Source organism: Giraffa tippelskirchi, chromosome 4, assembly GCF_054371585.1.
Source record: "Giraffa tippelskirchi isolate mGirTip1 chromosome 4, T2T-mGirTip1v1.2.pri, whole genome shotgun sequence".
NCBI lineage: Eukaryota > Metazoa > Chordata > Mammalia > Artiodactyla > Giraffidae > Giraffa > Giraffa tippelskirchi.
In genome coordinates, this window is record NC_137278.1 from 31987763 (window position 1) to 32503744 (window position 515982).

General features: G+C 45.0%; 10 protein-coding genes, 4 long non-coding RNA genes and 2 other non-coding genes across 33 annotated transcripts; 11 read left to right on the top strand and 5 right to left on the bottom strand.

The window, feature by feature from the left end:
* The first annotated feature begins 14246 nt into the window (after nucleotides 1–14246).
* On the top strand, nucleotides 14247–78536 carry RAB10 (RAB10, member RAS oncogene family). Its single transcript, XM_081592792.1, has 7 exons — nucleotides 14247–14356; nucleotides 14650–14877; nucleotides 58464–58524; nucleotides 69471–69609; nucleotides 73832–73921; nucleotides 74237–74338; nucleotides 75993–78536. Exons 2-7 carry the CDS (start codon nucleotides 14751–14753, stop codon nucleotides 76074–76076), a joined length of 603 nt encoding a protein of 200 aa, XP_081448918.1. The 5' UTR covers nucleotides 14247–14356; nucleotides 14650–14750; the 3' UTR covers nucleotides 76077–78536.
* On the top strand, nucleotides 29318–29390 carry TRNAR-CCU (transfer RNA arginine (anticodon CCU)). The gene has a single exon. It is a non-coding gene; the product is annotated as a tRNA-Arg (tRNA).
* On the bottom strand, nucleotides 65363–65434 carry TRNAW-CCA (transfer RNA tryptophan (anticodon CCA)). The gene has a single exon. It is a non-coding gene; the product is annotated as a tRNA-Trp (tRNA).
* A 2538-nt stretch (nucleotides 78537–81074) lies between the features above and the next one.
* LOC145546300 (uncharacterized) lies at nucleotides 81075–88907 on the top strand. The gene is made up of 3 exons (XR_014082733.1): nucleotides 81075–81437; nucleotides 83765–83863; nucleotides 84796–88907. It is a non-coding gene; the product is annotated as an uncharacterized LOC145546300 (long non-coding RNA).
* A 12699-nt stretch (nucleotides 88908–101606) lies between these two features.
* Nucleotides 101607–118507, top strand: GAREM2 (GRB2 associated regulator of MAPK1 subtype 2). The gene is made up of 6 exons (XM_081592793.1): nucleotides 101607–101718; nucleotides 104697–104837; nucleotides 112366–112496; nucleotides 113394–114449; nucleotides 115420–115583; nucleotides 116103–118507. Exons 1-6 carry the CDS (start codon nucleotides 101607–101609, stop codon nucleotides 117124–117126), a joined length of 2628 nt encoding a protein of 875 aa, XP_081448919.1. The 3' UTR covers nucleotides 117127–118507.
* Nucleotides 118508–120418: 1911 nt separating this feature from the next.
* HADHA (hydroxyacyl-CoA dehydrogenase trifunctional multienzyme complex subunit alpha) lies at nucleotides 120419–161058 on the bottom strand. Of its 2 annotated transcripts, none has more exons than XR_014082734.1 (20): nucleotides 160951–161058; nucleotides 155293–155334; nucleotides 155129–155199; nucleotides 153685–153818; nucleotides 149495–149633; nucleotides 148400–148519; nucleotides 146951–147053; nucleotides 143792–143914; nucleotides 143172–143290; nucleotides 141148–141204; nucleotides 136975–137084; nucleotides 132743–132877; nucleotides 130524–130695; nucleotides 127264–127350; nucleotides 124387–124527; nucleotides 123674–123742; nucleotides 122666–122897; nucleotides 121900–122078; nucleotides 121039–121184; nucleotides 120419–120951 (listed from the first exon to the last, which is right to left on the bottom strand). XR_014082734.1 is itself a non-coding variant. In XM_081592795.1 (20 exons), exons 1-20 carry the CDS (start codon nucleotides 161015–161017, stop codon nucleotides 120806–120808), a joined length of 2292 nt encoding a protein of 763 aa, XP_081448921.1. In that variant the 5' UTR covers nucleotides 161018–161058; the 3' UTR covers nucleotides 120419–120805. The 2 variants fall into 2 exon arrangements, 1 of the variants encoding a protein (XP_081448921.1); XM_081592795.1 differs by having other exon boundaries at nucleotides 121900–122014; nucleotides 122702–122897.
* On the top strand, nucleotides 157899–190877 carry HADHB (hydroxyacyl-CoA dehydrogenase trifunctional multienzyme complex subunit beta). Of its 6 annotated transcripts, XM_081592798.1 has the most exons (17): nucleotides 161395–161429; nucleotides 161762–161996; nucleotides 166000–166074; nucleotides 166183–166227; nucleotides 168516–168615; nucleotides 173430–173474; nucleotides 175359–175458; nucleotides 178444–178531; nucleotides 179683–179870; nucleotides 180202–180382; nucleotides 180923–181044; nucleotides 183584–183663; nucleotides 183741–183788; nucleotides 184477–184564; nucleotides 186676–186750; nucleotides 187336–187500; nucleotides 190102–190877. In XM_081592798.1, the coding sequence occupies exons 2-17, from the start codon at nucleotides 161987–161989 to the stop codon at nucleotides 190135–190137; spliced, it is 1446 nt and encodes a 481-aa protein (XP_081448924.1). In that variant the 5' UTR covers nucleotides 161395–161429; nucleotides 161762–161986; the 3' UTR covers nucleotides 190138–190877. The 6 variants fall into 6 exon arrangements, with proteins under 6 accessions (XP_081448929.1, XP_081448926.1, XP_081448924.1 ...); XM_081592803.1 differs by lacking the exons at nucleotides 161395–161429; nucleotides 161762–161996 and adding an exon at nucleotides 157899–158090; XM_081592802.1 differs by lacking the exon at nucleotides 161762–161996.
* A 6268-nt stretch (nucleotides 190878–197145) lies between these two features.
* Nucleotides 197146–226284, bottom strand: ADGRF3 (adhesion G protein-coupled receptor F3). The gene is made up of 15 exons (XM_081592794.1): nucleotides 225405–226284; nucleotides 209586–209735; nucleotides 207142–207602; nucleotides 205488–205548; nucleotides 204953–205093; nucleotides 204341–204514; nucleotides 203656–203874; nucleotides 202906–203115; nucleotides 202266–202409; nucleotides 201893–202089; nucleotides 201342–201521; nucleotides 199097–200479; nucleotides 198594–198635; nucleotides 198458–198520; nucleotides 197146–197808 (listed from the first exon to the last, which is right to left on the bottom strand). The coding sequence occupies exons 3-15, from the start codon at nucleotides 207223–207225 to the stop codon at nucleotides 197749–197751; spliced, it is 2958 nt and encodes a 985-aa protein (XP_081448920.1). The 5' UTR covers nucleotides 207226–207602; nucleotides 209586–209735; nucleotides 225405–226284; the 3' UTR covers nucleotides 197146–197748.
* Nucleotides 201130–207007, top strand: LOC145546308 (uncharacterized). Its single transcript, XR_014082739.1, has 2 exons — nucleotides 201130–201232; nucleotides 205164–207007. It is a non-coding gene; the product is annotated as an uncharacterized LOC145546308 (long non-coding RNA).
* SELENOI (selenoprotein I) lies at nucleotides 225560–271641 on the top strand. Of its 5 annotated transcripts, none has more exons than XR_014082738.1 (12): nucleotides 225560–225801; nucleotides 246511–246579; nucleotides 247029–247137; nucleotides 249398–249472; nucleotides 253927–254189; nucleotides 255098–255147; nucleotides 261001–261049; nucleotides 263053–263233; nucleotides 264640–264822; nucleotides 266840–267018; nucleotides 268229–268389; nucleotides 269086–271641. XR_014082738.1 is itself a non-coding variant. In XM_081592804.1 (11 exons), exons 1-10 carry the CDS (start codon nucleotides 225745–225747, stop codon nucleotides 266936–266938), a joined length of 1194 nt encoding a protein of 397 aa, XP_081448930.1. In that variant the 5' UTR covers nucleotides 225560–225744; the 3' UTR covers nucleotides 266939–266971; nucleotides 268229–268959. The 5 variants fall into 5 exon arrangements, 1 of the variants encoding a protein (XP_081448930.1); XR_014082736.1 differs by having other exon boundaries at nucleotides 225569–225801; nucleotides 255098–255206; nucleotides 266840–266971; nucleotides 269086–269224; XR_014082737.1 differs by having other exon boundaries at nucleotides 225581–225801; nucleotides 253927–254064; nucleotides 255120–255206.
* Nucleotides 271642–278067: 6426 nt separating this feature from the next.
* Nucleotides 278068–312369, top strand: DRC1 (dynein regulatory complex subunit 1). Of its 6 annotated transcripts, none has more exons than XM_081592809.1 (17): nucleotides 278068–278293; nucleotides 280901–280988; nucleotides 285252–285364; nucleotides 288486–288669; nucleotides 289683–289820; nucleotides 291128–291214; nucleotides 291809–291931; nucleotides 298383–298522; nucleotides 301954–302088; nucleotides 302428–302660; nucleotides 303366–303481; nucleotides 305378–305467; nucleotides 305972–306058; nucleotides 308175–308323; nucleotides 309394–309537; nucleotides 309895–309997; nucleotides 311131–312369. In XM_081592809.1, exons 1-17 carry the CDS (start codon nucleotides 278139–278141, stop codon nucleotides 311185–311187), a joined length of 2142 nt encoding a protein of 713 aa, XP_081448935.1. In that variant the 5' UTR covers nucleotides 278068–278138; the 3' UTR covers nucleotides 311188–312369. The 6 variants fall into 6 exon arrangements, with proteins under 6 accessions (XP_081448935.1, XP_081448936.1, XP_081448937.1 ...); XM_081592810.1 differs by having other exon boundaries at nucleotides 303369–303481; XM_081592811.1 differs by lacking the exon at nucleotides 291128–291214.
* OTOF (otoferlin) lies at nucleotides 311830–402272 on the bottom strand. Of its 3 annotated transcripts, XM_081592806.1 has the most exons (47): nucleotides 402194–402272; nucleotides 386081–386139; nucleotides 373886–373974; nucleotides 367339–367438; nucleotides 364424–364605; nucleotides 358914–358958; nucleotides 351875–351948; nucleotides 350266–350392; nucleotides 349744–349798; nucleotides 343518–343649; nucleotides 340239–340301; nucleotides 339728–339812; nucleotides 338451–338610; nucleotides 337483–337669; nucleotides 336889–337075; nucleotides 333988–334211; nucleotides 333454–333562; nucleotides 332746–332926; nucleotides 332501–332621; nucleotides 331574–331674; nucleotides 331390–331480; nucleotides 331112–331228; nucleotides 330709–330861; nucleotides 330196–330385; nucleotides 329963–330087; nucleotides 329443–329577; nucleotides 328607–328768; nucleotides 328273–328392; nucleotides 327654–327815; nucleotides 327379–327541; nucleotides 326752–326822; nucleotides 325287–325316; nucleotides 324732–324863; nucleotides 322779–322842; nucleotides 321946–322082; nucleotides 321704–321838; nucleotides 321172–321309; nucleotides 320736–320863; nucleotides 320448–320618; nucleotides 319644–319804; nucleotides 318823–318965; nucleotides 318351–318439; nucleotides 316610–316708; nucleotides 316211–316452; nucleotides 315753–315931; nucleotides 315567–315667; nucleotides 311830–312822 (listed from the first exon to the last, which is right to left on the bottom strand). In XM_081592806.1, exons 1-47 carry the CDS (start codon nucleotides 402270–402272, stop codon nucleotides 312642–312644), a joined length of 5979 nt encoding a protein of 1992 aa, XP_081448932.1. In that variant the 3' UTR covers nucleotides 311830–312641. The 3 variants fall into 3 exon arrangements, with proteins under 3 accessions (XP_081448932.1, XP_081448933.1, XP_081448931.1); XM_081592807.1 differs by lacking the exon at nucleotides 358914–358958; XM_081592805.1 differs by lacking the exon at nucleotides 358914–358958 and having other exon boundaries at nucleotides 326752–326882.
* A 4498-nt stretch (nucleotides 402273–406770) lies between these two features.
* On the top strand, nucleotides 406771–424105 carry CIMIP2C (ciliary microtubule inner protein 2C). The gene is made up of 4 exons (XM_081592815.1): nucleotides 406771–406881; nucleotides 419824–420097; nucleotides 421669–421781; nucleotides 423899–424105. Exons 1-4 carry the CDS (start codon nucleotides 406808–406810, stop codon nucleotides 424041–424043), a joined length of 606 nt encoding a protein of 201 aa, XP_081448941.1. The 5' UTR covers nucleotides 406771–406807; the 3' UTR covers nucleotides 424044–424105.
* Nucleotides 424106–425791: 1686 nt separating this feature from the next.
* On the bottom strand, nucleotides 425792–477737 carry CIB4 (calcium and integrin binding family member 4). The gene is made up of 7 exons (XM_081592816.1): nucleotides 477618–477737; nucleotides 477157–477191; nucleotides 468000–468096; nucleotides 435218–435359; nucleotides 428549–428658; nucleotides 427623–427711; nucleotides 425792–425986 (listed from the first exon to the last, which is right to left on the bottom strand). The coding sequence occupies exons 1-7, from the start codon at nucleotides 477669–477671 to the stop codon at nucleotides 425956–425958; spliced, it is 558 nt and encodes a 185-aa protein (XP_081448942.1). The 5' UTR covers nucleotides 477672–477737; the 3' UTR covers nucleotides 425792–425955.
* On the top strand, nucleotides 466451–472441 carry LOC145546313 (uncharacterized). Its single transcript, XR_014082740.1, has 2 exons — nucleotides 466451–466542; nucleotides 466986–472441. It is a non-coding gene; the product is annotated as an uncharacterized LOC145546313 (long non-coding RNA).
* A 52-nt stretch (nucleotides 477738–477789) lies between the features above and the next one.
* On the top strand, nucleotides 477790–481372 carry LOC145546315 (uncharacterized). The gene is made up of 2 exons (XR_014082741.1): nucleotides 477790–478043; nucleotides 479236–481372. It is a non-coding gene; the product is annotated as an uncharacterized LOC145546315 (long non-coding RNA).
* The last annotated feature ends 34610 nt before the right edge of the window (nucleotides 481373–515982 follow it).

The window sequence follows — 515982 nt, forward strand, 5'->3', positions numbered from 1 at the left end:
GAGGAGATCCCAGACAACATGTCATTCCATCCCTTCTTATTTCTTTAAACTCTTGTCTGCTCATTTGACAATATTATCGTTCCAGTCTCAAAGTATTAATGTGAGGTCATGCATATAAAGGGCCAGCATATGGGAACTCAGTAAAGGACAATTTGTATTATTTAGATTAAAAGATAAAAATAGGAAAAGTATCTGCTACCCCTCCCATCTCTCTGCCTCTCCCCTTCTTTCTTCCTTTTATCTGAGGCCTCTCTCCCTGGTTAGTACTAGGTCCATTGCTGACACACGAAAGGTTTAGGATGACTGCCCAGCTGTCCTGGCCTCAGGACAAGGTGCATGAACCCTAGGGAGGGAGTTGGAAGGAGGCAGTGGAGACACAGGAAAGAGGGATCAAAAGTACAGCAGCCTGGAAACTCCCTGGTGGTCCAGTAGTTAGGACTCCACACTCTCACTGCCAAGGGTGCAGGTTCAATCCCTGCTCAGGGAACTAAGATCTCATAAATAAATACAGCAGCCTTGGGAGAGAGACTGACAGACAGAGGTCAAGTTTGAGGAGGTCTAACTGGCAAGGGCAGCAGAATACAGGAAAAAGTAGATATGATGGGAATGTCGAGCAAAGTTAGAGTTACCCCAGGGACTACCAGAAAAAAAGTGTGTTCATCAGAAATCTTGGTTGCAAACAGATTAACTTTGGCAAATAGAAGCAGAAAATTAATTTACTGAAGGGCTACTGGGGAGCTCTCAGAATTACTGGGGAGGCCGGAGACCCAGGCTAAGGAACTGAGGTACAGAAACAGGCCACACATGCAGTCTATTGAGACCAGACAATGAGGCCATCATTGCCCTCTCTAGGCACTAAAGGGGCTTTCTAGGTGGTGCAATGAAGAATCCACCTGCCAACACAGGAGACGCAAGAGACGCAGTTTCGATCCCTGGGTCCAGAAGATCCCCTGGTGCAGGAAATGGCAACATACTCCAGTATTCTTGCTGTAAAACTCAATGGACAGAGGAGCCTGGTGGACCAAAGTCCACAGGATCAAAAAGAGTTGGACACAACTGAGCAACTGAGCACAGGCACTGAAGAAATTCTGCAGCCAGCAGCCAGCATTGGACAAAACCACCTGGTTTTAGGGCCCACAGGTGCCCTGGAAGCCAGGTGCCACTGCTGTACCCTACTGCCTTCTCAGTACACACTTCACTGTGCCTGCTTCTTTGTGTCCTTAGCCCCTTTGTCAAGGTTTTGAGCTGGCGTTTCAGACTAGTAGAGGCCTGCTCATGTCTGCCAGCGTAGGTGTGTGTTTGGGGGTGCCATGGGGGTGGGTGCTGCAGCCAGGAACATAGTGGGAGGAGGGCTCTACATACAGAAAATTCATGGTGGGGAGTTTCTTAGTCAAAGCAAGGGGGTTCAAGGCTGGGCAGCCAAAGACCTGACAAATGTCCTTTACACAGAGAAGTGAGTGTGACTACCCGTGAGGGGTGGGGAGCGACGCTGGTAAGAACAAGGCAAAGAAATAGGATCTCTATATGATTGTCAGGGACACCAGACCCCTGAGGCAGGGCAAAATGTAGCAGAATGCTGGATGTTCAAGCTACATAGGAGAGAGCCTGGCTTCCTCTTGGGGGTATTTTGGACAAAAGAGATGGCTGAGTTCAGATTATATTGGCAGTGTCTCTTAAGAAACCTGTATGCAGGTCAGGAAGCAACAGTTAGAACTGGACATGGAACAACAGACTGGTTCCAAATAGGAAAAGGAGTACGTCAAGGCTGTATATTGTCACCCTGCTTATTTAACTTATATGCAGAGTACATCATGAGAAACGCTGGGCTGGAAGAAACACAAGCTGGAATCAAGATTGCCGGGAGAAATATCAATAACCTCAGATGTGCAGATGACACCACCCTTATGGCAGAAAGTGAAGAAGAACTAAAGAGCCTCTTGATGAAAGTGAAAGAGGAGAGTGAAAAAGTTGGCTTAAAGCTCAACGTTCAGAAAACTGAGATCGTGGCATCTGGTCCCATCACTTCATGGGAAATAGATGGGGAAACAGTGGAAACAGTGTCAGACTTTATTTTTTGGGGCTCCAAAATCACTGCTGATGGTGATTGCAGCCATGAAATTAAAAGACACTTACTCCTTGGAAGGAAGGTTATGGCCAACCTAGATAGCATATTTAAAAGCAGAGACATTACTTTGCCAACAAAGGTCCATCTAGTCAAGGCTATGGTTTTTCCAGTGGTCATGTATGGATGTGAGAGTTGGACAGTGAAGAAAGCTGAGTGCCGAAGAATTGATGCTTTTGAACTGTGGTATTGGAGAAGACTCTTGCGAGTCCCTTGGACTGCAAGGAAATCCAACCAGTCCATCCCAAAGGAGATCAGTCCTGGGTGTTCATTGGAAGGACTGATGTTGAAGCTGAAACTCCAATACTTTGGCCACCTCATGCGAAGAGCTGACTCATTGGAAAAGACCCTAATGCTGGGAAGGATTGGGGGCAGGAGGAGAAGGGGACAACAGAGGATGAGATGGTTGGATGGCATCACTGACTCGATGGACATGGGTTTGGGTAAACTCTGGGAGTTGGTGATGGACAGGGAGGCCTGGCATGCTGCGATTCATGGGGTCGCAAAGAGTCGGACACGACTGAGCGACTGAACTGAACTAAACTGAACTCAATTGGTATGTAGCATGAGGACTTTTGATACCCTGTGCTTCTTCCCTCTCTCTGGCTCCAGGAAAGAGGTTGGGCAGCCTGCAAATAACTGGGTGCTTAGTCCGAAAAGCTGGAACCAGTCAGGGCTGGGCAAGGGCTGACAGGTGATAGCTGAGTTCAAGCTTTAGGAACAGGCAATTCCCTGAGGTCTGAGCTTCCATGATCAAATTAATGTGAAGAAATCAATCTGCCACAAATTTTAAAATTCGCATAGCTATTGTTATGCTATGAGTCAATTAGACTTAAAAGCAAACAACTAGAGTCTGTATTCTTTTTATCAAACCAAACCAAGTATTTAGAGTTCTTCCTTCACTTGCTATTACTCTTTTTTTATTTTTAAAGGAGGAACATGTTCCCTTTTTTAAAAAAAATATTTTATTTAGCTTCATCAGGTCTTAGCCAAGGCACACAGCATCTTTGTTGTGTCACATGGGACTTTTCATTGAGGAACTTGCACTCTCTAGGCTTAGTAGCTCTGAGGCACGTGGGATCTTAGTTCCCAGACTGGGGATGGAACCCTCGTCCCCTGCATTGGAAGGCTGATTTCTAACCACTGGATGGACCACCAGGGAAGTCCCTACTTTGCTAGTATTCTGATATCTATAAGGAGTACCAATGTTTCCTCTATCTCCATATACAATGTTAATCCCTTCTTTCACTTTTTAAAAAAGTCCTCATTTTATTTCAGTTCAGTTCAGTTCGGTTGCTCAGTCGTGTCTGACTCTTTGCGACCCCATGAACCACAGCACGCCAGGCCTCCCTGTCCATCACCAACTCCCGGAGTCCACCCAAACCCATGTCCATTGAGTCGGTGATGCCATCCAACCATCTTATCCTCTGTTGTCCCCTTTTCCTCCCGTCCTCAATCTTTCCCAGCATCAGGGTCTTTTCAAATGAGTCAGCTCTTCGCATGAGGTGGCCGAAGTATTGGAGTTTCAGCTTCAACATCCGTCCTTCCAATGAACACCCAGGACTGATCTCCTTTAGAATGGACTGGTTGGATCTCCTTGCAGTCCAAGGGACTCTCAAGAGTCTTCTCCAACACCACAGTTCAAAAGCATCAATTCTTTGGTGCTCAGCTTTCTTCACCGTCAAACTCTCACATCCACATGACCACTGGAAAAACCATAGCCTTGACTAGACGGACCTTTGTTGACAAAGTAATGGCTCTGCTTTTTACTATGCTGTCTAGGTTGGTCATAACTTTCCTTCCAAGGAGTAAGGGTCTTTTAATTTCATGGCTGCAATCACCATCAGCAGTGATTTTGTAGTCCTCCAAAATAAAGTCAGCCACTGTTTCCACTGTTTCCCCATCTATTTGCCATGAAGTGATGGGACTGGATGCCATGATCTTAGTTTTCTGAATGTTGAATGTTCGTTTTATTTACTCACTATTTATTTAACTTTTGGCCATGCTGTGTGGCTTGCAGGATCTCCATTCCTCAACCACGGATTGAACCTGGGCCATTGCAGTGAAAGCTCTGAATCCTAACCACTAGACCGCCAGGGAATTTCCCCCTCTCATTTTATTTCATTCAATATTTTTCCTTCCTCCCTTCTCAATGCCCTCTCACTCTACCGGTTTGCTCTCTAATGTTGGATAGATGTTATTAAATATGTATGAAACCTCATAAAATATTTTTTTGTATGTCTTTAATTTACTTGAATGGCATTGTACTATAAATCAGTTTCTGTTTCCGTTGTTTCAGTTTTCTATGTTGCTGAATGTGTAGCTAGTCAGTAGTTTAATATTGCAATAAGGTATTCAATAGCATGTGGAGTAGGCCATGCACAGGCCTGCAATAGGCCCAATACAACAGGAATTTTCTTACATGGTAGATGGTAGACCCTTGAATGCTGACCTAGCCTCTTCCAAAGCCTAATCTAACAAACATGCTAACTGAACGAACTCATTCGCCCAGTTTTCTCCCTCTGAATGGCTGACACTGATCACCAGAATTTGTGCACGTTTCTGTGAGGAACTAAGAAGATGTTGTTCTTGGTATGTTTGCTGATTTATTAGTAAACTGAAATGGTAACAATCCTAACTGAGGTCTGAGTTGTCATATTATCCAATTTTTAAACCCAAGCCAAGTCTTTACAATCTGGACTAACTCAACTTGCATTCACCACATTTTATTTACTCATTCTCCTAGCAGTGGACACTTAGATTGATTCCAACATCTCGCTACCACAAAGAAAGTCGATGATGAATCTATGTGAGAATTTCTTTTAGACACACCCAACACTGGTATTGTTGGGTCACAGGCATGCACATCATTTATTAAATACTGCCTGATTGCTTTCCAAAATGGCTGGACCAATTGCATTCACATCAGCTGTACATGAGAGTTCTTATATGTCTGCATCCTCACCAACACTTGGTATTATTCATCTTTTTAATTTTCACCATTTTCATGGGCAGAAAATTTTACCTTATTATTGTTCTACTTTGAATTTCTCTGATAACAAGCAAATTTGAACATTTTTTTCACATATTCTTCTCTTATGACTGTGAATTGCCTGTTCTCTCCTTTGTCTATTTTAGATTTGTATACAAAAAATGTAATTTATATGCTGATTTATTGAATGACTTTAGTAACTTAATGGTTACAACACAAAATTGATCTGAAAGGCTGTTTCTTTTCAAACAGTTACCAAACTATCTCAGTTTTAAAGAGAATCCCACCAAGACCTTATCATTAATATTATCAATATAATCTGCTGGTGGTAGCTTGATTTGGGCATTTTCACGGGTGTTATGTTCTCAACTCAGCACTGTGTTCAATGATGGATACCACGTTCAAAAAGGGAGATAGGCAGATCAGAAGGGTGGCACTATCAGTTATCTAAGGGTCATCTTATTTGAAGAGGGTTAGCTCAGAGCAGCTTAGAGGAAAATGTCAAAGCTATCTTTAAATAGTTGAAGAGTTGTCATGTGAATGTAGGGAAAGGTTTATTCTGTGTTGCTCCAGAGGACAGAATTAAAACAAATGGATGATATTACATGGGAGCACATTTAGACATTTCTCTCAGCCCTGAAATCAGTCCTCTTGGCATCAGCAAGCTCAATGGCTCAGCAAGCTCAGAGGCCGAACATAGGTTGCTTATGGCATTTCTTCATGGAACAGAAATTAGTTTAGATGACATTCAAGCTTTCTTCTAATGCAGATGCAATTCAACCTAATTAATATTTATTGAGTCCCTATTACATGCAAGATACTGGGCTAGAGATAAGAGATGCAACAATAGTTCCTTAGCTGGTTTACATCTTACAAAGGGAAGAGAATCAATATTTAATGAATCACTTGTCCATCTGCCAGGTTCTTTGCATAGATTATTTTAATCTTTACAATAAATTGAATTTGGTAGCTACTGATAACCTCAATTTCCAGATGAGGAAACTGAAGTTTGAAATGCTAAACAGTGGTCAAGATGAGTCAGCTAAAATGAGACGGAACAAATATTCAAGATCAGATCCCCATGACGCCATTATACCATGCCATGAGTCTATGAATTGTCTTAAGTGTAGCTTCACATTACTTGACTTGGCAGAGAGTTAAAGCATTCTCTTCTAGTCACCGTATTTTTAAGTATGATGAATCTTTCTCTAGGTCTTGATTCTCGAGATAAAGTTTTCTGGAGTTTCCATTCCATTTGGGTTTCAAATTTCTACTTAAGCAGACCTCTTTCCTCACTTTGACAATGCTCCCCTGGGTTCTGCCTTTGGTGGTGGTCGTTTAGTCACTGAGTTGTGTTTGACTCTTTTGCAAGCCCATGGACTATAGCCTGCCAGGCTCCTTTGTCCGTGGGATTTCCCAAGCAAGAATATTGGAGTGGGTTGCCATTTCCTTCTTCAGGAGATCTTTTCAATCCAGGAATCGAACCTGCGTCTCCGGATTCACTGTGCCACCTGGGAAGCCCTGGATTCTGCCTTTACAAAGTGCCTTTTCTCTCCAACTTTATTCCGTCCCAACTTTTAGTGGCTACTAGAATTTTTTCCAGTTGTCTCATGCAGGTCAAGTTGCCATAATTTGTGCTCTCTGACCATTTCTCTCAGTTTACTGAAAGCCTCTTTAGCTTTGCTTTTCAGAGCTCTGACCCCTCCTGCCATAAACATCCCAATTTTCCTCTGATAGCACAAGTGTGCCTGATAGCCTTGTTTTATACTGCTCCATCCAGGGGTCTACTATGCACCTTTCCATGTTTAAAGAGAACCACTGTGTTTGTTTATTTCTTGGTGTGCTCCATTTTCTAAGTAAAACAATGAATGAGTAGTTATTACTTTAATATATAGTTGAATAGCCAATTATTAGAAAATAATCATCCTTTGCCTTGGATGATTCTTTTGTTTTCCTCTAGATATTAAAAAAAGAGGATAACTTACATATTTACTCTTTAATATGCAAATGTAAATATTTAGTCCCTAGCCTGGGTAGGGTTCCTGCTTAATTGATAATCACTTTTACAGTAGGCATAAAGTTGCAAAAGATGGATTTAGAGGAATCTTTTCCCTTCCCTTTTGAGATCCCCATGGATTAACAAAACATGTTTCATGCCGCAAAAATATGTGATTTTTTAAAGTCTATGTTCGTCTAGATTTGTTTTTTTCAATATGTCAATGACCTGCAAATGGAAAGTTTTCTCTGTTCTTGTGGTTGTAATAACATTTCTGAACATTAACTGAAGGCCAAACACTGTGTCTTATTTAATCCTCATTCAACCCTATGGTAGTTTTTATCTAGTTCCCACTTCACAGATGAGGAAACAGGTTGAAAGAGGTTAGGTAACTTACCCAAGATCTCTAACAATGTGACAGATATAGAATCTTAGGTCTAGCCAACTCAAGTGAAGTGTGAAAGTGAAAGTCGTTCAGTCAAGTCCGACTCTTTCCAACCCCATGGACTATAAAGTCCATGGAATTCTCCAGGCCAGAATACTGGAGTGGGTAGCCTTTCCCTTCTCCAGGGGATCTTCCCAAGCTAGGGATTGAACCCAGTCTCCCGCATTGCAGGTGGATTCTTTACCAGTTGAACCACAAGGGAAGCCCAAGAATATTGGAGTGGGTAGCCTATCCCTTCTCCAGAGGATCTTCCCGACCCAGGAATCAAACCGAGGTCTCCTGCATTGCAGGCAGATTCTTTACTGCCTGCTATCAGGGAAGCCAACTTAAGACCCATGTTTGTAACCATAGGGCTGGATCAATTGTTCCAATGAAGGTGAGTAGAGATATGGCTGGATTTGATGGTAGGAAGTTTTTTATATTGGGGGGAGTTGTCTGCTACTTTCAGCCATTGAATTTCTTTCTTTTTGTCTCCTTTTGATGATTCCATGAAATCTTCACAACTCGTCAGTTCCAATTCTTGCTTCTCTCAGTTTTAATCTTTCATTTCTTGTTCTGACCTATTCTTGTTCTTGTCTAACTTCCTATGGCATCATTTTTCTCCCAGCATGGCTTGTTGCTTTGATAATTTATAAGTATTCTAACTTTACTCGTAATTTTCTGCTTTCTTTTTCCTTATGGTGCAAAGCTCTTACCTCTTAGTAATAATAGTAATCATTTATATTTGCATAGTGTTTTATGCTATATAAAGTACATTTACTTGCACTATCTTATTTAATTTCTAAAACAGTCTCATGAAGTATTATATCCTTTTGACATATGAGGAAAATAGGTTTAGTGAGGTTAAATGAATCATACAGCCAGCAGGAGCAGAGTTGTTTCTTGAGTCTGTGTTATTTGACTCCACTAGTGTTCATTTCACTATATCATAGTTGTACCATTTGTCCTAATGGTATTTCATGTTCATAGAAATAAACTCTGTAATGGAATTAAGTGAGTTCTTCATGTATTTTCTAAAATTAATAAAATATTACTCAAAATGTATTATCTTTCCATTCCCTTCTTTTGAATTTTCAATTTTTTCCCCAAACATTCTGAAAATTTCTCCAAATTATTAATAGCATTGTTTTGCTTACCTGTCGGGTTTTTTTTTTAATTATTTAGTTATTTTTGGCTGCACAGGGTCTTAGCTGTGGTACACGGGCTTCTCTTGAGGGGCACAGGCTCAGCAGTTGTGGCGCATGGACTTAGCTGCCCTGCTAAGTTGTCTGTCTGCTAGCAGACAACTGCATGTGGGATCTTAGTTGCCCCACAAGAAACTGAACCCACGTAACCAGCATTGGAAGGCAGATTCTCAACCACTGGACCACTAGGGAAGTCCCCTATCTGTGGGTTTTATGTTTCTAAAAGTAAATACGTGTTATTTGTGGAAATGAAAAGGAGGAAACTTACTTGAATTTTTAAAGTGCTGTGGAAGTTCAAGGGAGAAACAAGTTCCTTCACAGGAGAATGTTCTGGGGAAGACAGGCTATGGTGAGAACATTTAAGCCGAAGGGATGTAGGTGGGGTGAGGAGAAAGTGTGTTTTTAATGTTTTTGGTTGCGCTGAAAGGCATATGGGATCTTAGTCCCTGACGAGGGATTGAACCCACACCTCCTGCATTGGAAGCTCAGAGTCTTAACCACTGAACCACCAGGAAAGTCCTGAGGGTATATTTTGCATGGAGAAAACCACAGAAAACTAAGCATGAAATCAAGAGGATACATAATAACTGTGAGAAACATGACTAGTTCAGCCTGTCTAGAGTCTAGTATGCAGAAGATAGGGTAGGAAATAGTTTACTGGAGTTCTTTAAGTGCCAGGTGAGGAGGCCAGCATTTCAGAACTGAGATATCCCTGGAGGAGACTAGAACAAACACATCCAGTGCGCTGGGCAAAGCTCATGGGGCAATTGTTCTCTAACAGGAGGTTGGACTAAATCAAGATATGCAGGCAGAACAGAATATTGACAGGCTATGGTGAAAAGAACACTGGTCACCTCTGCGCAATCAGTACCTAGCATCAGGAAGGTCAAAGACCTTCCTCTAAGATGGCCCTAGGCAGAATGGGAGTGGGAACAAAGGAACCAGGTAGTAGAAGTCAGGGGAAGTCCCAAAGACTGGAAGGGTAGGTGTTGCAGCAAGGTGATGACTTAGCAGTGTCACCGCCATTGGAGGGAAGATGTGATTTTTTTTTTTAACTGTTAAAAGAAAATTTATTTGTTTGGCTGCTTTGGGCCTTAGTGGCTGCATGTGGGATCTTTGATGCGTGGGAGCTTTTGTTGCTGAGCTTGGGCTCTCTAGACTCTAGTTGCAATACTCAGGCATAGTTGCTCTGCAGCATATGGGATCTTAGTTTCCCATAGCCAGGGTTTGAACCTGCGTTCCCTGCAGTGAAAGGTGGATTCTTAACCACCAGACCATGAGGAAAGGCGCAAGACTTCATTCTTCAGAGCAAGCAAGGGGCAGAAGGACTAAAGAGGAAGAAATCAAGGCGAGAGACTGGAAAACATAAGTGGGAAGAATGATAAAGATGAGTCAATATCTTTTCAGGCAGGGATTTCTTACATGCTATAGAGGCAGGTCCTGAAAGTTGAAGCTGAAGAGTAGAACCATGTGCTAGCTAGCTGTGCACTTTCTAGAAAAATATAGAAATACTATCTAATAATTACTGGTTTGTTGTTTAGTCGCTAAGTTCGGAGAAGGCAATGGCACCCCACTCCAGTACTCTTGCCTGGAAAATCCCATGGACCGAGGAGCCTGGTAGGCTGCAGCCCATTGGGTCGCTAAGAGTCGGACACGACTAAAGCGACTTAGCAGCAGCAGCAGCAGCAGCAGTCGCTAAGTTGTGTCCAACTCTTTTGCAACCCCATGGACTGCAGCCTGCCAGGCTTCTATGTCCATGGGAGTTTCTAGGCAAGAATACTGGAGTGGGTTGCCATCTCTTTCTTCAGTGTATCTTCCCAACCCAGGGATCGAACCCACATCTCCTACATTGGGAGGAGGATTCTTTACCACCGAGACACCAGGGAAGTCCAATAATTACTGATATGAATATATAAATAAACCTATTTTATTTCTTGGTTTTTCAAATTATTTGGACTAGATTCCATACAGATCAATTTTTTTTTTAAAGGTATAAAACCCAAGCTAGTACTAAATTGGTAATTTCTTTCACTGTTTCAACTATTATCAAACATTACTTCACAGCTCTACGTTTACCTTTTAGGCCTACATAGACTCTCATTTTATTCTTTTTTTTCCCCCCTAGAGTCAGAGCTCATGCCTGATCATTCTAGTGGTCTTCAGTGGTAAGTAGGGTTTGAAGCTTAGGCTTCACGTCAGCAAAACTTTTAATTTTAGAGAAGCCAAACATTACTGGCTGAGCCTCCCAATTCTTGCCTTCACGCAATATGATGTCCTGTAGAGGTTTTCTTTCTTTTTCCCTTGAGCATACAGTGCTGGCTCTGCCACTGCCAGCATGACCTCTTGTAACTCCCTAACCTGAGCCTTAGACTCACCTGAAAATTATGTGCAGGAGTTGAATTATGACTTAAAAGATATGAGAGCTCTAAACTTCTAGGATCTTGATCCAATAGTAAATAAAATTTGTTGGGACTTCCCTGGTGGTCCAGTGATTAAGACTGCGCTCTCAATTCAGGGGGCCCAGATTGGATGCCTGGTTAGGGAACTAGATCCTGCATGCTGCAACTAAGACTTGGCACAATGAAATAACTACATAAATAAAATTGTGAAGAGTATAATTAATTCCTAAAGCTCCAGAATATTTGGTCCATGGAGAAAAGGCTCTGATAAAACTGTTGGAAATGACTGGGATAAAGAACTAATTTTTGTAAAAACTTTTCACATTTTTTACATTATTTTTCATTTTTCTGTTCAGTTCAGTTCAGTCGCTCAATCGTGTCTATTTGTGACTCCATGGACTGCAGTACACCAGGATTCCCTGTCCAGCACCAACTCCCAGAGCTTGCTCAAACTCATGTCCATCAAGTCAGTGATGCCATCCAATCATCTCATCCTCTGTCGTCCCCTTCTCCTCCCGCCTTCAATCTTTTCCAGCATCAGGGTCTTTTGCAATGAGTCAGTTCTTCGCATCAGGTGGCCAAAGTATTGGAGTTTCAGCTTCAACATCAGTCCTTCCAATGAATGTTCAGGACTGATTTCCTTCAGGATGGACTGGTTGGGTCTCCTTGCAGTGCAAGGGACTCTCAAGAGTCTTCTCCAACACCACAGTTCAAAAGCATCAATTCTTCGTCGCTCAGCTTTCTTTATAGTCCAACTCTCACATCCATACATGACTATTGGAAAAACCATGGCTTTGACTAGACGGACCTTTGTTGGCAAAGTAATGTCTCGGCTTTTCAATATGCTATCTAGGTTGGTCATAACCTTCCTTCCAAGAAGTAAGCGTCTTTTAATTTCATGGCTGCAGTCACCATCTGCAGTGATTTTGGAGCCCAAAAAAATAAAGTCTGTCACTGTTTCCATTGTTTCCCCATCTATTTGCCATGAAGTGATGGGACCAGATGCCGTGATCTTAGTTTTCTGAATATTGAATTTTAAGCCATCTTTTTCACTCTCCTCTTTCACTTTCATCAAGAGGCCCTTTAGTTCTTCTTCACTTTCTGCCATAAGGGTGGTGTCATCTGCATATCTGAGGTTATTGATATTTCTTCCGGCAATCTTGATTCCAGCTTGTGTTTCATCCAGTCCAGCATTTCTCATGATGTACTCTGCATATAAGTTAAATAAGCAGGGTGACAACATACAGCCTTGATGTACTCCTTTCCCTATTTGGAACCAGTCTGTTGTTCCATGTCCAGTTCTAACTATTGCTTCTTGACCTGCATATAGATTTCTCAGGAGGCAGGTCAGGTGGTCTGCTATTCTTATCTCTTTAAGAAGTTTCATTTTTAGCTGCCCACTATCCCTAACACTTGTGTAGTGGAAATAATCTTTCTACATTTAAAAATCATAACGTTTCTAAAGTGCTTCACAACACTGGGGTTTTAGTTAATTGAACTAACTTTGAAAGGAAGAATCTGGCCAACACTGGAGATTTTCCTGAATGTTATAACTCAGAATTGGTGACAAAACTGTGAAGTACTCATCCTAATCTCATTTTGTGATTTGCATGCCTAGACTATTTTAGAATTGTTGCTATTATCTGAATAAGGCATTCCCAATGGGAGAAAGAATGAGTCATAGAGGATAAGGTTTAAGAGACAAGAGCAATCACAGAAACAAACTAGACAGTGAGATTAGAGAAGATAAGCATTTTCAGAAATGAAGCCTTAGGGGTAGTTGTACAGGAAGAATGTAAGACAACTCTTCAAAGAATGAGAAACTGAAATACGGTTACCCTAACTGCTTGAAAGACTAATTTTAATTACATATTGAATACGTAAACGTGGACTGAACTGAACTGATTCAAATGCATAAACACTTTAGTGGTGGTAGTGGGGTGTAACAGTTTCTACCTCTGGCAAACCCTGCTTCTTGTTTTCCGGATGTCTCGGGGTTTACTCCTGTGTCAGGTTGAACCAGCCCTCCAGGTTCAACTACTCCGCCATCACACCCTAGGTGTGCTTTGGAGCCATGAAGCACACTGAGAATGGTAGGGCAGGAGTATAAACATTTAAACTACAGCAAGGAAGAAGAAAGGGAAGGTATAACTGACTGATGGGAAGTATGGAAAGAAAGGGCAAGTACGAAGCAGCGGAGTTGGGGTTTGCTTCACTCTCCCCCAATTTGGGACACTAAGGGTTCGATTTTGGCGGCAGGGGGGCGGGCCCTGCTTCCTCTGTATAGCGCTCCTGGATTCTCCCAGTGCCGAAAAGGCGGATCAGTTCTGGAGCGGGTTCTCCGTGTTGAGAACATACAGGCGCTGCCACTTGGCGGGGAGGTTTTCCCAGCGCCCAGGTGTTCCTCGGTCCTCATTCTCCCCTCCCTGGAACTCAGATTACATCATCCCAACCTGAGCAGCGTGGCCAGATTTTTCCCATTTCAAACTCCCGCTCTCTTGAATGCCAATTCTTGTTCCTTAAGCAAACCAGGTTGGAGCTGTTGTTTCCCCCAACGAGGGGGAGGACACTCCAGAATGAACCTCATTTTAGCGAAGAGGCACTACTTTTCCTCACATTTACGAGCTACAGCTGCACAGGAAACACACGGCCACCCAAGGCCGTGGCTGCGCCAAGACCCTCAGCTCGATATGCTAGTCAAACGCGACCCGCAACATCCTCAGCGAAGTCGGAGAGCAACCGGAAGAGGAAAATCGGGGGTGTCAAGGCGGGGAGGGGGGCGGGGTAACGCCGGCATGCCGCGCCTGCGCAGTCACTAAGCAGCGCCTCCCCGCGGGGAGTGCTCGTCAGGCCGCCGCACCCTATCAGGCGGCCGCAGGGAGCGCGCCCGCGGCCTCGCCCTCTCTCGCCCCACCCCTCTCTCATCTCCGCCCGGCCTTAGACTGAGGCTGGGAGACCCAGAGCGAGCTCCACTCTCCGCTCCCCGCGGGCCCGCGCTCCCCCTCGCGCGCGTGCGCAGGGGCGGACCGCAGGGCGAGGGCGCGAGGGGAGGGCGAGCGTACGTCCTTGCGTGCGTCTCAGGCAGCGCGCACGCCGGCGTGAGAGGGCACGGGGAAAAGGTGGCTCTGGCCGGGGCGGCTCGGTTTCCTGTGGCTATGTAGCTGAGCTCGTCAGCTCCGGGTCCTCCTTCGCTGACTTCGCCGCGTCCTAGCGCTGAGGTGCTGCTCGGGAGAGAGAGACTGTCCTCGCTCCCACCGCGCTCCCTAGACGGCCGAGCCTGCTCGCTCGCCCGTCGGAGCGTCCCGGCCGAGCAACCCTGAGGGGGGAGGGGAGGCCATTTTGTCCCGACCGACTCCCCGGAACCGGGCGGAGCGGCTGGGAGAGGCTGCGGAGCAGCGGTCGCCGCCCTCGGAGGCACCGGACGCCGCCACCGTCGGGGCTTCCTCGACGAGGCAGTTCCTAGGTCACTCGCGCCCTCTCGAGCCTTCCTTTTTCCCACGCTTTCCTCCAGTCCTCCGGCCTGAGAACGCTCGAGCGAGGAGGAGTTGGCCGTAGTGAGAGGGACCGATCCCTTGGGGCCGCCGGCGGCGAGAGCCTGAGCCGCTCCTCCCAATGGCGAAGAAGACGTACGACCTGCTTTTCAAGCTGCTCCTGATCGGGGACTCGGGAGTGGGAAAGACCTGCGTCCTTTTTCGTTTTTCGGATGATGCCTTCAACACCACCTTTATTTCCACCATAGGTAAGACCTGCGGGAGGATGGTGTGTGATCTCTGCAGCTGCAAACCGTTCCTTTTACTCCAGACATCTTGCTTCCCGTAATATACGCCTTTGTTTCAGTGATCCCGATTCCAAGCGACAGACCCAAGTTACTGTTTGAATCGGCATTGAGCTTTCTGGGGCGGGGTCTTCCCGTGCTTTCCATCCGGTCTTTTGCTCTCAAGTCTCCCACTCTGCTCAGTGCCTGCTGTTACAAAATATGCAGCATTAACAGCGTTCCAGAATCCTATTACTTTAAGCGTCAAGGTTGGCTTTTCCCATGTTTGTGTGGCGTTACTAGATGTACGATACTTGTAAGGGATTATTTTGATGGTTGGGGATGAAGCAGTAGGAGTCATTTGGTAAAGGCCTGAATTTATACTTCAGGGCAAAGAGATTCCATATGGTCGTAACTTAGAGTAAACTTGACGGTTTGTGTGAGGAATAATTAAAACAAATTAGAAGGGAAAAGTGAGTTGCCCCGCGTTGACTAATCCATTGATGTGTCAAACAATTGGAGGCTCTTAGTGCTTGGGGTGGGACTCTCTGGCATGTTTGCACACAGTGCTTTTCGAGACATCAGCAGAAGCAGTAATCTAATGGAGATGGTCAGTTTCTGCCCTCGAACCTGAAAGAATGAAGTTCTCCCTCCTATTTTACACTAGCATCTTATAGGGAAGTGTCATGCAAGTCATAGCCTTGGGACTTCTAATGTACTTTTCACCTCAAGTTTCAGAATTATTTAGTATGAAAGTAAGAGCTAAAGATTGACCTTTTAAATCGATTTCTTGTTTAGGAAAAGAAAAGGGAAGGCTCTAGGAAAGTCCCTTTCAACTCTGCTGAGAAAATTAAGTGGCATTTACACGAATTGTGTTAAATTGGGTTGGATGTGAGATCCTTTTTTTCCCCTCACACGATAAATATCTTAACACAAGGTTGTCTGTGTCACTTGGGGACCAGTACACAGCATTGGGGCAAGTGCAATAAACCCATTTTAAGTGTAATTAATTTTATATTGAAATGATTATAAAAAGCAATCGTAGTTTTCTTTGAACTCTGGGAAGTGTCAAAATTAAGCTGATCTCAATTTATAGCATTTGGAATCATTGATTTGGATTTCTTGTGATAAGTGTCAGCTACTTAATTCATTCTCATAAAACAGATTATACTGGAATTTGGCATACGATCGTTTTAAGTAGATTCTGATTTTACTCGTTTTGGGGGGAGGGCGTCTTTGTAATTCTTGTTTCCTGAATGTCATACTGCTCTCTAGACCTGTTGTAAATTTCATGAGACTTAGAACTTGTTCTCTGCCTGTGGGTTAGCACTTCCTACCACTAACTTTACTTTTAATATTCTACTTTTAGCTGTAGCTGGGTATATCAGGTGGTTAGATCCTTCAGCAAATATTTATTGAGCGCCTAACGCAAGGCACTGTTTTAGGGATAGATAAGTGGTGAACACGGTAGATGTCTTAAGGAGCAGTTTAGAGAGGAAGCACAATGGAGTGTGGACAGTGCTACAGTGGGGGTAAGCATAGGGAGGAGGGGTGATTAGTCTAAATTAGGCTTGCATGGAGATGATGTCTGAAATGAAGTCTGAAGGACACGTAGAAATTGAACTAGAGGGGTGGGATGGGGCCTTACTGGAAAAGGGAGCATAGAATAAACCTGTAGTAAGATCAGAGATTTAATCCACGTTGGTCAGCTTTAACCTGTGGTTGAGAAGAGTAGAGTGGAAAGTAGGATGCAAAACATTAACTCCCATCTACTCTTGGCCTTTTATAATGGGTGCAGTGTTGTTTATTGTACTCACAACTAAAACCCACTCCTGTAAGATAATGACACAATCTTCTTGCGTAGTCTTGTGGGACCTTAGTTCCCCGACCAGGGTTTGAACCCTTGCCCTCAGCAGTGAAAGCATGGAGCTCCAGGGTATTCCCTTGTGTAGTCTTTTTACTAGTGAAAATGTGTGGTGATTTTGGATCTCACCTGCTGGGTTGGAATCCTAGTTCCACAGGTTACTGGTTATGGGACTTTGACAAGTTAATTAACCTTTTCTCCTACTTCAATTTCTTCTTTAAATACTGTTAATAATAGTACCCATCACAGAAGGTAGTTGTGAGAATTTCATGAGAGCAAAGTGACTGGGTGCCAGGCACACTGTAGGAGCACAGTGCATGCATATCAGTTATATATGGACCACATGCCTCATATGCTATAGTGGGGCAGAACAAGTTACTTTATGGATTGAATGCCCTGTATGCAGTGGTCATGCAAATACTGGTTAGTGCTCTGCTAAACAATTCACTATACACTCTGGAATGTTCATATTTTGATACAAAAATAGTTGATGTGTATGATATTTTGATATCTAAGACATGTTGAACAGAATATATGGATGTAAAATTCTGAGTGCAGCTCCAACATGTGGCATGTATTAGCTCTATATGCATGTTTAGAAGTCTCCTGGTGTCTTACATCAGTGCTATCCAAAGAAACATGTGAGTCACATAATATTTTTTAGTAGCCACATTTAAAAAGGAAAAGAAGTATTTAATACTGTTTTTTAGTTCACTTTATCCTGTTTTCTCATTTTATTATATAATCAAAATTTAAAAATAGTTGAGACATTTTATATTTTTCTCCAGTGTGTATGTTATCTTTACAGTTCATCTCAGATTAGGCACATTTGGACAGTGCATGTCTAAACAGTATAAACTGGCCAGTTGGTGAATATGCAGATAATTAGAGATCCTTGAAATATGTACTACTTTTAGGGCATTTTAGATTTCATCAGTTGGCTAAGATTTTTGTTTGTTTTGCTTTGCTTTTAAAAAAATACAGAGCATTCTCTATGAATGATACTGAAATTTGAGTTGGCATTTGATTGTTAAAACGTCTTGAGGTTTGAAAGGAAGTGGTTAACCTTGCAAGGGTTCAGGAGGGCCAAACTTCGAGTATAATGTAGTCTCTCATTATTTTCAGTTCAGTTGCTCAGTTGTGTCCGACTCTTTGCGACGCCATGAACGCCATGAATTGCAGCACGCCAGGCCTCCCTGTCCATCACCAACTCCCAGAGTCTACCTAAACCCATGTCCATTGAGTCGGTGATGCCATCCAGCCATCTCATCCTCTGTTGTCCCCTCCTCCTCCTGCCCCCAATCTTTCCCAGCATTAGGGTCTTTTCCAGTAAGTCAGCTCTTCGCATGAGGTGGCCAAAGTATTGGAGTTTCAGCTTCAACATCACCCAGGACTGATCTCCTTGCAGTCTAAGGAACTCGCAAGAGTCTTCTCCAACACTACAGTTCAAAAGCATCAATTCTTCGGTGCTCAGCTTTCTTCACAGTCCAACTCTCACATCCATACATGACTACGGGAAAAACCAGAGCCTTAACTTAGACGGACCTTTGTTGGCAAAGTAATGTCTCTGCTTTTTAATATGCTATCTAGGTTGGTCATAACTTTCCTTTCAAGGAGTAAGCATAATCATTTTAGGTACTTATTGGTTATTGATTCTTGGAAGAAATAATTTTTATAGGCTTATGGTGCTCATTACAAAGCTCACAAAAGGCTATGTAAATTTTTCTATGTACTTTTCCACACATCTATATCAGAAGTTGTGTGTGATATTTATGGTCAGATTTATTGCAGACAGAGTTTTAAAAACAAATTATGATGGTATGTTCCACACTCACCAATCTCAAAGTGAATTCAAGGCACTAGAATATAAGCTGCACAAGGGCAGAAGGCTTTGTCTTTTTTTTGTTTTTTGCTGATAGATGCTAAGCACCTAGAAGAGTCCCTGCATTTAATGGGTGCTTGATAAATAATGAAGACAGGCAGATAGGTGGTAAGTACAGTGTAACCAGGATCCTCTAGAATTAGCTAGTTTCATTTTAACATTTCTTCTTTACCTACTTTCTAAGCATTAAATATATGAGGTAGATTGAAGTCAGGTTTTACTTAAGAGTTAGCTTGTTGGCTAATAGAGTAATTTTAGGGTAAAACTGGTCTTGGAAATTCAGATTGTTTGAGAAGTATTTGCTAAAGAGAGTTGCCATTTTTGGATGAGCATATTTCATTGGTTGATTTGGCTCTAACCCTCTTGGCAGTATGAGGTCACGAAAGCATTACCTCTGGGTTCTAGGTAAAAAACTAAATTGGTAAAGGCTCTTGCCTCTGGGAGAGGCAATGGATGCGTCCTTTTTGTTGTCTTTCTGCATATTTTTACCAAGTGTTGGAAGAGTAGGTTCCACTAACATGAATTTAAAAATTGTTTATTGAACTGAGCCCATTTTATATGGAGAGGTTGCTTTTTAGAAAATTGAGCAAAACCTTTTTCATTTAAATGTGTCTGGACTTTGCTGTAACACCCAGACAGTGGCTCATGCTGCAGAAATGCCAGGGTACATAAGAAATGTCTTTCATTTCAAGATGTATTTTTAGGATTGATTAAAACTATCCAGACATTTTCCCAAGGAAAGTACACAAATGTCCCGTGAATACATGAAAAGATGTTCAACATCTTTTAATAATTAGGGAAACGCAAATCAGAACCATTACTCAATGTTACTTCACACCCATTAGGATGACTGACATAAGAAATGAACTTGTGTCATGCAGTTATCTGTTCCTGCTTTCAGTTCATTTGGGTATATACCTAGAAGTGAATCCTATGGTAATAAATTTTTTGAGAAACCACCATACTGTTTTCAACGGTGGCTGCACTGTTTTTACATTCCCACTAGCATGGCACCAGGATTCCATTTCTCCACATCCTCCAACACTTGTTATTGTCTTTTTAGCAGCATTATTCACAATAGCCAAAGGATAGAAACAACTCAAATGTCCATAGACAAATGAACTGATAACACAAAATGTAGCATAACATACAATGGGGTAGTATTCAGCCGTAAAAAGGAATGAAATTCTGATAGATTTTACAACATGGATAAACTTTGAAAACACTGTGCTAAGTGAAACAAGCCAGAACAAAAGGGCAAGTATTACAGGTACCTGAAATAGGTCAATTCATAGAGAAAGTAGAATAGTGGTTGCCAGGGACTGGGTAATGGGAAGTTATTTCCTAATGGGTACAAAATTTCAGTTAATGGGGAATTACTGCTTAAAGGGTACAGAGTTTCAGTTTAGAAGGATGAAAAAGTTGTGGAGCTGAATAGTGGTGATGTTTGTACAGCAATGTGAATATATTTAATGCCACTGAATTGTATATTTAGAAATGGTTAATATGTACAGCAAGACAAATATTGCATGATTCCAGGTACATGAGATATTTAAAGGTGTCAAATTCCTAGAAACAACATAGAATTGTAGAAGGTAGGTTGATAGTCTCCTAGGGTCTGGGAGGAGAGGGAAATCGGGAGTTGTTTAATGGATATAGTTTTAGTTTTGTGAGATGAGATAGCTTTGGAATTCTGTTGCACGTCATTAAGGATACACTTAACACTACTGCACTATACACTTAAAACTAGTTAGGTTGGTACATATTTTATGTGTTTTTTTTTTCTTTTAAATTATGATTTGAAAAGCAGTTAAATGTCAATTTTATGTTCAGTATATTTTACTACCAAAAAAAAAATAAACCCCAAAACACCCTTCAACAGTTGATGCAGCTCTCTAAGAGCATTTAATCTCAGACAGGCCCTTCACTGTTTCGTGTGATAGCTACTGTTAACTGGGGGTCATTGAGTCAAGAGGATCCTTTAAGGTACTTTCCCATGCTTAGTATTACTGGCTGTAATTTCAGATGCTAAAGGCAGGTTTGTCTTTTTGTTTTGTGTCTCCCCATAGAACTCCTTAGAATGTTAATATAGGAAAGAACTCGGCAGTGAATTTTAAGAGTCAGAAAACTGAGACTGATGAGGTGAGAAAGTGAAAATGTCAGTCACCCAGTTGTATCTGACTCTTTGCGACCCCATGGACTGTAGCCCACTGGGCTCCTCTGTCCATGGAATTCTCCAGAAAAGGATACTGGAGTGGGTAGCCATTCCGTTCTCTAGGGGATCTTCCCAACTCAGAGATCGAACCCCAGTCTCCCACATTGCAGGCAGATTCTTTACCATCTGAGCCACCAGAGAAGCCAAAAGATTATATGACTAATTAGTGGGAAAGAGTTTTGACTAAAATCCAGATACAATCCTGTTCATCACTGTGTTTCTCATCCTGAGAATTTCATTGTTTTGTTTGAAAAGATTAAGGATAAAGGTCATCCTCCTACTCATCAATTTGTATTTGAAAAGTGGAGTTGCAGTAGTTTTGACAGAAGTGGGAAAGTAACAAGTCTCAGCACCAAATATCAAGGGATCTGTTCAGGGTACTTGTCCTTTGCAAACAAAGCATAACATGGCAGACCTGAGCTAATAATGTTGTTGTTGTTGTTCAGTTACTAAGTTGTGTCCAACTCTTTACGACCCCATGGACTGCAGCCTGCTAGGCTAACGTGTCCTTTACTGTCTCCCAGAGTTTGCTCACACTCTTGTCCTTTGAGTTGGTGATACCATCCAACCATCTCATCCTCTGTCACCACCTCCTCCTCTTGCCCTCAGTCTTTCCAAAAGATCTTAGGATCTTTTCCAGTGAGTTGGTTCTTTGCATTATGGTGTATAAATAGTAGACATGAATTGGCAAAGGAAATACTGATTGATGTTCCTGTTTGGTTTGTAAAAAGGAAAGAATGATAGAAATACTGGCAGTCTGTTTCAACTTCTAGCAGTAGAGAATTGCCCGGTTAGTTCTGTGGTAGCAGTTTAACAGAGAAATAGGGGCTTTTTGAGTGTTGATTTACAAATAAGAGACCGTTATTTAGCAAAAAATATAAGTTTGTGTGTATCTAAGAGAATCTTCATGGGAACACTGCTTATGGAGATGGTCCAGTCATAAAGGAAGAGTGTAAAAGCTATAGAGAGTGTTGAGAACATTGTGTGAACCCTAAGACTGTAAAAGTCTTATAAAGGTTTTGCTGCCTTCAAAGAGGTGAATATTGGAGGTTAATGGGATGAATTCTTCAATTTGGATTATAAGAAAAGGAATTTAAAATGATGACTAGAATAAAATTTTGGTGAAGAAAACTCATCTGAAGGGAAATTTCAAATGAGAAGTAAATTTTTCTTTGAAGATAGTACCATATACTTTAGCAAAAGTGATTGCTTGATATTTATCCTTCTTTCCAGAGATGAAAAATCATATTTTTGAGGAAAACAGCAACTGGTGATGGAACACTAAGTTTCCAGCATGACCCAGAAACAGAGCATCCAAGGTTGTAAAACATTGGAAAATGGAAAAAAAACATTATTCTGGAGACCCAGAAAGTACAACGTATCAAAATCAGAACAGAGAGCAGTGTTGATTTGTTTCTTTCATATCAATGGCAATGTTTATGCAGTCTTTTTTAAATTGATGTTTTTATTAAGGCAATTGTAGATTCACATGCAGTTTTGAAAAATAATACAGAAGGACCCCTTGTGCACTTTGCCCAGTTTCTCCTAATGGTAACATTTTGTGAAACTATAGTATCACAACCAGGATATTGTCCTCTGGCACAGCACACCAGTCTTATTCAGATTTCTCTAGTTGTATTGTACTCATTTGTGTGTGTATATTAAATTCTCTGCAATTTTGTGACTTTTGTAGGTTCATGTTACCACCACCACAGTCAAGATACTGAACAGTTGCAAGGGACAAGGATCCTTTATGTTCTTTTTTAACTATACCCTGTCCCCCACCCCAGATTTGTTCTCCATTTATAAAATTTTGTCATTCACAAATATAATGGTATCAGTAGATTGTAACTTTTTGGGATTTGCTTTTATTCAGTTGGCTTAATTCCTTGGCGATTCATCCAAGTTGTGTGCACCAGTAGTTCCTTTTACTATTGAGTAGTATTTCATGGTATGCATTCCCTACAGTTTGTTTAACCATTCACCCATATGAGAAACACCTGAGTTGATTCTGGTTTTTGCCTGTTGTAAATAAAACTGATACTAATATTTGTGTAGATGTTTTTGTATGATTATGAATGTTCATTTCTCGGGGATAAATGCCCAAGTGTGCAGTTATTGGGTCAGTGTGGTAATTGCATGTTTAGTTTCATAAGAATACCAAACTTTCTAGAGTGACTGTACTATTTTATATTCTCACAGTAGTTTGTGAGTGATCTAGTTTCTGTGTATCTTCACCAGTATTTGGTGGTGGTGCTCTTCTGTATTTTAGCTATTCTGGTAAGTGTGTAGTAGTAATCTCATTGTGGTTTTAATTTGCATTTCCCTGATGGCCAGAGGTGTTGAAAACTGTTTCTGTGTTCTCATCTGCCGTCTGTATATTCTGCTGAAATATCTGTTCATGTCAGTTGCCCATTCTCTTGATTGGATTGGTTCCTTTTTTTTGTTTGTTTTTTCCTGTTTTGAAAGTTCTTTAAAAAAGTGAGATTAAAAAAAAAAAAGTTTCTTTATTCATTTTAAGTACTAGTCCATTGTTGAACATGTGGTTTGCAAATATTTTCTTCCAGTCTCTATAGTTTCTTTTTTTCCTTATTCATATGGCCTTTTTTTGGGGGGGTGGGGGTGGATTACATTTATTCACTTATTTTGCTGCATCAGGTCTTAGTTGTGGCATATGGGCTTCTCCCTACTTCTCAACTACTAATACATGGTTAGTAGTTGTGGCACATAGGGTTAAATGCCCTGTGACATGTGGGGTCTTAGTTCCCTGACCATGGATCAAACCCATGTCCCCTGTATTGGAAGGCAGATTCTTAACCACTGGACCACCAGGGAAGTCCCCACATGGGCTTTCACACACAAAAATTTTAAATGAAGTTTTAAATGATATTTTAGATGAAGTTGAATTTATTAATTTTTCTTTTCATAGGTCATGTTTTGGTGTTTTAAGAACTCTGTCTAGTTCTAGACACTGAAGATCTTTTCCCATTTTGTTTGGTAAAAGTTTTTATGTTTTACATGTGAGCCTATGATATATTTTGAGTTACTTTTTGTATTATGGTATGAAGTTTAGGTTGAGGTTCTTTTATCTTGCTTATGATGGTATCTAGTTGCTCCAGTACCATTATTGAATGTGCAGGCTTTTTTTTTTTTAAGTCTCATGTAGTCAGTCAGTTGATGCAGATGTTCTGAAGGCTTCAGAGATAACCTGTATGATGCTATGGGATTGAAAGTTGATTTAGTGATTGACTCTTATTTGCAATAATTTATTCTTTGCTTTCTGAAAGATTTTTAAAATTTTTATTAGTGATATGTACACATATTTGAAGTTAAATAAACTGCTAAAAGATTTATTGTAACAAAATTAAGCAGTCTCCTGTCTCATCCCCTCTCTGCTGCTGCTGCTAAGTCGCTTCAGTCGTGTCTGACTTTGTGTGACCCCATAGACAGCAGCCCACCAGGCTCCGCCATCCCTGGGATTCTCTAGGCAAGAATACTGGAGTGGATTGCCATTTCCATCTCCAGTGCATGAAAGTGAAAGTGAAGTCGCTCAGTTGTGTCTGACTCTTAGCAACCCCATGGACTGTAGCCTACCAGGCTCCTCCGTCCATGGGATTTTCCAGGCAAGAGTATTGGAGTGGGGTGCCATTGCCTTCTCCACATCCCCTCTCTAGTCCTGTTCTTTAGAAGCATCGTCTAGCTCTTCTGTTAAATATTGCTATTTTTCAAAAGATATGCTATATCAACATCTTTTGAGTTACTAATTTAATATTAAATGAAACATTTAACCTTTTATAATCTTATCCCACTCTTTATCTCAATTTTTTTGTTAAATTAATATGCCCATGGCAATATTTCCTTTAAAACCAAATAGTCTGTTACAACTCTGTTTCCTTTTCCCTGACATTAAAACTTCTCTTTATTTGATTAATTTCCTTTACCCATTATCAAGTCTTCCTACATCTTCCAACAACCTCTCAAAATGAATTTCTGCATAGACCATTAGAGATTATTGATACATGTTTTTTTCTTGGATACCTCTTTCTTCTAGGTCTTTTTCCTTCCTACTTCAGTTCCCTTAGCATCTCTCATGTGAGAGACTGCTGTTTTATTCCTTTGGGTCATAGTAGCTTCTTACAAAAAGGGTGTATGGCAAAGGAAATTTTTTGAGACTTCCCATGTTTGTTTGTATTTACTTCACTGTGTTGGGTCTTAACAACAATATGAGAGATCTTTGTTTTGTCATGTAGGATCTTTCTTTGTGGTGCATGGACACTCCAGTTGTGGCTTGGAGGCTCAGAAGTTGTGGTGCGCAGGCCTAGTTGCTCCACAGTATATGGGATCTTACTTCCCTGACCAGGGATTGAACCTGTGTCCCTTGCATTGCAATGCAGATTCTTAACCAATGGACCACAAGGGAAGTCTTGAGAATTCCCATATTTGTTGTTTAGTCGCTAGTGAGTGGGTAAAGTCGCTCAGTCATGTCTGACTCTTTGCTACCTATGGACTGTAGCCTAGCAGGCTCCTCTGTCCGTGGGATTTTCCAGGCAAGAATACTGGAGCGGGTTGCCGTTTCCTCCTCTAGGAGATCTTCCCGACCCAGGGATTGAACCTGGGTCTCCTGCATTGTAGGCAGACACTTTACCGTCTGAGCCACCAGGGAAGTCCCTGTTTAGTTGCTAAGTCGTGTCTGATTCTTTGCAAGCCCATGGACTGCAGCATGCCAGGAGTTTGCTCAAACTCACATCCATTGAATCAGTGATCCTGTCCAACCATCTCATTCTGTGCTGCCCTCTTTGCCTCCTGCCCTCAATCTTTCCCAGCATCAGGGTCTTTTCCTATGAGTTGGCTCTTCGCATCAGGTGGCCAAAGGATTGGAGCTTCAGCATAAGTTCTTCCAGTGAATGTTCAGGGTTGATTTCCTTTAGAATTGACTGGCTTGATGTTCTTGCAGTCCAAGGGACTGTGAAGAGTCTTCTCCAGCACCACAATTCAAAAGCATCAGTTCTTCGGCTGCTGCTGCTGCTGCTAAGTCGCTTCAGTCGTGTCCGACTCTGTGCGACCCCATAGACGGCAGCCCACCAGGCTCCGCCATCCCTGGGATTCTCCAGGCAAGAATACTGGAGTGGGTTGCCATTTCCTTCTCCAGTGCATGAAAGGGAAAAGTGAAAGTGAAGTCGCTCAGTCGTGTCCGACTCTTAGCGACCCCACGGACTGTGGCCTACCAGGCTCCTCCATCCATGGGATTTTCCAGGCAAGAGTACTGGAGTGGGGTGCCATTGCCTTCTCCGAGTTCTTCGGCACTCAGCCTTATTCATGGTCCAACTCTCATATCTGTACATGACTACTGGAAAAACTAGAGCTTTGACTATACAGACCTTTGTTAGCAAAGTGATGTCTCTGCCTTTTTAATAGGATGTCTAGGTTTGTCATAGCTTTCCTTCCAAGGAGCAAGGGTCTTTTGATAATCATGGTTACAGTCACTGTCTACAGTGATTTTGGAGCCCAAGAAAATAAAATCTGTCACTGTTCTCCACTTTTTCCCTTTCTGCTTGCCTGCCATAAGTGATGAGACCGGATGCCATGATCTTAGTTTTTTGAACGTTGAGTTTTAAAGCCAGCTTTTTCACTCTCCTCTTTCACGTTCATCAAGAGGCTGTTTAGTTTCTCTTCACTTTCTGCCGTTAGAGTGGTATCATCTACATATCTGAGGTTGTTGATATTTTTCCCAGCAATATTGATTCCAGCTTGTGATTCATTCAGCCTGGCATTTGGCATGATGTACTCTGCACGTAAGTTAAATAAGCAGGGTGGCAGTATATAGCCTTGACATACTCCTTTCCTGATTTTGAACCAGTCTGTTCCATGTCTGGTTCTAACTGTTGCTTCTTGACCTGTATACGGGTTTCTCAGGAGACAGGTAAGGTGGTCTGGTATTCCTGTCTCTTGAAGAATTTTCCACTGTATGTTATGATCTACACAATCAACGGCTTTAACGAAGTCAATGAAGCAGAAATAGATATTTTTCTGGAATTCCCTTGCTTTCTCTATGATCCAACGAATGTTGACAATTTGATCTCGGATACTTCTGCCTTTTCTAATCCCAGCTTGTACATCTGGAAGTTCTCAGAGGTTCATGTACTGCTAAAGTCTAGCTTGAAGGATTTTGAGCATTACCTTGCTAGCGTGTGAAATGACTGCAGTCGTATGGTAGTTTGAACATTCTTTGGCACTGTCCTTCTTTGGGATTGAAATGAAAACTGGCCTTTTTCAATCCAGTGGCCACTGCTGGATTTTACAAATTTTTGGACATATTGAGTGCAGCACTTTCACAGCATCATCTTTTAGAATTTGGAATAGCTCAGCTGGAATTCCATCACTTTCACTAGCTTTGTTGGTAGTAATGCTTCCTAAGGCCTACTTGAGTTCACACTCCAGGATGTCTAGTTTTTCTGTGTATTCTTCCCACCTTTTCTTAATCTCTTATGCCTCTGTTAGGTCCTTACTGTTTCTGTTCTTGATCATGCCCATCCTTGCATGAAATGTTCCTTTGGTATTTCTAATTTTCTTGAAGAGATCGCTAGTCTTTTGCATTCTGTTGTTTTTCTCTTTGCATTGTTCTCTTAAGATGGCTTTCTTATCTCTCCTTGCAGTTGTCTGGAACTCTGCATTCAACCCGATATATCTTTATCTTTCTCCCTTGCCTTTCGCGTCTCTTCTCTTCTCTTAGCTGTTTGTAAAGCCTCCTAAGACAACCACCCATGTTTGGCAATGTCTAAATTCTTTGACACGTTTGACAGTGTCTAAATTCTTTGACTCAATTAAAAGTTTGACAGGGCCTAGGATTCTGGTTTGAAAATAATTTTCCCTTAGGATATTGAAAATCTGTCTTTTAGTTCCTTTCTGATGTTGCTGGCAAGTCCAATACCATTCTGATTTTTTACCCATTATTTCCGGCCTGGTTTATCTCTGCAAATTTTTAGGTTTTTCAATGTTTTGAATTCTTGGTAACAGATTATGTACCTCAGTGGTTGGGTCTTTTGTTTTTTCAGATAAATCCATCCTTCTCAATATTTGGTGGGTCTTTCCAGGTCCTTAACTTCAGGTTTTCTTGCTTTTTTCCCCTCCTATGACTTTTTTCTTTTTATTTTCTGTTTTTAGTTGGATGTTGGACTTCCTAATTGATCATATAATTTTCTGTTTTCTAGCTTTGCTAATTCATTCTTCCTGGGAGATTTCTTTGGCTTTATCTTTTAACTTCTCTACTGAAGACTTTATTTCAGCTGTAATATATTTAAATTTGTAGTGCTGCTTCTTGTTGTTTATTCGTTAAAATTTGTTTTTTAAGTATTCTGTTTTTGTTTTATAAATACAGTAACTTTTTCGGAAGATAGCTTATTCGACATTTTATTTCTTGACTCTTCTCCTTCAAGTTTTCCATGCCTACCCTATGCCCCCTACCCCCATGTTTGTTTTATTCTATGTTTTATTTTATAGGCCTTTTGCTAATGATTGGTGGTTTAAGGGTATACATTCATAATTGAGAATGGGTCATTGAATCGGCTATACTTCAATACAGTTTCTTTTCTTAATGCAAAAAAAAAGGAGTGGTTGAAAGATCTTTGTGAGCATGGGTGGAGCTTTTTAATCTCCCTGGTTTTAGTTTCATCTCCACACTCCAGTGGGCTTCTTGTTTTTAAATTCGGAGTATGTCACTTTCAGATTTTCTGAGAATAAACCTTTAGACTCGTGCTATAAGTGGAGTGGTAATATCTGGTTATGTGAAATGGAGGCTGTCTTTATAAACCTTTAATCAGGCCCTCACTTTTGTTGGGCTTCCCTTGTGGCTCAGCTGGTAAAGAATCTGCCTGCAATGCGGGATACCTGGGTTCGATCCCTGGGTTGGAAAAATCCCCTGGAGAAGGGAACAGCTACCCACTCTAGTATTCTGGCCTGGAGAATTCGGTGGATTGTATAGTCCATGGGGTCACAAAGAGTCAGACACAACTGAGTGACTTTCACTTTCATTTTCTGTCTGGTACTTGATGCCTCCTATATTGAGACATGAATTGGCTTGCTCCTCATTGGTATCTTCTTCAGTGGGTTCTAAAGTCATAAACTTCTTCATCTGTTGTGGTTAGTTACAGTGTCTATTATTGAAATCAAGGTAAGCTATTTATATTTTTTTTCTCTTAATGTTTTGGTGTGACTTTGGAGAGAAGGGATGAGAAAGATCTTTCTCCTCTAGTTTAACTGGAATTTGAAGTAATTTTTGACTCCAGATGATTTTCAACTCCACTTTTTAATGGATAACATCCAGTAGAATTAGGTATCAATGATAACTTTGCTACTGTTTTTATAAATATCCAGTCTGTTGTCAAAATACAGGTATTTTTGTTATTTAAAATAGTTAGATAAATGTAGGGAATCAGCATTCATAACAGCTGAAAGAGCTTTTGGGACTTCTCTGGTGGTCCAGTGGATGAGACTCTGCACTCCTACTGCAGGAGGCCCAGGTTCAATTCCTGGTCAGAGAACTAGATCCTGTGTGCCAGCACTGAGAGTTCACATGCCTCAGCTGAGACCTAGTGCAGCTGAATAAATTGAAAAGGAAAGAACTTTAATTTAGATGTATAATATATTCTTTTTTTTAGATATATAATATAATCTTGGTTGATTTACTTGAGGGGAAAGAGTAGTTTTTGCTTTTTGAACAGAATATGACTGTAGTCTTAAATTTCAGTCTTTTGCTCTTGATGTATATACTATTTTATAAAATACTAACAAATGATTGAGCAAACTCATAATCTGCCAGAGGATTACAGTATGTCCTATATACTGTAGCTGTATACTGTAGCCCTTGGCTTTGAATGATAAGGTATCTCCCTCTTGATTTTTAGCTGGTTTGACACCTCCGGTAGGTTTCAAATGTGAAACACTTGTCCTTTCACAGTGTGAGTATTATTTTACCTCTTTACATATTCTTAGTCTTACTAAAATGCTTTTGCCTTCCTTAAATTAGACATTAATGGATACGTGTGAATTTTTAAAAATCCAGTAATGTGTCTCTGCATATTTTTGTGTGTGGGGATATATACTCAGGATAATAAATGGGCTAGAGTGCTGTGGAAGAAGTGAAGTCATTCAGTCATGTCGTACTCTGTGACCCCATGGACAGTAACCTTCCAGGCTCCTGTGTCCATGGGATTTTCCAGGCAAGAATACTGGAGTGGGTTGCCATTTCCTTCTCCAAGAGTGCTATGAAAGGTAAATGTAAATCAAAATGATTGTTCAAATGTCAGCTCTTTGCTTAAGTACAAGTTCCAAAAACTTTATTCTTTTGGAAGATGTCAGACCTACAGAAAAGGTATTTACTATAATGAATCCCCTTATATCCTTCCTTTAGATTCACCAATTGCCAGTATTTTACAGCATTTGCTTTTATGTCTCTTTAGAGAGTTTATTTTGTATATGATGTGGTGTCTGATTCAAAGTAGATTGAAGATCTGTATGTCAAGGGGAACATAGTCGCTTTTCAAAAATAAAGTAGGAAGTTAAATTACAAGCCTTTGCAATTGCTGTTGAGGTTTTACAGTGTGTCAGTCACCAGGGATTCAGTGGTGAGTAGCACAGACTTGGTGCCTGTCCTTGTGGAGTTTCAGCTCTAGTGGAGAATTTTGAAAAGTGCACCAATATAACACTACTTTCTCAGCTCCTGAAGTTAGAATATGATTCGCAGTATCTTTGCTGCTCTTCTAAGACATTTTATATTTGTGGGAAATACAAGCTTTATGCCCTTTAAGACACCTTATTTTTCTGTTTTGTTGTCTTATCTTACAAAGTTATGTTTGCTATACCTCAAAGAATTTTTTCTTAAGATGTAGAATTTTAAACAGTGAGCTAGTAACACTTACATGTATCTAGAGACTAAACTTTCATCAACTCTGAATATAATCCAGACCCAAAACATAGAGTATACTCAGAAATCCCTTAAATTAAAGCCACACACAGTACTTGGTGTTTTCTTAGTGCCTTACTGACTTTGATTTTTAACTCCGTTTTAGACTCAGAAGAAGCAGACTTTTGCTGTTAGGTAGGTGACATGTCCAGCCAGCAGTAATGAGACCAGATAGACATTTTAGGCAGGAAACCTGAAAACTCTAACAAAGATTGAAGATTGTATTACTGTACCGTACAGTTACAGATTTTTAAAATTTTATGTATTTTTTTATTTGGCTGTTCCAGGTCTTAGTTGCAGCACCTGGGATCTTTAGCTGTGGTGTGTGAACTCTTAGTTGTAGCATTTGGGATCAGGTTCCCTGACCAAGGATTGAACACAGGCGCCCTGCCTTGGAATTGAGGAGTCTTAGCCGTTGGACAACCAGGGAAGTCCCAACAGTTTCAGATTTGTGAATTGATGATTGTGGCCAATGAGAAGACGTTCCTTTTTTATTTTTCGGGCAACCCACATGGCTTACTGGATCTTCTGGATCTTAGTTCCCTCACCAGGGATTGAACCTGGGCCTCAGCAGTGAAAGCTCCAAGTCATACCCACCATTGAACTGCTAGGGAATTCCTGAGAAGTTCTTTTATTTTCAGTAGTCTTTGTCAAGGTAGAAACTTTGATATATTTTGGAGACATTAAAAAAAATGAGCTTTTGTGCCTTATATATGCATAATCAGAGTTTAACTTTTGTGGAATAATTTTTGTACAAGATAATAGATAAATGATTTATCATGAAATTATTTCTTGTATTAAAATTTTTGTTTTTAAGTGGGATGCACTGATAGAACAGTGAGGCCTGAGGGTGAATATAATCCAAACAAAATTATGAGCCTGGATGAGGTAAATTTGAGATTTATTCACTAACTCTCAAGTATTAGGATTGTTGAAGGGTTATCTTTTAAAATGTGAGTGAACTAGTTCAGGGGATAAATACAAGGATTTTTTTTTCATATTGAATGAAACATTTACAGAAATAATTTCTCTGTTTTACATGGACTCAAGAAGGGTCTACACAGATGTGTGAATGTCAGGACCGTAAAGGGCATCTTAATGAAACTAGCTTATATCTAACATCTATGATGGACTTTCAGGAAGTCAGCCATGCTCTTGATATGACTCCCTTGATAATAGTGGGCTTTTTGGATAAGTCAGACAGGGTTTAGCAGTTTGTATTTGTCTGTACAGTAAGATATTATAATTAAAGTATTATATAACAGGTAACTAAGCAACATGTGGACTGTTTCCTTGTATATGTGACTAATGGTTAATGTGTGCTTAAGGGAATAAAAATAATTTCGGTGTTAACCTGATAAGTTCAATATAACTATAAATTTGTATTTATAATTTATAAACTATAAATTCAGTATAACAATTTCTATACTATAATAACATGACTTCCACCTCTAATTTTTCTTCAGTTTCTTTTCTGAAAAATTTTCTTTATTAAGATGTCTATATGTAGGTGCCACACATTATAGGACCTTTTTTTTTTTAAACACAAGTAATTTGAAATTTCTTTAGATCCCAACACATATTTTCTTGAGCTTTCACTTTTTTCTAGATTATGCTTTTTAGCAGGCACTGTTTAAGTCATTGGTGAGGAATGCTCTCACTCTTTGCTGTAAGTTGTGGTCTTCCTATTAAATGATGATTTCCAACTCCAGCAGTGATTTAGTTAAGCACAGGTTACCCTTTCATAACTTTCCTCAGTCTTAGGTAATATTCTCATCTTTGGCATTCAGTCTCCCTTGGAAACTTCAGCTCCATAAAACTATTTCTGCTGAATGGACTGTTTCTTCGAACATTTTGCCTTTTTCCTGATCTTCTATTGAATTTTAGCAAATTTACTGAGGTCAAAATTGTTTCAGTCGAGCAAGAATTTTTTAGGGAACTGTGTTTTCAAATACAGTTTATCATGTGCTATAAGGTGAAATTCGTTGGTCGATGGAAATGAGTGGCTAGAAAGAAGTGGAGATCTTGAAACATTAATTTTAAGGAAAACATTACAGCTGACTTAATTTCAAGAGTAAATGATTTAAAAATTTTGTTAGTTTTTTCTTTCAGGAAGATGTGTAAAACACATCTTCCTGAAAGCAATGGTGTCAATATGTCTGCCTGGTATCGCATGATATATGCAATACAGTTGTGCATATGTTGTTTTGTAAATTTTGAAATGCACCATGGAGTACTGTTACAGCTTGGCTTATCCTCCTTGCTATTTGTCAGTTAAGTTTTCTCACATAATTGCCTCTTTGCTATTTGTCAGTTTTCTCACATAATTGCCATGATCTATTTTCAGTGGATGATGTTTGTTTTTAAAGGCCACACATGCACACAGCATGTTGGAAAAATGCCAGTAGACTTGCTTGATGCAGGGTTGCCACAAACCCTTCAATTTGTAAAAATGTACAGTGTCTTTGAAGCACAGTAAAGTGAAATGCAATAAAACGAGGTATGCCTGTATGTTAATTCATTCTCACAATAATCCTCTGAGGAAATTTGTATATCCCGATTTTGCTAATCAGAAAATTGAGGGTTAGGAACATTAGGTAATTGAGCCAAGAAGGTCATACAGCTAGCTAGTAAGTGGTGAAACCAGAATTATTAATCCAGGACCCTCAGACTCAAGCCCATATTCTTTCCAGTACATTATATCAGAGAAGCTGGAAATACAGACTTTTAAAAGAGTAAAATCATTAAAAATTTTTCAAGGGTAGTTTCTCTGAATACATAATTTTTTGGTGGTTGTAAACAGACTGGGCTTCCTTAATGGCTCAGATGGTAAAGAATCTACCCACAATGCAGGAGACCAGGATTCTCTGGGTCTGGAAAGTCTCCTGTAGAAGGGAATGGCTGCCTACTTCAGTATACTTGCTGGAGAATTACAGTCCTGTGGAGTTAAAGAGAGTCCAACATGACTGAGCAACTTAACACTTTCACTTTCAGAGCTTTCATTCACTTACAAACGACATGTAATTTTATAGACAAAGAATTTAATTTGCTCATTCAGCTGCAATTTTTTCCCGCATGTATCCCTTCTGTTGATAATTAATCCATTGATCTTCCCAACATCAAACATCATACCACTTTATTTGTAAAATTTTTAAAAAAATTTTGACTGTGAAAGGCCTTTGTTGTGGACTTTCTCTAGTCTCTGTGTGTGAGGGTCTTCTCTTGTTGTGGAGCGTGTGGGCTCACTAGTGGCAGGGTTCGGGCTTAGTTGCCTTGTGGCATGTGGAGTCGTAGTTCCCAAACCAGGGGTCGAACCCGAGTCCCTGGGTCTGGAACATTGCCTGCAGTAGGAAATGGCCACCTGCTGATGTTCTTGCCTGGAAGATTCCGTGGACAGAGGAGCCTGGCAGGCCATAGTCCATAGAGTTGCAAAGAGTCAGACGCGACTGAGCCACTAAGCGCTTAAGAATGTATAACATAGAGAGGATAAGTACTGTGATGTTCCTCTTCTTTGGAGTCCATTCTTTGCTCCTCATCCTCAATGTAATTTTGATGGCAATACTGTTTTTCGATGCATTTATGTATTAGGAAGTGACAGCTTCTTGCTTTCCCCTGCCACCACCCCCCAAGCCCAGCTGACTTTAAACAACAGCAAAATGTTTGAGGATGTGTCACTTCTAGGGTTAGTTTATTAAATGCTCAGCAACCAGAACCTCTTGATGAGGGTGAAAGAGGAGAGGGAAACAGCTGCTTTAAAACTCAGCATTCAAAAAACTAAGATCATAGCATCCGGTCCCATCACTTCATGGCAAATAGATGGGGAAAAAGTGGAAGCAGTGACAGGTTTTATTTTCTTGGGCTCCGAGATCACTGCGGACTGTGACTGCAGCCATGATACTAAAAGACCCTTGCTCCTTGGAAGGAAAGCTAGGACAAACCTAGACAATGTATTAAAAAAGCAGAGACATCACTTTGCTGACAAAGGTCTGTGTAGTCAAAGCTGTGGTTTTTCCAGTAGTTCTGTACAGATGTGAGAGTTGGACCCTGAAGAAGGCTGAGTGCTGAAGAATTTGATGCTTTCGAACTGTGGTGTTGGAGAAGCCTTTCAAGAGTCCCTTTGACTGCAAGGAGATCAAACCAGTCAATCCTAAAGGAAATCAACCCTGAATATTCGTTGGAAGGACTGATGCTGAAGCTGAAGCTCCAATCCTTTGGGCACCTGATGTGAAGAGCTGACTCTGATGCTGGGAAAGATTGAGGGCAGGAGGAGAAGGGGCAGCGGAGAATGAGATGGTTAGCTCGCATCACCAATTCAATGGACATGAATTTGAGCAGACTCCAGGGGATAGTGAAGGACAGGGAAGGACTGCATGCTGCAGTCCATGAGGTTGCAAAGTCAGACAAGACTTAGTGACTGAACAACAGCACAACAAAACCTCACCAAGAACCCAGGTTTTCTTTCCATCCTGCCACTCAGTTTGTGCTCCAGCTGGCTCTCTTCGCGTGGAGGTAACTGCAGCAGTTTAGGCTCCAGACATACTGAGTCATAATACCACCCAGAGGAAAAGGGACAGTTTCTTCCTTATGTCTTTTTCCCTTCCAGCTTTTTACTTTGAAAATTTTCAGATGCGTTGAAAATTTGAAAAAGTAATGTAACTATTCACATATACATCCTTCATGTAGATTTTCTCTTTATTAACATTTTGCTGCATTTGTGCACTCATACCATTTGTATTTTTTTTTTGCTAGACCATTTGAGAATTTGAAAGTAAACTGCAGATATTGTGTCACTTCATCCCTAAATACTCCAGTATGTATCCCCTCAAAACAAGAACGTTCTCTTATATAACTACAATATCATAATTACACTCAAGAAATTTAATATTTGTTGTTGTTTAGTCGCCAGCTGGGTCCGACTCTTTGCTCTTATTCATATTTCCTCAAGGTTTTTGCCTCTTTGGGTGGGGGGTGGTTGGTGGTGGAGGTGTCCAGAGTCCCAATTCAGGATTATGAATTTAGTTGTCCTGTCTCTTTGCTTTTTTTAATCTAAAACAAATCAGATCCTGACATTGACCTTTTTGTATGAATCTAAATATTTTATTAAGAAAATGTCTCACATTTTGGGTTTGCTTCCCTGGTGGCTCAGATGGTAAAGAGTCCACTTGCAATGCAGGAGACCCTTGGGCTGGGAAGATCCGCTGGAGAAGGAAATGGCAACCCACTCCAGTAATTCTTACCTGGAGAATTCCATGGACAGGAGCCTGGCGGGCTATAGTCCATGGGGTCATAAAGAGTCAGACATGACTGAGTGAAAATATTTTTATTTTTTCTCGTGATTAGATTAAAATTAAACAGTTTGGCAAAAATGCTGCCTAGGTGATGTGTCTTTCTCATTGCATCACATCTCAGTGCATAATGTTATTTTGACCTGTTATTGGAGATGCTAAGTGTGAGCCCTTGGGTAAGATGGAACCTGCTGGGTTTCTCCACTAAAGGTATTTTCCCCCTTTGTAATTAACACATCATAGGTAGGGACTGTGCTGAGACTGTGGGCCTATTTATTTTTTAATAGCATTTTACTTGTTGGTTTGATCCATGAATGAATCAGTTGTTAACATTTTGGGTTGCCCAAAATGTTCATCTTTTTCTCAGTCCTTTTTATATTATTATGACAACTCTGCCATGTGGCTTGTGGGATCTTAGTTCCCTGACCAGGGACCGAACCTGTATTCCCTGCATTGGAAGGTGGATTCTTAATCACTGGACCATCACGGAAGTTCCCCAAAGCTTTATTCTTAATATTTACCCACAAAACTTTATAGGGGGAGATGTACCTGGTAAATGGAAGTATGGTACAACTAGTAGTCCCTCAAATTCTGATTCTCGTGTTTTCATGTTGAGTCCAGTTGTGAAACAAAACCTCCTTAGAAAGTCCCCAGTCTTTTATCATGTGCCTTAAAGTGTTTTCTGTTCCTGTTTATTTCCCACAGAAAGGCTTACTTGGTGTTTTTAGATAGCACTTGTAATGACCCTGGGACTTTGAAAATATTTTTAAAATTTATAGAAGTATAAATAACCATTTTGCCATGATGTTACTGTAACTGTCCTCTTACATGTAATTTTCAAATTACAGTATTATTTTAAGTGCTGAAAACTTAATTTTGATTCCATAAATTGGATGAAAGAAAACATGCCATTAGTGGGGTGATGATTTTCCTATTTGAAACATGACTATCTTTTTGTCAAGTTATTCTGCTAATGAAGCCAACAGACTAGTAATTATTGATTCATTAAAAGTTTTTGAGTGAGAAGAAACTGAAAAAAATGAAAATTTAGAGGAACTCTCATTTGACCTAAACTGTGCTTCACAAAATGTTTTGTGATGGCATCTTTTGTAGCTTCATGTGTTCTTGTCATCTTTGGACACAGTCTTAAGTAACTGCTGCCTTTTGAATTAAATGTTGATGATGCTTCAGACTTGTTACTTTTTGTCAGTATTAACACTTTAAACATGAACTTTTTCTGAGTTGCTGCCTAAAGGACTTACTGCAGAATATAGTTTGGTTGTAGATATAAACTGTATAATAAATGATGAAATTATCATAATGAAAGCATTTTTATTCTGAATACTTTTTAAAATAGTTTCACATACATATATATTAGGTTGGCCAAAAAGTTTGTTCAGTTTTTTCCGTAAGATGGCTCTAGTAGCACTTAGTTGTCTTTAACTTTATTTGAAACAATTTTGATAGGTTCTGTTGTGATAGCTGTCACATCATTGTGCATTAAAAAGACAAAAAAGTTACAAAATTGGTGAATTTTTGTGTAACCAGTACTGAGGATGGAAGAAAAAGCAGCATTTTCAGTGTATTATACTTTAATATTTCAAGAAAGGTAAAAATGGAACTGAAAGGCAAAAAAGATTTGTGCAGTGTGTGAAGAAGGTGCTGTGACAACCTGTCAAAGGTGGTTTGCAAAGTATTGTGCTGGAGATTTGTTGCTAGACAATGCTCCACGGTTGGGTAGACCCATTGAAGTTGATAGCGAGCAAATCGAGACATTAATTGAGAACAGTTCACATTAAGCTATACGGGGAGGTAGACCAACATACTCAAAATAGCCAAATCAAGTGTTGAAGATCATTTGCACCAGCTTGGTTACGTTAGTCATTTTGATGTTTGGGTTCCATGTAAGTTATGTGGAAAAAACCTTTTTTTGACTATATTTCTGCATGTGATTCTCTACTTAAATGTAATGAAACTGTTGCAGTTTTAAAACATACTGTGATGGTCCATGACAAGTGGATTCTATGTAATAATGTGGAACAGAAGAGACCAGTGGGGCAAGTGACATAAATGATCACCCTTCACACCAAGGCTGGACTTCATCCAAAGAAGGGATGTTGTGTATTTGGTATGATAGGAAGGGAGACTTCTATTATGTCTCCTTCTGGAAGACCATCAGATTTGTTCCCACAGGTACTCCTCCCATCCATACCACCTGAAAGCAGCACTCAGCAGAAAACACATGCTCTTCTGTCAGATAATGCAGGACTGCATGCTTCTCTGATGACCCGGCAAAGACTGTTACAGCTTGGCTGGGAAGTTGATTCATCTGCCATATTCACCAGACATTGCACTTTTGGATTTCCATTTACTTTACAGAGTTCTCTTAATGGAAAAAATTTCAATTCCCTGGAAGATTGTAAAACGTACCTGAAAGAGTTCTTTGCTCAAAAAGATAAAGTTGTGGGAAGATGAAATTATGAAGTTGCCTGGAAAATGGCAGGTGCTGGAACAAAATGGTGCATGTGTTGTTCAATAAAGTTCTTGGTGAATATGAAAAATGTCTTTTATTTTTACTTAAAAGCCAAAGGAACTTTTTGACCAACCCAGTAATTTTCCATATTTCCCATTTATTCCACTGACTGGTGACCTGATAACTTATTGCATTTCGAGGCAGCAGCTTCAAACATTCTCTTTCCAGCATTTGTTAAAACCAGAGGGAATTGGGGACTTCCCCGGCGACCCATTGGTAACTACAGTGGCCCAGGGTTCAGTCCTTGGTCTGGGAACTAAGATCTCACAAGCTGCATAGGAAGTCAAAAAAACCAAAAAATCAGAGGGAACTGGCTGCCTTTTATTATGCTTGATATCAGCTTGCTGTGCTAGAAAGGGAAATGTCAGTTACTTTATATTTGTAAAGGGTTGGAAAAGAGCAAGATTATCTCTGGTCATCTTTTTAGATGTAAGTAACCATGTGTTAAAAAGTGGTAACTTTGCACTGAACATTTGCCTCACTTAACTACTTGGTAGGACCTTGGCACAAATTAGTTACCAATCTGCCAAACTCTCCACTTACTTTAATGCAGCTTTGTTTAAAATGTGGAGTCTGAGACAGTAAATTTGAACATAACATTTTGGGAAACATCACAAATGAAGACTCTTCTGGTCAAACAGATTTAGTGATCACCATACTTGTAGTAGTTTGGTGATACATATGCATCAAACAGAAACACCAACTGGAATATTTCTCTAATTAGATAGTTACTATGAGTAGAAAATATATTGTGAAGTCAAAATAAATCAGGGAATGTGGAGGTGGCTCATGGAATTCTGTCCTGAGGAACTGGAATTTGTGATGATATCTGAGATATTATTTGAAGTTAGGAAAAAAGAATGAGGAGAGAAGAACATTTTCAACAGAGGAAATAGGGAAAGGTCCTTGGTGAGTAAAACAACTTATCTAGTTCAAAGAATTGAAAGGTGTGTGCTGCAGGGGTGAGTCAGGTAAGGCGAGCAGAAGCAGTAGCTGTTGAAGCGGAGGTGCTGACCTGATCATCCAGAGTCGGGTAGTCCATACTAACAATTTGAATTCCATTGAAAGTCTAAGCAGGTATTTGACATGGTTAGATTAAAATTTTTAAATGGTGGTTGGTCCAGACTATGCAGAATGGATTGGAGTTGGACTTTTCTAGTGAAGACTTATCAAAGGTGTATTTAAATTCTTACTTGTATATTGAGTAATTGAATCTTCGAGGATCATAAGAGTGTATATATGGAAGTGCCTGTTGGTGACTGTGACACTGAGCCTTCAGTTTTTGAGAAGTGATCTTTTAGTGCCCAAATACATGTGACAGATACTGAGCCAGGGGACAGAATTCTGATCATGGTTAATTTGCTTTGTGAGCTTAAGCAAGTAATTTAACCTTTGAGACTCTTTATCTGTAAATTGGGCATGTTAGAGAAATGTGTGTTTAACTTAATTGTGTTAATCACTTAACTCTTGTTAACATATGGGCTGAGTCTTGCTGAGTCATTTTCTCAGACTCTGTGGGCAAGGCTTAATTAAAGCCAGTTAAACTTAAAGATATCTCGTACCTCTTCAGTAGAAGTCAGAGAAAAGAAAGAGTTGTTGTATGTATGTTTTATTTATTGTCTTTTACTAAAAAGGTTTTTTGCAGAGCAGTTAGTGTATCATTCCACACAGATGATTCATTGTTGAGAGAGAGTACAGTACACTGTAGCTAGGGGACAGGACTACTGAGGCACTTCTTTGTATTTTAAATTTAAGAATTTCTGATTTGCCTTATGCCTGTTACATCTATAATCTCATATATATTTTTAAAAATTAGAGCTGTTAATGCATTCTTAGTGTCTAATGACAGCCTCTCTTTCCTCTCTAGACATCAAGATGCTTTGAAATTTTTATGGCTCCCAAGTTGGCTTTAATAGAAGTAGTTTAAATTTTCCGCAGCAGAACTGTGATTGAAGCTAATGGTCCTTTCACCAGTAGCAAGCACCTGTCTAGTTGATGTCAGTAAACTGCATCTTGGCCTTTGTAATTAAAAATAATCCTACCTGTCTTTGGAACTGTTGGATTACAGTGTTCCAGCATTTCAGATTTATGTTTTCCTATAATTTAAACTTTTGAGGCATATCTTGAAGATATTAATGTCTTAGATAGCAAGATGTTTAAAAATCGGTAACAGTCTTAGTTTTGGAGCATTGTATTTCCATGTGTGTTAGTCTGCGATTTCTCTTTATTTTTGATTGCCTGTTTTACTGAGCCATAAAGGATGGGCAGCTATAAATATTCTGGGAGAGCTTCTTGATTTTAATGACTGGGCTCCTTGGATTTGAAACTTTTTATGCCTAGCTTTACCATGGAAGTTTGTGTTTCTCAGCTTTAAGTTTCTTTTTTTCTGTTTGACTTCTGGCCTTTTCACAAAATGCTTTTGGCTCTTCTGGAAAGTTCAGAAATTTGAGCTTGCTTGTAGGCTAAAGTGCAGTAGGCATGGTGGGGAATAGATTAAATCATGAATTTGTGATCTGAGCAAACACTGTTCAGTCTGGTTTTATCTGCGTGTGTGTGTGTGTGTGTTTTAAACCGTTTTAAAAATCATTCAGTTCAGTTCAGTCGCTCAGTCGTGTCCGACTCTTTGCGACCCCATGAACCGCAGCACGCCAGGCCTCCCTGTCCATCACCAACTCCCGGAGTCCACCCAAACCCATGTCCATCGTGTCGGTGATGCCATCCAACCATCTCATCCTCTGTCGTCCCGTTCTCCCCCTGCCCTCAAACTTTCCCAGCATCAGGGTCTTTTCAAATGAGTCAGCTCTCCACATCAGGTGGCCAAAGTATTGGAGTTTCACCTTCAACATCAGTCCCTCCAATAAACACCCAGGACTGATCTTCTTTAGGATGGACTGGTTGGATCTCCTTGCAGTGCAAGGGACTCTCAAGAGTCTTCTCCAACACAACAGTTCAAAAGCATCAATTCTTCGGCACTCAGCTTTCTTTACATCCATACATGGCTACTGGAAAAATCATTACATTTTCACAATCACTTAATTGAGTGACTGTGCCTCTTTTTGAACTTCCAGAATTTTTTTTCCTTTTTGGAATTGGTTTTTATTTCATAATACGTAATATAGTTCAGCAAAATTTTTAGAGTACTCCTACTTTCGTTCTTATGAGCCTTGCGCAATGCTCTGAAGAGGGCAAGGTAGGTTACTATTATATTTCACATGTGTGAAACAAAGTTTAATGACCTTGATAATATGTCAACTATATCAGAGCCAGGTCTTAAACATGGGAATAGAAAGCTTTGCAATTAGAAACATTTGGATTTGTTTTTTTGACTCCACCTAAATTTCCTCATCTGTTAAGAAAAAAAATCTTTCAAGAGTGTTGGAAGGAGCAAATAAAATACATAATGAAAGCTATCTAACATCTTATGGCATGTAGACTATGGACATATGTTAGTGTACCTCTGTGGTTCTCAAAATTTGGATCTTCACAGACCCCACCTGGGGATCTTTTTAGACCAGAAAGTCAAAACTATTTTCATATTAATTCCAAGATGTTACTTGCCATTTTTCATTGTGGTAAATTGTAAAGTTTATCATTTTATATAAAATCACTGGTCTTTGTGTGAATCAGGACAGTGGCACCAAGCTGGACTTGTTAGTATTGTATTCTTCACCACCATGGACTCACTAAGAATGTCCTTGATGAAGCAGAAAGAAATTTTAGGTATCTTGACCCATGAGCACAAAATGGGAAGTAAATATAAAATACTTCTGCCCCATTCTGTAACCGTGATGGTTGTTTCAAAGAAAAGCACTTGCAAAATTGTTTAAATTGGCCACTTTTTTTTTTTTTTTTTTTGAGAAACTCTGTTTATCCTTGAAAGAATAATTGGCATCCTGTGGTTATTCAGACTTGAGTATTTGGCAGACACTTTCTCAAATGAATGAAATGACAGTATTTGTTGCCAATGAAAAATTTATACTTTTAAATGAAAATTAGAATTTTGGAAAACTTGGGTCTGCTTCCATGAACTTGACAGCTTTCCAGTTCTTTGAGATTCTCTTGATGAGGTCCATGGTAATATTAGCAAATAATTTTTTTCATATTGTGTAATGAGATGTGTCAGCATTTGGAAGGACTGAGTAGCTTAGTGAACTAATGTTTTCCAAATGATGTTATAAAATCATTCAAGGATAAAAAGATCCACTCAGAGTGTAAAGTAACTGATGGATTTAATGTAATAGAATATGAAAAATTCATTATGATTTTAGGTTCCACATTGCAACTAATCTTTAAAAAGTACAGCTTGGTGAGTTTTCTTATGTCAAAGAAGAATATTTAAGATGATCTGAATAGGCTCTTAAAATAGTCCTCCTTTTTCCAGCTACATATCTTCATGCATTTAGGCTTTCTTCTATACTTCATATTCCTCATATGTTTTGGTCAAAGTAGTGAATTGCAGCAGACTGAATGCCGAAGGAGATATGAAAATTGTGGTCTATTAAGCTGGACATTAAAGTTACACAACTGTAAAATCATGCCATTCTTCTCGCCGTTTATTTTTATTTTGGAGAATATAATTATTTTCCATAAATATATTATTTATGGGTTTATATATTTTAAAATACGTTGAAAGTGAAAGACGCTCAGTTGTGGCTGACTCTTTGCAACCTCATGGACTATACAGTCCATGGAATTCTCCAGGCCAGAATACTGAAGTGGGTAGTCGTTCCCTTCTCCAGGGGATCTTCCCAACCCAGGGATTAAACCCAGGTCACCCACATTGCAGGTGGATTCTTTACCAGCTGAGCCACCAGGGAGGCCCAAGAATACTGGAGTGGGTAGCCTATCCCTTCTCCAGTGGGTCTTCTCGACCCAGGAATCAAACTGGGGTCTCCTGCGTTGCAGGTGGATTCTTTACCAACTGAGCTATCAGGGAAGCCCAATTTCTTGCATTAATATTTAAAAATTTTCTTAATTTTAATTTCTGATATGGTAACTATAAATTGATATAATCCACATAAAAGCTCATTGAGCTCTTGAGTAATTTAGAAGTTAAAAGGGGTCCTCAGAACAAAAAGTTTGAGAACTAGTGGTGTGTACCTCTTCATTGCCTCTGTGGTCCATCCTAGCTCAGTTTATAATCTAGTAGGACAGACTGACACAAAATGAAAAATCAAATGGTAGGATAATGTATGAAATAATGATACTGAGGAAAGTCACTTAAAGGGAATCCATTTAAAACAGTAAAAGAAATTTCCTAGCAAATGATGGAAAACCCAAAAATGTTGGGAAATTGTTTAGAAATGGAATTAAAACTTAATGAAACATAGTTTGTTTTGTCTTGTATTTGACAAAATTTAGATAATTTAAATTCTTGGTTACTTTTTGGCATTGAGAGAAAGAATCTAATGTTGGAAAGGTTGGCATACTTCTTCTGATAAAATTATGTAAATAAAATCCTCAAATCTTCTGACTTTTGTAGTATGAACATTCAGTTCAGTTGCTTAGTCGTGTCCGACTCTTTGCGACCCCATGAATTGCAGTACGCCAGGCCTCCCTGTCCATCACCAAACTCCCGGAGTTTACCCAAACTCATGTCCATCGAGTCGGTGATGCCATCCAGCCATTTCATCCCCTGTCGTCCCCTTCTCCTGCCCCCAATCCTTCCCAGCATCACGGTCTTTTCCAGTGACCAATGAGTCAACTCTTTGCATGAGGTGGCCAAAGTATTGGAGTTTCAGCTTCAACATCTGTCCTTCCAATGAACACCCAGGACTAATCTCCTTTAGGATGGACTGGTTGGATCTCCTTGCAGTCCAAGGGACTCTCAAGAGTCTTCTCCAACACCACAGTTCAAAAGCGTCAATTCTTCTGCATTCAGCTTTCTTTATAGTCCAACTCTTACATCCATACATGTTGCTGCTGCTGCTAAGTTGCTTCGGTCGTGTTCGACTCTGTGCGACCCCTTAGACGGCAGCTCACCAGGCTCCGCCGTCCCTAGGATTCTCCAGGCAAGAATACTGGAGTGGGTTGCCATTTCCTTCTCCAGTGCATGAAAGGGAAAAGTGAAAGTGAAGTCACTCAGTCGTGTCCGACTCTTAGCGACCCCATGGACTGTAGCCTACCAGGCTCCTCCGTCCATGGGATTTTCCAGGCAAGAGTACTGGATTGGGGTGCCATTGCCTTCTCTGCACATCCATACATGACTACTGGAAAAACTGTAGCCTTGACTAGATGGACCTTTGTTGACAAAGTAATATCTCTGCTTTTTAATAGTACGAACATTGAAAGTCATTAAAAACATGTTTAATAGTCTTACTTGTCTCTTGAAGAAACTCTCTTAAAGAAACTCTCTTAACCCTTTGTTCATATAATTTTAATTTTAGGCCCACTTCTGCTTATCTATTTATCAGTTAAGTATCCATTCCTTTGTCAGTGACTTAGCAGTTCTTCCTATCATTTTATAAAAATTTTATTTGTTTATTTAATTTATTTTTGTTTGTACTGGGTCTTCATTGCAAAGTGTAGGCTTCTCATTATGGCTTCTCTTGTTGTGTAGCTCGGGCTCTAGGTGCATGGGCTCAGTAGTTGCTGTGTGCAGCTCTAGGGCACATGGAGTTCAGTTGTTGCAGCACCACAGACTCAGTTGCAGCTCATGGGCCCCAGAGTGCGTGGGCTCATTAGCTGTGGTGCGCGGGCTTAGTTGCTCCATGGCATGTGGAATCTTCCCGGTCCAGAGATTGAATCCTCGTCCTCTGTATTGGCAGACAGCTTCCTATCTACTGTGCCACCAGGGAACTCCTTCCCTGTCATCACAGTGCGTCTTCTACTGGATTTCCAGTCTCTTCTCTATAACTAAATTTACACTGTATTGTTGGAACATCTAGTAAGAGACATAACAAGGGTGTGTATGTGATGGCTGAGAGGTAGGTGATAGTAAGCTGTCTATTTATTAAGTGTTTTCATGTTGTATCTAGCTTTTTACAACCTTGTGACTTGAAATCTACATAAGGAAGACTTCTGCGGGCATGCATGGAATCACTGAACAGAAGCATTTATCACAGTTCGGCATGTGGGATGTTTTAGCAAATGTAAAGAGCAAATAAGAGGGTGCTCCTTTCAGGCAATTTGGAATTAATGCTTTCTATATTGTTATTATAATTGTTACTCTCTATCTGATTTAGAAATAGTTAATTTTAACAGTTTAGAAGTAGAATGCTTTGTTTTTAGCAGTCTTGGAGCACTCTAAATAGAAAAACAATTTATTTGTTCTGTGTTTGCAGTGAAAGATAACCAAGTAACCAGTTAATGGAAGGTTGATATAAACCAGTATGAGTTAGAAGTGGGCTTGAAATTCTTAGATTTCTGCCTGTCATCATCATTTTGTAGCACAAAGAGAAGAAGAAAGAGCAATTGATAAAAGTTATGGAATGGAGAGATTGAATTGAGTGACTGAATGAATCCTTGGATTTTTAAACTAATTCCAGAGACTATAAACTGAAATACTTTTTTTGTTCTGCTCTGTAGTAATCTTTTGGTAGTATAGTGGTGCTGTGCTGTGCTTAGTTGCTCAGTCGTGTCTGACTCTTTTCGACCCCATGGACTATAGCCCGTCAGGCTCCTCTATCCATGGGGATTCTCCAGAGAAGAATACTGGAGTGGGTTGCCATGCCCTCCTCCAGGGGATCTTCCCAATCCAGGGATCAAACCCAGGTCTCCTGCATTGCAGGCGGATTCTTTAGCAGTTAAACCACAAGGGAAGCCCAAGAATACTGGAGTGGGTAGCCTATCCCTTCTCCAGCGGATCTTCCTGACCCAGGAATCAAACCGGGGTCTCATGCATTGCAGATGGATTCTTTACCAACTGAGCTATCAGGGAACCTCAACTTCTTGCACAGGCATTCTGTAAATTACAGATTTTATTTATCAAAGTAAAAAAATGGAAGTGATGGCATTCATAGTTAAGAGTGTGGATGTTGAGATATAAATGTTAGATAAAATCAGTAGCAAAAGGCAAGGACCCCTGGGAGGAATAATAAGTTGGGGCAAAAGGTAGAGGTTCTTCTCCCACATTTGTTGGGAGTGGAAACTGAGACTAACTTGGAGGTCTTGAAGAGAGAGGCCTGGTTCTAAATTTTGAAGCAGCTACATGCAGCAGTGTGAGAGTACAGGCTTCCTGGAGAGTAGAAGAAAAAAAAAAAGCCAAGATGAGATAGTTGAAAGTAGAATATTGCTAAGGAATTAGAGAACATTATGATTAATTTTACTAGTACATCTCCCCCCCCCATCTCCCCCAACATCAAACATTCTTAACAAGCTGTGTCTCCTAAATTGTTAAGTGCCAAAAGTAGAAGTGTCCTTTATTTTCTGGTAGGGAAAAGAGTCCTCATCTCCTCCATTAAGTCATTTGTTGCCTGATCCCATTTGAAGATCCTTCCTACCCACCTCCTCCTGCTTCTCTGTTGGAATGAAATGGTTTTGTGCTTTGGCTGGCGGTGTCCTGAGTGGATCAGCGCCTATTTAATTTGTTTAAGCAGATGTTTTGTGTCTCTGATAAAAACGCCAGAGGTTGCTTGAAAGGTTTTTTTGGTTTGAATTTTAAGACCGAAAAAGAGAAAACATTAAAAAAAAAAACCTCACCTGAAAGCTAGAGGGGAGGAGAACATAAAGATTTGGGGAAGTCAAGTAAACAAGCAAGAGTTTAAAGTGGCTGTGTTTTTTTTAATACAGAATAAACAAGTGCCATTGCAAAGCATTTTTCTGACCAAATAACAAGTTGTCATGGTATTGTGTAGAGAGTAATAAGCATCATGCATTAATAAGTTTGAAACAATTAATCAACAAGTCCTAGATTCTAAAGATTTGATGGCCTTTAAAGATAGTATATGAGCTCATTTTAATGATATAGAAACACTTTAAAAAAATTTATATATTTGTTTGGCTCCATTGGGTCTTTGTTGTGGCTTTCAGGATCTTGAAGTTGTACCATATGGGATCTAGTTCCCTGACCAAGGATTGAACCCTGGGCTCCCTGCATTGAGAGCTCAGAATCTTAGTCACTGGACCATCAGGGAAGCTCTGTAAACACTTTTAATGCATAAATAGTTGTAAATATCCATAAAAGGGGAGGGAAAGTAGAATGCAGCAAAGGAGTAGAAGATAAGTGAGCAAACTCTGGAAAAGTTGAGAACAAAATTGCTGACTTCAGTTGCTGCTGCCTGTACAGTTTGGTCTGGATCAAGGAGAATAAGATAAGGGCAGACCAAAAAGGATAGTTTGACTGACTAGTGGCGGAGAAGGCTGAAACTGGGTAGCTGTGCTGTGCTTAGTTGCTCAGTCCTGTCCGACTTTGCGAGTAATGTTTAAAACCAATAGAAAAGCTTAATTGAAGGCTTTTTATGTGCCATCCTAGACTTTTTACACATTTAACCCTTGTGTAATCCTCATAACATATTGGCGATGGAAGTTTTAATAACTGTTGTGGATGGGGGAAACAGGTCTAGAGAGGTTAAAGTTTCAGCCAATGCAACACAGCTAATACGTGGCAGTCAGATATCACATTTGTCTGAATCTTTCATCACCTTGGTCTATACTGCATTTCTTTATTCCTAAGGCAAATTCACTGTCAACCTTACACTTTTATATTTGCTTCCTGATGTGTAGTGTATAACCTAATGGATCATCAGAATATGATTGTAGTAGTTTTGTAGGGATCATGATAGTTATTTGAGGAAGAGCTTTTGATGCTGTGGTGAAATAAGAATTTATGAAGATAAATTTGGAGACGACCGCGTTCTGGAAAGTGCCTCCAAAATTTTGAGTAGTGTCTCTACACTTTCAGTTTCCTTCCATTACTTAAATCAGCAAGTGTTTAATGTGAGTACACAAGACTAAGGTGACTTTTGAAGTGTTTTGTTCACATACATGTAACCTGACAGCTTCTTGTACTCTAAGGACTCATATCCTAGAAGAATGCCAGCTTTTAATAACAGAGAAGAATGTTGAATAAATATGCATGTGAAATATGTATATGTTTATAATTCTGCATCAGTATTGCTGTTGGCTAGATCTAGGATAGTAAAGAACAATTTGCTTTTTAATAATTATATAATGAAAGAAAGTAATTAGGAAATCAGGTGCAAAATCCAGATTACTTTAGCTTTGTTTCTTCAGTCTGTAGTATCAGAATGCCAATATATTCATAACGAAGATATGTGAGAAATATTATCTGTCATGGGTAGAGAAGGAATAACACCTGGATTGTTTCTGAAGTTTGTAATAAACTCCTTTTTTGTGTGTGTCTTCTTTGATTTTAAAATAATAAACTTCATTAGCTCAAATACTTTAATTTCACCCTTCGCAAGTTTTCAGTAAATAAAAATCAGCCCTAAAACCTGGAAAGAATGACAGCATAGTACACCAGTAGTATAAATTACAACCTCTGAAATAGTCGAAGTGGGGTGAGGGGAGCGGGTACTGGGGCAGAGGCTTTGAATTCCCTGAGATTCTACTTCACATTTTGTATGTGTGCACATTGGTGTGGGGTCACGGGCAAAGGAGCCATAATGGTGTGGGGTCACGGGCAAAGGAACCATGATTTTCATTAGGTTCTCAAATGGTTTGAAACATACCCCAAAAAAGATTAAGGATTGCTTAATCTTTAGAAGACAATACAGCTGTTGAGAACTTTTACTTTGGGACATTACAGAGTAATTTATGGGTACCAGATTAGCCCTCTGGCCATAAATAAATAGGAACCTGAACAAAATACATAAAACGACTGTTTTTTGGATATTTTGTAACAGTCTAGGCAGGACTGCGTTCCCTGAGAGAAGGAAAATAACATTCACTCCTGCAATCTCCCAGGCTTGCTTTCTGAAACTAAGAAGGGTGAGACAGTTTTGTTGGGAGGAGGAGATAGAAGTCAGAGAATACAGAGACTGGGGAGGTTGGAATTTGCAGGGGTGATTACCATATAAGCTTGAGTTACACCGACAGTGCGATACAGAGATAATGCAGAGGAGTTCCTTTGACTCTTTGGCTGGAACTCTGTAGGCTGGGCAAAAGAACAACTATTAGAGGAAGGGCAACTATTAGAGGAAGGACTTGGTAGAATATTGGGACTTCACATTTTGGTTGGGAGACATTTCTAGTCTTGACCAGCCAGAATGGAGAGACTTTGTTGAATATCAGAACCATTTGAGAGAGTCCCCAGAAATGGCACTGTTTAAGGATAGAGTCAAAGTAAGTTGAGAAGAGGCTACTCAAGCTCCTTTAAAACTGTGCTGAAAAATAGGCCTCAGAAGGATTCAGCTAATTCTCAACTAATTTAGCTGTTAGCTTGAACAAATCTCAGCATTTAAGGAATCCAGGTATTAATAAAAATACAAAACGTTCAGCATCTCATCCAGAATTACTAGACCTATGAAGAAATAGGAGAATGTAACCCTTAACTAGGAGAAAAATCGGTTGATGGAAACAGACCCAGAAGTGACAGAGATGATGAATTTATAAGATGGAGGTAAGTTAAGGAATTGAAAGGAAGCATGAACATGAGAGAAATGTCAGAAGTAAAAAACTCCTAGAACAGAAAAACATAGTATTGGAAGAGAAAAATTCAGCTGATGGGCTTAACAGCAGATTAAAAGAAGAAAAGACACTGCAGAAGAAAAAAATCAGTATAAGGTAATAGGAACTGTCCAAAATCAAGCACGGGGGAAACGTCTTGGGGTAAAGAGAGAGCCTCAGTGACGTGTGGGACATTATCATCAGGTGGTCTTATATATGTGCATTTGAAGTCCAGGATGGGAGGTAGGGATGCTGTGGTTGCAGAAAAAGTATTTGAAGAAATAATGGCTAGAAATTTTCCAAATACCGATGAAAACTTTAATCCTAAAGATCTTATAAAACTAGGTAGGATAAGTATAAAGGCACACTGAGACACATCAGTGGCTAAAAACCAGTTACAAAGAAAAACCTCAAGAGAAGCCAGAGGTGGGGAAAAGACCATATTATACATGCAAAGGAACAAAGATTAGAGCAACTGTTGATTTGTCATTAAACAATGTAAGCCAACAAATGAGCAGCATAACCACACAGAAGGAAGAAAAAGATAATCAAAGTACCTATTCTGATTTGATATTGTAAGACTAAAGATAAAAAAGACTGTACGTGTGTATTTTAGTACATCTGATTTCTAATAAGGGTATGGGTTAGCAAGTCAGAAACTATATACTAAGATTGAACATATCAGTAAATATATTTTAGATAATGAGAGCCAGGTTTCTAATTGTTGAAGAGGTTACAGGTCAGGAAGGAAGAAGACTAGAAGGAACTCTGATGTTGAATTGGAATTAGAAATATAAGTATAAACTGATGGTTTTAATGTAGATGCATTATGATGGTTGTGGAAATGTAGATGTATGTGTATGCATGGATTAGCATACATGGATATGTTTTCTCTGTCCTGTGGAAATGCCTAGAAGAAGCAATGATGTGCCAATAGCAGTGAACATACCTAGTGCCCAGATCTTGGCCTCTTCATTCAGTTTTTCAACAAAAGGAACCAGGGCTCATAAAAGAACTGACTGATTCCAGAACTGGATTATAGGAAATCCAAGATGATCCTAGAGCTGCCAGAAAACAAAGATGTGCTCAAAAAAGAATGGGATACGTCAAAAGGATGTAAGAATCAACCTGAAAGAGCTTCTGATATCCAAAGTTGGAGTGAAATAATTTTAGTATTGCATTATAATCAATAGAATAAAACATCCATTAGTCCATATTGGTATGTATACAAACAAATGGTAGGTAGGTAGAAGGGACAAATTGTAAGTGAAGAATCCCAATTAGTATAAAACAATGACTGAAACAAAATCACCAGTAGGTGAATACTACAGTAATAATTGTCAGAGGCAATCCAGTGATAGAAGGTAAAATCAATGGGTGAAGGTATGATGAGAAACATTTGCATAGTCTCAAAGATACTATTGATTACAATTTCTCTAAGAAATTGATTACAAAGGGAAAAACAGTAAATTGAAAGTGAGAGAGACTTTGTGGATACCACTCTGACCAAGTTATTAAGGTTAATGTCACAGAAAGAAGGTATCCATAATATATACCTCTTGATATAATGAACCACGAAAGGCAGAACATTACATCTGTGGTGTTTTTGTGGTATTCTTATCAAAAACAATGTAAAACCTTGCTCAATTATGAGGAGACAGCAGACATCCAAATTGAGGGAGACTGCTAGTAAAATCTGACCAGTATTCTTCAAAAGTGTCAAGGTCATGAAAGACAAGAAAAGATTGAGTAACTGTCACAGATTGGAGGAGGCTAGGGACACATGACAGCTAAATTTAGAGTGGGAACCTGGATTGGATCCTGGAATACAATGACATCAGTTAAAAAAGACTGGTGGATTAGAACTGTAGTTATGTTAATTGCTTTGTACCAGTGTTACTTTCTTATTTTTGATGCATATACTAGGGTTATGTAAGTGTCAAAATTAGAAGAAGCTGCATGAAACGTATAGGTAAACTCTGAGCTATTCTTGTAACTTTTTTGTAAAATAATTTCAAAATAAAATGTTCCTTAAATCTACAGTTTTCCCAAAATTGGGGGCAAGAGTTGTAGAAGCAGTGTAAGCCAGAAGACAATAGAATTACATATTTAAAATCCTGACAGGAAGAAACTATCAAGTTAGAATTCAGTCCTAACAAAAATAATCTTTAAAAAATGAAGCCAAAATAAAGACACTTTCCAGACAAAAGCTGAGAGAATTTCTTCTTAGCAATCTTGAACTATTAAAAATGTTAAAGGAAGTTTTTCAGGCTGAAGAAAATCATTCATCTATACAAAGGAATGAGATTAAGAAATGATAAATATGTGGGAAATATACAATGTTGCTGCTAAGTTGCTTCAGTCATGTCCGACTCTGTGCGATCCCGTAGATGGCAGCCCACCAGGCTCCTCCGTCCCTGGGATTCTGCAGGCAAGAATACTGGAGTGGGTTGCCATTTCCTTCTCCAGGGGAAATATACAGTATCTTTTTCTTAAATTTTAATTTCTTTCAAAGACAGTTGGCTATTTAAAGCAAAAAATTTTTATGTTTTGTAGGATTCATATCTAGGGAAATGTGGAAGTGTAACACATAGAAGAGAAACATTTTTTAAATAGCCCAGTCATAGGAGAAAGGGGCTTCTCTGGTGGCTCAGTGGTAAAGAATCTGCCTGCAATGCAGGAGATGTGTGTTCAATCCCTGGGTGAGGAAGATATGGAGAAAAATGGCAACCCACTCCAATATTATTGCCTGGGAAATCCTATGGACAGGGGAGCCTGGTGGGCTATAGTTCATGGGGTTGCAAAAGAGTCGGACACGACTTAGCAACTAAACAACAATAGGGGAAAGGGGAAGTGTACTTCTGTATTAATACTAGAAGTGGTATAATACTGTTTGAAGGTAGACTTTCCTAAGTTAAAAATGTGTATTATAAATTGCTAGCGTAACCATTTTAAAAAATTGTTGTTCATTCACCAAGTTGTGTCCAACTCTGCAACCCCATGAACTACATGCAGCACACCAGGCTTCCCTGTCCTTCACTATTTCCCTGAGTTTGCTCAAATTCATGTCCCTTGAGTCAGTGATGCCATGCAACCATCTCTTTCTCTGTTGCCCCCTTCTCCTGCCTCAATCTTTCCTAGCATCAGAGTCTTTTCTAGTGAGTTGGCTCTAAACATGAGGTGACCAAAGGATTGGATCTTCAGCTTCAGCATCAGTCCTTCCAATGAATATTCAGGGTTGATTTTCTTTAGGATTGACTGGTTTTGATCTCCTTGCTGTCCAAGGAACTCTGAAGGGTCTTCTCCAGCACACAGTTCAAAAACATCAATTTTTTGGTGCTCAGCCTTTATGATTCAACTCTCACATCCATACATGATTACTTTAAAACCATAGCTTTGACTGTATGGATGTTTCTCAGCAAAGTGATGTCTCTGCTTTTTAAAATGCTGTCTAGGTTTGTCATAACTTTTCTTCCAAGGAGCAAGCGTCTTTTAATTTCATGGCTGTAGTCACAATCTGCAGTGATTTTGGAGCCCAAGAAAATAAAATTGCCACTGATTCCATTTTTCTACCATCTGTTTGCCATGAAGTGATAAGACCAGATGCCATTAGTTTTTTGAATGTTGAGTTTTGGGATGTAGAAAAATTGAATGCTCATACATTGCTGGTGGAAATGTAAAATGGTTCAGCTGCCGTGGAAAACAGTGGTTCCTCAGAAAGTTAAACCTAAAATTACCACATGACCTAGGAATTCCACTCCTTGTGTATAACCCAAAGAATTCAAAACAGGTACTCGTATATACACATGTACATGCATATTCATGGGTATTCTTTACCAAGGCCAAAAAGGAGGATGTGGTCAAATGTCCATCACCAGATGAGTGGATAAGCAATTTATGATCTATATGCATGTGGTGGAATATTATTCAGTCATAAAAAGTAATGGAGTACTGATATGTGTGACAAGTGGATGGACCTTTGAAATATGCTAACTGAAAGAAGCCAGACACAAAAGATCACATGTTACATGCTTTCTTTTATATGAAATACCCAAAATAGATAAATCTATAGAGACAGAATGCAGGCTGGTGGTTTCCAGGGGGGGTGGAGTAATGGAAAGCCACTGCTTAATGGGTATGGAGTTTCTTTCTGAGATGATGAAAGTGTTTTAGAACTGGATAGAGGTTCTGGTCGCACAATATTGTGAATATACTGGATCATTCACTTTAAAATGGTAAATTTTATGTTACGTGAATTTTACCTCGATAGAAAAATGGTTAAGAGTGTGTATGGCCTGGAGTCAAACAGACGTGGAATTGAGTCCTGGTTTTTACCATCTGTTAATTCTGTGACCTTTAGTAAGTTTTCTTCTCTGTAAAATAGGCATGTTAGGGACATTCCTTGGTAGTCTAGTGGTTAGGACTCAGCGCGCTTACTGCCAGGGTCCAGGTGCAATCTCTGGTTGGGGAACTTAAGATCCTGAAAGCTGTGTCACATGGCCAAAATGAAATTTTTTAAAAATAGGCGTGTTAGTACTTGATCAGGATTTTTGTTAATATTAAATGAAATATTACATGTGAAATGCTTAGAATACTTAATAATTATCCAGTAAATATTAGTGTTAATTGGTTTTTCTTTTGCTGCTGCTGTTGGTTTTGATTTTATTCTCCATTGGTAGGATGGAAATAATAGTATGGACTAGAATTGTTCTGATGATTTAATGAGATATCCATGCAAAGGGCTTAAAACAGTACCTAGTGTGTTGTAAATTTTCAAAGTGTTTACTAAGCTATTACTATTAAATGAAGGATCTTAGAGGGAACTTTTCTGTGTTCTGTATTTTGATATTTGCATCCTGATAAAGAAGCTAATGTGCATATTGGAAAATAGCCTTTTCAAAATTTGTGCTGTTATGACTAGACTTCGTCTTATAAATTTATCAGACTAAGCTACATTCAAAGGATTACAGGTGTGCAGTTCTTATTTCCTCTCCTAGTATAGTGAAAACTCTTGATTTTCAGTTGTAAAAACCACAGATACTGATTATTTAGCTATAAGTTGTTAAAACTTTTGTTGTCTGGAGTTTATTATATAGGTTATTTCTACTTGCATTAATTACCATTGATGTGTCATCAGAAGCCAAGCTTTGGAGAACTACTCTTTATAGTCACTAGAAGTTGCAGTTACTTTTCTTGCCATTGGATGGTGCTTCTGTAGCATCATTAAAGCAAATGTTTTGGCTGATATTGTTTTTCACTTTCCTGAGCAACTGAAAATTGATAAAGTGAGCTAGACTGTGGTAAATTGAAATACCCGTTTGAACTGGATCCCAGGAATCTGTAAAAAGTGAGGATTTCCTCTAGTATGTTTTTACGTAAGCAAAGCCTGGAGACAAATATGGTTGAATCAAACCCTATGATTCTGTTCTAGTCTGTGGTAATTTAAGAAATGATAGTGTTTCAGGAGAATCTGATTCCTCCTGGCAAAATCTTAAAGGATGGTAGGTTTTCCTAGCTTCCCTTGGCAGCTGAGCTATCAGTTCTGCTCTGATCAAATTGTATCAAAAAATTTTCTGCTTTGTCTTCAAGTGTAGATTTTTCCAACCTGTGTTTGGGGGTGTGGAAAGTGCGTGACAGAGGTATTAGAAAAGTACACAGTTGTAAAAGTTGTGTTTGAGAGTGACTATTAGAAGACTGGAGGGAATGAGACAGTAGGGGTGGCTTGGGGCCATGCTAGAAATTCGGTGATCAAGTTGGAGTGCTTGCACAGTAGAAAGAACATTTGTAAACCTACTTCCTCCTCTGTTAACCTAATTTTTATTTCTATTAATGTAATAAATACTTGCAGAGTTTTAGAAGTTACATAGTACTTCAAGACCGGTGACGACAGCAGCAGCAATAAATCCTTGCCCCATGCTCACTTGTGTGTTAACCTTTCCCAAACATTTTTTGATCTTGTCTTTTGATATTCAACCCCATATTCCACTTTTTTTAAAAAAAAAAAAGCTAACGTGAGAAATTTTTTCTTGTTGTTATGGAATGTGAGAAATCAATTCTCTAATAATATGAGACGTTGTTGGCACCTCTCCCTTTATCTTCTCAAATAGTTCTAACACATGTTAACTGCTAAGCCAAGTAGTGTACTATAATTGCATTTCCTTTCTTGGACAGCTTTCTGTTTTCACTGTAGCTTACAGTCCCTTCATTGTTACATTTGCTTAGATTTCAAGGAACTATTCATACTTTATCCCAAACTCTGCAACAGAATTACCAGATGCCCTGAATTCTTCTTTTCTTTTAAATTTCAGTCATACCATTTCATTCCCTCCCATCTTAGGAGGCATATCTCTTGGACCCTTTCTCTGCATTTTGTCTTGTTGTTTTCTGTTGTCATTCTCTTCTGAACTAGTGGCTTCTCTTGGCCAGTTTGAACTGCCCTTTACATCAGTCTTTTTTTCCCTCTGGCCATGCTATGCAGCTTTCAGGAACTTAGTTCCTAGACCAGGGATTGAGCCTGGGCCACGGTAGTGAAAGCACTGAGTCCTAACCATCGGACTGCCAGGGAATTCCCTACATCACTCTTTGCTGGATTTCTTTTCTTCCTATTCTTGGTAAAGCAATCTCTCCTCGTAACTGTTTTAGAAAAGACACGGGAGCTAAATATTTTGAGATCTTTCATGTCTGGAGATACCTTTATTTTACTCTCTCATTTGATTTTGGCTGGCTGTAGATTGAAAATACTTTTTATTTACCTTTTTGTGTTCTGTATTCTAGTGTTGTTGAGTTGTTCAGAGTTGTTTTTAATTATTTAATATGGCCTAGTTTGTTTCTCTACAAGCCTTTGTAATATATTACTACTGAAATTTATCTTTAGCCCTGAAATTTCATGATGGTATAACTTGGTATAGATATTATTTTATTCATTATGCTAGGCGCTTGGTGAGTTTTTCAGTCTCAGATTCCTTTGATTCTGTCATTGCATAGGGTCTTTGTTGCTGTGTGGCTTTTCTCTAGTTATGGTGAGTGAGGGCTACTCTCTAGTTGTGGTGAGCAGGCTTCTCGATGTGGTGGCTTCTCGTTTCAGAGCATGGGCTCTAGGGGGCTTGGGCTTCAGTAGTTGTGGCTCTTGAGCTCTAGAGCACAGACTCAGTAGTTATACTGCACCGGCTTAGTTGCTCCGAGGCATGTGGAATCTTCCAGGATCAGGGATCGAACCCGTGTCTCCTGTGTCGGCAGGCAGATTCTTTACCGTTGAGCCACCAGGGAAGCCCTTTCTTGAACTTCCTGAGTTAGATGTCAGCCTCCTGGTTTGATCTTCCGCTTTGTCATGCCTCACATATATTCCATTCTTTGTCGTTTTGTTGTATTTTCTGGGAGATCTCATTTTTCCCTTACAGCCTTTCTGTTGAATATATTATTTCTGCCTTTTTAATTTCCAAGAGTTGTCTAGTTCAGATTTCTGTTCCTTCCTCCCTACTTCCTTCCCTTCTGTCTTGTTCTGAGAAGATAAAAGGAACTATATCTTTTCCTCTGCATTGCCCCTGTCTTCTCCAGGTTTCCTTTTTTGTTTGCTTGTTTATATTTCATTGGGTTTAGTTGGATTGTTCAATCCTGTTCAGAGTTGGTCTTGACAACCAGGTCATTTTAGGATGATTTTTTCAGTAATTTCCAGAGAAACAAAAATACAGACTGTAGACATAGTTTGAGGTTTATAAATGTCAGACAAATGGCCCTCTTTTCCTTTTGATTGGGTGTAGGAAACAAATTGAAAGGACCAAGCTGAAGATTTAGTTGGTAAAGGAGTGAGACAGGTCCTTGGGGATCTATAATACTTTTGCATCATGTACTTTGAAACTCTTGTGTTACTAGGTGCATAAACATAAAATATTTTTGTGCCTTCTAATTCATTGACATGTTAATCATTATGAAATGACCCTGTTTATCCCTGGTAGTACTCTTTTCTGCAAGTTAGTGAAGGCAATGGTTTTTTGCTAATAAGGAAAAATCTTTTTATTCTTTTGCATTAAAATGTTAGATATTAAAATTTTCTTTCAATTTCCTAAATGTAAAAAGGCTATATAATTCTTTCTTTTCTATCTTGGATCTTACATAGGTTTTAAATGGGGCACTTTGCTCAAAATTGCATACATAGTAAATTTCCAGAACCAAACATTTTGAAAGCGTGTTTTTATGCCAGTTAAATTTAGTATAACCACGTTCAGAGCCATAGATACAATTTACCTTTTTTTTTTTTCCTGTGTTGTAGGAATAGACTTTAAGATCAAAACAGTTGAATTACAAGGAAAGAAGATCAAGCTGCAGATATGGTAAGTGATTCTAATTTACTTTATGCAGTAGAATGCCAAGTTTCCTTAAGGTTAGGCAGTGAAATCCTTCCTTGTCAACTGTTTAATTCTAGAAGACTTCCCTTTCCAAGCCAGTAGTAGGTGATTTTTCAGTGATGTTTAAAAAAAAAAAATTGTCATGGACTTTGGAGTCCATGAGAGCTGACTTGAGTGTTTTACCTTTTCCACTTAACAGTATGAACTTGGGTAAGTTACATACCACTGTGAGGCCCTTAATCTTCACATGTAAAGTGGAGATAATATCACTTATCTTAAGAGATTGTTGCAAGGATTACATGAAGTAATCTATGTAATGCCTTTAGCACAGTACTTGGCTCAGAAACACCATATAAAAGTTAATATAATCTTATTTTTTTAGGTTTTAAGCTAAAATATTTGTTTTCTTTATTGTGTATAAATTTTTATAGGCTTTACCATTATTTTCATTAGTATGTATAGGGTTTGACCCATTGAAGTACAAAAAAATTCTTTTAAATTTGCATTCAAGTATGTATCATAGACTTTAAAATTATAATATCTGTATTTTTCAGTGAATATTAGGTGTTCACAATGACTTGTGAGATGTATATTATCCCCCCCCCAAACAGCCTTATTGAGGTATAACTAGTAGACAGTAAACCACCCATATTTAAAGTATACAGTTTGGTAAGCTTTGACATATGGATAAATCTGAAACCATCACCACAATCGAGATAACCAACATATCCATCACCTCACAAGTTTCCTCAAACTTCTTGGTAATCTCTCCCTCCTGCCTATCCCTGGCCCCCAGGCAACCATTCTGTGCTTTCTGTCACTATAGACCAGTTTCCATTTTCTAGTACTGTATACGGAGAAGGTGATAGCACCCCACTCCAGTACTCTTGCCTGGAAAATCCCATGGACGGAGGAGCCTGGTAGGCTGCAGTCCATGGGGTTGCGAAGAGTCGGACATGACTGAGCGACTTCACTTTCACGCATTGGAGAAGGAAATGGCAACCCACTCCAGTGTTCTTGCCTGGAGAATCCCAGGGACGGGGGAGCCTGGTGGGCTGCCATCTGTGGGGTTGCACAGAGTCGGACACGACTGAAGTGACTTAGCAGCAGCAGCAGTACTATACACAAATGCAGTCATATAATGTGTTACTTTTCTTTGTCTTTTTTGAGAAGGAGGAGTCTGGCTTCTTTACTCAGCATAATTATTTTGAAAGCTATCAATGATTTTATGTGTAGCAGTAAGTTCGTTGCTTTTATTTCTAAGTCATATTCCATTGTTAAGATATATCACAACAACTTTATTCACCATAAAGCTGCTACAAATGCTTCCTTTTCTCTTGAATTACTCCTATTTTATAGATAAGGAGACAGAGGCATTTTGAAATAGTTTCAGAAAATAGTTGTGTTTTTTTTTTTTTGATGAAAAACTATTTCAAAATAGTTTAAACAAAGGTCTTACAGCATGTTAATAGCAGAGCTGAGAGGCGTTACATGCTCTGAACGTAGGGTTGGGAGTGACATTCTTAATTGCAGTACTGCCTCTTCTAAATAGTAGTTTGTCAATTGATGTTGTCAGTCTTTCTAGTAACTGTCATTTTTCTTTCTTCATTGCCAATCAACAGTTGTGTTAAATTTGAACTCATGTTATCTTTGGTAGTTGGGATTCCCTGGTGGCTTGGAGGGTAAAGCATCTGCCCGCAGTGTGGGAGACCCAGGTTCGATCCCTGGGTCGGGAAGATCCCCTAGAGAAGGAAATGGCAACCCATTCCAGTACTCTTGCCTAGAAAATTCCATGGATGGAGGAGCCTGGTGGGCTATAGTCCATGGGGTCGCAAAGAGTCGGACACGACTGAGCAACTTTGCTTATTCACTGTCTTTGGTAGTTACTGTAATTGGATCTATCATGGAATGGTTATGAGGATTAGTGATCCATGTAAAGCGCTTGGCGCAATCTCCAGTGCATAATTCAAGAAATCAGATATTATTATTTGGGGATCTCCCATGATGAGTTTAGAACCCTAAAAATAGTAACATATTTGAGTAGAGGAACAAGCTAACAAAGGAAATTGCGAAGTCACAGTTGGAGAGTTAGAAGGAGAATTAGGAGAGGACATTGTCTCAGAATCCAAAAAATAGTTTCAAAAGTTAGGTATAATTAGAAGTGGTATATGTCTAACCAGCATGTCTTCATTACCTGACCATGTAATTAGAAATCCAATCTTTGTAACATCTTTCAAATTTAATACAAATGTTTTTAAAGATTAGAAAGCATTTCCTAAATTTAATAGTTCTCTGAAGCCCACTCCACTTGATCATTGTTTTTTTTTTCTTTTCTTTAGCTAGGAAATAACTCACCAAATGAAATGTCTCATATATAATTTCATTATGATTAAAATGATCTCAAGGGAAAAGATATCAGTTACTTAGTATTCTGAATTTCAACCATTCTCCTTTATTCTTAGCCTCAGGTCTTATTCAGACCACGTCCCTACAAAACATTTGTCTTTCAAGCCCTCTCTGAAGCTCTGCCACACTGATTGGTTCTCTTAACTGTATCCCCTCTATACAGGGGATACAATTCGTGTTTAAGCTAATAATTTTCAAACTTTTTAACAATAGTTAAGATACATACTACATTGTGATTCTGTGACTCAGTATACAGGTACGTATATGTGAGTGTGTACCTAACAAAAGCACACACCTGTATATATTTTTCTTCATGCAGTATTTAAAACCTTTGCCCTGCTAAATGTGTTCTGTTTCTTCTCTACACTGTGTCCTCCACAAACTTTCCCTTCTGTTTCTTGACTCATGACTTTAAACATTTTCCCCTCCCCTTATCATTTTAGTCTCTAGCTTTTAGAAGTGTAACGTATAACTAATACTTGGTTTTAAAAAGAGCCTTCCTCAGAAGATGCTTTTTTGAAATAGTAAGTCTTCCAATATAGCTTTCAAGATTAGAAAAGATTTCTACTGTTTCTATAAGACTCAAGTATAGCACAGAAATGATAACGTTTATACTTTAGAGTTGTTTAATGTTTTACAAAATTTTAATAGAACCTCTGTTTCCTTCCAAACACTTTGGAAGGAAAATTTGCTGTAGTTTAGATTTTCATGTATACAGCTGTCTGCTTTTAACTTGAAATACCAGTTGCTTATAAAGACCAGAAATGAGTTGACTGATTAAAATTTGTGCTTAATATAAGAGGTTAGCATTATGCCAGCTGATTTTGTTCCTTTGCTTGAGTTGACGTGCTTATTAATATTCCAGGGAGAAAAAAAAGTCTTGCAGCTCTAGGTTAAAAGATCTGGGATATGCACAGTGTTTCAAGAAGGCTTTTAGTGTGAAAAACCCCATTACTCATAATTTATAATGGTTCTAAAACTTCAAAAGGCTATTCTCAACTTAAATGCTTTGCTTCAAAATGCTGTGCTACAAAAAAAGCACAGTGGTTTTTATCTCTTTAGTTTCAATGACTATATTCAGGTTCTTGTTTCAGCATGAAAAATTGTTCTATGATTGAGTATTTGTTTTGGAAACTGTCTTTAGACTGTGCTACTAAAGCTGTGTCTTATTTTTCTTACTTGAGTGATCTTCACTTCTTGCTTTCTTTCCAGGAATCTTTTCAGTTTAACTGTTCCATAAAGGTCTCACCTGTCCTGCGCAAGTGTGTGGGCCTAAAATTAGCTTGTTTGGCTGATAGAGAAGCAGCTGTGGCTTTTTAAATCCTGGATCTCTAGAAAGTCTCTACTGAAGTATCTTTGGTTAACTGCATTTTCCAGAGTAGTGAGGAAAACAGTTACAGTGAGTTACTTCAAGTCTGCCTTTTCTCTTTTTTTTTTTTTCCTTTTTGTTAGTTGTTGAGGGAGGGGAGGTGTCAGAAATGTTTGCCACTGTCAACATCTAAATCTTGTACCAGCAACACATTTTAGCATCAACACAGTTACCAGAAACCAGTAATATCATATTGTAGAGGAATTAACCATTTACCTACATGAAGTGTCAGATACATGGAAGTCATCTTTGAGTCTTCCCATTCCCTTAACCCCAGGTTTCAAGTTAGCAAGTCTTACTGATCCTATCTCTAAAATATGTCTGGAATCCAAATACAGTTTGCTGTCTCCATCTATCTCTGGTCCTCTGTTACCTCTTTGTCTCCATCTATCCCTGGTCCTCTGTTACCTCTTTGGACCATTGCAGTAGGCTTTTAATATTCTAACAAGTCCTTACTTCGCCTTTGCCTTCTTCCAGTACGTTTCCCAAGTAATAGCCTTAGTAACCTTTTTCAAATATAAATATGATCATGGTTGTCATTCCTTCCTCTATTTATAGCCGTTTTGACTTTCCATTGTATTTCAAATGAAAACCGAAGTTCCAAATCCAAGTTCCTTTCCACAGTTTACAGAGTAGGCCCCTGCCTGTTGTTCTGACCTCATTTTTTGCTCCCTGTGTATATAGTCTGTACCCTCAGGTGATCTCCTTTCAGTTCCATGAACACAGCAAGCTTTTTTCTGGTGTTTGTACATACCTTGTAGATCCCCGTTTAACCCACCCAACTGTAGCTAGACTAAGCATTCTGAAGTACCACTCCATTCCAGAGGCTTCTCATTTCAACAGAAATAAATTTTAAAATTCCAGGTTCTGGCTACAGCCCCTTCTGACTTCATCTCTTACCAGTTCTGCTCCAGCCACTGTGGCCATTTTTTCCCATCTGCAGGAAACATGTTCCCATCTTCAGGCCCTTGTAATTCACCTGTTCCTTCTACTTGGAATGCTTTTCATCAGATCTTTGTGATGCTGCCATCTCTAATTGAATCTCAATTCATTGTTAGCCTCTGAGAGAGGCCCTGCTTGATAACTAGCTAAAGCCACCCCAGTCCTTTAGGCTAGGGGTCCCCAACCCCCGTGACATGGGTCTATGGCCTGTTAGGAACTGGGCCACACGGCAAGAAGGCATCAGTGGGTGGTTGAGCAAGGGAAACTTCATCTATATTTACAGCTGCTCCTCATTGCTTGCATCCTGAGCTCTGCCTCCTGTCAGATCAGTGACGGTATTAGGTTCTCATAGGAGCACAAACCCTACTGTAAAATGAGGGATCTAGGTTCCCTGCTGGAGAAGGCAATGGCAGCCCACTCCAGTACTCTTGCCTGGAAAATCCCATGGACGGAGGAGCCTAGGAGGCTGCAGTCCATGGGGTCCCGAAGAGTTGGACACGACTGAGCGACTTCACTTTCACTTTTTACTGTCATGCATTGGAGAAGGAAATGGCAACCCACTCCAGTGTTCTTGCCTGAAGAATCCCAGGAACGGCGGAGCCTGGTGGGCTGCTGTCTATGGGGTCGCACAGAGTCGGACACGACTGAAGCGACTTAGCAGCAGCAGCAGCAGCAGCAGGTTCCCTGCTCCTTATGAGGATCATCACCAAACCAATCCCATACCACCTCACCCTCAGTCCATGGAAAAATTGTCTTCCATGAAACCAGTCCCTGATTCCGAAAAAGGTTGGTGACTGCTGCTTTAGGCATGATCACGCTTTATCTTAGTTTATCTTTGTCATAGTATTTTTTAGTATCTAAATTTACCACATTTATAAAAAGTGTTCATTCTTATTCCCCCCACTAGAATATCAGCTTTTTGAAGGTAGGGATCCCATCTGTCTGATTTGTGGCTGTATACCACTCCCTACAACAGAGCCTGGCAGATACAGATGCTGAATACATATTTGTTGACGGAATGACTGATTGATTTCTGTTCATACTTCACTTTTCACTCAACCTTCAGCATCACCTCTAGAGAGAGGACTGCCCTGATTATACTATTTAGATTTCTTCCTCCCTCCCCTTTAGGTCGTTCTTGATCATTCCACCATGTTTACCTTGTTAGCATTTGTAACAATTTGGGATCATGTATATTACTTGTTCCTTTCCCCCATTGGAATGTAATCTCTGCAAGGGCAGTTACCAGGCTTTGTTTGACTGTTGACCCTTTTGGAAGATGAAGATGAGCATAATTTCAACTCATGGTATTTTGGGTGTAGAGAAGTTGCATATCAGTGGGGAAATCCAAGTCTTGTTAAAATAAAACTCAGTGTGAACTTTCCTGGTGGACCAATGGTTAAGAATCTGCCTGCCAGTGTGGGGAACATGGGTTCGATCCATGGTCTGGGAAGATCGCACATGCCTCAGGCAACTAGCCTATGTACCACAACTGTTGAACCTGTGGTCTAGAGCCTGGGAACCCCAACAAGAGAAACCACTGCAATGAGAAGCCTGTGACCACAATTAGAGAGTAGTCCCTGCTCGCCACAACTAGAGAAAGCTGGTGCACAGCAATGAAGACCCAGCACAGTTGTAAATAGGTAAAAATTGTTTTTAAAAAAACCTCAATGTGAGAAATTTAGCATCTTAAAGTAAGGAATAGCTTCATTATGTTACCAAAAGCATAAAGTCATGAAATTTGAAGTCTCTGCTTTGCCAAGCAGGTTGATGTTGTCTCTGGGCTGTTCCAGTGCTGTTAGTGCCCATACTAAAAATAACTGTCATAACAGCATCCAGAGTAAACAGCTTCCTTGACCCTGTGTGTGGAACTAAACTATTAAGGAAATATGCTATTTTCGTTCTAGGAATGTATAAAATAGGGTTTTATAACAGTCTCTTAGCTGTGCACCTATTATTTTATGTAGAAGTGAAGTGAAGTGAAGTCGCTCAGTCGTGTCTGACTCTTTGCGACCCCATGGACTGTAGCCTACCAGGCTCCTCCGTCCATGGGATTCTCCAGGCAAGAATACTGGAGTGGGTTGCCATTTCCTTCTCCAGGGGATCTTCCCAACCCAGGGATCGAACCTGGGTCTCCGGCATTGGAGGCAGATGCTTTAACCTCTGAGCCACCAGGGAAGTCCTATTATTTTATGTAAGGGAAATTCTATTGCCATTGATTAATAAGTTCAGAAACCTAATTATACTACATAGGCAGAGAAGAAAAAAAAGTTTTTTAATAGAGGAAAACTGAGTGGTTTTTGAAAACAGGCTTAAAAAAACCTGTAATATGGGACATAAAAAGATAATGTGAACATACACAATGTATAATTGCTCTTCAGATAAGAAACACCTGCTTTTGGTGATTGGAGTCAACCAGTCTTTAGACCTGCGTATATGTGTGTATGTAAACCTAAAAATAATTTGACTGTGAATTAGCAGCTGTGATTTGTTCCCCTAGGCAAAGGGTCACACTTAGCCTAAAGGTAGTGAGACAGGGACTGTCTAGTTTGAAATAAGTTGTTGATTGCCTTAATAGTTGTTAGGACTGTTATTAGGATCCAGGAAAAGGATAATTTAAAAAGTCTTGGCAAGGAGAGCATATAAAAAAGAAGGAAGATAGGGTGGAAGAAGTTTTGGAAAATAGAAGGGACAAAAATCAGAGAACAGATGGAGTAGTATGCCATTAATCAAAACAAAAACTCTGAACCTGAATAATGATTATCTTTCTGGAGGGGCTATTAATATTTCAGTATCTTTTATATTAGTATTTTATAACTAAGCAGGATTATAACATAAAATTTCCTCTCTAGGTGCCACTGATTTAGATTTAGCTAAGTAGTTTTGACATAATACTGAGGTAATGGAGATAAAAAGTTGTGGTATAAGAATGTGTATAAATCTATAAATACAAATTCTTACGTATGTAGTCTCTTAGTAGTCTAACCTAATTTTAGGATACAACATAGAAGAACTGATTTCATGTCTGTTTGATGGTTTTCTTAAATGATATTTAATTTATTTGTTTTGGTTAAATTACATTTTGGGGGCAGCTTTTTTGATAAATACTGTGTATTCTACAGTGAACAAGACAAATCTCTGATGAGACCTACCTTTTAGAGGTCATGGGAGGCAGTAAATAAATCTATAATAAGTGCTTTGCAAAGAAGTAAAGTAAGGAGATGGAATGGAGAGATACTGGAAGACTATTTAAATTGGAGGACAGAGAAGACTTCTGATAAGGTGATGGTTAAAATGCAAAGATGAGGTGCCAACCGTGTATGTGTGCCCTTGTGAGCATAGCCAGTACAGAAACTGTCAGGTGAGACCGAGCTTGTGAATTTGGGGACATGAAAAAACGTGGCTCAAGCTATTAGGGAAAAAGAGTGCCTCAAAATTTGAGGGGCTGGTGAAAAATGCAAATTCTGTAACACTTTGTAAACTTCAGGGCAAGGGTTTTGGAATTGGTTGTGGTTATAATGAATTGTCATTGGTATGTTTAGTTCGTATTTTAAACTGTCATGTTTTCCACTTGTTTTGTAATGACTTTGGAGCATAATTCACATACCTTACAATTCACCCATTTAAAATGTAAAGTTAGTTTTTTAGTAATTTTCCAAGGTATATTCACCATCATCGCAATTTTAGAATGTTTTTATACTTCTAGAAAGAAACCTACACCTTTTAGCAGCCTCTTCCCATCCTATCCAAACCATCTTCAGTTGGGACAACCACTAATTTCTGTAGACTTTCCTATTCTGCATGTTCCATTTAAGTGAGATTATATATAATATATACCAAAATTAATTGAAATTATATCATCCTTTTAAATGCAAAACTATGAGACTCTGAGAAGAAAACATAGGAGAAAATCTTTGGGAACTAAGATTAGGTGAAGAGTAGATACAACACTATAAACCGCAATCCATAAAGATTTGAAAATTAATAGATTGGCCTTCAACAAAATTAAAAAATTTTGGTCTACCAAAGACCTGTCAAAAGAATGAAAAAACTAGTTATAGACCTGGAGAAAATAATTCTAAATCACATACCTGACAAAGGACTTGTATATAAGAAGAACTCTCAACACTCAGTAGTTTAAAAAGAAGAAAGAAATAGGCAAACCATCCGATCAGAAGATACACAAAAGACACAAACAGACATTTTACTGGAGAGGATATATGGATGACAAACAATTACATGAAAAAATGTATAACATCAGTTAGTCATCAATTCAGTCCAGTTGCTCAGTCGTGTCCGACTCTTTGCAGCCCCATGGACTGCAGCACGCTAGGCTTCCCTGTCCATCACCAACTCCCAGAGCTTGCTCAATCTCATGTCCATCGAGTCGGTGATGCCATCCAACCATCTCATCCTCTGTTGTCCCCTTCTGCTCCTGCCTTCAATCATTCCCAGCATCAGGGTCTTTTCCAATGAGTCAGTTTTTTGCATCAGGTGGCCAAAGTATTGGAGTTTCAGCTTCAGCATCAGTCCTTCCAGTGAATATTCAGGACTCATTTCCTTTATGATTGACTGGTTGGATAGAGAAATACAAATTAAATTGATGATATCACTGCATGCCCTATTAGAACAACTAAAATAAAATATAGTGAGATCACCAAATGCTGATGAAGATGCAAAGAAACTAGGTCTCCTATAGGAATGTAAAGTAGCACAGCCACTTTAGAAAAGTTTGGCAGTTTCTTGTGAAGTTAAACCTATACTTACCATCTGACTCAGCAGTAATATTCCTGGATGTTCATCCCAGAGAAATGAAAACTTATGAACATACAGAAACTTACAAATGAATATTCATAGCAACTTGATTTGTAATAGCCCAAAACTAGAACAACCCAAATGTCCTTCCATGGGCAAGTGATTAAACAAATTGTGATACTTCCATACAATGGAATACTACCCAGTAATAAAATGAAACAGACTAGTATTACATGCAGCAACTTGGATAAATCTCAAGGGCATTATGCTGGAAAAAGTAAATAACCATTTGAAAAAGTTGCATTCAAACCAACACAACATTGTAATTTTCTTCCGATTGAAAAAAAAAACAACAAAAGATTGTTTTATCTGGCATTCTAGAAATGGCAAAATTAGAGAAAATAGAAAACAAATCATTGGCCAGGATATAGGGGCTGTAGGAAGTGGAGGAGTGAGTGAGACAACAATTTTGTGCTTTCTTTGTGGTAGTAACTACACAAATCTATATGCTGTGAAATTGCACAGAACAATACATGTATGTGCATACACAAGTGCATGTAAAAAAGTAAACTCTAAGGTCTATAGATTGTGCCAATGTCAGTTGTACTATGATGTAAGATGTTACCATTTGGGAAAGCAGGATGAAGGCTATACAGGACCTCTTTGTACTATTTTCTGAAATATCCTGTGAGGCTGTTAGTTACTTTAAAACAAAAGTTTAAAAGAAAAGTTTGCGGGGAAGGGAAACAGAAATGCAGTGTTAGTTGGAGGGGTGTGGAATTGGAAGTGAGGGTTTTTTTTGTTTGTTTGAAGTTTGCTTTTTTAAGAAAAGAAAGGGGAGACCTAAACATGTATATATGTTAATTATAATCCATAAAAAGAAGAAATTTGTGATGCAAATGAGGGAAAAATTACAGGAACAGAATTTCTTAAATCTTTGGCTTGAAGGCATTGAAAAATACTACGATTTACATATTTTTGTCTTGTTATTTATAAATGAGGTTATCTATACAACTTTTGTAAATGATTCTAAAGATAAATATGGCTCTAATATGGTGTATTCCTTTAATGTTCTAAAAATTCTACATGCTTTTGTATTACATTATAGAACTAGATCACTAAATAAATGGAATTCCTACAGTTTTTACACTTGGCTGGTATTCATTTTTAAGTAACTAAGAATTTTATGTGTTAGTTTACACTGTTTTCCCTTTCAGATTTTCATCCAGTATTGGTAGGTTTTTAATTTCCTTAGACTAGTCAGTATTTATACGTATATATGTTTATGAATAACCTTGTTTACTATTTAAGAGTTAAATAAGTGGTGGTTTGCTTGTGTTTTGTGTCACATAGTGGATTTTAATCTCTATTTTTACTAAACTAGTCTACTGTTTTGCCCTTCATCTAGAACATAGTAATATTAAAATGCTCAGTACAAATTATTGGCTGTTTATTTCAGGGATACGGCAGGCCAGGAGCGATTTCACACCATCACAACCTCCTACTACAGAGGAGCAATGGGTATCATGCTAGTATATGACATCACCAATGGTAAAAGCTTTGAAAACATCAGCAAGTGGCTTAGAAACATAGATGAGGTAAGACCTAGAAATTGTATAAACTCTACATAAACACACATTTGTGTCCTTAATTAAGAAGAATAAATATTCCTGTTGATCTTTAGGGTATAGTGTTTGCTATCATTATTGTTGAGTATTTTTACTTGTAACATGGTAATGTTATTTTTTGCCTACCCTTTTCTTAAAATTTTGGGCAGATCTGTTTTGAACCCTGTCAAGGGCAATTAACAAATTACCCAAAAACTCTGTACAACCATCTTATAAGATGGCCCCAGATGGAAGCTACCAATAGTTTTACAGATTTCTCTAAAGGAATTCTTTATTGGTGAATTTTTTTTTTAATGAATGAATTACATTTTCAGTAGTAATTTTTAAAACATATTTTTGGAAATTGCCTGGTGGTCCAGGGGTTAGGACTTGGACTTTCACTGTCACAGTCCAGGTTTAATCCCTTGTCAGGGAATGAAGATCCCATGAATGTGCGGTGTAGCCAAAAATAAGTCAGTAAGTATTTAAGTTATGGAAGTACCATATCCCTTTTAAACATTTTTAAAGATACAGACTACTAATAAGATAAAAACCTAACCAAGAAAATAGTGCTGTATCATTTCATGTGAAGGTGTCAGGGTTTTTTTTTTTTTATGTTAATCCATATTTATTTTTGTAATATAAATGATATATTGTGTGTCTGCACACACACACTCACACACATACACATATGGAGGGGTAATAAAAATTTTAACCATGCAGTTGTCATCCCAGGAGATTGTTATGAGACTATTCCATATAGGACACAAATCTCTTCCCTGGTAACAACAGTGGTGGTGGTGGTTTAGTCGCTAAGTTGTGTCCAACTTGCAATCCATAGACAGTAACCCTCCGGGCTCCTCTGTCCATGAGATTTTACAGGCAAGAATACTGGAGTGGGTTGCCATTTCCTTCTCCAGGGAAGATGTCAGTTTTTACACAGGAAAGTTGTGTGTTGAAGCATGTTTGTTTTCTCTGCTGCAGCATGGGGAGCTTCTTGTTGAAATTATTTTCATGTCTTGTTGCTGTCTTCTATGCTTTCAATTCTATCAAGACTAACTCTTGGGAAAGCCCTGGCAGTCCAGTGGTTAGGACTTTTCATTTCCACTGCAAGGGTCTCAGGTTCCATCCCTGGTTGGGGAGCTAAGATCCCATATACCATGCATCATGGCAAAAGGAAAAAAAAAAGAAGACTAACTCTGTAAAGCAAGTTTTGGCTGGAAACATAAAGACCAAGTCTTTAATCCGATATTAGACCCAAGGTGATAATACTTCAGTGGTTCAGTTCGTTGCTCAGTCATGTCCTACTCTTTGCAACCCCCATGGACTGAAGCACGCCAGGCTTCCCTGTCCATCACCAACTCCCGGAGCTTACTCAGACTCATGTCCATAGAGTCGGTGATGCCCTCCAACCATCTCATCTTCTGTCATTCCCTTTCTCCTCCCGCCTTCAATCTTTCCCACCATCAGGGTCTTTTTCAGTGAGTCAGTTCTTCGCATCAGGTGGCTAAAGTATTGGAGTTTCAGCTTCAGCATCAGTCCTTCCAATGAAGATTCAGGACTGATTTCCTTTAGGATGGACTGGCTGGATCTTCTTGCAGTCCAAGGGACTCTCAAGAGTCTTCTCCAACACCACAGTTCAAAAGCATCAGTTCTTCAGCACTCAGCTTTCTTTATAGTCCAACTCTCACATCCATACATGACTATTGGAAAAACCATAGCTTTGACTAGACGGACCTTTGTTGGCAAAGTAACATCTCTGCTTTTTAATATGCTGTCTAGGTTGGTCATAACTTTTCTTCCAAGGAGCAAGTGTCTTTTAATTTCATGGCTGCTGTCACCATCTGCAGTGACTTTGGAGCTCCCAAAAATAAAGTCAGCCACTGTTTCCATTCTTTCCCCATCTATTTGCCATGAAGTGATGGGACCGGATGTCATGATCTTAGTTTTCTGAGTGTTGAATTTTAAGCCATCTTTTTCACTCTCCTCTTGCACTTTCATCAAGAGGCTCTTTAGTTCTTCTATGCTTTCTGCCATAAGAGTGGTGTCATCTGCATATCTTAGGTTATTGATATTTCTCCCGGCAATCTTGATTACAGCTTGTGCTTCATCCAGTCCAGCATTTCTCTTGATGTACTCTGCATATAAGTTAAATAAGCAGGGTGACAATATACAGCCTTGATGTACTCCTTTCCTGATTTCAGTTTCCCAGTTTCAGTCACCTTTTCCATTGCTACAAGAAGTCTGTTGGTATTTAGTAATCCATTAATGACATAGATTTTGAAACAAAAAAAAGCCTTCATTTTTTAAGTTTCTTTTGTGGACGGTGACTGCAGCCATGAAATCAGAAGACAGTTGCTTCTTGGCAAAAAAGCGATGAGCAACCTAGACAGTGTTAAAAAGCAGAGACATTACTCTGCCGACAAAGGTCCATATAGTTAAGGCTATGGTCTTCCCAGTGGTCACTACGGTTGTGAGAGCTGGACCTTAAAGAAGGCAGAATGCCAAAGAGTTGATGCCTTCGAACTGTGGTGCTGGAGAAAACTCCTGAAAGTCCCTTGGAGAGCAAGGAGGTCAAACCATTCAGTCTTAAGGGAGATCAACTCTGAATATTCACTGGAAGGACTGATGCTGAAGCTGAAGCTCTAGTATTTTGGTCATCTGATGCGAACAGACAACTCATTGGAAAAGTCCCTCATGCTGGGAAAGATCGAGGGCAGGAGAAGAGGGCATCAGAGGATGAGATGGCTGGACCGGCATCACTAATGCAATGAGCATGAACTTGGGCAAACTCTGGAAGATGGTGAGGGACAGGGAGGCCTGGCATGCTGCAGTCCATGGGTTGCAGAGAGTCGGACAACTGGGAGACTGCTCAACAACAACAAAAGCCTTTATTTCATAGTTGAGCCAAGTAGTATGTGTAGTAAGAGCAATTTATATAGAGAGATTATGCATTGTTGTTCCAACAACAACTGATTTTCCAATTCTGTGACATCAGGTAGATATCCTACAATTAAATCCTATTTTGACACTTAACTACCCAGTCTCAGTGTCACTATCAGCCGAATGACAAGGCAACCCATGGGATGTGAAAAATACCTCACATCATCCATCTCTGGCCTAATGTACCTAAGAGTTCAATGGTTTTACATCTTGGATCCATTTTTTAGTTCATTTTTGGGTATAAGTTAAAGATCCAGCTTCATTCTTTTACATGTTGATATGTGGTGTTTCTAACACTATTTCTTGAAAAGACTGTCTTTTCCCCCATTGGATGATCTTGGCACTCTTGTCAAAAATCATTTGATGGTGTACACAAGAATTCCATTTTGGGTCTCTGTGCTCTGTTCCTTTGCCCAGGTCTGTTATACCAGGAGCATACTGTTGTGATTACTGCAGCTTTGTAGTAAGTTTTGAAATAAGGAAATATTATGAATCTTGCAACTTTATACTACTTTTCAGGATTGTTTTGGCTGTTCGGGATCCCTTGAAATTCCACTTGAATTTTAGGATGGAATTTTTTATTTGTGCAAAAGGTGTCGTTAGGATTTCAGTGGAGCAACATTTGCTTTTATCTGATTTCTGTGCATGGACTCCCCTAGCATTGTGACTTTTTGAGACTTTAAGAGCTCTATAGAATTTTTAATTAAGGCTTCTTGTAGGGTCATATACACATTATCTAAAGTCATGATCCAGCTTGGATTTACATTATGTATAAGAAGTTCCATATGTCCTCTTTTGCATATTTTATACATGTCTTCTGTTGAGAATGTTTCTAGAAAGTAGACAGCTCCTATAGGGGAAAATAATAATTTGACCAGGAATATGTCTTAGAAATTATATTTATCTTTCTAGGTAATTTAAGAATTTATGTTGTCTTTTAGCATGTGGTTTTGAGATCACTGGGCTTTCCTGATGGTTCAGATGGTAAAGAATCTGCCTGAAATATGGGAGACCTGGGTTCAGTCCCTGGGTCAGGAAGATTTCCTGGAGAAGGGAATGGCTACCCACTCCAGTATTCTTGCCTGGAGAATTCCATGGACAGAGAAGCCCTGCAAGCTACAGTCCATGGGGTCGCAAAGAGTAACATGACTGAGTGACACAATCACTGCTTTAAAACTTTCAGACTATAGAAATGACACCATAAAGTGAGAAAAATAAAGTTATTTTGTTTCATGATAGTGTGTGAACTAAACTTTTTATTTCATTTTAGCATGCCAATGAAGATGTGGAAAGGATGTTACTAGGAAACAAGTGTGATATGGACGATAAAAGAGTTGTACCTAAAGGAAAAGGAGAACAGGTAAAAAGCTCTGAGTGAGACATCTTTTTGTGAAGATGATGTTCCATTTGTTTTTACAGTAGAGGTAATGGAATGCTATTCATATCCTTTAAAAAATGCTGTTGAAAATGTTAGCTTACCATTTGAGTGGATTTTTTATTTGTTTTTTAAGGAGCTTGACCATTTGAGTCCTGAACCCATTAAAATCTGTTCATTTTAGATAACCTAGTTGAGACTGCTACCTTTAGAATAATATTACTGTTTCCTTTAGGATGCTGAAGTCATCAATTGGTAACGTATACTTGATAATTTTATGATATTTTGGTTCTTTTTTAGATTGCAAGAGAGCATGGTATTAGATTTTTTGAGACTAGTGCAAAAGCAAATATAAACATCGAAAAGGCGTTTCTCACATTAGCTGAAGATATCCTTCGAAAGGTAAGTTTCTTCCCTTTCTGTTTTTTTACTGCTAAGGTGTGGGGTGTCAACAGTTGAACATTTTCCTGTTTTCTGAAGTACTAGATTTACATACAAAAATTGGATTTGGGTGGTACATTTACCCATCACCAGTATCTAATCCTCCAGGGAGAAGAAAGGAGCTGAAAGGAGCAGAGAGCTGTGTAGAAATCTCAGTCTCTAGTTCCCAATTTCGTACTCCTTTTTCCAGCTTTTTGTTTGGTCCATGGTATTGAGGCTCTTTTTGATTAATTTCTCTTATATAACATTTGCCTTCCCATAAATTTTAAAACTTCAAGAGGTGAATCTATTCTGTACTCAATTGCTACAGAATCCCTATTCTTTTATATAGTCATTTCTCAGATGTGCCAGTGAAGGGGATGTATATACTATATACTGAATAGAGTAAGCCTATACCCAAATTGAAAGCAGGAGGAGAAGGGGACAACAGAGGATGAGATGGTTGGATGGCATCACTGACTTGATGGACATGAGTTTGAGCAAGCTCTGGGAGTTGGTGCTGAACAGGGAAGCCTGGCGTGTTGCAGTCCATGGGGTTGCAAAGAGTCAGACACGACTGAGTAACTGAACTGAACTGATACCAAATTTCATTTACCCAATCATTTCAACCTGTGAGTTTAAAAAGAAAATGCTGAAAATTGATCTCAGGGAATTCATTTTACCTCACGGTTAGCTTCTGGGTTTAATTTGTGAATTGCGAAAGTTGCCAGTACAAATAACTTCTAGCAAAATTGGAAAATCAGATATTCATATTTTCCCTGAAATGACTAGATAAAATACACAGATTTGATATGAGTCCTGAATTCTCTACTGGTCTTCTGGTATATTTAAATGCACATAAAATAGAGAAAATCTGATACAATCCTGAAGGAGAAGCAAACATTATATAGGAGAAAAGGAGAAAATTTAATTGCTTCTGGTAACCTTTCTGTTTTTATACTTGAAATATCAATATCTGCCCCCACCCCAAATAAAATCATTCATGAACCCACCTAAGGGTTGCTACTGTTAAAATTTTGGTGTCTCTTAATTTTGATCTTTTCCTGAATCCGCCTTTAACATGAATTATTCAACTTTGCATTCTGCCCCACCCTGTTTCCTTCATTTAATGTTAGTCTATCATGGTAAAATTGCCTTTTTAAAACAATGCTATGGTAATACAAGCTCCAGTCTCAAAAGGCAAGTAAAACGAAAGGAAAAGGCCTATTTCACTTCCCTGAAGTTAGACACGGTACAGCATTAGTTTCAGCATATGCATGAAATATGCATATGCATGGTTTTTTTGGGTTTTTTTTTAAGTACTAAGTACTCAGGGCTCAGATCTAAGAGATAACATACCACTCATCACAAGAGTTAGGCGGAGGAGATTTCAGAAGTTCTACAAAGGGAAGCCAGGAGGCCTTTGGACATTTCACAATTGGAAGAAGATGGCAAAATGAAGGTCAAAAACAAAGCTTCCATTTCTTTACTTTGCCTGGAGGAGAAAACGTATCTCATGTGACTGTAATTGCATTTTGTTACATAAATTAACATTTATGGGAATATTTCTGTTGAATCTTGGTGTATCCATGGCAGTGTTTTTTCACGGGTTGCTCTCCTTGTGTGTTTGTTGCAGACCCCTGTAAAAGAGCCCAACAGTGAAAACGTAGATATCAGCAGTGGAGGAGGTGTGACAGGCTGGAAGAGCAAATGTTGCTGAGCGCTCTGCTGTTCCATCAGTTGCCATCCACCACCCTGTTTTCTCTTCTTGCTGCAAAATAAACCACTCTGTCCCATTTTTAACTCTTAAACAGATATTTTCGTTCCTCATCTTAACTCTCTAATCCACCTGTTTTATTTGTTGTTTCATCTGTGACTGCTTGCTGACTTTATAATTTTCCTTAAACAAAAAATGTATAGAAGAATCATGTCTGTGAGTTCATTTTTAAATGTACTTGCTCAGCTCACCACTGCATTTCAGTTGTATTATAGTCCAATTCTTATCAACATTAAAACCTATAGCAATCATTTCAACTCTATTCTGCAAATTGTATAAGAATAAAAGTTAGAATTAACAATTTTATTTTGTACAACAGTGGAATTTTCTGTCATGGATAATGTGCTTGAGTCCCTATAATCTATAGACATGTGATAGCAAAAGAAAAAAGCCAGGAAAACACTCATTTTCGCCTTGAATATGTAAATGGGGTTAATTTTGTCCTGTGCCTTACGTGGAAAGGAACTTCTTTGGTTTTTCCTTCTTTTTGTTTTGTTTTGTTTTGGTGGAAGCATGTGCAGGAGACATATCATCGAAACATAAAGCATTAAAATGTTTGTGGTTTGCTTGGCTGTAATTTTCAAAGTAGTTAATTGAGGACAAAGGATAATACAGAAATGATAGCTTTGGTTTGCTGAGTCTCATTTTAAGTGGCCTTGATATTTAAAACTATTCCTGCCACCAGTTCTTTTCCTTGGCCACTTTTTCCTTGTGTCTCTTCCTGCATGCTGCTTTATTTGCTTCTTCCCCACCACCCTGTGGTATGAGTTATTTAAGAATGAAAGGGGTAAACTAGTGGGTTTGTGGAGTTTAACATAAAGCACTGATTTAACTTGCTAAGTAAGCTGAAAGATAAATCCTAACTGCCTACTATCGAATGTCAGTTAACCGTGTCCTCACCTCATTTTCTCACTCCCCTAAAGCTTCTGTCCTGGATTCCTTCATTTGCTGTTGACTTCACGTTGCCCTTCTCTTTCCCGCTTTGTTCCCTTCCTGTCTCTCTCCGTCTCTCTCCATTGAGTTTATGAAATGGAAGAGTTAATTGCATGCACTAGTGTTTGGAGGGTGTTGTGGTTTGTCTTTCTAACTAAGTGTATAGCCTATTCACTTTCCTAGAATAAATATCTTAACCTAAATTTGAATAGTCTCCATTTTGGCAACTCCTCTAGCAGTTTGGTAGCCCAGTCAAAGTTGTTTTAAAAAGGTGGGAAGGAGGAGTGAAATTTATTAACATGTTTGCCAAATATACTGAGATTTGGCCTATGAAGAACACTTTTTCAGTGTTAAGTTGTCTTTACCTTAAGATTTAGAAGTACTTTAGGCTGTTACTGATTTTAAGTCCTATCTTCACATCCCTTTGGAAAACTTGTATTACCCTGGATTTGAAAAAAAGAACAACAAAAGCTTTTCATGTAAAGATAAGAAACTCTAGGCTTTCTCTCGCTCTGCCATTTTTTCCCCTTCATTTTTCTAGTTTTGCTTCACTGCTTATCATTAGGGTAGGGTAAGTTAAGTTTGCTATGCTGCTAGCATCCTAAGATGATACCTTTGTTGAAATAATTGTGAATAGCATGATTCATTTCTAGCAGAGGCTGAGTTTAGGACAGCAGCTTCCATTGAAAAGTCTTTCTGTGTCATGGATAGCATTTTAATGACCTCTTGGCTCATGTAAACATAGGGACATATCTGCTACGAACATCCATGAATTTTCAGATAGTGCCCTAAAAGTGACTTTATATGCCTCACTGGTGGTTGTTGTTAGGTTTTCCCCTCACTTGACTTTATCATTGTTTACTACTAGTAAAAACAGCATTGCCAAATAATCCCTAATTTTCCACTAAAAATAATAATGAAACGAAGTTAAGCTTCTCAAAAGTTTTAGGTTAAACCTATTGTTGTTAGATTAATTTTAATGTGTTGTTGTTTTCCTTTATCTGGAATGTGGCAGTAGCTTTTTTACTTTTAACCCTCTTTAATCCTTACTCAATTCAGTGACTTAAGGTTTGAGAGCTAAACACTGGGATTTTTGGGTAACAGACTGACAGTTTTGTTGTTTGCAATAAATTATAATCGGCATTGTACATAGAAAGGATATGGCTACCTTTTGTTAAATCTGCACTTTCTAAATATCAAAAAAAAAAGGGAAATGGAGTGTAAATCAATTTTTGTATAACCTGTTTGAAACCTGAGTTTTATTTGCTTAATAATAGGGCTTTGCCCTTTTTTCTGTAAGTCTCTTGGGATCCTGTGTAGAAGCTGTTCTCATTAAACACCAAACAGTTAAGTCCATTCTCTGGTACTAGCTACAAATTCGGTTTCATATTCTAGTTAACAATTTAAATAAACTGAAATATTTCTAGATGGTCTACTTCTGTTCATATAAAAACAAAACTTGATTTCCAACTGCGTGACTTGGTTTTCATTTATTTATGGAGTCTAAGATGGAAGATTCCTTCTGAAAATAGTGCAAAATAGCAAACTGGATATTAGAGGAACAGAAATAGAGGGGGATAACTTTTCAACTTGGGAAAGCTGGGAAGGCAATTTCAAGAGCTATTGTTGGAAGAAACTGCATTTTAAAAGCAGAATCGTGCTGGCATCAAGAGAGAGAACACACGACCGTGTAGTCACTTGCCAGCCAACACTACTAGAATGTGTCAACTACAACTGAAGTCAGCTGATTACTCAGGGGTACCAAGGTAAGGCTACCATGCTGAGGAGAAATTCTTGTTTTAGCAGTGACTATCCTCTTACCTGAAACATGTAAAGTGTTTCCCACTTTTTTTGCGAACCATAAGAAACAACTTTGGATTTTTTTATATGTAGTATTGGTGAAAGAAATGTTTGATCCTGTATCGAGGCCTTACTAGTCAATAAATAAAGGTACACATTTGTTGACAAGATAATCTCTGCTGGAAGGACATAGCAGAGGTTTTCTTATAACTGCAGTTTTTGGAAGCATCACCTAGAGTGATTTTAAATGCTTCCCTGTTTACCTCTCATCAACACAGAATTTGACTTCTTAAGGTGGGGCCTATGATTGTGCCTTTGAGATTGGTATAGGAAAAGGACACAATAGCCTCTGCGGTTAGGTTTACCTTGTAGTTTAGAAAGCAGAAGGAATTAGTAATCAGGCAAACGTATACAAGAGCCAAATAGTTGTGGTTTTAAGTGCTGTGTTAATAGAGCAGATTCAGTTGGTGAGAATAGTTGGGATGGTTTTTGAAGGAGGAGGCACTTGAGTTGGTTCTTAAATATGTGGATAGAATGAATGGGCTAAGGGGAGGGTAAGAAGGGACCACAAGCAAATTAGAAACACTTTGCTTGTGTGAGAAACCAGAAATCCATCTGGACAATGTGTTAGGTGATGGGGAGTCCCTGTGGGCCTTGCAGTGTGTTTGAGGAAAACAAGTCTAGATGGGCTGGAAGCAGAGGAACAAGGATTCTAGAGGTCAGATTCAAGGTTGCTATTTTAATTCGAATTTGAGTTAAGACCCGACTGAAATGATGGCAGAGGGCAGGTTTAATGTACAGGGGATTATGTGAAGGAGTATTTCTTGCCTACTGGAAAGTGGACTAGGTATTTGTGGCACTGTTCTAGGTTCTTTGGGTTGTCATCGACAGCCTGGTGAAGTAGTACCCGCTTTACAAAATAAGCTTTCAGATTAAGTGATTTGCTCAAGGTTGCACAGCCACTTGGTGCGGGAATCGAATTCTGAAACCCAGCTGCGGCCCAGTCTCCTTTCATCTTCACCACGTCATAGTTTCTCAGGATAAGGTCCTAAGCTTTGGTTGTTACACTAATTATAATGGGGGTAATAAATATGTGCTAGAGCCAGCAGAAAGAATGCCAGAGTGTAGCCTTAATCTTATCGAGTTAGTGTAGCCATTTAGCCCGACCTTGGTACCTCTCACAAAGAACAATGCCCTTGAAAAGTGCTTAGCTCAGTTTACTGCTTTTCTTTAAAACCTTTATCACCCCTTATTACCAGCTTGTCCGTTTTGTTTCCTCCTACTTCACACAACCTCTTGGCTGGAAGTAAAGGATAATGCAGTTAGTTGCTTTTCGCAGTTATCTTAATTGGCTTTCTGGGGCGATGTACTTTGAAGGGGACTTCTGTTACTTATTAATGGCTGCAGCAGTGAATAGTAGTAATGAAGTAAGTCAAAATAGAGGGGAGGAAGGAAAAGGCAGCTGGGTATAGTTTATGCCAGTCTCCTAGGTTGATATGAGATCAATATGACTCCCTAAGATTAAGAGCCACATAGGGTATATGAGTTCTCCAACTGAAAGTGTTTTGCTGGGACACTGAATTTCAGTCCTAAATTTCCAGCACCAAGACAAAAAGGTGGTGTGTTCCTGCTGCACTTAGTTAAAAGAGAATAACAGTTACGAAGGAAAGAAAATCTGTAGCACAGAACTCAGGAACTTCTAACATTAAATGTCATTGAACTACAAAGTGAAAAAGGCTCTAATGCAAGTTAAGAGAAACCCAGACATTTATGTATCTTCTGGCCAAGAACACAATACTTTCTATGTTGAGGCCATGCCCTGCACTGCGTCAAATCTCAATCTGATCAAACTTACCTAGATTCAACTACCAATTTTATAGGAACTCTGTCAGGAATATATTAAATTACATCATCAAACAATAAAATCCAGACTAATAAATTTTACAGGACAACTGATCCAGTCTCTTCAATTAGGTTTCACTGGGGGAGAGAGAGATGGCAAATTAACGAAAGACGGAAAGGAAGAACAAGCAGAACTAAACCATAATGTGTTTAGGGAACTACAGACATACTATAAGGGATATTAAGGAAATGACTACTCTAAAAGGCTGGGGTATTCTTAGGGTTGGTTGGTTTAGTCGCTAAGTCATGGAGTTAAAAATTGTGGGGGCACACAACAGGGTTTGGGGGACAATGAAATAGTATCTTGGTCATGAATGTTGTTTACAAGGGTGTTCGCCTTATAACAGTACATATCTACATGTTTGTCAATGTGGATTTTAAAATTTGTATTTACCTATAAAGGGTGCTGTGTGTGAAATGGTACACAGTCTGCAGGAACAAGAACCAGTTTGAGAGGCTGTGCAGCCAAGACCAACACTCAAATCAGGCTTAGCAGAATTGGTCTACCAAGGTGCTACAATGCCTGCTGCTGAGTATCATACCTCAAGAATTCTCACTGAAACTACAGCTGCCACCAATGCAAAATCTTTGCTCATTTCAGCCTCTGTTTCTTTGTTTCCGCAGCTTTTGCTGCAAAGCCTGGGTTGGTTGATGGAACCCGAATTCCAGGCAAGTGGGGGAAAGGGAGTGTGTCTCATCTTCAGCTTCCAGGGTGGGTGTGGCTTAGTCGCTCAGTCGTGTCCAACTCTTGCAACCCCGTGGACTGTAGCCTGCCAGGCTCCTCTGTCCATGGGATTCTTGAGGCAAGAATACTGGAGTGGGTTGCTGTTTCCTTCTCCAGCGGATTTTTCCCACTCAGGAATCAAACTTGGACAAGTCTCCCAAATGCAGGCAGATTCTTTGCCGACTGACCTACAAGGGTCATACTTTCTATGTTGAGGCCATGCCCTGCACTGCGTCAAATCTCAATCTGATCAAACTTACCTAGATTCAACTACCAATTTTATAGGAACTCTGTCAGGAATATATTAAATTACATCATCAAACAATAAAATCCAGACTAATAAATTTTACAGGACAACTGATCCAGTCTCTTCAATTAGGTTTCACTGGGGGAGAGAGAGAGATGGCAAATTAATGAAAGACGGAAAGGAAGAACAAGCAGAACTAAACCATAATGTGTTTAGGGAACTACAACTCTAACTCTAACTCAGCTCTAACTCTGAGGTGGGGGATTTGGGTGCTGGATGGACGAAAAGAATGATAAATGCCCCATTTCATTGCCATTCAAACTTAACTACACATTAGAATATGTGGGGAGTGCTTTTAAAAACACCAATGCCAAGGTTTTACCCCAGGCCAATTAACACAAGATCTCTCCAGTGAGGTTGACTGATGCGGTTTTTTTTTGTTTGACTCCCTGTGTGATTGCATGTGCGGCCAAGTTCATGAGCCAACCGGTGCTTACACCCTTACAAAGTGTGGTCTTCAGGTCAACCACCTTGGAATCACTTGGGAGCTTGTTAGAAATGCAGAATCTCATTTCCAGGCGTGCACAAACCCACATCTCACACACTGGGTCTCCTGAATTAGAATCTGCTTTGAAATAGCCCTGGGTGATGACTCATGCACATACCAGTTTGAGAAGGGCTGTTCTTCCAAGGCCAGCTCAAGTCACGCCAGTAAGGCTATTCCCTAGTGTGCAGCAGGGATGTGACCGCCCACTTCTTTCTGTAGCACTTTTGAGTTACATTTCCCCTAGACATGTACTGCAGACTTCCTGGGTTGTGGTTAACTGTCTCTTGTTGCTCTTGTTCCCAGACTTGGAGCTCTGGTAGGCAGGGACCCTTCTCTCCTTCGTGTCTTCACAGTACTTAGCACACGGCTGCCCATGAGGCAGGAGCCCAGGACGTGTGGTCAGTGAAGCAGTAATTTCCTTCTGTATCTTTCTCCTGCTGCACTGGCCTCCTTATTCCCACCCCCATTTTCAGGCATTCACATCTGTATTCCAATTTAAAGGCAACTTCCAAATAAAGGCAACTTTAAAAGAACTTTAAAATTCAAGCTGTCTATTCCTGCAACTACCTCCAGGTACAGGATAAGTTGGTTGACTCCCATGGATCTGTTATCTGTAAAAGGAAGTGAGCTAGGAAGCCCTCACAGATGCAGTCCAGTTTAAATATCCTTTGATTCTTTGGTTCCCTTCTGCCTAATTATGGCTATGAAGAAACTGTAAATTAAATATAGAGTCGCTGGAGCCACCTTGTGACCCTTCCTGGGAACTGCATTTCTTCATTGTGACACCAGAAACTCCCAGAGCCCATCAGTCGGACATCCATTCTCAAGAATTTATGGGAAACGCAACCACACAAAATTAAATTCCCTCTCTCAGCCCCTAGGAAGATAGGAGTAAAGGAGTTTACAAAGTACAATTCTACAAAGACCAGGAAAAAAAAAAGGCAAGAGATCTGTGAGAAAAAATTTATTTATGCAAAAATTGACCTGTGTTTTAGGTGGGAGATAGAAAACAGCTAACTATTCTAGGGAAGAAATTACAATCTAAGTGTTTTCAAACATGGATAAAGTGAGCAGATTTTTTCTGAATCCCACAAGTTGCAGAATTTAGAGGTACTGAGGACCGCAGAGAAGGTAAACGTGGCAATGGGTTAAAAATGGGGATGAATAGAAAGTCTATATGAAATAATGGGATCCTGAGGTGTCCATGCTCACCCCTCACAGCCAGGAGTTGCTACTACTCTTCCTAGAGGCTTCTTATGGACAGAAACAGTGACAGAGCCTCCAAACTTGAGGACACAGGGTGTGGGGAAAAGTGGGGATGAGTCATAGGGTCAAATACCAGGACTTTTGTGAACATCTGCATCTTTTTTTTAAATTTATTTATTTTAATTGGAGGCTAGTTACTTTACAGAACATCTGCGTCTTGAACGATGATCTCCTCTCAGATTCTTTCTTTCCTTATCCCTTCCCTCTCCCAGAATTTTGGCAGCCAGGCCGAAAATTAGAAATGTCCTCTCTGGAAACCTGGCCCAAGAGAAAAGACAAATGCTGTCCATTGGAGGTTTGCCAACTAAAAGGTAGGCTCATTGCAGATACTCTATGTTGAAGGTCTCTAGTCACCAAGATAGATGGACGTAGGTAAAGTTTCTAGTCTACCTAGTATATATGAGATCATTCAGACACAGAAATGTATAGACAAATCAATAAAAATCCGCATACCTGACACTCAGACCTAACAGATATTTGCATTCAATCAGAATATTCAGTCTTCACGTTAACATAAATGAGAGAATAAAACAACAAAACCAAAAAAGGAAATAAAGGGAAAGCAAAGCAGAATAGCAAAGAAAAAGCTAAACTCACTTTAATTAATATTCTTGGATAGGAGATGACATTGAATCCAAAAACCACAAGATTAGGATTCATAAAAAAGAAAGAATGAGATAGGATTGTCTAAAATAAAAACTGTCAACTGAAATAAAAGATTCAGGAGAAGAATTAGATAAGTCAAGGAAATCTCCCCAAATTAAAATACACAAAAAAGAGTGAGATATGGAAAACAGGAGGAAATGATAAAGAAATTTAGAGGGCCAATCTAAAGACCAAAATCTGATTAGCTGGAAGTCTAGAAATAGGAAAACGGAAGGAAAGTGATTGTCAGAGAAAGGATATAAGAGAACTTACCAGAATTGAGGAATTTTAGTCTCCAGATTGGCCTAGCACAAAAAACCAAAAATTATCTGCACTCATCGTGACATTTTGAAACTCCAAGGATAAAATAAAAGATTTTTTAAAATCCAGAGGAAAAAAATAGGTCACATATAAAAGAATCAAGAACCTGAATGGATATAAATGTTCCTCAAGTAATATGGAGACCTAGAAAACAACTCTGAGTGAAAGGATATTCTACGTAGAATTCTATACTCATTCGAATTACCTGTCAAATGTAAAGTGATGTACCCAAGTAGGCAAACAGCTAAATGTTTCCTTCCCTTGTTTGACTTCTCAGGAATCCATGGGAGGACATACTCTAGCAAAAGGAACAAGTGCACCGGAAAAGAGGGAGACCTGAGATCCTGTGGGGCTGTGCCACTGGCCTAGGAAACAACCAATCTTGAGTGGACCCCAAGGATGTGGTTTCCAGAAACACAATGGGAGAAATAACATTGACAGGTGATGGACACTACAGAGCTGATGGTCCGTGTGAAGAGTAAGGAAAGCCCTTCTACCAGTTAGGGAGCAGGCTCTGAGAGCAGGGATAAAATCTGCCTGGTTTACCACTAGATCTCCAGTGCCTGACTCTTTCTGGACCATAGTAGCTGCCCAATAAATCATGCTAAAGGACTGAATGAATGAACGCATAAATGAGAATTGATCAAGCTTCACATATGTGCTTTGAACCAGGCAATACAGCAGACACCTAGAAATACAGGATAATATTAAATGCATAGCCTGGAACTTCCCTGCTGATCCAGTGGCTAAGATTCCAAGCACCCAATGCAGGAGGCCTGGGTTCGATTGCTAGTCAGGGAACTAGATCCCACATGCTGCAACTGGGAGTTCGAGTGCCTCAACTAAGACCTGGTGCAGCCAAATCAATATTAAAAATAAATAAATGCGCAGTCAAATTCTCAAAAAAGCAAGGACAACTAAGGGACAAATAGGTCACTTAAAAATCATATTGCTGGGCTTTAATTTACACATACCGAGAGAGGCAACACGACAGCTCATGATCACACAACTGATAATAACTGAGTGGGCTTGCAGGGAGCCTGGGTAGCCCTCCTCCCAATTCGGGGTGTTTCCACTTTATCCTGGTGCCCCTCCACTTCCTTGAGAACTAGCAGAACCAAGTACAGGGCTGTGACAGTATTAAAACCTCCACTGCTAGGCTGTGATAAATCCAGTGAGATGCACAAGGCAGGGGTGAAACAGTCCCTTGAGTTTCCCCTTTTAAACTGGTGAGAGTAAAGAGAATAAAACTGACTGGAGACTTCTGAAAGAAAATGCTTTCTAGAAAAGTGGAAAACTAGAAGAGGGGAAATCTCTTTTAATGTTTCACACCAGAGTAGGGCAAACAACAACTTGAAACTGCTGGAAGGTCTCTAATAATTACCCAAAAGTAAAGCACCCTCCCTTGATTCTAGTCTCCACATCCCTCTCCCGCTCCCATCCATTTCTCTATTCCCTTTCATAGCAAAACTCCCTGAAGGGCTGTCTCTACTCTTCTCTGCTCCTTCTCCTTGAATCAATTAAGTCAACACTGCATCCCCATCCCCTGTCAGGATAGCTCTTGCTGGGGTCACAGCAGTGCCGAACCTGAGATGTTGATTCATTCATCTCACTCCTTCCTGAAACATCTTCACTTGGCTCCCAGGACTCCACTTTCTCCCTCCCTCCTTGTCCTCCTCAGACTCGCTGTGTCCTCTTCATGTTCTTGGACCACTTCTCTTCCTTTTACCTACACTGATGCCCCAGTGAACTTCATCCAAGTTCATGGCTTTAGACACCCTGATGTCTTGATGACTCCAATAGCTCCACAACTCCAAACTCATCCACTGCCTGTTCAAACACCCGCGGGTGTAACTGTCCTAAAGGAAACTCTGGATTCCCCTGCCCAACCCTTCCACGGCCTTCCCCATTTCAGAAAACGACCAAGTCATACCTCCAGTTGCTCCAACCATCCTCGAATTCTCCTTCTCTCACACCTCGAACCCAATCCATTATCAAATCCCACTGGTTGAACCTTCAAAATATACCTAGAACCACCCCCCCGCCCCCCGCCTCTCCCATCACCACAGTTCTACCGAGGCCAGCATCCATCAGCTCCAGCAGAAAGAGCCCTGCTAGGTCTGCTTCTCCCCTGCCCATGGGCTCTTTTCAACACTGTGGATGGTGACCTCTGAAAACATTTAGGTTACATCATGCTTCTTTGCAAAATACTTCAAAGGCTTCGTATCTCACCAGAATAAAAACGCAAATCCTTAAAATCTCCCCCAATCTCCCCCATCGCCCCTCTTCCCATTCTGACCATGCTCTGCCTCAGGACCTTTGCCTTTGCTGTTTCTTCTGTTTGAGAAACTCATCTTCCATAAGTCAAAACAGCTCACACCATCATTTCTTTCTGGTCCCTGCCTGAATGTCCCCTTATCACTCATGCCTTCCCTGGCCACTCTGCATAGAACAGGAACAACGGCCCCAGCCCTGGATTCCCTACCCTTTTCTCCTTGCTTTCTGTTTTCTTCCATAGTTCTTCCCAGCACCTGACATGTTAAAATTTACTTGTTCAGTAGTTTATAGCCTGTCTCCCCACTGGGCTAGAAGCTCCATATAGGCAGGGACTCATCTTACTCCCTGCTGTGTCTGCAGTATAGTAAGTCTCCCACACACGAATGAGTTCTGTTCCAAGTGCGTGTTTATAAGTCCAATTTGTTCGTAAGTCCAACAAGGTTAATAAGGGTACCCAACTAATACAATCAGTTATATCGTACTGTACTGTTATGGGTTTATAATACTGTTATAGGTTTTCACACAAATAATATGTAAAAAACAAAGACTAAAAAATGAAGAAAGTATTTTTAATCTTACAGTACAGTGCCTTGAAAAGTACAATAGTACCAGCTACCTCACCCCTGCCTTTACGCTTGCTTCTGGACATCCTGGGTTTGAAATAAAGATACCGCACTACTGTGTTCTATACAGTACTGTGCAGTACACAGAAGTTCAACCACCTGTAGAGGATGCACGCATGTGACAATGTATGCCAGACACATGAACTAACTTACAATATTGGGCATGCGGATGCATGTCCACATCTTTGAAAGTTCACAACTTGAAGGTTCATATGTAGGGAACTTACTGTACCTTGTGGACTTCGCACGTGGAAGACACTCAGTAAGTATTTGCTGAATGAATGAACCTGACCTCTCGTGCCCCTACTTCCTGCTGGGAAGTTCTCAGTGAGAAAAGGGGACCCTGGGAAGTTCTCAGTGAGAAAATGGGACTGCAAAGCAGACATTCTTGTGGCACTTTCTCAGGATCATGGAGGAATTCCTAGGGTCCCCGAAGATGCTAGTTTGAGCCCTCAAAGGGAAAGGGCTGGACACAGTGCACCATAATTCCCTGCTATGCCACCCACTTTTTATAATCTGATTTCAGTTAATTCTGACTTTGGATACAGACTCCATGATGTATGTGTTATTGTCCCCATTTAGCAAGTGAATAAATATCGAATTGGCCAAAAAGTTCATTCAGGTTTTTCCATACCATCACATCTTATGCCTAAGTGAAAGTGCTAGTCACTCGGGTGTGCCTGGCTCTTTGTGACCCCATGGACTGTAGCCCACCACACTCCTCTGTCCATGGAATTCTCCAGGCAAGAATACTGGAGTGAGTTGCTATTTCCTTCTCCAGGGGATCTTCCCAACCCAGGGATTGAACTGGGGTCTCCTACATTGCAGGCAGACTCTTTACCGACTGAGCCAACAGGGAAGACCCAGTGAAAGTGTTAATCACTCAGTCGTGTCCAACTCTTTGTGACTCCACGGACTGTAGCCCACCAGGCTCCTCTGTCCATGGAATTCTCCAGGGAAGAATACTGGAGTGGGTTGCCACTTCCTTCTTCAGGGGATCTTCCCAACCTAGGGATTAACTCAATACAAACTTTTGACCAACCCAATACAAACTCAGCAAATTATGCAACTTGTCAGAATCATACTAGCAGAGAGAAAAACTCAGGCCCTATCCCAGGTGGGTCTGATTCCCATGTCTGGGTGCTTACCTTCCCTGGAAGTCCATGTCCTAATGGATAGCACTTTTGCTCCTTGATATCTGTTGTAAAAATAGAGCAGTACTTTAGAAAATAATATGAGATGTGTATATACTATAATATTACCACTGAATATGGGACTCGACCTTGTACTACATAGAGGTATATTATATACAACTGATTAGAGTTTACAATTCCTTTTTTTAGAACTGATTAAATGTCTTTATTAAAATTTGAATTCTCATAATATTGTAATGAAAAGTGCTCACATAAGTAGCAAATAGAATAGACTCTGGTCATTTATAAAATAGCATTATATGAAACAAGTCTCAATAAATTTTGAAAGATTGAAATATTAAAAGCATCTTCTCTGACCACAATGGAATGAAACTAGAAATCAGTAGTAGAAGGGAAACTGGAAATTTTACAAATATATGGAAATTAAACAATGTATTGTTTTTTAATTTAAAGTATAGCTGATATATAACATAATATTCAAGTGCACAACATAAGGATTCGATGTATGTATATATTGCAAAACTATTACTACAATAAATCTAGTTAACATCCTGTACCAGACATAGCTGCAAGATTTTTTTTCCTTGTGATGAGAGTTTTTAAGATCTACTCTCTTAGCAACTGTTAAATATACAATACAGTGTTATTAACCACTGTCATGATGCTGTACATTACACTCCTGGACTTACTTTATAACTAGAAGTTTGTACCTTTTGACCACCTTCCCTCATTTCACTCTACCTCCCAACCCTCTGTTTCTGGTAACCACCAATCTGTTCTCTGTATCTATGAGCTCCTTTTTCATTTGTCTTAGATTCCACATATAAGTGAGATCATACAGTATTTGTCACTCAGCATAATGCCTTTCAGGTTGTTGAAAATTGCAGGATTTTCTTCTTTTTATGGTTGAATAATATTCCATTATATTGTATGTGTGTATATGTCTATCATTCTCTTTGTCCATTGACAGACATTGGGGTTATTTCCATGTCTTGGCTATTGTAAATAATATTGTAAGGAACATTGGGGTGTTAGTGTTATTGTTTCTTTCAGATAAATACTCATGGTGGAATTGCCAGATCATTTGATAATTCTATTTAAAATATTTTGAGGAAACTTCATACTGTTTTCCACAGTGGCTACACCAATTCATATTTGCACCAACAGTGCTTGGGGCTTCTCTTTTCTCCATACCCTGAGAACATTTGTTATTTTTTCTTTTTGATAACAGTAATTCTAATTAGTGTGAGGTGATATCTCACTGTGATTTTTATTTGTATTTCTCTAGTGGTTAGTGATGTTGAACACTTTTTCATGTACCCATTGGCTACTGATATGGGTTCTTTAGAAAAAGATATATTCAGATTCTCTGCCAATTTTTAAATTGGGTTATTTGGGGTTTTTTGCTATTGAGTTACATGAGTTCTTTGTATATTTTGGATGGTAACCCTTTATCAGATATGTGATTTGCCAGTGTTTTTTCCCATTTGGTAGGTTGAATCTTCATTTTTGTTGATGTACAGCATGGTGACTATAGTTAATAATAATACTGTATTATATATTTGAAAGTTGCTAAGAGACTAGAGCTAGACATCCTGGAATGTGAAGTCAAGTGGACCTTAGGAAGCGTCACTACAAACAAAGGTAGTGGAGGTGATGGAATTCCAGTTGAACTATTTCAAATCTTGAAAGATGATGCTGTGAAAGTGCTACACTCAATATGCCAGCAAATTTGGAAAACTCAGCAGGGGCCACATGACTGGAAAATGTCAGTTTTCATTCCAATCCCAAAGAAAGGCAATGCCAAAGAATGCTCAAACTACTGCACAATTGCACTCATCTCACTCACTAGCAAAGTAATGCTCAAAATTCTCCAAGCCAGGCTTCAGCAATACGTGAACTGTGAACTTCCAGATGTTCAAGCTGGCTTTAGAAATGGCAGAGGAACCAGAGATCAAGTTGCCAACATCCGCTGGATCATCAAAAAAGCAAGAGAGTTCCAGAAAAACATCTATTTCTGCTTTATTGACTATGCCAAAGCCTTTGACTGTGTGGATCACAATAAACTGGAAAATTCTGAAAGAGTTGGGAATACCAGACCACCTGACCTGTCTCTTGAGAAACCTGTGTGCAGGTCAGGAAGCAACAGTTAGAACTGGACATGGAACAACAGACTGGTTCCAAATAGGAAAAGGAGTACGTCAAGGCTGTATATTGTCACCCTGCTTATTTAACTTATATGCAGAGTACATCATGAGAAACGCGTGGCTGGAGGAAGCACAAACTGGAATCAAGATTGCCGGGAGAAATATCAATAACTTCAGATATGCAGATGACACCACCCTTATGGCAGAAAGTGAAGAGCAACTAAAAATCCTCTTGATTAAAGTGAAAGAGGAGAGTGGAAAAGTTGGCTTAAAGCTCAACATTCAGATAACTAAGATCATGGCATCTGATCCCATCACTTCATGGGAAATGGATGGCGAAACAGTGGAAACAGTGTCAGACTTTATTTTTTTGGGCTCCAGAATCATGGCAGATGGTGATTGCAGCCATGAAATTAGAAGATGCTTACTCCTTGGAAGGAAAGTTATGACCAACCTACATAGCATATTAAAAAGCAGAGACATTCCCTTGTCAACAAAAGTCAAGGCTATAGTTTTTCCAGTAGTCATGTATGGATGTGAGAGTTGGACTGTGAAGAAAGCTGAGCGCCGAAGAATTGATGCTTTTGAACTGTGGTGTTGGAGAAGACTCTTGCGAGTCCCTTGGACTGCAAGGAGATCCAACCAGTCCATCCTAAAGGAGATCAGTCCTGGGTGTTCATTGGAAGGACTGATGTTGAAGCTGAAACTCCAATACTTTGGCCACCTGATGCAAAGAGCTGACTCATTGGAAAAGACCCTGATGCTGGGAAAGATTGAGGGCAGGAGGAGAAGGGGACGACAGAGGATGAGATGGCTGGATGGCATCACTGACTCAATGGACATGAGTTTGGGTAAACTTCGGGAATTGGTGATGGACAGGGAGGCCTGGCCTGCTGCCGTTTATGGGTCGCAAAGAGTCAGACACGACTGAGTGACTGAACTGAACTGAAGAGACTAGAACTTTAAAGTCTTCATCACAAGAAAAAAATATCCATAACTATGTATGGTGATGAATGTTAACTAGACTTATTGTGGTGATCACATCATAATGTATACAAATATTGAATCATCATGTTATATACCTGAAACTAATAGTGTTATGTGTCAATTATACCTCAATAAAAAACAAAAACAAAACCATAAAACAATATGGTCTTAGCATAAAGATAGACATAAAGACTAATGGAACAGAGTAGAGAGTCCAGAAATAAACTCTCACATATGTGACCAAGAATTCAACTTTTCAGCCTCATAGATTGTACTCTTTGTGACCCCATGGACTGTAGCCCCCCAGGCTCCTCTGTCCATGGGGATTCTCCAGGCAAGGATACTGGAGTGGGTTGCCATGCACTCCTCCAGGGGATCTTCCCAACCCAGGGATCAAATCCAGGTCTCCCGCATTGCAGGCAGATTCTTTACCAACAGAGCTACCAGCGAAGCCTTACGTGCCAATTATACCTCAATAGAAAACAAAAACAAAACCATAAAACAATATAGTCTTAGCATAAAGACAGACGTATAGACTAATGGAACAGAGTAGAGAGCCCAGAAATAAACTCTCACATACATGATCAAGAATTCAACTTACCGAGAAGGCATTGCTACCAGCTATTCATTCACCATGTGAGTAACTGGGTGGGAGCTCTCTCACAAGTTCTGGAAACTTCTTGGCTTTTGGCTCTCAGTTGCTGTCTTCCATCCCTGCTGCCCAGCTGGTGGTGAGAAGACTGGCGAAAAGCAGTCTTCAGCCAGCAAAGCAGGTGGTAAGGGTAAATTTGTGGTCTATGATAGGATAATTTGCCTGATTATAAAATATCAACCATGTTGTGTTGCCTTCTTCAAAATGTCAGATCTTAAGTCTGGGAAAGGAAGGTTCTTTCAGAACCATCAATGTTTCCAGGCTCTACTGCTCTGCCAAGCTCTACTGGCTCTCCTCCTCTACAAGTTCTATAGTTGTGTATTTTACATTTACATCTATGAGGCTGTTTTGAATTAGTTTTTGTGAAGGGTGTAAGGTCTGGGTCTGGGTTCTCTCCTTCTCTTGCATGTGGATGTCCTGTTGTTCTTTGTTGAAAAGACTTCTTTCTTTTGCCACGTAATTGCCTTTGCTCATTTGTCAAATATCAGCTGACCATATTTGCCTGTGTCTATTTCTGGGCTTTCTATTCTCTTTCACTGATCTATGTGTCTTATTGCTGGGACTTCAATTTCAGTGGAATTATTGGACAATCCTTCTCAGCAGACAAAGGCAAAGCTGTCAGAGCCTCAGCTAATTCATTGACTAGATTCACACAAAAGAGGTTGGACAGTTTCTACAGTTTTGCTTCATTATTTGCTGTCGCTTGGGCCCAGATGATACCAAGGCCATCTGAAATGTTTATTCAGGCTAGTGTGATTCTGAATGGTATGAAAGACAAGTAGCACAAAATCTCTCTATTGAATAAAGTAATTTTTAAAGGATTCTGAAGCTTTTCATGTTGTGAACATAAACATCACCATTTAAAAGCAAGAAATGAAAAGGCTAATGAAACTTCAGTTTAAAAACATCTTCATGACTGTGAAGCTTAATTAGAAGAAATTAACAAAATTTAAAATATGGAATAATGATGGGACTTCCCTGGAGGTCCAGTGGTTAAGACTTGAGCTTCCAATACAGGGGATGTGGGTTCGATCCTTGGGCAAGAAACGAATATCTCACAAGCCTCTCAGCCAAGAAATCAAAAAACAGAAGCAATGTTGCAGCAAATTCAATAAAGACTTTAAACATGGTCCACATTAAAAAAGTCTTTTAAAAATATGGAATATTGAAAATAATGAAACATGTTATTTGTTACTTTTTTCTTAAGCTTAAAATACCATTTATAGGGCTTTCTTGGTGACTCAGTGGTAAAGAATCTGCCTGCCAATGCAGGAGACACCGGTTTGATCCCTGATCCGGGAAGATGGCACATGTGCGGAGCAGTTAAGCCCGTGCATCACAACTACTGAGCCCGAGTGCTGCCACCACTGAAGCAGTAGTGTTCAACTATCCACTCAGTACCCCTCACAGCAGAGTGAGCAACTAAGCCCGTGCGCTCCAGAGCCCACACACAGGAACAAGAGAAACCACTGCAGTGAGAAGCCCGAACATTGCAACGAAGAGCAGCTCCCTCTCACTGCAACTCGAGAAAGCCTGCACAGCAACAAAGACCCAGCACAGCCAAAAATAAAATAAATAAATTAAATTATTTTAAAAAATACTATTTGCAGTCAAAATGTTCTGTTTTGGATAAACATGCATCATTATTCACTTGAAAACTAAGTGTATCCACTAAAAAAATTAAAAGTCCAAATTATAAGAGGTGTAGCTTGATTTACTATGTTTACTATTGACCAAAATTTAAAATTCTAGCTTCCTGAAATAAATATTTCATGAGTTATTTATTCTTAGGAAGGAGCACTTCAGGAACAACCTATAGATAAAGACTGGGTTTCAATTTCTCTTTATCCCTATAATGTTCTCTTCTTTTATGATAAAATATAAATATGCAATAAAAATCCCCTTGAATAAGTTCCTTTCTAGGTTTCCTTGCCTAATGAACTACAGTAGGTAAATTACAAAAGCCAACCAAATTGTGGTTCTTTCCTACTTCACAGGTTTCTAAGGCATTTTATAATTCACATCACAGAAATAGAAAAGAAAATCTTCAATGAATTCTTCTTGATTAAAGAGAATTTAAGAAAAGAAAATAAACACAATGTTATACCTTGACTAAGTGCTGAAAGTCAACAAATTGAGCTCATTAAAAAAATGTCCTTAGGAATGTCCCAGCCCTTTATAAGAACACATGATGACAATATCCATATGATGTTCCAAATATCAGCAGGAAGACTTCCAGTCTGTTCTTTGGTCTATATAGCCTGCTAACAGATGAATTTAAAAACAGAATAGAGTATGCAGTTGATTCTTATATATTGACCTTCAACCTTATTAAATTCATCTATTTCAATTCAAGATGGGTTTATTCAGGAATTGGCAAGAATTACAATTTGAGGGACTTCCCTGGTGGTCCAGTGGTTAAGAATCTGCCTGCCAGTGCAGGGGACATGGATTTGATCCCTGGTCTGCAAAGATTCCACATGCCACAGGGCGACTAAGCCCATACACCACAACTACTGAGCCTGTGCCCTAGAGCCCGTGCTCTACAACAAGCGAAGCCACTGCAACGAGAAGCCCATGTGCAGCAATGAAGACCCAGTGCGGCCAAAACAATAAATAAATTAATTTTTTAAAAAAGAAGAATTAACAATTTGGGCTAGGCAGTCTGTAGAACCACAGGCAAGTCTGGAGAAAAAAGGAGAGAAAACTCTTTTATAGAGGAGAAAGGGGAGTTGGGAGGAGCTATTTTAAACAGAATCCATTGGAGGACACTGGGAATTCAAAGTATAATGACTTTTCATTGGCTGAGTTGTGACAATCTCTCATTGACTAGGCTATTGCCTGGCAGGGAGAAATTCCTCCTTCCTTTTGCCAGGTAGTGAGGTAGTAACCTTCTTCCTATATTAGAGATGCAAAGGTACAGTGTTTTTCTGTTGGGTCTGCAGTTGACAGTGGAATGGTTGGATGTGACAGTTTACCCCTCTGGCCTCCCAACTCCATTTTAAATGAGGGTTCTGTTTATTAACTTTCACAGCATGATTTCTAATGGATGTGTAGTTCTCCATGGTACATTTGCCTTAGAAATGCCTAATGAAAGCACACCTGCCCTCAGCTTTACAGTTCAGAGATGAGATACAAGTAACAAAATTTATGACTACCACTTATTAAAATGTGTATCTGAAACCATGCCAAGTGCTTTATGCACATCCTACATGAAGTGGTACTATTTTTATCCCCATTTAACAATGAGAGACAATGGTGTACTGGTAAATGTTTTATAACCACTCTCTAAGAAAAAAGTCCTGATTCATAGCATTTTCCAACTTCCATGGTATAAATATTTCCACTATGGCAGATTTTGAGCTATCAGCAAGGCATCACTGAGCACAGAGTTGGGAAGAGATGAACAGTGGCACAGCATTATGTAGTTTTTCCACTGTACAGAGACAATAGACAAAAATAACTTTAACAGAATAGAAAATAGCAAAATGTAATAAAATAATTAAGCAACGAGTTTAAGTATTTATTATGGTTGTCTAGCTCTTCCCTGGTGGCTCAGATGGTAAAGCAATCTGCCTGCAATGCAGGAGACCAGGGTTCTATCTCTGGGTTGGGAATATCCCCTGGAGAAGTGAATGACTACCCACTCTAGTATTCTTGCCTAGAGAATTCAATGGACAGAGGAGCCTGGTGGGCTACAGTTCACGTGGTTGCAATTGAGTCAGACTCGACTAACACTTTCACTTTTTACTATGGTTGTCTAATGTAAGTTGTTTATTTGTAACTTTTTATAATTTAATTTTTGATAATAGCTGTGTTTAATAACCGACTTGTAAAATTTCTGTAATTTTGACAACTGGCTCTCACCACTGGAACGAGATTAAGTTACCTGCACAGCCACTGGACGTCAAATGTCATCCTCTCAGTTCAAGGACCATTTTGCCTTAACTGTTGATGCCCGTTGTAAGTCACATAATTATTAGTCCATGTGGAGAATCACATAGGAATAGATAAAATGGGGGAGGTGTGTTTAATAATACAACACAATACATTCTATGGCAGTGGTGTGGTGTGCACACTGAGAAAAGATGAGTCAGTTCTAGCTTGGGAAATTAGGTGTTTTAAAGGGAAGGTAACACTTAAGCAAGGATCAGCAATGGCTGCTGACATGAAACATAGACAACTTGACATTGTGTGTTTCCTGATGGAAGGACCACTATCTCTTACAGTTATGCCAAAAAAGCAAAACTCAAATAATCTGTATTTGATTTACTACCGACAATCTACTACCAATTTAGAGAAAATTAGAAGATAAAGCAACATATAAAACTATCCTATGGGACTGAATCAGCAAAATCTAGACTATAAGAAAACCACAGGACAAATAGTCCTATTTCTCCTACAAATAAATTGCAATAAAAATATGCGTGGATCTTATTGGGAACTTGATTTAAATAAATTGTAAATAAATTCTCCAACCAAATAGTTGGGAAAATATGAACACCAACTATATATTTTATGATACTAGGAAAATATTGTTAGTTTACTAGTTGCAGTTAAATTTTGTTTGTTTATTAGTAAACATTGTAGGTTTATTAGCTGCAGTTAAATTTTGTTAAAAAAGTTCCTATCTTTAGAGATACATATTGAAATATTTACATAGATGAAGTGATAAGATATCCAAGATCTTTTCAAACTTCTATGAGGATATTTATGTTCAACTGATCTTTGATAAGGGTGCTAAGACAATTAAATGGGAGAAAGAATAGCCTTTTCAACAAACAGTGTGGGGACAACTGGATATCCACATGCAAAAGAATGAAGCTGGACTCTTACCTCATACCATACACAAGAACTTACCCAAAATAGATCACAAACCTAAGACCTAAATGTAAGAGTTAAAACTATAAAATTCATAGAAGAAAACATAGGAGTAAATCTCTGTAGCCTTAAGTTAGACAATGTTTTCTTAGATATGATGCCAAAAGCACAAGCAACAGAAGAACAAAATGGATAAACTGGACTCCATCAAAAGTAAATCTTCTGTGCTGCAAAAACTATCAGGTGAAAAGACAACCCACCAAATGGGAGAAAAGATTTGCAAATCATATCTCTGATAAAGGACTTATATCTAGAACATATAAAGAATGTTTGCAACTCAACAATAAAAAGACATTTAAATATAGGCAAAGAATTTGAATCTTCATTTCTCCAAAGAAAGTATACAAATATCCAATAAGCACATGGAAAAATACCCAGCACTATTAGTCATTAAGGAAAATATATTAATAAATCAAAACCACAATGAAATACCACTTCAAATCCACTGGAATGGCTATTAAAAAAACAATACACATCGACAAGAATGCAGAGAAATTGAAACTGTCATATATTGCTGGTGAGAATGTTAAACAGTACAGTCACTTTGCAAAACAGCTTGGCAGTTCCTCAGAGTGTTAAACACAGAGTGGACTTCCCTGGCAATCCAGTGGTCAAGACTCCGTGTTCCCATGCAGGAGGCACAAGTTTGATTCCTGCTCAGGGAACTAAGATCCCATGTTTCACTCGACATGGCCAAAAAAATAAAAAATAAACGTAGAGTTGCCATACAACTCAGCAATTCCACCACAAGGTAGAGAAGTGAACACATATGTCCACACAGAAATGTGTACACAAATGTTCATAGCGGTGTTATTCATGATGCCAAAAAAGTGGAAACAACCCAAATATCCATCAACTTATCAATGAATAAATAAAATGTGGTTATCCATATACTGGAATATTATTCAGCAATAAAAGTAACGAAGTACTGAAACATGCTGCAACGTGGGGGAACCTTGAATCTTAACGCTAAGTGAAAGAAGCCAGTCATATTAGACCACACATTTTATTATTCCATTTGTATGAAAATGTAGAGAAACAACAAATTTATAGAGCCAGACAGTAGACTGGCAGTTGTTTACAGATGGGGGAGGGCTGAGGAAAGGGACAGACTGCTAATAGTTAGCAATGTCTTTTAGGGAAGGATGATTTGTTTGAAAATTAGATCGTGGTGATGGTGGCACAGTATGGTGACTATACTAAAAACTCTGAAATTGTACACTTTAAATGGATGAATTGTATAGTATGTGAATTATGTCTCAATAAAGCTATTTTTAAAAATTCTATAAGGAGGAGAAATAAATAAGATCAGCCATGGACTGGTAAACGTTGAAGCCGGGAGAGGAGTACAGGGGGATTCATAATACTATTATCTCTAGTTTACAGTTAAAATTTTCTGGGGACTTCCCTGGTGGTTAAGACGTCACCTTCCAATGCAGGGGTTGCAATTTTGATCCCTGGCGGGGGGGGAACTAAGATGTTACATGCTGTGCACCAAAAAACCAAAACCTAAAACAGAAGCACTATTGTAACAAATTCAATAAAGGATTTAAAAATGGTGCCCATCAAAAAAAATCTTAAAAAAAAAATAAAATTTTCTGAAAGAAAAATTGGATACACCATTTCCTAGACTTCTCAGAGGTGCTTAGCCAGATGTTCTCTGCCCTTTTGTAGTTCATGGGCTCAGATAAGTTCATCAGTCCTTTTAGTTGGGGTGGAGTGAAGTTGTTTTACACATAACCCAAGCTGTTGCTGCCCACTTTCACCATCTTTCTACTCCACTGACCACTCTGCCCACTCACGGGCAGCTTGGCCAACCTCTGCCACAGCCTGGCCTCTGGGCCAACAGTGGGCCTCTGCCAGGGCCAGCCCCCTCTCCTGGCCTCCTCCTCCAAATCCCTGACCTCTGGTATGTCCTCCTTTCTACTTGTCACCACCCTCCCTGTCGGAGGGGGAACCCATAGCAGAGAAGCTGGGACCCCAGTGAGCCAGCTCTTGCCTCCTCCCCTCAGACCTCTCTGTCCCCCACACAGACTCTCCCAGAGGGTGAAACTCAGGCACAGCCTCACACATCATCCAGGCCCCTGGCTCTCACTTCCAGACCCCACTGCCCCCTCTAGCCTCTCTGTGACTGTCCTCCTCCCTCCAGGTACTTCCCAGCTCTCCGTGCTGCCAGCTGCCTTCCAGCATTCTCAGCCCAGGGACAGATCTGCAAGAAGCTGAGTTCCTTCTTACATGACTCTTGAGTCCTAAACTAATGAAGGGATGTATACGTTTGGGCACATTGAGGTCCCTGGAGATCTGCCAATGGTTAAAAAGCAGTAGAAAGGTTCTGGAACATTCTACAATTAGAGGGTAGGCAACCAGCTAGCAACAAGTTAGGTAGCTCTGCTTGATGTCTCACACCTGTGTGGTCTCTGACTCAGCCCAAATCCAGATTGACTTCGGTATGAAATATAAAGGGTGGCCTGGAGGAAAGAAGATCGGAGGAGGAACTGAAGACAGGCTACAACCACAGAGTTGGAAAGGAGGAAGGGCCATACGACGAATGGCAGAAGCAGAATTGCCAGGACTTGGTGACCAGTTGGATATAAGGATTAAGAAGAGTTCCAGGTGGGGGAAGCCAGGTGAAAGGTGATGGCCTTAGTAAGGATAGAAAATAAAAGAGGACCAAATTCAAGTGTGATTGTTGAAATGGAATGCCTGTGAATGACTCCGGTGGGTAGTGGGGCTTAGCTGGAGACTGAGGTCTAGAGCTGAAGTGAACCAGCAATGTTGTGATGTGGCATCTACATCAGGGCTCAGAGGCCTTTCTCAGGGATAGGGTGGCCCTATGGTCCGACCCTGCTTTACACTTGCAATTCTGGTTTATGCCTATTGTCTGTTAGCACTTCCTTCACTCTCAAAAGTGTCCCAGTTTGGATAACAAACTATCTTCCAGTCAGAGCTCTGTTTCTTTCCTGCTCTGTGACCTTAGAACCAAAGCATTTCTGCTCTTGGCGTCTCCATTTCTTTCCTCTGCAAAAGATGGAGATTGAACAGTAATGTGAAATGTCCCTTCCGGTGGAGAAGTGGTGTCCATCTTATCTGATGTCATCTCTCTTGGGGTTCAGGTCACCATATGTGGGATGTCAGTCATCTCCGAAGAGAAGTTTTGTGTGTATGTGTTGGGGGGCGGGTACCCAGGCTGAGGACTAGCGTCCGTGGAGCCCTTTCAGCAGCAGCCTGTGTCTATGCTGGAGCCATCTGGCTCACAGGACTGGGTGACAATTGGTGAGAAAGAGCTGGGAACTTGGAAAGTGCTCTTTGGTGAGGGCAGAGGTGTGGTATTAGGCTTCAGTGACTACCTGGGAAGTCAGTGGGACTTGTAGTCAAGTGAAAGTAAAAGTCGCTCAGTCGCTGTCCAACTCTTTGCCACCCCATAGACTATACAGTCCGTGGAATTCTCCAGGCCAGAATACTGGAGTGGGTAGCCTTTCCCTTCTCCAGGGGCTCTTCCCAACCCAGGGGTCGAACTCAGGTCTCCCACATTGCAGGTGGATTCTTTACCAGCTGAGTCACAAGGGGAGCCCAAGAATACTGGAGTGGGGAGCCTATCTCTTCTCCAGTGGCTCTTCCCTACCCAAGAATCGAACCGGGGTCTCCTGCATTGCAGGCGGATTCTTTACCAACTGAGTTATTAGGTAAGCCACTTGCAGTCAAACCTGGCTTCAAATCGAGCTGCCACTTGACCTCTCTGAGTCTCAGTTTGCTCATCAGTAAAATGGGGTTAATAAGGCGGCCTTGCCAGGATGTGTGAATCTGGAGGTGATACGAGTGTTGGAGGCAGCAACCACCTTGGAAGTGATACGAGTCTGGGATCGCAGCAGCTGAACTATGGGCAGAAGCTTTAGGAAGCGAAGCCAGGACCCGGAGAGGGACGGGAGGCGATTCCCGGAGGCGGCGGGGGGGGCGGGGCACCAGCGGGCGCGGACTGGCTCTGCTCGTGGCGGGGAAGGGGGGATCCCAACACGCTGGCCAGGGAAGGGGAGGCCGACCCCACAGATGCCGCTTCGCGTCCTCGATTACCCTCCGGGCGCCCGCCTGGGGTCGCCGGTCCCCGGCTGTCACCTGGACGCTCGGGGAAGGGGCGAGGGAACCGGGCGGGCGGCAGGCGGGACTTGGCGGCCTAGGGGTGGGGCGAGGGGCGGGAGGCGGGGGCCGGCGCCCCGCGGGGAGGCCGGCCACGTGACGCCCGCAGCCCCAGGCCGGGAGGCCAGGCGGGGAGCGCCGCGGCGGCCCCAGGAGGTGGCGAGGGGCACGGGAGCCCGGGCCGCGCGGGACGGGTCGTCGGGGCCCCGGGACGGCGGCCCCGGGGCTCCCATGCCATGGAGAAGCTGGCGGCCGGGCTGGCCGGCCTGCGCTGGAGCATGGGCGCCTTCCCGCTTGACCTCATCGTCAGCCGCTGCCGCTTGCCCACGCTCGCCTGCCTCGGGCCAGGTACCGGGGGTGCTGGGGAGAGGGGCCGCGGGGGCTCTCCCGGCAGGTGCCAGCGGGGCCGTGAGGATGCGGCCCCTGCCCTCCTGCTCCTCTGCGCGGACCTCGCTCTGTTCCCGGCGCGCCTCCCCGGAGACCCGGGGTCCAGAAACCGAGGGGATGCCTCCTCCCGGGCCCCGCGGACGGGCACAGGGACAGAAACCTGGGACAGGGGCTGGAGCCGGGCCCCGGAGAGAGCTCTCCGGCCCAGCTGGACCCCGGAGCCTGGCGGAGCCACCCAGCCCGTCCCGTCGGTGCAACCCCTTCTCTCGCCGCCCTCGTACCCCCGTCCGGACCGCGCCCCCCTCCATCTCTTTGTCTCTGGCCTCTCACCTCGATCCTCCCGCATCCCTGGGCCTCTGCCTCTTGTCTTCACACTGCCGCCGCCCCCCACCCCCACCCCAGCCCTCTTGGGACTCTTCTCGCACCCTCCTTTCGCGGCCCGGGGGTGGTGGGCAGCCTCCGCTCCCCGCGGACCGGCAGGCCACCTCTGGGCCTGAAGGAGCGAGTCCTCCCTCCGGGCGCGCCCCCAAGTCCCCCACCCCCCCACCCTGGCCCTTCCCACATCTTGCTCCACTTCGCCTTGGGGCCCCGGGGGCCCAGGTTGCTCTGCTGATGCTTGGGGGCCCGAGAGGGGTGCCCGGAGGCTTCCCAGAGCAAGGGGACCGTTTCAGGAAAAGGGGGCCGCTTGGCTGGGGGAGGGGCGGGAGCCGGGGCTGGCAGCCAGGCCGGGGGTTTTGTGTGTGAGAAGAATAGGGGTTTGGCCCGCGTTGGCACACTCGCTTCCCTGAATGCTAATGCGGCCCGCGGCTTCAGGCTCGTCTCCTCTCCGCTGGGGCCGGCAGCCCCTCCTCTGACCCGCGGCGGCCCGGAGTGGGTACAGCGAGTGTCAGCGTGTCCAGGAGCGGGTTCCGTGAAGCATCTATGCCTGAGCCGTCGGGCAGGGGCGCCTGGCGGTCCAGTGTCTTGTTCTCGCCCATCATCAGCGTGTGATGCCGATGTCAACAGCAAAACTGTGTGTGTGTCTGCGTGTGAATGGAATATGCTGGTCCTAGGTCGTGCCTGGCCACTTTCCCACACATCCTCTTTGGCATCTCCCCACTCCCCCAACCCCGGGGGTCTTTTTTTGAGGACAGGCAGGCCTCCTTTGGGCTCCCTTGACCTCTGGCCCCCTTGTCTTGTCTCCTGCTGTGCACCCGTTATAATGGTCAGTTTATTGTCCTCCTACTGGGCTGCGGGCTCCTTGAGGTAGGGCATCCTGCCTAACAAAGATTATGGAAGGATTGAATGAATGAATGAAGGCATGAGCAACTGGCCCAGCCATCTGTCTGTGACAGTGGTGGCTGTGGCTGTGGTCACCTTTTGTTATCAAAATTGGGAGTTGTGAATATGTGATCAAAAGTATGTCTTGGCCCGTGCATCAGTGGGATCGTGAGACAGAGTTGCATCATCGGGGTGACAAGCCCCTATCGCAGTGATCCAGGTGGCTGTGCTGACTCCACTGTTGGTGACCTTGATCCATGGTTGGTGTGTGTCCTGTGTGGCTGTGGCCTGCATCCCTTGGAAGGGCAGGCTGGGGCTTAAGAGAGCTCTAAGAGGAGATTACGGAGTAGGAGAGCTTTCTCTGCCCCAGGTGAGGAGTTGAGGAGAAAACCCCACACCCCAAACCACATATCTGCATACACATGATGAAAGCCAGGCCCTCCCTGCAGGTCCTGAACACATCTTCCCCCCACTCCCCTCCCCCCATCAGATGCACACACTTCAGGGAGTCCCCAGCCATCAGAGTAAACCATTTCCCATTTGGTTGGGTGGCAGAAATTTATTAAGTTGTGTTGGAGGGAGCGTCCCCCACCCCCACCCTACCCACTAGCTGCATCCAGGAGACGGCTCCAAGGCCTCCTGGAAGCTGGGCCAGCCTCCTGCTCTCCTGGAAACTGTTGCTGGGGTTGGAGCCTCTGGGGCCCAGGCCCCTCCCAACACCTTTGCCCCAGTGCAGCTTCCCCCAGGACTATCCCACTCCCCTTCTAAATCCCCCCTCCCCCCCTCCCCATCCTCTGGCCTTCATCACTGTGTCCCACAAACTGGGAGGTGAAGGGCTCAGGGAGGGAATGCCAAGAAGCAGCTTCTCTGAGGTGGGGCCAGGAGGTATCTGAGACCCCAAAGATTCCCTCTCCTTTGGGGTCCCTTGGATGAAGGAGCCTATCTGTGGCAGTGGGCGAGAAGGAAGGGGCTGCCCAAGGGAGCCATGAATCAGCTCCTCTAAGCCCCACCATTCTTCTGACCTGAGTGACCCACAGCTCTGGGCTCCACAATGGACGACCCCTACTCAGGCCTCTCTGGGCCCCCAACAAGGCCCTCCTTTCCTGGCCTAGGAGCTGACTCGGGGCTGAGAATTCTGCTGGTGTGAGTTGTGGTTCTGAGGCCCAGCCCAAGTGTCTGCTGCTCAGCACTGTCTCCCATCCTCCCTGCTGCCCCTCTCCCCCCTCAACTAGTTTGCTGCCCCTTCTGTGAGAGCTCTGACTGCCTCCATTCAGTGCCTCAAACTGGGCCCGTATCCTCTGTTCACATCTCTCCCCACCTCCCTCCCCCTGGGCCTGAGGACTCCTGGAGGGCAGGGGCTGGCTCGTCTGCTGGGAGCCCCTGGCTCCAGCACATGGCCTGGGACAGCAGGCAGTCCAGTCGAATGACAGATGCAGGATGGAGGCTGGGTTGGTTGCTGGGGCCCCATCGGAAGCCTGAGCCCTGAGAGACGGGGCCTGATTCAGCCCTGAGGTCACAGCTGGCAGCCCCTTGTCCCTGGAGCGTTGCTGGCCTGGACAGGAATCATGGGGAGCCGTCCTTGGGTGGTGTCTCGGTGAGGGGGTCACCCTGTCTGTTCTCTGCCCCTCCTAATGTTCTCTTTTGTGTCCTCCCTCCTCTATCCTCCTGCCCCCTCCCAGGGGAGTATGCCGAGGGCGTCAGTGAGCGAGACATCCTGCTCATTCATTCCTGCCGCCAGTGGACCACGGTGACAGCCCACACCCTGGAGGAGGGCCACTACGTCATCGGGCCCAAGATTGACATCCCCCTGCAGTACCCAGGTGTGCCCAGCCAGGGACAGATGGCACAGAGTCGGGGGGGATGTAGGCAGGGGGATGGGGTGCAGGAAGTCTTGGACACTGGATGTTGGTGACTGGCTTTTCTTTAGAGCTGCAGGGATGAGCGAGGTCTTGGCTGATGAGCGGGGGGTGGGGGGTTGGGGTGGTGATTAAGGTTAGAGTTAGGGTCCAGTTGTTTTCATACTGTTCTGTGAAGCCCCGGGTTTCTGGTTGCAAACCTTTGATTCCCATTTTAAAGTAGATTTGAAACTAATGATTAAAAAAATTCCACACCCTCATACCACTACAAGTCAAACCTTAAACCCTGACTAGAGACATTTGGTGTGTACCACAATCTGCCTCATTAACCCTTTTTGTACATACCCTCAAAGAAAATATCTCCTGCTAAGATTCTCTCAGTAATGTGCAACCCAAAGACATAGAAACAAAGGGATGCCTAGGCTGATTATATGGCTGCATCTGCTAGCGTTCATCCTGTTTTTCTGATGTTTATGTTAAATTTATTGTTTTCATTGATTGACTTTTTTTTTTTTAAGTCTTTATTGAATTTGTTACAATACTGCTTCTGTTTCATGTTTTGATTTTTTGGCACCAAGGCACGTGAGATCTAAGTTCCCCACCAGGGATCGAACCCACACCCCCGGAATTGGAAGGCGAAGTCTTAACTACTGTGCCACCAGGGAAGTCTCCATTGATTGACTCTTAAGTGAATGTTAAAATTTAAAAACTTTTAATAAAACTATGCTAGAGACCAGGGCTTCCCTGGTGGCTCAGTGGTAAAGAACCCGACTGCCAGTGCAAGACCTAGGAGACTTGCGTTCGGTCCCTGGGTCAGGAAGATCCCCTGGAGAAGGAAAAGGCAACCCACTCCAGTATTCTTGCCTGGGAAATCCCATGGACAGAGGAGCTTGGTGGGCTATAGTCCAGGGGGGTGCAAAGAGTTGGACACGACTTAGTGACTAAACAAGAACAATGAATATTTACTTTTATCTATTTTATATGTGATGCTGATGTCCTAAAGATTTTGTTTGAAGAAAGGATTCTGCTTCTAAAAAAAGAAGCCCTTTCATTTTACACAGAATGGAACAGAAGGCCTAGGAAGGGAAGCGATTTGCCCAGGGTCACACAGCTAGTAAGCAGAAGAGCAAGGGCTAGCACCCACCCAGCATCTCGATTCCTGGGCTGGTGCTTGCTGCCACATCAGGGATGCAGGGTTGTTGTCCCCTGAATGAGAAGGGTGCAAGACTGGTGGCCGTCAGCCCAGAGATGCCCCTATACAAGCCCAGGAGCCCACAGCTCCTGTGTATCAACATGTGCTGCTTTCCAGACACTGGGCAGAGCTTTGTCACCATCACAGCCTCACAGCAACCCTGTGAGGAAGTCTTACAGAGCTCCAGGAGTCAGGAGTTAGATCAGTTCTGTGTTTAACTGCTACCCATCCCCAAACAGGGCTTCCCTGGTGGCTCAGATAGTGAAGAATCCGCCTGCAATGTGGGATACCTGGTTTCGATCCCTGGGTTGGGAAGATCCCCTGGAGAAGGGAATGGCAACCTACTCCAGTATTGTTGCCTGGAGAATTCCATGGATAGAAGAGCCTGGTGGGCTATAGTCCATGGGGTCGCAAAGAGTCAAACATGACTGAGCAATTTTTACTTTCACCCTGCAAGAAAGGTTGGAATCCTTGGAGCTGGGAAGGCTCCCAGCCCCTTCCTCACAGGTCTGCTGTTTCCCCTCTGGCTCTGCCTGGTTTTCCCCTGAGTCAGTGGGACAGGACCAAACCCTTTACAGGGCTTCTGCTCCTTACAACACCCTGTGAACTTGTATTCCTGTAGTCCCCACACCCCATTTTGAAGATGAGGAAACTCAAGTATCTTTCTGACCTGAGGTTCTGTCCTGGGGCCCTTGGGAAGGCCTGCCCAAGCTAGAAACTTCCCAGCCCGGGAATTTGGCATTGGTCCAGGGAAAAGCCCCAGGTCATCTCACTGGGACAAAAAGGCAAAGACTGGGGGACTTCCCTGGTGCTCCAGTGGTTAAGACTCTGCCCTTCCACTGCAGGGGGCGTGGGTTCCATCCCTGGTCGGGGAATAAGATCCTGCTGCCAAAAAAAATCAAAACAAATCAGGGAAACCGAGATCCAGAGCCTCCTAGGGAACTGTGGGTCCACGGGGCTCCTGGCTCTTTTCCCCCATCGCTTTTGGTGGCCCCTTGACTGTCTGTGTATGGCGGTGATCATGGGGTGACAGCTGGCTAGCCGAGGTTTCGCATCCCTGACCCATATTTCCGGTGGGCTGCTCGCGCCCCGCCTGGTGGGGGCAGGTAGGGAGGCCGAAGCCCCCTAGGAGGGGGAGGGGCCGCCGGCAGGTTAACGAGGAAGCTCTGAGTGCACAGCGCGACGCTGGTTCCTCCTACTGAATTAGTAATAGCGCGGGCTGACGGGCGGGCGGGCGGGGGCGGAGGCTGAGGACCTCGGAGAGAGCCGCTGCGGTGGGCGGGGTGGCGTGGGGGAAGAAGCGGGGAGGAGCGCTCAGGGCGGTGCCCAGCCCCGAGTCGGGTAGTGGGTCGCTGCTGGAGACCCGAATCTCCAGGCCAAGGTTCACCGCCGGAGGGAGGCAGGGAGACCGGCCTTCTCGGGGACCACTCCCCCAACTCCCCCAGCAACTCCCCGCCTTGCTCCCTGCTCTGGCGGCGGACCCTGGGGAGCACCGCGTGAGCCAAGTTGTATGCTTCCATTTTACCGATGGGAAAACCGAAGCCTATCAGTTCAGTTCAGTCGCTCAGTCGTGTTCAACTCTTTGCGACCCCATGAACCGCAGCACGTCAGGCCTCCCTGTCCATCACCAAGTCCCGAAGTTTACCCAAACTCATGCCCATCGAGTGGGTGATGCCAACCAGCCATCTCATCCTCTGTCGTCCCCTTCTCCTCCTGCCCCCAATCCTTCCCAGCATCAGGGTCTTTTCCAATGAGTCAACTCTTCACATGAGGTGGTCAAAATATTGGAGTTTCAGCTTCAACATCAGTCCTTCCAATGAACACCCAGGACTGATCTCCTTTAGGATGGACTGGTTGGATCTCCTTACAGTCCAAGGGACTCTCTTCTCCAACACTACAGTTCAAAAGCATCAATTCTTTGGCGCTCAGCTTTCTTCACAGTCTAACTCTCACATCCATACATGACTACTGGAAAAACCATAGCCTTGACTAGACAGACCTTTGTTGGCAAAGTAATGTCTCTGCATTTTACTATGCTGTCTAGGTTGGTCATAACTTTCCTTCCAAGGAGTAAGCATCTTTTAATTTCATGGCTGCAATCACCATCTGCAGTGATTTTGGAGCCCAAAAAAATAAAGTCAGCCGCTGTTTTCACTGTTTCCCCATCTGTTTGCCATGAAGTGATGGGACCAGATGCCATGATCTTAGTTTTCTGAATGTTGAGCTTTAAGCCAACTTTTGCACTCTCCTCTTTCACTTTCATCAAGAGGGTTTTTAGTTGCTCTTCACTTTCTGCCATAAGGGTGGTGTCATCTGCATATCTGGGTTATTGCTATTTCTCCTGGCAGTCTTGATTCCAGCTTGTGCTTCTTCCAGCCCCTGTTTCTCATGATGTACTCTGCATGTAAGTTAAATAAGCAGGGTGACAATATACAGCCTTGACATACTCCTTTTCCTATTTGGAACCAGTCTGTTGTTCCATGTCCAGTTCTAACTGTTGCTTCCTGACCTGCATACAGGTTTCTCAAGAGACAGATCAGGTGGTCTGGTATTCCCATCTCTTGAACTGAAGCCTATAGGGATTAAATAATTTGCTCAAGACCATACAGGTGGCAGGTGGCACCAGGTCTGTCCAACTCTCAAGTCTGTGCATTTACCCACCATTCTTTATGGAGCGTCTGCTCTGGGTCAGGTGCTGGCAGGGAGGGGTGACAAACAAGACTTAGCTTCAGGCTGGAAGGGACTGTCAGGACTGCGATGATGTGCTTTGGGAGTCTGGGCAGGGAGGAAGGGCAAGCCAGGGTGAAGCAGGTCCCTAGAGTGGCGGGGGTCGAGGGGGAAGACCTCGTGTCTCTTGTAGGGGGAAGGCAGGAGAGGAAGCTGCTCCCAGTGGGGCTGCAGAGGGAGGAGAAGGCTTCCAGGGGCCAAAGCATCACTCCCCAGAGGTCTTCTTTCCTTCCTCCCGGCAGCGATGACCGGTGCTGGGCTCAGGCTGCGGAGGAGGGGGTGGTGCTGGCTACCATGGTTACATCGATCTTCCCTGCCACATCCTCCCCCGGCTCTAGCCCTGACTTGGCTCCAGCTCTCCCCACAGGGGGAGTGGGCATTTCTCTGTGCCTGGCTGCTTGGAATTGGTGGGGGGTGGGGGGTGGAGTGGGGATGGGGGTTGTGTGTGGGTATGGGGGCGGCGACTGGATGAGGGAAGGGGGCTACTCTTGGATGGTGGCAGACCTGTGATTCCTGACGCGCTCAGTCCCCTCCCCAAGGTATCCCTGCTGCCCTCTAGGGCCGTGGCTCATCTGAGGCCTCTTCCCACCAGAGTCTCAGAGTGGTTGGAGCAGGGTGCTGGGTAGGGATGGGGTGCGTTCCCTCTGGCTTTCTCTGGGCATTTCCCCCTCTCTTGGTTCTCCCTTTTCCTGCTCTTAGATGTTGACGCTGCAGGTGCTGCCCCGGGCTCTCTGCTCTGCACACCCTGCATTAGGACGTGAGTGTCTCCATCTGGGTTCTGGTTGGGCTTTGAACCCACCACAACCCCCATGCTATATATGCAATGCTGTGTGTGTTCCTGCTAGGAGTACACTGTGGGATTTCTCTGGGAAGAGGGTCCTCGATGGGTCGGGATCCTCTTCCCTGAGCTATCTGGCCTGCCCCACAGCTGACACTGCCTCCTGTGGGCCGGTGATCTTCTATTACTTCTGACTACATGTCCCCAAGCCCTGCACCCACCCACACGCTCACCTGCCTGTCCTAGGATCACCCCCTGCAGGGCCTCATTTGGCCTCCCCAGTTTGGCCCATGCTCCTGATAGCTTACAGTGAACCATGTCAGATTCGCGATCTCCGAAGAAGATTTAGCTTTGGGACTAGGGACCAGGCTTGATCACTCAAGAGCTTTTGTGGAGCAGAGTTTTATTAAAGTAAGAAAAGGGACAGAGAAAGCTTCTGACACAGACATCGGAGGGGGTCGGGGAGTGCCCCCCTCGCTAGTGTTAGCAAGGGAGTTATGTACTTTTTAAAATTAGTTATTATAATAAATCAAAAGCATGTCTCAAGGTTGTAAAGATCTTACTAGACCCACTCCCATAATTTACATTTTAAGATAACAGGATTGGCCAGGAGGTTTTCAGGAAGGAGAAAGTATCTTCAAGCAGGATACATTGTTGTCACATAATCCTTAGTACAGAGTTTAAACTGAGGTGTTTGTTGTGTAATCATCAATTCCGGGCTTAAAGGAAAAAACAGTTGTATGTGATTAAGACTAAGGAATGTAGAGAAAAAAAAAGTTTATCCTTTTCTCCTTCTTGAGATCCCCAGGCCCCTCTCTCCTTGGGGACCCCCGGATTTCTCATCAACCGGCGTAGGAATTGACGCTCTCACTCCCCAACTGGTTCCTTCCAGGGTCCCAGTTTTGGTTAACAGCTCTGCTGTCTCCATTTTTGACCAGGCTGGTAGCTGGAACCCCTTCCTCCCCCACCACTTGGCAGTTACCGCAGTCTGATGAGGCTCCCTACTGGAACCTGTACTCCTTGTTCTGTTTGTGTTTTGCTCTCCCCTCAGCTGATGCCCCTGCTCTTTTCCAGAACTCGTTACTGGGTTATTTACCTAAGTGTCCCTGTTATCTTTATAGAGTTCACCTTTGATCTTGGTCTTTCTTTGCTCAGAACACTCCAGTGGGTTTCATTCTTATGGAATAAAGTCCTACCATATGGCATTCAGAGCTTTTCATAGCCCAGTTGCTGTCTGCTTCACCCCGTCATCACCCCCCTCAAATCCTACTCTCCAGGCACTCACCACGTTGGGCAGGCAGTTTGCTTCTGTGACCATGTGTCTGTGTGGAATGTTCATTCTGTAAAATTCTTTTCATTCTTATGATCCCCCCAACATTGCCAGGCAGATTTCCCCCAACTTGGTGGTCTCCTCGTCTTTTGTTGAGTCTGTTGTAGCCATCCTGCCATCCCATCACACCCTGCTATCACATACTGTATCTGGATTTGACATCTTGAGGGCAGATCATATCTTACACAGATCTGCCCCCCTCATTGGGCCTAGGCTAGTGTCTGGCACACAGTAGGTGCTCTATAAATGCTTGTGGAATGAATAAATGAATGTAATAGGCAGCAACCATCAGAAACACTGCAGAAGTTAGAGTCACTTTGTCTTTTCTCAGCCTATACAAGACTCTCTTCCTCCTGTAAAAGGCCTAAAAAGAGGCCAGATGCCAGCCTGGTTCACAGCCTGTCTTTATGCTCATGTAAGTGGGCACATGGGGCTTCCCAGGTGGCTCAGTGGTAAAAAATCTGCTTGCTAATGCAGGAGACATGGATTCTATTCCTGGGTCAGGCAGATCCCCTGGAGGAGGGCGTGGCCACCCACTCCAGTATTCTTGCCTGGGAAATCCCATGGACAGAGGTACCTGGCGGGCACATGGGGTTGCAAAAGAGGTGGGGATGACTTAGCAACTAAACAACAACAAGGTGGGCACATAAAAGGTATGAGGCCAGTGAGGTCAGACAGTTAACACAGTGGGGTGTCAGAGTTACAGATTATCATCATTCTTTAAAGCCTGTGTCTTCTGGGGGCATCTGCTGAGCCAGTGGAAACATGGCCTTGGACTGCAGGTCGGGAAGACATCATCTGAGGGAGGCAGCTTGCTTGGCTCAGATCTGAGGCCTCTGGGACAGTGGGGCTGGATGTTGGACCACAGCAGGGTTTGGGAACAGATCAGGAGTCAGAGTGGCTCTCCTTGGGTCTCCAAAGCCTGGGGCTGGGCCCTGGTTTGCCCATTTCATCAGTGTGGGTTAGCAATCTAAAGCTAACACAGGAAGCCAGATTCAGACAGGGCCCGCAAACATCTGCCCCAGCTTCTTCAGATGAGGATTCAAAACCCCTGAGAGGGGAAGGGATTTGTCTGGGTCATAGCAAATCAGAGTTGGGCTGGGACCAAGCTAGGCATCAGCATCCCCATTACCACACTAATGTTGGTGTTCACGTGTTTGGGTACCAGTTTGCCCTTGGGTTTCTCTAGGCAGACAGCTGCTGGCCTTGTCACACACTCACAAACTCTCCACTGGGTAAGGGCCGTGCTCTATTTGCTAGGAATCTGTGCTCACCTCCCTGCTGAGTCTTGAACCAGATGACCAGCTTCCACTAGTGCAAACCTGCCCTTCTGCCCACCTGAGTTCCAGAGGGACTGGCTGAGATGAGGGGTGAAAGATGTGGGGATCATGAGGCCTCTCAGGATGCAGGCTAGGCTTCCCAGCAAGCAGGCCCACCCTAGCAGCCCGTGTTCCCTCCTGTGCAGGGAAGTTCAAGCTCCTGGAGCAGGCCCAGGATGTTCGGGAGCCAGTGAGGTACTTCAGCAGCGTGGAGGAGGTGGCCAGCGTCTTTCCTGATCGCATCTTTGTGATGGAAGCCATCACCTTCAGTGTCAAGGTCAGTCCTTTCTGCACTGGGCATGGTGCCCCCAGGTTCCATTATCCTCAGGGGCAAGCCTGACCCTAGTTGGAGGGTTCCCGTTAGGTTCTGAGAGGCAGAAGTGTCACAGTGTGGCTTCTGGCAGCCCCCTGAAAGCCTTTGGCTAGGTGTATGAACTTCCTGCAAAAGGTGGGGAAGCAGGAAGTGTGTGTGGAGGTGTGTGTGTGGAGGTTCATGACTTGACTTGGAGATCTTTCAGGGCAGCCATCCTAGCATCACTGGTGGGGGTGGTGGCTGTGGAGACATAGAGTGCAAACAGTCCCCCACTTAATGTACAGATAGCTCTTTACTATTTACAAATCCTTTTCTTATCCATCAATTCATTCCTCTTCAGAGTAGTCTTGTTGAATAGGTGGAGGATTATTATTGCCCAATTGTAAAAAATGATACAAGCATTGCTGTATATTGAATATTTTCAAAGTATTTCAGTATACATAGAGTCTATTTAGGGCTTTCCTGGTGGCTTAGATGGTAATGAATCTGCCTGCAATGTGGGAGACCCAGTTCGATCCCTGGAGAAGGAAATGGCAACCCACTCCAGTATTCTTGCCTGGGAAATCCCATGGACAGAGGAGCCTGGCAGGCTACAGTTCATGGAGTCACAAAGAGTCAGACATGGCTGAGCGATTAACACTTACTTTATAGTCTATTTAATCCTTATTCTTACAGCAAATAAAATAATTGCGTTTCCAAGAGGTAGCTCTGAGGCTGTACCACGTGACCTCTACAGAATGCATGCCCTCAGTCCAGTGCTCTTGATCTTGGGAAAGCCCCAAGAGGAGGGTTGCCCTCCTGGGTCCCGAGACTGGCTTTCCCCCGCTGGGGCTAAGGCCTCCCTGTTTCTGGGATCCCCAGGTGGTGTCAGGGGAGTTCAGCGAGGACAGCGAGGTGTACAACTTCACGCTGCACGCGGGCGACGAGCTCACTCTCATGGGCCAGGCGGAGATCCTGTGCGCCAAGACCACCAAGGAGCGCTCGCGCTTCACAACCCTGCTGCGCAAGTTGGGCCGGGCCGGGGCGCTGGCCGGGGTGGGCGGCGGCGGCGGTGGCGGCGGCCCGGGGGGCGCGGGGGCCGCGGGTGGCAGCGGGGGAGCCCGGCCCATCAAAGGCAAGATGCCCTGCCTCATCTGCATGAACCACCGCACCAACGAGAGCCTGAGCCTGCCCTTCCAGTGCCAGGGCCGCTTCAGCACGCGTAGCCCGCTGGAGCTGCAGATGCAGGAGGGCGAGCACACGGTGCGCGCCATTATCGAGCGCGTGCGGCTCCCGGTGAACGTGCTGGTGCCCAGCCGGCCACCCCGCAACCCCTACGACCTGCACCCAGTGCGGGAGGGCCACTGCTACAAGCTGGTCAGCATCATCTCCAAGACAGTGGTGCTGGGGCTGGCGCTGCGCCGCGAGGGCCCGGCGCCGCTGCACTTCCTGCTGCTCACCAACACGCCGCGCTTCGCGTTGCCGCAGGGCCTCCTGGCCGGGGACCCGCGCGTCGAGCGCCTGGTACGCGACAGCGCCTCCTACTGCCGCGAGCGCTTCGACCCCGACGAGTACTCTACTGCCGTGCGCGAAGCGCCCGCCGAGCTGGCCGACGACTGCACCAGCCCGCGCCGCGCGCGCCTCTGCCTGCCCGCGCCCCCGCGCGCCCTCGTGCCCTCCCGCGCCCCCGGCCCCGGCCCACCCGGCGACGGCGACCAGGAATACGTGATCCCCGACTGGGCCGGCGGGCCCGAGCCCGCCGCGCCGCCCGCCGAGATCCCCTACGAGGAGCTGTGGACGCACCAGGCGGCCGAGGGCCTCGCCGAGGGCAGGACCCGGCCGCTCCCGGGGCCCGACCTCATCTCCTTCGGAGCCGCCAGGCCGCCCCGCCTGGAGCCCGAAGCGGCGCCGCCTCCCGTGCCTCCCAAATCCGAGGCGGTGAGTGGACGCAGTGGAGGTGAGGAGGGTGGGCGGCCGGGCGCTGAGCTCTGTGGGCCCGGCTTTCCGGGGAGGTGGCCAGCCATGGGGCAGGGTTTGGGTTTGGAAAGCTCGTTCTCCTGGGCCCCTGCCTTGGCATCTCGGTCTCCAGCCCCCGAGGTGTGCGATAGAGGGTGGCCAGAGGTGGGGAGGGGGGAGAAAAAAAAGAGGAAAGAGACGCAGGCGCTTTTGTAGGAAGGGGTACCAGGGACGGTGGCCTTGGGAGTTGTGGGACAAAGATACCAGCAGGTCCCTAGCCTCATAGAGTATGGGATGAGCCTAGAACAGCGTTACCCAGAATGTTCCACAGAACAAAGGCTCCTGTAAGTTGTCTGGTGAAAAGAAAGGTCTAGGGTGAAGAAAGGTTAGAAAATATAGTCTGTGATTCCCAGCTCTCCCCATCCTCACTTTGGAGCCACAGAGTATCCATTATAATAAAGGCTCTGAGAAGTCCTGCAGGTCAGAAACCCATTTATCTGGGTTTAACACAGAAGTTTCCAACAGAGCTTGTCCACAGACTATGGACAGCACCTATTAATGTCCCATTGAGTCCACTTTGAGTGTTTGACCCATAAGAGAGGGATCCAGATGGCAGATACTTTTCCTTCCCTTCTTCTCATTATATCTTTTTCTTCTTCTTTCTCTCCTTTTCCTTGAGGAAGGAATATGTCAACCTAACTTTTTGTTGTTGTTTGTTTTGTCTACTTCTCTGTTTTTTCTTACATTCATGATGGATTTCGAAGGCCACAGGAGACAGTTGTGTGTGTTGTGGACTCTCGATGAGTCTGACAGGCTGGAGATGACGACGAGAAGGGGTGGGGTGGGTGGCTGAGTAGCAAGGCCGACTTTTGGCAAAGTGGGTCAGTCACAGGCACCCCCTTTGCCCAGCTGCCTGGGGGCAGGGGGTGGCATCATGGCCCTGTGCTTGCAGGTGAAGGAGGAGTGTCGCCTGCTCAACGCCCCTCCTGTGCCCCCGCGGGGTGGCAGTGGCCGGCTCTCGGGTAGCCCCCCAGTACCCCCACGCTTCCCTAAGCTGCAGCCCGTCCACTCCCCCAGCTCCAGCCTCTCCTACTACTCCTCTGGCCTCCAGGATGGGTGAGCCCCTCCCTTCCTTCTCTGGGTCCTGGGCTGCCTCAGGTGAATGGAAGCAGGGGAGGGGGACAGGGCAGGGAGGGGAGCCAGTGTAAGGAGGAGGAAGACTGCAGACCCCAGGGTTTGGAGGGTGCATATTGCTGAGCTGAACCTGAGGGAGGGGCCCTTGGGGTCTGGGGCTTCCTGCCTCAGTTGGCTGCCTACCTAAATGATGATGACTGCATGGGAGTGTGGCTCTCTTTCCTTCCAGGCTGAGATATCCCGCAGGATGAAGTATTCCTTGCCATTGAAAATTTCTGTCTAGTTTAGTTTAGTTTTTCTTGGAGTGCGGGTTGCCGGAAGGAAGAATAGAGTAATCTCAGAGGGTCTCAGGCCTTGGGGGCTGGGGAATGGATGGGCCAGCATGGCTGAGATCTCTGTGACCTGGCGGAACGGTGGTTCGTGGTGGCACATGTGTGTCCCTGTCACGTTTCCCTCTTGCTCTGCTTACCTGTCTGTCTGTGTCTGTCTTTCTGTCCGCAGGGTGGGGTCCCGAAGTGGCAGTGGCTCTCCATCACCCGACGCCTACTCCCTCTATTGCTACCCCTGCACCTGGGGAGACTGCAAGGTGGGCGAGTCCTCCAGCCGTCCACCCCCAGGTCCCCTGCCCTCGACCACACAGCCCAGCCAGGCCTCCCGGGCCCTTGTGGAGCCCCTGAGTGGTCGAGCTGCCTCCCTCCTGGGGGCCGACACCCCCACCAAGACCTACCATGGCTGCCCACCTCCATTCAAGCCCTCCCACTCCCAGAAACGCTTTGCTCCATTTGGAGCTCTTAACCCCTTTTCCGGGCCTGCCTACCCCACGGGCCCTTCAGCGGCCTCCTCTTCTGGGCCTGCAGCTGCCTCAGGTCCCCTGGCTACCTCCAGCCCTGCTTACTCCCCAGGCCTGGGCTCTCCAGGCCAGGCCTACTCGGCAGCTTCTGCCTCCTCCTGTCCCACCTCCTCCTCCTCCTCCTCTGAGTGGCAGGAACCCTCCCTGGAGCCCTTCGACCCCTTCGAGCTGGGCCGGGGCAGTTCTCCAGAGCCTGAGCTGCTGCGCTGTCAGGAGCCCAGAGCCGTGGGGGCACCTGGGCCCGGCCTCTCGCCACTTGGACACCCCAAGGCCTTTGAGCCCGAAGGCTTGGTGTTGCGGCAGGGCCCCGCCCCACTGTCACCAGTGACCCCGCAGGGCCCCGAGGTCGGTGGAGCGCGACTCCTTCTCACCCAGGGGTGCCTTGAAGGGCCTCCTGCCAGTCCCCGGGATGGAGCCACAGCCTGGGGAGGCCGAGAAGCCGCCTCCTGGCAGCCCCCTGCTGACCTGTCTGCACTCTCCCTGGAGGAGGTCTCCCGAAGTCTGCGTTTCATCGGGCTCTCAGAGGACGTGGTGAGCTTCTTTGCCCGAGAGCGCATTGACGGCAGCATCTTTGTGCAGCTCAGTGAGGACATCCTGGCAGATGACTTCCGCCTGACCAAGCTGCAGGTCAAGAAGATCATGCAGTTCATCAAAGGCTGGCGGCCCAAGATCTGACCTTCCGGCTTGGGGCCGCCTGACTGGAATTTTGGCCCGGAAGCCTCCCGGGGGGCCAGCCCTGAGTCTGAAGGGGGACAGCCCTCCCCAAGGTGGGGCCTGCCGCAGGGAGAATCTCTGCCAGGACTGCGACTGCTCAGCAGTCACTGAGAGTGAATCCAGAGGAGGCGTGCTGGGAAACGGTCCTCTGGGCCAGATCCCTGCATGCCTCTTGCCTCTGAGTGTGCAGAGTACGTGGGGGAGGGGCTGAAGGCACCAGTGAACAGGGTGCCCAGGTCTGTGATTCCCACGAGGCAGCCAGAAGCTGGCTTTTGTGGTGACCTAACAGCTCCCTCCGTCCTGCTGCAGAGCTCCCCTGACAGCTTGCACTCAGTCCACAGCTTGTAGGTGCAAGCCGGAGACGAGGGCAGACGACGGCCCACCACTGAAGCACAGATTCCCCAAGTGCCCGCTGTCCTCTGTGGACTGTGCTCCAAGCTGCCTCAGAGTCGGGGGGCCAATTTCTGTATCTCTGGGATGCCCTCCTTCCCCCCCTCCCCGGCTCCACCTTGTGCTGGGTCCCTGGCCCCGAACACAGGTGTATCATGTACAAGCCTGAGCCGCCGCGCCTCAGAGCTCCAGCTGTGGGCTCTGGTTCTCGGGTGATGCCTTTGGAAGGCCATAGCCCTGCCTTTGATCCACTTACCCGGTGAGAGAGGCAGTTGCTCCCCCAAATTTCCAGCGCTCTGGCCTCTGCCCTGATCTCGCTGCATCTAGCCCTCCGTCCTGCCTGTTGGGTCCAGTCTATGAAGACTGTTTCCATGGAAGGGCAGGTGATTCTAAGGGCAGCTGCACCCTGATTCTCTAGGTGGGTGGCCTTCAATCACTCCCACTGGTCTCCTGCCCCATCCCTTGACTCCTGCAAACACCTGGTGTCCTTCCCTGGTTTTCTGTCGCTGGCGTAGGTGGCTTGGGAAAACCTACTTTTATCCTCCTGGAGCTCAGCCCTCCTGCGCTTGTTCACCTGCATCCGAGCAGGTCTTTGTGCCCTGAATCCTGAGCATGGCCATCTGCCAGCACCCAGAGCAGGTTGGCTGTCATGTCCAACCACCCATCCCCCCGAGCTCTTCTCTGTTTCACTTACCAGAAGCACACTAATTCTCCTAGTGTCAGGCCCAGGGTTATCAGCCTTCTCATCTGCCTTATCTAGATATTTATTTCCTCTGTTTTTCTATCTTAAGAGTAGAGAAGCCTTGGAAATGCTCATGCCCTGAGCAGGCTGTCTCAGCATCGAGGGGAGTCAAAGTAGAGCACAGAGACTGGGATGCTGAGATGTTGGGTTTCCTTGCCGACCACTTAGTGAGTCCTCGAGGGCTAGTGAAATAAATGCTAGACCACTGAAGAGTAGTGCGAGTGGAACTGTGTTCTTTCAGAGGGCTGTGGGGACTGACTGGCATGATGTATGTGCCTTTGGGCAGGAGAGGACTTTGGAAATGGTTATGCATACGGCCCACTTGTGCCTCAGAGGCAGCTGGTAGAGTGGCCCTCATTCCTTTCTGAAAACCCCTCACCTGTCCCAAAACTATAAGAACCTTCAATTCCCATGAATGTTTCAGCATAATTCAACACATCTCCCTAGGGCGGCTGGGGCTTCCCTGGTAGCTCAGCTGATAAAATATCCACCCGCAATGCAGCAGACCCTGGTTCAATTCCTGGGTCTGGAAGATCCCCTGGAGAAGGGACAGGCTACCCATACTCCGGTATTGGGCTTCCCTGGTGGCTCAGACGGTAAAGAATCCACCTACAATGCGGGAGACCTGGGTTTGAAAGATCCCCTGGAGAAGGAAATGGATCCACTCCAGTATTCTTGCCTGGGAAACCCCATCGACAGAGGAGCCTGGCAGGCTACAGTTCATGGGGTCGCAGAGTCGGACACAACTGAGCGACTAAGCACAGCAGTTACGGCTGCTGGGTGGAAAGATCATACTTCAGAGCCCCATGCTTCTACCCAGGTTTAACTTCCTGTCTTGTCCAAACGCCTGCCTTGAGGCTGCTCAGACCCCTGCCCCAACCCCGCCGCCCCCACCCCCGGAAGCCTGTTATTGGCCTTGGTGTAGAGGATAAGTTCTCTACCTTCTGTGGGTCACCTGAAAACTCCAACTCAGAGATGCCTTGGTGTTAGAGTCTGGCTTCCTAGCAGCCAACTGTTGAGTGTAAGTAGAGCTGGGGCTGAGTTCCCCGCTTGCTGGTCCCCACAGCAGAACTGGGACCGGGGGGATACTGAAGTGCTCACAGCTGGAGCAGAGTTAGGTGGGATCGGTGACATCTCCAAGTCAGGATGGTGCAGCGTGATGGGACCTGAAGTACGATTCTATACATTTGGTGGATCCTGCCAGACCCAGAGATGAGCCGCAGAGCTGTTTACCTGGACTGGGCACTGCTTCTGCCAGAACACAAGTGCAGGAAATTACCCCACCGTAGGGCAGGGGGCGGGGAAGAGTGGATGTGCCATTAAAGTGCAGGTGGTGGGTCATGCAACTGCCTGTGATCACTGTTTGGGCATTGTCCACCTTCTGTACTCTGGGGTAGCTGAGATGTGCAGGATGCACTGACCAGGAAAGCGTTACCTCCTCTGCCTAATGCACAGGATGAGAGGGTTGGATACCATCACCGATTCAAAGGACACGAACTTGGGCAAACTCCGGGAGACAGGGACAGGGAGGCCTGGCATGCTGCAGTCCGTGGGGTCACAAAGAGTCGAACACGACTTAGCAACTGAACAACTGCCTAATACCAACGTTCCATAAACATTCTGAGCACACACATGAATGAGTTACACCAAGAAAAGAACTGGGTAAAACCGTCCACCAAGGATATGCAGTTTGGGAAAAGGAGTCTCTCTTACATGCTGGCCCTCTATACTTCCTACTGCTTGATTTAGCCAGGGCTCTTCCCCACTGTAAGCAGAAGCCCAGCCAAAGCCTTTACATGTGCATGCATGCATGCTAAGTCACTTCAGTCGTGTCCAACTCTTTGCAACCCTATGGATTGTAGCCCACCAGGCTCCTCTGTCCATGAGGATTCTCCAGGCAAGAATACTGGAGTGGGTTGCTATGCCTTCCCTCCAGGAGATCTTCCTGACCCAGGGATCGAAGGCCATTCACCATCATCGCAATTTCTCTCTTAAGGTGCTGCTTCAAGCTCCCAACACATTCCTACCCCAGAGCACAGGGCTTTATTCGAGCTCACTCTGAAGGAAAGGGGGTTACACCAGAAGGGCAATGACAGAAAAGAAGGCAATGGGCAGTCAGACTGATGAAGAGTTTGATTTTTATTGTTAAGTATCTGGCAATACTTGCCCTCACCACCACTGGCCACCAGAGGCCACCACTGGCCTCCCATGAGGAGCAGGCAACAAGGATGGCTCCAGAAACACTGCCACCCTAGGCCTCGGGGCTTATAAATCGGTGCACACAGAGGGCTCCACCTTCCAGCAGGAAGTACAAACTATATATATCACAGCCAGACCTTGCTGGGAGGGAGAGATGTCCTAGCTAAAGGCACTTTAATCAAGGCACATACCCAGTGCCAGAGTTTGTCTTCCTTCTGGTCACTCTGATAAATCTAGATGCCACTCTGTTGAGAACCAGTGCTGCCATGGTTGGCGTTAGTGGGTGAGTGGGCAGGGGACAGGGCCTGCTCACTGGTAGAACTTCTTGTTAGGGCTGCTGGCATGGTCCACAAGCAGCTGACACGGAGTGAACTGTTTTCCATAGGCAGCCTCGTACTTCCGGAGCCGGTCCACTATTTTCTGTGCCCCGTACAGATCCACAAAGCGGAAGGGCCCTGAATGCAGAAAGAGGATTTTGTTGAAGGAGAAGCGAAACAAGCTCTGGGGTGAAGTAAGCTACCTTTTTGACTTGCAAGACTGACCTCCAAGACACGGGGGGAAGCCAAGCCCAAAGACCGCACCGATGTCTCCCTCTGTGGGCGTAGCCAAGACCCCTTCCTGCAGGCACAGGACGGCTTCGTTCACAAACCTGGTCACTAGGCGGTACTGGATGTCTTCGTCTGAGGAGCTGCCAACAGGGAGAGACATTCAGGGAGAGGAAGAGTCAAAGGGGAGGATGTAGGGGCCCCGGCACGGAATGGGAGTGAGGGCTGGTGCTGCTGGAGCTCGGGTGTTGGTTGCTCAGTCATGTCTAACTCTTTGCGACCCCATGGACTGCCAGGCTCCCCTGTCCATGGGATTCGCCAGGCAAGAATAGTGGAGTGGGTTGCCATTTCCTTCTCCGCGGGCGCTTGGGGCCAGCCCTAATGAACTTCTGCCTCTAGAGAAGGAGCCGCCTTTGGAAAAGGACAGTAAAGAGCTGCCTGCCCTGATTAACTGGAAATGACCACTGAGCACAGGCCCTGCAGGGTAGACAGTATCTCCTGATATCAGCAAGTACTGACTACAGATGACAGTGAACAGTGTGCAGGTTGAGCGAGCCCAGGAGAACTTTCTAGTTGCTCTCTGGCACCCTCAGAGGGACTTTCTAGTTGCTCTCTGGCACCCTCAGAGGGACGGCTTATCCGGAAGTCTTCCCAAGGCTTGGCTGCAGTCCTTACCCTGATGTCTGGTAGAGAATGAGGTGGAATATGGAAAGGCAGAAAGCGTTAAGAATCAGGAATGTTTTCTCTGATCACATATGGTGATCATAAAAAAAAAAAAAAAGGACCGCAGAGGGTCCAAGAAGCTTTGGGCTGGTGAGAAACACACTTCCACACTGATAGCCCCTCAACTGAACTTACACGTCAGGCTGAGAAGGCATCTTCAGACTTGCCAAAATACTGTCCATGTCAGAATTCAAACTCTTATTCTTCACACCCTCCTGGTAGATGTAAAAGCCCTTCCCAGACTTGCGACCTAAAAGAAGCAAGAGAACGGAGAGTTATGATTTCTCAGAGCCCAGCACTGAGAATTCTCTCCTCTGCTAGTCTGCTAGAAAGCCCTAGCCTCTCTTCCATACTCCTGAATTTGTAGATCTAGCGTACTCCAGAAATTAGTATTTGTCAGAAGAGTTGGCAGAGAAGGAAAAAAGAGCTTGTGTTTCCTGGAGCTTGGAAATCTGGGTACCTGGATGGGAAAGGCCGTGTGGGCGAGTGTTGATGTCCACACCTGCAGTACCAGGCCCTCGGACGTCCAGTTCCTAGTGTTGATTTTGTTGCTACTTTACCAAGAGAGAAAGCCACCTCTCCGGTGGGCCTCAATTACATACTCAGAGGTTTACTTTCTGAGTAAACACAGAAAGTCACAGGTGGTCAGAGAACATGGAAAGCCTGGGTGCAGGGCTCCTGCAGTACCATGGGTGTAGTAGAGGCCGTGGGTGGGATGAAATGCCTGTCAATCTTGCATTGTGTGGGCAGAGCCTCAGGAGGCCAGAATTCCGCCTTTTGTCCATAATCTACAGGCCCAGCCTAAGAAGAGGTTGTCATGAAATCATTATTAAATTCCCTATGACAGTGGGCTCTGTTGAGAAAATGCACTCTGCAGCTCTTGGGTCACAGGGACTGTCACTGATGGTGCTAGTTCCATTTCTCTGAGGCTACTCACCCAGGAAGCCCTTGGATATCATCTGCTGCAGCATTTCCAGGCTTCCACCTGCAAACCGCTCCCCAAACGCTTTGCCGAGATTTTCTGCCACATGTTTTGCGACATCCACACCGACTTCATCCACCAGTGTAGCGGCACCCACAGGGAAGCCAAAGCTCGTGGTCAAGGAGTCCAGCTTCTTAGGGCCGACTCCTTCCTGGATGGGCAGCAAACCCAGGACCTCAGGGGAAGGATGTCCCAGACTCCCCTAAGGGCGCCCCATGCTGCCCTCAGAATCAGCCTGGTGTAGCGCCCTCTTCTCTTCTGGGCGCTGCCAGGTCAGACCCAGGACTGGGACTGATACACACAGGGAAGCACAAAGAGGCTGGAGGGCCCCAGGGAAAGTGTGAGCTTTTCGTAACCTACGGCATTCAAAGGAAGTCTAGACATGAACAAGTTATTCATTTCTTTCTTGCTTGCAATCCTGAATTTCAAGAATACCGAGATTCCATGCCAGATGGGTAAGCTTCCCTACCCTGAGAGAAGAGACATCACCGAGGAGCAGGGCTGCAGAGGCCTGTGATTCCTGAGTCTGATGGGAGCCCGGCGAGAGTGGCCACGCCCTTTCTGCCACTGACCAATCTGGACGGCTACCAGAGGGGTCTGTGTGTGGCAGAAGCGGGTACAGTACCAATCAGACCAAACAGGCCCTGTTCTGGATGGGGATGCAGAAACAGCTCATAGAGCATGTCAGGAGACCTCGGGGTGACTGGAGCAGGGAGGACACTAGGGAAGTAGAGCTAAAATTCTGCCCATTTTCGCCCATGACGTCCCAACAGTGGGTGGAATGGAAAGGCAGCAAAAGGCCTTCCTGGAGAAGAGCCAGGAGTTAGTGTATTAGAAGGAAGTCTGCTCTTCATCTTGACATTACCAATCTGGAAAACTAGTTTCAGGAGTGGAAGATGCCTCTAACATTCTGAGAGCAATACCAACCTGGAGAATTCTGATGACTTCAGACATCATGGGTGCAAGGCACCTGGTGGTATAGAAGCCAGGTCCATCCTGCAAAGGGAGAGAACATGAGCTCATGAGCCCCTCGGTTGAGGGTACTGCCTGAGTCTGAAAGTGGTCTCCCTTCCCCAGGAGCCATTTCAAAATTCAAGGTGATTTATAATCTCAGTCAGAAACCTTAATATTGAACTGCAGGAGAAGCCAGAGCCAGGGGCAGCCTAGTTTGATCCGAGAGGACAGGAAATAGTCTCACATCACCTGCAAGGTCTGGAATGGTTGGGAGAACCCGCCGTGTTCCAGACCCCAACTCAGCAGTAGTCACACCACTGTCCATACTGTAGATGACCAAGGGGAAATCATATCAAAGAAAGAAAGAAAGTGAAGTCGCTCAGTCATGTCTGACTCTTTGTGACCCCACAGACTGTAGCCTACCAGGCTCCTCCGTCCATGGAATTTTCCAGGCAAGAGTACTGGAGTGGGTTGCCATTTCCTTTTCCAGGGGATCTTCCCAGCCCGGGGATCAGAACCTGGGTCTTCCACATTGCAGGCAGATGCTTTACCATCTGGGCCACCAGGGAAACCCAATCATATCAAAGGCTGATCTATTGACCCGAAGAGTCACCAAGAAGACTGGACATATAAGGAGTTTTCATGGCACTTGTCTGAATCTGCTGCTCTGATCCACAGCTCCTCACCTTAACCACAATGATGACCTTCCCTTGTCTGAGGCCGACATCTACAGCAGAGGCAGTTGTGTCTTTTGAAGTCTTCTCAGTTGTGATAATCTCCAGCAGCTGCATCTTGTCCACTGGAGAGAAGTAGTGCATGCCGATCACCTGGCAAGAGGGACAAAACACTGACAGACTTAAGAACTCTTGAGAGGGGAAACTTAATAGGGTTCTGTTTTTTTGCTAGGAAAGCACTGCAGAGAGAGCCTGTTGTAGTACAGGAATACTGGCTTGATGTGGTCAAATGGTTTGGTTTCATGGTTTTTTGATTAAGAGTCCAGTATGTTCAGGGGAGAGCTACATGAAATTCTCTTCCATTTGCTTCTAGGGCTTTTCACTAAGGGTGATGGACCTTACCCACAATTAATGCCAAACCCACAGCTAAAGGCCAAATTAGATTTATTGGGGAAGAATGAGTGAGGGTTCCAATTATATTAATGATGACGATGGTTTGGGTGAGAGGGTCCACTTTTTAATGGGTGGGGGGAGACAGGCAGAAGAAGTACTTAGTATGCTAGACTGTCAGAGATGCATCTAGATATTACACAGATGGGTCTCACGACCAGGATACTGTCTGCCTTTCCCATTCACAGATTTTGCACACACAGGTTCAGCCAAAATAGGATCCAACTGATTGAATCTGATTCAACCAATTGGTGTGAATCCTTGGATGTGAAACCTGAGGATACAGAGGGCCAACTGAATTCCCTGTGCTACACTATTTCTATAAGGGGCTTGGGGTTCTGGAACTAATCCCCCAACGACAGAGAGGGATGACTGCACTGGGTTTAAATAACATTTCTCAACACTCAAATTCCCTCAAGTGTCATTAAACCAACGATTCTCAAAGTCAAGTACCCGGACCAGCAGCACTAGCATCGCCTGGCAATGTTAGAACTGCGAATTCTCAGGCCCTCCCCAGACCTACTGAATGAGGTATTCTAGGGGCAGGGCCCAGATCTGTGTTTAAGAATCCCTCCAGGTGATTCTGGTACATGCTAAAATTTGAGAACAGCCTCAATAAGCTAACAATTAGGCAGTCTTCACAACTAAATTGTGACAGAAGTCTATCCATTAATTCATAGTTTTGTCCCTGCCCCCTACTTTACCTATTAACTAATATCTACCATTGACTGACTGCTTACTATCCACTGTTCATTAACACATTTATCATTTATTCTTTACATGTAATCCATTACAACTCTGTGAACTAGTCAGTCTAATTATCTAGATGAGGAAGAAAGCTTAATCAGGAGGTTAGTATTAGTAGCTCAGGGTCAGTTAGTAAAAGGCAAGGTGGGACTCCATCAAGGTGGCTGTCTCCACAGCCTGCCCACATCCCGTTGTGTGACACACAGGTCACTGAAATGTTACACCAACTTATCAATCCCAAAGTTGCTTTTAACCTCTAAATTATTCTTCTACTTATGTCTAAAATACTTAAAAAGATAGGACCTGATTCAGACTATACTCCTGAGCAAAAGGAAGTTGCTTTTACTATGTGTAATTTATATCCAATAAAATGCACAGACCTTAAAAGTGGTCAGTGTAAGTTCTGACAACTGTGTATCTACCCACGCAATCACTACCCCAGGCAAAACCTATTTACATTGCTCAAAAAAGTTGTGCCAAAAGGTGACCACCTCTGTCCTAGATTTCTGGGACCTGCCCAGGTGGAATATTTCCCAGGTAGAGTACTGGAGGGCCTGTGTCCTGGGCACGTCGAGATAGATGGTTGTCCTGCTTGGGTCGCCGTGGCCTTACTCTCACATGAACAACATAGGCAAGCAGATGACAAAAGCTCAAGGTCTCTGGGGGGCGGGGAACGCAGTGTACTGCTTGTTTCGCTCCATCGGGGAGAAAGAGAGGTTAGCGTCACAGACACAACATCAGGGTTCCTCTGCTGCCTCAGTGCTGAGGAGCTGCTGCGAGTGATTATGATGTGGCCAGATCTGCCTTGACCCTGGGTCTGTGTCTTCCCGCAGGGGCACACTCACAGCTGCTACTTCTCCCTGCGACCTCCTCCTGCCATCACTGAGCCTGTCTCTATCAAGCCCGCATCACCTCTAATCTGCTGCATGCTTGGAAACAAAATGACCCTGTGTCAGCAAGCTATTAGAACAGCAATCAATAGACTTTTAGGTTTTGAGCACATGGACTTTGTATTAGCAGTTATGGCTGTTTAAAGGCCTTTTATATTTCCTGCTGACTTCTGGCTGGTTCTGGTTAGCTGAGGCTAACTGCTATCCTCCAGAGATGTGAACTGTTTTATTTCTCCTTGAATGATTGCACTTGATTTCTCTGGTAGAAAGCAGAAGCTCAAAGATAAATTTCCAGGTACTGTTCCAAACATTCACAATGAAGTGCTTCTACACCTACCCCTCTCCTGTCCTGGGGAGAAACTCTAAGCAAACCCATGTGTGGACACATCCCACCGCACCCCAAAATCTTCCATTTCTGGGTCCGCAGTGGGAACCAAACCCATTCCAGACAGTCACCAGAGAATACTCTGTAGCTGAAGTGTTATTTTTGGAGCATCTCTTATTTTAGAGCCTGGCTTTCGATACCCAGCTATAAAAAAAAGGTAGCTTTTATAGTCTGAGCCTGAATAATAATTCCCATTAAGGATGAAAATCATCTATAAGGTATATTTTAGTTGTACTTCACTTGTTTCTGCATCTCACGCTGGTCGTGTTACTAGCTTTTCTGTGGCCAGCTTCTGGGACTACATCATCACCCTCACCCACTTGATAATCCATACCACTCCCGTCTCATGTTCTAAGCCTTCATCAGTGAGCCTGAAGCAGCAAAACATTTCAGGATTTTCCTCTGCTCAGAATTTACCTTCTCAGGTCTTTTACTGACAGTAGCAATCTCACCGATTGGAAGAGCAGACGTGTTGCTGGCAAAGACACAGTGATCTGGAATCACCTGCAGGAGAAAAGCATTTAAGAATGTGTCAGGTAGGCCCAGGAGGTGACGACAGCCCAAAGCAAAATCAATGAGCAACACCTGGGTCTCTGCCATCCTCATCTTTGTAAGAATAAACCATAATGTGCATGCCTATTTCATGTTACACATGTGATACTCAGAAATGGCACACCACTATAATTATATCTACAGTACAAGAATACTATTAACTATTAGCTTTACTGAACTGGAGAATAGTCTCTAATGTAGACTGTCTTAGCATTCTGCCCACAATCTTGACTTGTTCGCACTTTTATTCAGATGCCTGGATGAAAAACATGGAAGGCACACCTGTCAAACTTGTGCAAATCTGGGCAGGCAGAATCCTAACATCAGAGCTGAGAATCAAGGTTCAAGATACATTTGCTACACTGAAACAATGGATATAAAGCAAGACCAATTATAATGAGGATAAAGATAAAGGACTGTATTAGGATTTTATGAAAAAGAAAGAGGAAAAAAATTAGGCATCTAATGGGCAAAACCTGGCTTGGCAATAAACTTGTATATAGAGCCCATGATCTTACTTATTTTTTATTATTTTTATTTGGTTGCACTGGGTCTTAGTTGTGGAATGTGGGATCTAGTTCCCTGACCAGGGACTGAACCTGGGCCACCTGCATTACAAGTGTGGAGTCTTAGCCACTGGACCACCAGGGAAGTTCCCCATGATCTAATTTAATCAAAAGTATAATGTAAGTCAAAAGTAGAGCCTGATGGGCAGAAAGCTAACATAGTTTCAAGCTGCATCATTACTAGTGTAGTGTCTAATGCTGATGGTAAAATTCTCTATGAAGAGCAAACCAATGTCTCCAAAGATGGCTGGCAACAATATGTCCCTCCTGGTACATGTGTGTCTCCGTGAATCCAGAGGGGGAGTCTCCTTCCCCTCCCCTTAAACCTGGCCTGGCCTGTGATGTGCTTTTACCAACAGAAAGCAGCAGAAGTGACTGCCAGTTGCAGGCCTCACCTAGTGAAGCCTGATGGCTTCTGTTCTGCTCTCTTAGACACCGGCAGCCATGCTGCAGAGAAGTTCTGGTTCAACCACTAAGTGAGGACAGGCCATGGGGAGAGGGAGGTGTCCCAATAAGCTTTCTGCTGAATGCAGTCTCATGAGTGCCCCCACTGGGAAGCCACATGGAGTTAAGGGCCAGTCGCCTCTTGGAGCCCTGCCCTAACTGCAGAACTGTGAAAAGGTTATGGTGATTTGTGGTGGTCTGCAGTGGTTTCTCACACGCCAAGACAACATTGGGACATGCTGAAGACAACAGAAGAAATGACCGAGACAGTGAGGGGTGTGGAGATACGGATTATGAAGATATCAAAGGGGTGAGTTTCTTAGGCTCTGTGGAGAGGAAAGAAGTGAAATTTTGAATCCCTGAGGAACACTCGGCAGACTTAGCTTTACCATTTGCCTCTAAAGAAAGCAGAGCCCAGGTGAGAGGATGGATCTGAGGCCCTCCTAAAGGTCTTGCACCTGAAATTCTTTGATGTTGTAAAGACAGCTCTATTCTGGACCTCGCTCTTTTCTACTCTTTCTGAAGAACTTCTTTGAGTATCTCCTACCTTAGATGATTTCATTAGCTTCACTAAAGAGGTAAAGGCCAGTGATTTATTAAATAACTATCCACAACATACATGACATCTTGGACTTTACCTTTGGCAATCATCTTCCTACTCTTTTCTTACTATCGGCTAAAAGTTCACGACTCCCCGAACACCCTCCCTTTCTTATCTCTGTCTGCTGCCTTTTCCCCGGTGCCGTCCCTCTGTGGCCTGCATGGACACAGGAAACCCCTTCAGTTTTCTTTCTCTTTCCTTTCTCTTCTCCCTTAAGCTTTACACTTTGGCCTGAAGTACTGTATTGATTTGTTTACAGCCTGTACGTCTCCTGATCTGATCCCTCTTTCTTCTTTTCCGTGATCACTGGCTTCCCAACTGCCAACCCTAACAAACTTCTCTACACACGGATCCTCCCAAGCCCTGATTTTCTGGAAGCAAACACCATCATCCCGTCAGGTGGCAAATGCTCTTTAAGTGGTGAATGGCTGCATCTACTTTTGCCACCCCTCAGCCTTCCCTCCAGTGCCTGCTGGAGTGCCCCCTGAAGCCCCAGAAACACTGGGTATACATCTCTGCTGCAGGGTCACCTCAGGACAGAGGGGACACGCACCTACCCTGCTCTTCTGAATATTTTCCTGCAGCTGAATCTCCATTGCACTCTGTCTGAAGAGAAGACTGTGGAATGTGTTTCACAAGTGGAATCTGTCCCAACCGGAGCTGCTGCTCTTTAGTTTCTAAACCCTCAGTCTTGAGTAGAGCAGAGATTGTCCTCAAGTGGCAGGAGTCTTAGGAGCACAGCCCACTACTTGAGACACCTGGAATGCTGCCAAGTCAGTGCCACTTTATGTACACCGTTTACGGACCTCCGCTCTGTTTACTTCACTGGGGGCTAGTCCAGGCCCTGGTTCCACCTCTCGCCTGGAGTATTGCCACATCTTCTTTCCTCCTCCTTCATACCACCTGGTTTAAGTACTTGTTTTGTTCATGTCATCTCATCTCAAGAGTTGACTGCACACAGCATGTGGACTCAAGGCCAAAGCAGCATTTTCCACAAAATGAGCATCTGAATCCTGCCTGGAGAGTGTTTCTTCCCTATTTCCTCTGCTGCCTAGACCTGAATTAGTTGAGCTGTAGCTTGCAGCCAACCCGAAATGCCAAGATGTCAGGCTACAGTCCGTGAGGTTATCTGTGTATGTCTGGGTGACTGAACTCCCACGTCAGGCTAATGAACTCTGTGCTTCAGTTAAGAAGATACTTGTGTCCTGAGGACTTTGATTTGATCTTTACACACAGTGTGCACAGGTTCACATAAAAACTTATGTCTGGAGGGACACAGTTTTGAGGGACACCTCAAAACTGCTGTGGAGCCTGCTGTATTCCCCTTTGCCTGGCAAAGAAAATAAAGCTACTTTACCTTCTCCCATCCACCCCCTGCAAATAAACAAACAAAACCCCTTATGTTTGGGCCCTAAAAACAGAACCACGAGTTTCCTGTAGTTCTTTTAAAGAACCCTGTCTCCATGTTCTCCACTCACTGCACTAGGATTCAGTACTGCAGGCCCCTTACTTACCGCTTCTACTTCCTTGAGCACTCTGTGCTTAAGGTTGAGGTCCTCAAAAACGGCTTCAATCACCATGTCGGCCTTTTCAAAACCCCGGTAATCAAGCTGCCCAATCAAGTTGCTGAAAATGGCATCCCTTTCAAATGATGTTAGTGTTTTCTTCTTCACTTTATCATTCAGTCTGGAAACAAAACAAAACACATCTCTAGTCAGAGTGGGAAACAGGAAACTAATATTTACTGAGTGTCCACGGGCCAGAAAGTGTACTGTGTGTTTTCTAATAATTCAGCGAGGTTAGCTATGTCCCTCCCATTGTGAGGGAGCTGAGCTGCTCAAAGAAGCTCAGAGGGACTTGTTAAAGGGAGGGTACTAGGATTCAAACAGGTTGAGCCTCACATCCACAGTCTTCCTACTACAAGATGCCTCTAAGCCCCAACCTGCATAAAACAGCTAAATCTGCCAACAGGAGTAAACATGAACACCAGAATGGTAAACAAAAGAGCAGCTTGAGTCATTCTCTATCTACGACAGGGGAGACAGCCAACACGGGTCCGAGACCACATGAATTTATACTTGCTTTCATACCATTTTGTTATTCTGTAACTGTGATCTACTGGAGGACAGAGACCCTGCATTATGTCTTATATTCTTAATCCATTTCCTGGTCAGTACCTAGTAGCACACTGTATTGATTACATAAAACATTAACTCAACATTTCTTATTCCCCAGAGAGCTAAACAAGATTCCTGCTACTCAGACACTGAACTGATTGTTTTTATTGCCAAGGAAAACAGGCTCTCTTAGGTTTCACTCTGACCACACTTTCAGAATAAATGACCTAGAGTTTTCCTCTGAATTAAGAATGAAGCTGCAATCCATTCATTAGTTTCCTTAACCAAAAGAAAAAGCCACGCGGTAAGTTCAAAGTAGTAGTCAAAGGCTTAAAGTATGGATTCAAATATCCTGGTTTCTGGCAGCTATGTTGGCAGTCAGCAAACAAGATGCCTGTGAATGTTCAAAGCATTATTAGTTGCTCTAATTCTGATGCCTAATGGAACTATTCCTAAGGGAGGACTGGAGATGTGTATGTCCCATGTCAGCAGTGCGGTGAGGGGCACTCACCAGAGCCTGATGTTTCTAAGGCAAAAAGGGAAACCCAGGACAGCTGGATCCAAAAGAGATCGAGGAGAAAAGGTTACTCTAGAGCAGCAATTTCTCATTTGGGTGACAGAATGAAATGCCGTTTGGGAACACTTGCATGCTGGCCTCAGGGCAATGGTTACCAAGCACGTGCCATTTTGGGGCTCTGAATCTCTTTTACTACAGCACCTTGCTATCTTGACATTAAGATAGTGGCTATCTGCCAACATGATTAAACCTGCCAGGTGGTGCATGGTATTATGGCAGCAATATATGAGCCTCTCTGCAGAAAAGGGGTAAAAACATGTGTAAGCTACATAATTCATTTAAGAAACAAAAAGCTCACTCAGCTAAAAGTCACATGCAAGACAGAGTGCAGCCAGCCTCAGACAGTCCATTACACTGGAGCAGAGAAACGAGCTGAAACCAATTCCCAGTTTTGCCAAGTCTACTGTTCCACTTTTCCCCTCTGCATTATGGGGGTGGAGGTGGGGTATGAGAAGGGGGATGGGCAAGAAGGAGAATATTTCCTTTTTATTAATTCAGAGGGAAGACGGGAGACACAGTCCATAAGATCCAGACACTATGGAGCCAAATCAGTTAACTGTTTCTCCATGATCATGCCAGTCAACAAATACGAGGCTCGTGAGTGTAGATCCCAGCCCTATCTTCAGGATGCAATTACACATTTCCTCATATCCCAAATCTCAGTTCTCTTCATAGACACACACAGTCTTGCTGTTTCAATACTCTAAAACAATACAGCAATTAAAATTCACAAATATGACAATTTCTAGCCTGATACCAAAGCATAACGTACATGATATTTAAAAACATCTAATACATGAGGTTTTCTCTTCTGCGCTCAAAGACTATAGACTCCAATGTTGTTTATGATTTATAATAACATTGTCTGCAACAACAGCAAAAAAAAAAGTGAAAGAAGGAATTAGTGTTTCTCAAAATCAAAGAAATAAGACTTAACTACAGAGTATACAGTACAGATCATGTTCAGGAAAAAGGAAACTGTGATGGTGAAAATCAAAACACATTCTACTCTCCCAGCAAAGGCAGAGAACAGGCTCACCCTTTGAACACCTGCTGCTGTCCTCGACCCAGCGCGGGCAGTGTAGTGTCCTTAAGTATGGTCTGTAGGCCCTTATCCACGGAGACTTGAGCAATGCCGGCTCCCATCAGCCCTGCACCAAGAACAGCAAGCTGCCTGAACGGAAAGGATGAAATGACTTTTGATAAAAGCTCTTAATTCAGTAAAAAGTGGGATTGCCCAGGTTATCATCCAATAAACCAACTAAAGCAGGGACAACAATAAAGTATTTAAAATCATTTTTATCTACAAAGACACCTTTCATAAATGACAGATTTTTAAAGTTAAATGCAAAAATCCATTAGTTCTAAAAGAATTGGTTTACCTAAAAAGAATTATACTGATTTTCAATCATTCCCAAGATGACTGAAAACAAAACAAAACAACCCAGATTACGCTTAAATTCACAAGTCCTTTTTTTCAAACAAAGGCCAACTTGCAGTGATGGGCCAAAAGACTAATTCTCTTTTCAACTACTTACTTGTTAGTGATTTTGCCATTTTCCAGTCATCTTTCATTTCTCCTGAAATCTATGCCTTTACCACGCTTTACTTGGATTGGTTCAAAAGCCACTTGGATGGCTTCTTTGCTTCCAGACCTTACTCTTCCCTCAAACACCTCCATACGTGCGTCTGACTGCCTTTTCCAGCCCTGAATTCCTCTTGAACTTATCAGAACCATTTGGCTTATACCGCAGTATTCTGGAATGGCTTTCATGTACATTATTTTTGTCTCCTCAACTAAATTCTAAGCTTTTTGAGGGACAGAGTTCATGTCTGATGACTCTTTAGTTTTCCATAGTTCTGGAACAATATGCCATTTTCCCATTAGTAACTAAAAAAAATTTTCAGAACAACTTCCTTCATAAAAGAAGCCCAAGTTTACAGCACTGCAGATCTAAATTAGAGCTGCTTCATTCCTAACAATTCTGATATTCAAAAATCTTATTCAAGACCTGAAAAGAAAACCTAATTTCAACTCCAGGGAGCATCTTTCAAATGCAGTTTTGTGATAATACACATATTTTACATGGTGAGTGTTAAGTAACTGGAGAACATGAGAAAAATAGGGTAGAAAAATATAAAGAATAGGAGCGGAAAAAATGTTCATATATTTACTGCATTGAAATTAAAAAATTTGCTTGAGAAATGACCCCACAAAGATTAAGACAACCAACAGAAGAGGAAGAAATCTGCAACATACATAGCAGACAAAAGATTGCTACTAGGGAACTATAAAGAACACACATATCTATAACAACAACCCAATAAAATGGGCCGGGGTTTATACAAAGCAGTTCACAAAAGGAGACAGATTGCCAATAAAATGCCCCATTTCACTAATAATCTGGGAAATGCAAATTAAAACAAGACACTCTCCCTATCAGGTTGGCAAAAGTTTAAAAAGTAAATATGAAGGTGAGGATGTAAAAAAACTGGTTCTTTCATGCATGGCTGATAGAAGTATGGTGGTGGTGGTGGTGGTTTAGTCGCTAAGTATACTTTGCCCTATAGAGGAGGTCAAATGTATTAAAACCAAAAATTATATCCTCTATGACCCAGTAATTTTACTATCTACTCCAGGGAAATGGACTTATGCATAAGATGATATGCTAAGATGAACAGTCATGTAATGTTTACAATAATGAAAAAATTGGCAACAACCACCAGTCCATCAGTAGGCGATGAAAAGGAACAAATTAACTGGTATGTAACCATCATACACCGTCTCTCTCCCAAGTTGTACCACCGACTAAAAAGAGCAAGTTACAGGATCCATACTGATAGATCCCTTTTATATTATTAATAAAACATTCAAATCATAAACACAAAACAGATTCATCTAGTATTTTAAAAAGTTTTTTTAAAAAGGATAATAAGAATGCATTCTTCGTATAAAAAATTATTTTATGAAAAGAGAAAATAGGTAAGGAATTCAAATTACCCTCTGAGGCAAAGGGGAAGAGGCCTAGAGAAACAGAAATGGAACTGTTACTGACAACTAGGGAAGCAGGAAGGGGGACGCCCTTTCTTCAATTTATTAAATTTTCGGTTCAACCTAGTCTGCCTTGCGTATCTTATAATGTATTCTTCATTTCTAACATGATGTTATCTTTTCCTTCAATTTATTTCCGCAAGTTAGGTCAACTCTTACATCATCCTGTTTTTCTGTCTGTTTAGTTCTGAGTTTTTGAATTTTTGATTCAAAGTAAATACTTCTTATCTACAAATATTTACTTAAGGTCACAGAATTCAAACAAGTCTGGGAGCATTCTGCTACAGTTTTCTTTTGCACTGTGGTGGTTTTGGGGGCAGAGTTTTCATAAGCTTAAGTATTTTGATTCTCATTTGTTTCTTCTTCCATGGGTTTCATATGCATGCTGCCTGTCTTTTCTGTGTATTGTACACAGTAACAGCTTCTCCAGGTGGTATTATATACTCCCTTCATATAATAGTAAGAGTTACATGCAGACCAGAATAGGAGTTTGGAGTGGCTAACTAGGTTTCTTTTCATTTTATCTTTTTTTTTTTTTAAAAAGTAAATATTTATAATTTAAAATTTAATGGTAAATTTTTATAGGATGTGTGAAGAAGTACAGATTAAAGTGGCTATCATTCCACTGCACCATGTAAGTAACTGCTCTCAGCCACTGAATGTGAGACACTTGGCAACATTGGTGGTTCACAGGCAGATTGATACCGATTGATACAGATTGATAACAGATTGATACAGATCACCATGTGTGCTGGACAAGCAGTGAAGACTGTATTTCATATTCTAATTTGGAAATCAGTCCTCTCGGCAAGAATCTTGTCTGTCTCACCTGGACTTTTTTTTTTTTTTAAACTTTATTGAATTTGTTACGATATTGTTTCTGTTTTATGTTTTTGGCTTTTTGGCCACAAGGCATGTGGGATCCCAGCTCCTCGACCAGGGATTGAACCAGGCACTCCCCGCATTGGAAGGCAAAGTCCTAACCACTGGACCACCAGGGAAGTCCCTCACCTGGACTTCTTACTGATTTCCTCCTCTGCTTTAGATTTGAACCTCATTAAAGGTGAGAGAAGGTTGTAAAGGAGAAGGAAGTTACATTAGCTGCTATCACAAGCCCCTTTGTGTAATTCAGCTAGACAGTGTTTCTCAACCTTGGCTCTACCGGCATTTTGGACTGGTTACTTTGCTATGCAGCTCTTCTATGTATTGCAGGATGTTGAGCAACATTCCTGGCCACTGGCCACCAGACACCAGTCCCATCCCTCCCTTCCCAGTTGTGACACCTAAAAATGTCTCCTGACATTGTCAAATGTCCCCTGGTGGCAACAGTGCCAAGGTTAAGAACCACTGAGCAAGACATTATTAAACTTCAGATGCTGAAGAGCTATTTAGGCAGCATAACACTGAAAGCCTCACTAAAGAGAACAGACAGGAAACAGGTAAGGGGACTCAAATACTTAAGCTGCAAGCGAAACAAAGGACAAGCCTTTGGCGGCTAGAATAAGACTTCATGGTTTTGTTTTGTTTTTTGTTGTGCTGAGGCCTGTGGGATCTTAGTTCCCCAACCAAGGACTGAACCCAGGCACCTGGCAGTGGAAACTTGGAGTCCTAACCACTGGACCACCAGGGAATTTCTAAGGCTTTATGTTTTTTAATGAGGGAAAAGTATGAATTCTCAGAGATGGTATCTCAAGTCACAGGGATAGACAAGGTCATCAATCAGCACACAGTGTGTGTATTTGGTTTAGGAAGGGGGAACCTAAACCAGATTTCTAGGGGACATCAATGGTGACACAAGAATGCCTCTATAGGAGCCATTAGAGAAGTCTGGAGAGCTTCCCAGGTGGCTCAGTGGTAAAGAATCCACCTGCTAATGCAGAAGACATGGGTTTGACCCCTGGGTTGGGGAGATCCCCTGGAGAAGGCAGTGGCAACCCACTCCAGTATTCTTGCCCAGGGAATCCCATGGACAGAAGAGCCTGGCGGGCTACAGTTCATGGGATCACAAAAGGGTCAGACATGACTGAGGGACTAAACAGCAACAACAGAGAGGTCTGGAGAAAACTCAGCACAAGCACAACTCTGAAAGCCATGAAGTCCCTGGCAGGACAAGGGTCTATACCGATCAGAGCAAAAGCGGTTTAGGGCAAGACTGAGGCATCAGTGAGCTTAGCATGTGCTGAAATCCACAGGGACTTCCTAGGCAGAGTTGAACTTACTTAACCTCCTTCTGCGGAGCTCCAAATTTATTCTTCTTGCATTGGGTTTGACCACGGTAAAGTCCCATCAAGGCTTTTGATTCTTTGGTCATTGCGAGCTCTCCAAATCTCTGGAAATTAAAGGGGAAGAAGAAAAGGTAGAGCTTCCGAGTCTTGGAGACGTGGATTCCTTTGGGTCAGTTTCTCTGCAGAGCAGGGGCAACATGTGCAAAGCCTCAGGTCCTGAGCTGGAGAAGTCGGTCACCTCCTGCCAAGGGTCTTCCTCTCACTCTCCTCATCTGTATTTCTGATGATTGCTTTGCAAGGTTTTGGATATAACTGAGCTCCAAAAAAGATGTCCTTTTCATTATAGGGGACTGGAATGCAAAAGTAGGAAGTCAGGAAACACCTGGCGGAACAGGCAAATTTGGCCTTGGAGTACAGAATGAAGCAGGGGAAAGGCTAATAGAGTTTTGCCAAGAGAACACACGGTCTTAGCAAACACCCTCTTCCAACAACACAAGAGAATACTCTACACATGGACATCACCAGGTGGTCAACACCGAAATCAGATTGATTATATTCTTTGCAGCCAAAGATGGAGAAGCTCTATACAGTCAGCAAAAACAAGACTGGGAGCAGACTGTGGCTCAGATTATGAACTGCTTATTGCCAAATTCAGACTTAAATTGAAGAAAGTAGGGAAAACCACTAGACCATTCAGGTAGGACCTAAATCAAATCCCTTACGATTATACAGTGGAAGTGAGAAATAGATTTAAGGGACTAGATATGATAGACAGAGTGCCTGATGAACTATGGACAGAGGTTCATGACATTGTACAGGAGACAGGGATCAAGACCATTCCCATGGAAAAGAAATGCAAAAAAGCAAAATGGCTGTCTGAGGAGGCCTTACAAATAGCTGGGAAAAGAAGAGAAGTGAAAAGCAAAGGAGAAAAGGAAAGATATTCCTATCTGAATTCAGAGTTCCAAAGAATAGCAAGGAGAGATAAGAAAGCCTTCCTCAGCGATCAGTGCAAAGAAAGAGAGGAAAACAATAGAATGGGAAAGACTAGAGATCTCATCAAGAAAATTAGAGATGCCAAGGGAACATTTCATGCAAAGATGGGCTCGATAAAGGACAGAAATGGTAGGGACCTAACAGAAGCAGAAGATATTAAGAAGAGGTGGCAAGAATACACAAAGAACTGTACAAAAAAGATCTTCACGACCCAGATAATCACGATGGTGTGATCACTCACCTAGAGCCAGACATCCTGGAACGTGAAGTCAAGTGGGCCTTAGAAAGCATCACTATGAACAAAGCTAGTGGAGGTGATGGAATTCCAGTTGAGTTATTTCAAATCTTCAAAAGATGATGCTGTGAAAGTGCTGCACTCAATATGCCATCAAATTTGGAAAACTCAGCAGTGGCCATAGGACTGGAAAAAGTCAGTGTTTGTTCCAAGCCCAAAGAAAGGCAATGCCAAAGAATGTTCAAACTACCACACAGCTGCACTCATCTCACACGCTAGTAAAGTAATCCTCAAAATTTTCCAAGCCAGGCTTCAGCAATACGTGAACCGTGAACTTCCAGATGTTCAAGCTGGTTTTAGAAAAGGCAGAGGAACCAGAGATCAAATGGCCAATATCCGCTGGATCATCGAAAAAGCAAGAGAGTTCCAGAAAAACATCTATTTCTGCTTTATTGACTATGCCAAAGCCTTTGACTATGTGGATCACAATAAACTGTGGAAAATTCTGAAAGAGATGGGAATACCAGACCATCTGACCTGTCTCTTGAGAAACCTGTATGCAGGTCAGGAAGCAAGTTAGAATTGGGAATGGAACAATAGACTGGTTCCAAATAGGAAAAGGAGTACGTCAAGGCTGTATATTTCACCCTGCTTATTTAGCTTATATGCAGAGTACATCATGAGAAACGCTGGGCTGGAGGAAGCACAAGCTGGAATCAAGATTGCCAGGAGAAATATCAATAGCCTCAGATATGCAGATGACACCACCCTTACGGCAGAAAGTGAAAAAGAACTAAAGAGCCTCTTGATGAAAGTGAAAGAGGAGAGTGAAAAAGTTGGCTTAAAGCTCAACGTTCAGAAAACTAAGATCATGGCATCCGGTCTCATCACTTCATGGCAAACAGATGAGAAACAGTGAAAACAGTGCCTGATTTTATTTTTTTGGGCTCCAAAATCACTGCAGATGGTGACTGCAGCCATGAAATTAAAAGACGCTTACTCCTTGGAAGGAAAGTTATGACCAACCTAGACAGCATATTAAAAAGCAGAGACATTACTTTGTCAACAAAGGTCCATCTAGTCAAGGCTATGGTTTTTCCAGTGGTCATGTATGGATGTGAGAGTTGTACTATAAAGAAAGCTGAGCGCTGAAGAATTGATGCTTTTGAACTGTGGTGTTGGAGAAGACTCTTGAGAGTCTCTTGGACTGCAAGGAGATCCAACCAGTCCATCCTAAAGGAGACTGGTCTTTGGTGTTCATTGGAAGGACTGATGTTGAAGCTGAAACTCCAATACTTTGGCCACCTGATGCCAAGAGCTGACTCATCTGAAAAGAGCCTGATGCTGGGAAAGATTGAGGGCAGGAGGAGAAGGGGACAACAGAGGATAAGATGGTTGGATGGCATCACTGACTCAATGGACATGGGTTTGGGTAGACTCTGGTAGTTGGTTATGGACAGGGAGGCCTGGCATGCTGTGGTTCATGGGGTTGCAAAGAGTTGGACATGACTGAGCGACTGAACTGAACTGAATCATCCTTCAGTGATTGCTTAAAACTTCAAAAGAATCGAATACACTAAAATCTGTAATCCACCAACTTGTTAGGAAGTGGAAGGGGTGAGGTTGGTTCCTGTTTTCTTGTTTTAGTGGGTGCAAAAAATTTCCCTTCTAGTTTACCAAAGGGAGGCTGGGATTCTGTTTTATCTCTAGGCCTAGCAAGTAAGAATCATATTTCCCTACCAGTGTATTCATTATGTCACAACGAAACCAGCCCAACTACTGAACAAAAAGTCCAAACGATTCCTTTTGAAAGGATTGTAACTCTGTCTCTGCTTTTCCTAGTTATACCCTTGCTACTGAGCAAAAATGAAAAGTGAAAGTTGCTCAGTCATGTTCAACTCTTGGTGACCCCATGGACTGTATAGTCCATGGAATTCTCCAGGCCAGAGTACTGGAGTGGGTAGCCTTTCCCTTATCCAGGGGATGTTCCCAACCCAGAGATTGAACTCAAGTCTCCCACACTGCAGGCAGATTCTTTACCAGCTGAGCCACAAGGGAAGTAAGGGAAGCTGTTACTGAGAGCAAGTTCAAATATTGGATTGGCCAAAAAGTTTGTTGGGGTTTTCCCATCGTTTTTAAATGGCTTTAATTTCTTTATATATATACATATACATATATATATATATATATATACACACACATATATATATATATATAAAATTTATTTTGGGCTGTGCTAGGGCTTTGTTGCAGCGCATGGGCTCTCTCTAGTTGTGGTGAGTGGGGGTACTCTCCTGTTGCAGTGCTTGGGCTCCTCACTGTGGGCCTTCTCTTGTTGTGGAACACAGGCTCTAGAGTGTGTGGGTTTCAGCAGTTGCGGCTCATGGGTTCTACAGCGCATGGGCTCAGCTGCCCCATGGCCTGTGGAATCCTTCGAGACCAGGGACTGAACTTGTGTCCTCTGCATTGGCAGGTAGACTCCTAACCACTGGACCACAAGGGAAGTCCTTCCATAACATCTTAATGGAAAAACTGAAAAGAATTTTTTGTCCAACCCAACATCTGGGGACTACTATGGTTTTCTCAGCATCTACTGGCTCAGTGAGATTAATCAGAAGAAATGACAACCATCAGAAGAAAACATTTTTTTTTACTAGACTTTGAATAGTTTTTCTTTTTTCAGTTTTACACAGCATTTTAGATCTTGGTTTTCCTGTCTCCATAATAAAACATAGAAAGGAAATTTTTTTTTTTTTTTAATAAATTTATTTAGTTTAGTTGGGGGCTAATTACTTTACAATATTGTAATAGTTTTTGCCATACATTGACATGAATCAGCCACGGGTTTACATGTGTTCCCCTTCCTGGAACCCCCACCCACCTCCCTCCCCATCCCATCCCTCTGGGTCATCCCATTGCCCCGGAAATAATTTTACCTGAGATTCAGAGAGATAGCCAGCATTACTCCCTTGCTCAATTCCAGTCTTCACTACCTAAAAAACATAGAGAGCACTTGTTTCTTGTTGGAATGGACTGTTGAGATGTACAGTAATGCTGAAAAAAGATTGCTAGTGTTGTTAGTCTTCAAAAAGTAAGTGAGAAGGAGAAGAGGACTGAGTGCCTTATTGCTTACGACAGTTAAGTCTCCATCTCTGAGGCTACTGCTCAACCTAGCATAAAATGGAAGGAAATAAAATAGAAGGAAAGAGAATTAGAGCCAGAACATGAAAAGCAGACAGAGGTTTCATAGCTCAAATTCTACCTCCTTATCCTTTGAATCCTGTTATTTTGTCAGAGAAAGAGTTGTTGTCACCCCTTTCTGAGTTCAATAATAGGTTTACCGTTTCCTCTTCACTCCCTTCCCTCCTCCTCAAATTATTCGTCCAGCTCCTCTCCTGTTTTTCAAATACGAGCAGGTCTCCTAAGTTCCGCTTTCAGCCCTTTCTCCCTCTCTATTCATCTGTCCTCAGTAACATCATTTAGTTTACCACATTAATCATGATCTCTGTGAAATCCAATTTAACATTTGGGGTTAAGTACTATCCTAAGTACAAGGGCAAGTATAAAAGAATTAACTGTGTACTCAATCACCATAATTTATTGATGATTAAAAAAATAATAAATAAATCTATATCCTTAACTGACTTCTCTTTCTAAACTACTGTTGCTTGAACTTCCTGAAATATCTAATCTTAACATTTCTAAAACTGAACTCCTCTCTTTGGCAAGTCTCTTACTACCCCCATATTTTTGCTTTTACTATTCTATCTCAGGGTCTTACTCAAGCTTCAAGTCTGAATTACCAGCATAGTTTCCTAGTTCATTGATCTACTTTGTCTATTTCTAATTCATTTTTACTCACCACCATGAAGGTGGTTCTCTATGACCTATATAGGACAAAGGTCAGATTTCTTACTTAATCATTATCTTTTAAAATACAGCTTCAGTCTGTCTGCCTGAAGACATTTCATAATCCTTTCACAAAAATTGATCTCACTTAATGTTTCTTGAAGAGCCTCATGCTTTCCAACTTCTGTAACTTTATTCAAAATGTCCATCCCTACCTGGCACTCTTTTCTTTTCATCTACTCTCTGCCTGTTTTTCAGTGCTCAAGTCAAATTCCATGAGGCTCTACCTAATTTCTCTGGCTCATAGGGATTGTTCCTTTCTCACTGAATTTAGCAATTTTCCTCTATCCTGATTATCTGGCATTAACCCCCTGCAGCTGCATACCACCCTTCATTCTGACATCTGTCTTACCACATATATGTGTTCAATCTCCCCAATCCAGACTGTGAGGTGAACGAGGGTAGGGGACCATGTTTCATAACTAATGTACTTTGGTGTCTTTGGCTCAAAATATATTTGCTGACCAATTCAGTCTCCAATTCTGAAGTCTTTGATCATATGCTCTTCAAAGCTTGGACTTTTCAGATTGAAGATTTTATAAGTTTTAAAGCCTACCTTTAGACAGAAGTTTCTTCAACTCTGTGATGATTTTAAGTATCCTCCCTTATGTTTTCCAGAGCTTCTCTATATCATTACATCTTTTTCATAACTGTGGCATTGGAGAGTCAATGAGATATTTTAGGTAATGACCATAGTTTTGACTAAGGACAAAATACAGCCATTAGTTTTGTTTCGACTACCTCTTAATTAATGCCCGATATTTTACTGGCCTTATTATACTGATAAGACATAGGTTCCTTTCCTGGTTTATAACCAGTAGTTTTAAGCTCATCAACTAAAAAGTATGCCTGGCACTGATTTCCCCCAAATATCCATTTATGTAAATACTCATAGCTTGCTATGCTCATGTGTTATTTTTAGTTAAGTAGTTTGACAGCAGCATGAAGAACTTTAGTGCTGGCATGCATGGTGCAGAATGGCAATAAAGAGTACTGCTCTAGACAGAGGGAAGAAACAAGAGAGATGCTGGAGGATGGGGTAAAGACTCACATCAATTATCTTCAGGGGTGCAGGATAAAGGCCTTTGGTCTGCTTTCGTACTTTTTCTTCAACCTTTTTGTAAATCTGTTGCCTGACAAATGGAACACTCAAGGCGTATGACGTCAGTTCTGTAAGGTAAAATGTTATTAGCTTCTTACTGGTAAGAGCCCAGCCTCCCTTATTAGTTTGTTCTGTAAACTCCACAAAAATGCAGTGATCCTAGCTCTCTGAAAGAACTGCTCTTTACTCTGATAGACACAATCTAAATTGCAACCTAAGCACTTCTTTTTGTTTTTTCTCTTCTTTTTTCTGACCTAAGCACTTCTTTAAACGTACGTTGATAAGTATTAAAGCTGAGTGTTGGGTACAGAGTATTTATTACACAATTATATTATTCCATTTTGGTATTGCTTTAAATTTTCCAAAATAAAAAGTTTTCTTTGAAAATGTCTTTAACCAATGTAAGGTCCAGGACTAGAGCTTAGAGCAGAGTTATTGCACCCTCTAAGGCTGAGTTTACACTTAAGAGTAAACAGTGCATTTATCTTTTCCTTATTCAAATTTATAGCAAGTCAAATTAAATTCCCTGGAAAGAAGCTGTGTCTTTGTTCTTTAAAAATGACACTCACTTTCTACCAGTCCCTTGTCTCTCTTTGGAGTGATCTTTTTATCAGCTAGTCCTTTGGCAAAAGTAATTGCAACTTCTTCTAGGTATTCAATTGTCCGTTCCTCTGGAGGTTTTACTCCTGGTCCTGTAAAGATGAACACAACAGACTGGAATGTCAGTCAGGCTTGGCTCAATCCCAGGTGGGCAAACACCCAGGAAAACCAAAGCCGAAGACTCGTACCCATTTTCAGTGCAGCTTTCTAAGTCAAACTAGAAACTTGTGGGTGGCAGTCTCATGAACTATGGACTCAAAAAGAGAAGTCACACTGAGCAAAGGTGCAACAACCTAGTTCAGAAACAAGTAGAAAACAAGTCTTAAGCCCCATAAATCTGGCTTCCACTTCTGAGTAGGATGTATTATGTCTCATGAGACCTGTATTCTCCCTGCAAAACTGGAAAAAAAGTCAACTGCAAAATCACATTTGTAAAGATACTGGAGAGTTCTGGAAGCAACAAAGGTTATATAAATAGAATTCCAGGGAGGGAAGAGCCTGTCTGAGGTGACAGAGTACATTTTCTTTTCAGCAGGCACGTGATGCTTTTGGGCATGGGCTGAGGACTGGATGTGGCTTAGGCAGAAGGATGCTACTGAGGGAAAGTGAAATGATCAGAGCTTTTGGTGGTCACATACAATAGGTCAGAACTAGAAAAAATCAAACACAAAGGTAGTTTTACCCCATGGAACATCTGTGATGTTCTAAGGTGGTGCAAGAGGCTGGAAGCTAAAGTGTAATCTTTCATAGTGTCATAATGTTTAGCACGAGCAGCACTTCTACAGAGAAAGGAACTTGCCAAAAACATCAACTGATATTTCACTTGAGGCCTTTGCCTGACACCAAATTTACTGATTGAAGGACATAAAGAGCTAGACTCAAAAACCCCAAAGGCTGTTTTTACAGCCTTTGAAAACACACACCCACCAGGCTCTCAATCAAAAGCTTGTGAGAGCCACACTGGAGGGAGAGGAGGCTGGGGTTGAGAAGGCAATCTGGTGCAATCTTATGGTATATAGGAAACAAAATACCAACAGAGGGAGAAACCTGCAACAAATATACAACCAATCTCTCCATTAAGACACCTGCCTTATTTTCAGCCTCTGTGGAGAAGACAAAAAATGAACTAAGTCACTAACTTCCAAATAACAAAAGTGCACAGGGTCCATGGAAGTCATAATGCTGGAATTATGGAAGACTATAGGAGATCAGTTGTTACAGAAAAGAAGTGCTTCAGAGACCTACAGAGGGGCCCCTTGAAACTCTGGCCAAGTTATCATTCTGCACATGCACGAGAGGAAACTATCTGAGGTCAGGGAGAGAAACATCACAAAGGCATGAAAAGAAAGCAAGAAAAAAATGACCTATAGCTAGGAGACAAACTGACTGATAGAAACAGATGCAGAAATGGAAAGACAGGATAAGCAGATACAAAAGTTAGAAAGGTTACTGTAAATTCATGCCGTATGTTCAAGAAGATAGAGGAAAACAGAAACATAATAAGGAAAAATTGAAGATTTAACAGTGAATCAAATGTTATTTCTAAATATGAGAAAAAAACAATGCTGAAACAAAAAATACAGGTGATTGGATTAACAGCAAATTATACAGTGAAGAAAAAATCAGGAAACTTGAATATATGGCAAAGAACTATAACCAGGCTGAAAAAGAAGCTTCTAACATATGTGAGGTTGAGGTCTCAGAAAAAAGGTAGGGAACTGAGGAGACAAAAGATCTATACTCTAAAAACTGTAAGATGCTAATGAAAGAAACTGAAGATGACACAAACTGATGGGAAGATAAACCATTTTTTTGGACTGGATGAATCAATACCGTCAAAATGACTATACTACCCAAGGCAATTTTCAGATTCAATGAAATTCCTATCAAATTACCAATGGCTTTTTTCAGAGAACTAGAAGAAAGAAATCTTAAAATTTGCATGGAGACACAAAAGACCCCAATAGTCAAAGCAATCTTGAGAAAGAAAAACAGCTGGAGGAGTCAGGCCCCTGACTTCAGACTATACTACAAACTACAGTCATCAAAACAGGATGGTACCGGCACAAAAACAGAAATATAGAACAATGGAACAGGACAGAGAGCCCAGAGATAAATCTGCACACTTACAGTCAAGAAATCTATGACAAAGATGGCAGAACTATACAATGGAGGAAAGAGAGCCTCTTCAATAAGTGATGCTGGAAAAACTGGAGAGCTACATGTAAAAAAGTGAAATTAGAACACTTTCTAATACCATACACAAAAATAAAATCAAAATGGATTAAAGACCTAAATGTAAGGCCAGGAACTATAAAACTCTTAGAGAAAAACAGAACTCTTGGACATAAATGGCAGCAAGATCCTCTTTGACCTACCTCCTTGAGTAATGGAAATAAAAAACAAAGTAAATGAATGGGATCTAATAAAACTTAAAAGCTTCTGCACAGTGAAGTAAACTATTAATATAAACAAGATGAAACGACAACCCTCAGAATGGGAGAAAATAAATGAAAACAAAGCAACTGACAATTAATCTCCAAAATGTACAAGCAGCTCATGTAGGGGCTTCCCTGATAGCTCAGTTGGTAAAGAATCTGCCTGCAAAATAGGAGACCCTGGTTTGATTCCTATGTCAGGAAGATCCATTGGAGAAGGGATAGGCTACCCACTCCAGTATTCCTGGGCTTCCCTGGTGGCTCAACTGGTAAAGAATCCGCTCGCAATGTGGGAGACCTGGGATCAATCCCTGGGTTGGGAGGATCCTCTGGAGAAGGGAACAGCTACCCACTCCAGTATTCTGGCCTGGAGAATTCCATGGGGTTGCAAAGAGTCGGACACGACTGAGCGACTTTCACTTTCACCTTCATGCAACTCAATATCAGAAAAGCAAACAACCCAATCAAAAAGTGGGTGGACGATCTAAACAAGCATATCTCCAAAGAAGACATACAGCAGGCGGCCAATAAACACAGGAAAAGATGCTCAATATTGTTCACCAGTAGAGAAATGCAAATGACTCATTTCTTAAGTATATGAATTTCACTCTAACCAATAATCAAGATATTAACACTTTAAGAAAATACATAACTTCATAAGGCTCAATTCTGAGTCATGTTAACACTTACCCAGTGGTTCCACCAATTGGTCAACCAGTCCCATTTTCTTTGCTCTGTCTGCACGAATGCCTCTACCAGTCAGCATCATGTCAAAAGCAGCAGGTATACCCACCTAACAGGCAAGCAAGGATTAGAGTAGAAGGGGAAAAATAACAGAGTGACAATTACAATTTACAAATCATACAACTGAGCAAAATAATTATTAAAATAAGAAAAGTCAAACCAGATTTTTATGCTATATATCAAATAATGAAATTTTATACACTGACACACATTCAGATAACTTTTAGTTTTAGAAACCTCCAGTTGAAGTGAAAATGTCTTTATATATCTTGTTTTAATTCAGTATGTAGTATTTCTGTCTTATGGATTGATAAAGTGGAGAAAAAAAAATTCATGTTTCCTAAAATTGTACAATTATGTCATTTTGAGTTTCTTCTCTATCATTTGTATAATATTTAAAATTCCTATACTGGAATTAGTAGAGACTTTGAGAAACTTCATCGTTTTGAAAACGTCTTTAGAAAGAATCTCAGACTTGGGATTTCCCTGGTAGCCCAGTGGTTAAGACTCTGCACTCTCAATCCATGCAGGGGGCCCATGTTCGATCCCTGGTAGAGGACAGAAATGCCCCTCGCTTCCAACTATAGCAAAAGAAACTCAGCTATATTTTTTACACACATATAAGCATATTCATTCTTTCAATAAATCCTCTTGACAATTTCTATGAAGAAATACACACTATTTATTATCAGAATGAATATCATAAGCTTTCCCATTTTTCTATGTCCAACTCACGTCAACTTCTCTCCAAAGAGCATTTCTGTGGAGTGCTGTTTTCCTGAAGAATCTATAGTGTCAGGGGCTATGAGGTTCAGGTGGTCCTCATATTTGATGTTAAGACTGCTCTGCAGCCTCCAGGTCTCACTGTCCTTCCCCTTCTTAATAATTCAAAAGCTGGATGGGCCCCTTTTGGTTTTATAGAATACAACAATGAGATTGTCCAGGGACTTCCCTGGTGGTCCATTGTTAAGACTCTGCACTTGCACTGTCGAGGGTTTGATCCCTGGTCAGGGAACTAAGATTCCACATGCTGTGCAGGCAAAAAAAAAACCCATCTGTCTCTTACAGTTATCATGAGATAAGATCCAAGGATCTGAAAAGCTGACAAGATCGTACTGCGCAGAGAAGGAACAAATTAAACTATAAGTTTCAGAAAGCAAGACATGTATGTTATTTATCTCTTCCCTTCTTTAGGGACTAACAAAGGCCCGTGATCAATCATCTTGATTAAGGAATTAAAAAAATAAACAGACATTGATCTCATATATTCATATTTTATTTGGTTTCTAAATTTTACCATGAGTACACATATAATACCTTCTGTACAAGAGGAAATAGATCAAATGGATATATAGGACTGAGACTCTCAAGTTCACATGGAAATCTTAAACTCACCATCTTGGGCAGCCTTTGTGTGGCTCCTGCTCCTGGTAAGATTCCCAGCAAGACCTCAGGGGAACCCAATACTGTTTTCTTATCTTTTGTTGCTAGTCTGTATTGGCATGAAATGGCAAGCTTCAAACAAATGAAGGAAAATTAGAATGTTAAAAAATGTAGTTTTATAGCATTTTAGGATATGTGAGGGTCTAAAAATTACTTATAAAGCAGGAATGTGCCACAGAATAAACTGAAATTCCTTAGGCTGGCATTTGATGCTTTCTACAATTTACCTTTCTGGCTTTCCTTCCTTTCTCTTCCCTAAGTTATTAAACTCTTTCAGGGCTGCAGACCCCCTTGAAAATCTGCTGAAAAGTATGGAAATTCTCAACAGAAAAATGCACATACAATTATATAGGTATCCCAGGTTTAGAAGCCCTATACCCTATAAAGACTCTTCAGTCAAGCAGGCCTACTTATGGTATCCTAATTTGGCTTGTTATCCTTGTCTTTGCTCACATCATGCCACATGCAGAATGTTTTGCCACAGTTTTCTGGTTAATCAAATTCTGCTTATCTTTTAGAACCAGATACAGCTTTCCTTAATTAATGCGTGAAAGTGTCTAGTATAGAACCCAGCACATGATAAATGTCCAAAAAACGTTCTTTTTTTTTTTCCCCTCCTTTTTTTCTAGATACTCGAGTCTGGTAAGTATCTCTTCTCTCAGACCTTATGTTATTTATCATCTTTACTACACACAAGAACACATGACATACACTATACGTTAACTGTCTCAACTAAAGTAGCTCAAGAGCGTGAACTTCTGAATTTTTGCCTTGCAAACTTGAACAAGGTTTTTTAGAATTGAAAGGGAACTTAGGGATCTAGTTCAACTCTTCTCAATTTATAAATGAAAACGTGCCACTCTGATTTGCTTGCTCAGTGCCATGAGACTAAGAACAAAAACCTATCCAGAAGTTTAATGACTCAGAAAAAGCTGACTTGCTCTCAAGAGCTTTTCTTAAGGCAAAATAGTGGCCAAAAGGTTTGCAGCTGGTGGATCCCAACAATGAGTTGGCCCGCGTCTCGATGACTCTGGAAGAAATCTGTACCTCAAGTCCTCCTCCTAAGCAGGATCCGTTGATGGCAGCCACGACAGGCTTTGTGGACTTCTCAAGTTTCTCAAACATTTTCTGTGCTTCTTGTGATATTTGCATTACCTCTTGAGAGGTAGTGCAAGCATTTAACATGCTGCAGTAAACATGAAAGCAGAGAACAGAAAAAAAGAAAACAAAGATAAAACTACAACACATTTTGTTCAGTACTTCATCCACCATATCCTTGCTGCTAAGTCGCTTCAGTCATGTCCAACTCTGTGCGACCCCACAGACGGCAGCCCACCAGGCTCCGCCATCCCTGGGATTCTCCAGGCAAGAATACTGGAGTGGGTTGCCATTTCCTTCTCCAGTGCATGAACAGGAAAAGTGAAAGTGAAGTCGCTCAGTCATGTCTGACTCTTAGCGACCCCATGGACTACAGCCTACCAGGCTCCTCCGTCCATGGGATTTTCCAGGCAAGAGTACTGGAGTGGGGTGCCATTGCCTTCTCCGACCATATCCTTATTGTACCATATATCAATATTTGGCAGCGAGTCTTCGAATACTCAGAAGTTTAAGGAGAATGATTTTGTCTCAGATAGCACTAATATCAGTGACATCATCTCTCTACAAAATTCAGGAAACATGAACAAAACATGGTGAATAATTTATATCTGCTTTGATGGCAAATCATTAGATTACAAAGCTCTGTGAGAAAAATCTTCTTCTTGTAAATATTTTCATGATCAGCTTAAACATTTTAATTATCAGGTAGCTTTCAGATTGAACATCAGTGGAAATGATAGAGAAAAAAGCTTCTCTTACAACAATGTTTCCTCAACATCCTTTAATTTCAGTTTGCTTCATTTGCTACTTAACTGTTTCCGAACACATTTAAGCTGTGGGTTTTTCATTTTTGATCAAAGATAACTGATTTCCTGTCATTTTGTGTGCTGGGAGTGGCTCAGCTAGCATCACAGAAGCTGCAAGTATTTTCCTAAGGATTTAGGGGGCTACTATTAGGAACATCAACGTCTTGCTAGGCTAAAAAACCAAGCCAAAAGAAAAAGTCTTTGATGTACATAACTCTGCTTTTTTCAAAATATAAACTTAAACAGAATATTTATAAATTTCTAATTACTGTACATAAACAAAGAAGAGTACACAATACTCAGTTCAGTTCAGTTGCTCAGTCGTGTCTGACTCTTTGCGACTCCATGAACCGCAGCACTCCAGGCCTCCCTGTCCATCACCAACTGCCGGAGTCTACCCAAACCCATGTCCATAGAGTCGGTGATGTCATCCAACCATCTCATCCCCTGCGTCCCCTTCTCCTCCTGCCCCCAGTCCTTCCAAGCATCAGGGTCTTTTCCAATGAGTCAACTTTTCGCATGAGGTGGCCAAAGTATTGGAGTTTCAGCTTCAACATCACTCTTTCCAATGAACACTCAGGACTGATCTCCTTTAGGATGGACTGGTTGGATCTCCTTGCAGTCCAAGGGACTCGCAAGAGTCTTCTCCAACACCACAGTTCAAAAGCATCAATTCTTTGGTGCTCAGCTTTCTTCACCGTCCAACTCTCACATCCATACATGACCACTGGAAAAACCATAGCCTTGACTAGACGGACCTTTGTTGGCAAAGTAATGTCTCTGCTTTTAAATATGCTGTCTAGGTTGGCCATAACCTTCCTTCCAAGGAGTAAGTGTCTTTTAATTTCATGGCTGCAATCACCATCAGCAGATTTTGGAGCCCCAAAAAATAAAGTCTGACTCTGTTTCCACTGTTTCCCCATCTATTTCCCATGAAGTAATGGGACCAGATGCCATGATCTTAGTTTTCTGAATGTTGAGCTTTAAGCCAACTTTTTCACTCTCCTCTTTCACTTTCATCAAGAGGCTCTTTAGTTCTTCACTTTCTGCCATAAGGGTGGTGTCATCTGCATATCTGAGGTTATTGATATTTCTCCCGGCAATCTTGATTCCAGCTTGTGTTTCCAGCTCAGCGTTTCTCATGAAATACTCTGCATATAAGTTAAATAAGCAGGGTGACAATATACAGCCTTGACATACTCCTTTTCCTATTTGGAACCAGTCTATTGTTCCATGTCCAGTTCTAACTGTTGCTTCCTGACCTGCATACAGGTTTCTCAAGAGACAGGTCAGACTGGTCTGGTATTCCCATCTCTTTCAGAATTTTCCACAGTTTATTGTGATCCACACAGTCAAAGGCTTTGGCATAGTCAATAAAGCAGAAATGGATGTTTTTCTGGAGCTCTCTTGCTTTTTCAATGATCCAGCAGATGTTGGCAATTGGATCTCTGGTTCCTCTGCCTTTTCTAAAACCAGCTTGAACATCTGGAAGTTCACGGTTCACATATTGCTGAAGCCTGGCTTGGAGAATTTTGAGAATTACTTTACTAGCGTGTGAGATGAGTGCAATTGTACAGTAGTTTGAGCATTCTTTGGCATTGCCTTTCTTTGGGATTGGAATGAAAACTGACCTTTTCCAGTCCTGTGGCCACTGCTGAGTTTTCCAGATTTGCTGGCATATTGAGTGCAGCACTTTCACAGCATCATCTTTTAGGATTTGAAATAGCTCAACTGGAATTCCATCACCTCCACTAGCTTTGTTCATAGTGATGCTTTCTAAGGACCACTTGACTTCACATTCCAGGATGTCTGGCTCTAGGTGAGTGATCATACCATTGTGATTATCTGGGTTGTGAAGATCTTTTTTGTATAGTTCTTCTGTGTATTCTTGCCACCTCTTAATATCTTCTGCTTCTGTTAGGTCCCTACCATTTCTGTCCTTTATCGAGCCCATCTTTGCATGAAATATTCCCTTGGTATCTCTAATTAAATACAAATTACTAAGCCAATAATGCTGGGTATCATCACCTAAACTACAAAGAATCATAAAACAAATATCTATTTTTTACAGAATTAACAACTGTCAACATTTTAACCCATTAAACAAACACTAAGATATCATCTCTCCTTATTTTTGCTTTAAAGTGTAAAAAAGTTATATATACATAGATTATATCATGAAAAAAAAAGAAAGAAAATATTAGCTGTATTTGTAAAGTACTCTCTGACCTCCTCAAGTTCTATCAGCTACTTCATTTACCCTGAAACATCCATTTTCACATACTTGCAGGACAGTCTTCAGACCAACTATGTATTTGTATCCATATATCCATAAATAATACAAAGAAGTATTTTATATGTTGTTTTAAAATGTTTATGTAAACTATATACTGTACCAAACATTCTGCAAGTTGCTTTGTTTTTTTAACTTAACATTATATTTTTGAGTTCTAACATTATGCTGTATATCTAGTTAGAGCCTTTGAATTGTTTTTGTAGCATTTTATCTTAAGACTATTTCACATTTACTTATCTATTTCCCTCATGACTGACATTTAGTTTGTTTCAAATTCTTCACTATCGTAAATTACACAGGACTGAACATCCTTATGCACGTATGGGTTCTTAAAAACAAAGGATAGGATTTCTCCAGCGTACATACCTAGAAGAGGTATCTCTTAATTATATGATACGTGTATTTTCAGTTTTACTAAATTTTATCAAATTGTTCTCCAAGGTGGCTATACCAATTTTCAGTCCTATTAGTAACAGTCAGAGTCAGACACGATGGAGTGACTTCACTTTCACTTTTCACTTTCATGCATTGGAGGAGGAAATGGCAACCCACTCCAGTGTTCTTGCCTGGAGAATCCCAGGGACGGGGGAGCCTGGTGGGCTGCTGTCTATGGGGTCGCACAGAGTCAGACACAACCGAAGCGACTTAGCAGTAGCAGTAGCAGCAGTAACACTCAACTTTCTCATTTTCCCAAGTCTTTGCTAACATAATATTTTCAAGCTTTTAAATGTTTGCTGGTCTGATAGAAAAAAAGGACATCTCATTGTTAGTTTAGTTTTATAGTAATGTTTTTATTCTATTCAAATACTACTCCTTGAACTACTTTCAACTTCTTTAAAGAAAGGCTGGATTCAGTCTTATAAGGTTTAAACAACAAGCCTCTCTTTATCAACTTTATTTATACTCATAAAAATAACACAAAAAGTAACTTTAAGAGAAAATTTACTTCTACTTTCTTTTCAAATGAGAAATGATAAGGCCTAAAAAGCATACCATTAGCCAAGGTAAAAGGTGATTTCAAATTTTCTGAAACTTACTTGAGATCGGCACCTGCAATGAAGCAGCCTGGCTTTGTTGAGATAAGGACGGCACTTCTGATCTGACTGCTAGACCAGACTTCATTCATTACTTCCATGAACTCTGAATGCAGTTCTTGACTTAGAGTATTCACCTGCCGAAGGGAAATACACATAAATCTAAGGGTTTAAATTTGAAGTAGTAGATGTACAAATCACCACCCAATGCTATTTTGATTACAGGAAATATATTTACCCAGGAGAAATATACTGTTAAAAGAAACAGGGAAATAAACAAACCAAGAAGCCAGCAGCTGTTTATCCAGGTGCTTTGGCCAATGCCTCCCTCTAAAAATAGTTCTCCTTAAAGGAGGAACTCATATTCCTAAGAGTTTGAATCATATGCAGGCTATAAAGTAAGTCTAGGAACATTTATCAGCATGGAAAAAAATGTGTATAATGTTAAGGGAAAAAAAGAATCAAAATTAGACAAATAGTATGATCTTAATTTTTAGAATACTGTTTGTTGAAACTGGATTAAATGTTAAAAGTGGTTATTTTGGGGTTTGGAGTATTAATTATTGTTATTTTCCTCTTAGTTGCTTTCAAATGTCCGACCATAGTCATTTATTATTTTTGTGTTCAGGAAAAATGCTTAACTTAGAAAATACTGAAAAAATACCGTAAGTCTGAATCACTGCTCAGTAAATGCCAACTTCACTCTAGGGAGGGGGACTGGCTCTTACTTTCCTTAATTTGTGTTAGTTGTTTATTGCTTGCATCTAGGTCCTCCTACTTCATTCAGGTCTCTGGTAACAAGATTTCTAAAACAGGAAATCTTTACAGCAACTTTAGGTGGGGGGAAAGCATGAGCTCCTCAAATAAAGCTTTTCTTGGCAAAAGATTAGATTAATGCTGCATGCTTTGTTGAAGTTGCCAAAAACAAATGAAGCTCCACTTTGAGTGGAGTTTGATTTCTGATAACATGAATTGCACCAAGTCATTCAAGGCACTCAGGAACCTTAATGACATTTAACTCAGTCAACTTACTATGAGTAATGACTCATGTCAGGCAGGTTAAGAAAGCTGATATAAGAACCTCATAGTTAAAGACAAGTAGGTCAATTTTAATTCTTATAAACAAAGCTTGCACTTGGCTTCTTATCTAATAAACCATCTTATAATTCTACAGTGTAACAGAAGGCATTTATTTTTTTTTACAGAGGCATTTATTAATCCTTGATGTTAATCTGACACCTTCAGTGAACTACAAAGAATTCTTAAACAAGGATGTCTGCTGCAGAAAACTGCATCCTGTGGGCAAGTTCTCAAACTCTAACTATCAAACCTGTAAGCTCATGTGACAAGATTAGCGCCAAATTGGTGGATATATTTCTCTGCCATTCAGGAATGTGTTAATGAATGCAGTGAGTAGAAGTAAACTGCAGTAAATTAAATTAGGTACCTTTGAATTGGGTGAGTTAATTCGGATAACTGCCACGTCCCCTTTGACTCCATAGTTAATATGAGTTCTTGCTAAAAAGAGAAGGAAAATTTATTTGTAAACATGTTCATGGCTAAATAAGTATAAAAAGCAATGAAAGCATGTCAGTGAGAAATCAAACTTACTCAGCAAAGCAGAGGACCTTGTAAAACTGCGGCAAATATAACCTGTAAGAAAAACGTATTTCACAATTAATTATTTTCAAAACAGAATTTCTATTTGTTGTTTGCTGTTCAGGTGCTAAGTCATGTCCAACTCTTTGCAACCTCCATGGACTGTAGCATGCCAGGCTCCTCTGTCCTCCACTATCCCCTGGAGTTTGTTCAAATTCATGAAATTCATGAATTTCTATAATACCTGCTACATATAACAAAGTTGGAGTTTACAACAACAAGAAAACCAAAATTAGAACAAAGTGTTCCAGATCATTATTGTGACTATTACTGTATCTTTTTTGTTTCAATTATCAGGTCATATAATTATCTGGATACTAAATGTGGTATTTGGAATAACAGCCTCTCAAGGATGTACATGTCCCCAGAAACTGAGTATGTTAGGTTATATAGCAAACGGAGATAAAGGATGCAAATGTAATGAAGGTGGCTAATTAGCTGACCTTAATACAGGGAGATTAGCCTGGATTATTCAGTTATACAGTGTAATTATAAAGGAGAAGAAAAAGGCAAAAGAACCAGAAGATGGCAGCATGAGAACCCACTCTGCTGGCTATGAAGAAGTCAAAAAATGCAGGCAGCTTCTGGAAGCTAGAAAAAGCAAGGAAACAGATTCTCCCTTAAGAGTGTCCACAATGAACTCAGCCCTGCCAATACCTCTGATTTCAGCCCAGTAAGACTCATTTCTGATGTCCATAACTGTAAGATCATAAATTTGTATCATTTCAGATGCTGTTTGTGGAAATCTAGGGCCACAATAGGAAACAAATACACTAAGGCAATAAGTAATCTATTGATACAGAGTAATCTATAATGTCAGTTCCAAATGCATTCCAAATATATCTCAAGTACATTCTCCAGCCAGGTCCTCTTGCCTTTTTATGGAGAGATGGGCTTTTCAGTGTCATGAAAAGTAAAATCAAGGCGCATCAGAGACTCCACGTGTCTCTCCATCCTGCAGTTCTTTAAAGGAGGGGAAGAGAAGGCACAGAAAAAAGCAGCTTTGTACTGCCTTAAAGGCCAAACGACACGCTGTTAAAAAAAGAAAACTGTAGATGGCACCAGAACCACAGTGGGGTGATCACCGGTTCTGTCTGCATTTTCTTCTTTAAGCAATCCAAATCAGTACTCCTAGGGCAAAGACAAAGGACCTGAGAGTCCCAAGACTTGCGTTCAACCATCAAGTTTATCATTCACTAGCTGTATGGCCATGTATAAGTCTCTTAGAGGATTTCAGTATTCTTACAAAGATAGAAGTGATGTAATGATTATAACACTACCTGTAAATCAAAGTGCTACACTAAAGTAAATTAAGACAGGAGAAGCCAGCCATCTCCTCAATCTCCAGTGCCTCTATTTCACTAATGATAAACTTCCTTTTGCTTTTCCATTATTTGCAATCTGTATCATCTGTATTTATCACTCTTCCTTCTTTATATCTGTATCATGGCTCCACAAAGCCTTATTTTGAGATTCTGTCTACAACAATCTTTCCCTTCCCTGCCCCAATTTTTATCTTTATTACTCACTGTTTGGTTCTCTAATCACTGCATCTGTAGCAGCTGTTTCCACCAAGAGCCTCTTGATGAAAGTGAAAGAGGAGAGTGAAAAAGTTGGCTTAAAGCTCAACGTTCAGAAAACTAAGATCATGGCATCTGGTCCCATCACTTCATGGGAAATAGATGGGGAAACAGTGGAAACAGTGTCAGACTTTATTTTTTTGGGTTCCAAAATCACTGCTGATGGTGATTGCAGCCATGAAATTAAAAGACTCTTACTCCTTGGAAGGAAAGTTATGACCAACCTAGACAGCATATTAAAAAGCAGAGGCATTACTTTGCCAACAAAGGTCCGTCTAGTCAAGGCTATGGTTTTTCCAGTGGTCATGTATGGATGTGAGAGTTGGATGGCGAAGAAAGCTGAGTGCCGAAGAATTGATGCTTTTGAACTGTGGTGTTGGAGAAGACTCTTGCGAGTCCCTTGGACTGCAAGGAGATCCAACCAGTCCATCCTAAAGGAGATCAGTCCTGGGTGTTCATTGGAAGGACTGATGTTGAAGCTGAAACTCCAATACTTTGGCCACCTGATGCAAAGAGCTGACTCATTGGAAAAGACCCTGATGCTGGGAAGGATTGGGGGCAGGAGGAGAAGGGGACGACAGAGGATGAGATGGCTGGATGGCATCACTGACTCAATAGACATGAGTTTGGGTAAACTCTGGGAGTTGGTGATGGACAGGGAAGCCTGGTGTGCTGCGATCCACGGGGTCGCAAAGAGTCGGACACAACTGAGTGACTGAACTGAACTGAAACTGCAGTCTCCTCCAACATCATCTCGGAGTCATTCATTGCACAATTCAAGTCTAGTGCAGTCTATCAGAACTGCTACAGGCACCCAGGGTGAGCAGCAAGTAAAAATCCCTGTCTCTGTGGAGAAGGTGAAAATAGGTTTGGCCTGAAAAGAGAGTTTGCCAATAAAGTAAACGTTGTATGGGAGGGGAGCCAGGTAACTGTAACCAGAACAACTGTAAATAGAATGTGAACAACTGTAACTAGAACAGGGTAAACTGAATTAGTAATTGTGAACTGATTAGGAATGCAGCGTGGGAGAGATGAGGTGGAAAGATAGACAAAAAACAAGAAACATAAATATGTTAGAAGATATGCACCTAACAAAAAAAAGGAAATAGAGCAGGTGGAAGGGCTTGGACATGGGTTATAATTCTGAAGACTAAATATTGGAGACAGCAGGTTTGTGCTCACTAACTTATAAATCATAAACTCTCACCCACTAACCTGCCTTTGCACCACCCCCTGTCACCCATAGAGACATACACAAAACCTCCTCTAAATCAAGAGACAAAAAAAGAGAAAAATCAGCAAATATACAACCATATCTGAATTGGAAAACAATTCCAAATCACAATAAACTAAATGAAGTCGAAATACAGGGTAGCTTTGCTTTTAAAATACAGCCTTACTCACTAACCTAACTAGGACAGCTTACTTCAGAGCAGCTGGGTGAACTTTCACCCATATTTCCCACGCCAGCAAAACAGAGAGAACCCTTTACTCTACTTTTTAATCATTTTAACTCCAGAAGATACCTACAAGACTAAGACTATAGCAGTGGAGATAGCTGGATTATGCTGACACATATTTCAAATATGAACGTGTTACTATGGTTGTAACAATCAACTGTTTTTCTCAATATCTAGTCCTGGTGAAGGGACAGGATTATGTAAGTAAGAGTCAAATTTAAATATACACCATCTGCTAAGATATCTGCCTTCAATTCATTTCCTGAGAAATTATTCTACCACTTATGTAATTAGGAATTTGGATTTAGAATAGGAGTGCGGGGCAGAGAATAAGAGTGGGAATTAAGATATTTTGGTCAAGATGTGATCTTCATTTGACAGTCATACTCAGAATTACAGCACTCATGCAGGAATGGGTTAAAACTTCAAGAAGTACAAATCTTGTGTGAAGATTTTTTTTTACAAATCAGTGTGAAGAATTTTAATCATCCATCATTAAATATCATAATCTCATTAAATGTCTGGCACTACCTAGGCACAGACTTTTAGTTAGTGTTAGTCTTTTCAGTCTAAATGGCAATCCAGGTGTGCAGGTAATTTTAAATTCACTTTCTAGGCCTTTTTTTTTTCAAAATTTATACATTGCTACTAAAAGGGGCAATAACTAATAAGTCATATTTTCTTTAAGAAATTTTAAATTAATTTTTATTAGAGTATAGTTGATTTATCAACACAATATTGTCTTAGTTTCTGATGTACAACAAAGTAAATCAGTTATACACATACATGTATCCACTCTTTTTTAGATTCTATTCCCATATAGGTCACTACAGAGTACTGAGTTCCCTGAGCTTTACAGCTGGTTCTTATTAGTTATTTGTTTTACATATAGTAGCGCGTGTATGTCAGTACCAATTCCCCAGTTAACCCCTCCCCCAGCCATATTTTCTTATAGGTTAAAACAGAATGCAAAATATAGATACAGATATGTGTATCTATATTTCTATACAAAAAATATAGAAAAACTAAGCTTGTAACTTTTTATCACACATGTAAGATGTAAAAATTTCTTTAAAAAAGTCTCATATAAAATCATAGTTCTTCAGGGTAGGGAATAGTTAATAATAGCTAATGTTTATTAATAATAATAGCACTTACTCCATGAAAAACTGCTTTACATCTAAAATACGCCCTTTAAACCTCACAAGGTGGTATTATTCCCCATTTCACAAATGAGAAAACAGACATAGAAATGACTTGCCCAAGGTCACCAAAGGGTAAGGTCACCAGTGGGTAAAAGGCAGAGCCAGATTGAAACTGAGAAGTCACACTCCAAATCTAATGTTTTTAATTGCATTACCTTAAAATCAATGAAAGGGAAGCTCAAATATATACATCTGATAATTTTAAAGTGTTAAGCCAAAAATGTGGAAAACCATCAAACTGTCAGGTAACATGACCAAATACTAACAGTAGGTATGTGGGTAGTAAGAGAAAGGGTGATTCTTTTTTTCTTAATCCTTTCCCCCAATCTTTGCAACATCTCAGTTTTCTGTAGTGTTATGACAGGTATGCACACACATACAGAGCAGTTCCGTGGAGACTAAAAACATTGATCGAAATAACAAAGCAGAAAAGGTTCAAACATTCAAAATTAGTCCCTTAGAGTAAAGGCACTCCTCTAAAAACAGCATACAGTGATTCAGAAGGAGGGAGGCATTTTATAAATCATGTTTCTAATTAAGTAACCGATATTAAGTACAACATGCAATAAAAAGTCACATTTCACTTTACAGATTTGAGACGGAAGGAAAATGCTTAATTTTCCACAAGCACCCACTTTAACTCTTTCACTGCCAATCTGAAGAGAAAAAGACAATACAGCAAATGCAAGCTAACTGGGTATAGTCAGAAACAAGGGTAGAAATAGTTGGTAAAATTATCTAACATCTTGTTCCTTAAGAAACAAGGTATCTGCATTTTTTTTTAAAGTGCTTCTTCTGGAAAGTTGCAGAATCTGCCTCTTGAAATTCTACATATTATACTTTCACACTGGAATTACTGGAGCTGCAAGAGTTGAGGTTCCTGTTGAAGTGTGGTAATAGGTAACATGGTTGTGAGGGAAAGGCGCAGGTAATGGCAATCATTCGCAAGGCTGGTTAATTTCATACAAGAAGGAAATAAGATGCTCCCCGTTACAGGCAAGGTGCAGTGCAGCACAAAGATGGGACAGATTGCACTGTCCTTGTCCTCTTAGTCCTCCCACTCCGGTAGGGACAGGTTCAAGGCCATCATTAAAGAAAGTAAGAGGAGACCTGTGGAAAATGCCAAACCGGGTGGACAGGACTCAGAGACGTTAGGGGTTACGAAGCCTGAAACCGCTGCAAGACTTAAAACGAGAGAGAAAATGTCAGTCGCTGCGCCAGGGAATGAGACCGCGTCTCAGAGCAGCATCACTCCCCCTCATCCAGGGCCGCGGCAGGGAGGCGGCAGCCATGGGGAGACGCGGCTCCTGGGTCTGCGCAGGAGTTCTGGCCCGTGACGGTGGGGTGCCCTCAACCAGGCCTCACCTGAGCAGCGGAGCGTCCTGGAGGCAGTAAAGCGGCTGAGGCTGCCAATTGCGCGAGAGGCCACCATCTTGAGCGGGAGTGGACGAAAGTGGAAAGCCCTTCAAGTGCGGGCAGCCGAATAGAGGACTTTTCTTCCTACAGCCTGCCCTTGGCCCGGCGTCCGACGTACTGCCTGACTGACACTCCGTGACTGAAACCCCGAGTTACCGCCGGCTCCTTAACCTTGCCCTTCGCTTCCAGCTAACGCCCTGTTAGCCGAAAAAAAGGACACTTTCTCCGAGGGGAAGGAAGAAAGCGCAGAGAGGAGGAGGACAGCCTTCCGGATTTTCCAGCCAGGCAGCCGGCGGGCAGCCCGGAAGGCCTGTGAGACCCGCGAAGGGTGTCTGGAAAGGGAGGCCCCGCCTCTTGGTCCCCGTCGGTTCCTGTCATTCGGGCCGGAGCCTTGCCTGCAGTTGGAGTCTGAGCCGACGAGACCTAAGGTGAGAAGGGGCGTGCGCTCGGCTACCGCCTGGCCTTTCTCCGGCGGGGTCCGCAGTTTCCCGCCTGCTACGCCTGTGCCCGCGGCCGCCTGGCCTCCACTCCCTGGGGGAGTAGAGCTCTAGGGAGCGGAAGGAAGTTTCTCAATCGGGGGTCTTCGGTACCAGTGCAGTTTGGGCAGTAATTTGGCCTAGCGTTCCGTCTGTAGCTTCGAGCAACGATGTCGCCGATGCCTTTTAATTTATCACCGCAAGTGAACGAACTTGTGTGTGTATGTCGGTTTAAAGCGCTGGCCTGTGTTGCAGTGGTGTTGTATCCCGTATTTTGCCTATAGGCAGGTCGGCGGCTATTGAGAATCGGAACAGGGCCAGGAGTTTATCCCTTTTATGCTTCCGAGGGTGGATCTCGGTCGTGTGGCTTTTCTGGGACTCGATTGTCGGAGGAACGGAGGCATTCCTGTGTCCGGCTCCGACAGCCAAGGCTCAAGATAATTTTCTAATCCAGAAGGGAACCGAAGATCATCTGGTCTTTCATCTCCTTCACTGCATCGGTGAAGCCCATGAATCAGAGTGAGTCAGTTAGCCCATGGCCACAGGTGGTAGCCTGTGTCTACTAACTGCTAGTCAAGAGCATTGCACTGCATGATAGTTGTTTTTGTGTTGAAGCGAGAGGCTTGAGCCCTGGAATAAATTAATTGATTCCAAAAAGTGATGTTGAGGACCCTCTAGGTCGTTGCACTGCCATCTCATTTAATCCTCAGGATCCCCAAATTGTTATTTACATTTTGTAGGTAAAGTTTGGGGGGCTTGGAGATTTATATAAATTATTTGCTAGATGGCAGAGCCAGATTCGGGCATAAATTTGTGCCACTGTTCACCAGATTGCCTGTTCCTCAGGAGAGGGAGAAAAAAGAGGCAGGGGGAAATGGCAGGGAAGTTGAGACTGAATTGAGGAGAATGGGAAGAAGAGAGGTTTCTGTTTAAAGCTGAAGTCAAACAGTGAGTCTTCCATCATTGTGAGCACATTAAGCAGAAACTGGATGAGCAGTGACCTCTTAATTTGCAAGAAAGGATTCTTGATGATCACCAAAGGCCCTCCATCTTATAAGGTTTTTACAATTTCGAATTCAGTGTAGTACTTATTGTTTAGATCAGGAATGGCAAACTTTTTCTGTAAAGGGCCAGGTAGTAAATAGTTTAGGCTTTATAACCCACATTGATCTCTGTCATATATTCTTTGTTTTATTTTGCTTTATAACTCTTTAAAAATGTGAAATCTATTATTAGCTAAAAGCCCATAGGTTGTAGTTTGCCATCCCCTGATTTAGGTCACCGTTTGACTCTGACTTTTTTGTTTCTTGTACTCTGAGTAAAATCATAAGCTCCATCAGGGACAGAAATGTTATTTTTCTCACTGTGGCTTTCATAAAGGGGAACTAAAGACCTTTATACCATCACCTACTGATACTAATAGCAAGCACAAGTATAACTCTTTATGGAGTATGAGTTTTAACCCTTTGTTTTCCATGTTACAAATGTTTTCTCTGAATCTATTGTTAGCCTTTTAACTTTATTTTAGTATCTTTTACTATATAGATATTTTAAATGCTTATTTAATCAGATTTTTTAGTTATTTCCCATTATGGCCTCTGGGTTTTATCCCATATGTTAGAAACCTTTCCCCATCTAAGATTGTAAAAATATTCTCTGATATTTTCTTGTAGCAGGTTAAAAAGTATATATTTAGATTAATCCATCTGTAATTTGTACTTATAGTGTGAGCTATGGAAATAATTTTTTTCCAAGTGGTTAGACATTTCCCCAACAAATCTATTAAGTCATCTTTCTCCCACTTATTTGAAATGTCTTCTTTATTATATACTAAGTTCTCATACACATGAGTATGCTTCTGAACTTAATACATCCTGTTCTGTTGATTCAGTTCAGTTCAGTCTCTCAGTTGTGTCTGACCCTTTGCGACCCCATGGACTGCAGCACACTTCCCTGTCCATCACCAACTCCTGGAGCTTGCTCAAACTCATGTCCATTGAATTGGTGATGCCATCCAACTATCTCATCCTCTGTTGTCCCCTTCTTCTCCTGCCTTCAATCTTTCTCAGCATCAGGGTCTTTTCCAGTGAGTCAGTACTTCACATCATGTGGCCAAAGTATTGGAGTTTCAGCTTCAGGATCAGTCCTTCCAATGAATATTCAGGACTGATTTCCTTTAGGATCAGCACTGTTTAATTCCTGGTGCTTTATAGAAAGTTTTGGTATCTATTAGAGCAAGGTCTCCCTGTTTTTTTCAATCAACATTTTCTTGACTGTTTTTCATGAATTTTATTTCAAAATAAGCTTTACTTATGGAGACTTGTATTCCAGACTCAAGTGGCATCAAATGTTGCTTCTGGATAAAGTGATCCCCATCTCATGGGCCAGTTTGTGTCTTCTTGGCCAGAGTCGTTGAATATACATAAGCTGGTGAGCCTAGGGGTTGGACTTCTCTTTTCAATCCATATATTTGGTAAATGTGATTTTTTTTCTTTTTGGAAGCCACAGGACATCCCTTTTTAGTCTGTGAAGACCTAAGAGAAATTAAACAATGCTTTTATGTTAGCTATTGCTGTGTAGAGTTGGACCACAAAGAAGGCTGAGCGCCAGAGAATTGATGCTTTCGAATTGCGGTGCTGGAGAAGACTCCTGAGAGTTCCTTGGACTGCAGGGAGATCAAACCAGTCAATCCTAAAGGAAATCAACCCTGAATATTCATTGGAAGGAATTTTCATTGGATACTGAAGCTCTAATACTTTGGCCATCTAATGGGAAGAGCCCATTCATTGGAAAAGAGCCTGATGCTGGGAAAGATTGAAGGCAAAAGAAGAAGGGGGCAGCAGAGGATGAGATGAGATTAGATAAATCCTCGACTCTATGGACATGAATTTGAGCAAACTCTGAGACGTAGTGAAGGACGGGGAAGAATGGCATGCTGCAGTCCATGGGATTTCAAAATGTTGGACACGACTTAGTGACTGAATAACAAACAACAATTGTTGTGTAACCAATTACTCCAAAATTTAGTAACTTAAAACAATAAAACTTTATTATCTCATACAGTTTGAGGGCCAGGGATCTGGGGTGACTTGGCTGGGTTGTTCTGGCTTAGAGTTTCTCATGAGGTTGCAGTCAGAATGTTGGGCAGGCCTGTAGTCATCTGAAAACTTGTCTGTGCTAAAGGATCCACTTCCAAGCTCACTCACATGACTGTTGACAGGAGGCGTCATCCTCCTACCTCATCGTGAGAGCCTCTTCGTGGGGCTGTTCCTGATGTGCCAGCTGCCTTCTCCTGGACCGAGTGATCTGAGAGACAGACCAAGACAGGAACTGCAGGATCTCTTACAGCTGAATCTAAAAAGTGACGTCTCATCACTTCTGATGTATTCTTTGTTTACACAGACCAACCATGTAAATAAAAATTCAGAGAAGTGGAATTACTGGTCAGAAGTTAGGTGTAGTTGTAATTTTTTGACAGTTAATTGCCAAATTGCCCTCCATAGGAATGTACCCGTGGAGGTACAGCAGTTTATACTCTCAGCAGCAGTATATGAGAGAGCCTGTTTGTACAGCCTCTACCACACGGTGAATATCAGACCTCTAAGTCAAACAGTATACCTCTGTGTGGCTTTAATTTGTATTTCTTTTATGAGTGAGATTGAACATGTATCTAAGAGCCATTTGTATTTCCATTTCCATGAACACTTTGTTCATATCCTTTGCCCATTTTTTTCTTGCTGTTTCATACGAACTCATTATGGGGAATTTAGGAAAGTGTTTTAATATATTTTAAATATGTTTTAATATGTAGGAGTTTTGTATTTTTATTATTTTGAAATATCAAGCTTATAAAAAAGTAGCAAGTGTAGTATATGAACTTTTTTTCTTATATCAGGTAAGAAGTGATACTGTACTATCTTTGAATACTTTAGTGTGTATTCCCTTCAAACACAAATATTCCACAAGGCATTCTACATCATCACAATACAACCATCAAAATCAGGACAGACACACTGGTCGCTTCCTGATCCTGTCCAATAGTCTCTACCCCTTTGACCCTAGAGAAGAACATGAACTCTGGAGCTAGCACGCGTGCGTGCTCGATCACTTCAGTCATGTCCGACTCTGTGATCCTATGTATTGTAGCCCGCCAGGCTCCCCTGTCATGGGATTCTCCAGGCATGAATACTGCTGGAGCTAGACTATCTGGCTTCAAATCATAGCTCTGCCTCTTACTAGTTACTCAATTCCTGTATGCTTCAGTTTCTCATCTCTTTCAAAAAGTACAATAATCATGCTTCACAGGTCCTTGTGAGAATTAGATTAATGCTTAAATTAGTGGTTTGCATACTATGAAAGCTATGTCAACATAGCTGTAATATTAGGGGAAAGGTAGTTGGTAATAGAGTAAATTTTTAAGTATTTTATAGTGACCATGGGTGAGATATCAGAGATCATAGCCTACAATGTAAACTACAGGTTGTTCAAATAACCCAGAAAGTCTTTTTTTTTTCTTTTTTAGATTTCAGAATGACTTCCCTCTTGACTTACACATATAAAAATCTTCCCAATACATCAAAATGGGCGCTCAGATTTTGTAAGTTTCATTTGTTCTTTCTTTTTAAGATTAGATTTGAATGTGTAAGCATCTTGTGCAAACATGAAATTTTATTGCTTTTTGTAAACACTTGATTTTGTCTTCCAGTTGTGAGACCTCTGAGCAGTTCCTCCCAGCTACATGCTGCTGCAGGTACAGTAATTTGTAAAAAATAAAATATTTCTGATTTAAAAGTTAGATATGGGATCTAGATTTGTGAATTTTGAATAAAAACCAAAACTAATTTGCTAACTCTCCCCTTTTTATGATCAATAAGAACATCACTGTTGCTTTCAAATTAAAACAGTACAGGACCAATCAGTAATGATAGTACATGGTGTAAGGTGGGCTTGAGGATGTTGGCTGGAGGCTTCTTTCTGGGATGTGGAGCCTATGGAGTCACTGAGGTTCTGTGAACTTTCTGGTTAGTTTACCCAGCTACTGGCTGTCAGTCCTAAAGACGTGTGTGTGCTGAGTCACGTCCAACTCTTTGCAACCCCACAGGTTGTAGCCCACCAGGCTCTTCTGTTCGTGGGATTATCCCAGGCAAGAATACTGGAGTGGGTTGCCATTTCCTCCTCCAGGTGATCTTCCTGACCCGGGGATCTAACCTGTGTCTCCTGCATTGGCAGGTGGATTCTTTCCCGCTAAGCCACCAGGGAAGCCCCAGTCCTAAAGATGGTTAGTCTCCAGATACTCTGGAGACTGTTGTGGAGCCAGAAGTTAACTTTTTGCACTTTCAGTGACAGGCTTCTGTTACTGAGTATCTTCTTAGTCTATGTGTAAGAGGATGCATACCTGAAATAGGTGTGACTGTGGGACTAGTTAATAAAAGAAGGTTGTTTAGTCAATCTGAAATGAAAAAGGAAGGAAATTTGTTGATACTATATGGTCTTTTAGACCCTTGGTAAACCCAGTGGATTAGACTTCTTCACTGCTGAATACATGGTTTTGCAGAACCTGCTGTAGTTTTGTATATTCACTTGTCTGGGTCATGTATTGATCTATGACTTCTGATTTTGGTCTTATTATGGTATTTCTACTTGGATAATAACTTAATAGAAAAAATACCTTACCAAGATTTAGAAGACCTCTGCTTTGATCCAGTTCTACTTCTTTCTGGGCAGTTTGACCTTGAACTGATCATGTCATTTCCCTGCTTTATAGTTTTTTTATCTAACAAAGAATAATAATTTTAGCCATGTTAACCTCAAGTAGTTATTAAGATATCTCAAACACTTTGAAATCTGTAAATTCAGTGAAAGTACAAGATGATGTTTTTATATTGTTTTACATATAGTATATTCCCAGAGGTCTGTTACTTAATCCCACCTAGAAAAGTTTCATGTTGTCATGTAAAAAATATATTTTCTTTGGCCTCTAAACTCTAACTAGAATATAGATATATATTAACCTCACAAAGAATAATTATAATTCCTTTCCATCTCATTTCACCTTTCACCTAATTCTAATGTTCACTCAGAAATTCCTATTGCAGTCACACAGATAGATCTGGTTCTTGCCAGCTGGGAGAAAGTCACGTTGAATATCATGTTAAATACCATTTTTCTGGCATTTGGAATATTCTTCTTTATATTGCTCTTAAACAGTTTTTGTGTTTCTCTCTCCCCAACTGTGTTGTAAACCTTTGTGAGACTTAAGCCTTGTCATGTTACTGGTGTTTAACGCTGTCCTACAAGTGGTTTGTTTCAACATTGATGTTGATAGTGGTGCAAGAGGGCACATGATAAGACAAAAGAATGCGATCAGCTGATTGGATGGGAGGAAGAGGGAATGTATTCATGCTGAACAGGCTTTAGTTTGCAATAGGTCAGCAGAGGGCATAAAGAGGGAACTTGGATTTTACTTTCCATATTTTAGTATTATTTATTTTTCTCTTTTTTAACCACCACTCATGTTTTATTTTTTTAATTAAAACATTAGAGAAAGATTGCTCTTTTGATGTTATAAAACAGCTACCCAAATTGAGTCAGATAGAATCAGGAAGCATGCTAGATTTTTGTCAAATGGCAGTAGTTACCAACCAAATGGCTTTATTTCTACATAGAAAAGCACGAGTATTAATCTATGTGAAGAATAAAACAGTATCAGTTATTCTAACTTCTAGTATTAAGGGCAGACTTAATTGGTTGCTTTCAGTGAAATGGATTGTCAGGCACTTGATAAAAACAATTTGTTAATGGCATAAGCAGTATTATCATAAGGTTATAATCTGTATTTGCCTTAAATTTTATTTGGAAACTTGTAAACGCTCGTTAACTTCTTAACCTTTTTTTTTTAGTTGTAGTGGTTTGGTAAATGACCAATGCAATTTGGTATTGAGTGATGAAATTCTTCTTAGAATGTCTATCTTTAAAAATGTAAAAACTTACCTGACTTATTGTATTTTAATTAATTTTTCTCTGAACTTTATCTTAAAGCTTCCCAAACTAAATCGAAAAAAACCCTAGCCAAATCCAACATAAGGAATATTGTGGTGGTGGATGGAGTTCGCACTCCATTTTTGCTGTCAGGCACTTCGTAAGTATGAAACGATTGTGTTACTTGTTATTACTTTTTTTTTTCTCTTTTCTCTCCAGCTGTATTGAGGTATGATTAACAAATAAAAACTGCATATATTTAGATTATACAATGTGATTTTTTTTTTTAAGGTATACAATATGATGATTCAATGTTTATTGTTGTTCAGTCACTAAGTTGTGTCTGACTCTTTGTGACCCCATGGACTGTAGCACTCTGGGCTTCCCTGTCCTTTACTATCTCCTGGAGTTTGCTCATGCTCATATCCTTTGAGTCAGTAATACCATCCAACTGTCTTATTCTCTGTTGCCCCCTTCTACTCCTGCCCTCAGTCTTTCTCAGCATCAGGGTCTTTTCCAGTGAGTTGGCTCTTCGCATCAGGTGGCCAAAGTATTGGAGCTTCAGCTTCAGCTCAGTTATTCTAATGAATAGTCAAGGTTGATTTCATTTAGGATTGACTGGTTTGATCTCCTAGCTGTCCAAGGAACTGTCAGGAGTCTTCTCCAGCACCACAGTTTGAAAACATCAGTTCTTTGGTGCTCAGCCTTCTTTATGATTCAACTCTGACACCCATACATGGCTACTTGAAAAACCATACCTTTGACTATATGGACCTTTGTCGGCAAAGTGATGCCTCTACTTTTTAATACACTGTCGAGGTTTGTCATAGCTTTTCTTTCAAAGAGAAAGCGTCTTTTAATTTCATGGCTGCAGTCACCATCTGAGTGGTTTTGGAGCTCAAGAAAATAAAGTCTGTCACTGTTTCCATTTTTTTCCCCATCTATTTGCATGAAGTGATGGGACTGGATGCCACGATCTTAACTTTTTGAATGCTGAAGTTTAAGCCAGCTTTTTCACTCTTGCACCTTTATCAAGAGGCTGTTTAGTTCCTCTTTGCTTTCTGCCATTAGGATGGTGTCCTCTGCTTCTCTGAGGTTGTTAATATTTCTTGAGGCAATCTTAATGCCAGCCTGTGATTCATCCAGCCCAGCATTTCACATATGTACTCTGCTTATATGTTAAATAAGCAGAGTGACAATATACAGCCTTGATGTACTCCTTTCCCAATTTTGAACTAATCTGTTGCTCCACCTCTGGTTCTGTTACTTCTTGACCTACATTTAATGTGTATATACATTGTGAAATGATTACCACAATCAAGTTAATGAACACATCCATCACCCCATATAGTTTATTTATTCCTTCTTGTAAGGTGTTTTCAAAAGGGACCTTTGTGAATGTAACATAGTAGGTAATACTGTTGCTGAAACTGTTAGTCACTTAGTCATGTCCAACTCTTTCCGACCATGTGGCCTATAGCCCACCAGGCTCCTCTGTCCATGGAATTCTCCAGGCAAGAATACTGGAGTGGGTTGCCATTCCCTTCTCCTGGGATTTTCCCAACCCAGGCATTGAACCCAGGTCTCCTAGATTGCAGGCAGATACTTTACCATCTGAACCACCAAGGAAGCCCCTAATAATATTGCTAGTCAACTAATATATAAATAATATTTTCATGAAATTAATATAGAATAAGTCAAGTCAGTAGTGAAATAGCGTGGCAGAATCTCTTTTTCATCTTTTCTCATGAGCAAGTCTAGTGTAGTGTTAGACTGAACTAGCTGTATTTTGAAAACCTAGTGTGAGACAAGGTAGCTTGCTTCCAACAGATACCCTTTCCTCGTCTGGAGAGAAGTGCATTGTTTCTATGTCTCTTCAGAAGTTTAAATACTGAGGCTGTGGGCATGTGGGCGTCTTGAAGGGACTTTAATCTGCTGCTTTGGCTTTCTGGAAGTTATCAGAATTGGAGTTGATAGACTGGTCCAAACCCTGGTACAGCACAACCCCAAATATATGGAATGACAGTGGTCCTAGACCAGCCCTCAAGTCCCCTAGAACCTAACTACTGTTCTCCCTAGACTTCCTTTCTCCTTTTCTGTCCCCAGCTGAGGCCCAGTCTGTCCAAAAGTTGATGATGGACTTTGGGAACTAAGTGAAAATTAAATGAAACATTAGGTGTATTCTGTTAAGATTGTTTTGATATTCGTGTTTTGAACTATCAGTCACTAACTTAAAAACAAACTAAGAAAAGTCGAGTATCTGCTAAAAATAATGAGACCTTTCTATACTAATATGGAGAAATCTTGAAGATATATTAGGTGTAAAAAGCAAAGTTCAGAGCCTTGTGTATAATGCCACCATTTATGGAAGATACGGACGTGTGTGTGCATGTGTGTTTATGTATATGTATGTGCACGCATGCATGCATGTACATACAGAAACAAGAAACGTTCATTTTTAAACAGTGGTTTAGGACCTAGAGAGTATCTTCTTATGTAAGTAAATGGTGAAGATTCTTCACCTTCTTTTTTCAATATGATAACTTTCTTGTATGGACACAGCAGTAGTAAAAGTAAGAACCTGAAGCTTTAGCAGCAGAAAAGTAATGCGAGGGGATCCTTGTTGTACTTAGCAGCAGCAGGGTAGGAAAAGAAAGTTCCATCAAGAGAAGAAAATTCTTGACTAGAAAGGCCATTTTTTTTGTAATGGCTGTTTGTATACTGTGTAGAAGTTTGATTCCAACTGTTTTACTAGCTGTTAAAAAAATGTGAACATGCTCAAAGATATCATTTACACATTTCCTTTGATAGTTGGTATCAAACTATCAAAGGTGAAATTTGATTTGAGATATTCAGCACATTGGTATAGGCTTTATTCCTTTTTTTATTTTTTATTATTATATTTTAGTTTAATTTAGAATCCTAGTTGAGGAAGAAGATAATGTTCATGAGTAATTTAGTAGCACAGAGAAGAATGTTGAGTAATGGTAGGAAAATGTAGTTAATAGAGAAGAAGGAATAAAAATTCTAAGGTACTATTCATGTGCAAAACAAAAATGAATAAAAATAATCCAGAGAGAAGAATTTATAAATAAGACAAATAGTTAAATCATATTATTAATCTTATAATTGAGGTAACAAATGAGTCTTCTAAAGTAGAAAATAGTTTTCTAGATGGAAAAAGATCTTTTTCTGTTTAATTTGAAGAAGCTTTGCTTTCATCTTGTATGACACTTGAAAGACCTATAGGTATTTTGGAAGTATTTTGGAAGCACTGTTAGGAATATACTCCAGCAGTGGCGTGTGGGAATCTTTCAGCATCCTGGCTGAGAGGGAGTTATAGGAGCATGAGAAGAAAAATTGTAAAATGATAGGCATTTTAAAATTGATACACTTTTGCCCAAGTTACTCTGCTCTAAATTTTAGGGAATTGGTTTTCCCTATAAAAGATTTTTAAAATCACTGATGGTTCTTCTAGTGAGTCACAGTAAAAATAAAAACATTTCTGAGTTTTCAGGTTTTAATTTTTAGGGATTTAAAGAATAAATATTCTTATTTAATCCAGATGTATCTGGAACATTTCATAGTTCCAGAAAGTAAAGAAATGCTTAAAAAAAATGGGCATGTCAAAAAAACACAGGGCCAACCTAAAATAGCTTCCAATGACAAAAATTAGGGCAATTTGATTAATAAAATAAATTATAATAGTATAATATTATACTATAACTCAAAACATTAGATATCTATGAATCCAATCTGATATAAATAAATGATTGAATAAAGAAATAAAAGAGAAACGACAAGTCTTTCTTGAAGAGTTTCAATTAATAAATACAGAAGGAATGAGGAAAATAGATAAAACATCACAAGAATAGCTGCTGCAACCAGGATCTAGGCATGAATGCTAAAATTAGTGGGTGAGAAAGGTTAAGAAGAAACAAGATATCGGCATACCCTCAATTCTCTCCCCCCAAATATTTATTAACTACTGTGAGGATTTTAACATGTGTACACAAATTCTTTGTTACTTTTTCCACTAGGAAGTGGAGCTTAATTCTTCTTCCCGTGAGGAAGGGCCAGAAGTGACTCACTTCTAATAAATAGAGTTTAAATTGAGTTCAGAAAGGGAAAAATAATGAAGAAAACTGGCAGACACTGCTTCAACTAAGTGATCAAGTTAATATCACCAGTAAGAAGACATGTTGCTATCACGTTCACTCTGATAAGGCGCAAAGGGTACTTTACCTCTGTGATACTCTTCCCTTGTGTCCATAACCCCAGTCTTCCAGTGTCAAGGTCAAGGAGGATAAGGAAAGACTGAGAAACTGTCACAAATTGAAGATTAAGGAAGCTTGACAAGTAAATGCATGGATTGGAACCTGGAACAGACCAGTAATAGGGAACTAGTGGAAAAACTGATGAGGTCAGATCAAGTTTAGCGAGTAGTACTGTACTGGTGTTAATTTCTTAGTTTTGACAAGTGCATCAGGGTTACACAAGATTATCATTAGAGGAAGCAGGGTGAAGGGTATGGAGGAACTCTGTTCTATCTTTCCAATTTGTAAAACCTCAAATAACTTCAAAACAAAGTTTTCTTTAAAAGTCCTAATATATCCCTCATGTCCCTTTAGACATCACAAAATAACTAATGAATTTTTTAAAAATAAAAGGGAACTTAAAACGGTGGGGTTTAGTTTTAAAGAATATTTGCCATATGTCATGTTGAACAGTAAGATAGTGGGCAGGATTTTTGTTCAGTTCTTAGTTAGCTTAAAAGGAGTCAAGACTTGCCAGAGTTTTAAGGATGACAAATAGCAAAGTCACACTGTTTCTTTGTTTGGAATGATGTTAAGTGCTTTTCTATTAATTGCAGCTTATGATTAGCGTATTTCTTTAGATATTTCAAATAGAATGAAAAACGTTTTTTGTGAAAGCTCTAGGCTTTTGGTTAAACTATTTATTTTCTTCCTCCAGATATAAAGACCTGATGCCACATGATTTGGCTAGAGCAGCACTTTTGTAAGTAAATGCAGTTGCATTTTAGATCTTATTTCAATAAAAACCCTTTTCTCCAGTTTTACACTTGAAATAGCATGTCTAATAGAATTCCTATAGCTAAGATATGTTAACTTTATGTGGTTAGAAAAAACACTTAGTAGATTTTACAAGATTCATCTAGTCTTCATTTTAGCCATGTGTGCTACACAAATTCAAGCAGGTGGTGAATGTCAGTGATCTTTATTTTGCAGGCTTGCCAATCTCTTGGCATGATAGTATTCCTTAATGTACTGTAGCTAGCTGCAGGTTATAAATAGTATAGGATTAGATTGATCAGGCTAAAAACCAATACATGTATTTGATGGTTACCTCAGAAACTTCATTACTGTATGAAGATAGCTGAATAGATTATGCAAATACAGATGCAGAACCTGTGTAAACAGAAGACCAACTGTACTATGCCATTTTTACCTAATGGACGTGAGCTTCCTCAGAATTTCGTATCCCTGGTGGGGTAGGGGTGGAGGTGTGTATTTATCTAGAAAGAAGCCTGGAATGAGACGTGAACATTCCTCATTTAGCTTTAATAATTGTTATCATTTTGCCATGTGTGCTGTGCTTAGTCGCTCAGTCATGTCCAACTCTTTGAAACCCCATGGACTGTAGCCCATCAGGACCCTCTGTCCATGGGGGTTCTCCAGGCAAGAATACTGGAGTGGGTTGCCATGCCCTCCTCCAGGGGGATCTTCTCTGCCCAGGAATTGAACCCAGGTCTCCTGCCCCAATTTTTTTTTTTTTTTGCCTTATTTAATAGTTTTTATTTTTCCCCAGACCAGGATCTGGTCAAAATTCATATTATTATACAAATGAATGTATCTCTTTAGTCTCTTTTAATTTAGGACATCCCCCCAATACACCCCCCATGATAGTGACTTTTTGAAAGGTCCAGGCCAGCTGTTTTATAGAATGTCCCACATTCTGGATGTATCTTTGTAGTAATATTTAACTTTCCTCTGTGAATTTCCTGTAAACTGAAAGTTAATCTCTAAGCTTGATTAGATTCAGGTTAAACATTTTTTGGAGAGAACACTTCATAGGTAAAGCACATGGCTATTGCATCATGTCAAGAGGCACGTGATGTGTAATGTTAAATCGAACCATTCAGAGTGGTCAAACCACCAGATCTTTTGGTGATAAACGTGCATTTTTTTCTTTTGCAATTAGTAAGTCATCTGTAAGGTGATATCTTAACACCATATTCCCCAGCAACCTTTGACCAAGTGGCTTTAGTGTTCATCGATAATTTTTGCCTAGATTAGTTATTACATTAGAGATTATAAAATTTCGACTTTGCTTATTCTTTTATTACTCCTATATTTATTGGTTGGTGTTTTTATGTAAAGAGCAGCTTTCCTTTTCAAAAAATGATGTGTTTATATTGATAATTTAAATATAACATATTTGGGATTTTACTTCATCTCTTTAATTTTCTATTTGTTTCTCTTTTCTTTTTGACTGAAAACTTGGGTTTATGTATCTGTTTTATCCTATTCAAAATTATTTTTTTCTTTCATTTTTTATTGGGGTGTTGATTTACAGTATTAGTTTCAGGGGTACAACAGAGTGATTCAAAATTTTTATAGATTATATTCCAGATTATTGATGATCCTTCCTATTTAACTTCTTATTGCCAATTGAGCATCAAAAGTTGACTTTTTAAATCAGTATTTAATTTATTTGATAGTGTGCCACATGCTTATCAAATTAAGAAAAAGATACAGTCTCTACTCTATTAAATTCAAACTTAACCTTTTAACCAGAGTTAACCGTAATGTTTTATGTGATGATCTGTGGCACTGTCTTGAATGTATGAAATGTTTCTTTGCTTTTAATTTCTGCTTGCAGGGGTTTGTTGCATCGGACCAGTGTCCCAAAGGATGTTGTCGATTATATCATCTTTGGCACAGTTATACAGGAAGTGAAAACAAGCAATGTGGCTAGAGAGGTGAGTCAAACTTTATGTTGTTTGAAGAGATTGATGGGAGAATCAATTTGAATTTTAGTTAATAGAATTTACTCTTTAAAAGCTATTAAAATTCACTAAAGTTATATTTAATTTAAAATGTGATTTTACTATTTGAATTATTTTATATTTAAAAAAATTATAAATCAAATGATATACACTATACTAGTATATGTTTATGCTATATTATAAATAAAATCAATTATTTGAGCTGGTTTTGGATATGTTTGTGTTTCTCTTAGGAAAACAGATTTTGGCAAAGCATGGCTGATGTGACTTTTTGTAATGTGAGATATAGTGACCTCTAATCAACTTAAAATTTCCATTTTACAGAGAACTTATTTCATACCATGGTTTTTGTTGAAGGGAGTTGTGCTTATTCATTTGTTCCCTTTGACTAGTGGACACATAGGGCATTTGTTGTTTTTTTTTAACTATTTCATAGAAGTTTACCTTTACCCCAGTTGGCAAAGCTCCATGTACTGTTTATTGAGCAACTGAGATAATGACAGGCCTTGGCACTTCTGCGGCGTGTCCCACAGTCATTTCATAATGAAGACTCCAAGAACATTTTCTGAACTTTGTTTCCATTCGCAAGTGGCTATTTGGATAAAGTTGGCTCCAAAGCACATTTCAATGTGCTGAGCATTTTCTGTATTTCTAATTTGTGCTTGCCATACTATTGCATTCAGTATAGTTGAAAGAGCAGTAACTTTCACCACTGTCAGCCAAGAGGAAAGAAAAGGAGTAGGACTGGAAGTATGTGTTTTGTCCCACCTTTTTACTCATCAGTAAATGTTCAAACTGCTGAAGGCCTGGTGTTACTCAGGTCCACAATAATCAACTATTGTATATTGTAAGGGAGACAGGAAAGGACTAAGAACAGGAAGAGGTTTTTTCTCCACCTCCTAATTTTTTGGAGTTTCCTTGATCTTCACACTTCTAAATGTATCAAACATGGCAATTTCATGAATATATCAAATTATTCATAATACATTTTCAACTCTTATATTCTAGAAAAAAAAACCAAAGTGACTCTTACAAGAGCACTTAAAAGTAAATGTTGAATCTGTTTCAGTGTTCTCTATATATCTATTCTATCTCAACATTAAAGCCTTGTTTTTTTCTAAATTTTTTTTCTGGAAATTTTATATCCATGTGCAAATCTCAGCTATTGATTGACATGCAGTAGGTCCCTCTCCTGGCCCAGTACTAATAATACTAAAGGCTGAATTCAGGGAATATGTTATAAGAATGTCTCTTTAAAATCGTTTTGCAACCTGAAGGCTACTGTGATTTCCAGCAAGAAAACTTTCAGAACCTCTTGTCTGTGGTAACAGTGTAATAATAAAATCCTGAAGGGCTTCTGATGCTGAGTTCCCATGAACCTGACTTTAATGAAAGCCTCAGCTTATTTCCCTGCTCTCCAACTTACCTAAGAGACATCTTCCTCCTTTCCCTTTATTGCACCATTTAGAGCCTAAGCTTGCCTTGAGAGCTATTCAAACTTTAAATAGAATCACGGAGACAAGGTTCACCAGCAGCCACTTCTATTTAAAGTTCCTTCAGTCCTGAGAGTCACTTGGGACCAAGTATGTGACACTTGCCAGAAAGGATTGCGTGAGGATCAGGCCATTATGACCTGAGTGCCCTTTACCCTTGCCTCACTGGGGAGCTCTTCTCTCCTTCCTGGTGGAGACTTGCCTTTCTCTTCCTTTTGGGTTGGTTTACATCAAGAGGCTGGTGTGCAGTTGCCAGTAAGTACTTTTCAGCAAAGTGAAGTATAAAGCTGAAAATCAATTAAGAAACAGAACCCTCTAATCTTGGCTTTGGAAGCATGTTAATCTTACCAAATGATAGAAAATCTTACATTCTGAGGATTGTTAAATAGTTTCAGAAAAAATTAATTCCCTTAATAGGAACCAGAATTTCATAGTAAGTGGTGGTGGTCAGGGACATAAGGTGTTGAGAGCTTTGTTTTTAAAGTGAAACTTTAATATTATAAAAATAAGTATTGAATATTTTATTTTTGTACCTATGCATCAGTTCTTGACATGAACAAAAATAGAATCAGGCATTCATTGTTTTTTTGGCAGTGTAATTAACTCAATAAATAGTATGATAAAATAATAGACATCCTTATTTCCATTTTTGCAAGATTAATGGACAGCCTCAGTTTTTCTCAAGGTCCTTCAAATTAATTCTCTTTTGAAACACCTCTTATGTCATCTTCCTGACCAGTTTCCTTATTTCCAGTTGTTAACTGGTGTAATCCTTATTTGTCAGAGACTCACTTGTGGCTCAGACAGTTTTCCCAAATTTTTTTCATTCAGTTGAACTCTTGGCTACTTGGCATGTTTTCCAACTCAGCTTTGCTTTGGATTGACAGTGCGCTGTCTGAAGTATCAGGCAGTCGGTGAAAGTAGAGACGAATGTAGAGCAGGCCAGGGACCCGTGTGGGAATCTGTTCATGAATGGTCAACTCTTTAGAAATTATTTTCATGTCTGATGACTTTGCTTTACTTCTAAGCCTTTATAACTGCAGGAACACAGGTCATGAGAATCTCACCCCATGATATATTTCATCATTCCACCAACCATATGTAGCAGGTTTACCTTAGGTCTATTTGAAAATTTAAACGAGTTAAAATAAAATTATATGTTAATGTTCTTAAAAGTGCTGGGAAAAGCATTGCTAAGAGAGGAGGTGAACTGCCAGAGGACTGTAGGCTTGTATACCACACTAGAAAATGGCTGCAAGGAATTTGGCAAAGTGCTTGTTGATTAACGGCTAAATGAAAAATTCGTAAACCATTTCCATGATGGGCTTAGTTGTATTTTAAATATTCCTCTGTGAGATATTAGCTCCTTTCCTGATTTACCATACAGTGAAGTACTGCTCACAGCACCACTCACATGTTGCACTTCCTTTATAAGTGATCATTGCATTCACTGTATTTCCTGAAGGCTGCCCTCGGAGCTGGCTTCTCTGACAAGACTCCTGCTCACACTGTCACCATGGCTTGCATCTCTTCCAACCAAGCCATGACCACGGGTATGTTTGTTTTTTTTTTTGACAGCAGAAGGTACATGTTGGTTCTCCTTTGTCTTTTCTAAGATCATTAAAAATTATTCTTAACAGAAATAAATGATCTCTGAATTTGTGTGTTTCAGAAAATAAGGTAGCATTTACATTTTTTGATTTTTGACAGCAGTTCTCCACCTCTTTCTTGCCCTCCATACCTGAGGACCGCAACCATTTGTGTAATGTCTCCATCAGTAGTGTGGCTGGCTATCACAGGGATTATTAACTGGAGGGGGTGCTTCTGGATTTGAGGCCAGAGGAGTTTATCACCTGCTAGGTTTTAAGATTAGGTGATTCTAGCATGATACTCCCCCACGAAGATGGTGGCCCTCCTCCCTCCGCCATCATCATAGAAATAAATCACTGACTTGGACGGTACAGCTCTTTGCTCTACTTTTCACCCACATCTTGGCCTTTTTATAATTATTTACAAATTCTCACAACAAACTTAGCAAATCTGTGGAACATTTTGTAACACCAGCCCTTACTGTGAAAAGACAGGAAACCTGAAAGATGCAGTGATCATGTGCTGTCTTAGTGACATCAAGGCCAAGTAACCAGCCCACCGTAAAGGTGGCAGGGAATGAAGCTGGAGGCAGAAATGGGGGCATTTCCCACTCCGCAGAGCATGTGACTGCTTCCAGTTAGAGCAATATAGTACTTGCCAGTGGCCATAAAGAGGGCAGAGGGCTACCTTACATCTAAAAGCCATACTTTCTCTAGCTTGTAGTAGAAGCTGAAATTCTCTTTATAGGAAAAAAAGTTGTTACCGAAACTGAAGCTGGGAGCATATGAAATACGCCACATGTTCTGCTTTAGAATATGATTTGTTTGAGAATTGGTCCAGTGGATACTTCTGAAAGTTGATATCCCTGTAGCCTGAATGAAACTTGTTTTTCTCTGGTGCATTGAATGTATTTTGAGTCATTCAAAAAAATTATCCTAATCCCTCTGAAAAGATAAAAACCTGAATTACATATGTTGTACAATGCTAATAACTATCGTACAATTTTTAAATCAAGCCTAAAGTTAAGGAAAAAAAAGAAGCTTAGATTACCAATGGTCTATTAATTTATGCAAAAGATACTCATGTGTGTATGACCTGTGCCTGTGCCCTGTAGCTGTCAGCCTGATTGCTTCCGGCCAATATGACGTGGTCGTGGCAGGTGGTGTAGAGTTAATGTCTGACATCCCTATTCGCCATTCAAGGAAAATGAGGAAAATGATGCTGGATCTCAATAAGGCCAAGACTCTGGCTCAGCGACTCTCTGTAATCTCTAAATTCAGATTGAATTTCCTATCGCCTGAGGTAAGACTCATGAATGCTAACATAAAGACTTGTGTTGCCAAAGCAGCCCACTGCAGAGATTTAGTGTTAGATGAGATAGTGGGTTCAGTTATGTTCTAATAGATGTGGATTCTGTTAGTTACAAGGAAAGGTTAATTATTAGGTCAAGACAGAGAAAAAAATAGCAGTCAGAAAATTGAATTTGTAAGCCCTTTTTAGAGATGCCTTGCTCACAAAGAACTTCCCTTGTCCTGATCTTGATTGATCATAGACTTTAACTTTCCCAGATAACCCTAGGTGTGGTATAACACCTGTTCACAGTGTACTTGGTCCTGAATATCTCCTTTCCTAGCTTCCTGCAGTGAGTGAGTTCTCCACCAGTGAGACCATGGGCCACTCTGCAGACCGACTGGCTGCTGCCTTTGCTATTTCTCGGGAGGAGCAGGATGAATATGCACTGCGCTCTCACAGCCTGGCCAAAAGGGCACAGGATGAAGGACTCCTTTCTGATGTTGTGCCCTTCAAAGTACCAGGTAAAACAGTTTGTTCAGCTTTGTAAAGGGGAATGCTTCTTGGTATTGTTAGGGAGTTCTGAATTTCTTCTAAAACTCCAAAAACCCTAAGTGACTTTCCGATGAATGTTTCCAAAATAGTCAGCTTTTATTCTTAAACATTGACTCAGGTTTCAATTTTTGTTGCAACAGATGTAAGCATTTTAAAGAGATGTTTTATAAGTCTCCTTTAGGTCTGGCAGATATATTTTAGTTCTTATGTGCATACCTGTTTTTAAAGTTCTGTATTTATAAGTTTTCTGTAAAGAAGAGCCAAATGTAAATAAATATCTTAAGAAAATAAGTTATCCTTTTTAATGTTAAATCATCTAGATTATTTCCCAAATATCTTATGAGTTTGCTTTCATATTTGGTAATGTCTTGATAACTATAAAGAGCTTTCTTTTTAGTGAATAGTTATGGTTTACATTTTATTTGTTCTTGTAATTTTAAAGCATATTTTTCTGGAGAAGATATATAATGCTCATTGCGCTTAGAGTTAAAAACTTCATATTTTTATAGGAAGAGATACAGTTACACAAGATAACGGCATTCGTCCTTCCTCTCTGGATCAGATGGCCAAACTAAAACCTGCATTCATCAAGCCCTATGGCACAGTGACAGCTGCAAATTCTTCTTTCCTGGTAACTATGTGTGCTATATGTGTTTACTAGTGATCTTTTATATTTGTGTGTTCTCAATAGGAAAGCCTAAAATAGATGTACTTGCGTGTATTACGAATAGAGACTTAAAAACATACTTACTCAGACTTCCCTGGTGGTGATGTGGAAAAGAATCCACCTGCCAATGCAGGGGACATAGGTTCAATCCGTGGTCTGGGAAGATTCCACAGGCTGAGGAGCAACTAAACTTATGCACCACAACTGTTGAGCCAGAGCTCTAGAGCCCACCAGCCACAACTACTGAGCCCACCTGCCACAGCTACTGTGGGCCACAGCCCACATACCTAGAGCCTGTGCTCCACAACAAAGAGAGACACCACAGTGAGAAGCCTGCCCACCACAACTGGGGAGTAGCCCCCACTTGCCACAACTAGAGAAAGTCCTCATGCAGCAACACAGACCCAACACAGCCAAAAATAAATAAATAAAATATGCTTACCTATTACAAAGACTATTAAAATAGAATCAGTTTTTAAAGCCATAGAAGTCAACCTGATCCAGTCACCATTCTAATACAAAAAAACTGTTCTCCAAAAAAAAAAAAGCTGTTCTCTTCAGTCACTTCAGAAAAAATTTTGCCTGCCTGTGCTGGGCACTGGAGATAAAAAGAATAATTAATTGTAATGTAGTGAGAATGTTCTGTGATGACGGTGAGCATTGGCTCTTGGAGAAGATACATAGTTGGGTGAGTCAGAGAGTCTTCTCAGAGCAGGTAACACTTGATCTGTGAATCTTGAAAGAAGAGTACAAGCCAATTCAAGAAGTGTATAAAAGGCCTTCTAGGCAAACGGAATGGCAAATGCAACTTTGGGAGTTAGGAGAGCAAAGGGCTTCTTTGGACAAAAGCCTGGTTGGAACACAGGATATGAATCTAGGGAGTCGACTACGACTTGGAGGACAGGGAAACCTGGCATGCTACAGTCCATGGGGTCACAGAGTCAGACACAACTTAGCAACTGAGCAACATAAGACTTGGAAAGTAGGCAGAGAGAATGACAAAATACTTTTCCTGGGTCTGATTGTTAGAAAATTATGTTTTATGCTGACCCCCAAATTACTTTCCTATAAGCATCATGGAGTAAATCTACTCTCATTTTTGGTTGTTATTTTACTTATATGCAGGTAGCTTCATGTCCTTGCTTGGGTTTTTTTTCCTTCCTCCTCTTGATTCTGCGTCTGCTTGTGAGATGTGATTTCCCTCCTACTACTACCTTGAGTGCAGTCTTCAGGATGTAGTTCATCTGGTCAATGTTTCTTTTTACAGTATCATTCTCCTACCCAGACATACAGTCTAGAAAGAAACATAGGCAAATGTTTGACATATTTGACATTGATAAATGACAATTTAATGCCTGCTCTTGAGCTTAGGAAAGGATACCTGAGGTGATTTTAACAGGATGATGTACCACCTGGTAAAGCCTGAGCAGTGAAAGACTGGTTAGGTGGTTATTTCTAAAACAAAATTGGATGATAGGTTCATATGACAACGGTTACACTCTTGGCTGATCTGAACCCCCTTGAATAGTTGTGAGGTGTGCAAAAGGTTCAGGTTTAATCATCAAAAGTCAGAAACACAAGTCATTAGAGGTAATATATCACAGATACATGGGTTTTCAGAGATGCTGTTAATGCACCGTATTCATTGCAGTTTTTCACAATGGCACATTGAATATAGTAATGTGATGCTATTATGTATAGTCACCTGTGTTTCCAGACTTTATGGCCACCTTATTGGTAGTGGCTGCATAGCCTCTTCAGAGTTACTGAGTTACAAAAATATGGTCTGAAATTACGGTAGAGATTGTTTTAATTTTGTCAATTCTAGAGAGTAGTTTCTTTTCCTTTGGAATTTTTGTGGGTTTTTTTTTTTTTTTTTTTGAGCTTTTTCTTTCGAAACAGTAGTAAAGGGCTTTTGTGAGTAGTACTAATTTGTCCCCCACTTCTCAGTTGTCAGTTGGAAAAAAGCATATATGGTGTTTCCAGAGAGGGAAGACCATAGTCCTTATATTCTCAGCTGTCTACCTATTTCTTCTTCTTCTTGGTTTGCTTGTTATAGAGTCTTTAAGTTGAAGAAAATCATGTACAAGCCACAGGCAGGAAACAGCTGAGAAGCAGTCCAGAAAATAATAAGAATAAATCAGTAAAGAAGAGATTTTGGGGAGGATTAATTCACAAAATTCCTCATATTCTGTGCCAAAGCAAAAAACTTCTAGTTTATTATGAATACATATTGAGTTACCAATTCTCATCATTCATTTTGATAATTATGATAACTTTTTGAATAGACTTTTCTACCCTCATCTGCCAAAAATGTGTCAGTGTGTGTGTGTGTCTAAATTGTGACTTAATGATGGATAAAATGAAAAGACTTTGTTACAGAGAGACACTCTGTAAGTGTGATGTGTTGGTAAATTTAGAAACAGAGCATAGAAGATGGCTGAAGAAATAGCACCAGATAGGCTGCAGTTATTTAACATTTTTGTTCCGATTAACATTTCAGACCGATGGTGCGTCTGCAGTGCTGATTATGGCAGATGAAAAGGCTCTGGCCATGGGTTATAAGCCAAAGGCATATCTGAGGTAAAGTAAGTATTCAAGTAAGTTTCCTCTGGTTTCTTTACTTTAGTACAGAGCTCACCCTTCTGTTTTTTACCCAGGGATTTCACGTACGTGTCCCAGGATCCAAAAGATCAGCTTCTACTTGGGTAGGTAGCAATGTATATTCTTGGATTATTCTAGAAAATATTGGTTACCCATGTTTATTACATAGATTTTAAAGTATATAAAGCACTGAGTTCATAATTGTTTTGTGAGTTGGGTTTTTAAAATAATAATCCTTTATGTTGTGTTATCGTTTTATCACTTTTCTACTTTTTCCTATAGTTTTCTACTTACAATTATCATGTATATACAACTTTATATCCTTTTTTACATTAAGATGTCATAAGCATTTTTTTATACTGCTACTTACTCTGCAACACAATCAGAATAGCTTTTTATAGAACCCTCCTAATGTTTAGATAGACTCCTCTCCCTTCCTCACGAGGCTGTACCCTCACTAGCCTCCATCATGTCATTTAACTAGCCATGCCCCTTCTTATGCTCTGCCGTTTGAGCTCTGTGTTCTTCACATTATTAATTTGCCCTTCTCTTTTATTGTCTACTTGCTTATTATCTCTTTCTCTGAGTCTAAAATATCAACTGCAAAAGGCAGAGGCCATGTCTGTTCAGTTTACTGTTGTATCACCAGCACTTTGTATTTGTACAGTAGAATCAGTGAATGAATAGAAGACCTTCTAATAACTATGTAAAATTCAGTTTGGGGAATATGAAAGAGTTCTTTAGTTAAAAATAAAGATTTTAATATCATATCACTGAATTTTTTCTTTTCAGACCAACATATGCTACTCCAAAAGTTCTGGAAAAGGCAGGATTAACAATGAATGATATTGATGCTTTTGAATTTCATGAAGCTTTCTCAGTAAGTCCCTTTAAAGACTCATATCAAAGGACTATAATCGTTTAATATGCATGAAACAAGTAGAGCTTTATGTTTGAAGTACTGACTTAACACTACTGGGAGGACATCCAGGGCTACACCCACAGTGTTGAAAAACATATCTTTCGAAGCTATCTCTTTGAGGCCCTTCAGAAGTATCAGGTTGTTTCTTTAGAAAATATTCACTGAAAACGGATTTAAAGATTTGCTTAGCTCTAAAGTTAGACAGAACTGTTCAACTTCAGCTTCTTCGGCGTTACTGGTTGGGGCATAGACTTGAATTATCATGATATTGAATGGTTTGCCTTGGAAACAAACAGAGATCATTCTGTCATTTTTGAGATGCATCCAAGTACTGCATTTCAGACTCTTTTGTTGACTATGATGGCTACTCCATTTCTTCTAAGGGATTCCTGCCCACAGTAGTAGATACAATGGTCATCTGAGTTAAATTCACCCATTCCAGTCCATCTTAGTTCACTGATTCCTAGAATGTCAATGTTCACTCTTGTCATCTCCTGTTTGACCACTTCCAATTTGCCCTGATTCATGGACCTAACATTCCAGGTTCCTATGCAATATTGCTCTTTATAGCATCGCATCTTGCTTCTATCACCAGTCCCATTCACAACTGGGTGTTGTTTTTGCTTTCGCTCCATCCCTTCATTCTTTCTGGAGTTATTTCTCCACTGATCTCCAGTAGCATATTGGGCACCTACTGACCTGGGGAGTTCATCTTTCAGTGTCCTATCTTTTTGCCTTTTCATACTGTTCATGGGGTTCTCAAGGAAAGAATACTGAAGTGGGTTGCCATTCCCTTCTCCAGTGGACCACATTCTGTCAGACCTCTCCACCATGACCTGTCCATCTTGGATGGCCCCACACGGCATGGCTTAGTTTCACTGAGTTAGACAAGGCTGTGGTCCATGTGATCAGATTGTCTAGTTGTCTGTGACTGTAGTTTCAGCTTGTCTGCCCCCTGACCCCCTCTCTCAGTGCCTACTGTCTTACCTGGGTTTCTCTTACCTTGGACGTGGGGTCTCTCTTCACGGAAGCAACAGTTAGAACTGGACATGGAACAACAGACTGGTTCCAAATAGGAAAATGAGTACGTCAAGGCTGTATATTGTCACCCTGGGTATTTAACTTATATGCAGAGTACATCATGAGAAACGCTGGGCTGGAAGAAACACAAGCTGGAATCAAGATTGCTGGGAGAAATATCAATAACCTCAGATATGCAGATGACACCACCCTTATGGCAGAAAGTGAAAAAGAACTAAAGAGCCTCTTGATGAAAGTGAAAGAGGAGAGTGCAAAAGTTGGCTTAAAGCTCAACATTCAGAAAACTAAGATCGTGGCATCTGGTCCCATCACTTCATGGCACATAGATGGGGAAACAGTGGAAACAGTGGCTTACTTTATTTTCTGGGCTCCAAAATCACTGCAGATGGTGATTGCAGCATTGAAATTAAACGACGCTTACTCCTTGGAAGGAAAGTTATGACCAACCTAGACAGCATAGTAAAAAGCAGAGACATTACTTTGTCAACAAAGGTCCGTCTGGTCAAGGCTATGGTTTTTCCATGTATGGAGGTGAGAGTTGGACTATAAAGAAAGCTGAGCGCCGAAGAATTGATGCTTTTGAACTGTGGTGTTGGAGAAGACTCTTGAGAGTCTCTTGGATTGCAAGGAGATCCAACCAGTCCATCCTAAAGGAGATCAGTCCTGGTTGTTCATTGGAAGGACTGATGTTGAAGCTGAAACTCCAATACTTTGGCCACCTGATGCGAAGAGCTAACTCATTGGAAAAGAGCCTGATGCTGGGAAAGATTGAGGGCAGGAGGAGAAGGGGACGACAGAGGATGAGATGGCTGGATGGCATCACCAACTCGATGGACATGGGTTTGGGTGGACTCAGGGAGTTGGTGATGGACAGGGAGGCCTGGTGTGCTGGGGTTCATGGGGTCACAAAGAATCGGACATGACTGAGCAACTGAACTGAACTGAAAGTTAGATAAACTCATGCGTAAAAGAAAGCCTTGAGGGATTTTACTACAAGAAGGTCCTTATTGAGTTATTTTCCTTTCTAGGGTCAGATTTTGGCTAATTTGAAGGCCATGGATTCTGATTGGTTTGCACAAAACTACATGGGTAGAAAAGCCAAGGTAAGTTTCTGGTTAAAAATATGCTTGAGGAAAAAAAAGATATGCTTGAGAAAAAAGATATGCTTGAGGGATTTTCCTGGCAGTCCAGTGGTTAAGGCTCCATGCTTCCACTGCATGGGGTGTGGGTTCTATCCCTGGTGGGGGAGTTAAGATCCTGCATGCCACACAGTGTGGTCCCCCCCCCCAACAAAAACCTTTGAATTTCCAAAGCACTATAATATCTGGAGCTCTAATACTTGCTAATAAAAATATGAAGAGGAAGGCTGCTGCTTCTTAGGAAAATTTTCCTGTGTTATTTCATGTATTTATTTCTTAGTTGAAAAATAGCTCCTGGAAATTCTTTGGAAAAAATAAAAGCCAAAATTCAAATTGTCTTTTGTTCATCCACTCTGGCGTCAGATGAAAAATAAACAGGGCCCTTGGCTTTCAGAATTGATTTGGAATTTCTTTTGCAGTAAAATAGCATATGTTGGGTCTTTAAGAAAGTTATTTCCCTCTATTGCTATTACTTCCTATTACTCAGAGCCTGGCCTGATTCTTAAGTAAACTCACCTTTTTATTTGTGTTTATTTTTGTGGGAGCCAGGTTGGATTGCCTCCTTTGGAGAAGTTTAACAACTGGGGTGGATCACTGTCCCTGGGGCACCCATTTGGAGCCACTGGCTGTCGGTTGGTCATGGCAGCTGCCAACAGGTTACGGAAGGAAGGAGGCCAGTATGGTCTAGTTGCCGCCTGTGCAGCTGGAGGGCAGGTAGGTCACAGAAGCTTAATAGGAGCTTCCAGAAAGTCATTTTCTTAGAAACAAACTCATCTAAGAATGTTTGATTTAGCTTAATTCGAAACAGTCTTAGAGTGATTTTTCTGATGACACACAACTGGAAAGAAAAAGCCCATTTTTGAAGGCCGGGGAGTACAACTCAATCCTGAGAGTACTTTGAATGAAAGAAGGTATTTAAATACAAATTTTTTTTTCCCCCTAAAATAATGTTTACAGGTTTTATTTATAAAAGTTACATGTGCTCATTATGGAAATTATGGAAAGTACAAAAAGTATATAGAAAATAAGACTAGAATCACCTATAATCCCCTCATCAGACACTATCATTATTCATACTTTGATATATTTTCTTCTTTAATAATAAAATTTTATTCATTTATTTAGTCACCTTGAGACCTTATCTATAAAATCTCTCCAAGAGGAAAACTGTCTTTCTTGAGAACTGAACTATACAATGGAGAATTAATTTACCTCTGGATAGCTTATTGCTGTTCAGCTGGGGAAAATTATGTTTTCTACAGATTTTTTCTATCTGTTTTACTTGTGTTACCGACAAAACTTCCTACCTGTAGCATTTCACTGTGGGACCACAATCCAAAGGAAGGCTGGCTGTAATCCATCTTTTTTTTTTTAACCCTGCTGCAAACAGATTTGATTTTTCACCAGATAACAGAATCTATCTGTTGCTGACCAAGATGAATAAGATATGTAGAAGCATAAACATCTTGCATTTAAAAGTGTTTATTTATGGCTTTTCCTCAGAGACTTTGGAAAAGCAAGGGGTCAGTTATTTTTAGGTTAGAATATTTTAGACTTCATGATCAGAAGTATTTTCTAATCTGGGTAACTTTGTTTATGGAAAACCATGGTTGGTCAGGACTGGAGCCCTCCTTCTTATCTTTCTATGCCAAGATTCAATGGAGGAGATAACTGGTGCACAATGTTGTACATAGTGCATAGTCCACACTGGTCAGTGTCCTTTGGTTTTGAGTGTTTGTTCCCTAATTTTTTAATCTAGCACATAGAGGATTAGTAACCTAATACTAGATGCTTTTGTAAATGAACAAAGAAGAATATCCAGTGTTATTACTTTCCTCTAGAAGTTTAAGTGTAGTGAGGAAGGAGATGATGCATTCTAGACACTAGATTCAACCTGGCATTGTTGCATCAAGAGCCAAGTGAGTGCTGTATAGACATGATTAGATTAGAGGACGAATCCATCATTGGATCTAGAGCAGGATTTCTCAGCTTTGGCACTAGTAACACTTTGGGCTAGGTAATTCTTTATTTGGCTGGCAGGACTGTGCTGTGTGTTGTAGGGTGTTTAGCATGGTCTCTGTCCACTAGATAACAGTAGCAGACAACCCCCCTCACTACCCCCTCTCCCTGTCTCACCATATACACACAGTTGGGACAACCAAAAATATCTCCAGACATTGCTAAATGTCCTCTGGAGAGGGTGGGGAGCAAAATCACTGCAGTTGGGAATCACTGATGTAGAATAGTATAAAAGATTTGGAACATGAAAATAACACAGCTTAATAAAACAGGAGAAGGAATATTCTAACTTATTATGTGTTCTTCTAGGACAACTCTAAATCAGTCAGACCTTCCCACCCCTGTTCTTTTGTTTCTTGTGCCTATATCAAGGGTATTTAACAGTTTGTTTGGAACTACAGTGAACACTAGATTGAGGATAGAGACTGTGAAGCAAAACCTTGTACCCACACAGTGTTTAACTCGGTGCTTTATAAGTAATAGTTGCTTAATAAATATTGTGGGGATTGAATTGAATCTAGAAGTTAGGGAGACTAGTTAAACTATTAACTGGATTGATAACAGTCCAGAAGAAAGAATGATTATGATTATCAGATAGGATTTAGACTCGTGACATCATACATTTCTATACTAGGTTTAAACTAGGGAGATAACTATACTGTGCCTAGTGCTTGGGAAGGGGTTTTCTACTTTTTGACTTCTGTGGGACTGCAGCTCATCATCTCCACATGCATAGAGTAGTAAAGAAGAGTCCAGGCTTTGGAATCATCTGGTTTCAAGTCCTGACCCTGTTATTTGATAGCTTTCTGGATTTGGGTGAGTAATGTAACCTTTTTAAAAATTTTTACATAAAAAGCCCCCATTTTTCTCATCTTTCTCACAAGAAAGAAAATTGTTGTCAAATTCACTGTATAATATTTATTTTTATACAGCTGAAAAAATCCACTGTGAGTTATTTTAATAGCAACCACTTATGGAGCATCTACTAGGAATCAGACTCACATGTGTATGCATGTATGTGTGTGTGTGTGGTGTAGGTACACACACACATTGTATGCTATTGCTTAATTTAATGCTCACAAAAATACTTTGATGTGCGCACCACGAGCCCCATTTTATAGAGGAAGTTGAGATTCAGAGTGGCTAATAACTTTCCCAAGATCACACAGTGTTTAAATGGCAGAGTCAAGATTGAGTTCCAAAGCCTGTACTTTTCCCATGGTTCTCTGCTGCCTCCATACTGGCTGGATTCATTGCCTTTCATTGCTCTAATTGGACTTCTTTTTCCTTTTATAGGGCCATGCTATGATAGTGGAAGCTTATCCAAAATAATAGATCCAGAAGAGGTGACTTGGAGTTTCTGTGCAGCACTCGGCCTAGGCAATGCCATTTCAATGCACTGTTCAATGACATCTCTAGTTCTCAGCTCCTCTTAGGAAAGCAAAATTTGTGGCCTTTTGTTCAATACTTTGCAGTTAAGCCTTTCCAGTGTTCTGAGCTTTCCAAGAATGAAGCTTACTACTCTTTCAGGGATTCCTTAGTTACCAGACTCTCTCACAGTGATAGGTTCAAGCAGTTGTATTTGGTCTCTATTTTCACTAAGGACTGAATGAGTGGCTGCAGTTTTGGTAAGAGATTAGGTGAGATTTGGGATCACCTTTGTAACATTTGCCAATTATAACTCATTGCTATTTGTGACCTAACGATATACATTTTCTGTAAAATACAAAACCAGTGTGCCTAAATTAATTATGGGAAAATAATTCAGAATCTAAGCATCACTGAAAATTTACAGTAAATGTTTAGATGTATAAATACCTTGTTAAAAGTGTTAGTTGCTCAGTCGTCTCCAACTCTGTGACTCCATAGACTGTAGCCTGCCAGGCTCCTCTGTCCATGGAATTCTCCAGGCAAGAGTACTGGAGTGGGTTGCCATTTCCTTTTCCAGGGGATCTTCCTGATGCAGGGATCTAACCCACATCTCCTACATTGCACGCAGATTCTTTACCATCTGAGCCAACAGGGAAGCCCATGTTGGTTAACCTTAATAAAGTAGAAAAGTTTGAGAACCATTTGCCTTGTTTTACTAGAGGTAAGCGGAGAAGGCAATGGCACCCCACTCCGGTACTCTTGGCCTGGAGAATCCCATGGACTGAGGAGCCTGGTGGGCTGCAGTCCATGGGGTCGCTACGAGTCGGACACGACTGAGCGATTTCACTTTCACTTTCCACTTTCATGCATTGGAGAAGAAAATGGCAACCCACTCCAGTGTTCTTGCCTGGAAAATCCCAGGGACGGGGGAGCCCTGGTGGGCTGCTGTCTATGAGGTTGCATAGTCGGACACGACTGAAGCGACTTAGCAGCAGCATTAGAGGTAAGAGGTGGTTCTCTTGTTTTAGGGACAGATTTTGCCTTGGACTGCTCATTTGTAACTTCTAACCATTTTGGTCCACCATGAAGCCACTAGGAATATAAAGTCCTGCTTTAGAATAACACCATTTTTTCCCCATTGTCCAATTGAAATCAATTTATTTTATTACTGTTTGGAGATGTTTCTGTTTGCCAGGTGTAAAGAAATTTTAAAAATTTGGTCCACATACTAAAAATCCTCTCAGCGTTTTGACAACCAAACTGCATTTAATAACGTGTGCTCATGCTTTGAAGAAGCAAAATCTCAGCAGCAACCATTTATGTGAATGTTGTTTAGATATATGAAAGTTACTGGCAATCAGAATCATTCTCTAGTTCAGGGATAGTTTGGGCAAGGGAGCAAGTGCTAACCTCTTAAAAGGTTTTTTGAGGATCCCAGCATCATTTCCCCATGATTTCATTGGTAAATTCTACATAACGTGAATTTTTAATGCTGTAAACCAGTGTATTTACAAATCACAAGTATTAACTCTAGATAAGTTAAATATAAAAGGTAAAAAACTTTTTGCAATTTAGGGAAAAATACCGCTATTACTCTTAGGTTGGGATGAGTACTTTTTTTTAAACAAGACATTAAAAGTGTTATCAGAAAAGAGAAGATGTGTAAGTTGGCTTAAGTTGAAATAAGAATGTTGGTTCTTTATATGATAGAGTAGGAAGACAAGCCACAAATGTGGTGAAGATACAGATGCAACTTAACAAAGAATGTGCATATATATATATTACAAAGGTATATCATATTATACATGTGATAGAGATATCTCTTTTGTATCTCTGTCATATACATAGGATAGATATCTTACAAAATATGTATGATATAGATATATTTTATAAAGGATCTGGGATGTATACAGAATTCCTGTAAATTAGTAAGAAGAGAGATAGCATGGTAAAAACTGGCAAAAGATATGAACAGGTATTTTTTTAGAAAATAATACACAAATGGAGAATAAACATAAAAAGATGTGCATATGCTCACTAGTCATCAAGCTAAGATCACCAAACTAAGATCATGATGAGGTATTACTTTATGCCTACTAGACTGGCAAAAAACGAACAGGACTGAGAACACTAAGCGTTAGTGAGGATGTGGACAATAGGGACTTTTTATACCTGCTGGTAAAAGAATGCAAATTGATATAACCATTGTGGCAAACAGTCTGGCATTATCTTGTGCATTTGAATAGGACGCGCGTGGCTTATACTCCAGCACGCTGCTCTCAGGTGTATTTCCTGAAGAAACTTGCACGTGAGTTACCAGGAGACACGCACAGGAGTGCTGATAGCAGCGTTGCTCTTTAATAGCAAAATATTACCAATAACAAGTGTTCATCCACAGCAAAACTTCAAAAACAAGCAAAACTAAGTATACTCCTAGGTTGCCTACATATGAGATGAAAATATTTTCCAAAACAATTAAGAAAAAAATAGAAGTCTTATTGAAGAATTCCAAATAATATGTGTAGACCCCACACTCCAGGAGGTGGAGCATGCCCTTCTCACGTGAGTGTGGGCTGAATTAGTGACTCAACTCCAATAAATAAAGTATGAAGATGGAAAACCAGGCATCCTTACAGTGGAGAAACCTGGCAGACACTAGCTTAACTAAGAGCCCAGGGTTATCATCATAGCACTGGCATGTGGATATCGCAGACCTGATGGTATGATGTCGTCAAAAGGGCCCTTCTCCTTAGTGGTATTCTTTCTGGAGTACCCATAACCTAGTTGAATCTTGAGACATCAGACTAAACTAAACTGAGGGACATTCTACAAAATTCTTGCCAGTACTCAAAACTATCAAAGTTTTGAGGAGGCTAAGGAGATCTGACAACTAAAGGTAATGTAGTATCCTGGGTTGGATTCTGAAACAGAAAAAGGACACTAATAAGCTGATGAAATTTGAATGAAATCCGGAGTTAATAGTTTAAAAAGGAGCCCAGATAAAAGAGCACATATATGGTGAAATTATTTTTGAGAAGGGTGCCAAGACTATTTAGTGGGGTAAGGATGGTATTTTCAACAAACGGTGTTGGGAAAATTGTATATACACATGCAAAATAATGAAGTTGGACCCCTGCCTTATACTATACAAAATGAACTCAGGTCAAAGACATAAACATAAGAGCTAAAATGATAAAACTCATGGAAAGAAACAGGGGGAAAGCTACATGATACTGGGTCTGGCAGTGATTCTTGGATATGACACCAAAAGCACAGGAAAGGGAAAAAAATTGGAGTTCATAAAAAAACGTCGGTGCATCAGGACATGGTGAAAATGCAACCTATGAAATGGGGGGAATATAAATCATATCTGATAAGGGTTATTAATTCAGAATATATAAAGAACTACAACTCAACAGCTAGAAAAACAACTCAATTTAAAAATTGGCAAATTATTTGAATAGACGTTTCTCTAGAGAAGAAATACAGTGAACAATGAGTGCATGAAAAGATATTTAGCATCACTAAACATTGGAGAAATGCAAATCAAACCACGACTTCACAGACAATAGAATGGCTACTTTAAAAAAAAAAAAAAACAACCCTGAAAATAACAAGTGTTGGTGAGGATATGGAGAAATTCAGACCTTTGTGTACTGTTGAGGAGAATTTAAAATTGTGCAGATGGAATGGAAAATAGTGTATCAGTTCCTCAAAAAGTTAAAGGTAGAATTACCATATGACCTAGTAGTTTCAGGTCTAGTATATATCCAAAAGAATTGAAAGCAGGGTCTCAGAAATATTTTATACACCCGTGTTCATAAAGACAAATACTGTATGATTACACTTGTACCAGGTATTTAAATATTCAAAACAAATTCTTAAGGACAGTAGAATGATGGTTGCCAGGGCTTGGAGGGGTAATAGTTGTTTAGTGGGTACAGAGTTTTTGTTTTGAAAGATGAATTCTGAAGGTTGGTTGCACAGCAGTGTGAATGTACTTAATATTACTGAACTGTATATTTTAAAATGGTTAAAGTGATAAATTTTATGTGTATTTTATCACAGTTAAAAAAATTTTTTTTAAGGTAAGGGAAAACATTCAGAACAGAGGTTAACTCTAGGTGAGGGGCAGTGGAACTGGATTGGAGAGGAGCACATAGGTTAAAGTTATGTACCGTTTCAAAACATTTTATACATACAAGAGACATCTGTGTTATTTTCATTTGCATGACTGCTACAGAAGTCCATCCTTGGCTGTGGTGATTACAGTTGTCTCCTTGATGTTTGTTCTTAAATAGCTGAAACTGATTATATTCTTCAAAGATCCCAACTTAAAGTGTCTTTCTTTTCATGTAAAACTTTAATTACCCTCTGTTCCACCCGATAACCAATTGCAAATGGAGCCTTTATTTGCCCTTATTTTCTTTCATTCAGACTTTGAAAGTTTGGCTCCCCTACCCTTTCCCCACAGCTCTCTCCTGCCCGCAGCTGTTTGCTTCCGACAGTCTCTGCTTCCATCTTTCCTGAGAGAAGAATTCTAATTCTCTGCCTGGCTCCTCCCCATGTCCTTTCTCAGTTTTGTATATTTCTTCAGGCCTCTCAAGTTTTGGTCTCTCTTGAGGAGTAAAAGGTGGTATCAGGGTCTCCTGGGCTTTCTCAGATTTTAATGGATGACTCAGAGGCTCTCTGCCTGTATCACTGTGGTTTTCTGGGGACTCTGAACCGGTATATTGTGCTTCTTCAAAGAAGAGCGATCAATGATTGAGAGGAAATGGGAGAATATGGAGACTGGAGAACAAAAATAGTAGACAGTACTATTCTGAAAATTATTGTGAAAGAGAAGAAGCATTCAGACATGTTGGCAGTTTTTGTTCTCAATGTCATACTCAACTAGAAGCCCTTTTACCCTTTCACACTTAAAGGAATGTCAGTGATCAATTGATTCCCAAAGCACAACACCAGACAGAAAGTTTAGAGCTTTCCCAGGAACACCTAATGTAGTCTATCCTGTACAAACTTAAATTCCAGGATGTATTTTTTTGTGTTTTTTTTGTTTTTTTGTGCTTGTCAAGATGCTATGTTTAAATATGCAAAATGGTCAGGAAAACTTTTTGAAAATCATTTTTTCTAATATAAAAATACACTAATTATAAAAAAAATTCAAACAATACAGAGTAGAAGAAGAAAATGAAAAATCAAGTAGAGATACCCACTCTTTATACTTTGGTATCCTTTTTAATGCATACATATATATATGGACATATGGAATGTAATTGCCTAATATAGTGTTCTGGAACCCTCTTAAATTACTTAGATGTGTAGCCTAAATATTGTTTCATTTTGGTAGGTGTAGCTGTGTGTCATCATTTTTAGTGACCATATAGCATTCCTTGGGATGGATATATCTTAATTGGTTTCACCAAGTGCCTCTTTTTTAAGGGTGTAAACATAGAGTACACATCCTTTGCACATTTATCTGTCCACTTGTTTACTTATTTCTTTAAGCCTTCTTATTAGAAATACAATTGCTGCTAAATCTCGCCTTCTTGGATTTACCTCCAGAGCATTCTTTTTATTCCACTATTTTTTTCTAAATGATGAGAGCCAAGTGAACAAAGGCTTAATGTCATTTCATTTATCTATTCTAAAGTGTGCTGTTAGCAGCAGAGCATGCCTTGAGTATGTGTAATCATTTGAGAAGGAAGATGAGAACACATGTATCTTCAGAAGCATGCTCAGAAAAGGAATCTGCTGCTTCTATATTACTTGAATTTTAAAAAATTATAATTAAAAAAATTAAGACTAAATATTAATAACGTAAAAGTGGAATTGAGACATGATTCTGTTGTCAGGGAAACCAGTAGGGCAAAGCCCCCACTGATTGCAGTACTGCTGCCTCCTGTGGAACAAGGCACAGAGACATTGCAGTTGTCCTGGTGAGTTGGTATCTTCTATTTAAAAGAATGATTGAATCCATGTAGAGAAGTATTTGGGCTGATTTATAAGCAGTTAAAATTTGCACACAAATCATTAAGTGGAGGTACAGTGTGTGTAAGAAAATATTTTCAATGGCATGTGGCTAGCATATCACTTTTTATTTTTAAAGAAAACATCTTCATTTCACTTTATAAAAATATTCATGAGGGAATTCCATGGAGGTCCAGTGTTCAGGACTCTGCACTTTTACTGCCAAGGGTGCAGGTTCAATCACTGGTTAGGCTACTAAGATCCAGTAAGCTGCGTGGTACAACCAAAAAAGAAAAAGAAAATCCATGAATTTTTAAATTAAAAAACATCAGATTTTTTTCATTTATTTGGTTTAAAAAATTTTCAGAGTCCTGCCATCATCCTCTTGCGGATACCATAAATTAATTCAGCTAAGATGTCTTAGTGTCCTCTAAAGGCTTTTCTTACATATTTCTTGAGTCTTAGCTTGATCCTGTCATTTTTTAAAATGTCAGTGTTTGTCATCTTTTCTCCTTAATTCTTGGCAGTCTGTGTTCCCTTTCTCTCTACTTTTAAATTTTATACCTCCTGCTTATGAAAGTGCTTCTGTCAATGACTTTTTATATACATACATACATCTATGAAATTTACATATTACAGTAATATGTCTTATAAAGCTTAAAGAAAGAGAGACCTATTAACTTCACTTTTTCCTGTATTTTGAAAAGAGACAAACCAAATTCTGTCCTTTGCCTCCAATGTTTGGAAGATCAGTGTTCCTTTCAATTAAGCCATCCTTTCTTTGTAACTATAGGGAAGAAATAATTAGACAAGAAATCACTGAATAGTTCAAATAAAACCATTTTTATCAAATATGTCTGTAACATGAACTGTTGATTAGTTAAAAACCTGGTTGAGATAGTTTTGCTTGTAATTACTTTGAACTTTGGTGATCATTTTTACAGGAAAGGCAGGCTTATTCATTAGGTAGCTTCGGCTAGTTTTTCATGCTTTTCTTGCTTGGATAGTTTAGGGGTGGGGACAGATGACTACGAGAGAAGTGAATGTGACTAATGGGAAACAGAGGACTACCTTTCCTACGGGCTGAGCTCTGGGAGAGGAAACGGTTCAGGTCATTGGCCAGGACCCATCCCTGGATTCAAGGACACACCCTTGGCCTCCTTGAAGGAACACCAGCTCTGTCTGTGGGTCACTCAAGAGTTTCTGTCTTCCCCACAAAGGAGCTCTCCCTGAAGCCTCTGCAGGCCCCCCTCCCCTCTGCACTCCAGGCCCACCAACAGCAGTTCCTTCAAAACAATAGTTTTTCAGGATGATTAAAATTTTGATAGTGTAAAAAGGAATTTTCAGAGTGAATTGAGTCAAAGGTTGGCGGTGGTGACACCTCCACCTTTCTGGGAAAGCAGTAGGAGATGCTATCCACATCTGAGGCCTCCACCTTCTTCAGCCCATCTAGAAACGTCCACTTGAAGAAGTCTGTTTTCCACCGTTGGGTTGGGACAGGTATACAAAGAGGAGTTTTCCTTTTACAGCTTTGCTGGAAAGCCCTTTATGCACTCAGCCTCACAACATTGTATGCACGCTGCCCCTAAGAATGCTTCATTTTCACCTGGCATCTTTACTTCTTCCTTTGCTGTGTTCTGAGATGTAGGTTTCATTTGTGGCCTAGGAAGGGGTGAAGTGAAGTCACTCAGTCATGTCCAACTCTTTGCAGCCCCATGGACTGTAGCCTACTAGCCTCCTCTGTCCGTGGGATTTTCCAGGCAAAGGTACTGGAGTGGGTTGCGATTTCCTTCTCCAGGGGATCTTCCCAACCCAGGGATCAAACCCAGGTCTCCCACATTGCAGGCAGATGCTTTACCATCTGAGCCACCAGGAAAGCCTGAAAGGGTGGAAAGGCCCAATTGCAGAGCAATCATTATTATTATTGCCATCTCTCCTTTGACAGATTGTATCCATTTCTACATTTTCACTTGCCTTCCTGCCTGGGCAGCAGAAATCCTAGGAACTGTGCTCCCAGCTGCAGTGACTCCCATGCGTATCTATCCTACCTTTCAAATCCCAGCTGGAGGCAGATTTTCAGAGGGAGGAACAAAGGACAGTCCAGAGTTACCAGGAATCCAGGATACAATCAGGAGCCCGGGAACCTGAATCTGTCCTCTGCCTGGGCTGCTTTCTCTGCTGTTGGAGAGCTGGCCCTAAATCCCCAGTCTTCTCTTGGAGTCTAGCTGTGCCTGTCTCCTCCAAAGGCTGTGGAACATCTACTCTGATCTGCTCTCAGGGGTCAAAGTGAAACTTGAAGCCAGCAACTCACTGAGGAGATGGTGGATCTGAGGGGTTGGCTGCGGCGGAAGCGTTTGCGTAAAGCCTCTTGGACCTGCAGGAGAGGTGAATGCTGTTATGCATGGCCTTCCAGTGCAAGTCAGGCATGGGGAGATGAGCAGACTCACCTTCTTGTCCATGAGACAACCAAACAGTAAGATGAAGACACCCTGAAAAGAGGGATATGAAGATCCATTAGTCAAGGAGGAAGGAATCAACTGAAATCAACTCATTGCCTTTCCTCTTCAACCTCTGTCCTCTTGCCTAATTCCCATCCTGAGGCTTCCCATCTCAGTTCTCTTGAGCATTAACACCACTTGATGCATAGGATCCATTTCAGATGTTTTTCTTACTATTACGAGGAAGAGGACTATCAAAAGATAGGGTACTGGCAATTCCCTGATTTCAATAGCAATTCCAGATATTTTACAGATAAGAGAACCAAAGCTCAAAAGAATTCTGTCCAAGGTTACCTAGCAGTCCGTGGAGGAACTGGGATACAAACTTAAGCCTTTTAAAATTCCTGAGCCTGTGTTTTTCTGCTCCAGTGTGATACCTCCTTGAGAAGGGACTGGCAGTGACCTAGGCTGTCTAACAGGGCAGAGAGCATGGCTGCCACCATGTCACCCACCTGGGAGGTATTGAGAACTGTGAAGAGGTAGTGAGGGACTATGGAGACTTCCTCTAGCAGAGTGGCCAGACCCAGCCCCCAGGTGAGGCCGAAGATAGGTGTAAGAACAAGCAGAGCTTTGATCACCCCCAGGAGGGCTTGGCGCTTCTCCACCTGGGGTCCCTCTGACAGCGAGGGTCTCAGCAGCTTCAGCACAGCCATAGTGAGTACCAGCCCATTCACGCCCACAATGGCCAGCACTGGACCCACGAAGGTGTAGAGTGCTCCTCCCTTCTTGTCCAGCCAGCATGCCCCCTCCATCAGGTATTGTCCTCGGGGTAAGTAGAGGCCTAGGGCGATACCTGCTAAACCCATTGGGCACAGGTAGCCAAGGAGCACCATCAGGGAGAGTACTCGGAGCTTGGACAGCTGATGGAAGACAAAGAGAAGCTGGTGGGCTAACATCAGGGCCTGAGCCAGCATCCAGAAGAAGGTGGCCAGGTAGAGGAAGTGACAGAGGAAGGCAGCAGCCAGGCAGAGCGGGCTGCGGGGCCCCGGAGGGAGGAGTGGAGCTCCTAGGAAGCAGGTGTTTGCAGCCAGCAGGCAGAGGACCATGTTAAGCAGGGCCGAGTGGCGTAAGTAGGCGACCTTGTTTCGCACCACAAACCTCCACACCAGCCTGTACACACCCAGGCACATGAGCAGTGCTAGAATGGAGGCTCCCAACCCCACCTGACTCAGCAGCTCCAGGGTGGGGTTGTTTGGAAGCGTATGTCCTGACATGAGGATGGAGAAGGCAGTGAGGTGCCGGCAGATACATTGAGTGGTGGGGCTGGCACTGGCTGCCTGCACCTGGCACCCTGCATCAGACCAGCCTCCCTTGCCCTGGAAGAGATCGTGGTCCCAGAAGACACAGTGGGGACTGCCATCTGTGTCCCCAAAGTCCATGATGACCTCTCCCTGCTTGAAGACCTGGCCACCTGCCATGATGGAGATGGCGAGGACCAGACCAGGAGTGGCATAGAGGGAGTCCCTCAGCCCTTGCCCATAGTTTGCGGGCAGAAGGTGGTCCAGTTTCTGCAGCACCAGACTAGTAATACTGACGTTGGTTCTGTTATGGCGCAGGGGCGCCAGTGAGTGCCTGGGAATCCGTGCCTGCAGCGGGGGCTGAGTAGGGAAGGAGACTCTGTAGTTAGCTGGTAATGTGGGCTCGAGGAGCTGGCTCTGCAGCTGCACGTTGGACAAGATGAAGGAGAAGGGCTGGTCCTGTGGGCACAGGCTGCGTGCCAGGGTCTCCACTGCCAGCAGAAGACTGGAGCCCACCGAGGGCATCTGCCTCTGGGCTGGGGTCCACAGAGAGCTGGAGTTCATGCCAAGGACCTTGTCTGTGATTTTCAGGACAGCCTGCAGCACCCAATAGAGAAACAAGGCCTGGCTGCCAGAGCCCACAGCATTGAGCTGGGGCGCTGGGAACCACAGACCCCAAACCCATCCTTCCAAGTCCAGCTCAGGACCCAAGGATGGGGAGAAAGAGGTAGAGGAATACAGGCCTGTGAAGAGAGACTTTCTAGACGGGAAGGGTAGGGGGCTGTTCAGCCAACTGCTGGGGTGCCTTCTATATGTGGCTCCTGAGGCACACTCCACCCCTCTGTATGAAAACCCTCCTCCCCTTTCTGTCCCTTGGGGCCTCTAATATCCTAAGGGGGCCCCTCCAGGTCTGTAAAGCTAGGAATGGTGCCCAGTGGTAGAGGGCACACACTCTGAAGTAGAGGACCACCTGCATGTCTGTAGCCACAAGTGATGCACATTCCAGACATGAAGGGTGTGCAGGGTTGTTGTCCCTGATTATTCCTTTGGCTGCAGCTTAGGGGTCACCACCTGGTACCTATACTGAGAGGTGGTTTAGGTGGGTCCCACAAAGCCAAGTGCATTTGAGTATCTTCATGCAGGGAACTTGTGTGTGGGCCTGGGGGGATTCAGATCAAGTCCACATGTCTGCACGCACATGAACACCTCTGAACTCCTGTTTCCACTCCCCTTCCTGTTTTCCCCAGCCTCCCGTGTGTTCCCAGCATCAGGCCTTCTCCACACTCCATGGCCTCGGTGTATGCAGGAGGAGAAAGGGACCAGGAGAGCAGACACTTGGACTCTAGAAAGGTCAGCCATCTGACAGCCCGTGGCAATGTCAGAGGGACAGAAATGCCTGGGGGAAGAGCTTCCTGCCCACACTACCCAGCTGGCCCCTGCTGTGATTCAGACATCTCACCTCCAGGGCGCTGCAGTTGAGTTGTGTTCCGGTGTCTGCCACCACCTTGGCCAGGACTGTCATGGTGCCCACCAGGGCCAGTAAGTCGGAGGGGGAGGTCACTGCCACTACCTGCTCCTGCAGCTGAGCCAGGATCTGTGACACCTCTTCCTCAGGCCAGCCCTGGCCTGCCTGTAGCAGCTTGAGACAGATAAGACAGCAGGAGGGGGGTGGGTGAGCCCTCAAAAAGGAGGGGCCACCTCCTTCCTGGCCCAGCACCTCCTTTCTTTCTCCCCACGCCCCATCCCAGGGGAGCAGGAAGCAGAGAGGAGGAATTCACACCAAGGTTTGTGGAGCAGATACCTGAGGGCATGAAGGTTTGGGACTATACCAACACTGGCTAGTAGGGTCTCAACACCTACTTCCTGGCTCTGCTAGGGCTCCAGTTCAGAGAAGCTGAATAACCTTCCTGCTGGGCCTCGGGGGGAAAGTACTCTAAAGCTGGGTCCTGAGTGAGGAACAGATAGATCATGGAGGATGGGGCACCTGGGCAGCACGGTCAGAAGCTTTACCTGGGCTCTGAGGAGCAGAGCCAGGAGCCCTGTGTCTGTACAGCTGCTGTGGATGGGTCCCCAGACCCCATCAGGCCCACGGGGCCTCTTCACCGTGCCCGTCCTGTCCCCGGGGCACGGGGCCTGTGCCACCTGGCCAGCCTTGGTGATGTTCCAGGCAACAGTTGAAGAGTCCTCAGGGCAGGTGGTGTCTCCATCTGAAAATGACATTAGGGAGGGCTTAGCAGCGCATTCAAGCCCGAGCCTTTCCTTGAGCAGAAACCCCTGCAGGCTGTGGAGTCTGGTTGTGTTGCCCAGCTCAGGGAGACACCCAGGGGGAGCTCCCAGGGTGGGCAGTGAGAGGATGGCCAGCCGGATCCCAGGCCCCACGTACCCTGGATGATGGTGACAGAGACGGCGACCCTGAGAGGGCTCAGACCCGGGCTCTGCAGCTCACAAGTGTATGTGGTGTTGGCTGCAGGGCAGTGCTGAACAGCCAACATGAAGCACTGGGAGTCTGATGTGTTGAATACAGAGGCTGAGGGGGACATGAGAAGGGAATGGTCTCCGGGCCAGGGACACACCTAGACCCCTCAGGGTCTTTCTAGCAATTTCCGAAGCAGATGAAACAGTGGAGAAAAGCTGAGTGGTATGTGGGCAGCAGAATACTGCAGGCTGAGCTGAGATTTGGGGCCAGGAGACCCTGGTGTGTGTGTCGGGGGGTGTCTTACAAGCTCCAGGCCCTGAAGCCACAGTGGACTCATTTGTAAAATGGGACCATCATCAGAGGAAGCTTGCACAGTAGCATTGGGTGGGTTCCAGGAGATCATGTGGATGAAAGCATGATGTGAAAGTTGTCTACACACACGTGGTTATTGTTGAATAGAACTGGGGTCAAAACAGTATTGGACTTGGACCCGGAACTCGCAGGTTGAACTGCAGCCTGTTTCCTGGGAGCTGGAGCCCCAGCTGCCTGGAGGCGACTAGCTGCCCCTTCTCCCTGGACCCCTGAGACAGTCGGCCCCTTTGCATACCTTGGCCGCCCTCTCTGGGGCTCCAGGAAGCCGTGTAGCCCAGATGTGCGCTGGGGATGCAGCAGCTCAGTTGGAAGCCGGGGGAGGTGGCACAGGAGACGGAGAGCTCGTCTGGGAGCCCAGTCACATCCGCCACCTGCAGGGGCACCCTCACCACCTGCTGCAGCTCCCACCTGAATCCCTGGGCCTCAAAGTGGCATGTGTACTCACCTGCAGACACACACCTGCTGTACCTCCCAGCTCCTCAGCCCCAACCTGTACTGCAGGGCCCCTCCTGCCTCCCCAGCCACACCCTAGGTCTGCCCTCTCCATCCAGCCTGAGCTAAACCCCAGCAGGAAAGATCCCCATGCCCTCAAGGACTGCGAGGAGGAAGAGGAGATCCTGATGCTTTGTCACGAGCCTGTCGCCATGTATCCTAAGATGAACCTCCCTGTCTCCAGGAGATGCTCCTCCTGCACCACCCACTGCCATCTCGGCATCATAAAGAAAAGCCTGCATCTGTCCTCAGTGGAAATTGAGACCACACTTTCAGCTTTTTCTCATCAAAATACTTCACATCCATGGGCCTCTTAACCTTTGTTTCCCCAGAATGAATAAATGGACAGAATGAAAATGAAGAGGAGGAAAGACAAGAAGGAAGAAGAGAGGGAGGAGGAGGAGGAGACAGAGGGGAGCAGAGGAAGAGGTAGGAAGAAAGAAGGGGAGGAGTGAGAAGGTGGGAGAGGAGGAGGGAGCGACAGGCGGGCTACCTGCCCATTTATGGGAGATGTTGATGATGCTGAGGACAGTCCGGCCCCGGCTGGAGGTCAAGGACACACAGGTCCCTGCCTGCAGGAGGATGGGGCTGGGGCTTCCTGTGGGCCACAGGAACCAGTTCAGGTTGGTGGTCTCCAGGCTAGTGAGGAGGGTCAGATTCAGGGTGTCACCAGGCATCTGTAGCCAGGAGTCAACGCTCAGGGTCGCGGGGACTGCAGGAGGCAGGAGACAGGACCCCTGGAGCAGGAACTTGTGGCCTTGGAGCCTCGCCCTCCTCCCCCATTTTCCGAAGCCCATCTCTCCTCACTCCTTCCCCACCCGACACTAATTGTCCTGTTTTGTCCCTGGAGGAGTGTGGCTGCTGTAGTCCAGCCTGGAAGACCCTATCTGTCAGTAGGAACCGCACAGGGAAGCTTTTTGACCTAGGACTTCCCCCTCCACCAGGAAGGAAACTTTCCTTGTCCACCTGTCTCCAGAGCCCTGTTGTTGGTTAGTCTCACTATTCCTGTCCCAAGCACGGGGCCTGTGATCTGCTGTGATACCTGGCGTTTTCTCTAACCCAGAGGAGCCGCTGGGCTTGGACCAGCTGGCAGAGATACAGCCATCAGAGAGGAAAAAACACAGAGAGGGTTTTGTTCACTTGGGGCCATTGGTTTCCAAGTTCCCAGCCCTCCTCACCAGGTGGCAGCAGCTGGCAGTACCCAGCTTCAGTAGGGCTCAGGACAAGACAGCCACATGGCCGGTGCTTGATGAGGGTTTGACAGGACTGGTGATGGTTGCAGACGCTGGCGTTCCACTGGTACCCAGAGAGGCAAGCACAGTAGCTGCACCCATCGTGGGTGACATTGCACTCTGTGACAGAAGGAAGGGAAATGAGAAGTGAGCGGGGTGTCCAGGAAAGCCCGGTGCCTGCTGTCTGCAAGGCCCTAGGGCTGGGTATCTGGAACAATCCCAAAGCCACTCCCTTCCCAGCCAGGGTTTAAAGCAGCAGAGCGTGGTGGGCAAAGGCATCCAAGGTGGGAGTGGAGAAGCCCTGGCTCAGCATCATCTGCCCCTTGGACCTGTGCAAAAGTTTAAAAGATGGGGACATGGAGCAGGAAGGAAAGGTCTGTCTGATGGGAGGTGGGGAAGAAGCTGGTCATGCAGACCCTCCAAGAAATAGGGAGGGGCTCCCCACAGTATCTCAGACCAGGGTGCTGTGGGAGAGCTGGGCTCCTCCTGGGCCCCGGCTCCCACCTGAGCAGCTAAGAGCCATTGAAAGGCCGGGGGTCAGGAGAGGTTCTTCCCCACCTGTTGTGAGGTTGAGGCCAGTGAGAGTCACTGGGGCCAAGGAAGCCAAAGCAGCTGGGACAGTCAGGGGCTGGGAGAGTGCCGCCGGCCAGGGCTCATCAGAGAAGTCCAGCTGTACGTAGACGGAGACCAGGACCAGTTCTGCAGGAGAGGGGAGAGCTGGAGGGAAAGGAGCGGCTGCTGTGGGCCTGACGCTAGCTGTCCCCTCCAGGAACCCGAAGACGTCCCACCTTCCTCCTCCCACAGCCCACGCAGACAGGTCCACGCAGACAGGACCCAGGAAGGTGGTCTCTGCTCACCCATCACACACGTCGCTTCATGTCGCCCTCCCAACAACCCCCCTTACACAAGTGACTCTCCAGGAGGAAAAAGGTTTTGTCAAGACCTCAGAGCTAGAGAGCTGCCTTCACACCTGTGACCAGCGCCAGACCCGGTCTCTGTCTTACCCGCACTGCCCTCCCGCTCAGGGGTGCCTCTCCCAGACCTTTCTTTCTGCCTCGTCCCCTGCTCCCCACCCTCCCATTCATCCACTCACCACCTGCTCCACTTTCGAGGTCCAGCTGTGGCCCTGATCCCCCTCGAGCCTGACTCTGTCCCTGGAACAGAGCACAGGGAGACTCTGAGGAAAGCTGAACCCTGCCTTTCTCCGGGGACACCTTCTTCTCTAAGCCACTGGGGGGGCAGCCTGGTTAATCTGCTGTGACATGGTCTCTCGGAAGCTCTTCTTGTTGACTGGAATCAAGCAGGCAGAGCAGGAGGGGAGAGCCAGCTTCTGGTAGGAGGTGCCTGACTGCAGCCCCAGGGATCCCTCCCAGGCCGGCAAGGCCCACCTGAACCCAGGAACCAGGCACAGCCTGGAGAGTCAACAAGCTTTGCTTAATTCCTTCCTGAATGCACCCACCCCTGGGTCTATGTGAGTGTGTGTGTGTGTGTGTGTGTGTGTGTGTGTGTGTGTGCGCGCGCTAAGTCCCTCCACGACTTTTTGTGACCCCATGGACTGCAGCCTTCCAGGCTCCTCTGCCTGTGGCGATTCTTCAGGCAAGAATACTGGAGTGGGTTGCTGTGCCCTCCTCCAGAGGATCTTCCCATCCCAGGGATCAAACCCATGTCTCTTATGTCTCCTGCTTTGGCAAGAGGGTTCTTTACCACTAGTGCCACCTGGGAAGCCCATCCCTGGGCCTCTATGCTGATTGAAATGACTGGGTCTGGAGCTCAAGTAGGGAGGGCTGGGTGGAGCTGCCTGGCACCCAGAAAGAAAGTGAAAGTCACTCAGTCGTGTCCGACTTTGCGGCCCCAAGGACTATACATTCCATGGAATTCTTCAGGCCAGAATACTGGAGTGGGCAGCCTTTCCCTTCTCCAGGGGATCTTCCCAACCCAGGGATTGAACCCAGGTCTCCCTCATTGCAGGCGGATTCTTCACCAACTGAGCTATCAGGGAAGCTTGGGGATTATTCCCTCCATAACAATTGCCATGAGGGTGAGCAGAAGCAATACCTAGGTCTCTGGTGTGTGTAAATATTTCCTCACTCACACCTCCCTCTCTCAAAATTGCATGTGTGTGAGGAGGTCAGTCTAAAAACAGATATGCTCTAGATGAGTATGTGGCTAGAGATAGATAAATATCCACCTGGGAGAACACACAAATCATAAAGTGCCAGACTAGACACTGCTGACTTTCCTCAGATTCTCTCCTCCTCTATGCCGATGGTTCCCAAATTTGGTAAGTTTTTATTTTCATTTTTAAGTGGCAAGCTTGACTGAAAGAGCCTTTACCCAAAGTGCAGCAGGCATCACTGGTGTTCACAGGAACTCAAATAAAGAAACAAAAGCTATCCTCACACTCTGAAAAATCAGGCCGAACTCTCTCGTAAAAAACCATCCTCTTAAAAAAAAATATGTTACAGGGGCTTCCCTGGTGGTCCAGTAGTTAAGATTCTGTGCTCCCAGTTCTGGGAACTTGGGTTCGATCCCTGGTCAGGGAACTGGACCCCACATGCCCCAACTAAGACCCGGCTCAGGCAAATAAATAAATATTAAAAAAAAAAAAAAAAAGCATGAGTTGCTCTCCCTCCAGCCCTCTCCCATCCACCCATCCATTCATCCTACACCATGCTGCCTCTCACACCCAGAGGCCCCTACTGTCATCTCTACAGAGCTTCTCATGGTCCTCACCCAGGCTTACTCACAGGCTGGGATGCTCGGGCAGCTGGTGGCTCCACCAGAGGGAGAGTCATGGCCAGGAGTAGCACAGGGGCAGCCGAGCAGACCATGGCTCAGTGAAGCCGTCCTCAAGAGCCCACCTGCTGCCGCATGATGCAAATGTCCTCAGAGGAGAGCTGGCAGGGCTGTGCACAGATGGAATGGGAGGGAAGAGAGGAAGGGAGCCAGGCTGAGTTTACAGAGGAAGTGTTACAGCTCATGCTACAGTCAAATGGGCAGCCAGGTCAATGTGGGGCTCCCTGGAGCTCACAGGCTCCAGTGAGAGTGGTCTGCCCAGGTTCCCTGCTGGAGTCTGGGCCCAGGACTCAGTGAGCAGGAGAGGAGCTGGGGGCTCTAGGTCACAACACCAGCCGTGTGTCCATCAGCCAGGTTCCGTCACATCTCCAAGGGTCTGGAAAATCTGGATTTTTCTGCAGCTCCCAGGAAGCTGGGTCATGGATCAAAAAGGCAAGATTAGAAAAGACAAACATCAGAGCTGATGGCTATGCTGAAATGATTTCTAGATAGACTAGACTCTTAAATGTAACAAAGAATCTGAGAAAATACCTGGAGAAATTATCAAGGAGTTTCATAAAATAATTTCCTAGTGAGGAAGGCTTTTCTAAGTATGACACAAAACCCAGAAGCCAGAGAGGAGATAATAAATTACAAAGTATACAAAGTTTTAAATTTGGGATGAAAAGACTATTGGGATAAAAAGGCAAAAGACAACATATTCGTAAGACTATGATTGTAAGGCTAATCTTTTAAAAATGTTATCTATTCACTTATTTACTTTTGGCTGCACTAGGTCTTCACTGTTGCGAGCAGGCTTTCTAGAAGGTGCAGCAAGTAGGGACTACTCTTCATTGTGGTGCACTGGCTTAGTTGCCCCCTCCCCCACAACATGTGGAATCTTTTCAGACCAGGGATCGAACCCATGTCCCCTGTGTTGGCAGGAGGATTCTTAACCACTGGACCACTAGGGAAGATCAAGAGCTAATCTTAACATAAAAATTTTTTATCTTACACATCAGTAAGAAAATAGGGAAAAAAATCAAAGAAATATCAATAGTTTGATAAACATATAAAAACACTCAACTTAAGAATATAAGACATGCAAATTGAAATAGAATTTTCTTTTTCACCCACTAATTATCAAAAGGTGAGATATTGGTTATCTTAAGTGTTAACAAAAGTGTACTTGTACAAAAATATGTGTATAAGGATGGAGATCAAACCAGTCAATCCTAAAGGAAATCACTCCTGAATATTCATTGGAAGGATTGATGCTGAAGCTGAAGCTCCAATACTTTGGACACCTGATACAAAGAGCTGACTCATTAGAAAAGACCCTGATGCTGGGAAAGATTGAGGGCAGGAGGAAAAGGGGATGACAGGATGAGATGGTTAAATGGCATCATTGACTCATTGGACATGAGTTTGAGGAAACTAGGAGATGGTGAAGGACAGGGAGGCCTGGCATGCTGCAGTCCATGGGGTCGCAACGAATCGGACATGACTTAGCAACTCAACAACAACAAGGATGTTCAAGGCAGAAGCTGTTTGTGATAGCAAATGAGTTAAACAACCCAAATGCCCAAAAAGGATAGGTTAGGTAAGTTATGGCATTTCCAAATAGAACATTGTTATGGGGAAAAAGTAAAGTAGCTCTATTTGGAGTGAACCATGATCTATATGGTGAAATTTAAACTGTATATTATGCTCTCCTTTAGGTAAAAAAAGGAACCCATATTAGACATTTGTGCATTTTATACTTGGAATATTTCTGGAAGAATACATTAGAAAGTTAGCAATAATTGTTGCCTCTTGAAAATGAGATTAGGAGTCTGAATTGTTCTCTGTGCTGTTTGATATACATATTTTCTAACTTTAGGCATGTTCTTTTTTAATTATAGAAAAAGAAAGAGCTGAGATTTCCCAGTGGTTAAGACTCTGTGCTTCCGATGCTGGGGGTGCAGGTTTGATACTTGGTTGGGGAACTAAGATCTCAAAGGCTGTGCAGTGTGGTCAAAAAAAGAAAAGAAAGAACTGATTTACACACACACACACACACACACACACACACACACACAGAGCACCTAGGGTGGAAATCTAGCCTCAATACATTTCTGCTTTCTCCACCACTCCATGTTAGAATCATTGCTGAAAAAACAGCAAACACAGAGAGCAAAATACATTCATGGGAGCAAAGACTTTGTAAATAGTTGATTTCCAAAAACATGAAAATGAAGAAGAATCAGATTTGAGAACCAGAGAGACAAGACACAGGTACGTGGGGTGGGACACTGTTAGCATGTTGGCAAGTGTCTACTGCAGCTGCAGGTGGTCTCAGATGGACACCAACAGCATCGACTATTGCTGCCAAAGGGGGTCAGTAGAGAACTAAGAGGACCTGGACAGTACTCACCAGGGGCTCTCGAGGACAGGAATGACAGAAGAGAGAGGTGGAATTGAGACACGTGGAGGTGAGCTGCTTCCATGCTGTGTGGACACTGAGCAGCGGAAGTTTCCAGTTAGGAGAGGCAAGGACAGACCACTTGGAGAGAAGACGCTCTATCTAGAAGCAGAAACACCAAAGGAACAAGTGACTCAGAGAACGTTACGCAGTCAATGGAGGGGACTTTCCTGGTGGTCTAGTGGCTAAGCCTCCAGGCACCCAATGCAGGGGGCCCGGGTTCCATCGCTGGTCAGGGAATTAAGATCCCACAAGCTACAACTAAGCCTGAGCCCTGTAACTAAAGAAGCCTGTGTGCCGCAAAAAGACCCAGCACTTGCCAAAACAAATAATAACAGTTAGTAATAATTTTTTTTAAAATAGAGGTGAAGCTGGAGAGACCTCTAAGGATTCAACCTCCAAAACAGAATTTTCCCTAATTGGTACTCAATTCATCTTAATCCCTTTGAGTTCATGACAAGAAGTGAGTATAACAAGGGGAATAACGTATTCCTGGGTCCATGAAAGCTGAGGAGTCCAAAGTCTATAAAACTATGAATAGAACTAAGGAAGTGAGATTATTGCCATAATTATGGGTCTATGAATGTGTTCCGTACAAATGGTATAACTCCCATTTAATGAAACAAGCTATATTTTCAATGTCATAGGAGTACATAAAATTTAAAAGAACTCTGTTGTGAATCCATTCATTCATATATCCATCAAACGAATATTTATTAAGCACTGGTGTCCGATGCTATGCTAGGTCCTAGACATTTGGTGGTATTGTGAACTAAATGTGTCTTGGTGCATTTACCAAAATAAGGGTTGGGCACAAAGACTGTGACAGTTATTATGGAATATAGTATTTTTTTTTGAGGGGGTGCTACCAAGGCTTGGCCAGTATCAGGGCATGTCAGAGGACAGTGTGCAGAGAGGAGGGGAAAATGCACAGCCGTTTACCCAGTTGGAAACCTTGATGCAGTACAGTTTCACTAATAGCTAATTAGCTAATTCTTGACTGAGACAGAAAGGTCCAATACAGAAAGAACATGTTTAAAATTGCTTGACGCCATATAATGTATGATCTATGAAATATATGACAATAAAAAGTATTTTAACAAAAAGGCAGGTGCTGTATATGTCTTCATAAAAACTAAGGATATTTCCTACATCAAAAAAATTTAAGGTGTGTGTGTGTGTGTGTGAATAAACATATGGGGAGGACTAGAACACTGGAATGAAACAGAATTTTTTCTTTTAAAGGCAAAAAAATTTCAAATCCTCTAAGGCAGGAGCCTATGGATTTTAAAAAAAAAATCATGTTATTTATTTATTATTTTTGGCTTCTCTGGGTCTTTGCTGTGGTGCATGGGCTCTTGTCACCGCATGTGGGCTTTCTCTAGCTGCAGTGAGCAGACTTCTTATTGAGGTGGCTTCTCTTGTTGCAGAGCACGGGCTCTCTCTAGAGCATGTGGACTCAGTAGTTGTGGCTCACAGGCTTAGTTGCTTGGCAACATGTGGGATCTTTGTTCCCAGACCAGGGGTCGAACCTGCCCCTGCTTTGGCAGGCAGATTCTTCACCACTGGACCACCAAGGAAGTCCTGGAGCCTGTTGATTTTAATGTACAATTCAGGCTATCGAAATGTTAATAAGTTTAAAGTATTAAGCACACACCCTATCTATTTAGATTCATCTATGAAAATCATTTTATAACATGGAGATATAGATGACCTTCCTAAGCATGAAATGAAATCCTAAAACCACATAGGACAGGATGACCAATTTGAATATGAAAAATATGAGATGGTTTATACAAATCACAGAAGGCTACAAGATGGTAACATTACTCCATGAAAGAAGAACAATTTTCTCTGAGTGAACAACTATATGCTAAGGTTTGCAAAGAGGTAACGAATGGAAAAGCAGACATAGGAGTCAGAGAGCCAGAGATCAAAATTAGCTTCATTACTGGAAAAGCTGAATGAGAGGGAGATGGTGGTTTGGATGTGAGCCAGAAGCACTTTCCAGACACCCTCCTCCAACCGAATCTACTTACCCAGTCGCTGGCATAGCCAGGCATCTCCAGGTCTCCCTTGTGGAGACGGGGCAGCTGAGAGTGGGTCTGGAGGACTGGCCACTTCAGAAAAGGGAGGTTTCAGAGCTTATTCTCCACATCTTACCCATCAGATAGGTCACTGTTCACTTGGGGAAATGGGAGAGGAAAGAGAGACTATATCCTTATGGGGAATGGAAGTTCCCTCCCTTCTGTGGAAATGGGAGAAGAAAGGAATAGCGTTCGGAACCACTACCATGCAGTACTGATTATAACAAGATTGATTTCAATATTTTAGTCAGAGAAAACTGAAAAACTTCATTTAACTCATGTCACAATATACACATAAGAGGATTTTATTAAGTCAACAAACCTAGAAAATATTTTTGAATATTTTGTTAGAAGCCCTAGAGAAATGTGTGCCAAGAACAAAAATTAGCAGGTACTTTGAGTGAAAACCTATTGTTTCTGCTTTATTCTACATATTTTCTGGGCCAGTTTGTAGAAAGTGTCCTCTACCCTTATTCACAGGTTTGCTACAGAAGTGGTCATTTTATACAAGGTCATGCTGGCCCCCTGCCAACAGTAGAGTCCTTGTTACACATCTAACGCCAACAACTTCTCTCTTCCAGTGTAACTGGATGTGCGACCTTAGGGTGAGCCTGAGGTTGCAACCTGCATTGGAAGTGGGAGTCTTAACCACTGGACTACCAGGGAAGTTCCCCTCAAGACATTTTTATAATAGTGGCTTTTTTATAATAATTCTAACATCTGTATCATTTCATCATTGATGTCTATTGATTGCCTTTTCCCATGCGAATTGAGATTTCCTGACTCTTCATATGCCATGTAAGTTTGGATTGTATCCTCGACATTTGAATATTATAAGACTCTGGATCTTATTTAAATCCTATGGAAAATACTGGTATTTTTATTTTAGCAAGCAACTGACCTAGTTTGGTTCGGGTCACAAGTTCTGACCCATCTACTGTGAATTGTATTTTCAACATCGGTTCTCTTTTCAAAGTCTTTGTGATACTATTCAGATCTACTGCATTGTATGTGCCACCCAGTGACCAGTCTGGGACCTGGGTGAAGGTCTATGTCTTAGTCCAATTCTCAAAGTCTGTGGTATGCTCTTTAGGGTTAAGTATATGCATGTACAACTGCATATATTGAGTTTCTCCCAGGACTCCATAAAACTCTAGGAGTCATCTTCCTGAATTTCTTTTCTCTCAAGTTACTCCAGTTCCCTTGAAATAATACTCTTGTCAAAGTAGCATCAACATAGCACACTTATATCTACCTTATCATTACATGTGTTTTTAAATACTTCTTTAAATGAATTAGAGAATGGCAACCTCATCCATTCCTTCAAAACACTGTTCTCTTTATAGCCTGAGCTTAGCACGTATAAACATTATTATTATTTTTAAAAAGCACTTTAAGTGCATTACAGAAAAGTTTAAGAATATTCTCAAGTATTCTTTAAAACATTCAAGTGTTCTAAGAAAAACTTCTTAGAACATTCAAGTTTTCTTAGAACACTCAAGTTATTCCCTTTTATTAAGAAAATATTCTTTACATTATAAAGTTTACAGGATAAAATCCAGCTTCCTCAAGTCTAATTGGTTTAATGAGATAGGTGGAGGCCGTTTCATGGGTCACAATTGCCAACGGGAAGGGAAATGACCACACAATACACAAGTCAAATAAAAGTGAGGCTGGGTACAACTCCCTCTCCTCATATCTTGGATAGAATTAGTTTAGGCCTTTATCTCAGAGCTCAAGAATAAATCCTACCAAATAGGAGATTGTATTCAATTAAGAGCCTACTGTGTTTGAACAACACAATATCTACATTACAAATATGATAGTTAGAGAATTCCCTGGCAGTAGAATGGTTAGGGCTCTGCACTTTCACTACCGTGGGCCCAGATTTGATGTATGTATACATATATATGTAATTATATGAAAGTAAACAAATGAACAACATAAGAAAATTAAAGTGGTTTTTGACTTTGGATTATCAGAGCAATGTTGGCTTGTTGAAAAAAACCTAAAACAATTGAGAAATGTGTAATTTAGAAACTGAAAGTACTTATGACTCTCTTTCTGGTCATAAAATAAACCACACTATATATCTTGCTTTTGAGTTGTTTACTGGAAAAGTGTTAGTTTTACTGGGAAAAAAAATTCCAGTAATTTTTTTAAGTGAAAAGACCTCAACTTTTCATATTTCTCTTTCACACACATACATGAAAAAATATGCAAAGAAGTTGTTTTTTACTTGAATGTGATTGTATTTTTTTTCTTGAGAGTCTGTGAATTCAAACGAAATTTTAGACAGGAAGTTTATTAAAGAGTGGTCCAAGAAGTGAAAACAACCTAACATCCATCAGCAGTAGAATGGATAAACAAACTGCAGACAGCTTTACTTCCATACTTTAAAACCACACAGAAATTAAAATGAATGAACTAGACTTATATATATAGATACAGATCAACCTCAAAACAATATTGAGTGTAAAAACTATTGTAAGAGATTAGGAACTGTGTACTGTGCTGTGCTGAGTCTCTCAGTCATGTCTGACTCTTTGCGATCCGCCAGGCTCCTCTGTCCATGGGGACTCTCCAGGCAAGAATACTGAAGTGGGTTGCCATGCCCTCCTTCAGGGGATCTTCCCAACCCAGGGATCAAACCCAGGTCTCCTGCATTGCAGGTGGATTCTTTACCGTCTGAGCCACCAGGGAAGCCCCAAAAGTGGGATCCTATTTAAGTACACATACACAAGCCCCAAATAGTACTGTACTGAATCTAGACATAAGCTTATGTAATAAAAGTATAAAATAGGAATAGGAATAATAAACAACAGCTGCAAGATAGTGGCTAATTCTGGGAACAAGTGGGAAAGAGATGGTATAGAGCTGGAGCTTTAGCTGAAACATAAAAAAAGAACAACTCAGACTTCCCTGGTGGTGCAGTGATAAAGAATCCACCTGCTGAGGCAGGAGACATGGGCTCTATCCCTGGGTCCAGGAAGATTCCGCGTGCCACAGAGCAACTAACCCTGTGCCCCACAACTCCTGAGTCCATGCTCTAGGGTCGATGAGCCGTGACTGAGCCTGTGCAGCAACTACTGAGGCCTGGGTGACTAGAGTCTGTGCTCCACAACAAGAGAAGCCACTACAATGAGAAGCCCGCCACAACTACAGAAAGTCTGCATGAAGCAACGAAGACTCAATGCAGCCAAAATAAATAAATAAATAAATAAAATTATTAAGGGAAAAAAAGCTCTGAAAAACACATGGCAAAATACTAACACCTGTTAATTCTTGGTGGTGGGTATTTGGATATCAAGTATATTCCTTTTTATGTGTGATAGTTAAACTGGGTAATGATGCTGGTGATGCTAGACAGAGGGATGGGGAACCTTTCTTGGTCTTGACCTTGACTGTTAAACATACTGATATCTTCTTTTTTTCTTCCAGTTTGAATCATTTTAATATTTAAAGATAAAAAAGGAATGCTTTTTTTTTTTTTAACACAGGCACAGAGGTCTAACTGCCAACTTGCACACAGGAAATGAGCACCTGCTCTGCCACCCACAGTCCCTGCTGGGTTTCACTGCTGTGGGCCCTCCCCCTCTCCATTCACAGCAGCTGATTTATGCGGCAACTGTGATGCATCTGGTCTGTTTCTTAATGTGTGTGCATGTCTCTCCTCAGCATCTCCATTCTAAAACAAAAACCAAAGAGTCATTAGGGGCAGGGGACATCTCTCCCACTGGTAGCTGCTCCTACCCTACATCTTCTGGCTTGGAACAATGCCGAGAAAGGAGTGGATGGCCAGAGCTGGAGGACGGGTCTGCACTCCACGCTCTTGTCATCGGAGTGAGGACAGGAGGTATAAGTCAGAACAACCTGGTGGGCACAGATTAGCTTGGGAGTCCCTCCGTGAGATAAAGCCGAGAGAATTCTCCTCACCAGGTTTAGAGAGATCAAGGGGTCATCATTTAAAATGAAAGTATTTTATTTTATCTCAGGAATCAGTTTAGAGAGATCAAGGTATCATCATTTAAAATGAAAGTATTTTATTTTATCTCAGGAATCAGCCATCCAAACAGTACTGAATTTCAAATGTTTTCTCACCAAGACACCTCAGCTATCACAGGAACCTTCTAGACCTTTCCAGGAAGTGAAGGTAGAGCTCCAGGCATTCCTCCTGACAGCCCTATGATGAGGTTAGAAGCATCTCTTCAGTGTGGAAAACAACAGGAAGAGCCCAGATCGGGAAAGAGGTGGCCTCAACTCACAAGGCTGTTCTGCAGAACCTATACTTTACTGGAGCCAGAGAGAGAGAAAGAGAGTGATGAAAAGTGGCTCCTGCATTGGGCTGGAGCCTCTTGGGGGTCATCTCTGCCAGACTCCATGGTCTCCCTGACGTGGCATCACCTGGCTCCTGGCTCATCCCCATCCAGCTCCTCCTCATCTTTTCACACATCTTTCCAGAGCACTTCCTCAGAGAGGGGAAAGTGGCGACGGCCACTTCAGGGACCCTAGCCATAGAGCATTTTTTATGAGAAAAGTGTTTCTTCTAACACAACCTAGGTTTTCATGTCTGAAACAAAAGCCTTTACTTCTAGCACTTTATAAAACTTAAAGGGCTATGCCTGTACAAAGATGGGATTTTAAAAAAATTACCTAGGAAAAGTGTTTTATCCTACTTAGTTCTCTCTTTGGTTTTTATCTATTTTCCTACTTGCGTGGCTTATTCCTTCATAGAAATCTTAGCTCTAGGGTCTGTCTTAATGCTCCCATTCTTTATATTAGTTTCTCTAGAGAAGCTGTTAATTCACTTTTTCCTGATTACCTACCTACTGCTTTCAAGAGGGAACTTGCTGGCAGCTACCTCAAGCACTTGCTTCTCAAATTATCCCTTTAATCTTTCCTGTTCCTAGTCTCATGCCAAACTAGGAAGAGAAATCCAATATGAGTATTTTGCTGATGCTTACATCAATGCAAGAGAAGACTGTACACACAGACATCACCAGATGGTCAACATTGAAATCAGATTGATTATATTCTTTGCGGCCAAAGATGGAGAAGCTCTACACAGTCAGCAAAAACAAGACTGGGAGCTGACTGTGGCTCAGATCATGAATTCCTTATTGCCAAATTCAGACTTAAATTGAAGAAAGTAGGGAAAACCACTAGACCATTCAGGTATGACCTAAATCAAATCCCTTACGATTGTACAGTGGAAGTGAGAAATAGATTTAAGGGACTAGATCTGATAGAGTGCCTGATGAACTATGGATGGAGGTCTGTGACATTGTACAGGAGACAGGGATCAAGACCATCCCCAAGAAAAAGAAATGCAAAAAAGCAAAATGGCTGTCTGAGGAGGCCTTACAAATAGCTGTGAGAAGAAGAAAAGCAAAAAGCAAGAGAGAAAAGGAAAGATACTCCCATTTGAATGCAGAGTTCCAAAGAATAGCAAGGAGAGATAAGAAAGCCTTCCTCAGCGATCAATGCAAAGAAATAGAGGAAAACAACAGAATGGGAAAGACTAGAGATCTCTTCAAGAAAATTAGAGACACCAAGGGAATACTTCATGTAAAGATGGGATCAATAAAGGACAGAAATGGTAGGGACCTAACAGAAGCAGAAGATATTAAGAAGAGGTGGCAACAATACACAGAAGAACTGTAGAAAAAAGATCTTCACGACCCAGATAATCACGATGGTGTGATCACTCACACTCACCTAGAGCCAGACATCCTGGAATGTGAAATCAAGTGGGCCTTAGGAAGCATCACTACGAACAAAGCTAGTGGAGGTGATGGAATTCCAGTTGAGCTATTTCAAATCCTCAAAGATGATGCTGTGAAAGTGCTGCACTCAATATGCCAGCAAATTTGGAAAATTCAGCAGTGGCCACAGGACTGGAAAAGGTCAGTTTTCATTCCAATCCCAAAGAAAGGCAATGCCAAAGAATGCTCAAACTACCGCACAATTGCACTCATCTCACATGCTAGTAAAGTAATGCTCAAAATTCTCCAAGCCAGGCTTCAGCAATACGTGAACCGTAAACTTCCAGATGTTCAAGCTGGTTTTAGAAAAGGCAGAGGAACCAGAGATCAAATGGCCAAGATCCGCTGGATCATCGAAAAAGCAAGAGAGTTCCTGAAAAACATCTATTTCTGCTTTATTGACTATGCCAAAGCCTTTGACTGTGTGGATTACAACAAACTGGAAAATTCTGAAAGAGATGGGAATACCAGACCACCTGACCTGCCTCTTGAGAAACCTGTATGCAGGTCAGGAAGCAACAGTTAGAACTGGACATGGAACAATAGACTGGTTCCAAATAGGAAAAGGAGTACGTCAAGGCTGTATATTGTCACCCTGCTTATTTAACTTATATGCAGAGTACTTCATGAGAAACGCTGGGCTGGAGGAAGCACAAGCTGGAATCATGATTGCCGGAAGAAATTTCAATAACCTCAGATATGCAGATGACACCACCCTTATGGCAGAAAGTGAAGAAGAACTAAAGAGCCTCTTGATGAAAGTGAAAGAGGAGAGTGCAAAAGTTAGCTTAAAGCTCAACATTTAGAAAACTAAGATCATGTCATCAGGTCTCATCACTTCATGGTAAATAGATGGGGAAACAGTGGAAACAGTGGCTGACTTGATTTTTTTGGGCTCCAAAATCACTGCAGATGTTGATTGCAGCCATGAAATTAAAAGATGCTTACTCCTTGGAAGGAAAGTTATGACCAACCTAGACAACATAGTAAAAAGCGGAGACATTACTTTGTCAACAAAGATCCGTTTAGTCAAGGCTATGGTTTTTCCAGTAGTTATATATGGATGTGAGAGTTGGAGTATAAAGAAAGCTGAGTGCCAAAGAATTGATGCCTTTGAACTGTGGTGTTGGAGAAGACTCTCGAGAGTCCCTTGGACTGCAAGGAGATCCAACCAGTCCATCGTAAAGGAGATGAATCCTGGGTGTTCATTGGAAGGACCGATGTTGAAGCTGAAACTCCAGTACTTTGGCCACCTGATGCGAAAAGCTGTCTCACTGGAAAAGACCCTGATGCTGGGAAAGATTGAGGGCAGGAGGAGAAGGGGACGACAGAGGATGAGATGGTTGGATGGCATCACTGACTCAATGGACATGAGTTTGGGTTGACTCAGGGAGTTGGTGATGGACAGGGAGGCCTGGCGTGCTGCAGTCCATGGGGTCACAAAGAGTTGGACATGACTGAGTGACTGAACTAAAGTGAACTGATATCAAATCCTTATGATCATCCCCCAACCAATGAAATACAGTCATGTCCAACTCTTTGCGACCCCACGGACTGTAGCTCACCAGGTTCCTCTCTCCGTGGGGTTCTCCAGGCAAGAACCCTGGAGTGGATTGCCATTCCTTTCACCAGAGGATCTTCCTGACCCAGGGATCAAACCCGGGTCTCCTGCATTGCAGGCAGATTCTTTACTGTTTGAGCTACAGGGAAGTCCCCCAACAAAACACAGGTTATCCTTAATAACCACCCTATTAACACAATGACCTGTTGCCTCCTACTTTATAAAATAGTAGAACTTTATAGTTTTATGTTATATTTTAGAACTTTATAGTTATACAGGTTTATCTTTGTACAATTTGCTATACTGTTCTGGCAGATATGCCTTTATGAGTACAAAATTTGAAAAAACTTTACCTAAAATGATAAAAAGCCCATTAATTTAAAATACCAATTCATGATATTCCATTGCCTTTCCCCCGTTGTAAGAATTATCTGTGTTATTTTGTGCTTTTCTTTTTAATATAACACTAACAATCCACTTTGCCTTAAAAAAATTTTTTTTAATTTATTTTTGGCTGTGGTGGGTCTTCATTGTTGTCTGTGGGCTTTCCTAGTTGCAGCAAATGAGGGCTGCTCTCTAGTTGTGGTGTGCAGGCTTCTCATCATGGTGGCTTCTCTTGTTACAGAGCGCAGGCTCTAGGGTGAGTGGGTTTCAGTAGTTGACACATGCGTGCTAAGTCACTTCAGTGTCCGACTCTTTGCCACCCTAGCCTGCTAGGCTCCTCTGTCCATGGGATTCTCCAGGCAAGAATATGGAATGGGTTGCCATGCCCTCCTCCAGAGACTCTTCCCGACCCAGGGGACCTGTCTCTTATGTCTCCTACCTTAGCAGGTGGGTTCTGTACCACTAGCGCCACCTAGTAAGCCCCAACCAAAGCTTGCTGAGGGCTTATTCAGTACTTGGCATTTATGCTAGGTTCAGGTGTTTACAGATGTGGTCTTTACCTGCCAGGCATTATACTCCAGTTAGACAGATAAGAAGAAAATAGATAATTTCATAACATGTAAGTATGAAGGGAGATGTATGCACAGGACTCTGTAGCTGTACAAGAGGAACAGAACTGTCTTCAGTTAGGGGCAGTGGAAGCAGGCTGGAAGGAAGAAATGAAAATTCAGGTGAATCTTGAGGACTGAGATGGAGTTGGCCAGGCATGAGAAAAGGAATAGAAGCTTTTAAAAGTACAGTCTGAAGTGGTTGAGCATTTATGAAAAATCCTGTATTCCTGGGAGACTGAGAGTTAGTGGTGTGTGTGTCTATGTGTGTGTGCGTTGGGAGGAGGGGGCTGGGTCAGAAAGAGAAGAATAAGGAGAAAGGAAGAAAGACAGCATCTGTGAAGAGCAAGGGCATTTGATAAGACCAGCCATTCACAGAATGTAGAAATAACATACTCCTTGCCTGGGGTCCATGTTTTATCCAACTTTGTATCTCCAAGGTACAACATGGTATCTAGATTTGGTGTACAGTTAATGTTCAACTAGGATACATGAAGATATAATGAAGTTTCTACTTTTATACATTGTCTCATATTTTTATGTCTTGTTTTCTAACTTCTGCTAGGCTTCTGGTCAAGCAGGCTACACAACCTTGGGCATTTCAGGAACGACCTCAAAGCCTTACTATAGTAGACGTCTATGTTGGCAACTATTACCTCAACCCCTGCCCCAGGTTTTTGAGAATTCTTACAGGAAAATGGATTACAGCAAACTTTCCTACTCACTTGCTCCAATTAGGGTTTTTTTTCCCCTAGCACCTTTCTCTTCCACCCAAACTAAATAACTATCTGTCTCAACTCCGATGATTTCAAAGTTTCATGAAGACAAAAATGATTCCTACCAAACATACAGCAAATGGAGTCCCTTGCATGTCTGTATGTTCAAATTTGAGAAAGAAAAAAAAAAAAGAATAGCGGTTACATTTGGTTATATTTGCAGACCTGACATTAGATGAGGCAAACAGGAATAAGGAGAGAGGCATGAAGGGGTGATGCCACTACCTATCTGAATGATGTGTACTTGATACACCTAGAGTTCTGCTTCCATTCTGGTGTAGTAACAATGGGGAGGAGGATGTGTGTGTAGGACAGGTATCAATTCTCTCTCTGATCAGAAAATACAGATGTTGAATCACTACCAACACTTCAAAGAATGCTGACAATAAGACTTTGCCCAGTGTAAAACTTTGCTGAGATTAGTTTTTAAAAATTATTCTTTTTATTTAACAGTCATGCTCATGAATAATGGATATAATATACAAGAAGTAATCACTCATCTTCAAAACTTGGGCCTCTAAGTTCCTCTGAATCTTTACACTGCTTCTTTTGGTTTTGAATGACTATTGACACCACTGAGTTGGCGTTGAAAGGTTAAGAGCACGAAAAATGGCCAGAAAACCAGTGGGAGGCTGGTGGGACAAGCCACAGAATCATAGAGAAACCACCCTCCTCCAGTGACATGGGAGGCAGAAGGTACAAGGCAGCATTTGTTTTTGCTGAAACTCAGTATATCACACTGCCCTTTTCTGTAAGAAAGTATTTGATGACTCACTCAAATAGAGTTCTCAATACATTCTTACCTAGTAGGATTATGCTTTAAAAATATAAAAAACAGCCAAAACCCAGCAACCAAAACCTAACCTGAGAAGGTTAACCCTAGCTAGGGAATTTCATCTTTAATGAACAACAGGCAACTTAATGACTCTTTTCAGTTCTGTCCTAGTTTTTTCTCCCCTCTAGACTTGATTAAAAGTCAACTTATGATTTTTTTTTTTAACATCTTACCATGGTAACTTGTAGAAGCAGGGTGTAGTGGAAAGTTATTCAATTAGAAGTTTGATGACCTGTGCTCTTGTTTCAGCTTAACCATAAACTTTTGGACAAGGTATGTAATTCTTCTGTGGTTCCATTTTGTACCATTCGAACAACTATCTGGCTATGGTGCAGGGTTGTTAGGATGATCGAGTGAGAGGTCAAACTGCTTTGAGAACCAAAGTTTATGAGTATAAGGCTTTATTATTGTTTAAAAATTAAAACTGAATCAGTATCTTTTTATAAGCTTCCTTGGGAAAACTTCCCCATTTTTATGGCTTGAATAACTTATATCAGAGTTATTATCAGAGTTATTAACTATATTAGTCCTTGAAAGTGAAAGTTACTAAGCCATGTCTGACTCTTTGTGACCCCATGGACTATAGAGTCCATGGAATTCTCCAGGCCAGAATACTGGAGTGGGTAGCTTTTCCCTTCTCCAGGGGATATTCCCACACCAGGGATCGAATCCAGGTCTCCCGCATTACAGGCAAACTCTTTACCAGCTGAGCCACAAGAGAAGCCCTATATTAGTCCTTAACTTATTCCAATTTTCTAGATACCTCCATATATTGGACACTATCTTACTTCAGACTAAGTAAAACAGGAATTGTAGGAAGTATACTACTTTTTATCCCGAGGTTATATTATGAAGGTGATGACATTGTTTTTAGCACAGGTCTCTTTTATGATTATCATACTGAAAGGCAAAAAGCCTGACCTTGAGTGTATGAGATATCGCACAGATAAACTTCAACGGATGAGGAGGCAGACAAGAGAAGCAGGCAGTGCCAAACTGTGCTCTGTACTGTGGTGCAGAAGGAAGAGACAGCATGGGGGTATACAAAGGAGTAAATAGCCAGGCCAGTGTGAGTGGTCCCTGCCAGCCCTGGGCAGGCTTAGGGATAAATGCACCCTGGACTAGAATTCAGGAAAGAGGAGACAGGAAGGTGATTTACTTGCAAAGGCAAATTTGTTTACCTGACAATGTTTTCTCCTCAGGTGAGAGTGCCTGGTAAAATTCACCCAGGCCTAGGATGCGTGGGGTTTTGAAAAATAATACCTTATATTTATATGGGCTTATACTTACCATATATATATACCTTATATGTGTATGGGTTTAATTTCTTTTTCTGCTCAGATATAACTCAACATATACATTTTTAATTTTAATTGGAGGCTAATTACTTTACAATATTGTGGCGGTTTTTGTCATACATTGACATGAATCAGCCACGGGTGTACAGGTGTCCCCCCATCCTGAACCCCCCTCCCAACTACCTCCCCACCCCATCCCTCTGGGTTGTCCCAGAGCACCAGCTTTGAGTGCCCTGCTTCATGCCCTGAACTTGCACCGGTCATCTATTTTACATATGGTAATATATATGTTTCAATGCTATTCTCTCATATCATCTCACCCTCACCTTCTCCCACATAGTCCAAAAGTCTGTTTTTTACATCTATGACTCTTTTGCTGTCTTGCATATAGGGTCATTGTTACCGTCTTTCTAAATTTGTGTGGGCTTAATTTAACAGGCTTATGACATGCTCTTATGTAATAAGTGTAAAAGATAGAACAAGAATTATGATCACTTTACAGATCAGTTGATTTCATCTTAGAGAAGTTAAATGGTATAATTTAATTAAATTTCAGGGATGAACAATACGTTAAAGATTTCGTCTAATGCTTTCTCAAAGCTGGGCACTTCACAGTATATCAGAGATCTTTGCTCATTCATGCAACAAAATGTATTGGTCATGTTTTATTTGCAGGCTGCTAGGCTATGGGACTTCCCTGGTAGCTCAGTGATAAAGGACCTGCCTGCCAATGTCAGGAGACATGGGTTCGACCTCTGGTCTGGAAAGATCCCCTAGAGAAGGAAACAGCAACCCACTCCAGTACTCTTGCCTGGAAAATGCCACGGACAGAGGAGCCTGGTGAGTTAGAGCCCACAGGGTAGCAGAGTCAGACACGACTTAGTGACTCAACGACAACAGTCTATGGAACATGTGGAAAACTAGGTTGTATTAAGATAAAATTCCTCCCCTTAGGGCAAGTGAGGGAGAAGAACAACCAATTTTATTGATCATGTACCGTGTACCAAGTATGATGATAGTTTTACACCTATTACTTCATAAGAATCTTAAAGTCTAGAAGGTAAGACATATGCAGAAACAATAAAATATTGATGCTTGATATATATTTGAGTTCTCAGTGAGTATTTGTTGAATGAATGAATGTAAAGAACATGAGATCTCAAAATAATTGTCCTTGCTTCAGAGTCCCAGAGAGATTGAGAGATTCCCTCAGGTGAAGGCTTTCCATACCAAAGACCACATTCTTTGTTGAGTCGACCATTTCCAAGCTGTGTAATTAAGTGATCCTGGGCAGGTTAGGTCATCTGAATTTTGGTTTCCTAGCCTGCAAAGTGGGGAAAGTGTCTTCCGTCTCAGTGTTGTGACAGGGGTTAGTGATAAGCTATGTAAAATTCCCTACATGGAAGGATAATTAATAATTATGCTATTAGTAATAGCACAATCAACTATTATTATTATTTATTAGACTGATACACACTAGCTATTGATCTAATTTTTTCTACAATTGGTTTCAGTTATGTAAACTAACTTCTTTTTTTTTTTTTTTTTTGTAAACTAACTTCTTGCAAACGCATTTAAGGATCCCCAAGCGGCTCAGTGGTAAAGAATCTGGCTGCAATGCGGGCGTGGCTGCCAAGTCGCTTCAGTCGTATCTGACTCTTTGAGACCCCATAGACTGTAGCCGGCCAGGCTCCTCTGTCCCTGGGATTCTCCAGGCAAGAATACTGGAGTGGGTTGACATACCCTCCTTCAGGGAATCTTTCCAACCCAGGGATCGAAACCGCGTCTCTTATGTCTACCTGCATTGGCAGGCGAGTTCTTTACCACTAGCGCCACCTGGGAAGCCCGCAATGCAGGAGGCAAGGGGTCAGTCCCTGGTCTGGAAGATCCCCTGGAGAAATGGTAACCTGCTCCAGTATCCCTGCCTGGGAAATCCCATGCACAGAGGGGCCTGCGAGCTACAGTCCACGGGGTTGCAAAAATTGTGGGACGCGACTCAGCGAATAAACAACAAGAGACTCAGAGGCCAACGCCTCTGCTTGGAAGACACTAGCAACTATCACTTGGAATACAGCGGAGTTTGTGCTCAAAATTCACAAATAAGGGCTTGTCTCCAACGCCCTTTCACATCCCTTTACCAACTGCAAACAGCCTCTCACCGGCTTCTCTATAGCAAGTCACGGTCACTAAGTCACTGCGTGCAGCATACCGCGTTACGAGCTAGAAGCGGGCTGGGCACAGATGCTTTTTCTGCTTTTACTTTACGACTTAGGAGGACTAAGCCCTCTTTTCTGAGGAACTCCTGAACTGATTCGCACACAACCAGTCTACCTTCCCCTCCGAGACTAAAACGGCACTCCCAAATCTCTAACCACGCACACGCCCCAGGGACGACGAAGAGCAAGGCCTCCTGGGAAATTCACCTTTCACCTCCCCTCTTGCCTTACCTCGACTCACCAATTTTGACGTTAGCGAATAAAGCGACGAGGAGGCCTAGAAGGCGGGACTTAGTGGTTCTAGGTCCACGTTGATTGGTTGAGACTGCGAAGGGGGGCCCCGCGTGAGCCTGCTAGCGCCCCGCCCACTGTGGGCGGAGAGAAGTGAGGACTGCGCTTGCGCGCTGAGAGGCGGCGGAAGTGGCGGGGGCGGGTACGCGTGCGCGGTGGGCGGAGCGAGGCTCTTCTAGCTTTTCTGCCAGCCGCAATCTTTCCAGTCCTGCCCAGCCGGTGTGGTGCTCCTGTTTCCCTATCTCGTCGTGGAGCGTCGCTGCCGACTGGGCGCTCGTGTTCGGGTCGTCATGGCAAGTTACGAATACGTGAGCCCGGAGCAGCTGGCTGGCTTTGATAAGTACAAGGTAGCGCGGGCCCCGCGGACGCCCCTTGCCCTGCTGGTCCCGGCCTCTCCTAGGCGCCTGAGGGGCCACCGTGGTTCGTGTCACCTTGTGCCGCGTGGCTCCGGGCAGACTAGCGGCAATTTCTCTGGGGGTCCTGCCGAGTGCAGGGGATTTGGGGTCGGGGAGCATGGGAGCATCCTAGGCCCGCCGCTCCGACTCGGCCCCCTCCCGGGGGATTGCCTTTTCCTTAGGGGGCCGCTCCACGAGAGTGGAGCGGGAGAATTCCCTTGGCTTCTTTCTTTCGTTATTATTATTTTTAGTTCCTTGAAAGGTGATGCAGTTCCCTTCTGTGATGTCTTGTCTTTATTTTAATGAAGCTTTTACCCGCCTCTCTTTCATTCAACTTCGGCGATGGAGAGAATCTCTTGGCAGATGAGGCCCGGGGAAGGGGAGTGACTGCTGGGGCCGTACTGCAGATGCGCCCGCTTCCGTTCCTAGGAAAGAGGCGCCTGGGCGGCCAATGCCGGTACATGTGCACGGGCAGAACCTAGAACTGTGTAGTGAAAAGAGCGCGGGGATTTGGAGTTCATGTAAACCTGATACCGGTTCTGATACCCAAATCTAATATATTTGGCGTTGGGCCAAATACTAGTCTTTACCTTGCAAAATGAGCATTGGAAAGCGCCTGGTACATAATGGGCCTCCAGGACCTGCTGGTCGTTATCTTTCCTCCAAGTAACATTCTTCTCCACAGCTCCATTAATGAGCGAATGACTCCAGTCTGTCGTCCAAGCTCGAAATCTGGGCAGTAACCTTTCATCCTTGCTACCTGTGCCGCTTTCACTACTGATTGCTTTACCCCACCCACGAGACCGGTGAATCACCAGGTCCTGTAAGTTCCATCGTTTTTAGCCTAAACGAGAAAGATGGCTCCTTTACCACTCTCCCCACATATACTTTAATCTTTTACTTTTAGAATGGTTTTTGAACAGATTTGCAGAAAAATTGTGACGATAGTACAGAGTTCCCATATACCCCACATCTGATTTTCCCAGTTATTAACATCTTATGGTACATTTGTCACAATTAAAATGAACTGATACTTACACAGTATTATTAACTGAAGTTCATACTTAGTTTTCACCTAGTGTTCTTTTTCTGTTCTGGGCTCTCATCCATAATCCGTAACATTTAGTTGTCATGTGTCTGTTGCCACCTCTTGACTATGATGGTTTCTCAGTCTTGTTTTTGATAACCTTGATAGTTTTGAGGCGTTCCAGTCAGGTATTTTGTAGAATGCCCCTCAACTGGGATTTGCCTGATTTTTTCTCATGATTAGACAGGATTATGGGGTTACGGGGTTGAAGGCCTTTCTCATTGTCCTAAGAGTACATGTCATCATCACGACTTAATCACTGCTGATAACTTTGATTCCCTTGCTGAGGTAGTGTTTGTCAGGTTTCTCCCTGTAAAGTTAATCTCTTTGGAAGAAAGTCACTATGCAGACCTCATTTAAGGGGTGGAGAGTTATACTTCACCTCCTTGAGGGCAGTATATTGACGTAATTTTATTTGGACTTCTGCATGGAAGATTTATCTTTTCTCCCCAATGTATATTTATTCAGTAATTTACTTATATGCGTATGAGTTCATGAATATTTTATACTTTGGGTTACAGTTCAGTACTGCTTGATTTTGTTGCTTACTAACATCCGCTTTTGCCCTTCCAGTCCTTTTTCTCTGCTTCATAATGATATTTTAAAAAACGTGTGTATCTGGTCACATCACTCCTTTGCTTGTAATCCTCCACTGTCTTCCCTTTGCTCTTGGAATGAAGTCCTCAAATCTAGAACATGTTCTGCAACGCTCTATGATCTGGCCCTTATCTGTATCATCAGCTTCATGTCATGGCTCTCACTCTGTATTCTTGCCAGCATCAGTTGCCATCTCTCCCATTTCCTTTTTTTCAGATCTTCAAGTAAGGTTATGTGTGCCAGGAATGTAACTCCCCATTTATGTTTATCTTCACTTCTTTTTAAAAAACATTTATTTATTCATTTATTTGGCTGCGTTGGGTATTAGTTGTGGTACGTAGGATCTCCAGTTTCAGGGCTTTCTTTCAGCATGTGGGAACTGAGGTCCCTGGTCCCTAGTCCCCTGCATTGCAGCCTAACCACTGCATTGCAGTCCTAACCACTGGACCACCAGGGAAGCCCTCATCTTCACATCTTAATTTGAATGTTACTTCCTCAGAGAAGCATTCCTTAAATATCTCATACCTCTCAAGTATGCTCTTATAGTACCCTCTGCTCCTTTATGAGTTTAGTTCTTTAGGTGTCTCACCAGTACTTCTGTGCATAGGTATCCAGTAAACATTTGTGGAATGAGTAACAGAAAAATCACAGTGGATCTTGTCAAAATGGAATAGGTGTAAGAGACATAGTGCATTACTCTGCTTTCGAGCAATATTATGCCATACCGTTTTGAACTGAGGTGTTGACTTGTCTGAAAATTTTAAGTCGAAATTTAACCTAGTGCAAGGCTTTCACTGAAGAAGGTTATTAACCCAGATACCTCTTGTTTTCCCCTTTCTGTTATCTCTTTTGCACTGTAAATATTGACATAATCTTTTTTTCCTTCCATTCTTAGGATCTGGCTTTCTGATAAGTGCCAACAGAATAACTGTTTTATTTGCAGCAGTGTCTGTGATAGGGAATCTACTTTTTTTTTCTTTTAAATAAGCAGTCTTTCCTAGATTTATATTTCCTAATTTATAGGAAATTTTAGTCTGATTTTTCCATTCCTATTTTCCCCCCTTCTATTATCTGACTCACTTCCTGTGCCTGACAGCAGATTTCCTATCATCCTGGAAAGCAAAGGTCAATTTAGCAAATGTCCAATGTTCACTAAAACATAGTTTGTTGATCTTATTTTAGTTATAATGAGACTTACTTTAAAAACGTGGTTGTGGGGAGTGCATGGCACAAATTTATAAACTTCTTCTAGCAGAAGGTTCTTTACTCAGTACTGTGTTCATATTAAAAAATATGACTCCAGAGGGCAAAAAAATCTGTGTGGTCTGTTTTCCTGGAATGTAAATTATACCTGGAGACCTTTTCTTCCTGAAGATCACATATGCCATTATGTGGGCTTTTTGTAAATGCTTATTGAATTAAAACAGCTTTTGAGGAAGATCATCCCATAAATGGGTGAAGACTCAAAACACTCAAAAGAGAGATTTTTATTCCCTGATGTGACTCTGTATATTAAAGCAAAGCGATGTAGAAAAAAATTTATATTATCAAAGCAGCTGGTGGAAGAATTACTTTTGAACCAGTTTAATTTATCTTCCCCGGAGGTGCATCTGAGAGCTACAGTTGAAAACCTGGCAGTTATTCAGAATAACTCCTGAAAGGGGTGCACACGTAGGGTAGTAATTAGGTTTCGGTAGTAAGAAAGTGTTAAGGCAACTGATTTTGAAGACAGAAGGAAGCATGGGATGAATTCAGTGTTACATGCTCTCTTAACACTTGTGTTCCTTGTTGTGTCTCCCCAGCCTTATTAAACAGTTGCATAATTTGTTGAGTGTGCGCCCTCTCTGTTGGGATATGAGCTCTGGGAGGGCAAATCCTATAGCTCTCTTGTTGCACATGACCGAGGTCTAGCACATGAACAGTGTAGGCATTTGACAGATATTTATTGAAGGAATGAAAATGTACAAGAAGAAAAACCATTTGGAAGTATAGTAAAATGGAGCTGTGCATTTCCAGGAAACTGGAAGGATACTTTCATATTTTGAATGTGAAAATAAACCACCATTGTTCTCGGTTGCTTATTAGTGTACCTTCAAACAGTTATGTTGAGGGATTTCACTCTCACCAGGCTTATCATTCCTCCTCTCTTCCTATCCTTCCTTGAGTTGCAGGATGTTTCCACTTACCTAAGGGTGAAACTTCTATTGTGGTTTACCTAATCTGACCTAAGGAAGGCTTAGTTTTAATTGATAGTGTAGCAGCTAGTTTCAAATTGTATCATTTTGCTTCAGAGAGAAAGTGTTCTGTGAAATATCTTGTTTGGTATCAAGAATATAATTTTATGATGAATTGGTTTCTGCTATCATGGTAATTAATTAACTTGGCTGTCAACAATAGCCCATTTACAGGAACTTTGATAATTGTGAATTCAGGTGGAAAAGAAAGGCTTTGTACATCTTGATGGTCGTGCTAAAGAACTGGAATCTGGCCTGCACCCTTACCGGTTCATGCAGTTTGGTTTTGTTTATCCAGTAAGCATTTATTGAGGGCCTGCTCTGGCTCAGACATGGCATTGCAACTGCAAAATTAAGCTAAGCTAGAATTCCTGCCTTCAAGTAACTCAGTTAGGTGGCATATGGGCAAGGAAGCAAACAGATATAGTTAATAAATGCAGTTAGGTAAGTTTACTTCTTGCCCTTGGCATTTGTACTTCTCTGCTTGTGAACACTAACTGGTATATAACATATATACCTGTACTCACATGCCAGAAGGTTATACCAAGAGGAAGGATGTTTTAGCCAAGGAAGAGTAAGTAAATTTTTTCAAACACCAGTCTCCTCCTTGAACATCTGTAGTGCCTCCCACATGTTTTTCATGTGTTTGATATCCAGAGTCCTCAGCAAGGATTTCAGGTTCCTTCATTAGACAATCCCTCCTTTTGTCTTATCTCCTCATCTCTTGTTTGTTATGGATAAACTCTAGCTAGGAAACATGTTTGTCATCATGACCTGCTTGTTCTTGTCTCACTGTTCTAATCCTTCTCCAGTCTTCTCTCACCACTTGTCTGCCTCATCAGCAGATCTAAATGACAATATTCATGGAAATGGCATCTCGTTGCCCACTGAGTCATGTTTTTGTGGGTGTAGTTCTTAAAGTCTTGTATTGATAAAAAGTGCTTCTGTTGTTGTTTAGTAATTAAGTCGTGTCTTAATTGTCTTAAGTTGTGACTCTTGTAACCCCATGGACTGCAGCACTCCAGACTTCCCTGTCCTCCACTATCTCCCCGAGTTTGCTCAAACTCATGTCCATTGAGTCAGTAATGCCATCCAACCATCTCAGCCTCTGTTGCTCTCTTCTTTTGCCTTCAATATTTCCCAGCAACAGGGTCTTTTCTAGTGAGTCGGATCTTCGCATCAGGTGACCAAAGTATTGGAGCTTCAGCTTCAGCATCAGTCTTTCCAATGAATATTCAGGGTTGATTTCCTTTAGGATTGACTGGTTTGATCGTGCAGTCCAAGGGACTCGGAACAGTCTTCTCCAGCACAATTGAAAAGCATCAGTTCTTCGATGCTCAGCCTTCTTTATGGTCCAACTCTCAAATCCGTACACGGCTACTTGAAAAACCATAGCTTTGACTGTATGGTCCTTTGTCAGCAAAGTAATGGCTCTGCTTTTTAATACACTGTCTAGATTTGTCATAGCTTTCCTTCTAAGGAGCAAGCGTCTTTTAAATTCCTGGCTACAGTCACCATCCACAGTGATTTTGGAGCCCAAGAAGTCTGTCACTGTTTTCGCTTTATCCCCAACTATTTGCCATGAAATGAAGGGACTGGATGCCGTGATCTTAGATTTCTGAATGTTGAATTTTAAGCCGGCTTTTTCACTCACCTTCAGCAAGAGGCTCTTTAGTTCTTCTTCATTTTCTGCCATTAGGGTGGTGTCATCTGCATATCTGAGGTTGATATTTCTCCCAGCAATCTTGATTCCAACTTGTGATTTCGCATGATGTACTCTGCGTAGAAGTTAAATAAGCAGAGTGACAGTATACAGCCTTGACATACTCCTTTCCCAATTTGGAACCAGTCCGTTGTTCCATGTCCGGTTCTAACTGTTGCTTCTTGACCTGCATACAAGTTTCTCTGGAGGCAGGTAAGGTGGTCTGGTATTCCCATCTCTAAGAATTTTCCACAGTTTGTTGTAATCTACCCAGTCAAAGACTTTAATGTAGTCAGTGAAGCAGAACTAGATGTTTTTTTCTGGAATTTCCTTGCTTTCTCCATGATCCAGCGATTATTGGTAGTTTGACCTCTGGTTCCTCTGCCTTTTCTAAATCCAGACTAGAGATCTTTTCAAGAAAATTAGAGATATCAAAGAACATTTCATGCAAAGATGGGCTCAATAAAGGACAGAAATGGTAGGGACCTAACAGAAGTAGAAGAGATTAAGAACAGGTGCAAGAATACACAGAAGAATTGTACAAAAAAGTTCTTCACAACCCAGACAATCACGATGGTGTGATCACTCACCTAGAGCCAGACATCCTGGAATGTGAAGTCAAGTGGGCCTTAGGAAGCATCACTACGAACAAAGCTAGTGGAGGTGATGGAATTCCAGTTGAGCTATTTCAAATCCTGAAAGATGACGCTGTGATATGGAAAACTCAGCAGTGGCCACAGGACTGGAAAAGGTCAGTTTTCGTTCCAATCCCAAAGAAAGGCAATGCCAAAGAATGCTCAAACTACTGCACAGTTGCACTCATCTCACACACTAGTAAAGTAATGCTTAAAATTCTCCAAACCAGGCTTCAGCAATACGTGAACTGTGAACTTCCAGATGTTCAAGCTGGTTTTAGAAAAGGCAGAGGAACCAGAGATCAAATTGCCAACATCCGCTGGATCATCCAAAAAGCAAGAGAGTTCCTGAAAAACATCTATTTCTGCCTTATTGACTATGCCAAAGCCTTTGACTGTGTGGATCACAATAAACGGTGGAAAATTCTGAAAGAGATGGGAATACCAGACCACCTGACTTGCCTCTTGAGAAACCTGTATGCAGGTCAGGAAGCAACAGTTAGAACTGGAGATGGAACAACAGACTGGTTCCAAATAGGAAAAGGAGTATGTCAAGGCTGTATATTGTCACCCTGCTTATTTAACTTATATGCAGAGTACATCATGAGAAACGCTGGGCTAGAGGAAGCACAAGCTGGAATCAGAATTGCTGGAAGAAATATCAATAACTTCAGATATGCAGATGACACCACCCTTATGGCAGAAAGTGAAGAAGAACTAAAGAGCCTCTTGATGAAAGTGAAAGTGGAGAGTGGAAAAGTTGGCTTAAAGCTCAACATTCAGAAAACTAAGATCATGGCATCTGGTCCCATCACTTCATGGTAAATAGATGGGGAAACAGTGGAAACAGTGTCAGACTTGATTTTTTTGGGCTCCAAAATCACTGCTGATGGTGATTGCAGCCATGAAATTAAAAGACACTTACTCCCTGGAAGGAAAGTTATGACCAACCTAGATAGCAGATTAAAAAGCAGAGACATTTCTTTGCCAACAAAGGTCTGTCTAGTCAAGGCTATGGTTTTTCCAGTGGTCATGTATGGATGTGAGAGTTGGACTATAAAGAAAGCCGAGCACCGAAGAATTGATGCTTTTGAACTGTGGTGTTGGAGAAGACTCTTGAGAGTCCCTTGGACTGCAAGGAGATCCAACCAGTCCATCCTAAAGGAGATCAGTCCTGGGTGTTCATTGGAAGGACTGATGTTGAAGCTGAAACTCCAATACTTTGGCCACCTGATGCGAAGAGCTGACTCATTTGAAAAGACCCTGATGCTGGGAAAGATTGAGGGCAGGAGGAGAAGGGGACGACAGAGGATGAGATGACTGGATGGCATCATCAACTCAACGGACATGAGTTTGGGTTGACTCAGGGAGTTGGTGATGGACAGGGAGGCCTGGTGTGCTGCGATTCATGGGGTCGCAAAGAATCGGACGCAACTGAGTGACTGAACTGAACTGAAGCTGATGATGGGGCTTGTCCTTCAGCTGAGGAATTGGCGGAAGTGGCATTCATGTTTGTTTTCACCAGAGCAGTGCTCCTCAGACTTGAGAGTGTTTCAGAATCACCTGGAGCGTTTTTTGAAAGACAGATTGCTGGCTCCACCACCAGGCTGCCTGATTCTGTATATTAAGGGTAGGGCACAAGAATTTGCGCTCAGTTTGGCAGCTACATTTTGAGAAGCACCTCATCAAAGGAATATTCCATTGTATTGAAGAGCAGTTAATAAACCAAGAAACGAATGTAAAGAAGTAAGAAGCTGTATTACTGTGATGTTCATGTGTTAGCTCTCAAGCATCAGGTAGTCTTAATTTTGTGGATAGGGGCCTCAGGGTATTTCTTACTAGAAAAGAGAATGGTGTAGTGCTTTCAGTATTGGATATTAGTTTTCTATTGCTGGGTAACAAATTACCACAGATTTGGTGGTATAAAACCACACACATTTCTTGTCTCCCACTTTTCTGTGAGTCAGGGCACCAGTGACTTGGCTTCTCTGCTTCTGTGTCACCAGCCTGCCATGCAAGCGTCATCGGTGCTGTGTTCTCATCTGGAGTTTGAGGTCCTTGTCCAGGCTCATGTGGTTATTGGCAGAATTTAGTTCTTTCTAATTGTTGGGCCAAGGCTCTTGGCTCCTAGAAGGTGCCCACTTTTCTGGCTACATGGCCGTCACCATAGGCACTTCATGTCATTGCTGTTTGCTTCTTTAAGGTCAACAGGAAACTCTTCTTCAAACTGTTAAAATGGAGTCCTAGGTAATGAACTATATAATGGAAATGGCATCTCATCACCATTGTGTATAATGTTTTCTTGGGACTTCCCTGGTGGTCCAGTGGTTAAGACTCTGCACTCCCAACGCAGAGGGTCTGGGTTCCATCCCTGGTCAGGGAACTAAGATCCCGAATGCCTCTCAGCATGGCCAAAGAAAAAAAATTATAATATTCTCTCAATCAAGGTAGTGATATCAGTCACCTTTGCTGTATTCTGTCAATGAGAAGCAAGTCACAGTTTCCACCATCAAAGGAGTGAATGAACAGTGAAGGGGAAAGGATTGATTATTTGTATAATTTGTATAAAGAATTTGACTCATTGGGGATTAATTACCTTAGAACATGTCTGCTACCAACTGGAAGACAGAAAAGTGTGTATTGGAGGACATTATGTTAATAAGAATTTCAGTATATTGGATCTATCAATAAGTAGCCCATGATTGTGTTTGGGCCAGGAGAGGATAATCTAGTTTAAAACAAAGTGATCCATTTCACAGAAATGTTCCAAGATGACTCATAAAGGATTTATAGTTTAGGCTTTCCTGCTTATTAGCTGTTAATCCTTGAATTTTATAGTTTCTTCATCTGTAAAATAGGGTGGTATAATCTACCTTATCTATCTTACAATATCAAATAAGAGAACAGATATAATTGTACTTTGGAGACTGTATACATGCAAATGGAGACATGGTATTATTAATAGGGGGCGAGTAAGAGCAACTTCCCCTTGTGAAGTGACATGTTGCTGTGAACTAGTTCCCAGAGGAAAATTGTTCCTCTCATCACTGATGGAGTCACTGTATACTGCCACTTAAGTAAACATGCAGGGTAGTTTGTATTTATTCATCCATATGTGTAAACATTCAAAGATGTTTCAGTTCAGTTCAGTCACTCAGATGTGTCCAACCCTTTGAAACCCCATGGATTGCAGCACTCCAGACCTCCCTGTCCATCACCAACTCCTGGAGCTTACTCAGATTCATGTCCATCAAGTCGGTGATGCCATCCAACCATCTCATCCCCTTCTCCCGCCTTCAGTCTTTCCCAGCACCAAGGTCTTTTCCAGTGAGTCAGTTCTTCACATCAGGTGGCCAAAGTATTGGACTTTCAGCTTCAGCATCAGTCCTTCCAATGAATATTCAGGATTGATTTCCTTTAGGATTGACTGGTTGGATCTTCTTGCAGTCCAAGGGACTCTTAAGAGTCTTCTCCAACACCACAGTTCAAAAGCATCAATTCTTTGGTGCTCGGCTTTCTTTATAGTCCAGTTTTCACATCCATACATGACTACTGGAAAAATTGTAGCTTTGACTAGACAGACCTTTGTTGGCAAAGTAATGTCTCTGCTTTTTAATATGCTATCTAGGTTGATCATAGCTTTTCTTCCACGGAGCAGGCGTCTTTTAATTTCGTGGCTGCAGTCACCATCTGCAGGGATTTTGGAGCCCCCCAAAATAAAGTCTCTCACTGTTGCCATTGTTTTCCCATCTATTTGCCATGAAGTGATGGGACCAGATGCCATGATCTTAGTTTTCTAAATGGTGAGTTTTAAGCCAACTTAAACTCTTTCACTTTCATCAAGAGGCTCTTTAGTTCTCCTTTGCTTTCTGCCATTAAGGGTGGTGTCATCTGCATATCTGAGGTTATTGATATCTTCCAGCAATCTTGATTCCATCTTGTGCTTCCTCCAGCCCAGCGTTTCTCATGATGTACTTTGCATATAAGTTAAATAAGCAGGGTGACAATATACATCCTTGATGTACTCCTTTCCCGATTTGGAGCTAGTCTGTCCCATGTCCAGTTCTAACTGTTGCTGCTTGACCTGCATACAGATTTCTCTGCAGGCAGGTAAGGTGGTCTGGTGTTCCCATCTCTTTAAGAATTTTCCACAGTGTGTTGTGATCCACAGAGTCTGGCATAGTCAATAAAGCAGAAGTAGATGTTTTTCTGGAACTCTCTTGCTTTTTCAATGATTCAGTGGATGTTGGCAATTTGATCTCTGGTTCCTCTGCCTTTTCTAAATCCAACTTGTACATCTGGAAGTTGGCGGTTCACATACTGTTGAAGTCTGCCTTGGAGAATTGAGCATTACTTTGCTAGTGTGTGAGATGAGTGTAATTGTGCAGTGGTTTGAGCATTCTTTGGCATTGCCTTTCTTTGGGATTGGAATGAAAACTGACCTTTTCCAGTCCTGTGGCCACTGCTGAATTTCCAAATTTGCTGGCATATTGAGTGCAGCACTTTCACAGCATCACCTTTTAGGATTTGCAATAGCTCAACTGGAATTCCATCACCTCTTACTGGCTTTGTTCCACTTGACTTCGCACTCCAGGATGTCTGGCTCTAGGTGAGTGATCACACCATCGTGGTTATCTGGGTCATGAAGATCTTTTTTGTGTAGTTCTTCTGTGTATTGTCACCACCTCTTAATATCTTCTGCTTCTATTAGGTCCATACTATTTCAGTCCTTTATTGTGCCCATCTTTGCATGAAATGTTCCCTTGGTATCTCTAATTTTCTTGAAGAGATCTCTAGTCTTTCCCATTCTATTGTTTTCCTCTATTTCTTTGCATTCATCACTGAGGAAAGCTTTCTTGTCTCTCCTTGCTATTCTTTGCAACTCTGCATTCAAATGGATATATCTTTCCTTTTCTCCTTCCCCTTGTTTATTGAGCTCCTACCCTGTGACAGATGCAGACAAGATCAGGCTGGGAAGCCTTCTCCCTTCTCTTAACTGTTATTTTAAAATGCCAGCTGTCAGTGAGTCCCACATTTGTATGTGAAGGTAGTTGTTTTGATTGCCTTCATATTTGTTGAGTGACTAACAGTTTTTAATAATTGGGATCGTTTATGTTTTGTGCTTAAGTGACTGCCCAGAGGCTTGGAATGCCATTGCTAAAGAAATCTGCTGCAGGAGTGGTAGAGCACATGTTGACCACAGCGGATCCTGCCCCCATAGAGACTTACAGCTAAACGTGGTTGAGTCCTGAGACCCCTCAGCAACGGACTGACCTCCATACCATATTAATACCACACAGACACTTGAGAGAAGAAACTTGACATTTCTTTTCTCTCCCCTGAGTTCTTAAGAAAGGATGATAACGTGTTTCTTTCATTTAAGAGATATCTGGAAAGTTGGTATGAGCAGTAAACAGTTTAACACAGTGAACCCAGTTGGGAACCAAAATTGGTTCTTTGTGACTGTCCTGCTTTTTATTCCTAAAATCATGGATGATTTAGAAGTCAAGAATTTGGAGAGTAATTTTAAAAAGTCAGAAACATCAGTTTGAGCTTGCTTACATCTGAAATGATTAACAATCAGTGCAGTTTATGAACTGTTGTTAACTTGTACTCAATCCATACTTTATGGATTTCCATAGTTAACTAAAATATGTTTTGTAAGTGTAAAGTTTATTTTTCAAGTAGGTAAAGACAGGCAATCATTTGATAGTTAGAAACTTCCTCCTTATATTGATCAGAAGACAAAGCAAGGGAAATCTGATTATAGATGGTAGAGTGCTAACATCTATATTAGTACTGGATGGGACACTAGCCTCAGTCTGGTTAATAAGTTGTTCAGAGCTCTGCATTTAGTGCGAAGATGTGTCAGTTCATCAGTTTTCTTATCAGTTTATAGAAGAGATTTAAAATATAGTACCTGTACAAGGAAGTGGTTCCATAGTTTTCCTTTTGTTAGAACCAATTTCCTTCTGAAATTAAGAGGAGACTCATATTTCTAGTGTCCTTCTCAAGAATGGGCACTTAATAGCATAATTTAGAAGTAATTTAGAGTCCTGTACTGCTCCTAGCCTAACCAGTACTTGCCACTGGCCTGGTATACTGTAGCACTCTTGTAACTGTTTTGCACTTTTGCTGCCCTCCGGTCTATTTTCTATACCATAAACAGTGTGACCCTTTAAAAATATAAATCAGGACATGCATTGGGCTTCAGTTCAGTTCAGTTCAGTTGCTCAGTCGTGTCTGACTCTTTGCGACCCCATGAATTGCAGCATGCCGGGCCTCTCTGTCCATCACCAACTCCTGGAGTCTACCCAAACCCATGTCCATCGAGTTGGTGATGCCATCCAACCATCTCATCCTCTGTCGTCCCCTTCTCCTCCTGCCCCCAATCCTACCCAGCATTAGAGTCTTTTCCAATGAGTCAACTCTTCGCATGAGGTGGCCAAAGTATTGGAGTTTCAGCTTCAACATCAGTCCTTCCAATGAACACCCAGGATTGATCTCTTTTAGGATGGATTGATTGGATCTCCTTGCAGTCCAAGGGACTCTCAAGAGTCTTCTCCAACACCACAGTTCAAAAGCATCAATTCATTGGGCTTATGATAAAATAAAACTCACTGTGGACCTTTTGGGTGTTGTCTGCCCACGTCTCCAGTCTCATTTCATACCACTCTTCCTTGTTCATTCACTGAGCTGTGGAGTGGCTTTCCTCTACTTTGTGGTCTTCCCACATTCTGCTTTAGAAGGTGTCTTGGCATGTACCCTCCTTCCTTCCCAATTTTTACCTATAAACTGCGCACACACACACACACACACACACACACGTGCATACTGTGACACATATATTCTTTATTTTCTCTCTCATTTTTAAGGTATAAATTATATACAAATGCACAGATCTTAAATATGTAATTTAATGAATTTTTGCATTTATGCACACCCGTGTAGGGGACTGGAATGCAAAAGTAGGAAGTCAAGAAACACCTGGCGTAACAGGCAAGTTTGGCCTTGGAGTACAGAATGAAGCAGGGCAAAGGCTAATAGAGTTTTGCCATGAGAACACACTGGTCATAGCAAACACCCTATTCCAACAACACAAGAGAAGACTCTACGCGTGACATCACCAGATGGTCAACACCGAAATCAGATTGATTCTATTCTTTGCAGCCAAAGATGGAGAAGCTCTATACAGTCAGCAAAAACAAGACCAGGAGCAGACTGTGGCTCAGATCATGAACTGCTTATTGCCAAATTCAGACTTAAATTGAAGAAAGTAGGGAAAACCACCAGTCCATTCAGGTATGACCTAGATCAAATCCCTTATGAGTATACAGTGGAAGTGACAAATAGATTTAAGGGACTAGACCTGATAGAGTGCCTGATGAACTATGGACAGAGGTTCGTGACATTGTACAGGAGACAGGGATCAAGCAAATCCCCATGGAAAAGAAATGCAAAAAAGCAAAATGGCTGTCTGAGGAGGCCTTACAGATAGCTGGGAAGAGAAGAGAAGCGAAAAGCAAAGGAGGAAAGGAAAGATATTCCCATCTGAATGCAGAGTTCCAAAGAATAGCAAGGAGAGATAAGAAAGCCTTCCTCAGTGATCAGTGCAAACAAATAGAGGAAAACAACAGATTGGGAAAGACTAGAGATCTCTTCAAGAAAATTAGAGATACCAAAGGAACATTTCATGCAAAGATAGGCTCAATAAAGGACAGAAATGGTATGGACCTAACAGAAGCAGAAGATATTAAGAAGAGGTGGCAAGAATACACAGAAGAACTGTACAAAAAAGATCTTCACGACCCAGATAATCATGATGGTGTGATCACTCACCTAGAGCCAGACATCCTGGAATGTGAAGTCAAGTGTGCCTTAGGAAGCATCACTACGAACAAAGCTAGTGGAGGTGATGAAATTCCAGTTGAGCTGTTTCAAATCCTAAAAGATGATGCTGTGAAAGTGCTGCACTCGATATGCCAGCAAATTTGGAAAACTCAGCAGTGGCCACAGGACTGGAAAAGGTCAGTTTTCATTCCAATCCCAAAGAAAGGCAATGCCAAAGAATGCTCAAACTACCGCACAATTGCACTCGTCTCACACGCTAGTAAAGTAATGCTCAAAATTCTCCAAGCCAGGCTTCAGCAATACGTGAACCATGAACTTTCAGATGTTCAAGCTGGTTTTAGAAAAGGCAGAGGAACCAGAGATCAAATTGCCAACATCCGCTGGATCATCAAAAAAGCAAGAGAGTTCCAGAAAAACATCTATTTCTGCTTTATAGACTATGCCAAAGCCTTTGACTGTGTGGATCACAATAAACTGTGGAAAATTCTGAAAGAGATGGGAATACCAGACCATCTGACCTGTCTCTTGAGAAACCTGTATGCAGGTCAGGAAGCAACAGTTAGAACTGGAGATGGAACAACAGACTGGTTCCAAATAGGAAAAGGAGTCCGTCAAGGCTGTATATTGTCACCCTGCTTATTTAACTTATATGCAGAGTACGTCACGAGAAACGGTGGGCTGGAAGAAACACAAGCTGGAATCCAGATTGCCAGGAGAAATATCAATAACCTCAGATATGCGGATGACACCACCCTTATGGCAGAAAGTGAAGAAGAACTAAAGAGCCTCTTGATGAAGGTGAAAGAGGAGAGTGAAAAAGTTAGCTTAAAGCTCAACATTCAGAAAACTAAGATCATGACATCTGGTCCCATCACTTCATGGGAAGTAGATGGGGAAACAGTGGAAACAGTGTCAGACTTTATTTTTTTGGGCTCCAGAATCACTGCAGATGGTGATTGCAGCCATGAAATTAAAAGACACTTACTCCTTGGAAGGAAGGTTATGGCCAACCTAGATAGCATATTTAAAAGCAGAGACATTACTTTGCCAACAAAAGTCCGTCTAGTCAAGGCTATGGGTTTTGCAGTGGTCATGTATGGTTGTGAGAGTTGGACGGTGAAGAAAGCTGAGTGCCGAAGAATTGATGCTTTTGAACTGTGGTGTTGGAGAAGACTCTCGAGAGTCCCTTGGACTGCAAGGAGATCCAATCAATCCATCCTAAAAGAGATCAATCCTGGGTGTTCATTGGAAGGTCTGATGTTGAAGCTGAAAGTGCGATACTTTGGCCACCTCATGCGAAGGGTTGACTCATTAGAAAAGACCCTAATGCTGGGTAGGGTTGGGGGCGGGAGGAGAAGGGGATGACAGAGGATGAGATGGTTGGATGGCATCACCAACTCGATGGACATGGGTTTGGGTAGACTCCGGGAGTTGGTGATGGACAGAGAGGCCTGGTGTGCTGGAATTCATGGAGTCGCAAAGAGTCGGACACGACTGAGCGACTGAACTGAACTGAACTGAACACCCGTGTAACCGTCACCCAGGTCATGAAACAGAATTATTTCCAGCACCTCAGAGGGCCCCCATTTAGTCCCTCTCATCAGACTGTTATTATGGTCTCTTTTTGCGGTAAATTAATTTTGTCTGATTTTGAACTTCATATAAATGGAATCTTCAACAGTATGTTCTCTTTAGTAGTCTCACTTTTGTTTGACTCACTGTCCTATCTTGTACATTCTTTACTTGTCTTATCTTCTAAGACTCAGCTTTAGTGTCCCCTCCTCAGAGAAGCTTTTTCTGAGCACCTTAGACACGTTCCCGATCCTCTGCTCCTCTGGGACAGCACCCCATTTATTGCTTTTCATGATATTGATCACAGCTGTGATTATGACTTGTTTTCCTGCTTACCATCTTTCTCACACTAGGCTGTGGACTTGGTGAACACAGGACACATTTTGGTCTTGTTCACCACACTCTTTCTGGCGGCCTAGCACAGTGCCTGACACAGTCATAGGCACTCAGTCACACATATTTGTTGACTTAATAAATGAATGAATGAATGAATGAAGAATGAGCCCTGCTGAATTTCCAGACTTGTACTGAAGTAAAAAGAAAAAAAGTCTTGCAACTTTCTAATATTTGACAAAATATTATCTAAGGTAATTCTGGATTTCATTAAGACTTTTCTTTGTGGGCAAGGTTGACTAATTGCCATTGGTGACAGTACAGAAGTCTATACACAATAAAAATGACTAAATGTGTGAATAGCAATCTTGAGGGGACTGTTTAGAAATTCTACTTTGATCCACGTTTTTATAGAGACTTAGATGAAGTCATTGCTCATAAGACAGCTTTGTTGTTTGTTGTTTAGTCGCTAGGGCCACGTCCGACTCTTTTCTGACCCCATGGACTAGCCTGGTGGGCTCCTCTGTCCGTGGGATTTTCTAGACAAGAACACCGGAGTGGGTTGCCATTTCCTTCTCCAGGGGATCTTCCCCACCCAGGGATCGAACCCGTGTCTCCTGCTTGGTAGGCGGATTCTTTACTACTGAGCCACCTGGGAAGCCCAGCTTTACTTGCTAAGAATTTGGGGGTGCATAGCTAGTACCTGGATTACTGAGTCTGACCCCCAAGGAGATCAGAAAGATGAGTGATCTCTAGCAAGATGAAGTGTTAAAATGGTAAATGTAGGGTTTTACACTTAGGTTCAAATAATTAAATTCATATGAATGCAGAGAAAGGTGGCTTTGCAGTCTGTATAAGAAAGGCCAGAGGAGTTCAGGTGACTGTGAAGTTGTGTCTGAGTCTGCAGAATGACTTTGTTTCCATGGGAAATTAATACTGTGTTGAGCACCTGTTAGAAAAATAAGTTATTGAGGAAGAAGGGCTAATAGTTCTTGTTCTTTGTACTCATGCACCACTTGAAATGTTCCTTTTGCCCTGAATCACACTTTTTTTTTTTTTGAATCACACTTTTTTGTTGGTTTAACAACAAAATGGATTGAATGGAGCACTGGTTGTCAGACTAAAGCCCCCAGACACCCTGTTTTGGGAATAGAGTTTTATTGGAACATGGTATGCCCATTTGTTTTCTTATTTTCTGTGACTTCTTTCTGCTTCAGTGGCAGTGTTGGGTATTTATTACAGAGATTATGTGGTCTGCAAAGCCTAAAATATTTAGATTTTCTGGCATTTTCCAGAAGAAGTTTTCCAACTTCTGGTCTAGAGAACTCGACCTTGATGATGAAGGGGAATGAAACTGTGACAAGAGAGGAGCAGCACAATGAATGTGAGATTTTTTAACCAGGTGAAGAGAAGATTTAGTGTGACAGGGAGAACCATCTTCAAATATGGAAAGCATTATTGTTTGGAAGAAAAATCAGAACCTTATCTGTTTAGCTGTGTAAGGGAAATTGAAAACATAGTAGAAAGTATGGGGCGAAGGGAGGATTTTGTTATCGTGTAGAAAAATTGTTTTAACATTGGATTGGGGTCTTTCTAGAAGTAATGAGTGGTTTGGTAACCAGAGGCATTTAAAAAGAGGCCTGGAACTTCCCTAGTGGTCCAGTGGTTGGGACTCCGCTGCAGGGGGTGTGAGTTTGTCCCTGGTAGGGGAACTAAGATCCCACATGCTATGAGGCATGGCCAGAAATTAAAAAATGTAAAGAGGCCCAATGACTTTTACCTATTCACGTAGGTGAGAGTCAGGCACATGAGAACTACACGTCTCCTGAACTGTTGTGTTTCTGAGATTTTGCCTGGGAATGATTCTCAAACTCAGGCTGTGGTTTGCAAGCCTTTCTCCAGGGCACTGGCTTCGTCTGACCTAACATTATTTTGTGTTGTGTTGTGCTTAGTTGATCAGTCATGTCCAACTCTTTGTGACCCCATGGACTGTAGCCTGCCAGGCTCCTCTGTCCATGGGGATTCTCCAGGTAAGAATATTGGAGTGGGTTGCCATGCCTTCTTCCAGGGGATCTTCCAAGCTAGGGATTGAACCCAGGTCTCCTGCATTGCAGGTGGATTATTTACTGTGTCAGCCACCAGGGAAGCCCAGCAGGTTGTATTGGGTTGGCCAAAAAATTTGTTTGGGACCAAGGAAAAACCCAAACGAACTTTTTGGCCAACCCAATAGATCAAGCAAGTTCTGCAGGCCTTAACAGGGGGTTATTACCTGGTTCAGATATTCTGGTGTCTATCAAAATGTCATTCCAATAGAAAATAATAATATATTTGACAGACATTAACTGAATCTAATTTGGCACCTTTAAAAGTGTACATTTTGCTTACTTTTTCAGGCATATGAAAGGTTTGACTCATTCTTCTTTCCTCCTATTGATTCACAAGACAGTTTCGAGTTTCTTTGTTTGTATCAGGTGATATGTGACCTTGAAAAAACACTCAAATGTGTAAGGCTAAATCACAGAGCGCTCTTTAGGTTTATTGTTGGCTACCTTTTGTATTCTCATATTAAATTTTCTTGCTATACTTGAGCTTATCAGCTATTATTAAATGTAAAAAATCCAGTTAGGCAGACACTGTTTTGTATTGAGTTCTGTAATCTTTTCATACTTCTACTGTTCCCCTGAAGTAGAGATTTAAAGGTAAAACTCCAAATTTACAAAAGAGGAGCTTTTCTAATCAAAATACCATGAGTAAATGACCTTGTTTTAGATCCAAGTTCGAATTATGGAAAGCTGCTGAATGAGACGCATTCAGCAAACATTTGAATTAAGCATTGTACTCTGTACATAGTATTAACTATTTGTGTGATGTCTTGAACTGTGTTCTTCTAATTTGGACTTTCAACTTTTGTACTTTGCAGCAGGTGGTAGAGTTGAAATGTCTGGTTTTCCCGCTCATCTGACCTGCTGGCTAAATCATGTGCGTCTGAGTTCGGACCTTGGTAAAATGGAGGAGGCCAGGGCCCTCCCACTTTGTCTTCGGCAGCTTTCAGGGTTCATATTGGTTGTATGTCCTCAGTCTGAAAACCTAAATTCATGTGGTCCTCTCAGTTGGAGTCATGTTCATTTTGCAGAGGTTCAGATGTCATGGTATCTGTTATGTGGAAAAGCTTTGTAGACTGTAGAGAACCATGCAAGTAGAAGTTGATTTTAGCACAGACAGTAATATTCATATCAGGGGGGCTTCTTCTGAGAGTCTGGGTGCAGCTGCAGAGCTTCTCACTTCTTCATCATCATCTTCTAAGTTATCCCATTTCATCCAAATGAGTTGGAGAAGTGGAGGCACTCAGACATGGGTTCTGTTGAATAAACATTTGACTTCCTAGCTGACTGTCTTTGTGAGCAGTATTTTAAATGATTTCTATTTATTTACTTTTTGCTCCATCTCACTTTTGAATCTTGAAACACTGGTGGGAAACATTTCCTGCGTATCTATAAAACATTCAGCAAGGGGGCGGGATTCGGGGGTGCTAAAGTCGCAGGGGCAGGGTGGGAAGGAAGATCTGGAGTGGGGCAAAAAAAAAAAAAAATTCAGGAAGAAATTTTGATCTTTAATTATGATTTTTAAAAAATCAGATAAAGTGCTTACTACTTATTTTAAATTCATACTGAACATAAGAATAAAACACAGTTGAAACTTTTTTCAAGCATTTGACTAGTATGCCGTCTTTTAAATGCCAGCTTGTTAAATTAGGTAATATTCCCAGTCCCTGAGGATGAGAATTGTTCTTACTAATTTTGTATATCCCTTCTGCTTTGAACATAGTGAATGCTTCCTACATGCCAGGAACTCCAGTATGTGTATCTCTGATGAATAAGTCATCAACATGACTCTTAAAAAGTATTATATAATTATATACAGATATTTTGTTAAAATTTTTCAAAGTTTTACTAAATAGCTCAACAATTGGGGCATACCTTTGAATATAATGTAACCTGTTCTTTTCCTCCTTTGCTTATTTAAGCAATCCATTTTCCTGCTATAAAGGGATCTGTCATTCTTTTGGTGCTCAAAACACACTTAATGATACATAATGCTTATACATACAGCGCTTACTGTGGGCTAGGCACTCTTCTAAGTGCTTCATCTATGTTATTAGTGTATCTAACCCTTATGGCAATCTTTTGAGGTAAAACTTTGATTCTAATTTTATAGGTGAAAAAACTAAGAGGATTTAAGTAACTTGCCCAAGATTGCACCACTAGTTAGTGCATTAGTGATGGTGTAAGGGGTGGAGCAGCAAGATTACCATTCGTTGAGAGTGATGAAGGAGGTTGTCTGAGTGGTCTGTGTGTGAATGCACAGGATGCTTATTATCCTGCATAATAGGTGAGCACTTGAAAGTAATATAAAATTTTCTGCTGCCACATTGTAATATTATAAAAGCTGATTTGAGTAAAAAAATCTAGCTATACTTGGCCATCTTTGCCCCATTCATGCTTTTCTAGTTCTGTTATTTAGGTAAGGACATCATATAAATAGATATATTCTTTAGGTTATTTTTGTACTATTATTTTCATTTGAGAAATATTGTTCTATGTGCTGTTATGCAAGGATTAATTCTGAATATTTTCTTTCATTTCTTAACAGTACAGTGCTGTGGATACCAATCCGCTCTCTCTGTATGTCATGCACCCGTTTTGGAACACTGTAGTAAAGGTACGATGATTAATAAGCATGCATTTGGGTTTTAGTAAAGTTTAAATATTTTAAACTTTTATGGAGGATTGCAGATATAACAATAAGACACTTAGAGAAACTGCCTCTCCCATCCTCCCTTCCCTTAGTCACATACCTTTTGATTTATCTTATCATTGAAGTATAAGCTTATACTCTAGATCTATTATATTTATAAAATGCTTCTTAAATGCTTCTAAAATATAATGTTATGATTATAAAAGTTTGTTGATTATAGAATTATTTAAAACATAGAAAATAGAAATGCTTATTTCTGTTAACTGGAGATTATGATTTGCAATTTAATGTATATAACTCCTACATATAATCCAAATTTATAGCTTTTATTATGACAGATTTGTATGTTGTGGTATGTATCAGACAGAGATTTCACTACTTTAATTATTTTGTAATTATTTTGAAAAAAATAGGTATTTCCTACTTGGCTGGCTCCAAATCTGATAACCTTCTCTGGCTTTCTGCTGGTTGTGTTCAATTTTCTACTTATGGCATACTTTGATCCTGACTTTTATGCTTCAGGTATGATTATTGCTTTAATATAAAATCTTAAATAGAAAATAAGATATGGCTATTTTCTGATTCTATTAAGATGCTTGCAATTCTGAAAAGTTTTGAATATTATCAGTTCAGTTCAGTCGCTCAGTCATGTCTGACTCTTTGCAACCCCATGGACTGCAGCACGCCACGCTTCCCTGTCCATCACCAACTCCCGGAGCTTGCTCAAACTCATGTTCATCGAGTCAGTGAGGATATATAAAATGTTAGAATTGGGTGTAAAAGCTAAGTTTTACTTTCACAATCTGTTATGTATGCTTCTAAGAAGTTCTAGAAACCAACTTGGTTTCTAGAATTTGGATATGCTATCTAAAAAGCAGTGAGGTTTTTGTATATAAAGAATAATTGGATTTATAAGAAGATGGAAAATTAGGACTGTGACGTTTTGCCTAAAAAGAATATAAGCAAGGCCCAATAAACCTACCAGAAATATCCCTTCCCTCTTTATAGTTATCGAATACAAGTCCCCCTTTTATAGAGGGAACATGATCTCTCTTGCCCTCTGCACAGCATTTATGCTTGCCTTTAATAACTCCCAGTTTCCTCTGAAAATGTTTGAAAAGTGAAGTGAAAATGTTCATCTCTCAGTCACGTCTGACTGTAACCCCATGGACTTTAGCCTGCCAGGTTCCTCTGTCTGTGGAATTTTCAAAGCAAGAATACTGGAGTGGGTAGCTGCTCCCTTTCTCCAGGGAATCTTCCCAACCCAGGGATCAAACCCTGGTCTCCTGCATTACAGGCAGATTCTTTACCACTGAGCCACCAGAGAAGCCCCCTGAAAATGGTTGTTAGACCTTAAATATTTATTGACAGAAGTCTGGGCCCTTACTGAGAAGGAGAGGAAAAATGTTGCTTTGGAGGCAGTTTCAGCCTTTTCCCATGTCTTCTTTCAGACCAGTTGGTCTTGTCTTCCTTCCACACCCAGCTTCTGCCCTGGCCAGAGAAAATCTGGAGTGTATTTGGGGTTGGGGGGAGGGGATATGTGGGAGACAGAGGTTTTTTTAATTACTCAACAGGTGGATGAAGTTGAGAAGAATAGAAAGATGTAGGTAGATGAGTGTTTTTTGCATTCTAAGTTAGAGGATATATTTTCCAATAAGAATACTTATAAATGATGTAGTCAGGAGTTTTAATACTGTATTTCATCTGTGATATGGGTTCAGCAGACTTTTGTGCACTGACCTAGAGAAACTAACAATCTCTGAAAACCTTGTGTTTGTAGGAGAATTTAGAGTTTCAAACATTTAATGACTTTTGATATTATAAGAATTCTGAATATTGAAACTGTACGTATGCCTGACTTTATAAACTGAAAATTTTAACCATCGCTTCTCTATGTGCAATAAAATGGTAATTGAATATCATAAAGTACCATGTGAAAGATTAAATTTCATGAAGCAAGATTTTGATACTAAGTGGTTTTTTTTTTAAGAAAATTGTATTTCAGTCCTCAGAACAGCCTCAAAATCTTTGTGACTAGAAATAGTATTTTCTTTGACTAAATAAAATTATTTACTTAGCCCTAAAATATGTAACTATTATATATATTTCCCCAAGTCATACAACTTGAAGGACCAGATGAACCATCTAGTCCCAGTATTTTGGGGAAGTGGAAATCAGGAAAGGTTAAATGATATATTCAGGGCTACACTGTTGGTTGATTACAGAGTCAGGACTAGAACCCAGACCTCCTGAAGCTCACTTGTTCTATCTTAGGGGGAAAAAGTGAGATCCAGATATCTCAGAATGATCCTGATGACTAAATCATCCAGTTGAGGGGATTTATCTATACCCAAATGCAAAGGTCTTTTGTTCAGCTAATAATTTAGTGAGAGAGTATAGATTGAAGGCTTTTTACATATTTGTAGTATAATCATATAAACAAGGATTGGATTAAACACAAGCATTGTTAAATTCCAAAAACATTATTTTTCATTCTAGGCACATAAGTAATTTTCAGGTAAAGAAGAACAGTCAGTCTTCAGTTACGATTAAAGCTCAAAATAAATGCTTATTGTTGATGAGGGGTTGGGCAGTTGTTTCTTGGGTTTTGTCAGAGTTTGCTGATATATTCTAATATTTACCTAGTTATGCATTTAATATATACTATAAAGTATTTCAGCTTCTATTTAATAAAGAGAAAAATTTCTCTTTTGACAGTATAGGCTATAGTTCCAACAATTGTACTTAGACTGCATTAAAACTGGAGTTGCTTTCCTTTCAGCACCGGGTCACAAGCATGTACCCGACTGGGTCTGGATTATAGTGGGCATCCTCAACTTCATGGCCTACACTCTAGGTAAGAAATTGGCAAATATTCATTTTAGTCAATGGCTGGCAAAACTGTCAGCAAGGGTAGCTACCCAGTAAGTTAACATTTTCTCCTATGCTTAATTCATTTTAACTAGGGTTTATTAATATCCTGTTTAACTTGATAAATATGTTCTTGAGTTTCTCTGTGAAGAATATTGTCATTTGCTAGGAATTTGGAGAATAGGGTAGGTGTTGGGAAACTACCACTTGTCGGCCAAATCTGGCCCATTGTCTGTTTCTGTAAGTGGTGGTTTACTGCTCATTCCTCAGCATGTCTGTGGCTGCTTTCCTATGGCAGAGGCACAGTTGAGTAGTTGCAACAGAGACCATTTGGCCCACAGTGTCTAAACTATATACTCTTTGGCCCTTTACAAAAAATATTTCCCAACTCTGAAATGAGACATCATTTTTGCCATAGTTTGGGAAGCAGTACTGACATGTCACATAGTTGCAGAATACTGAGAAAGGTGCTGTAATAGAGTATAGCAAGGGAACAAACACAGAAGTGATCAGTTTTTGTTTGGTGGAAGCAGTGGTTAGGGAAGTCCACTGGGCCAGGCCACAGCATCTAGTCTGCCAAGAGTGCGTTTCCTTGGGATCATCTGCGCGGCTTGTCCTGCATTCTTCAGGTCTCCTTCCCTGCTTTATTTTTCTCCATTGCGCTTAAAACCATATGACGTGCTTGTATGTTGTCTGTCTACTCTAAAATGTAAGTTCCTTGGGAATTGCCTGGTGGTCCAGTGGTTAGGACTCTGCACTTTTCACAGGGTGGGAATTCCATTCCTGGTTGGGGAACTAGGATTCTACAAGCTGAGTGGTGTACCCCCTCCCCCGTTTGTGTGTGTGTGTGTGTAATATAATATAAGTTCCTTGAGGGTGACTGCTTTATTTAGTTCACTGGGTACCCAGTGTTAAGAATAGTACCTGCTACATGGGAGACACTCAGTATATGGTTTTTAAATGAATTTGAAGTAGCAGACCCTGACTTAAAGTTGCTTAGGTCTCTTCAAATAAAGATGACTTGTATTTGTAACACCAGGATAATGTGGTACAGGGATTAAATCCTGGTGTGGTGATTGGCCAGACGTGTTAAGAGTGGGGAAGGAAGAGAATGAAATCAAGAAGAATTAGACAAAAGCTTAGTTTTTTTCTTTTTAAAACTCTATAGACAGAGGCTTTGTGCATTCGTTATTAAAGATAAGCTGGTTTTGAATTTTGCTCTAGGGAATTCTCAGGCTGTTCAGTGGGTAGGACTCCATGCTTTCATGGCTGAGGGCCCAGGTTTGATCTCTAGTCAGGGAACTGAGGTCCCACAGGCTGCATGGCACGGTCAAAAAAATTTTTTTTCTTGCTATAGAATTTGGTTACTAAAGACTGCTCAGGAGGAATAGGGACAAGGAGAGGGTGGCCTGAAGGCTCTGGCTTTTCGTAGCCTGTCTCAAGAGTCTTTTGAAGTGCTGTGTCCTCTACCTGTTTTAGGTTGCCACAATTCTGGCAAAAATCCTGACCTAACATGAACTGTTGGTTGCAAAGCTTGCCTTGAACTAACGGTTTATAATCTTCATTTATTCTACCAGTGAGGCTGTTCTTATGTTTTGCTGCAGAAATATTAATGTGTTGGGTCACAGGGCACTGCTCCAGATATTGCTCGTGGGTTTTTCATAATACATGGGATGTGAGCTGAATTGCCTTTCTTATGAAAACACATTATGAGACATATCTAGACCCCAGATGTATGGAGCCAGAATGGGCTCAATGAGAAGACATAGAAAACCTAATCATTACATAGTTCATGAATTCAATACTTGTGGTAACTGCACAGAAATGGCACTGAGAATAGGAAATTAAGGCAGCAAATAATGAGAAAAGACTTTTAGGGAATATTTGAGCTACTTGGGGGCAAAAAAGCTCCCAAACCTATATAACAGAGAGATTGGTGTGCAGGCAGGAGTTTGAGATTCATCCTTTCATATAGTCCCTCAACAATATTTTTAAAGGCCCTCTTTGCCACAGTCTGAGCTAGTCACTGGGGATAATACTGTGGTGAGCTAGATAAACAGTAATGATAAGGAATTTTAAATTCCTTGACTCTGAATCTTTGCAATTAGTCTGATTCTTTACTTCTTTTAATTTTGAGTATTTATTTATTTATTTGGCTGCGGCATGTAAATTTGGGTCTTAGCTGCGGCATGCAGAATCTTTGATCTTTGTTGAGGCCTGCAGAACCTTAGTTGCGGCACGTGGGATCTAGTTGCTGGGAATGAACCTGGGCCGCCTGTGTTGGGAGCATGAAGTCTTAGCCACTGGACCAGCAGGAAAGTCCCCACAATTAGTCTAATTCTAATGCATTTAATTAACAAAACTGTTTCTTTGGAGGAAGAATTTTTATAATTCAGTCTCTTGCCTTCCTTTTTGGCAGGGTTGTATGTTCTCTCTTCCTCTTCCCCTCTTCCTTTATCCCTTTCTCTTCCTCTGCTGTTCCTTCCCCCACACCCCCAGGCTTCTCTGTTTCTGCCTCTAAAGGAAGGTGTTCCAACTGCTTTCTCTTTCTCCTTCGTTATTCCCTGGTAATCCTGATCGTTAACACTATCGAGTTGACTCATATGTTAGTATCTAGCCTTTATTTATCTTCTAAGTTGCTAGTAAGTTACCCTTAGGTTGAGTTGCTTGACATTACTGTGTAGATATCCTGTCAGCACTTCAATTTCAGCATATAAAATTGTACTCAGCATCTTTTCTATCAGTCTTGCTCCTTCTTCAGATGTTTCTCTTTCTGGTAACACTACCACTTTCTTAGTTACCCAGATCTTCTTGTCGTTCTGTCTCACCTCTCTTTCACTGCATTGCCATTTTTATTTTCTTAATATCTTGCTTGCCTCCAAGTTTTTATTCCCACCACATTCCATCACAGCCCATCCTGTCCTTCACACTGATGTCAGGTCTGTCTTCCTGAAACACTGCATGGCTTTCACTCTTCTTACTCTACTCAGATAATTTTAGTAGCTCCTCAGACTCCCTGATACTTTTAAATGGGCTCAAATCTCCCTTCTAGCCTCTTGATACTGCCCTCTTCATGTATAGTTTCTGGTTGAATTAAACTACTTGGCATTCTCTACACACACTTGTGCTTTTCCATCTTGGTGTTTTTGCTGATAACACTCCCTCCTCTTGAAATGACACGCTTCTTTATCTCTTATCTACTGAAATCCAACTCATTCTTTATGTCCCCACTCAGATTTCATCTTGTCTGGAAAGCCAGTTTCGTTTATCTTAGCCTGAAGAGAACTTGTCACTTTTCTATACTCTTCTGTGGTTTGTGATTCATCGTATCAGCATATCTGTCATGTTTTGTCTCCTTTCTCAATTGTAAACTCTTTGAGGGTACAAACTTAGTTTATTCTGAGATTTTTATAATCTTCACAGCATCAAGAACAATTGTTATTTAGTCACTAAGTCATGTCCAACTTTTTTGCAACTCCATGAACTGTATCTCACCAGGCTCCTCTGTCCATGGAGTTTTTCCAGGTAAGAATACTGGAGTGGGTAGCTGTTTCCTCCTCCAGGGGATCTTCCTGACCCAGGGACCAAACCTGTGTCTTCTGCATTGGCAGGTGGATTCTTTACCACTGAGCCACCATACTATAAGAATGCTACATCATGGAAATTCCCTGGCAGTCCAGTGTTTAGGACTCCTCACTTTCACTACCGAGGGCTGGGGTTCGATTCCTGGGGTTGGGGAACTAAAATCCCACAAGCTGCGCAGTGCAGCGCCGGCCCCCACCCGCATAGTATGGTGTACAGTTTCAGTAAATTTAAATGTTATAATTACTCAACACCATGTGCAAAGCCTTTCTGAAAACACTTAAAATTATGGAAGTGGTCCATCTGTAAAGAAATGACTGTGATATCTAACAGGATGAAACAGGTGTTATGACTGAAGTACTGAGTGTTTGGATCCTAGAGCAAGGAGTATAAGTTATAATAAACAACTATTGAGTATTCTCTGGAAGGTTAGGAACTTGTGGCTAGTGGAACAACTCAGTTACTAGACAGATTTGGAGGAATTCAGAGTTCAGTGCTCAGAGTTCAGAGTAGACTGCTTCTTCAGATGGAAAATAGACACCATTCAGTGTGACTTAACATTTTGATTTTTTTTTTTTTTTTTTTTTTTTATAAATCTATCCATTTTAGTTGGGGGCCAACATTTTGATTTTTGGATTAAACTTGGAGAGATTACAGATGTTATTTCTGAAATCTTTGCATTGTAGGAATTAAAGATTGGATTTTTATAGTACTGTCTGATATTTATACCTTAGTTAATTAACATTTCTATGATATGCTGATATGTTTTGTTGCATTTCTCTCCGTTTTATTAAAGACGTCTTTCTCCATTCTGGTGCAGACGTTGACCTTTCCCCGTCTAATGTGTTTTGGTTTCAGATGGTGTGGATGGAAAGCAAGCCCGTAGAACCAATTCCAGCACCCCGCTGGGGGAGCTTTTTGACCATGGCCTGGATAGTTGGTCATGTGTTTACTTTGTTGTCACCGTGTATTCCATTTTTGGACGAGGATCATCTGGTGTCAGTGTTTTTGTTCTTTATCTCCTGCTATGGGTAGTTTTGTTTTCTTTCATCCTGTCTCACTGGGAAAAGTATAACACAGGGATTCTTTTCCTGCCATGGGGATATGACATTAGCCAGGTGGTAAGTATGTGTTCTTAAATTTTCAACATTGCCATAAATTTTGGGGGGAATTTGTCATTCCTTCTTTATTGACCTTATGCTTTTTTGGTTAGAGCTGATGGTTCTTTAAAATTTTTTTCCCTTTTTATTTTATATATTTTTTTTACTTATTTATGGAAAATTTCAAACATGTACAAAAGTATATGTATATGAAACCCTTGTGTACCTGTTACTTAGCTTCAGCAGTTAACATATGACCAGTCTCGTTTCATATATATTCTTCCTTACCACTTCCCAATTATTTTAAAGGAAAATCCTGACATGTGATAAATAGGCTACTGTATGTCTCTAAGTAGTAAGAGTTCTTTTTTAAAAAATATAATATAAACACAGTGCCATTATTATACTAAAAAATGAACAGTTTCTTAACAAACCTTCATTTAAACTGTTGCTTTTATGAAGAAAGTTATGCACATATAATTGTTGGCTTTTTGTGTTCATGTCCAGCTTTTCAGTGAGTAAAGAGTTTTGTCTTACTACCAAGGCTTGCTATTAACTCTCCCTGCCTTAGAATCCCAGCTTTTTGTGTCGCCATTTTGCCCATCTGCATCTGAGGCTCCAGTAAAGAGTCAGAAGTTGGAGTGTGTTTGAAGAGGGTGATTGGGTGGGCAGATTGGATCATTCTGTGGCTAAACCAATTTATGAGGTGCGTTAGGAGGCTAGTCGCTTGCATTGTCTAGAAGTTAGTTATTAAAGAAAAAACAACCAACTTTAAAGGCAATAAGACTTGCCACACTATCAAATTTAAGCATGTATTTTGCTGTTACTAAAACTGTTTCCTAGACTTAATGCTGCATAAAGCATTGTTGATTGCCTGGTCTTTCCAGCTGTTAATGCTCTGTATGCTTTTGTCTGCATTTTCCTTCCAGACTATTTCTTTTGTCTACATAGTGACTGCGATTGTGGGAGTTGAGGCCTGGTATGAACCTTTCCTGTTTAATTTCTTATATAGAGACCTATTCACTGCAATGATCATTGGTAAGAAGCTCCATGTTGAAGCCTGTTTTAACATCACTTTGTTATCAAAGCCAGTGTTTGGTTGTAACAAGCAACAATACCCTTTCCCCCCCAGCAAGCAGAACAACCCTACAGCCTATAGGGTTTCAACCAAACCATTAAGGAAAATAAGGTTTCTTTGTTTTGCTTTTGTTCAGCACCAAGCTGCATTTAATCAGAAGGAATACCAAAATATATCACACAAACTTTGTGAAATAACTATTCATATTAATTTAGATCATATTGGAGGATCTCCGTTTAGGTGGACATTCAGTATTGATTTCCTCTGCTTATCTCGAAATCAAAGATAATCAGTTTGAGGAAATAGAATGACAAAGCGCAGTGTTTATAATACATCCACTCCAAAAATTTAGCTTCTTTTCCCCTCAAATACTCTCTTTCTTAAGCCTCTGAATGCTCAGTAAAGGTTTTGATCATGGTAATGCTTCCTTTTTGATTTTAGACAGAGTGGATATCTACAGGATGATTGAGTCAGGGAGAAAATTTTTATGGAAAGAGGCAAAAAAGAAGAGGAATCTGGGTTGTTATTTGGGGCACCAGGAGTGGCACTGAGAACTTTGTAGGGTTAAAACAACAAAAACACTTAGTGGCTGTTCCTTTGTTCTCTTATCTAAAAAATAATCCTCCCCCCTCTCTCAGTGAACCTTGGTTGCAGAGTGGGGATTGAAGGCTTAGAAACAGCCGAGAAGATGGTGCATTAGGCACGGGCTTTCAGCAAAGGCGTAGTTTAGGGATTTTCTGTCACTCTGGACTGCAGATGTTTTAGGAACCCTGCTGTAATCTACCAAATATTCATTTTTGGGTGGCTGTATAACTGTGATTTCTTTACCTTGAAACGGCTAGCTATTTTTCATCTGCTACCATGAGTGAATCTTTTGATTTATGCAGCTTGTCCTATGGCAGGTTTGCTGCATTTTACATTTAAATGTTAATTTAGAGATAAAATGGTATCTTTGATAATGTAAGTTTGGGAATGTTAAGTAGATACTTTAATAGGCTACAATTCTCTTTGTATATACATTTTTGGCAACAGTACTTATTAGGTAATGGTACTACCTATTGTATCATTAGAAGGCACATGGTATCTAATTGTCTCTCTTTTTATGGTATCAACAGTGACCAGAGTGTTGAGGTTTTGTACTTCTTTTCCAAAGTTCTGCCTCAGCTCTTTAGCTAATGGTACTAACAGATACTGATGATCATTGCTTGGAATCCATTCTTTCAGTGGATAGGTGGTGGAATAAAGTTTGTTTTTTGATAAACTACCTCATAAATTCATACTAATAAATACAAGTCAAATTTGATAATACAGATTTCTTACTTTGTTGATTTTATATTTGTTTTTCTTTTAAACTCTGATAAAAGTTTTTGCTTTCAGTGACACAAAAAATTCATTTGCTTTATTCCATAAAACAACCATAACAGCCTCAGAATGTAGTACCCAAATTAGCAACGATATCATTACTGAAAATCATTGAAGATTTTGATTTTTTTGCAGTTCCATTTGTCCTCATGGTTTATTCCACTGGAGATGCCCAGTTGGGTTATTATAGTCTAAAGTTCCTATTCTGTGGTTATGCCACCAACTGTGGATATGTACATTTAAGTTCGCTTCATTTTACTTTTGGTTTTTAGGGGTTACTTTTTCCTTTCACATAATTACAAAGTCAGATCTATATATAAAGCAAGGTATCTTCAAAGAAGTCTAGTCTCTGTCATATTCTTAGTTTTTAATTTTTTACTTAATCTTTCATTGTTTTTTTTGTTATTATAAGTAAGTGTGGGTGTGTGGTTTTATCGCCCTCTTTCATGGATAAATGGTAGCCTACTATACATATTTTACTACCTGTGCTCTTGTTGTCTTTTCACATAAGAGTGTATCTTAGAGATCACTGCACAGTGAGGTATAGCCATCTTCCTCAGTTGTTCTTACAGCTGCCTGGTACTTCGTTGTGTGATTGTGCGATTATTTATTCAAACAGCCTTCTGCTGATGGACATTTGGATTATTTCCAGTTTTTTGCTGATATACAAATTGGTGAAGTAAATCATCTTGTACATGTAAATGTCTTTTTCATATTTTTGCCAGAGTGTTTTGGAAGGGATCTCTAGAAGTAGACTTGTTAGTAAAGGACAGAGGTATGCAGTTTCACTAAATGCTCTATTCCCTTCCATATGGGTTGTCTGATATTGAATTCCCACCAGCCATAAATGAAAGTACCTGTTTATTTAGTTTTCCCAATGTAGTATGTTGTCACACTTTTGGATTGTTGCCAGTTTGGGATAAGAAATGATATATCTGTATAGTTTTAATTTTCATTTCTCTTATTGTGGATGAATTTTCCTAGTGTTTGAGAGTCATTTATATCTTTTTCTAGTCAATTTTTGCTATAGGATTGTTAATGACTTCCTTTATTTTTAGAAGCACTTTATTAGGTGTAGTAATCTTTTGTTTTGGTATAAATGACATTTTCCCTCTTATTTGTTGTTATGTCTTTTTTTACTTAAAGCATTTTTGTCTTGGTGTTTTTTATTGAAATTTTCATTTAATCAATAAGCCTAGAAATGAGGACCATTGATGAGGAACCAGAATATTTGTTGTGATCATGCTATCCTTGGTGTTCATCTCATTCTACTCAATCCTTTTTTATGAATTCTGACTTTTCGCTAGCCATTGCTTCCTACATTATGAAGTCTAGACCTTCCTATGGTAATAAGAAAAGCAGGTCTGCATATGTGTGGGTTCTATCACTCTAATTATATAGAGTTTACTAGATAAGTATTTAACAGTTAAATACTCTACAGAAAGTACATCAAGTACTACTTAGAGTTGTTCAGTCACCCAGTTGTGTTTCTTTGCAACCACATGGACTGCAGCACACGAGCCCTCTCTGTCCCTTACAATCTCCCGAAGTTCTTGTCCATTGCATCGGTGATGCCATCCAGCCATTCCATCCTCTGATACCCTTTTCCCCTTATGCCCTTAATCTTTCCCAGCATCAGGGACTTTTCCAATGAGTCAGCTCTTCTCATCAGATGACCAGAATACTGGAGCTTCAGCTTCAGCATCAGTCCTTCCAACGAGTATTCAGGGTTGATTTCCCTTAAGATTGACTCGTTTGATTTCCTTGCTCTCTAAGGAACTTTCAGGGGTCTTCTCCAGCACCACAGTTCGAAGGCATCAATTCTTTGGCATTTTGCCTTCTTTACGGTCCAGCTCTCAAAACTGTACGTGACCGCTGGGAAGACCATAGCCTTGACTATGTGGACCTTTGTCAGCAGAGTAATGTCTCTGCTTTTCAACACACGGTCTGGGTTTGTCATTACTTTCCTGCCAGGAAGCATTCGTCTTCTGATTTCATGGCTGCAGTCACCATCAGCAGTGATTTTAGAGCCTAAGAAGAGGCAATCTGTCACTATTTCTACCTTTTCTCCTTCTATTTGCCATGCAGTAATGGAGCTGGATGCCATGATCTTAGTTTTTTTTAATATTTAGTTTAAAGCCAATTCTTTCACTCTCCTCCTTCACCCTCATCAAGAGGCTCTCTAGTTCCTCTTCGCTTTCTGCCATTAGAGTGGTATCATCTGCATATATGAGGTTGTTGATGTTTCTCCCATCTGTCTTGATTCCAGCAAATGTTGGCAATATGATCTCTGGTTCCTCTTCCTTTTCTAAAGCCAGCTTGGACATGTGGAAGTTCTTGGTTCACATAATGCTATTTACTATTTAGAGAAGAAATAGTAAATACAGTGTTTTTCTTTGGCAACCTATATAGAGCTCAGGCTTTCTACATGCTTACTGTGCTTAAGATTTTATCTTAGTTAAGTGCTTGAAGGCTACAAGTGATTCTGGGTTAATACATTTAGCCTTGCTCCCTACCAGTGCTCCTCAGCTTAACATGAGATAAGCTACTAAAAGTTTCTGAGAACATTGAAGACATCTTGTCTTCTCCTTCCATTCCCTCTTAAGATTTTCTAATCTGGGAACATTGTTCCAGTTGGGCTTGGAAGTAGCAGAGTAATTCCTCTTTTGAGGTGAGATTTCTGATTGGTGAATTATGGTTTTTTTCATGTGTTTTTATCAGGTTGTGTCAGGAATTATTTGAAGGAATGTTCTTCTCTCTTTGTTCCTTAATGTCATAGCTGCATTGACAACACACCTCCCCACCCCCAAGTGAAGTTTAGTCACCGGGAGTCCAGAATGGGCTAATACGTTGAGTGACAAGGAAATATCCAAATGAAATGTGCAAGTGTTGCCACATGTATTGGTTTGGAGTTTGAAACGGAGAAAGATTAGGACTTTACATCTCTACAGATCATGGAATCAGAGAATTTAAGATTCAGGGGTCCCTAGAAAATCATTTAGCCCATCCTCATGGTACAGTTGTGGTCTCTGAAGCTCAGAGAGATTGTCTGATTTGCCCAAAAGTATTAAGATTTTTGGGGTCAACTGCAGGGAACTTATGGTTAAAGCTATAAGAGAAGATTCTCTGAGGGAGAGTAGATGCACCTTCAGTCAGTCAGTCAGGAATATGCAGGAGGTAGATTGCCATTAAAGGACACCATTGAATGGTTGGATGGCTGACAGGAACATTGGGCAAATGGGATCACCAAGACCAAGAGAGGGAAGAATGGCAGTTAGTGGGTAGTCAGCGGAGTCATCTTACTTAGAAGTCAGGAATGAAGAAAGGATACTGAGAGTCTCTTGGACTGCAAGGAAATCAAACCAGTCAATCCTAAAGGAAATCACTCTTGAATATTCATTGGAAGGACTGATGCTAAAGCTGAAGAAGGTCCAATACTTTGGCCACCTGATGTGAAGAACTGACTCATTGGAAAAGACCCTGATGGTGGGAAAGATTGAGGGCAGGAGGAGAAGGGGGGCGACAGAGGATGAGATGGTTGGATGGCATCACCGACTCGATGGACATGAGTTTGAGCAAGCTCCAAGAATTGGTGATGGACAGGGAAACCTGGCATGCTGCAGTCCATGGGGTCGCAAAGAGTTGGACATGACTCAGTGACTGAACTGAACTGAGTAGAAGAGCTTGATAAATTTCAAGAGTGCAGTTTCTGCAGAGGGGAGGCAGAATTATGTTGAGTGCTGAGGAGTTGAAGACAAGTTTGTTGGGTGGTAGGAGATAGCAGAATAAGATAGTAGATAGTGAGAACAGCATGAACAATGGTAACGTTTCTTGGGAAGGCTGTCTTTCTTTTTAGCTTTGAGGAGAAAGAATTAGTGTATAGAGTAGGGGGAGAAATTAAGAATGCTAGGGAGGTTAAAAGAAGTGTAAAGAAAGCAGCAGGATCTGTTAATATTAATGGTTCCCTCTTCCAATAAGTAACTTACACGGTGCAATTTACTATAAATCAGGTACTGTTCCAGGAGTCTTTGTGTGTAATAACTCATTTAATTCTCAAAACCCTATGGGATTGTTACTACTATTATCTCTATTTTATAAAAGAGGAAACTGAGGCACTGAAAAATTAATTTGCCCGAAGTCCCATAGCCAATTGGTGGCACAACTGAGATTCAACCCACTCTGGCTCCGTGAGTCTCTGCTATGAGTCACCAAAATGTACTGCCACTCTTCCAGTTGTAAATGTTCAAAAATGTATGTAATTTCATTACAGAAGTAAATCTGAACGTGAAAATTGTTGCATCTAAAAATATTACATATTTTGTACATATTCAATTATTATAAAAATCTCTGTTGAATAATAATTCATGATAATTTAAATGCTCTTTCCTTCAGGTTGTGCACTGTGCGTGACTCTTCCAATGAGTTTGTTAAATTTTTTCAGGTAAGTATTTTATTTTTTAATTGGACAAGAAATATGAAAATCTTTAGAAATTGTTATTTAGGTGAATTTTAGGATCTTTCTTTTGAAATCTGGGCATTCTGAAAAGGTTGTGAAGCTGTATTTTGAATCTAGAATGAGATTAGGACCATCTGCCTATAGTGGCTTGTATAATCAATTCAACTTTAGCTCAGAACTAATTAGTTTTTTGGTAACAGTTTTGGGCTCATCAGTCTAATTTGTCATTTTTTTGTGTGAGTGAATTGGGAGGGAGTATGTTTCTATTGGAATATTCATGGGTTTACATTCTTTTTATGAAGTGATTGTAAGTTTTAATAAATTGATTATAGGTAAGTTTAGTTAGCATGATCATAAAATAAAATTTCTGAATTTATATAGTTGAAGACCAAACCCTGGAGCTATGCTAACTTTTCTTAAAGAGCACCATATCAAAATTCCTGAAGAGTGGAGCATGCCTGAGGAGTCGGGTAGGGGTTGGGAGGGGACTTGCCCTGGTGGAATTCCATCTCTCTGATTTATGCATATTTCCACTTGGGCTCAGCACACTCAGTTTCCTTCTATGACCTGAATATATTTTGTTCTTTCCTTCCTCAGTAGTTTTGCTCCCACTCTTTCCTCCACTCCCTGTTTCCTCTGCTTGGAACACTTTCTTGTACTTTCCACTTCATTTTTCAGTGCTCAGATTTGTCTTGCACCATCCTGTCTCTCTGAATCTTCCCTCTTTATGACCACTGGCAGTCATTCATAGAAGTCATAAAATGTAACGCTCTAAAAACCTTAGAGATAATTTGAGATAATTCTTCTAAAGTTGAGGTCCTGATTGGGCAGTGTCTTGCCCAAGTTTATGTAATTAGTGGCAGAACTGGGATGAGGATTGAGGGCTCAGTTCAGATGAGCAGACACGTATGAGCGTGCTACCATCTGTGTGCCCAGAGCCACTAAGATATGCAGTGGCCCATCTTGGTTCAGAGTCTTTCACTGTTAAGTTGTGTTATCATAGCAGCCCTGTGAGGTACTCTTCTAGTATGGTTTTGTGTTCATTTTAGTTTTTCCTATTAGAATGTAATCTCATAGGGTCCAGACCAGATAATAAAACTTTTCCAGGTGGATAAATGAGACTAGGGAATCAGAAGACTTTCATTCTAGTCCTGGCCCTGCCACTTGGTACCAAATTATGTAAATTTAAATTCTCACATCCTCACTTAATCTGCCTCTGAAATGGGATTGAGTGAAAGTCACTTAGTCATGTCTGATTCTTTGCAACCCCATGGACTATACAGTCCATGGAATTCTCCAGACCAGAATACTGGAGTGGATAGCCTTTCTCTTCTCCAGGGAAATCTTCCTAACCCAGGGATTGAACCCAGGTCTCCCACATTGCAGGCAGATTGTTTACCAGGTGAGCCACAAGGGAAGCCCAAGAATACTGGAGTGGGTAGCCTATCCCTTCTCCAGTGGATCTGCCCAACCCAGGAATCTAACTGGGGTCTCCTGCATTGTAGGTGGGTTCTTTTCCCAACTGAGCTACGAGGGAAGCCCTAAAATGGATTAACCTACCTCTAAAATGGGATTAACCTGGTGGCTCAGATGGTAAAGACTCTACCCACAATGTAGGAGACCCTGGTTCAGTCCCTGGGTTGGGAAGATCCTCTGGAGAAGAAAATGGCAACCCACTCCAGTATTCTTGTCTGGAGAATTCCGTGAACAGAGGAACCTGGAAGGCTATATAGTCCATGGGTTTGCAAAAGAGTCAGAAGCGACTGAGCAACTAACACTTTCACTTATGTAAATTTAACTTCTTACAACCTCACTTAAACTGCCTCTAAAATGGGGTTAATAATGTTGGTTCTACCTATGCTGTGGGGTTACTGTGAATAAATATAAGAGAGTAAGTGTGTAAGTACTTTGAAAACTATAAAGATACAAGTACAGTGTTGAGTTCTATATGTAATAATGTTCTTGTATTACTTGATTTTTTTTTCCAGAAGCTATAAAAATAACACGTTGAAACACAATTCAGTCTATGAAGCTGTGGTTCCCTTCTTTTCTCCATGTTTGCTATTCATTTTGTCTACAGCATGGATCCTCCTGTCACCTTCAGATATTTTAGAGTTACACCCTAGAGTATTCTACTTAATGGTTGGAACAGCCTTTGCCAACAGCACAGTAAGATTTTTCTTTAAAAATCGTAACACATATAAGAAATATTAGACAGAATTTGATAGTTTGAGAAATCTTATATAGTATTAGAATAAGCAGATTTTAAAGATCTTATAGTCAGAAATTTGAAAGGATAATTAATAACTGCAAAGACAAAATATGCAGAAAGTAATTTTATTTTTGTTTGAAACTAATAGGATTTGGAAACTGCAGTAGTATTTTGGAACCATGGCATCATTTAAATTTTTTGATTTGGTTGCCTGCTGAAGAATTCATGGAATAATTCCCTTCAGACTCTAAATATTATTAATAGTGTGGTTGAAATGGCAGCAGATCTAATGATTAATTTAGGGAGCTTGGAAGGGGGCTTTGACAGAGAAAAAAACACACGTATACCCCACATGTTTTTTAATCAACTGGTTTTTAAATTAAGAACATAGAATAAAAACTTTGTAATAAATACTGCATATGTTAAAAAAAAAATCCCTTTCTCTTCTATAGCCCAGCAAGAGTGCAGACAGGGAGGAATGATCAGGAGGGGTTGAGAAAAGACCCTGCTAGTCCTGACTGCCAGGAAGCCTGTGCTCTAGCTCAGGCTAGGTCCTTAATAAGTTTTTCTTTTTTAACTTAGCCCCCAAGCTTATATTTCTATGTCTGTACCATGTGTTTACTACCTCAGGTCATACTGATTTCATTTAAAGATCTGAAAACATTAACATATTGTACAAGAAGTATCTCTGAAGGAATAAAACTATATTTGAGTAAGGTGTTGAAGTAAAGAGAGCCAAAGAGGTTTTGAGGTGTTTTCTGTGATAGTATTACTGAATTGACTTCCCTGGTGGCTCAGACGGTAAAGCGTCTGCCTACAATGCGGGAGACCCAGGTTCAATACCTGGGTGGGGAAGGTCTCCTGGAGAAGGCAATGGCAACCCACTCCAGTACTCTTGCCTGGAAAATCCCATGGACGGAGGAGCCTGGTAGGCTACAGTCCATGGGGTCGCAAAGAGTCGGACACGACTGAGCGACTTCACTTCACATGACTGAATTGGAGGTAGCATCTCCTCATCACCTTGAAGAAACTGAGTTGTATGGTGCTGTGGGAGGCTCTTCTGAAAAAATTATTTTCATATATATCATAGAATCTTAAAATTGGGAGAAATTTATTTTATCGAGTAGGAGAATGCCTTCTATGGCATCCTTACTAAATTATCTTCCAGTCTGAGGGTCCGCAGGCTTGGAGGCTGGGGTAGAGGTCCAATCAAACTCGTGAGCATTTGAGAATTATGGAACTTGATAATAATGTAATGTTTTAATACATATCTTGGCTCAACTATTTGAATGCTTTTTAAATGTTGGAGTGACTAGAGCTTTAATTAAATTATTATTCTCTCTTTCTTTTAAATAACTTCAAGTGTCAGCTGATTGTTTGTCAAATGAGCAGTACCCGGTGCCCAACTTTGAATTGGTTGCTGCTTCCTCTCTTCGTGATTGTCATGGTGGTGAATGTAGGAGTAACCCCTTTCGTTGAGAGCATTCTCCTGTTTATGTTAACAGCTGCTTTCACTGTGGCCCACGTCCACTATGGAGTACAAGTGGTGAGTAAGCTAGGGCAGAATTGGTTCATTTGATTCTTAAATAGTGGAATGCAGGTAAGGGAAAATTTCAGAAGAAGCTTACTTATTAGCTTAACTGGAAGAATTTTGTGATATTCTCTAAATTTTGGATAATATCCAGGTATATGATTCCAGATACTGTTGTAGTATTCTAAACTACAAATAGCTTAAAAGCTAGATAATTATTGTGAGGAATTAGTTCTTGTTTTTAAATGAGAATAAATGTAAACCATTTCCTCAGTAATAGAATTATAAGCTCTTTTGTGCTTTTAATTATATCGGACAAAGTAATCCCTTTTGTTGATTATCTATTTCTAAACTTGCTTCTTTAGCTTCAGGAACATTTTCATGAGGGGAAATATAGAAGAAAGTAGATTTAAGAAGTCTTCCGCAAACCTTAATATTCTCTTCTAAAATAAGAAACTGCTTTCAGGATAAATGGGCCAAGATCCATATAATAAAATGAAAGTCAGAACCATGCAGGTTCTGAAATAATTCCTCTTTCCTTACACTTTAGCATGCTTTTGTAATTATTTTACATATCTTAGCATGGTCTTGTATTTATGATTTTTAATTGCTGTACAGTATTCCGTCGAGGAAATTACTTAATGTCAGTTTGCTTAACTATGACCCAGTTATTTTAATCATTTAGATTCTTTGCAGATTTTCACTATTATAAATAAAGTTGGAGTGAACAACCTGTAATAATATTTTCCTTCATTTGCTTTGTTTTTTGAGGATAATTTCATAGCAGTCGGGTCATGTGGAAGGGTATTCATATTTTTATGGCTTTAAAAATACTTCTATTTAATATGATTGTTTTGAAAAGAACCTTGCTGTGAATCAATTTGAGAAACAAAATGCCTTTACTTGTATATATGTTTTAAATGGGGGACCTGTCATGCTTGATAACAACTTTTTATACCTTTTGTATATTTCTTCCCTTAGGTTTTTGTTACATGCTTTATATCAACATTTTTAGGCTTTTATTCTGTTATTCATCAGTCATATGCATGAAGTAGAATACAGTTGCCAGTGTCTTTCATAATTGTTTTAACTTACTATGATCCTTCAGAAAACACACACTACATATACACATGCCAAACCAAACCAAAACATGTTTATCTTTAAATTACAAAGGCAGTACATTTTTGTTGTTAAAAATCTGGGAAATAAATATAACCACACGCTAACTGAAAAAAAATATCAGGAACATCTTTTTTTTTGACTGTCTTTCTACTCTCTTAACACTTCTATAACTTCTGACCAGAAGGTAAAACTTGCTGAACCACACAAAAACATTCACTACTTCTATTGAAATGTAAATATTAAAAATGAGAATGAAACTAGGAAGTATTAAGTAAATAATACTTGCTAGCTGGCACATTACCTTCCTCTTGCCTACCCTCTAGTAGGGATACCCTAACTAACATGGCTTAAACCACCAAAAATTTACACATCTAGCTTTATACTGTTACATGAAGTTAGGAATGATTACCTAGAAGCATTATAAGAAGGTGAACATTGACTCTAACCATATATGTAAATATTTGATTTGCTAGATAGTATAAATCAACTAACCCTATAATTTTTCAGTAGATTTGAATGTAAGGCTCTGTGGTCTGGGAGGCTCTGGAAAGACTAGATTTTGGAATTGGGCAGACCCAGGTGTAAGTCCTAACTGCTGCTGCGTCGCGTCAGTCGTGTCCGACTCTGCGTGACCCCATAGACGGCAGCCCACCAGACTCCCCCGTCCCTTGGATTCTCCAGGCAAGAGTACTGGAGTGGGGTGCCATTGCCTTCTCCAGTAAGTCCTAACTCTCCCAGGTTAATTCTAGTACTCACTTAGCCAGCTAGTTCTACCACTATCCTAGTCCCGGGAGACCTCTTCATTTCTAATGATTTTTGCCATGCCAGTAAATTGTTTCCAGAGGGTGAATTCTGTATGCATTTTAAAGAAATTGTATTTGTCATTGCCTCATGTTCTGGTTTTCTATAGGTGAAGCAGCTGAGCAACCATTTTCACATTTACCCCTTCTCATTGAGAAAACCAAACTCGGATTGACTAGGAGTGGAAGAAAAGAATATTGGCCTGTAATCTACAGAAAGAAGTACTGTAAATAAGATGCTTGTAAATATTCATCCATCACCGTTGAACTAAACTGATCTGCTTAACAGGCATGGGAACTCAATGTGTGTGTGGTACTTGGACAGCAGGAATGATACATATCTGAACTTGTGGAATATTGGACCTATTAACTCCCAGCTTACTTTTTTATAAAACCATGTGTTGTTTTGGTTAAATGTAATAGCCCAGCAAAATGTTCCTTGTAGTTAAAGAGTCCGTAATGTTTTGGTTCATACAGAGTTAAAGATGCTTGGATTTTATTTTTCAAACCTTCATATTTGTTTAGGAACACTGATAACATTCAGAGGACCCAATATGTTTTCATATTTGGTACTTAGTAGTAAGTCTTTAGCTGTGGAAGCTATCAGTACCCCAAATCTAATATAGGGAAAAGATAAGAGCAAGTCATTTTCGGCGAGATGCCAAATGATTAGAGAACAATATACAGTTGCCAAATACTGGTTTCACTTTCCCATGGAAATGCCTTTTGTCCTCATGTGCTAAGAGAGCTAATATATATATGTGTGTGTGTGTATATATATATATATATATATATATGTATGTATGTATGTATATATATATATGTATGTATGTATATATATTCATATATATTTAAATTCTCTAGTATTCTGGCTCTCTTTGTTATGGAACAAATCTTGATAAGTGGTTTAATTTTCTTTTAAAGAAAAATATTTTATTGAGACTTAATAGAGAATGGATTATAATTATGGCTCACTCATTGGCATGGTTCAGTGTTTAAACGTGGCATTTTTTCCCCTCAGCTACAAGTTGCTGAGATTTGGTGCCTATGAACTATGATCATATGAATGTGTGTGATAGTCCCATTCTTAGAATAATTACTTGTGAGGAACATAGATTAATTAACTCCCTTATAAGAAAAAAAGTTTCTTAGGAGTTAGGAATCTCATGAACCTCACTGTGAAATTACTACTGTGAACGTTGCTGCAAAACTGGATTTCTGATTTAATTTGTCCTTCTCTCCCTTTATCTCTTTCTGTGGAGGAAGCAGTGCTGTGTTTTTTATTTCATACAAGATAAAGACATAGGAGAACTTCTTTCTTCCCCAGCTTGCTCACTTCTCCACCTGAAGAAAAATTTTGATACATATGCCTTACTGACTTAATATGACTTGGAATAATTTTTGAGGCTTACTGACAGGCGTAAAAATCTCTTTTGACTTTCATATGATTGTTTTATGATCACAGCTTTTCATGAATTTGGATATTCTATTTCTTTCAGATTTTGTCTCCTGAATTTAATTTGGTGGTGGTGAAATTTACTGGCTGATTTTCTTTTATTTTCCACTGAATGAAGTTTGTGCTTGAATGAAGAGTGTATCTTAAACCCTTTTTTTTGGACGGATTGCACTTGGATAAAATAGGCACCACTGTGTTCATAATGTAATTAAAACCATAATCATTATTTATCTATAAATGTGCCCATCATTAAATTTAATTATAGTGTATTCTTTTGTTGGATTTTAGTCTGCCACTTTGTAAAAATAACCATGTAATTATTATTTCAGTTTTTAAATTTGTGAATTGTAATCATTGTCATCAAGTTATTAGAAATGAAGTATCACAGAGCTAACTGTACTCAATTTTTAAAATATTGTAAAGGTTGAGGTATATTCCGTGACTTTCTCTGAGACAAAAATGAACACTGAAAATAGTTGGGAAATTAACACAGGAAAATATGGATAGTGATTCCATGTTTATTTAAATTGCCATCATGGAGGTCAGAGAATGAATTAATTAAGTAAAAGTAACTCTTATTTTTTGTATACCTTGTTCTGTGTCATCTGTAAAATAGAACTGGATAAAGTGTTAATTTGGGCTGGGAACAAAGCTTTGCTTTAAGATTTTAAGCTAATCATTTTATTGTTTTGTTGACTTTGTATACAAAAATGAGATTTATCTGTATTATGTAAGAGCTGAAAAATATTTATAAAATGGCAAATTTGGACCACAGGCTTTTGTCACTTTGTACAGTATAGTAAAAAAAAATACCCTTTATTTCTGACATAGGGTCATGTCCCGCAATTTTGGGACTCTTTTACCTCAAAGTGTGCTTCTGCTCTTTTTCTGTTGCATCAGGTTTATTTGAAAATTGTTTTGTGCCTATACTTGATGACATATTTCCCCGTGGTGGTTAAGAATTATGCTGTATTCAGTTTCATTGGCATCATGAGATGAAAGAAAGATGGATGTCAGGAAGATAAAAGATGAAAAGTGAGTAACTGTTTCAGAATATTGTGGACTTGCAACTCTTTAGTGTACTGTTGACTCCTTTTTTTGGTTTAGTCTGCTGTCTTGAAGCCCCTATTTGTCATGAAAGCCCTTATTTGTCATGTATGGTATAGCAACTGAAGCAGGACTTTGTTACAAAGAGCTCTGTGAACTGACATCATTGCCAATGATCATAACATTTCTAAAGTATAAAAGGTATTTCAGGCTTATGCATGATATTTTGGGGTGTGTTCACACCCCAGCCTTTCTCCTAGCATATGCTGAGCTGCCTTTTGGGGAGCAAGTGGCATAATTGGTCATACATGCATGTTTTCTGTCCATTTCAGAACAGAGTGCCTTAGCCAGGTCACAGGTTTGCTTTGTGTTTCTTCTGACCAAAGTTACCTAGACCTGTAGGAAGTTTCTTTTCAGGTTATGGTATGAAAAATGTCCTTTCACGCTTGTCAGAAAATTCCCCTATGTTTGAGGTGGGGCATAGGATAGAAAAATCTAAAAAATACCTGAGTATATTCATGCTGCCTTTTATGATCCTTTAATAGTACTCATGGTCTTAGTTTAATCTACATACAGTTTAAAATTGCCACAATTTAACCAACATTCCTCCTTTAATGTGTAACAGATGTAGTTCATGGGTTTTAGCCTTAAGGGTAATAGAGTGAATAACTTCAAAATCAAGAACTAAAATATTCTTCCCTGGCATTTTAATAATATCATGGTTAAATTACTTTTACTTATAATTTTAAAAAGAAGATTTGATGCTGATTATGGCCTAGAATGTTACAGTACTGTTACCAACATGTTATCTATTTTAATATGGAGCTCTTGGGAAGAGGAGTGCATGTCTAGGGTTGCCCCAATTCTAAATAGTTACTGAAAGAATACTGATCATGACCTGGAGCCTGGGCATTGGGGGGGCATGCAAAGGAGAAAGCAGGCATAGATGATGTCCACTTGAAGGGGAAGAAGAGATCACTTCAGTGCCCAATGATGCTACTGCAGTGCACAGTTCAAAACTGTCACAATTTAAATCATCCTTCCTCCATTAATTTCAAGTTCAAATGTGAATTTGAAAGTTTCCTAAGTGTTCAGTTTTCAAAGAATTAATTTCTGTTGTAGTCAGTCCAAAAGCATTTGGAACATATCTTGCTTTCCCTGATAGCTCAGTTGGTAAAGAATCTGCCTACAATGCAGGAGACCCCGGTTCGATTCCTGGGTCGGGAAGATCCACTGGAGAAGGGATAGGCTACCCACTTCAGTATTCTTGGGCTTTCCTTGTGGCTCAGCTGGCAAAGAATCCGCCTGCAATGCGGGAGATGTGGGTTCGATCCATGGATTTAGAAGATCCCCTGGAGAAGAGAAAGGCTACCCACTCCAGTGTTCTGGCCTGAAGAATTCCATGGACATAGTCCATGGGATTACAAAGTTGGACACAACTGAGCGGTTTTCACTTTCACTTTTCACTTTGCTTTCCAAAGCAGGCTTTGATTCCCTAATCTATGGAGAATGAAAAAGTAATCTGAAAGTGTTTGAATCAAAGACTACTTCTCCCCTTAATATTTTAACAAGAAACCTGTTTGTAACTCTTCCTCTTCATTCTTCCCCTGGATTTCCCTTTAACCAGCCACCACCTGGGCTCCCACTTGCATTGTCGCCCCCTGTACCCTGCCACATTCAGCTCTCCTTGATGGCCTTAGATCTCTCAACTAGGCAAGGAGTGGGAACGTGCCAGAGGGAACAAAGTAAATCTGAAGGACTAGATCTTTTGACTTTGGGTCCCCCAATAAGCCAAAAACAGATACAGAAATCTTTGATTGTTCTGATTCCTGTGTTCCGAGTGGCCTTTATCTTGACTTCAGTTCTGGACTTGCTGGAGCACGCTATAGGACATTGGTAAAGTCAGATTGGAATTTTCTTTGTCCCATGAGGTGTCCTTGTAAGGCCACATGCCATTCTTGAACACCCTGTGGGTGAATAACCTTCAGTGAGCTGCCAGTACTAGAAGCTTCCAGGGAGAGTTTTTAGTATGCTGCATTTGAAGCACTTTGACATGTACCTTTTAAGTGACAGTTTTAACAGTAAAATGGTGTTAAATTAATCACTGTGAAACTTGAAAGTATGATGTCCTGTACATTTTAGGAAGCTTGAGTAATTTTCAGATTTTCCTTTATTATGTAACCATGTGATTTATGTATTTTACTTTTCATGTTTGACAGTGGTACAGATACCTGACATATTGGCAGACAGTTGCTTTAGGATATATGGTAAATCATGGTTGTCTAGCTTTTCCAGAGAAAGGGGCAGTGTGTTTACTTTTTCCTTTGTGTGGAGCCGTGGGAATTGGACTTACTGGCTAATTCATTTCCAGTGTTTCTGTGGTGCACAATAAATAACCTTTTAAAGCTGCATGCTAGTAATGCTTTCCTTTTTAATAAATATGCAAGAGACAGTAAACTAGCCAATTGTTTTTAAGCAGAGACTTGCTCTTTTTTCAGACATATCTTAAATGAGCTAATATTTTGGGTAGCATAAGAAGTTTTGGCATTTGCAGCCTTTTTCACAGGTGGCCTGAGTGAGTGGGTTATATTGCATTTGGAGAGAAAGGCCAGATTCCCAGAATTGGAAAATGGCACATAGACTGATTTTAGAATATTTTAACAAGGGCTTGTCTTAGGGAGAGTCCGTTTGGACACAGAAGTATTGTCTGGTCTCCTACAGGCCATTCACATTGTCTTACTCTTCATAGAATGATTCTTAGAAAACCAGATTCAATCAGACTAGTGTTATTTTGAAAGCAGATGAATTGGATCATCATCATGGAGTACCTAATGCTACGTTGTAACCGGAGACACTTTTGGAGACCCACAGAGTGGCTAAATGCTGCGGATGCCTTGTGACTCTTAGGCTAAAGTCTTCTCTTAAGCAGTTTCTATGGATAACAGAACTGGAATTGATTTTGGCTTTTATTGAAACATACACGGAGTAAGTTCTTGACTAGAAGCACGTTCAGTACATGATATTATCAGATGTAATCAGATATCAGGTATCAGATGTAATCTTGATGTAATCAGATTATAGGAGGGGCCTGTTTTAATTTTATGAGGTCCATGAATGCTGCATTATGAATCTGTTTGAATTACTGGTATCATTCTGTATCAGACTTAGTTTAGTAAGTACTAATTAAGACTGCCCACAATATGAACATTTTGGGGTAGGTTATTTTGTTTAAATAACTTATCCCATTAGAGCAGCTATTCAGGAGACAAAAGACCCAGCTACAGGTAATCGTTTGCTTTTTCTGGAATGTGCCAAGAAAGTGGAATTCAGTATTAAACTCCAAATTTCAGGGTTTGTTTTTTTTTAAGTAGTATTTCCTCTGGGTAAAGTGGAAGGCAGTGAACAGTTGCTGAAGTGTAAACTCCTTGCCACCTGCATTCTCCCTTTCCCCTCCCATCTAACAGAAAAGATTAAATTTGTAGCCAGTGGTAGGAAAAGAAATCAACACTTTTCTGAGTAAGGTTTCATGCCCTGTGACTAAGAATAGGTGGCAGGAATCATGGCCAAATCAATTATTGATTTGTTTAGCCTGGTCCTGTTGCAGTTTGCTTTCTGTAGTATTCTGAAACAGAAGGATGATTTCCAACCCCTCAGGTACCTAGAAACAATATCACTTAAGTAATTGGAATGTGTCTGCTACAAGTGGAATATGTGAGAGAAGAAGTTGAAATCAAGAACACAAAGTTATTTTCCCTATCAAGTAGTTTAATTGAACATGTTTGTAATTGGTCTGCCTAGGACTTGCCCATGTTCGTAGTAAATAACATAGCATTTATTTTATTTGGTTATGTGTGGTGTGTGTATGCCTACATATTTAATATGTACACATATATTCTCTGTGCATATATATGTATGATGTATTTGTATGTACGTGCAGTCTACTCTTGATTATCAGCAAGATGATAAGCCCTCACCAGACTGTTTCTTCATGTTGACTTAATTTGCATGTACCCTGTAACTCTGAGAGGCCTGTTCCTTATCTGCATCTCCAGTCTTTCCTACTTGCTGTTCATCTTAGTCCCCAAGAAAGGCCTCGACATATGTCACTTTCCACTTCCCTTTCACCAGGGATTGTGTGAGTCAGAAAACTTGTGAGAAGATGGTTGCTTCCACCAGAGTTGAGGCTTCCAGGGTTTGAATGATGGTGGGACCCATTCCTGGCCAGAAGGCAGTGCCTGAAGCAGTTGTGCTCTTGGGCTTGATGGGGGAAAACTCTAGCTCTTGTGAGAAATGGGATGTCACAACTTGCTTAAATTCCTTAGCTGGAATGTTGTGAGGTCTTAGGTAATTTGATGTGCAAACAGGGTACAGGTGTGCATTTCACCATTCGTTTTGTGTCATCGGTATTCCTGGTCCCCATTGCTCGCCCAGATAATCAAGACCTGACTGTTTCTTGCCACTGGATTCTGGAAGCCTTGCGCTCTCAGCTGAATTTATGTTTTATTTCTGCTGCTGTGAAACCCAAAAGTAATGCAGTAGGTTTTAATTTAAAATTGTTTTAACTCTATTATTGATAAATATTTATTGTAATAAAAGTAAAGAGTAAATGGTTTTTAAATCCTTTAAATTATTTTCACATTGTTGTCTTTGTTTTTCCCTGGTAGGTGCAAAAGGGGAGGGGAGTTCTGGGGAGAAAAATAGTGTCCAGTCACTTGTCTCAGAGAAGCACTGGTTAATTTTGAGCAGAATTTTAAAAGGTTTTGTTTTGTTTGATCAGCCTGCTTGCTCCTGGGTGTTCAATAATCCTGTGACTTGTTTCAGAGAGCCAAGTACTAGGAAGGTGGCAGGAACAGCTCTTCATAATATACTGCTATGATTCTCCCAGAACTGGATACTAGGCAGTATTTATTGTTCTCATAATAACTGAGTCACACCTACATTAGCTTGTAAGGTGGTTGTTTCACACTGGAAAACATCTTCATATAACCCTCCTACACTGTTGGTGGGAATGTAAATTGGTACAGCCACTGTGGAGAACAGTGTGGAGTTTCCTTAAACTAAAAATAAAGCTACCATATGACCCTGCAATCCCATTCCTGGGCATATATCCAGAGAAAAATACCATCTGAAAGGATCCATGCACCCCAGTGTTCATTGCAGCACTGTTTGCAGTAGCCAAGACATGGAAGCAACTTAAATGTCCCTCAACAGAGGAATGGATAAAGAAGATATGTTAACATATATACAATGGAATATTACTCAGCCATTAAAAAGAATGGAATAATGCCATTTGCAGCAACATACATGGACCTAGAGAATGTCATACTGAGTGAAGTAAGAAAGGGAGAAAGAAATATCATATGACACCCCTTATATGTGGAATCTGAAAAGAAATGATATAAATGAACTTACAATACAGAGATTCACAGACTTAGAGAACCAGCTTATGGTTTCCTGGAGGAAGGGATAGTCAGGGAGTTTGGGAAGGTCATTTACACACTGCTATATTCAAAATATAGTCAATAAGGACCTACTGTATAGCACAGGAAATTCTGCTCAATGTTACGTGGCAGCCTGGATGGCAAGGGAGTTTGGGGGAGAATGGATACATGTATGGCTGAGTTCCCCTCCCCGCCCCCCCGCTGCTGTTTGCCTGAAACTATCACAACACGGTTAATAGGCTGTACCCCAATACAAAAGAAAAAGTTTAAAAACAAAAAGAAACCATCTTCCCATATAAAGAGTACTAATGTATGCTGTTAATTTTCCAGGCTAATTGCTTAAGAACTTAATAACCCACATTTAGTGCACCTAAACTTTATATATATATAAAAAAACTCATAAAAACATATTTTCTAACATTGCTTCTGAGGAAAATATTCCTTTTTTTAAAACCATTAGAATTGATCTCCCAGTTCTGACAGTGGGCATTCAAATTTTTTCTGTAACAGATTTAAAGAAGGTGAGGGAGGAAATGTCCCATATTTTAACCAAGGCTAATTCTCTGGCTTATGTGCTCTTAATCCCCTGCCCTCCCAACTTCTTGGTTGCCTTAGGAGTTATCCCTTCCCTTCTGAATGCAAACCTCAAACACCTAGAATGGGCCTGGCAGCAGGGCTAACCAGCTTGGGTCTGTCTAAACTTAAAAAAGTTACTCGTGATTTTGACCCTGTGGGGTTGTATCCTAGATCTATTATTTCTCAAGGATAATTCTTTTAAGTAGAATTGCATACTCAATACATATGCTCTTTTAAACTATTGATGCTGATGAACTGTCCTCCTAAAAGATGTCTTTTCAGTAGTGAATGAGAGTATTGTTTTCGCCCACACCTATGAAAAAGGTTTGTTATTTATATAATTGAGGCTGTCTGTAACAGCAGCGAAGACTTTCCAGCTGGTTGGAAAAGGGTTGAAAAGAGCCAGGAAGACACTGACTTGGGGAGTTACTATGGTTAGAAAGTAGAGCCAGCACACACAGATGGAACCTCCCACCAAAGGAGGGAGCACCCAGGTTTTTTTGTTTATCTTTTGGCTGTGCCACATGGCATGTGCGATCTTAGTTCCCCAACCAGGTATCAAACCTGTGCCCCCTGCTCTGGCAGCATGGAGTCTTAACCACTAAGGGCAGTCAGTGCTTAATCACTCAGTCGAGTTTGACTCTTTGCGACCCCATGGACTGTAGCCCGCCAGGCTCCTCTATCCGTTGGATTTTCCAGGCAAGAAGACTGGAGTGGGTTGCCATTTTCTCCTCCAGGGGATCTTCCCGACCCAGGGATCGAGCTCACATCTCCAGTGTCTCCTGCACACTGTAGGCAGACTCTTTACCTCTGAGCCACTAAACTACTAGGGAATTCCCATGTTTTTTTGTTTGTTTGTTTGTTTTTTTAATCGGCTGCCCAGATACGGAGCAAAGGGAAAAAAAGGCATGAGGCTTATTAAAAGCTCAAACAGCAAAAAAGGGATTCAGCATCCTTATCATAGAAAATGGCTGGCTCTTAGCCAAGCATCTTATTGATTGCTCTTTATGACTTTTTATGATACCTTTGCTCTCTCTGCCATCTCGTGTGACAGCCGATTCCCACAGACTTTTCTTAGGTATCCTACTCCCACCCATCGACATGTGCACACACTGGCACTTGTTTCTCTTCTCCCAGATGGTGGAGACATGGCCCAGGACCTGGAGGAGTTAGCGGTCGGAACTATGCATTGCCCCTCTGATTCCTTGGCCCCTAGGAAGTCTAATGTAATGCTTGAGGTTACAACTAAAGGAGAGAGAGGTCTGGCAAAGGGCTCTGAGGCCCAGAAGCAAACACCTACCCCTCCTGCAACTTTCAGACTCCTCACCCTGGCTAGATATGGGACAAGGATCCAGGCAGCTGTTGGACTTAGCTGCTCCAAGATTTTGGTGCTCTTAAATCTGCCTACCCCTTGTGCACTTGGCAAAAATAATTTAAAAAAATTTGCCTCTGGGTAGGGCTTATTCACAAAGGGCTTATCTTCTTTGGCCTCACTGTTACCTGTGGTTTGAGTAGGCAGGCAATACAGCTGAGAAAACAGTAAGTTGTGCCATACCCAAGGTGGCAGGGCCTGTCTGCAATTTCTTACTACCCTAGTGCCTTTTTCCGAGTTTCTCTCAGGCCAGTGGGACAAGGTTCGATCAAATGTTTCAAATTCATTTTCGAATGGGTCTTAATTGTTTTCGAATGGGTCTTAATTCTGTATAAGAACACTGTGCATTTTTTGTCAGCAATGCAACATTTGACACATACAAAACACCCGGGAAATAGTGCTTTTCAAGGGACAGTGCTCCCTCGAAAGTTTAAGCGTGCTTCTGTGCTCTTAACTTTCATTCCTCCCCCTTACTCCCTTTCCTACCGTTTTTTCTCTGCTCTCCTCCTTTTTCTGTATGTGATTGCGAGTGGTGATGGAGGGAGTGTAGCCCTACTGAAAACTGCTACAGAAGACAACAGTTCCTTGTTGGATATAAATTTATTGATGGCAGGGGTTTTTCACATTCTAGAGAGGATAGAGGCCGAATACGCAAAGTAGGAGCTCAAACACAAATGGATGATGGGGCTTCCCTGGCGGCTCAGTGGTAAAGAATATGCCTGCCAGTGCAGGAGACAAAGATCGGATCTCTGATCTGGGAAGATCTCACATGCCACGGAAGAACTAAACTTGTGTGCCACAACTATTGAGACTGTGCTCTGGAGCCTGGAGACTGTACTGCACCCAGGAGCAGCAACTACCAAATGTCCTTGTGCCCCAGAGCCCTTGCTCCGCAATGAGAAGCCCATGCATTGCAACAAGGAGTAGCTCCCACTGGCGGCAACTAGAGAAAAACCCCTGCTGCAAAGAAGACCCAGCACAGCCAAAAATAAAGTTATATATATTAATTAAAAAAAAAAGAATGGATGACAACAGGTGGATGCAATGTACTTTAGTTCAGAATTTCTGAGTGAACCTATTATTCTACCCCCTCCATCGAAGAAAGGACAACGCTTGGATCCTCGGAGATAGCACAGTAATTGGCATAGAGTAGACATTCAATTACATTAGATGTATATGGTGATTTTAAGGATTATTTATTTGATGGATGAAGAATTAATCATAGGGTCGGTAAGTGATGAATCACAACTTGGTTCAGCTCTTAAATCTTCCAGCCTCTGTTAATGGGGGATTCAATACATTCCTCACTGTAATTGCAGCAGAGAGGGATGAAGCCCCAAACTGAGATAACAGCACTATGAACACCAGTGCGCCCAGCCTGAGGGGCTGCGCGCGCAACCACGCCAGCTGCGGGTCAGGTGACTGCATTTCCCTGGCAACAGCTTTGTTGTTAGCAACCAAGCTGTAGTCCCGCGGTGGTCCTGGCAGAGCTGCCCGGGGGGCGGAAGGCACCTGCCATGAATCCGCCGGGATCCCTGGGGGTCCTGGAGGAGAAAGAGAAGGAACATTTAGCCACCCCGATTCTCGGACCCTCCATACATTCTGATAATCCTCAGGAGCGGATACAGGCCCGGCGCCTGCGCATCGCGGCACGCCTGGAAGCTCGGAGGCGGTGAGCCAGGTTTTGGGCGCGTCCAGCCAAGGAGCGCCCAGGGTGCGGGTGACCTGGGTGCTGGAATGAGGGGGCGGCTTCTCCAGGCCGGAGCCCCTGCGGTGAGGGGCCCGCGTGCCCTACGTGTGAGCTGGTCTTGTTTCTTGATGAGATAGAAAACTTTTCTACCAGAAGTTTCAAACAAAGTATGTGATATTAAAGCATTGAATACACTTAGTAAAGTCAAAGATGGAACTAGGAATCCCTCCAGCACGTTCACGGAGAGCCTGCTGCGCCAGGCACTGTGGGCTGTACCTGAAGATGTTGGGGCTTCATGACCTGTCCTCCGAGGTCGTTCTTGCCTCCTTGCCTCCCAGCCTGCCTGCCTTCCACAAGCGGTTACAGAGCAGACCTCAACTATCACTTGTGTTGGTCTCAGTGGCTTATCTGGTTGTGTGACACAAAACCCTTTTCCTGCAGGGTCTGAGGCTGATAACCATACCATTCTCAGCCTGGGGTTGCCACCCCCGTCCACTCACAGACTGTAGCTTATCTTAAGGAGGGGGACCGAGGGGAACTTCCGTGAACCCCTGACTACCTGAACACCCGCACTGTGTGGCAGCACTTATACCTCATCCTGCTGGTCAGGGTCAGCTGCCTTGCCAAGATGGTGCTTCTCTTGTTGTCGGCTGGCCTTTGGACACAAGGGCCCCAAAGTGATGTGGCTGTGTTCCAACAAAAACTTTACTTAAGGACACTGAAATTTGAATTTCATATAATGTTCATGTGTCACAGAATATTCTTCATCTTTAGATCTTTTTTTCTAAATTAATACACTTCATATTTTAGAGCAGTTTTAGGTTCACAGAAGAATTGAGTGGAGACTACAGAGGTTTCCCATTTACCCCCTACTTCTACACATATATGAAGCTTCCCCGGTGGCTCAGATGGTAAAGAATCTGACTGCAATATGGGAGACCCACGTTCAATCCCTGGGCAACCCACTCCAGTATTCTTGCCTGGAGAATCCCATGGACAAAGGGGCCTCGTGGGCTACAGTCCATGGGGTCACAAAGAGTGGCACCTGACTGAGTGACTAACACACACTCTACACGTGTATAACCTCCTCCACTATCAATATTCTCCACCAGAATGGTACATTGGTTACAACAGTTGGATCTTGATAAATATATAATGACATGTATCTACCATCACAGTATTGTACTGAAGAGTTTCACTGCCCTAAAAATCCCCTGTGCTCTGCCTATTCATCTTGATCTTTTCAAAAAACCATTTGAAAATGTGAAAAAATCATTCTTCACTCCTGAGCCATACAAAAACAAGTGAGTCAGATTTGGCCCATTGGCCAAAGTTTGCCAGCCCCAAGATAACAGATCAATGTGATGCTCTGTGGGATATCCAAGTGGTCCTGATCTATCCAATCTCGAGTTTGTCAGCTCAGGAGCATTGACATGGCCCTGCATGTGTGAGGGCTGTATGAGTGTGTATTATCTGTTCCTCCTTGATATAAATTTCCTAATCCTTTTTCCTGACTGAGGTAGAAGTAGCACATGTGGCTCAGTCAGTGGCCACATTCCAGGTACCTAAGGACACACTCATATACTCAAGCAAGGACTTGCATGGCAGCTGCAATTAGGACTGCTGCTTGCTTGAGCTTGGAGTAATTGACAATCATTTTCTTGGCTCCATCCATCCAGTCTTTGCAGGGACCTGACCAGTGAATTAAATGGAGATTTGATAGGCACCACCACTCCCACATCCGTGAGATCCCTAATTGTATTGTGTGCTCAATCACTCAGTCGTGTCCAACTTTTTGTGACCCTGTGGACTGTAGCCCACCAGGATTCTCTGTCCATGGAATTTTCCAGGCAAGAATACTGAAATGGATTGCCGTTTCCTTCCCCAGGGGATCTTCTCAACCCAGGGATTGAATCCACATCTCCTGTGTCTCCTGCATCGGCAGGCAGGTTCTTTACTGCTGAGCCACCTGGGAAGTCCTTGAGATCCCTAAGGGTGATGCTAATCCCTACCATAGCTCTGGTCTACAGTATTGTTTTTTATGCACTTGGGTGCAGTTTTGGAGTGTCCATTTGACCTTCCATATGGCTATAGCTCTTACCCACAGGCTAACAACCTAGTGTGAGAATTTCCCAACTTTCTAAGCATGTTAAGATCACCCTTGTTGTTCTTTAGGGAATGGTTTGGAGGAACAAAGATCCCACATGCCCTTTGGTGGGGCTAGGGGTAAAAAAAGCTCTGCCCTTCCAATGCAGGGGAGGCAGGTTCCATGGGGAGCCAGCTAAGATCCCACAGGCACCCCCTGCATTGGAAACTCAGAGTCTTAACCACTGGACCACCAAGGAAATCCTGGATTGTATTCTTTTTAGTATTCAAATTTTTATCCCTATGGAATATGTTTTTGTAAATGGTGAAATATACTATGAAAATTTAAAATTAAAATTTAAATCCCCCAGGCCATGCACAGCTCGGCAGAAAGATTTAAAACAAAACAAAAAAAAACCAAAAATCAAAGTTAGGAAAAAAAGAGTGAAAGATTTTACCTCCTAGAATTTAAACTTCATTTTCTCTATGTTTTTTCCATCCCAGGGAAGCTCTTGGAGAATATTTAGACGGGAAGAAGGAGAGTGAGGAAGATCAAAGCAAGAGCTACAAACAGAAAGAAGAAAGCAGACTGGTAGGAAATGGGGTATAAATGGGTCCCCCCAGTCCAGTAAGACCCAGACGGAGGCTTCACTCTTTCTGTGCTGGGCCTTTGATGCGGCAGTGCCAAGCCCCGCCCCTCCCCTCTTCTTCCTTTCTGTCCTCTCCCCTCCCTCTTCCCCTCTCCTCAATCTTGGTTTCCAGACTTTAAGACTGTCTCACAGCCCAACTTCTCCACGATGTCTTCTGCAAAGCAGGTTGAACTCTTTGAAGTCACACATGGAACCATTCTCGTCTGTACTGTTCATATATTTCACTATGGACAATTTTCTGCCTTGTTTGACTTTCCGAATGTGTGTGCGTGTGGTGTCCCCAGTGGAACTGTTAGGTTCTAGGTGAGCGAAGGCCTCTTTGTGGCTGTGGAGTAGGGCCAAGCTTGTACCCAGTGAACACTAAAAGAAAGTCTTTGATCGTTCTCCCGTGGCGATGACAGGGCTCCTGAAACAGGTATTAAAGGACTTGAAGCAAGAGGTGCAGGAGGGATAAACAGTAGTTCAAAGCAGGGAGCGCCAACTGGCACAGTGCCACGTTTAATTAATTAATTGCATGGAAACGAGCTCACCCAGCCAGCCTGGTCAGGGAAGGTTATAAGGAGAAAGTAGAATTGGAGCTGGGTCTTAGAAAAATAGATGGGATTTCTAAAAGTGGGGAGGAGAAGGGATCATTTCTGGAAATGAAATGCAGTTACTGGGAGAAAATATTTAAATTACTGAAATATTATTATGGAGCCTCATTTCAGTTCAGTCACTCAGTCGTGTCTGATTATAGAGCCTAGAGATCTCTAGAAACAACTGAATTATCTGGACTGTCCTGGGTCAAGGATAAGATGTTTTATTGTAGTGGAAAGAATATTGAACTGTTGTGGGTTTTTGTTCCATATCTGTTGATAACTGTGAAGTAGATGTCACATCATCCCTTTGTACTTAGGGTACTTCATCTAAAGGTGGATGATCTCTGAGCATTTCTGTGTAGGATAAAAGGAATATTGTATATAATCCTGAAAATACTGTTTTAGTTGATACTGATATAATCTTAAAAATACTGTTCAGCCTGAGTACTCTAAAGCTGAGTGTAAAACCAGAGAGAGAATATTGTTTTTATTAGCAGCTTTTCTATGTTGCTTTCACTTAGGACTTAAATCATGAAGAGTGTTAGCGTTGAGTAGGAAATGGCAACCCACTCCAGTATTCTTGGCTGGAAAATTCCATGGAGAGAGGAGCGTGGCAGGACCCTGACCATGGGGTCGCAAAGAGTTGGGTATGACTGAGCACACACGCATGTTGGCATTGAGGAGTAGAAAGAACATTTATACATTTCAGTTTATAAAGAAAATGCTACCTTTTTCAATATCAAGGTATTAACAACTAGTTCTTCTCCAAGACCTGGGCAGGAGGGGCCACTGCCCTTGACTCTATACCTTAGCAATAATTTTTTTTAAATGATAATTCTTTTTGTTTCCTGTTTAATCTTGGTCAACTCCAAGTTTATAAACATATTTTTCCATGCTTTGTTTTTAGACACTTCAGTGTTCAACTGTTTCTCTACATTTGGTCTATAATCTGTCTGGAATCCATTTTTTGTGTGTGGTGTAAAAGTAGGGCCCCAGGTTCATTGTTTTCTAAATGGATCTTTAATTAACCCAGCACCATTTAAAGAGATCATTCTTTCCCCTCTGCATCGCAATGTACCTTTGTTGCAAACGAGGTGATCATACACATGTGTTTGTTTCTAGATTCTCTGTTCTGTTGGTCAATTGTCCATCTTTGTGCCACTTCCACACTATTTTAATTACTGTAGCCAAATGGCAGCCCTCGATACCCTAGGGTAAGTCCTCCAGCTTTGTGATTCTTCAGGGTTGTCTTGGCTGTTCTAGACCCTTTGTATTTCCACATACATTTTAGAATTATTTTCTCAATTTCCACCAGAAAACCTGCTGGGATTTTAATTGAGATCATGTTGAAAGTACAGATCAATTTGGGAAAGAATTAATATCTTACCAATAAAAATTTGCAACCCATGAGTATAAAATATCCCTTCTTTTGCATATAAGTATTCTTTAATATCACCTAGCAATGTTTTACACTTTTTGTCGAGGTTTAATTGTTCGTTGTTGATATGTAAAAGTATAATTGGTTTTGACATATTGACCTGATAGCCAGCAGCCTGGTCAAATTCACTTGTGAATTCTCATAGTTAACCTGTTGGTTCTTTTTTTTAACATATAATCGTATCATCTGAAAAGGACAGTTTTATCTTTTCCTGTTCAATTTTGTTACTTAAAAACTTGTTTTTCTTGCTTTGTTGCACTAGATATGCTTCTAGCCCATTGAATAAAAGTGGTAATGAGGAGAGTCCTGTGTCCTGTTCTGGCCCTTCTCTGGATGCGCCCCCTCAAGTAGACTTGCCTCAAGTTTATTCAGAGCCCAAGTGCTCCCATTAGATCACTGTCTGTCACAGAACTCCAAATTCCCTGTCCAAATGGTTCTGAGCCCACTTTCAAGGCCTGCATCAGCCTCTTCCTAGGTTTAAATAGAGAGGTTTAATAGAGCTCCCACGTGTGGTCTGAGAAATTCATGTGCCGGCGTCTGATGCCCTTCATGATGCAGGATGCAGAGCTAGGAGTATGAAGAGAATGGCCTGGGCTCCAGGCTGGTGGCCAGGGGCTGAGCTCTAGGCTGGGGGCTGATACTGTCTCCCCCTTAGCCACCAAGTTCTGAGTTGAGCTCCGAGTCGTAGTATGAATTCAAACCAGGACTTCTGTTATGAAGGTGCCAAGGTAGGACAGAATGTGTTTAATGGCTTATTACACTGAATTATAATTTTTAAATATTTAGATATGTGGTATGTGGACCTTCATTTAAACTCTTACCCTGGGTCTCAAGAATGTTAGGGTGTGTCTGTTAATTGGTTGGTGACTGCAACGTTTTCAGTTTTACTTTGGGTCTTAAATACTTGATTCAGTTATTTCTGATGTTCACATTATCTGAATAGAAAATAGGAAATTGCTCAAAACTACAGGAAAGTTGATAATTCCTTATGCATTTAAAACCATTTGGCACAAGTGATAAGGCTGGAGCTGTTTAAAAAAAGCCTGGAGGACCCTGGAGATCTGGGTTAAAGTTCAGTTATGTATTCATTAAAACCACATTTCAAAATTTCCATAGAAGAGAGAGATGAAATAGAGTCTCTGATCATTTCAGTGACTCCTTGGAGCAGAGAAATTTATAGGTTCCTCATTCAGAAATGATCTGAGAGTTGGAAAATTTTTAAGTGCCAGAACAGACTTGGAAAAACTCAGACATAACCTGAGGATACCTGAACTTTTTGTTGAGAGAATGTATTATCTTGAAATCAAGACATCACCAAAAGGTCAGGAGTGAAGATGCTGCATATGAACTTTACAAAGAGGAATTTAGAAGTGAGTGCCAGTAGCAAAACTCCCGAGCCTTTGAGGGAGGGGTAGTGCAGTCAGTTACAGAAGTCTCCTGTGTTAGAACACCTCTAGCCAAAGGTCCCACGTAACATTAGCTTAAACAAGATAGAAGCTTATTTCTCTGGTTCATTTAATAGCTCAGAGTGGACATGGTCCAGGGGTGATATGGGGGTTCCTCGAGGTTGGGAACCTCAGCTCCTTCCGCCCTTCCTTAGGTTGCCTTTGTCTGTTGACCACGACATACTTAGCATCACGTGCCAGCCTGGAAGATAGAGAAAAAGGGGGCAGGAGAGGGCACAGCTTTCCCCTTCAAGGCACCATTCAGAAGTGGCACATGCACTGCTGCCCATGTGCATTATAACTGCAAGGGATGTTGGGAGGTGTATCTTTTTGGAGAGGTCAAATGCCCAGCTAAAATGGGTGTCCTGTTATTAAAAGGAGAGGGGGGAAATAGACATTGCAGGACAACTATTATATGTCTCACCTCCCCAACTGAGATTCTTAGAAAGGACCCTGGCAGTGTCAATCACTCAGAGGCCTGTTGGAGAAAGTGCCAAGATGTGCCCAGAGGTGGGCTGGTCCCTTCTCTAGCGAGACTAAACTGAAGTACATCCAGAAGTGCAGAATGCTTGTAGATCGTAAGCTGTAACATCGCATCACAAGTGTCCTGATGGAAAAGGGTTGCTAAGTAGCTTCTACTCTTAAAAGTCATCAGGTAGCTTTTAATTTCTGCTTGGCTGGATTTCACAGCTACAGACAGCTGTGCAAGTGATTCTAGCTTTATCAATTCTTCTTTGGTTTCAGAAACTGGCTAAACTGCTGCTCTGTGGCACTGAGTTGGTGACAAATATCCAGGTAGCTGCAGATATCAGAGAGATCCACAGGCGAGTCGAGGAAGAGGAGATCAAGCGTCAGAGGTGAGGAACTTCTTGGGCTCTGCAGCCTGGGAGATGTGAAGTGTCTCTTCTCTGGCTCCCCAAATTCTCCCTGTTCTTTATCAAACCTAGTCTAGAAGGATCCGCTTGCCCCTTTTGAGTCCTCCTTCCCTCCACTCCTCCCTCCCTCTCCCCTTCCCTCCTTGCTTCCCTCCTCCTTCCTCGAGTGTTACCTTTCTAATGTGTGCCAAGCCCGGTGGATACAAAGAGGTGTGACCATGGCCTCTGCTCTCGATGTTCATAGTCTGGTTGAGATAGATGTGCAACCTCCACTCCACCATGATTTGTGTTAAAATAAAGGGAACGGTTACCCACTCCAATATTCTTGCCTGGAGAATTCCATGGACAGAGGAGTCTGGTGGACTATAGTTCATGAGATCACAAAGAGTCAGACGTGACTGAGCGACTAGCACACGTTACAAAGGTATGTATGGGCTTCCCATGTGTGCAGTGGTAAAGAATCCGCCTCCCAATGTAGGAGAGACGAGAGACGTGGGTTTGATCCCTGAGTCAGGAAGATCCCCTGGAGTAGGATATGATACCCCACTCTAGTATTCTTGCCTGGAGAATCCCATGGACTGAGGAGCCTAGCAGGCTACAATCTTTGGGGTCACAAAGAATCAGACACGGCTGAGCACACACACTATATTACATGACAAAGTTATGTATAAGAGTTATGGAAACATGTATAAGGTGACCTTTAATTTTCCCTGGAGAGATTAGAGAAAACTTTCCAGGCAAAGTGATATTTGAGGTGGGCTGTAAGGGATGAATAGGAGTTGGAGGAATCAAGGAGTGGGCATATTAGGAACAACTTGTACAGAGGCATGAGATTGTATGATGCTTGGGAATGGCATGAAAGTGAAGGATGTATAGGGGTGATGAAAGAAAAGGATGAGGTTGAGAAGGTAGATTAAGCTGTTCTGAGTTTAAATTAATCATAAAAACCAGACCCATGAAGGCTGTGTACAAATGTAGCAGCGTGTTAAAGAATGGTAAGGAGCCCACGACTGGAAGTATAGAGGGTCAGGGGGATGATGGAAACTCTTCCGTGGCCAACCCTCAGCTCCAGGCCTCAGCAGGTGGGCGGTGGGCACACCCACCTCCCAGGGTTCAGCTTCGTTGACAGGGAGACAGGAGTAAGCTGCTTAGCAGGATTCAGCTTCCTTGGGTTGCCCACAGAGGACTGATAACATCAGGATCAGAGGTCCTCAAGTAAACTCTTCTTTGGCTTGTTCTTCAAGGAATTCCTTACCTGTAGTCCAATTACAAAAGCAGCCCATGGGGCCATCTTGCTTCTCTCAGCAGGTACATACACAGTGCAATTTTAACAACAATATTTTCATTGGTTCTACGTAAGTTCAGTTCAGTTCAGTTCAGTCACTCAGTCGTGTCTGACTCTTTGCGACCCCATGGACTGCAGCATGCCAGGCCTCCCTGTCCATCACCAACTCCCGGAGTTTACCCAAACTCATGTCCATTGAGTTGGTGATGCCATCCAACCATCTCATCCTCTGTCGTCCCCTTCTCCTCCTGCCTTCAATCTTTCCCAGCATCAGAGTCTTTTCCAGTGAGTCGGCTCTTTGCATCAGGTGGCCAAAGTAGTTCTCCCCATTAGCAACTTTACCACTGTCACTAAGATATCATTTATTCTTTTTTTTTTTAGATTTGTTTATTCATTTATTTATTTTTGGTTGTGTTGGGTCTTCGTTGCTACAAGAGGGCTCTCTCTAGTTGTGGTGAGCAGGGGCTACTCTTCATTGCGGTGCACTGCCTTCTCCTTGCAGTGGTTCCTCTTGTTGTGGAGCATGGGCTCTAGGCATGTGGGCTTCAGTAGTTGCATCCCACATCATGTGGGATCTTCTCAGACCAGAGATCAAACCTGTGTCCCCTGTGTTGGCAGGCAGATGCTTTACCACTTCCCTGAGCCACCAGAGAAGCCTGATATAATTTGTTCTTGAAACTTCCCACTGCCTGTCTTAGCCTGGGGACTGAATTGGCTGATCTCCAGCAGGGGCGACTGTGGAAAGGCCCTGAGGACCCCACTGAGGAGTCAGGCCTCTCCTGCAGCCCATGAGGAGAAATGGAAGGTTGTGGATAGCAGTTACAAGATAAATGTGGGTTTTGGAAATGTAACCTGACAGCTGTTTCTCATGTTTTGGAAAAAAAAAAAAAAGTTAATGGAATGATAAGATGTCCTCAGTGCCCAAGCTTGGAAGGTGGGGAGGAGAGAGGGGATCACGAGATAGTTACGTTGTGATTCTTTTCATTAAGGGAGTTTGCACTCTTGTTTGGAGACGATCTCATAGAAGAACCGGTTACTGAAGTTGGGCGAGTGTTGCAGGCATGTGTCCTGGCCCCTGTTCTCAGCAGGGGCCTCACATCTCAGCCCTGATGCCTCCTTCTCTCCAGTCCCATCCTTGGTGTGCTCCATCACACGGTTTCTTTGGCATTTTTGGAATTCTGGGAGACCACTCCTATTTTTCATTGCTAATGGTGGTATTTTCCTTTTTGTATGTTCCACTAGTCATTTATTGATAATTTGGGAGGGGAATGGCCAGACAGTTGAAGTCATGTCAATAGAAAAAGATAATAATAGGAGTGCCATTTGTTAAGTGACTACTGTGCTGGGAACCATCTTATTTAATCTTGACAACAGTCACAGGAAGGTAGATGTTTCCGTCCTCTCTATTCTACAGCTGAGAAAAATGGGGCCTGCAGAAGTTAAGCAATTTGCCTAACATTGAGAGCCAGTAGCAAAATCAGAATTTGAACACAAGCTATGGGACCTGTAACCAAATGCTTAACTACTGAGTCACCGTCTTACTCAGAGGATATGACCAATTGACTCTTGAACTGTGTGTGTGTTTGTACAGCTTTAATGCTGATCCATTTTTGTTCTGGGTCACTTTGTTTATTTAGCCTGTTATTTACAGTCAAGCTTTAAACTAAAAGAAGATTTCTTAGAGCCTGGTTTGGTTTGCAGTGGTTCTACCTGGAGGCAGGCAGGGCTTGGTACCCGGACCTGTTTTCCAGGTCCTAGAGAACCAGCCTGTGCTCTTGGAAGGCAGCCTCCAGAGGTGATCTGTTTATATATTTGCAGGCTTGAAAAGCTGGAGAATGAGGTTAAGACCAGCCAGGACAAATTTGATGAGATCACTGTCAAGTGGGAGGAAGGCAAGCAGCGGAGAATCCCTCAGGAGCTGTGGGAAATGCTCAATGCCCAGCAGGTGCACTGTGCGGGACTGATCGAAGATAAGAACAAGCTGATCAGCGAGTTACAGCAGGCAAGAGCCTGGCCCTGGGTCCCGCCACAGGGGATGGAGCTGGGGGAGTGTGTGCTTTTCCTGAATGCAGAAAGGCAGCGGCCTTACTTCATTACCAAGAACATGGTACAGCTTGGGCAATACACTTAAAAATATTTTTAATCAAAGTATGGTTGCATTACTACGTTGTTGTAATTATGGCTATACAGCAAAGTGACTCAGTTATACATAGATATACATTCTTTTCCACATTCTTTTCCATTACGGTTTATCACAGGATATTGAATATAGTTCCTGTGCTCTACAGTAGGACCTTGTTGTTTCCGGCTGTACACTTTTTTTTTTTTTAAAAGATTATTGTTTAAAAAGAAGTATATATTTATTGTTTGGCTGTGTCAGTTGGGGCACACAGGCTCTTTAGTTGTGGTGTGCAAGCTTAGTTGCTTGGTAGCATGTGGGATTGAACCAGTGTCTCCTGCCTTGCAAGGTGAATTCTTTGCACCTAGCCTTGCAAGGTGAATTCTTGGCCATTTGACCACCAGCGAAGTCCCTCAGGCAATATCCTTTTAACCGGAAGAAAAAGTTCTGTAGTCATTTTAGAATCATTGGCTGCCTAAGAGAAAGATGTCCTGCTGTAGCAAATGCTGTTTCAGGCTTTCTATGCTTAGTTAAGGAATGGAACAGTCTGCAGTAGATGTATGCCCATGTTAGAACATGGACATTCGTTGCTCAGCAGGAGCACCCGGGTTTTCTGGGAGCCTGCAGGGAGATTTGCAGCTAGTAGTCCTCTCGGGCTTTGATCCTGGGCTTCTCGTTGAGGCTTTGCCCTGAGCTGAGCCTATGGGCTCCAAACACCCGTGCTTCTCCCTGGATAGGTGAGGAAGAAGCCTATCCAGCACCTTCCCTTTGTGCAGCTGTATTTTCTAGTGCGTGAGCTGATGGGAGGGGTCTGAGGGTGGTCTGGGGGGTGGGGGGCTGGCAGCCTCTGGCTTCTGTCTCAGTTGGTGACCAACCTTTGATATGCTCTTCTCTAGGAGTTAAAAATAAAAGATGACCAGTACGTGAAGGATTTGAAGAAACAGTCAGATGACATCTGCCTGCTCCTGGAGAGGATGGAAGAGCAGGTGAAGAATGTGATGAAAACCTTTCGCCAGGAGCTCCAAAATATCGAGGTAATGGTGTGTGAGAGAGCTGCCCCCTGCCCTGGGAGGAGGCCCCTGGCAGGAGGCCCTGGGAGGAGGCCTCTGGGGGGAGGCTGGCTTGTCCTAACTACCCAGGGAGGGCCCTAGACTGCTGTCATTGCTCCATCTCACTGCTCTCATTGAGGTCTCTGCTCTAGGGTTTCATTCATTTGCTTGTTTATACGTTCCCTCCTTCAACAAATATGCAAATATCTAATAAATGGCAAGCACTGTGCCAGAGGCTGGGGCAACAACCAGGGACAAAGTCCTAGATGGAACCTGTATTCTAGCAGAGGCAGCTACACAATAGACAGATAGACTACTGTGTATGTAATTTGACAGGCAGTGATAAGCACTTGGAAAGAAGATAAAACAGGGTAAAGTAAGAGGAGTAGAGGAGGGAGATCAGTGTTCCAGAACATCAGGCATTTGTGAGCCACTTATCTGTCGGAGAAGGCAATGGCACCCCACTCCAGTACTCTTGCCTGGAAAATCCCATGGACAGAGGAGCCTGGTAGGCTGCAGTCCATGGGGTCGCTAAGAGTCGGACACGACTGAGCGACTTCACTTTCACTTTTCCCTTTCAATCACTGGAGAAGGAAATGGCAACCCACTCCAGTATTCTTGCCTGGAGAATCCCAGGGACGGCGGAGCCTGGTGGGCTGCTGTCTATGGGGTCGCACAGAGTCGGACACGACTGAAGCGACTTAGCAGCAGTATCTGATGTATTTATGACAGTCAGGGATGTGGGGAGGGGAGAGCGGCGTGCCAGTTAGGATCCAGGAGCCTGTATTCTGGACTGGCCTGAAATGTTAAGGACTGACATCCAGACAGGCCTTTCCAAATATGGAAGAGAGCCAAGAGGCAGGGGCCTCTCTCTTTGGATTAGCACAGACTTATCTTTGCATTCCCATCCACCCCCCCACCCCCTGTTCTGTGAGCTCCATGCTGCCTTTGCTCCATGGAAACCCCAGCCACTGCAATGCTCCCACTCGAGTCCCAGTGAAATACATGCCAGGGTTGGCCCTGTGACTTCTAGGCCCTGGCCATCCCCCACTGGACATAGGACGGCTGGCACACTTCCTCTCACAATCCTTGTGAAGCGTAGGCTTTGTAACACTCCCCATGCAGCTCCTTCCACGGTGCCTTGGGTGCATGAAACCTGACAAGTCTGCATTTGGGTTCAACTTTGTGTGGGTGGAGATGCGGTGCTGCTGCTGCTGTCTGAGCACTCTTTGATGCTGTGGGACCTGCCTGATTAAAGCATACACAAGAGCCCTTTTTCCTTCTGGTCACAGAAAGCATTTGAGGTGGAGAGACAGGAGCTGCTGACCAGCAATAAGAAGAAATGGGAGTGGGCCTTACAGGCTCACAACGCCAAAGAGGTCAGGGAGTGGCCGGTCGGGGAGGTGGAGGGAATGTCAGTGGTGATTCGTAGAGTCTGGGGTGACTTCTGTTGAGGTTGAATTTGCTAGCTTTTTGTACCTTGGGGAAGACTGCTGTAGCCCCACATCCTGACTGCGACTGCCAGGTCAGCAGCAGGGCCTGTGGACGGCCCCCTCTTGTGGTGGTGGTGGTCAGTACCACGTGTGTAGCCCTCTGGTTTCACTGGTCCTGCCACTTTCTCCTTTGTTTCCTGGGTATCTTCCCCAGCCATGGGTATTTGTGGCCCAAGAAACTGTTTTAAGACACATTCTAAAAGGTGTGAGATTATCAATTTATTTCAGAGACATAAAGAACAAAGAAATAATATGACCAAGATCCATTAGATTTTTTTCTTTTCTCTTAGAAATACGAATGTCTGACGGCAGGGTCTGCACTCCTCTTAGAGTCTATAGAGTCAGGACCCTGTTAAGCAATGCAGGCCATGGCCTTCGAGTTCAAAGCCTTGGGGCACAGGGGTTCTGAGGGCAGAGACTCCCTTCAGAGTTAGAACAGGGATGGGGCCCGTCCTTCCCCTTGTCTCCCTGTGCCTTCAGCTGGAATATCTGATGAACCGCATCAAGAAAGTGGAGGACTACGAGAAACAGCTCAACAAGCAGAGGGTCTGGGACTGTGAAGAGTACAACACGATCAAGATCAAGCTGGAGCAGGACGTGCAGGTGTGACTCGTTTCTCCGCCAGGGTGTCTGGGCAGCTCGGCAGGCGGATCACCTGTGAATGTCTCATCCTTAGCAACCGCCCATAATATTCTAGAGCTAGTCCATCCAACCAATACTTACTCGTTATCTGCTCTCAGCGATCGTATCTGAAGGAGCTCATGTACAAGAAACACGTGGAGGAATTCTTCTATAGTAAACCAGTGGAAAACTGCCAAGATGCCAAAGGGGTCTGGAAGTCATGGCATGTGAGGGATCATTGTGAGAATTATGCATTTTTGCCGGGTGGAGGGAAAATATCTCTAGGGCCAGGTAATGGTAGGGTGGCCACCATGCGATGGATGCCTACCATACTCCAGGCACTTAGCACACAGTTTCCCTAATCCTTACAGTAACTTGAAGGGGAGAAATCACTAGTGTCATTTTATATGCCGTGAAACTGAGGCTCAGAGACAAGGCTATTTATTTATTTGGTAAATGGTAAGCCCTGGATTCAAACCCAGTTCTGTCTGCCTTGGTAACCTCTGTCCGTCCCAGTATTTCAAACAGTGTCCCGATGCTGGTTGAACATAACAGTAAGGCAGATTCTGACTCACCATCAGAAAGAACTGCCTCATAGTTGGAACTGTCTAACACAGAAAAGGGTCATCCCACAGAACAAAGAGTCCTTTTATGTCAGAAAGTATTCAGAGGCTGAATGACTGTGTCTGTCTTCGGTGTAGAAGAAGGATTCCTGCAGTGGGAAGGGGGTTAGATTTTCTGGTTTCTAAAGTTCTGTCCAAACCTAGGATTCTGTGTTTCAACATCGGTCAAAAAAAAATTATCCCTAATTAGATTTAGATGTAATATAGTTGCATCTTAACATTCAAGCATGTTCTGTTCATTTCAGTCTTCATCTAGAAAAACATGTTGGCTGATTCATGTCAATGTATGGCAAAAACCACTACAATATTGTAAAGTAATTAGCCCCCAACTAAAATAAATAAATTTATTAAAAAAAAAAGAAAAACATGTTAAAGTTTTTCCACATAGCCTTTGGTAGAATTTCAGTTCTTAACTCCACTTGTAGCTGTCTATAATGAGATTAAATTAAAAAACCCTATTAGGGAATTCCCTGGTGGTCCAGTGGTTAGGACTCAGCGCTTTCACTGCCATGGCCCCAGGCATAAAAAAAAAAAAAAATCCTATTAGACTACAAATATTTTTCCAGTCTTGAGAATTTTCTTGAGCCTTTCTTAATATTAATGTCAGGGAGCTGAGAGTTATTGACAAGGAACAGTAGACGTTTGTAAAAAAACAGCATGGCTTCTGTGGGCTGTACACATTATACTGTTAATGAAAATATTAAGTTTTCTGAAGTTATCTTGATTCTATGATCATTTACATGATAGCAGTACATACTGGTCTCTAACAGTGAAATAATGGAACCTCACATTCTTTTTTGTTGTTATTTTGTTTTTCTTTTTGCGGTAAAGACCTTAAATAGAAGATCTACCCTCTTAGCAAATTTTTAAGTGTACAGTACAGTATTGTTAATCACGAGCCTTTGGTTGTACATTATATTTCCATGACTTATTCATCTTGCATAGATGAAACTTTGTAACACTTTGACTAGTACCTCCTCATCTTCCCCTCCTCCAGCCCTTGACAGCCCCTCATTGCAAATTCTACTCTCTGCTTCTTTTTAATTATTTTAGATCTCACATGTAAGTGAGATCATGCAGTATTTGTCTTTTTGTATCTGGCTTATTTCACTTAGCATAATGCCCTGCATGTCCATTTCTGTTGTTGCAAATGGCAGGATTTCCTTTTTTTAAAGGCTGAATAATATGCCATTGTTATGTATATAGTGTTAGTTGCTCAGTTGTGTCCAACTCTTTGCGACCCCATGGACTGTAGCCCACCAGGCTCCTCTGTCCATGGAGATTCTCCAGGCAAGAATACTGGAGTGGATAGCCATTCCCTTCTTTGGGGAAATCTTCCCAGCTCAGCTTCGAACCTCAGTCTCCTACATTGCAGGTGAATTCTTTACTGTCTGAGCCACCAGGGAACCTTTTAAAAATCCATTAGTCCACCATCAGTTATTTAGATTGTTTCTGTGTCTTGACTGTTGTGAATAATGCTGCAATGAACGTGGGAGTGCAGATACCTCTTCGAGTTCCAGATTTCAGTTTTTCAGGTTACATATTAATATTACCCGATCAAACAGTAACCCTATTTTTAATTTTTTGAGAAACTGCCATATTGTTTCCATAGTGGCTGTACCAGTTTGCGTTCCTGCTAACTGTAGAAGGATTGTCTTTTCTCCAGATTCTTGCCAATGCTTGCTGTCCTTTGTTTTTTGATAACAGCCATCCTAATAGGTGTGAGGTGATATCTCATTGTGGTTCTGATTTGCCGTTCCCTGATGATTAGTGATGTTGAGCATCTTTTCATGTGCCCATTAGTCATCTTCATGTCTTCTTTGGAGATACGTCTATTCAGGTTCTTTCCCCATTTCCTAACTGAGTAACTTATTGCTGTTGAGTTGTAGACTTGGAACCTCATGTTCTTAATCCAATGTTCAAATGCTTGAATGAAGCCAAGAAGGACATGGGACATGAGGAGATTATAGAGGTTAAGAGATAAGACTAGGGAGGTGAGGGGCAGAGAGGCAGGTAGCCCAGGAGACCTGGATTTCCTGGCTCACGCTGTCTGGATGGACTAGTGGTGAGGTGGGGGTATTTGGAAGGTAGACAGATGGAGACTCTCAGAGTGGGAAGTTCATCGGTGTAACAGTTCTTCCCTGTGTCAGAATGACTATACTATACCACATTTCACCCTTGAACTGAGAAAAGGTAGTTGAATCATGGATTACCCATATTGCAATATGTGGAATATTTTAGTAGATTGAACTTTATCATAGTACCTCTGAGCTGTAGTCACTAGATAGTAAAGTCAGATAGCATCAATTTTTGTCAGAAAGATACGGCATGCAGCTCACTTCCTAATACTAATTCTTTGCACTGTATCATTTCTAAAATATGGAAATAACTTTTTTGCAAACCCCCAAAATATAGAAGATTCAGTACATATAGTTTTGGCTTGATAGGTACAAGAAGTAAAAATAAGAAGGTATACTTTTCAGTTCTTACTGATGCTGCTACTGCTGCTAAGTCGCTTCAGTTGTGTCCGACTCTGTGCGACCCCATGGACTGCAGCCTACCAGGCTCCTCCAATCATGGGATTTTCCAGGCAAGAGTACTGGAGTGGGTTGCCATTGCCTTCTCCTCTTACTGCTAGAAAGGTCATATTAACAATGAACAAAGAGAAACCTATAAACATTATGTACTCAACAATTTAACCACCACTACCCACCACCCCAAAATAAAACTGCTAGGAACACTTACTTAGTTCTTGATGTAGGAGGCAACTTTTATTTTTAGGCCTTACGTGCTCATTTAAAATTGGAAAATGGTTTAGTACAACTTTAATGCCAGCATATTAATCACAAAAATTAAATACAAGTTATTTACTTAACAAGTATTCTGAATTTACCTGGTGTAAAGCATAAAAACAAATAAGATACAGTTTCTGTCCTCTAGGAGTTTGCAATCGTTCGAGTTAGAAAGCGAAATCGTGGATAGTATAAGTAGTTTAAGAGAGTGAGTGAGGGCTTCCCTGGTGGCTCAGTGGATAAGAATGCCACTGCAGGAGACATTAGTTCAGTCCCTGGTCCGGGAAGATCCCACATGCCAAGGAGCAACTAAGCCCATGCGCCACTATTATTGAGCCTGTGCTCTTGAGCCCGAGAGCCACAACTACTGAAGCCTGAGTGCCCCGGAGCCCTCGCTCAGCAACAGGAGAAGCCCACACCACAGTGAGAGAGCAGCCCCCACTCTCCGCAACTGGAGAAAAGCCCACGCAGCAGCAAAGACCCGGCCGGGTCGAAAACAAACAGATAAATAAAATAAAAATTCTAGAAAAAGATAAATTCATATTCATTAATTGTTAATGGCCACAAAGGCCAATTTTTTTTTTTTTTTTTTTAAGAGTGGGTGACAGGGAAGAAAAGGGTAAGCGAGAGTTTGGAATGTGGAGTGTACAGTTCCTAACGGAATCCCTGGGGCCCCGTCCACCCCCACAGGTTGAGATCAGTGATAAAGAGGACCAGTGGTGTCTGCTGAGAAGGCCAGAGGGAAAGGCTGTACTAAATTTTGTTTTGATGTTGGCTACCAGTGTCAGCCTGGGGCAGGAGTTGGCTTCAGAAAGGAGCTCCCTTGCTCCTCCTACCGCCCCAGGAGAAAGAGGAGAAGAGCGGGGTGATCCACACCCACAGTCCCTGGAACACTGAAGGATTTTGGTGACAGGTTAAATTATAATCTTTATAAATGATTCCTTCAAACTAAACATGATGTTTTGCCATTAGTCTATAGGAACACAGGATACAGCTTTGCAAAAATATCTTTGGATAATTGAATAATAAGCACAGACATTTCTCCAGGCAAGAATATTGGAGTGGGTAGCCATTCCCTTCTCCAGGGGATCTTCCCTGACCCAGGGATCCAACCTGGGTCTCCCATATTACAGGCAGATTCTTTACTATCTGAACCACCAGGAAAGCCCCAGTTCCCTAAGAATATTAACAAAAAGCAGGAGTAGATATTTTCAATAAGAGGAAATAAAATTGGCTAATAAATATTCAACTGCATGCACAAGCAAAAGACTGTAAATTAAAACAATCCAGTGACAGATTATTATTATTATTATAATATATATTTTTGCCCGTAAAACTGACTTAGATTTAAGGTCTGTTTTTAGGTCACATCCACTGGCCGGTTAGCTCTGTTGGTTAGTGTGTGGTGCTAATAAGTTCTTTCAGGTCACAAAGAAAAAGACATGGCCTAATTATTGTTATTCAGAGTTTTGTAAACTGTATTCAACTAGGTGAAATATTGATGGTTTCACAAAACCAACAACCAAAAAATGGTGCCAGTGGTATCTTTTTCCTTTGAAGATGTATTATGTAGGAAAAATAGAGTCTATTTACATAATGATTATTATGTAATAATCTGCCTTTCAGAATGAAATTCAAAGGATAATTCATATGGCAGGGCTTGCATTTACAACTTACGTGCCCTTCCTGTGTTATAAATATAAAAATTGTTCTATGGCCCAATAAGTTTAGCAAATGCTGTCTTAGTGACAGGGGCTCATTGCAAAGGAGGTCCATGGACACGGTTAGAGCAGACACACAGATGCTCGGGGTCACAGGGCTCCCCAGTGCCTTGATCCCAGCAAAGCCTGGAGCTCACTCATGATCGTCCGAAATCCAGAGCAGCTCTGGAGACCCTCCTTCTCTGTGAGTGTTCACACTCTCTCAGATTGTCACCATCCAACAAAAAACTTTTCTATTGGACTTCTGTGCCAGCCTCCCCGGTGTCATGGGCTGGTCCCATTTGAAGCAGCAGAGATGGTGATGATTGGAGCACAGTGGGATAAATCATCATGACTTTGCCAGAAGAATTGCTGAGAATCTTTTCCCCCAGTGGACATAGCACACAGCCATCCCTAGAAGGTTGCAGGGCCCAGAGCAGTGGCTTGGGCTGGAACCACCCAGGGCATTTGCACTTGAGATGAAGCTGTGCCTTCAGCATCTTCTATAGGCCTATTGGGATACTGTCAAGTCAGAAATTTCTAAATGAAACTTTAAGCATGCTCAGCAAGAGGGAGTGCGGCTCCAGGCAGCTCCCTGCTCCGTCCCAGGCCCCTGCCCCAAGCGCCAGGCCTGCCCTGCATGGTGCTGAGCACTGACAGGTGGGGAGGTGGTACTTGCCCACAGTCAGTGGAGTGTGAACCATAAATTGTGGGAATTAATTTACTGAGAACCTTTGAACCTGACTTCTGAGAATCTACTGTAAGAAAGTAAAATACTCCCAACATTTTACATGCAGTACTTCCCACCATTATTTTATAATATTGAAGATTATCAAAGCAACATAAATGTATTTGTACATGTATAAATGTACATACTGTAAGGAAATAATAAAACATCATGGTATATGATCAACATTTCACATATGGTAAATTATAATATAAAAATATTATGCGCCATTGTGTGCTTAGTCAATCAGTCTTGTCCTTTGATGACCCTATGGACTGTAGCCCGCCAGGCTCCTCTGTCCATGGGGATTCTCTAGGCAAGAATACTGGAGTGGGTTGCCATGCTCTCCTTCAGGGAATCTTCTCAACCCGGGGATTGAACCCAGATCTCCCGCATTACAGGCAGATTCTTTACCATCTGAGCCATTGTCCAGACCTTTAATTTACCTCTAATGATAAATTTTCTAAGAATTCAGGTAGAGGCACTTGTTCCTAAGGTTCCTCCAATATGACTTCAGAACAAATGACTAGGGACCTTCAGCCGTAATAAATTGTACCAGGACCAATTAGAATTATTTTTTTTAAACTTTAGATTCTTGAGCAACAGCTTCAGCAAATGAAAGCAACTTATCAGCTAAACCAAGAGAAGTTAGAGTACAACTACCAGGTGCTGAAGAAGAGAGATGAAGAAAGCACAGTGATTAAGTCCCAGCAGAAGAGGAAGATCAACCGGTAAGCTTGCATGCAGAGTGTCTTTCTTCTGGGCCTTTCTGTACTGAAAAGAGGGATGGGTATGTACTCTTTTGTAGGAGTAGAAATTGTTAGAAGTATGACTAATTTTTAGGGCTTCCCAGGTGGTGCTAGTGGTAAAGAACCTGCCTGTCAAAGCAGGAGATGATAAGAGACACGGGTTCGATCCTGGGGTCCGAAAGATCCCCTGGAAGAGGGCACAGCAACCCACTTCAGTATACTTGCCTGGAGTATTCCCATAGACAGAGGAGCCTGGTAGGCTACAGTCCATGGGGTCACAAGAGTCAGGTATGACAGAAGCGACTTAGCATGCATGCGTAACTAATTCTTATTAAAAGAGGTGTTGTTTTTTTTTTTTTTGAAAACAGTGTACATTCAACTGGTTCTGTCCCCCTGACCCCACAGGTAGTTTACAGCAAAAAGAAAAGAGTTTACAGCAAAATGTCTGTCTCCCATCCATCTTTTGTCAGGGTCCTCTGTCTCACTTCTGGATTCGTTCCTTTTGCTTTTTTCAAAATTTCCTTATGTGCATACAAGCAAACACAAAGTCTCATGCCCGTCTGCTTTTACACAACTAATAGCATCCTATACACATTGTTCTGTGTCTTCAAGATGTTTCCATACCAGTTCATAGAGAACGTTCACGTTATTTCTTAAGCTGTCTTGTATTCCACTGCATAGATATACTAGGATTTACTCAACCAGGCCCACACTGCTGTGCATTTTGTTGACTTCTAAACTCTTGCTGTTGCAAATAATGCCAACATAAGTATTAAGTTGGTCAAAAAGATTGTTCGGGTTTTTCCATAACATCTTACAGGAAAACCCAAATGAACTTTTTTTTTTTGCCAACCCAGTACTTATGTCAGTGTGTCACTTTGTGTGTGTGCAGGGCTATCTGGAGAATAAATCTCAACTTGTCATTACAGAAGCAGTACATGTGTATTATACAAAATTAGAAAATACTTCAAGTGAAAGTAAGATAAAAACATATGTGCTCAATTGTATCTAACTCTTTTCGACCTTACCGTCTGTAGCCCACCAAGCTCCTCTGTCCATGGAATTATCCGAGCAAGAATGCTGGAGTGGGTTTCCATTTCCTTCTCCAGGGTATCTTCCCAACCCAGGGATCAAACTCACATCTACTGTGGCTCCTGCATTGGCAGGCAAATTCTTTACCACTGAGCCACCAGGGAAGCCAAGATAAAAACATAAGAATACCATATTCTTACTATCAGAGATTAAGTATACTTCTTTCCCTCTCTCTATTAATATATAGATAAGACATCATACTGCGACTCTTTTGTAATTTCTTTTTAAAAAGTCAATAACCTCCACCTTTTCATTTCAGCAAATTTCATTTCATCTAAATATCTGGATCACATCCATATTCCCCCAGCTGTCCAAAGTCAGTGGTAAAGAACCCGCCTGCCAATGCAAGTGACTCTAAGAGACTGTGGGTTTGATCCCTGAATCCAGAAGATCCCCTTGGAGAAGGAAATGGCAACCTACTCCAGTTTTCTTGCCTGGAAAATTTCATGGACAGAGAAGCCTGGCAAGCTACAGTCTATGGGACCGCAAAGAGTCGGTCACGACTAAGCGACTTAGCACGTAGCCTCCTTTCCAGTGAAAAATGTTAGTCGCTCAGTTGTGTCCGACTCTTTGCAGTCCCATAGACTGTAGTCCTCCAGACTCCTCTGTCCATGGGATTTCCCAGACAAGACTACTAGAATGGGTTGCTGTTCCCTTCTCCAGGGGATCTTCCTGACCCATGGATTGAACTCAGGTCTCCTGCATTGCAGGCAGATTCTTTACCACTGAGGAGTTTATCTAAACTAGTACCTCATCTAGATCCAGATATATGCATCACGTTGTTAAATTAGGTTCCTCAAGTCTCTCTGATCTATGAGATCCCCCCACCCCTCCACCTGCCAACATCCTTTTTACATGATACTTATATACTTATTGTATCCTCTTCTCTCTTTTTTTTAAATTTTAAATTAGTTTATTTATCTATTTTTTAACTTTACAATATTGTATTTGTTTTGCCATACATTGACATGAATCCACCATGGGTGTCTCTTCTCTTGATGTATGTGTGTGAGAGTGTGGTGGGGGTGAAACCAGTTATTCGTCCAAAAGTCTAGGTCAATTATAGAATGTCTCATTTTTTGGATGTGAAAATAGGAATGATCAGTGTTTGTGTATGGAGGAACTTCTGATTTGTTTTTAAATATTTTTTTTTAATGTGAACCATTTTTAAAGTCTTTATTGAGTTTGTTACAATATTGCTTGCATTTTAGGTTTTTTGGTTTTTTTTGGCCTCCAGGCATGTGAGATCTTAGCTTCCTGACCAGGGATTGAATCCACCTACCCTGTACTGGGAGGTGAAGTCTTAACCACTGGACTGCCAGGGAAGCCCCCAGGGATCTTCTGACAATTTCAGGATAATGCTTGAAAGGGAAAATTTTATTTTTAGAATTTTTAAACTGTAACTATGTCAGTCCTCAAACCTTCCCATTCCTGTGTAGTGGGGCATGACGTAAGATGCCTGTTGAGTAGCGTGAAGTCTGAAGTCTGGTCTGGGTTCTGAAAGACATGCCTGTGTTATTTCATGTGACAGATTTCCAGTTACAGAACTCCTATTAGCAATGAGCTGGGCATCGGTGGCCTGCCTGCTTTCATCATGCTGTGGCCATGTCTCTCCTAGAGCTGGAACCTTTGACCAACCCCCTTTCCTGCCAGCCGGGTTCCTCTGGTGCTGTGTGAAGCTCTTCCGTAGCACTCTTCACACAGTTGTGTAATTAACGTTTGTCTTTGTCTCTGGCTACACTGATAGTGCTGTGTACTCAGACATATCCTTGTATTCATCTTGGTATTCCAACATATCCTTGGCACAAAAGAGACCTTTCATGTTTGATGAATGCACGAGTGAATGAATGAATGAGTTAGTGGACTCATTAATAGTATCAGCTCTTTCAGGATGGGGCACTTATATATCACAGGCTTGTGGTGAAGTATAAGTTATTCCTTTCTGTTTTCCTTGTTTCAGAAGTTGAGGGAGGTTATTTCAATCTGTGAGTCAGCACTACGTTTGGTCCCCTACAAGTGCTGTGTTGAGGACAATTCAGTCACACTCTTGAATAAGAGGCTACCTCTTGGTGGGTTTGAGGTTCTGGATAGTTGCAAATGCGTTTAGTTCTGAATGATCCCATTACCGCCAATTGCTTTTCTTTCCTCAATCACAGCTGTAGGTGCGTTTGGGAAAATATTTGGGAGGGTTTCCTGCACCTTCCACAAGTCTGAGCCTAGGTTTTATGGAACTGAGCGGAGTAGATAGCAGATGGACGGAACATACATTGCAGCCTTAGTTCAGCTGTAGACTAACTTTTTTTCCCCTTTCTTCAACTCAGCCTGCATGATGTACTGAACAATCTGAGATCAAAATATAACAAGCAGGTCAAGCAATTTCAGGAGGAGAACCAGTCCCTAACCTCAGACTACAAACGCCTTGTGTTGCAATTCAAGGAGCTTCAGAAAGCTATGAGGTATTTCAGGGACGTGGGTCCCAAGGCATGTGCCCTAGGAGGGAGATTGTGGGAGTTGAGGTGGTAGTGACAGTGATTCCATTAGTGTGTGATATCACCCGCTCTGGGGAGTTGGGCCAGGGCACCAGAGAATCTTTTGTGCTATCTCTCCTATCCCTTTACTTGCATGTCACCTGCCTTGTTCTCATAGGTGAGAATCACGGGCTCAGAGATGGGGCCGGGTCCAGGGTTTCCCCCAGCTCTGCCTCAATTCTTGCCCTACTGCTAGCTGGGGGTGCATGTGGGGGACTGGTCCAGCCCTGGTGTCAGCTGACCACCATCAGTAACTTTCCTTCCTAGGCATTTTGCTCTCGTTGATGACAAGCAATTTCGGGAGATTTGGCTGATGAATGAAGAGGAGGCGAAGGACCTGATAAACAGAGCCTTTGATGTAGACAGGATCATCCACATCCATCATCTAGGGCTCCCCTGGATGACACCCGACTTCTGGTTCCTAAAGAACGTGGGGCCAATTTCTCAGCAGCAGCAGAAGTCCGCCACACAGATCTTAGAGGAAGTGCTGATGGAAGCAGGTGACCGGAACAGAATCAGAGCGTCTGCAGACTGGAGTGGAGGGGCCTCTGAGAACATGTATTCCCACCAGCAATCTGCTGTCTTGCACTTTTCAAAATCTTTTCATGTGTATTATCTCATTTTACCTTTTGAGCAAGTGGTAAAATCTGGGTAGTATCATGATTTTTAGTATTGTTTTCAGACAAGAAATGTATAGCTTTAAACTTAACATTTGTAAATTTTAGTCAAGAAAATATTTGGCTCTTGCCATCAGCTGCTCTTGCTGATGTTATTCTTCTGTGAAGCAGCTGCTTTCCCTACATTTTCATTGACTGCTTCTAAATTGCCACAGGGTTAGTTAGTGGATGTGTTAGATCGATCTCTAAAATAAGAATAAATAGGTTCACGGTTTCTCTCCCACTTCGTGGTCAAGGCTGGATTTTGAGTGTGACATTTCCAGGTAGATAAAATTGGGAAGAGTGAGGCATTATAGGCTGGCCAGAAGAGGCAGAATTCTCCAGATAGTCTCTTATTTCAACCCCAACTCTCCCATTTCCCCGCCCCCCACAACGTAATAGGTTTTCATTAGCTAAAGTGACTTTAGTGCCTTGAAGAGGCCTTTGAAGGTATACATTTTCTCAAGGAAAGCCGTTTGACTGTCCCTCAAAGTGAACCAGGCAGAGGACTCACCTTCTCTTTCTTTCTCTCTCTTCTATGTCCCTTAGCAGAAGAGGAGGGGGCAGACAAGGACAGCTCGGAATCAGAGTCTTACCTGGATCTGCCGAAGCAAGTTTCAGCGAGAACGACTCGCAAGATCTTGATGCTCCTGTGTGATGAGTCGGTGAGGCTGGGCGCCTGGTGGGAGGCTTTGCAACTTTCTGCCGTTGCTTCTCTAATGCTGCCTTGGACGACACTGGACGGGCCAGAGGTGGCCTGAAGGCAGGAATGGACCTGCCCACAGGATGGTGCTTTTGGTGGGGGACCCCTCCCCTCTGCGTTTCACGGGGTTGCAGAGAAGCTGTCATGCTTCAGAGCTGGCCTGGCTGGCCAAGGGGCCCTCCCTTCATGGGTCAGCAAGGCGGGTCCATGCCAGCAAGTTCAGTTCAGTTCAGTCGCTCAGTCGTGTCCAACTCTTTGTGACCCCACGGACTGCAGCATGCCAGGCCCCCCTGTCCATCACCAACTCCTGAGTTCACCCAAACCCATGTCCATTGAGTCGGTGATGCCATCCAACCATCTCATCCTCTGTCGTCCCCTTCTTCTCCTGCCTTCAATCTTTCCCAGCATCAGGGTCTTTTCAAATGAGTCAGCTCTTTGCATCAGGTGGCCAAAGTATTGGAGTTTCCGCTTCAACATCAGTCCTACAAATGAACACCCAGGACTGATCTCCTTTAGGATGGACTGGTTGGATCTCCTTGCAGTCCAAGGGACTCTCAAGAGTCTTCTCCAACACCACAGTTCAAAAGCATCAATTCTTCGGTGCTCAGCTTTCTTTATAGTCCAACTCTCACATCCATACATGACCACTGGAAAAACCATAGCCTTGACTAGACGGATCTTTGTTGACAAAGTAATGTCTCTGCTTTTCAATATGCTGTCTAGGTTGGTCATAACTTTCCTTCCAAGTAGTAAGCGTCTTTTAATTTCATGGCTGCAATCAAGGGACCCCTGCTAATTCATTTTTTTTAAAAATGCTAAAATATGCTCATCTGCAAGAGAAAGGGTCCCAGTCTTGCCCCCTTGGATCCGTCTGACAGTAGGTTGGCCACAACCCATGGTGGCCTTTCTCCGGGAGCTGAGTTTGCAATTACTCTGGGGGTATTAGACCTTGGATGTCTTCACTCATGTTAGAAAACCCACTGGAATTGGTGTAACAGTCTCGTTGGAGCTGGTTCAGCTAGAAGTCCGATTGTACCCAAACAGAATTGCTGTTTACTTAGTTCTTCATTTCTGAGATGGGAAAGAAGTGATACAAAGATTGGCAGCCGCCAGTCCACTTGAGACAGTTCTTGGGCACGAGGGCAGCTCCTGCTGAAGGAGGAAGTTGACCGACACTCTGCTCTGTCTGCTGGCTTGCTGCCTGCGGCCTCCTGTCCAAGGAGCCCTCCCCCAGGCGTTGTTCCCACTCCGAGGGTGCAGTCAGTCTTCTCCCCTCTCAGCCCCAATTGACAGATACTGGGTTCTGTTCCGGTATCTCCATCTCCCTCCAGCCTTCCTGCCCTCCAGATCAGCATCTACTGCCGTGTCCTGGAGATGTCTGGGGACTCTGTTGTTCAGTCGCTCAGTTGTGTCCTACTCTTTGCGACCCCACGGACTGCAGCACGCCAGGCTTCCCTGTCCTTCACCATCTCCTGGAGCTTGCTCAAACTCGCTTCCATTGAGTCTGGGGACTAGCATTTGAGTAAAGTGCCATGGGCAGGAGGGAATGGGACTGGATCAGGTCTGGACTGTGGTGGGGAGCTCAGGTGTTTGCCCCTGTGGCCTGTGGGCAAGGTGAGTCAGCACCTTCTGAGGACACCTCAGTCCATCATGAGGACTGGCTTCATCCCTGAGAAGGACTCTAAGATGTCCCGGGAAGGCCTTCCTCTGGGGTGCCTGGCAGCTGCCTGACGTTTCGGCCCTGGGGTTCTTTCTGCTCTGCGGAGTCATCCCTGGCTCGTTGCCTGGAGGGGGACGGGCTGCAGGACTTGTCCCAAACCCAGTCTCTTACTGGAGATGTTGTCTCCCTTCTCTTCAGGGTTTCCTCATAGAGAGCAAGCTTCTGAGCCTACTCCTGCCCCTGGAGAAGAGTGAGTGTTACCTGTTGAGACTGGACGCCATCTTCTCGGTGAGTGCCCCCCAGGCTGAGTGGGTTGGGGGTTCCAGTGTAACACAGCCCGCTGGGTTTTCCAGCACTGCCTCAGTCCTGGAGTAGCTGCTGGGCTCCCAGAGCTTCCCCAGCTCACTGTTATATCCTTCCCTTTACCTACTCTCCATGCCAAGAATTGGCTTCAGAGTTGCGTTGGTGACTCCCATCCCACCCCTTCCTCTGACAGCCCCTCTCTTATGGCCCAGCTCTCAGCCATAGGTTCTCCCCTTCGCCCCTAAACTCAGAGGTGTGTTCAGCCCCCTTTAGCATGCTCCTGCCCACCAAGCCTGTATGGAGCTGTTCTGAGCGTTGTTTCTCTGTTCTGATGTGCGTGTCCACACTCACTGTGCTTTCTGGTGTTGAAAGCGTGTTCTCTGGGCCATGGTAGGGGACAGGGAGGCTGAGGGGAGCCAGCCCTTGCTCTTGGGAGCTGAGGGACTTCTTAATATGGTGTTTGAAGCAGTCATTCTATTTTTTCCTCAGGCCCTTGGAATTGAAAATGAGGATGACTTGTATAAACTGGTTAAATTCTTCCTCAAATACCAAACTCATCATTCACCTTCCAGCCAGGTAAGGTGAAGTGTAATAAAAAAAAAGAGAGAGCATTAAAAATTCTCCTGGAATCCCCCAGAGGGCACTGCCACCTTTGAATAATACTTGTGATTCGGAAAGATCCCCTGGAGAAAGGAATGGCAGCCTACTCCAGTATTCTTGCCTGGAGAATCCTATGGACAGAGGAGCCTAGTGGGCTACAGACCATGGGGTTGCAAAGAGTTGGACATGACTGAGCGACTAGCACTTTCACACTCAGGAGGAATAGTGGGGATTTTGTGTCAAAGCTGATTTTAGCACTTCCCTTGGCATTGTTACATTTTGTATTTGTAAAGGGAAGGCTAGCTAGCCATCAGATCCTGTTCTTACATTGAGGCCCAAGGGGTCTTTTCCAGGACCTTCCTTCAAAGCCAGGCCTCAGCCACATGAGACCTGGGCCCACCACGTTCTGAATATTTTGATTCATAGGACTTTCCTGCAAAGCAAGGGCCATTTTTAATAACTATCTTGATCATAATTGACTATTTTGAGGAAGTCATCATGTTACAAATTTGTAAAATTTTAATATTAATATAAAAATTAAAAACATGAATTAAAAAAGGTTTTTAGTATTTTTAGTGTCACAGTGGGTATGAGTATCCTGATATGCTTCCAGAAAGAGTTGGCTGAGGGGACAAAACCGAGAAGCCATAAGAAAAAATAAGGACAAACTGGCTGTGTCAAAAAGAAGAAGTTCTGTAGATCAAAAATCAATATAAGCAAAGCTAAGATATAGATGACAGGAGGGGGAAATATTTTTAATTCATATGACAGATAAGGGCTAATTTCAATATATAAAGAACTCTCATAAACCAATAAAAACATTCACAACTCAGTGGAACAGACAAGGGATATGAATAAACACCTTTTAGAAGAGACACACAAATAACTTTAAAGCATATGAAAATATAATCAGGCTTTCTTGTATTTAGAAAAATGCAAATTAAAAGTGCTCAAATTCAATTTTCACTTGTCAGGTTGGCAAAAATCCATAAGTTGGATAGCAGATAGTGATGGCTGAGGTTTGGGAAACAGGCATGCTTAGAGTTTACTGGTGTGAGTATAAATTGTTGCAGCCTCTGTGGCGGACAGCTTGGCAGGATGAATGATAAAACTGTATAGTATACTTTAGCCTGTGCTCCTTTTCTAAGATTTTATCCTATTGATGTACTCAATACAGTTGAAATGATGTGTTTATCATAGCTTATTCATCACAGCATTGTTTGAAATGACAGAAGATTGGAAATGATCCACATTTCCATCATTAAAGAATTGATTAATATATGCTGCAGCTTCACAATGGAGTACTATGCAGCTGTAAAAAAGAACAATGAAGTTCTTTAGGTATTTATGTGAAAAGCTCTCTAAGGTTGGTTGGTATGTGAAACTCTACTATGTACGTAGTAGAGTATCATTCTTGTAAAAATGGAAAGGAAAAATGAAAGTGTGTGTGCTTCTATGGATATATATTTCCTTGGAAGGATATATAAGAAACTGATAATGTTGGTTTACTGGTGGGAAGTAAACTGAATGAACTGTACAGCAGGAATAGAAGGACTTTTTAAAATTAAAAAAATTAAAATTTAATTTGTACTATGAATCAAAAGGATATTTATATCATGTAAGCTTTATACATATCAATAAAATGAACAACCTGTGAACTGGATACCAAACTAGAATGTTATCACTGGTGTGTGTGTGTGTGTGTGTGTGTGTGTTTAATTTGGTTGCACTGCCCAGCATGCATGATCTTAGTTCCCCAACTAGGGATTGAACTCAGGCCCCTGCAGTGAAAGTGCTGAGTCCTAACCACTAGACCACCAGGGAATTCCCCCATTATAACTGTTATGAAGCTCCCTGTTTGCCCCTTCCTGGTCCCATCTTCCTTCTTCTCCACTCTTTTCCTTAATTATCTCTTTCTTTGTGTGCATGTCTGCATCTTTCTTTTCCAAAACTTCTGTAACTTTCTGTAAACGTTTTCTCCATTTTTCCTCTTTCTAGCTGTCTTCATACACTCATGCTTGCATGCCTCCAACCATAGTTGCCCTTGCATCTTTGTCCACACTGGTTCCTGGCATCTGTGTTCCCACTACAGGAGCCACTGGATCTCAGAACAGAGAAGGAGGGGAGCCTTGTGGATGGGAAGTCGCAGGAGAAGGAGCCCCCTCCTTCTCCCAAGCTCATCCACCCCAACGATGTCCTCAAGATTCTGAAGGCCTTTGTCATGGGTCTGAGGAAGCCCAGGTGGGCTGTGGTGCTGGAGGGCTTACCTGAGAAGTCGGGGGGAGCTGGATGGGATGGGGGCCCAGCAGATACCAGGGAGGGGAGAAGAGGCTGCTGAGCTAGAAACTTGGGGAAGGAGTGTCATCCACTTCAGTAGATGGATATCCGGAAGGAGGGCGAGAGGAATCCATGGACATTGCAATGAAAGAAATAGATACAGAAGCGATTTGCATGTTTTCATTCATCATTCATTTATTTAACGAACATCTGTTGGGGGCTGCTGTGTATAGGCTCTGTGGGGAGAATACTTTGTAATCAGAACAGTGGTCAAAGCATGTGGAGGTGTCAGGCTGCTCAGAGGGGAAGTGGTCATCTTCATCTGAGACATCAGAGAGGGTTTTAGGAGGAGATGACAGCAGAACTGGGTTTTCCTTGATGGACAGAGTTGGGAGGAAGGGCATTTCAGGATGTCACAGTGCAGGGAAAGACCTGCTTCAAGAATCATGACAGAGTGGTATGACTGGAGTGTCAAGGGTCTGGGGAGTGAGACCGGCTTGGGTAGAGGAGCCAGGCTGGATCTTGAGAGCCTTATCCAAATTCCCCAAGGTCTTGGTCTTTACCCTTTGGTGGATTGGAGCCAGAAAATGATCTTAAGCCATGAGAGAGCCAGGAGCAGACTTGCATTTCAGAAAGATGACTTTGGCGGCTGACTGATGCCTGATTCAGGGACTGTAGTGGGAAGGGTTGTCCAGGTGGGAGGGGATAGCTTGGATGAAGGCTATCCTGGGGGTGTGTGGAGAGGAGTTAACAGGTTTTAAGAACTGCTTTGGCTGCATCCATGGAAGAAATGGATGTAATAATGAGCTATAGAGCCAGTGAGGTAAACTGATCGAGAGAAAGGGAGTGGATGACACTCCTTCATAAGGGTGACAACAACACCGAGAATCAGGAACCTTTAAGGATAAGCAGGTGTTGTTTCTGAGGCTCTTCCATGATTGGATGAAGGTGACAGTAAGTCTGTGAGGGGCACTGCTTGGGGCCCCTGGTGACACCAGGTTGAGGGGAATGGTACCAGTGCTTTTGACCTTCAGGGACTTTTGGGTGCCAGTGAAGTTGCTGAAGGTTGTGCGAGACGACTCAAAAGACTCCGAGTACTGGAAGGCCCTGACCACGGTTATCCCTGCCACCACCCAGAACCTCTGGGATGCTCTGTATACAGCCTTGGAGAAATACCAGTGAGTGTGTATGCCATGGCTCAGGAGGAGGAGGGCAGGCAGGTAGGAGAAGCATCCTGCTTGGAGTGGCCACCTTTGCCGCCTCCCTGTCCCAGGAACTCTTGGAGAGTAAAGCTGCTTTTGGCAACTCAGGTGGGGGGCTGTGTAGTGTTGGGGGATCGAACCCTCCAGCTTCACCCTCCCTGTTTTGTTCCTAGTGGCCTGGCTCCTTCAGGGCTGGAGGGCTGCCCTGGTGGGTGAGGCTTCTGGGGTCCTCATTCACCTCCAACCAGAATAGAAGAGCAGAGATCCTTGCTCTGACTTGATCGAGAATGAAGGAGGATTCAATGAGCCTCTAACCAATTTTTCTGCCCAAAGCCTTGTCCTGACCCAGAGGGCTGAACTGCTGATAGAAAACAGTTCTCTGGAGCGGCAGAACACAGAGCTCCAGCAGCTGCTGCAGCAGTATCTCGACACCAAGGTGGGTCCCGTGAGGGGAGGCAGGACACTGGGGCGCCGGAGCAGGGGGGCAGCAGTGGGACTGGCGGAGACACTGGAGGAAGTGAGGCATCCCCTCCCCACCACCTCTAGAGGCAAGGGAACTTTGAGATGTGGGCTGTCATAGCGTCACTTTGACGCCCATATAGTTTTTGGCACCAGATGTTTTTTGGATGGCTCTGCAAGGTAATGATGAAGCCGGCGCTGGCCTCACAGCTTACAGAGCCCTTCCACGGAATTTCCTTCTTTGGTCCTAACAGCTGGTCTGTGAGGTGAACAGGGCGGGAGTGATTCTCTCCCTTTCACAAAAAGGAGGATCAAACCACAGAGCCTCTGTCACTTGCCCAGAGCTCGGGCTCTTCCCGCTCTGCCAGCCCCGGGGGTCTGGCCTGGGATGTGACACCGGGAAAGGGGGCTCCAACCGAGGCAGATGTTCCCCCCAGCCCTCTACCCAGACCTCCTCCAGGGACAGCTGGGGTGACTTCCCTGTGTCCTAGCAGGAGGCGGGATCTCACGTTCTGTTCCACTGGAAAGAGCCCATTGGCAGCGCAGACGCTGGCTCTGCTCTGCTCCTGTGGGATCCTTCACATGGCACTTAAGGGTGTAACACTGGGCTGGGCATACCTCCTGAGTCATCAGCTGAGGCCAGCCACATGCCAGGCCCTGGGGGTGTGTGGCCTGTGGGGGTCTCAGGCCCCCGGCCACACCTGAGCGGGGCATGCGATGAGCCTGGGGGTCACAGTGGCCTCTTGGCCCAAGACAGGACTCAGGCATTTGGGAACCATAGGGGGCCACCCTTCCTTCGACGCTACAATGGACAAAAGGCTGGGGAAGAGCATGGAAGAACGAGACCAGATGGGCAGATGAAGCGGGGAGGTTAGGGTTCTAGAAAATGGATCAGAGGGGAAGGTTAAGAGCATTACCAGAGGCTGATGTGCTGGAGCAGAAGTCAGGCAGGGAGCCCAGGACTCGGCTTCTGAGGAAGGCAGGCTGCGTGCAGGCTGGCCCAGGTGACAGAAGGAAGTCTTTGGGGAAGAAGTGCTTCTAGAGACTCGGAGGCCTGTTGGCAGGTGGACCCTGGGGGAAGGGTAATGACCATTACTCTCTCTTTTCCAGATAAACTCTGAACTGCAAGTTCCTCCAACTCAGGTGTTCCGGGTCCCCACAAAATAGAGCCAGACCTCGAAAAGCCTGTCGCGGTAGGGCCAACATTGGTATAGCTGTTGGTGTGGGATGCAACACCCCCCCCACCCCAGGGGGCTTTCCCAGGCCCACTCCCTGCATTTTCCAGACCTGTTGTTGTCGGGCCTGTTGAAATAAGGCACTGAGAGGAGTTACCTGGATTCCACAGTCCCGATTAAAGTCTTAAAAAAGTTGTGTCTGAATCGCTTTAAAGAGCAATCCCCACCTGACACCTCTGTGTCATGAGGGGACTTTGTCCCCAGCTTCAGACTGGTTTGAGAATAGGCACGCAGCTGCAGGCCGAGACTGTGGCTCAGGGCTCCCTTCTTGCTTCCGGGAACAGACGGTGCCTGGGAGCTTTGGGCCATTTCAGGGTCTATGCCTTCACACTGTCACTAAGAGTGCTTTAGTGAGCTTTTGGGGCCCTGGGTCCACCAGGCTGTGCCCCTGGGCTGTGGTGTGACACTCCTCCTGGGGCAGCCTGGACAGGCAGCCCTGTACCTCAGGCCCACCTTGAACCCTGGGTCACAAGGCCCCCCTCCAAAGGGGCCCAGCCTGTGCTGAGCTTGTCAGCCGACCCTGTGCACCCCTCCCCCACAGTCCCCCCACCTGACCCACTGCAGACTTGTCAGCTCAGGGTTTGATTTCTTTTATTAAGAGAAAAATCACCACTCAAGAGAGGAAAAACAGCCAAGAGAAACTCTGCTCACACAGGCTGTGGGGGCGGGGGCCGGGCACAGCCCTTCAAGAGCAAACTCCAGGCAGCCCCCGGAGGACTGGAAGGGTGAGCCCAGCAGGGGCTAGGCAGGTGGGTGGGGTACAGGGTTCACTGCAGGCGTGCTGACTTGCAAGGGCTAGCCTGGGCGGAGGAAGCATTGGGAGGCCATCAGAACCTGCAGGCTGGGCAGGGACTGGGCTTGTGCACCCAGACTGCAGCTGCCTGGATAGAGTGGAGTGGCCCGGGGAAGCAGCCACCTGGCAGGATTCATGGAAGGGATCTGGGATCACTTCTGCACGGTCAAGATGGAGGCTGCCCTCGCAAGATTATATCTGGGGAAGGGGAGGGTGATGCTGCTTGCTCATTGATTCTTTTTAAAGCCCTGGGTGCCGGCCCATGACATGATTCTCTCGATTCTCAGTTAATTTCATTAAAGCTTTAGTGCTCTGCTGGAAGGCCTGGGGAGGATTTCGGGTGGCTTCCTCTGGCAGGTGGGGCAGGCTCTCGCCCTTTCCCACACTCCCCACCCTGCAGGTAGGGACAAGACGGGCAGGACCGGGCCAGCAGTAGGCATGGGGTGGGGCGGACAGGCAGGGTGTGGTGGGGTGGGGTTGTATCACCGGCCCAGCCAGCAGGAGGAAGGCCCCTGGGACTGGAGAGCGCTGTGCCAGAGGTGGGGCAAATGGGCAGGCCCAGGAGGGGAGCCATAGGGAGGGCCCCAGGGCCTTCACGCCCCCAAGAGCTTCTTGACCATGTAGCCCGGGAGGCTGTAGAGGAAGAGCGCCAGCATGAGCAGCCCCAGCAGCGCCAACACGATCTTGATGATGAGCCATTTGTACCGCGTGCAGATGAGGTACTTGATGGACTTGAGGGGGTTGAGGAACCAGACGAAGGCGGTGTCGGGCCGGCTGGGGAGGGAGAGCCTCAGTCAGGGGAGTGGCACCTCCAAGACGCCCCGTCCCCGCAGCCTTTCTAGACCCCAAGAGGGGCCCCTTCACGGTCCCAGTCCCCAGAATACTGAGTACTGGAGGCAGGGTTTGAGCCTGTCTCAGCTCCAGCTGTAGTGTTGGAGGAGACTCTTGAGAGTCCCTTGAACAGCTAGGAGATTCAACCAGTCCATCCTAAAGGAAATCAGTCCTGAATATTCATTGGAAGGACTGATGGTGAAGCTGAAACTCCAATACTTTGGCCACCTCATATGAAGAGCTGACTCAATGGAAAAGACCCTGATGCTGGGAAAGATTGAAGGCAGGAGGAGAAGGGGACGACAGAGGATGAGATGGTTGGATGGCATCACCAACTCAATGGGTATGAGTTCGAGTAAACTCCAGGAGTTGGTGATGGACAGGGAGGCCTGGTGTGCTGCAGTCGGTGGAATGACAAAGAGTCGGACACGACTGAGTGACCAAACTGAACTGAACTTAGCTCCAGCAAATGCTGCCTGCATTCCTCGTTCTCTTTGCAGAGAACCGCAGTTGTCCCAGCTCCTCCCGAGGCCTAGATGGCATTTTTGGCAGCTGAGCAGCTACCCCTCGACCCAACACTTTCAGAGGGCAGGTCAGTGCTGGAGGAGGCTGTTGCAGGGCTGCAGGAAGTTCTGGTTGTTACAATAGGAAGCTCCCCTACTGAGCTGTTCATTGTGGATGGTATAGCACTTGCTGCGTGTTCACAGTGAGGTTTGTGTTTCCAACCTCCTCCCCCTTTAGGCTTTTGTCCCCACCTGGCCCTGCCAGGGGTCTGAGGATCCACAGGGTAGGGTACATGCCACCCTCACCCCTGACCTGCCCACCATCAGGGCTGGATCACTACTCTACCTTCTTCAAGGCCACCTAGCCAAAAAAGGGCTTGTTGAGCTTACATTCTGTTGACTGTATGACAAGAACAATAGATTCTATAAAATGTCCAGATAGAAAATCGAAGTACTGAACATACTTCTTCAAACTCTTCCTGCTCCTGGGGGACATAGACTGCACCCTCCAGAGCCAATCAGTGCAGGCAGGGCAGGCTGAGGGTTGTGGGCAAGGGCACCTGGTTTCTAGTCCCAGTGGTGACAGGCAAGTGAGGCATGTCTTAGAGCCTTGGATTCCTCACTTGTACCATGGGGTTAATAGCAGACCCCACCTCCGGGGTTGGTGAAAGGGTAATGTGAGAAAGTGCATGAGAAGTTTTGGCACTGAGCTGAGCTCCCCAGAGGCTGGTTACCAAGATGACTGAATGCTGTGGAGCTACTCACTGCCATGCAGGGCAGGAAAGGGCTCTGGTTGGGAGGAGGATGCTGATAGAATCTATTCAGGGCTGGATGGCTGATCTCAGTCAAAGCCTTTCCCCTTTCCTGTTCATAACTCAGCTGCTTTCTGCCAGCGGAAGTGGGTTCAATTCTGACCAGGATGTCGCTGGGAGAAGAGGTGGTATTGTGCAAAAGACACTGGATGGGCCATTTGAAAACCAAGGCTGAGTCCTAGCTCTACCCTGATTTGCTAGGCGGTGACCCTGGACAAGTTCCTTTTCCTCTCTGGCCGCATATGTAAACATGCAAGACAGTCATTTGCAGTTCTGAGTCTAGGATACCACTTGAAAGCTTAAAAGTTGCTGTCTGCACTGTCCTTATGTGTGCACTCGTGTGTGTGTGTGTGGGTGTGGGTGTGCCACATGCTGGCCAGCTCATAGCCCTAGGTCCAGGAGGAAGGGAGGGTACGAGACTCAGGAGGCTTTGGGCTCAGACCCCAAGGATCTTCTTGATCAGGTAGCCAGGCACAGAGTAGAGGAAAAGGGTGAGGAGGAGAAGCAGCCAGTGATACATGTATCACACGAAGTAGTGGGCAGACTTGAGAGGGTTCAAGAACCAGATGAAGCTTGTGTCGGGCTGGTTAGAGCAGCGACAGGAGCAGAGGGAGCACTGAGGAAGGACACGGAGGATGAGGGCCGGGGTGTGGTGAGGGCCCCTGGCCAAGATGAAGGTGACTCTCGGCTGAGTACACAGTTCCAGGTACCCCCCTCCCCCAGCCATCAAGGCTGCCTGGGGCCCCAAAGCCCGCCACTGCAGCTGTTTGCCTTTGTCAAAAATTGTGTGCTTAGTCACTTTTTGTGACCCTAAGGACTGTAGCCTGCCAGGCCCCTTTGTCCATGGGGATTCTCCAGGCAAGAATACTGGAGTAGGTTGCCACTCCCTCCTCCAGGGGATCTTCCGAACCCAGGGATCGAACCTAGGTCTCTCGCATTGTGGGCAGATTCTTTACCATCTGAGCCACCAGGCAAGCCCAAGAATACTGGAGTGGGTAGCCTATCCCTTGTCTAGGGGAACTTCCCAACCCAGGAATTGAACCAGAGTCTTCTGCATTGCAGGCAGATTCTTTACCAGTTGAGCTACCTGGAAAGCCCCTATCAAAAAGTAGGAAGAGCATTCAACTCTGCTCAATAGGGCCTTCCCTGTACTATAGCCCGTGTTCTGGCCTCAGAGGGAGGAAGTGGATCCTGGGGGGAAAGGGAGGAGGGAGGAGGCTCTCCAGCAATGAGGCTGTGGCCCAGGAAGGGTCAGAGAGGGCAGAGGTGCCCACAGAGTGGGGGAAAGAAGACCAGAGGTCCTGGCACCTCCTTCCTGTTCCTGTGCCCCCAGGGACCAAGGTGGCAGGGGACTGGCATGCAGGACACTCACTTGGGTTTCTCTAGGGGATCAGGTTCATTGCGGGCCAGGCCCACGGGATTCTTTTCCGCCTCCTCAGCAGTGAGTAGATGCAACTCCGCTTCCACTTTGCCCTGCAGAGAGGAACAGAATGGTGCCAGTGCCCAGGAAAGGTGCCAGACCCTCCCCTGCCCCCTGCCCAGAAGTGGTGAGGCCCACCGTGAGCTCAAACTCGTCATTCTCATTGCGGGCTAGGAGGGGCCACCAGCCTTTGACGCGCTTCTGCTTGAAGATGGAAACCAGAGGCACGTCCACCTCCCCGGTGGCCATCTCCATGGTGCACTGCTTGGCCGTTTTCGCGCCCCGAGGGAACCGATTCAGGTCCAGCTCGATGGCCCCTGTGACAACCTGAGAGTCAGCTCTGACACTGGGTCCGATTGACACTGGGTCCCCCCATCTGAGCTGGGCTCATCCTGCCCCTGGCTCCCCCTCCCCTGCCCCCACTGGAGCATCACCTGCTCCAGACCTGCGACCACACCCAGGGTGGGGGCTCTCTCCACCCACAGCACCCACCCTGTCCTCTGCCTCCTCTCCTGCCTTCCAGGAAGGTGGGCTTACCCAGATCAGCCCCCCTCCCACCCAGGGGACCTCTCACTGCTCTGGTCCCAGCCCCGCACCCAGGAAGTCGTCGGCAGAGAAGTGGTCGGCGTCCCAGATCTGCAGAGTGAGCCGCGCAGGGATCTTGTATTCGGTCTCGTCCCAGGAGAACATGGACTCCTTCTTGGAGATGACAATCTTCTCCTCAGCAGCCAGGTAGTCGAAGGGGAACAGGTAGCGCCAGTTGAAGTTGCCCTCGCCCGTGAGGGAGTGGTAGTGGACGTCTGTGTCCTGCTTGTCCTCCTGCTGGCCCTTCAGCCACCTGTGAGGCATCACCCGCTCCAGACCTGCGACCACACCCGGGGTGGGGGCTCTCTCCACCCACAGCACCCACCCTGTCCTGCCCCTCCTCTCCTGCCTTCCAGGAAGGTGGGCTTACCCAGCTTGGCCCCCCTCCCACCCAGGGACCTCTCACCCACCCCCGCACGAAAATGTCACTGGACTTCTCCCCAGTGAAGAAGTCGTCATCTTCCAAGACCACCTCATCCGTGTTCCACACGATGACCCGCAGCTCGTACCTGGGTGGGTTAGGGGCCGATTAGTGGTGTGGGGGTTGGGGTTACCAGGCTGGGGTTGGAGATGAGGTGACTGGGACAAGTCCTGGGGACTTGGGGTGGGCATGGGGCCTGGGCCAGGCTGGGGCTGAGAGAGCCGATGTGGGGAGAAGCTGAGGGGTTGGGGAGACGTGGGGCACCCAGGATCAGAGGAGAAGGTCGTCCAGCCAGCATGGCTATTGAGAGAAGAGCCATGCGGGGCAGGGGTGGGGGAGAGCCAGTTGGGCTAGAATGCCAGGACCCAGAGCACAGTCCTCCTGGAAGAGGGGGGCAGGTGGAGAGCTGACTCAGGTCTCAGGGAGGCTGCCCAGGGAGGGACAGGGCCTGGCTGCTCAGGGCGTGGCTGAAGCGAGGCTTGGAGAGTCAAGAATCCCTCCTCCCCAGAGGCCTGAAGCTCCATTCCAGCTCTAATAGAAATTTACATTTAAGCCCAGCAGCTGGCAGTAGATCACCCTGGAATCTGATTTCCTTTACATCCTTGCCCCTAAAGGGGATTTTCCTCTTGAAGTGTAAATGTCATGATAAATGAGGTAGTTCCATCTCTACCTTTAGGAGTGAGGTTGAGTCAACCTCTAAAAATTGACTGCAGTGGCTCATGGTGGACTTAATGCCCCTGAACTGCAAGTCCTGGAGACACAACGGGTTGGGGTGTCCCCTGGTGGCGAGCCATGGAACAGCTCACTCAGGGTCCCACTCAGAGGCTGTGCCAGGCAGATTAATTGTTTTTGTTTAGTTGCTAAGTCCTTTCCGACTCTTTTGCAACCTTGTGGACTGTAGCCCATCAGGCTCCTCTATCCATGGGATTTCCAAGGCAAGAATACTGGAGTGGGTAGCTATTTCCTTCTCCAGGGGATCTTCCCAACCCAGGGATCGAACCCACATCTTCTGCGTTGGCAGGTGGATTCTTTATCACTGAGCCACCTGGGAAAGCCCACCAGGCAGAATGGGCTATATGATTGGTGGGGTTCAATGTGAAATAGAAATGTGGGGCCCTGATTGCAGACACCGAGTCCAGTGCTAGCAGTGGCTTGGTCTGGCCACTTTACAGATGGGAAAACTGAGGACCATGGAGGAAAAAGTGACCTGGCCAGTGTTAACTAACAGAGACAGGTGGCTTGGCTCATGATCCAGCGTTCTGGCTGCTCTCCCACCCTCCCGCCCATTCTGGGCACTCACCCCTGCACATCTCATCAGTTTTAAATAAAACTTGGCAGAGCTGAATGACAGCCTCAAGTGGGAACCACTTTTATCAGGGGAGCAGAGCAGCTCTCAGGGGTTCTGCATCTTGTGGATGTGTGTGGGGGAACCCAGAGGGGATGCTGCCTGTGTGCACGTGTGCGTGGAGGAGTAGATCTGTGAGGACAGAGCCTTCGGGGAGGATGTCGGTGTGAACTCATGGCCCTTGCTGGCCACACAGTGGGGGTGTGACCCCTTGCCTCAGCAAGGGGACCTCCACAGGGCAGTCCCCACAGCCCTCTTCGTGGGGTGCTCTGTTCCCCCAACAAGGCCACGTGGGACTGACTAAGGTGACCTGGGCCTGGAGGCTCCTACAGAAAGGATGCATTGGGGAGCAGGGAGGGAAGGGCGCTGGCCCTGAGCAGCTCACTTCTTGGGCTTCCGTGGGGAGATGTCCAGAGGCGTCCCAGGGGCCGGCATGTCCATGGGAAACATGTCCACCCACAGCTCCAGACGGCCCTGAGGAAGGGGGTGTGGCACATCTCATGACTCCTTCCTCTGCCCAGCAAGGCCAGCTTTCCTCTCCCTCCCAACCTTTGTTCTGGCAGGACTCATCAGTTTTCATTCTTGGATGCCAGCAATCCCTATGATGTCACCAACAGCCAATTGCAGCTTCTGAGGGAGATTACCCTGGGTTTCCACCAGAGGTGATGTGATTCTCACTCAAAGCCAAGACACGAGCCCTGGCAGTTACGGTGAAGGGCATGGTGTGTGTGTGTGTGTGTATGGGGCGCCTGATACTTCGGGGGAAGCAGCGAATAGCATGGAGACCTCTTTTTATGGACCCAGGTTGGGACTCCCTGATCCCAAATACTGAAAAATGTCAGACTCAGGCCAGTCACCTGTTCGATGCCCGGCTTGTCGGGGTTGAGCAGCGGTCGTGTCTCCACGTGTTCGGGTACCAGGCAGCAGCCTACGCGGGGGATGTCCTCCCAGTGTCTCAGGGCCAGCAGTGCCACGTGCTCTTCTGTGGGCTTCCTCTGCCCTGTGGGTGCCGGAGGTGAGCTCATACGTGGGGTCAGCAGAACAAGAGACCTGTGCTGGGCCAGGGGCTCAAGGACATACAGAGGCCCCTTCTCTGGTCTACTGATGGGGAAACTGAGGCTCAGAGGGAGATGCAACAGCCCAAGCTCTCAGCTGCCTCATGGGCCCAAGGGGGTCTGTGTCCTTGGGTTTTCCCTGCTTGGGGGGAAACTGACCCGAGAATCCCGCTGGGCTGAGAGGTCAGGGAAGAGAAGAACCTACGTCCTGTCCAGCATCTTGAAGGTGGGTGGCACAAGCTTCTGGCAGAGACATTTGCTGGTTCTCCATGAAGGGCCACAAGGGCAAAAGGGTGGGGAGAGCCAGACCAACCTGGGTCTACAATCCCCTCACTCTGCCTTGTAAAATCTGAGTGACCTTGGGCAAGTCACTGAAACCCTTTGGGTCTCACTTTCCTCATCTGTAGAATGGGGAAGAACCTTCCTACCCCACAGGGAGGCTGAGAGGAAGAGAAAGGGGACAAGTGGGCAAGTGCAGTGTGGAATGGGGAGGAAGGGCGGAGGCTGAGCGGACAGGAGGGGTACACTGGGGTGATTAGCAGAGGGGTGGTCCCACCACAAGGATGTGTGGGTCCTTCCATGGCCTCTTGACACCCCCATAGCTGTGTGCAGCAACCCATTACCATTCTCATCCTCGATCTCAGAGGGCCCTGTGAAGATGCGGTTGGACACCTTCACTCTCCCGGGGGGCCCGAAGTGGGGGCCGTCCACTTTGCCCTCCTTGCAGAGGCGGGTCAGGATCTGGCTGGGCTTCATAGGGTCCCGCCAGATATTGTAGCCATGTCTGTGGGAGGAGACACACGGGCTGGGTGGGGCTTGGGGTGTGGCTGGGCCAACCCCAGGTAGTAAGTGGCCCTGGCCAGCTTCCTTAGGTTGGCTGTTGCCCCATGTGAGCGAGTGAGCCCTGCCCCATGCTCCAGGATCAGCTGAGACACGAGGGCTGCTGGAGGCTGATTCCTCCTGCCCTGGGCTCGGGCCCCACGTGCTCCATGCTCCCCAAGGACCAGCATCCAGTCTCCCCCAGTGCAGCCGCACCATCCCCCCTACTGTGTCCACTCCTCTGGAATGTCAAAGACTCCCTGAGGAAACTGACAACCAGAGAGATTGAGGGGCTGGCCCAGGGTCACACAGCCTGGCAGTGGCACAGTCTGGCCAGATTTCTGGTGGACTCTTCCTAGTGCACTCCTGCCTCTCCTCCCAGCCTGCTTTTCTCTCCCTCTGTTTCCTCTGTCCTGGAATTCCCTGGCTTTCTCCTTGTCTTGGAACCTGCAGTCCTGGCCCCTGAAGGCTGAGCCCAGAGCCTGTGGGGGTGGAGGCCTGGCTGGGACAGAAACCATATGTCCACCTTCCAAAATCCAATGGTTTGCATCTTGATTTTGAAGTCAAGGTGCAGTAGGCACCCCCCTGCCCCAACCCGCCCCACGCACACGGAATAGGTCTGGGCGATGCCGCAGGTGGCGCGGTGCTTGCTGTAGAAGCGGTTTTCCAGGTCGATCTTGGTTTCCCCAATGAGGTCGTCGGTGCCTACCAGATCCCAGTCATACACGGCCACTGTCAGCATGGATTCCATGGGGAAGCAGGCCTCGATGTCAAAGGACCTGGTGCGGTGGGGTTGGGAGAAGGGTTGAGGGTCGGGATTGGGTAGGGTGGGGCAGGAGGGAGTCTGGGCTGGAGAAGTCTGGGCAGGGTGGAGGTGGGACACCAGGAGGCCTTACTTCCCAAAGACGGGGTTGAGCTGCTTGGAGATGTAGTTCTCTTTGTCACGGATGTCAGTCTTGCCTAGCCGGATGGCGATGTAGGGGTCAGCTTTGCCATTGATGTCTGCAGGGTGCAGGTCCGTGGCCTGGGATGGAAGGGGTGCTCCTAAGCAGGGTCCCTGCACCCTCATCTTCCAGTGTCCCTGCTCCCCCCACCCTCAATGGTCCCAAGATAATGAAGGGCAGGAGCACTGGACCAGAGAGTTGCTGTGTGACCCCGGGTGAGTCCCTGACCATCTCTGGGCCTTGGCTTCCGCCTCTATAAAGGGTGGCACAATGCCAGCTGCCCTCCCTGATGTCTCCTAGGTGGGGGCTATCAGTTTGAGGCTGCTTAAGCCCCTCTTGGGCAGGAGGACTGGGAGCCTGGGGAGAGAGGCTGCGAGGGGGCTCTCACCCGGACCACGTAGACTCGGACCAGCACGTTGATGGGGTCATTGCTGGGGATGCCCTGGAACATGCCATAGGTGGGGTCGTAGCTGGCTTCCCGGGACACGTCCTCTGGGAGTGGCACTTTGTACACACAGAGGGAGCCCTGGGGTGCGGCAAGCGTGGGTCAGGGTGCAGGTTCCCGTGGGCACAGGCAGGGATGGCATTTAAAATAGCCCAGAGCACTGAGGGTCTGCACCCTACTGCAGGGGTTTGGGGCCTTAACCTTTTAGTTGCTGGGTCACAGAGAGTCAGGGGTTTTAGAGGAAGTGGCCGGAATGGGGGCAATTCTGCGGGGGGTGAAGTGGGGGAGTGGGTTCAGGGCAGATGTCCCTTATCACTCAGCGTGCAAGTATTCTCATAGTTTTCCCATGGGGCAGCTGACAGTTCCCCTTGGCTGTCAGCCCCAGGCTCGGGGTGGGGAGGAGAGCTGGTGGGGGTGCTCAGGACTCAGGGCCTGAGTCTTAGGGGCTGGGCCCCGCCCATGCTCGCCGCCTGACCTTGAACCGACCCACGATGCGCTCCTCCTCGGTCCCGCCATCCTCGTCGTCCCCCGTCTTGCCCCGAAGCAAGTTGAACGTGTGCAGCCAGTCCTCGAAGTTGTCGAACTCTGACTCCAGCTCCTTGGGGTACACCTGAGCCAAGCCAGGCCATCAGGGGAGGTGAGGCAGCCTACAGGCCTCTGTCTTGACCCGGGCGTGACGACCCCACATCCTGGTGGGGTCTGGTCCCAGACCCTCACCTTGAGCTCATCAATCTTGGGTTTTCTCTTCTCGGGGGCCTCTGACCCCTGGCCAGGGCCTAGGCTCTGGATTCTTTTCTTCTTCTCCTCCTTTGCAGCCCTCGCCTTCTCCTTGCCCTTCATCGGCCCCTTCAGGCCTGGCCGGAAACAGACAAGGAGGCAGAAATGATCTGAGCAGGAAAGCCAGGGCTGGAGACCTACCTCATCACTTCACTAATTTAACTTTGCAGGTCTCTAATAAGAGGACTGTTCTATATTAGCATTTTCCAAACAGCATTCAGTGAAACACTAAGTGTAGGTGTTCTTGGAATGCTTTAAGAGAAAGGAGATATATATATATATATATATATATGTATGTATGTATATGCATGATATGATATATAATTATATATATATAATAAGTTGGAGAAATATTTTATTCTGTCTTCCTTTTAGAGATTTATAATAGCATTTGTATATTAAAGGCACTGAGAAGTCCTGCACCAAGGGACCTGTTTAACCAATTTGGCCTCAGAACTTTCTTTTCCCTTTAGAAAACCCATTCATAGTGTTCCATGGAAAAGGTCTGGAAGACACAGAATGGGATGAGCTCTTCCAGCTCTGATGTTCGATGGCTCTAAATGTCTGTCCATCACTGTGGTTGCTCAACTGGTCAGAGTAAAAGCCACTCTACGTAAGGGCCTCAGGGATGCCTGAGGATGTCTGCCGTAGGCTGCTGCAGCTGTGAGGACCCACGGGAAGGGGAAAGAGAAGCAGCTGGTGTGATGAGTGGAGGAGCCACTCATATGATGGGCTGGGAGATGAAAGCAGAGTTCCAGGGCTCCAGAGCTCACCTTCGGTGTTGTCCATCTCCTCCTTCTCCTCCAAGTCAGTTCCTGAGATTTCTTGTCGAATTTGCTGCCAAAAAATGAGGTGAGGAGAAGGGAAGGTAGGTTTCCTAGGGCAGGGTTTGTTGACCCCACACTGTGGTCTCAGACCAGTCTTAAATTTTTAGAAGCAGAAACTCTTTCCCACTGGGTTTCAAACCTATCATGTGCTCTGCTTAAGTGGGTTAAAAAAGTTTATAGTGTAAAATATGACTTAAGTGTACTCAGGAGTTTTATGATTCTTTCAATTATGTACGATGGAAAAATATGTGTTCTTTAACATTGCTTCTCAGTTTTAACGTTTTATTGTTTTAATGTAAAAAAGTATAACTGGATAAGAAAACATGGTTTATTTTCTTCACTCAGTACACACTGGACACTAAATCATCAGGATTCATCCAAGGTGCCACTGCCGCCTAGTGGCAGCCTGTGCAAATTACAGGAACAGACTTGAGACAACAGGCAACCTCCTGAAGCTCCAACTTGAATCCAGGAGGTGTTGGTGGTAGAAGATACTACTAGATGCCCCTCAATTATATGTGCTTCTGCTCTCTAAAAGATTTTAGCACAGAGTCACCTAGCTAAAGATCACATTTCCCAGCCTCCCTTGCAGCTAAGTGTGGCTATGGGATTAGATTCTAGCCAATGTGAGTGGATGTGCTTATGTGCTGCTTCTAGGCTGGGCCCTCAAGAGGAAAGGAGTATGCCTCCTCCTCTTCTCTTTACCCTTCCTGTGCATTGGTATTAGGACGTGATGGTAAGCCATCTCTAACCATATAGATGCCAGTAACAAGATGGTAGGATATTGGCCTCCAACCCCAGTGAATCACCATATCAGCTTTCTTGTTCATACCAATCTGACCTGCTACAGCAGCTTAGCCTGTGCTCTAATATGAATGGTAAACATCACACACAACTTGGGTCATAGAAAGGGCCTGGGGAGAGGATGTGGCTGGATCAGCTTGGTCAAGGAAACACAACCAGGGGCGCACGTCCTTTCTGGTCAGTTGGTCAGTCAGGGGTGCCTGCCCTGAGCTAGGTTGGCAGTGTGGACAAGAGACAAATGATGAGGGGGGAGAAACGAGCTTTCTGGAATTTGCAGTCTGACTCAGTAGACCTGTGTGTGCACAACAGGGGAAGAACATTTCACACAGCAACAGCGACCAAGACATGTAAAATAAAATAGCATAATATGTAAAATGATAATAGATGTGCAAGTACTACTGAGAAGTTGTTTCCTGTTGGCCTCTGAGTGCACGTTTCTCCTCTTCCTCAAAGGTCACCTCCTCTGTGAGGCTTTTCCTGCCTCCTAGGCACTGAATTGCCTTTGTTATCACATTGCACTCTATCTATTTACATGTGCATTTTGCACGTCCAGTAAATACTCAGGGCAGGTTTGGCATCTTATCTTTTGGCTCCTGTAGCGCCTAGGTTGGTGTCTGACTCATCATATATACTCAACCTGATGTGGAGAGCTGACTCATTTGAAAAGACCCTGATGCTGGGAAAGATTGAGGGCAGGAGGAGAAGGGAGTGACAGAGGATGAGATGGTTGGATGGCATCACTGACTCAATGGACATGAGTTTTGGTAAACTCCAGGAGCTGGTGATGGGCAGGGAGGCCTGGAATGCTGTGGTTCATGGGGTTGCAAACAGTCGGACACGACTGAGCAACTGAACTGAACTGAACTGAAATGAATGAGGACTTGAGGAAACCAAGCCCGAGAAGGTAGACTGGAAAAGGATGAGTTAGAACTTCAAGGCTGTGATACAGACTGTTCCAAGCTAATGTTGATGGAGTGGGGGAACCACTCTGGTAGGGGCAGGAAAGAAGCTGGATAGGAGGGTCTGATGTGGAGCTGGCATCACCTCCCCCAGCCTAATCCCTCCTTGGCCCCCTGCCTAGGATGGAGGCCTCACCTCCTTCATGGTGTCAATGGAAGCAAAGTACTTGGACCACCAGTCCAGCATGCTCTCGTCCGGCTCCTCCTCCTCCGGCTCATCCGAGCTGCCTTTCTTCTTCTTCTTCTTCCTCTCCTTCTCTTCATCAGCCTGCAGGGTTGGCCAGGTCCAGAGTCCTGCATACGTCCCTGCACCCTGGCCATTCCCAGAGCCCAGGACAATCTGAGGGTCCCCCATCCATCCTGACCATCTGCTCCCGGGAAGCCCTGGGTTCCAGGGAGCTCTGTGAAGCCACCAGTATGAAAGGGGCAGGACCTTGTTTTATGGAAATGGATGCCATGGCCCAGAGAGTGTCATGAACCCACCAGCGTGAGCCCAGCCAAGACGGGATTGGTGCGCAGGGGCTTGCAGCCCAAGCAGCTCTCTCCCTCTGCCTCTTAGGAGGGGTTACGCTGGCCGGAGCATCAGGGGCTGTGGGGTCGCTCAGTCCCTGATGCTGCTCCCCTTGGCCTGATACCCTATGTAGTGTAGGGTCTTCTCTTCCCAGAGCTCCCCAACAGTCCCTGCACTCACCACATCCACCTTGATGACGGCATCGGAAGTCTGCAGAGGGGAACCAAGGAGACAAGGACAGACTTAGCCACTGGGCCAGAAGTGGTGGGCAGCGGCCCAGCCAGAGAGGGTGCAGGGAGGGGCTCACACAGGCATGGTCCCTGGGTCATGAGCGCTATGCTCACAAGGCCAATTCCAGGACTGTGGAAGGTTTGCCTCAGAGATGTTTCCTCAGAACTTCCAGGGTGGTGGTTTGCCAACCTGACCGCACATGAGAATTACTGGGGGCTTTTAAAAATGATCCGTCACAGGGCTCCACTGAGTCCAAGGTGGGGTCCTGGGCACCAGGAGAGTTGTGAATTTCCCAGATGATTGCAGCGGGCAGTCAGAGTCAAGAGGGGAGGCTGATGTGGCATGAGACTGGATGTTGGTAATGTTGGCTGGATGAAAGGCAAGTGCCTTAATGAGTAAGTGGACACAACTATACAGCTGAAGGGGACCCCGATGAAAAAGGCCCCACCAGAGCCCATGCGGATGATGGTGAAGCTCAGTTCTGTGCTGTCTTCTTTGTTCACTGATGGCCTGAAACTAGCTGCCTGCCCCCAGGAGGAGCTTCAGAGGCTGGGAGCCGAGGGTGGACATGGCATCTCAAGATTTAGCCCCACAGCCCCTGGTGGTGCCATCCCAGCCCCACAGGCCAGGCAGCAGGCCTCGACTGCTTGCCTCTTCCATGAGCCATGCCCTCTGCTAACTCAGCCACTGCCCCAGACTCTCTGGGGACCAGAGTGATGGGGTGAGGAAGGATCCTCTCGGACTCGGCCCAGATCTCAGAAGCTAGGAGACGCCACAGGCTGCGAGAAGCACACGATGTCAGGAATGGGATTTGGAGAAGGCAGTGGGGAGGTAAGCTTGCCTCCTGCCCTCTCTGACCTGCCTGGACTCAGGATGACCTGTTCCAGGCCGGCCTCCATCCCACCTTCTCCTGCAGACTCCATGTCTGTATCTCAACACCCAGGTGACAGGGTCCCTTTTGGCAGACCATCAGTCCCAGTCCTAAGCCAGGAGGAGTAAGGCACCTCCACCTGGAACACCTGCCCCAACCCAGGCCTGGGGAGGGTCGTTTGTAAAAGGCTGAGAAAGAAAACTCAGACCCTCTGGAGGGAACACTGGTGTTCACACAAGGAGTCCTTGCCTGTGGTGTCGTTTGTTGGAATAAAAACAATGGCGGGCTATTGCTTCACACGTTACTGCTCTGTCTCTCAAACATGTGTGCCACATGTTCATGGCACACACACACATGCAGAATTGAGATTCTTGCCTTCCTGGACACTCTAGGATAGGGCTGCGTGCACACGCAGTCAGGGCTAGCCCTGGCCCACCCCACACTGAAGGAGGAGTGACTTAATGTGTTGTCTGGCGGGTGGGGTGGGGGTGGCCCGGCTTTGGGAAAGTGTCACCCGCAATTGCACGTCTCCAGGCACCTTACCGCGTCCAGCTTCACCATGGTCTCCAGCTTCTTGACGGGCACCTCCGGCTCCATGCTCACCACGACCTCCCCTGTGGGGCGAGAGGAGGGGCCGCCACTGTACAGCACACGGCGGCCCTGGAGGAGCCTGCCTGGACAGAGAGATGGACAGACAGACAGACAGACAGGGAGGAGCAGGAGGAAGAGTGAGAGTCGGAGTGGCTGGAAGGACCAGAGGCCTAAAGCTGATTCTGGAGCTTTCCTAGGGGGAAATGCGACAGTTGAGGGAGGGATGTGACAGTTGAGGGAGAAAAGATGAGCATAAGGAGAGGGAGGAGGTGAGCCAGAGAGGAGTGTGAGCTGTGCTCAGTGACACAGTGGAGGCCATGTGGGGGGTGGAGGGCAGAGTCTTCTCTGGGGTCAGGCAGAGAAGGCCATCTGCCCTCACGCCCTCTAAGGACGCCTCGGCTCTGACCTTTCTGGCACTAGTTTGGGGCTGCCTGGACAGCCCCTCCACCCTAGAGGGTCTCCAGGGTGGACCCTCCTTCCTGGCCTCCCCTACCCCACCTGGGGACACCCCCAGGAGGAAACCGCGTGGTCTGGACTGCGAGCTGGAGCCCCCGCCCTGGGCCTCGGGAGTGGCCGTACCCGAGGTGTTCCAGCTGGGAGCCGAGCGGTCTGGGGGCCGGTAGATGAAGCGCCGCAGGGAGCTGACGGCGTGGGAGCCGACCAGGGTGTAGCGGCCGAAGGCCCGGCAGTCCACCACGCGGATGTTCAAGGGCGGGTGCAGGAGCTCGTTCTCCGGGAGGTCCTGGGGGTGGGGGCAGGGAGCCTGAGCTCAGAGAAGGAGCAGAGGCACTGGCCGTGTCCGGCCGCACTCGCTGTGCCCAGCCCTGCCCCACCACCCCCGGGCCTGCACCCACCACTTCAAACCACTTGACCAGGGTGCTGAAGTTGGGGTTCTTCTTGTAATTGTGGATCAGGGATGACTGCACCCCCTTCCCTGCGCACTCGATGTCCACCCGTGGCCGGTCCACCTGGGCCAGGTTTACCCGCTTCAGGTCTCGCAGGCCCCAGAACAGCACCTGTGTGTGGGGGGTGGGGGTGTGGGGAGAGAGGACAGTCCCTCCGTCAAGGGCGCCAGCTGCGGGGGGCCACTCACCAGGAGGGGCAGGGCTGGGAGAGCTGATGAGGGAGGGTGTCCTGAAGGGGCTGTGTTGGGGGGTGAGTGTGGGTGTGAGGGCGGATGGAGGCCGGGAAAGGTCCTGGACAGTGTAAATCAGTGCAGAAAGGGCAGGGGATAGGCGGGAGCTGGGGTCTGCTACTGGCTCCCAGGTGTGACCTTGGGCCAGTCGCTTCCCCTCCCGAGACTACAGTGTCTTTTTCTAAAAAACAAGGCATGGCCTGAGGTTGCTGAGGAATCCCTGGCGTTTGATGCCACCAGTGTGATGTGTGCATACGACCCTTGATGGGGAGAGGGTGAGGGGGACCAGGAAGCAGAGTATGTCAGGGCCTGTTCAGGGCAGGGCGGAGCCCACGCACCTCTACCCGGTACTTGCTCAGCACGGGCCGGATGCCCACAGGCACAGGCATGATGGGACCTCGGTCCACGTCCACTGGGCCGTTGATGGGAGGCAGGTCGGCCTTCCCTGCCGGTCCAGTCTGGGGGATGGGGGACATAGTGTCATATCCTGGTGAGCCCAGGGAAAGGGCTCTCTCTCCCCACGAGTTAGGTGCCACATGATCTAGGGAGACAGAAAAGGCCAAACAGCACAGGTCCCCAGGAACCATGCCCCGAGTTCAGTCTCAATGGCCTCACAGCAGGATGGGGAGGAGAGAGGCCACCGGCCCAGCCCCCTTTTTCCAGCAGCCCCACCTGCAGCAGCTCGAAGGCGGCCAGCAGGTCCCCAGCCGTGGCATTGCCCCGGTAGATCTGATAGTACTCCAGCTGGGGCGGGAAGCGGGGTGGGCAGTACGCCTCATCGGCCATCTTCACCAGCGGCTTAGCAAAGGTCCGGCCCATGAAGTCGGCTTTGCCCTGATGTGACAAACAGCCAAGGTGGCCTCTTGATGCCTGAACTGACCGAGCACGTTCACACCCAGGATGTCATTCAGTCTTCACCACAGCTCCATGTAGTTGTAGGTGTGATCACCCCATTTTACAGATGGGGAAACCAAGTCGGGCTAGCTCCAGATGAGGCTGGCAGTGAATGGCAGATGCAGATCTAGAAATAGGTGCTCCTAGCGCTAGTCCAGAACTCACTCAGGGCACCCCAGTAGCTGGGGTGGCTTGTAGAAAGTGTCTCCCCAGCTCCGGAGGGGTCACCCTAATCCTCCACTCCCTCACTCCAGAGCACCCATGGAGAGCTATGAGGCTGCTCATGACTGTGTATGCAAGGATGGGGGGAGTTGGGCGGTCTGGGATGGAGGAAGGCTGGGGATAGCAGGCCTTCTTGGCATGACTGGGCCTGGGCTTGGTCTGTCTGTGCAGCAGGTGGGGATGCCCTGGCCTGTCTCCTCCCTGAGACCCCAGAGGCTCATAGCATCAGGAGGGGTCAGGCTGCAGTGAGAGGGCAGAAGATACCTGGGGTCTCTTGGAAGGGCTGGTCAGCAGCCCAGACCCCCGGCTTCCTGGCAAGCACCCTGGCCAAGGGGCTCTGGGAGTGGGCTGGGAAGGTGGCTGCCAATGCAAGTGCCAGAGCCCACCCATACCATGGTGTCCTGGTCGTAGATTTCGATAACAATGATAGGGGGATCGTCCCTTAGCTCATGAGCTTCACCGTAGAGCTCTAGGTTGTCAAACACCAGCATCTGGTCCCAGGTGGGGCACAGGGTCTCATTCAGTACCTGCAGCAGGGTGGGGTAGACAGGTAACAAGTAGGGGTGATGGTAGGTTGGCAGATACACGAGCAGGAGTCACCCCCAGTCACTCCTATGGTTTCCGGGGGACTCGGGGGCAGGAGTGCGGTGTTCTCTGACTCTTTTGGGAATCTTAAATGAGGTCTGCTCTTGACCGCCCCCCTCACCCCCCGCCAATGTCTTCCCTGTCTTCTGCGTTGAATGTAACCATGATTAAAACCTTCACCAGTGTTGCCTGGGCCTGCAGTTATCTGCAAGCCTTCCCTCTAAGGATCTGGGGTACTGGCTGCTCTGTTTCTCTAGGTCCCAGAAACTCACAGGCCCCCCAGTGCTCTCAGAGTCGGAGCCACCCGCTCCTCCCCGGGGCCCTCACCTCTGTGCACTGACTCTGGTTGATGAAGAAGACACGGGCAAAGGGGTCCGAGAGGCCGGTGCTGTCGGCAGCAAAGAGGCTGCGAGCCTGGTACATGTGGGCGCGGAGCTGGAAAGCCTGCTTCTCTGTGGGAAGAGCAGGCTGAGGCTCGGGGAACAGGCCACCAGCCAGCATGCCTTCCCTGGGTGAGGGCTGGGAGCCGGGGCCACCCAGACCTGGGAGTCCTCACTCACTAGTGTAGACCAGGCTGATGGGCGGGAAGGAGTGTAGGCCCAGGCCCTGGGCTGCCTTGACCTCCTCAAAGCCGCAGGGCAGGCCACACAGGAAGTCCTTGCGCTGCTTGCTAAGACCCAGCCACAGGTAGAGCTCCAGCTTGGCCTGCACCGTCCAGCCCGCCGAGCCGAAGCCCCGCTTCCCCGGCAGCTGGGGGGTGGGCGCAGGGTCAGCTGCCAAAGCCCACGGGGTGAGGAAGGGGGAGGGAGCTGAAGAAGCTGTGGTCAGAGGGGGCCCATCCCCACCACAGCCATCCCACTGGGCTGTGCAGTGGGGAAACACAGCACAGAAGGGGATGGGCAGGGCAGGATCCCTTTCCTATTCTCTTTAGCTCTTCTCTGAGCATCTTGCCCGCCCAGGCCTGGCAGACCCAGGGGTGTGGACGCTGCTCCCTCCAAGGGGAAGAGCACCTCTTGAGAGTAGCCCAGACCCCAGCCTCTCCACCCGCCGCTAATCCACTCCCTTTCCGGCACCTTCAGGAAGAGTGTCTTGACTTTGGCGCAGTCCTTGCCCAGTTCCTCCTCCACGATGGAGAAGAGCAGGTCCTTGGAGGGCACCCGGGTGTAGGCGATGCGCTTGTTGTTGCTCATCATCCAGATGAAGACATCAGGGATGCTGTGCTGGGGCTGGGATGAGGTGGGGTGGGGGAGGCCGGTGTGCCCCGTAAGGGAGGGGACCTGACGCTGGGTTTTCCTTCTCCCGCCAATGGAGTGGGAAGAGCACGGGATAGGATGAAAGGCTTGGTCACCCCTGTCCCTCAACACCTGTCAGAGCGGGAGGGGCCCACCCGGGGCCCACCCCCTCCTATGCAGCCCCCTCCCGGGCCCACCCCCTCCTATGCAGCCCCCTCCCGCCTTGCTCCGGCACAGGGCACACCTCGTCTGCCAGGAAGCGCAGCTTCTGCAGGAAGTTCTGACAAAGCCTCAGTTTGTCCCGCACCGTGTGCCGCTTCACTTGTGCCCGCAGGGTCTTGGCCTGCTGCCCCATGCTTTCCTGCGAGGTAGGGGGGTGTAAGTGGGGCTCAGGTCATGACACGTGATGGAGGGGCTGGCCCTGGGGGCCGTGACCTCAGAGATGGATGTCCCCCCACCTCGGCTTCCCTTTTCACCGCCAGACCCTCCCTCTGTCCCCGAGTGGTCCAGCCGCGTGCTCACCAGCTCCCGCATGCAGGACTTGAGACGCTCCCGGTCCAGCCTGGTGCGGGATGAGTGGCCCTGGTCCTTGTCCGCGAGGGAGAGGAAGCGGCTGGGGTTGGGGGTGGGAGAAGGGCTTAGCAGAGATGACTCCTTCTCTGCCAGCCTCCCATTGCCCCCCCACACTGGCAGCCCCTCCGCTCACTAGCAGCCAGAGCTCAGCTCCTCCAGGACGCCCCGCAGTCGACGCTCAGGGTACGACTTCTCTGTTTTGATCATCTCCTGCACGTCGTTCAGGCCTTCTTCCTGTGAACCAGGAGTGTGAGCCACAGCCCCGTTCAGCCTCCCCAAATGTCTCCCTCTTTCATCAAGAGGATGAGGGGCTAGTATCCTAGGACCTCCTGTGAGCACCATCCCTGGAGTGCTCTGCCATCATAAAGAAAAGCGAAAGTGAAGTCGCTTAGTCATGTCCAACTCTTTGCGACCCCATGGAATGTAGCCTACCCCGCTCCTCTGTCCATGGGGTTTTCCAGGCAAGGGTACTGGAGTGGGTTGCCATTTCCTTTTCCAGGGGATCTTCCCAACCCAGGGATCGAACTCTGGTCTCCCGCATTGCAAGCAGGCGCTTTACCATCTGAGCCACCAGGGAAACCCAGAAACACCAATTTCCAGGTTCAATTTCCGGGTTCAATTTTCAGAACCCAGAAGCCGTGATGCTCATGACACTTTGGTTCCTGAGGAAGAAGCCATCTCTGGGTCATGAGTCTGTGGTCCTAGTGGACCCACAGGGGTCGGACAGAGCCCAGAATCAGATGCAAGGGGGTAGGGGGGAGCAGAGGCCAGAGAGAGAAAGGGATTGGCCAGACACCTCCAGGGAAACCCAAGACTGGACGGGCCACGATTCCCAAACTCCATTACAGGAAGCCCTCAGACCCTGGACTGCTCCTGGGAATGGGGTGGGGACAGGAGCACAGGACCTGCTGGGGCCATTCTGCAGTCCCTCCTCGATGCCCATGGTAATCTGCTGGGCAGATAGGCCTTGTGTGAGGCAGGGGCGGTGTCCAGGCTGGGCGAGGCCCTCAGAAGCACGGCCCCTCTGCCATTCCCCTCCCATCCCGGGCCTGGCCCTGACCAGCTTGTCTGCGATGTGATCCATGATGTTGGCATTGTACAGGCGACGGCGTTGGTCAGGCCACCAGCTCTTGATGTAGATGCAGGGTTTGCGCTCCAGGTAGGGTAGATGGAAGTAGTTCCTGGGGTGGGAGCAGATGGGAGACTGAGGACTGGGTGCCCAGGCAGGCGGGCAGGGGACAGGCCACTAGAGGATGGCAGGCAGCGGGCAGGGCCTCTCAGGGCCCTCTGTCCTGCCTGGCTCACCTGTCGGTGATCTGGGGCCGCATGGGTGGGGTGGAGGAGACCGAGGCCAGGTCCCCACCCTCATCAGTCTCGTCGTCACTCGAGTTCTGGATCAGATCGACTTCCTCCTCGTCCCCGGGCTCCTTCCGAGGCCGAGGCCGCTGGGGTCGCGACAGGCCATCAACTTCGTTCCCGTAGTTGCCTGGAGGCAGAAGTGGGCACCCGAGGGCCCAGAAGTCTTTTCCCACCAGGCCCCACCTTGCCCTCCAATCCAGGGGTCTGTGGCTGGGAAAAGCAAGAGTCAGAGAATGGGGCCTCTCCTGGGGTCTGTGTGAGCTCAGACACCACAGGATACTAGCCAGAGGATGGGGCCATGTCCTGCACTCCGGCAGAGATCTCGCTGGGAGCCCTGATGACCACTGAGCTCAAGGTCCAGCCCCGGACATGGACCCTGCAGGACTCTCCTCTCTAGTCCCATGGGGGCCTTGCTCCCTTCTGCAGAGAGGACGTGCTTCCTTCTCATGTCCCTAACTCCGCTAAGCCCTAAGGTTCACCCTGTGGGGCGTGTGTGCACTCACGATGTGCAGTCACTATGTGCTGTGTGGGCGCCTGAGGACACTCGAGGGAAGTGGTCAAAGTCCCCTTCCCCCGAGGGCTGTGCAGCAGACCCAACAGTTATCACTCTGCAGCCCCCAGGCCCAAAGACCCCTCTGTGAGCTCAGCTCTCACCTATGGTGACCTCAAAGGTGATGGGCTTGTCTCCATTTTTCCGGTCGATCATTGAGGCCTCCAGGAAGGCTCCAAATAGAAAGAATTCTTCTATTTTCCCCGTGCAGCTCTGTGGGGGAGGTGGTTCAAGCCATCCTGAAAGCTTACCAGCATGTTGGGGCCGGGGCCAGGCTTCTTTCTGTCTCCAGACAGGCCCTTGGGCCTAGTGGTGGGGGACATCCCACCCAGCTGTGGAACTAGGAGCCCAGACACTGAAGACCCAATTCCTTTGGCCCTCCAGCCTGTCCTTGGGGGAAGGGCTGCTCTGTCTAGCACAAGGACAACCGTGGCCAGGAAAGGAGCAGAGATGGGCAGAGTACAGGCACAGGCAGTGGGAGGGGACAGAACTCTTGCCGCTTCCTGGGGAGGGAGGCTCAGGCCTGAGGCAGGCGGGGTGGACACTGGCAGAGCCCAGGCCCAGGCTGCATTGGGTTGAAGGGTGCTGAGCGGGGCTGGGAGGGCTCTGGAGGGGAGCACAGCCCCCTGGGGCCTCACCTCGGAGACAGGCGTGGCCTGCTCCACCTGCACCTCAGTGGAGCTGGTGATCTCAGGGTTGGAGGTGTCCAGGATCTCCACCGCCAGGCCCAGCATGAGGCGGGCGCGGAAGGACACGCCCTCCCCCAGGCCCTCGTTCAGGTCCTGATGCTCGTCTAACAGCGTGTAGTTGCGTGTGGAGCCGTACATGTTCACCCAGGCAGGGCCCAGCGTGGGCAGGAAGCCTGTGGGCAGGGGTGCAGGGGATTGAGGGGCTCACTCAGGTGGGGAGACCTGTTTTGGGGGCTCCCGGCCTGGGCCTCCTGGTTGCTGAGCTGAGGACTCCACGCATCCCGCGGGGAAATGTCTGAGGCAGCCCAGGGCCCATGGCTATGGGGCTCACAGGGGGCTGCGGGGCAAGCTGTGTCTGCTGTGTGTGGGCGGCTGTGGGGTGGCCCTTTCACTTCTGGTGCACTTCCGCGTGTCTGTTTATTCTCTGTAGGAGCTTGAGTTGGCTGTGGGGCTCCACACACACACACATGCATCCATTTCTGTGGAGCGAAGTCATGCTTCCTGCTTCCTAGTGCCTGTTGCAGGGTGGCCTACAATCTCCCTGGAGAACAGACGCCCTACCTCCCCAGCTTCTCAGCAAGGCCTTCCAGCCCTTTGCTGTCTGTGCAGACCTGCGTGCCACCAGGGCGTCACCTGCTTCTGGAGATCCCTCCTCTTCTCTCCAAAGGTCCTCTCTGTCTCTACCTGTTAAACTCTCTTCCTCCATGAAGTGCCCCTCCCCCCAATTCTTCAGTTCAGTTCTCTTGCTCAGTCATGTCCGACTCTTTGTGACCCCACGGACTGCAGCATGCCAGGCTTCCCTGACCATCACCAACTCCTGGAGCTTGCTCAAACTCATGTCCATTGAGTCGGTGATGCCATCCAACCATCTCATCCTCTGTCGTCCCCTTCTCCTCCTGCCCTCAATCTTTCCCAGCATCAGGGTCTTTTCCAATGAGTCAGTTCTTTGCATTAGGTGGCCTAAGTATTGGAGTTTCAGCTTCAGCATCAGTTCTTCCAATGAATATTCAGGACTGATTTCCTTTAGGGTGGACTGGTTGGATCTCCTTGCAGTCCAAGGGACTCTCAAGAGTCTTCTCAAACTCCACAGTTCAAAAGCATCAATTCTTTGGTGCTCAGCTTTCTTTATAGTCCAACTCTCACATCCATACATGACTACCGGAAAAACCATAGCTTTGACTAGACAGACCTTTGTTGGCAAAGTAATATCTCTGCTTTTTAATATGCTGTCTAGGTTTGTCTTAGTTTTTCTTCCAAGGAGCAAGCATCTTTTAATTTCATGGCTGCAAGTCACCATCTGCAGTGATTTTGGAGCCCCCCAAAATAAAGTCTGTCACTGTTTCCATTGTTTCCCCATCTATTTGCCATGAAGTCATGGGACCAGATGCCATGATCTTAGTTTTCTGAATGTTGAGTTTTAAGCCAGCTTTTTCACTCTCCTCTTTCACTTTCATCAAGAGGCTCTTCAGTTCTTCTTTGCTTTCTGTCCCAATTCCTAGTCCAAACTATTTTTGTCCCATTAGAATTTCTTGTGCCTCATGTGTAGCATGGATCCAATTCTGCCTTATGTGTTTTGTTTTTGTTTTGCCTAGCTTATAAAAAACTAATTGGAGTTGTATCCGACTCTTTGTGACCCCATGGACTGTAGCCCACCAGACTCCTCTGTCCATAGAACCCTCCAGGCAAGGATACTGGAGTGGGTAGCATTCCGTTCTCCAGGGAATCTTCCTGACCCAGGGATTGAACCCAGGTCTCCTGCATTGTAAGAAGCTCATTCTTCACTGTCTGAGCTACCAGGAAAGCCCACAGTTTATTAAAAAAAATAGCATTTAAAAAACTGAGACATACTTCACATAACATAAAATTCTCCACTTTAAAGGATGCATTTCAGTGGTTTTCAGTGCATTCACTGCATTGTGCAACTATCCTGGACATTTCATCCCCCTTGGAAAACCTCATACCTCTTAGTAGTTTGTCCCAATTCCCCTCCTCTTCCCACCTCCTGGCAACCACTCATCTGCTTTTTCCCTCTATGCATTTAGTTACTCTTAGACTTTTCATACAGATGGAACCATACAATCGGTGGCTTTTGTGCCTTCTGTCTCAGATTTTGAGCATTTGGTAGCACACCCATCTCCCTCATCCCCAGGGAGCATGGTGAGAACAGGATGGATTCCTCTCTTGCTCTGTATCCTTGGTACCCAGCTCAATGATCCGGTCCTACAATTCTACAGTTAGGTACTATGGCAGTAGTACACACATATATGGGCTTCCCAGGTGGTGCAGCGGTAAAGAATCTGCCTGCCAATACAGGAGATGCAAGGGGTGTGGGTTCGATCCCTGGGTCAGGAATATCCCCTAGAGTAGCAAATGGCAACCCACTCCAGTATTCATGCCTGGAAAATTTCACAGGCACAAATGGGCTACACAGTCCATGAGGTTGCAAAGAGTCGGACACAACTGGAGTGACTGAATGCATGCATGCACGCATACACACACACCCCTATAATATGTATATAATTATTATTATTTTCATTTTACAGATTACAAAACAGGTACAAAGGTCACGAAACTTCTAGCTGTCAGAATTGGAGTTCAAATACAGGCAGCCTGGCTCCGTGGGCCCAGGCAGCTCTGTGCAGACCTGACCATGAGTCTCCACCCTTCCCTGGAGGCAAGGGCTGCTGGTGAAGCCCGGTGGCACCTTTAAGTCCAAGGTATGGGACGGAGGCAGCAGTGGTGGTGGTGATGGTGGTGTGTGTGTGTGTGCACACGTGCATGTGTGTGGAAGGGTCTCCTTTACTCACTCCCTTCAGCCCCAAGTCCCACTTCCAGTCTCCTGCTGCTGACCTTTGTCTCCATCATTGGAAATCTTGCGCAGGTCAATGAAGTGGGTGCCGATGGCCACATCATTGACCTTGTCTGAGTCCCGGATCTGCACCTTCATGCGCTTGCAGAGTGGGGGGAACAGGTCTGTGAAGACCACCTGCTCGTTCCACAGTGGCTCGTAGCTGCTTTTCTGCACTGAAGTCTTGCCCTGGTGGGAGCGAGGGAGAGTTAGGGTTTGTGTACCTGCCTGAGTATGCACATGTGTCTCTCTGTGTGTGTGTCTATGCGTTATGTGTGTGTGTGTGTGTGAGTGTGTACTTGTCTCCGTACTCTTCTCCGCCCCAGCCTCTCTAGCTCTTCTCCCTCAGCGCCCCCCATCCTCAGCGGTTGGTGACCTGGGGGCGGGGAGGAATCCCCAAGGCCCAGCCTGGGCCCCCACCCCAGCCCCTCTGAGCTGGACTCCCTCCTCTCTCTCTCCTCGCTTTTAGAGATGACACACCAAGGTGGTCAAAGGCCAGCCTCGTGGCTTCTGATTTTGCCTCATGTTCATCCCCAGGACCCCACACCCAATCCCCTGCACCTCACCCCAGCTCCCAGCCCCCTGCACCCCAATACCTTCTGGCCGGCGAAGAAGACTTGCACGTAGGGGTCGACCAGGTCCTTGTTCTCACCAGTGAAAGCTTTCTTCACGTTGGCCATGAGGCTTGTGTTCATGCGGGGCAGCCCCTCTGCTCGGTAAATCTTCACGTAGAACCGGGCCCACTGGCGTTCCGGGGGCACCCCCTCGGGGAGCAGCAAGTTCCTGCCGGCATGAACAGCTAGGGTTGTGGTGGCCACACCTGGCTGATTCCTGCCCCAACATCCCCATACCTCCGGGGCCCAGGACCGCAGGTGAAGGACAGCTGAGAAGGCCCATACTAGAACTAAAGACACCGGAGTTTAGGGCACCTGCTCTCTTGTGGGATCCTGGGCAAATCTCCCGATCTCTCCAAGCCTCAGTTTCCTCAGCTTTAAGATGGGAATAATAACATGCACCACCCATGGATACGATAAGGCTCAAACAGATTAAAATATATGAGTACTTTATGTCACATCTTTTGTCTTTTACACAAAAACCTCACCAGGGGTCCCTCTTTCTCTCCCTGGCTCAAGGAAGGTATGATCCACTGGATCCTGGATTTTCCCCACTGAATCCAGACAAGGTTCCAGAATAGTTCTGAAAAGCCCCTGGCAACTCCCTGGAATTGCTTCAGAAAACAAAATCCCTTTGCTCTCCTGGGTATAGACTCAAGGTCTCGCAGCTCTGGGAATCCACACTTTTTCCCCAAGTTTCTCATAGTCAGCAGCATGGATGTCAAATGACTATCACCCTCGACTATCCCCCAGTCCTTTCTGCCCCATGAGGAGAGTCCCCAGACACTGAGGCTGGCCCTAGCCTCAGTCCTTCCAGGGAGAGCAGAGCCATCTGGGTGGGCGACTAAGGGAGATGGAAGGTGAGGTCTCTGGGCCAAGTCCACCCTGGGGGGCGGGGGGCTCCCTTTCCACCCCAGGAAGGGTTGGACCAGAAAGGGATGGGAGCTCACCCCTCAATGTCATCCTCATCCGTCTCGTTGGCCTTGTGGGGAGTCTTAATGTTGTCTCCCTTGCCCACCACAGCGACGTCACACTTCACGTAGCCCTTCAGCCCCGCAGAGATGTCGTCAGGGTCGGACAGGACAGCCCACTTGTGGTGGAACTGGTGCTCTGCGGTGGTGAGAAGCAGGGGCTGCCCCGGCTGACCCTACTCAGGGCTGCACCCACCCTCGGGACAGGCTGTGGAGGCCAGGTCATCAGGTCTTGGGGCCCTGGGGCCATGGTTCTGCCTGCCTCAGGACCCGGTAGACAGAGGTCCCTGAGCAAGGGTGGCCAAGGCAAGGTCCTAGCTCTGGCCATGTCCCCAGACGTGTGGTATGGCTTCAGATGGAGGAATCTCCTGATTGGTTTCTTGGCCTGCAGCCCTCCTGTCCCCAACCCCTTCGGTCAGTCTCCACACAGCGGCCAGACAAAGCCCTTAAAGAGGCCCTCCCTCTCTCACTCCCTATTTCAAACCTACCTGAGGCTCCCCAGTGCTTGGGGGAAAGACTGCCAACCTTAGCATCCCCTGTGGGGCCTCCTGATGCAGCTCTGCTTAGCCCCCAGTGTTCATCATACCCTTCCCCTGTGCTTCTGCCAGGCATAGCTGTTGACCCCTCTCCGAATAGTTTGGATTGCTGTTTTACAGCCCCAAACCTTTGTGGCTGCTGTACTTTAATCTTGGATGCACCCATCCCTTCTGTCCTGCACCCCAATCCTCTGGCTCCCTCTTCAAACTTCTAATCCTTTTGTTGGTGTGTCTCCTCTTCCATGCAGCCTTCCCTGACTTCCTCAGAAGAGCTGATCTTGGCCCCTTTCCATATGCACATCTCCTATCTCCTGCAACTATCTGCTTACTATCTGTCTCCAATTGCAGACTGAAAGCCTCCTAGAGACAGGGACAAATAGTGTCACCCCAATGCTCCTAGGACCCAAGACAAGGTGGAGGAAAGACCAGATGTCAGAGGAGGAGGCTAATCTAGGATGGGTCTGCCCCTTCAGGTTGACTGGGAGCACAGCTCATACAAAGGGCTCATTGTCCTCTGATTTTGTGTCGACTCTGGAATCTCCTGGACTCAGAACTTTCCTCTTTCCCCCACTCCTCTTTCAATTTCAACTACAGTTCACACCTGTCCCCAGCAAGGCTCTGTCGCCATTTGCTTCTGTGAGATGTGTTAGAGTCTGCATGCGTGACCCATGCTCCTGGAGCCGTGTGCACCAGTACTGACCCAGCCATGCAGTTACTCACCCGGCTGGGAGTACACGGTTCCCACGTCCATTTTGAAGGACCCCACCAGGGTGCCGCTGCGCAGTAGGTTCTTGGAGTGAATCACCTTCCGGGGAGAACCACCAGCCGTAGATCAGGCAGGATGGGGCTGAGGCCGTGGGGCAGGGAAGGGCTGACTGATAGAGGGGCGCCCCTCCAACTCTTTCTGGGGAAGTGAGCTTCAGGTCAAGCAGGAGGGTGTCTGGCAGGGCAGGGGTATCTCTTTGAGGTTTAGTATCAGCCCCTTCTGCCTCACCAGTGTTTTGCTGGCTGCCAGGTACAGGTGAGCAGGTTGTACACTGTACAGAATGATGTGGCTAATGGGGTGAGAGGGGCCCAACTCCAGCCTGTGCCCTGCTTGGCTGGCTGTGAATCTTTTTATGGCTGTGCCTTCTTATGGCTGGTCTGCCCAGACAGGGCGCCCTTTTTAAGGCTGCACAAAAGTACAGTTTGAGCTAAGAGCCTCACCTGCCGTGCACTGCTCCCTACTCACCGAGATCTTGATGATCTTGTCGAACATGACGTCAGGAGAGACATGGAAGTCAAAGACGAAGTACTAGAGGGGGAAAGACCCAGGCCTGCTGTCACTCAGCGGGCCGAGGCTCAGTGCCAGGTCCCTCTGTCTTGGCATTGCTGGTCTGCACCAGCCCATGTCCCCTGAGCCCCGAACCACTGGTCCCCACAGAACAAAGCTCTCGGGGGCAGGGAGGAGTCATGCGGCCCTGAGCAACTCATCGTTCTGAACCTCAGCTTCCTGAGCTGTCAAATGGATGTAATGACAGCCCCCCACATGGAGTCTCATTAGGAGGTTTGATGAGATACATGTAAGATACGGTAAGATACACTGTAGTTGTGTAGGTCCCATAGATATCACCATTAAACCACAATGCTGCCTAGAAGATGCACCCCAAGTTTGGAGGTGTTAAAATATAAAGTAAGCTGAGACTTAGAACTGAGAGCTGATGAACTTAATCTGCTATAAACACAAATGCTGTTGGCATGATCGGTCCTCTCCAGCTGGGAGCTACCACTCATGGTTGCTGTGCCCGCCATGTCTCCTGGCCTTGGGGTACAGGCCCTGGGGACGAGAGTGTGGGCAGTGAGCAGAGGGCCTGCTACTTTGGTGAACTCATGGACAGGGAGACAGAAGAAATGTTGAAGTGCTTGGAGTAAGTGAGGAGAATCTGTTCCGACCGCTGGGGGCTCACACTAGATCACTATGGGTAAAAGTGCAGCTTTAGAGCCACGAAGCCTGAGTTTCCACTGTTGGGCCAATCGCTTCCTTTTCTGAATCTCAGTTTACGCCTCTGTGATGGGGGATAATGAACCAGGGCCTCCAAGTGGAACCACTCTGGGGCAGCATTCTGGTCATTGCTGGGAGGCGTGGTTGTGAATCTAAATATGGTGACCTGGGTCAAGGAACTTCCCTGGGGATCCAGTGGCTAAGACTCTGTGCTCCCAATGTAGGGGGCCTGGGTTTGATCACTGGTCAGGGAACTAGATCCCATATGCCACAACTAGAGATCCTGAGTGCTACAACTAAGACTTGCTGTTTAGTTGCTAGGTGGTGTCCGACTCTTTTGCGACCCTACGGACTGTAGTCCGCCAAGCTCCTCTGTCCATGGGATTCTCCAGGCAAGAATACTGGAGTGGGTTGCCATTTCCTTCTCCAGGGGATCTTCCTGACCCAGGGATCGAACACATGTCTCCTGCATCTCCTGCATTGGCAGGTGGATTCTTTACCACTGCACCAGCTGGGAAGCCCCAGATATAAATACAGAGCTTGGAAAATGGTTTCTAGGCTGGAACTAAGAGGTGTCCTGTTTGCAGCTCCCATGTTGCCAGTCTTGAGCCTGGCGCAGAGCAGAGGCCCAGTGTATCTCTGTTTCATCTTTTGGATAAATATCCATTCAGAAAAGTGTTACCAAAGCCCTCCAGGTACAAGGCACGCCCTGGAGTGGGCTACAGTGATGCAGGAGATTAGGAGACTCCTGGGTTGGATATGAAGGACCAAATGCAATTCAGGGATGTTATTGTCAAAGAGAGGGGAAAGCCCTGACCTCTGACCTGGAGAGTACAGGGAAGGACATTTGAGCTGGACCCTGCAGAGTGAGTAGGAGTTTTCTGGGGAGCCACCAAGTGGGGAGATCAGTTCTGTTTCCTTGGAAGGAGGAAGCCACTTGAATGTAACATGAGGTATATGGACCTGGTGCAAGGTGAGCTCTCCAGTCAGCCAGCCAGGCTTCCACCACTATCAAATAACCGTGGAAGGCAGTGGGAGCCCTGTCTCCATATCTGTTAGAGAAAAATAGACCTTATCTAGGCCAGAGGCTTTTCCAGTTGGGGATGTGTCCTGACCTAAGGTCAGAGATGTCGAGCCTGAGTTTCCTGACTCCTGGGAAGGTTGTCACATGGGGCTGAGGGGGTCCTGAACAGCAGTGTCCCCAGCCCAGGACCTGCAGGAAACCAGCTATGAGAGCGGGGCCTCCATGTTATTGCTTAGGAGACTTCAGTCAGGCCCTGGCCTCAGCCTGGGTTCCTGTGAAGGGCAGAGACAGGCCTGGGTTTTACTCCTGCAGGTGCCCCACTGGGGCCTCCCACAGTTTCCAGAGAGACGCCCCCATCTCCGAGTAGCAGACTCTCACCACACCCAGCATGGACACTGAGATGTGGGATGCCTGTGCCTCACTAGGGCCAGCCTGGCACAGCTCACTGCCTGGAGCCACTGAGAAACAGCCTGGAGGCCCCTCCCAGAAAGGGAGGGCCAGAGTGGCCAGGTCAGTGACTTCTGGGTTAGGCTGGTGTGTGCTCAGGTATCTGAGGGGCACGCTTCACCACAGCTCATTAAGATGGGCCCCTCCCTGGAGCCCAGCCTCAGAGGCTGTGTCCAGCAGGGCGGGGGTGGCCATCCGAGAGGACAGACAGAGCTCAGTGGGCAGAGGCAGAACAGCCTGGGCCCTGCTCTGTCTACAATACTCTCTGTGATCTCAGCCCTTTTCACAGTGTGGCCTCAGTCTCCTCTGTAAGGTGGAGAGACTGAACTAGAAGGTCTCTGAGATTCTGTAACCTCAATGTAGCCTCAGACAGCTGCAATGGACAGCAGTGGGGACCAAGCCTTTCCCCTCTCACTCCCCAAGCGTCATGGTCAGTGGTCTGGAAGGACCTCGCAGAGATTCAGGCACCCAGGATGGCAGCTGAGCAGAAAGCATGCACACACAGAACTCGACTCTGGCACTTGGCACCTGGGCCAGGTCTTTCTCCAGGAGCCTCAATGTCCCTTGTAAAAAATGGGATTGATGGTGACAACTTCTGATAGCGTGAGAGTCAGAAGAGATGATGCACCTAAAGCATTTAGAAGAGTGCCCCGCACACAGCAAGCGCTCATTAATGGTTCTAGTGCCCCCATGGGCCAGGGCTGGGAGGAGGCTGCCCTGCCCCAGGGCTCTGGCTGGGGAAAGAGCTGGGAGCAGGCCTCCCAGGGTGTGAGGTTCACTCACTGGCAGTGGTGGGAGCAGCGCTGGGGAGGACGGGGCCCAGGTTCCTTTCACAGGGTGGACCCTGGCCAGACCAGGGTCAGGCTGGGTCTGGACTGGAGGTTCAGAGGACGTGGCACTCAGCATGCTGGGGGTTGTAACAAGTGGACCAAGGTCACCCGGCTGGTAGCCCTTTGTGACTCTTGAGTCCCAGCTTCTCCCGTTGGCCCCATGGGGCCGGGGCCCAGGCTCTGCCACAGTTTGGAGGACTCTTCCCCACCCAGGGCCCCAAGGCTGACCTCATTATAGTAGGGGCAGTTAGTGGACTCCTTCATGGAGGTGTACTTCTTGTCGTCGCCCACCTCCACACACACCACGGGGTCCATGTTCAAGCCCACCAGCTGCCGAGCCTCAATAACTGTGACGCTGACCTGTGGGCAGGAAAGAGGGGAGATGAGAAGGAAGGCCCGTGAACTTGGAGCGGGCTTTGCAGGAGTCAGAGCCTGGTTGGTACCAGTCTGAGCACTGCTGAATCTGCTGGTGATCCTGGGTCTTTCCCCACCAGGCCTCAGTGCCCTCATTTATAAAGGGAGTGAACTGGATCATCTGCAAGTAGGTGTGCACCAGAATTACCAGGGGAAGGGGCAGGGGGAGAGGAAGGAGGCGGGGGTGGTGGTTAAAGGCCCTGAGGCCCCCACACCACACTCCAGACCAACCCAACCCAATCTTGGGAGGGGATGGAGGAGTGCTGTCCAGCATCTGTATTTTTAAAGCTTCCAGATGATTCCAAGAGTTTTCACTGGCATCAACGGTCCTGCCTCACAGAGGGCTGCAAACCCACTCCCACCCCCCGAGATTTTGTGCACTCAAGAATTATGCTTTCTAAGTCTCCATTAACGTGCATTTAGTTTTCATTTGAGTCCTGCAAGCCTCTGATATCTCTTTTTTAATTTCTGGAATTTGGCCCCTTTCCATATTCCCGGTTTCCCTTCTTTTAATCTCTTTGAGTGCCCAGTAAGGCTTTGGTGCCCAGCTGGAGCACATTTTTTTTTTTGTCTTGATACTTGTATGTTGTGTGTAGTCTGTATTTTTTCAGTGGTGTCTACCTCTCTGGAATCGTACTTCTGCACTAGGAAGTCATTTTTGAGTTGTTCATCCATTCGACAAATATTTGCATATACATACAGAGAGAGAGAGACGTGTGTGTATGTATGCGTGTGTGCATAGTTTTCCTGAACTCTCATTTTAAGCCATCAGTTGTTGCTTGAATCCGGAGGTGTCAAGCTCCACTAGGGTGGCCATGATAAATAGGAAGAATGGGGGGTTCCTGAAATGACAATGAGCCTCAGCTCATTACAGCCTCAGCTATAAGTGGAGACACCTCCTATCCATAAATTTGCCTGAGGTTTGAATGAGATAATGTGCATTGAAGTGCTTTGTAAACTGTAGAAAGTCTAGAAGATGTGAGCTCTTCCTATAAATGGCTTCTCAATTGAATTTACCTTCAGTTAATTGTTTGGGTCCCAGGCAGGTAGGGTCGTGTGTGACACTTAAGTCTCTGGAACTTGCACTTTAACAAAATAGCCTATGCTGACCTAGTATTAGCATTTCCCTCAGCTCTCTTCTAATGAAACCGTTTGAGTTGCTTTTTATGCTTCTCATCTTGGAAAGATGGTATTTTAATTGCTGTGCTTTGATGCAACTGCTAAATACGATTTTTACTCAAGAGAATTATTTTCCCTTTTCATGAAAAAGAATAGCGTTGAAAATTATCTTCCACTGTGTCCATCAAAGTCTTATAAATATTCTGAAGGCCAAGAAAAATCCATGCATTAAAACTAATGATGTTAAAAAAATAGAAACCCTGATGACAATGAGAACGTTGCCAAGCAAGTATACAGAACTAGAAACTGAATATTTACTAATTGAAGTAACACTTGAACTATGAAAGCAAGCATTTCTATGTGAACTTGAGGTTCTAAAGGGAGTGGAGCTGAGAATATGGAGCTCTGAAGGAGTTTACCATTTCTTCAGGGAGCTAAAAGCAAAATAGAGCCCCTCTGAGAAGTTTACTTCTCAGAGAAGAGCATAAATAGACACTAGAAGTCCTTCCAGAGCATTCTTTGCATAGTAGTTTATAGAGTTTTAAACTCTGTGAAACTTTCTTACCAAAGAGTTTTTTTTTAAATTTCATTTTTTCCCCACAACTAACCAATCCCCTCTCCTCCATAAAAAAATGAAAAGAAAATATTTTCAAGACTAGTAACTCAAGACTAGGAAGTAGACAAACACGGTGTTGGCATAATAAGGTACTAAAGAGATGCCATCAGGAGATTCATCCTTGCAATGTGAGAAGTTGATTGGCTTCTCTGTTTTTCATCCAGAGACCCAGCCATAATGATAGCCTTTTTGCCCCCTAGTTCTCTTCAGGAGCAGAGGACTCCTGTCTTTCCATGATGGAAGAGGAGGAGGCGAATACAGCCACAAAGGGACCAACAGACCAGCTAACCAGGGAAACTCTTGGTGACTGACTATTACATCTTCTTATCCCAAGATAAAGGCCACGATCCCCAGGTGGCTTCATGAAAGTCATCACCAGGAACAATGCCGAGTGTAAACCTGTACCTCTGTCTTGGGAGATCCCATGAGTCATGGTGCTTTCTGACCTGCTCCTGAGGGATCAGATAGGGTTGCAAGAACATGGGTGGGAGCTTGAGATGAGATTAGTGCTGCTCTCCTGAAACATCCTTTACCTTCTCTTGTCTCCAGGTGACAGGGATGTGATATGTTCAGTTGTGCATTTTGAGAAGACCATTCCAGTGGTGGTGTAGAGGATGGTGTGGAGGAGGTAATATGAGGACAGGGAGACCAGATAGGAAGTGGCTGCCATATTGTGCTTGAGCTGGGGAGATGACATGGGGATGAAAACTGGAGAGATGTTTGGAGGTGACAATGTATATGATCTTGGTGCTAGGAAGAGAGGGTACAGCTCAAGACTCCATGATCCACCAAGAACATGTCTGCCAAGTGCCACGCTTTGCCCACTCTGATAGGCAAACTGTATATTCCCAGGGAGGAAGCTGTGGCTTCTCGCTTTTGAGATGTCGATAATCAGGAAAGGGTTTACATATAACATGCATTCTAAAAAGCAGAGACATTACTTTGCCAACAAAGGCCCGTCTAGTCAAGGCTATGGTTTTTCCAGTAGTCAGGTATGGATGTGAGAGTTGGACCATAAAGAAAGCTGAGCGCCAAAGAATTGATGCTTTTGAACTGTGGTGTTGGAGAAGACTCTTGAGAGTCCCTTGGACTGCAAGGAGATCCAACCAGTCCATCCTAAAGGAGATCAGTCCTGGGTGTTCATTGGAAGGACTGATATTGAAGCTGAAACTCCAATACATTGGCCAGCTCATGCGAAGAGTTGACTCATTGGAAAAGACCCTAATGCTGGGTAGGATTGGGGGCAGGAGGAGAAGGGGATGACAGAGGATGAGATGGTTGGATGGCATCACTGACTCAATGGACATGAGTTTGGGTAAACTCCGGGAGCTGGTGATGGACAGGGAGGCCTGGTGTGCTGCAGTCCACGGGGTCGCAAAGGGTCGGACACGACTGAGCAACTGAACTGACTGAAACAGAAGAAACAAAGGACCTTGGGACCTCGTTTCAGAGCTACCCAATCTTTAGGATGGTTCTCAGCCCTGAGGATCCTTTCTGGATCTGAGTTCAGCTAAGTCCCTCTGGTTGAGGTCTTTCTAACTCGGCAAAGCCAAGCTCTCCGAGAGAGTGAAGTCTTTCTGATAGGTTTTCTTGCTTTATACATTGCACTCATTGAAAGCAAGAATAATCCCACATTTTCACCCTCACAGCTCTCTCTCCAAGTATGTTAACACTTACAGTTGAGATGTGAACCAGCCTGTCAGGGAATGCTGTGTTACCAGGTTAAACATGAATACAACTGCTTTGTTCAGTTCGGAATGTTTACAAAGTTTTCGGAGGCAGACTGTCTGGTCCACTTAATAAAAGTCTCTGGCAGGAAGCAGTTTGAGAGAGCTTTTGAAAACGTGCAGTAGGCAGTAAGCTAAAGATGAACAGAGACCAGAAGGAGAGATGGTCCCCAATTATTTGTTCTGACGATGGGATAGGACACCCTCAGGACTGACCCTTGTTTTCTAGCTTTGAATATCTGCATAACCTGGGGCAAGCTCCTTATCTACACTGGGCCTCAGTTTCTCACCTATGAAATACAGTAATACCGATGTTTGAGTGGTCGTTAAGATTATATTAACTTAAACAGTTACACTAGTCACAACAATAACAATGGCACTATTTTCTATGTGCCCTTATGTGGCAGACTGGTGACACTGTGGAGGAAACAGTATCTGACTATGAGGGTCTTTGTTCTTTGGAATTTTTTCTCTTTTCAGCTCGGAGCATCGCCCTGAGCCCAGTGTCCTGGAAAAGCCCTCAGAAGTGTTAGAATGTTCTGTGCCTGGGTTTTGGCAGAGAGGTGAGGAGGTGACATTCCCAAATGTCCTAGGAGCTCAGTGGTGTGACGCTGTCTGAAACCACAGGGGCAGGTCTGCTTGACATGGCCCACGGTGAATTTTCAAGCCCCTGGGAAGATGGTCACCAACTGGATGAAAACAAACCAAAGCAAGGATTCAGGGAGACAAGGTGTGTCCTTGAGGATATATGACCAAATGTACCTGCTACAGAGAAAGGTGGTGTCTAGTCCTAAATATCCTCTCCTGAGTGAGGTGAGGTCAGCTGCCCTTAAAGAAGGGTACATGAGGCTTGGGAAGTCAAAGATCAAACCCTGACACAGGAAAAGGTATTCTGATTCTGGGGCCTGGCACTGGACCTAGGTAGGAAGTGTAAAGGCATTCAGGTGGGGTCTCCTGAAGGCTGTAACTCCCCTGACCAGCCAGCACTCTCACTCAATTCTAGGAACGCCCATCAGCCTTTCACAGCAGCTGGGCCTTGTTAGTCCCTAAGGGAGGGTCCAGAGGAATGCATGGTCCTTGGACCCTTCTCGTTTGCAGTTTATAAATAAATACTAGGTGATTCCGGTTTTTACATTAGCCTATTGTGAGTTACGGAGAAGGCAATGGCAACCCACTCCAGTACTCTTGCCTGGAAAATCCCATGGATGGAGGAGCCTGGTAGGTTGCAGTCCATGGGGTCACTAGGAGTCGGAGACGACTGAGCGACTTCACTTTCACTTTTCACTTTCATGCATTGGAGAAGGAAATGGCAACCCACTCCAGTATTCTTGCCTGGAGAATCCCAGGGACGGGGGAGCCTGGTGGGCTGCCGTCTATGGGGTCGCACAGAGTCGGACATGACTGAAGCGACTTAGCAGCAGCAGCAGCATTGTGAGTTATGTTAGTGTAACTCAGTCTCTCAGGCTCCAGTCAACGCTGGGAGAAGAGACAAAATTGAGGGTGTGGCCCTGCAAAGCTGCTGATGAGGCCTGGAGCTGGGAGGGCTGCACTGGGGCCCTCTGCCTACGTGGCACTCTCCCCGTAGCTCCCAGCCATGCCCCATCCCACTTGCACTGGCGGCCACATTTGCAATCTACAGCTGCAAATCTCTCCAGATCTCAGCCATTTGGTCTCCAGTTTTAGAAACATACAAATAAAAAAAATTAAGTGTTAATTTCCGAAAATACAGAGAAGCAAAGAGAAGGAAACCCTGCCCCCCCCCCCCATTCTCAGCATCTATAGATAGCCAGGATTGACATTACTTCCAGCATTAAAATAATACAAAGCAACAATTTAGAAAAAAAATCACACCAAATAATCTGTATGTCTTTAGAGGTCCTCATTTTAAATGTTTTTGTGAAGTTCTTTGGTCTATGTTTTTTCTAAGTCCCTCTCACTTTATAAAGTCCATTACAAAATCCTAAGAGAGCTTTGACCAACATAAGCAGAGTTCAGACCCTCCTTTTTGGATCTGTATCCTTCTACTTATGACACTGTGTTCTTTTTGAGTCTCTATCTCTACTTATGACACTGTGTCCACAGTGCTTGAACAGTAAGGAGATCAAACCAGTAAATCCTAAAGGAAATCAACCTTGAATATTCATTGGAAGGACTGATGCTGAAGCTGAAGCTCCAATACTTTGGCCACCTGATGTGAAGAGCCAACTCATTGGAAAAGACCCTGATGTTGGGGAAGATCGAAGGCAAAAGGAGAAGAGGGGAACAGAGGATGAGATGGTTAGATAGCATTATCGACTCAGTGGACATGAGTTTGAGCAAACTCCAGGAGACAGTGAAGGACAGGGAAGCCTGGTGTGCTGCAGCTCATATGGTCACAAAGAGTCTGACATGACTTAGCAACTGAACAACAACAATCAGTGCTTTCCAGGAACAAGCTTAATTTGGTAATTTATATTCAGCTTGTGGTTCTCTATGACCCCCCAGATCCATGCCTCTACAGAGTCTAAAACACTCATCTGGCCAGAACCACCTGCGAGAGAGTCAGAAAGACATGAGGACTCTTGCTGCCCCCACGTACCTGGTAGTCCATGGGCCGCCCGGCACTTGGCTCCATCTTGATGTCTGGCTTAGATCTGAGAAGGAGAATATACTCTCAGGCTGGGTGTAAGGGGACTGCTTGCAGGGGAGGAGGGCACTGGCAGTGGTTAGAACTTGGAGAAGGGTGGAAGGACAGAGTCATGCTTGTCAAACACTCCAGGACTGCCAAACAGAAAGGGGATTAGTGGTTCTCAGAGGCTCTAATAGAGAGGACTAACCAATGGCAGAAGTACAAGGAGGCAGGTCATTAGGTCAACAGATTCAAGTGTTGGGCAGCCCTGTGATTTCCCTTTGCCAAGAGGTATTCAATGAGCTGGGAACAGCCCCCTGCCTTTGCAGGGAGGGAGGTGAAGGAGATATCCAGGAAAAGAAGAAAGGGGCAATGTTAGGAAGGAGCTGTTCTTGGGCTCTGATTCTCCTCCACCCCAATTCCAAACATAGCAAGCTAGGCCTGCCTGACCTGGTGAAGCCAAACAGGGCTGCGAGCCTCCGGCCCACTTACCGCTTGTTGGAGACGTTGGTGGTGAGGGCTGTGACAGATGCTAGCGAAATGGAGTCAGGGTCCAGCCCATCACCCAGCCGAATGGCCAGGCGGTCAAGGTCCTCCATCTCCAGCACAGCTGGTTCATCTGGGGAAGAGGGAGGACTAGTTAGGTGGACTGGATGGTGGGTTAGTGATGGTGTTTCCTCTTTTGCTTTGGCATCCAGGAAACTAATAGTCAATTTCAAGGTTTCCTTGGAGGCATCTATTTAGAATGTTATAGTCTGCATATCTGCAGTGTTTCTGACCTAATTTTGATCTTTAACAGATATTGTATCTGGCCTTGCCTTTTAATTTTAATTGAATATAACTCATCCCTGGAGAAGGAAACGGCAACCCACTGCAGTATTCTTGCCTGGGAAATCCCATCGACGGAGGAGCCTGGAAGGCTACAGTCCACTGGGTTGCAAGAGTCAGACATGGCTAGTGACTAAACCACCGCCACAATTCACTTATGCAAGTACTGAACATCCTTTGTGAAAGAAGGTCAGGAATAGAGAATCCATACTTATGTATCTTATATCAATGGCTACCATTTACTGAGTGGCTACTACATGTCAGGCACAATGCTAGTCACTTTAGACACATATCTCTAGCCCTCATAATCTTCATAGTCATATCTTGCCAAGATAGGTACTATTCTCACATCACAGACAAAGAAATTGAGACTCAGGAAGAAACTTATCTTTGTAAAATAGCTCATGGACTTCAGAACCTAACCCTGTACTGATGTGTATTAATCCAATGAGATGAAGGAATGACGATTCTGAGAAGCTACCCAAGAGTGATGGGTTTGAGTCTCAGCCAGCAGCTCTACCCTCATTAATCTAGGAAGGAGAAAGGCACAGCTGGAATATACATGGGGGCAAAAGATAAGGAGAGAGATTCTGGGATCAGTGGGCCACACGGGGGATGCTGTGAGAGAAGCCAGGAGCCCCGAGGATGGTGGACGTGTGATCCACAGACCTGGCTTAGAAAGCTACACACAGCTCCACTGTACTTCCATTTCTCCCCTTAAACAGCTGCCGTGTCCCCTGGCCAGTGCCACAGGCCACTCCAGTCTTCCAGATCCACCCTGCTTCTCTCCCCCAAGGCGGTCCCTGCAGCCTCCTGAGAGGGAACTAGGTAAATGTTGGGCAGAGAGTCCTGCCATGGAGCAGGCATTCTCAGGATTCTGATTTTCCCCTAGAAACAGGGAATTGGCCAAATAATTTTCTTCCTTTTTTTTTTTTGTTATTCCCTCCTCTGATTAAAAAATCCCTAGACTTCTGTGTGAAGAATGGAAGCAAAGAGGGCAGGAGGAGCCCACTAGACAGAGGTCTCTGCTGCTGCTGTTTTAGATCGGAGGAAATGTGGTACCCACCTCCAGCCCTCGGAGCGCCCCCTTCCGGAGGACCACTCTCAGGACGGGTTTCTCTGACAGCCAATGAGAGGCCAGGCCTCTCCAGGCTCCTCCGGCCAATAGCAGGAGAGCCCATTGGGACGCTGCCCGCCGAGACGAGGGGTTTCGTCCCTGTCACGTGCGGAGAGAGGGGTGAACTAGACCTTGGTCAGGGGCAAGCATCCGTACCTTGTCTTTGGGGTTCCTCCTTGTGAGGCCGGTTCTTGCCGAGCTTCATGGCTGAGAACACGCTCCTCCCGGCTCTGTGAGGGGGCAGCCAGAATGAGGTCGAGGGAGATGGACGTCAGGACGAAGATACACAGACGACAGAAAAGCAAAACCCGAGAGAACTCGTAAGGGAAAGGAAGAGCCAAGCTCCAGCCCCTTACCTACTGGTCCCGAGATATCCTGGGGGCCAAACTTCCCAAGTTGGGAGCCCTGAAGGAGAACTAGGGCAGAGGAACCTCCATCATATCCTCCTTCCCCATGCCTTCACACCATTAAGGAGCAGGCTGGGGATGGCGACCACAAGAAGGTGGCCTTCAGGTGGAAAAAACTGTTTCAACTGGAGCCCTTCAGGGTCCTAATCCCAGCCCCCTCAGTTCAGTCTTAGAGCTCTGAGCTCCGCCAGTGGGCAAGGTTCATCCTCTCCCACCGTGCACTGCACTTCGGCTGGATGGAAAGAAAGTCAGACAACGAGAGACAAAGCATCAGAACAGAAGGGCAGAAACAGGACTCAGAGGGGCAGAGCTGATGAGCAGGTAGGAGGTGTGGCTGAAACTAGCTGCTTAGTTCTCAGACAGCCCTGGTACTCAAAGCCTGCCTTTGTGTCCTTGGATTCTCTTTGGTCCCCAGTGAAAAGGAGATGGGCCCTTTCCTGTCCCCATCTTTGGTACTTTTACCCTTTTTGCCTGTCCCTTCTCACTCCAGGCAACCCCCACTCCCACCCCCCCACCCCCCTCCCCCGGCCAACCTCCAGGAATGTATGGCAGGCTCCATAGTTCCTACCTCTTCCTCTTGTTGGTCTGGCCTTGTGACCCCAGGTGAAGGGCCTTGCAGTCAGGAGAGCTGAGGAAAGGGGGAAGGGGGTCCTTACTGTCCCTCCAGTGATGTCCCTGTAGCCGAGCTTGTGATTCTAACTCCAGGAGGGACCAGGAGTAGGACCAGCAGGGGGTAAAGTGCAGTATTCCATTACCCTGTCAATATTGCATGAGCTGGACACCTGACTCCCTGCACTTCCCATTCTCCCTCCTCCTGGCTCTGCCCCTGTCATTCTGGGCCCCATCCCTAGGTGGGGCAGGGTGCAGACTCCAACCCTGAGCTCACCTATAGCAGAGCCCACCCATCTTTGGGTCAGGCATCTCCCAGTGGAGGTTTGGCTATGGTTCCCCAAGGACTCCTGTTCTTTATGTTGGGTCATGTGAGATTCTGGAAAACCTTCTGTCCTTGTAGAGATGGCCTAGAAACTTCAAGCCCCTCTACTCAGGGTTGGGGAGCCAATCTCATCCCCCAAACCTGGCCTTAACCTAGCTACAGGCCTTTTCTTTACTCTTTATATGCTCAGCCAGACATGAAGGAGTGTGTTAGTAGAGCAACTAAGAACCACTTCTTCATGTGGCACCAGTTCACAGTTTAGGAAACACTGGCAGCTTCATGGTTTCCTAAAAAGGCATGAGGCAGGTGAAGGAAGGTTGGGGTAACACTGATCTCTTTACACTATACAGCATCATGTTATCTTAGGCATATCAACAGGAGGAGAGGGAAAGAAGTCACTCTAAAAAAAGAAAACCAATGCCTTTGGAATTATTTTTAAAAGTTTCTCCCCAGTAAGAGACAATGTAACTTTCCTTGAGCAACTAATCTGGGCCAAAGACTTTTCCAGATGTTTGCTGATTTCATCTTCACTGCAGTCCTGGGAGAGACTGCAGTCCCATATGTCCTGAGAGGGCCATATGCTTCTCTTTCAACCCATGAAAAACCTGAGGTTCAGAGAGTTGGAATGGAAGCTCCTGTCTTCCAGGGCGGCAGTACTTCCAACTGCATCCTTGATGCTGTAGGATTGCACTTCTGTGGGGATGTGAATCCCACATCCTGACCATTGGGAACGGTGGTAGAAAGTCTCCAAGAACCAGCAAGCTGTGCTGGAAAGATGTCATCTTGAAGAGTCCCAGGGACCATGTTTACAGAGAGGGGACTCATGGAAAAATAATCTAAGCATCAATACATTTTGGGGAGAGAAGGCTATAAATATTAAATCACTGGTGACCTAACACTGAACAGATCAGTGAGCCTGTTAAAAACAGTCATAGGGTGGTGAGAAAGGAACCGTCTTGCCTGGCTTACAACGCACCATCCTGTGAGATTTCTCCCTGCTTGGTGGCCTTCAGGGCAGGGGTGCCAGCCGTACTCTGACTCTGCAACAGGAAGTGAGCCTAGTGGGGCCCTGTCTCCGCTTCCTGTCTCAGTGTTTGGGTTTCCTTTCCTCCCAGCCTTGCTGCTCTCCTGGATAACCGAGGAGTGTCCTGGAGGGCCCTGTGCTGACCATGTACAATCACTTCTTGGCCATTCCTGGGCTGTGTCATCCTTAGAGTCCCCAGCCCCAGTCCATGTGTGACCTACATGCTGCCATCACACACAGTCTGCTCTAGCCACACAGTCCCCATTCCCCCACCCCCACCCCCGCTTTAATGTCCCCCAGGAAAGTGCTCTGAGATGGTAGGTCAAAGCCAGGTGTCAGGTCAGAGTAGGCCCTGCCTGGAGAAGCCAGCAACTCTGCATCCTGGGATGGGCGGGATCTAGCCCTGCTGCCTGAGGCTCAGAGGAGGTTTGGGTGGCAGGGAACTGTGGATTTCTGATGCCAATCCCAAGGACCCACCCCAGTGGAAAAGGGCCTGGGGCTTCCCTTACGGAGTTGTGGCCCTTGAATTTGAAAGTCACTTTATTCCTTAAAACAAACATTTGTAAGCAAACATTGAGACTTAAAAAAAAAACTATACTTATTCAACCATTGTCTACCAGAAAGTGAAAGTGTTAGTTGCTCAGTCATGCCTGACTCTTTGGGACCCTATGGATTGGGGCCCTCCAGGCTTTTCTGTCCTTGGGATTCTCAAGGCAAGAATATTGGAGTGGGTTGCCATTTCCTTCTCCAGGGGATCTTCCTAACCTAGAGATCGAATCGGGGTCTCCTGCATTACAGGCAGACCTAACCATCTGAGCCACCAGGGAAGCCTGACTATTGTCTACTAGACCCCAAAGCAATTCAAGGGAGAAACTCCTCTCTCTAGACCTTGCATAATTTTAACTATCTCAAGTGGATAAGTTCGTTGATGGGATTCCTGTGTGTCTGGGATTATCTCAAAATGGAGACATCCTTTAAAAAAAAATGCATAATGTGTAGGATAAGTGTAATTCTCCGATTCTTACTGTAGGCTCTGTACCTATTTGTTTCTCTTAGACCTGCTTTTCATTCCTGTGAACTGTGGGCAGTAGAGCATGATGTCATTGGCTATCACTGTCCTTTGTAATCTTCTGATTGATGATACATCATAATTCACTATAGAAAAAGCTTTTGGGCTTCCCTGGTGGCTCAGTGGTAAAGAATCCATCTGCCAATGCAGGATACACAGGTTTGATCCCTGGTTCCAGGAAGATCCCACATGCTGCAGAGCAACTAAACTGGTGTGCCTCAACTATTGAGCCTGTGCTCTAGAGCCCGGGAGCTGAAACTACTCAGCCCATGTGCTGAAACTACTGAAACCTGTGTGCCCTAGGGCCTGTGCTCTGCAACAAGGGAAGCCCCTGCAATGAGGAGCCCATGCACCACAACTAGAGAGTAGCCCCCACTTGCCACAGCTAGAGAAAAGTCCTCACAGCAATGAAGACCCAGCACAGCCAAAAAAGTAATTTTTTTAAAAAAAAGCTTTGAAAAAAGAAAAGCTTTTTCTGCTTATCAGTTCCCAGAAAACAGCATGCCTGTTTCTCTTGGCAAAAGGTAAAGGTTATTTTTAAAATAAATGTTAACTTAATCAGGGAATTTTAAAAGATTATCCACTTTGTATTAAAGATTTGGATTTAAAAAAAGGTAAATTGTTGGTTAGGTTACTGGTCTATTGATGTTTGTTTGTTCTAAATTCTGCATTTTGTCTAGAAGGTTCTCCAATTGCTAAAGATATAATATGGTCAGAAACAGACAGATACAACAAGCCAATAGTCAGCTTGGTGTAAAACCACTTTGCAACCAAGTGGCTCCTTATTCATAGCTGCATGAAAACAAAAAAAGCAGGAAGCCAGGGAGGTGGGCTTCCCAGGACCCTCTGAGGGTTTGTGGTCACATCTGAGCTTTCCCATTGCTGGATTCATAGCAGTCATAATGATATGCACCCGCAATTTAGACTCCTAGTTCTCTCTAGAGAGAAGTCTTTAAAGTTAGTTCACTCATTTTAAACTCTTTTTTTCATTTATGGACCTAATGATTTCTTTGCTTGTTCCATGGCTCAGAACTAGAAGAATGTCTTTGTGGTTGAGTAAAGCTCCTTGGAGAAGGCAATGGCAACCCACTCCAGTCCTCTTGCCTGGAAAATCCCATGGACGGAGGGGCCTGGTAGGCTGCAGTCCATGGGGTTGCGAAGAGTCGGACCCGACTGAGTGACTTCACTTTCACTTTTCACTTTCATGCATTGGAGAAGGCAATGGCAACCCACTCCAGTCCTCTTGCCTGGAGAATCCCAGGGACGGCGGAGCCTGGTGGGCTGCCGTCTCTGGGGTCGCACAGAGTCGGACACGACTGAAGCGACTTAGCAGCAGCAGCAAAGCTCCTTGGGGAGAGCCTGGAACTCTTCAATGATGACTTGGAGACATTCACCAAACTAGACTGAGCTGGGTCCCACCCAGTCAGGTGTCTGTGTTATCCTGGAGGTTGTGACTTCGAAGGGTGGGACTGGAATTGAACCAACTGTAAGCCGTGGCTTCTCCAGGGCTTCTGCCCTCCAACCACCTGCAGTGGGAGCTGTTAGGGCTCATTAGCTCAGTTCAGCTCAGTTCAGTTACTCAGTCGTGTCCAACTCTTAGAGACCCCATGGACTATAGCATGTCAGGCCTCCCTGTCCATCACCAACTCTCAGAGCTGAGCTCATTAGCTCAGGCCTCAGGTAATTGGGAGAAACAAATTCCTACCTAAGAGATGGCTTCCCTGGTGGCTCAGAAGGTAAAGAATCTGTCTGCAATGCAGGAGACCCAGGTTTGATCCCTGGGTCAGGAAGATCCCCTGGAGAAGGGAATGGTAATCCACTTCAGTATTCTTGCCTGGGGGATCCCTCGGACAGAGAGGAGCCTGATGGGCTAAGTCCATAGCGTCACAAAGAGTTGGACACGGCTGAGTGACTAACTTTACCTAAGAGACAGAAGATTTGTGGAAATAGAGATTTCCTTTTATTTCTCCTCAGTAGAGACAGAAACTAACAAGTTTTGTCACACAATAACCTTTCAGAGATTTAAAACAGTTCCCACAGCTTTTCTTCTTCAAGCTAAAGAATTTTGACTTATTTAATCTCTTTTTAGAAATCCCTAAGGCTTTATTAAGATAAGAATAATAAATGCCAGTTATGTGAATTGGAAATGGAAGAACATTAGGATGGGGTTGTGCTAGGGAACCAGCATTTACTGTGGGCCTACTACATGCTCTCACTGAGGCACCCCTTTGTCCAGTTGTGGCCGAAGGGGTCAGGTCAGTTTGAATCCCTTGGAGTCCAGTCCAGGACAGACTGCAGAGCTGGAAATAAAGAAGGGTCTTAGAGCATCGCTGATCTCAGACAGAGAGGCTGGGGGACCGGCAGCTTGTTTGTGTCTCATACAAATCTTTTATGTCCAATTGTCCATGCAGAAACCTGACCCCGAACCCTCTCCCTAGGTGGGACCCCGAGCTTAGCATCTGCCATCATCTCCCACAGCCCCCAAGATCTGGTTCCCTGGCTCCCTCTCCAAGCCTGATACATGCTCAGCCTGTGGCTTCTTCCCTTGTTTGTAACCTGGCAAACTCTCTGACCCTTCAGGTCTCAGGGCCTGAGTTTCCCCTCTCAGTGCTGCTGCCTTGTCATCATGTTTTTTTGCTCATGTATAGCAAGTAGGAGTTGGAATTCATGCTTTTGTTAAATGAGGCTACGAGTCCCTGGGATCTTAATGCAAGCGGTACACCAAGTCCACATCAGTGTTCATCACTTCAGACTCCTGTACACACAATTCTGCTGTCGCCATGCTAACCTCAGGTCCATTGATTTTTAACTTATTTTGGACCACTGTTCTGAGCAAATCTCTTAACATCTCTGGGGCTCAGTTTCCCTATCTGGAAAATAAAGACCACACTCCTGGCTTTTTGGCTTTTGTTGGTGTGTTTGGAGAACTGAGAGTATAATCAAGGGCTCTAAACTTCCTGGGCCTACTGTAAACTCTGAGTCAGGAGTTAAATGCCCTGGGTTTTATTTAGTCTCAGCTCTGCTCCTCTTCTGGGGCTCAGATCTGTCATCTGCAAGAATGGGTGTTGGAGCAGAGGCCCCCTCCAGTGTGCTCAACCCTGACTGCCACTCCCCTTGTGAATTCCCTGTGATGCTAGAAGGTCGTTGAGGTGACACGAGCTCTGGGGGAGCCTGGGGGACCCACTTGTCACTCCCCCTGCCATCAGGCCTTGAGACTTCCCAATACCTTGTGGGGACCCCTCCCCATCTGGAGGCAACTCCTTCTTTCCCTCTGGGGAATGGAGACAGTGAAGACCCCCAGAGAGTGGTTGTCCCTCCTCAGCTTTCTGGGCTTCATGTTCCAGCCGCACACTGCGGTCACTCAGCACCCAGAATTTGTCCTCCTTGGGCCTCCAGTGCCACATGTCCATCTGCCCGGCCCTGCCTTGGTACTAGGAGGAGGCGGCTTTAGACTTCATGGGCTGTCTTTACTCGCTCCATCACAGGAAAGCCTGCCCGCAGGGATGGGGACTGAGCAGGGAAGTGGAGGAGGAATGGAGACACTGAAAAGGGGGAAGGAGGGAGTGGAAACCAGAAGGCCCACCCCCACCCTGACACCTCCATGTTCCTCGGCCCTGTGGCCAGATGGAGAGACCTCCCTTGCCCTGGCTTAGCCCAGTGCTGTCTCCACTTGGATCTGAGCCCCCAGCCACCTGCACCCTGCCTGGGGACCCTTCCCTCTCACGAGTCCCATGGGCTCCACCCTGGTCTGGGACACCTACTTGCGCTCGCCATCTCTGCCTCCCTTGGTCTTCTCTCTGCCTTTGCTGAGTAGGAGGAAGAAATGAGGAGACAAGGGGACGTGTGTGAGAGGGTGTGAACCAGAGTCACTTGCAGACTTAGTCCCTGACCCTGCTGACCCCCATGATCCAGGCGGGCCTCCTTGTCCCAGAGACCCTGCACCCCATAGCTTCTCATGTCAGCAAGCCTGACGTCCCTGGGCTCTGCCTTGGGGGTGGGGAGCTGTAGTCCTGATTCTGGGAGAGGGGCTCTCAGGAGTGGGCCTCCAAACCCAGGAGAACCTGGAGCCTTGGTGACAGAGGAGGCTTCAGGGTCCCCGTGATCTCCCCCTGTCCCAGGTCAGGGTCTGGTGATTTCAGGATGCGCGTCGCAGGTGCCACAGGGAACACAAGGTTAGATGAGCCAGGCCATGCCCCAGGCCCGGGCCACTGGGCTCTCTTCATCAGGCTTGATCCCCTCCAATGGAGTAAGGGGCTCCTAGGCTCTGAGGAACTCAGAGAAGAAAGGGGGCCCAGGATATTCTGGGTCTGCAGCAATAAGCCAGCTGTGGCTCCAGAGTTCAGAGCAGGGCCCCTCCTCCTCCTTAGGGAAGCTTCCAGAAAGCCCTTCTGAAATGTTTTCTCACTGTTTCCCTGATGCTGGCACATTCCTGCCTTACCCCTCCTCACACACTCCAGGCGTCTGGGCTGGCAAAGGAGCCTGCACAGGTCCACACTCTCAGTGTAGAAATGAAGAAGGGAAAAACCCCTCTTTCTGTGAAAAATAATACTCTCCTGATCTTACTACAACCACTTTAGTGACTACAGCTAGCATTAATATTAGTAACTGTACAGCCCTGCGTGGCCTGCCCTCAATCACTCAGCCCACAAGGGTGGGGATGACAGGTTTGACCTCATGGTCATCCTTGTTGCCAGAGGACCTCTTCCTGAATCCCTGGACAGGCCTGACTTTCCTCCTAGAGTCCACACTGTGTTCCAGTCTGGCCAGGTATAAGTTTTGTTCCTCAGTCAACACACACACACACACACACACACACACACACACGCAAGCTCTCTCTCTCTGTCTCATTTTCACTCACCTCTTCCTCAGGCTCCCACCCGCAGCGTTCTGTGTGCACATTTAGAAGCAACCATGGGGTGGGGGTAGGGAATCAATATGGCGGCCTCTGGGCTGAAGAGGACCCCACCTCAGGTGAAGTGGCTGAGTTTAGCAGGAATCTCCTGAGCACTGCTTCACCGCAGAGCTCACCTTGGCCTTGACCCTAGCTCCTCTGGGCTGCTTGGGAATGGCTGCAGCTCTGGAGCTCAGCCTGGTGGAGGGAGATGAAGGCAGGGGCCTTGGGAACCCTGCACTCTGGGGGTGGGGCTGGGTGTGCTGACCTCACACACACACGCATCTATGCACACCCTGGGGCACATGGCTCGTGTACATCTCTGTCAGAGCCCCCAGCCATGCACACATGCCCTCTGCCCCCTGGCCCGACATAGGAGGGAGGTCTCCATGGGTCTCCACTGGAGTAGAAGAACGATTCAGAAGGACAACAAGAAAAGTGACCCCCTCCCTCCCCTCCCCTAGGATGAGACCCAGCAGAGGAACCCCTACATCTCCAGGGACACCAGGAAGGGCAGTGGGCAGGAGGAGAGCCGTAGGGCCAGGCAGGTGGACAAAATGAGGAGGAGAGAGTCTTGGAATACGCCTCTGTGGTGCGGCTTCGAGATTAAAGCTGGGTTCCCTTCTTTGTCCTTTCTAACAGGGGATCCTTACCAGAGCCCGGTGGTGTGTGCAGCATCTTGGTGTCACCCAGAGACAGAACGTACATGCAGGTAAACATGTGAAAACACTCGGGCACTTGAGTGTGTGTGCACGTGTGTGTGTTCAGGGCTGAAGTCTCCTCTCTCCTCAGACACCAGGGCAGGTGTACACTGACATACAGTGGCCCAGAACCCCGACTTTTTTGCTTCTGAGAACAAAGTGCCCCTGGAGTTAGTAATTCATTCCATCTCTCTGCAGCACTGACAGCAAGGGAGGTGAGGGTAGGGAGGCGAGGGAGCCCTGCAAGTGGGTGAGACCCCGGCCCGGGGCCCAGGCGGCAGTGAAGCTCTGGGTGTGGGCAGCTTTGTTGGCGGGGCACTTGGAGTGGGATGGGGTGACAATATCTGAGAACATTCTTGGGCCAAAAAGTCAGATGCTGCTCGGGGTAGAACAAGTTGTAATGCGGTGACATGGAGACTGTGGGAAGGGAGGAGGAAGGAAGGAGACACTGGCTGAGCACTGGCCACGGGCCAGCACTGTCAGCCAACAGGGACTAGACAAGCAGACAGAGTGACTCAGAGGGCATGTGACTGGCCAGGGCCTGGGATTGATGGGCCATAGGAGGAGAGGGTTAATGGGAGGCAAGGGGTGCGGGTGGGGGCAGAGCTGCCAGCAAACCTTCCCTGAGGTCCAATGGGAGGAACTTCCAGGAAGATCCCTAAGGCCTTGGCAGTGTAGAGGAGTGTCTGCAGAGGTCCCTTCCAGGAGGGACGGTGAGGGTAGATGGCAGGAGCCCAGCAGGGGGAGCCAGGCCCTTGAAGGAGACCCCCCCATCATCGCCTCTGCCCGCCAAGGAATAGATATCTCTTGCCACCAGTCCTGGGCTTGAGGCTGTTTCCTGCCACTCACTCTACAGCCTCCCACCCTGGCTTCTCCAGCTGCCACCCCACCCAGCCACAACCGACAGGGAGGGGTGGATTCCCACAGGTGATTCCAGACGACCGTCTGCTGCTGCATGCCAGCAATGAGTCGTTGGGAAAACAACAGAGGGGCACCCTATAGTTTGGGCACCTTGACCCACAAGGGGATGGGCCTTCCCAGGAGGGGCTGGGGGCTGGAGGGCAGATGCAGGCGAAGGCGGGCTTGGGGTCAGAGCCGAGACACATGCATCCTTTCCTTCTCCCTGTCCCTTTGTTGGCCACATACTCTCAGAAGGGCTCTCTGGCCCCGAAGCCAGTGGCTTCCTCCCAGACCCCACAGCTGACAGGCCTGGCTGGCCGGCACCTACGTGAGGAGGGTGAGACACATTGAGGGTTGCGAGACCAAATTCAGGTTCTCCTCAGAACCCCACACTTCTTGACCGAGACCCCAGTGGCCCCTGTAGGCAGCTACAGGAAACTACAGCAAAGCCCAGGTTCTCTATACCAGCGCTACCTTCTCCTCACCCCTTTGCCCCACCCCGGTCTGCCAGCTACATGGCCAGACCTGGCCGGCGACACTACCCATGGGCGTTCTCAGGGTTTGTGCTGGCGGCCCCCACGCGGCCAGAAATCCGTGCTCATGCTCACCCAGTCCAGTGCAGCCGGTGCAGGCCAGTGGCCCCGGGAAAGCCAGGAGCTCTGACTGCAGTCATCATCCTCTTCCCAGTCCCAGTACCCAGGGTAAACCCCTCCTCCCACTCCTGCTTCCTGCTGCTGCCCTGGGAGAGGCTGTGTGAGGGTCAGGAGAGGTGGGAAAGCCAGGCCAAGGCGTGAGGAAGGATGGGATGCCTTCTCTGTCTCCAAATTCCTGGGCCCCAGGACCATCTGCAGGGTCCAGGACCAAAGCCCCTCAGGCTTGCTTGCATCATCTCACTGCTCCTTCCAGCAGCGCCCTGGCCCACTCGTGGGAGGAGAGAGGGCCTTGCTCAACATTGCTTGAGCTGCAGCGATGCTGCTGCCCTCTTGGCTGCCCAGAACTCTGGAGGATGGCTCCCCATGTGTGCGCCCCACAGGACCCAGAGAACCTCTGCCTCCCTCTGGACGACGGAACTGGGGGCGGGGAACCAGGATGCTCAACCCACTGTTGTTATTGACCCACAAGGCTAGTGATTTTCCCACTCACTCAGTCAGTTAGTGGCAGCAGGACACGACTCACTGGGGCTCACCTCCCCTGATTTGGAGCCAGCGTTCCTTTCCTTGAAGTTGATGGCCCTTGAGAGGCATCCAGTCTGTCCCCTGAAAGCCCTTTCTTAAAGAGTTTTCTTAAAGCCCACCAGCAGTCTCAGACAAGCTCTTTTCTCTAAGGGGACAGAAGATGGGGACCTGATGGCACCCTTTGTCCCCATGCTCGCTCCCCACTGGGTCTCTTCTCCTCTTTTCACCATTTCCAGCCCAATTCCTAACCGTCTGCGCTGTCCAGCCAACAACCTGTTTGTCACCAGCCCTCATGTGGGGTAGCACTTGGCACCCTGGTTATAGCCTGACTCTCCATCAATCCCTCGGCTCTCCCAGCAATAGGGTGGGGGTTCCTACTGTCCTGGGCCCCCTTGTAGAGGTAGCAGTGATGGGCCAAGGGTCACAGGCTGGTAAATGGCAGAGCTGGGACTCGGGCCTGTGTCTGCTGAGGCCAGATTGTATATCCTCTCCATGCCACCTAGTCTGGAGTCTAAGGAGGACCGGCTACAAACTGCTGGGTGATACCGCCCACCCCATGGCTGGCCTGGAGGCGAAGGTCCAGTGACATTTTATCACAGGCATGGTTCCTTTGATCTTATTACTGTTACTTCTCACTTGGCTCCCAGGGTCTTAAGTTTATATGTGTGTGTATGTCTGTCTGTCTGTGTGCAGGTGGGGGTGAGTGGTCCAAGGGCAAAGAAGGAAAATGTATTCATACAATTAAAATATAAAATTCAATTATCCTAATTTAGAATCTGTGTCTTTTACAGGACAAGCACTGAATAAATTTCACTTGGAAAGGACAGGCTGGAAGGAAGTGGGAGGGAGATGTTTCCAGTGGGAGGGGAACAACCCCTCTCTCCAAATCCATCCCCATCCTTCTGAGGCACCGCTGACTTACCTTTGTTTCACACACTATTTCCAGTGACCTGCAGAGAGTGTTTTACAAGCGTAGAGTCTGCCTCTCTGGGCCCTAAGAGTAGTACAATTGCATTTCCCTTTTTGGAAACATAGTGCATTTGGACGCAGCATCCTGTCCTCTGTGTGTGGCTGGACTTTGCAGATGTGACTCCTGGACACCGAGGGTGCCAGATGCCATCCTCTCAATGGAAGAGAGGCCAGGTCCCGTCCAGGACTGCTGGCTTCACCCCAGCAGGAAGGGACCCCCGCCCTTCCCTTGTGTCTTCACTGAGCCAGGCTGCCTGGGGCTAGTCTGGTGCTGCTGGGTCTTGGGCCAGAGAGATCAGGGCCTCCTCCTGTCCACTTTTCCCTTTCTTTGAGGAGGCCAAAGGTCTAGCCTCTTCTACTCATGTTAGACCCCGCCCTCCTGGAATGTCGCCTCCCTCAGCGTAGGGGGAGGCCTGGCCCCGGGGCCTGATTCCAGACACTCTGCTGCCTCCCCAGTGAGTTCTGGAGTTGGGGGTGAGGGGAGACTGCAGAAACCCCTTCCCTCCTCTTGTATTGACTCTCCAGCAACTCAGCTCTGTGCTCCGAGCCCAGCCAGGCCTAGAGGGACCTTCTAGGGGCACCAGGCCCTAGGCACACTCCCTGTGTCTTTGGGGAGAGAGGGCCCAGCCTGTTACCTCCGGAAACTCTTCTCGCCTGATGGCCGGGAGCTGGGGCGGGAGCCGGGTAGCAGCCCATCCGTCTCCTGGCTGTCCTTCTCTTCCTCGTGAAGGGACTCCTCCCCCAGGAAGTCCCCATCATCCCAGGAGCCCACAGTGCCATCTGTGGCCAGATACCGGACCTCCACGCACAGGCTGGTCTGGAGGAGAGAGGGGTGCTGAGCGGCAGGGATGGCAGGAACAATCGTAATCCCTTGTCCTCTGCTGCTCCATGATTTTACAAGGTCCTTCCACACCCTTAACTCACTGAAGGAGGGCGAGCTGGGGACGGTCCTCCCATTATGTTCCCGTTTTGCAGATGAGCAAACAGAGGCTCAGAAAGACTGACAAGCACAATCTCAGTCGACAGAACGGGCTCTGGCTCCAGATCCTGTTGCACATGGCTCTCTTCCCACCCTGGTGCCCAAGGTGGGGGCGGGGGCCCACCTGGACAGCTGGGCCTGGGCTGGGGGTGGGCTCTCTGAGTCCACTGTACACAGAATCAAGGGCATCCTCCAGTGTCCCCAGGGCACAGGTCACCCCCTTGTCCTCAGAGCCAGGGTTGCCTGCAGGGACAGGGGTTGCTCTGCCTGAAGTCAGCTGATGTCCCCTCACTCCTGATGCCTGTTGGGATCTGATGACATGAACCCTTCAGCAGAAGAGCCCAGACCCTGGGAACCCGCCAAAGGCGTGGTCTCAGCAGTTCTTCCTGCCCGTCTGACACCTACCCCCCTACTCTGGAGAGGAGGTGCCATCGGGTCACCCTGGGCTTTTCTCTGGGGGAGCATGGAGCCCCAAACCTGGACCCATGCTGTGTACTTGAGAATCCTGATTAGGCTTCTTGCTCTGTATCCTTGGGCCACTGCCCTCCTCTCAGCTCTGGTTTCTCCCCAGTGCACAGGGAGGACTCATTCTGATCCCTTCCTCAACCCACGCGGGTGCTAGGACATCTTCTACACATGCTTGCCCTCTCTCCAAGTCAGTGTTGGCTTGCTCCAGGGACCCCCACAGGTAGCCTTCACTCAGTGAGTGGGCCTCGGGATGCCAGCCTTCCATTTCCCCTGGGAAGGGAAAGGTACACACATTTTCTGAATCCTCACTGCGCTAGTCATCATGGTAAGATGCTTGATGTAAACTCATTTGATCTTCCCAATACTTCAACCTACCCTACCTAACACATCAGAGAGGTTAAGTTACTTGCTCAAGTCACACAGAGCCAGAGCTGGGATGTGAGCCCAGCCTGGCTGACTTCAAGCCCCACATCCTTTCCACTAAGCAAATGTGGTCCATTTGGTGAGACCAAGCCTGTTATGATGGGAAAATGGTGGCCTTGGAATCAGAGGTCCAGAGTCCTAGAGTTGATTTTGCTGTTGACCAGCTGTTTGACCTTGGCTAAATCAATTCTTCATCTGGGACTTCAGCGTTCCCATCCATAGAATGGGTGGCAGAGGTAGGTGGTAGGTGAGTTAGATAATTTGTAAGTCCTTTCCTCAACTGAATTCCTACGTCTGATTCTAGAAATATAAGGCCTGGGCTGTGCCATCTGTCTGTTCCTGCCCATTTCCCCAGTTCTCGCTCATGTTTTACTTCTCACATTCTATTCTCTTCCTCTAAACATCTATGTTCCTCTCCAAGTCCTCCACACCACCGGTGTCTGGAGCTTGTTTTTCACCCTCTCTCCCTTTGCTGTGGTTGCTGAGACCCCAACCTACCTAATTTCAAGAGGTCCCCCCACCCCTGCCTGTGCCTACATGTGGAGAGGACGACCTATTTGGGGCCAAGCTGAGAAGCCCCTTGTTCTCAGCAGGGAAGTGTCTCGAGCCACCAAGGCACTGTGGGAATTTCTGCCCCACCCTTGGTGTTCCTCAGAGAGGGTTCCTTCCATTCTGGCTTCCTGTGGCTGAAGTCCTGCTGGCCACTACATAGGGTCATATGTGGGACCAGGATTGGTGCAGCCCCATTTTACATCTGGATGAACTGAGGTCAGGAAATAATAGCTACTGATCTTATTTTATATATTGGGTTGGCCAAAAAGTTTGTCAAAAATGTTATGGAAAAACTTGAACAAACTTTTTGACCAATCCAATATTTATTGAGCACTTACTATATACTTAACTGTTCCAAGCCCCTTCTGTGCATTTCCATTTAATCCTCAGAAGACTCCTGTGAAGTCGATACTATAATTTTGCTCACTTTGCAGATGATATGTAACCGGCCCAAGTCACACAGTTCCTGAGTGGCCTAGCAAAGGTCTATATCCAGGAGCCATGTTCCTCACCACTAGGCTCAACTGCCTAGGGGTGCGCATGAATGAGCTCAAGGGGACAGATGCATCAGAGCAGAGCCTGGGGACTGGGCATCTCAATTGGTTTATTTCCTTCCTTTGTTTGGATGTGTATTAAGTCCCTATAGGCTGTGCATCATTGGTGCATGTGTGTTTGTTGGAAGTCCAGGGATGGGTTGTGACAGATAGAATAGAAAGAGGTCCCTTTCCTCATTGAATGGCTAGTCTTAGACGCCAAGGCAGGCATGAAGGTCATGCCCTGTACAGGCCAGCAGGGCTCAGGCTGGCTTTCAGATGATGAGGACACCTCTTTAGTGATCCCTGACCTGGGTCCAGATGGAAGGCCCCCGATGGAGAAGGGAGAGTGTCCCCTAGTCGCCATCTCTTGTACTCTCACTGCAGAAAGGGCTTCAGAGTCTGCCACCCTCAAGGGCTCCCCCACGGGCCCCCATGGCCTCCAGCAGTCTGACCTGAGTCTCCTCCCACCGCACCTTTATACCCACGAGGAGACCCAGCCTAGACCACACTATGTGCAGGCAGGGGCAGGGGTGAACAGGCCCCCAGGTGACCCAATAATGGGCATGTCCAGGGACTCTCTGGGCACCCCCACCTTGATGATCGCATTGTTGTCGTCCATCAGCGTGTCGGTCACCTCCACGTGGTTCTCCTCCACCACCTTCTGCAGCACCATGCGGAAGGTCCCGATCAGCCTGTGAATGGCAGAGGGGCATGGTCTTCATGGTTTCACATGGAGAGGTCAGAGAGCAAGGCTGACATCCCAAGAGGCTGTGACTGGCTGTGAAAGAGACCAGTGGGCTGGAGAAGGAGAGGGCTGGCTTGGGCTACAAGCTAGGGTTGGAGAAGGTGGCCCAGGAGCTGGGGCTGGCCAGAGCGGCATGTCCAGGAGGGTCTGTGACCCCCAACAACTGTGTATATTTGTATGTATGAGAGCCATTTCCCTGGGAGAGCTTGAGGGCAGTGAGAACCCTGGGGGATGGTCACAGACTGGGATCGCGGTACCCTGGTGGGGCTTGTGTTCCTCAGGTTTGTGCTGTCTCGGGGTTCAGCTCAGCCCCTGCAGAGCGGCTTCCAGATGCCCAGCATGGAGGCTGTGGGGAAGGACTGGAGGCTCCACCCCCTTCCACCTCCCTAATCACGACCAAGATCTCTGCTCCTCACCAGCACCACTGACTCATTCGTCCTCTGTTGAATCAGTAGTGATGCCCACACACACCTGCATTTGCAAGTTCCTTGGGGCAAGGACCCATCTGACTCCCCATCCCCCTAGGTACATAGAGGGGTGATGCAGGGCAGTGATGTAAAGGGCACAGTTCTGGAGTCAGAAAGAGGGGATCGGAAGCCCAGCTTGGACACTTACTAGAGAGTTACCCGCTACCTGGGCATCAAACTTGGGCTCGCTCAGTCTCAGATTTCTCCTAAGATGAGCTAATAACCTCTACTTTACTGCTTAGAGGACCAACAGAAATGCTCTGTACCAAGTTCTTATCAGCACACCTAGTACAGAGTCAGCACTCCAGGAAGCTGTCTGGTCATTGTCAAGGGGGTGACATTAGTCTGTGAGCCTTTCCAAGGAAGTGGCTGTTTCCTATTTCAGCTTCTAGTTGATATTTCTGGCTCACAGGAAATCTCAAAATCTACTGGCTAGAATTAATGAACAACAGTGGGGGCCCCATAAATGCTGACTGAGTTGAGTTGTCCCACACTTTGCCCCACAATTTGAAGGTTATTGCTCTGGGAGAAGAGGGTACTCAGATGTTCTTGCATGGTGATTCCACGTGGGGTTGATGAAAACATACACACCACTTCTGACTGAAGGGACAAAAGCTCGGGGGTGGGGGTGGGGTAGGCATCCACAGGGTGTAAGACAGGAGGGGCTCTTGTGGTCCTCCGGTTCTGCTCTTGGTTTATAGGGGAGGAAAGTCAGGCTGAGAAAGCAGGAAGGGATGCAGTTAATTTAATGGCCACTCTGGGTGAGATGAGGTATCAGGTGGATTCTGACTTTAATGTGTTTGTTGTTTGTACCCTCCTGATGGGCTCTGGAGGGCAGACACTGTTTAAAAAAGCCTCCTGTCTGTGTAAGAGGAGGAAGCGGCAGGAGCAGTCAGAATGCATGCTTCCCTCTGAAGTTTAGAGCTCCATCTGCCAGCTCGCCCCACCCTCTCTCAGGGTGAAACTGTTCACACTATTCCTCTACTCTAGAGCCCACTGAGGCTTCTAGGCTCTTCTCAGACCAGCCCCTTGGCAGCTGCCTCCCCCACAGCATCCTGGCCTCTCCCCAGGTTGGGCAGTGCAGACCGAAGTGCCAGGCCAGGTTCAGGAGACCAGGCGCCGCTGCCCCCAAGTCTCAACTTTAGGTGGGCTCTTAGCTTCTGTCCTGTGTAGCCCTTCTAAGAGCAGACTCTAGGCATGAACATATATACTAGGCTTTTGCAGCCTCATCTCTTCAGGGTCTAAAACAGTGGGGTTGCAAAGAGCCGGACACAACTGAGTGACTGAACTGACTGGAACTTTAGCATGAACAGAATCATCAGGAGGGCTTGTTAAAATTCAGACAACTGGGACCCACCCACCGGTGGTTTTGCTGGCCGCTGTTTAACAACTGGCTGGAGGAGGGGAAGGGCAGTCCTGACTTGCAGATTTTGCCCATTTCCATGGTGTAAATACCCCCACCAAGGTCAATTTCAATCTTCCCACGTGAAGTTCACTGAACACAGAGTCGGGAGAGACGTGTACCATCAGCCGCTGGGAGCGGGCCCTACCCCAGGGGCTCTGCCTTAGCAGAATGGCTATATCTGACCCATGTCCAGGTGATGCTGATGATGGAGGTTGGGGAGTTCACTTTGAGAATCCCTGTTCTACCACTGCCGACGGGAACTTCAGGCCCTCTTGGCCCTACTAGGACCAGTTGAGCACCTGCTGAGTGCTGGGTGTGCAGGCACAACTTTTCCCTAGAAGCCCAGACAGCTGTAGAGCAGATGCAGTGTGACAAGACACCCCCAGGCGGCAGGATGGGGCTACTGCCCCACCAGTGCTCTGACCTTCCAGCTTAACCAAGGTTTAGGAGTTTAGTCTTGCAAGGGACATAAGAGGAGAATTCGTCCTGCAATAGTGTTCTTTGAAATGGACAGTGATGTGATCTTAGTCTTATGTAAAGAATAAAGAAAAACATTTTTATAAAACTTTCCTCGTTTTGCAAGTCTGGAACATATTGTTTAAGCAAAACCAGGGTGCTTGCTATGAAAACAGAATTTCAAAACACAAGCCCTCCTGCTGCTTCTAGCAGAACACTGCCCTCAACCTCTTCCATAGACATTCTCTGGGGATGGAGCTGGTGTAGGAAAGAAGCCTTGGGTCTGGTCTGTCTGGTGACCCTGGAGACCACATCCAACCCCGACCCCCTGCTGCCCTCTGTCTGGACTGGCTGGAAGCTCAGCAGGGTCTGTCTATTGCTTCTCCTCCTCTGGGTGGGTCCACATGGAGGAGTTGCCTGGGAGGGGGGCCCAGGTGAGCTCCCATGTCCTTGGAGAGCTGGGACCTTTCCCTGGAAGGTGCAGGCATGAGGCCATCCATTCTTCGGAAAGGAGTACCAATCCCCGGTCAGGAGGTCTGGGTTGAAGACTAGGTTCTGCCTTGACTCTGCTGTGTAACCCTGGGCAAGGACAGTCTCTGGGCCTCACTTATCCCTGAGCTGTTGGTGAAGGAGCTGGAATCATCCATCTTTTGACAGCCTCCCTTATGCAGCTCATTTGGGTTACCCATCACAAACAGAGTACCCCTCCCACCCACCCTATCGACAGGGCCCACAGTTAGGCAGGCCGAGTGGAGGCAGGATCCCTGGGTACTTAGCCAGCAGGGAGGGGGCCTTTACACAGTCGGGCCCGCAGACTGACCACAATAGAGCTGCAACCAGGCTCCAGGACCTGTCAATAATTCATTGCTTTCCCCTGGGAGCTGGTGTCAAGTGCCCGAGGCCTGGCTGGGCCTCCACTGCTCTCCTGTCTCCTGAATTATTCAGGAGTCCCAGGAGGCTGGTGCCTGGGTCAGGCTACCCCTCCTCACAGGGCTCTGAACAGGCAGAGGGGGTCGTACAAGATCTCCCGGATCCAACACTCACTGAGTCCTCATAGGGAAGCCCAAGGCTCTCAAAACAGGACCTCATTCAAGGTGGACAGAGCAGACCCAGAATCTCCTGGCCTCTAACAAGGACACTTTCTTTCTTCCATCCATGTCTCCTCTTCTCCACAACCCCTACAACCGCTGGGTGAGGGGCCAGCTCCTAAACTGCCCTCTGCTTCTAGAGCAAGTCCCCTTCTTTGTGATGGGTGGTGGGATCAGACCCACAGGTTCTAAATCTCACACCAGCCTCCTTTACCTGAGTTTCCCCAAATGCACCAGTCAGGTGACTGGGTTCCTGGAGCACCTTGAGTTCTTCAGAGAAGAAGGACCACTTGGATTTGGGCTCCTAGATGCTCCCACCCTGTACGCTATCTCCTCCTGACCAAAGGGACATTCATTCATTCAGTCATTCCACAGAGTAATGGGGGTCTGCTGGTTGCGGGCCACTGTCCCAAGCTGTGGGTGTGGCTTTGCTGGTTGCTCTGCCCAGAGGCTCCCCAGAGGCTTGGCTTCCTCATCAGAGGGAGCTGGACCACAGTAGGGACAGAGGGCACACGCCAGAGGGGCCTTTTCTTTGGCTCAGGAAATAGAGCCCAGACTCCAGGGTGGGAGACTGAGTCCCACCTGACTCCAAGTACCCGCCCTTCCTCTCTGACTCTCAGAGGTGGCCTGTCTCAGGGTGGGTTCTATGCTGTCCACAAGACCACCACTCCTCCCCACCCCAGCTCTGCTGCCAACAGCTCCCTGGAGCTTCTCCAGGCATTCAAAGGAATGGCAAGACTCTCTTCTACCAGGCCCATGCCTCTCCTGTGGGGGTTTCCTGCCTTTTCTTAGGTGGGGACAAGGAAGACATGGAGAGAGAAAGGAGAATCAGAGTAGGCACTCCCCCTGCTGTCTCCCCTCTTGCTGGCTTTTTAGAACAACTCATCGAAGCCTTGTATTCCAGCGTATTCTTTGTTAGGATTCAATTTCCTAAACAATCAAATACTTCTGATTTGTTTATAGCAGGAGTTTTCATGTTTTCAAGGGCTTCCAGCATTTCAGGGACTGATCTAGAAGCTTTTGTTTAGATGACTTAGCAGTCTCTTCCATGTCCTTGGTTTCCACCATCACTGCTCACATAGCCTAGTTTCTGGGAGTCTGAGGATCAGGAGAGGAGGAGGAAGACCAGCATCCTAGTACTCCCTCCACTGCTGTCTATCCCTGTGGCCTCGGTCTCCTCTCTGAGGCTCAGTTTCCCCATTTGCACAGTGAGGGTTGCTTCGACTGAGCTCTAAACCTCCCCGGTGCTCTGCCATCTACTGTGGATCCTGCTGGGGGGCCCAGAGCCCCTACCGGTCCTTGATTTCTGCTTCCTCCCCCACATCCACCTTATTGTGCATGTTCCTGTTTCTCCTGTCCTCACAGGTCACCCGGTCTCTCATCCCAGGGAAGAAGATCCTGCTTTACTTTAGGGGCCCTGGTAGAGTGTCTCACGAACTTTCTTGTGAGTGTCAGAGGCAGCTGCCTGAATAATGGAATGCTCTGAGCCAGCCATCCTGGAATGCCCACTCCAGGTACTCAGCTGAGACCTCGCGGGGTTCTGATGAAAACTACAGAAACCTTGGATCCATGCAGTTCCGCCCTTCCTGACTCAGAAATTCCTTCTACAGCATCATGGTCCACTCTCTGCTAGCCCTCTCCCTGAGACAGCTCATTGGTTGGAGAGCTCTCAGATCTGTCATCTGGCAGTGCAGCCTGGTCCTCGTCCTGCTTCTAAGCACACATCCTTCCTCTTTCACATGGCAGAAAACCTTCCTGGGGGGCAGGTGTGATGTCTTAACCCCACATCTTAGCACCTCCAATGACTAGCACAGTGTCTGGCTGGTACAAAGTGTTTCTCAGTGAATGTTTGATGACTGACTGAAAGGATGGACAAAGGATGGATGGATGAACATGTCTTCTGCGATCTTCTCCTCTAGGCTCTCAGCCCCTTGTCATGAAGCAAGATTTAAAGTGCTTTCCCCCGGGGAACCACAAGGCAGTGCCTATTCATGTTCTCTGCAATCAGCATGGGGAATAGTGGAACCCTCGCCCCTCATCTCTCCTGCTCAGACGGCTCTACTTCTATTAATACGACCTAGGATTAGGTCAGGTTTTCTTTCATTTGTAGTCTTCTCTCACTGTTGAGTCATAGTGAGCTCTCAGTGAATAATCCTCCCTTGACTTTTCGGACATGTTGTGTGGCTCAACCGTGACTCTCTCTAGCTTGTATAAGAGCATTTGGCTTTTGAATCCAAGACAGGAACTAACATGTACTAAATTTAGCCAATGCAGGAGACATGAGACGTGGGTTCGATCCCTGGGTCAGGAAGATCCCCTGGAGGAGAGCATGGCAACTCATTCCAGTATTTCAGTATTCTTAAGCTTCCCAAGTGGTGGTAGTGGTAAAGAACTTGCCACGCTCAGCACTTAGTTTGTGCCTGACACACAGTAGGCACTTAGTAAACATGGGGATTGGATGAATGAATGAACATCTATCTCACTTGATTCTCACAGCTTCCCTTTGAAGTAAGTACTTAGCCTCTTTACACATGCATACATTGAACTCAGAGAGGTTATGCAACCAGCCCAGGGTCACACAGTAGATAACTGATCTGGGATCTGAGAGTAGGCTTGCCTGACTACTAAACCGTTGAACCAAACTGTCGTTGAGCTTCTAGTTCTCTGCAGGTGTGACAAGCTCATTCTCAGGGTTACAGGTAGATGGTCTGTTGGAGGATATCATTACCTTCTCTGGCAGGTAACTGTTGCCCAGCATGGAGGAAGGAGGAAGACTTAAGGGGACAGGAAGCTGTGAGAGGACTGGGGGGCTCTGAGGACAACATGAGGGAGCAGAGAGGGGGGTCTTTGAAGGTTAATCCAGGCCAGGATGCGGGTCCTCCTTTAAACTCAAAGGAGAGGGCAGTCCAAGGAGCAGGGAAGGCCCCTCTCCCCCAGTCCCACCCCTCAGGGCCCTGCCTGTCTCACTCCACACTTACTTGTTGCTGAAGACTTTGCTGTAGTTGAAGATCTGAATCTCAAGCATCTCATTGCTATCGATGCTGCTGGCCACCGGCCACCGGAAGGTCTGGGGAGAGAGGGACAGCTGTGGCTTTGGGTGGAAATGACAGGGAGGGGTGAGGGGAGTGTGAGGGGGCCGCTGATAAGATGGCCCCTCGCATCAGCCCGTGCTTCACAGGGACCAACCTCACACCTGGAATCTCATTTAATTCCAACACCACCTTGCAACATGGGTTCTACTGCCCAGTCCTTCGTCAAAGATGATGCTCATAAAGTCCAACAATATTCCCAAGGTCCTGTGGTCAGTGAGAGAACCTAGAGCCAACCAGGGCTTCTGACTCAGCCTGAAGCTCCTTCCACTGTCTCCCAGCTCCTGGGTGCGCTCGTGGATGGGTGAGGCAACCAGGGTGGGCTGTGAGTTTGGCTTCTGCTGTGTGCCAAGGGAAGTTGTAAGCCTTTAGCTCTCTCCTGTCAAGATGGTTCTGATCCTGCCTTGAGTGGGAGGTCCCAGGCTCCCCCATTCAGGTCACACCCCCTCTCCCCCGGCAATGTTAACTTCAGGGACAGATTTTAGCACATTGGTGTGATCAGGGTCAGGCCCACAAAGAGGGGACAGCTGGTATCCACTCATCATTTCTAAATTTGCCCTCACCACTTGTGTCTTGACTTAATTATTGAATCACAGTGATGAACAGGAAGTTCAGTGGGATTTTTTCCCCTGATGCCCTAGAAATGGCAACGAGAGCCCCAAACAAATGCCAAAAATTAAAAAGCACTCCACTCACTAATAGGCAGAGCCAGGCACTTCCCTAGGGCTGCCTCAAAGGCGGGCTACCCCAACCATCACTCCAGTCTTCCTCTTCTTGACTTGTAAAAGAAGATGGGGGAAGGGAAAGCTGGAGTGTCTTATCCCAGGCACAGTGTTTTGTGGCACTTCCCCGGGAGAACAACTCAGAGAGGGAGGTAGCGCCAGAAGGGGAGCCTAGCATGCGAGTTCCCAGTGACCTCTGCCCTTGGCAGCAGACTGGCTGGCCTGTTCGCTCAGCCTCTCAGGAGACCCATGCAGCACCTGGGGGCAAGGACAGCGGCTGTGCAGGAGCCTGGTGTGCCACTGCTGGGTGTGTTGACTATGTGGCTTATGCTCTGTGGGTCAAATAGGTGCTGCGAAAGGAAGGCAGGGTCAATTGGCCCGTGGACCCTTCACCCACAGTGGCCTGCTTGGGGGAGGGGTACTTGACTCCCATGAGGCCGGGGCAGGAGCTGGGGGTGGGGTGGAGCCAGGTGTCCTAGGTTGGAAATCCACCCCTAGAACCTGTCCACCTGGTAGACAGCAGGCCTACCACGTGTCCAGAGGCTTCCAGAGCTGATTGGAGCTCACTAGAGAAGCTGTCAGACTTTCCCAGTGGCTCAACAGTAAAGAATCCGCCTGCAATCCAGGAGACACTGGAGATGCTTGTTTGATCCCTAGGTCAGGAAGATCCCCTGGAGGAGGGCACGACAACCCACTCCAGTATTCTTGCCTGAAGACTCCTATGGACAGAGGAGCCTGGAGGGCTACAGTCCATGGGGTTGTACAGAGTCGAACAAGACTGAAGCGACTGAGCACGTGGCACGCAGAGAAGTTGCCACACCACCCGGAGGGGCCACGTTCACAGCAGAGACCAAGAATCAGATCAGGTCACGCTCCTCTGCCCTCCCGCTGGAGTAGGGGGAGGAGGTGGAGGCCAGAGCAGTCGTTCCTGGCCCACTCCACGTCTTGAGCTGTAAGCCTGAGGGAAAGAAGACCAGACGAAAACAGGGAGCCAGGGTGGAGTAGTAAATACTTCTGGACTGGATTTAAATAACAAAATGACCAGAAAGCTCTGAGGTCTGCTCAAGGTGTCACTGAAGGATGGTATCAAGGGGGATTTGACAGGAGCAGGTGGAAAGCAGTGACTTAAGTTTCATCTTTATAACCCACGACATTCAGAATGCACAAAGGCTAGTAAAAAAGAATAACAATGTATGGCAAAACAAATACAATATTGTAAAGTTAAAAAATAGAAAATAAACTAATTAAAAAAAAAGAATAACAATAGTAATAGTAACAATTTGTAGAGAACTTTTCATTTTGTGGGTCTGAATGCTTTAGATGCATTAATTCATGAGTCATCACAACCACCCAAGAGGCTGGTCATGCATTCTCCATTCTATAGCCAGAGGAACGAGGGCTCAGAGAAGTAACAGGACTCTATTGTTAGTGGCCCAGCAAGTGCTGGGGGAGGCTCCTGAGGGCCTACCCCGCAAGCTTCCTGCTTCAGAGCTGCTTTTCATTCTCCACTGGGGACTCAAGGGCTGGTGGAGGGGACCGGGCCAGCCTGGCAGGTCACCGCCCAGTGTGGGCAGGGCCTGTCACAGCTTTCATGTCCTCTCTCTCCAGGGCTGGCCAAGGCCCAGGGAGAACCCCTGACACCCCCATGGTCAGTTGGAGAGGGCAGATGAGGGAGGAAGAAGCAGAGAAGGGAGGGGACGGGGGTGGGGACGGGGGTGGGGAGGGAGAGGGCTCTGAGAGGGGTGTGGGGAGGACTTTGGGGGTCTTGGACACAGAAGGAAGAGGAGTGGAGAGGGGAGGCTGGGAGGCAACCTGGCCACCCGCAGGTCTATTAAACTGCTTTGCTCCTGCATCTGGAGGCTTCCAGCTCAGTCAAGGGTGTGGTTTTCTTAATGAAGTTGATGTTATTGGGCTGCAGAGAAATAAGCCAGCACGGCAAAGGCCTAATCATTAGCCACGGTGCAGGGAGGAGAGGGCCTGGTGGGGGGCACCAACGTTTTGGTTTTCTTAGAACAAAGGGGAATGGGTGTTTGAGCCACCTAAGGGTCTGTGCGTTGGATTTTGGCACCGGTAGGAGAGAAGGTGTGGGAGAAAAAGGAACTGTGAAAGGGGGTGTTGAAGAGTGATGTGGTGAATACAAAGAGATGGGAATGGCTACCAGCTCCAGTATTTTTACCTGGAGAATCCCATGAACAGAGGAACCTCAAGGGCTGTAAGTCCATTGGGTCCAAAGAGTTGGACTCGACTGAGCAACTAAGCATACACAGCACACACACAGAGGAACTGGGAAACAGGAAGTCATTAAAAAAAAAAAGGGGCCAGAGGGGGACAGAGCTTGTGGCCTCCACTTGCCCATTCCAGGCACTGGCTTGCCTCGTGGTCAGGGTGCAGTTTACTGGGTTACCAGGGCCGACAGAGAAAAGCAGGCCACCGTCATGGACCCGTTTGCTGAGCAAAGAGGAGGGGAGTCAGTGAGGGTCAGAGAGGTGCCTTGGGGAGCCCTGACGGGAGGTGAGACTCCAGAGGACGCCCACCAGGACACCCTTTCAGGAATTCTTCAGCTGAGGGAACACATTTAGCATTTCTAAAAAGGAGTCTCCACTGAGCCCTGACAACCCACAGAAGCCTGAGAAATGTGAAAATGTGGATTATTTGAGTCAGGGAGCGTTGGGGTGGTTTGTTACGCAGCCCCCACTGACTGTGACAGTCCCCCATGCTATCTGTGCCTCTCTCTAGGAGGCAGCCTCACGTTGGGGAGGTCTGTCATCAGTGGCAGAGCTGGCTCCATGCCTGGGCCTTGTACTCCACACACCAGCCCTCTCCCTTCCCATGGTCCCCAGAATTCCTGGGATACCGTGACTGTCCCGCTTAGCAGTTAAGGGCCTGAGCAGAGGCCACAGGGCTCCCTGCAGTCTCTCTGCACTCAGCCTGCCACATGGAGGGCGCTCAACAAATAGGCCTCACACGGCTGCCTTGACTGCAGGGCTGTCCTTGCTGGCCTGAGGGTATGGCCAGGCTAGTTCCGCTCTCCACACCTCCTCCTCTTCCTCTGGAGAGTGAGGGTGACGTCCCAGGACTGCTTCTGGGGGTTCCTGTGAGGCTGGTGAGGCATTGGCCCAGAACCCTAATCAACACGGCACCTCATTACAGTGACTTTTACTGTGCTGCTGTTCCTTCCAGGAGCCGAGATAAGGCCTGGCATCCTGGGGACGGACACTGCAGGGACTGCAGGGGTCTGCTGGGGACAGAGCCTCTCTCCAGCCTGAGGGAGCACCAACATGCTTCTCTTCCTGCAGCCACAGCCTTGGAGGGTTGTACCTTCTAACTCTGGAGATGCCTTGAAATCAATGGCCTAGTGACTCAGCCAAGGGAGCCCACACATCATCTAAGGTCTCACTTCATGTCAGCCTCCAAACTCTCCAGGTAGTCGCTGAGCCAAACACTACCACTCCAGTTGTCATGAGCCAGCAAGCCTCACGCAGGGGCAATGTTTGCTGAGTACCTTCTATGTTTCCTAAACACCTCCTCTGTGCTGGGCTCTGTGTGGGGAAGCAGGGATGTCTCTTGGGAGCTCCTGAGTAGTTCTGAAAATAGACACAGACCTGAAATTGCAGCCTGTGATGGGAACATTGACAGAAGTAAGGTGGTAAGCATTAGGGATGGGTGGGGAGGAGGAAAGAGAACTAGTGATAAAGAACCTACCTGACAATGCAGGAGACAAAAGAGATGTAGGTCTGATCCCTGGGTCAGGAAGATCCCCCAGAGAAAGGCATGGCAACTCACTCCAGTATTCTTGCCTGGAAAATTCCATGGATTGAGGAGCCTGGTGGGCTACAGTCCATAGGGTCACAAAGAGTTGGACACTGAAGTGACTTAGCATGCGTGCACACACAAGGAAAGAGGACCTCTGTCTGGAGTGTGGAACTGTGACCCAGTTCACCTGCTCTAGGCTTGGCCGTGACCTGGCAGGTGATGGCCAGGGCAGTAGAGTTCTGCATTCTATCAGTTCCAGTGATCTAGGACTCCACGGAAAGGTTTCCCTGATGTGGGCTGGAGAATGACCTGGGTTATCCTGGGCTTCATCAAGTAAGTTTGAAACCATCCTAAATCAGCAAGGCAGTGTCCTTAATGGGACAGTCCTCTAGATTTTTTAGGGGGAGGATATTAGGATGTGTTGCAAAGCTGTAGGGTGCGATGTAAAGAGACCTCTTTAACTTGGGAAGTTAAAGACCCAAGTCTCAAGTTGGGGTCATTCTTTTGTTCATTCTTTAACTCAGCAACATTTCCCTGAACCCTGTGCCAGGCCAGTAATGGACCAGACAGGTGTGTTCCTGACCCATGTTGCTCACAGCCCATGTCTTCCAGGTACAAGCAAAGTGGGAAGATGCGATCTGACTCTCCACCCCCCAGGCTGATGACCTCTCCTTCTCTGGGCTCAGAAGGCTCTGATAAGTTGCTTCAGTCATGTCCAACTCTGTGCGACCCTATAGACGGCAGCCCACCAGGCTCTGCCATCCCTGGGATTCTCCAGGCAAGAACACTGGAGTGGGTTGTCATTTCCTTCTCCAATGCATGAAAGTGAAAAGTGAAAGTGAAGTCACTCAGTCGTGTCCGACTTTTCGCGACCCCATGGACTGCAGCCTACCAGGCTCCTCCGTGCATGGGATTTTCCAGGCAAGAGTACTGGACTGGGTTGCCATTGCCTTCTCCGTCAGAAGGCTCACACTGTATCTTTTTTCTTTAGGTCCATCTCCCCACTGGACTGAGCCCTTTGAGGCCAGGGTTGAGCCTTGTCCACTTTGCAAGTGGCCACTGGCTCTGGAATTAGACTTGGATTCAAATCCTCGTGTGCTACACATTGCCTGGGGAAACACCCACTCACTGCATTGTAGTGAGATATAAGGCTTGTGTGAGCTCTCAGCCTGGCCTGCCGGCTACCAAGTGCTCAGTACATCACAGCGGGGCTCTTATTCCTATAAGTACTATTGTCATTCTGGCCTCTCCTAGGAGGTCTGGTCCTTAGAGAGCCTGGTCAAGGCCAAAACAAGATGGCTAGAAGTAGGCTGGGGGTGGCCATTCCCCTCCCCCTCCCACCCTCCACCCCGGGGCCTTTACTCTGCTGGCCTGGCACAAAGGCTGTCTCTCTCTGTCCCTCTCTCTCTAGCTTCTCCATGGTTGTAGGTTAAATGTAGGATCTCAGGTTCCAGCCTTTGGGAAAGGGGACACCAAGTGCAGGCTCTGTTTCCACCATTGTTGCACAGGGCATTGTCTTTCTGGCAGCCCCCAGTCCCCCAACTCAGGCTCGTCAGCCCCGCCTGCTGCGGGCCCTCTCATCCTTTTCTGAGTAGAGGAGGGAGGGACATCTGGCTTCACGTCTTTCATTTCATTTTCAGCCATGCCACACTTCTGTAAGGCAGAGAGAGCAAGGAGTCTGCTCCTATTTTTCTGAAGGGGAATCTGAGCCTTAGAGAGGTTGAGTGGCCAGCCTAAGATCTCAGTTTATCAAGTCCAGGGCTCATGACTCCCAGGCCAATGTGATTATACCTCACCGAACTGGTTCCCGAAAGCCCTGGGCACAATCAGAGTGAGAAAAAGGAGTTCCTGGGAAGCCAAGAGGCCTTTGGAGGTTTTGCAAGGGGCAGCTGAGGTTTCCTTTCTCAAGCTTTTTCTGGAACCACTGACAGGCCAGTTCTTTCAGGAATCAGCCAGGAGAGTCTAGGACTTGTCCATTCCAGGATGGGGAGACAGGTCCAAGTGTGGGTGCAGTCCAGGCTATTTGGAGAGATCTCTGGGCTCTGCCTGAGCAGGAGGTGGGAGGGTAGCCTCCCCTGCTCTGTGTGTGCCCTGCTGACCAGTGGCAGCCAGGCTGCGAACTGCTTCTTAGAAGGAGAAATGGAGGCAGGGCTGTGGAGAGACCCCAGCAAGGCCTTGCAGGGGCGATGGAGGGTGGGCCAAGCACCTTTCTACTCTGCATTCAGAGGGGGCTTAGTATCTCATCTAAGCCTGGATTTAGAACCCTGTTGTTGCCACTTACAGCTGTCACCTTGGAAAGGAGACATACTCTCTGAGCCTGAGTTTCCTCACCCCTGGGTTGCTGTGGAGACTGGATGGATGAGGCTTTGCTAAGGACACAGTGTGGTGCTGCTATGGGAAACTGCTGCTGTGATCTTCCCATGGGGCTGCCCACCAGGGAAGTGATGGGCAAGTCCCTGTCGTGTGGGGGGGCCTGGGCCCTGCAGGTCACTTAGCATCCATGCCCCATTCCACCAAGTGCCATGGGTTCCCCACTGTGATAACTGGCAGCTTCTCTGTCAACCCATGGGTGGATGTAAATTTCCCCAGGTGAGAACCACTTCTCCCTACCTCGAGGCTGCTATCTGATCCAGGCACATGCTTTCACTCATAACTCCCTGGCTTCCAACCCTTCCTGGTGTCTCCACACTGGCCTGGAGGCTCCCAGTGCCCGGGTTTCTGCAGGGATCTGTATGTGCTCTTGCATCTGCTTCTCTCTTTGGGGGGCATCTCTACCTGGACCCCCACACACCAGGTGCTCAGAACGTGGTCCTGTGCTCAGGGCAGCAGGACTGACTCCCCCTTCCCTGGCCCCGTGCTGGGCAGCACTGGGAGGAGGAAGGACATGGTGATTAACTTGGAATGTCATGTATACCCAGGGCTCAGGTGTCCTAGGGTACAGTTAATGGAAAAGAGTGACAGTGTCCTTAGACGGGGCATCAGGTTGCTCACAGGCTGGAGGCCTGGGTGGACATGTCCCCTGGGAGATTTGGTGAGAAGGAGGGAGTCACAGGCTCTGCCCAGCTGACAGGGGTGGGGGGTGGGGCAGAGGCCCAGGGAAGCAGAGCTGAGAGATGGAGCCAGCTGCCTGCATCCTAACCCAACCAGGCTCTCCTCCTTACGGCTCTGCCTGAGGAGGGGGTGAGGGGAAGGAATGGGGGGTCATACGGTGGGACTTGTCTGAGCCCGAGAAACCAGGCTTGTGTGTGTGTGTGTGTGTGTTAGTTGCTCAGTTATGTCTGACTCTTTGTGACCCCCATGGACGGTAGCCCGCCAGGCTCTTCTTCCATGCGTTTTTCCAGGGAAGAATACTGGAGTGGGTTGCTATTCCCTTCTCCAGATCTTCCTGACCCAGGGATTGAACCTGGGTCTCCCACACTACAAGCAGATTCTGTACCATCTGAGCCACCAGGGAATAATCCCTTATTTTGATCATGGCTTTACAGAGAGACTTCATACTCATTATCAGCTCCATTTGACAAATGTAGTCGCTGAGGCTTAGAAAGTGAGGCTGGAAGTCACACAGCCAGGAGGCCGAGAAGGCAAGGACAGAACTCTCACTGGGGGTGGTACAGCTTGGGTGCTGTGATGGTCCTGGGTGGCTTGAGCCCAGGTTGTGAGGTTGAGTCCGTGCTCCCTGTGCCGACAGCTCTGGGCCTATGGACACAGCTGTACCTTGTGGGATGGGCCCAGAGTGAGGACGAGACAGCAGCTCTCCAAGCAGACCTGGAGTCTGCTTAGCTAAACGCTAGTTTCAAAGGGAACAGGCTGCCACAAGGCCTTGCCCGGCCCAAACAGAGTCAGACGTGAGCAGCAAGGCCCAGGAAAGCTGGGGTAAGTTCTTCTGGGGTCAAGCAGAGCTTCTGCTTTGCGCCTAGATGGTGACTTAGGATGGCTGCTTCTCACCCCAAAGTCAACCCTGTAGGAACTAGAGAGGCAAGAGGGAAATATGGATTCTAGGAAGTGACAGACAGACAAGCAGATGGGAGAAGCCCAGGGAGATCAAAGGCTGTGGAGCTGATACATGAGTTAGGTGGAAGGGAGGGGGGACAGAAGCAGCCATGGGAGAGCAGGTTGGAGGAAATCTTCGCAAGTTCTGTTCTTATCACTCCCTGGCATTACTTTGGGACAATGGCTGCTTGCTCCTTGACTGATAAAATTGTGACATAAACCCTACTGGGATGAGGTTTAATACAAATAGCTGTTGATAGACCAGCTGCCTCACACCTCCTTTCATTGAACCCCCAGAGCTAGTTTGTCAAAAAATCTTACCTGCCTTCTGTCAACCATGTCTCTCCTTTAAGGCTTAGAGATGAGACCCTGACTCTGTTTCTGTGGTGACTGGGCCCCGCTGGTGCTCTCCCCTGCCCTTCAGCCCCTAGAGACTGACACAGCAGCCTCTGATGGCTGCTCAGTACTCATTACCAGACAGGGTAGTTGATACCAAGGCAGCTCAAACAGAGCAAAGTAGAGAGAAGGGCAGAGTATCTCTTCTCTAAAAGAAAGACAACACACTGAACTGTACCACTGGAGCAGCATCATTAGAATGAATGGTCTATAAAAATAGGTATCAGCAATATGAAACAAGTTCAAGGAGTCATAAGAAAAAGAACACATTAGTAAACTGGGAGATCCATTTGAAGAGCTCCCTCAGAAGACAACAGGAAAGGATGACTGAACAACAACAGCAAAACAGAAAAGCTAAGAAATGGAGCTAGAAGTAGTACTGACATCTGATCATAGGAACTGAAGAGGCAAGGACGCTATAAAAACTGAATGTTTGAAAAAAATAATGGAGATGGAATTTTCTATGATAAGTGAAAGCTGAAAGGCCTTAGATTTGAAAGAGCTCACAAAATAGTGCACAACAGGAAATATCAGGAAATCCACAATTGGACACATTATAATAAAACTTAAGAACATCAAAGATAAATGAATTGTATTTTATTTTCCACAGAGAAAGAAAAGATCACCCACAAATGGACAAGAATCAGTGACCATTGGATTTCCCACCAGTAATAGGGAATGATATTTTTGAATTTGTGAAGGAAAGAACTTCAAGCTTAGAATTTCATATCTAGTGAAATTCTCATTCAAATTTGAAGAAATAAGAAATACATTCTCAGATTTATATAGCTTTAGAAAGTTTGCTACATAAAGATTCAAATTAAAAATGCTTTTGGAGGAGGTACTCAAACAAGAAAAACAATTCCAAGAGATGCTTCAAGAGATATGAGAGGTAAGGTGATCAAGTATCATGGTAAAGACTATTGCTTTCCAAAAGAACAAAGACGGCTAGGACAAATAAAGGAAAAAGAGAACACACAATCATAAGAAACTAGAATTAAAATTCTAATCTAGACAATAACAGCATGAGGATGTGGGCTGAGGTGGGAAAATCAAAGAAGCATGAGGGAGTATTAAGGGACTTGTCACATTAAGAGAAATTATAATTACTTATTTGTTTGAGCACTCAGTAGGATTACATAAATATGAGTATGGAAGGGTGACTACCTTGAAAACAAAAACAGAATGCATAGCTATTCAACTAATAAGACAAACTCCATTTATCCAATTGAAAGCTAGAAAGTAGGGGAAAACAAGAAACAGAAAGTACAGTTAACGGAAAAATATAAAATAAGATGGTGGTAGAAATAAGCCTTATAGTAATAGCAATTTCAGAGGTAAATGGGTTAAACTAATCAATTAAATCATAGAGATTCTCATACTGGAGAAAAAAATAAAATCTAATAATATATGCCTTAAGACATATTTGACTTTAAAAACATAGTATTACTGAAAATAAGAGCATGAAATAATACATACTAAGAAATTAAAATGATTGAAAAAGATATACCAGGCAAACTAAACAAAATGGCTGAAATAAAAACTTGAATATCTGATAAAATGGAAATTAATGCAAAAACAACATAAAAGACATAGAAGGACTTTAAATATTGATAGAAGGAAAAATAAGCAAGATGATACAGCCATAATGAATGTAACAGGCAATTGTTAAGTTTCAAAACACATCAAGCAACAACTGGTAGAACTGCAGGGAGAAATGTATAAATCAATAATTATAGCAGTAGATTTTATTACATCATTATTGAAATTGACAGATCAAGCAGAGAAAAATAACCAGGACCTCTGAAAAATTGAATAATATTAATAATAAGCTTGAGCTTATACAATATAAACTCAAGCTTATACTGAGTTACAGATAGAACCCCACACTGGACAAATTCCTTTTAAACAGAAGGAACATTGATGACCACAAATTAAGGCCATAAGAAAAGTCTCAGTAAATTCCAAAGGATCAATATCATACAGACTCTGTTCTTTGATCATAATGCAATAAAACTAGAAGTGAATAAAATAAGGAGCTATAATTTCATAAATATATTTGGAAACTAACAACATATTGTTGTATAACTCTTGGGTTTAAAAAGAAAATCAAAAGGAATGTAAGAAATATTTAAAACTGAGTAATAATGAAAATATTATATGTAAATGTTTATAGAATACAGTTAAAACTGTACATAGAGCAAAATTTAAATACATTTATTAAGGAACAATAAAAGTTAAAAATAAAGGCTTAGCACTCAAGAAGTTAGAAGAAGAGCCACAGAGTAGAATAAAATAAATAGACAAAAGGGAAATAATTAAGAAACGGGCAGAAATCAATGAAATGGAGAACAACAACAGGGAAGATTAATGAAGCTAAAAGCTGGTTCCTTACAAAGATTAATAAGATAAACAAATCTTTAGCGAGAGATTTTCTTTCTTTCTGACCAAAAAAAAAAAACAGAGAGAAGACATAAATATATGAAATATGGAATAAAAAGAGGGAAATAACTATGTGCTGTGCTCAGTCACTCAGTCATGTCTGACTCTTCATGACCCAATGGGCTGTAGCCCACCAGGCTCCTCTGTCCATAGGGATTCTCCAGGCAAGAATATTGGAGTGGGTTGCCATGCCCTCCTCCAGGGGATCTTCCCACCCCAGGGATCGAACCCAGGTCTCCTGCATTATAAGTGGATTCTTTACTGTCTGAGCCACCAGGGAAGCTCAAGAATACTGGAGTGGGTATCCTATCCCTTCTCCAAGGGATCTTCCCGACCCAGGTTCCAAAGTACAAAAAAACTTCCTGGGAAGGCACAGCGGGAGAAATAGTCCACTAACTCTTGGAAAGGAAGGGGTGAGGTCTGGGTGAGACTGTATTTGTGGGAATCCAGGTCAGTTAGCGAGGGCTTCCATATGCCCAGGGAACATGGGAAGGGAAACCGCTCTAGGCCAGTTGAATGGACCTACTGGCCCTTCTCTGAGCCAGTCACTTCACCCGGGGCTCTCCTGTACAGAGGTCCCTGAGAGAGGTCTGGGTGGAGGGGACAGGAAGGTGCCTCCACAGCTCCCATCATTGCCTCCTCCCAGGAAGCAAGGAGATCTGGACAGGCCGCTCCTCCACCCACCCCAACCCCACAGTGTGGGCCCAGTGCGCACCCAGGAAGCAGGGACATGCTGGCTCCCCTCTGGGCCGGGACTTGTGCTGTCCCAAGGGCTTCCTACCTCATCGAAGTCAGCCACATCCTCACAGCTCTCCAGGACCCGGGAGTAGAAGGACTGCCCTGGTGGGGAAAAGAGGAAATTATAGTTAGCCCTCCTTGGACAGCAAATTGTTTATTTAAAAAACCCCAAACACTGTTCTTTTATTTGTGAATGGGCAAAGAAAATCCCATGGACCGAGGAGCCTGGTAGGCTACAGTCCATGGGGTCGCAAAGAGTCAGAGACGACTGAGCGACTTCACTTTCACTTTCAAAGATCTCAAACCATTAAAAGTGGTTATCAGTGGGCAGGGGAAGTGAGAAGATATTGAAAACATCATGCTTTGATTTTTTTTTTTTACTGTTACCACTTGAGTTTGACATTTTCAGTGACTGTGCTTCACTTCTATAACTGAAAGAATGCTTTCAAGTCCCCACCAACGTAAACCAGGGCTTCCCAGGTGGCGCAGTTTTCCAGTAGTCACGTACAGATGTGAGAGTTGGACCATAAAGAAGGCTGAGTGCCGAAGAATCGATGCTTTTGAAATGTGCTGTTGGAGAAGACTCTTGAGAGTCCTTTGGACTGCAAAGTGATCAAACCAGTCCATCCTAAAGGAAATGAACCCTGACTATTCATTGGAAGGACTGATGCTGAAGCTGAAACTCCAATCCTTTGGCCACCTGATGCGAAAAGCTGACTCATTGGAAAAGACCCTGATGCTGGGAAAGATTGAAGGCAGGAGGAGAAGGGGACGACAGAGGATGAGATGGTTGGATGGCATCACTGACTCAATGGATATGAGTTTGAGTAAACTCTGGGAGCTGGTGATGGACAGGGAGGCCTGGCGTGCTACAGTCCATGGGGTCGCAAAAGAGTTGGACATGACTGAGAGAATGAACAACAAACCTAAACCACTGGACCATTTCGCTGAAATGCTACTTCCAGGTTGAAATCTGCTCCATTCTGAAGGTTAGTGTAGGTTGTCACTGGTGGGCAGGCTGGGGACTCAGGAGAGACTTGGTGGTGGGGGAGCATGCCATACTCCTCTCCCTGGAAACACCTGGAGACCTGGCAGGATCAGCGCCCAGCCAGGGAGGTGCTGGAGTGAGTCCCCTCTGATCCTCCACAATAAGGGGACCCCAGTCCCCTGGGACCCACTTCTCTCCTCTGGCCTTGGCGGCCTCATCTGTGTAATGAGAGTCAGTACAGAGATCTCCAGGGCTTGCCTGGTTTTTAGAATTTAGAAGCAAGTCTTAGTTCAGTATGGAGCTGACAAGGAGGCAGCCAGGAATTTGTGCCAGGGTGTTTGTGTCTAGGTGGATGGTCTGAGGAAAGGTGTGTGTGTGTGAGTGTTATGTGTGTGTATGTGTGTGCGTGTGTGTGCACACTTGGAGGACGGGGGCATGTGGGGAGGCATGTGGGGCATCTCAGATAATGGGGACAAAACTATAAAGAAAAAGCTAGAGACACAAAAAATAGATATGGAGTAGACAGATGGGAAAGAAAGACCCTTTAGCACTAACCGGGGACAAAACAAAGCAAAACAAAAAACTGAAAAGAAAACTCTCAACGACAAACCCCAGGGCAGCCGGGAGAGGAGAGGGAAGCATGAAGGATGGTATCTGAGCCTCTTTTAATTTTTCCCGCAGGCAATACGCAACACAAATTGAGAATCTGGTGAGCGTATTTGTGCATTGGGGCTCCCCCAAGGACCTGCTGCTCGGAATAATCAAAGGCCTTTTCATCCTGGAAGATGGTAATGAAGCCTAGATATGGCTGTGTTCAAGGGATTCCTGGAGTGAAACTGAGCAACCCAGCCAGAGGGGAGGGCAGGTGAGAGGGAGAGTGCAAGATGCTATCAGGCTTCAAACGTGCCTGAAGCCACCAGGGTTCAAACCTTCCTCTGCTTGTCTATTTCCTACAGCCTCGTTGGAAAACACATAAAACACCATGAAATCAGCCACTGCAGAATTTATACATCAGGACTCTGTTTTGAAAAGCAGTAAAACCTCACTGCCTCAGGCTCCGGGGATTTAAGTGTGGTTGAATATTGTCAAACAGGATGAGCTAAATTTTACCTCTAGATATTAAAAAAAAAAAAAAAGGTTTCCTGAAAAAAATCAAATCAGTGGTACAGAACAGTGGAAAGGACAACTTATTAAGAAAAGAGAATGTCATTAAGCAGTTTTGGAAGCTCACTTTTTAGGAGGATTTGTACAGGGGCAGCGATCGTTCCAGTGGTCCTTTTCTATTCACTAGAGCAGAGCCCCTTTCCAAGTTATCAGTGGGGATTACTCACCCCATCTCTCATTTCAAGTTCATTTCCACTTAACGTCTACTCTACTCAATACCAGTCTTGTTGACATTTCAGCTCCATTTTAAATGACCTTCAGACAAAACCATTGAAAATCCCAATATCCAATCACCATTGTTGCCACTGAGATTGAGAATAAGGCTTGCGAGAAAGGATATGGCTGTTCCCTACAGGTGAGAGGCTTTTGTGGATATAATGAGCAGAAGATTAGATGGGGAAAATTGAACAGCATCCTTCATTCCTTTGGAGGCTTATGAGTTTGAAATAAAATCCTCCTTGAGTCAATAAATGAAGTTTGAATAGCAGACTCTGTGATCACACTGTAATGAGTGCCATGACATCAGATATATCCAAATAGAGCAGACCAGGAGTGCAAAGCTTAATGGAAGTAAGTTGTATGTCATTTGCCATTTGGAAATATCCACGCTGCTACTACTATCCTAAATGAGATTGTCTCGTCATGCAGGATGGAGCACTAGCTTTCATGCAATGTGACTTAAAGGTGCGAAACATCCCATCTGCACCAAACAGCTCTCTCTTCCAGTTTACCTTGCTAGAGCCAGACCTTGAGAATAGGCAGGCATGTAGCGACTGGGCTGTGAGCTGGTATATGTTCACTCATTCTCGCACAATAGAGGGTCTTCTATTTCTGCTGAAAGCACAGACATTTGGCCATGGAGGAGGGTGGGCCAGGTGTTTCACAAAGATAATTAGAATCAGGATGTGATCTGAAGAACTTTATTACTATCCAAAGGTGGGGATAGGTCAGGCATGTAAAAGGCTACTATATAAGGCAAAATTTGGTTGCTGGCATGCAAAAAAGTGAAAATAAATTGAGAACACAGGAGAAAGAAAAATGACTTCAAATTAGCAGGTCAAGGGAGACATTGCAGAAGTATGGGCAGTTAACACTGGAAGGTCAGATGGAATGTAGAAATTCAGAGAGATTGAGGGAAAGGGAGAGAGAATGGACTCAGGCAGAGAACAGAGTGAGCAAAGGTTTGAATGGTTGAAGCAGACAATGGAGCCGGAAGGAGCGGGATGCAGGACAAGAGATAGTGATGGTGAAGGGAAGAATGAAAAGGGTCTCCCCTCAGGGAGCAGCCCCCAAAGGAAGACCTGGGGTGAAGGGGGTGTCCTGGGATCCTGAGAGGGCCTGGGGTTGGGGGGAGTGGACCATTAAGGGGAAAGAGAATGTCCTGAGGACAAGCTTCAGGGACATGGCAAGTTTTGCCCAGGACCTAGCCCTCTGGGCCATGTTGGCACCTGACATTATTCTTTTCCCTGTGTGAGCTGAGAAGAAGGGCAAAGCACTCTGCTTGTGACTGAGACCTGCCACTACTATTTCTTTGCATTGTTTCAAATTAGCCAGACCTCACCGTCTGGACTGTATGGAGGGTGGCCTGGCAGTCACCCCGTTCCATATCACAGTGCTGTGATGGCCCCCAAATCTTCTGTCCCCCTGCTCTCCCACAGCAACTCAAGAGGGGTGGCCCAGCTATTTTCATTCCCCCCTAGTTCCAATCAGCCTGTTCCTTTTCAAAGGCCAGCTACTTCCATGACTGTGGGGAGGCAGGGCCCTGTGTGCAGAAAAAGAGCCAGGTCTAGCCCAGGTTTGGGGCCGTGTACTGAGGCTCAGGCTGGAGGCCTGGAGCTGGCTACTCAACCCCGGGGTCTCAGAGTCATCATCTCTAATGTGCGTGTGTGCTCAGTCATGTTTGACTCTTTGTGACCCCATGGACTGTAGACTGCCACGTTCCTCTGTCCATAGGATTGCCCAGGCAAGAATACTGGAACAGGTTGCCATCTCCTCCTCTAGGGGATCTTCCCGACCCAGGGATTGAACCCACCTCTCTTGTGCCTCCTGAATTGGCAGGTGGATTCTTTACCACTGTGCCACCTGGGAAGCCCATCATCTCTAAACTTGGGGCAATTAACCTGGACAACCCTACATCCTGGAACCACTGTGAGGGTCAGCACGAGATTGTTTCTGTGAAAGTCTGAGTAAAGCATTAAGTCCCTTACAAGCACAAGGGGCCACCAGATGGTGGTTAAGGCTCGTGGGCCAGGCTCCCTGAGTCCGAAGCCCAGCTCTGTCACTTGCTGGCTGTATGCTCTTGAAGAAGTTAACCAGTCTTTGTCTTAGTTTCCTCATCCATAAAATGGAGAAAATGATAGTGCTTATATACCTGGTACATAGCTCATTACCTAATTAAAAGATGGCTATTATTCTGCCAAAGAGTCCTGCTTTTTCTTTTGACATTTAAGTTGTGACTTAAATATAAAAATGGTTTCCTCTATTATGAATCACATTTTGTAGCTTATTTTTAGTAGTATATAATCAGGAGCAATTTTCTACCTCATCTTATGTAATATTTTTCAAAGTCTAGGTAATTTTGGTATGATTAGCTCTTTTCTTTTAAACAAGGTAAAATTTACATTCACAAATTATTTATTTTTAATTGAAGGATAATTGCTTTACAGTATTACATTCACAGATCTTAAGTGCACAACTCAACGAGTTTCGATAAATGCATATACTTTTGTGCTCACCATATAATCAAGACACATTGATCAAGAACATTTCCAATTCTCAAGACATTCCCTCCCTGCATGCCCCCACTCCATCAATCTCTACCCCTCATAGGTAAACCACTGCTCTGATTTCTAACTTTTGATTTTAAACTTTTATAAGTGGTATCATACAAAATGTACTTTTGTGTATCTAGCTTCTTGCAGTCAATGTAATACTTTTGTGATTCACCCAAAATGCAGTTTTGTGGTTGCATATATCAGTAATTCATTCAATTTTATTGTTGAGCAATTTCTGTAGTATGAATAGATTATAATTTGTTTATCCATTTTCTTGTTCATACTTTTGAGAATGCTTTCAATGTCATGAAATATTATGAGTAAAGAAGCTGTGAACATTCTTGAAAAAGTATTTTTGTGCAACTATCATTTCATTTCTCTTGGGGAAATATCTAACAGCAGAATCACTGGGTTATAGCATATGCTTATGTTTAACTTTGGAAGAAATTGCCAAACAGATTTGCAAAGTGATTATACTATTTTATAATCCCGTCCACAATGTAAAAAAATATAATTGTTCTATATCCTCACCAACATTTGGTTATTGTCAGACTTTTACATTCTAGTGCATGTGAAGTTGTAATTGATTTTGATTTTTGAGTTTAATTTTTCCAATGACTAATGATGATCACATTTTCATGTGTTTATTGGCCATTTCTATATCCATATCATAAGCAAGGCAAGGTTGTCCACTTTTATTCAACATTGGTGCTAGAGTTCTAGCCAGTCATTATTTTTACAATTTTAACCCAACCTTGCATTCCTGGGATAAAGCTCACTTGTCATGATGTGCTCTCTCTTTTGTATAGTGCTACTCAACTGACTAATATTTTGTTAAGTATTTTTACATCTTTGTTCATGAGGGATATTGGGCTCTAATTTTCTATTTGTACAAAGTCTTTATCAGATTTTGGTATCAAAAATGAGTTACAAAGTGTTCGTTCTTCTCTATTTTCTGAGAGCTTGTGTAAGATTGGTATTATTTTTTCTTTAAGTATTTTTTGGGATTCACGAGTGAAGCTATCCAGACCTGAAGTCTTCTTTATGGAAAAGCAGTTTACGCCACCACCACCAACATCATTATTATCCTTGTTATACAAAGTTAATGTCTTTAATAGGTACTGGACTTTTTTGTGTCGATGTTGGTCAGTTATTTTTCAAGGGATTTGTCTCTTTCATCTGCTGCTGCTGCTGCTAAGTCACTTCAGTCGTGTCCGACTCTGTGCAACTGCATAGATGGCAGCCCACCAGGCTCCCCTGTTCCTGGGATTCTCCAGGCAAGAACACTGGAGTGGGTTGCCATTTCCTTCTCCAATGCATGAAAGTGAAAAGTGAAAGTGAAGTCGCTCAGTCTTGTTCGACTCTTAGCGACCCCATGGACTGAAGCCTGCCAGGATCCTCCATCATGGGGTTTTCCAGACAAAAGAGTACTGGAGTGGGGTGCCATTGCCTTCTCCGCTCTTTCATCTGAGTTGTAGAAATTTATTGAGATAACATTATTCATAATATTCCCTCATTTTCCTTTTAATGTAATTATATCCCCTCTTACCTTTCTGATATTGGTAATTTGTGTTTTCTTGCTTTTTTTCTTGTTCAATCTTGCTATACTTTACCTATTTTATTATTATTTTTTTAAAAGAACTCTGTTAGTTTTCTATGTTGTTTGTCTTCTATTTCTTTCTTTTTATTATCTGTGGACTTAATCTTTTAGATTGTATTTATTTTTATTTATTGAAACATAATTCACAAACCATAGAGTTCACCCATTGAAAGTGTACAAATCAGTGAGTTTTGTATATTTACAAGGTTGTGCAACCTTCATCACTAATTCTAGAATATTTTCATCACCCCAGAAGAAACCTCATACTCATTAGCAATCACTTCCCATCATCCTCTCCTTCCAGCCCCTGGCAACAACTAATCCATTTTCTGTCTTTATATTTTTTTTTTCTATTCTGACCTTTTCATACAAATTGAATCCTATGATATATGGTCTTTTGTGCCTGGCTTACTACATTTAGCATAATGTTTTTATTCTTGGGTTTAATTTGCTTTTCTTTTAGTAGCTTCTTAATGCAGGAACCAAAATCATTGATTGCATATATTTTTCTTTTCTGCTATAAGTATTTAAAGCTATAAATGTTGATGTGTTGTATTTTTATTAACATCCAGTTAGAAATATCATAATTTTGCTTTTGTTTTCTCTTTGACCACAGGTTATTTAGAAGGGTATTATTTAATTTCTGAATATTTGGAATTTTTAAAGATCTCTTATGTGTTTTATTTCTAATTGAATGCCAGTGGGGTCAGAAAATACGCTCTGTAAGATGTTGGTCTTTCGAAATGTATTGTGACTTGTTTAATTATCTAGTATATGGCCTGTCTTGATAAATACTCTGTGTACATATGGGAAGAATGTGTATTTTTTCAGTTTGGGAGTGAAAGGTTCTAGAAATGCCAGTTAGGTCAAGGTGCTTGATGATGCTGTCAAATCTTCCATGTCTCTAAGGACTTAATTGTTCAGTTGTTTCCGATTCTCTCTTGAAATAACACTTCTACCCCTATGAGGAACACAGTCTATTGAATTTTATAATGACAACTGATGCTACAGTAGAATGAAGAAATTCAATTGAAAAGAATTTTCCAGGAAAGCAGCTATTCCTTCAGTTCCTTAAATAGTGTATACTCTCCAAAGATTGCCAGCAACTCTGAGAGCCAAGTTTGGGTTCTGTAGAGTCCCTGGGCCTCCCACAGGGGAGGTTGTCCCTTCCTTTGCCCCATTTCTCAGTTAGATGGAGGCCCCATCTACCTCTCACCCTTTGTTTTTTGAAAATCTTACTCAAATATCATTTCTTACCTCCACTTACTTATTTCCCCTTCCCTCACCCTGTTAACACCCAGGGACTCAGTGAAAACTCAGGCTTAGGTTAGGGATCCAGCTGAGAGGCAGGGGCGGGGCCGGGAATTGTAAACCCCATCTCTCTGGCTCAGCTCAAACCTGTACTTCCTTCCAGGCACTGCCTCACACTGATTTTTCTGTGTGACTAACTGATGGCTCTGGTTCCCAGTTTTTTTTAGACCCAGGCACTAAGGTAAAGAGAGTGTGGTGTTTCCCCTTGAGCCTAGGACAGAACCAGCCACACACTCAGCAACTGGTGCATCTTGTATTCTCCCATTCTGTGATAGATGGAGGAGCTTGAGGTCTCAGTGACCCACAAGCTGTGCAGAGTACCTTCTCTGTGTCAGGCACTGGGAAAATAATGAAGCCTAATGGAAAGGTGACTCTTTTTACATCCTTAAATGGGATAAAAAAAATATTGTTAAAACCGCAGTCCTGACTTCTTAAACCTGGGCTTTAAAAAAAAACATTGAGTGAAAATTGACCTCCAGTTAAGTTGATGAGCCTGTTTGCTTTGAAATATAAAATAAAATAGAAGCAATGACTGTTGGGCCAACCTCTTGGGGGTAGACATCAGTCCAGGCAGGAAGGAGATAAGAGGCCAAAGGTAGAAATGATCACGTGGTATTCTCTGTCTCAGGAGCCCTTTCTGGAACTGTCAGTGGAGGAAACAGATCACTGACTGGTGCTGCTTGGCTCGGCGGCTTCAGTATCCCCCACTGCTAACTGCTTGGCTTCTCCTGCTGCACCTATAAGCTGTGCTGCTTCCCTGTCTCTTCTGTTTGGGGTCTGTTCTGTGCACTGTGCTGGCCCCAGGGAACCTGGTGAGGTACCTGTGCCGGAGGAGCCCACCTGGATGGTGATGGCTCCAGGTGTTTTCACCCCATCATTGTCATGTCTGGCAGAATTTGGGGTGTCAACAACGGGCAGGAGTCCAAAGGAGAACTCCTGCCCCACCAGTCCTTGGGTCCATGGGGTCCCCAGGGTCACGGTCTACTCTCTTTCTCTCTCTGTAGAAGGCTGTAGCATGAGGGGCCCTGGAATAATTAGCATAATCCTTATGTTGCACAGCAATTTACGGTTTGTAGAGCCTTTCATATATATCAGCTTTTTCATTTGATCCCAAAGCAGTCCTGTAAGAACCAAGCATATCTCACCTTCTCCTATGCCTTACCATCTGGACTCCCAACCACTGGATTCCGACCCCTTTCCTGGGTATACAGGGTACCGAGTGAAATTTCTGACTTTCCGGGGGACATACTCATTAGAATGACTTGCAGGCAAGCCTATCCTCTTTGTGTGCCTCAGACTTGCTCTTCCTTGCACGCTCCATCGGTGGCCTCAATGTCCACCCAGGTACTCAAGTATGGAATCCAGAAGGCACTTTTGTCCTGCCTTCTTGCTTACCGCCAACCCCAGAACTGTCCCCTCTCTGAACCAATGACACTCCTTCTCTCCAAACCCACAGCACCCTGTTAAGGCACAACCCTCTGCCTGTGCCACTGCCCCTCCCTGGGCTTCTGAGCTCCAGAGTGTGCTTCCCCAAATCAGATCTTCCCACTCCATTCTCCTGCCAAGAGCCTCGGTGACTCCCACTTACAAGGCAAAGTTCAAACTCCAGGGTGTGACGTTGAAGACCCTCTGTGTTTGAGCCCGGCCTCCCCTCCACCCACTCCCAGCCGAGGCCCTTCCAGCACTCCTTGTTCCCTAAGCCCTTGACACAGTTCCACACCATTATATCTGTACTGAGAGTAGCCCCTCTGCCTGCATTGGGGCCTTTTGTGAGTGTTGTTTCTGCTAACATGCTATCCTCACTCAAGAGTGTTTAAATATCAGCCCATCCCCTGCTCAGCAAATCTCCTCCCTGGGCCTGTGTATTTTTCTAGTTTCATCTCGTTGACTCACCCTCTTAGGGAGGCTTCGGGAGCTCCTGGTCTGAGTGGGCTTCCCTTGCCTCATGCTGCCTGGCACCTGTCCCTCCCTTTCCAGAACACTCATCACACTCACAGTGACCTGTACAATGACTGTCTTCCCTTGAGGGCAAGGACCATGTCTGTCTCATTGACTGCTGTCATTTCATTGCCTGGAATAGCACTTAGCTCATAACTAGCTCTCAATGAATGTTATTACCTGGATGAATGAAAGGAGTGAACTAATGACTAAATACTTGACTTACAAAACACATTAAAATATAGCTTTTAATGAACTGGGAAAGAGTTTATGACATCAATGAGACAATTAGAAACTTGATCACTGACTGAATACTTGATAATATTAAAGAATTATTGTTATTTTTGTGAATAATGTGTGGGGTGTTTTTAGCCCTTGATTTTTATATCTATATATCGAATATTTACAGAGGAAATGATGTGGTGTTGGGATTTACTTTCAAATAATTTGATGGGTGGGAGTAGGAAAGGGTACAGATGAAACAAACATGTCCATGAGTTGATAGCTATTAAGACTGCATGGGGAAAACTTGAGGGCAATTGTACTATTTTCCCTACTCTTGTATTTATTTGAGATTTTTCCATTCTAAAAAGTTAATAATGGAAAAAAAAAAAAAAAAGATTGGACCCAGGGAAGGGAGTAGGGGGAAGGGATATAGCTTTTGTGTTATCAGTAAAGGTGGGTAAGATAACCAAGACTTTGCAATTCAGGGGAATTATTTGCAAGTCTGATTTTGAGCACATTTCCTTCCAGCAGCATTTTTGCTGAGGGCCGTTTATAGTAGAGGCCAATTTTATGGTCGTTTCAACATCATAAAATGATCTCCTCCTCATCAGAGCAGGAGAAGCCTGGGCAACATGCAGCATGCTCTGCTGTTCTCTGAGATCTGCACTGGTTTGGTCTGGCTGGGTCGGTGTCGGGGGACATTTATCACCAAGGGCTTTCGGCAGAGAAGATCCTGCCCCCCACCTGTGAGTGCTGTGAAGAGTGGAGGAGGCAGGCACACATCCCTCAGGGGACCCGCAGAGGCGCAGAGCCATGTCCACAGCCAGCTGTGCACTGCAGGGCTGTCCTGAGGGTCCCCTCCCTCTGCTGCCTTCAACAGGGACAATGCCCACCCCACGTCCTCCCAGAGAGGAGGTGCTGAGTGGAGCCAGTGTGCACCGGCAGATCCAGGCATCCAGGAGCATCTCAGGGCTGGGACACTGGGATCCTCTCTGCCTCCTTCATCAGGGATGGCAGAGAAGTCTCCAGAGAAATCACGTCTCACCAAGAGGGAAAGCTCCACCTTTTTAATGGGAAAATAAATCCAACTTGGAACCTGTGGTGGCCCCTGTAGCAGCAGAGAGTAGAGGAATCTTGTCCTCAGTGCTCAGAGAGGGCCCTAACCCCTTCCCAGCACGAAATCACCCACCCAGCCCCTCGCTCCTTTCCAGGCTTGTCGGCCTCCACTGACTGCCTGCCACCTCTGTTGCAGCCAAACCTAGTGGCTGCCCAGCCATTGGATTTAACTGGGATTTCACTCCTCTGGCCTCTGGTCCTGTCAGTTCCTCACCCAGAATGGCCTCGTCTCCTCCGAGCAAAGATCCTCGGCTTCCTTCCACATCTCCACTTGTGCAAGCAGCTATTCAAAACTCAGCTTAAGTGCTTCCTTAACCTCGCCTCCTCTGTCTCCTCCTCTGTCCTCTCAAAAAGCTTTCCTTGACCTCTGTGTGTATGTGTGTACGGGGGCAAGCTGCCATCCTTTGAATGTATTGCAGTTTATGCAATACCCTGGCCCTAAGCACACCTTGGCCCTCTATGCCTGGCAGTGTTTCTCTATTATATCTGCGTATATTTCTTTCCCCTATTGGATTGTGAGATCCTGGTTTTTTAAAGCCCCACCATGTACCTTGCACTTTAGGCAGTGATGCTCAGAATAAGCATATTCCATGAAGCAGGTGGGGTGGGGGCTGTATAGCCCCTCTTGCTTCTGACCTTTGGGCCAGAGCTGGACTCCCCAACATTTACTAGAGGATGAAGTTAGCCTCCCGCTGGGGCCTTGGAAGATCCTCTGGGATAGACAGCAGGGGGCGGGGACATTCACAGTTGAGGACCCTAAGCCAGAGTGGCAGTGCCACAGAGGAAGAAGGATTCAAACCCACTAACAAGTTCAAAAACATGCCATTTCCTATTCATTTTGATGACCTGGCCCAGTGCCCAGCATAGGGCTCAATTAGGAGAGCTAAGATCAGATCGCTGTCTTGAAGGTGCTTAGACTGTAGCCCACCAGGCTCCTCTGTCCATGGGATTCTCCAGGCAAGAATACTGGAGGGGGTTGCCATGCCCTCCTCCAGGGGATCTTCCCGACCCAGGGATCAAACCCATGTCTCTTATGTCTCCTGCATTGGCACACAGATTCTTTACCACTAGTGCCACCTGGGAAGCCTTAGTACAGCATATAAACAGGGACAGCTTCTGAACTACAGAGTGCCCTAGGTGAGTGGTTGGAGGAGTGTGCACACAGTACTGCAAGGGGGGCAGGGAGGGCTTCACAGAGGAGGTAACAGCTGAGCTGGGCCTTAAAGGGTGCACAGAATTAATGGGACTTCTCAAGGTGGAGGTGGCAGAAGAAACACAATGTCTCGAGGCCTGGAGATAAAGAAGGCCTGGCACCTTTGGGGAATGGCAAGAAGTCAGTGTAGTGGGAACCCATGGAGTGGGGTAGGGAGAAGGAGAAGGAGGAAAAGTCAGCTGAGCCAAGGGGGAAGCCTTGATAAAGCAAACCTCTGTGCCAATGCCAGGTCAGGAGAATTATGTGGAGATCAGACTCAGCTTCCAGAGATCACCCAGCTCACCCATTAAATCCCCAAGCCCAGCATTCTGGCAAGAAAACTCAGGGATGGAGAGCAAGGGAGGGCCAGGAGGCTGGTCCCAGATAATCATGCCCAGGGGCATGGAAGGGGCTGAGAAACAGGGAGAAAGTTAGACTGGAGGATCCTAGAAGCCCATCCCACCCCACCTTCTGTGGCTCTGTGATTGATGCTGGGAATGATTTCAGGAGTTGAAATAGGAAAACTTAAGCTCCCACTGCCTCCTTCTGAGTAGCGTCCTATAGTCAGGATGGCTCCTTCCCAGACCTCCCAGTCCTGATTCAAGCCTCTGGGTTAAATGAGGACCACAGTCTCCATCTTGCTTATGCAAAGCAGAGACCCAAGGCCCAGTGGTCCACATGCATGAGGGGCTGGGGTCTGCACCTTCTGGTGTCTCCATGTCTGACTCAATGGACCATGGCTCCTGAGGTTAGGGACTGCATCTTCTTCACCCCGGAAGTTCCAGGCCTGGCCACAAATGTCAGCACATTCAGAGAATGAATGAATGATGGTAGGCCCAGGTTAGGAGTGGGCCACTGGGACAGTGAGAATCAAGAGCTACAGGTGGAGCTGGGTGGTGTGTGCTGAGTGAGCCTGAGGGTAGAAGGGCCAGCTGATCTGGGGTGGAGGGAAAACATGGATGGCTGGGGATGAAGATGGTGCCTGCCCAGCTCGTACGAGAACAGGGGTCTCAGGGAAATCTACCCCAAGCCTGTGTTCCTGTGGAACATCTTAGCTGGGGGAGGGGGTCCCTCCAGAGCAGAGGCTGGGCCAATTTGCCTGCTCTTGGCACAGGTTGGAACACCCAGGCGTGCTCTCATCTCATATCTCTCATGGTACTTCCTCTCCTCATTCCTGGCTGACAGAAGAAGGAAGCTGGGCTGGAGGGAAGAAGACTCAGAGTCCAGAAGCCACCCGAAGTAGAAGTGGAACAGCCGCCTCACAGACACAGCAATCACGTAAATGCTTTCCCATACCTAATTTTTTCGCTGAAGCAACCTGATGAGATTAGTTTTATTATCATGCCCATTTTACTGCTGAGGAAACTGAGGCTCAGAGAGGTGAAGTCAGGGGTAGGACCCAGGTGGGACCCAGGGCTTTTGACCCCATATCTAGAGATTTCTCTGCCATAGTCCCATAGGGCTCTTTCCTCGGTGTCCTGGAGGGCACAGCAAAGTCAAGCTGTATTTCAACCAATTTGTGTACCAGGGCCACACATAACTCACCTGGTGCTCCCTTATACCACTTGGTCTTGAGCTTTACTCAAGGGATCTGGGGAGCTTGGGGCCAGCATCTCTCTCTTACTGTTCACTGGCTTCTCATTTCTCCCTGCAGCGGACTTGCCTGGACACCAGTGGTTGTGTGCAGGGGATGATACTGTGGAACATTCTAGAGTGAGTCAGTTTCCTCTGAATTATAGTTAGTGTCGGTTTTTGGGGGCATCTATAGTCAACTGCTGGCAGCAGCAGGTGAATGGCTGGGGCTTCTCTGGTTGTTGCAATGGATTTATTCTGGAAACCTGCCATCTGCCTGTTCCTGGTGCCCAACCCCCCTCCTCGGGAGCTCTGCCTACCGCCAATCTGCTGCAGAGGCAGAGCTCAGAAGTGGACCCTCCACTCAGTCCAGAGGGCACAGGTTACAAATAGGCTAGTTCTTGAGGTGAAGGACTGGCCCCATTGCTCAAAGAAAAAGGTGAACATCAGATAGACAAGGTGCTCACCCCCAGCTCACCAGGAGGGATAAAGAGGCCTTGAGGATGGAGAACTAGGGCTGGGGGTGAGGACTTGTGGATTGGGCCCACCATGCCTCGGTGCCTCCACCAAGGATACACGGATCTTTCTACGCCTTGGTTTCTCTGTCTGATAATGGGACTGGTGTGTGCAGCCTGGACTATCCTGCCATAGCACCAACAACACTGCAACTTGTAGCTAAAGACCCATATACTGTGCTCTGTCCAACACAGGGACACTTGAGAGGACATGCTTGCTTTTTCTAAAGGCAGCACCCGCCGGCAGGTGGCACGTGGAGATCTAGGGCACCGCAGAGAAAGCAGTCTGGGTGGGTGTGGGAAGCAACAGGCAGTCAGGCCCCCGTTCCTCTCCCTCCTGTCGGGGTTCCTCTCCCTCCTGTCGGCAGGGACACCACAGCCCCCTCCAGCTCTGCCCATCCCTACGACAGCAGGCCTCAGTGTGGACAACCCAGGGCCTGGTGCCCAGAGCTGGCCCAACCAAGGGGGTGATGTGGGTGCCTCGGGGGCTGCTGGAGACCTCCTGGGAAGGCTGTGCCATGGTCTCCCCTCTCCCTCCTGACACAGGTGCAGATGTGTGTCCAGCCTGGGCCCTGATGGTCATTCTGCTCTTTAGTCTGGTGGCTTTGCTCAGCTCCTCCCCTGTTCACCCACCCTGCCCAGACCCTCAGGCCCCTCTCTAGGGGAGGAAGGCCCATGTCTAGTGAGGAGCACCTGGCTTTTGGTCAAAGGCTGCCAGAGATGCCCCTGGCCCAGGGGGCTGGGCTGTGGCCAGGCAGAGGCAGAGGTGGGTGGGTCAGTAAAAAGCAGAGGTAAGCCTGGTCTTCAGGGACTGCCCACTGTCCCCGGAGTGAAGGCTGCCTTGCCTTCTCTGCTCTGCTCACACCTACTCTGGGATTCAGGCTCATGGAGCCTTGGTCTGTTCCCATGTTCCAGCTCCTCTCCTGACCTTGGGCATCCTGTCACTTCTGTCTGCTCTGTTCTTACCTCTTCACCTTACTCCTTCCTGCTGTTCCCTTGGGTTTCAGGTGTGGTGTCACCTCCTCCTGGAAGCCTTCCCTGACTACCCTGCCCCCAGTCTGCGTCAGGGTGCTGCTTCTGTAGCTTGCATGCTACGTTTGTCCCCATCCTCATTGTATCACACACCTGTCCTATTGTCTGTCCCCTGGTCCTCCTGTCTCACTGGATGTGGGCTCATCGAGGGCCAGGCCTGGGTCATGCCCAGCCCCTAGCTGCGGCACAGAGGTCATAGTAAATGGTGACTGGATGCTAGGGGGCTAGGAAGAGAACTGACAGTAAGAGAGGCTTGTGGGGCTCAAAGGATCCCTGACCACAGACAGACCTAAAAGAAGCCAATAGTATCTCCATCATGCTGCTTTCTAGGAGCCTGGGTCTTCCAGGCTGGGACCCCACCCCCACTCTGTGCCCAAAGAAACCAGCCTGCAGGAGGGAAAGAAAGAGGAGGAGGGGCCCCAGGGTCCCCTGAGCCTTGGGGTAGGGTTCTTGCTTTTGCCTCCCCAGGACCTCCTGTAGGCCAAGGACTCTACAATCCTCTGGCTGGCACATTGGCCAGTGCAGGGAGAGACACACACGCAGATCCGGAAACAGGGGGACCCTGATTTTTGAGAAATCATAATGATTAGCCTGGCAAGGGGCAGATGGCTGCCCGTAAGAAGCTTCGTTGCCCCAAGCTTGCTAGAAGTTTTCCAATCCCTCCTTCCCTCGCTGCCCTATCCCGTCGGCCCAGAGCTGGGGGTCCCCATAAGATGGGGGCTTCCCTACCTCGGAAAGTCACTTTGGCAATCCGGTCGCCCTTGCCCCGCAGCTTGGAGACCGTCTTGAGGTGGACGAGCAGGGCCATGCTGGTGCGGGGAGCCCGGGCACCACCAGGCAGGAGCAGCCGGGGAAGGAGCGAGCTCTGTGGATGGAGCACTCAGCACACTCACGCCTCCCTCCTTTCCGCCGCCGCCTCCTCTCCCTCTGATGCTGCCCACAGAGACCAAGGCAACCAAGCCCAGCGGCTCCCTCCAGCGACTCACAGAGACTCACAGCCCTGTCAGCCCCCGCCCCTCCAAGTTGTCAGCCCAGCGTGTGTGTATCTGTGTGTGTGTGTGTGTGGTGCGCCTGAGCACAGCCTAGCAGTGCAGACAGTCTGAATTCATTATTCAGCAGCCGCCTGCTCCCAGATAAAGCTCTGCTCAGCTTCAGGTGTCTTCTCACAGCTCCTGGAACGGGGCTGCCAGCCCACCCCTCTGCAGGGCCTGCCAGGCCAGCTCTCCTGCCACCAGGAGTGGGCAGGAGTGGGCATGAGAGGGGTAGGCTGGTATGGGGCAGCACCCCCTCCCGTGGAGGAGAAGGGGCTTGATGACCTTTGTGCACCAGAAGCCAGGCTGTTGCACAGTTTCAGGGTGATCCTCGCCATCCCCCCACCAGTCAAGTTGGCCAGCAGGGCTGCTGCTGCCCACCAGGCTCAGGGGGCCTGGATGGGGCAGGCCTGGTTGTTCAGGGGGGGTCATACTGTGCTAGGTAGAAATTGCAGCAGGGCCCTGCCGCTGAAAAACCAGCATCTACCAGGCAACACCCAGGCTGTGCCTGCTGGCCAGACCCTCTGAAAAGTGTTAGTCGTTCAGTCATATCCTACTCTTTGTGACCCCATGGTCTGTAGGCCGCCAGACACCCCTGTCATGGAATTCTCCAGGCAAGAATACTGGAGTGAGTTGCCATTTCCTTCTCCAGGGGACCTTCCCAACCCAGGAATCGAACCCGGGTCTCCCGCATGACCAAATGAGCCATCAGGGAAGCCCTAAGAGGAAAGACGAATGTTCTCCTCCTTCTACTTTCATGGAGGTTATGACCCCGAGAGGCCAGTCCTGACACCTTGGGATCTGGGAGGGTGGAAGTGGTGCTTCTGGGGAGCCCAAGAGGCAGGCTCAGCATGATTGGAGATGCCTGACTGTGAAGGCCTCAGAGGCTTATGTTTTACTAAGGGCAGTGCTTTAGGTCCCGGGCACTAACCCCATGCTGTCCTAAGGCCATGGGTGGCAAGATGTGCTGAGGAAGAATTGTCAGCTCCCAGGGGTGGGGGAAGGGGTGTCTGCGGCAGAATTTCCAAGGACCAGAGGAGAACTGCCCCTCCTTTCTTCTAGCAGCACACCCAGGAGGGGCTCAGGGGGAAAGGGACCCTGGAGGCTGGAATCCCTGAGCCTGGAGCCTTTGCAGGGCCAGCTGCACCCTTGCTCTTGCGTTTGCTCTGCATGGAATGCCCTGCCACACCCTTAGCTTCTTGGCTAGATTCAGGTGGAAGTGTCTCTGCAGCAGGCGGTCCTTGTCTGTGATGCCCCTACCCCCTCTCATTCACTGCTTCATTGGGCTGCTCCACTTACCTCCCCCGAACTGGGAGACCCTGGAGCACAGCCCCTTTGTAGCCCCAGAGGCTTGCACAGTCTCCTGTGGAAAAGAAAGAAAGAAAGTGAAGTCGCTCAGTCGTGTCCAACTCTTTGCGACCCCATGGACTGTAGCCTACTAGGTTCCTCCATCCACGGGATTTTCCAGGCAAGAGTACTGGCGTGGGGTGCCATTTCCTTCTCTGGGAGATCTTCCCAACCCAGGGACTGAACGTGGATCTCCCACATTGTAGGCAGATGCTTTACCGTCTGAACCACCAGGGAAGTCCTGTGGATAGTAGTCTATTCAGTGACTGTTGACAGAATAAAAGAGTGAGCGTGGTGACCTAGCTGAACAGTTAGAAGGTTAAAAATAAAGAAATATTAAATTTTTACAGCCTGCTGACCTTTGTATTCTACAGTCCAAGTGACCTGAAGGACGTCATAAGAACTTCCTTCCTGCTCTATCTTATTTTTCTTTATTTCTTTGTGTTCTAATTCCTTCTCTCTTCCCTTCCTCAAATTCTTCTCCTTTCTCAGTTTTATCTAGTCATATTGAGTTAAAGAATATTTTAGAATATTGTATTTATGCAATAAACGTGAATGTCTAATTAAATAGAAGTTGAATGTCTCTTTTAAAAAAAAGAAGTAAATTCACTACCATGTTCCAGCCGTAAGGCTTATCAGGTGATCTTTGTAAGGTTTGTAGGTGCATTACAGGGGAAAAACATCCATCCCCTTCCTAGGCCCTCTGGAGGTTCTCAAGAAGGGGCTGAGTTTCATGAGGCCTCCTATAGACCTGCGCGTCTTTGGGAAAAAGCCCTTGAGCTTGCCCTAAGCAAGGCCTGCAGCCTTGTTGAATTACAGTTTCCATATCTATAAGACTGTAGCAATTCCACCTGGTCAGAACAGAGTACCTGTCAGCTGAACCACTGACCCTTCTGATACCTAAGCCAGATCCCACTTGTTAATTTCCACTCTCCTGACTGCTACCCATCTGGCTGACTCTTAGTTCCCTGATAGCTCAGTTGATAAAGAATTCACCTGCAATGCAGGAGACCCTGGTTCGATTCCTGGGTCGGGAAGATCTGCTGGAGAAGGGATAGGCTACCCACTCCAGTATTCCTGGGCTTCCCTTGTGGCTAAGCTGGTAAAGAATCTGCCTGCAATGTGGGAGACCTGGGTTCGATCCCTGGGTTGGGAAGAACCCCTGGAGAAAGGAAAGACTACTCACTCCAGTATTCTGGCCTGGAGAATTCCATGGACTTTATAGTCCATGGGGTGGCAAAGAGTTGGACATGATTGAACAACTTGCACTTTTACTTTCACTTTCTAGTATAAAGTTGTTCAGTGAACATGTTCTGAACTCCTAGTACCAGGTGCGGGGGTTTCAGATGTGCATATGATGCAGTACTGGCCCTCAAGCAAAAGAGACAAATGGAAGAGAATACACACACATAAAACCCAGGGCAAAGGGTCCATGGGCAGAATCAGCTCGGAAGCTGTGAATCGGGGGAGGGAGTGGGCACTGGACCTTGTCTGGGGGTGGGGGTCATTAGGACTACCTTCCTGGAGTGTGGCACCTTGAACTAATTGCTGTTCTTTTACAACTTTCACAAATGTTGTTCTTATCATAGCCCACGTTCTGCATGGAGAATTTAGAAATCAACAGATGTGGTTGCATTTTGGAGGATGGGTGGACACTCTTCCACCTCCTTCGCAACCATTCGTTCCTTGCAGCTCCTTCTCCTCCCGGGGCCCCAGTTTTCCTGCCCTCGCATCTCTTGGAAGCCTGGGGCCCCCAGTTCCATTGTCATTGGTCCCAGAGAGCCTTCTAAGGATTCTGAAAGCTGACATTTTCATCAGCTGTCATGGACAGAGTCGAACTGTGAAGGTAACATCTCTCATCTGAGAGATGAAGTGAGTTGGTGCTGGATGACGCTAAACTGCAGAACCACAGACTCTCTGTTGACTCCGGGCCTGCTGCAGGAAGAGCTGGGGAGCAGATTGGGGGCGAGATGCAAAGAGCCTGGCGCCTTCGAGGCTGTCTGTCATCACACTCAGCACCCCCCACCACCCCAACTAAAGACCTAAGGCCCCCTGCCTTGCCCTACATGTGGCCCAGGGCTATGTGAGGGTCACTGGATAAATCCAGATGTGGGGGCACCAAAGTCACGGGGGTGGGGGGGATACTATGACAGAGAAACCTCACCCCAGCCTTCTGAAGCTTTGCGCTCTGGGGCAAGGCCCAACCCTGGATTCACAGGAGGGACTGAACTGCAGAGATGGGGCAGATACGAATCACACTGTAGACCTTTTCACGACTGGCTTTGCCCCTATAAACCAGGCTTGTGGGGTAGTTTGAAGGAAAGAGAGGAGGAGAAGGAGGTTCCCAGGGAGAAAGAAGAGATTAAGGAGAAAAATGTCCCCCTCTCCGACGCTCGTGTGTGTGTGTGTGTGTGTGTGTGTGTGTGTGTGCGCGCGCGCGCGCGCGCGCGCGCACACGCACACACATGAGTCCTGGGCAAACATGTCAAGCGGAACACACGCCTGAAGCCCCCTCTGGGAGGCCCCATAAAACTGAGGCGCAGCCAGCAACCTTGGGATGCGACGGCTCTTGGGGTCCCTGTGGCCACTGGAGCGCTGGGCTGAGCAGCGCTGCGGCTGCTGGTTTGTGTGCCATTTCCACCTGCGTCCGGCACTGGCATCGGAGCATCACGCCTCTGGGGCGGCAGTGAAGCCGCAAGATGCACCCATTCAAGGATGAGAAAACGGAGGCTTGGGTGGGAGCGACGATTTGCGGGGGTCACACAAGAGAGCACGTAGAGATAGGAGGACATCTTGTGGGCGCGTCCCGCCGGCTACTCCAAGAAGGGGACGGCGAGAGGGATGGGGGGCCCCCGGACACGCACGCCCCACACTGGCGTTGCTAGGCGCACGGTTGCCGGGTGACCCGTGCTGTTGACCGTGGGGCCTGAGCGCCCGGGCTCGCTGCGCGCTCGCCGCCCCCATCATGGCCTCTCGCAGCGCGGGCACCCTCCTGACAGAGTTCAATGCCGCCTACGTGCCCCCCGGCCTCATGCCCGGGTAAGACAGCTGCGCGTCAGCCCCGCGTGAACCTGAGGTGCGGGGGTGGGAGTCCGAGCCCCTGGGGGCAGTCTCTCCTCTCCTCCCTCCACAAGACCCTCCTCCCGTCTCGAAACTCCGCCCCCGCGGAGTTTGAAGTTGAAGGAACAGGGTTGGGCCAAGTTTTCACTTGGCGGGGTGGTCTCCCCAGGGGCTTGCACTCTCAGACCGTACAGTGTCTGGGTGCGGCAGTGGCTCTCCAGTTCCCCTTTAGTGGGAAGTTCGTACCTAGCGGGCGCTATGCCCGCCTGCCCGCGATAACAGTGGATGGGGTCCGGATCAGGGAGAGGAGGGGAAGACAGCGTGTGGGGCTGGTGTTTGGAGACGCTGGGCAGAAACAAGAGGATGAGGTGTCCTGGGAAAGGAAGTGAGCTCTTTGGCCCTCAGCACAGTGCGGGCATCCGGGATGCCTGCGGGTGCGCACCCGGAAGCCGAGATGAAAGAATCCGGACGCGTCGTGGGTTCTCCCCCTGATCTCACTTAATCCTCGAAGAATGCTGCCTTTGAAATCTTCCCGGCCTTTAGCATTGTTGGATGCAGGGCCGAACCTACCTTTCCTTGCTCTGGATATTTTCACACTCCACACCTCTAAGGTGCAAGTCTGACTATTCCCTTCCATTGTTTGGTCCTCTCTTTCAGAGTGAGATTTCCACTTCCGACCTTCTCTTCCAAGGTGTGAGACGGTCTTTTCTCTCCTACCAGTCGACATGAGCCTTGAGGATGGGGCTGGGTTCTGAGAATCCACCTGCGCTGTGTCTGCCCTGAATGGATGAATGAAATTAATGTCTTGAGAGTTTTGCAGTCACCAACTCCGTGTGGGTGAAAAAACACAGGCTTTCCTCTGCAAACTAAATAGACCACAAAATCAAGAAGAGGTCCCACTGTATATTTTATATGACTTTTGGATTGTCTTGAAGCAGAATAAGCAGGACATGGAGGAGCTGTGATGTTAAAGTCATTTCTGCACACACAGGTGGTGCAGTGACTAGGGGCAGGCGCTGTAGCTTTAAATTAAGCCAGCCCCTTTGTGGACAGAGCCTTTCCTGGCTCTTGGGGAACTCAAAAGCTGCTTTGGTTCCCATCTGGCAAAGATGATTTATCAGGTCACAGTTGTTTTCTGAAGTCTAGCCTGGTGTCTTAGAAAAGGTGAATAAGGATTTTTCATTAATTCTTTCAATCATTTGGGCATTCCCTTGATAAAGACATGTTGAGTGCTTGGGATGGGCCAGGTGTTGGGTTAAGAGAAACAAATGAGGGGAGGGAGTTTGCCCTGGATGGGTTTCAGTCTGGTGTGAATACATAAGGTTTAGTTCAAAACCATCTTTGCAGCCTTGGATAGTGGTGTTTACAGCATATTCTGGGTGTTTAGCATGAAATTTGATTTTATACATTGATTTTTTTTTTTTCTTAAGCCCACCACGGTCTCCCTTGGAACCTAACCTTCCCTCAGAGTTCCCCTAGTCTGTCTGGGATTGCAGGGAGAAAAGCTGCATGTTTCAGAAGTGATCCTAGGATGCTTCTCCATCCACACCACTTGTTTACAGTTCCCTTGAGTGCCCTGTCCTGTGACTGATCTAGAAATTGTGATAACAAGTGAATCATAAATAAGTCTCCAAGCATGAGCAGCTGAGCCTATATGTGCTACATTCTCAGCTGGATCTTTCTGGGAGGGATGTGCTCGCCCTAAAGATTCTTATCAACAAGGAGTGGATTGAGTTGTCTTATGTGTCTGAATGCTACCTCATTGGCGATTTTGTTAACATAATGAAAGAATCCAAGATTTCTCACAACACTGTGTAATTATTATTTTTGTATGCCTTTTCAAAGATTAATCACAGGATTTTAAGAGCAACCAGTGTCTTCTGACACTCAAATCATCCCCCTTACCAGTTTTATTCATAGAAGCATAGAATATTGACAAGCATTAAGGACCTTGGAAATCAGGTAGTCCAGCCTCCCCACCTCCCATTACAGACATGGTCACTGAGGTTTGGGCGGGAGGGACGTGCTTGAGCCTCAGGCTGGTGATGAAACAGCTGGGCTGCCACCAGGTCACTGATGCCCTGTAGCAGCACTGTGAACTCCCATGTATAAGCATCTACTATGTGCCAGGCATTGAGCTGGTTAAATCTTCACAACAATACAGATGAGAAATTGCCCAAGGTCATTCATCAAGTTCACCAGCCAGGTCTCTGTGATGTCACACCCTGCTGTCCGCAGCTGTTAGCAAGTATCATCAGTTAGATTCCTACAGTGTTCAAGGCCTGATTCTAGGTACTGAGGGAATAGGATGCTGGTCTTCAGACTAGGGTGCTCCATCTGGTCCCTTGTTGCTGTGGACAACACACTATCAGCACACAGATATTGTGCCACTGTTTGACCTCTGTTCCATCCTTATAGTGAGCAGAGAGCTCTTGGGTCAGAGTCCCAGGTTGTAAGGCTTTTCAAGGGAGAACACTGAACTCAATGAGACTCTGTGCTTCCTGCTTCTTGGGGAGATCCAGGCTCTCTCTGCCTCCCCCCACACCTTACCCAGCTCCCAGTCCAAACACATCCCTGGGCACAAAACACAGGCCATCTGCCCAGGAGGATGTAGGAGGTCCATGTGCCCCGATAGGTACCTGATGCCACTCATACAACCCTGAAGAAGTGGAGAGCCTTTCTAAGAACAGGAGATGGGGGCCCCTGGAGACCCAGGCTTTGTAACAGGAACTCTCCCTCTCTCCAGAAGAGTCATCAGGCCTTAGAAATGCGCTCCCATTTGTCAGTTCAATTCAGCAAATATTAAAGATTAACTGCAAGGGGAAAAGAAACATAGGAAAAGCAAACAAAGGAATAAATGTAGAAAAACATTGATAGGTTTAAAAAATTAAAAAAAGAAAAACTCCACAGAACTCCAAAATGCCAACATAGAGGCAGAAGTTTATAACAGCAATAAAAAGTGTGATTGAAAAAAGAAGCTCAAAAGCTTATTAGATTTCATAGTGCTAATAAAATTGACAACTACATAAAAGGGGGGAAAAAGGAAAAAAAAGAAAAATTCCAAAATAAACTACAGAACAAGTCAAAACATAAGAATAATAAATGTTTTTCTTGAGTCTCTGCTGTCAGCATCCTTTCCCTCTCAGTCACAGTTCACCTTACCTCACTAGGATGCCCTCCAACACTGTGCTGGTCCCTGGACCTGCTGTCAAGGAAGCTCAGACTCTAATCTGGTCCTGCTCCTGTGTGTTCTTGCCTCTAATGTCCACAGCTATCAGAACTAGTGTGTTTTCTTTTGTAGGAGCTCTCAATGTCCTTTTATATATTCCATAGATACAGAGTCTGCCTAGTTGATCATGTGGATTTAATCTGCAGCTTGTAGAGCTGGTGGGAAGGTTTTGGGTCTTCTTCCTTAGCCACACTGCCCCTAGGTTTCAATTATGGTTTTATTTCCACCTCTGCATGTGGGTCGTCCACTGGGGTTTGCTCCTAAGGCTGCCCTGGAGGACCTGGGTCTGCCCCAGTGAGGGCCAGATGTGGAGATGGTGCAGCTACTTGGATTGCAGGGGCTCAGGCGGCTTACACAGGGGAATTGGCGGCTAGGGCAGCAGGAAATACAGTGCTCTAGAAGGATATGGCAACCCATGCCAGTATTCTTGCCTGGAGAAGCCCACTGACAGAGAAGCTTGGCAGGCCACAGTTTACAGGGTCACAAAGAGTTGAATATGACCGAAGCAACACTGCGTACATAGATGCAAGGCTTTTTTTTGCCTGTGGCAGCTCTACCCCAGTGAGGGTTGAGTGTGAATGTAGCACAGCTGCTTGGGTCGTGGGGATCCTGGCGGCGCCAAGTGTGCAGAGATATGGACTGCCTCAGCCGCAGAAGTTGTGACCCTATCAAAGTCTTTCTTTGAGCCTCTGGTAGCTGGCAATCATTTCAGCAAATATTTCCAGAGCACCGACTGAGTACCAGGAATATAGGGACGCAAGTATAAGTAGTGCAGCCCTCTCTCCCTGTGGAGTTTGCAATTCAGAAAGGAAGAATTTACCAGGGCACAGATGTTTACAACCCAGCAGAACATGGGCTGAGACTTAAGAGAGGCACGAAGAACAGAGACAGTTCAATGGTGAGGATGGGCATGGCCTATGGGTAGGTCAGAAGAGGCTTGATGGGAAGGGGGATATATGAAAGTACCTTGAAGAATGGATAAGATCAGAATCTGGAGAGAGGAGGAAGCATCTTCTGGATGCAGGGGATGCCCTGGGGAAAGGCGTGAACTGGAGGTACCAGCAGGATATGCTTTGAAAGCAAAAAATGGCCTATTTGCCTGGAGTGGCAAAGCTGTTACTGAACCTAACTTATGTCTGCTCGCCTGTGCCCAGTAAAGGTAATCTACTGACCTGGGTTGTGGTGAAGGGAAGTGCCAAGTTTATTGCAGGGCACCAAGCAAGGAGTCCAGGTAGCTGATGCCCAAAAGCCCCCAACTCACCGTTTTCAGGGAAAGGCTTTTAAGGATAGGGTGAGAGAGGAGGGTTGTGGGGTGCCTGATTAGCTTGTGGGCATCCTTCTGATTGGTTGGTGGTGAGGTAATCAGGAGTCAGCGTCATCAACCTTCTGGTTCCAACCAGTCTGGGGTCTACACACTTGTGGGCAGCATGCAACTAACTTCTTCCACCTGGTGGGTGTTTCAGTATCTGCACCATGGCTCATAGGACATGGCTTAGAATATTATCTATAGTCCTTGAGGAGGAACGAGAGGTGCTTGACTTTGTTTAATGGCCGAACTAGTACTATTTTTGTCTTGCTTGACCGTTTCCCTTTCTTTCTGCATTTTCTCACGTCTCTGATGAAATTTCTTCTTTTTAATTCAGGGAAGGCCTAGGAAGCTACAGTTTTTCTACAGACAAGAACAGGCAGAGGACATGGTTGGGGGTGGGGGGTTGTGTCCTAGGAAAGCCCTATAGGGTCTTGCTTGCTCACATTGGGACAAGGAAGTGGATGATTGGACTGGAAAGACCTCTCACAGGGCCCATGTCAAGCAAGGCCTTGTGTACCTGGCCCAGTTTGTTTTTCATTTCCCAGGTGATGGGGAACTTTGAAGGTTGTTGCCCAGGGGAGGGATCTGATCAAAGCCATACTCAGCAGGAAGTGTGTGGGGAAGAGGGCGCTCATGGAATGAGGACACACTGAACAGTAACAAGTTAATTAGTTAATAAGCTGCTCATGAGATCCCCGATGGTGCATGGTAATTAATTTGAATGTTAGCTGTGGGGCCAAGCAGTGCTATTAAGAGGGAGGAAGGGATGGCTCCCTATGCACATAGTAACCACAGTGGACCTTTGCCGTGGACCAGGCTGAGCACCATCTCCAAGCTTGTGCGGTGTGCAGGCGGGTGAGGGGCAGGGATGGAGGAGGAGGAGGAGGTGTGATGGTGCTGTAGAGACCATCTGATGCTCAGTTGTGAAACACACCATTCCCTTCTGTTCTTTCCACCTTGGCTCACCATACACTCCACAGAAATGGGGCTCTACCATGGAACTGAGCGATCATGCTCATGGCTCACAAATGCAAGAGAACAGGCACATAGACTTTGTCAAAGTGTGCCTGCTGAGAGCTAAATAAATATGACTGTGTGCATGTGCCTGCACATGTGTGTGCACACACACACACACACACACACACGTGCACGGGCACACCTCATACACCCTACCCAGAGCAGCAGGAGCTGAATCAAATCCAGAATCCAGGCAGAACCTTAGGAGGTTCTGCGGAGGAGAGGGCTTCTCTTCTATTGGGATGCAAATATCTTGGCATTCAGGGAAGGTGGGAGAGCAGGGAGCAGAGGAGGAGTGTGGCAGAGAGAAGAATCACGAAGACACATCACTTTTCTAAAGCTCCTTTCTTTGAGATGCACACCCGCCCCTGGGGGCGGGATGCTCTGTGCCTGTGTGCCCTTGGCATATGGGAGCCCGATGTTCCAGGACACGGTTCCCCCCGGCTTCTGGACTTGTGCCTCTCACAGCGAACATTTATTGAGCACTCGTCATGGGTCAGGGGCACTGTACGTTTTGGGGGTAAAGGAGAACTCACATTAGCAGACGAGATGAGCTAATGTGGATTTCCAGGTGGATGAAGGGTCATAATCCTACTGTGGGGCAGAGATGCTGGGTAGGTGGGTGGTCAGGGAAGGCAACAGGGAGCCTGGTTCTGTGAGTGAGGGTGAGATCCCCCCCTGGTTGGGCAAGGATGCAGCCTTCCAGGTGGAGAAATGTGTGTGAAGGCTTGGAGAGCATGCGGATCCCCAGGGATGTAAGTGACATGTCCAGGGCATAGGGCACCTCTGGGAAAGTGAGAAGAGATGTGCACCATGGGGATCTGATGATGAAGGATCGCTCTGTCATCAGTGTGGGTGACAGGCTGCAGGGTTGGGCTTTGGTCTATGGCAGGGGTCCCCAACCTCCAGGATCTAATGCTTGATTATCTGAGGTGGAGGTGATATAATAATAATAGAAATAAAGTGCACAGTAAATGAAATGTGCTTGAATCAGTCCGAGCCCCCTCCTAACTGTTTGTGGAAAAATTGTCTTCCATGAAACTAGTACTTGATGCCAGAAAGTTTGGGGACCACTGGTCTAGGGGACTTGCTATGAGATCTGAGGCTGCCCAGTTAAGCAAAGAGGAGGGCTGGTAGCCCTGGGAGGGAGGAGGGCCATGGGAAATCCCTAAGGAGGGGGCAGAAGCAGGACTGGCAGAGAGGCCTGATGTGGCAGTTAGTAGGGGGAGGCCTGGATTCTGGGGGATTCTGTAGATGGAGGTGGTGTTAACCAGGGCAAGGATAGCCAGGAGGAGCAGCAGGCTGGTTTTTGTCATGCTGAGTCTGATGCCCTGGGCAAGCCCTCGGTGGACAGCTGGATGTGTGGATCTCTTGCCAGAAGCAAGATAGGAGCTGGAGACATAGATCTGGGTGTCCTGGGTGTTGGACGTCTAATGTGAATGAGCTCTCCCAGAGGGAGTGGGTCCCTGAAGAGAGAAAAGGACTCTGGGGCAACACCAGCGCCTACTAGATGAGCAGGGGAAGAGTGGCAGACTAGGGTCTGTCCTCCCCTACACTGAGATTCTCCTCAAACCACCCCCCCGATGAAGACCCCTTCATGGAGCTCCACCAGCTCTCCTCCCAAACAACTCCCCCACCAAGGGAATGGGCCTTCCCTCCTCGTGTTTAATAGCATTGGATCCTTGACCACCAACACTGCCCCTATGCACACACATACGCCCCAGGACTCAATAAACACTGAGTGAGGGGTAGGAGCAAGGAAGGAGGGCTGAGTGATGCAGGTTTTGCATTGTTGACACCCAGCATCTCACCAGCACACAGTGGGTTCCTGATACAGTAACTTTTTTAAATTGGAGTATAATTACTTTATAATGTGTTAGTTTCTGCTGTACAACAAAGTGAATCAGCTATAAGTATACATATATCCCCTCCCTCTTGAACCAACCTCCCAGCCCACCCCCCATCCCTCCCATCTAGGTCATCACAGATCACTGAACTGAGCTCCCTGCGCTATACAGCAGCTTCCCACTAGCTGTCTATTTTACACACGTTTGTATGTCAGTCTCAATCTCCCAATTCATCCCACCCATCCCTTCTCCCCTCCCCATGTTCACAAGTCTATTCTCTACATCTGCATCTCTATTCCTGCCCTGCAAACAGGTTCATCTATACCACTTTTTATTAGATTCCACATGTATGTGTTAATATATATTTGTTTTTCTTGTCCTGACTTCACTCTGTACAACAGACTCTAAGTCCATCCACATCTCTACAAAGTGACCCAATTTCATTCCTTTCTATGACTGAGTAGTATGCCATTGTATATATGTACCACATCTTCTTTATCCATTCATCATCAAGTCATCATCTACGTTGCTTCCACATCCTGGCTGTTATAAATAGTACTGCAATGGACACTGGGGTGCATGTGTATTTTTGCATTAGGCTTTCTCAAGGTATATGCCCAGTAGTGGAATTGCTGGGTCATATCGTAGTTCCATTTTTAGTTTTTTAAGGAACCTCCATACCATTCTTCATAGTGGCTGTATCAATTTACATTGCCACCAACAGGGTAAGAGGGTTCCCTTTTCTCCACATCCTCTAAGCATTTGTTGTCTGTAGATTTCAGAATGGCCATCAATTCTGACTGTGTGAGGTGGTACCTCATTGTGCTTTGCACTTCTCTGATAGTGATGTTAAACATCTTTTCATGTGTTTCTTGGCCACCCATTTGTCTTCTTTGGAGAAATGGCCATTTAGGTCTCCTCATTTTTTGATTGGGTTGCTTGTTGTTTTGATATTGAGCTGCATGAGTAACTCTTAATGCCATCTGACTCACTTAAAAAATATTATCTGTGCAAGTAAAGAACTCAACAAATCACTCCAATCCCAAACACCTAGGATTAATCTGACCTTTATTTTAGGTTTCTTTTTATGTATATATTCATAAAAAAGGCTAAATGGATGGGTGTGTGGACAAATGGATAGAAAGATAGACAGCAATTTTATAAAAAGATGATCGTACCATATTTACTATTTTAAAACGAAAAGCATGAAATGTAATCTAGCTCAAACTCAACTGAAGAGAAAGATACTGAAGTAAAATGGAAGAACAGACTTTAGATAAATGCTAATTCATCACAAGAGATATTTGTTTCTGAAAGTTCCCTCTAACAGAGAACGGGAGAGGGAGAGAGAATAAAACGCATTTCGGGGTTAGAGTAATTATGTTATTTTTATGAATGTGTTTCAATTTTAGATGCCATGGGTTGACTGTGCCTTAAAAATCCTAAGTTCACTCCCATCTCCCTTCCACCCACCCCTCAATTTTTCTTACTTAAATTATTTTTTCCTTTGACAGGTTTTATAACATTTACATTCTTTTCTGGAACCAGCCTTCACCTAGTAGCTATTCCTAGTTCTGCACTTAAATAGATGCGAAGTAACCACTAGTCATTCTAACAGAGGTTCTACATTCCTGAGTATTTTTTTTCTTTTGAATCATCGCTGATTGGCAGGATTTCACCACCGAACACTGTCGTAGGAAGAGCATTGGGTGCTTTATTTCGAGAGTTCTTTCATGCAGCTGTCTTTCCACCTGGAGGGCTGGCCAATTCCATATTCTTGGGTCTTGCTCTCTTCTCTGCAGAACGCTGTAGATGGGTGTTCTGTTCATTTTCATTCTGTTGCTTTATTTTCTCTGTGTTGGGGTTTGGCAACAACTGGTGGGTGATAGCACCTCTTTCATCTGCTGCATTCTGAACCACTTGGGAAAGAAGATAAGAGAGGGAAGCTGGCATTAGGGAATGGGGCTGACATTGAACCCTCAAATGAGATGGCAGGGCTGGGGCAGGCTTTCCTCCCCAAGGGCAGAGTGGATCCCCCAAAACAGGGCATGGAGGAGCAGGGTGGACTTCCTTGCTTCCAAGCAAAGTAGGGAAGGAGAGTGGGCTTCACCCACTAGGGAGATACCCCTCCACTTCTAACATGGAAGAGTTCCCTCTACAGCATCTCCCCACTGCTTGTGTTTGGCTTCTTGATGATTGAACTGATATTTTTATTATATTTCATACACAAAACAAAGAACTCTCAGAGACTCTGTATCTCAGGTCATGCATCTTCCCAGCGGATGATCTTCTATGACCTTAATGAAGAAGTATAAGCTCATATGTGAGTGATGGGTCAGAAGTCAGACTGAGGGAGGTCAAGAAAAGCATGAGAGTAGAAGAAATGAGGCAGAAAGTACAGAGGATTCCCAGGAGAAATTTGGAAATTAAGGAAGAGTAAGGGCTCTAGAGAGCAGCAAAGCCAAGTGTGGGATTTTGCAATCTAGGCAAAGCTTTGCATGTTTGTAGGCAGAAGGGAAGACGCTCAGGAAGAAGGAGAGATCTCAGGTGACTGGGAGGATGGACAGAGGCTGAGAGAGACGGGGAGGGATGGATTGGAATAAGGAGGCCTTGGTGAAGCAGGAGGGGGAAGGCCATGGGCCAAGAGGAGGACTCCATTCTGGAAGTGGCCAAGGTGACCCCACAGGCTCACAAGCACTCATAAACCCCACCATCTTCCAAGGGCCGGAAACATGGCCACCAGCAGGGAACTCAGGTGGGGCCAGCAGGAAGGGCACTGCAGCAGGAGGGAGAGGGTTAGGACCCCAGGGCAGAGAGAAACCAAGGGACAAGAGAGACAAGGCTGGAGAAAGGCCCAAGTCCAGGGAGGGTGTCTTCCCTCCGCTGCCAGTTCTGCAGCTCCATTGCTCCCAGCATCTGGACATCCTCAGATGCTGCGGGACCCCAGGAAGGTAGAGCCACGGAGGATGGATAGGACCAGAGGTGATTATAGGAAGGACTCCTATAATGCCTACAGTGGAAAGCCAATCGGAAGGTGTGTCAGTAATCACTATGCTTAACTTTCTCACCATTCACCCAAAGATGAAATCATGCATTTCTGTCTAACTCTAGGCCAACACCCATCCTCCTGGTGAGGAGACTGAGGCCCAGGGCAGCTCTCAGAGGTCATACTGAAGCACGACTTCAAAGATCTCACTGTGCTTTGGCCTCCAGTGCAGGATGAGCTTCTGAAATGGAGAAGCCCTCAATGTAGCAGTGGCCTGGCAGCCTCCCCATGCTTCCAGGGCTTCCCTGTGAATGTTTTCATTGTGGGGAGGGAGCTCAACTGAGAGGAAGTAAGACTTGGAGCATCGCAGTGAAATGATCCCAGGAAATGCGCCAGAGGGCCCTGGAGCGTGGCCACCGGCCCTCGGTGTCTGTACGTCCAACATCACTGGTTCTGTCAGTGTGTCAGCCACTCACCTTGTTTGTTCAATAGACATTTCCTGCCCAGATCATGTGCCTGACCTGGTTCTGAAAACTGGGGATCAAACATGAGTAAGATGGGATCAGACTCCACTCTCGAGAAGCTCCCAGTCTAGCAGGAAGATGAGAAGTAAGCGGACAACAGCAGGACAGGGTAAGAGGGGTTTAGGTCACAGAGGAAACAGGGAGCAGGACCTGCCTAGACCACCTAGACCCACCTGGAAGAGGTGACAAGGAAAAGGCTTCTTCAAAGAACTGACATTTGAACAAGACTTAAAGGACCTTTCAGTACTGGAGGCAAAGAGCAGGGTGTGGAGGGATGACGAGCAGGTTTGTCATTCCTGATGGCAGGAGGCACAGGGCAAGACCCTGGCGGTGGGAAGAGTGAAGGGAAAAGGGGGAAAGGGAGTGGGGAGAGTAGTTCCACGTCGGAACTGCAATGCTCTCTACAACTAGGGTGTAGGGTAGCTGATGAGAGGGAGAGGAAGCCAAGGGTCAGGTCACTGATGGCCTGGAATGCCACGCTAAAGATTTGACTTCCGAAAGCTCAGTCTGGCTGAAGTGCGGGAAATGGACTGGAGGTATGAGAGCAGTTAGGAGAGAAAGAAGACTGCTCCTGCTGAAGTCCAGGTGAAAGGTGAGGTAGCCTGAGCTCAGGTGGGGGTATTGGAGCTGCAGCGCTCAGCAGCTGATTGGATGTGAGGGATGAAGCTGGGGGAGACGGATGCTTGTTCTGTCTTGGACATCTGCAGGGTACTCTTCACCGAGGTGGGACTAGCGTGTTGGGGAAGATGGAGGTGGGAGGTGAGGTTTGGGGGACATCCCAGGGAGATGCGGAGTACAGAGGAGTCTCAAGCCTGGGGGGAGCTTCTGGGCTGGAGATGTAGACTGGGGGTCCTCCACATACCCGTGAGGGTTAAGGCCAGGGCCTGGGGTCCATTGCCAGGAGGACTTGGGGGGTGCCCAGGAAGACCCCAGAGGAAGTGGACAGAGGAGGGACATGATGAGGACAGAGAGGTTGATGAGAACCAACAGCAAACAAGAGAGCAGTGTAATAAAAACCATGAGTGATGTTTCAAGAAGAGAGTGGCCCACAGAGTCCAGTGCTGCAGAAAGGCCATCAGCGGCTCTGCGAGAGCGACTCTAACAGCAGAACCAGGTGGGAGGGGGACAGGGCCAGGTTTCTGAGGGTGAGGGCAGGGGATGGGGGTCTTGGGGGAACTGTGCTGATGGAGAAGAGGCTTTGACCTCTTGGTATTGTTGCCCGAAATCTAATTCTCATGTTCTCTGATGTCAATGACTCTCCTCACCCTTTCCCCAAACAAGTCTTCGTGCTCTCTGTCTGTGTGAGTCTCGCTTAACCAGGGCTCTTGAGCTTGCTGGGTCTGCTCTGCTGTGTCTCAGAGGGGCTCTGCTTGCCCCCTCCTGTCCCTTCCACCGGCCCCCTTGGTCACAGAGGGTGATGGAGTTCCAGAAGCCGGGCAAGCTCTCCAGGATGAGTGGATGGTGCTGTGTGAGGCTGAGGTGCTGGGAGGAAGGCTGGAGGGCTGGAACCCCAGCCACCCTGACCCCTGCCCCTTCAGCGATAACCTTGGAACCATGGGGAAGGAAATGGCAACCCATTCTGTATTCTTGTCTGGAGAATCCCATGGACAGAGGAGCCTGGTGGGCTACAGTCCATGGGATCGCAAGAGTCGGACACGACTTAGCGCTATCTTTTCAGAGGTGCAGGCGGCCTCCGCAACTTCAGGTCAACCCCTCCATCAATGGAGGCCCATCAAGGGAGAGCAATTTGCCTACAGCCTCGCTGAGGGGGTCAGGACTGGACCCGGGTGTCCTGGCCCCCTTGTGAGCCTCTGGTCTGGAGAGATCTCTGTGGGGAGGTAGAGGCCCAGCATCCCTCTCACGTGTCCTTCCCCCGAGGCCTGAGCTGGGTGGGCACCTTAGGAAGCCTCTCGAGACCAGGAGGTGACCAGCGGGGCCCACTGACCTCGCCCCCAGTCTTTAAGGAACTGGCCTGGAGCCCTCCACCCCCCCACCCTGCGCTTTCTCAGGTACAAAGGCCATGTTCCCGGCGTGGCCTTCTCCTTCGGCTCCCCCTACGGCACCACCACCCTCAAGTATTTCCAGGACCAGCGCAATGCAGCCCTGGGGAGGAACTCCACTCCCTTCAGCAGAGGCAGCCACTTCCCGACTATCTTCTCCCCGAACCCCACCCAAGTGCTGAGGGACCGTGCCCTCACCCGGGACCGCTGGCTGCACACCCCCAGCTACACCCGCTTCAACCTGGACAGCAGCCGCTGGGCCGAGCTCTCGCATTTCTACCAGGTGGGTGGTCCTGGCTGGGCCCTTGCCACCCCCTCCCCACTCGCCCCACATCCCCCTCTCCCCTGCCACAGGGAGGGAGTGACGGCTGGTGGCCCGGGGAGACTCTCAGCCTCCAGAGCGCCTCTGTTAGCTTTTGCAGAGCCCCTGAGCCAGCAGGGAACCTGGTGAGTTTGGTTGGAGAGCGTGGAGGGGCCCAGTGCTCTGCTTCTCTGACTTCCCCCCTCCCAGATCTGACCTCCCCACTCTGGAGGCTCCAGTGGCTCATCCCCTGCTCCCCTGCTGCTGTGAGAGCTGGGAGCCTTTGGGGTGTTCCCGCCCCCACTCCCCCCAGTTGTCGCCTCTCCCCCTGGGCCCTCACTTACCTCCTTTCTGAGCAAAAGCCCTAAGTTTCACCCACAGTATGAATCTCATACATTGAGGACTGCAGAGCCCCAGCCAGGCTCCAGCCCCAAGTCTGCTCTTCACAGTACACCAGATCCCAGTGCCCACCTACACCAACTCCTGCTCCACGGGCCCTTTGAGGATGAGCCCGAGCCAGGCGGTGCTAGCGGTAAAGAACCCGCCTGCCAATGCAGGAGACATAAGAGATGCAGGTTCGATCCCTGGGTGGGGAAGATCCTCTGGAGGAAGGCATGGCAACCCACTCCAGTATTCTTGCCTGAAGAAGCCCATGGACAGAGGAGCCTGGCAGGCTGCAGTCCATAGGGTTGCAGAGTCGGACACGACTGAAGCGACTTAGGACACACACACACACCAAGTTGACTTCAGACCCTGCTGCCCTTGGGGGAAGAGAGGCAGATGGAGGGGGGTCTGCCCATACCCCCACCTTGTTCTTATCCTGCTCCCCCCGAACTGGTCCCAGAGGGCCACAGGCTCACAGACGCTTGCCCACCTCAGGAAGGCCAGGGCTTCCTCTCTGCTGTGGTCTTGGAAACCTCATGGCCCCTCAGCTCCCTTGCAAACATTCCTCCTAGCCTGATTTCAGGGACCCAGATGCCTCCCGGTCCCCAGGGTGGAGAACGGCGTGAGAAGGCTGCTTCCCCGGGACAGATGGCCAGGTTGATGGGGTCAGACTCTGAGGAGCTGTGGAACCATGCTGTGGGGCCCGGGGAAGGCCTTTACCACCGTCTTGGCTCATATTAGCACAGCCTGTCCAGGAGGGAGGGAAAGGGAGACACTCCACTCTGGCACCCACTCCAGTACGCTTGCCTGGAAAATCCCATGGACAGAGGAGCCTGGCAAGCTACAGTCCATGGGGTCACAAAGAATCGGACACACACACACACGCAGCTTACCTGGGCCGCCTATTGAGCTGGGCCTCATATACCTCACCTCTGCTGGTCCCCTGCCCCATTAACTCGCCCAGCACAGCTGGCATGGGGTGTATCATTATCGCCAGGAGCCAGACAAGGAGCTGGGGCTCAGGAGGGCACCCAGCTGGGGACTCTTCTCTGGAGGCATGAGGGGAGACGACCCCAGCCCCTACCCAGGAACAGCCTGGCAGGGAGCAGGTGCCCGCGGTCACTCCCGCGCGCTGACGACCGGTTCTCTCTTCCTCGGTTGGGCTGTAGATGGCGCAGTGGCATCGGAAGCACTATCAAGACAAGACGGGCTTGGTGCCCCGGGTCCCCTACTTCGTGCTGCCCGTGAGGGAATGGGACCGGTACCCCATCCCCACCGACCTGTGAGTGCCTTCACTCCCCTCCTCCGCGCATTCACCAGCTCTTGTCCACAGGGTGCCGGCTCTTGCCAGGCCTGCAGGCCCCCAGACTGAGAAATGAGTTAAGACTTTTAACTCCTGCAACACACAGGGTGACAGTTAAACAGAGCTAAGGGGTGAGCGTCAGGAAGGGAAGCCAGGAACCTGAATGGGCAGAATCAGGAAAATGATTTGCCTGGTCAGACGCACTGGGAATTTGGAGGCAAACCGCATCATCTTTGCTGGCCTGAATCTGCAGGACCGTTCCTCGGCAATGGCAGCCTTGGAGCTACACTGGTCCAAACGAGGGCGCAGCTACTCCGTGCAGCAAGGAGCTGCTGCCCTCCGGTGGACCTACAGAGTACTACACAAAACAGGGACTGTATCTCCAGCCCTTGTAGACTCAGAAGAAAATGTACTCCTAGGGACTTGACCACATTTTTCAAAGCCCAACAGTCTATCTAAGAAATATGAAAGTATCTCACGGTTTTTAATTGGGAGAGCTTCTTTTCCCAGGGAAGGCCAGCTCTGCCCTGTGAGATAACCCAGGCACGTGGTTTCCTTGATCTCCCTCCTGACGCCCAGGCAGGGAGGTCTGAAGTCTGTGCCACGAGGTGTCCTGTGGAGTAGGGGGCATCGGAAGGTTAGTGGACAGATCTTGGGTTTCCAACTCCATGCTGACCTTTTGCTTGCCTCAGGAGCCCCGAGTCTTGCCATTGTTGTTACTGATAAAGCAGCAACCCTTTCCATAGAGTTTAATGGTTTTTGAAGATACAATTTAACATCACCTATAGATTCTTCCCAGATGGCACTAGTGGTAAAGAACCCACCTCCCAGTGCAGGAGACGTGAGACACCAGTTCGATCCCTGGGTTGGGAAGATCCCTTGAAGGAGGAAATAGCAACCCACTCCAGTATTCTTGCCTGGAGAATCCCATGGACAGAGGGGCCTGGTGGGCTACAGTCCATGGGGTCGCACACAGTCAGACATGACTGAAGCGGCTTAGCATGCACAGATTCTTCTCTGTGGGGCAGATGGACTCATTTTCTAAATAGGGAAACTGACTCAGTAATGGCTTTGGGGGCTTGTTCAGATGGCAAGTCTAGTAGGAGGTAGAACTAGAGGGAACCCAGATCTCCCAACACCAATGCTAAGATTCTAGATTGGCCATCTCACCACATTGGGGTGGCTCTGAGTCAGTCCATCCCTGGAGACAGTGTGGGGCCTCGCCTGGGGACAAGTCTCCTCTTGAGACCTCACCAGGCAGTATCTACATCTCCTACAGCTGAAGGACCCCAGGATGCCTTAGCTCTGTTCCTTCTCCAACTGCCTGACAGCCCATGCTTCTGCTGATGGCTTCATGTCTAACACAGAGCACCAATGAGGTGTTTGGGAGCAAGAGGGTCATTGCTTGCACTCAGTCTTTACTTTGATCATCTCTGTGGCCTGGGGAATGTCCCTGTCCTTCCCTGAGGTTCAGTGCCATTGTCCTTATCATCACTATCACCACCATCATCATCTCTATTTATCACTACCATCTTCATCACTATTATCACCATCACCATTACCACCATCATCACCACCATAACCACCATCACCATTATAATCATCTCTATCATCATTATCACCACCATCATCATCACCATCACCATTATCATCATCTTCACCACCATTACCATCACCACTACCATCACCATAATAACCATCACCATCATCATCAGTAGCTGCAGCATATTCTTAGAACATGTGTTGAGTGTTTGCTCCTTGTTCAGCATTCTATTAGTGCTTTGCACGCATTATTTCATTTACTCCTCAAAGCAAAGTTAGGAGGGAGGTACCAGCATCAGTCCATCTTACATGTGTACACTTCTAGCAGGAACCGGGTTGGAATCCATTCCAGCTTCCTGACACCCATGTCCTTTCTCTTAACCACTGAGCTTCTGTGCAAACACAAGTCCTTCTGGTCTCGAGAGCAGGGTGACTTACCAGATGCTAAGCTGACCAGCAGCCAGCAGGGCCAGCATCATGGGCTGGAAAATGGGCCTTTTTCACCCTCGTGGCCTGGCTCACTGCATAACACTGGCTCCACCCTCACCCTCCAGGCCTCCTCTGAGCCCGAAGGAGAAGTGGCATCTATTAAGAGTGGCCCCTGAGAACCTGAGGACCTACCAGACATTCCCATCAGGGAAGAGGGTCTCCCCACAGGAGCGGCAGAGGCGGGACTGCTACTTTGAATTCAGAGCATGACACCTGAGAGCTGCGGCCCTGACAAGGTTGGCTTTCTGGAATAAAATCTTTAGCCATGTCCATCCCATGCTCTTCTCTTCTGAGCCCCAGGAGCACTTGGCCTCAGCTGGACAGCACTTGAGGGTCACACAGCACAGGTCTGAGGGATGCTCACCCCAGGTGTCAGCACCAAGAAAAAGCAATGTCAGCCCCCTGCTGGGCCCACCCACCTCTCCCCTGAGGACTGCAGGGGTCCCAAGGCACTCAGGCAGAGTGAGCCCTCCCATCTTCTCCCACTGGGATAAGCAAGGGTCCCATTAGGCCATGACTGAGAATGAGGGTGTAGTGGTCCTGGAACACTCACACTGGTGTCAGATGCAAAGGAAATCCCACTTGAGCCCTGGTTCAGCATCCCTTCATTCACATGACAGCCTGTGAGAGAGGGGGTGTTGTCCCTGCTTCACTGATAAAGACCCTGGGGCTCAGAGGTGGAGAGAGCTGTCCAAACTCACGCAGCTGGGAAGTGGCACAGCCAGGATTTGAACCCAGGCCTTTTGGACTCCCAAGTGCTGGTATTCCCCCTACACTCTCCACTTGTGGTCCAAGTGGGGGCTGAGGGGCAGGGGTGACACAGATCCCGGAGGGCCCTGTGGTGTCTGAAGGAAGAAACCACTTTCTCCATCCTGCCCTGACTGGCAGGGACAGGCTGCTTTGGCATCACCCCGGGACTGTTTCTAGAAGTGGATGGAGGGGAAGGGACCTGAGGCCAAGTCAATCTTCAAGGTATCACTGTGTGTCAGGAGCCCCTAGCCCAGACTGGACACTGGGCTCCTGTTCACATTCTGAGATGGCTGGGGAGGCTCAGGTTGTGGAGGGTGCTGCTTCTCACCTCCACCTCCTAGGTGGTCTCCTGTCTGCAAGAGCGGTCACGAGAGGCAGAGGACAGCTCCTTTGGAGACAGGATCTAGGATTCGCACCTTGGGCTAGGTGTGTACCCATGCCTTGGGTGCATGCCAACATCCCAGCACCTCCTGGATCTGATCAAGGGACTCTGTTAAGAAAAGGCTCTTCTTTCCCCTGCATGAGTGAAATGGGTTCTTATTTCCCCAAAAGACAAGGCTACCACAGCAGGTTCAGGTTCATGGGAAGGTGAGCATAGCCCTTCCCCCGTAAGCCAGTCTTTAGACACCTCCTCCCCGAAGAGAGTGTAAACAAGAAAAAACAAGAAAAAAGCCCATCAGATAGGCATCTGACAGCTTTTATGAACCCCTTAAGGGGCTTCTCCTGTGTCCCAAACCAACTGGGCTCCAAAGAGTCCCTGTGGTGGCCACATTAATTCAAGAGTTTGGCTGAGTGGCAAGGCAAATAAACCTTGATTGCTGGTCACATACTGTCACTTCCCAAGGGTGCAGTGGTGTCAAGTGGGGCCAAGATGTCTTGGGAAGCCAGGCACCAATTGGAAAGACTGCTCAGCGCATAGCTCTATACAGCCTGCACCCGAGATGCGAGAGGCTGAAGGAAGGCCCTGTGAAAGTAAGGGAAGAATGTATATTTTCCTGGTGAATTTCATCTGGTTTGGCTTGGTCCCTGCTGTGACATGGGTTGGCCTCAAAAAGACTGGCCATCTCATTCTTGGCACATCTCAGACACTGACAAACTTAAGCCCTGGAATGAGCAGTCCTTAATAAAAAGTTACTTCTATATGACCTTGCACTCAAAATATGATGTTCAGTTCAGTTCAAAATATGATGAACTGATGGGAAAAAGGAAAGGCTTTAATTTTGCTTTATTGAATAAACAATATTCTGGAAGTGAGGGAGGGATGGGGACAAAGTCATTCTTCTAGTCAGAGTTCTCTAGTGCCTGCAGAGGTTTGAATTCCAAGTTCCAGGGGTCCCCTTCAAGGCCACCAGAGCAAGTATTTGTGTTCATGTCAACATCCCCAGAAATGGATCCGAAAGGAGCTGAAAGAAGGAATTCCATTAGCCACCTCAAGCCTGAAGTTGTAAAGCTCCCTCTGCTTCCTGGGTTCACACCTCTTGTGTCCCTTTGTCTGAGCGATGGCCAGCTTGCAGCAATCCAAGCCACTCCAAAGCCTTCTTTTTTTTTTTTTTTTATCAATTTATTTATTTTAGTTGGGGGCTAATTACTTAACAATATTGTAATAGTTTTTGCCATACATTGACATGAATCAGCCATGGGTTTACATGTGTTCCCCCTCCTGGACCCCCCACCCACCTCCCTCCCCATCCCATCCCTCTGGGTCATCCCATTGCCCCTGCCCTGAGCATTTGTCTCATGCATCGAACATGGAATGGTGTCCAAAGCCTTCTTTAAAGCTCCTTTGAGCAGCTCCAGAATGCTAAGGGTGTCACAACCTTGTGGTGCTGGAGCCAGTGGAAAGAAAAGGGAGCGATTCCAAGAAAACACTCAAGGCAGACAGGATTCCAGCCTCAGTTGTATGCTGGGCTGTTATAGAAGAGGATCAGGTGGAGTGGTCCAAGTGTGGACCATCTTTCTCTAAAAGAGTCCCTGAGCAGCCATGTTGGAAGGGAGGGCCATCTCCTCCAGCCAGGTGATTGGAAGAAAGCCGGACACTTGCCTGGACTGGCCAGTCAGATTCTCTGGGAATTCAGTTAGAGCTGAGGGACATTCACTGAGGGTCATTGGGATCCAAAGAGCTATAAACTTGACCGCTGTGGGAAGGCCACATTTGGTCTCACATCTGGCAAAGCAGAGACTGCTGGTTGTACACAAAGTGAAGTCCAGAGCTGCTGAGGACAGAGGCAGAGACTCCAGGCTCCCAACCAGGTGCTCCATGAGGTCTAGCTGGTTTTGTTCATTTTTGATTGGCTAAACCATTTTGAATGGGCATTTGTCCTTGCTGTCACCTAGGCTGATGTCCAAGGGCAGAATAGGGTACAGGAATAACAGACATAGGCAAACATGTAGTTCAGAGCAAGAAGACTGCCCTAACTGGACTGGTCCTCATGACATGGGCTGCCTTCAGTGGTGGTATACTTCCCACAACTGGAGGGACCCAAATAAAACTGTTAAACATGGCCAATATGGAGAGGGCCAATTGTCCAGAAGTGTCTGGACTGGATATGACCTTTATGGCCACTTTCCACCTGAGTTCTTCCCTGAGCTCCATCACTGGCATAGTCACTGCCTGCCCTGCCCCCACCCGGGTTCTGGGCCAGTCCCCAGCTCCTAGTGGCCACTGGAGGTTGTGGGGGGAGGGGAGCAGGACTAACAGTGGCAAAGGTGACTCCCCAGGTCAGTCCTGCAGCCCAGCGGGCTTTGCATTGGCTGGAGAGGGGCAGCACCTGAAGTCTGGACCACCTGCGTAGCTCGCAGTGCCTGAACCGCAGTCTCCCCTTTGCCTTTTGAAACCCCACGCCCTGTCTCTTTCCAGGTTACTTCATTTCTCAGAAGTTCCAGTATTGCTGATTCTGAAAGAATCTGCAAAGTACCCTGGAAACTCATGACCTCAATGGGAAGACTGAGGGGCTCTGCTGCCCCAGGAAGACTGGGGTCAAGGAGCTTCCTGCCCCCCCCCCACTAGGCTGGGCATCCCTCCACTCCAGAACACCTTACTTCATGAAGTCTGGAGATTTGGCCATCGCATGTTCAAATTCTGAGAAAGACAGCATATTGTCGTTGTCCAGATCCGACTCATTCAGGACCTGGACAGGGGCGCAGAAGGAGCCAGAATGAATCAGAAAGTGAGATGGAGATGCAGGGGTGGGGGGCAGAGACCACATGCTGAGCCATAAGCCAGGCTCTCTGCTCAGTGCTTAGCATCCCTAGGGTCTCCTGGAGGCAGGTGCTCCGCTCCCTGTCCCCACCCCCACCCCCGTCCTGCTCCAGACAAGGACACAGAGGTGCAGAGAGATGAAGTTATGTGCACTGCTGTCTGGGACCTTGTGGGCTGATCTCATCATGGGCAAGAGTCCTCTTGGTGTCTCCAGCACAAACTTGGCAGTGAGAACGGATGTGGGGGTGATGGACAGGGTGACATCCCAACTCGTTCCTGTCACCCAGTCACAGGCAGGGGCGCTGCACTGCAAGTTGCACAGTCAGGGTGGGAGGCAGCCAGGAGCCCTCATGGTTTTATCTTTGCTCCTAGTTCCCATCCAGACCAAAGAGTTCTCGTGAAGATGGGCCCAGGGCTGTCTTCATGTCCTTTGGACCATCACTTGAGGACATCTGGGCATTGTGTGGTGCTGTTATAATGTGGGGAAGGGGACGTTGTGATGTGCCCATCTGAGGCTGAGCTGCTGTTGGCCCACCTGCCTGCAGTGGCTACAGTGTTGGTGGGAGGGCCCCTTGGGTGGAGGGCTTGGGCTACTGCTCTGGGGACCCAGGAAGGGAGTCGTGATCCTGGAGGGAGGACAGAAAATTGGGGGTAGTTGTTTCTAGCAAGTGTGCATCCACCAAAGCTCCTCATTTGCCTGCCATCAAGAGGCTTCGGGTGATGGCCAGGCCCCACCCCCCCCCACCCCACAGGCCTGGGCACACACGTGGCTGATGAGGTCGGTCAGCAGGTCCTCTGACATGTCGTCGCTGTTGAGCAGCCGGAGGATGATCCTCTGCAAGTCCTCCTCATCAATGAAGCCATTCTCATTAAAATCTGCCAAGAGGAGGCGGGGCCTCAGAAGAAGAGAGTCCTGGGGCCAGGGCACCGGCCAGGACCTGCAGGCTCCCACTAGCCTCTGGGAGGCCCCGAGGAGCCCAACTCTGCCAGGTGGGCCTAGAATCTGAGACTCAGGGGGACCTGGGCAGGCCTAAGGGTGGAGAGTTGCAGCAGCAGAAGGCAGGTTCAATTCTAGATCTCGTGATGACCGTTGAATATGAAACACGCAAACCTTAGGAACTGTGTAATATCCCACATTGAAGAATGACAGCTAGAGCTAACTTGGGCCCAGAGTGGAGGAATGAGTTTGCTGGTGTCACAGGGACCCTTCGGGGGTGGAGCCAAGACCTTGGTCTCTGTTCCCTAAGGAAGGGGGTAGACATAAAGGTCCAGTTGAGCACCTCACTCCTTAGGCAGGTGGCTCTCCCCTGGCTGAATGTTAATCAGCCACAGGGACTGGACGCTAAAGCCCATGATGTTCATCTAAGAGCTCCCCACACGGCTCTGCCGTGACACACCACGGGCAATGGATCAGAGCCAGTGGGAGAGAGGCAGAGGGGCTTGGGAGGGGCCAGCATCAGGACTGGAGGGAGTGGGGCCCCGCAGTGACCTTGTGCTGCTGGCGAGAAACCCTGCAGCCTCTCCTGAGACCCTTCCCCCCACCCCCTGCAGTATTTCCAGGTGTCCTGCTGGCCCAGCTCCCATACGCAGAGACTGCGGCAAAGCAACATGGCTTTGATCCCAAGCCATGTGAAAACAGAATAATTTGCTGGAGTAAAGTGTAGTCCTGGACAGTTCCCCTCGTTTGGGGGTGCCAGGGCAGAACAGCCTGGGAAAGGTCTGCGGGCTGGGAGCTCTGGGCTACCGGCCAGCCCATGTGGCCTCAGAAGCCTCATGGCCTATGTTCTTGGCCACTTTGGGGAGAGAGGAGGGTTCTTCTTGCTGTTTCCCAGCAATGAGGGAGATGAGAGAGCTGGTAGGCTCAGCCTTCAGGTGTCCCCCAAACTCTCTGACCATCATCATCCCGATCTGTCATGTTACTCCTCACAATTTACAAGGTACTTTCATAAGATTACCTCATTTGAGTGAGTGAGGTAAAGCAGGCCTTCACCACTATTCCCACAGGAACTGAGGTTGCCTCCCTCACTGCTCCCAGCCACTAGCATCCCCATATCAGATGCTGGGAAGGTCTGGGAAGATCAGCCACGGGTGCTATGGCACCTGTCTGAGTGTAATTCACGGCTGGTGGGAGCCGTGCTGACCTGAGCAGAAAAGCAGAGCTGGGATGCTGGTCTCTGACAGATAGACAGTCTCCCCAGAGACGCTGAGAGAAGAGGATGGATCAGGTGGAGGCCGGGATGGTCCCTCAGAGCAGAGACTGGAGGCCAGGAGGTATGTCCTGGGCAGGTGTGGCTGGCCAACTGGACTTGACCGACAGCCATTCGCCCTTTCCTTCTTCCTAACAGAATTGCAATTCATGTTTATGTCCAGCTTAAAATACACAGCCTTCCAGTACCCACTGGGGCTATGTGTGACCATGTAACAGCTCTGTCCAATGACGTTATGGCCAAAGTTGCTGGGTGGAGCTTCCAAGAAAGTTTGTTAAAGAAGAGTAGATGTCATCTGTGTGTTTCAATGTCCATTTTGTCCTTATCCCCTCTCCCATCTCTTTTTCTTCCTGCCTGGAATGACGAGATACCTGTAGGCACAGAATACATCTTGTGACTCTGAGGACAGCAGTCCCATTAAAGATGGGAGATTAGGAGGCTTGAAGGAGCCAGGGCCCTTGGTTGCCTCCTGGAGCCATTACCTCAGCTCTGGACTGCCTGAATCCAGGATTCCTTTTTTTTCAAACAAGGATGCTCTTACAAGTAACTGATACTGATACAGTAGGTCAGAGCAGTAGTAACTCTTCAGCACTTTTTTTTTCCTGCTGCACTTTAGAATCATGCAGGGAGCTTTCAAAAAGCATACCAACCAGGGCATACCCAACACCATCACATCAAGTCTCTGCAGCTAGGGCCCAAGCAACCGTAGGTCTTGAAAACTCCCTGGGCAATTTCAATGCTGTCCTTGCTGTAGTCCCTGATGTCACAGAGAGTCGGACACGACTCAGCAACTGAAAAACAGCGATTCCAGTATTGGCTGCATTGGAAAATCAGTGGGTTAGAGCCATGCTTCTGAAACTTTTAGGTGCAGAGGAATCATCTGGGAGTCTTGTTCAAAGGTAGATTCTGATTCAGTAAGTGGAGACTGAGGCCTGAGATTCTACATTTCGAGCAAGTTCTCTGGCAATGCTGCTGCTGCTGGTATCTAGGCCACAATTGGTGTAATGAGTGGTTAGAACATGGAGTTAGGTCTTCAGACTGGCTAAGGATGATTGCTGAGGCCATCACATCATCATCCTCTCTTCTCTTTTCTTTCTCCTTTTCTTCCCCTTCTTTTTAGTCCTCCTTCTCTTCCTTCATTCCTACCACTACCACCTCAATTTATAGAGCAGCCATCATGGGCCAGGCACCAGGCTCAGAGATTCACACGTCCTATCTTCAATCCTGCTGACAGCTCTGTAAGGTAGCAAATCTTCTGAGCCCGAAGAGAATTCAAATTTGCCTGAGTCTAGCTGATGAAGCCTTGGAGTTTATGAGTCCCTAGGCATCTATTTGTACCACTGATTTGCATGAAGGCTCTGTGCTTTTTGCTTTTGCACTGGAGCTCAGAAAGGAAGGATACTGTTCGAAGGGGCCCTGGAGGCAGGTAGAGGGGAGCAGATACAAGGATAGTGTAGGGGCCTGGAGTGTCTGTTTCTCGATGTGACCTGAGGACCCTGCCTGACCTCTCAGGAGGGAGGATCTTCCCCCCATTCTTGATCTGAAGACATTTGAGCTCCCATGTCTTGAGTAGCTACTCATCTAGTTCCCTGAAGGTTTGGTGGTTTTGTTTGTTTAGCTCTAGAAACCATGGAAAGAGAGCTGAGACAGGTATCTTTTGAAACATCGGCCCAGCCTACACTACCATCTCTGAGCAGTGTCTCAACTCCCAGTGGTTGGCCTCAGAAGCCACGTTTGTTTATGTGACTCTGCTTCTTCTTGGTTGTGGATGACTGGACAAGCTTGGTCACCTAACCCAAGGGCAGCTGGATCTCTGGTTTCTCAGAGCCAATAAGCATCTCCTGAGAAAATGGAAATGAGAGACAGAGATGCTGTGGCCCATCAGTCAGAGTGAAGCCCATAGGTCATGTGAAGGCTCGGGTAGTCATCTTTTGTCCATAGGCACAGAGGCATAAAACTTGGATCTGCAGAAGGAGAAGGTGCACAGAGAGAAGCAGAGATAAGAGACTAGGCAGCCACAGAGAGAAAAGGAGAAAGGCGCTACCTGGTTTCCTGACCACTTTCCAGCTGCATTTGAGGCCCTCGGGAAGCCTGCTTCACTTCTGCCATGGATTCCACACTGCTTATGGTGGACAAACTCTAGTGCCTTCCTTCCCTCATGATCTGTTCTTCTTGTGTTCATGCTTTTGTCTAATCGACACACCCATCTAGTGTGTGTGGGGACTTACATCTAAGCACCAGGATTTGGCAACAGATGAGACATCTATAATATAATATGTTATATTGCCAGTAGTCTGGCCCAAGAGACTCCCTAGCTGTCTTGGAAGAAGCAACTGGCCATGTTGGGAGGCCCATGTGACTAGGAGCATAGATCATCCTCTGGAAACTGAGGGCAGTATGCAGGTGGTAGCCAACAAAAGGCCAGGGCTCTGAGTTCTATTGTTGTTGTTCTGTCGCTCAGTCATGTCCATGAATTCTGCCAACAACTGGAGTGAACTTGTAAGTGCGTTCCTCCCCTGTCAATCATTCTTCAGGTGAGATTGCAGCCCAGCCAAAACCTTGATTGCAATCTCGTGAAACCCTAAGTTGAGGACCCAACCAAGCTGCACCTAGACTCCTCACCCACAGAAATTGTGAGATTATATGTATATGTTATCTAAAGCCTGGAGAATCCCTGGGACGGCGGAGCCTAGTGGGCTGCCGTCTATGGGGTCGCACAGAGTCAGACACAACTGAAGCGACTTAGCAGCAGCAGCAGCAGCAGCGTCTAAGGCCATTAAGTTTGTGGTAACTTATTACACAGCAATGGAAAACTAATATGCTGCTGCTCTTCCTCAGTTGCCTTTTACACAGGTAACTTCCTGTTACTTGCACAAGTAAGGCAAGAGCACCTAGTCTGGGTCAGCATTTTCCACCCAGAAGAGCTGGCCCATCCAGAAGAGTACTAACAGGAGACAGAAGAGGCTAGAGACAGCACAGCAAGCGCTCTGTGGTGGAAGGCCTGACAGGAAGTATCACAACTCATGAACTAGAATTCTGTGGATAGCTTGGAAATCCCTGGGGAATCCCAGGAATATTTAGGGTAAGGAAGGAGGAATAATATTGCATGGACTACTAACCCAACCAAATTTGAGTATGTGATTTCATTTGTACTTATCCTGCTTGAAGTTCATTATAAATTTGTGTCTCATATCAAATTTAGGACATATGGGGCCATTATTTCTTCAGATATCTTTTCCGCCCTGTTTATTCTCTCCTCTCCTTCTGAGACAATCAGTTGGATATTTTTTAGGTCTTCCCATTGTCCTACATGTCCTTCAGGATCTGTTTCTTTTTTCTCATCATATTTTTCCTCTCTGTTCTTCAGATTAGCTTATATTCTATTGACCAGTCTTCAGGTTTACTGACTCTTTCCTCTCATCTTGATTCTCCTGCTAAGCCCAAATGGTGGATTTTTATTTCAGATATTTTATTTTTGAGTTCTGTATTTTCCATTTTATCCTTACAGTTTCTATTTTTCTACTGAGAATTTCTATCTTTTCATTCATTAGGGGCCAGTTTTCTTTTACATCATTGGGCATGATTATAATAACTGTTTGAAGATACTTATCAGCTAATTCCAACATCTGGCTCGTATCAGAGTCAGTCCTAATTCTTTGGAATGCATCGTTTTTCATTTTAAAAATATTAAGATGTTGAATAATTTTATTGTACCTTAGACATTATAAATGTTTTATGTAGAAACTCTGGATTCTGTTATATTCTTTCAAAGAGTGGTGAATTTTCTATTCTAGTGGGCAATTAATTAGACTTAAACTGCAAACCCTATCACTCAGGGACCTTGTTAAAATGCAGTGGCAGCTCAACTCTCCGTTCGTTCTTTCATTCTTACCTGAGCTGCTTTGAGTTCCCCCTGGTATATACGGTTTAGAAGTCAGAATGAGATTTGACTCCTTCTGGCTTTCTTTCAGGGACTCTCCCTTTTGCTCACTTTTGAGGGGAAAAGTGTACCAAACTCTCTGATTTTTCAAGTCAGAAAGAGATCAGGGTTTCTATCAGTCCTGCATGATGCCACTTACTGAAGCTCACCTTCAGGCTGGAAAAGTACAAAACTAAAAGTTGGGGGAGGGGGGTGGAGAGCCATTCAGTACCATTTCCTTTTTTCAAGTGTTAACTCTATGCTTCCTGTAGCTATGCAGTGCCATAAGGTAGTTGTTTTTTACATTTTGTTTAGAGTTTATAGTTGCTTTCTGCAGAAGCGACAGTATGATAGGAGCTTACTCAGCTTTTCTCTGTAGGGACACTTGTGATTTCATATGCATTTACTGGATATTAAGCCTGAAGACATATTAAATACAAAAGTATCATTAAGCCCCTTTTACATGAGAGATGAGACACTGAGACTTCATAGGTCCCTCTGGCTTAAATCCCCTTCACTCCATTCTATCCAAGTCCACTTGGCTGAGGCAGGAATAAGATGGTGTCCACCATGTGGGGACTGGGTGGGGGGAGCCAGTAGAAAAGGAAGACAGGTGAGATGCCAAACTATACAAGCCTAAATGTACAAGTCCTTTGGGCCAAGGGGTTGTCAAGATGAGCTTGAAGCCTTGCACATAATCAGTTCGAAGGTTTTGTTTTTTTCATTTTGGTTCCTTTTGAGAATTTCAGGGGCCCCAAATGTGCTAGGGGTTCATGAGGCTGAAGAGCAGAACTTTAGCAGAGCTTTGTGGCTCCCTGACAAGATCAGAGACATAAAATGTCATAGGACCTCAAGTATGATCTCTCTCAACTTGCTCATTTTTAAGATGAGGAAACCGAGGCTCTAGAAAGTAAACCGATTTGCTCAAAGTTTCTCAGCTATTTAGTGGCTGAGCTAGTTCTAGTGTTCAAATCTCTTAACTTTTATAGAACAAGCATAACCCCTTTATGCCCATATATAGTCCTCTCTTTCTCTTTCTGGCCTGCCCATGCTACTATATGGAATATCAGCACCAGTGACTCCATTTGTCTCTCTCTGGTGACATGGAGGGGAAGTCATCAATCCATTAGAGCTGGACTTCTCAACCATTAAAAAAAAAAAATCTACAGTACTTGAGAAGCATAATACCCCTCATGCTCAAGTAATCCCCAGCTAACAGCATCAGACCAATGCACTGATGCTGGTGAATTCCAGGTGTGGTATTTACTCTATGACGCTTGTCCCACCACTCCGTCCCCACAGCACCCACCATAGATGCGGAAGGCGTACTCTATCTTCAGGCTGGGGCAGGCCTGCTCGCTGAACACAGATGCCATGCCCAGCACATCCTCAAAAGAGAACACATTGTTGTGGGAGAACACTCTGCAGATTCGGTCTCTGAAAGGGTTGACCTGTAGGTGGGGAGGAGGAGAAAGAGGCAGGAGACTTGTCAGTGTCAGGTTCATGCCTCCCAGGGCCTCATTAACCTATTAGAAGCACAGTGTCCTGGGTTTGGGAAGAAAGCCAGAGCAACAACCTGAATACTGGAGTAGATGTTAGGTCAGTGAGCCAGGATCATGAACACAACGGAGGGTACCTAGGATGAAGGACCACACTTAACATCACTCTCCCCACTGTTGTCTTCTCCTGCAGGTACTTTCCAAAGGCTCATTTTTTGGTTGTTATTCTTTTTTTATGTTTATTAATTTATATGTAAAATTTGGAAAATACCCCCCATAATATTAAAAATGGGATAAATGTTCCTGATTCACTCTCCATGTTTAATTACTATTAACATATTGATGTAGAAGTCAGACCGACCCAGGTTTCAGTCCTGGCTTCACTGTTTACTAGTGATCATTTTACATTATCTCCAGAGCCTAAGATTTCTCATCCACAAGATCGGGTGGGATAATACTATACCTACTTAATAGGCCTGTCGTGAGGATTAAACAGGATAGGTTTAAAGTTGCATGTGTGTGTGCTAAGTTGCTTCAGTCATGTCCAACTCTTTGCAGCTTTATGGACTGTAACCTGCCAGGCTCCTCTGTCCATGGGATTCTTCAGGCAAGAATACTGGAGTGGGTTGCCATGCCCTCCTCCAGGAGATCTTCCCGACCCAGGGATTGAACTCATGTCTCTTACATCTCCTTCATTGGCATTAGGTTCTTTACCACTAGCTCCACATGGGAAACCCTAAAGTTGCACAATAAATAACACTCAACAGATGGTAGCTCTAAGTTGGTAGACAACTACTACAAGATATTATTATAAGTTGGTATACAACTGCTACAAGATATTGTAATTTGCACAGCAGTTTTCACTTTTAAACCAAGTAGTTCTCAAATTTGAGTCCCAAATGAGGAAGCATCATGTGATTTTAGAAACCCTGATTTCCCTAAAGTGGGCCTGGCCAGGGTCATTCATGAGAGGGCTCTTCTGAGCTGGCACCACAAAGTTCTAAGCCATTTCTCAACCAGCTCAGTGGCAGCTCATGAGGCCACCTTGCTATCCTCTCTCCAGCCCCTAGGAATGGGCAGGTGGGATGGGCTCTGGGGATGGGCAGATTTAAGGAGAGTTAAAGGCACCGAACAATCTTGGAAATACTTAAAAATAACATATTCATCTTTGGCACTCTCCTCCTCCTGCTCTCTGTGTCTCTTATCCATCCCCACCTAGTGGGACTCCTTGGGCCACAATTGCTCAGAAATCCAGCCTCTGTCTACTCTAACCTCACCCTATTGCTGGTAGGCCTTATCAGATTCCAGCTTTTCTTCTGGTGTTCCAGACTGACCCCTGATCACTCCCTTCTCATCAACCAAAATTCCATTTCCTTAGATGCATCTCAGCTAAGAAAGCTATTTGATTCTGTGAATTCACACAGCAGTTTCTCCATCTTCCAAAGTTTTAATTAGTGGAAACAAACCTTTAGTTGATTTTTCTAGTCCCCTTTGACTGACAAGGTATCTCTCCAAGGCTCTAGGCTTCTTACAAAAGGAGTAGTTCCATAGCACACACACCCTATCCGCTCCCTCATTGGACCCCAGCCCCAGCCTCTCTGGGCCTATGACCTTGTCTATCACTTCTCGGAACTGCCCTAGCTTCAGCCAGTGCTTTGCTCTCTGGTTTTAATGTCTCCACTTTGGAGACATTCATCATGAACATTTATGTTTCGTTTCTTTTGAACTCAGCTACAATATGAAAATCTATGGTTTATTTCTATTTGGTGTATGCACTTGAGATGGGAGAGAGGACATTCTGAGTTATCTCCCGTGACTGTGTAGATCTCTAGCCTTAATGAGCATACTGGTTATCCGAGGTCCTTCTTGAACACATGAATTATAACCCCTGCCCTCAGAGATCCTGTTTTAGAAGATCTGAGGTACAGCCCAGCATAATGGATTGAACTGCATCTTCTCCAAATTTTATATGTTGAGATTCTGACCCCAAATAGCTCAGAATGTGACCTCATTTGGAAATAGGGCCATTGCAGACGTGGTTAGTTAAGGGCATATTAGGTCTAGGGTGGGCCCCAGACCTAACATGAATGTTTTTTTTATAAAATGGGAAATCTGGACACAGACACTTGGTCAGGGAGAACATCACATAAAGATGAAGGCTGAGGTCTGGGTGACACAGGCACAAGCCAAGGAATGCCAAATATTGCCAGAAAACTTCTGGAAGCTAGGAGAGAGGGGTGGGAAAAATTCTTCCTCCCAGCTCTGAAAAGCAACCAACCTTGCAGACACCTTGATCCTCAGGCTTCCAGCCTCCAGAAAGTGAAACAACACATTTCTGTCTAATCTACATAGCTATGATACTTTGTGATGGCAGCCCTAGTAAACGAATACACTGAGAAATCTGCATTGTAAATAAGATTTTCAATTGACAGGATTAATCTCATATATATACTTAAATTTGTTTCAGGAGTGGCCAGAGTCCAGGTGAATCTGGGCTGTGCTGCTAGGTCTTCCAAACTAGCTCCTGTTTCCTCTGTCCATTCACCTCCATGCTCCCTAGAAAGCTTGGTTTGCCTGCCTCAAATGGATCCTGATAAGAGCTATTTAGTGTGATGTATTCCAGGTCACATGGACCTAGCTAAGTGGCTTTACAGATTACTTTGCCAAATTGTAACTAAATTAACTCTCACAAATGGATAGGTGGCTTAACAAGATTCCTGTAAGGAAACCACAACTGAAGATAATGCTTACAATGCAAATGCAAGTGAACAAGAAAATGTCAGGGAAGATACCTCTCCTACTTAAAATGCGAGTTCTTCTCTCTGAGGTAGAAACAATGAGAATCCAATCAGATGTAATGGGAAGTCCCATCTCCAGTTCTGTTCTCCTGCACTCAGATCAATAAGCTCACTGCCTAAGCATCTAACCAACCATGGAATGAGATACCAACCCTTCCCTGGGGGTCGCCCCTACTACTTGGCTTTACTGGGAGTGATGGGGATTGTTGTTGTTCAGTCACTCAGTTGTGTCCAACTCTTTGAGACTCCATGAGCTGCAGTACGCCAGGCTTCCCTGTCCTTCACCATCTCCTGGAGCTTGCTCAGACTCAAGTCCATTGAGTCGGTGATGCCATACAACCATCTCTGTTGTCCTCTTCTCCTCCTGCCTTCAATCTTTTCTAGCATCAGGATCTTTTCTAATGAGTCAGCTCTTCGCATGAGGTGCCCAAAGTATTGGAGCTTCAGCTTCAGCATCAGTCCTTCCAATGAATATTCAGGGTTGATTTCCTTCAGGAATGACTGGTTTGATCTCCTTGCAGTCCAAGGGACTCTCAAGAGTCTTCTCTAACACCACAGTTCAAAAGCATCAATTCTTCGACACTCAGCCTTCTTTATGGTCCAACTCTCACACCCATATATGACTACTGGTAAAACCATAGCTTTGACATAGGTCCATAGATGGACCTTTGTTGACAAAGTAATGTTTTTGCTTTTCAATAAGCTGTCTAGGTTTGTCATAGCTTTTCTTCCAAGGAACAAGCGTCTTCTAATTTCATGGTTGCAATCACCATCTGCAGTGATTTTGGAATCCAAGAAAATAAAGTCTGTCACTGTTTCCATTGTTTTCCCATCTATTTGCCATGAAGTGATGGGACTGGATACCATGATCTTAGTTTTTTGAATGTTGAATTTTAAGCCAGCTTTTTCACCCTCCTCTTTCACCTTCATCAAGAGGCTCTTTAGTTTCTTTTTGCCTTCTGCTATAAGGGTGATGTCATCTGCATATCTGACATTATTGATATTTCCCCTGGCAATCTTGATTCCACATGTGCTTCATCCAGCTCAGCATTTCACATGATGTGGTCTGCATATAAGTTAAATAAACAGGTTGACCAGTGAACCAGTTCATTGTTCCGTGTCTGGTTCTATTGCTTCTTGACTTGCTTACAGTTTTCTCAGGAGGCAAGTAAGGTGGTCTGGTATTCCCATCCCTTTAAGAATTTTCCACAGCTTGTTGTGGTCCACAAAAAGGCTTTAGCATAGTCAATGAAGCAGCAGTAGATGTTTCTTTCTGGAATTACTGGAAGTGATGGGAGAGGAAGAATAATTGCCAGGAAGTCAATTCATTCCCCCTTAAACCCATATCACGTGACTATTATATACCTATACACACACCCCCCCACACACACACACCTTGTCTCGTAGAGATTGGGAAGCCAGCTGTTGGTGTGGTACCTGCTGGTAGCAAGAATAGTACATGAACACAACATGATGACCACAGATTCTATTGGAAGATGCAGAGAAAATCTTGCTGAAGATGTACAGAAATATGCATTAAAACAAATTTCACAAAATGTATTAAGTAGTTGAAGAAAATGCAGCTGTTGCTAACATGGTGTTCCTAGATTCTGTTTCAATAATGAAACACATGAGGAACCACATTTCTGTGAGCCACTAAAGGGAAGAGGCAGTGTGTACTGAACAGTACATTACTTCCTTAATAAAGACATCATTTATGAGAAAATTTGTCTGAGTGTAATCACTGATAGAGTGGCTGCTTCCTGATGAAAATGGATTCTGGGGGAGGGGGGTGCAAGAATGTTGATACATGTGAAACTACTCCCTGCAGAATTTCCTTCAGGCTCTGTAGTCAAGAGCTCAAATCCAGATATATACAAGTCCTGTGGGATGCATTGGTGTGATCAGTTTTTTTTAATATAGTAAAACTTATAAAATGATTTATAATCAGAAGGAAAATGACTATGAAAATCTTTTGAACCACCCAGAGGCTTGTTGGTTATCTTCTGGCATTGCACTTAAAATAGTCATCAGAGTTAAAGAGGATGTATTCTTGTACAAAAAGACAAGTGTTCGAAATTTGCTGAGCTTTTTCTGAGAACAAGTGGCTGTTGGCAGTTTGCTACCTCTGAGATATCCACCAAAATATGAACTCAAATTCTTCTGACTCTTCAAGGTAAAGGTGACTCATTATAACAATGAGTGAGAAAGTGTTTGATTTTCCAAAGAAACTCATGCTTTGAAGAGAATGTTTTGAAAATGAGATTTTTGTTGTTGACAACCTGTGATTTCCTGTGATCACCTATAAAGATCCTTCTATCTGCATACCTAAAAATATTAGAAACATATTTTTCTAATCTGTTTGAAAGTGGTCCAAGAGTGGATTTTCAGTCCATTTGTTAAAAATCTAACAAGTGGATATACAATATGCAATGCTTTCCAATTACCTTATAAGAGCCGCTGATTGATGTAATGGAAGATGGGCACCAACTAGCTTAATTTCAATCAAAAGCCTTTAATTGATGGTGGGGGTCAAAAATGAGTACCATAATTTAATGTAGCCAGTGATACATCCTTTTCTTTGGATCAACTACTTCAGCCATTAAAAACAAACCCAGCTAGACCAGACTCCTAAATGGCTCTGTCTCAAAGGGTTAAAGCAAGATTCCAAAGAGAAATGAAGCATATTCAATTGCTTCCCCTGACACTGTTATTAATTATAAGCAAACAATAAAATTGTGAAAGGAGGAAATTTTGTTATATAAAATAAAAGAGAATTTATTTTAAAAAATTTTATGTAGGGAATTCCCTGGTGGTCCAGAGGTTAAGATTCTACCTCCAATGCCCAGGGTTTGGGTGCAGTCCCTGGTCGGGACACTAAGAACCCACAAGCAGCATGGTGCAGACAAAAATATATATATATATATATATATATATATTTCACATATTTAACTTTTAATTTTACATGTTTATTTCATAACATTTAGTACTGTAGTAAAGGTATAAAGTTTATAAATGAATACATACCTATTATGGGGGCATACTCCATATTATTTTATTGCTGAGGGTGCATGATTAAAAATGTCCAGAGATCTCTGATCTAGACTAATCCCCTCATATCACAGATGTGGAAATGAGGCCCTGAAGGGGAAGTGGGGAATGGGGAGAGCGACTTGCCCAAGGTCATTCAGCCAACGAGCCCAGCCTAGGACCTGGATCTTCTGAGTCTGCCTGGTACCATTCCTGCCACGGTGGCCTGTGCCACATAACTATCAAACAGAACAGTGGCGATAAGACCAAGCATGACCTCAAAAACATTTTTTTTTTGACAAGAAGTGCAAAAATGGAGCCGAGATTGGAGTCAAAAAAGTGGCCCCCAGCCTCTGAGAGCTCTAAGGCAATAGGAGCAAACGCTACAGAAGAGAGAATCCCTGGGGGTTGGAAGGAGGCAGCAATGGGCGGGCCATCGGGCTGGGGAATAGTGAAAGAACCAGAGCGAGGAGCAGGGCAGGTGCTGATCTCAGGGCTAGACCTGGGTCACCAGAGCTGTGTCCGGGCCCTGGAAGCTGGGAACTGGTATAGCTCTAAACTGGTATAGTTCTTTGTGAGGTCCAGGGGCCCCTGCCAGGAGAGTGTCCTGAGCCTGTCTGTGGTCCAGAAAGGCAGCTTCCCTCCCCCCAGGTTCCCTTCCACATCACTCCCCAAAGGGAGTTCCCACGACACAGACTGCCCATGACGAGGTGTCCTTGGCACACATGCAGCTCCCAGCAGAGGGTTGCTGACGGTGCTGCAGGGACAGTTCTAAGGGCCCAGGGGAAGCTGCCTCTGTGCCTCTCTCATCTCTCCACCCTGAGCCAAGGGCCAACTCAGCCAGAGACCTCAGGTCTGGTCCAGCCCAGCCACCTGGGCTGCTGTCCCAGCAGACAGAAGAACAGCTGGGAAAACACAGGAGAGGGAGCATGGCTCATTAATGAGCACAGTTCCAGCCTATTGTATTCTTGATTTTTGTTGCTCTTACTTTAACAATCTGAAATCTGGACTAATAAAATTTGGGACCCATCCAGAGAGTCATTGTCTGCATAAAATTTCACACTCATTTAGCAGTCTTCAATCCTCCAGGGGAAGAAGATGACAATTGACAAAGTAATGCTTCCATTTCAAGGATAACATATACCCTAGTGTGAAGGTGTTCTGAACAAGTGAATATAAACATGTCAGTGTAGAAATTTATGCAGGTAATGGTAGAGCAGTCTCTATCCAGGCAGGACAAAACTAAAGAAGGTGAAAATAAACTCCAAATGCTGAGGATTTTTTTGGAAACAGAAACTACAGTTTGTAAATAAAAAGATTTCAGTCCCTGCCAAAAAACGAAGTTTTGTGTTTTTTGTTTTTTTTTTTAATAAAAGCTCTTCTCAAAGCTATTGAACAAGATATTTGATTTGAAGATGAAAGTCAGAGGGAAAATATTTGGACTTAGCTTAAAAATATCTCCTCACCATTCCTCCAGCTAGCGCATAGTCAAGAAGAGCTTTTTACAGTTGCTGGAAAAAATTCACACAAAAATACACTAGTGACTCAATATTGACATCATTGACACAGTTTGATTCTTAAGATCTCATTTTTTTAAAAAAAAGATCAAGCAGCATTATTTCATTTGATATTTTCATTGCTAATTAATCTTTCTTAATTTTTAGTGTTTGGTTTTTTTTTGAATAATGCTTTATTTTTTGCTCATTTGTCTGCAGCTAACTCTTTTAAAAATGATAAATCATATCATTTTTCAAATGATATGTTCACTTGAAATGTTCATATGTTCATAAATCAAATGTTCATATTTTTAAAATTTTAAATAGATGTAAAGCATCTGGCAAGGAGATGGGTGGATGGAGGTGTCTATACAAGAAGCCAGCCTCTCCTAGACCTTGAGTGGCGTTCTTAGGTTACTGGAGCAGACTCTCACTGAGAGAAGCACTGCCTGAAAGATGACTCGTAGTTGTGCAAGACTAGGTGAGCAGACCCTGTGTCCTGGGAGAAGGGTGTAACAAAATCTTTTGTATTTTACAGCCTTTAAAATCTTCTGTTGGATTTACCATGTTTTTTGCTTGGAAGCTCAATATTATTAAGATGTTGATTCTTCTCAAATTTCCTGCAGAATTAATGAGGTTCTAAAGTCTTCCAGTTGAGGTGTTTGTGGAAATTGACAAGCTGATTCTAACTTTATATGGAAATACAAAGGGTCAAGAACAGCCAAGACAATCCTAAGGAAGAGAAACAAGGCTGAAGTACTTATACTGCTAGATATCAAGACCTTGTTAAGACTTTCGAAATCAATTCAGTGTGGTATTGATGCAAGGATAGACAAGTCAACGGCCGGATAGAAATTCCAGAAACAGACCCATACATATATGGGTGCCTCATGTATGACAAAGATCTCATTGCAATGGAGTAGGGGAAAGGAGAGTTTTTTCAAATGAGATGTTGGGTTTAGATGTTGGGATATCCATACAGAGAAGGAAGAAATATTGATTCCTACCTCACACTGTACACAAAAATCAATTCCAAGATTGAGCATAGATCCAATGTGGAAAACCAATAATAAAAAAAAGCATAGGACAACACCTTCATAATTGTAAGGCAAAGATTCTTTAATAATATACACAAAGCTCTAATTATGAGAGAAAATCTTCATAAATTGAAATATATTAAAATTTAGAATTTGTGTAGTTCAAAAGACATCATTACAAGAGTGAAAAGGCAAGCCACAAGAATCAGTATATACTTCAACAGGTGAATGGATGAACAGGCACTTGGACACCCATACAATGTAATACTTCTCAGCGGTAAGTAGATTCATGCAACAATATGGACAATTCTTAAATGTATTTTGCTAAATAAAAGAAGTCAGGTGTAATAATATATAATGTATGAGCCCCTTAAGACATTCTGGAAAATGCAGAACTATAATATAAGGATGGAAAACAGCTGGGTGGTTGCCAACATTTGGCAGAGGGGGTTGGAGTTAACGACAAAGAAGCCTCACACGGAAATGCTTAGGGTGGTGAAACTGTTCTGTATGGTGCAGCTGTGATGGCAGCTTCACACCTTAGTACATTTGTTTAAACCCATAGAACTGTACACCACAATGAGTGAAGTTTACTGGCTACAAATTAAAAATTTTAAAACTGCAGGATGTTAGTGAACTCAGAATGAAATGCAGGTCATGACAAATAAAAGTAACTGTATACAAATAAGTGACAAAATCTCACTGAAAGAATTTGGAAAAGAGGAACTGACCAAGCAACTTTGGAAAATAATGTTTCAACTGGGTACTGAAAGTCTAAAGACAAGACCGCCCATAAACCAACATTGTACTCTAGGTGGTAAATTTGTTTCTCACAGGGGTTCAGTTCAGTTCAGCTCAGTCGCTCAGTCCTATCCGACTCTTTGCAACCCCATGGACTGCAGCATGCCAGGCCTCCCTGTCCATCACCAACTCCCGGAGTTTACTCAAACTTATGTCCATCAAGTCAGTGATACCATCCAGCCATCTCATCCTCTGTCGTCCCCTTCTCCTCCTGCCCTCAATCTTTCCCAGCATCATGGGCTTTTCCAATGAGTCAGCTCTCCACATCAGGTGGTCAAAGTACTGGAGCTTCAGCTTCAACATCAGTCCTTCCAATGAACACCCAGGACTGATCTCCTTTAGGATGGACTGGTTGGATCTCCTTGCAGTCCAAGGGACTCTCAAGAGTCTTCTCCAACACCACAGTTCAAAAGCGTCAATTCTTCGGCACTCAGCTTTCTTTATAGTCCAACTCTCACATCCATACATGACCGCTGGAAAAACCATAGCCTTGACTAGACAAACCTTTGTTGGCAAAGTAATGTCTCTGCTTTTTAATATGCTATCTAGGTTGGTCATAACTTTCCTTCCAAAGAGTAAGCGTCTTTTAATTTCATGGCTGCAATCACCATTTGCAGTGATTCTGGAGCCCCAAAAAATCAAGTCAGCCACTGTTTCCACTGTTTCCCCATCTATTTGCCATGAAGTGATGGGAACAGATGCCATGATCTTAGTTTTCTGAATGTTGAGCTTTAAGCCAGCTTTTTCACTCTCCTCTCTCACTTTTGTCAAGAGGCTCTTTAGTTCTTCTTCACTTTCTGCCATAAGAGTGGTGTCATCTGCATATGTGAGGTTATTGATATTTCTCCCAGCAATTTTGATTCCAGCTTGTGCTTCCTCCAGCCCAGCATTTCTCATGATGTACTCTGCATATAAGTCAAATAAACAGAGTGACAACGTACAGCCTTGACATACTCCTTTTCCTATTTGGAACCAGTCTGTTGTTCCATGTCCAGTTCTAACTGTTGCTTCCTGACCTGCATACAGATTTCTCAAGGGGCAGGTCAGGTGGGCTGGTATACAACAACATTAAGCACCTAACAATGTAAAATTTACAATGTTCATACTCCAATAAAAAAGTCACCAGTCATGCAAAAAAGTAGAAAAATAAGACCCACAACCTGTAGAAAAATCAATTAATACAAACAGACCCAGAAATGACACCAATGATAGGATAAGCAGGTGCAAACATTAAAACAAGAATTATAAATATGCTATATATATTCCAGAAGGTAGAGGAAAGCATGATGAGGCAAAATGATAAATCCATAGATTCAAGAACTTCAACAGAATCCAAGCAGAAGAAACTTGAAGCAAAACACCACAACACAGCACAATCAAACTGGTAAAAGAAAAAAAAAGCAATAAAGAGAAATATATTTGAGGAGGGGGGTGTTGTGGGGGGACACACACACATAAAGAAACAAAGACAAAAATGACTCTGGATTTGTCATCAGAAACTAAGCAATTGAAAAGACATAGAATATTACTATCAGACAGAAAGGAAAAAGACTCTAATCCAATTATTCTATACCCAGCAAAAATATCTTTCAAACTTAAAGCAAATGATTTTCTTCTTCTGCCAAACAATAGCTGAGAGAATTCATAGGAGCAGATCAGAGCCACAAAAAATATTTAAAAAAAAACTTCTTTAAGGAGAAGAAAAATACCAGAAGGAAAACTTGGATCTACACAAAAGAATGAAAAACACTGGAAGTGATAAATAAAATATCTGAAAAAATATAAAATATCTCTTTTTTCCTCATTTTAAGCCCTTTTCAAAGAGGCATATCCACATGTGTAGCTGGAAATTTCAACATCTCTCTGTCAGTAATTGACAGAACAATCAACAAAAAAATCATTAGGGATATAAAAGACTTGAAAAGACTATAAACCAACTTGACTTACTTGACATAGAGCACTTCTATCAAAGTAGTATACACACTTTTTCAAGTGCACTCGGAATATTTAGCTAGACCAAGATAGACCATATTCTGGGTTTCAAAGGAAGTCTCAATAAAGTTAAGAGGATTTAAATCACATAAAATATGTTCTGACCACAACAAAATTAAATTAGAAATCAGTAAACAGAAAGATATCTTGGAAACACTCAAAGAGATCACAAGGGAAATTAGAAAATAATTTGAACTAAATAAAAATGAAAACACAACACTGTATATTTGTGGTATACAGTGAAAGCTGTGTGTACAGAAAAACGAACAACATTAAGTGCTTCTATTAAAAGAAGAAAGGACTTATATGTGTATTTAAATGAAAAAAAAAAAAGTCCCTCATCTTTTGGTGGGAGTTGGTCACCACAAGGAGAGTGGATCAGGAATTCCAGGTCTAACAGCTGGTGGATGATGGAGCCTATTCTAACCCTGTGCTACCTGGGGAGCACCTGTGCTGCCCCTTAGGAAATGAATGAGCTTGTCACCAGAAGTAGTGGCTTGGAAGCCAAAGGTGGATGGAGCTTCTGGGGCGAACTTGCCAGGAGGAATTCCTAGTTCTGGGTCTGAACGGAGTCACCCCCAAGCACCAGGGTAACTCTACCAGAAGGTGGCAGTGTTGAGTTGAGTCATTCAGTCAGTTCTCAATCACAACATGAATGAGCATCTGCTGGGTGCAAGTGGTTGGGTAATGCTGTGACTATGTTTCAGGCAGGTGGCATGATACATATTATGTTTTGCAAAGAGTGAAAACTAAAGCCTAGAGAAGGAGGACTCAAACTCCTAAGTCAATGCTTTGTCTATACTTCTACTCTTGACTTCACTGGGTATGCATTTTTTTCCCCAAAAAAGTTTTCAAAAACCACATTCCTGTACACACATAGCAGGCAGGGCTTGAGGTTATTACCCTGAATCCCATGCCCCTGGCAGTTGGTGATTGCTCAGAGGACAAACCAGCCAAACTGAAGGATGCAGCTTGCTCAGCTAAAGATGAGACACAGGATCATGGCCTGAACTTCAAGCCATTGGAGCAATGCATATGTGAGTTATCATGGTAACAGGCCCTGAACCGTGTCCTGGGGCCCCCAGATGAGTCATCACTTCTGCCTTCAATGGGGCTCAGCCTAGGCACTTACAGAAGTCCCTGCAAGTCTACGGCCATACCACCCTGAACGTGCCCGATCTCTTCAGAAGCCTCTGCAGACACAGGCAGGTAGGTGCATGCTCAGTTGCATAATCATGTCCAACTCTTTGTGACTGCATGGACTGTAGCCCACCAGGCTCCTCTGTCCATGGGGGTTCTCCAGGCAAGAATACTGGAGTGGGTTGCCAATTACTTCTCCAGGGGATCTTCCCAATCCAGGGATTGAACCTGTGTCTCTTATGTCTCCTGCATTGGCATGTGGATTCTTTACCGTTAGCACCACAGCGCTTTTTCTCAGGCAGGATAAAAGAAGGTCTGAATCAAGTACAAGCTGAGTGAAAGGACAAGCAAGAGGACAAGCTGACAATGCTGGGAGACAGACCAACCAAGGGCTGAGAAGGAGAAACCAGCCAGGAGACAGAGCCAGAGCAGGAGCCAAAGCCAGAGCAGACAGCTGGGGAAACATGGCCTCTCCTTCCTTTTCCACCGGCTCCCCCGTTGTCTCCTCCCCTTCCAGGCTCTCCTGAGGTCACCAGGCTGGATACAAATGTTCAGGAGGAGAAGGTAACAGTGGGGCTTAACCTGGACCCTGAACCCTCGAGGCCCAGACTGGCCTGTGTAATCATCAGCAAGTGGCGAGAAGCCTTGTATTTTCATATCAGGGAAGTTGGGGGCAGGGGGTGTGGATCTGAAAAATTCACTTAGGTGAATGCACTCCCTCTGTTGGCCAAGCCCTGGAGGCATCCTCCCCACGAGTTGTTTATAAGAAAGGGACACGGTCTCTATGTTTCAGATGTTCAGCCTTCCTGAAGTTTAAAAACAGAGAGGCCTGTGAGGGAGCTGTCTCCTGGTGACAGATGGGTTGGCAGGGACAGGCTGAGGATGAGTCCCGCCAGCAGCGGGAGGCACATCGCTAATGGAACAAATCAGAGAGAAAGGCAGTAAAAATGTTAAATATTATTAAACATCCATGGGACCATGTGGCCCAGACCTGGCTCAGACCCCACCAGTCTCTGCCCAGATTCTAGGCCCACGAGTACCTGCCACTGCCCCAAGAATCCTCCTCAAAGTGCCTCCTGCTAACATCAAGATGCTCAGGGGACTACAGGCCTGAGTGTGGGGGTGGTCCAGGGGCCTGGTGTGCTGCGGGAGTCTTGAGGTGCGAAGTGGAAGGAGCAGAGGCTCTGGAGTCAGACTGACTCTACAGAGTTACAACTTTTTATTTGACATCTACAAGATTCCTTGTAGATTTTGAGGTTTATACGATCTCAATTTTTCAATAGTGTAACTTGCCCATATTACAGAGAAGCTTCTACGCACATTTGGACGTTAGCATTTTAATAACTTGAGAGGAGCTCTGCAGTGTCTTACAGCACATTAAACAATATTCAAGTTCCTGGGTAACAAGAATAACAACAAGACAAGCTGTGTGAACTTGAGCAGATCATTGAAACTCCCTCCTTTTCCCCATCTATAAAATGGGCAGAATCATAACTTTGCTTATGGGGTTTTATGGAGATGAAATGAGATCATATTTGTAAAACACCAAGAGCTGGCAGGTCCCCCAATAAACTTTAACTACTGTTAGTAATCTCTCCACCCAACTTCATTGTCCCCCTCCATGTGCATCACCAGTACCCCCAGGGACTGGCAGGGCTGTCGATTTTAAGCTCCCAAGTAAAGTTGCTACTTGGGCCAACATGTTGCCAGTAGCTGACTCGGCCTGCCAATGGGCACAGAAATGTTGGTCTGGGCCCCCATGGGTGCCTGCAGGGACAGCTGTCAACTGCAGCCAGAGGAATCACCGCCATGTGAAATCCTCAGGGAACTCAAAGGAGAGAGGCTCTCTGAGAAGGAAGGCAAGAATGGGGCTAGTGTGTGGAGTGCCAACCTCGGCATAACCTCATTTTGTGGTTGATGATAGCAAATTCCAGAGAAGGCAACACACCGGCTGTGCATCTGAGTCCCACAGGGAGCTTTAATCAAAATTTGCCTGCCTGAACCCACCAGTCGCTTTGAGTCAGTTACCCGAGAATCCGTGACTTAGTAAGCTGCCCACGTGCTACACTAAGTGACCTGGTCAAAGTCACAGTGCTAAGAAATGGCAGAGACATGACATCAGCCACTGCCCACCTCCCTCCCCTCCCCTGGACTGTCCCTTCTGAGACACAGCCTCCCACCCACCAAAGACTGGGGTGGGGGCGTACAGTGCAACCTGTAGCCTCACCCCAGGGCAAATACCCAGCCCCAAAACATGCATTTTGCAGAGAAACCTCACAAAGCTTCCTTCTTCTCCTTAGAACTTCTCTTTTTGATGGAGAGAAGAACTTCTCTCCCCCCAACAGGCTGTGGCCCAGCCCCGCAGAGAATGGCAAGTTACATCACCGGGGCCCACGTGGGGCTGCCTCTCCGGCTCTCTCATCGCTCACAGGCAATTCCACCTGTGACAAACTGTCTCTCCTATGAGCATGTCCTTTAACTGTTTCCCATCTAACTTCTCTCTTTCAATTTCTGCCAGATTTATTTAGGGAATGTTTCCATTTACTGCCTTCACCATTCTAATGGAAGCCACTTCTCCCAGAGAACCAAGTAAAGTGCTATTGTTGAATAAATGACTCCCCGGTTCAACCCTCCCGCTTTACTATTTTGTGGAATTACTAGAACAACAAGGGAAAAATGGCTCTTGAGACTCAAGAGCAGCTGGCATCTGGGGAGGAGGGTCCTGCAGGTAGGAAGACCCCACCCCCCACCCCCGGGTCCCGGAGGCCTGGAGGGAGAGAGCAGCTTTCTGCCCAATAGAGGAGGGATTGGGGTGGGGTGGGGGGAGCTGGGGGTCCTCAGGAGACAGAGGGTGAGGAGGACGGATGGGAGGAGAGAGGAGAGGAGGTGGGGGGTGCAAATGCTCTAAGATGGGACCCTCCCTAGGACCCCTCCTCCCCAGCCTTCAGTGGTGACACTGAAATTTGTACAGCGCTTGGCCTGAGTGGTTTTGTGGAAACCAGTGAAGAGGTTGGAGGCTTTGTCTGGGTAAATTTGAAGTGAAGCAAGTGAGCAGGAGATGGAGGCAGCAGGGACATAAGCAAGACTTGAGTCCCTCTTCCCTGTACCCTCCACCCCCTCCCCCCGAAAAAGAACAGAGGATTGGGGGAAGCTCTGTACTCTTACAGGAAATAGACTCCTTGGAGGAAGGGTAGATCACAACTATTTCAACTCGATTTTAGGTGGCAGGGAGACCCCCAGATGCATGAGGGCTCCGAGAGTATTGCAGTGGGGTTGTGTTCTCAATTTCAACGCTGTTGTACCATGACCAGTGTTCACTTGTGGCTCAGGCTGGGAACCTAATAACAGTTTATATGGTTTTTCTCTGGAAAAAGTAAACAAAGTTCCAAACAGCCAATGTGAAAATGCGTCAAAACACAATCTGTACCTGTACTTTAAAGGCAGTTTACGCAAAGCAGGAAACAGTGACGGAGGCAATGAAGTCAGCCAGGGCAGACCAGGCAGTGGACAGTTTAGGGAAGAGCCCAGAACAGAAGCCACTCTGCTTCTCACGGGAGCGGAGCTGCAGTGCTGCCCCGTCCCCCGCCCTCCTGGTGCTGGCCCACAGTTTATAAGCTGCCTTCCTGTCTGTAAGCAGGAGGGCTTCTCAGATGGTGTTGGGGCTGCTTTGCAGCTGTTTGGGGACACTCACCCTGGGTGCCCTGGGAACATGTTCCCCTGTGAACTCTGTAAGATGTGTATCTTTGCGTTGGGATGACAATTTCTCTTTTATTAATACTTCTAAGCCACAACAGTTGATCTATTTCACCCCTCACTTTGAAACAACTGATATAAACTGAAATGGGCTCACAGCACAGTCCCTGTGTCACCCACAGCTGCTATTCTCTCTCTCTCTGTGATGCTCAGGAACTCTTTAAAAGTCTGAACTGAAGCAACTGAAAGGTCCTTTATTATTTGAATCCCTGATATTTTGGATTACTGAAACCTCCAATGTCCTACTCTTCTCTTCCTCCCGTGGGAGGAAGGATGGGGAATATTGCCCCATCCCCCAGCAAGCTGCCCTTGACTTCGAAGGACCCAGCCAGCCAGCCGTGATCACCTAGGCGTTCATTAAGTACCTACTGTTGGCTGAACCTCTATGCACCGCACCTTATCCACACTTTCGCTTGGGCCCAAGGAGACAGGCAGGAAGGAGAGAAACTGGTGCTTGTTAAACATTTACTGTATATCAGACATGATGTCAACCACATGCATGTGTGTTGCCTCATTACAACCCAAACAGTAGATATTGTCAAGTTCATTGTATAGATGAAGAAAACCAAGGATTGGGAAGGTTAAATAACTTCACCAAATAAGATCCTCAGACCTGAGCTCTTGGCGTGGAATGTGTTCCAGGAAGATGCTACATCAAAATGGGGGGAAATGCATACAGAGATGTCAAGTTCCTGGGTCAGCACGTGAGTCAAGCCTGAGAGAGAAGAACATGCTTATGGCCAGTGCCGATGCAGCTCAAGAAGGACCAAGAGGAGGGGTGAAAAGGGTCCTGTGAATCCTGGCATTTGAGGGGGTAGGAAAAGATGAGCTGACGCTGGGTCACAAGAGCCACAGGGAGCTCTACAGCCCCTGCCACATGGCACACCTGGAGAAGCGCTCACACGCTACCCTCATGGACGATGGAAGACTGGATTGGACAACACGCACAAGAGTCTATTGAAAAACCACAGGAAAGTGACCTTTGTGCATCTATGTCAACTTGGGGCTGCTGCTGCTAAGTCGCTTCAGTTGTGTGTCCTACTCTGTGCAACCCCACAGATGGCAGCCCACCAGGCTCCTCCATCCATGGTATTTTCCAGGCAAGAATACTGGAGTGGGATGCCATTGCCTTCTCCGGTCAACTTGGAGAGAGGTCTCTAAAGATGTCACAGGGCTCTCTTTTATCATTGACTTGGGTTAAGGATATTTAAGAGCCCAGTTTTTATTTTGTGCTTTTATTCTTCCATAAGTGGAGAAGGAAATGGCAACCCACTCCAGTATTCTTGCCTGGAGAATCCCAGGGACAGAGGAGCCTGGTGGGCTGCCGTCTAAGGGGTCGCAGAGTCGGACACAACTGAAGCAACTTAGCATGCATGCATGCATCTCCCATAAGAGGTAAATGTTTTGCTGTGTTGCTACACAGTCAATATAATTATCATTTTAATGGCTGCATAATTCAAATTTCCAGAGTGGACAGCCCTACCTAGCTCATGCCTCCAAGGAGAACCTGGGAATCTAAATAGGAAAATAATTTTTAAAAACAAGGAAAGCAATACATGAAGATGTTTATTGAAAAATTATTTATAGTAGCAAAAATATATATATCCAAACCTGGAAACAATGTTAACGGCCTGCAATGAGAGGATGGTTGAGTAAATCAGAACTCAGTGCAATTATGCAGCCATTAAAATGATACCAACACAGACTACATAGCAACATGAAAAAAACATTTATGCCTAATGGAAAAAAAGCACAAAATAAAGTCGTATCTGTTTGTCTACAGGGATATAAAATGAAGTGTGCCTAGGGGAAAAGGTGGCAAAAGAAAATAGAAAATGACAGCTTCTGTTAGGATGGTTGGGTGCTAAGGAATTACTTTTTAGGAAATGCATTTTAATGCCGACATACTGTTTTAACAATAAATTTAAAAAGCAGAACAAGAAAAGAAGGTAAGCTCCAGAGAAATTTTGCTATGAAAGCAAACAAACTTTTCTTCCAAAGGGGTTTCATATAGGACTTTGCTTCTCTTTTCTGCTTTACTCCCTGTGGGGCAAGGCTGGACTCCAAGAAGATCTGGGCTCCTGGCTCTCAGACCCAGAGAGCTGTGGGCTGCTCCTCTCCTACAAGGTCTGGCAGGAAACGCTCCTTGAGAATGGAAGTTCAATGGAAGAAGGCCCCAGGTCATTTCATGGTCTCTGCCTGTAGCTTTCCAGATATATTCCAAAATATGAATATGCAGCCATGGGTTGGTAACTAACAAGTGGTGAGCAGTTTTAATTTTTCCTGATAATTCTACTAGATTTTAAGAGCAATATTGTTGTTATTATTTAGTTGCTAAGTCGTGTCCAACTCTCTCATGACCCCATGGACTGTAGCCCACCAGGCTCTTCTGCCCATGCAATATCCCAGGTAAGAATATGGAATGAGTTGCCATTTCCTTCTCCAGGGGATCTTCCTGACCCAGAGACTGAACTTGAGTATCCTGCATTGCAGGTGGATTCTCTACTGCTGAGCCACCAGGGAAGCCCCAAGAGCAATATTTCTCAGCTATAAAATAAGAGTGGAATAATGCCTTTTGCAGCATTTCATGGATGGGCCTAGAGATTATCATAGTATTAATAAGTGAAGGTAAGTCAGGAAAAGAAAAATACCATGTTGATATCACTTACACGTGGAATCTAAAACACAACACAAATGAACATATCTGTGAAACAGACTCACAGACATGGAGAACAGACTTGTGGTTGCCAAGGCAGGGAGGGGAGGAATGTCAGAGTTTGGGATTAGCAGATGCAAACTGTTATATATAGAATGCATAAACAACAAGATCCTCCTATATAGCAGTGGGAACTGTATTGACTATCCTATAATAAACCATAATGGAAAAGAATATAAAAAAGAATATATATATATGCATAACTGAATCACTTTGCTGTATAGCAGAAACTAATACCACATTGTAAATTAGCTATACATCAATTAAAATAAAAATTAAAAAATAAAACAAAGAAGTGTCCCAGCACTCAGAGGGGAACAACCACTCCCTGCCTCCAGGTGCTATTCTTCTCTGAATGTTGCCTGAAATCCCATCCAGCTGCCTGGAGCATTTTAACATTTTCATAGCCATCCTCTCCTGCAGGCTACATACAGACCCTCTGCAGTGGGTAGGGCTGCTATCCTTAGGTCCATTTCTCAGGCAGGGAAAACTGAGGCCACATACAAAATATAAACTCTGGTCCAGGACTTGGAACAACAAGCCTGATGTGCCTGGGAGACTTGAGGTGCTGCAACCTGGAGGCGTCATCCAGCCCCAGCACACAGAAGGGGCCTGGTTTCTGTCAGGGACTGAGGCCAGAGCTGAGAAAAGTGGAAGCTCCCTAGCAGGGTCTTCTGTGGTTGAGCCTGCCCCGGGCCTGGCCTGGCCTTCCACCTGGGTGAATGGGTCCCCACACCCCAGCTCTGCAGAGCTGTGCTGGTCTGGAGCTCCAGGCAAGCAGCACAAGGCCTCCCCCAACCCGTGCGGCTGGGAAGAAGAGGCAGCAGGGGCCCAAGGCCTGCAGAGAGTTGAAAATCCTGGGAACAGAGCCCCAGTCAGCCCAGCCAGCACCTCATTAGGAGGCCCAAAGCGGGGAGGGGGCACTTTAGGAACAACATTATTTATTCTATTTTTAAACAAGCCTGAGGTCTCTAGGGGCACAAATGAAGTTATCAGAAAAGACATGAGTAGAATAAAGCCCCAAGCCAGCAAAGCTGAGAAGGCCTGTTGGGACCAGGCCTCTTGAAAAGCTGAGATGGGGTTTGTTTATCTTGTGCTCTGAGAGCACAGGACTGGGACCAGGGTGCTGGACAAGGATGTCCCAAAGCCCTCTGCAGCCTGTTCCCTCTGGGCCCCCAGGGAATTTGGGTGCGAGCCCTACTCTACAAACGACCCCATCAGTGTCATCTGCAGTGGGGAGGGAGGAGGCACCACCTCTGGAAGGAAGCCCGGGTTCACTTCCTACCTCAGCCATGTGAACACCTTTCCCAGTGGGCAGAAGCCAGGGGAGCCGGTGCTGCAGGGAACCTGCTCCCCGCCTGGCCATCCCTGGCTCCACACTGGACAAGCCCTCCACCTGACAGAGCCTCCACTTCCTCATCTAGCAACGGGCTGGTCATTCTCACCTTGACTCCCAGGTAGCCCTCTTGGGAAGAAGCAATGAGACAGTGTGTGCCCCTGGGGAGGGCTGGACTCGCGTCTCACTGGATCCCAATGCCTTGAAAAGGGGACTTACTTGCCTTTCCCATCTCAAAGCTTAGGAATCTGAGGTTTCAGGGAGTTGAGTGACTCGCCCTGAAGCATTCAGACTCAGGTCCACCTGGTTTCCAAGTTTGTTTTCCCTCTGGTGGTGGGGCAACTGCCTGGCAAGTGCTCTTGGGAGATTTGAGAGAATCACAAGTCACTGACAGAAGTGATTACAGGACTGGGTGGATGTGGCTGGATGAGAAACACCTCTCAGAAGTAAGCAATGGGAAAAGGACCAAGGTGAGCAAGACTTGCGGTCAATGGTCCTGGTTTCTGATTTTGCTTTGAACTGCAGAAAGCCACCACGGCCACTTCCCAGGGTGGCTGGGTCCAATAAGATGTGACATGTGAGGTGGTGGGGAAATGGTCAAGCTCTGTGCAAATGAAAGCCAAATGTCTCTCCAGTTCTGTTCCCCATGTCTCGCCCCCGTTTCCATGTGAAATATGGGTTAAGCAGATTGCACCCAGGGAAGCAGTGGAAGGGCTCCACATTTCCCCTACTAGGGGCACCACAGAACTGACTCATTGGAAAAGACCCTGATCCTGGGAAAGATTGAAGGCAGGAAGAGAAGGGGACGACAGAGGATGAGATGGTTGGATGGCATCACAGACTTGATGAACATGAGATGGAGCAAGCTCTGGGAGTTGGTGACGGACAGGTAAGCCTGGCGTGCCGCAGTCCATGGGGTCGCAAAGAGTCGGACACAGCTGAGAGACTGAACTGAACTGAGGGGCGCCAAGCAGAGGCCACTGCAGGTATAAAATAGTCCACTGGATGCCCTTGGCCATCCTACGGGCTCCCTCCAGCCCCACTGCCCCAAGTTAAAAGCACAGGTCTTGTGCCTTGCCCTGGAGTCTACAAAGAAAGTTGAGACCAAGAAGGAAGGAACTGGCCCAAGGCCAGGCAACCAGAGGAAGGAAAAGTTGGAACCGGAACCCAGAGTTCTCCCTACTGTCCAGGCTCTCCTAACTACCTGTGCAGGAGGCATTATACATCCATTGGGAAGATGAGGAAACTGAAGCCTCGGGAAGAGCCGTGGCATGCCCAGGGCTGCCGTGTCTGTGCTATGGCCAAGGCTGGAGGCCAGACCCTGTCTCTCTGCCGCTGGCTGCTCGGGCCAGAGCAGAGACTGCGTACTACATCACTGAGCTTTTTTCTGAAATGAACCACTTCTTAATTCTTTGGCTGAATGTCTAAATAAGGATTTTTGCCAATTCTGAGCCCTGCTAACTGATGAAGCTGTCAGAAAAAGAACTAATGATGCTTGAAAACGCGGGGAGTGAGCCAGCTGCCAGATTGCCTTCCCAGCCCTGCCTCCACATCAGGGAGTCAGGACCCCTCCCCCCCCACTGGTGGAGGGGGCATGAGCCCTGGAGGCTGAGACTCTGCTGCCTTTCATCAACTGCGTGACCCCTTTTGATCCTCTGCTTGCCAGCTGTAAATGAGGATAACTCGGAGGATTAAATGAGATGCTATGTGTGCAATGCCCAAGCACAGGGCCTGGTCAGGCACAGATCTCAGGGCTGGCTGGGATGGTGGGGGGTGGGGCAGAGTGGTCAGTGATCTGAACTCTGCTGAATGGACGGGGTGGCCTTGACTGCAGCCCTGGGCGAGTGAGAGCTGAAGCTGCCAGCTCCATTTGGGGAGGTCCCGAGTCACCCCCAGTATTTATTTTGGGAGAGACAGATGAAAGGCTCAGAGTGACCTCAGGCCCTGCGAGATGGAGCCCTTGGGTGGGAGCCTGGGAGGCTGGGCTGGGGCGCTTGGCAAGCCAGGCCCATCCCTTTGTTCTCTCTCCTTTCTCAGTGGAACATTTGTTCACGCGGGAACCCTGGGCACTAGGGGTGGGGCCTGGCTTGGGGACCAGGGAATCCGACAATTCCCAGGCCTGCCACTGGAGCCTGAGAGACTGGGCTCTGGGAAGGGCCCTCCTGAAATGAGATGGACTGAAGGGCAGGCCTTCCCCGCACATGAGACCCACATGTGTGACCTGCCACCCAAGGGCAGGCTCTGGGAGCATCCCAGCCAGAGATGGGAAAGTCATTCCCCCTTCAATCACTGACTGTCAAGACCACCAGCTTCTTCCCATCCTCCTTCCTCCTCCTGTTACACACATGTGCACACAGGTAGACATATATACACACAGCCACATGTGTTGCCTGCTTGGAGGCCTTGAATTCATTCTCCCCAGTAGATGGAGAAGTATGAACAGCAAACAGGTCTTGGGTGCAAATGCATCTGTGCAATTGTGGGGCTGTGGGTAGAGCTTTTAACCTAGACGCCTCTTCCTTGCCTGCAGAGCAGGTCTGTGCCTCATAGACCTGGTGAGGAGCCAATGAGGCAGAGCGTGGACAGGACTTGTAACTGTGAGGCTCACGACTAATGGTAGTGGACGTTGGGGGCTGGAAAGTAGGATTGCTGTTACTATCCAATCTGTTTCTATTTTTAACAAGCCAGGGAGACTATTTGAGGGTGAGGAAGGGGTTCAGGGCAGTGGCCTAAATACAGCATGAAGATTACCACTGGGTCCAGCTGTCCTGGCCTTGGCCGGGGGTGATCAAGACACCCCCACCCACGGCTGGGCTGCCACCTTCCCTCCGTGCCCACTTCTCTGCCCCCTGGCTGAATTTGGTGCTCTCAGAGGACAGCCGAGAGGGAGCCCACGGGAGGTGGTGAATGTTAGGGGCAGGCAGACTAATTCCTCATCAAGGAGCAAACCTCAGACAGAGCCCATCAGAGGACATGGTGGGAGTTCAGAACATGGAGTGTGGAGAAAGCTTTGTTGGAGCCAGAGGTGAGGGTTCCAACCTTGGCTCGGGCTTCGATGGGCCCTTGACCTTGGACAGTCATGTCCCATTTGTGGGCCTTAGTTTTTTCATCTGTCAAGGCCTCTCTGCCCTTGAGAGGTGCAGGGAGGTGGTGGCCATGAGAAGGCTCTCACAAAGTTGATCCAAAAATACACTAGGAAGACTCCCAGACCCCTTAGTCACTGTTGCCCTTTCCACCCTGATCTCTTCTCAGATGGGCAGGCGGATTCAAATTCTCCCGTGTGCCATCACCCATGGAAAAAGAGAACCCAAGGGCCTTTGGGACCCTTTCCAGCTGGGGACTCTGCCAGACGAAGCAGGATGGTCATTTATAATAATAGAGTTTTCACTGGAAGACTTGCTTACCCTCTTTGACCCTCTGCTTCCCCAGCTGTCAATGCAGATAATAACTCAGCCAGCGGAAGGCTGCCGGGAGAGTTGAGTGCAGGTGCCTGAGGGCTGAGCACTAACCCTGGCCCAGTCACAGGACAGTACTAGAGAGGTCCCACCCATACTCTTGGGAGGGGTGCTGCATCCGGACTTGACTGGCTGCCCCAGAAGCTGCTTGGCATCCTCAGAATTTAGGAGTGGATGCCAACAGCATGACCAAGAGGTCTGGGGCTGGGTCTCTGAGAGGGATTGTGCCCACCGGGTAGGCTGGGACCACTGGGTCCCAGGATTTAGCACTGGGGTTGAGAATCAGAGCTCTGCAAAGCCCCGCAAGGTTTGCTGTTCTCCTGTTTGTTCTTAACCCCGAATTTGCTGAGAAAAGATCTTCTAAGCCCCCAAGACCTCCTTTAGTGTACCACCTATGATAAATGCATAAGCACTTCTAGGGTGCATCAGTGAGGACCAGGAGTGCGAATCCTTATTCATCAGACTCCAAAAAATGTCTCTTACCCATGGGAATTGTTCTCTGGTAATTGACAGGACAAGGAGTGACATTTCCCAGGGGTCTGGGGAAGGGAAGGGGCTCCCAGAGCAGCCTGCCTGGGATGGAGGTGGTGTGGGGGTGGGAAGGGAGAGGGAACAGCATGAGAGTAAGGCTCGGAGGATACCTGCCGAGCAGAGCATTTGGGAGGTTGGCTGTGGAGAGCACAGGAGAAAAAGTGTGGGGACAGCTGCAGTCTGTGCGGAAGATTCCGAGGCAGCATCAATGAGGAGAGGGTGTTTTTGAAACGTTTTCAAAATGTGTTACTGAATATCAGGAATGCAGGTGTCAATCCTTTATAAAGATGACAGGTTGAACACTCGTATCTATTTTCATTCCCTTCTGACACCCACTACAATTATAGTAAACGAGTTTTCAGAGGCATGCGGAGAAGGCAATGGCACACTACTCCAGTACTTTTGCCTGGAAAATCCCATGGACGGAGGAGCCTGGTAGGCTACAGTCCATGGGTCGCTAAGAGTCGGACACAACTGAGCGACTTTACTTTCAGTTTTCCCATTCATGCACTGGAGAAGGAAATGGCAACCCACTCCAGTATTCTTGCCTGGAGAATCCCAGGGATGGCGGAGCCTGGTGTGCTGCCGTCTATGGGGTCGCACAGAGTCGGACACGACTGAAGCGACTTAGCAGCAGCAGCAGCAGTAGAGGCATGACCCACAAAACAGAGAGAACACAAGGAAACAGCAGCCATTACTCAGTGACACACTCAGGAAGCAGGTGGACGAGAGGTAACTGACCCATTAGATGCCAGAGGGCAGGACCCTGAGACTGCAGCAGGGAACTCATTATCAACCATTTCTACATCCCAGAAGTTTCTAAAGGCTCTGGACCCGGAAATGTCAGGTTGTTCTGGAAATAGATCTTAGCTAAAAAGAGACTGATGAAGTGTTGTGAAGCAGTTGGAGTTCTAGACCTCCCTTGCTTTCGACGCTGGGGGGGTGATTGTCCCTCCCCAGCCCCCACAGAGGGTTGTTCTCCTGGGAAAGTGTAACAGAGGCTCTCTGCTCTGGGCTCTGAGGCTCTCAGCTATGGCTGAGAACTGGAAATTAAATCAATATACATGTGCTGGAGTCTGAACCTCCACCAGTTCTCTTCCCTGACTGAGCTCCAGAATCCTGGCAGCCAGAACTTACTTCTGTTCTCCAGCGTGTCCTCAAGAAATGGTCCCTTTCTGCATGGTGTGGCTTGTGGGATCTTTGTTCCCTAACCAGGGATTAAACCCATGCCCCCTTGCAATGAAAGTGCAGAGTCTCAGCCACTGAATTGCTAGGGAAATTCCCCTATTAAGGGAATTTACATAAAGTAAAACTCACTGATTTTTTTTTAAGAGTACAGTTTGGAGACTTCCCTGGTGGTTTAGTGGATGAGATTCCAGGCTCCCAAAGCCAGGGGGCCTGGGTTTGATCCCTGGTTGGGGAACTAAGATCCTACAGGCTGCAGCTAAGCCTGAGTGCCGCAACCACTGAGACCACATAGCTGAAATAAATTTAAAAAAAAAGACTACAGTTTGTTGAGTTTTGACATCGGAGACAACCATTCCAACCAAGATAGAACTGCCACCACCACCAGAAGTTCCCTTTGCAGTAAATGTTCTCCTCATAACCCTAAGTCCTGGCTGCCACTGATCTTTTCTTCAGCCCTAGAGTTTTCTTTTTCCCAGAAGGCCACGTACCTGGAATTAAACGGAATTAGTGTTTTGTGTTGGCTCTTTCCACTTTGCATCACGTGTCAGATCCAGCCATGACCCTCATTTCGGCAGTTCATCACGTTACTGACTACTGTTGCCTTGTACACAGTTTATCTAGTCACCCAGTGAATGGCCCTTTGGATTGTTTCTAGTTTTGGGTTCTTACAATTAGAGTGGTTGTGAACATTAAAAAAAAAAAAAGGCCCCTTCAGGGAAGCTCCGAGTTAATAAACCACACCCAGGGACTCAAGCTCTGAAACAGGTTTTTAGCAGCAACCGCCCCCGTCCCCAGCTCTTACTTATGAGCAAACAGTTACTAAGCATTCAAGGAAGGCCTCTGACGTGAAAGATGGTGACCCAAAGCTAATAGGAAACAGCACCTTGGATTACAGATTGGAGAAGACATTACATTCAGGAAAAATGAGAGGATACTATTTTTTTTTTAAAGAAATAAACAGAAAATAAAAATGAGCTTTTGGGAATGAAAAGCATGATGGCAGAAGTGAACGACTAAATTGGAGATGAAGATAGAGTTGAGTAAAGTTCCCAGGAGGAAAAGCAAAGGGATGAAGATGAAACATACGAGAGAAGAGATGCAACATAAAGGACCAACCCAGGATGTACAACATAAGAATATTGAGTCACAGAGAGAACAAAGAAGACAGAAGGGAGAGATTACCAAAGAAATAATTCATGGAAGTGTCCCTGAACGGAAGAACAGTTTCCTTACTGAATGGGTCCTCTGTGTGCCCAGTACTGGGAGAAAAGGACCCACACTAACTCCCATTGCTGGAAATTTCAGAATACTGGTGTCAAAGAGAAGCCTCCAAGTTTTCAGAAAGAAAAAAAGAGAAAAAACAGATCACAAAAAAGATTAGAAAACAGAAAGGCTTTGGACTTCTCAGTAACAACAGTGAATGTGAAAATGTAATAGACTGATGTTTTCTAAACTCTGAAGCAAAGTTGATATCCAACCTATAATTCAATTCCATCTGAACTCCCGATCAAGTATAAAGAGAGAATAAAGACATTTTCAGATATGTAAGGTGTCAAAACACTTACCCCCATGCACCCTTCATCAGGAAGCTACCAGAGTATGTGCTCCACCAAAACAAGTAGATAGAGGAGTAGATAGAGAAAGAGGAAAAGACAGGAAATGGAAGATTCAAGCGAGAGGTGAAAGAAACTGGACGACTGTGTAAGGAGATTCCAGACTGACAACATGTACCAGGCTCCAGAGGGCTGGCCAGCCCTAATTAGAGAGGATCAGAAGACTCCAAGAGAAATTTTGCCAAGAAAAGGGAATGTTCAGAAAAGCTCTCCCTTCTGAATGCCTTTAGAGGAGATTGAGATGATTGGCGGGGGGTTGGTCTCATATTTACTAATAAATACATAGAAAACTAAGCAAAAGCAGTGATTAAATCTAGGAAAGACAACAAAAAATGTGCACAAAGGGAAAACCGCTGCTGCTGCTAAGTCGCTTCAGTCGTGTCCAACTCTGTGCGACCCCATAGACGGCAGCCCACCAGGCTCCCCCGTCCCTGGGATTCTCCAGGCAAGAATACTGGAGTGGGTTGCCATTTCCTTCTCCAATGCATGAAAGTGAAAAGTGAGAGTGAAGTCGCTCAGTCGTGTCCAACTCCTAGCGACCCCATAGACGGCAGCCCACCAGGCTCCTCTGTCCATGGGATTTTCCAGGCAAGAGTACTGGAGTGGGTTGGTTGCCATTGCCTTCTCCCATAGTCTACTTCATGATTCATCTCTGAGTAGCACATTCAGTCATGATAATGGAAACACTGTATAGTGACTGAACTGAAATCATTAGGTAACTGTAGTAGGAGGGCAGAGGAAAGGGGGAGTTATGGGCAGGATGGGCGCGGGAGAGGCAAAGAGCCTCTTCTCTGGGGGGTGGGGGTGCGGGGGTAGAAGTCAAAGGCTGAGTTATCAAGAAGGGGCTGAAAATGGTTGCCTCCAGAGAAGGGAAACGGGGGAGGGCAGTCCCCATAGGGCAACTTGATTCTCAGCCGGCATAAAAAATTTATTTAAATACTATATAGTGGTGGTTTAGTCACTAAGTTGTGTCCGACTCTTGCAACCCCATGGACTGTAGCCTGCCAGCCTCCTCTGTCCATGGGATTCTCCAGGCAAGAACACTGGAGTGGTTGCCATTTCCTTCTTCCATATATGTGTGTGTGTGTATATATATATATATACTTTTTAATTAAAAAAACCACAATCCCATCCTTGCCCATCCTACTCTGGTGGTTTCTGGAGAGGCTGAATAACCACGAGGGCTTCTCATTGTCCATAGCCTTGGGAGTGAGTTCATTGCAAGCTATTCTAAGCTTCCCTGCTGGCTCAGACGGTAAAGAATCTGCCTACAATGCAGGAGACCTGGGTTCAATCCCTGGGTCGGGAGGATCCCTTGGAGAAGGGAATGGCAACCCGCTTCGGTACTCTTGCCTGGGAAATCCCATGAGCAGAGGAGCCTGGTGGCAGTCCATGGGGTCACAAAAAGTCAGACACAACTGAGCGACTAACACACACACATATTCTAAGCAAATGGGCTCAGCCTATAGCAGGCCTCTGAAAGGCTCAGAAACACCAGGTCTAGATGGAAACCGAGTTGGAGCTGAAACCTCAGAAGCCACACCTGGAGCAACTCCTGACATCTCAGGCGTGTTCCCAAACCTCAAGGTGTTTTTACAGATTTGATGCTACGATAAAATGTAGTAAGGATCAGGCTGTGCCCAGACCACCTGCCTGTAGGAACCCCAGAAAGGGAGATGGAAAGAGGCCGGAGGTGTGCAGTAGCCTTGTTCATTAGGGGAGCTTCTACCAAACTCCCCACCTGGGACACCCCAAGATCTTCCCCCGAGTCCTGCAGCTGGCTGTCCTAGTCCCGGAAACTAGAAACCCACGTGGGTCACACCATGTCAGTACTCATCAGTGTTTATAGAAAGCAAGATCGTTATTTACAAGAACAGAAACATTGAGCTAATTCACGTTTAAATACATCAAACAGAGCAGCAGACAAAAAGAAAACAGAAACTTCTGGGTAAAAGGGGGCAGTGAGCCCCAGCTTAGCACGGCCTTCCTGTGTCCCTGCTGGACTCTGTTGCTCAGGCTGCGCTTGCCCTGCCCTCCACGATGGGCAGACCCTTCCCAATGTTAGCCAACCTCCTTTTTCCATGAGTGTATCCAAGTTAGGAAAATAGAACTTTCTTCCCAGATCACTCAATACCCTGAGCCAAGTAATACCGGTACCCAGAGCTCCCTTGGGCCCTGTTCTCCAAGCTTTTCCAGAGAAGTGTTCTGCACAGGGTGAGTCACCCAGCTCCCATCCTTCAGACCACAGAGGACATGGGGATACTTGGGTCCCTACCTCCCATCAAATCTCTCCTTGCTTCTCTTGAGAACTCAGTTTTCTGCTTCAATCAAGATTGGAAAGGCACAGAGAGAAACTTGAGTCCTGGATCTTAATCCCCCAAAGCTAGTCTGAGGACCAGGAATGATCAGTGACAAAGTTCTTGACAACCAAGAACAGAGGGAGAGAAATAAAATGAAAAAGGGATGTGTATGGAAAGAACGGTTGCTGCTTCTGGGATTAGATCGTTCTTACATTTTTGTTCTAAAATTAATATCTTTACAAAGTGAAATGATGATTGTGGATGACATGTTTCCTTAAGTCCTTACTTGGCAAAATTGGCAAGTTAGCATCTCTAGCTAGTCCTTCCACAAAATAATAACTTTGGGAGGGGGATCAGATTTCACTGGACTACGAATACCCAGAGTTTGGGACATATTGCAGTAGATGACCCAAAGAAGAGTAAGACCGAGCTCTGGGTCAGAAGCAGAACCACAGACTCAGAGGGTGAGAAGGGTACCAATGCATGCAGTCCACTGACACTTAAGCGTGTGCCAGATCACCACCAGCTGAGAGCTTGGCCTGCTTCCACTTGGTGCCCTTCAGTGACAGGGAGCTCACTTCCTCTGTGTACAGCTCTGATGATTACAAAGTGCTTCCTTTGTATTGTGGAGAAACCTTTGTCCTTGGACCCAGGCCTACACTTGGGAGCTCCTAGAACCAGCCCTTTCACCTGCAGGAAAACAGCTCCGCTCTGTACCCTTTGCCTCCCAGTCTTCTTTGACTTCCATTTGCTTCCCCTCACCGCTAGTCATTCCTCTTGTGAAGTGACTTGCTGGAGATTACTTGCCTGGCAAGTGAGTTCAAAGCCAGCTCTCCTGCTCCTGGCCCTGTGCCCTGCACCCTAGCTCAGTGTGTCCTCAATTCAGGAGATGGTACTGGCTGTTCAGAAACAATTGGAAAAGCAACGAAGAATCCAAAATGGAAAAAAAAAAAAAAGGCAATATACAAAAAAAGTCAATGTGATCCCAATAAACACGTATAGATCCACATTAAAAATGAAAGAATGGAAGGAAATAAGGCAATATGGTCATGACGGTCATTCTTTAAGGTAGGCTACCTGATGATTTTTATCACATTTTTGCTTTTCTCTCTGTGCTTTCCAATTTTTCTGCAATGATGTGGTTTTTATTTGCAGGACAGAATAAAATAATGACCATTTAGAAGGATGAAATGAGAAATGTCAAATTAAAGTAATCACACCCAAGACATCCTCCCTCTTTCAGTTCCCAGCCACTGTTCTGTGAACAAGCTCCTGCGGCTCTTGGGCCCTGGGCGGTGGTCCTCCCCCAGACCCTCGCACATTGCAGCACTTTACAGCAGTCTCACAGTCTTGCTGCATCAGCACCCAGCCCTTGACTGCCAAATGATGAGGCTGAGGTCAAGTAGACCCCAGACCACCCGGGGTTGTGGCCAATGTGCTCCTGCCATCTGCCCCTCCTCTGTTTTCTCCAGCCTTGGAGCCCCACCCCAGTCCCCAGGTGGAAGAAAGGAGAGGATGGGGAAAAAAACGGAGGGTGCAGAGGACCATGGCTCATCCCCGCCAGGTCTGTTACACGCACAGGGTGTGCATATTATTGTACAGACAGGAGATTAAACTTAGAGGAGAGATGTGTCATCCATGGAGTGTGATGGAGCTGGGCCCAGACCCAGCCCTCTGATCCAGTGCAGTGCTTGGGCCTCTAGAGGGGACTCAGATCAGAGCCCCTAGGCGTGACTGTGGTGTGCTGGGTATGTGCAGAGTGCCAGGGCCACGGGTCACACAACACTCTCTGTGCCAGCGCTACAGGGCGGGTCTTTGCCAGCTGCTCCCTAGGGCGCCTGGCAGTCCCAGGCACATGTCAGAGCCAAGCCCTGATTAGAAGTGGAGGCCTGGCCCGAGGGTCAGAGTCCTGTCTGACTTCCAGGTTCTTCGGTATCACGTGGCCCTGGGTGAGTTGCTCCCCTGTTGGGGACTCAGTTATCCAAAGGATAAAATCAGAGTGGAGAGCATTTGACAGTGATTAGACTGGCAGTTTACAAGTCTTTTTTTTCCCCCATTTGGGTATTCTGGGACTGACCCGTGACACCGTCCCCCATCCTGGAGGACAGGGCAGAAGCTCCCCATTCAGCCTGGTCTTTGGGTGCCCCTCACCCTGGCTTCCTGTGTGGATAGTCTAGGTCTTAGAGACATTCCCCACCTCAAGTAAGAATGTTTGTGGGTGTGGGGATGTGCAGGGCTGTGTCTGTGTGAGTCGGGGGTCCCAAGAGGACAGGCTCCCCATTTTGTAGCCGGGACATTCTCCAGGGATGTCACCTTGTTGAGGATTTTGCTCTCAGCTCACCTCATCCCCTCCCCCTCCCTCTCCCCTGTTTTTGGTCTCCTTGTCTTCCAGGCTCCAGCCTCTATCGCAAGCCCCAGGCTCTGTGTTCCTTCTCTGTTTCTGCCCTGGAACAGGTCTGTCACTGGGGAGCGGCCGCCCCTGTGCCCCCCACAACCCCTCTGTGGTCTCTCCCTCAGGATCCCTCCACCCCCCACTCCCATCCCTGCACCCACCTCCCCGGGCCCTCTTTAAAGAGGTGCCCACGGCTTTCAGAGCCAGTTTTGTTCCAGACAGAAATGAAGATGGACTTTTGTTGTACAATGACACTTTCAAACCATTATTCTGCAGAGACCCAAATGAAAACTCAGGAAGTCTGACACCACCGTGATTTGTTCATATGACGTTGCCTTTTTGCACAAAGTTTAATTAAAATTTCAGGAGTTGTATGCGAGACATCAAAAGAGACACAGATAAATAGAACAGTATTATGGACTCTATGGGAGAGGGCGAGGGCGGGATGATATGGGAGAATGGCATGGAAGCATGTAAATTATCATGTGTGGGGCGAATCACCAGTCCGGGTTTGATGCATGTTACAGGGTGCTCGGGGCTGGTGCACCGGGATAGCCCGGAGGGATGGGATGGGGGGGTGAAGAGGGGGTTCTGGAGGGGGAAGACATGTACACCCATGGTGGATTCATGTCGATGTATAGCAAAACAAATACAATATTGTAAAGTTAAAAAATAGAAAATAAACTAATTAAAAAAAAATTTCAGGAGTGATTGGGGAGCCCTTTATGGTGCACCTCTGGGCTCTTCCAGGTGCCCTGGGGGAAGGGCAGGGTCTTTTTACAACAGAAGCCAGTGCTCAAGGACGGTCCCTAGGAGATTGGAAGTGGGGGGCACTGACAACTGCAGCAAAGCACAGCCTGTGGGGGTACACGGGCCTCAGGGAGCACACGGGATCCCAGCCACCCTGCCACTCCACCCGTTTCACAGGTGAGCACACTGAGACCAGCACTTTCCGAGACTCAGCAGATCCCAAGGACACCGCCCCATCCCCTCCACCCTGCCCCCTGGACTCACCCTCAGGGCTGGCAGGGAGCTGACTTGGTCCACGGTCAGCGTGGCCTCCTTGTAGTACTTCCCGGGGGGACAGAGCTTCAGGAAGGAGTCATGGATGCTGAGAAGAGAGGCAGGGGTGGACTGAGGGTGGGGACCAGCAGGCCCCCTGCCTCCTGAGGGCTCCCTTTGGGGAGGACTGATTGACACACATTTGGTAGTTATAAATCATCCTGGCCTTCCAGAAACGTGCCTGAGGCTCCAGAGTGCCCAGCGCATGCGCCGTGGGGGATGCAAAGATAAACCAATATGCTCTGTAGCCTGAAGATAATCTACAAGTGCACTGGAAAGGACTTCTGTCCTCCCTTCCTTGGTCCCTCCTTTACGGATGGAGGAACCAGCAGGTCCTTGGGGAAGCCAGGATGCCACCCCAGGCCATCTGTCCAGCCCCACCCTTGTCCCAAGGAAAAGAGGTCACTCCATGGGTGTGGCCAAGCAGCCAGCAAACCACACAGCCACCGGAGGCCAGTGAGCTGGATCCAGACGATGGGACTGAACAACTGTCCTCATCGATCCAGTAATCAATGTCTGTCTGCGGGCCTCCTGCCCGCTCCAGGGGATTTGGCTTATGAGGGACAGGCAGGCAGAGTGGGAAATGAATGGCCGTGTGGGTGCTGCGAGGCAGAGGGCCAGGAGAGCAGGGACCTTGTGCTGGAGCCCTCCCCACCCACATTCTGGAGCATGGACCATATCAACCTTGTAAGGGGTTGGGGAGGGAGCTGAAAAGTGAGGTGTAAAATGGACAAAGGGAGATAATCTCCAGGAAAAGATAGGGTGGGGACAGCAAGGAGAGAGGAAAGCCATCGTACCCAGGGCGGGGCGAGGGGTGGGGGGTGTGTGTCCAGTGGCCTCCAGGGGAGGGGGCCCTGGCAGTGGTCTGCCCCTAGCCCCAAGGAACATTTGATCACTGTCATTGTTAGAGTTGCTAGTGTGGGGTAATAAAAAAGCAGACTGACTTTCAGTATGTTTTATTAATTTTAAAGAATTCTCTGAGGCCAGGCACCTGTATGGTTGACACACAGGGTGTGTCGCCCACTCTGGCCCCTCACTAGGAGTACCTGCTGCACGCTGCCAACTCGCTTGGACATTTCTGGAGGAACCTACAAAACCATCTTGCATGGAAGGGACCATTATCTCTTCCTTACAGAGAAGGAAACTGAGACTCAAGGAGGTAAAATACTCGCCTTGCCTAAGGTCACACAGGAGTGAGCATGAAGCCAGAGCTGCAGATGCCAAAGCTCTTTCCCCAGGAGCCCAGAGAGGGAGGTCTCAGAAGGGCTGCAGGCGGGGAGGCAGGGAAAAGGGGGAACACCTATTGCTGTTGTCACCAGCTCTTGTTTTTTAAGCTCTGTGTGCCTGGTACATTCAACCATATTATCTCAATGAATCTTCCCAGCAACCCTGTGGGATAGATATAGAGGTGATGATGTCTATAGATGTGGAGACCAAGGCTCAGAGAGTTGAAGGGGTCTGCCCCAGGTCATTCAGCTTGGAAGTGGTCGAGGTAGGTCTGAACCCTAAGCCGGGCTCCTCGGGCTGTGCTGCCTACCTCTAAAAGGTCCCAGGTGAAAGACTCTCAGCACCCCCTCCCTGCCCTGGAGAGTCTTCTGGGGAGGGGGTACCGTGGGGAGGGCCCTGCCCAGACTTCGTGTCTTCCCAGGCCGCCGAGTGGGTGGGCTGCCCGCAGATGAATCGTGGCTGCTTCTCAGCTTGCCACAAAATGTTCTCCTCCAAATATGGATCAGCCAGCTCTAAGTGGAACTCGGAATTAATCACTAATGGACTCAAAAGTCAAAGCCATTTGAAAAGCTCACACATCTCGCCTGCCAGAAAGCAAGCAGCCCAAGCTGCGTCTCCCTTCCACACCTAGCCAGACGAGGGAGGGGCTGTCTGCGGCAGGGAGGGCCGAGACAGTGGGGGAGACCAGCTCCACTGCTCTGACTCTGCAGGACCGTGGATCTGCCGCATCCCTCTCTGCAGTGAATCTCAGCTAGCTCCCTCCATCCTCCAGTTTGGGAGTTCTGTACCCTTCTCGGGCATCCTGTCCATCTCTTGCCTCTGAGACCCTCCAGTTTAGCCTTTTTCGACTGGGTGGGTCCCACATCAGAAGCACACAGGGAGCTTGTGAAAGGATCAGCTCTAGAGATTCTCATTCAAGGCTAGTGTCGGCCCCAGGCACCTATAGGCTCTACATGCTTCTGTGTTTGTATTGTACAGGTAGGACTGAGAACACGGCTCCAGTGAGAGTCACCATCCCAGTCTGGGCTCCCCGACCTGGGCTTCACCCCCATCCCATGGGGTCAATTGTCCCTTTCACCACGGAGTGGCCTGCAGGTATTTTATAAATGGCCTCATCTCTAGCCTGGAAAGGTAACTTTTGGTTCTATGATCTACTGGTTCCAAGCTGTGTGACTCTGGGCAAATAGCTTCATTTCTTTGAGCTAGTTTCCTCATTCACAAAAAGGAAATGAAAATACCATGAAAATGACAGCTACCACAGTCTCAGCACCGACCTCTGTGCCAGGTACTGCTTTAATTCCTATGCAGATCTGATCATCTAACTGACCTAATAACAATTAGGTTGAATACATACTTTTTGTATGTGTGAAAACGGGCTCAGTGAGGGTAAGAAAGCACTCAAGGTCACACAGCAAGTAAGTGAAAAAGTTGAGCCTCAGATTCTGGCCTTTGACTTCTAGGAAGCAAGCCTCTACCTGCTGACCTTCTGGTGCTCCGGGTGGACCAGGAGCTAACAGCCAGGACAGGGCATGGAGACTGGCAAGTTTGGGGACCTCAAGGGTGCTCAGAGGATCCAGGGGCTTCATGGTCAGGTTAGCCTGAGCAGGAACTAGGGCAAAGCTTCAGGATCCCGTTTGCCAGACCTACATCCAGCCCAAGATCATGTCAGGAGCCATCCCTGAGCAATGTAATGTACCCCGAAATTGCTCAAACTGAGTCAGGCTGACCCAGGCTCAGCCATGGGGATCTAAAGGAAGCCACACGTGCCCTTTCTGAGTCAGGTCCCAGACTCAGAGTCCAGAGCCTCAGGTGAAGATAAGGGCCCCAAAGGGTCTGTGCACCGAGTCCATAGAGACATCTGGAAGGCGGGGGCAGTTTAACCAGAGTCAGAGAGGGCTAACCTGGAAGCTGCTCTTTCAGAGACCAGCAGGATGTGAAAGAAGACTCCCACAGGTTAGACATTCAGGGTAGACAGACCCCTTCTTAGAGAGCTGAGTCAAGGCAGCCCTGGATGGGGAAGAAGCGGTCACATGCGGCCTGCCCCTCCCATTAGGTGTCATCTGTGGATCCAGTGACCAGGCCTTTTTGTCCCATGCAAGTCACAGATAAGAAGGTGGGAAAGCATTAGACAAGGGCAGAGCCACTCTGCTTCCCTGTTTATCAGTCTCTTGGATACTTTTTTTTCAACTGGCTAAATCCATCCAGATGTACTGTCATCCAAGCCACATTTCTTTGTCACGTTCATAGGAAAATCACAACACAGTGTCAGAGGTGATGTTGGAAACTTGTTCAGAAGTGATCAGGGCTTAGTCTGGCTCGATTTAGCCCTGGCAGCCCAGGGTGTTTGCTCTCTCCCCTGAGCATCACGTGCCATCTGCCCCCTGAGCCACAGCCAGTGTTGCTGGGAACCCATATCAAAGCTGCCCCTTCCCTTTACAGACAAGGCATCAACACTAACCCTAACGTAATCCGAGCTCCTGTCCCTCCAAGGAGTTAACCTAGAAATCAGCTTATATGTGTGTGCGTATCCTTCCTAAAATATTCTCTGTGTGTCTACATATGCATGCATGTATAGCCCTTTATTTTACTAAAAGTAGCACCCTATATGTATCAGTCTAGTTTACCAAAGTGAGAGTGAAATAGGTTTTAAAAAGCCAACAGCACTATAATTAATATTATTAATACACGGTATCCTATACCACCTCTTTACCCCTGCTCTCTAGAGGCTGAATTTTTTTTTTAATGTTTTTCTATTTCTCTTGGTTTTCCCTTAATATTTGCATAGTATTTCTAGAGATGATGCTGATACTGCCACTTGGTATTTTTTCATTGCAGACTTTATTTTGTGACCTCTTACTGTTAAAAAAAGAGAATTTATCTCTATCTATAAACTACTTTGGGCTTCCTTGGTGGCTCAGATGGTAAAGAATCTGCCTGCAAATTGGGAAACCTTGGTTCAATCCCTGGGTTGAGAAGATCCCCTTGAGGAGGGCATAGCAACCCACTCCAGTATTCTTGCCTGGAGAATCCCCATGGACAGAGGAGCCTGGTAGGCTACAGACCATGAAGTTGCAAAGAGTCAGACACGACTGAGCGACTCAGCACGGCACATATATACTACTTCTTCCCCTAACATCCTGATATAAAATGATTTTCCTGAATCAAAATCCAGTATTTATATTATTGTTATATGTATGTATTATTACACATTATATATGTATTATTCAAACATTGCTCACAGCTGAGTTCCCTAATACAACATGATTACATTTTCTTTCTTGCAAGACTCTTTTTGCCAGAGTTAATAATCACTTTGTTTTTCTTTTGCTTAGGTTTCAGTGTTTCTATTATTATTTCATTCTTAAACTTTCTGCAGAACTGTGGAGTTCCTCTTCGTGTGTTTATATACCTTACATCATCCATCATCCAGGTTCATTTTGTTTTCTTGGGGGTATCACTCCTGGAATTCCTAAATCCTTAATTCTAATCTGGATTCATCGCTTTACATGCCTGCTACATTGTCATCCTTGGGTTTCTGTTTACTGTCGTTTTTGAAATTCCATTGGGTTGTGGTCTTCTGTTTTCTGGTTCTTACGTCTTCTTTTTTCCTTAGTTTGAAAGTGAAGTTTGCTCATTTGTGTCCGGCTCTTTGCGACACCATGGACTACACAGTCCATGGAGTTCTCCAGGACAGAAGACTGTAGTGGGTAGCCGTTCCCTTCTCCACGGGATCTTCCTAACCCAGGGATTGAACGCAGGTCTCCAGCATTCCAGGCAGATTGTTTACCAGCTGAGCTATCAAGAAATCCTTTTTCTAAGTTTACTCACTAATTTTAATGAAGAACTTAGTTTACTTATTAATTTTAATGGACACTGCAGAAGCTGCCTGAGACAAGGTGCATGAGGTAATTGTTTTAGAATTCACATGTCAAAAAATATTGTTTCACCTTCACTCTTGATTAATAGTTTAACTATGACTTAATCCTACATTGGAATTTTTTCCTTTGATTTTTGAAGGTGTTTAGCCACCGTCTTCCAGCACAAGTCTAAAATCATTCTACTTCCTGATCCTCTGTATGTATTCTGTTTTCTTCCTCTGTGGACGTTCTTAGGATCTTCTAAATACCTCTGGTGTCCTGAAATAAATTAACGTAGGCTTTGAAATTTTTTTCCTTCAAATATGTAGTATCTCTTAGCTTTCAATTCATGTGCAATTGCCAAGTCTGTAACAAGCTGACTGGCAGCTCATCCATGCTCATCTCTGTTCCTGGTGGTCCTGAGTCAGAAGCCTGCATGGCTAGCTCTCTCCACATGGTGAGCTCCTGTCCTCTGCTGGGCTGGGGAACGGGTGCCGAGTGGATTGCAGTGCAAGAGGAGAAATCATATAATGCCATCTTTTTGTTTTCACCTGAGCCTTCATCCTGGCATTCAGAGGTTCCTGAGCCTTTCTGGGTCATTGATTCCATCATCCCAATCCCTGTTTTCAAGCAATCTGCTTTCAACTTTCAGCTCTAAGTCTGTATCTTGGATCTCTTTGTTTTCCACTTTGGAAATTTTTGATCTCTCTCATCTGCTTTCATCTCTTGAGTTCTCCCTTATGGGTTTCTTTCTTTCTTTTTTTCTAATTCTAACTGTCCTTTTAGTAGGGAAAATAAATAAAAGAAAATGCTCAATTTTCCATGTTCACTGGAAGCTATGGCACATTGCTTTTTTAACTTTACAATATACCTTGGAGATACTAATCCACATCCAACATAAAACTTGTCCTTCTCTCTAAGGACAGTGCCACTGATGGATGGGTCCATCCACATTTATTTCATCCATGCCCTCTTGATTCAAGTGCAATGGCCAGGTCAAAGTGCCTTTCCCTTCCTGAAGCAGGCTTCCAGTTCTTCCCCTGTTCTCTTCTATTCTTCACAGCTCCTGGCAGCTGTTCCACACCCTCAGCTGCTCCCCAGAGTGTGGTCTTCCTAATCTGGAGACTCACCTTGGTTTGAAGTGGCAAAGAGCTCTCCCTGGTATCACCCCGTCCATCTTAGCATTTTTATCCCCACTTCATGCTTGTCCTGCTCTGTCTCAGTTGAAAATCTCCATGATGGTGAAACACAAAGAGAGTAGACACTCAGCCACTGCACCTCCTCTCTGTCTTCCTGGAGCACTGGCATCCCCATCCCTCCTCCAGCACTGACCCATCCTGTTCTTCTAGAGCCCAAAGCATGGGAGTCTTATGGGCAGAGGCTACCCAAGGGCCAGGCACCAGGGCCTCATGCTTAGGCATGGCACTGACAAAAGACAGGGTTGGCTAGAGGTGGCTTTGAGAGAAGTTGGTTAGAGAAGTTGGGCTGGAGTGGAGACTTTGCTGGCCTCACTCACTGGGACCTGCCTCCCCAGTACAAACAGATGAGGTGAGGCCCCTCCCATGAGGGGCTCACTTTCAATAGGGGTGGAGAGAAGTGTGAAACAGGAGGTAGGCAGGGGCTGTCTCATGGCCTGTGTGGGCAGTTCAGAAAAGAGGAGTCCCTAAGGACAGCTCCCTACCAGAACATCTTTCTCAAAGGCCAGTGGAGAACACATGAAGATGGAAGGGCTTCCCTCCCCTTCTCCTCTCTCTTGACTGACTTCCCCCCCTCAACTCCCACCACTACATTGGTGGGGGGGATGGGGCACATGTGAGGGGCCCTAGAGATCCAGAGAAGACCATCTGAGAATTTTGAACTTTCTAGATGGAAAGAGGAGCAGGCATGGTCATGCTGAAGTGGAGAGAGAATAAATTAGTGCAGAACAATCCTGTCCTTCCTGTTGACATTTTAGACATGTCTACCCTTTGCCCACCATTTCTACGGCTAGAAATCTCTCCTATGGATTTACTCTCACTTGTGGAATAAGCTTTGTTTTTGTTCAGTTGCTAAGTCATGTCTGACTCTTTGCAACCCTAGGGACTACAGCATGCCAGGCTTCCCAGTCCTCCACTATCTCCCGGATTTTGCTCAAGTTCATGTCCATTGAGTTGGTGATGCTGTCTAACCATCTTATCCTCTGTCGCCCTCTTCTCCTTTTGCCTTCTATCTTTCCCAGCATCAGGGTCTTTTCCAATGAGTTGGCTCTTTGCCTCAGGTGGCCAAAATATTGGCGCTTCTTTATCAGTCCTTCCAATGAATATTCAGAGTTAATTTCGTTTAGGATTGACTGGTTTGATTTCCTTGCAGTCTAAGGGATTCTCAAGAGTCTACTCCAGCACCACAATTCAAAAGCAGGTTGGCTCTTCGCATCAGGTGGCCAAAGTATTGGAGCTTCAGCATCAGTCCTTCCAATGAATATTCAGGGTTGATTTCTTTTAGGATTGACTGGTTTGATCTCCTTGCAGTCCAAGGGACACTCAAGAGTCTTCTGCAGCATCACAATTCAAAAGCTTATCAATTGAATAAGCTATTTTTACATAGATGTTTACTATAGCGTTATTGATAGAACTAAAAGTCATAAACAACTTAAGTTACATTATGGGGGGAGGTTGTAAAATGAATGATATTTCCTCTATAGGAAAGAATGTCCCATAGTCATTATAAAGAATGAGTCATTATAAAGAATGTGCTTTATGTAAAGAGAGCCAACATGAAAACTTAAAAAGAAAAAAGATCCAGAGCAGTATAATGCTACACTACAAACTGGTAAATGCTGCAGTGTGAACGGGATAAAATTTTTGAAGGATATTTATGTAGATCTATCTTGAAAATTTTTTCTGGAAGCCTTGATGAGAAATCAACTATGAACAAGGGTTATCATCAGGGAGAAGGCCTGGGAAGGAGGGAGACACTTACTTTTCTCTTAGAATATTTATGCTATTTGAATTTTCTGGCCATGCTCACATATTACTTTTCAATTTTTATTTCATTTTTATGCAAGTGTTCCTTTTTTAGAAAATATCAATGAGATGTATAAGTAGTAGGATGTAGAGTTTTGTCATATTTTTCTTTATTTCTAAAATGAGCAAACACTCGTTTTAAAAGGAAAGTGATGTAACCCAGTGACTGTCCCTGGTCTCCATCACTTCCTATGCCCTGGACATCCATCAGTCCCCCATCCCCATGCCAGGAGAGTCTCATGCTTGTGGCAGAATTGTTGCCTTGCCTGGGACCCTGAGTGGGAAGTGCAGCTTCCAGGCTAGGTGTAGTCTGGGGAGGGTGAGTCCAGCAGAGACAAAAAGGCGAGAGGGTTCTGTGGGTCTCAGGGCAGTCTCCTCACTCCAACCTCCCTTTACCCCACCAACAATGCCCTAGAGACCCCCTTTCCTTCTCTAACAAGTTTTTGATGAGCACCTGGCCCAGGCTTAGTGCTCTCACATCTCTCATGCTCTCTACTCCCTCTGCGGTCCAGTGAGGGATCCTCGTGTTGGCTGTCTTGGCCCGGAGCCTTCCTCTCTGGCCATCACCAGCATAAGAACAGGGGGTGGTCTGCGCACTATTACAGCCACCATGCTGGGAGGCAGTGAAGCGAAACTTGGGAGGGAAGGGAGGACTAAGAGAGATTCAGAGGGGCACCAGCTTTACCCAGCTAGAGGACCACCTAGCTGCATGCACTGCAGACCTGTTTCCTAAGTCCTCTCCTCCTTGTCCTCATCATCCCAGGGAGGCCCTGTCCATCTCTGTGATTCTACGAAGAAACCTTGCCTTGGATCCCATAGCAACCTACAGCCTGACATTTCACTCCACTGTGGTCGGGCCCTGGGAATCATGACCTCAGACCTTCTGGGACTGGAGTCTGCCTCCAGCCTCGTCTCCAGGACTCTGTAGCTCTGAGCAGGGACCACATTCAGGGACCAGAGTGAGGCTGTACCAGGGTAAGATTTCAGCTCCAAGGGGAGGGAAAGGGGGCCCCCTCTACTTACCACAGGATTTCATTCCTGGTCAAGAAGGTCAAGGCCTGCAACAAACCACAGACAGGTGACTTGCCCACTCTGTCCAGCCCTGCCCTGGCACTCTGGGGAGTGGGCAACTTTGGGGGTTGGAAGGAAAAACTGATGCTCTCATTGAACAACCAGGGAATGGAGGCTCCCAGCCCTCAGCAGCAGATGCCTGAGTTGGTGGCAGAGGAGGAGACAGTGCCCCATTTCTGATGGCCTTGGGAGGGAGCACAGTGGTACAGGCCTGCAGAAAGGATCAGAGACAAGACGAAAACCCTGGGATTTGGAGCAGGAAACAAATGAGGAGGGGTCCTCTGAGAGCCAGTCTGGGTCACATGGATGTAGGTTTAGCGAAGGCGGGGACCACAGTGAGAGTTTTCCCACCCCTCCCACCTGCTTCAGGAAGCTCCCACCACTGCCCAGAATCTCCTGCTTGATCTACCCACCTGGTATTCTTCCAAGTCCTCCCAGTGCATCTGGTACCTCAGACACTGCCCCATGCCAACCCCACCCTTCTCTCTGCCAGCAGCAGAACCTCAGCCCCAAGGGCTCACCAGCTGTGCACCAAGTAATTGGTTGCCATGGCAACCTGCATTCCATCTTCTGCGCATTCTACCTGAGTCCCTGAGTGGGCAACGAAATAGATTCTTTTGGTTCCAGAGGCTAATGGACATCACCCCCAAAACAGCAAACAGAAAGGCAGCCCAGTAGCAGGTTCAAGAGTCATGAGCCAACCTTCCAGATCTGCCAAAGGCTGATAAGACGTGTGTCCCTGGGAAAGCCACTCAACCTCTCTGTGTCTCAGTTTCCTCATCTGTAAACTGAGGATGATGGTCATGGGATTGCGATGAGGATTATTTGACTCAATACAGGTAACAATGCCTTGTACATAATAAGATTTCAATAAGTGTTAGCTATTAGAACCACTTCATGGGAAATAGATGGGGAAACAGTGGAAACAATGTCAGACTCTATTTTGGGGGGCTCCAAAATCACTGCTGATGGTGATTGCAGCCATGAAATTAAAAGACGCTTACTCCTTGGAAGGAAGGTTATGGCCAACCTAGATAGCATATTTAAAAGCAGAGACATTACTTTGCCAACAAAAGTACGTCTAGTCAAGTCTATGGTTTTTCCAGTGGTCATGTATGGATGTGAGAGTTGGACGGTGAAGAAAGCTGAGTGCCGCAGAATTGATGCTTTTGAACTGTGGTGTTGGAGAAGACTCTTGAGAGTCCCTTGGACTGCAAGGAGATCCAATCAATCCATCCTAAAAGAGATCAATCCTGGGTGTTCATTGGAAGGTCTGATGTTGAAGCTGAAACTCCAATACTTTGGGCACCTCATGCGAAGGGTTGACTCATTGCAAAAGACCTTAATGCTGGGTAGGATTGGGGGCGGGAGGAGAAGGGGACGACAGAGGATGAGATGGTTGGATGGCATCACCGACTCGATGGACATGGGTTTGGGTAGACTCCAGGAGTTGGTGATGGACAGAGAGGCCTGGCGTGCTACAATTCATGGGGTCACAAAGAGTCGGACACGACTGAGCGACTGAACTGAACTGATTAGAACCATGGCCCAAGGACTATGCCAGGTGCAGAAACACAGAGATGAGTAAGCATAGACTCTGACATCAACAAGTGGCCCAAAGAGCACAGTAAAGGGCATTCCACCCCATCCATCAGCTCCCTGCAGAAGCCGAGGGCGCAGTCAAATCAGGATGATATGAAAAGGGTCTAATAAAGGGACTCTCCAAAGACAAGGTCAGGGTGTGTGGAAACCACCCAGGATCACACAGAATCCAGGCTAGTAACCACAGAGCCACTACCAGTCCTGGCCCAACACACATGGAATCAATACCCCTGTACCACCCCCTTCACTTCCTCCAATCTCCCACGGGGATAGAAAACAGAGTGGAGAGTGAGTCTAGAAAGATGAAGTCTAGCACAGACCTCAGTGTTGCTGTCCTGGAGGGTCTTTCTGAAGCCATCCCCTCCTGGTCTGAGTGCCGGTGTCAGTTTCCTGGTCCTCGTACTGATGTCATTCCACACACTTTCCCAGGTAAACAGCTCAGAAGCTTTCTTGTGGAGCTAGTTTATATCTCTGGAAATGCAGCTGCTCATTCTTCGTCATCTGCCCTCCATGGAGACACAGACTGGCAGAAGAAACCCAGGAGCCTTCAGTCCTTATTTACTAGACAGACACAAGTAAAGTACCTACAGGATGCCAGGTGCTCAGCTTGACCCTGGGAGAGACGGGTGAATGTGGTCTCAGCCTTCAAGGGATGAATACTTGCCACACACACACCCTATGGGAAATTGGGTAGATGTCATCAGAGAGGTAATACGAATTATGGGTATTTAGAAGAGGAGAAACCTAGGTAGGAAATCTTCATATAGGTGGTGGCATTTAAGTGGTTGTTACAATGTCATGGTTAAGAATGTGGGCTGGTTGCATCACTTCTTGCTGCATCCCCTTGGGCAAGGCATAAAACTACTCTGAGCCTCAGTTCCCTCATCTGTAAAATGGGAATAATAAATCTCTACAGTATTATCGCAAGGCTAAAATTAAATGATAGATATACAAACCTCTAATTTAGAAAGGTACCTGATACAATAGATTCTCATTAAAGGGGAAACAATATTATTACTTTTTAAAGTTGGGCCTGAAAGAAAGGGTAGGATGTGAGCAAACACAGTCAGTAATTACATCGCATCTTCTGGTAAACTGTTTGAGCTTCTATTCTCATTTATTGAGCAGCTTCTTTCACTAGATGTGTCCATAGTGACTGTCCCTTGTCGTGCTCAGAGAGCCCTGGGGAAGATGGAAGTTGGCGAGGTTCTGTGATGCTGTGGGGTCGCTTGGCTGGCCAGGGGCCAAAGGAGGATCTGAAGCCTGGATTGAGGTTGCAGGCCTGGGGGTCTCCCCAGCGCTGACTAGGAGCCAGGGGAGCTGCCGGGCCACACCCCAGAAGGCTGCTTCCTTCTCAAGTCTCTCTCAGCCCTCCTGTCCTATGAGGTGAAAGTGGCAGCAGGCACTGGCATGCGCCTTTAACACCTCGTTGGCACACACTACAAGGACCGCAAAAACATACTGGAGGGAATTCCCTGGTGGTCCAGTGGTTAGGTCTCCGCACTTCCACTGCAGGGGGTACAGGTTTGATCCCTGGTCAGGGAACTAAGATCCCATCAGCTGCACAGTGTGGCTTACTTACTCAACTCTTTGCTGAGCCAGGCAATGGAGACAGAATGATCAAGCCAGACAGACAAGGCCCTACCTTCATGGAATGAGAGGCCCATAGGGAAACTAACAATCCATTTGATTGTGATAAGGGCTATGAGAGAAATAAAGCAAGAATGGGGGGTGGGCAGGAGAGGCTTCCTGAGAAGGGGCCATTTGAGTAGAGACCTGAGCCACAGGAAGAGGGAACCAGGCTAAGTCTGGGGACTTTTCCAGACCCAGAAAGCAACGACATCCAGCTAGAACTTAATGACACTGTTTGGCTTTCCTTACATTTATTTACACTGTTTCTTCCACTTTGAAAATGATGCAGGCTTCCTTAGTGACTCAGATAGTAAAGAATCTGCCTGCAATATAGGAGACCCGGGTTCAATCCCTGAGTCAGGAAGATCCCCTGGAGAAGGGAATAGCTACCCACTCCAGTATTCTTGCCTGGAGAATTCCATGGACGGAGGAGCCTGGTGGGTTACAGTCCATTGGGTCGCAAAGAGTCGGACACAATTGAGTCTGACTAAAAACACTTTCACTTCCCATATATAACTATGATATGTTCCTTTTACAAATATTACCTGGTGAAAAGAAATAGGAGACAATCTAAAGAAAAATATTAAGTAAATAGACAAGTGGTGAAGAAATATGCTAGAAATCATAAAAATGTCTCTGTCTCAATTCACACACAGGTAACCAAGGTTTGCAAACTCTGCTACCTTCCTCTCTCCTTTAGTTTTCATGCCCTCACATGACCCTTTTCCCAACTCCTGCCCACTCCATCCCTATACACAGGCTCTCAACCTAGAAAGGGTTTTCACTGGTTCCTACAATTAACAATAGTAACCATAAGAATGTCACTTTACATTTGCATTGCATCGCTTTGTAATTCCAAAATGCTTTTCTACATGCCATCTCATCTGCTCAAGAGATAAAAGCCCATGCTCCTTAAAAAAGAAAGAAAGAAAAATCCCCATGCAATTCTGCCTCAATACACTAACCAACCAGCATCCTTACCTTCCTCCAGCCAGTTAAATATCTCAAACTCCTCTTTGGCAGGGATTCTGAAAAGGTGTAAATGAACAGATGATGCTGTGAAAGTGCTGCACTCAATATGCCAGTAAATTTGGAAAACTCAGCAGTGGCCACAGGACTGGAAAAGGTCAGTTTTCATTCTAATCCCTAAGAAAGGCAATGCCAAAGAATGCTCAAACTACCGCACAATTGCACTCATCTCACACGCTAGTAAAGTAATGCTCAAAATTCTCCAAGCCAGGCTTCAACAATACATGAACCATGAACTTCCAGATGTTCAAACTGGATTTAGAAAAGGCAGAGGAACCAGAGATCAAATTGCCAACATCCGCTGGATCATTGAAAAAGCAAGAGAGTTCCAGAAAAACATCTACTTCTTTATTGACTATGCCAAAGCCTTTGGCTGTGTGGACCACAAGAAACTCTGGAAAATTCTTAAAGAGATGGGAATACCAAACCACCTGACCTGCCTCTTGAGAAACCTGTATGCAGGTCAGGAAGCAACAGTTAGAACTGGACATGGAACAACAGACTGGTTCCAAATGGGGAAAGGAGTATGTCAAGGCTGTATATTGTCACCCTGCCTATTTAACTTATATGCAGAGTACATCATGAGAAATGCTGGGCTGGATGAAGCACAAGCTAGAATCAAGGTTGCCGGGAGAAACAGCAATAACCTCAGATATGCAGATGACACCACCCTTATGGCAGAAAGTGAAGAAGAACTAAAGAGCCTCTTGATGAAAGTGAAAGAGGAGAGTGAAAAAGTTGGCTTAAAGCTCAATATTCAGAAAACTAAGATCATGGCATCTGGTCCCATTACTTCATGGCAAATAGGTGGAGAAACAGTGGAAACAGTAGCAGACTTTATTTTTGGGGGCTCCAAAATCACTGCAAATGGTGACTGCAGCCATGAAATTAAAAGACACTTGTTCCTTGGAAGAAAAGTTATGACCAACCTAGACAGATTACTTTGCTGACAAAGTCCGTCTAGTCAAGGCTATGGTTTTTCCAGTAGTTGTGTATGGATGTGAGAGTTGGACTATAAAGAAAGCTGAGCGCCAAAGAATTGATGTTTTTGAACTGTGGTGTTGGAGAAGACTGTTGAGAGTCCCTTGGACTGCAAGGAGATCCAACCAGTCCATCCTAAAGGAAATTAGACCTGAATATTCATTGGAAGGACTGATGCTGAAGCTGAAACTCCAATACTTTGGCCACCTGATGCAAAGAACTGACTCATTGGAAAAGACCCTGATGTTGAGAAAGATTGAAGGCAAGAGGAGAAGGGGATGACAGAGGATGAGATGGTTGAACGGCATCACCGACTCAATGGACATGAGTTTGAGTAAACTCCAGGAGTTGGCGATGGACAGGGAGGCCTTGTGTGCTGCAGTCCATGGGGCCGTAAAGAGTCAGACACGACTGAGCGACTGAACTGAACTGAACAGAGAGCAGACCCAGGGCTGCCCTGACAGTTCTGCATGCATCCACTCCAGGGTCCCTCCCTGCAGGTATCCTCTGTGTGGGATAAAAAGCATTCTTCACAAGGTTTCTGTCACCTGCCAGTGAACTCCACCAACTGTTAAAATGGTCACCCCTACTCCAACATTGATTTAGATGTCTCTTCAAATTCAAAAAGGACTGAGAAGGGACTTGTATCCAGAATATACAAAGAAGGCTAACAGCTCAACAATAAAATACAAAAAGCCCAACTAAAAAAATGCACAAAGGATTTGCATAGACATTTCCCCAAAGAAGAAATATGTGAACGGCCAAGGAGCACGTGAAAAGATGCTCACCATCATCAGCCACGAGGGAGATGCAAATCAAAACCACAGGGAGGTACCCCCGCACACCCACTAGGATGGTGAGGATGTAGAGAAATTGGAGTCCTCCTACACTGCTAGTGGGACTGTGAAATGATGCAGCCACTTTAGAAGAGAGTTTGGCCGTTCCTCAAAATATTAAGCAGAATTACCATATGTTAAAAGCAAGACAACATGCCCAAAATGGAGTCGTTCATACTAAACCCCACATCACCAAACTGAAACTTAATTACAGTTTCAGCTTTCCCAGAAATGGAATCTTAAACCTGTAAATCAGGGATAAGCACTAGTGAAAGCTGACAGACCCCTGCCATCCCTGAAAGAAAAGCGACCTTGTCACAGCAATCCACACTTTGCTACTATACCTTTCTTATTCCCCTTCCTTTCTGCCTATAAAAATCTTTCCTTTTGGGAATTCCCTGGTAGTCCAGTGGCTGGGAATCTGCACTCTCAATACAGGGTTCACAGGTTCGATCCTTGGTTGGGGAACTAGATCCCACAGGCCACAACTAAAGATCTTGTGTGCTGCAACTAAGACCTGGTGCAGCCAAATAAATAAAATAAATATGTTTTAAAATTTTCCCTTTTGTAGAGCTCCTCAGATCTCTTTTCTCCCTGCTAGATTGAATGCCACTTGACTCACGAATCCTTGTTGCTGCTAAGTCGCTTCAGTCATGTCCGACTCTGCGACCCTACGCTCCAGTGTCCATGGAGGTTCTCCAGGCAAGAATACTGGAGTGGGTTGCCATTTCCTTTTCCACATGAATCCTTAAGTAAAGCCAATAAGAACTTTAAAACTTACTCAGATGAATTTTGTTTTTTAACACATATAACCCAACAATTCCATTCCTGGGTATATACTTAAATGAAAACATTTGTTCGCATAAAAACTCATACATGAGTGTTCACAGCAGCATTATTCATAACATCCAAAAGGCAGAGACAGCCCAAGTGTTCATCAACTGATGAATATATAAATAAAATGTGAAATATCCATACTATGGAGCATTATTCGACAATAAAAATAAATGAGTATTGACACATGGTACAATGTGGATGAAGTTTGAAAATATTATATTAAATGAAGGAAGCTATTTGCAAAAGGCCAAAGATTGTATGATTTCATTTATATAAAATGTCCAGAATAGACAAATCCATAGAGACAGAAAGTAGATTAGTGGTTGCCAGGAGTTTGGGGGAGGGGAGTATGGCAGAGGGGTTACTGCTAATGTTATGGGATTTCTTTGGGGGATGATAAAAATATTCTAAAATTAGATGGTGCTAAGAAATGTAGTGTTAGAAACAGAGATAAGTCAATAAAGGAAAGGGACACAGTTCTGTGAGTTCCCGGGGTCAGGGACGCCCTCTCTGCTCACCCACACCGGGATGTGAGATGTACAGGGCTCACCAGCACCCTCCTCTTGAAACCTGCCTAGATGCAGCCCCTACAGGTGTGTACATCACGCAATCTACGCTTATTTCCTCTGTTTCTGTTTGAAACAGTTCATTTTATGGCACCCAGTTGACACCACCAAGTTGACAAAGAGAAGCAATACCAGAGATCAGAGTCATCTTTTATAGGAGAAAACAAATTGCTTACATTTGTTTCCTCTTAAAAATAAATACCTAAAAATAAAATTAGATGGTGCTGATGGTTGTACAACTCTGTAAATACACTGGAAAATATCGAGTTGTACACGTTGAGTGAATTGTATAGCTGTGTTCAGTCGCTCAGTCATGTCTGACTCTGCAACCCCATGGACTGCAGCACACCAGACTTCCCTGTATAGAAGGTCAATTAGATCTTAATAAGGTTTTTACTAAAAACTATTTCAAGGAGTGTGTCAGTGCCCGACACATAGTAGGCCCACCATAAATGTTATTAAAGGAACGTGTACATGAAACATAAGATTTTAGAATAGTTTCAGATCCATTTCCTCAGCCTGAGAGTCTTGTAGCCCGGGGGCACCACCCACTATAGTTATTCAGCACTGGAAGCAAGGGGGGGAGTCTTGCTGGAGCAAGCTGCTGCCGAGTTCTGAACATCAGCTAGGTTTTTGTTTGAATTCCCCACAGGTGAGCAGACTGCAAAGTCACCCTCTGTATGGAGAAAGGACTTTCTCAATTCTTTTTGTGTGGCAAGAGGCAGGTCTGGAGGTGCAGACCCTGGGGCATCCTGGGAGGCAGGAAGAAAAAGGGTGGAAGGCCTGCCCTTGCAGTCTTGGAAACAGAAAGGATGAGGAAAGTAGTGAGGACTCCTGGGTGCTGAGAATCTTGGTGTTGGAGTCACTCTTCCTCCAGCTCACTGAAGGGGAGGGTGATGGGGCTGCATGTCTCTAGAGTTCTGCCAACGGTCTTGTCCATTCCCAGCACAGTGCAGAGTACAGGTGCCCCAGTGGCAGGGGAGGTGTGACTATAGCAGGCCATGCATGGGACCCAGAAGCTCCCTCGTGCCCTAAGGAGACCATCAGAGGGGCTGAGAGTTCAAGCAAAGGCCTAGCCAGGATGCAGAGCCCAGGAAGGCACTTTCCCCAGGACCAATGGGACACCATGGACCTCCACAGTGCAGGTCAGCACATTACCCTGAAGGCTAGAGGTGACTGTCATGCCTTGTTGGGCCCCAGCAAAAATGCACAGAACAAACAGGGGCTCTTCCCCATGGCCAGTGAGCCTGCTTCAAGCACCCTGATAGAGCTTGAGGTAAAGAAAGAAGAAAATGAAAGTGCTGGTCACTCAGTCGTGTCTGACTCTTTGCTACCCTATGGACTGTAGCCCACCAGTCTCTTCTGTCCATGGGATTCTCCAGGCAAGAATATTCGAGTGGGTTGCTACGCCCTCTTCTAGAAGATCTTCTGGACCCAGGGAAAGAAGGGGTGACCAAAACCGAAACACTGAATATTTACACAGAGGGACTGGCTCATCCAAAGAGATTGTTTAAACCTGTTCTTTGTTTCCTATTTACTTCGTCTGAGGGACAGTAGGACTGATGTAGAGATGGAAGAGTGGGGGACCTGAAACAGAGTAAGTCTTCAAATAGATGGAACATTTATACGGGAAAGAAATCATTCAACTTGGAAGATACTGAAATATGATTAATGGCAAGTCTAGGAAATGGAAGTCTGAGAGGAAGATCTGGGATTTTTCAGAGAATAAACTCTACCTTGCACACACCCAGGAAAGACTCCATGGCCAGGCCAGGAGAAGAACACTGAAGTTAACAGTGCCTGGAGGGGACCTAGGAAGCCAGGGAGAGCTCCAGCCTTGAGGGGCTGGTCCTTGGGCCCTGGTGACCTTCACCAGCCCAACTAGCTAGGAGCCTGGACACTGACAGTGGGGAAAGGAGAGAAGGGTGTAGAATTCTGGACAGGTACTGCCCCACACTGCCCACTGCCTTCAAGCAAGGTGGCTGTTCACCACACCACATGTCACCTTCAACTCAAGGGCAGTTCTCCTGCCTCTGGGTCTGGCTCCTGGGATGAGGTTGGGACATGGGCCTATGCTTGGAGAAGATCCAGCCCCATGACAGATGAACAAGGCTTCCCAGGTGAGGTAGGAAGCAGGTATGCACATGTGTGCACAGTGCAAGTCTGCTCCAACCCCAGGTAGTTAGTGTCTACCTGGGATTTGTGCCGACTTCACAGGTGAAAGGCACAGTCTTCCATAAGACTCCCCTCACTTCAGATATGAGGTGCAAATTCTGGGGGTTCCCAGGCCATCTGCACTTCTACTAAGGGGCCAATATCCCCTCAGGTTTGATGATTTGCTAGAACAATTCATAGAACTTAAGAAAGCAGTATACTGATGTCTAGTATTATAAAGGATACCAATCAGGACCAGCCAAATGAAGAGACATAGAGTGAGTGTCAAGTCTCAGAGAGTCTTGAATAAGAAGCTTGTGTGTCCTCAGGACGCATCACCCTCCTCCTGGACCATTGATATGTAACACTGACCAGGAAGTGCTCATCGAGCCCAAGTTCAGAGTGTTTATTGGAGTTTCATCACGTAGGCATGGTTGACTGAATCATCGGGCACGTGACTGAACTTACTCTCCAGCCCTCCACTCCTCCGCAGAGGTCGGGCTGACGTCAGCTGGCTCAAAACCCAGCCCTCTAATTGCATGGTTGGTCTTTCTCGCACAGCCAGCCCCCATCCTGAGTCATCTCATTAACATGAGCTCAGACATGGTCTGAACAGCCCACTAGGAAGAGCGAAGACACACACTCCTATTACTTGGGAAATCCGAAGGATATAGTAGTCCCCTCCTTTGAGCCACGGACATAAGCCATCTGAATTCTTTATTACACAACATTAGGAAATCTGGGGTGGATTGGAGTACAGTTAAAGAAATGAAGAACTAGATCCAATCTTTAGAAAAGAAAGAGACCGCTTCCTCCCCAAAGGAAGAATTAAATTTATTTGGGGGTTAAACAGATTTATCCAGTGGAAGTATGTGGGCAAAGAATATCTTGAAATTTAAATCTTTGTGTTATTTCGCCACCTTCTCATGAGAGACATTTTTTTTTAAGTCTCCCATCCACATTGCCTGGGGGGAAAGTAAAATTGTTATAGTAGAGGAAAAGAGCTAGAAACAGCCAATATTCCTTTTTCTTATTAACAAATCAGGCTTTTGAGAATCCCAAAAGAAGGCTGAGGGAAGCAAAGTCCAGAGTTTACAAAAGGACAGAGAAGAGGTATTATGCCACCAGGGAGGTGGGGCAAAGATCTGCCAGGGCTGGGGCCACTGCCACTGCCAGGGCTGGGGCGCTCGAGCCTGCAGACAAAGTGTTTGCTCACCATTGAGGGAGCACCACTCACTGCCCAGAGGGAGGAGGCACAAGAGTGACCCACGGGTCCAGCCTAGCTGTCACTCAAGGAGGGTCCAATAGAACAACACTTTTTTCCCCAAGGTTCTGCTGAGCCCCTCTGAATTGCTCAGGTCGACAGACATTCCCAATCCCATTTTCAATGTCCCAGGACACCACGAAATTTCACAGAAAAGAGAGTGGGGGCCTGGGCACTCAGAGGGTGGAGGACTGGGGAGAAAGGTATGTAAGGAAAGCCCCAGCTCCTGTTCCTTCATGGGGCTGGACAGTGGCACCCCTGCCCCTTTGCAACTTGTATCAGATGCTCTGGTGTCCTGGGTCCCACTCTGACTTCCAGGGCTGCTCCGGGGTCAGGTCTAAGAGAGCTTGATCCATCTCAAAGTCTTGCCTGAAGGACTCTGTATTTTCTGTCCAAGGATTGCTCTAACGAGAAGCTTCCTCTGCCTTGGGGTAAGCACAGCCCAGAAGTTCAGGGTGACATTCTGGGGGTGGGGTGGGGGGTGACCGTCCACCAGTCAAGGTGGGAACTGGTGAAGAAAGGTCCCCTGCCAGCATGGCTGGGTGACAGCTGTGGGAAGCGCTCTGCAGCTTCTCAGCAGGGCCTGATGAGGTTGAGGTCACAGCCCTTGAGACAGAGTGATCTGGACAAACACTCCCAACTGGGCTCTTCCTCTTTGTCCATCTCTCTCCTTAGCCCCTCACTCGTGTGTCCTAGGATCAGCACTCAAGTAAACCAACTGCACAAAAATGCTGGTTTCAGTCCCACTTTGAAGGACATCTCGCCAGGACACCCAGGGCATTGTTGGGAGCCTCTTGGGATGCTGCCCTGCTACATCAGAAAAAAGGACACTCCAAAGATTCTGCATTCTGAGTGGAGCTGTCCTGAAGTTTTAGTTCTAAATTCCTATAGACAAACCTCAAAGATCACCTCACTGGTCCCCTTCATTTTGCAATAGACTTAGGGCTGGGCAGGAAACTCTCACGAGATCCCTTGGGGAGTCGAGGCGGAGCGGGTTCTGGAACCCAGATCCTTCCCAGGTCTCCTCCCTCCCAACAGGCCTCTAAAAGCCGCTTGCCCGAGGTCATCGAGCTGGTTTAATGAGATCCTATCTGTGGAAATGTCTTGTAAACTGCGAAGCATTATAAAAATGCTATTTGTCATGATTTGTGCCAGACCTGGGATTGGAACCCGAATCTACTGGCTCCCAGGCCAGTGCGTTAAGCCCAGCAATAAGAAGAGGCATTAGACAGCAATTTAGCATTCTTTATTTTTAGAGTCACTCTCTCAGAGACACTTGCTAACTAGAAACCCCATTCCAGCCTCCCTCTCCCTGCACCACGTTCTGCTCGGTGGCTGGCAGGGTGGGGGTGGCGGGATGCCGGCAGACCTCTATCTATTATTTCCTGATTCAAAAAACTATTTACAAATCTTCTAAGATATCTCAGGCACTTTGCTGGTGCTGAGCATGTGGTGGTGATCAAGACAAATATAGCCCTGGCCTTAAGGAGATTGGCATCTGATGGGGAGAAACGTAAACAGTAATCGCTGGGTTAACACTACACTTGTTTCCTGTGCTGGTGCTGCGAACAGAGTGCAGGACACAGTGACAACACCTAACCAGTTCTAGGGGTCAGGGAGGCTCCTTTGAGAAGGGGACATTTAGCAGAGAACTGAAGGATGGACAGAAGAGAATCAGACAGGAGAGGAGAAGACTGTCTTCTGGCAGGGGAGCCACCAGGCAGAAAGGATCTCAAGAAGGTGCTGGCAGAGTTGAGAAGGGCTTAAGGGTGGAATGTGTGTCAAGGGCAAGAGTCAGGCAAAGCAAGACTGGGAGTAGGGTTGGAGTTTGAACACACGGGGTGTGTGACTCCATGAGGGTTTATCTTCAAAGCTTTCCTCAGAGCAATGGACGTCATTGAAGGGTGTTATGCTGAGGAATGACATAATCAGATTTTTGTGTCCAAGGGGTCATTCTGCTCCTAGGGTGGCTGGTGAACATGCTGGAAGGAGGCCAGCCTGGCTGTGTGGAGGAATGTGAGGAGACTCCTGAGTTACGAGGGAAGGGGGAAGAGTGCCGGGACAGGGTGAGACAGCAGTGGTGAGAGAGAGAGAGCTGGATGAGTTTGCGTGACATTTTCAGGTGGAATCAGCAGCACTGGGGGGTCAGATGTCCGCGGGGAGTGGGTGCAGATTGCTAGTGGGGACCTTCGGAGTTCTGACATAAGCAGTAGGGTAGATGGAGGACACTCCCCTTCCCGAGACTGGGAGCCCCAGCGAGGGACAGATCTCGGGGAAGAACGTGATTTTGGATGTGTTGAGTTTCTGTGCAACAGTTTCCTGGAGATGACAAGTGACAGTTTGGCCCATGGGGCTAAGAGCTTAGAACAGATCTCTGAGCTGGAGACAGACATTTGGAAATGTCCCAGCGTAGGTGATACTCAGATCTTGTGAATGAGATCCGCCTGCGACGACAGTGGTGATGGAGACAAATTCTCTGCCCTCAGGGAGCTTTTATCCTAAAGAAGCAATTAGAGAGGATGCACTTCTTGCAATGTCAGGGTGGCTCTTTAGAGACCAGTTCTCTCACCAAGAGTAAGCTAGACAAAATCCAAAAGCTATCTGCTTGCGGGCAGTTGGGATTTGAAAGGGCAGGATCCTAGAGACTTGGGAGCATATGGAGGTGACATTCGGTGCTACATTTACCCTTAAGGTCTCCCTAGCTCATGAGCCGCATGGGGCCAAGAGACCAAAAACAAGCAGAAAGTGATGGTGAACTGAGTTAGAGAACTTGAGTTAGAGGTTTTGATGATCTCATAGGGTAAGGAGAAAAATTTGGAGTTTAAAATATCCAGGCAAGTGGGACTTGAGGAATAAGATGTCTGAGAAAGAACAGAAGCACAGTAGGTTAGTTCCCAGTTCCCAGTCCCTCTTCCCTGAAGGCATGTGCCGATTCAGAAGCAGCATCAGCTGGAGCAGTGAAGGCTGAGTGGAAGGCATGACTGAGACTGGAAAGCTGAATGGAGTTGGGGCAGTAAGATGGGGCTGGGGAAGTAAACTGGAAATCAAAGGCCCACCCAAGAGGAGGGACCCTAAAATACAACTAGATTCCCAGGGAAAACCCCAGAAGAGTAAAGCGCTAGGAACCTACGTGAGTCAGAAACAGAGAGCCTTCAAAGTCTGATCACCACCTTCAAGCCAGCTCATCCCCAGGCTGGATTAAGATGGCCTTCCAATGCTCAAACTGCCTTCCAGAAAACCGAAATAAATCCTCTCTGATGAAACATAACATCGGTCAGAGCCAAAAACATATCTCCGGACTTGCCTGGTGGTCCAGTGGTTAAGAATCTGCCTGCCAATGCAGGGGACATGGGTTTGATCCCTGGTCCAGGACGATGCCACACACTGTGGGGCCACTAAACCTGTGCAACACAGCTACTGAAGCCTGTGCTCCTAGAGCCCATGCTCGGCAACAAGAGAAGCCACTGCAGTGAGAAGCCTGTACACCACAGCTAGAGAGTAGCCCCTTCTTGCCACAATTAGAGAAAGCCTGCATGCAGCAACAAAGACCCAGCACAGTCCAAAAAAAAAAGTATCTCTATAATAGAAACAGACCCACGGGTGATCCAGATAGTAGAGTTATCTGATAGACTTTTAAATAACAGTGATTTAAATGGTCAAGAAAATCGATGACAAGATGGAGAATTTCACCAGAGAACTGTGATCTATGCACCAGAATCAAATGGAAATTAAAGTGGCATGGATAGAATTCAGCAATTAATATCCTTGAAGAACAGCTAACATGTTTTCATTCAGCCAGGAGGAAGGGCACCTCAGGGGCAGGTAAGTGCCCTATGAAACCTCACAGTTGGTAGCCTGCAAACAGGATGGAGGGTGGGGTGTGGGGCTGGCAGGGCCAGTGGCAGCATTCTGTGCAGGAAATTCAGAGAAGGCCAGTTGGAACCAACAGTGTGCTGGAATTTGAATGCTGGATGAACACATTTGAATTTTGTTCAGCAAAGAGTGAACAGTAGTTCTGTTTGTGTCTCTGGGTTTACTTTGCCTCCGGGGTCAGTTTAGAAAAAGCAAAAAAAAAAAAAAAGAAGAAAAAAATGATGTAGTTTGCATTTTTAAGTTGCTTTTTTTAAACATTAAGAAATCAGTATCTGAACCAGTACTTAAAGCATTTTTAATTGTTTCTCCATCCACAAAGAGCCTCATCTTTTGGGCTATTTTTGTTAACACTCCATAACAAGCCTATATTACAGTTTCGGACTGTAGCATTGAACTTTTAAACAAATTTTGGTGTTGAGCAAGACCTTTGTCGGCTGGTTTATTTTGCCCTTCCTTTGCTGACCTTGTAAACCACTTAATTGCGAAATGTGGCTAGTCTCAGAGTGCCTCTTAAACATTGTATTCTTTAAAATAGAGATTTTCCATTGCACGGGAGACCAGCAGCGATATCAACATACTCACACGACAAAGCAGGGCTCCTCACTTCCACTTACTTAGAGACATACGGTTTTCATCAGCCACTTCTCTCTTCTTGGCAGAAAAGCTGGCAAAGGTTTAAATTTTATTTAGCAAATAGCCCATCCCTCTAACACCAAGCCCCCACTCGCTGTTCTGTCTCTTCCGCTGTGCCACCTGACCCTGCCTCCTTCTCCATTCCCAAAGTGTGCCCCCACTCTCCTGCCAGGCAGACCCAATCAATTGAATCACCCACCTGCCGGGTCTGGTCAGTGGAGATCTGAAGCAGGAGAACAGCCAGAAGGCCTCTGGGAGTTGGAGAACAAGCTGAGTATGAACGGTCTCTTAGAAGAGAGGGTTCCTGAAATTAGATCAGCCAGCCCAGCTGGGAGCTGTTCCTCCCTCCTGCAGAGAAGGGGCAGCTGATGAAGACTGCTCAGGGCCTGGAGACCACTGCCATTCGGGGTGTCCTGCCCCCACAGTGATCCAGTGGGGAAGCCCAGTGCCACTCTCTTGCCACAGCCTTCCCCACCCTCTGCTCCCACCAGTTCTTACCTTTTCTGACATCATCGTGAGGGAGTCTTTTAAACTGGTAGCAAAGTTCAGTGAGTCTTCTTTCTCCCTGACCATCCTGCCCCTGGAGGCTGGCTGAGCCCCACTGACATACATATATATGGCCAGAAAGAAGTGCCTGAGTGCTGGTGAGGACAGCCCTAGACTAGATTAGAGGGTTCCCGCCGGTTCAGCATCCTCACCAATGCCATATTTGTTGCAACAACTGACAATTTCTGCCTCCAAACATACCCTGAATCCATGCACATTTCTCTACCTGCAGAGGCAGAGGCTGTCCTGGCTCCTGGCCTTGGTGGTCTAGGATGCTGGGGCTCTGAGGGGCTGGAGGAAGGCTGGTGTGGCTGGGCCACTGTGACGGAGGGAGAGTCACTCAGGATGCGACTGTAACATTTGGGGGACCAAATTCCATTCAGACTGCTTCCCTCCAGGGCCCAGAAGGCTCTGGAGCTCTGATGTAGGCCTGTGAACATTCCTTGAGACTTCACATCAGCTGGGTGCCCCGGTGATGAGACTTGCTGGGGCTCACAATTCTTTGGCCATGTAAGGCTGCAGGGGCCCTGGGTTGGAATCACACACTGTGAGACCCTCAGCCTCATAGAGACAGAGTGACCCAAGCAGACAGCAAGGATCCTAGGACTTCTAAGGAGGAGAGAGAATAGGGCCTTCCTATGGTCCCCATGGCTAGTTCTCCAACTTGGGAACAGCAAGTGCTGGGAAATAAGGAAATAGGCCTGAGCTGTTTTGAGAAAACCCGTGTATCGGGGTCACAGGATAGAGCTCGGGAGGTGCTGACAAGGGAGGAGTGGAGCCAGAGGGGGGAAAGATATTTCAAACTAGGCAGGTGGGGCCAACGAAAACATCTCTGGGCTATACTTAAACTTGAGCAGCAGGAAGACAAAAGCTGTGATTTAAACAACCAACGAAATTATTCCAGCACTTCTGCCTTCCAAGGGGGTGGCATAATTCATATCAAAGTGATGGTGAATCTTTACCTGCCTGCAGAGACTAGTGGAGGAAGGAGTTAAGACTAATAATTTGATTGTGTTGAGGGAAAAAGTAATTTCCAAACTGGCCCTTAATGTCTTCTGGGCAGGCAGAGATTGGCCCTGAAGTGGTCTGGGCAGAGGGTGGGGGTGAGCTGCTCCCAGGAGAAATGATGCTGTGGGAGACTGGCTCAGGGTGGGAGGGCAGAGGGGCGGAGCGGGACTGAGGCTGGAAACACAGTGGATGCTGTGGGGGTGGGGAAGAGCAAGGGCATATCGGATATTCACCTTTAAGGGGTTTTCTGTGAGAAGATGCAACACAGCTCTCCCTATTGTGTGTGTGTGTGCGCGTGCTCAGTCATAGCCAACTCATTACAACCCTTTGGATGGTAGCCCCGCAGGCTCCTCAGTCCATGGGGTTTTTCAGGCAAGAATACTGGAGTGGGTTGCCATTTCCTCCTCCAGGAGATCTTCCAACCCAGGGATCAAACCCACGTCTTCCAAGTCTCCTGCTTTGCCAGGTGGATTCTTTGCCACTTGTAGGAAAATGTGTCACAAAGCCCCTATGCTAGGGCTACTTTAGGAAAATCAAGGGAAAGTACTTATGCTTCACATTTGTCTTGACACAGGGCAGAGAGAAGAAAACAGCTTCGTGGGGCAAAAATAGAAAAAAGAGGAGAAAAAGAGGGGGAGAGAAAGGAAAGAATGGAAGGAAGCAAGGAAGGAGGGGAATTGTTAATAATTCAATAGAAACTGGTAAGAGGGGATTGGGAACAAATCCCCTGAAAGTCTTGCAGAAAACCCTGAATTTCCCTCTACTGTGGGTTGAGGGTTTGATCCATTTTCCCTTGGGGAGTAAAGGGCAAGGTGAAGACTTCCCTGGTGGTCCAGTGGCTGGGACCCCGCACTCTCAATGCGGGGGGCCTATATTGGATCCCTGGTCAGGGAGCTAGATACCACATGCCACAACTAAGTGTTCTCAGACTGCAACTAAAAGCTCCTGCAGGATACAACAACTATCAAAGGTCCTGCAACTAAGACCCAGTGCTGCCAAATAAATGAGTAAAGACTTTTTTAAAAGAAGGCCAGGTGACCCCATATGGCCATAGGACTTGGACACACCCACCATGGCAGACAGAGAGTTTTAACTTGTGTGTAACTTACTAAGTGATGGGGAAGAAGAAAGTGAGCAGGGCCTGGTGAGGGCTCAAGCAGTCTCTAAAGGGCTCTTGAGGAGATCCATCAACTAGGAGTTTAAAATCCAAGCCTGTTCTGTTGAAGGAAGGCCCTTGGCTCACTGTAACCAAGAAAGTTATGGAAACCCTTGTGAGATCTGGAAGGAAGTGGGCTCACTATTCCTTTCTACACACACACACACACATGAACACCCCTTCAGATAATGAAATGGACACGTTTGGCCTGAGTGTCTCCCTGTACTCTTCCCCTTAATGTTTCTTGAAGCCTCTTTTAAATTATGAATCAGCTCATTAATGGCCAGTTAAGATGACTGAGTGGTTCCATCTATATTTCAGGCAAGCCTTGGGATCCTCTTGGCTAATCAGGAGTACACTCTCCTTCCTATTTTCCCTTCCACTTAGAAACTGAAGTCATTCAAGGTGCTGGCCTCTGAGAATTCCCTGTGATTGACAGGGAATTCAGAGGATTGACAGGAAGATGCTTCATTCTTTATAGAAGTAGATGCCTCAAGTCATGAATTGCCATGATCAGGCTCCCCTAAAGTTCCCCCCAGAACCTGATCCATGGGTATCAACCTTTTATCTTGATTTCTACAGAGGAGACTCCATCATGTCCTGGACTGTAATACAACCCTGAGAGGGAGGGTCCCCAGGGACACTGGTGGGGGGGACACTTCCTCCTTCTAGAGGAGGAAGACCCTGCAGGGAGGGGTCTAGAAACCATCTCAAATGTCAAATGAAGATATTGAGTCTAAGGAAGAGAAAGTCAGGGAGAACACACAACTGTCAGTGAGGATTCTCTCTTATGAGCAAGAGAAATGTGACATATTTGGTTAAATAAGAAAAAAAATTATTGGTTCATGTGAAAGGGAGGATTGTGTAGGCTTCAGGAGTGGAACACTCTCTGTTTTGTAGAAGATGGCAATCAGCTCTGTCCTACTCAAACAGAATAGGTTCCCCACGGGAAAGAAGGGGTCTGTTACCACAGGAAGATAGGAGAGGTACTGGCCAGGCAAAATAGCACAAGTCCACCCCAGCTGTCTACAAATTTATGAGATATGCATCTGGGTTTTCTTTCTATATAATGCAACTTTGATCACATCACCATCTTGCTCAATATCCTTCAGTGGCTCACCAGCATCTACAAGATAAAGTCCAATTTCTTCAAATGACTTACAAAGCCCTTCATGCTCTGCCCCTGGTTTCCTGCTCAGCTTCACCTCCTACCACTCTGCTCAGATCTCTCCCCAAGGTACCATTACACCCAGAGCTAGGCAGATATTGGTCCCTCTGCCTAATGCATGGGCTAATTTCTTTCCTAATTCTCTACATCACAGCAAAACACAAGTCAACAGCATTGCCTGAAATCTTAGGGAGGAAGAGAAGTACATACCAAAAAGCATACTACCACTGCTCTCAGAATTGACTCTCCTCCCACCCTCAGGCACCTTCTAAGTATCCCTCTTTCTTGGAGTTCAGGTCTAAGCAATGACCCTACCCTCATCCCAGCTCTTGAAAGTAGTTTTTCCCCTTTCTCTCTCAGCTAAGATCTGCCTCCCAAGACCTCTTGTCCTGCCCCAGAATCTGCCTCTTCTATACATTACTGGCAATAGGAATATCAAAACAAAATATCTGCCAGAACACTCTCCAAAAGTTAGAGTGGTCAGGTTAATACAGTGCTTTGAGAGGGACACCAACTCCCAGGTCTAGGTTGGACTATGCCAGGCCCAGTCGGGTTTATTTGCACAGTTGTTTTCTCCAGTCTAAGTTGAAGAAATGAGCACTTCTCTCCCACATTCTTCTCCATCTCAGCTCCTTATCTTGTACAAACAACTGATCCCAGAGTAACACACACCACTTTGCAAGAACACACCAGCTTCAAGCATAGTGTAGTCTGATTCCAAATTAGGAGATGGTGGTGCTCTAAATAAAACAATGCTCAGAAGCAGACTTCTACAAATCATTCAATGTATATTACTAAAGGGTATTAACTTTTTAGAGTAAGAAATCTCCTTTAGGGCCCCATAAGTGTGTTCCCATTCTCACCAAGAATGATAGGTTTTTGCTTTGTATTAGCATAGCTAAAAGGGCCTACTCAAGTAGGGCATTCGAAAACAAAGGAACATCTTCCATAAATCAAATTTTAATCTCCATCCTAAAAGACAGGTAGCTTGCAATCCTCAATGTCATTTTTTTCCAGTTTAAAAGCAAATCCAACTTATTATAAACTCATTATAAATTATAAAATGTAATTTTATAATTCCAGGACAAAGGACAACAAGGAAAGAGATTGGGTGAAAACTGATTTAAAAGTTTTGTCAAGGGAGCCATATCAAGACATCCAATAAAAACATACAAATGAACAGATGTGGGAATTTCCCAGACCTGCTCCAAACAGTGAAACTTTGCATAGTTCTTTTAAATCTTATTTTAAAACACAGCTAAACTCAAAAGCAAAAAAAGAAAATTTCTAGACACCAGAAATGAAACACAAACTTAAAGCCATAGAGCGTCAGAAGGGACAAACCCCAAAAAGAACAGATGGAAGCAATAGTGAAATCACCCCAAAAGAAACCTTAATAATGCAGAGAGCACTTACAGGACTCTTGTGGAAAATAACCTCTGTTAAAGATGAGCTCACAGACAAAAACTACAAAATTATATGTGAGGAAATCCATTGCCAAGATAGATATTCCACTGACCCAACAAATGGGTTAATTAACACCAGAGGAACTACAGACAAAAAAATGATCTGAACGGTGACTTGTTTAAGAGTTTAGAGTGATAAAGGAAGGCCTATATAATAAGAGTGAAAATTATGAAATAATGACAAGGGGATTTGCAATTTTGGTTATAATTGTGAGTTGTACATTTCTCTTTGTAGTTCCATTTCATTTCATGCATTTTGAAGTTTCATGAAGTGCATATACACTTAGAATTATTATGTTCTCTAGGTGAATCAATCCCTTTATCACTATGAAATAACTCCCTTTATCCTTGGAAATAGTCTTTGCTCTGAAATTTGCTTTGTATGATATTAATATAGCCACTCCAGCTTTCTTTTGACTAGTATTAACACATTTAGGTTTATCTTTATCTATCCTTTCACTTTTCAAAAAAATCTTTTTATTTATTTATTTATTTTGGGGGGTTGTTCTGGGACTTTGTTGCTGCACAGGCTTCTTCTCTAGTTGTGGCGAGTGGGGCAAGCGGGGCTACTCTCCAGTTGCGGTGCACAGATTTCTCGTTGTGGTAGCTTCTCTTACTGCAGAGCACACGGGCTCTAGGGCATGCAAGCTTCAGTGGTTACAGCACATAAGCTCAGTAGTTGAGGCTCCCAGGCTCTAGAGCACAGGCTCAGTAGTTGTGGCGCATGGGCTTAGCTACTCTGCCACATGTGGGATCTTCCCAGACCAGGGATTGAACCGGTGTCTGCTACATTGGCAGACATATTCTTTACCACTACCCCCAGGGAATCCCTAACTTTTCACTTTGAACCTATTATGGATATAATTAAAGTGAGTTTCTTAAACAATATACATTGGGTCATACTTTAAAAAAAAAAATCTCACAATCTATATTTTTTAATTGGGGCATTTAGACCATTTATACTTAAGTGTAAAAGTTGTTGATATTGTTGAGTTTAAATCTACTATTTTGCTATATGAGTTCTATGTCTCCCATTTGTTCTTTGTTCTCGACTTCCACTTTTTTGAGCTACTTACTGTGTTTTATAATTCCATTTTATCATAGATCTACCTTATTCATAGGATATTATGTGCTACTCATTTTACCACAGGTCTACCTCATTCTTTTTAAATCCTGTGTAATATTCCATAATGTGGCTATATCATGGCTTATTTAACTATTAATAGAAATTTAAATATTTTTTCAATTTTTAAATATCACAAAAAGTTCTGTTAATTAACATTTTTATGTATGTCTCTTTGTGCTTTGAGTATCTCTGTATAATCAAGTTCAGAAGTACAATTTATAGGTCAAAGGATATGTATTTTTTCATTTTCATGGAGTCTGCCAATTTGCCCTCCAAAAAATCTGTATAAATTTCTTCCACCAACAAACAGTAATTCCTTACCTCCTTGCCAACCATAGATAGAATTTTATTTTATTATTTTTAGTCATTCTATTGGGGGAGGTTGTCAGTTATTATTATTTTAAATTTGCATGTTTCTGTTTTTTTATAATATTAAACATATTGACATGTATTTATTGGACATATGTACTTCTGTGAATTGTGTATTGTTATCAGCGGAGTTGTGTTCCCTCGCCCCCCAATCCCTGCTCCTGCAAATTCATATGTTGAAATACAAACTGCTAGCATCTCAGATGGAGACAGGTCCTTCAAAGCAATAAGGTAAGATGAGGTCGCGTGGTGTTTCCTTATAGGAAGAGATTAGGACACAGACTTGTGTGTGCTCAGAAGGATCATGTGAGGACACACAGAGAAGGCAGCCATCTGCAAGCAAAAGGAAGAGGTTTCAGAAGAAATCAAACTTGCCAACATCTTGATCTTGGACTTCTAGCCTCTTGAACTGCAAGAAAATAAATTTCTGCTGTTTAAGCCACCCAATATGTGATAGTTTCTTATGGCAGAACTAGCAATATACACGTATTCGTGTGAATATGAATACATGTGAATATACACATATTTATATATCTTGCCCATTATTCTCTTGAGCAATATATATTTCTTATTGCTTTATAAGAGTTCATTTTCTATTTATTTTATTATGTATATAAATATATACATACACACATATATATAAAATAGCCCTTTGTCTATGGAGACCATATAATGTATCACTAAAGCCAAGAAGACACCTTGAGAATGACAAATGCTAACACAGTTGGGACACCATGACAGCAAGTATAAACAGAGCCAAAGTTTTTAATTGTAAAAGCTATCCTGAGAAAACTAGAGTGTTTTGTCCCCATACTATGATCTGTTATATTTGCTGCCAATTTTTTCTCCAAGTATATTCATTACTTTTAAATTTTTAATAGACTTTATTTTTAGAGCAGTTTTAGGTTTGCAGAAAATTTGAGCAGAAAGTCTCCCTGTTTATTAACATCTTGCATTAGTATAGTAATTTGTGACACTTTATGAACCAATCAGTTCAGTTCAGTTGCTCAGTAGTGTCCGACTCTGTGACCCCATGAACCGCAGCACCCCAGGCCTCCCTGTCCATCACCAACACCCTGGGTCCACCCAAACCCATGTCCATCGAGTAGGTGATGCCATCCAGCCATCTCATCCTCTGTTGTCCCATTCTCCTCCTGCCCCCAATCTTTCCCAGCACCAGGGTCTTTTCAAATGAGTCAGCTCTTTGCATCAGGTGGCAAAAATATTGGAGTTTCAGTTTCAACATCAGTCCTTCCAATGAACACCCAGGATTGATCTCCTTTAGGATGGACTGGTTGGATCTCCTTGCAGTCCAAGGGACTCTCAAGAGTCTTCTCCAACACCACAATTCAAAAGCATCAATTCTTCAGAGCTCAGCTTTCTTTATAGTCCAACTCTCACATCCATACATGACCACCGGGAAAAAAATAGCCTTGACTAGACAGATCTTTGTTGGCAAAGTAATGTCTCTGCTTTTTAATCTGCTATCTAGGTTGATCATAACTTTCCTTCCAAGGAGTAAGCGTCTTTTAATTTCATGGCTGCAGTCACCATCTGCAGTGATTTTGGAGCCCAGAAAAATAAAGTCAGCCACTTTTTCCACTGTTTCCCTATCTATCTGCCATGAAGTGATGGGACCAGATGCCATGATCTTAGTTTTCTGAGTGTTGAGCTTTAAGCCAACTTTTTCACTCTCCTCTTTCACTTTCATCAAGAGGCTCTTTAGTTCTTCTTCACTTTCTGCCATAAGGGTGGTGTCATCCACATATCTGAGGTTATTGATATTTCTCCTGGCAATCTTGATTCCAGCTTGTGCTTCATCCAGCCCAGCGTTTCTCATGATGCACTTTGCATATAAGTTAAATAACCAGGGTGACAATATACAGTCTTGACATACTCCTTTTCCTATTTGGAACCAGTCTGTTGTTCCATGTCCAGTTCTAACTGTTGCTTCCTGACCTGCATACAGGTTTCTCAAGAGGCAGGTCAGGTGGTCTGGTATTCCCATCTCTTTAAGAATTTTCCACAGTTTATTGTGATCCACACAGTCAAAGGCTTTGGCATAGTCAATAAAGTAGAAATAGATGTTTTTCTGGTATTTTCTTGCTTTTTCGATGATCCATTGGATGTTGGCAATTTGATCTCTGGTTCCTCTGCCTTTTCTAAAACTAGTTTGACCATCTGGAAGTTCATGGTTCACGTATTGCTGAAGCCTGGCTTGGAGAATTTTGACCATTACTTTACTAGCGTGTGAGATGAGTGCAATTGTGCGGTAGTTTGAGCATTCTTTGGCATTGCCTTTCTTTGGGATTGGAACGAAAACTGACCTTTTCCAGTCCTGTGGCCACAGCTGAGTTTTCCATATTTCCTGGCATATCGAGTGCAGCACTTTCACAGTGTCATCTTTCAGGATTTGAAATAGCTCAACTGGAATTCCATCACCTCCACTAGCTTTGTTCGTAGTGATGCTTTTTAAGGCCCACTTGACTTCACATTCCAGGATGTCTGGCTCTAGGTGAGTGATCACACCATCGTGATTGTCTGGGTCGTGAAGAACTTTTTTGTACAATTCTTCTGTGTAGTCTTTCCACCTCTTCTTAATATCTTCTGCTTCTATTAGGTTCCTACCATTTCTGTCCTTTATTGAGCCCATCTTTGCATGAAATGTTCCCTTGGTATCTCTAATTTGCTTGAGAAGATCTCTAGTCTTTCTCATTCCATTGTTTTCCTCTATTTCTTTGCACTGATGCTGAGGAAAGCTTTCTTATCTCTCCTTGCTATTCTTTGGAACTCTGCATTCAAATGGGTATATCTTTCCTTTTCTCCTTTGCTTTTCACTTCCCGTCTTTTCACAGCTATTTGTAAGGCCTCCTCAAACAGCCATTTTGCTTTTTTGCATTTCTTTTTCTTGGGGATGGTCTTGATTCCTGTCTCCTGTACAGTGTCATGAACCTCCATCCATAGTTCATCAGGCATTCTGCCTATCAGATCTAGTCCTTTAAATCTATTTCTCACTTCTACTGTATAGTCATAAGGGATTTGATTTAGGTCATACCTGAATGGTCTAGTGGTTTTCTCCATTTTCTTCAATTTCAGTCTGAATTTGGCAATAAGGAGTTCATGATCTGATCCACAGTCTGCTCCTGGTCTTGTTTTTGCTGACTGTATAGAGCTTCTCCATGTTTGGCTGCAAAGAATATAATCAATCTGATTTCAGTGTTGACCATCTGGTGATGTCCATGCGTAGAGTCTTCTCTTGTGTTGTTGGAAGAGGGTGTTTGCTATGACCAGTGCGTTCTCTTGGCAGAACTCTGTTAGCCTTTGTCCTGCTTCATTCTGTACTCCAAGGCCAAATTTGCCTGTTACTCCAGGTGTTTCTTGACTTCCTACTTTTGCATTCCAGTCCCCTATAATGAAAAGGACATCTTTTTTGGGTGTTAGTTCTAGAAGGTCTTGTAGGTCTTCATAGAACTGTTCGACTTCAGCTTCTTCAGCATTACTGGTTGGGGCATAGACTTGAATTACCGTGATATTGAATGGTTTGCTTTGGAAATGAACAGAGATCATTCTGTCGTTTTTGAGATTGCATCCAAGTACTGCATTTCGGACTCTTTTGTTGACTATGATGGCTACTCCATTTCTTCTAAGGGATTCCTGCTGACAGTAGTAGATATAATGGTCATCTGAATTAAATTCACCCATTCCAGTCCATCTTATTTCAATGATTCCTAGAATGTCGACGTTCACTCTTGCCATTTCCTGTTTGACCACTTCCAATTTGCCCTGATTCATGGACCTAACATTACAGGTTCCTATGCAATATTGCTCTTTACAGCGTCGCATCTTGCTTCTATCACCAGTCCCATTCACAACTGGGTGTTGTTTTTGCTTTGGCTCCATCCCATCATTCTTTCTGGAGTTATTTCTCCACTGATCTCCAGTAGCATATTGGGCACCTACTGACCTGGGGAGTTCCTCTTTCATTGTCCTATCTTTTTGCCTTTTCATACTGTTCATGGGGTTCTCAAGGCAAGAATACTGAAGTGGTTTGCCGTTCCCTTCTCCAGTGGACCACATTTTGTCAGACCTCTCCACCATGACCCGTCTGTCTTGGGTGGCCCCACACGGCATGGCTTAGTTTCATTGAGTTAGACAAGGCTGTGGTCCATGTAATCAGATTGGCTAGTTGTCCGTGACTGTAGTTTCAGCCTGTCTGCCCCCTGATCCCCTCGCTCAGTGCCCTCCATCTTACCCGTCAATACATTTAATAACTAAAATGAATAGTTTACATTAGGGTTGGCTCTCTGTGTTGCATAGTTCTGTGGGTTTTGACAAATACGTAAGTCATGTGTCCAACATCACAGTATCATACAGAAGAGTTTCACTGCCCTAAAAATGCTCTGCACTCCATCTATTAATCCTTCCCTTCCTCCCTCAGAACTTCTGACAATCACCAATTATTTTTACTGTCTTTATGATTTTGCCCTTTCCAGAATATCATATAGTTGGAATTGTATAGTATGTAGCTTCTTTCAGTTAACGATATGCATTTAAGATTCTTCCATGTCCTTTCATGACTTGATAGCTTCTTTCTTTTTATAACTGGATAATATTCTACTGTAAGGATGTATCATAGTTTGTTTATCCACTCACTTATTGAAAGATATTAATATCAGGGTTTGTTTCCAGTTACTGAGTAATGAACAAAGCCGCTATAAAGATTTATGTGCAGGTTTTTGCAGTTTTGATCTCATTTGGGTAAATACCTAGGATTGGGATGGATGAATTGTACAATAGCCTATGTTAGGCTTTGCAAGAGACCGCCAAACTGTCTTCCAAAATGACTGTACCACCTTTCATTCCCACCAGCAATGAATGAGAGTTCCCATGTCTCCACATTCTCGCTAGCATTTGATGTTAGTGTTTTGGATTTTAGTTTTAGAAAAAATCTGAAGCTTTTTCTACCCAAACTTCTTTCCTTCTTCCTTTCCTTTCACAGATGTCACATCTAAATTATACTCTGAAGGTTTTCCCTACATTCCTGCTCCTTTTCCCCTTTATCTTTTACATGCATTGTCCCAACAAATTCCCTGAACTTCTAACTCCATCTTGATGTCTACTTCCTAAAAGATCTAAGCAGACACAACTCACATGAAACTTTGAGACACCTAGAGAAAAAGGCAGCACAGCCTCCGTTTTACTAGCACAGATCCTGGCAGAGATGGTGTAGTTTTAGAATAGCATCCATGGCAAAAACTTACTACTATCTGACAGCTTCCAGACTGCAGCAATGACATCTCTTCAGTGGCTCACTTCTGCACTGTGACTTTCGAAGTTATTCTGGTAAGCTCATCCTAAAGTCTTTTCCTCCAACACTCCTTACAATTCTGGCAGCTATACATAGCTTCCATAAATATCTTTCTGATTTAAAATAGTAAAATGAATTCTCTTTTCAGAAAGTAAAACCAAAACCCAATATACTACCTAATTTAATTTCTTCCAAAGTGGGTGATCTATCGTCTCAAAACCATTCTTGAATACTCAGTCTTTTCCTAATGATTTAAAATGCTCTTTTCTCATACACTAGATTTCCATGCATCTATTCCTTTACTCTCTTCCATTGTTTGGATTATCTGTTCATATATCAGTATCACTCTGAATTGACCACTTTATCAACCTCACTCAGTTGTGTCTGACTTTTTGTAACCCCATGGACTATAGCCCACCAGGCTCCTCTATCCGTGGAATTTCCCAGGCAAGAATACTGGAGTCGGTTGCCATTTCCTTCTCCAGGGGATCTTCCTGACCCAGGGATCAAATCCGGGTCTCATTTTATGATAAATGTTTATATGTGGAAGAGCTTTTTCCTTCTTGTTCTTACTGTGCCAAAATTCACCAGGCTATTCTTATTCATTTTTTTCCTCTAGATGACTTTTAGAATTTGCTTGTAAAATTCCATTTTTAAAATCTTATTAAGTTTTTACTGGGATTTCCCTGAATTTATAGATTAATTTGGGAAGAATTTATGTCTCTACAATATTGGATCTTCACCAGGATTCATTTGTATTGGAGACTAGCTAAACGGCTTGGGAGTGGGCCTAAAACTTGAAGGCTCAGGCTGTACCAGATAATTAAGTGAGTAGCTCATAGGTATCTTAGAAATAGCAAGAAAAGTTTTTCAGAATGATGGGAAAGCAAGACAGGCCACCTGGAGTTAAGGAGTGGTTTGATGATGATATATTGAAGGATAAATAACCATCTCATATGTACAGGGAAGTACTGTAGGCCATATACTTGGCTGAGGGAGGGACTCTGGAGACATTAAACTCTTCCATGTGCTGATACAACTAAAAATGCCTCCAAATCCTGGATGGCATCAAGATGGGACCAAAGGGGAAACAACACAGGATTCCAGAGAACTTGGAGCCAGGGGACGATGGAGGAAAGATCCTGTTTCTGGTTTCTTGGAGACCAGGATAATGGATGGTTCTTCTGAATCAGGCAGATAACATGGGAGAACAAGGTGGGCCTGGTAAAGGAAGACAGTCTTCTCGGAGAGTCAGGAAAAGAAGAACAGCCTTGGAAGAGATTGGATATGGGCTGGATCAAGGTTTACAGAGTTGAGACATCCCTGTGCAAGATTCATCTGCAGTGGTGACCACAGATGAGTCCTGTGTCCAATTGGCAAGATTCCCATCATCGGTTCTTCACCTGCGAGTAGAAATTTCCATTCTTCTTGATTTCAATGGCTTGCATGTGTATTATTGCTGAGTTACTGAAAGCAGAGAAAGAGGGTTTATGGGGGTTATATCTCCTTCTCAGAACCAGAGCTTCAAGCCCTGGCTGATGAGAGAGGAAGTGTCAGAGAAGGCAAAGTGCTAATCTGACACCTGCTCAGAGCTCTTCTGCTGATATGTTCTCCAGAGGTCTTCCAGACTGACCCACGGGCTTCTGGAGAAATCTGGGTCCCTGCAGCTGCTGCTGAGCTCCAGAATGGACCTTTCCTCTTCTATCTTTTTATTAAAAAAAAAAAGACCACATCTGGATAATCCTTCAGAGTTTATATTCGTTATCTCATTTGGCCTCCTAAAGACACTATAATTTAGATGTAGTTATAACTACTGATCGGCAAACTCAGCCTTAGAGAGATTATTTGACTCACCAAAGGGCACAAAGCTACTAAGTGACAGAGCCATTTACTTATTCAGCAAATGTTTCCTGAGGCCCTACTGTGTGTCCAACATTCTGGAGACCCAGAGCTGAAAAAAACCTGTCCGAGTTGTCAGGGAGGTCCCAGCCTAATGGGCAGACAGGCTTGTGAACAGGCAAATTTCCCTGATGCTGGGAAAGATTGAGGGTAAGAGTAGAAGGGGGCAACAGAGGATGAGATGGTTGGGTGGCATCACTGACTCAACGGCTATGAGTTTGAGCAAACTCCAGGAGATAGTGAAGGACAAGGAGGCCTGGTGTGCTGCAATCCATGGGGTCACAAAGAGTCTGGCACTACTTAACGACTGAACAACAACAATTGCCTCACTGGTGATCATGACCATTACAGAGGTTACACAGAAGGAAGCCTCCAAGAAGTCCTGGGAGAGTCTTCACAGACATAGGCAGCATTTGAGCTGAGACTTGAAGAATGACTAAGAATTTTCCAGGAAGAACAGTGGAGAGGTTGTGTTTCAGGAAGGAAGAGCAGGGGCAGAGACACTTAGCATGAGATGACAAGGAAGCCTCGGGGAAAGTGCAGGTTGTTGCAGATTACAGAATCACATGGCAGCAAGGGGCGGTGCAGTGGGTCTAGAGACAGGGACTGACTAGGTTTCAAGGGCATTCATTCCACGGCTAACATGTGCACCAGACACTACCCTAGCAAAGCACATAATAACCCACGGCATCGTCCCTTGTCTAGGCTGTGACCCCTCCCAGCAGAGTTCACACTCTGAGCCCCTGTGGGATCAGGCTGAAGCTACCCCTGTGGGACTTTGTCTGTGTCCTCCCTTCCCTGTCCCCAAGCACTGTGAGACCATACTTTTGACAAATCCTCTTCTCGGGGATTGCGCCTAGGGAGCCACCCCAAATACCTGCTTTATTATTTTCAATCACTTATAAGAACCTGACACCATGCTATGTATTTGTTCACAGTCCATCGCCTTCCACTAGAATATAGGCTCCACGAGGGCAGGGACCTGACCTATCTGATTCCCTGTGGCTTCTCATGCCTGGAAGGGTGCCTGGCACATAGTAGGCGCCCAGAATATCCCTTGCTGAATAAATGATCTCAGTGAATTCTCACAATTACCCTGTGAGTTAAAAATTATCATCCTGTTTTACAAATGAGGAGACTTGCCTAAGTGACAGTTCACAGCATAGCCAAGGATTCCGAACTCTGCCTGTGCGACTCCAGACCAAAGCTTACACTGTAAACCCAAGCTCGTGTTTGCAATCTCCAGGACATTCCAGGCTATTTCCCACTTCCTCAGTGCTACTGAAGCTGCTTCTTTTGCAAAGAAATGTCCTTTCTCACCCCCCACACCCCCTCAACACACAGACAAGTGAGCTACGCAGTGCCCCTTGAGACCCTCTGGCCCCTGGACAACTTCCATCGGGTGGCTCTTTCTCATGTTTCTGCTTTTTCTTCTGTGAAGTTCTTTAGGGTAAGACCCTGCCACATTCATCTCTGCTTCCTTAGCACCAAATGGGGCCCTGGCAGAAGGTTAGCAACCTGTGAATATTTGTTAAATGAAAAGAAGGTAAGGGAGGGAGGGAGGGAAAAAGGAAGAGTGAGGGAGGAAGGGAGAGATGGAAGGAGGAAGGGAGGATATGACCAGGGCAATGGGGATTACAGAGCAAGGTCCAGCCCTGGTCCATTAATGCCAGCACTGTGCTGCACACGGAGGTCAAAGGTCTGCCTCTGGGAGTCTCTGGTTCTTAAATGTTTGCTAACTGACAAAATGTCACTGACAGTCCTTCAGCATGCACAGGATGGTTTCACATAACTTGATGTTAGAGGCAGAACAAATCACATTATTTGTACATGCCCTCTCCTCAGAATGGACATGTGGTCATCTCCCTAATAGCCATCCCATCCCCTTCATACTGGGCATCAGCCCTGCTGTCTGGCTAGGACAATTCCACCCCAGCTCAGGGGTCTACAGGCAGTTGGGTCCAGTGGAGAGAGATGTAGATGGGGAATCCAGAGATCTGGGAACCCAATTCCATCTGGGCCAAAATTGGCAGAGTGACCCTGGGGAGGTCCTTCCCCTCTCTGGGCCTCTGTTTCCTTTGTGACATGAGGGACCTGAACTGTCCACAGATGGTCTCTAACTTTCCTTCTGGCTCTAGAATCCCCGTATTTCTAAGACTCTAAATTGCCCAGTGCAGTAAGGCAGCCAAGGGTAGTGGCCAGGGCCCAGGATGAGGAGCATAGATATCTGGGTTCAGATCCAGGCTCACCACTTACCATCTCTGTGCTCAGTCCCTAAGGGCCTCAGTGTCTTCAGCGATATGATGGAATAAAATTCCTCTTGCCCAAATTACTCTCCTGAGTGAATAAAAGGATCAAACATGATAAGGATGAAGAAAAATAAGACATTTACTGTTGCTGATCATTTGTATTGGCTCGAATCCAGACATGGTGGTAAGAACTTGACAGACTTTATCTGATTCACTCTTCAGTCCTATAGGGTAAGAATTGTCCCCAGGGATAATCTGGGACATGCTAACCACCAGCTCTCTGGGGAGCAAAGCCCTGACTTGCAGGTTTGTTCATTTCTTTGGTGTAAACTGGGGTTCCCTGATGGCTCAGATGGTAAAGAAGCTGCCGGTAATGCAGGAGATGTTGGCTTGATCCCTGGGTCGGGAAGATATTCTGGAGAAGGGAATGGCTACCCACTCCAGTATTCTTGCCTGGAGGATTCCCTGGACAGAGGAGCCTGGTGGGCTACAGTCTGTGGGATTGCAAGGAGTTGGACATGACTGAGCAACTGACTTTTTGGTGTAAATACTCTGCTGTGGCCTATTTCAAGCTAACCAGCTTCATATGACTGAATGAGAAATTGAAAAGTACACACAGTTGGCTTTTGAGAGGGAGAATGAGCCAGCTCCAGTGCATCTCTGATTACTTCTGGTTTATTTATGAGAAAACTGAGCTTTGGCAACATGGCCTCATTCACACAGTCAGTACTAGTGGGGGCCGGATTGGAACCTAGACCTGATCGTTAAACACTCAGGTCCCTTCCCCCGCGCAACACCAGTGCTCTGTGGGCTAGGGAGCACCGTCTGTGCTCTTGGAGAGACTAGACCTAGAAGATGTCGGTTTGGAAACTGTCTCGACCACTTTCTAGCTGTGAGACCTGACAGCCCTCAGCTTCTTTTAACCTAAGGCCTCAGTTCCTCATCTGTTAAATGGAAACAAACCCACAGTGCACAAGTTTTCTTGGTGGCTCAAATCAACACTGTTATGCTTTGTGACAAATAGCTCAGTCTCAAAACAAAAGCAATCAGTCCCCCCGCAAGGGGGCCGATGGGGAGTTGCTGCTGGTCCAGGGGGCCTACCTGTTCTGAGGACACTGCTTCCCGAAGACTTTGGGGCTCTCATCCTCCTTTTGTAGCCTGAGGGTCTATAGCCAAAGGCAGGTGGAATCACCCTCCACCCTAGGCGGGTGCCCGCTTGACTTCTAACAGGCTCCACTCCCTCAGCCTCCTAACTCCTAACATTCCAGCGCCAGCCCCTCCCTTCTGCCCCTCCTGGGAGCTCAAGCCGGGCAGAAACCAGAACCCTGTTCGGAGCTGCTGGAATCCCACGCCTCATAAATCAGGATGCACCCTGAGCTGTGGTACCAAAGGAGAGCTCTGGAAAAGTGAGTGAATCCTCTGGTGATCATTTCCAAACACCATCTCACACCCCACTGAGGACTGACCCCTCCCAAGGGTTAAGCTGCCTGCCAAACCACCCCCACTAGGGATATTTGGGCTCACACCTCCCTCTCTTAATATCCAAGCAGCACAGGGTGGAAAGAGCCCTGAGGCAGGGTTCAGACTCCTGGAAACCATGCCCTGCTCTGTGGCATGACTCAGAAGGGAAGTCAGCTGAGCTCTCAGAACCTGTCCTCACCTGGCCTGGCTGACCTGGAAAGAGGGAGCAGAAGGTCTGTGATCACCTTTGTAAGAGGCAGACGTTGTCTCTCTGTGCAGACCCAGTCTGTGCCCAAATCATGTGCATTTACACACACACACACACACACACACACACACGTACACACACATATATGTGCACACACTCCCAACTATCCCCATCGTGGAGCATCCTTGGACTTCAGAGATGTACATTGTGATGTTGACTCTGGTCTCCCAAGAGGCAAGAAAGAGATTTCCAGGTGACCCAAATCCCTGTGTGCATGCCTGCTAAGTCACTTCAGTCATGTCCGACTCGGCGATCCTATACAGTGTAGCTCACCAGGCTCCTCTGTCCATGGGATTCTCCAGGCAAGAATACTGGAGTGGGTTGCCATGCCCTTCTCTAGGAGATCTTCCCAATCCAGAGATCAAACCCAGGTCTCCTGCATCTTCTGCATTGCAGGCTGATTCTTTACCCACTGAGACACCTGGGAAGCCCGATCCAAATCCTTCAGTCAGTTCAGTCGCTCAGTCATGTCCAACTCTGTGACCCCATGGACTGCAGCATGCCAGGCTTCCCTGTCCATCACCAACTCCCAGAGTTTACTCAAACTCATGTCCATTGAGTTGGTGATGCCATCCAACCATCTCATCCTCTGTTGTCCCCTTCTCCTCCCACCTTCAATCTTTTCCAGCATCAGGGTATTTTCCAATGAGTCTGTTCTTTGCATCAGGTGGCCAAAGTATTGGAGTTTCAGCTTCAGCATCAGTCCTTCCAATGACTATTCAGGTCTGATTTCCTTTAGGATGGACTGGTTGGATCTCCTTGCAGTCCAAGAGACTCTCAAGAGTCTTCTCCCACACCACAGTTCAAAAGCATCAATTCTTCAGCACTCAGCTTTCTTTATAGTCCAACTCTCCCATCCGTACATGACTACTGGAAAAACCATAGCTTTAACTAGATGGACCTTTGCTGGCAAAGTAATGTCTCTGCTTTTTAATATGCTGTCTAGGTTGTTCATAGCTTTTCTTCCAAGGAGCAAGCAGGATTTTCTTCCAAATCCCTGGGAGCCCCTATAAAGAATCAGAAGGAAAAAACACAAGCTGAAAACTGTGAGGAAACAAAACACAGGAGAAGGGATTTCCTGAGTGGAAGGGGTTCTGAAACTGACCTGGGGTTTGCAGGGGGTGTGTGCAGACAGCTTCCCTGGAGTGAGTCCCTGGCAGCACCCACAGCTGGGAACTCCAGGAAGGCTGGTGTGACCCGGGGCTGAGGGGCTGACTTGAGATCTGAGAAAGAGACCACTCCTTCTGAGTGGCCAGGGGGCTCAGAAAAAGAACTCTGGCCTTAGACAGAAGGATGGAGGGAAGGAAGGGAGGGGTGGGCCAGGATGAGGACTGGAAACCCTCTCCAGTGAGCTGGTACAATCAGCCAGGCAGAGGGAGCGGTCGTCTGGGCCAGTGTTGTCCTTGCCCCGGCTTGTCTGCAGTGTCATTCCAGCACTTTCCTTTAAGTAAGTGCCTAAGGGATGGTCTGGGCAGAGACAGGTTGGGCATGGGCAGAGTTCAGAAGGAGTGGTGTGTTTGGGTGGAAATTTGTCACATTTTCTTGGCACCCAGCAGAGAGGTAAAAGGCACTGAGAGGGATTCTCTCTGTGGGAATCTGAGTTAAGAATAGGTAATTAAAGGGGATGGGATAGGGGGTCCAGTAGGCCAAGTAGCACTGATCAAGGGACCTCCCAGTGGCATGACCCTACTGAATTGACCATTATGCCAGACCAGGACTTGTCAGGCTCTTAGAACTGATCCAAACCATGGGCCCAACTTGCCAATCAAACTCCCAAGAGTCAGGACCTTCAGGTCAGCCTTGGCCAATGTGTTCAGCATGGCCTGGACCCCTAGACACGTGAGGCTGGGTATATGGGGTGTGTGTGAGATCTGAGGGCCACTCCATCCTGGCCATGGTGCTGCTCAGAGACCTTCCCAGGCCACACTAGAGCATGAGGCCTTGTCCCTGGAGTGTCTCCAGATTCAGGGACTCTCCCCCAAATGGTGTTGGACCAACACTGTCCCCATGGCTTGGGGCTCCTCTTATCCTCTCCTGGGTCTACCATCCCCACTCCTCTGCCCCCAGTTTGTGAGTGGGACGGGTCCATTTCATGACACTCGCCTGAGCCTGCCTCCCAGGGATCACCCTTAAGCCTCGGTGGGCGCTCAGAGTGCTGGCAAAGTGAGAGGTCTCATAGCTCCAGACCATGGCTTGGCCGACTTCCTTGGATGGTGATCTTAAGGGTGGAGGCATCTTCCAAGAGCTGCCCCCGGGTCCTGCCCTTGAAAGGGGACTTGGCCTCTCCCAAGGCAGATGTGGGATTGCCGAGAGAAGGTAGGCCTCCGCCAGGGCTGATGGAGACCCTGCAGACCGCCCTGTCCAGCCCCACACCATGCAGACAAGGGCTCTGAGGCCTAGACCGGGTCGCGGAGATGGGCTCACGGCAGACTGTGACCAAACCCAGGCCTCCAGCTGCCTGCTTTTCCAATAGGAAGAACAGCTCCCATGACTGCTCCCCTGCCCCTGCTCAGATATGAAGACACAAGAAGCTTTCCTGGGCCTGGGTGAGGACCCCCACCCCTCCCCACTCCCCAGGATGAGTGTTGGTGGGGGGCAGGGTGAACTCCGACCAGGGCAGGAAAACTGCTGTCTAAACACACCGCCGTGGGGCCTGTGTGTCTGGCTCGCTGGCTGTCACCCGGGCCAGGTGGGCCTCTGACACACAGCAGGAATTTTCCATTCGCGCATCCTCTGGCTGGTTGGGATCCAAGGCATTTTCAAGCCTTTGTTTTTTCATTCCCGTTGTCTCCCCTGCCCCACAAAGATGCACTCTGGGGTCCAGAACCTGACCCCTAAACCCTCAGGAAGGCTTCAGTGAGACTCACCCAGGAGCCACCTGTTAGGGCCTAGAATCAAGAATGATCAAATGTAGGAGCAGATAAAGTGCTTTTTAAAAATCTACATGGATGATGAAATTAAATCTCCAAAAGAAGGGGGACCTGGCCAAGATCATTCCACCATTAAGACATAACCAAGATCGAACACAGATTTGTCTAACCCTGACACTCTTATACTTCCAAAGCCCCAGGTTTCCAAGGTTAAGAGCCAAGGTCAGTGAGAGACACTCTAAGCCACATGAATGAGCTCCAAATGTGAAGCTGCACACAGGAGCGCAGCCATCCTCATACAGAAACTTCCGGATTACAGAAGTCTCCAGAACGGACACCTGAGTTGCCAAGGGCACATGCTTCCCTTCACTCTTTTTCCAGCCTGGCAGCAGCAGCTCCAAAATCTCTTCCCCAAAGGTAAGGCCAGTGAGTGGTGGTCTCTCTCTGTGACGGCCTGTGACGCCCATCCTGCAGCATGGTGGTGGGGTATGTCCTGGGTTGGGGCAGACTTGGCCGTGTGTCCAGGGCATTCCTTGGGCCTTGACCTAGTGGACGTGTGGGGATACAGTGGACGTGCAGGGAGGCTGGGCCGACATGTTGGAGACCAGCCATGTTTGAGCCTGAATCTGGAGAGACCTTTGTTGAACAGTGCAGGGGCTCCAGGGGGCCGCCACAGGTGAAGGTGTGTCCTAGGGCAGTGTGCCTGGGGGTCAGAGCAATATTGTGTCTGCAGGGCAGGTTCACAGCCAAGAGGAAAAGACTGACTCTAGGGCGAATGGCATTCTGCAGGCTCCTCACTGGACCCTGGGATGTGTCTGAGAGTCACAACTAACTCCCCAGAGAGTGGATCCTCACGAAGCTGGACTTCAAGATGCCCCAGCCTTGTTCAGGGAGGTTGACAGACAGGGAAACCAGGCGTGGCCATTTGGCCACAAGCAATCCTCCAACCTCCATGAAACACGTAGAACGAGGCCCCCAGTTATCAACTCAGCATTTCCCGAAGAAGTAAGTTCTATGAGACAGAATCAAAAGGAGTTAGAGAAAAAAAGTTTCCATAGTCAAATAAGTTTGGGGAATCAGGTTAAATCAATCCTGCTTCTTCAAACATATTACAAGTTCCCTGCACATCTCCTAGAGCAGTTGTTCTCAGTTGGGGGCAAATTCATCCCCCAGGGGACCTGTGACAATGTGTTTAGATGCTTTTAGCTGTCACCACTGGAGGGATACTACTGGCATCTAGTGGGTAGAGGCCTGGATGCTGCTGAACATCCTGCAATGCCCAGGAAAGTCCAACACAAGGAAGTGCCCGGTCCAAATGTCAATGGTACTAAGACTGGCAAACCCTAGAGAGCACGGCACATTCCCAAGATAGGTGGCCAGGGCCCACAGTGTAGCGAACAGTGGTCATTTTGGACCAATCAGCATCTGCCCTCCCTTCCTATGTTCAAGGATTCCCTCTGTGTGCTCAAGCAGAGGCTGCCTCTCAGTACAGAAGCAGAAAGTGAAATATGGAACTCACAGCGTCCCAGCCTCTCTTGAGCTGTGGCGCAGGCACGTGACCTCACTCCACCCCTAGACCGTGATGCCAGGAAGCAGGGACTGTGCAGATGCCACTCAGATGGGGGTGATGGCAGCAGTGGTGGCAGCAGTTACAATCTGTTCCCAGAGGCTACAGTGGCGGCAGTTCTAGAAGTAGCTTCCGGTGTTGGTGGAGCCGGCGGCACAAGTTGAAGTATAAAGCACAAGTTCGGTGTTAGCAACCATGGGGTCTTCCTGGGGCCAGTGCTACAATACGACTTTAGGCATTGTTCTTGGCTGCTCTGCCTCCGACCTTGGTTTTTTGACCCCGCAGGAGATTCTGTGAGCTACCCAAGGTTCTTAGAATAAATCCCATTTGAGCTTAAATTAGCAGAGTTGGCATCTGAAGCTTGCAAACAAGAACTAACTCGAATGATGCTCGGAATTTCCCAAATGTGTTGGAGCACAGGATTTTTTCTTTGCAAAACATCTCAAGACACCATTGTTTTATGAGCATCTTTTATGGAACATTGGCCAAAAGGACAGTCTAATAGGGGTTCACATAACCTCTGCTCCAACCAGAACCAGACCACTTCAGTGGCCCACCCCTACCCAAGGCCCTTGAGGACACTCAGCGCCTCTCTCCTGGTCCTTGCTGAGTCAGGGCTAGCCCACGTCTACCCTCCTCCCCCGTGATAGCAAGAGTTGAGAATAACCATAGCTGGCTGCAGACTCAAGAATCAGAACATAACCAGGGTTTGGAAATGATTGGGCTTGCTGGAAGGTGGAAGGAACTGAAATGTGGATACAAAAACTGTTGCTCGGTTGGGCTGTTGGTGTAGGCAGGTCGGAAGTATATTTAAAAAGAAATTGAGGTTTTGAGAATCTGTGGCATCAGTAAGGAAAAGAGAAAACCTTTAGGGGAGGTCAGAGTGAGAGAAGAGAAGAGTGAAGCTATT

Bases quoted from the DNA above. Each gene is read 5' to 3' on its own strand.
- RAB10 (XM_081592792.1), top strand. From the start codon at position 14,751: ATGGCGAAGAAGACGTACGACCTGCTTTTCAAGCTGCTCCTGATCGGG. The intron at 14,878-58,463 runs GTAAGACCTGCG...CCTGTGTTGTAG, and splicing joins CACCTTTATTTCCACCATAG to GAATAGACTTTAAGATCAAA. The intron at 69,610-73,831 runs GTAAGACCTAGA...ATTTCATTTTAG, and splicing joins GGCTTAGAAACATAGATGAG to CATGCCAATGAAGATGTGGA.
- GAREM2 (XM_081592793.1), top strand. From the start codon at position 101,607: ATGGAGAAGCTGGCGGCCGGGCTGGCCGGCCTGCGCTGGAGCATGGGC. The intron at 104,838-112,365 runs GTGTGCCCAGCC...CCTCCTGTGCAG, and splicing joins CATCCCCCTGCAGTACCCAG to GGAAGTTCAAGCTCCTGGAG. The intron at 112,497-113,393 runs GTCAGTCCTTTC...TGGGATCCCCAG, and splicing joins CCATCACCTTCAGTGTCAAG to GTGGTGTCAGGGGAGTTCAG.
- HADHA (XM_081592795.1), bottom strand. From the start codon at position 161,017: ATGGTGGCCTCTCGCGCAATTGGCAGCCTCAGCCGCTTTACTGCCTCC. The intron at 155,200-155,292 runs GTAAGTTTGATT...TTCTCTTTTTAG, and splicing joins AAGGTCCTCTGCTTTGCTGA to CAAGAACTCATATTAACTAT. The intron at 153,819-155,128 runs GTACCTAATTTA...TCCCTTCGGCAG, and splicing joins TTAACTCACCCAATTCAAAG to GTGAATACTCTAAGTCAAGA.
- HADHB (XM_081592797.1), top strand. The intron at 166,075-166,182 runs GTAAGTTTCATT...TTTGTCTTCCAG, and splicing joins AAAATGGGCGCTCAGATTTT to TTGTGAGACCTCTGAGCAGT. The intron at 183,789-184,476 runs GTAGGTAGCAAT...TTTTCTTTTCAG, and splicing joins AAAGATCAGCTTCTACTTGG to ACCAACATATGCTACTCCAA.
- ADGRF3 (XM_081592794.1), bottom strand. From the start codon at position 207,225: ATGGTCTGCTCGGCTGCCCCTGTGCTACTCCTGGCCATGACTCTCCCT. The intron at 205,549-207,141 runs GTGAGTAAGCCT...GCTCTGTTCCAG, and splicing joins CTGCCCGAGCATCCCAGCCT to GGACAGAGTCAGGCTCGAGG. The intron at 198,636-199,096 runs GTGGGTGACATG...CCCTCTTTTCAG, and splicing joins CAGTTCTCAATACCTCCCAG to GGTGTCTTCATCTTACTGTT.
- DRC1 (XM_081592809.1), top strand. From the start codon at position 278,139: ATGAATCCGCCGGGATCCCTGGGGGTCCTGGAGGAGAAAGAGAAGGAA. The intron at 280,989-285,251 runs GTAGGAAATGGG...CTTTGGTTTCAG, and splicing joins AGAAAGAAGAAAGCAGACTG to AAACTGGCTAAACTGCTGCT. The intron at 302,089-302,427 runs GTATTTCAGGGA...TTTCCTTCCTAG, and splicing joins GAGCTTCAGAAAGCTATGAG to GCATTTTGCTCTCGTTGATG.
- OTOF (XM_081592805.1), bottom strand. From the start codon at position 402,272: ATGGCCCTGCTCGTCCACCTCAAGACGGTCTCCAAGCTGCGGGGCAAG. The intron at 350,393-351,874 runs GTACGGATGCTT...CCTCTTCCCCAG, and splicing joins GGAGGAACCCCAAAGACAAG to ATGAACCAGCTGTGCTGGAG. The intron at 330,862-331,111 runs GTGTGCCCTGTG...ACCTCATCCCAG, and splicing joins TGCGCTTCCTGGCAGACGAG to CCCCAGCACAGCATCCCTGA.
- CIMIP2C (XM_081592815.1), top strand. From the start codon at position 406,808: ATGGCCTCTCGCAGCGCGGGCACCCTCCTGACAGAGTTCAATGCCGCC. The intron at 406,882-419,823 runs GTAAGACAGCTG...GCGCTTTCTCAG, and splicing joins CCCCCCGGCCTCATGCCCGG to GTACAAAGGCCATGTTCCCG. The intron at 421,782-423,898 runs GTGAGTGCCTTC...CTCACCCTCCAG, and splicing joins TACCCCATCCCCACCGACCT to GCCTCCTCTGAGCCCGAAGG.
- CIB4 (XM_081592816.1), bottom strand. From the start codon at position 477,671: ATGGGGCAGTGTCTGAGGTACCAGATGCACTGGGAGGACTTGGAAGAA. The intron at 468,097-477,156 runs GTAAGTAGAGGG...CTCTCTTCTCAG, and splicing joins ACCAGGAATGAAATCCTGTG to CATCCATGACTCCTTCCTGA. The intron at 428,659-435,217 runs GTGGGTGCTGTG...TCCTCTTGGCAG, and splicing joins GTACGCCTTCCGCATCTATG to ATTTTAATGAGAATGGCTTC.